This window comes from Rhineura floridana, chromosome 1, assembly GCF_030035675.1.
Source record: "Rhineura floridana isolate rRhiFlo1 chromosome 1, rRhiFlo1.hap2, whole genome shotgun sequence".
Classification (NCBI taxonomy): domain Eukaryota; kingdom Metazoa; phylum Chordata; class Lepidosauria; order Squamata; family Rhineuridae; genus Rhineura; species Rhineura floridana.
The window spans coordinates 91,585,575-92,162,290 of record NC_084480.1 but is presented as its reverse complement, the minus strand read 5'-3'; the positions used below and the strand labels follow the sequence as shown (position 1 = coordinate 92,162,290).

The 576,716-nt window shown below is 42.0% G+C and overlaps 2 protein-coding genes across 2 annotated transcripts; both read right to left on the bottom strand.

Annotated features, from left to right (window-relative positions):
• Positions 1-102,129: 102,129 nt before the first annotated feature.
• On the bottom strand, positions 102,130-568,245 carry CNTNAP4 (contactin associated protein family member 4). The gene is made up of 24 exons (XM_061626204.1): positions 568,161-568,245; positions 464,504-464,614; positions 390,890-391,083; positions 266,648-266,795; positions 258,163-258,366; positions 257,837-258,021; positions 255,935-256,078; positions 252,030-252,291; positions 246,930-247,079; positions 233,580-233,751; positions 220,564-220,670; positions 218,956-219,075; positions 193,045-193,242; positions 187,605-187,761; positions 184,591-184,718; positions 164,679-164,849; positions 154,764-154,982; positions 137,586-137,825; positions 134,270-134,494; positions 130,423-130,556; positions 123,961-124,048; positions 118,929-119,150; positions 118,519-118,590; positions 102,130-102,739 (listed from the first exon to the last, which is right to left on the bottom strand). The coding sequence occupies exons 1-24, from the start codon at positions 568,243-568,245 to the stop codon at positions 102,546-102,548; spliced, it is 3,930 nt and encodes a 1,309-aa protein (XP_061482188.1). The 3' UTR covers positions 102,130-102,545.
• On the bottom strand, positions 196,120-197,130 carry LOC133384287 (uncharacterized). The gene is made up of 2 exons (XM_061626212.1): positions 196,873-197,130; positions 196,120-196,542 (listed from the first exon to the last, which is right to left on the bottom strand). The coding sequence occupies exons 1-2, from the start codon at positions 197,109-197,111 to the stop codon at positions 196,152-196,154; spliced, it is 630 nt and encodes a 209-aa protein (XP_061482196.1). The 5' UTR covers positions 197,112-197,130; the 3' UTR covers positions 196,120-196,151.
• Positions 568,246-576,716: the final 8,471 nt, after the last annotated feature.

Here is a 576,716-nt window from a genome sequence, read left to right as displayed (position 1 = left end):
GAACTCCTAGTGGATGCAATTATACACTGGTAAAGGCCTCTGGTAAGCTGTATTTAGGGGCAGTGAGGGCAGCAAAAAAACAATATTTTGCTGCCACTAACAAATCATCAATCTGCCGCCCAGCGGAGCTCTTCAGAATTGTCTGGGGGCTATTACACTCTGGCCCCAGGGACAAGGAAGAACCATCTGAGGCCCGCTGTAATGAATTTGCTAGACACTTCCAGGATAAAATCTTTAGCATCCGCCAGGACTTAGACTCCAGTGTTATAGCAGGTGAATCAAGCAAGGTATCCAGAGCACAGCCTTGTCCCAATTTCTTGGATGAGTTTCAGTTGGTACAGCTTGAGGACGTTGACAAGGTGCTTGGACAGATTTGTGCAACCACTTCTATGCTGGATCCTTGCCTTTCTTGGCTAATAAAAGCTAGCAGGGATAGAACAGTCAGCTGGACCAGGAAAGTGATTAATGCCTCTCTGTGAGAGGGGGTCATCCCTGGCTGCCTAAAAGAGGCAGTAGTGAGACCACTCCTGAAGAGACCCTCCCTGGACCCAGAAAATCTTAATTATAGGCCGGTTGCAAATGTTCCATTCCTGGGCAAGATCCTTGAACGAGTGGTTGTGGGCCAGCTCCAGACACTCTTGGATGAGACCGATTATCCAGTTGGGTTTCAGGCCTGGTTTTGGCATGGAAACAGCCTTAGTCGCCCTGTATGATGACCTTTGTTGGGAGACGGACAGGGGGAGTGTGACTCTGTTGATTCTCCCTGATCTCTCAGCGGCTTTTGATACCATTGACCATGGTATCCTTCTGAGGAGACTGGCTGAGTTGGGAGTGGGAGGTACTGCATTGCAGTGGTTCCGCTCCTACTTGGCGGGTCACTTCCAGAAGGTGGTGCTTGGGGAACATTGCTTGGCACCCTGGATTCTCCAGTATGGGCTTCCGCAGGGGGCAGTACTGTCCCCCATGCTGTTCAACATCTACATGAAACCGTTGGGTGCGGTCATCAGGAGCTTTGGAGTGTGTTGCCGTCAGTATGCTGATGACACGCAGCTCTATTTCTCCTTTTCATCTTCTTCAGGTGAGGCTGTCAATGTGCTGAACCGGTGCCTGGCTGCGACAATGGACTGGATGAGGGCTAATAAACTGAGGTTCAATCCAGACAAGACTGAGATGCTGCTAGTGGGTGGTTCTTCTGACCAGATGGGGGATGTCCAACCTGTCCTGGATGGAGTTGCACTCCCCCTGAAGGAGCAGGTTCGTAGCTTGGGGGTTCTCCTAGAACCATCTCTGTCACTTGAGGCTCAGGTAGCCTCGGTGGCACACAACTTCGGTTGGTGGCCCAACTACGTCCCTATCTGGACAGGGATAACCTGGCTTCAGTTGTCCATGCTCTGGTAACCTCTAAATTAGATTACTGCAATGCACTCTAAATAGGGCTGCCTTTGAAGACTGTTCGGAAACTGCAGCTTGTGCAAAATGCAGCAGCCAGATTGGTAACAGGGACCAGATGGTTCGAACATATAAAACCAATTCTGGCCCGCTTGCATTGGCTGCCTTTATGTTTCCAAGCTTGATTCAAGGTGCTGGTTTTGACCTATAAAGCCTTACATAGCTTGGGACCACAATACTTGATGGAACGCCTCTCCTGATACAAACCCACCCATACACTATGTTCAAGATCAAAGGCCCTCTTCCAGGTGCCTACTCGGAGGGAAGCTGGGAGTCTGGCAACAAGGGACAGGGCCTTCCCAGTGGTGGCCCCCAAATTATGGAATGATTTCCCTGATGAGGTACACCTGGCACCAACACTGTTATCTTTTTGGTGCCAGGTCAAGACTTTCCTCTTCTCCCAGGCATTTTAGCATGTGTTTTAAATTGTTTTAAATTTTTAAATTGAGTTTTAAATTGTTTTTAAAAGATGTATTTTTAAATTTGTTAATTTGTTTTAATGTTTTTAGTTACTGTAAACCACCCAGAGACCTTCAGCTATGGGGCGGTATATAAGTACAATAAATAAATAAATATAAATAAATATTTATTTTAGACAAAAAGCAAAAAAAGAGGGACATAAAAGAGCTATGTAAGATTATGCATGGTATGGAGAAAGCTTGCAGAGGAAAGGTTTCTTTCTTCGCTCATGATAGAACCAGGGTCATCCAATTAAGCTGAATGATCAGAGATTTAGGTTAGAGAAAAGGAAATGACACAGCTGTGTCTGTTTTGGGACAAAACTACAGAGGCTGTCTCTCAGTACTGGCATTTCTGCTGACTACCCTGACTAGGGCAGGGTGGGGTGGCATTAAGTTTGGATCCATGCGTCTGCACCAATGTGACTGCCAGACTGGCCAGCAGTGGACCTTTCAGTGAGCCCATGTGGCCCTGCCCATTCCCAACCAGGTAAGTAGCAATGATGTCAATATCCGGAGCACATATATAACACGCATTTTAGTAACTTTGAGAGCATGGTCCTGTTTATACATACAGAGACAGTGGAATGAAAATAGTAGGTTTTGATTGGTCTAGTTCAGAGATTCCCAATGTGGGTGGTAGTGCCCCCCTGGGGGGCATTACAGCCTTTCAGGGGGGCGTTGGCATGACTACAAACTTTAGGGGGGTGTTTGGGTTCATTAGGGGGCATTGACATTTGGCAGTCTGATGCGACAGTTGAAGCATTTAAGTTTAATTTTAGTTAATACACAAATCATTAATTTTTAAACTGTTTTGTCCCGTTAGAATGTATTTAATAGTCTCAATTCATGGAAATAACACTATAAATAGTGTGTGCTCTTTTGTAAAGAAATTCTGAACAGTGGCCAGTGTCATATCAAGGAATGGGGATATTAGCCACGCCCCGGCACTAGGTAATGTTCCGATGCTGTCTTGAGGGATGTTGGAACCAATCACGAGAGAGTGATAAGCTGGGTGTATTGGTGGAGGGCGCATTCTTCCAACGGATGAGTGCCGTGTGCAAACGGGTGACACAGGCAGTCAGTTATTCACTGGTTTTCTTCAGGAATGGGACACACTTGCTACCCATTGTTTCTGTGATGTTTAAATGAACTTGTTTAACAAAACAATGCCAGTAAACTGAATGAGTTTGTTGTTAAATAACACAGTGTATTCTATTGATTCATACTGTGTGGACTTAGTTTTTGCTTATGTATGTATATTAATAAATCATACTAAGAATTCAATGTGTAATCTAAGTGCAATAAAAAGGCATGATAAAAACAATCAGTAATAATAATTGAAAATACCTTTTATGCATTACTCATATTTTAAGGGAAGAATAGGAAGCACTGGCATATACTTCATCTGAGAGGGGCGTTGGGCACAAAAAGATTTTGCAAAGGGGCGTTGGGTTGAAAAAGGTTGAGTAACACTGGTCTAGTTAGTGGACATTCTGCCTCACCCCATTGGATCAGAGTTTTTTCGAGGGGGGAGAGATAAATCTATCCGAATTTAAAATAATGGCTGGAGGGAGATTTTGTTTGAGCATAAAAAGTAGGACTCTTCATGAGCCAGTGATTGTGAGAAGGGTCACTGTGTTAGTACAGGAAAAAAGAAGAATCAGCAGGTTGGCTGAAGAAGAAGCTGGAGGCAGAGCAAGAACAAGAGACAGTCCTTGAGGCAGCAGATGTTGCTGGATCAAGGTGAAAAGTTTGGCAGAAGTCCTAATAGAAGTCTGAGAGCCTCTAAAGGCAAGTGGTCAAGGACCAGATTGAAGACTGCAAGTATAGTCCTCAGTGCCTAGTTGTTGAGGAGGTGTGGGGAACCTTTGGCCCACTAGATGTTGCTGAACTACAACTCCCATCAAACCCAGCAAGCAATGGCCGGGGATGGTGGGAGTTGTAGTTCAACAATATCTGGCAGGTCAGAGGTTCCCCACACCTGTTGTTGAGAGTTAAGTGGGTTGGAGTGACATAGGATAATTGGCTATTGGTTTAAATAAGGGGAGAAACTAGCTAGCATAACCACGTGTTTTTGTTAATTGCTATTCAAAAATAAAATACAACTTACCTTTTTTTCGCTTTGAAGTTGTGCCTGTGCTGTTTTGTACTATGCTTAACCACAGCTATTGGTGGGTGAACCGAAGTCCATTATTGACTGGTAATTCAAATAATGGTGGCAGCGGGGAAAGGGGTTGAACAAATAGTAAATAGAGCAGGAGTTGAACTGGTGGGAGAGTTGGAGAGAGTATTTACCTCTCTCAGTATATCTCTCTCCTAACCCATCACATTTGGTGGCATCTCATGTGGGATAGTAATTGTAAATCCTTTACATTTGGCGGTACCAAGGTGGACTTATAGTAATAGTAGTGTAATCTTGACATTCTCCAGTACAGATATTCTCAGGTTTCTGCAACCGTTTTTGCAGACCATGTGAATGAAACTTGTGGACCACAAGTGGCCCATGGAGCACAATTTGAGAACCTCTGTAGTACTGAAAACTGGGAAAACTCAAAGAGCCATAGTTCAATGGCTTTGCATAAAGAAGGTCCCACATAAAATCTCTCACATCTCTAGGTAGGGCTAAATGTTTCCTGCATAAAGGTTTGGAGACCCACTGCCACATGGATCAATGGTCAGATTCCAAATAAGGCAGCTTCCTCTGTTCCTAAATATTGGGCTATTATGTTTGAATTTTGATGGCATCACCATCATCAATTAAATGTTTTAGACATAGCCAACTTCTCCAGTGTACTCAGTTTACATAATCTCTAAGCAGGCAACTTTAGCTCTTCACTCCATCTAGCTATTCTATCACTTTAAGACTATTTCCATCTTTGATTCTCCCCACTTAACATGTACGTTATAGCATGTCCTCAAAAATAATTGCCAATAAAATTAAAGTATTTGTATGCATAATTAAAATAATTTTCTCCACCTTTAACAATAAAATAAAATAATCTACCCCTTTTGATTCCAAACAAATTTAATTCTAATCAATAATAATTTCACTTTGGTTCTCACCATGCACTCTAGCACACACAATATATTTCCTCAATATTGAGTGTCTACCTATTTTTCCAATCAATTCTTCTTACAATCAATTCCTCACCAATCAATTTATCTCATTCCTGAGACAAATAAAAATAAATTTCCTTTCCACAGTCAAAATCAATCTTCCTTAGTGAAATGCAATCGTTCTTCATTCATGCACTTAAATGTAGTGAGAAATGTAAAAACCCTAACACAGGTCAAAGAGTTTCCTGAAGTACAAACTAATATAACTCTCTCTAAGCACAGAATGCAGAATATTTTGTAATCTAATTTCATTGTCAATTTACCCCAGCTTCCCAGCATTTTCCAGCTTCTAGGCCTTTGGGTAGAACCAGAAGGTCACGCAGAAGAGAATTATGGTCTGGACCCAAATCATGTTAGTCCCAGTGCAATCAATGTGAAAAGTTAGCCAAGACTCACTTAAGTCCCATGAATTTCAATGTTACCTGAGTGCAACTAACTTGGCCTGGATCCATCTCACTAGTTTTAAAAATGGAGAGCTAGAAGTGGAAATTATTGGAGTTGTACAGATACGAGGGACAGGAATATGCTGAGAAGAAATATGAGAGAAATATACAGGACAACTGCCTTACCTTGAAATCTTGCTGTTGCTAAAGGTATTTTTCCTTTCATCCTGACCTGTTCTTCTCTACATGAATGCTCCCCAGTGAGCTTTGCTTTCCCCAGCATCTCAATGATTTCCTCTTAATATTCTTTCAGTCTCCTCCTGTCTTTCACTCATGATATTCTGGAGAATATTCCATCTGTGGGTTTCTCATGCCAGACCAGGGGTGGCTTTTTCAGCCCATGGGCCACATTCATGATTAGCCACCCCTCCAAGGGCTGCCTGCTAGTGGTGGGTGTGGCCAAACCGCACTCACATATATACAGCACACAAACACCCATGTGGATGCATACACACTCAGTAGAGTGGAGATAGGCATATAGGCAAGCACACGTATGCACACTTACACATGCAAGCAAATCACATGTACATATTCACCACACATTCAGCCAGACCACCTACACACACTCACTACACATATAGGCACACACACATACACACTGTAGAGAGGGGGCTTACAGACAGGCAGGCACACACACATTCAGGAAGACAGCTGGTGGGGGTGAGGGTTCCAGTAATTTTTGCTCCCCTCCACAGTGCTGGAGTAGGAAGGTTTCCTCCTCCTACCCCAATGCTTTGATGGGGAGCAAAAACAAAGGATTTTAGTATTAAAAGCCTCTCTGTCTAGTCAGAAGCATTCCAAAGAGCAATCATAGGCAGGGGGTAATTGATAGCTCTCTAGAGTTACCAGATCTCCAGTTTTCGGCTGGAGTCTCTGGCTTCGTGGGTGTTTTCTGGCTCCCCGGACAGACCACACCCCCTGTCCCTGGATCTCCTGTTTTTGGTGTGGTGTGGCATGGCCACCCAGCAGGGCTGGCCGCAGGGCAGGAGATCCCAAGTCCCCCACCATTCCCTGCTCTACTTACCTTTCTTTTTGCTGTTTTTTGCAGCATGCACAGGTTTACCATCAATCAAGATGGTGGCCGAGGTTTCCCTAAGGGGCTGAAGCCTCTGCCGCTATCTTGGTTGATGGCATGCATGTGTGCTACACACTCATATTGCAGCCATCAACCAAGATGGCAGCAGAGGCTTCAGCCCCTTAGGAAAACCTTGGCCGCCATCTTAATTGATGGCAAACCTGCTCGCGCTGCAAAAAACAGCAGAGAGAAAGGTAGGTGAAGCGGGAGAATGGTTGGCAGCTCTGAAGCTTCTGCCCTGCTATCCTGCCGCGGATTGCGGAAGGGGAGCGCAGGGGCCCTGCAGCTGGTCAGCCACTGTGAGAAGAGGATGTGCTGGACTGGATGAGTCCACGTTGGCCTGATCCAGCACTGCAGGGCTCTTCTTAGGTTCTTAATCCACCATCCTCCATGAGGACTAGAAAGCCACCCTTGATCCCTGGTGCTGCTCCCTCCCCAGGACTGATAGGGTGCTGCCTGGATTAACCACCCTCTAATAGTCTCCCACCCACCCCTCCCAGAAAACAAAACTGAACCAAACCCTCTTCGCACACTTGGGTCAATGCAGGTGGGCACTCCCTCATGCCACACCTTCTTGCAGGTTGACTTCAGTTTGGGCTCCTGCCAAAAGAGCCCCCCTTTCCCCAGTTTCCCTTATCCCTCAAACATGCCTTGAGCCACCGCTGGCATCCTCTCGCCCCTCCGGAACTCCCCACACTCCCTGGGGAAGGACTGTGGCTGAGTGGGCAGAGCACCTGCTTTGCATGTTGAAGGTCCCAGGTTCATCTCCAGGTGGGGCTTGGGAAGACTCCCTGCCTGAAATGCAGGAGAGCTGCTGCCAGTCAGTGTAGGCAGTACAGAGATAGATGTACCCAATGGTTTGACTTGGTGGCAGGCAGCTCCCTATGCCCCCCCTTCATTGACTGCACCTCATACACTGAGGCTCAGGTACATGGCCCTCCTTTTGCCTTAAGATGCCACTGGTGATGTGCACACACCGTGCACTAATTAATGCATAGCATATCTATAATTATTATAGGTTTGTAGACTCTGTGGAACAACTGCCCTGGTGTGATTTCTGGTGCTAGACTAGAAGAGATGTGTTCCATACTTGGGTTTAGGCCTCTAGTGCTTGGAGCACTCCAGGACAACACATTTTAAAATAAGAAGCATGTGTGGGAGAGAGAATAAACCTAGAAAATGTAAGAAGTGGAGGGTTTTTTAAATGAGACTAACTAGTGCTTCCAGCATAAGGAAAATATATTTCAGAAGTTCTGTAATTAATCTATAATATATCATTTATAAAATGTAAAATTTTATAGGAGAGCTTTAGATTTTAACATCACAGGATTTAGAAAAATGTTATTGGCTTAAGCAGAGGGTAATGGGAATGTACCACGTGGTATGTATAGTGAAAGAACTATTTCTCCTAAGGATTATCACAGTTACCTAAAATAATTCCTGCAGTACTTTGATCTTCATCAAATCTGAACTTCTAGGTATTTGTGCAAGAGATTGGATTTATTATCTGGATAGACCATATTTCATGCTCCTGTATTCCTCTAAGATGCAATAAGTGATTTAAATAATATATTAATTTATATTATTTGGTGGAGTTAGTGTTAATGTTCATTTATTATTATTATTATTATTATTATTATTATTATTATTATTATTATTATTATTATTATATCCCGCCCTTCCTGCCAGCAGGAGCCCAGGGCGGCAAGTAAACAGGACAGATCTGTTCTTGAGAGAACCTCTCTCTCTCTCTCTCTCTCTCTCTCTCTCTCTCTCTCCACACACCCCTCCCAATATCCCTAGGTGTCCATCTCTTGAAGTTTGCAAAGAATTTACTGGGTTCTTGCACAGAAGTCGAGAGAAGGTGTTTTGGACAGGAAAGGCATTTTTTTTTAATGGTATGCTCCAAGCAACTGTGGTTGATACTTAATGTATCATGCTTTATGATGTCACTAGGGCCCGTCCCATGACATCACTAGGGCCCATCCTGTGATATCACTAGGGCCTGCCCCGTGACATCACTAGGGCCCGCCCCATGACATCTCAGGTTTTGGGATGCTTCTGACCTGGCAACCCTATAGCTCTCCCTCCTGCCCAAGCCAGCTCTTGTCACCTCTCTGAACCTTTTCTTGATACCTCTCAACCCTGCAGGATTGTTGGCTAATTGTTCTCTCTCTCTCTCTCTCTTAAAAAAGTTGATGCTACCCTTGGTTGACTCCACATGTTAATGACCAAGAGATCCAGTATTCTCCCACATGGTCCTCAGAGCAGCCAATGCATTAGCATGACAAATGAAGGCTTCTGAGTGGACCAAAAGTGCTTGTCACTAAGTGACAGGAACCTTACAGAACACAATACTGCTGCTACTCCTCATGATTTGCATGGGATTATAGTTTGTTTTGTGCAACCACACACCCACAATGAAAAACAACTAAGATGCAGTTTTCATCAATGTACACAATCTTCTAACATTTTTGCATGTTATTGTTACTAATCATTTTTATACATACTTGCCCCTAATATATGCACTTGGCTGGAGAACTACACCACAACATTCAGATAAGTGTAAATTGAAAAGGATGGCTGTGTTTCGGTACTCACATTGTTTCAGAAAGTGCAAATTTGATAGATTTGGCTTAAAATGCAAACTGAATTGAATTTCTCTCCCATTCCTAGCCCTAGGAAGAAAATATGCCTGCTGAGATATTTGCTGATAGGACATTTTGTATTTTCTTTAAGTTGCATATCCGTGAACTACTAAAAATGCAACCCAAGCCAGAGATCCGACAGAATTCCCCACCCCACTCCATATATTGAGCAGGCGCTTCATGGGAAGCAACAAGCAGATATTTGCACTGAGCCTACCTTTTTACACTGGGCTTGGGAGCGTGAGTTCCATGAACACTACAGTGGGCACGCAAGCTACTCTTGCACACTTAATTATTTATTACTTCATTTAAAAACTTTACATCCCACCTTTCCTCTTTAAATAGTATTCAAGGTGTGGAATAATGGTAATTAAAAATAGCAAAAAATTAAACAAGAATAACCATAAAAAGACAAAGTGGCAAAACAGCTCCTGATAAGCTTATTTCTGTATTAGAAAATTTCAATCCTACTTTTCAAATTTTGAAGAAGCACTCACAATAATAAAATAAAAAGGAAGCAACCACTGAAGCCAAAATATATAAAGCAACAAATGGCGAAATCAAAAAGCAAAGATCAAATTACTATAAGAACAAATTCAAATATCAGACAGAGCGAAGCTTTCTGAAATGACTGAATCTATGATCCAGTTCAGGCAGAACAACACATATATAAACTGGACCAAACCTCAGGTTTGTGTGTTTCTCCTTTCCTCTCATGTGCAAAGGTGAGGAGATTAAAGCTTTTTTTCCTGGCTAGGAGGGGTGGGGGGAACATGATTTGTTGCTGTGCCCGAAGGTGGCAAATGGTGGGTTATAGTGCTGGGCACCTTTTTGAGGGCCAATTGACAGGCCACAAAAGTGAGGAGACATTTTCAGGGATATTTGAGGATCTGGGAGAAAAATACAGAATGTTTTAGTGGGAGAGGGCTAACTATAAAAGCCGGAGTTGTGGGAGAGACTTCCCCCACCTCCCTCTCCTCATGACATGGCACTGGAAGCAGCTCACCAAGTGGGATGGAGCCACTACTAGCTTCCCAGCGGGTGTCTCACTCTTGCTTACTGGGAGGGCAAGGGCAAAGCTGTGGGGCAGTCAGTGTTATGCAAACACACCAGGGAGCCAATCCGGTTTGCCTGCTAGTGGATGTACACTGCACCAACGACCCCACCACCTCTACCCTCTCCCTCCTGGTAAGTAACAGCAACCTCCCTGCTGGAAAGTTAGCGTAGTGGCTCTACCTCACCCAGCAAGTCACTTCTGCATAGCAATGTTCAGAAAGGCATTGTGGGTTACAGCCACCAGGCTGCTTACAAGAGTAGTTCTATGGAGATAAAACATCTTTTCACAATAAGTCCTCTTATTGGTCCCTGAAAATTTCATGATTTTTCTTCCTGCCACTGAAAATGTATTATTTTTGCTCCCCTTTTTTGTCCCCCCAAACCTCCTCAAATTTTGCTGGATAGGTTTCCTGCTGAACTTTCAGTCCGACATTGATTGGTTTGTTCGAACCACATTTTCTTTACTCAGCATGGTTTAATACCCTGGCTTGTTTACAAGTTGTAGCTTGAAGAAAGTTCAGATGCAGAAACAACAGGAGTGTGTTGGTAATCAGGAACAAAAACTTTAAATTTCTTGCACAGAAAGGGGAGGAAGAAATGCATGCACTAAAAGTTCATATTAGCTCACTGATATAACAGCAGCAGCAGCGTCAACAACAACATAACCACTCATGTTTTTTGTCACTTCTGAATGTGGTCTTAGTATTAAAAGCTCAGATGAACAGCATGAGTTTGGCATGACACCTACAAATGTAGTGTTTGTGCCAAGTGAATCTTTTTGGAGAAATGGGAGTGTCATCAGAGAACCTCCCTTCCCTGATGGTTACCCACCTAGCCTCTGAACATAGGGACACCTACAGAAGGGGCTTCAAATTTCTCAATTATTCATATGGGAGAAGGTAGTCCTTCAGATACCCTGGGCCCAGACTATTGGTATCTCTTAAGGTCAGGGCCAGAACCACTCACAAAAGCAGGCTTCTGGATATCAGAGATTTGGGGCTTAGGCAATGATAAGCAAACGGAAAGCTTTGCATATGCCTCCACCATATTGGATCAGTGTTGTGCCCGGTAATCCTGGCTTAAATGCAAATATAAAAATCCATTTGAATCAATGGGATTTGCATGTTGTAACTGTGGTCAGGATTTCAGCCATCCCTGAGATAATAGTATAGGGCATGAAGCATCAATTGTATGGCACTCAAAGAACTGTGAGAAGGGGTTTCAAGAGACTACACTCAAAACTTTTTTCCTTCTACTAATGGCATTTCCACTACAGTGACAGGATCCACAGGTACTTGTTATTTCTTTGAGTCCAAATTCCAAGGAGATATACTTCAAGGAAGCTCATAAAAGGTAACATACTATATTGAACCCTGTAAATCCTTGAAAGGGATTCTCTTAGAAATGGAAAAGATCAAAGTTAATCCTCCACAGAATACACATACCAAAGTCCTTTTCAAATTCCCCCTGCTAGAAAGTTGTTTGACAATTTCTTAATTTAATGAAATCATATAACTTCACTTCCCAGACTGGAGATTTAGAAAGCTTGTGAACATATCTGTGTGATATGTCTGGAACATCCCTCTTTCTCTTTCTCCTCTCCTGACAAAGATGCTTGGGCTTCACTCACATTCAGAGGAGAGAAGGTATCAAATTGATTATCGTATATCCATGTCACTTAAACAGATGAAATACGATTCCCTCATCCCCAGAAAAATCAGCAAGTGGGCATGTATAATCTCTTCCCTCAAAAAAGTAAACCCTTAAATAACGGGGAGAGCAAAGTACTCCAGAAAGTGTAACTAATGGAAATAACGGAGAAATAATATACCTAAATTGTATGGATAAATAAATAAATAACACATCTTAAGTAACAGAAGGAGGAATATTTTAACAGCTAACAGATAAAACTCAAGGCATTTTTATGAAGTGGCATAGGGCAGCACAGTGTAGCAAACCCACATATGGGACAGAATGTTTCTCCCAAGCCTTCCCAAATTAGTCCATTTTATTTCTACAGCTTTTTAATTCTTGTTGGCTTCATGTTTTAAATCTCCTTAATGATTAGTATTATGTTTTTTTTATAAAACATATATAAAATATTGTCAACTACTCTTTTTTGTTTTCATTTTGTTTTGTAAATATATTTTACTGATTTTAGATGTACAAAAAAACCAACATCCATTAACAAACAAATTCAGGTCCCCAATGTTTACATTTGGTGGGGGCATCAATGGGAGGGAGCAGATTGACCCAACGCCAATGTACATTAAGGCAATGGGTCTCTCCAAAAGCTGGCATGAGATCCAAACGGTTACAGACCTTCCACTGATGTTTTAACGAATGCGATAGAGGGAAGCCAGATGGCTTCAAACACATCGGCTCAGCTTGGCTTTCAGCCACCCTAACACTTTGGGTTAGTTTTTCTAAGAGGGCAGTGTATTAAATGTGTTCATACCCGTTCTCAATCAAAAACTCCAAAGTGGTCTTCCAGCCCCCAGCCCCCACTCAGTTATTATTATTTTTTAATGTAGAATGGTTTGTAAATTCTAAAATAAATAAAATATTGGGCTGTGGGACTTCCATTGTCCCTCATGCACACTTGAACAATCATGATGAGAGCAGTAGAAACCAAACTTTCAGCAATTGCCTCATCTTTCGACATTCCAAAAACAAAGGTATGGACAGGCATGGCTTTTCAGCAGAGCCCCCCCCCCATAAATACTAGGATATAACAATGTCTCACTTCTGCCAGCTCTGTATATTATGTTTCTCAAACACACACATTTGCCCCCGCTTACTATAGTCTGTCCTGTGTGGATCATAGAATCATAATTTCACCTTGCCCTTTCCTATGTGGTACACTAGATCTCTGCATATTTTGTACTTACATATATGTGGGGAAATGAAACATTAGTTGGAAATAAGGGGTACCAACTTGATTGTAGCAGCTGGAGGAAATAAGACCATGATTACATTGTCATTCCTGATTGTGTCTGTATACATCTGCAGCTGGTTGTAGTATGCCCCCACAAACAACCTCACTGTCACATTCTGTATCAGCTGCAGCCTCCAAATCAACCTCAGTGGTAGCCCCACACAGAGCACATTGAAGTAATCTAAACTTGATAACATCACTATACAAATCTATGGTGTGACCACACCAGGAATACTGTGTACAGTTCTGGCCTCTGCACCTCAAAGAGGATATTGAAGAGCTGAAAATGATTCAGAAAAGAGCAGCCAGCATTAATCAAGAGGCTGGAGCAACTCCCTTAATGAGGAAATGTTAAAACATTTGGGGTATTTTAGTTTATGGAAAGAGTAAGTAAAAGGGGGATATGATGGGGATGTATAAAATTATACATGGTGTGGAGAACATGGATGGAAATAAAATTGTCTTCCTATCTCATAATACTAGAATGCGGGGTCCATCCAATGAAGCTGAATGTTGGAAGTTTCAGTGCAGACTGAAGAAGTGCTTTCTTATATCTGTACTGAAACTTATAATAAATAATAATAAATTTAATTTCTGTGTCACCTATCTGGCCAATGGCCACTCTAGGCGACGTACAAAATCATTAAAACACAATATAATAAAATACAATAATACAATATAAAAACAGTATAAAAGCAATACAGCTGTAACAACAATATTAAAACAGGGCAGGAGGCATTTCAATCAAGACAATTAACCCTCCCCGGAGATCCCAAAGGCCTGTTGAAAGAGCCAGGTCTTTAAGGCTTTCCGAAATACATTTAGGGAAGAGGCATGCCGGAGATCTTGTGGGAGGGAGTTCCAGAGGGTGGGGGCCGCCACTGAGAATGCCCTCTCTCTAGTACTCGCCAATCTGGCTGTTTTTGTCGGCGGGATTGAGAGAAGGCCCTGTGTGGCTGATCTTGTCGGGCGGCATAATTGGTGGCGTTGAAGGCGCTCCATAAGATAAACTGGGCCGAAACCGTATAGGGATTTAAAGGTTAATACCAACACCTTGAATTGGGTTCGGAAAACAACTGGAAGCCAGTGTAGATCGAACAACACTGGTGTGATGTGATCTCGGCGGCGACTGTTCGTAAGTAGTCGAGCCGCCGCATTTTGTATAAGTTGTCATTTCTGGACCATTTTCAAGGGTAACCCCACGTAGAGCGCATTACAGTAATCCAAGCGAGAGGTGACCAGGGCGTGTACTACCAGTGGGAGCTGATGAGCAGGAAGGTAGGGTTGCAGCCTTCATATGAGATGTAGTTGATACCAGGCTGCCCGGCTCACTGCCGAAATCTGAGCCTCCATGGACAGCCTGGAATCAAGTACAACCCCAAGGCTGCGGACCTGGTCCTTCACGGGTAGAGTTACCCCATTGAACTTCAAGTCAACATCTCCCAACCTTACTTTGTCCCCCACGAGCAGCACCTCAGTCTTGTCGGGGTTCAGCTTCAGCTTGTTCCTTCCCATCCATCCACTCACGGATTCCAGGCACTTGGACAAGGTCTCCACAGCCAACTCTGGCGAAGATTTAAACGAGAGATAGAGCTGAGTGTCATCTGCATATTGGTGACACTGCAGCCCAAATCTCCTAATGATTGTCCCCAGCGGCTTCATATAAATGTTAAATAGCATGGGAGAGAGGATAGAACCCTGTGGCACACCACAATTGAGAGGCCAAGGGTCTGAAACCTCCTCCCCCACTGCTACCTGTTGGTACCTGTCGGAGAGAAAGGAATGGAACCACTGTAATACAGTGCCTCCAATCCCTCCAGGCGAAGCAGAAGGATACTGTGGTCGACAGTATCAAAAGCCGCTGAGAGATCGAGGAGGACAAGAAAGGTGGATTCTCCCCTATCTAATGCCCTCCTCAAATCATCTACCAGAGCGACCAAGGCTGTTTCAGTTCCGTGACCAGTCCTGAAACCCGATTGGTATGGATCCAAGTAATCCGTTTCATCCAAGTGTGCTGACAACTGGTTGGCCACCACTCGCTCAATGACCTTGCCCAAAAATGGTAGGTTCCAATATTCAGCTTCATTCCAACATACAGTGCACAATTAAGCTATGGAATTCACTCCAAATAAGATACAGTGATGACCACCAACTTGACTTTAAAAGAGAATTATACAAATCCGTGAAGAATAGGGCTCAATAGCTACTAGTTATGGTGGCTTTGTTCTTTCTTCACTATCAGAGGCAGTAGGCCTCTGAGTACCAGTTGGTAGACCAGTTGCACTCATGTTGTGCTTATGGGCATCTGGTTGGCCACTGTAAGAACAGAATGCTGGACTAGATGGGCCAGCTCATCTTATGTTGCTATGTCTCCTGAATCTGAAAGAAGAATATACAGGATTTGACATCTACCCAATACTTTCATCTTTAACAGGACGTTACACATGCAGGGCAATGAACAGAACATCATTCATTCACTTTGATCTTTATACAGGAAACAATAATATCTTTTACAGGTAATTTATATGTAACTCTTTTATAAATCTTTTAATCTTGGACTATTATCTCAAAGTCCTCTGCATATAAAAAGCTGTTTAGCATTCCAATTGGTAATTAAAGTTTGTTAGAAAAGACTTATTAGAGATATTTTGCCATTTTAGGATTCCCTGTGCACTTGAAACTCTTTAGGGGCTGCATTCTCCATAGAGGAATAGCAAGGAGCATTATGGTATGAAACTGATTAAAGAAAGGTTAATGGAGATATAATCCAAAAATGGCAATTCAGCATTGAAAAGGATGTGACCTAACCTGATTTTAGAAGACTTTTTTGTGTGGATTAGGTTTGATTTCTCCTTTTGTTGAGGGGGTTTAAATATAGAAACAGCAGTCTATTAATTTCAGAAGTTAATTTCAGACTGTATTAATTTCAAACTATATTATAATAAAACAAAATATACACAACAACCACTGCATCATTCTAGGCCCAAGCCAAATCTCCTTCCTGTTTCCAGTGCCGATCCGCTAAACCACCCAGCACATGCTACTTCACTTCTGCTGTACATATGGAGTTCTTTCCCACAGAAGGCAACCTTTAAAAAAGGATTAGGCAAATACATGGAGGATAAGGCTAGCAAAGGCTACTAGCCATGATGGCTATGCTCTGCCTCCACTGTTAGATAAACTATCTAATCCATACTTCTTGAACCAATATGTAAACTGAAAAGCAGCTATTTTTCAAAATTCACACTTCTCCAAATTTTGTGATACAGTTCTCCAACCAAACAATATGTACAAAAATATATATTTGACGAGGAAATGTGCATAAAAATGCATATTTTAATGAAGATGACACACAAAAACATATTATATATTATTGGAAATTGCTTTATATTAGGGAAAGTATATTTATTGAAACTCGCTACAAAAATTGGTTTTTATTAGGAGAATTAAAATGCTGACAAATTTTCACATGGATTTTTTTTAAAAAATGCAGATAGCTACAGAAATGCGGAGAACTGAACTTGAAATTGGAGAAATATAGAGAACTGAAATCGATAGATTCATCCATTCCTGTTGCATTGCACCAAAGTGATTTCTGGTGGCAGACCTCTCCCTCCATCCATGAACTTCCCTCTCCACAGCAAAGAGGGAGGTCTGCAGCATCCTATAACCTGTCAACCACCCTTCCAGGGAGCACAGCATCACTCCCTACATTACTTTTAAAACCTGCTATGGGGCGATGCTGCTGCTTTTTCCTGTTTTTTTTTAATCTCCCCTAAGAGGGAAAATAGCAAATTCCAAGGGGCAATCAGATTTACAGTAAGACTGGTAACAAACTATTCTTCTTTGCTACTGTGATTTTTCCCCCTTTTCTTTTTTGTCATGGACAGTGATTCAGGTAAGCAATTTAGCAAAGTCAAGGAGTCAGACAGCTGGATGTTCTCTAAAATTTGGCACACCTGGATGATGACAACAACATATTGAAAAAAGGTGAGATTTTCAGTGTAGAGTGAACTAAGGAAAGAAAGAATATTCTTATCTCTTCTGCAGGTGTTTATTTGTCTTAAAATCCTTGCATAAAAGGACCCCAAACGAAATGCTGCTCAAATCTGTCTTTGAAAAGTGATTTCTTTAAGTACCTAGCCTAGCGTCTTAAAATGCTTTCCCTCATTACTTTCATTTTCTGTGCTGCAGTGAATGATTGTCTATTTTGTTTTGTGGCTCTAAAGGAAAACCCACAGTGAGAGTACACTTTTTAAACAAAACATGAATTTGTGTAATAAATTAGCAAAGACAGACTCTTGTTTGATTAATGAGTCTAGTGCTCTGTTTTAGTTCCTACCTGCAGCTTTCTTACCATTTTACTAAGTAAATGTACCTGAACTGGGATGTAAGTGGGTCTACATACTCAGACTAGTAGATTCTCCCTTTGCCATTTCCACTTTACACAATTGAGCTAGCTTCTCCTATCTCTTTACTGTCAGCTGGCCTTTTCAGTTTGTTGGACTACTGATAGATCTTAAGACTCTAACATGGTGCCCAACATTCATGTTGTACAATTAAAAAACAAAAGTGTATGGACTATTTTGCAATGTCCACTGTGGCTGGTTTTAGGTTTGGTTTTGAAATTGAAATTGCCTTCCCTTGATCACCCTAGCGGATGACCTGAACTGAGAAATGGACAGAAATAGTGCTATACTGCTGATTCTTCTGGATTTCTCAGTAGCATTTGATATCACCAGCCATGGCATCCATCTGTGCCATCTGACTGGGATGGGTGTAACTGATACAGCTCTTCAGTGGTTCCATTCCTAGGTTGAAAAGCAGACCCTGAAGGTGGTGCTTGAAGCTTGCTGTTCTATCCCATGGCCTGCCCAATATGTTTAAAATCTACATGAAACTGCTGGATGGGTGGAGTCATTTGCAGGTCTGGGCTGAAATATACCATCACTATACTAATGACACACATCTCTACTTTTTATCCGCATCATTTGATTGCAGCAGAAATGATAAAGTCAGTTTAGGAGCAGTTGCAGGCTAACAGTAGCATTTGGCATGGTGAGTCTTTGATATTTACCTAGCTTCTCAATGGCAGTGTTGCTGCTGGCTACCAAGAGAAGAAGTAGTGTGGTGATGTGGAGGTCAGTGCACCAGTGCAGTACAGTGACCCTGGCACTGGGGAGCCAGGTAAGCAATGCTTTTCTACCCTGTCCTGCCCCACTGATTGCTACTGGCTAAAGCTAAAATGTAATCCAGCAGGATGGAGGAACACCAGTGATCTAGATTCAGCTTGTCCTGGATGGGTTACTCTTCCTTTTGCAGGAGCAGGTATGTAGCTTTGACATGCCACTTGATCCATTGTAGATACCTGGATGGCAGTGGTCACTAAGAGTGCCTTTTATCAGTTTCACCTGATATGTCAGTTGGAGAAGGTGAATTATTGTAATGCATTCCATGTAGGGCCATCTTTGAAGACAGCCTGAAAGTGTCAGTTAATCCAAAATGTGGCCTCCAGACTTTTGTCTGGTGCTCACAGGTCAAAGCATATAACTTTGATCTTATGGCAACTCCATTCACTTCCTACTTGCTTTGAGCCTGGGCTCAATTCAAAGTGCTGCTTCTAGCTTTAAAAGTCCTAAGTGACTTAGGGATCACGTGTTGCAATATACAGAGACAAGTCGGATACATTTATTTATTTGTTAGATGAGTAAATCTAATATCTTCCTATATGAACCCAGGAAGGGGCTGAGAGAATATACAAAGTGATAAAAATGCTCTGGAAATAAGCATGCACATAGCATCCCTTTATCAGAGATGTATCTGATTGTTATTTGGATTTTTAACTAGACCCACTATCAGTTCGGCTACTGAAGTTTTCCTTTTAACAGTTACTGAAAAGAAACATTCTCTCTGTCCTGACAGTATTAAATAATTCTCTAGTAAATAAGATACAGCAATCATTGGTTTATTTCCTTCCTGCTTAAAAATGCTTCCCCTGTCAGCCAATGCCTAAGATCAGTAGAGTGCACTTACCCTACATCCTAGGTAGCAGTAATAAGCAGAGGGAATGACATGCCTGTAACATTCCCAGAAGCATCATTCTGGCCACTGTTGGAAACAGAATGCTTGATGACATGAGCCTTTCATCCAGTCCAGCAAGGCTCTTTTTATGTTCTTAAGTCATACATTCTTCATATGAATCACTGCCCACAGGTAGCACACTCCATGATAACAACCCTCTATGTAGAGCAGATACTTTTTTCAAGGTACACATTCCCTTTGGGGTAATCTGTTAGGGACTGCGTATTGGGTGCAGCCAGAACGAATGAATCCAGACACAAGTGCTCTGGATTAACGGATTCAGACTAAAGATGATCCTGCTTCAGTTTTTGCCATGTCTACCTCAGAGTAGAATTCCCAGTCTTAGACAGGTCTAGCCAAAAGTAAGCCCCACTGAGTTTGATGGGGTTACTCTCAAATTATATAGCAGAGGGTGGGTTTTTTTAAAATTAAATAAATAAAATAGTTCACTAGACCAATATAACTACTGTTCTGGAAAGAAAGTAAAAGTAATTTCTTTCTCACTTTAGTGTGCTAAAGGCACACATAAATCAGCAGAAGCCTGCCAATTTGGTGTTATACACACACACACACACACACACATCCAAATAAAATGCATCTCCCGCTAATTCCTTGAACCAAAATAAAAAATAAATTCAGGAAAAATAAAGTAATGAACAGGAAGGAAGGAAGAAACTCTGATGAGGATGGAAGAATGGGATAGCTTCAGGACACATCAGGGACTACAATAAATGAGATTGGGGGATGCATATAGTATCCAAGTTGCAGGCTGCCCACCAATAGTGTTGTTGTTGTTATGTGCTTTCAAGTCGATTATGACTTATGGCGACCATATGAATCAGCAACTTCCAATAGCATCTGTTATAAACCACCCTGTTCAGATCTTGTAAGATCAGTTCTGTGGCTTCCTTTATGGAATCAGTCCATCTCTTGTTTGGTCTTATTGTCCAAGCATTATTGTCTTTTGTAGTGAATCATGCCTTCTCATGATGGTGTAGAAGGTTTTTAAGTGATGGTCACAATGTGAAGAAGTGCTGGGATCCTGGGTGTCATTTTCAAAGAACAAAAACTACTTCTAAGTCTGAATTCCACAGTAAAAAATTCTGAGTAATCAAAGTGGTGTTAAAATAGCAGCATGGCAACCTGGGTCAAATGTGGCTTCCTGGGTTGAGAAATGATGTGTTACAAGGTCCCTGATTGCCACTCCAAAAACAGAAATGTTGTGTAACAAAGAAAGAGAAGGGAGGAATAGAATCAAGTAAATAAGCTGAAAGATGTTCTGATTTGGTCATGGGGTGAAACATTTCATGGACCAAATTGTAACCCTATGTTCAGTAATACACAGTTCACCAAGCTTAACTGATAAACTTTCAGACGACAGCCAAAGCACAAGTGGTGAAAGACGTGCTGTGAGGCTGATCGGGCATGAGTAAAGCATCATAACCATGCCTACTGTGTGGCGGTGAGGGCGGCAAAGAAGGCCCACTTCTCTGCCTCCATCGCATACTCAAGTAGCCACCCAGTGGAGCTTTTCTGTATTGTCAGGAATCTATTGACATCATCTCCAGGAAATGGAGTTTTAGACCCCTCGGAGGCCCACTGTGAATTGTCTGCAAGGCACTTTAAGGGTAAAGTTGCTTGCCTCCGTAGCAGTCTTGATTCCATCTACATCTACTGTAGTCACAAATGAGGTGTCCAGTGCAACGTCTGCTGCAACTCTTGGGAATGGTTTCAGTTGGTGTGGCCTGATGACGTAGACAAGATGCTTGCGAAGATGCGGCCAGCAACGTGTTGTCTTGACCCTTGCCCTTCTTGCCTTATTAAAGCTTACCGAGGGGGTTGCGCAAGTGGATACAGGGTGTGGTCAATGCATCATTGTGGGAGGGGGTGGTTCCAGCCACCTTGAAAGAGGTGGTGATCCGACCACTCCTGAACCCTGGACCCACTGGTTTATGACAACTATCGACCGGTCGCAAATACCCCTTTTCTAGGGAAGGTGATTGAGAGGGTTGTGGCGCAGCAACTGCAAGTACTCTTGGATGAAACAGATTATCTTGACCAATCCCAGTCTGGATTCAGGCCTGGTTATGGGACTGAATCAGCCTTGGTTACCCTGATGGATAACCAAGTCTTTATCGGGAGAAGGACAGGGGGAGTGTGACTCTATTATTCTTACTTGATCTCTCAGCGGCTTTTGATACCACTAACCATGGTATCCTTCTGGGCCGACTTGGTGAGATGGGTACTGGAGGCACTGATTTACAGTGGTTCTGATCCTATCTCCAAGGTCGTTCTCAAAGGATAGCTTTGGGTGACTGTCTTTCAGCCCCCTGGCAGTTGTGCTGTACGGTGCCATAGGGTACCACCTTGTCTCCCATGGTGTTTAACATCTATATGAAGCCCTTGGGAGCAGTCATCAGGAGATTTGGGGTAAGGTGTCACCAGTATGCTGACGATACCCAGCTCTATTTCTCCATAACATCTGAAGTGGGAAAGGCTGTGCAAGCTGTTGGCCGCTGCCTGGACTCGGTGGTGGACTGGATGAGGGCCAATAAACTGAATCTGAATCCTAGCAAGATGGAGGCACTGGGGGTTGGTGGTTCCCAAGTTTGGATAATTGGTCAGTTGCCTGCTATGGATCCGGTCGTACGCCCTCTGAAAGAGCAGGTCTGTAGTCTGGCAGTGCTCCTGGATCCATCTTTGTCGCTAGAGGCCCAGGTGACCTCAGTGGCTAGGAGTACCATTTACCAGCTTCAGCTGGTAAGACAGCTGCGGCCATTTCTGGACGGGGATAGCCTGACTACTGTTGTCCACCCAGTGGTAACCTCTAGGCTTGATTACTGTAATGTGCTTTATGTGGGGCTGCCCCTGAGGTTGGTCCAAAAGTTGCAGCTGGTGCAAAATGTGGCATCAAGACTGCTCACTGGGGCAGGGTATCGCTAACATGTCACCCCGCTGCTGAAAGAATTGCACTGGCTGCCCATTTGCTACCAGGCCAAGTTCAAGGTTTTAGTTTTGGTATACAAAGCCCTATACAGTTTGGGACCAGGATACCTGAAAGACCTTCTTATCCCTTATATACCCAGTCGATCACTTCGCTCTGCAGATGGGGGCCTCCTGCAGATACCATCTTATCAGGAGGTCCATTCTGCACAACATAGGAAACGGACCTTTAGTGTGGTGGCACCTACCCTGTGGAATTCCCTCCCCTTAAGCATTAGGAAGGCACCATCTTTGTTATATTTTTGGTGCCTATTGAAGACTTTCCTCTTTCAACAAGCCTTTTAAGTTGAGACCTATCCCAGTCTGTGTCTGTGTTGGAATTGCTTTTAATATGTTTTTTTAATTTTTTTTAAAAACCAATATTTTTTAACCTTTTTTTAAAGATGTCTTCAAAGCTTCAAAGTTTTCAAAGTTGTTTCGTTTCAATGTATTTTAAGGTATGTTTTTATGATGTTTTAAAGTGTTTTGAGTGCTTTTGTTTGCCACCCTGGGCTCCTGTTGGGAGGAAGGGTGGGATATAAATCAAATAATAAATAAATAAATAAATAAAATAAACTTCCACTCACCCTCAGGTCACCTTGGCTAGTAGCACATATATAAGTGGCTACCCTTGATCCAGTAGTATTAAATCACTAGGTATAATCTGCTCTACAGTCACGTTGGAGTAGTCACCTCATGACTACTAGCTGTCCACACTAGCTGTCTTCATATACCTTTCTGTTCTTCAGGTAACCTTGCTTTTTCATAGCAGGAAGTATGTGGATGAGCTATGTGATTCTATGACACATACGCTAAAAAAAAATTCAGCATTTTTGCTTGTAGCAAATTTTGCTTGTAGCAAAAGTTGTAGTCAGGCCTCTGAAGACGCTCACTTGTTGACCATAGTTCCTTCTACTATATGGCAGTTTTCAGGCCTGCTGACAAATCAGAAGCTAAAGCTCCCCAGTTCTTCATTTGCTTTCAGAAACTGACAGAATTGCAGGCCAGAAAAAGAATTGCATTGTTTCCTATATCCATAATACAAAGTTTGACTGTCAGTTCAAAATACAGCTAGCTGTATGTATCATCTCAACACCTATGGCTGTGGCAGACCACTTCAGTAGTCGCGGCTTCACCAAGATGCACAGGAGACGACATTCTCAGCTGATGTAAGCCAAAGATACTGTTGGTGTGGATACATATAACATAATATGAACATGTGGATTTGTAGACTTTAGTTTTTCTTCTTTTGTTATCTTAATATATAGCACATGACACTGTATAGCAGTCAACTATAAAATATTGTGAAAATTTGATACAATTATATGCTGCCATGCTGTCCCCATGTAATGCAAAATTACATTTTTACAACTGATTTCTGTTCAAGCAGATCAGCTGAAGGAAGTAAAAAATGAGTAATTAGCAACTGGCTGCAGGTCAACATTTCATATAGGTCAATGACTTTGAACGGACCCACATGAATACTTAGGGCTACATATTTCTTGAACGACATAGAGTGTGTGGAAACATTCACATTATATCAGTATATGCATATGTGCAAAATTGAGATTCTAATCTTCAGTAATGATTGTGAAAACATTGCCATGATGGCTGGATCACTGCATATTACAAGGGTGGATGCTGCGTAAGTGGTATCAGCTTCATTTACAGTTGTTAGCTGCACCCCTATTTGGGCATTCTGTAACATGCAAAAATATTTGTGTGAGGCAGTGCAATCTAGCCCCCCCACCACCCTGACACATGCTGTCTGGTCTTCCACAATGCTATCTATGTGCTTGGAGCATGTCTACTGTGAGGCAGCCTGCTGAATGTGCATAGACTGTACCTGCATGCTCCAAGTTGCAACTCACAGGAACAGCCTGCATAGGAAGCTGCCTTATACTGAGTTAGACCATTGCTCCATCTAGTGCAGTAGAGGCTCTCCAGGGTTCCAGATGAGGGACTTGCTCTCCTCCCTCATGCCTGTATTGTGTGTTTTAAAATGCCTAAATAGAGCTTATATCTTTTTCATTTCTGAACCTTTCTCTCAGGGCCTTCTCTGGGCCATCCCTCTGCTTGAGAAATTAGGCTCTTCCTGGTCTTTCACAGATAGAGATAGATAAAAATGCACACACAAACACATTGATTTTCTAACCATTAGTCAAAGAGTTGTACAATGCCAGCTCAGCGGCTGTATTACACCTAAACCATTAAGGGAGCTTTGAGCATTAGCATGGAAACAAGAACACTCTTTGTCCCATGCATATCTTCTGTTATAGAATTCCCCACAAAAGGAAAATATGAAAAGGTCAGGGTCAGCATGATGGAGATATGCCTAGACAGAAAACATGAGGCCTTTGCACTTCCTGTTCTCTGCACATCTCCATTGTGTCTGAAGCTTATATAAACCCTCCTTCCAGACTTCTGCTATTTATGAGCTTCCCTATTGTCTGATGCTACTCTAAGCCTATTGATTTATGAATCTATAGGCACATACTCTCACTGTATCACTGTCTGTTCTAACTCTGCTTTCAGCCATCTTGAGATGAAGTCAATCACAATATTTGTAGCCCCTTGTCTTCTAGATGACTGTGGTGGGGGTGGGTGGCTGTGGTGGGGGCATCTTTTTTTCTCTTCCATGTTATACCCTGGATATAAAGTGTAAAATGATTTCTATATATTGTATTATTATTACTTCCATGTCATATTCTGTTGATTTTTAAACCAGAACCAGGAAAGGCAAAATATGAAAAAGAGGGGGGAATCAGACATGGCATCACAGTTAGACACAGCTGATCAAGTACCATTTAATTTCAGATCTCTCTTGGAAGGCAGTAGAGAGAGGTAGTATATTCTAACAACTGAGAGACACCTGATCTTTCCAGTCTGCTTTACTTTTCCTGTGTTTGAAGACGGCAGAAGGGAACTACCTGTGATGTATTTAAATCAAGAGCAGATTAAGCTGTTTTTTTAGGAATCTCCTGGGAAGATTTGTGGAGGCAATAAAAAATCAAGGCAACTGCAAGATTATTGGATATCAAAGCTGCCGGGAACTCACTGCCCAGGGGTGAGATGAACACATTCAGATTGGATTTTAACCAAAGATAAATTACATAAGCTTTTGAAATTGAAGATAATCATACATTGACAACATTGTAATTTCTTTTAAGTGATCAAAATTTTATTTGATAAGCTTAGCTGTAAAATGTAATTTTTATACACACACACAAACACACATCCAGATTCCTACTAGGTGGCTGTAGTCAATCATGCACTTACCTCTAAAACAGGTGTGGGGAACCTTTGGCCCTCCAGATGTTGCTGAACTACAACTTGCAGCATACCTGGCCATTGAAAGAAGTGTGAACTTTTGTCAAGATTTTAATTCCATTCATCAGGGGTGACTTTTCAGATAACCTACTTTGACTGAATGTATCCCTATGGCAGTAATGCAATTAGCTAACTCTAGCATAGTACCCATGGGCAAAATGGCATACTCACTGTCCAGTCCACACACTGGTAACCTCTAGACTCGATTACTGTAATGCACTCTATGTGGGGCTGCCCTTGAGGTTGGTTCGGAAGATGCAGCTGGTGCAAAATGCAGCCGCAAGACTGCTCACTGGGGAAGGGTATCACCAATATGTCACCCCGCCACTGAAAGAATTACACTGGCTGCCCATTTGCTACTGGGCCAAGTTCAAGGTTCTAGTCTTGGTGTACAAAGCCCTATACAGCTTGGGACCAGGATACCTGAAAGACCGTCTTATCCCTTATATACCCAGTCGATCACTGCGCTCTGCAGGTGAGGGCCTCCTGCAGATACCATCTGATCAGGTCCGTTCTGCACAATATAGGAAACAGACCTTTAGTGTGGCAGCACTGTGGAATTCCCTCCCCTTAAATATTAGACAGGTGCCATCTCTGTTATCTTTTCAGCACCTATTGAAGACCTTCCTCTTTCAACAAGCCTTTTAAGTTGAGACCTTATCCCAGTCTGCATCTGTGTTGGAATTGCTTTTTAATATGTTTTTAAATCTTTTTTAAAAAAACAATATGTTTTTAACTTTTTTAAGATGTCTTGAAAGCTTTTAAAAATGTTTTTAAAGATGTCTGGTTTTAATGTATTTTAAAGTCTGTTTTTATGATGTTTTAAAGTGTTTTGAGTGCTTTTGTTTGCCACCTTGGGCTCCTAATGGAAGGAAGGGTGGGATATAAATCAAATAATAAATAAATGAATAAACAACTTAGAATGAACTGACCTGCAGATTCTGCAGCTTGCAGCAGGGGTGTTGGTGCCCTGTCTTTTACTTTAACTGTAAACTTAGGACCAAGGCAAAACCATTTATATACCATTTCTTTAAATTTAGCATAGGCCCCACATTCATTCTCAGATACGCTGCTAAAAACCTCAGCCAGTTCTCCCGATAAGACTAGGTAGGTACTTCATGAAGTCCTCAGGAATCTCTGTTCTTGGCTGCTCTCTCAAAGGTAGAGAGGAACTGCTGTGGGTATTCCCCTGGAACTAAAGACATGAAGTCGCTTGGGGTTCATCTCCTAGGCTGCTGCTGAAGCAGCCCTCTGCATTGCTCCTTCTCCATCCTCAGATGGTCTTCGTAACCACCTTTCCTCAAGATAGATTTGCTCTCGCTGGATCTGCAACTCTTGCTTATGTACTTTCACGCCCTCTCCCGATTCAGAAGTTACGGAGAAATAGAACTGGGTATCGTCAGCATTACTGCTGACATCTTGCCCCAAATCTCCTGATGACCACTCCCAAGGGCTTCATATACATGTTAAACAGCATGAGAGACAAGATGGTACCCTGCGGCATCCCACAGCACAACTGCCAGGGGGCTGAAAGACAGTCACCCAATGCTGTTATCTGAGAGCGACCTTGGAGATAGGATCGGAACCACTGTAAAACAGTGCCTCCAATACCCATCTCACCAAGTGAGCACAGAAGGATACCATGGTCAACGGTATCAAAAGCCGCTGGGAGATCAAGTAAGAATAACAGGGTCACACTCCCCCTGTCCTTCTCCTGATAAAGATAATCCATTAGGGTGACCAAGGCATATTCAGTCCCATAACCAGGCCTGAACCCAGACTGGGATGGGTCAAGATAATCTGTTTCATCCAAGAGTACTTGCAATTGCTGTGCTACAACCCTGTAAATCACCTTCCCTTAAAAGGGGATATTTGCGACCGGTCGGTAGTTGTCACAAACCAATGGGTCCAGGGTGGGCTTTTTCAGGAGTAGTCGGATCACCACCTCTTTCAAGCCAGTTGAAACCACTTCCTCCTGCAATGATGCATTGACCACACCCTGGATCCACTTGGTCAAACCAGGGCTGCTGGCCTGGCTGCAAAAGTCAGCACCCCAGTAGCAACACTCCTAGATGCCTGTACATTCAGCAGAACATCTGAAAGGAGCCCTTACTGCATACAGAAGTGTGCAAGCTTGTCAGCATCAGGGCCAGCTGTCAGTGACAAAAAGAAAAGGGGGGAAAGTTATGCAAACCCACCCACTCCCCCCAATAGGGTTGCCAGGTCAGAAGCATCCCAAAACCTGAGATTTTAGGGGGGGGGAGTGATGTCATTGGGGCGGGGCCAAGTGATGTCATGGGGTGGGGCCGAGTGATGTCATGGGGCGGGCCCAAGGGATGTCATTAAGCATGATACATTAAGCATCAATCACAGTTGCTTGGAGCATACAATTTAAAAAAATATCTGATTGAAAATCAAGCTAGAAATCTTAGCTAAAAGATGGAGCCTGGGTAGGGAACATTTAATCTAGCCTACTTGCTTTCGGTAAGAAGGGTTTAAGTGCCGCCAGGCCAGGGCAGTCACCAGAAGGCCACTGTAGGAAGAAAGGAGCCTAGTGTTGTGGAGATGTTAGATTTAGAGCATTCGGGAGTAAAGATGGATGCCCCTGAAGGCTGCAATTCTAAACACACATACTAAGGGACTAAGCCCCCATAGAACTCAACAGGACTTACTTCTGAGTAGATATAGTTTGGATTGTGCTGTTGGTAAAGCTTGACTAGGGATCCTCTGCAAAGACATCCATATCCAAGCAGGGTTGGCAACCCCCTGGCTGGAATGCCCTGCCTTTTTTTTAACATGGCTGCTCCAAACTTCTTTACAGATTTGACCCTTCACTTCAGAAAGAGGTCTGAGAAATGAGTAAGAGTAAGAAGATTCTCTACCCTTTCTGTCTACCCTGTGGACTGCTATAAACTCACTTTGACAGCCAACCCAATTCCAGTGAGTAATAACTGAGAGAGAAAGCACACATGGTTTGGTCTACCTTCACAGGCAGCAGCTTGGCAACAACTGCAGCCACACTTTCAAATATGTGAATTCTCTTTTACCACCATTGGGCAAGAAACAAACTGCCATGCAACCAACAAGGTGCATCATCAATGGGTTTTAGGGGATTGAGCTGAGCACATGTAACCACTGCTGTTGCTTCGATGGATGTAAGGGAGTGAGGTTAAAGGTAAATGAAATGCAAACAAAAATGAAAAACAAAATACAGTGATGCTTTCCTAAATGAAATACCATACCAAACACAACTAGATTCCTATGAGTAAGGCAGATAACTTAGCATCCCACAACCAGTCAGGATTCATAAACAAAAACTAAAACTAAAAAATTCTGGCAGTCAGTCAGTTAATGCAGAATGCTGCGGCATGATTGCTGACATGAGTGAGATCCTATCAGCACATAATACCTCTGCTCTGAAATCTGCATTGGTTGCTGATTTGCTACTAGGCCAAGTTCAAGCTCTGCTTTCCATGTTATGGGTGCCACATAGTACTTGTTCTGCTCTTGTAAGAAATCAGTCCTGTAAAGAGCAGCATTTTGGATACTCTGTTCATAGGGTTTTCGTGGTAAGAGGTATTCAGAGGTGGTTTACCATTGCCTTCCTCTGACTTTGGACACATACTATACTTTGGACACATAATGAGAAGACATGATTCACTAGAAAAGACAATACAGAAAAACAGAAGGGAGTAGAAAAAGAGGAAGACCAAACGAGATGGATTGATTCCATAAAGGAAGCCACAGACCTGTACTTACAAGATCTGAGCAGGGTGGTTCATGACAGATTCTATTGGAGGTCACTGGTTCATAGGGTCGCCACAAGTCAAAATTGACTTGAAGGCACATAACAACAACAACAACAAAATGGCAGCACCTACGCTTTGGAACTCCTTGCCTATTGACATTAGGCAGATGCCTCTTTTCAGCACCTGCTAAAATCATTTTTGTTTAGGCAAGCCTATCTACGCATGTAGAAGCTATTGTGTTTTTAAATCTGTTTTTAACTCATTGTTGGTTTTATTAATTTGAATGTTTTTCAATACGTCTTTATCTGTTTTTGCTAATAATTTTATTGTTTTAATTCTTTCTGTAAACCGCTTTGAGATTTTTACAATAAAGCAGTATATAACAGTTGTAAATAAAATACATACATAAATTTTGGAATCACAGCTTTTAAAAATGTTTTTAAAGATGTTTTGTTTTAATATATTTTAAAGTCTGTTTTTATGATTTTTAAAGTGTTTTTAGTGCTTTTGTTTGCCGCCCTGGGCTCCTACTGAGAGGAAGGGCAGGATATAAATCAAGTAATAAATAAAATAAATAAATAAATTTCATTCACCCAACCCAAAATTCAGAATCATGCCACTTTAAGCTGTTTTGCAACTGTTTATACTTGTTTTATGGTTATTGGTTTTTAAAGGGATTTATTTTTTATTGTGAGCTGCCTTGTTTTCCAATCACCAACCCTACCTCACAGGATTGTTGGAAAGACTCCAAACACACACACACTTGTAAAAATACACACCATATAATAGTTTATTGTCAAACCAGTTGGTCATTGCAGAACATTTTTTTTAAAAAAAATCGGTATTAGTTTCCTACATAATAAAAAATGTGATACCTAGGTAAACCCTGCCTAATTGCTTTAAAATAGGATTGGAGGAAGAGGAAAAGATTTACAACACAAACACAATTCTTTGTTATGTTTACTCAAAAGTCCCATTAATTTACAGCACAATCCTAACCATGTCTACTCAAAAGTAAGTTCTAATGAATTCAATGGGGTTTACTCCAGGTACATGGGATTAGCATTGCTTTACTTCCAGAAAAGTATTGGATTAAATACTTTCATATTGCCAAGGTTTTCAAAGCACTGCCCTCTCCAACAGCACAGGGTCTGACTCTTGCACACAAGAGGAAAAAAACTTTAAGCGATATTATTACTTACTCAAACTGAAGATTTCAAAGCCAACATTTCCTGACATTGCAATTAAGTGTAGGCACTGCCTGGGTCAACAAATCACAACCCTGGTTTCACTTATTGGCTACAATCCTGAAAGGGCGGGGTTAGAGCCAGAGCTTGGGAAAGTGTTTTTTTTTTAACTACAACTCCCATAAACCCAATCCAGTGGCCATCCTGGCTGGGGCTGATGGGAGTTGTAGTTTTAAAAAAGTAAATTTTCCAAGCTCTGCTAGGAGCTGCTGTAACAGATCCATTAAACAGATTTAACAGTCACAGGGGGCAGCTGATGTTTTGGTGTATATCTTGGGAACCAGACCACCTAGAAACTTAATTATTTAAAAAAATTGAAGTTGAGAGTCCGGAGATTAAGGTGGGTCAGCCAGAGAGCCAGAAGGGACCCCTAGAAACCAGAGTCTCTGGCCGAAAAATGGAGATCTGGCAATCCTACCCCCCAAGAAACCTGTGTTTATCTAATCATTCCATGAATTAATTCCTTTGCCTAATCCAACTAATCCAATTCAGTTAGTCATGAAATAATTTTGAAAATCAGGAATGGGGACCCATTCTTTCCAGATGTTGCTGGACTCCCAACTCCCATAAGGTTCAGTGGCCAGGGATGATGGGAGTTGTGGCCCAACAACATCTGGAGGGCCACAATTTTCCCATGCCTCCTGTAAATAAACAGATTTTTCAGTACCTATGTTTTGCTTCTTTCACTTTTGTTTCCAATTTGGTGCCATTCCCTACCACTCTTTCCCCCTTTCTCCCACTCTGTGGTAAATACAAGGCACAGCAACCTTCAGTCAGCCTTCCTTGTTAGGTGGGGCAGGCACATTTTTGTGTGTGTGTAAAGCATATAATGCCAGCCAATCACACACACACACTGGTGAAGAGGACATGAGGACTAGGCCAGGGGAAGGGAAAGACAGTGACTTTCCCCCTCACTCCTCCTCCATCCAGAGTGTGTGTTAACTTACATAAATAAAGTTTAATCTGTTGAATTGTCTCACCCAGGAATACCAGACTCAAAAGCTTGACTTGACTATAGTTACAGTCCCCTTTCACCTGTGTTCCCTGTGTTCCAATTGTCATGAATGACTTCTTTGGTAATGACAGTGAGCTACTGAGCTTGACTTTGATGCTGCGTTAGGTACTTCAGTTTTAGATTCCATCAGAAAAACAAACTTGTCCATTCTACAAGTTTAGGGAAGGACAAAAAGAAAATAAATACTTTTGGGTGTGTTTTTTAAACTCCTCCTTGATAGTCCCTCCTTCTAGTCTTGTTGCTGACCTTTAAATTTTCCTTCTTATTGGACAATCAAGGGAAAACTTTTTAATGGGTTGTCATATAAAGAACTAACTAAGCAAGTAGAAACTAACTGTGAAAGGCAATTGGATTTTTTTTTTACTGGTTGTTGGGTTGATTTACTGTCCAGAAACCCTGAAAAGGCCTCATGCTGAGGTGCACATATCAGGAAAATCAGCAATTAGGCCTGAGTTACAGCCTAGCTGGCTAGGCAGCCAGCTAGCTATCTGTAGTGTAAATAACAATATTTCTATTCCTATAGGGCTGTTGTCATCCTTTGCCATCAAGTATTCAATAAAAAGAAGACAAAATAACCACTATGATTGTGAGTATAGTGAGTACTTTTAAAAAGTAAAGGATAACTTAGGGTAGCCATTTTTTTTAAAAAAATCATCTCTTTATTTCACTCTTTAGTAATAAGCACACAATCCTGCTCTAATCATTGTAATAATAATTGTAATTGCAGAATAAACAAATTCTTACATCTTACTGAAGACAAACATACATGGTTCTTTATTGCTGGCTGGGTAGAGAACAGAACTTAATCTAAAACTGAAAAGCAGAGCAAAGGAAAGTCCAAAGGGTGGAGTTTAACTGTAGCCCACAATACAACGTTCTGATATTTAACTCTTCAAGAGTCATGTTACAGGCTGTTTGTTTTTTTCCAGGAACACTTAAGTAATTATAAGGTGATTGCAATTATGAAAAATTCACCCAAAGTCATGGAAAGTCTTGAGTGAGCAGACATTTGGAGCTCTTCCAGTGCAGCTTTTGTTGTGCCCTGCCTTATTCACGGAATTTTTTCAGTCAGGGGAAGTCTTGAGTGAGCAGATGTTTGGGGTTCTTCCAGTGAGGCTTTTGTTGTGCCCTGCCTTATTCACTGAATTTTTCAGAGGTTCCTATATTACTCATGTTCTTAAAACAAGCTATCATTCTTTAAATGGAGGTTGTCATTGTCTGTCATGTCACAAATTAAAAAGAAGACAATTCCCCCCCCAAATCCTAGGGGAGTGAAGCACTGCTGTAGAGGGGGGTGTCCCCATTCCCCTCCCCCGGCTGCAGGGCTGATGCACAGCCCTATTCTTTGTAGGGAGAGTCCTGCTACTCACTAATTCAAAGAAGAATGGGCCCCTCTCTGCATTATTTTATTTTTGTACCAAGTAAAATGAAACATGCCACTTGAGTAGGCAAGCATTTGGTTTTTATTATAACTAAATTTGTGACAAAGAAGCATTTCAACATTTTAAAATGGGAAGACTGTGTAAGCTACCTCTGCAAAGTGCTTTTTATGGATGCAGAGTGTTAGACATGAAGCACAAACAAGCTGATAATCAGTAAATCTGCAAAATACTGAAATATGGCATTAACACAGAACAAAAATAGATTAGAAGAAAAAGTCTATGAATTTGCCACAGCCTTTTTTTGTATACCTATAGGGATGAAGTTTTTCATTACAAAGTCAAAGAACATTTATATATTACATTTGCAATTTATTGAGAGTGAAATGTGAATCTAATCAGAGATGAACACTACTGTGCTTTTGTTAAATTTATTAACCTAAAACATAGCTTCTCCTATAACAAGGTATCTTATCTAGACGTGATCTTTATTCATGTCCTGTGAAGGCAACGAAAGGTTTAGCAAATGCCATTTTAAAACAAATTGAATATCTTTGTAAATGTATAAAATCTACATTCCAAGGCATTCAGCAGCTGATCCATGCATGCATCAAGGACATTTCAAAATGTTCATATTAATTGCTTTAATGTTGTGCAGTATTTTGCTACTAATTAATATATATGATCTCTACATATAATAGATTGTGTTACTGGATATGTGTTATTCATGACAGGTCATATGACTATGGGTGTATTGTATATGGGTGTAAGGCACCTCATTGGGGATTACAGTAGATGCGGATGAATAGATAAATCTGCTATAGTATCATGCAACCCAATCATATTCATAAGCAAGCCCCACTGTGATCAATGAAGCTTACTACCAAGTAAACCAAGTTAGCTTTAACATGTTGGTGTTGCTGCCTTCCTGGCTGAGAAAATTGCTTCCTCGTTCGCTCGTCCCACAGTAGCAGCATTAGGGTTGCCAGGTTCAGGGCCTGAGACTGATCCTGTATCTTTAGGAGAAGAGAAAGTCAGCCAAGTGCAGGTGTTCTTGCACACTGTAATGGGAAAATCCACAAGGTGGAATTCTCCCTTCCGCCTGCACAACTTTTAAAGATACAGAAGACCTCTTGGAGGCCGGGCCTCACCAATCCTTACCTGCTGTACTTTCTGAATTTGGTTAATTTGGTCTGCATTTCCTCCAAATTATTATGTTAATAAATATAACCTTTATTCCAATGGTTTCATCTAATGAGTCTTCTTTGTGGGTGTGGGGGCAAAGACCAAATGTGTTCTTTTATGAGAGACTCAAAAATAAGCAACATTAAATGAGTCTAATTAGATTTGTATAGAATAAAAATTATCCTGGTGAATTAATAAGAGTTTATTTCCAGATTTCTGGCAGTATTCTTAGCCTATTTTGAAAATGTCTTTCCGTAGCAGCAGCACTCTCACTCCCATTGGTATCTCTCCAACAAGATCTACTCTGACTGGCGGTGGCATTCCAAAGTTACAGACAAGAGACATTCCCAGCCTTACCTAAAAATGCCAGATAATGAACATGGGACTGTGGCAGGAGCCCCAACTGGGCTAGCCCCTGCTAAGCTCAATGCTGGGAGGCCCTATTCACCAACACTCTCAAGACACAGAATTGATGCTTTCATTAGATAGCTTTATTTCAAGCAATTGCTTGGGAGGTTGCCCAGAGGTACAAATTTCTGTGCAAGCCCCCCAACACTCTGCACACTACATCTTATATACTTTTTCAAAGCTACATGATCACACAATTATCACATGATGATAGATAACAATATGTCACTCTGTGCCATAACTTGGCATAAACAAGTAACTATATTTCTACGAAATATGCATGTCAAGACAACTTTTCGCTTCCTTTCACATCCAAATTACTCCCTTTCCCCCTCCTTATTTCCTTTTTATCTCTCTTGACAAATGTGGCAATGCAAGCAAACATTTTGTTACAATTTAACCATTAACTTTTTCCTCACAGCCTTATGAATGCAATTTCAGCCATATGCATAGAGATATTGAGGCCTAGCCATTTTGGCCTCAAAAGCCTGAACCAATGTGTAAATTCTTCAACGGGACCTTCTGTATGTAACACAGATCCTCTACCACTGAATTTTGCTCCTATGGTTTCTGCATACAGAAGGTTCCTAGTTCAATCCCTGGAAGTCTTCATTGTAAAAAAGAATAACAGAGACTGTGCAATGTTTGTGCCCATCAAAGTGTATAATACTGAGCTAGAAGGATTAATTATTTGATTCAGCATAGGCAACTTCATATGCCCATAAGAATAACTGTATTCCAATCTGTATGACTGCATCCAGTGACACTGGTATGGCTACTAGTATTGAAGGACATTTTGAACTGAATGGCAAGATATACATTTGATAAGAAGCAATAAATAAATATAATTTAAAACATGTCCCCAAACTAAGCCCTGATCATCCTTTCTTCAAATTAATTTTGGTGACCTGATAGTATGCAGGTATCCCTTCCAATGTGGATAATTCTACATTTCTGATAATAGACTATACTATTTGAAAAAACAATGAAGGATTTATGACATTAAGCTACAGAGTACCTAGATAAATAATTCATTAAAGTGTTCTGCCAAACTACTAAAGTGTCCTAGTAGGAACAGTAAATAGTAAACTAGTAACCATTTCTCCTTTTTAATTAAGCCTTAAGCCTAGGAATGAGAGTGTTAAAGATAGTTAGATTACCATTTTCAACTTGTCATTCTTGCATGGGTGTGGGGAAGGCTATTCTTTTAATATAAAAAATGTTCAAAAATTGCTTTGCCTGACTGTTCCACTATACCTCTCCCTCCCCATATACAAAAAAGCTTTTATGTGAAGAGAGAGGATTTTTAGCTTTTGATGTCACTGTGGTTTATAAAATAAAGGCACTGCAGAAGCAGGGAAACAAGACGTGGTATGACTCCATAAGTCTTTTAGAGCTCAAATCTATGCATATATACTTGGAAGTAAGTCCCACTGAGTCTAATGGGGTTTATTGTCAAGCCAGGGTATATAGGACAGTGACATTAACTCTTCAGTAACCAAAGTCATGGAAGCACTCTAAACTATTGCAAAACAAGCATCATGAGATGACATCATTAACATGTTTGACAGAATATTCAGTCAATTATAACTAAAGAATTTTTAAATCCTTCGGCAGAGAGGGAATACTTGTTTTTAGGCAGTGCTGTTTTTCTGTAATGTTTTGTTCCATTCTTTCACCTTTGGAATCAATTATCTCTCTGCTCCTCTGTTCTCAACCACACTGAATTGTTTCTAAAATAACAACAGACTTTAATTGTATGGATTAAACTGCACACAAGAAGAGGCTTGCATGCTATCCCAAAGGCACTATCATGTATTTGGCATTGGGCTCAGTCTCATCTCCAGGAATAATTCTGTCACAGACACGTACAGTTTTGTTCCAAGTAGGTAGGCCTCAGGCCCTATTGGGCTTACTGAGTCTCTGGCTTCTTCTCCTTCCTTGTGTTTTTCTCACACTGATCTTTGCAGTTAATCATACTTGCTGCTAGCTTATGCCAGTCCTCACATTTCTATACAACAGGGATGGGAAACGTGTGGCCCTCTTGATGTTGCTGGACTACAACTCCCATAATCTGTTATAACCATTAGCCATGCTGGCTGGGTTGATGGGAGTTGGAGTCCAGCAGCAGCAGCAGCAGAAGCAGCAACAACTGGAGGGCCACAGGTTCTCCATCCTTGCTATACAACATTATGCAGGTACACAGACATGAGAATGCTCAGTGTCCTAAAAAGACTCTGGTGGGTGGCTGAGATTAGTGTGTACCAAGAGCAACCACAAGCAGTAGTTGGATGGGATAAGTCACAGATTTTTTCTAAGAAAAGGTCCAGCCCGTCCAAATACTTATTTTAATATAAGTGAAATGAGTTCCGAGTTTTTCCAAGTATTCCAAAGCTAATGTGACAGGATTAAGATGTGCAGAGAGAATAACCATATTCTCCCTCTTGACGCTGCTACAAACGTATTTCAAAAACAATGGAGAAGGGGCTGATGAGTAGGGTAGAGCTCACACTTCCATTAGCTAGCACCCCTCCAGACTGATGTTTTATTGCAGGTGTATTCTGACACATTACTACTGCATTAATGGTGGGTTTATGCTTCTCTAGTTAGTTCTGCAATTGCACAAAAGCAGAGCTTGGAAAAGTTAATTTTTTGAACTACAACTCCCATCAGCCCAATCTAATGGCCATGCTGGCTGGGGCTGATGGGAGTTTAAAAACGGAACTTTTCCAAGTTCTGCACAAAAGTCAGAAGTGAAGCTAGCAGGGCTGGGGATATTGGGGGCAGAGCTTATGTACATATCCTCACACAAGTTGATTGTAACAAAGATTAACATGATGTCTGAATACAGCATCGCCCCTATGATTGTCCCTCAAAATGTGCCTTTGCTGCTGCACTGTATGAAAAAAGTATGTTGTGCACTCCATAGAGTCCAAGTGTGCATTTCTATGCAGGTCCACTAGAGTCAAGATGTATCCTCCTCCATCCCACTCAGAGACTGGATTTCTAGAAATTCAGGGGCGAGATCTGAACTTCGATGAACAGCAACTCAAGCAAGATACATTGACAACATGTGCCAGTGTGACAAAGTGATTAGAGTGTTGGAATATGACCTGGGAGGCCAGGTTCAAATCCCCACTTGGCCATAAAGCTCACTGGGTAACCTTGGGCTGGTCACTGCCTCAGTCTAACCTACCTCACAGGGTTGTTGTGTGGATAAAATGGAGAGGAGGAGAACTATGTATGCCACCTTGAGCTCCTTGGAAGAAAGGTGAGATATAAATAAATAAATAAACATTTTAGCAAGACATTGCTAAACAATGATTTATCCATGGTCATATTCAAATAGAAAATAAACAGTTATGGTTTTTATTTTGCTCTTCTCATTATTTAAAATATTTATAACCAGCTTTTAAGAAAACAAAGCAGCTCAAAACATATAAAACACAAATCAAAGTCCAAACACAATACATGAAAATATCCATGTCACAAGCATTTAAATATCTATGTCATGCAACACTAGAAGCCCAACATCCAGCACAGAACTAAACTTAGTAACAGCAAAGCTCAACCCAGTGTAAAAGCCCTAGTTTACAGCTTTTCCTTATATCAAGCAGCAAAGTCCTTAGGGAAGAGGCAGGTCCTCAAGGCTCGCTTAAAGGCTATAGTGAATGGGGCTCTTTGCTCCCTTCATACATCCAAGGCAGAGTAGGTACTATTTGCTTATATTTACTAGTAACAAATGGCAAGAAGGGAGCAAGACTCCTTCTGCAGCATCACAAAGGCCTACTCCATGAGCATGGTCCAATCTGATCAGTGACATTTGCTGCCATTCTCCCAACTGTGCTTCTCTCCTAGGGCATGGAGACCAGACCTGGCCCTACCATTAAGTGGAGAGAGGGTTCCATCTCAGGCAGCAGTTGCTGAGGGGTGTGAGGAGTGGTGGTGGGGCTGGAAAACAAAGCTGTGTGTGCCTCACAGCCTATCCTATGTTCTCTAAGCTAGTCTGCTGTTCTTAGATATGGTGAAGGATACTATATTGTTGCCCATATTGAATTAAGATTCAGCTGCTGCCAGTCCAGTCAGCATCTGTACATGGAAATGGGAGTGTGCCATTTTTTCCTTTGCTGCCGGCAGTGGGTACTTTCACACTGCACTTTAGTCCATTTTTCTGATGATTTCTTACCTGGTAATTTGCGCATTATATTTGAGCTTTCACACGACATACCGAGTAGCTCCGGAATTCTGGTGCAATGTAGTGCAAGTGTAGTGCTAATTTCCGCAAAAAAATGATACCAGAAATAATCCGTTAGGAAGTCTGGGAACCCGGAAGATCGTGGGAGTGTTGCGCTAGCTGCTGCCGCTCATGTGACAGGCATCCCAGCATGCAGTGTGTTCCCACCCTTTAGTCACACAGGGTTTTTTTTGCCTGACGAACATTGTACTGGTATTCCGGCATCAGCTCAGATAGCAGCAGCATTTCACACACACACACATCTTGATACAACTAAAACAATTTAAAAAGTCAGATTCTAAAGGGAGAGGGCTTGCATGGTGACGGGACAAGATCTTAGACCTCCTACACAGTGGGGAACAGTGTGCATAGGTTAGGGACAAAAACAAGCTGTGTGAAAGACAGTTGCGTGAAATGCCGCTATATCGGCTGAAAAAGCTGCTGTTCCTTATTGCAAGAGGTACTGCAGTGTGAAAGGGATTTTAGAAATCAGGACAGAAGCGCTACCTTTTTAATCTGTTAATCTAGCGCTATTAGCCCCATGTGTGAAAGCAGCCAGTAAAGTACCTTGGCTTGCCCCTGATGGAGATCACTATATGGGGAGAATGATGGAGGCTGAGCTTGCAGCGTTTTACTGAAGTCGTATGGTTCTCTCCACTCTTCATATTGTACATAAAAAATTCCACAGAAGAAATTTGTAATGGCTGTGATAATAATGTTCTCATTACATGCTGTATATGGCATGTTTAAGTGATCTAGATAAAAGCATCTAAAAAACTAGAAAGGCATATACCTTAAATTAGGGGTCACCAACCTTTTTGGGCCAGTGGATACCATGGAATTTTGAGAAAGTGCCAGAGGTGCCAGTCATAAAATGGCTGCTCTGGAGATGTGGCATAACACAAAATGGCTGCCACATAAAAAAAGCAGAAAAAGAAACTACCACAAAATGGTGTGGATATGCACCCCCCCAATCAGCCCAGAATCAATGACAACAAAGGCATGTTCATCAGCCACCACTGCATTCACTCACAGAGACGAGCTCTTTGCACCTCTTCTCTGTTCAGAACAGAACTGAGGGTGGGTGTCCAATCCTGGCATTCAGTGAAATGTGGGCATGTTTAAGGGTATGTTTAATGTAGGAGAGCAGGGACTAAGCAGGAATAGCAAACAGTTTCTGGTTCATTTTGGATTTTTGAGGTGATATATACTGAGACCTTTTGTGAGCACCATAGCAGTGATGGGCACACAAGCACCCATGGGTGCTGCATTGACAAAACCTTCCTTAAATATTACTAAGAAATTTCATTGAACAGCCAGAATATGCATATTACTTTTGCAGCTGCTTGGGTGATGCACTGAATGTACCTGATTTTTCAGATAAACTGCAGAAGCCTGATTGAACTAGGCAGTGTTTACCTAAGCAGCTGAGCAGTGAAAAATGCACTGAAGAAAGAAACTGAAAAGGTGGGTATGAGTGGCAGGATGGTCTTGTGTTCTAAAACAGTGAAAGGAAACCCTGTATCAATCAGGAAAGGAGTAAAAGTGCCTTGTTATTATCTTGGGGGAGGAAAACAGATATGGGAATGGACAGACGCAAGACACACACACCTGAGGAAACTGAGTGTCTGCCCCAATAGCACTGGCATGGTAACAAGCTGCTTTGAAATGTATGTCTATCCCCCCTTCCCCCCAGGTCAGATGCAAAACACACAAACAACAATGAAGGTAATGATGGTGGAAATTCACCCAAGTAGCTCAACAGCTGGCTGTCTCGGAGAATCCCATCACCCAGCCCCACAGTCAGGAATAGGACTGGACAGAGTAGATCAGGACTGGGCCAGCCATGTATGGTTGTAAACAGAACAATTAAAGCGTGAGGATCAGCCAAATTATCACACTGCTTTAGGAGATCAATGCCCAGCACTGCAGCAGAAAAATAGAGTAGGCCAAATAACTGATAGGTTGAGAGGTGGGGCAATTGTGTAGCTGTGATCTGGTATTTGGAGAAGGCCCAGTGACAAAGCTGTTCATGCACTATTTCATCATTTCATATGTGTGATTTTGATGCTAGGAATGGCACAGAAATGTGATTAATTTATTCAGGCAGTAAAGTCTTTACCTATAATATTCCCATTTCAATCGCTTGGCACAAGTTTCAAAACAACCTATGAGAATTTCATCAAGAATAAGGAAGTTAACAGAAAACAACTGATGGATTTTGGTGAATGGTCTGTTGAATGCAGACTGAGCATGCACAAAATCTTGTTTACTATTCTGAGCTAGGGAAGAACTTGGGGAAGGAGGACTTGAATTGGATATCACTCAAGCATTATGACTTAGTCATATTATGAACCAGGTAATTACAAACTGCTGTACCAACAGTAGTAATATGAACATATTCATGCGAATGCAATAACAAGTGAATGTAACCAAGCAACAATTGTTTCCACAGGAGGAACATTGGATTCAAATGTTGTTTATGTGTTTCTGGTTAAACAAATAAGATTTGAACTTCTTATAGCAAATGAACTGAAAAGCAACTGTTTTGTGTGAGAAGAAAAATATGGATTTACACATCAAGCTACTGATTAAGAAATGCACCTATTTTTGCAAGAAAGCATGTGTGGAGTGCACACATATGGAGAAATCCTGCACATAGACTGTCCTCAGCATTGTGGAATATATAGTTATTATAACTCAATTATCAATAGTTTTGTCATGCAATCTTATGCAAAGCCTCTCTTTGTCCAGTGGGACCTTTTCTCATGAACATGTGCATTATTTGTACACTATGCCCCATTGGACACAGAAATGCTTGCTTCAAAGTAAACATGCACAAAATTGTGCTGCTAGAGATGTAATGTAAGGCCTGATTACTAAAATCTTATCAGTAACTGAGAACAGTAATATACACTTACAATTGTGTGTCTTCAGATATCTGAGTGAAAGAGCGAAGTGCATTGGACGTCAGTTTGGCAGTATACAGACTTACCTGGCTGGGAGTAAGCCCTACTGAATTTAATGTGGCTTATTTCTGTGTAGACATGTTTAGGATGGTATTATGAATGTATGTCTTCCTTTTCAGGTAGGGTCTCTTTTATCAAATGTTTCTTTCCATGTAATATGACCAGTTGTGACTTAAAATAAACCTGAGGAGAGTTGTAAAACACTCATAAACATATACTCTATTTCTTCTGAAATAATAAAAATATTGACATATAAAACCCTGGTAGGTGTTCACTGCTACTGCTACTCAACATAGACCCATCTAAGTTAATAGGAATGCCTAACTTAGCTACATTAATGCCAATGGGTTGACTCTGAGACTGAGTAGGCCTTTGTTGACTACAACTCCTCGGTGTATAAGATAGTGATGTAACAATGATTATTGCACTCCTCAATTGTAATAATCAAATATTCTCAGCTGAAAGGTAGAAAAATGTGGCTCCATCTGTTACACCAGAATTAAAGTTCGTTCCCGTGGTTGAGGTCCAATATCAAACAACGGAGACTCAGAATTGCCAACCAAGGCCTTTTATTAACTATACGTTTGCAAACGGAGAGCTCACATAGACTCATGTCATTTTGTGAGGTCTGAAGCTGTCATGATTCTACAAGCAGTTATACACTCTGAGTTGCAAGCAGTTGGCAATACATAGACATTCCAAAGGTGGGGGTTAGTCATGCTCTGTACTTTTGCACTGTGCACAAAGCTACAAGATAAGCAAACTGCAACCTCTGAATCATTCATTGTATTATCCCCAGTTTTGCTGACTTCTAGCAAACGGTCAATGACCTACTGTTGCCAACTTACCAAAGGTCATTGTCATTATTCTACATGTATTGTCAGCATTTCTATAGGTACAGGAAAACTTATATTTCTCAGTATAACAGTCCTCCCTCAAAAGCATTTAGGGCAGGGAAACCGTTAATTTCCTCTTGTGGAGAACCTTGAACCACCTATTGCCTTAAATGAAAAACTAACTTCCCTGGGTTTTCTAACACAGGAAGGTTTCACTGTCCTGAATGCTTTTTACATTAAGTCAGACCAGAAAACCTCATATGGGTGCGTGTATATCTGCATGTATGTTTTTAAGTAACACTAAAAACAACTAAGGCTCTTTCTAACGAACAATGGGATTCACTGTAGGTGGAGGATAACAATTATGCAGAACATTTATGCCGTAGCTTTAGTTTTGTATCTTAATTTCTGCCCTTGTTACTCTTTGCACAAAATCTCATGGGAAAGCATAACCAGCCATACCATTAGGTGGGGGTGGGGGGTGGGAATTGTAGTTTAGCAGGCTCCATGGCCCTGCCTCGTAACAATCTCCCCCCGTTGGAAAGCATCTGTATATACTTATTCAGATGTCTTTTCACACCTTAGACTTCTTAGTCTTGCCCTTGGCTCTAATGCTTACTTCCCTCTGGTATATCTGTTCCGACTCATAGGGAAGCCCGGAGAGTGGTGACAAGATCTAGGGCCTTCTCAGTGGTGGCCCCCGAACTATGGAATGGTCTTCCCGAGGAGGTGCGCCTGGCGCCAACACTATCATCTTTTCGGCGCCAGGTTAAAACCTTTCTCTTCTCTGAGGCATTTTAATTCCTGTTAATTGTAAATTATTATATTTTGATTTTAGACTGTACAGTTTTGTGTACAGTTTTGTGTACAGTTTTGTGTTATTTTTATTGTATTTTTAATGTTCACCGCCCAGAGAGCTGTTGCTAGTCGGACGGTATATAAGCTTAATTAAATAAATAAATAATAAATAAATAAATAAATAAATTTACACCGAGACTCAGAGTCTCCTCGGCTCTGTCCCTGCAGCCTTTCATTCCTCTATGTCTCTTCAAGCCTTGGTTTTAAAATACTTTTTTCCTTTCTCCCTCTCCTGCCAAGGAGGGCATGAAAGTCTGGCAAAAATCTCTTCATACCAACTTAAAAGATTACTAAACGTTACTTAAGGAACAGATTAAGTCCTTCAGATCTTATGGAAAACAAAACAAGAACAGTTAGCAGAAATAGTAGCATGGACAGCTGATCCACGCAGCAAGGAAAACAACAACCACATGTTTTAGGAAGTGACAATAAGGGAATGAAAGTTCCCTCATAACATTCCCACAGAAAAACCTTCACACAGACACTCAATTCACACCTGAGTACTCAATTCATAAACATCCATTTAAACAAGATCATTCCTAACACCACTCTCATTTCCCAGGAAAATGCTACACACACGGGAGCCAAACTACTGACTCCATTCTATTCACATCTTATGCCCAACCATCCTTTTTCTCTTTTTCTTGCAAGCGCATGACCATTTCATACAAACATTTACAACAACTTTATCCCATGTACCCAGGGTTTTACAATGCTTTTTTACTTCGTGATGCCTGCTGTCAGTTTCTGGGTTTTTTACCTGTTTCCTCAAGAAAAATCTGACTCATCTTGTGTTCAACACTCAGAGTCAATTGGGAGTTTCCACATTCCCCAGGATCCCCTGAGCTTTTCAGCAGGCCGTCATCCACACCTCCCTCTCCACATACACTGGCAATGCTTCTAACAGGAGAGGAGGAAATCCGCATCCGGATGAGCGTTGGTTCGTCTGAGTCTTTATGGGAATCCTCAATTAATACTCACATAGTGTTAGCCCTCCGTCTGCCCGGCCCTAGGGCAGGCCAAAATGGCCTGGTGCGCATTTCCCCAGCTCTCCGACGCGGCTCTAACACTTGCAAGGTTAACCAGTGGACTCCTGGCTGCTATGCTCGCCAAAACTGTTACACCAGAATTAAAGTTCGTTCCCGTGGTTGAGGTCCAATATCAAACAACAGAGACTCAGAATTGCCAACCGAGGCCTTTTATTAACTATACGTTTGCAAACGGAGAGCTCACATAGACTCATGTCATTTTGTGAGGTCTGAAGCTGTCATGATTCTACAAGCAGTTATACACTCTGAGTTGCAAGCAGTTGGCAATACATAGACATTCCAAAGGTGGGGGTTAGTCATGCTCTGTACTTTTGCACTGTGCACAAAGCTACAAGATAAGCAAACTGCAACCTCTGAATCATTCATTGTATTATTCCCAGTTTTGCTGACTTCTAGCAAACGGTCAATGACCTACTGTTGCCAACTTACCAAAGGTCATTGTCATTATTCTACATGTATTGTCAGCATTTCTATAGGTACAGGAAAACTTATATTTCTCAGTATAACACATCTGTAATAAAAACAGGTTTTGTTCCAAAATGCAGGGAGCAGTCCCTGTGAGATTGCTGGCAGATCTGATGTACTAGGTTGTAACAGAGGGGATACTGGAAGCCTCCCTCTGATTAGAATGTACACTAGGAGAGAAGTCACCAAAGATTATTTATATTTTTGCACCCCACACTTCTGGTATCCCATTAGCTTTTGTGGGCAAATTATTATTTTGTTGCAGGTCCCACTTGTAAGTTGCATAAATGGAAAGATAAGACCAATCCACACCTGGACACCTGGAAGCTAGAGTCACCAAGACGAAAGTAGCATATAAGAATCAGTGATATGCCATTTTGGCATGCAAGTGATATATAAATTAATAAATAATATTAATAAAATGATAATTATGAAAAAGAGGTTAAAGAAATGTGAGCAACCTTTGTGGAAAGATACACAGCAGTACTGAGGACCAGCTGCTTCCCCCGACACTTTCTCTGCTCTTCCCCCTCTCACATTTCTCCCACCCTTTCTCGCTCTACTTTTCATTCTGACTTGCCATTCTGCCCAACTGATTTTCTGTTCTGTGGTGTGTATAGGAATGATGTGAGTGTGTGGTGGAATGTATAAAAGCAACAACCAGGAACTTTTTGGAAGGGTGAGCAGGAAGAAAGGGAAGTTGGGGGATTGAATGTGAAAGAGCCAACATGCCATATTTATTTATTTACTTATTACAGTTATACCCCGCCTTTCTTTTCATGAAACCCAAGGCAGTTTACATATGGTTCCCAGGCGGTCTCCCATCCAGGCACTGACCAGACCTGACCCAGCAGGGAGCTGGCCTTATGTACCTTCAGACCATATGATTATCTATTTTGAACAACTTTTTTGTTGATTGACATATCCGTATTAGAAAACTTTTTAAAAAAACCAGCAAGCATATGGATTTCTTTTCACAGTAATTGCTAGAAGGAGTTAGCTAAAGCTATCATTATTTCAGAAACTAATGAGTAAAGAACACCTTTATTACACTTTGCTTCTTTGACATCAAGCTGTATTTTGTCTCTTTCCTCATTTCCCCTATGGTAGATATTCTTCTTTTCCATCTGTGTAACCTGTTTGGGAAGCAGCAGGGAAGCAATACTTTTTAAAGAAAAAAGTGGGAAATGGTTTTTTATTTTTTTAAATATATATATACCGTAAGGTATCTGAGCACCTGTGCTACTACTTGAAATTGCTGTATTGTAATTATGATACTTTTTCCTCAGACAGAAAGAAATGAGGAATCAGATCACACAGGCTTTCCAAATGGCAAAGAAAAGCATGCCACAAACAAAAAATACAATGACCAAAGATGACATTTGTCTATGTTCATGTATAGCTAGAAAAGCTGAGGATTAATTTGGGAAGCACACTAGGTGGTGGATGGCTTTATGCAGGTCGGTTTTGTTGGCATAGCTCCCCTTATGAAAGGAAAATAAATAAATAACTATGCTTACCTCTGTTGGTATAGTGACTGGGGTTTGGTATCAGCACTGGGCACCTTCAACTGCCTTCATATGAATCTGTATGTAGCCCTCTGCAGATAGTCCTAAGCTTAAAGTTGCACATACAAAGAGGTCCTCAGCTATTTACTTTTATTTATTATTGCATTTATATCCTGCCTTTCCTCCAAGGAGCTCAAGGTGGCAAATATGGCTCTCCCATTCTCCATGTTAGCCTCACAACAACCATGTGAAGTAGGTTAGGCTGAGAGCTGGTGAATGATCCAAAGTCACCCAGTGAGCTTCATGACTCAGGAGGGATTTGAACCCTGGTTTCCCAAGTACTAGTCCAACACTCACCACACTGGTGTCAGCACATTAATTGTTGCCAAGACATTTAAGCTGAATTAATGCTGTGCTTAGTGTGAAATCCAAATTAATTCTACTTTGGCTGCAATCCTCAAAGAACTGGAGTAACCTAAGGAGCATCATGGGACTAAAAGGTGTGAGAATTTCAGCCATTGGATGCAAGGCAAATGATGCTAAGCTTTTAATTCATTTAAATAGGGTGCAATATTACTAATGGTTTGCATTTTTGTCATAGATTTCTACTGAAAATATTGTTTTTATATGAGAAAAGAACCACAGAAAAATTCAAAGCAGTAATAAGAATCCAGGCCAACTAAATCAGGAAAAGAATCGGCTAAGTGATTTATAATAACTTAGTGGGGAGGACAATTGACAGCCGAGGGGTTGTTGGGAGTGGGTTAAGTGCTGCTCTATTTTCAGGGACAGAGGCTTGCTGGCTGTGTGGCACTCACACTGCTAGAGACCCCCAATATGTCTGTGGAAAGCCCTGCAGGTAGAGATGCCCTACAAGCACTAGTCCACTGGAATGTATGGATCATGGTGTTTGGGGAGCATTATGAGCATGAATAGGGATGCCATGGATCCATAGGATCCCAAGTCCACTAATTTATTTATTTTATTTATTTAATTTAATTTATATACCGCCCTAAGCCCGAAGGCTCTCTGGGCGGTGTACATAAAAGGTAAAAGCAGGCACAATATATAAATACAATAAATATAATAACTCAAAAAACAAAAACACACAAACAATACGAGAACCAAACAACATCCAGAATACAACATAGTAATAAAATACTGTAAAAATACACTTTAAAATGCCTGGGAGTATAAAAAGGTTTTCACCTGGTGCCGAAAAGATAGCAGCGTCGGCCCAGGCGCACCTCATCGGGAAGACCATTCCACAGTTCAGGAGCCACAACCGAAAAGGCCCTATTTCTAGTCACCATCCTCCGAGCTTCTTGATGGGATGGTACTCGGAGGAGGGCCTTAGATGTTGAGCGCAGTGTACGGGTAGTTTCATATTGGGAGAGGCGCTTCTCCCAACACCTCCTTGAAACGTCCCCCTTTCGACTATTCCAGCTCATTAGTTAGTGTAGGAATTTCCCTCCCATTGGAATAAATGTGAGAGTAAATTGGAAGGGAAACAAAAAGAAAAGCCGCCACCAGCTGCTGTCACTTACCCTGCCTATCTGGAAGAGCTTTGAATTTGGTGGCTGCTCCACCATGGAATTGCTCTACCGCTACCAATGAAAGATTCTTCTCCAACTGTGCAAGTTAATTTTGCATGAACATTATGCACCAGTCTAAATTAAGATGCATAACTGATTTTTGCATTGCAACATTCAAATAATTGCGAATTTCAAAGAATGGCTGTGTTTCTGTTCTCATATTGTTTTGGAAAATGCAAATTTGATAGAGTGAAATCAAATTTCTCACCCATCCTTATTTGGAACCCATCACCATGCTTTTAGTACCCGAAGAGCCTCACAACAATGCAGATGTCAATGGGTCTGCTACCAAAGCAAATAAAGCAGAGAAAGGGAAGTAGTGGCACTCCTATCAAGTGCTATGATAGAAATTCAACATGGAAGAAATACAATTGGTGATGAATACATTTGTACAAGGTGTAAAATAAATAGTCATGGTTGCCTTAAACATGGTTGGCTCCAAAATTCGTTTTGAGCAGTAAACATTTCAGGTAACAATTGATCTAATTTGATCACTCCACATATTTAAGGACTGCATCCAGTGGTTCTTTCTTTGAATGGATTGCATCAATAGCAGTTCTTAGAGATGGATGGATATATCAGTTTTGGTTTATCTCAGTATGTCATTTTCCCAGTCTTTAGTCCAGTTCATCCCATCTCCACAAAGTCTGCATGAAAATTTATATGGATGTTTGTGTACGTTTCTCCTGATACATGCATTTTTGACTGTAATACTCATTGTTGCAAGCCGTTTTCTCAAATATATTGTAATTTTGTAAGTTATTTTCGCTGATTGGATACTGCAATGCGCTCTATATGAGGCTGCCCTTGAAGATGACTTGGAAACTTTAACTGGTCCAAAATGCTGCAGCCAGATTGCTGACTGAGCTTTCCTTTCAAACTCATATAACCCTCATTTTAAAACAGTTGCATTGGTTGCCAATTCATTTCTGGGCCCAATTCAAGGTGCTCACACTAGTGTTTAAAGCCCTAAATGACTTAGGTCTCAAATATCTGAAAGACTGTCTCTTTCCTTACAAACCCTCTCAGGTGTTGAGATCAGCAGAGGGGGCCCATTTGGTAGTTCCACCACCCCCAGGAGCTTAGGGTGCGACGGCCTGGGAGAGGGAATTCTCTGTGGCAACTCCTAAGTTGTGAAACTCACTCCTCACAGAGGTGCATCTGCCAACTTTGCTGTACAGTTTTCTGCAAATGCTGAAGACGCACCTCTTTACCCTGACCTTTGACACCTGAAATGTATATTTTTAGGCCCCACCCTATTTTTTGTGATGTTGTGATTTTAGGTTGTTTTCATTATTTTTAATGATGTATTTTTAAAATGTTGCAGCCTGCCCTGGGACCTTTGGGTGAAGGGTGGATAATGAATTTTAAATATGATGATGATTATAATGATGTTTGCATTTGGGACACATTTTTGGTCAGAGGACTGCATCACAAAATTTGGAGAAGTTCAAATTTTGAATAATAACTGTTTTTGTTCACTGATTTGTTCAGGTAAGTTCACATAAAAATGCAAACTGAATGAATTTCTTCCCACCCTTAGCAGTCCTCCCACTATGTGATACTTGCCTCTTTAGAATGAGTATGAATAAATTGAGTATACAGATGAATAAGTCTCTGGGATAAAACTGATGGTATATAGATTTCGGACTCTTGATTAATAAGACAGAAACATATATGAAGAGGGTTAAAGAGGCAAATCAGTGAGATCTGCCAGTAAATCCTGATCTACTACGAGTAGAGCCCTGGCATATAGTGTTGTGTGACATATCCTATGGTAGAATTTTATTAAAAATAAAGAACTTTGAAAGAGTGGAGTTTGCTGTAGAGTTTCAGTCTATTTTTAGACTTGGCTAGATACTGGTTGCCACAATATGAGGAATCTTATAAGGTCAGTCTTGGAGATCACTTGTAAAAAAAGAATTCTGGGCATCTATTTACATTTAATGGAGGATGAATGCTCCTTTGTGGACATTTCTTCATATGGTTATTTTAAAAACAGCAGTATATATCATCAATAACAACTAAAACAAAAACATGTAAAAACTAGCCATCAGAAAAGCCCCTTCTACATTCCTCTCAAGGACAAACCAGTGAATTCAGTTTTGGACGTTAGCCACAGTACTCAGCCCCTAACGTTCAAATGTAAGAGTTCCATCTGTCCAGCTGGCAATAAAGGACTTTTGTTGATGTTTTTGAAGTCCTCATGTTCTTGCATTCTTTGCAAGCTGTACTGACTAGCCTGGTCAACAACTGCTCCCAAATGCGTATTGTAGGCTAGACTGAGGGAATTTTTTTTTATAAATGCATGGAACAACAATAATGACCCTTAATCACAAGTACTATATGAGGATTTCCATCTCAAAATAAGAGAAATAAATTCTGTTCCTTTTGTAATGAAATATATAGGCATCTTTACAGTTATAAAGACATCTATCAAAATATAGTATATATATAAATATAATTAGTAGCGAACTAATCTTGTCTGTGAAAGTATCATGTTAATTTTAATATTAATAATTGTGTAGATTTTTGGACATGCAAAAAACACTGAAGTATGAAAAAGAAAGAACCTAAAATATAATCGAAAAGATTCCTGATCTCATTATAAGCAATAAAATAAGGTCTTCAGCTACTACAGTGGCCCTCCAGAGGTTGCTGCACTATAGCGCCCATCATCCCAAACCATGGGCTATGCTTGCTGGGGTTTATGAGAGCTGTAGTTCAGCAAACTCTGGAGGACCAAAGGCTTCCTACATCTGAACTACTAGGTAGTGCAAAAACAGTTACCTACATATCTATATTATCAAAATTCAAAAAGCAACAACTCTTTGACCAATTAACTATCTTCCATACAATAGCTTAGACATCTGTATTATTGAAAAGTGTTGAAGAGTATTGGGCATTATTAACAGAGAACAACTCCCACAGAAATGTCATTGAAATGAATGGGAGTGCTGATGTATGTACTAATTTTGTTCTTGATGATCAGCAATAGTATTCAGTGGCTTCTTGAGCTAATTACGTTCTAACGTAGACATAGTCATTATTGAATTATTGACCATTGAAACTGAGCCTCATTTTCAAACTAATGAGGCCTCACTTACTGCGCAGCTGGTGGGTGAGGCCTAGTTGCAGCCGGGAGTGAAGCTGCTGCCTCCATATCTTGGACGCACAGAGTGAAGGGGTGGGGCTTGATGGGCCTATTTAAGCCCAGCCACCCCTTCCAACCTCCTCCTTGCTCAAGCGATGTCGAGAACGACGGGGGACCAGACGGAGCGAGGAGACGAGTGGCGGCGGCGGCGGCCATTTTGCAACTGCGGCGAGGGACAGGCAGTTTGGTGGAGGCTGCTACTTTACTGAGACAGCCATTTTGTATAGGCCGCATGGTCGACGCCATCTTAGGCATGCGATTCGCGGCGTCTTGCATTAATTTCGGGCCGATTTACATCCCCATACAATTAATTTTGGTTGCAGGCAAGGGTGTTTGCGCTCCATAAGAGCACCTGCGGCCAAGTGGGCCTTGGTAACGCCCCCACCGGCCTAATACAGTGTGCAACCACCCAACAATAACTCCCACCCTAGCGAATAAGGGAGGGAGGCACGGGGGCTCTCTTTTAACGCCACCTGTGGGTTACCTGCCTCCCAGTTAAGCAGCACATTTATTGTCTTATATAATTAGTTAGCTGTTATAGCTTAGACTATGCGGTTTACAGTTTTATGTATTAATCCCCCCCCCAAAAAAGGGTTTTGTTTGGCGTTCAAATCATAGGCAGTGCCTGGCAATTAGCATTTTGCTGCTGGTGCTATCAATTAGTGAAGGCCTGTGCCAAGGTTTTATCTTTTAATCCTTTTGGCCAAGGGTGTTTTACTGCAGTTATGCCTTCTAAGAAAGGCAAAGGGGGGGCAAAAGGTAAGGGTAAAGCTGTTACACAGCCACAAAAGTGCCCCCCCCGCCACCTGGTTCATCAGACGAGGAGGAAGCGCCATGGGCTGCCATTCTGGCACATCTGGATGCTCTTGAACATCGGGGGAGGGCGACACCAGCCCCGGGGCCTGAGTTATTGCAGCCTGCTCCTGTACAGGAGGCCACTCCAGGGACTTCCACTGGAGGTGTCACTAGGCCAAAGCGGTCAAAAGCAAAGACTCCAGGTGGCCCAAATGTCAGGCAGCGTCAAGGGTCTAACAGTACTATGCTTGCTTTGATTTTAGCGAGGCTTGATGCTCTTGAGAACCATCCTGAGGCTACTCAGAGGGTGAGTGATGGGCCGGTGAATCCTCCTGTGCCAGCAACTGCGACAGGGACTGGAGGGGAGGTGGCATCACCCCAGACTGGAGTGACATCAGCAGCTGTGGTGGACCCCCCCAGGGCTGCACCGCTGGTGGTAACGGGTGAGTCTGCCACGCCTGCTCAGGCGATTGGGCCGCCAGGTTGGGGATGGACTTCTCAGGGTCCATGGGTTATCAGTCCGAGTGCAAGATCCACTCCTCCTAGCCTTGACATAGGTGCTCCTTCTCAACCACCGCTTCAAACTGCGTGTAGCCAGATTTGGCAACACGCAGGTGATGAACAGGTAACAACATCCTCTGTGCCACATGCCAGGCCGGTTCTCACAGCCACTCAGGCCAAGGAGCGGCAGCTGTCCATTACAGCGGCCAGTCAGGGTAATTTGTCTGACCCGTTGGGGGCCGTTGCAGCTAACGCTATACCTTTCGGGGACACATCCATCACCCTGGGTTTCCACCTGCTCCCTTCGACGAAAGAGAAAATTTGGCGAGGGGAATATGTGGACGTTTTTTCCCTACTATATAGGGAGCGACCTAAGAAAGATAAAGATAGGGAGGTGGATGGCGATGTAGAGAGGCCCAGATGTCGGAAGGTGGAACGCACATGGGCCAACTGGTTACCGGCGTATTTAATATACGCTGGAGTGCTGATGGAGAGACAGCCCCAAAGAGGTTTGTCTCTCCTGAAATACCTAGATATAATCTACAGGGCTTATGTGGAGTTCTCGGGGCTGGCCTGGTTATCCTATGACGAGGCATTTCGTATGCGTGTGGCATGCGATGGGTCTCTGCCATGGGACAAGAAGGAACCAGAGCTTTGGCTGCAGTTTATTTATTTATTTATTTATTTTATTTATTAAATTTATATACCGCCCGACTAGCAATAGCTCTCTGGGCGGTGAACATATGACTGCGGCCCAGGCCATAATAGGAGACAGGTGTGATAGTGGGCACTTAATGAGCAGGCAGTCGACTGCTCCTCTTCCCCGCGGTGATGCGGGGCAAGGGGTTTTAAAACGGCTGCTATGCTGGGACTTTAGTTCCCGGGGGGTCTGCACAAGAAACCCATGTCGCTTTTGACACGAATGCTCCATCTGTGGGGCAGCACACCCGTGTACCACCTGCCCCAGGGGCAGGTTTTATAAAGGAGGTAATAGGGAACAACAGGGAGGTAGAAAGCAGCCCCCATCTGGGGCGGCTCAAGGAAAGGGGCCCCTCCCCAATTAAATTGCAAGTTTTGCAGACCTTATTAGAAGGATATCCGGCAATTGGGGATGCACGTTTTCTTTTCCAGGGTTTTTCATTGGGCTTCTGTATTCCTTACACTGGGCCAAGGGCTGCCTTCATGTCCAGAAATTTGAAATCCGTAAAGGGCATGGAGGTCATTGTACAAATGAAAATTGACAAAGAAGTACAGGCAGGGTGGGTTCTTGGCCCATTCCAGTCGCCCCCGCTCCCCACCCTCAGGGTATCACCATTGGGTATAGTGCCCAAGAAAGCAACAGGTGAATTTCGGCTGATTCATCACTTGTCCTATCCACATGGATCGTCAGTGAATGATTTCATTCCTGACGGTCTTTGCGCAGTTCATTACACCTCCTTTGATGCTGCAGTGCGCATGGTGCGCGCTGGTGGCCGAGGTACACTCATGGGCAAGTGTGACATTAAATTGGCTTTCCGCCTTCTGCCCGTCCACCCTGCAGACTTTGAGCTGCTGGGCTTTGCATTTGATAATAAATTCTATATGGATCGTGCACTACCCATGGGATGCTCGATCTCATGCGCAGTTTTTGAGCGCTTTAGCACTTTTTTGGAATGGGCTATTAAGCAAAGGACAGGTTTGAATTCGGTGGTACATTATTTGGATGTTTTTTTATTTGCTGGGGGGGGCGGCATTAATGAATGCCTATATCTCATGACATGTTTTCAGGATCTAGCAACGGAACTTGGGGTTCCGCTGGCCCTGGAAAAAATGGAAGGCCCAGCCCCCATTCTGAAATTTTTTTGTATCGAAATTGACACTAGCAGGCAATGCTGCAGGCTGCCCCTAGAGAAGCTTTTAATCCTACAGAAGAAGATGGCGGAAGTCATAAGTGCAAGAAAGGTTCCCCTTTCCACCCTCCAGCAGTTGGCAGGACACTTGAATTTCGCCTGCAGGGTAGTAGCACCTGGCAGGGCATTTTTAAGACGGGTTTATGACGCCATGAGCAGGCTGTCACGACCCCACCATAGGTTCCGGGTTACAGCAGCGTTACGCGCTGACCTGGCGGTGTGGTCCTCCTTCTTAAGGGATTTCAATGGAATCTCTTTCTGGAGGCAGGACAGACTCTTGGAAGCCGAATTACAGGTTCAGTCCAATGCGTCTGGGACTTATGGCTTTGGGGTAGTCTTTGGGTCTTCCTGGTATAAGGGTCAATGGCCACAGACATGGGTGCAAGACGGTTTGGACAAGGATCTAACCTTTTTAGAATTTTTCCCTATAGTGGTGGCCGTTTATTTATGGGCTGAGAGGCTGAGGGACTCTACAGTCCATTTTTGGTGTGATAACATGGCTACGGTCCATGTTATCAATTCCCTTATGTCTAGGAACGCCAGAGTTATGGGCCTGGTCCGGGCTTTTGTTCTCCAGTGCCTGCGTTTTAATGTTCTTTTTCGGGCACGGCATGTTCCTGGCATTGACAATAGTGTTGCTGATGCTCTGTCACGGAACCAGATGGACCGTTTCCGTCAGCTGGTGCCGATGGCCAGGGCTCAGCCAGAAGCCGTGCCCCCTACAATCTGGGAGATTGGAGAACAGAGTCGGCGAGGGCCATAAGCCTATCCATTGCCCCCAGCATGCTCGGCAGCTACCAGAGAGCAGGTAGGGCGTTTCAGGAATTCTGGGCTGACAAAGGCTACGTGCCAGAATGGCCTATTCCAGTGAATCATCTGCTGGAATTTCTGGTGGACGGCAGGAGACGTGGCCTGTCAGTCCGGGCTCTGCAAGGTAAGTTGGCGGGGCTTTCCTTCTTAGCAAAAGCAGGTGGCTTTCAGGATAATGCGGGGGACTTTCGGGTCCACCGCATGTTGGCAGGGTGGGCTAGGGAGCATCCTGCCCCCCCTGACTCTCGTCGACCTATTTCCGTCGACATTTTGATAGCCTTACCTGGCCAGTGGGACAAACTTTGTTCCTCCAGCTACGAAGCCTTGTTATTTCAGGCAGTGGCACTCACATTGTTTTTTGGTGCCTTCCGAATAGGTGAAGTCCTAGCTGGCTCCAAGCGAGACTCCTCTCGTTGTGCCCTTCAATTGGCAGATGTTACCATAGCAGGAGGTTGCGTTTGCATAAAGTTGAGACGGTCTAAGACCGACCAAAATTGTAAGGGACAATATGTCCGGTTGGCCCCATCCACAGTGCCTGCCCTCTGCCCAGTGTGGGCTTTACATGCGTTTATGGCAGAAAGGGGGCAGAGGGATGGATATTTATTTGCCCACGCAAGTGAGGTTCCCCTCACAAAATATCAGTTTGGGGCTTTAACTAAGCTAGCTTTACATAAGCTGGGGTTTGACCCCTCACAGTTTGGAACCCATTCCTTCCGAATCGGAGCTGCTTCCACGGCAGCAGATATGGTTTTCCCCAACCAAGAGTACAAGCAGTCGGACATTGGTCCTCTGGTGCCTTTAAGGCCTACATTCGCCCCTTTAAGGGGCCTGGGAACGCGGAAGCCTGATACGTTTTACTTATTTTGGCAGGTGGCTGGACGGGGCAGGAGCGGACGCGCATCCTCATATGCGGCCACAGCATGATATTCTGGGCAGCCCGGAGGGCAGCGAGGTCGAGCATGGGCTCGCAGCTGGGCCTCAGTCGTTGGGCTACGGTACAGTGGCTGGGCCGGTGAGGAATGCGTTGGGAGGGGCTCCTACCCACCCTGTTCCAGCAGAATGTAGTGCGGATGGCCCCGCACGTGGTGGTCATTCACCTGGGTGGTAATGACCTTGGTTTGCTGCAGGGCAAGGCCCTCAGGGTGCAGGCATGTGAGGACGTGCAGGTGTTAAGGCAAAGGTGGCCTTCGGTACGTCTGCTATGGTCAGACATACTACCACCTAGGGTATGGCGTGGGGTTTGGAATCCTGGGGCGCTCGACAGGGCACGGAAGAGGGTCAACCGGCATATTCGGTTGGCTCTTCTTGGGCACGGGGACTTAGCCATTCCGCATCCCCGTATTCAGCATTCCAGGGTTGAACTATACAGGGCCGATGGCGTTCACCTGTCTGATACAGGTAACGACTTCTTCCTGCAAGACCTGCAGAGGTGTCTGCGAGAGTTTCTTCTTGGCAGTGGGGTAAAGGGGGACTAAATAGAGATTTGTCTCCCTTTTGTGGCGGGAAGGTGCGGAAGGGAGATAGGTAAGGACAGCTAGGTGGCCCCCTTAGGCACCTTTGGAGGTGATTGGCGGTTTCGGAGGCCTGCCTGTCAGAGCTTTCCAGCTTGAAGGCAGGATATGGGCTGCCTCTGGGGCCAACTTATCTCATCTACCCAGGGGTTATCCAGCCCCGGGTGAGGATGATGTAGGAAGGCCCCCCTACTCACCTATAAGGTGTGGCCTGGGTAAGGGTAAGCACATGGGCTTGCCCTTCCTCCGGCAGGGGCTGGTCGCCCAAGAGCTGTATGGCAAGATACTTGCTTAGAGTCAGTTCCGCACCTAGGTTTTCCTTCTGCAGGTCACTTTAAATTGGGTTTATTTTAATATAATTTAATAAAGTGGCCCTTGTTCAACCCAAGCTGATGTGTCTGTGTTTTATTTCACACCTTGACTGCAAATAAAAATCAAGTAGACACTGCTATCTTATAGAGCAATAATAGCTATAGAAAGCTGGCATAACTTAGCCCAGTTTATATTACACCTCCCTCTGCTATCCCATTCCAAACTCTGTTCAGGAGACTCTGGGAGGGGCTACTGCCAGCTGAGCTAGCAAGTGAGTGTGGGCACATGTTTTGAGGATTGAACCCTTGGTCACATGACTGAGTTGAAAAGGGTTTGGAATAGCTATAAGTCTCTTTTTACTCTGTCTTGCTCCCCCCAGCTCAGAATACCCCATTTTGGGAACTTTATTGGTATAAATTACATCAGCTTAAGTTATGCTGACTGAGTCCTGGCTCAGTCAGGATGAGGGATTTATGCTGGTATAGAGCTAGCTGAATGCTGAATCAGCCAAGAAAGCCTAGGATCTGCTGAATACAACCTCATCCCAATAGATCTTGGGTTTGGATAGTGTATATTCACGAATGGCATGTGCAAATGACTGTTACATTTTAACAAAGAGGGACCTTCAATTTTCCTTTCATCTTTTCTCATTTTCATGGGTGTGCACACATGAACACATATTTACAATGTTGAAGGAATATGGTGAATGCCAAACCATCATTGGGGGGCACATGGTTCTTGTAAAGAACATAACTGCTCCACATGATCAGAAACCCCAATTGCACAGGGTTTACAATCATGGGTGATACCTACACACATAAAGCTGTATATGTCTAGGTGCCCCTTCAGGCACATGACATTCAGGGGGCAGATCCACCAGCTCAGTCCCACTACCCCTTTTCTATATGTCTTTCATATGCATGACAATGAATGAAGAGGGCTATTGTTTCCTCATGCTTGTTAGACCACTGCCTACGTTATTCTACTTCCTTTAACTACCCTATCTTTGGACCAACCTTCCTTGCATTCTTCCCTCCCTCTCCCCATTACATACAACCCTCTTGACTTTAAGTGACATGAGATTTCTCCAGAGCACTCATCATAGAGTGGTTCTACTGGATTCTTCTTGCCATTTTCCTGACTCTATCATTCCTTTTGATTTTTGCTTGTTACATTGCACTTCCCTTGGCCTCTGAGTTCCTGTCCCTATACTTTAACCCAGGGGTGGCTAAGCAATAGGCCATAGATTGCATGCACACACACCCAGATGGTTTTTGCCCTCCAAGATGGCCCAAGTCTTTTTTTAAAAAAAAAACACCTGGCTTCTCCCATAGCTCCCCTGATGTGATACTGTGATGCTAACTAAATGTTTTCTATGTGGCTTCCCTAGACACATCCAAATGTGTCCATTTTAAATAATAATAATAATTAAAATTAATTTTAATTTTTTTCTGACTTCTCCCATAGGTACCCACTGTGATGACAAAAAATTGTGCCCCTGCTCCCCCCAAATGAGTCCGTTTTTTAAAAAAAGAACAAAAATATTTTCTCATTTTTATATATCACTGATAACTCCTGGAGATTGGATCCCCTGCTATGATTCTGTGCTGACAAAAATGTTTTTTGACATCCCCAAGACCTCCAGTGTGTGTGTGTGTGGTTTTGTTTTTTTAAAAATAGCCACATCCACTTTTATAATTTCTCCACATCCACTTTGACATCCACCCTAAAAAGGATTAGCTACCCCTGCCATAGCCTCTCTACATTCTGACCTCTCCCTTTCTATAGCCTGCTACTGTGTGGGCTCTTCATCTAAACTGACAGCTTTCCCAGGCCTCACAGAAACTTGATTGCAAATTCCCATGTTCCCTGAGCCACATAACATTCCATGTCATCATACTACCTCTTAATTACTGCGAGGATAATATAATGTAAGTGGATTATCTTCACGTGGGCCAGTTAGCATGAGGGTTTTCCTGTCCAACATATTAACTATAATTGTGTTTCCTTTTTAAGTGCTACATTTTCAATGTAAAAAAGAAAAAAGAAAATTAAATACATAATGCAATGTAGAACGGAATTTTAATCAACACAAAATGCCATGCTGCATAAGCAGATCCTGCACAAGGACACCATTCTATTATCGTCCTATCTCTATTGCTATAATATGTCTTGTTTCTTGTTTAAGATACAACATTTTAGCCATTATGGGCTGCTCAACAGACATTGCTGAAGTTCCCATGATTACATTCTAACTAAATGGGCATAGTACCAATTGTCGAAGGTCTCTGACAAACTAGCATGCAAGAATCTAATAATGCACAATATAAAGGGAAGTGGTCAGTTACACTGCTTTCGAGAAAGGGTGATACAGACTAAGGGAGGGTGCCATCCTATCTTTCCACTGAAAGCCTTGTAAAGTAGGCACATGTTTAACTCTGGCCCTGTACAGCTTGCCACTGCAGTTACCAGGGCTGACTCCAGGTTTGAGTGGGGACTACAAAAGTGAAAGTGTCATCTGATGAGCCTTTTCTTCTGTAAGTGGGCCCTAGTAGGCTTACCAGGAGGTAGTTGTAGTATTCCAGGGAGCACCAGACATCTAGCTAACCTTCTGAATGTTCCACAATGCCCCCAGAGTGATGTTAGGGCAGTGGCATTGTAAAAAAAAAAAAAAAGCATGGCTAGATCCAGCTGCTTGACACTACTGAAAGTGCTAAGCCAGAAAAAAAAATAGGAGTGGGCAAGGCAGAAGAGCTTTGCGGATACCATGGACTGCAAAAAAAGACAATAACGGTCCTGCCCATTTGGTAGGGGCGGGTTTGCCTACACCCTATTTCTGGAAGGCTCGAGAAGGTTCTAGGAAATTGTGTAAAAGGTCAGGTGGGGTATCTTGACCAATGGGGTAAGGGTTTTGAGCAGCTATATATAGCCTGCTCCTCCTTAAGAGCGTGCCTTTTTTGCCTTGGGAAAGGCTGAGAGACTGGCATAGTCCTTGCTGCCTCGTGATTCTCCTTGTGACTGATTGTTGGAGATCGTATTTGGTGACGAATTTTATTGCTTTAATTTATAACTTTACTTAATTGTTCAGACGGTGTTCCCAGAAAGCGGGGGGGGGGGAAATCCCTTCTTTCCTTCTAAACCCAACCCCCCCTCCCCTCTCCGAAACATTTGTCTGTCCTCTAGCGTTAGCAGGGGATTGAGGGCAGAGTAGTATTCTTTGCTCCTGTGATCCCTATTTTACTTAAAAATAAAATAAAATTACAATAATAAATAATCCCGTTCTTCTTACTGCCTCGTGGTGCGGTGTGTGCCCGGTTAGTTTTTCTTTTGTGCCCTTGGCATCGTGGGCCTGCCGTGCCTGATTGCGGAGGCTTGAGTGTGCTGTGCTTCGGCTGAGCGGCGTGCGCAGGTGGCTTTTGTGTATCGCGTGCCGGCGATAAAGTCGCTGCGTGGAGCCTGCTTCCGGTTTGGTAGCCGGAGTCCGTCGCTTCAGCGTCTTTTACCTTGCTTCCTCGGGGGTTCAACGCTGTGGGAAAGTAAGTAGGGCATTTTAAAGCACCCCCCTTAGCTTTTCCTCCGCGGATCAGCTGTGTGGCTGGATCAGCTGTGAGGCGGCGCGGGAGGTTTTTTCCTTAGCTGGCTTCCAGCCATTTGTTTTTCCTATTTGAATTTCCCGCTTCTGAGTTGTTTCCCTGTGTCTCTGTTGTTTTCTAATTAACTATATAATATCCTCTCCGGTTTTATTTAATATTGTCCTTGTTTAGAGATGAAGTGGTTGGTTTGGGTTAGTTATAAATAAATATTTAAATTAATTATTAGTATTTCAGCTATATAGTTAATTAATTATAATTAAGTTGTTTTTTTATAAATTAAGGGAATTCATTTTAGATAAAATAGCTATATTATTATAAAGTTTTTGGAAGTTGATTGTATTATAATTTGCCCCCCCTCTTTTAAAAAAATAATAAAAAAATTGTTTTATTGTTTTTAATCGCAATTTGATTCATTGCCTTTTTGTCTGTGTGCAATTGCCTTGCTCACATTTGAGCTAGTAGTCCAAATTAGTACTGGTTGCATTTCATTGTGAAGTTGGTTGCACCATACATTGTTATAATTGTTATTGTTATTGTTGTACTTATCGCAAGCTTCATAGGAAATCAACATGCCTCCCAAGAAGGTTCAGCAAAAGAGAGGGGTTCGTGTGGTGAAGCAGACGGATAAGTGCCCCCCTTCACGGCAAGAGTGTCTTTCCTCAGATGATGAAGACGACATGGGGACAATTCATGCTCTGGTTGCAAGGGTGGAGGCCCTTGAGCGAGAAAGCAAGCGTCCTTCTGAACCAGGGGCTGAGCCTAGTACCGCCCCTTCAGGTAAGAAGTCTGCCTGTTTGGCTGCTAAAGCAACTAAATCTGGAATTATTTCTGATTTGGTCACCAGAATTGGTACCCTTGAAGCGGCAGCGCCCAGAGATGACTTCAACGTCCCTTCGGTGCAAGCCGGCACATCTGGGGCTCCTTCAGCACGCATCTCTTCTCCCATTCCGGTCTGTGCTGGTGCTGGTATTCCTCAGGATCAACTTCAGCAGGTCCAGCCAGATATACAAGTTCCTCCTCCTGTTACTTCGGCGTTTGCTACACCGGCGGTAGTGGCATCGCCAGCGGCCATTACAGGTGAGTGGTGTGTACCTTTGCATTCTACTGGTGCGCAGGTTCAGCAGATTCAACAGTATCCTGTAGCTACTGCAGCGCTTAGTGGTGTGCAGCATCCCCTAGTTTATATGGGAGGCGTTTTAGTTCCTCAGCAACCCGTGCTTCCTTGGCCAACTGCTGCGGTAACCCCTTGGCAACCGTCTGTGGCTTCCGCTGGTGCCTTGGCTGCTCCGCTGCCTCTCCCCTCTGGTGTTTATCCACAGGGTGATGCTTCTCTGCCTTTGGGTGATCACCTGCTGTCTGCAACTAAGGAAAAGATTTGGCGTGGTGAATATGTAGATATATTCACACTCCTTTTTCGGGAATCTGAAACAAAACCCAAGGAAGGTTCAGACTTTACTGAGCGGGAGGTAGCAATAAAAAAGAAGGTAGATCGCATATGGCCTAATTGGCTTAATGCATTCACTGTGTATATGGGTGTGATGACTCAGGTTTATCCATCCAGGGCCATGTCTCTGATTAAATATCAGGACATAATTCATAGAGCCTTTAGGGAATTCTCGGGGACCGCTTGGTTGTGATACGATGAGAATTTTAGGCAAAGGGCGGCTTTGGACCCCACACTTCATTGGGACATCGAACATCCTGGGCTTTGGCTGCGTTCCATGACTTCAGCCAGACCCACATTGGGAGATAGAGCCGATAGTGGGCATCTTTTAGTCAGTGCACAGACTTCAGCTACCGGTGCCACCCGGGGCTGGCAGCGGGTTCAACCCCCTCAAGTCTGTTGGGCCTTCAATAGTTCTGGATGCTGTTACAGGCGCCCGTGTCGGTTTAGGCACGCATGTGGAATCTGCGGGGGTTCCCACCTTAGTTCCACTTGCCAGCGAGCCCGTTCATCTCACAGGGGTTCTGGAGACCAACAACCTAAACGTGGATCCGGCAACAGTACGTCGCAAGGCCAGTAGCCCTATTAGGTTGCTTCCCCTAGCCAGATTATTGAATACTTATCCCAATAGACCTGCAGCTAGATGCCTTTGGTATGGTTTTTCTGAGGGTTTTCGTATTCCTTTCGAAGGCCCGAGAGTTCCCACTTCCTTTGCCAACCAGCCTTCTGTTTCGGCTTTGGCTTCTGTAGTTCTTATGAAAATAAATAAAGAAATAGCTGCTGATAGGATTTCTGGTCCTTTCACTAATCCTCCCTTATCTAATTTGAGGATTTCTCCTATTGGTATAGTTCCCAAAAAACAGCCTGGCGATTATCGCCTTATTCATAATTTGTCTTTCCCTAAAGGCGCTTCTGTTAATTATGGTATTTCATCATTATATACGTCCGTTCGCTATACTTCCTTTGATGAGGCCGTTAAGGTTGTGAGGAAGGCGGGCAAGGGCGCTTTGATGGCGAAGTGCGACATTAAGTCTGCATTTTGATTGCTCCCAGTGCATCCGGGAGATGTTGATTTATTAGGTTTTCGTTTCCAGGGCCAATATTATGTAGATAGGGCAATGCCTATGGGATGCTCTGTGTCCTGCGCAGCATTTGAGACTTTTAGCACATTTCTGGAGTGGGCTTTAAGGACAAGGGCAGGTTCTTCCTTGTCTGCCCATTATTTGGACGATTTTTTATTTATTGGCCCTGCAGGTACTTCGCATTGTTTGCAGCTGATGCGAACTTTTGAGGAGTTAACTACAGAATTGGGTGTCCCATTAGCTCCTGAAAAATCAGAGGGCCCTGCCACTTCCCTTTCATATTTGGGAATTATTTTGGATACGCAGTCCCAGTCTTCTCGTCTGCCTCCGGATAAGTTGTTAATATTGAGGCAGAGGCTGTGTTCAGTTTTGACTTTGAAAAAGGTCACTCTTGCTCAGTTGCAAGAGTTTCTGGGGCACTTAGTCTTTGCTTCTAAAGTTATTTCACCAGGTAGGGCATTCCTTCGTCGTCTCTGTGATGCTATGAAGGGAGTTCGTTCTTGTTCCCATTTTATTAGGGTCACGTTGGGGATGAGAGAGGATTTTAAAATGTGGCTTACTTTTTTAAATAATTACAATGGCCTCTCTCTTTTTGGTGTGAGGATCTCTTACTGGAAGCTGAGCTACAAGTACATTCCGATGCTGCCGGGGCATTGGTTTTGGGGTAATTTTTAGGTCTCAGTGGTGCGCTGAGAGATGGCCTGCAGATTGGTTAGCTTCTGGGATTACTTCAAACATGACCTTTTTGGAATTCTTCCCCATTGTGGTGGCGGTGTACATTTGGCCTGTGACATTCCAAAATCGCACTGTGCACTTTTGGTGCGATAATCTGGCTACAGTGTGCATGGTCAATACCCAGACTTCTAAATCGCCTCAAGTGATGCGCTTGGTGCGGGCATTTGTATTACAATGTTTGCGATTTAATATATTATTTGTGGCTCGCCACATTCCAGGATTGCAGAATTGTGTTGCTGATGCTCTCTCACGCTTATAGATGGCACGTTTCCGGGAACTGGTGCCAGGAGCGGCCCAGGATTCAGTCCCTGTCCCTTTCTTCCTGTAGAGTCTTGGGAATTAGAAGTTGGGGACACCATAATGTCTGCGCTTGCTGCCAGCACTCAGAGAGTGTATCAGCGGGCTCTTGCAACATTCCAAGCTTTTCGTGCCAGTGGTGCTTTACCGTCTGAGTGGCCTATTCCTGTATCACATTTGCTGCAGTTTATGTTGCATTTAAAAGGGCAAAACAATTCCGTTTCTACCATTGCCGGACACCTCTCTGCGCTGGCCTTTATTTCCAAGGCAAGAGGATTGCAGGATCATTCTGTAGATTTTAGGGTCAGAAAGGTCCTTCAGGGTTGGTCACGTTCCGCTCACAGGCCCGCTGACCGAAGGAGGCCAATCACGCCCGATGTACTTCAGATCCTGCCTTTATTTAGGTCTCTGTGCTCATCTCAGTATGAGACGCACCTGTTCGCCGCAGTAACACTGACGACGTTTTATGGTGCTTTTCGCCCTAGTGAAGTATTGGCTTCCTCAAAGCGCGATGTGTCCTATAGAGCCTTCTGCTTTGGCGATTGCATGCTCGGTGCTGATATAGTTAGGCTTTCCCTCCGAGTCTCTAAGACTGACCAAAAGGGCCGTGGCAGTATTATTTCATTGAGAGTTTGCCAGCTCCCTGAATTGTGCCCAGTAGCTGCAGTGTGTTTATTTCTGTCAATGAGGCCAGCGGGCCAGCGTTACCTCTTTATACATGCGGATGGTTCTGCCCTGACTCAATTTCAATTTTGGGCCGTTGTTCGGCGGGCCTTGTTGGCCAGTGGTCGCGATGCTGGAGTCTATGGGCTGCATTCCTTTCGGATTGGGGCGGCTACGGCTGCCGCCCTCGTGGGCATGAGCGTTGAGGATATTCAGGCGATTGGAAGGTGGCGTTCTTCCGCTTTCAAGTCTTATAACAGGTATTGACTCTGATGTGTTGTTTTTTCTTTTCTTAGGTGTGCTGAGCCTTCCTGTGCCTGCGAGGGTCGTCCTGTGTGGCCATTCCATTTTATTTTGGGCCCATCGGAGAGCCTTCTCTACGCTTGCTGGGACACAGCTGCAGCTTTCCGCTAGAGCAACGGTTGGCTGTGTGGTCAGAGGGGCATGCTTTGGGATGCGCTCATGCCGTTGGTGTGTCGGCTTATGCCATCGCCTAACTGGCCACATATGTTAGTGGTTCATTTAGGGGAAAACGATATAGTGCAGCGGCCAGGTATGGACCTGCTGCTGAAGATCACCCGCGATTTTAATACACTTATCCAGTCATACCCAGACCTTGTCATAGTGTGGTCCGACATGCTGGAGCGACGTGTTTGGAGGGGTGCACGGCACCCCAACAGGATCGACAGATCCAGAAAGTGGGTGAATAGGAAAGTGAGGAATTTAGTTTTGTAACTGGGTGGGGCATATATTCCACATGACAGGATCCGTTTTCATGCCCCGCATCTGTTTCGAGATGATGGTGTCCATCTGTCGGATGTTGGGTGTGATTTGCTATTGGAGGATTACAGGTTGGGTTTGGGGGCTTTATTTTCCTTGGGTTGAGGGGAACAAGCTTCAGCTGATCCCCTCTTGTGGCATTGGATTCGGGCAGGTGAGGTAATTGGGGTTAAAAATTGTGGTGGATGAGGCATTTTGGTAAAGGGCACCCCCTGGTGAAACATCAAGGCGTAATGTCTGGTGTGGATCCGGGGGGTGTCCACGTGGGACCGGCTTGCACATCATGGTGAACGCCTGTACGGTGGGGCCAGGATGCGGAGGTTGGAACCACAAACCTGACTCTGATGGCAAGGAGTGAGAAGTTTTCCCACATCCTTGTCTGGGGAGTTGCAGTACGATGTGACTGACTTGCCTCCTGGTTTGGAGGGTGTAGACCCTCATAGATAGGTTGAGCCTCACCTGCCCGAAGGATTTGAGATTCATTAATTGGCGGATTAGAATTTGATTGATTATGTGTTATATTTGAATAAATATAACATTTCAACCATATATGTGTCACGAGTCTTCCTTGGTGTGTTGGCAAATAATTGGGTGTTAGAACAAATTAAAACAGAACTGTCACTAGAAGCTAAAATGATGAAACTGAGGTTATCATACTTTGGACACATAATGAGAAGACATTATTCATTAGAAAAGATAATAATGCTTGGAAAAACAGAAGGAAGTAGAAAAAGAGGAAGGCCAAACAAGAGATGGATTGATTCCATAAAGGAAGCCACAGACCTGAACTTACAAGATCTGAACAGGGTGGTTCATGACAGGTGCTCTTGGAGGTCACTGATTCATAGGGTCACCATAAGTCATAGTTGACTTGGAGGCACATAACAACAACAACAACAACAAGGCAGTTATCAGCAGCTGCCCAAGGATGTCAAAAGCTGTGATGCAAAAGGTGCACACAGCTGGAAAATACAGGTATTGTATTCAGGGAGGGGGATCTTGTAGAGATAGTTTTGGATACAAGCAAGGGTGTGCCTGTATATCTCTATAGCTGTCTTGTAATACCAAGACTAGTGTATGGTACGGTTCTATATATCTTCCTGCCTAGCTCCTAATATCCCTATATGCTACTCTCTAACATGCATCTAACAAAGGATCTTATTTCTGGATGTGGAATATAGAATATCCCATATATATGTTTCTTCCACATAACTTGCCTTAGCTTGCATACGATTTTATTTATTTATTTATTATTTGATTTATATCCTGACCTTCCTCCCAGCAGGAGCCTAGGGCGACAAACAGAAGCACTAAAACACTTTAAAACATCATAAAACATATCTTAAAATACATTAAAACAAAACAACATTAAAAACTTTTTAAAAAGCTTGAAAAACATCTTTTAAAAAGGGTTAAAACATTATTTAAAAAAAACATATTAAAAAACAATTCTAACAAAGATTCAGACTGGGATAGATCTCAAAAGGCTTGTTGAAAGAGGAAAGTCTTCAATAGGCACCAAAAATATAACAAAGATGGTGCCTTCCTAATGTTTAAGGAGAGGGAATCCCACAGGGTAGGTGCCACCATACTAAAGGTCCATCTCCTATGTTGTGCAGAATGGACCTCCTGATAAGATGGTATCTGCAGGAGGCCCCCATCTGCAGAGTGCAGTGATCGACTGGGTATATAAGGGATAAGAAGGTATTTCAGGTATCCTGGTCCCAAGCTGTATAGGGCTTTGTACACCAAAACTAGAACCTTGAACTTGGCCCAGTAGCAAATGGGCAGCCAGTGTAATTCTTTCAGCACTGGGGTGACATGTTGGCGATACCTTGCCCTAGTGAGCAGTCTTGATGCCACATTTTGCACCAGCTGCAGCTTCCGGACCAACCTCAGGGGCAGCCCCACATAGAGCACATTACAGTAATCCAGCCTGGAGGTTATCAGTGTGTGGACAACAGGGGTCAGGCTTTCCCGGTCCAGAAATGGCCACAGCTGTCTTACCAGCTGAAGCTGGTAAAAGGCACTCCTAGCCATGGAGGTCACCTGGGCCTCTAGCAACAAAGATGGATCCAGAAACACCCCCAGACTACAGACTTGCCCTTTCAGAGGGAGTATTACTCTATCCAAAGCAGGCAACTGACCAATTATCCAAACTCGGCCAACCGATTCAGACTCAGTTTATTGGCCCTCATCCAGCCCACCACTGAGTCTGGGCAGCGTTCCAGGGCTTGTACAGCCTCTCCTAATTCAGATGTTATGGAGAAATAGAGCTGGGTATCATCAGCATACTGCTGACACTTCACCCCAAAGCTCCTGATGACCATTCGTAAGGGCTTCATATACATGTTAAACAGCATGGGGGACAAGATGGTACTCTGCGGCACCCCACAGCACAAATGCCAGGGGGCTGAAAGACAGTCACCCAATGCTATTCTCTGAGAGCAACCCTGGAGATAGGATTGGAACCACTGTAAATCAGTGCCTTCAATACCCATCTCACCAAGTCATCCTAGGAGGATACGATGGTCAATGGTATCAAAAGCTGCAGAGAGATCAAGTAAGAATAACAGGGTCACACTCCACCTGTCCTTCTCCTGATAAAGGTCATCCATCAGGGTGACCAAGGCCGATTCAGTCCCATAACCAGGTGTGAACCCAGATTGGGATGGATCAAGATAATCTGTTTCATCCCAGAGTACTTCCAATTGCTGCACCACAACCCTCTCAATCACCTTCCCTAAAAAGGGGGTATTTGCAACCGGTCGGTAGTTGTCACAAACCAATGGGTGCAGGGTGGGCTTTTTCAGGAATGGTCAGATCACCACCTCTTTCAAGGCAGCTGGAACCACTCCCTCCCGCAATGATGCATTGACTACACCCTGGATCCACTCGGTCAGACCCCCTCGGCAAGCTTTAATAAGCCAAGAAGGGCAAGGGTTGAGAGGACACGTTGCTGGCTGCATCATCGCAAGCACCTTGTCCACGTCATCAGGCCACATCATCTGAAACCGTTCCCAAGAAGTTGAGCAGATGTTGCACTGGACACCTCATTGGGGACTACAGTAGATGTGGATGGGGCATCAAGACTGTTACGGAGGCAGGCAACTTTACCCTTAAAGTGCCTTGCAAACAATTCACAGTGGACCTCCGAAGGGTCTAAAACTCCATTTCCTGCAGCTGATGTCAACAGACGTAGAAGATGTAATAAACAAGAATGGCAAACTAGTAATTATGTCCTAGACTCCTAACAAAAATGTCCTAAGTATTTCTAAGCATCTCTATAAGCATACAGCTCTCATATATATATATCATTATGTGTGATGATCATATACATCTAGTTTGCTATATTGATGCAGCACTCTTTATACATTCAGGCTCTTCTCCCTGCATACAGGGGCAGGCTCTACCCTCCCAGCCCCATCAGTTGACCATGTAGTAAAATGTTTGCAACATGTATGCATACCTAGGCAAGGCTCCACTTGTTTAGGAACCATGAACAAGCAGGATTCCTGATGACATGGAACACTATGGATGCATATTGCAGACTTGTTTTTCAGTGTGTGGATTGCAAGGGGTGAAACCTGCCACTGCTTGTAGGGATGGACTGATTAGTTTGTTTCTGGTCCATGTCAGTTTTGCATAGGCTCATTCATACTGGGAGGAGCTCCAAAAGAATTGCTCCATAATGTTTGAATGGGCATTAAAATGGCAAATGTGGTAAAGAAGTGTAAAGGAATGCACATTGGGGTAAAGAAGCCTAACTTCACATATACATTAATGGAATATGAACTGAGTCAAAAGGAAAGTTAGCTTGTAGTCATGGTGGACAGTTCAATGAAATTGTTGACCCAGTGTGTAGCAGCTGCGAAAAAGGCAGTTTTCATGTTAGGGATCATCCGGGAAGGGATTGGAAACAAAACACCCAATACCTCAACAACTTTATTCAAATCGATGTTATGACCACATTGTGACAAATGAGTACATAAAGTCAAGATCTAATAAAACATAATACAGTATATTCTGAAAAATATGTAGAAATAAATAGAAAATATGGTCTATGGCCGATAGCCAACAGAATACAAATAATGACCAATTTCTAATGTACATGCAATTTACTTCCACAAATTGTGATGTAAACTGCTTGCTGTGCTGACAAGATGTACATGCACTCACAAGGACAACACAGTAATAAATTACAAAGGTATTCTAATATAGAAGTATAAAATGCAAAGATAAAATACACCACATATTTCAAATAATTTGACAGACGTGTTTCGACTTGAGACAAGTCTTCAGTGGCTTTAATTAGGTTAATTATTCAAACAACTTTTCATGGATTATTGAGATAAATTTTACTTTAAATTATTGTTTGAATTGGAATATAATCCTGAGTGGCTATGTTTACATCTATCTAAATCTAATATGGCGGAAGTTTCTGCAGCTGCGGCGCCCACTGTCTCTTGGCACCGCTTCTTCTGCTGCAGTTACAAGGGGGAGGTTAGCCCCAAATTGCTGATACTATCTGGTGTTTATCCACTGTTACCTTGGCTTGAAGTAGCCACCACCGAAGGGCTTGAAGCCAGCGGCCAATGCTATCATGGCTGTCTCCCCCAGCATGGTGGAGGAGAGGGCAACGAGGGGTGCCTGGAGGAGTCTGCCCCACCACTCCATGTGCAAGATTTCTGGTCTGCCCGCCTGCCTGCAGACGGCATGTCATGGAGCCTGGTGCAGACAAGTGGGGCACCAAGCATCAGAGTGGGGACGCTGGGGAATGCCACCGCCACCACGATGTGCATTCCAGGGAGCATTTGGGCGAGCCCTGGATGCTCTGTTTCATCAGGGACTCGACCAAGGCAGACTTGTCTTTCAGTGTGTGGATTGTGTCTTGCCTTTCTGCAATGTCCATCTGGCTGCTTTTGGGGGGACCCTACAAGCAATAGCCTTCTCCAACTGTGGGTTCTCTCCAGCCACCAATGTACAGAGTTAGTCTGCCTCTGAACATGGAGTCTTCATATAACAGCCATCAGCAGAGACTCTAATATCAATGCTAGAGTGACAGAAAACTGTTTTCTTATGCTTATGTATTGAAATGTTATGTTATTAATATTGAAATGTTGTTATTAATTTGATATTTTAATTGATTGATAGCTTATTTTATGATATTTTATGATGACTTTAAATGTGATAATGTTTAGGTAATCAACTGGAGTTATTGTTGGATTGTTATGTTTTGAAATTATTTGAAACTATTGTTATGTTTTTGAATTGATTGCTATTGATGTCGTTGTTTGCAGTTTTGCGTTATTGTAAGCCACTTTGAGCATATTTATATGGAAAAGTGGCATATAAATTCAAGTAATACATAAATAATAAATACATAGGCTTGTATCTTGCTGCATTATGGAACGATTGTAAAGTATTTTTCATACATGATATCTGCAGCAGCAACTTAGTTCACTTGGTAAGCCACAGAGTACATTTTCCATTATTTATTTCTGCATATTTTTCAGAATATATCATGTTTTATTAGACCTTGACTTTATGTGCTCATTTGTCTTTGTTTATTGGTCAAGGAATAGGGTCTCCACAGTAGATTTATGACCATACTGTGTACAGTTCTCATCTCACCTCAAAAGGAGTATTGTAGAGCTGGATTTTCCCCCAAAATGGGCAGTCAAAGTTCTGATGAGGAAAGGTTACAATAGGTGGGCCTTTTAAGTTTAGAAAAAAGGCAAGCAAGGAGGAACATGATAGGGGTGTATATATGGATGGAGGGGAAGACAGGGAGACATTTTCCACCCTCTCTCATATTAGAATTCAGGGTCTTCCAATGTAGCTCAATAGTGGAAGATTCAGGACAGAGAAAAGGAAGTACTTCTTCAGATACTATATTAATTCAATTATGGAATTCACTATCACAAGGTGTAGTAATAGCCACCAACTTGGATATTTTTAAAAGGGGACTAGACAAATTTATGTAGGATAAGATTATCAATCACTATGACTACTAGTCATGATAGCTGTGTTACCTCCACAATCAGAGGCAATTATGTCTGTGAATACCAGTTGCTAGGGAATAGCAATGAGAAAGTGCTAATGTGCTTATATCATGCTTGTGGGCTTCTCCTAGACATCTGGATGATCACTGTGAGGACAGAATGCTGGACTAGATGTCTTTTTCCTCCTGATCAAGCAGGGTTCTTTTTATATGCTTGGTTGAGGAGGTATAGATCAGGTCTTTTCATATTGGAATTTGCTAATAATGAATCCCCAACTGCCTAACTAAGCAGCCCTAACTGCTATTCATTCATTCTATTTACAGAGAAGACCCCTAACATGCAAAGAAGGCTTATATATGTGATGATGATGATCACCTGTACCAATCTCTACATGATTGACATGATTTTCCCTATTCAGAAGTGCTACTGTGTAGAAAATCAATTATGTTAGAAGTGACCCTCAGTTAATATACTTTCATAGTAATGCTTTTAGAAATCTAGAGATTGGTGTTTTGTGTTATTGTAACACTGCCTAGCATTGATGTCTAGGCTTTCAGCTTCAAAGTGTTCTACAAACAGTAATTCATTAAACTTCCTGAATCACTATATTATTCTTTATCTCATTTGAATGGATCAGAAAGAAGAGAGTGGAGAAGTTAATAGTTTTATCAAGGCTGCAAAATATATGACACCAGAAAGATAAAAATTCTGAAGTACAAGGTGCACTTCAAAAACTGTTAAGAGTCACGGCAATTACTTAAAGTACTTAGAAACAAGGTTTTGCCAGAGCTCAATACTGTCTTGAGGTTCATATGCATAACCAATTCTTGGCTCAGCACACAAGATGTTGGATGCTTTCTGCTTCAATTACTGTCAATTCCAACATGGTTGCTGTAGTGTGGGATGCATTAGGATTAAATGCCTTTGCTTTGAGTTCCTACCATTATTATAACCTTGCAGTATGATACAAAGAAGAGGAAAATTGCAGCATTTTAGTTTGGTTGATGCCCTAAGAAAGGAAACTCTTGGGCTTAATTATCTGCGAGAATTGCAAGGGCTGTAACTGCACCTCCAAACACTGCAGGAAGAAGTAAAAGAGAATCAACATAGCCTGTATTTGGATACATACAAATGATTCTGTGCAGGCCCCCTACTGACACCACTCCAAGCCATGTGCATTATTGGGCCAGTAGACATTCCAATCTGTTGCCTGGATTCCTAGGTTTTGTTTCACATGTGAATAGAAATAATCTTTAGGATATTGGTGTTGGTTCGGTCCCAATCATGTATTGTCAGAAATAACTTTCAATGGGACTGGTGTCCAAGTGGGTATGCACCATGCAAAGTTAGCAGACTATGATTTGGATTTAATGCTATAACAGGTAGATGTCAAAAGTCAGACATTGCAAGCATCCTTCCCCCCCCCCATAATCTGACATTTGCAACCAGAGGCAGAAATAAAGATGTGAGACACAAGTGGAATAGAACTAGAGCCATGCTTATGTAACTTCCTGAACAGATCTGCAAAAAGACCTCACAGTGAGGGAAGCTAATCTGATTTTCTTACAGGTTTACCTGTACTGGGCAATCTTGTATCTGCCTTGGGGGTAGGGATGGAAGGATCTGTCAATTTCAGTTCTCTGTGTTTCTCAATTTTCCAATCGTAAATTAACTTCTGCACATTTCTGCAGCAATTTGTGATTTTTTTTAAAAAAATCCTCATGAAAATTCTTCAGCATTTTAGTTAAAATTTCACCTAATAAAAACATTTTTGTATGCAGTTTGACTAATGTATACATTTTTTCCAGCAATTTCTCCTAATATAATTCATTTTTGTATAATAGTTTTGCATTTCACTAATATATTAATTTTTATTCCACGTTCCCCTCATAAATGCATTTTTGTAAACATTACTTGGTTGGAGAACTGCATTGCAAGGTTCAGATAAGTACAAATTTAAAGGGATGGCTGTGCTTCAGTTCTCACTTGTTTCAGAAAGAGTGAATTTGATAGATTTCCCTTTAAATGAGAACTGAATCAAATTTGTCATGTGTTCCTACCTGGGGAAAGGGCAGAAGTATACCCCATCCCTCCCCCTATGCTCCATCTTCTCAGGTGAGCAAGAAAGCCTTCCTGAATTTTCCATTCCTGGGGCTCCACAACTCCAGTTAGGAGAGGCAGAGGTGCTTTGTATCCTCTCCACAAATCCCACAACTCTGAGGGCCAAATCTCAGGAAATACTTATCATCACCCTCAAAGCTGCCTGAAGGTGCTCACCTAAGCTTGTCCCTACAATTTCCCTCACTTTCCTGCCAAATGTGACTGATTAACAATAATTAACCTAATTAACAGCACATCCACACTAAGTCCTGCAGTTGTGTTTGTAATGCGCTGACCTTCCCTCCTCCTCAGTCCTCCCACTCTCCCACTTTGGCCTACAAATTTCCCAAATGTAGTTTATCATGTTACTGAAAGCAAATATTATTGTTGTTGTTGTTAGAGTAGGGCCCTGCTTTCCCGTGCTTTGCTAATGCTGTGGTTTTGAATTGTATCCATGTGCCATATGTTCAGCTCTTGGTCCGTTGTTGCAGTGGAAAATTGCCAGAATACAGAGAGACGCTGAGTGCACAGATTGATGGTGCCCGATGCCCTTCTCAGATTCAGCTACAGAGCGCATCGTCAGAGCTTGCAACGTTCCTTTTTTAAACTACAGTTGGGCTGATGGGAGCTGTAGTTAAAAAAAGGAACATTTCCAAGCTCTAACAATGCGCTCAGCAGCTGAGTCCAAGAAGGGTGTCTGGCGCCATTTTATTAGAGGGAGACAGTGGAGGGCGAGTGAGCAAGTAAGCGAACAAGCAGGGGGGAGGGCAAGTGGGCAAGGGAGGAACGAACGAGGGACGTGGTGCAGGGCGAACGAGCGAGCAAGTGAACAAGCAGGGGGAGGGCGAGCGGGTGAGGGGGGATGAACAAGAGAGGCAGTGGAGGGTGAGTGAGCAAGCGAATAGGCAGGAGGGAGGGCGAGAGGGCAAGGGGGATGAGCAAGGGAGGTGGCAGAGAGTGAGCGAGCAAGCAAACAGGCAGGGGGAGGGCAAGTGGGTAAGGGGGATGAGCGAGGGAGGCAGCAGAGGGTGAGCGAGTGAGCGAACAGCAGTGGGAGGGCAAGGGGATGTATGAGGGAGGTGACAGAGGGCGAGCAAGCGATCGAACAGGCGGGCGAGTGGGCAAGGGGGGATGAGCGAGGGAGGTGGCAGAGGGCGAGTGAGCGAGTAAACAGGCAGGGGGAGGGGGAGCTGGCAAGGGGGACAAGCGAGGGAGTGAACAGGCAGGGGGAAGGGCGAGTGGGCAAGGGGGGATGAGCAAGGGAGCTGGTGGAGGGTGAGAGAGAGAGAGTGAACAGGCAGGGGGAGGGCAAGAGGGCAAGGGGAATGAGCAAGGGAGGTGGTGGAGGGCGAGCAAGCAGGCATGGGCGGGCAGGAAGCTCCCTCCCTGCGATCCATGGCAGGGAGCCTGCTGTGGAAGGAGAGCACTACTCCCCCACCATAACGAGGATGAGTGAGCGAGTGAGTGGGGGTGGGTGGGGGGAGAGGGTGATGCACGGAAAAGTGGAATATCGATCAGCTGTTGCACGGGGAGCTTCAGGGGCCAAGCACTGTCAACTGGAGCTCCCCGCACTACAGCTGATCAGTGTTCCACTTTTTGGCGGTTTTCGCTTTTCGGCGGGGGACTGGTCCCTAACCTGCCGGATAAGTGGGGCCCTACTGTATTATTGTTGTTGTTGTTGTTTTCCTGGCAGAACACTCCAGAATGGAGTACCTGTACCTTTCCTTAGGCTGCTGCTGTCTCCAGCCACCAGTGGGCGCCTCCTTCATTGTGGTAGTGGTGGAGAAAAGAGGGCACCTCCTTCATTGTGGTAGCGGTGGAGAAAAGAGGTAGATATCCCTGCACATTCCTTCGCCCCATGCTGGAGCTTGCTTATTGAAAAAAAGTTGGGGAGGGAAGGAAGGAACAGGGGTATATTCACATGCTCAGGCCTGGTGAGTGTCTCCTTTGCTCTGTGCTGTGGCTCCCTTTTTGGGGAGAAAAGGAAGGAGTGGTGAGGGTATCCCTGCATGTTCTGTGTGTGGGTGCATGCATGTGTGTGTGATTGAGAGAGGTATGTATGTGTGATCTGTGTGACAGAGGGAGAGATGTGTGCGTGTGTGATGGAGAGAGAGATCTTTATGTTGTCTGTGTACATGTGAGAGAAAAAGAGGTATGCATATGTGTGCTTGTTTCAGAGGGAGAGATGCACCAGAGAGAGGGGGAGGCATATGTGTGTGAAAGACATATGTATATGTGTACATATGTAGACCAGAGCTTGGCAGATTACTTTTTAAAAGGAATAAATTACAATTACTGTTACATGATCCCAAAAAGGAATAAGTTACCATTACAATTACAATTGTTCTGAAAGGAATTGATTACTTTACCATTACTCAAAAGTAAACACTACAATTATACTTAGGTTACTTAAAAAAAAACACTAGAGTGCCTACAAGGTGCTGGCCTTGGCTGCTGCACACATAAGTTGCCTAAAACAACATTAAAAATAAACACACACACACAGGTAGTAGAATAATTCTTTTTATCCATAAGATAGCAGTGGTAGTGTCTCTGCTGGTAAGGGAGGCAGAGGCCACTACTCAGATCTTTTCACATCAAACCAAGTGCAACCCACACACACACACACACTCAGGCAGCAAGCATAATCTCTCTCACTCAACCACCTCCCAGACCCTGCCCTGCCACCAACAAAGGGACACCCACCCAAGCAAAAATTTTCCCTTGAGATGCAAAAAAGTTAAAACACTGCAAATGCAGCAAAGTAGCCAGGGAGTGTGGTGGAGGCCACTTTGTGTGCCAAGTGCAAACACAGTATTCACACACACACAAACACATGTTGTCATCTTCCACCACAGTTCTTTTTCTCCTTTCTGTTGCTGCCTCCTTTCCTTCCTTTATCCCTCCACTCCATCCACGTCTCGCTCTCCACCTCCTCCCACATCACCTCCTACCACCCACAGAGCATGAGGGAAGAGTAATGCTGCACAGAAGCCCAGATTGAGGTATATGATTTTTATCCACAAATCAGAGCAGCAGACTTCCCCTGCTCCCCCGCCCAATAATCCCCAGAAGTAATGCTGGAAACATTACAATTACTTCTCAAAAGTAATAAAATTACTCCTTGTCCTATTACATGTAAAAATGTAAAGAAATTACCTATTCGTTCCTCAAAAAAGTAATAAATTACTAGTAATTCAGTGTTTGTAACTAATTATTTCCAAGCTCTGATGTAGACATATGTATACATGTGAAATATGTGTTGTGTGTTTTTAAGAGTGACAGACAGAAACAGGGAGATGCATTTTGTCTGTGATCTGTATTTTGTACTCTGTGTGCATGCAAGAGCAACTGTAGTGTGGCCACCTTGTATATTTTTTCCTAGTAGTGAAGAATGCTACCTGTTGTAATTAGACAACAATTGCAGGATCAGTGTGTGTGTGTGTGCACCACTGATGAAACGTGAAGAGGGAAGGCATGGAAGAGGCATTTTAAAATTGATTAAGATATGAGTACTGGCACCTCATTTTTTACAAAAAACCAACAACATTATTATTAGTATTATTTACCTGCCCTTCATCTTAAGGTCCCAGGGCGGGTTATAACATCTTAAAATACAACATTAAAACACATTAAAACAAATTAAAATCACAAAAATAGGGTGGGTTTCAAAAATATACATCTCGGTGTCAAAGGCCAGGGTAAAGTTGTGTATTTTCAAGATTCACTGAAAACTATATAGTGACGGTGCAAAATGCACCTCCGTGGGGAGTGAGTTTCTTGCTTAGGGGCCTCCACAGAGAATGCCCTCTCCTAGTCCATCATCACCCCTTTATTTGCCTTTATCAGTTTATTATCAGCTGCTTCCAGTGGCCATCTGCATATAATATATATTGTTTTCTGAACTAATCTTTCTGTTCTCTTTATCACACTACACCTCTGGACAGGACAGAGTTGAGAACAACTGCCTGCAGATACTTCAAGCAGGACAATAGCTTGAGAGCCAGTGTGGTGTGGTGATTAAGGTGTTGGACTATGACCTGGGAGACCAGGGTTCGAATCCCCACCCAGCCATGAAGCTCACTGGGTGACCTTGAGCCAGTCACTGCCTCTCAGCCTCAGAGGAAGACAATGTTAAAATCATCTCTGGATAATGTTTACCATGAAAACCCTATTCACAGGATCACCATAAATCGGGATTGACTTCAAAGCAGTCCATTTCCATTTTCAAACATGATTGCACAGAAATAAATCCCATTGAACTCAAAAAGTATGCAAACGATCAAACCCATCCTCCATTTTCCTCCCTCCTATCCCCTTCCTCTTGCCCCTTCCCTCCCCCTTCCTTTGCCCCTCCCTCCCCATCCCCATCCCCTTCCAATACCCTCCTTCCCCTTCCCCGTCCTCCCCCTCTCCTTCCTCCTCCCCATGGTCAGTTTTACCTAACTTAAGCATGATTGCATGGAAATAAATACCATTGAACTCTATAAGCATGCAAATGATCGAACCTGTCCTCCCCTCCCCTTCCTTTGCCACCCTCCAATCCGCTCCTTCCCCTTCCCCCTCCCCTTCCCCCTCCCCCATGGTTAGTTTTTCCTATCCTAAGCATGACTGCATAGGAGTAAATCCCATTGAATTCAACAAGCATGCAAATGACCAGACCTGCTTTTCCCCTCCTTCCCCTCTTTCTTCTTCCTTACCCACTCCAGCCATCCCCCCTCCCCCCGGTCAGTTTTACCTATCCTAAGCATGATTGCACGGGAGTAAATCACACTGAATTCAATAAACATGCAAATGATCAAACCTGTCCTTCTCCTCCCCTCTCCATCCAGCCTGCTCCCATCCAAGTCCTCCCCTCTGCATTTCCTCCCCTCCCTCCTCCTCCTCCTTCCCTGTCCATCCCCCAGGTCAGTTTCCCCTGTCCTAAGCATGCTTGCAGGGGAGTAAATCCCACTGAACTCAATAAGCATGCAAATGATCAATCCATTCTCAGCAAACTGCAAAGTAAATCAGACATATTTAAAGTGACTATCTGAACTATATCAACTGTCTTAATAATGTTGCTTCCTCCCTGCTAAAACAAGATCAGTACAGCACATGTCTTCTTTCTATTGTTTGGGCTGATTGCAGGTGTTGCCACCACTCACCATATGCTCAGAGGCACATGTTACCAAATTCTTGCAAGCTACACAGGAAGTGGATTGGACTGTGAAAGACCAATCCAAATTGTGTTTACCTTTTGACCAATTTGTAGGGCAGTACAATATCTCAGAGAGGAGTTCAGGTTTCCTGCTCCCCTGGTGCATTCACTATAGCTGCCCAATTTCCCTGCTTTTTACAATTTGATAGAAATATCTGTGGGCTATAGCTATGTTCTTAAACCGCAAGGTTTTTTGCCTATTAGTGAATTGTAATCAGTTTGATTTTACATCAAACTGTAGTTTTAGATTCAACTGATAATGCACCCAAAATAGAAATAGAGCATAACCTCCAGTTTGAAACGCAAAAGGCCTTCCTCTTTTTCTACTCCCTTCTGTTTTTCCCAGCATTATTATATTTTCTAGTGAAATACCATGGTCTGAATGATCCTGACTTTAGTGTTCAGTGATACACCTTTGCATTTGAGGACCTTTTCTAGTTCTCTCATAGCTGCCCTCCCCAGTCCTAGCCTTCTTCTGATTTCTTGACTGTTGTCTCCATTTTGCTTAATGACTGTGCCAAGGTATTCGTAATCCTTGACAAGTTCAATGTCCTCATTTTCAACTTTAAAGTTACATACATCTTCTGTTGTCATTACTCTAGTCTTTTTACTTTAGTCTTCTTGACGTTTAGCTGTAGTCCTGTTTTTGTGCTTTCCTCTAACTTTCATCAGCATTCATTTCAAATCATTAGTTTCTGCTAGTAGTATGGTATTGTCTGCATATCTTAAGTTATTGATATTTCTCCCTCCAATTTTCACACCTTCTTCATCTTGGTCCAATCCCGCTTTCTGTATGATATATTCTGTGTATAGATTAAACAAATAGGGTGGTAAAATACACCCCTGTCTCATACCCATTCCAATTGGGAACCAATCGGTTTATCCATATTCTGTCCTTACAGTAGCCTCTTGTCCAGAGTATAGATTGCACATCAGGACAATCAGATGCTGTGGCACCTCCATTTCTTTTAAAGCATTCCATAGTTGTCCATGATCTACACAGTCAAAGGCTTTGCTGTAATCTATAATCCCTTTCGTTTGAAGAAGAATGGCTTTGGCATTAGTACCTGCTGTACTGTGTGTGGGAGTGTGTGGATGTGCTTGTCTATGAATGAAGTTTGAATGTATTTTTATTTTATTGTTATTCTTATTTTTATTTTATTTTTATTTTTACTTTATTTTTATTATTTTATTTTATTTTATTTTACATTTATCTTTATTTACTGTTACCAAAGGAGAAGGCCTGCCTGTCGGCGTACCGGAGGGAGCTATGTGTAAATCAGAGGGGGTTAGTGTGGAGGGGGTGGGGGGCCACAATATTGAAAGGCTAGGCGGCAGATTCTGTAGGGGCGTGGGTAGCAGGCCAAGCCGGCATCGGGGAACTAGGGATAGATGCTTAATATCCATCCCTTGTTCCGGGCCTGTTTACCACCAGAAGATAACTGGGGGAAGCAGAACTCCATCCAATCTTCGATTGCTGTTGTGTAACGCCAGGTCTGTGGTACAGAAAACATCACTCATCCAGGATATGATCCTGGATGAGGACGCAGACCTGGTATGTATTATGGAGACATGGCTGGATGAGGCCTCAGCTCCTATACTTGAGGCCATGTGTCCAGCCGGTTTCCAATATGCACAGCAGCCGAGGATTGGTAGGCAGGGAGGGGGAGTGGCAGTTATCTACCGGGAATCTTTGTGTTTCGCCAGACCCCCTCTCCATGAGACCAAGTTTGTTGATTGCATGTACTGGAGGTTGGGCCCAAAGGGCAGTTTAGGGATTCTGCTTGTGTACCGCCCACCCCGCTGCACAGCAGAATCCCTGACTGAGGTGCTCGAGGTAGTCTCGGCTGTCCGATTGCTCTCCCCCAATCTTGTGGTGATGGGGGATTTCAACGTACATGCCGAGGCTGTCCTCACAGGAGCCCCTCGGGATTTCATGGAAACCATGACTTCCTGGGATCTGCACCTTAGTAATATAGGGCCTACCCATGTAGCCGGTCATGCTCTCGACCTTGTGTTTGTCTCGGGAGGGGAGGATAGTGCTCTGAAAATGGGGGTGAATTCTTCTAACCCGTGTCATGGTCAGATCACTATCTGGTGAATATAGATCTCTCGATGCCGCACGCCCTCCGCAGGGGACAAGGACCTATTAGAATGGTCCGCCCCAGACGCCTGATGGAGCCCAAAGGATTCCTGAATGCGCTGGGGGATATGGAGCTGACTGAAGGTCGCCCAGTCGAATCTCTGGTGATGGAGTGGAATAAGGAGATCGCCAGGGCGGTGGACCGGGTGGCTCCGAAACGTCCACTCCCCCTGAACAGAACTCAGACAGCACCTTGGTATACACCACGGCTGCGGGGTCTGAGACAGGAGGTGAGACGACTTGAGCGCCAGTGGCGGAAATCTTGCACTGAAGACGATCGGACACGGGTTAGAGCAGCAATAGCTGCCTACCAGGTGGCAACAAAGGCAGCAAAGAAAAATTTCTTTGCTGCCTCTATTGCATTGGCAGAGTGTTGTCCCAGGAGATTGTTCCAAGTGGTCCGAAGCCTGGTCGGTCCAGTTGCTCAGGAACCCATGGAACATTCTAAAATCTCCTGTGATACTTTTGCTAAACACTTTGCCGATAAAATCGAACGTCTGAAGAGCACGCTTCCGCTCGCCGTGGAGACAGGAAGTGGGCCAGAGTCGGCCAGTTGCATTCTGCTCTGTTGGGATTGGTTTCAGCCTCTTCTCTCTGAGGAAGTGGACAAGGTGCTCTGCACTGTGAAGCCAACCACCTGTCTGGTTGATCCTTGCCCATCATGGCTCATCATGAGCTGTAAAGAGAGACTGGGCGAAGGGATCAAGGTGGTGGTGAATGCATCCTTGCAAGAGGGTGCAATGCCATCAGCCCTCAAGGAAGCGGTAATAAAGCCCATCTTAAAAAAACCGTCCTTGGATCCCCAAGAGTTAAACAACTTTCGCCCAGTCTCTAATTTACCATTCTTGGGCAAGGTGATTGAGAGGGTGGTGGCTGCGCAATTACAGACACACTTGGAGGAAACGGATTATTTAGATCCATACCAATCGGGTTTTAGGACTGGTCATGGTACGGAAACAGCCTTGGTCGCTCTGGTAGATGATATGCGGAGGGCATTGGATAGGGGTGAATACACCTTCCTTGTCCTCCTGGACCTCTCAGCGGCTTTCGATACTGTTGACCACGGTATCCTTTTAAACCACCTAGAGGGATTAGGAATAGGAGGCACTGTCTTGCAGTGGTTCCGTTCCTATCTCTCGGATAGGCAGCAACGGGTGGCATTGGGAGATGAGGTTTCAGATCCTTGGCCTCTTCATTGTGGAGTGCCACAGGGTTCTATCCTCTCTCCCATGGTATTCAACATCTATGTGCAACTGCTGGGAGCAATCATCAGGAGTTTTGGGTTGCAGTGCCATCAGTACGCAGATGACACTCAGCTTTATCTCTCCTTTAAGTCCTCACCGGAGTTGGCTGTGAATACCATGTCCAAGTGCCTAGAATCCGTAAGTGGATGGATGGGAGAGAATAGGCTGAAGCTGAACCCCGACAAGACTGAGGTATTACTTGTGGGAGATAAAAGGAGGTTAGGAATTACTGACCTGATGCTTGATGGGGTAAGTTTACCCCTGAAGGACCAGGTCTGCAGTCTGGGGGTCATACTTGACTCCCAGCTGTCCATGGAGGCTCAGATTACAGCAGTGAGCCGGGCAGCTTGGTATCAATTACATCTGATACGGAGACTGCATCCCTATCTTCCTGTTCACCTGCTCCCTCAGGTGATACATGCCCTGGTCTCCTCTCGCTTAGACTACTGCAATGCGCTCTATGTGGGGTTACCCTTGACAACGGTCCGGAAATTACAGCTCATACAGAACGCGGCGGCACGCTTGATTACGCATAGCTGTCGCTGGGATCATATCACCCCAGTGTTATTAGATCTTCACTGGCTACCAGTTGTCTACCGGGCCCAATTCAAGGTGTTGGTGTTGACCTTTACAACCCTATATGGTTTCGGCCCAGTATATCTGAAGGAACGTCTCCAGAATCACCGATTGTGCCGCCTGACGAGATCAGCCTCGCAAGACCTTCTCTCGGTCCCACCAGTGAGAACAGCTAGGCTGGTACGGACCAGAGAGAGGGCATTCTCTGTTGTGGCCCCCACCCACTGGAACTCTCTCCCTTTCGATCTCAGACATGCTCCCTCCCTGTCCAGCTATCGCCGAGCCTTGAAGACCTGGCTGTTCAGGCAGGCCTACAAGATTGGGACAGATTAACTTATGTTATAATTGAATTAATGAATGGTTTTTTAGCTTAAAATTTGATTATGTTGATGTATATGTATTGTTTTTATTCTTGTTGTTCGTCACCTAGAGTGTCCCTAACCCGGACAGATAGGCGGCTGAAAAATAAAATTTATTATTATTATTATTATTATTATTATTATTATTATTATTATTATTATTAAGCACAGGGTGATTTTCTTCTGAAATTCCTTGGTCCATACCATTATCCAATGTATGTTGCTGATGTGATCTCTGGTACCTCTTCCTTTTCTAAATCCAGCTTGGACGTCTGGCATTTCTCGCTCCTTATATGACAAGAGAAGCCAGTGTGGCGTAGTGATTAAGGTGTTGGACTACGACCTGGGAGACCAGCGTTCAAATCCCCACACAGCCATTCCTATTTGTTGAGTCACCATAAGTCGGAATCGACTTGAAGGCAGTACATACACACATATGGCAAGAACCTTTGTTGTAGAATCTTGAGCATTAATTTACTTGCATGGGATATTAAGGCAATAGTTCGATAATTACTGCATTCCCTGGGATCCCCTTTCTTTGGAATTGGGATGTATATTGAATGCAATCATGCTTAGGATAGGTAAAACTGACCATGGTGGTGGAGGAGGAAAAGAGAGAGGGAGGGAAGGGGAGCTGGAGTGGACAGGGGAGGAGGAAGAAGGAAGAGGGGATGGGAAGGAGGGGGAAAGCAGGTCTGATCATCTGCATACTTACTGAGGTCAATGGGATTTACTCCTGTGCAATCATGGTTAGGATAGATAAAACTGACCATGGGGAGGAGGAGGGGGATGGGAGAGAAGAGGAAAGGAGTAAGGGAGGGAAGCAGAAGGAGGGGGAGGGAGAAAGAGGGGGTTGGAAGGGGAGGGGGAGAGGCAAAGGAAGGGGTGGGAAGGGATAAAAAGGAGGGAGGGAGGAGGAGAGGGCAGGTCTGATAATTTGCATGCTTATTGAATTCAATGGGATTTACTCCCATGCAATCATGCTTAAGATAGGTAAAACTGACCATGTGGGAAGAGTAGGGAGAGGGGAGGAAGAGGGGAGGGGGAAGGAGGTGATTGAAAGAGGATGGGGAGGGAATGGAGGGGCAAGAGAAAGGGGGAAGTTGGGAGGAGGAGGGGAGGGCAGGTTTGATCATTTGCATTCTTTTTAAGTTCAGTGGGATTTACTCCTGTGCAATCATTCTTACAATAGGTGAAACTGACCTGGGGGAGGAGCAGGGAGGAAGGGGGAGGGGAAGTGATTGGGTACATGGGAACTGGGCATAGGAGAAGCCCTGTCCCTTTCCAAAAGGAAAACATTGTGAACAGTATTGCTTTTCAGCATTTCCCTCACCTTTTTATTCTACAGCAGGCACCTGTAGAGTCCCACCCAAATGTAAACCAAAGCTGTTAGCGGCCACATCCACACCAGACCTTTATTTCACTTTAGACAGTCATGGCTTCTCCCAAAGAATCCTGGGAAGTGTAGTTTTTGAAGGGTGCTGAGAGTTGCTAGGAGATGCCCTGTTCCCCTTACAGAACTTCAGTCAGAGTGGCTGACCGTTAAATCACTCTGTGTCGAGCGCCAGCTCCCTCAAGGGAACCAAGGAAGAGGGCTGGATGAGTTGCAGATCCCTCAGTTAGAGCAAGGGGAAGAATCAGAGGGTGCAGATACTTTCGAGGATCATGGGGGAGGGGGTGTGGTTGACTCTGTGCCAGTTCCCACAGACAGTTCTCCCACCGAAGAAGACTTCGCACCACCTCCAGCCACCTCAACAGAGCCATTGGAGGATGTCCTGGTGCATGTGCCAACTCAAACCCCCCCTGAGCTCCCCTCCTGTAACTTCAAACACATCCCCGCCTCCTGAAGCCAAGCCGGCACCTATCGAGACTGTATTGTCAGATGAGCTAGCAGAGACGCGCCCCCTTTTGCCCTGTGGGAGACGTTGCAAGAAACACCTCGTCCAGAGGGAGGCTCCTCAAAGGAGTCAGAGATTACAAGTGAAGACCTTCCCTACTTAAGCCAGTGCCTCCCTGACCTGGGTGCTCAGTCAGCTTTCTTCACATGCTGCAGAGTATGCTTAGGTAGCTTAGTTAGGGACAGTAGTGAGTTAGCGTAGCAAGGTCTATGAAGCGCACTGCTTTTGATGTCTCAATTTCATCCTAGTCTCCGTCTCGTGAATTGCACTCTGGGCAGGTCACTCTAGCTAGTGGAGCTTTGTCAGGGGAATAGGAGTCTCCTCTCAGCACCCTTCACAAACTACACTTCCCCGGATTCTTTGGGGAAGCCAAGTCTCAAGTGAAATAAATGTTCGGTGTGGGTGTGGTCCCCTGATTAGCCAAGCAAAGCAGCTGTGAGTCTGGCTTTTAGAACACTGACAGTTGGTTCTTACTGATCATTCCTGGGCTTATCATTGACTCCAATGCTAAATTTCTTAAATTAATTAAAAATCAGGCAGGCATTTTTTAAACTTTTAAACTGCAGAAGATGAAGGTTAGCGTATGGGTCAAAGTCAGTAATAGGATTACAGGTACTCTGTGAACATGTCTGATTTTTAATTAATGTCAGCAAATTATGAGAACTCTGTCAGAAAAAAGTCCAACAGGGGTCTGTTTTTTTTCTCTCTTTTTGTTTTGCACTTTGAACTCTCGATTCTCTCTGACTGTTTTATGTATCACCATGAAAACTGAAAGGGTTGTTAAGCAAGCATTTCTGAGTTCCGGATGATACGTTTTGTAAGGTTTTGTTTTGAAATGAGCTTATGGGAAGCATCAGAATGGCATGAGGAGTATTTTCAATTTAACATTGTGGAATTTGAAAAATCTATGCTGGCTACAATATACAGGCAGTCTAGTAGCTGTGTAATACATAATAATAATCACTTAGAGGGAAACTTTTCTAGCCTAGATTTCTCTGGGACAGTGGTGCCATCAGCACAGGGCTTTGGGGCAGAAGTCCAAGGCCCCACTAAGCAGAATGAGCAGAAGGACTCCCAAATGCATCACAGTTGCCTTATCACATTTTGAAGTAAGTGAAATAGTTACATGTCACCATCTAAAGGATGTGTGTGTGTGTGTGTCTGTGTAAGACCATTATATCCAGAGTCTAAAATTATCTAAGTGAACCTTCTAGGTGCTAGCCTCACGTGCCAGTTTTCTATTGGCAGGGGTTTGTTTGCTTGTTTTGCATGGAGGAACATTCAGTCATGTAAGTCCCCACCTACAATCTGGAGTAGCACAGTTCAGACGCAGGTTTACCACCTCAGTACAAATTAGGCCTTAACACTGGATTGTTTTGCACTCAACAGGAAAAAATTATCTTGAATGTTGGTGTGTACACACAGAGTTGGATGGGGTGGTTCAGTGGATTATACCCCGCAGCCTACAAATAGGGGTGTGGGGTTTTTTGCAATTTTTAATGCTCCCCCATGTATGTGTTTAAAAATGTACCTGCAAGTTAAAAAAAAAATTGGCATGTAAAATTCTAGTCTATCAGTCTACACTCTGCTATGCTTTGTTTCCATTTCAAGGGGTGGGGGGAGTGGTACATGCAAGGGAGCCTACCACATGTGGCTGCATGTGAAGACCAGTGTGAAAAACCTCTGCAGATGAAAAAAAAGACCTCTTATCCAGGGCCAGAGTGAGGTGTTAGGAAAAGATTGGGTTCCCTTTCTGTGCATATTGTGGGCAACCCCATTCAGAATGGACGTATGTATGTTGTGCAGAATTATTAATACCCCATACAAAAAGTAAAGTCTGAATTGCCCTTGGTCCTTAGGAAGAGTTGTTACTCCTCCTCATCCTCATCCTCATCCTCATCCTCCTCTTCTTCTTCTTCAAACAATGTGATCTAACATGTTTCATTCCTATTATAGAAGTAAAGTTACATTCATTGACACCCACATTAAACTTTGGGGATAGCATTATCTTATGCTGTGTTCACACTGGTGACTAAAAATCACTTATGAAAATGAAATCCATGACTAAATAAATGTGCTTCTCAGGGACAAGTTAAAGAAAAATTAGCTGGTTTCTTGTCCCACCTTCTACCCTCTCTATTATTGGTTTCATTAAATCATACGTCTCAAATGCCAAAGAAAATGAGAAAGAAAACTCAGAGGTCTGCAGAGCCATCATACTATTTATCCTTTTATTTAATCCTAATTTCTAAACCCTTTTTTTCTGTGTGCCTGATAATGCTCAATCTCATTAAATGATCAGAAGCACGAGGGATTCATTTGTGCTTTCTGCAGCCAAATTAAGGCTTCTTTAATAAAATACGGAACAGTTCAATTAAATGGGAGTTTGCTTGCTGTAGTATGGCACTCTGGAGAGGATGAGATGTGCTTTTTTTTTTTTTAACAAGGAAGATTTTTCATCTTTAACATACACTTTTGCACAGTGACAGTTTTGTTTTGCAGTGCTATACTGATAGGCAGGGTGTGTGGATACACAACAAAATCTTGCATTGTATCACCTTAAAGACTGCTCCTGTTCAAGACTTTGACAACTCTAGAGAATAAGATCCTTGTGCTGCTGCTTGCTGTCATAGAGGACACCTCTCCCACCCTCACTACTCTCATGAAATCTTCCCCAACTGTGCTACATAATGCTAAAAGGTTTAGGATTGGGATGGACTGCCAGCCAGCCACATACCCAAACACTTTATTGACAAATAGCTGTGGGAAGGGGAGCATGGGAGGTATTTAACCTTGTGGCACACATCTGACAGACCCTGATGCTTACCTTCAGAATACTACATCTTGTTAGGGAGGCAGGGCTGGAGAAACTTTTTTTTTCCAGCTTGAGGGCTACATTTCCTTCTGGGCAACCTTCTGGGGGCCACATGTCTGTGCTGGATACAGCCAGAGGCAAAAGTATGGGGGATGTATGACTGAATGTAAATGTTATCTTTGTATAGTAGACTAGTTTCTAAATACATTTAGACACCACTCTCTGCCCTTCATCCAGGCAAACGAGTGGCATGATCCAAGGCCATGAACAGCCAGGCAGAAACACTCAAGGAGGGTGCAAAGCAAAGTCAGTAGCGGATGTGGTTGAAGAGAGTTCTGAGGGTCTGGGATTCTTCACCCTTTTGTTAGGGGCTCACACAGATCAATTCTATCTGTTCCTCTCTTCCATTTTTCTTACCTTCATCATTTCATGGCTCAATTTCCTTTAACCATAACTGCTAGATTCATGTAACCTGCCCAGCTTTCAGTTCTTTTGGGTTCCACAGGGTGGAAGCAACAACTACTCTAAAGTCCAGCATTTTATTTCGTCTCTGTTTGAGCAGCAGTAAAGCCCTCCCTCCAACAAAACAAAAAGAAGCAACACAGACAGGAGTTCCTCACTTTGGCATTCAAAGTAAACTCCTGTGTCCCCAGTAGTCATCAGGGCGCAGGCAGGTGGTGTTGCTCATCTGGCTTCCCAGCGCCAAGCATGGGGAGGTCAGTGCAGTGCAGGTGCGGTGGCAAGAATGTTGGATTGGCTCCACTGCTGTGTCCATACCACACTGAACTCCCTGCTCCTCGCCCCTCCCCCTCTCAGGTAATGGCAGCAATGCTCAGTGTTGGGAAGGCAGATGAGCAACACTGCCCTGCCTGCACTATACCACTGACTGGTGCTGTATGTTCCCTCTCCAGACAATGAGATAAAATATTCTAACATTTTATGAAGAGAAACATCAACTCATTCGAAATGTGGTGTTGGAGGAGCGCTTTGCGCATACCATGGACTGCAAAAAATAATTGGGTGTTAGAACAAATGAAACCAAAACTATCACTAGAAGCTAAAATGATGAAACTGAGGTTATCATACTTTGGACACTCAATGAGAAGACATGATTCACTAGAAAAGACCGTAATGCTGGGAAAAACAGAAGGGAGTAGAAAAAGAGGAAGGCTAAACAAGAGATGGATTGATTCCATAAAGGAAGCCACAGACCTGAACTTACAAGATCTGAACAGGATCATTTTACAACAGATGCTATTGGAGGTCACTGATTCACAGGGTTGCCATAAGTCAAAATCGATTTGAAGGCACATAACAACAACAATAAACGTTTATGCCCTCAACATTCTATTTAAGTAAATGGGAGCTTGTAGGTCGTAAAAGCTGACAGGTTTTGAGGGGATTTTTTAAAATTAAAAAGCAATGGTTCCAACTCAGTGAGGCCACCTCAATATCCTGGTTTTAGGGGTGGTGCAGTGCAGGACGTGACTGGGATTATCCTTCCTTCCCATACAGCTGACTACTATTCTGAGCTTGTGTGGAGCCCTCCCTCAGGAGCAAATCAACTGCAAGGTTTGGTTCTGGAGAATGGGGTCTTGGATCAGAGCAGAGAGGGGACAGTCCTTTACAGTCTGCTTCTGGGTTATAACTTAGAGGCCTGACCTGGGGTTTTGCTTTGGCCATACCATGATGATCGACTTCCCTTCCACCCAGCCTTGTTATGTGTGGCAGGCATTCTCTTCCCTTGCTGTGGACAAATGTTAGCCACTGACTGATGGGCCTGGAAGGAATTTTATGCACAAATGTGATTTATTTATTTATTATTTTATTTATACCCCACCCTTCCTTCCAGTAGGAGTTCAGGGCTGCTCAGTAATGTGGGCAGTTCAGAATGTAGGGCCTTGCTGAATCAGAATAAAGGCAGGATCTAGTCTGGCATCCTGTTTCCAAAATTGGCCCACCAGATGCCCTATGGGAAGACTTCGAGCAAGACATGAGCACAGTAGCCGTCTCCTGTTGTTGTTCCCCAGCAACTCATAATAAGAGGCATACATCCTCTGATCCTTGATTGCCATATTAAAACCAAATAAGTTGCATTATAACTTTCTTTCTCACAACCATCACTGCAGCTACAGGAGGCATTGGGTAGTAGTGGGGAGAGGGGTGAGTGGGCTCCCCACTGGTGGGATCTCATTTTGGGATATTGGGGTGTTGCTTCAAAGGCTTGCATGCCTACCACAACCAGGTTGCAGGGATGACTGTCAACATCAGTCCACACCATTGTGGGGATGAGTTTCTTTTTGTCCATTAATGTTTTCTCAGTATGTGGGCTGGGAGATAATATCAGTCAGTAGTCAAGTGGTGCAATATCTAGATCCTATGCCACACCTAACTCTGTAACTGTAACCAATAAACCTTGTGGTCATTCTGTCTGGCCATTGTTTTTTCTCACACTCAACCCTGCCCAAACCTATGTTCTACTGCCAAGAGAGTACCTGGGCATATATATCTAGTGAGTCCCTTGGACATGTAGGGAATGATTTCTCTGTGGGGCGATTTTACTTATAAACTGATAGATAACTTCAGCTCTCTGTTTTAAGGAATGATGCTGATGGGCATTTTGTATTGAGTATTTAATGTATACACGTTTCTGTAGTTCAGTATATTGAATTTCGAGAGATCCTGTTCAGTTAGTCACTTACCAAATTACACTCACTTTTCATAGCTTTCTCCGTGCAGTCAGTTAATTAGTATTAATTAATTATATTAGAACTGTACACAAATGGCCTCTAAAGATTTCCCAACTTTTTGGGGGGAAAACTTTTTTTGGGGAGATTTCACCAAATTTCCTTTTGTTGTTGCCTTTGGTGCAGCAACTACTATTCTATTGTGTTAAAATCCTTGTGTGGAGGATCAATATGTGCATATATCCATACATGATTAGAGGCCCTTCTCGTATGCCAGTGAACAGATGGCAGGGATATGGCTGCTGGCCATATTAGGACTAGCCCCATGACTCCCCTCATGTGTGTTTCTTGAAAATGTGGGATGGTTTCTCTGAACTCCCCTATGGTTGAAATATTCCACTTAGTTTGGACTGATTTATACATCCAGATTCAGTCTATCTTAATATTTATTTCATTCTGACAAATATTGGCTGGAAGTTCATTGTAGTTACATCCAAATTGTGCAGGTGTACAGTTGTCTCTGTTGGAAATCATCCAGTGCATAATTATTTTTGATCCTATGGGCAGTGATATAATAAAACCTAATCTGGAACCTCATTAATCAACTCGAGAGGTAGAATAACTGGACTAAAAGATGACATCATGGTTATATAAATATGTATAACCCACACGATTCCCCTACCTTAAAAAACTATTCCTTTGATCTTGGAATTGCTCATCCATATTCATAGTACTACCAACTTGTTCATGTAAATACTACTAACAGGACATTTCAATAGTGTTCCCCAAACTAGAACTCTAAATGTGTATTGATATAAACACAGGGTTCTTCTACAGCAAAGCTATCCCATGCATTTCAAAGATGGAACACAAGTCTGCTGAAATCAATAATTTTTCTACCATTAAATTGGGGGTGTGCAGTGATCAGAAGATTCAAGTTGTATCTGTAACTTTGGGAAGTACCCTGCTCTGTTTCAGAGCCATTCTGTCTTTCCAATTTGATTCATTACTTGGGACCAAATTAGATATGTTACAAACAAAGCTGCCCCCCTCCCATTTCATTATAATGGAGAAGGTACAATGACTATAATTTCTCCCCCTTTCACAGAAGTGGATGAAATCTGAAAGCATAGCAGCCCTTCCAGAGTGGATTAAGTTTGCCAATTTGTAGGAAGATAAATCCAGGGATTTTCATGCAGGGATTTTCTGCTGCAACTGGACACAATTTGCAGACACAGTCACCACTTTTGAGGGGTTGAAGTCTGCCAAATTTCAGAATGATAGCTTCATGGTCCTCCTGCATTTTTCATTTTGAGGTGGGTACAATCGGAGACATGGGGTTGGGGTGGTTAAAAAAAGAGCAAAAAACTGGGGTGGGGAAAATTCCATCCCCTCAACAATGGCCCTGTTACACGCATCATTGGTGAGTGGTGGTCTGTCCATCCCAGGTTATTCATTTATTATTTTATTTATGAAATTTACACCCCAGTTTCCACTCTATGTCTCAGGACAGCTTATGGTAAAAATAAAACATACCACCAACCACCACAATCACACATGGATTTTTGGAGGTACAATGGAAAGCTCTCTGTTGACTTCCATAGAAGGAGGGGTGGTGGTGGAAAAATAGCATAGATCCACGTGAAAAACAAACACCACTTTTAATTCCTCCCCAAAATCACTGTGATTGGAATGCCTTTGGAAAATAATTCACTGTGATTAAAGCTAGACCTGTCCACCAAAATGAAGATCCCCCACTCTCCACACCCTCTTCTCAAACTGTAGACATTTCCCCAGTCAGTTTGGTTCTGTTTCTTGGAGGGTGAGTGGTGGCCACACACTTTTTTGGACAGCTGATGCCACAGAGCCACTCTGAAGCTTAGGGAGTCCCTAATCTGACTCAAGACATGGGATTCAACTCAGAGAGATGAGAACTTCCCTGAATTATTCCAGTTTGCCTTGCAATTTGGGATACACACAGAGCTAATGCAGAACTCTGGTGAACAGAGATATCAAATGGTCACCAGAGCTCCTATGCCTGGGATAAATTGCTGGATTGGGTTGTGAGAGCGTGGTAACTAATATGATAATAATAATAATAATAAATTTAATTTCTTTGTCGCCTATCTGGCCAATGGCCACTCTAGGCGATGAACAAAATCGTTAAGATACAATTGAAAAATACAGCGATACAATATAAATCAATACGTCTGCAACAACAATATTAAAACTGGGCAGGAGGCATTACAATTATAACAATTAACCCTCCCCGGATACCCCGAAGGCCTGTTGAAAGAGCCAGGTCTTTAAGGCTTTCCGAAATACATTTAGGGAAGAGGCGTGCAGGAGATCTTGTGGGATGGAGTTCCAAAGAGTGGGGGCTGCCACTGAGAATGCCCTCTCTCTTGTACCCGCCAATCTGGCTGTTTTTGTCGGCGGGATTGAGAGAAGGCCCTGTGTGGCTGATCTTGTCGGGCGGCATAATTGGTGGCGTTGAAGGCGCTCCGTGAGATAAGCTGGGCCGAAACCGTGTAGGGATTTAAAGGTCAATACCAACACCTTGAATTGGGCTCGGAAAACAACTGGAAGCCAGTGTAGATCGAACAACACTGGTGTGATGTGATCTCGGCAGCGACTATTCGTAAGTAGTCGAGCCGCCGCATTTTGTATAAGTTGTAATTTCCGGACCGTTTTCAAGGGTAACCCCACGTAGAGCGCTTTGCAGTAGTCCAAACGAGAGGTGACCAGGGCGTGTACCACTAGTGGGAGCTGATGAACAGGAAGGTAGGGTTGCAGCCTTCGTATGAGGTGTGGTTGGTACCAGGCTGCCTGGCTCACTGCCGAAATCTGAGCCTCCATGGACAGCCTGGAATCAAGCACAACCCCAAGGCTGCGGACCTGGTCCTTTAGGGGTAGGCTCACCCCATTGAACTTCAGGTCAATATCGCCCAACCTTCTCTTGTCCCCCACAAGTAGTACCTCGGTCTTATCAGGGTTCAACTTCAGCTTGTTCCTTCCCATCCATCCACTCACGGATTCCAGGCACTTGGACAAGGTCTCCACAGCCAACTCTGGTGAAGATTTAAACGAGAGATAGAGCTGAGTGTCATCCGCATATTGATGACACTGCAGCCCAAATCTCCTGATGATTGTCCCCAGCGGCTTCATATAAATGTTAAATAGCATGGGAGAGAGGATAGAACCCTGTGGCACACCACAATTGAGAGGCCAAGGGTCTGATACCTCCTCCCCCAATGCTACCTGTTGGTACCTGTCAGAGAGAAAGGAATGGAACCACTGTAATACAGTGCCTCCAATTCCCAATCCCTCCAGGTGAAGTAGAAGGATACTGTGGTCGACAGTATCAAAAGCTGCTGAGAGATCGAGGAGGACAAGAAAGGTGGATTCTCCCCTATCTAATGCCTTCCTCAAATCATCTACCAGAGCGACCAAGGCTGTTTCAGTTCCGTGACCAGTCCTGAAACCTGATTGGTATGGATCCAAATAATCCGTTTCATCCAAGTGTGCTGACAACTGGTTGGCCACCACTCACTCAATGACCTTGCCCAGAAATGGTAGATTCGAAATTGGGCGGAAGTTATTGAACACTTGGGGATCCAAGGAGGGCTTCTTTAAGATGGGCTTTACAATTGCCTCCTTGAAGGCTGATGGCATCACACCCTCTTTCAAGGATGCGTTTACCACCGCTTTGATCCACTCGCCCAATTTCTTTCTGCAGCTCACAAGGAGCCACGAAGGGCAAGGATCAGTAAGACAAGTGGTTGGCTTCACAGATGAAAGCACCTTGTCCACTTCCTCAGAAGGGAGAAGCCGAAACCGATCCCAATTTACCGGCGTGCAACTGGCCAATTCTGGTTCATCCACTGTGTCCACGGCGCATGGGATCGAGCTCCGTAAGTGTTCGATTTTATCAGCGAAGTGTTTTGCTAATAAGTCACAGGAGGCCTTTGACTGTTCCAAGGGTTCCTGAGCAACTGGAACGTCCAGGCTTTGGACCACCTGGGACAGCCTCCTGGGACAGCACTCCGCAGACGCAATAGAAGCAGCAAAGAAAGCCTTCTTTCCTACCTTTATTGCCACTTGGTAGGCAGCTACTGCTGCTCTAACCTGTGTCCGGACATCTTCGGAGCGGGATTTCCGCCACCGGCGCTCTAGTCGTCTCACCTCCTGTCTCAGACTACGCAACCGCGGTGTATACCATGGTGCTAGCTGAGTTCTATTCAGGGGGAGAGGATGTTTTGGAGCCACCCAGTCTAATGCCCTGGTGATCCCCACGTCCCACTCCTTCACCAGGGTTTCGACCGGGCGACCTTCAGCAGGTTCCAATTCCCCAAGCACATTCAGGAATCCATCCGGATCCATCAGGCGTCTGGGGCGGACCATTTTAATAGGTCCTTCACCCCTGCGGAGGGGGCATGGCAACGAGAAGTCCATATTTACCAGGTAGTGGTCTGACCATGACACAGGAGTGGCGTGAATCACTCCCAACTTCAGACCACTTCTCTCCTCTCCCAGGACAAATACTAGGTCGAGAGCATGACCGGCTACATGGGTGGGCCCAGTATTACTTAGGTACAGTTCCCAGGAAGCCATAGTTTCCAGGAAATCCCGAGGGGCTCCTATGAGAGCGGCCTCGGCATGCACATTAAAGTCACCCAGCACTAACAGCTCTGGGGACAATGCCTGTACAGCCGAGACCACCTCCAGCACCTCGGCCAGGGAATCTGCCGTGCAGCAGGGTGGGCGGTACACCAGCAATTTCCCTAAACTGCCCTTCGGGCCCAACCTCCAGTACATACAATCAACAAATTGAGTCCTATGGAGAGGAGGTCTGGCAAAAACCAAGGACTCTCGATAGATGACTGCCACACCCCCTCCCCGCCTTCCCACCCTCGGCTGCTGTGCATAACAGAAACCTGGCGGACACATGGCCTCAAGAATTGGAGCAGAGGCTTCGTCCAGCCAAGTCTCCGTAATACATGCCAGGTCTGCGCGCCCATCCAAGATCATATCATGGATGAGCGAGGTTTTCTGAGCCACAGACCTGGCATTACATAACAGCAGTCGAAGGTCGGTAGGAACCTTCCGTCCCCCAGTTTTTGTCTGGTTCTGAGCAGACCCGGAACATGGGATGGATATAATGCATCTGTCCCGTGTTCCCCTATTCCGGCATGGTCTGCTAGCAGCACCCTTCCAGCGCCTGAGAATTTCATGATGTGATTAAGGTCAAAATACAGTGGAAAGCATCAATCAGAAAAATACAATGAGTAGAGTAGCTATCTGAAGTTGTACAAATCTAACATGGATGTAAATTAGAGCTGATGTGAAATTTCTCAGAAAACATTTTTCTGAGAAATCTTCTGAGATGTTTATTTTTCTTACCCACCCTGAAAAAGGTAACTTTCCAGAATTTTCTCAGAATATTCTCCACCATTTTGTTTTTGTGGCAGCCATCATCATCATCATTTTTGTTGTTGTAATTAATTATTCACCTTTCACCAGCAGGTCACAGGGTGGATTACAACAGTTTAAAAATTAGTGCTAAAAATAATTAGAGCAGATTACAATTGCAGGAATAGGGTGGGTCCTGAAAACACACATCTCAGGTGTCAAAGGCCAGGGTAAAGATGTGTGATTGTCCCCCTTCTGCAATGTCCCAGATGACACTAGATCCAGGGCATTGTGGAGAATGCAAACTGATAGCCAATCATTAACCTGTCTTAGGGTCCAAATGAGATGGGGCTCTGTGCATGTACTGAAGTATGTGTGTAAAGCTCCTTAACACAAGATGAGATCCTGGCCCAATTAGGATCCCCACTGGTGTGGAAAAGCTCTATGCATGCAATGTCTGATGGGGGTGAGCATGACTGCTGGAGTCAGGCCTAGCTTCAGATACTTTCTCTCACATGTTCAAAGAATGTGTGAGGGGAGTTATGGACCCATGCAGACCTGGCTTGCATGGGTCCATAACTCCTCTCACACATTATTTGACCATGTGAGAGGAAGTATCTGAAGCCTTTTGGGGATTTGTGTTCTTAAGCAAACTGTTCTTAAAATAGATTGTAATGGGCCCACATTTATTTATTATTAACTTGCATAATGCTTTATGTTGTTTAATTTATAATATTAACTCTACTTATTGTATTACATAACATTTAACTTGCATGCAGCTGTTGTATTGGTTTAAAATGTTTTCATGTTGTTGTACATCAACCTGTTGTTTTGTGAGAAAGGAGTATATAAATACTTTTATAAATAAATAAATATTTTAAGACATTTCATATTTGCTGCCACAATGCTAAACATGGTTTCTGAACTGCGTGGGGGAGTGGGGTGTTTGAAAAGGCTCCTGTATGAGACAGAAGAATTCTATCCACATCAGTGCAACCTGCTGGATATTAATTGCAATGATGTTAAAATCAGCCCATCTGATGAGGAAGTCACTTTGTATGCATGCTTCTCACATGCTTTGACCCTCACATAATTTGGCATCTCAGAGGAATACACAATGTAAATATTATATGGCTTTGAGTAAGTATCCTAATTTAGTTGAGTTCAAAGGAATAAAGAACCACACTCACCAGTATGTCATGTGCACTTCTACTTTTTTTTTACTGATTGAAAAAAAGAAATCATTATAATGTCCTCAATGCTTTAATACAAATTCTTGAAAAAATATTTTCCTCACTTTATTTTAAAAACTGTTTATTAACAGAGAGGCGATAGATTACAAACAGGAGCAAAAAGATCTGGGGAAGGACAATAATGGAATGGGATGGGTCAGTGCAATTTGATGCCACCATTTTGTAGGCCCAGTTTTCAGTGTGACTTTTTAGGTTGTGCCATTGCAGAGCTTGGGTTGGGGCTCACATGATGGAATGCTCCTCCAGCCCATAAAAAACCCTCAAATAATTTTGTACTAGCTAGGCTAGAATCTTTCTCCCCAGTTTTCTATATCCAGATAATTGTTATTATCCATAATCTGAAGGGGTACAGTCCAAACATAGGTTTGTGTGCATTAGGCCATAGCTATTTATAAAGAAAGAAGGGAAAGTATAGCTAGTGCTGCTTAACTGCTTCTTAATAAAGGCAAATTCTGAACCCTGAGCCCATCTGATAAACTCACGCACATGTGTAAATGACCAAAATCAACTAACTAAACAAACAAAAACTAGGGCAAATGAAGAAGATAATATGGGAGATAATTGAAAATTTGACACAACATTTATAGAAGAGCCCTGTCAGTGTGTAGTGAGTTTCCCCAGGTCACTTATTTACAGTCTTTGTATTAACACATGCCCAAAGAAAACAGGCACTTCTAGATTTGCCCTGGCCCATCTAAATGAGTTAATATTTTAGATCTGGCCTGTGACATACGCACACCTAAGTAGAGATATGTGTTTTATGAACTCTGGCTTTCAAAATATGAATAGGCATTAGCTCCCTGTAAGAAATTGTTATTTTACACTATACATCTATAGAGAAACAAGCATTCAATCAAACTATGTCTTCTAAATTTCTTCAGACAAAACCATATAAGGTTTTTTTCCCCTCCCAACAATAAGTGATATCCCTTTAGACCTTTCTTCCTAAAATCTATACTCTGGAACAGGATGGAAAGACTCTCCTGATACATTTTCTTCACTTTATGAAACGCACTCAAACAATGCAATCCTGTACATGTCTACTTAGAAGTAAGCCCAATTGAGTTCAAAGGGACTTACTCCCAAGTAAGTGTATACAGGACTGCAGCCAAAAGGTATTTACAGTGCAATCCTATAAATAACTACACAGATGTAATTCTTATTCAGTTCAATGTGGCTTGTTGCCAAGTAAATGGGTATAGGATTGCAGCTTTATATAATAATTCCTTAAGACATATTTTTTTAATTACATAAACTTTACATACATAAGTGAACAGAAGAAAAATATGTAATAAATAAATAATAGATTTTCATTCTGTGTTGATTCATAGTTGTGTATGCTTTTTTTTAAAAAAAAGAATGTAATAGGTGCCTTTGAAAGCTGATTAAAGGGCAACAAGTGCCTGATCTCTAAGTAGCGACAATCGGATTGGTTTTTGTAGTAACAGATTCTCACTCTCATAAAAAAGTGTGCATGTGTGTGAGAGAGAAAGATTGATTTGACACAATTTATATATAATAGCAATACATTAACAATGAATGTTACTGGAAACATTGAGGAACTTGAGCTCATACACTGAAATGAATGGGCCCAGGGCTTGCACAATGGCTTTAGTGCTCTGGAAATTCTAGCATGAAAGAGAAGAACTAGATCCAAGCAACAAAGAACTTCTCATGGTGAAATGAAAGTGTGAAAGACAGGAAGGTGGAATTAAGATAATCAAAGAAATTAGATCAGAGTTAACAATCTAGCTAAGCAATAGGTTTGGCTGCAAGTGTTCTAATATACAAATTCAGATATCACTAATGAATTGTGTATGTTGGCATCAAGGGATAATTCTAGATAATTTAAGCCAGAACTCCAGTCTCAGACAAAGAAGTAGCCATGTTAGTCTGCTGCAGCAAAAACTACTGTCATGTCAACTTAAAAACAAATAACAAATTCATTGTGACAAATCCTTGTCATGCATCTGATGAAGTGGATTCTGGCCAACAAAATCTTTTGTCATGACACATTTGTTAAAGTTGGATCCAGACTTGGTCATGCTTAAAGTAGATCCACTGATATCCGTGCGATTTAAGTTACGCATAACTAACTTAAGGACCACTGATATCAATGGGTTTACTCTAAGCATGATTACGTCTGGATCCAATCCATAGTCTTTATAGTGGCAAGGGTTTGTTGTTGTTTTACCCTCAGAAATATTAAAAATATGTTGCATGTTTATAAACCAGTTTTTCAAATGTATAGCCTTTAGACAAAAACTTAAGAAACCTACATTTTACAATGGACTAAGAAACATTCATACAAAGCAAGAACAAAAAATAAAAGCACACTGTGAATGTTATGAGTGTTGTTTGCATTACATATTATACCTGTTGACTATGAGCTCTCTCCTCTTCCCCCTACTGGCTGAGCCTCTGTGATATCATAAATGTTGTCAGCAATCAGTAGTGGTTGATGGGGCAGCATAGGCATGGCTGTGTTGGGCACCTGGCTGCCAGAAGGCAAGGGCGAGAGGCAGGCACAGGGAACACAGCAAAAGGGAAGTGGATATAGGCAATGGTACTTTGTAATCAGGGGGAACCTAGAGCAAGGGGGTGTTGATGAAAGCCTGTATTTCCTCCATACGTATACCATCCACACTCATTTTTTTTTAAATGGATGGCTTGGCTTTCAAAGCTGTTGCTCCATTTGTTAATTTAGGGGCAGCCCATATAGTCAGGGAATTCTACCATTTCACCATCAATATTGCTTCATCAAAACTGCACAGAAGGGCAAGTTAAGACCATATGTACTATTGTAGCAGGATTGCTAGTGCAAGAACTTTGTGACAGGGCATGACAGAGAGAGAAAGGAGCCAAGTCCATAGTTTTGGGACTGCTGAGGCTTAAACACAAGGTTTTCAAAGAGTCCAGAAGTTACTGGAGCTCGCTACCTCCTTATCTGCAGTTAATGTTTAGCTGTTAATCCATATTCATTTTATTTTGTATACTAAAATACCATTCACACATATCTGTTATGGGTGTCATTCCATTTTAGCAAGATCTCATACAAATGAGATATGCACATGAATACTGGGACCACATGCAGGCCACCAATGGGTCCTTCCCATCCAATTGTACTTGGCTGGGAGAAAGAGCAACAAAACAATAGCTGTAAGGTGCTGTGGGACTCAAACTGAGGATGCTGTCAGCAGGGCCGAGGTCAACCTTGTGCTACCTGAGCACCTCTCACAATGAAGTAGTTATTGATTTGATTTTTGCTGTGCCCCAAGGCTAACCATATAATGGCTAGAGATGGTACTCATCAGCTCAGCTGAACCAAATGACCTAAAAAGATGGCTCTCTAATGTTGCTTCAGGCGTGGTTCCTCAGTCTGAACAAGTAGCTTGAATAGCCGTACAAAATACCTTGCCTTGTCTACTTTGTCCACAAGTGAATCTTAGTTCATGTTGTCTGCTTCATCTGGACTCTCACCTGTGCCAGCTCTGGCCCATGCTATTGGCCTCTGACTGCTGGGGTCCTCCAGTGTTAAAGGCCCTATCCAGACACATGTTGCTACTACTTGCATAGGAAAATAGTTTCCAACCCTGTTAGCAGAATATGTAACTAGGGCCTTCATCTCCAAAGAATCTGAAATCTTTCTTGCACAGTATTCAGATAATAGGAGGAATTCTATAACCTTACTCACCTTTTGTGGTTACAATTTTATATATATATAGAAATACATGAAAGGTTGTAATCTGCTGCCACCAATATAATCTGCCTGTAGATCAAAAGAGAAAGTTACAACATACAGGCATGCTTTTGCTCAGAGTTAATGCTCTGGCTTCCTTAGACACTGAAACTTGGTTCAATTGAGTCACTGAACAACCAGCTCAGTACAACCACTAGTCATTCACTTTTTGTTATGGGATTAAGCCTATAGAGCAGGGGTCACCAACATAGACCCATGGGTGCTAATGTGTCCACGAGTATCTCCTATGAATAAATATTGCTAAAAAAATCTACAATACACAAGAGACTGTCTGCTGTTCCCACTGAGTTCCTGTTTGCACCCGCTCAGCCTCTCCTACGTTGAATACACCCCCCTAAAACATGCCCACATTTCAATATATGCCAGAACATTCACTTGCCCATCTGTTCTGAACAGAAAAGAGGTGCAAACAGCTTCTCTTTTACATTGAGTATGGAAGTAGTTGATGTGTCTTTCCCCCTCCCGGGGTGGTTGGTGGTTGGGGCACGACTACCATTTTGAGGTCCTGTTTCTTTTTTTTTCTCCTTTAGATGTGGGAGCCATTATGCCATGCCCTTCCCAGCATCCATTTTATGATATGCCATACCTCACAGCAGCCTTTTTATGACTGGCACCCATGGCTCTCTCTCAAAATTTCAAATGTGCCCACTGGCTCAAAAAGGTTGGCAGCCCCTGCTACAGAGTAACTCTGTGTTCAGTCTCGGTATTCCTCAGATAGAAATACATATTGACTTGTGGGCAAAAATGATGACAAGGATAGCAGCACATGGGGTGATTTTGTGTGTATGTTTGTATGTGTGTGTTTAAGCTACAAACACCGAAACTGGCCAGAAGTGAATGGAAATAACATTTTCAATACCAGTCATTTGAACGGATACTAGAAAGTATTATATCCAGGTCAGAATCCAATATAGAGATAGGCACTATAAGACTATTAATTCAATGGTCTTAGTAATCATACTTAACTCTGCTTTGGATTATAACCCAAATGTTTAAAGTAAAACATTACAGTTCATTTGAACAACGTTCCTGAAAAACAAATCTCTAAAGAGAAAGACTGGGAGGGGTGGGGTGGGGAGGAGAAGAGGAAGGAACAACAACTGCATTATGATTTTCCCCATTCACAACCCATGGTCAGAATGCACCATTCTAGAAAGTCACAGCAGAACAGCCAAAAACTACCAGCAATGAAATTGGTTACAATATCTAATTCACTGTTACATAAAATGCTTTTACGTTATAATAGCTAAGGAATGCAGGTCATTTAAAGAGGCCTCCTATAGCAATTGACGAGACTGAACATACGCAGTTTAAAAGGTTTTAGATCCATTTTCTGTGTCCTTTGAGTGCAACAGCTTTTATTTTTTTTATTTTTGTCCATCGAGAGCCCCTGGCTTAGCAAGAAAGTCATACTGTCACACCATTATATAAAGTAAATCATAAAGGTGAATTAGAAAAAGTACTCCTTTTGACTTTCATTGACTGTGTTTTGCACGCTGAGCTCACTTTTCAGGGCAGCCTCAGCAGTGTCCTCATTTTCTGATCCTTTCACCTCCTTTTTTTTATATACACTTTTCTTTTTATAAATCCGTACAGCTATGGCAGCAATGCAAAGCAGAATGAATATCACAACAGCTATCACACCTGTGGGAGAAAGAATAAAAGAATAAAGTGAGAATGAAATCATGTTACATCAGTAATAAAAATAAGGACTGTTAATCATTTCTGCAGCTCTCCTTAGTGTATGAACTGCTTTTATCCTCACTACAAGCCTGCGAGGTAGCTTAAGCTGAAAGACAGAACTTGCCCAAGGTCAATGAGAAAACTTCATGGGATTTGAACCAGGACTCTTCAGTTTTGTCAGCTGAGCCACAACTCTTTGCTCAAAATTGCTTGAGTTGCATCTACGAGCAGGTGAAATTTTCCATGGCGGGGTGATAACTAAATGTTCTCACCATGCCCTGGAAAGCTTGACTCCTACTAGAGCCACAGCTACAGAGGCTAGTTGAAAAGTTGGCAACTGTACATATAGTTGGCCGATTCAAGTGTTAAGCAACTTGTCCACCCCTTTGCTGTTACAAATGTGTAGCTGAACATCCCTGTCTCTCTCAAAGGATCAAAGGGATTAATGCTGGGTTCTTATTCATCTTCGCAAATTTCTCTTCTCCCAGGCATTTTAGCATGTGTTTTTAAATTGCTTTTTAAAAAATGTGTTTTTACATTTGTATATTTGTTTTTAATGTTTTTAATTGTAAACCGCCCAGAGAGCTTAGTCTATAGGACGGTATACAAATGCAATAAACAAACAAACAAACAAATAAATAAAATATGGCTATGAAATAATAATTTGGTATTGAAAACAAACCAGAGCAAGTTAGTCAAGCCATAAATACAATAATTATTACTATAAATTGATGTGGCCTCCTGTTATTCAGTATAATTTTATGTGTGATCAAGATAATGTTGATTTAGTACAGCTTACATCCTGCATTTCAACTCCTGAATAAGTCAGTCCTGGTTTGCCCTCACTTCATAAGAGAAGCAGTTTTTTTCTTCTTCCCTGACAAAATCTAGGTTTTGAAACGTGAAGGTCTGTATGCGAAAGATATATATGCTGCCCTGGGCTCCTACTGGGAGGAAGGGCGGGATATAAATCAAATAATAAATAATAAATAAATAAAGATAAGACTGGGAGAGCTAGGGCCAAATGGCTTTTAGCCCACACCAATTATACAGGTTCAGGAATCTAATTCCATTTAAATATTATAACTGATGCCTCTTGAAATACGAATGGGAGTTTCCACATCAAACACAGGTATAATTCTAAGGCATCATTTATACACATGTGCAATTGATTGAAAACTTTCTACACTGTACATTTGATGACTAGCAGCACATTTTGTGAACTAATTTATTAGAAGCCCCCTTTGTTTGTAAAAGCTTTGTATCACATGACATACTGTTTTTTTCTCTAATTCCCTTTCATGTATGTAATTGTTTACTGTGGTTATAAAAATCTTAATAAATGACTGATGCATAGTCCAATATCTCCTCCACCCATGTACTGGTAAGCATTGTTTTGAGTATTGTAAGCATTGTTTGATGAACATTTTGACTGTGATGTTATATCTTACTTTTGATGTTTTATATGTTTTTGCTTTGTACGTCGCTCAGAGCGGTCGGATAACCGACCAGATGAGCGACTCATAAATCGAATGAATAAATAAATAAATAAATATCTGTGATGGACAATTCATACATGGGAGTCATCCTGTGGTGCTGAAATCTTCAAGAAATGAACATAAATGTAGGATCAAAACCTATGAAATACAATTAATTTGGTAATTGTTGGCCAGAACATTTGAGTAATCTCTGCGTTAGACAGGACAATAAAGAAGCACTTTAATTCTTGAAACAAACTATTTATCTGATTACTTGGATATAGACTTAATCTAATCAGGAATGACAGCAATTTAAATATATTTATGCTAACTTTATTTACTATGGACATTCTAAAATTTATGTGGATAATTTGTGCAGTCCTAGCCTGCACAAAATGTTCCATAGAATGTCAATAACATAATTCACAGGGTGTAATGTTCATAAAGCAAGAACAATGAGAACATAATTATAAATATTCTAGTCAAGATTTTACACCTTAATTACTATTATTTCATCTGGGGATCTGAATATTTAAGGAGATGAAATGATATTTCATTTTGTTCTCCACTATAGACTTAGTACTTCTAAAATATATGACGCCCCGCTCGCCGCGCAGCTGACGGGTGGGGCATAGTTGCAGATGGGGGCGAAGCTGCTGCCCCCATCTTGAAAGAGGGCAGTCGCGCGTCGTGCCTGTGACGCAAGCACGACTTGGTGAAAGGAGGGAAGGAGGCTGGAGAGCTTATTTAAGCCTGGCGGCCCCTCCTACCTTCCTCTCTTCGTCTCGACGGACAGCATGGGACAGTGAGGGACGTTGAGCGGAGCATGAAGAGAGCAGCGGCTATTTGCATTGCCGCGTGTTCGGTGCCATTTTAAAGGCGCTTGGTGGCGGCGAAGTCGGACGCATTTCCAGGCTGCTGAGGTCTTGAACGTGGGCTGCTTCGGCCCTCGGATCTCCCCGGACGGGGAAGATTACAGAGGCAGTCGGCTGGTGCCTCACTGGTGGCAGTAGCTGTAGCAGGCCGCGTCACAGGGGACTGCCCAGCCTGACTGTGCTGGACACCCCCTCTCAGCTGGTGGGGGGGAGGAGATTTTTTCTGTGCCTCCGGCAGCGCTGCCTCCTGGTGGCTGCTGCAGCCGTTTGAGTGTGGTTTAAGCAAGAGCCAGTTTAAGCAAGATTTAATTCACTAAGCTCCCTGATATTCTCTTTTATTGTGAAGTCATTGACAATCATATATTGATAACTACTTGGTGGCCTACTATATTTGGCAAGGGATTCATTAGTATTCACCATTAACAATAATAATAATCCCGAGTACTATTGTTGTATGATATAATAGTAACCAAGTATTTTCAACGCAATGCCACCTAAAAATGGAAAAGGGGGTGCAAAAGGTAAGGGGAAGGCTTGTCGGCCTCCACAAAAGCGCCCCCCCACCACCTGGCTCTTCAGATGAGGATGAGGCCTCCCCTTGGGAGGCTATTTTGGCTCACCTGGAGGCTTTAGAGCGGGGGAGGAGGGTTTCACCCACTCTTGGGATTTCCACAGGGGAGTTGGTGGGGGCGCCTCCCTGGGAACCTGAAGCCACCCCTGGACCCTCTGCTGGAGTTGTTGCTTGGTGGCAACGCACCATGGCTAAGTCTCGAGGTATGTCAGGCTCAGGGCATCAGGGTATTAATAAGGATGTGCTTCCATTGATCTTAGCGCGGCTGGATGCTCTGGAGACTCCCCCTGAACCAAGCCAGATAGTGAGCGAGGGGCCGGCAGCTACTATAACATCAGCAGCAGGGATCACATCACCTGCCATGAGAGAAAGCCAGGCTCCATGCACTACTGGGCCAATGATGGGTGCAGGTGAGTCTGCCCAGCTCAGTCTGCTAGGGGGTTAAGCTGGGGGTTGCCGCCGTGGGGGCCGTCTGCTAGCACTCCAGTGGCTGTATCAGCTACTCCACCTCGAGCACAACCTAGTGGACCATCCCAGCCACCGCTCCAGGCTGCATGCAGCCAAATCTGGCACCATGCCGGCACTGGACAGGTGCTGACATCAGCCATGTCAGCTGATTGGCTCGCACCCGCAGCCACACTTGCTGGGGAACAGCTACAGCCTACAGCAATGGCAAGTCTGGGTGCTCTGTCTGACCCTTTGGGGTCTGTGGCTGCTAATGCCATCCCGTTTGGGGACACATCAGTCACTTTAGGTTTTCACTTGCTCCCTTCTACAAAGGATAAAATTTGGCAAGGGGAGTACGTGGATCTCTTTTCCTTGTTATATGGGGAACTCCCCAAGAGGGATAGGGACAAAGATGCTGATGGTGATGCTGAGAAACCTAGGTGCCGGAGAGTTGACCGTACCTGGGCCAACTGGCTGCCTGAATTTTTGATATATGCTGGAGTGCTGATGGAAAGGCAGCCCCAAAGGGGGCTGTCTCTCTTGAAGTACTTGGACATCATCTATCGAGCTTATGTAGAGTTCTCAGGGCTGGGCTGGCTGTCTTACGATGAGGCCTTTCGTATGTGGGTGGCATGCGACGGGTCTCTGCAGTGGGACAAAAAAGAACCCGGATTATGGCTGCAGTTCATGGCTGCAGCCAGGGCTATGACTGGGGATAGGTGTGACAGTGGGCATCTTCTCAGCAGGCAGCCAGCTGCTACCCTTCCCCGCGCTGATGTGGGGCAGGGGGTTCAATCACGGCAGTTGTGCTGGGAATTTAATGCCCGGGGGGTATGTGCATGCACCCCCTGTCGTTATCGACATGACTGTGCCATTTGTGGAGCTACGCACCCTTCCAGTGCCTGCCCCAGGCATAGATTCTACGTGTGTGTGGGGGTAGTAACGACCAACAAGGGGGCAGAAAGCAGCCCCCACCTGGAATTGCTCAAGGAAAAGGGCCCCTCCCCAATTAAGCTGCATGTTCTGCGGACCTTACTTGCTGGTTACCCGGCAGTTGGGGATGCCAGTTTTTTATTACATGGGTTTTTGTCAGGCTTCCGCATTCCTTATGACGGCCCAAGAGCCACCTTCATGTCCTGCAATTTAAAATCTCTCGTGGGCATGGAAGCACCTGTGCAATTGAAAATTGATAAAGAGGTACAGGCAGATAAAGAGATAAAGAAGTACAGGTACAGGCAGGGCATTCACCCCCTTTCCTCATTTCAGGGTATCCCCTTTAGGTTTAGTGCCCTAAAAAGTTGCAGGTGAATTTAGATTAATACACCACCTGTCATACCAACATGGACAGTCGGTTAATGATTTCATTCCTGACAGTCTATGCATGGGCCACTACACCTCTTTTGATACTGCGATGCGCATGGTGCGCTCTTGTGGCCCAGGTGCATACATGGGCAAATGCATTATTAAATCTGCCTTCTGCCTTTTACTTGTCCACCCTGCAGACTTTGAACTGCTGGGTTTTACTTTTGATGATAAATTTTACATGGATCGAGCATTGCCTATGGGATGCTCTATCTCATGCGCGGTTTTTTAATGTTTTAGCACCTTTTTAGAATGGATTATTAAAAGACGGACTGGGCTAGATTCGGTGGTGCATTACTTGGATGATTTTTTATTTGTGGGGAGCGTTGGCACAGGTGTATGCCAACATCTAATGACACAGTTCCATGACTTGACAGAGGAACTTGGGGTTCCTTTAGCCATGGAAAAGACAGAGGGTTCAGCTGCTGTTTTGACCTTCTTAGGCATAGAAATTGACTCCAAAACCCAATGCTGCAGGCTGCCCCATGAGAAACTTCTTATTCTACGTAAGAAGATCTCAGAAGTCTCGGGTGCCAAGGTTTTTTTCTCCACCCTTCAAGAGTTAGCAGGGTACCTTAATTTTGCATGCCGGGTCATAGTACCTGGCAGAGCATTCTTAAGGCGAGTCTATGATGCCATGGTGGGGCTCTCACAGCCCCACCATAGGTTTTGCGTTACAGCTGCATTACACGCTGACCTGGCTGTGTGGTCCTCCTTCTTACAGGATTTCAATGGGATATCCTTTTGGAGGCAAGACTGACTATTAGAGGCTGACTTACAGGTGCAGTCGGATGCATTTAGGGGTTATGGTTTTGGGGTAGTCTTTGGGTCTTCCTGGTGTAAGGGACAATGGCCACAGTCATGGGTGCAAGAAGGTTTAGACAAGGATCTGACTTTTCTGGAATTCTTCCCAATAGTTGTGGCAGTCTTATCTGTGGGCTGAGGAGTTGAAGAACTCCACCGTCCACTTTTGGTGTGATAACATGGCCACAGTCCAAGTTATCAATTCCCTTACGTCCAGGAACGCCAGGGTTATGGGTCTCATCCATTCCTTCGTTCTCCAATGCCTGCGCTTTAATGTTCTGTTTCTGGCATGGCATGTTCCTGGCATTAGTAACAATGTTGCTGATGCTCTGTCACGGAATCAGATGGATCGTTTCCGTCAGTTGGCACCGTGGGCCAGGGCTCAGCCGGAAGCCATGCCCCTTGCGATTTGGGAGATTGGAGAACGGAATCGGAAAGGGCCATAAACCTATCCATTGCCCCCAGCATGCTTGCCAGCTACCAGAGAGCAGGTAGGGTGATGCAAGAATTTTGGGCTGCCAAGGGCTATGCTCCGGAGTGGCCTATTCCAGTAAGTCACATCATGGAATTCCTGGTGGACGGCAGGAGACGTAGCATCTCAGTCCGTGCTCTTCAAGGTAAGCTGGCGGGGCTTCCTTTTTAGTGAAGGCCAGTGGTTTTTTGGATCATGCTGGGGATTTCAGGGTTCGCCGCATGTTGACAGGGTGGGCTCGCAACCAACCTGTCCCACCGGATTCCCGTCAACCTATTTCGCCAGACATGTTACTGAGCATGGTTGAGCAATGGGAAGCAATTTGCTCCTCCAGCTATGAAACTAAGCTATTCCATGCGGTGGCCCTTATGCTGTTTTTTGGGGGCTTTCAGGATTGGAGAGGTAGTGGCGTGCTCTAAGCGAGATTTATCTGGGTGTGCCCTCCAGTTTACAGATGTCTCCATAGACGGAGGTGGTGCCTGTATAGTCTTGAGAAGGTCTAAAACAGACCAGAGGTGTAAAGGACGACGAATGCATTTGGCCCCGGCTTCAGTGCCTAACCTCTGCCCTGTACGGGCTTTGCAAGCATTTTTAGGAGACGGGGGCCTGGTGCGGGATATTTATTCACCCATGCAAACCGGGAACCCCTCTCCGTTTACCAGTTTTGGGTCTTAACGAAAAGGGCTTTACAGGGGATTGGCCACGACCCTGCACAGTTTGGTACCCATTCATTTAGAATTGGAGCTGCTTCTACAGCAGCAGATTTTGGTTTTCCCCATGCACAGATACAGGCTGTTGGGCGTTGGTCTTCTGGTGCTTTTAAGGGCTATATTCGCCCTTTCTAGAAGGATGGGGAATGCGGAAGCTTAACAATTGCATTTATGTTGACAGGTTGCTGGTCAGGGACGGAGCAGACATGAATCTTAATTTGTGGCCACAGCATGGTGTTCTGGGCAGCTCGAAGGGCAGTGAACTCGAGTGCCGGCTCACAGTTGGGCCTGAGCAGATGGGCGACAATACAGTGGCTTGGCCAGCAAGGAATGCATTGGGAGGGGCTCCTACCTGCACTATTCCAGCAACATGTGATGTGGATTACTCCACAGGTACTGGTCATCCACCTCGGTGGGAATGACTTTGGCTTGATGCAGGGTAAGGCCCTCATCTTTCAAGCATGTGCTGACATGCAGCTTATCAGTCAACGGTGGCCTGGCGTACATCTGATATGGTTGGACATGATCCCGCGGAGGGAGCGGTATGGAGTATGGGATCCACGGGCTATAGATCGGGCACGGAAGAGGGTCAACCGACGGATTCGCTTGGCCCTTCTTCCACATGGTGGGTTAACCATCCCACATCCACGCATTTGGCATGGGCAGGGTGAACTTTACAGGGGAGACGGTGTTCACCTGTCTGACACAGGTAACGATTTATTTCTTGGGGACCTGCAGGGGTGTCTGCGAGAGATGCTTCTCGGCAGTGGGGCAAAGGGGGACTAAATAGAGATTTGTCCCCCTTTTGTGGTGGGAAGGTGCGGGAAGGGAAATAGTTAAGGACAGCTAGGTGGCTCCCTTAAGCACCTTTGGAGGTGATTGGCGGTTCTGGAGGCCTGGCCAGCAAGGCTTTGTGGCTCAACGACAGGATATGGGCTGCCTCTTGGGCTAACTTATCTCATCTACCCAAGGGTTATTCAACCCCAGGTGGGGATGACGTGGGAAGGACCCCCTAGTCACCTACAAGGTGTGGCCGGGGTAAGGGGTAAGCAGATGGGCTTGCCCTTGCACCAGCAGGGACTGGTTGCTCAAGAGCTGTATGGCAAGCTACTTGCTTAGAGATAGTCCTGCACCTAGATTTTCCCTCTGCAGGTCACTTTAAATTGGGTTTGTATGTTGTAATTTAATAAAGTGGCCCTTGTTCAACCCAAGCTGAAGTGTCAGTGTCTTATTTTGCCCCTCAACTGCAACCACAGCAAAGATAATGTAACTGATGTGTACAGTTCATAGCAGCTGAATCAACTGGCTGGACTGAAATAACTTTGGGACAACATGAAACACCTCTATTTTGAAGCTAAGCTCTGATTGACTACAATAGGGATTACTAGTGGGGAGCTAACCACAGGTATATATTTAGTAGTGGTAGCTTATGAAGGATCCACAGCTGTGGGTGCACAAGGGACCACAGTGATAAAATGTCACAGTCCTAGCTGCAAAGATTTGATAAAATGTAACTCAAGCACATGGATGAGTCCAAGAATAGGATCAGATAGCCGGGCATCCTTTACACAATGAGTATGAGTATATGAATTTGTATTGGGACCTGTGTATTTAACATTAATAAATGATCTTCACTTGAGGGTGAACAGTTAGGTAGCCAAATTAAACAAGTTAGGTAGCCAAACTTCCCTCCCCTTGGCTGGATAGTGAAAACTCAATTAGCCTCCAATACAATCTCATCAGAGTTGGTGAATAACCAGTCTACATGAATTTGCCCAAATGACAAATAAGCATTAATATGATGCACATTGGGGCCAAATAAAACCACCACAGCAGTGTCATCACCACACCAGCAGCAGCAACAAAATCTTCAGGAAAAAATGTCTGGGTCATGATGGATAGTTCAATGAAAATATGAACTTAATGTGCCATGGTGTTAGGAAGACAAATTCCATGTTAGGGGTTATTAGGAATGGAACTGAAAATAAAAGCCATTATGATAATATATAAATGGATGGCAAAAATACCATAACCTAACATTTAAGCAGAAGACATGAGACTTTGATCAACTATTGTTCAAGTTGCTTTATAGTAATGATTAATGTACATAATAAGCCCTTAATGAAGTACTTAATGACTACAGGATGCCATCATTTCAGCAGCAAAACAGCTGTATAGGTGAGCACATGCTCTTGTTTTAGCAAAATATTGTTTTCACCTTTTCCAATTCTAAATGCTCAGCTCTCATTGAGAATTGGTAGCTTTTCATTCTACTAAATTCCTTAGTTTGTCACTTATCTGTGCTGTCTCCAATGACCTTACCAAAGAAACCAATTCAGAAGTTAACCAGAGGTTATCAAACATACAAGCCGGTTTCTTTTCTTTCTGCTCTGTCCCTTAAACACACACACACACACGCACGGACGTGCGCACGCGTGCGATGGAGATTGGGTGGTTGAATTATATTGCAGAGAAACCATTTGTGTGTGTAGGGGGGATAATGCTTTTTCTCCACCCCTGTTCCCAAGGAAAAATAATGCCATAAGAAAACTTTGAGTCTCATAGAATAACTCCTTTAAAATAATCACTGAAGTTTCCAGATTTATACTTGCTCATATATTAACCATAGAAACTTAAATCCTCTTGAGAACTCTGAGTCCCCAAATACATATTGTTCAGATATTCTTGACTTCTCTTCATTCTTGCTGAACAGATAATAGTAAGTTTCCTAGAGGCTCCAAAGAATGATATTTAATCAGATTTCATGGCTCCCAATATTCTACTTAGCTCTAGGGCTATGTTCATCTTTTAACCCGTCCTAACATTTGCCACTTTTTAAACAAACTAGTTAAATATTTTGGCTGAATCTAATTTGGCATGATTAGACAAACTTAAATCAAAGTATTCCAGTTCCCTTTGGTTTTATAAAACATAGAAACACTCTGCAGACATTTGGTGAACTAATGGAGCAGAGGCAATCGTGTCTGCATCACAGTCTCTCCTTCTGATCACCTGTTTGTATAAATTCTGCAGATTTACAACTTGCAGGGTTCCAGATCATGGAGTGCCTACATGCACACAAGACATTCTGCACATATTCACTTGAAGATCTGAAAAGGGCTACTGTCAATGTGATAAGAGGTGTGAGGAGAGATTAAATAGGTCTCAGTGGGATTCTGACTGTTCTACTCAAGTCAAATAGGAAAAGTGTTATGGATGTAAAGGGAACAAACAATGGTCTTAAATCCTAGTGGTCCACTTGAATTTGATATTGACCCAGAGCCAGAATTCAATGGGGTCACAGCAGCTGACAGTAACTGTACACAGAGACTTAACTGACGGGTGGAGCATGCTTTTCAAAATATCAGGATTAAACTATCCATAACAGTGATTCTCAATTTTTTCCATCCACAGATCACTTGAAAATCGCTGATGCTCTTGGCGGACCACTTAATGATTAGCTGCCTCTTGCAGCAATTGTAATGTGCCGTGCTTGGTACTATATGACTTTAAATTGCATTTTTATTTATTCTTCTATTTCTTTCTTTTGCATTTTATTGTATTAGTTTACATTTCATAGAATTTAAATTTCAATACAATAAAAGAAGCAAAAGAAGCAATAAATACAATTAAAAATTAACATGAATATTTAATGTGGACAAGCTGCAGACCACCTGAAGCCAAACCTCAAGCCTTGACATGGGACGCTAATTGTGGGGAGGAGCGCATCTCAGACAGTGATGGGAGGGAGGAGTTAGTATCCTCCCTTCCATGGCCCAGCTCTCGTGAGATCACCCACAATCCTGGGCAGTCTTGTGAGAGCAGCCAAGAGGTGGGGCCAGTCCCAGGCCTTTAAAAGCCTCAGTCTGCTGAGGGGCGGCCTCTTTCTTCGCATGCCAGCTTTGGAGGAAGGACATTGCTGGATCAGACCATTGGAGAACCACGTGGACAGCAAGGTCAGTATGGTAAAGGGCTCACTGACAGCCACTCCATGGCTCCTTCCCTCCAGCACCTAGCGGTGGGCTCTTGAGAGATAGGGAATGGCTGGGTTAATCCCCTTTGCAGGCGAGGTGGGGGTTGTTATGGAACTTCACCTCAAACCTGGGGATTGGGCTGCTATCATGCACCCCCAGATGGGCTCTTTCTTTAGAGCACTGGGGGGTGGAGCAGCAACCCAGCACCTAATCCCCTCCTTCCTTTTATGCAGCCACCCTCACCTCCCTTGCAGCTTTACCTGGAGCATCCTTTACATGCAGAAGGCTCCAAATGCTTTTCAGGCAGAGAAGGGAGGGCTTCCCTCTTGAGCATATGGTAGGCAATGGTCCATAAAAAAAAAAGCCACTTTGAACACTAGCCACCAGCCTGCACAGGACAGACCTTGCAGGGTTTCTCCATCCTGGGCTAACTTTGTGCAAGACAGATAAGGTTTCTCACAACTATTACTAAAATTACTACCACTATTGTTGTTGTTATGTTGGTGGTGGTTGTGATTGTTACTAGAAGGGTAGAAGCACTAAGAGCTCTAGGTACTAGGGTGCTGAGCCACATTATTTTTATCAGTATCTAATAGTCACCAGCATACGGGGGGTGGTGCTGGTAGGATCCCCCATGTTGAGCTATAGCAACATGGCTGCTTTTATTGTTGTTGTTGTTACATGTATTGTTATAATTTTACATGGATTCCTGCACTGAGCAGGGGGTTGGACTCATTGGCTGTATAGACCCCTCCCAACTCTATTTCCATTGTCAATATCATGAGAATTGAGCTAATGTCTGCAGACCACCTGAATGAAGCTCATGGACCACTGGTGGTCCCCGGACCACAGTTTTGGAACCTCTGATCTATAATATATTCTAAATATGTTCAGTGCCACTTTAAAACTTGGAATACTGCTGTAACTTTGAGGCTACATAGAAGTGAGAGTGGCCTGAGGAAGTTAGGTGACCCTTGGACATGGGGAACAAGAGAATCAGAAACTTTCCTAGGTAATGGCATTGCCTTAAGCATATCAATATGTCTCATTTATCTCTCAGTTAAGTAATGGTTATTCCTAGCCTTGGATAGGCACTTGATCCAACACTGGTTGACACATCTAGTGTATGGTCTCTATGTGTGGTTGAAAGCGAGAGCAAGTTTTGCACTGACACCCCCATCAAGTGTTTCCATGTTGTGAAGAAATGGCAATATGGAATATGCACTTGGCTTACACAACATCTTTCTATGCTTCAGTGCTGTTTTCAGAGAGAACTTACACAATGTACAGAGAAACCATCCAACCTTTCATCTTCTGTCGCTGCTACTGCCATAAAACATTAGCTGACAGCAGAATAGGGAGACACAATCCAGTTCTCCAATTTCTCATAACTCATTTTGCTGCCTTGAGCATATCAATGTGAAAGTGGGATACACACGCACACAAAGATACAGACACAAACACACAGACCTTTCCAGTGGGAAAATCCATGTGCTCCAAGTACAAACAAAGTGTGCATATCTCTTGTTGGGAGAAGTGCAAGTTGTCCCTTTACACACCTGGAAGCATGGAAACAGTGAATGCAAATCACTTGTATAACCTCTGTCCTACTTCCTTGGAAGTTGTGAAGCAGACCTGTGTCTCTCTTTGAACATGTCCCAGTGGTAGAGGTATAGGCCTAATGTGCCATAAAATTTTATTTCCTTAAAAATATTTGGTATACCCTAAGAAATCTAGTATGGTGTTTTGTTTTCATCATTAGCCTCACAAAATTGCAGCTAGGGCTCAGCTGAAATGGATGTACTTTCATTTTTGTATGAAAGAGGCAGGTTGTTTTGGTGATTTTTGCAACTTCCTTGAAAATTTGAGACATTATTGGCAGTTATTTAGTGTGTAGGGCAGCGATTCAATTTTCTCTTCAAAAGTGTGGATCTCTTGTGATGTCACCAAGTTTGGAGTATTAACCCAATTGTTGCTGAAATAAGAAGTGGTTTTCCTATATTTTTCTTTTAAAATGGCAATTAAGAAAGTGGCTGAGAAGCTGGAAATAACTATGTTTCAGAAAATAATGGATGAGATTGAGATAACGAAACAAAACCTGCGACAGGGTTGTAAGGAGCTGAAAATTGAATTGAGTAAAATGAAGCAGGAGATTAAAGATATAGGGGTCCCTGTGAGAGAGGTGACCCTGGAAGGGGTCCCTGTGAGAGAGGAGACCCCGGAGATTGGAACAAACGTGGAACAGGAAAAAGATTTGGAGTCTATGGACTTTAGAAACAAAATTTATTGTTTGGAGACACAGGAGATTAAAGACATAGGGGTCCTTGTGAGAGAGGAGACCCTGGAGACTGGAACAGGGGTCCCTGTGAGAGAGGAGACCCTGGAGACTGGAACAGGGGTCCCTGTGAGAGAGGAGATCCCGGAGATTGGAACAAACGTGGAACAGGAACAAGATTTGGAGTCTATGGACTTTAGAAATAAAATCTATTGTTTGGAACTCAATGTTATCTCTGAAGAAATTAATGAAGATTCTAGAGATAAAGTTATCAATGGCATGGATAATCTTCTGGACTGGAATGATGTGATGGAGCCCAATATAGAGAAAATCTATGGAATTAACTGCAGCCATGTGACAATGGAAAAACTTTCAAGAGATGACCCAGTGTATTTTGAAAAAAAGAACAGAGATATGATTTTACAGCAGTATTTCAGCAACCTATTCAGAATGGATGGCAAGAAAATATTTGGGATAGAGGTAATTCCCATCAGACTCTTACTATATGACTATGGCTTTGACAGCAAGATTATTATGGAATACTGATAATGGAAGATTGGATACTGAAATTACTGGACTTAACAAGACTACTGAAGATGGAAGATGGAAAATGGAACTAATAGGGATAATAGAACAATGGCTACTGAAATTACTGAACCTAACAGATTCTGATGTGATGGATTAATTGAAATGTTTATTTTGACTATGGTTATGACAACAAGATTATCATAATTAGTAATGAGATGGATTAATCGATATGCTTATCTGGAAAAAAAAAATTGATAGATATATTTCTTAAAGAATTGAAACCTCTCTTTGACTTTTTGTGGAAAGAATAAAGTAATGTTTATGAGATTTGATGATTAAGTAAGATAACTATTGGAGGAAAGTGATTTTATAATATGACTTAAGAGACAGGATTGTTATATATTATAGACTTATAACTGATTTGATCTTTGACAAATGGGAAGTCAATATTTTACTCTTTATTTTTTATTTTTGTTTTTTTTTTTCTTTTTTTTCTTTTTGTTTAACTATTTTTGATTTTGTTTTTTGTCTTTGAATGTTTTATGATTTTGTCTTGTATGTTTTATGAAAACCTGAATAAAAATTATTGAAAAAAAAAAAAAAAAAAAAAGTGTGGATCTCTTTCCTGCCCCCCCCAAGTTTGCAGGAAAGAGTAAAGGAAGGTTTATAAGCCATCTCTAGCTGACAATAGATAACACAGAAAAAAATGTTTTCTGTTCCTTTCAGTATGGCTCGGCAAGTCTCCTCATCTGCTCAACAATTTCAGAAGACCCAGAAATTCTTTCTTCCTATCACACCAGTTGTATAAGCTTCCCTTCTGCACACAAAACTAGACATTCTGAACTGTGAAGCTTTGGAGAGATAAAAAATTGAGCTCTGACGCCCCAAACTTTGAAAGTGATAAATGTTTGGCTCTGCCCTCTTGGAAATTAATCTAACAATCTTAAATGCATTTGCCTAGAAAAATTCCTCACTAATTATAATGAACCTTGCTTCTCAGTGTCTATATGTTAGGATCTGAAATGATGTAGACTGGGTAGACAGAACATTAGACTTGACTTTGCGAATCACAAATTTCTGCTCAGCCAGAATGTTCCCTAGAAGAACTCACTATAATCAAATACATACGATTGTGTGGGGATGATAATATTTTTGACCACTTCATACACTTTGCTACAGAAATGATGAATAATGACTGCTGAGGATGCAACTCTTCTGTAAGCTTTTCCTACCAACTCAGAGAACTTCACATGACAGAGGAAAATATGGGATCTATGTTTCCACCACACACTGACCAAACCTCTTCTGTAAAATTTGAAGGACACTAGCATGTCTCAGATGAAAACACATAAACATACAGCCATAACAAACATGCAAGCAATATAATCAGTGTTAGCTTTCTGAAGCATGTTCATTTGTATGTTTTCAGACTTGTGAATGGTCTTCAGAAGGGCCGGGGCTAAAGGGTGGCTAGTTTGGGCCCTGGCTGAGGGCCCCTGGGGCCACATGGGCCCCTAAGGGGGCCCTCAATAGGGTGGGGGAGGAGTAGCACTCCCCTTCCGCAATCTACAGCAGAGTACTGCTGCAGATCACAGGGGGAATGCTTCCCAGCCACCCGCCCATTCGCTGGCTCCACCTACCTGTCTCTCCTGTCTTTTGCGACTGTGTGGGCTGTGTGGGCAGGCCTGCCATTAACCAAGATGGTGGCCAAGCTTTCCCTAAGGTGCTGATGCCCCTGCCACCATCTTGGTTGATGGCAAGAATGCACACATGTAGCACGCATGCATGCCATCAACCAAGATGGTGGTGGAGGCTTCAGCCCCTTAAGGAAACCTCAGCCACCATCTTGGTTAATGGCAGCCCAACGCGCACAGCTGCAAAAGAAAGGAGAGACAGATAGGTGGGGCATGCATGTGTGCGTGTGTGTGTGCATGCAGGGGCCCAGGGCAAGCTGGTGCCCAAGGGACCTGGCATGCCTGGCGCTGGCCCTGCTCTTCAGTTCTACCACACACACACACACACACACAATGTTGTGGTGGAATCACAGAGTACTATTCTTAACAATACAGGTGAAGTGCCCTAACAAAGTAAGATAAAAACGGTTTGTGTTATAGTTTCTTGAAATAGTTCCTAAAATATAGTTGGTTTGCAGTTGGTTGGACACCTGCTCACTTTGCTTCAGCACTGAAAGAATCAAAGTTATTTAAAAATGGCACCAGTTGGACTATTATGGTCCCCTATTACCTCCGATAATTGCAGAGTCACTCCTTATTGCATTTGCTAAAGGCTCTCCCTCATCTATTGGTCCTGAATGATCTGTAGTAGAAACAAAAAAGGGAAAATGACAGAGACAAGCAGAGAGGATAGCTCTCAAGATAGCCATGTACACATTGACAGTTCACATACTGTATGCAATTACATACAGTTATAAATAAAAGTTATATGAGAGTATATATGCAAGGCTACTAAGAGCAAGGTTTGGGGGTTGTTGGTTTTTTTAAAAAATAATCACACCATGTGTAAAAAATTCACATCCCAGTACCTTTGCACCCTATCCTTTAGGTATACTGCTAGGTAATGATGACTGAAACTCTGAACCTTTGTCTTGTAGAATAAAAGTAGAGTAGAATAAATGAGAGCCATATGCTTGCTACCTGCAAATGAATGAGTTGTTTCACTTGATGTTGAGTCAGCTCCTGTTAAAGTGCCGCAGTTTGATTCGGTGAAATGTCCTTTCACAGTGACTGGAGCTGAGCTGGAATGGTGCAGTGCAGCCTTCAAAGGAGCAATATGGTTGAACTGCACTGAAGAAAGACATCCAATAAACCCTTGAGAGTTTGCCTTCATGGTGTCTGGGTCTACATCACTATTCTCTGCTAATCAAAAGAAACAGAACACAATTAATCATAGTGCAAAAGTATAAAACAAAGAGACAGAAGAATAATTGAATAATTAACCTATATTCCTCGGAGCTTCTGTGCACACTGGCAACATATGCAAATTTGCTATCTCCCTCTTTTTGACCTGCCTTTAATGAAAATATAGTCAAATATATTCCTATGTGTATGAGAATGACAGTTACTACTAAGGGAATTTTTTTTAACTCACCATAGCACATTGAAAAGCAGAACTATAAAACTCATTTCAGATATTTAAATTATTGCATACATTTATGTTTATTATGCATACAGATCAAACATTAATGTAAAACAATCCTAATCATAAACATGTACATCATCATACATCCTTCTGTACAAAAGCAATCAATCACATGTTGATGTCTTGACATTTCACATAGTACAAATACTTTACTAATGTTGCTTCAACTCTATATTTTAATTTTTGTTCAGTCACAGGTATTTGTTGTTTATAATATCACTATTTGCTTGATAAAGTGTGTGTGTGTGTGTGTGTGTGTGGTAGTTCATTCAAGTTACATTATCTTCGATTTAAACCACAGCTATGCACAAATGTCCTCAAAATTCTCTATCCTATTTGTTGACTAGAGGGAGGAGACATTCTCTAACTGTTTCTTGGGTGGGGTTACTATTAGTAGTGGCAGTAGCAATGCTCCTTCATTTTCCCCCTAAGTGTTGTTGTTGTTGCTTGTTGTTATTTGCAGCTGTCAGTGTCAGTAACAGCAACTGTGTTGGCAGCCTGGTGACCATTTTGCATTATCCAGATTGCCCTGGACCGAGCATCATTCTAAGACACTGTGTGAGACCACAACAAAAAGTTATTGGAGAATCTTCTGAGAAATTCTGCAAAGTGGCCTTCTTTTGATGGGGGGCAGGATGAGGAAAAAAAGAAAGATCTCAGAAATTTTATAGGAAAAATGCCTTCTGAAAAAAATCAGCTCTGTTTTATTTTGAACTGTAACAAGGTCATGTGGACAAGGTTACTCAAATTCACAAAATGTGAGGCATATAACCTTCACGGCACAAAAGATATGCTGGGAGGTTTAAATTGTAGGGGAGGCAAGGCTTGGTGACCTGTGGTGGGGAGAAGGCTTGGCCTGGTCTAAGGGGAGAGTTTCTCAAGGCCTGGGGGGGGGCTGGTGGAAGGGGTTGGTGTTCCTTGGATTAGGTGCTTGGATTGACATGTGAAGCACACAGGGGCAGAAGCCGCCAGTTTATTTTTTTAAGTTACTAGAATATATAAATTAGCTTTTCTAAAAAAAAGGTCAGGACAGTTAACAAAACAACAGCAGCCACAACAGCAACCACAGTGGGTATTTCCAGATTGTTGCTATTTTCAGGTGGAATTCAATCACATACCAATAAATTCAGGTTACTCAATTATAGCTGATTGGGAAGTCTTATGCAGCAACCCCCCTTCCTCAACTTGGACTTTTTGCGATAAGGAAAGTGATGGAGAAATGCTCTGGAAAGTGTGGGATAATACTTGCTTTGATGCAACATCATCTATCCTCCCTACAAACAAATCAGAATGCATAGCCAGCGTTGTTTAATCTTTCTGAAAATAAATGAGGATGAATGCTCAATAAACAGGTCGTCTGGAAGCACCAAGTATGTCTTTTATACATATACACAGAAAAACCACATGTTGAAGGAACATCAGATTCTATTTGTAGGCACACTGTAATTTTTGAACTTATACTTGCTCTGTGAACTGTTTGTAGTTCACCTGTATTTTGAGACTGTTCAGAAAATGAAGACACAATTACCTCACTTACAGACTTCAACACTGAACTTATTTCCATTTCTGTCTCACACATTTATCCTCAGAAAAAAAGAGAAAATGGGTAGAAAATTCATAGCACGTAACAGAACTCTCAACAAAACAGCATAATTATGAGACTTCTCTCAGATTGCTTGCCTGCAGATTCATGGACTTGATTTTAGAAATTTCTCTATACTGTACTTATACATTGACTCATTTTGTTTGCATGCCCTTTTCAGTTTTGCTGAAATTGTTTCTATGCACACTGCTTGTAGAAGTTGGCATCCATCTAGTAGCAGCATTATATTAAAGTTTGCCACTGCGAATGAAAATGTTAACTGGCTGAAAATTAATGCCATTACAAAAACGTACATGCACATGTATATTCTCTATGGCTCCACATTTTAGTTCTCAAGTACAAAATATGGTTCACATGGCAAACATTAAAAAAATGTATTTTTAATGCAAAATTGCCTTACCTTTTTTACTTTTACAAGCATAAATCCTATTTTAATAACCACATAGTTGGAATGTAAGATGTGTCGTTTCTGCAGAGTTTAAATTAATTTATACAAAACTCTATTTTCTACCCAAATTTAACAAAGGAAAATTATGCAATTTCTGACATGCAACATTATAGATTTTCTGGCCCTGAGAGGTCAATGGGGTGTGCTACACAGTTATCCAGCTGGCAGAGGTTTTCAGAGTGATTAAAGATATACTGATTATCAATGCTCAGCACTTGCAACCACACTTGGAATAAAGAGGCAAAGCTCTTGTAACTGAATTCACTAGGGCAAAATGACAGTGAGCCTGATCCATCTCTGAGTTGGAAGCAGTCTGATGACTGTTTCTGCCCAATGAGGCCACAGCTCTTCTGTGGAAATAAGATCACCTAATTCATAATCCCTAAGAATGGGAAATCCTCACTCACCATCTTTTAATGACTTTGGTTGCAACTTATTTCCCTGCAGAGAATTGCCTGTTGTGACTGGATTCCCTCTCCTATCTATAGGCATCCCTCCAGCAGAAATTGTCAACCATGTCCTCAAGGCAATTGATGGGAAAGAGTTCCTACTCAGTCCTTGCACAATAGACTATTCTACAGTGTGACCCAGGGACAGGTGTGAAATCATTTGAATGATCTCTTACATACCCACACACAGATTCGAGGGTTCTTCACTTTTCCCTTAAGCCTAAAGCTGTTCAGAGTCTTGTATGTTACAAATGCACTCACCTAGGCTTACGCAGTTACCACAACAGTGTATCTGAACAGGCAGGCAAAGGGGAAACTCCCACCAGAGATTTATCTTAGAACTAGGGATAAATCAGGGTAAAAAAGAATGGAGTTTCACAGCTGAAGAAGGTTATGCTTTTTATTGGCTACATATATATATGAGTATATATAAGCATACATAAGTCTGGCTATAGCCAATAAATTAAGAAATCAGGATTAAAAATACAAGACAAAATCAAAAGTGATTATATATGCTTTAAAGATTTCACATAATATACAGTCTAGATATCTTAACACATACATAGAAAAGAATGAACATTTAAATCTCACCTGCTGAAGCTCAGATAAGCCTCTGAATAAGACTCAGCAATTAGGCAAACTGGCAGCAACATATGACCAGTCCATGGGGACTGGTAAAAAAGAACTGCATTTGTGATCTCTCTTTTATAATCTCTCAACTAGATCATCCGATCTGATATTGCATCACCTTTCCATTCTCACAGACTTTTCTCACAGACCTTTCTCACAGACAGTCTCACAGACAGTCACTGATCTCTAAGAACTATATAAAATCTTACGTAAGGTTACTACTGGACATCCAGAGAACCCTAATAAGGTATTCTTCCTGGTTTCTTCAATGTTTACAATTAAGCTCAGAGTTTTTGATTTGAGCTATAATCTGGCTATATACCCAGACTTCCTGGAGGGGGAGAATGGGTGCAGAAACAATTTGCCTTTTTTAAAGTACATTATATTACAACTCTGAGGGGAGAACTTCAAAACATTCTAACTATATAGACTTACATGATACATACATATTATTTAAAGATGGCCACAACAGGTGGATAGATGCCAAGACAAGCTGAGAACTGAGCCAGTGAGAGTGGGGGTTGGACTTACTTAGCCCTTTCTGCCCTCTGTCTCAATGCCTGCTCCTTCTGAGATGGATCCAGGCACACACATATACCAGCGGAGTCTCAGGGAAGGAGTGGGTTTGTTGTAAGAACACTCATATAAAATATACTGTGTTACATAAGAAACTTGCTGGTTTTGCAAACGATCTTTAAAAGCTGGATAACAGATTATAAAGTTACAAGGTGTACCCGTGTACAAGTAAATAGTTAAGTTAAGTTCCTCAATAACCATGTTCACACTATGAATCTGAGCCTCGTCAGTCAAAGTACAACTCTCAAACTGCTACACTATGACGAGTTCTGATTGTCCCTCCTGCCGTAGAATATAGTACTGATGCATTATTATAAGTGTTCCATTAGGACTTGCTGTACCACAAGCTTCCTGAATCACTTGATGACCATCCATAGATTAATCCATTTGAAAGCAGAAATTTTGTGACTTTATTCACAATGGTGCATCATTCAATGGAAGGTCATTTTGTAGCTTGGGCAGCTAATTCATTGTCTTCTACCTATAATTTGAGTATGATTTAGCCTTTTCTTTGTTAGACTGTACAGAAAATGCCATGTTTCATTATGCCTGATTGCAAAATGGAAAAGATAAGTATGAAATTATTTTTAATGGAATCCACTTGCTCATCTTGCTAGGAGCACTTACCAGCGATTATATATATGCACTTTGACAAGAATGAAGCTTCCACCTTGATTGTCACTCTCTGCCTAATCAAATGTGAAAAAGAAATGTTTCTCAACAAGATTAGCATTATTCTCTGTGCGTGCATGTGTGTGTGTGTGTGTAGGATGACATTTTGATCTTTTTTTAAAAGAGAAAATTTGCAGCACTGTACTTACCTAAGATCTTGCCAAGTGTAAGAGATTTGATTGCATTGAATTGTGTATCTGAAGACAGAAAGAATTTCATCTTTTCATTGTGGTTAACCTTCAGTATTGTTCAATGAGATCCAAAAAAAAGACAATTCAATCGGGATATGTAGTAAGAGGAAATTTGAAATAGTGGGAGGAGAAAAAAATAATGATAAAATAAAACAAGTGAGCAACACTAAAATATTACGACAATTTAACAATATATTGTTAAAACACAGATCTCCTTGATGAACAACTTGGTATACACCTCTTTTTGAAAGTGTTTTTGTTCAAAAAAATGTGTTGTTATGCCCAAGATAGTGTTTAACGAATCACAACTTATAAACTGCTGTTGTTTTATAATCCTTTTGGGTAGCTCCTTTTTAGTCATCTGTAAGTACAGTATGGTTGGCAAACCCAAAAGTCTTCTCTACCAAACATAACACCTCTTGTTTATCTGAGAATTAACTTTAAATATGAGACAATTAAGTACTATATTATGAAAGGCCATGTGTCATTATATAAATTGTTTGCCTTTAAATGGTGATGACAGTACATATCTATGTGCTCCAACAGCTCTTCGACCAACATATTTTTGACTGCCACATTTCTACAATAGGCTCTGTTCAACCACATTCAGATACGATTTATGCAAACTAATCTTCCAGCTCTCTTAAAAATTGTATAATGAGGTAGGCACAAATACATTTTCCAAGTAACTTTTTCTAGTAACTAGTAGAGTGCACAGTCCACAAAAGTTACTAGAAGCCTTGAGTCATAATACATTTTGAAAAACAGGAACATGTCATTCATATTGTCTTTTATACATTTCATAAAATGTATACCAACTACACCTCTAATAATAAAAAGTGAACTGCACACAATAGACTGGCTTGTACAGGTACTAACCTCTCAGCAAAAGTGGAGGTAGTTTATATAGCTATCATTAGACATAATACATGCACACACTATTCTTCCTGTCCCATTCAATCTCGGGTATAACTGGTTTGGCAAATTATCAGCAGTACTTGGGAGAAGTCAAAATCAACCCTTACACACAAACACAAAATGAATTCTACTTTATGTTTCTTTGACCATTTGGGGCCTGTGGACACATTTAAAATGTTAGAAACTTTTGTGGACTTCACCATAAAATGGCTGCCATGGGATGTGTCTTATCACAATGTGGCTGTGATGGGGATCTGGCTAGTCACAAAAGACAACTTGCCCAAGAAACTAAGTACAAGGCAAAGGTTGGCTCTGAGACTGAGATGCCATGCCACATATTTGACCACACATGCCACACGACATACCCATTTCCCATAAGAAAAAATTATGATGCTCAGAAACACCCACACCCAAAAACACATCCCCAAAAAGTCCAGGCAGCATATTTTTCCAAAACACTCCCTCCAAAAACCAAGGCAATACCTCTCCCTAAAAAAAAAAACCACTCCCCAAAGCCCCGGCAACACCTCCTCCCAAAACTCCCCTCCAAAAGGCAAACATTCCAAGCAACTTGCAAAACCAACCCCCCCATAAACCCAGGCAACACACACCCCACACCTGAAATACCCAGAAAACACCTTATAAATCAACAATAGTCTACTCCCTGCTCCAGATACTCTCCACTTCCCTTGCTGCCCCTCAAGCTCAAAGGCAGTCCTTTTTCTTTTTTTCTATTCCCTTTTTCTATTTTAAAGGGCAGTTTGAGTGGGTGGTTCAAAGGCAAAGCACCAGTTTCGAACTGCACAAGTCCTTCATTTCCCCTTCCCTTCTGTTCCTATGAAGGCCTACATGGAGCCCAGATGCGTTCTGAGCAAAGGAAAGCAATAGGATAAGGTGGTTGGAACCAATTAACTGCATAAAATTGAAAATGGAAATGGCCTGCCTTCAAGTCAACCCTGACTTATGGCTACCCTAGGAATAGGGTTTTCATGCTAAGTGGTATTCAGAGGGGGTTTACCACTGCCTCCCTCTGAGGCTAGTCTTCCCCAGCTGGCTAAGGCCTGCTCAGCTTGCCATAGCTGCACAAGCCAGCCTCTTCCTTGTCCGCAACTGCCAGCTGGGGGCCAACTGGGCTCCTTGGGACTATGCAGATTGCCTTGGGCTGCACAGGTGGCAGGGCATGTAACCCCTACACCACTCACTGTGGGGTGATCTTTAGCTGGCCCTTTACATCCAGGAGACACGAGCAGGGATTTGAACTCATAGACTCTGGACTCCCAGCCAGGCTCTCCTCCCCACTGTGCTATACCAGCTATATAAACATTGTATAAAGGGGATCCTAAATAAATATTTAGCTTGAAATATCCTGCCCTCTCTTTTAGGGGCCCTAATCTTCACAAGGAATATAGAAGAGCTAAATAAGGGACAGGAACATGAACTAACTCATTTTTTTTAAAAAAAAGGAAGCTTATATTACCATCATGCTGCAGCAGGTTCCATTTTAGAAGAGGCATTTCCTCTTGTCCATGAATGAAGGGGGATTCCTCTTCTAAGATGGTGATGCCATTTTCAGTTTTTATTTTATTTTTTAAAAATAGTATTGCCTAATTTGCACTGGGGTGGCTTTTTGTCAAATATTTCTAATTTATTAATATAACTGATAAAGCAATTAAAAGGTTGCAGCCCTACTTTTCACTTTCACTGGATTTTGTTTTAAAAAATGGTGAATGAAATTTGCACATTCATTTACCCACATGAACATTCACACCCTTTGAAAAGAAAAGCTGTCCTTCCCAGCCATACTTTATCATTTCAGGAGCATTTTCTTTAAACAATTTATTTTTCTTGGAATAGTGTGAACATTTCATTCGTAAGGATTTTCAAGTACATTTTCTTATATGCTTCCCTAAAATTTCCAAAGTTTTCTGCAAAGCAGAATAACCAATCAAGCAGAGGTTTCCTGCTGTATCTGTGGATAAGTGACAGTCTAGGTCTGCATACTCCTAAATAAGATAGGTAGGCAGGCTCACAACAGTGATTTGTTCAGAATTACTGTGGTGAGGGGAATCTCCACCAAGGTCAGGTATTTAATATTCTTTCTTCATTATTTTCAAAACTTTTTTGTCCTATTTTTTTCAACCCTGCCTAAAAACACATCTTTTCACCCAGGCTTTTGCACAGGATCTGAATAACAGTGTAATCCAAACCCAAGAGCTGCCAGGATGAGAGTTTGAATTTGACAGATATTGGGCTTTTCCAGTTGAACTTGGGCTACCAGTGTAAGTCTCTTACCCTGGCTCAGCTGGGGCTCAGCTGGTGGAACTTAAGCTGGCCTAATTTATGCCAGTGTAAATCCCCCAAAAGGGGTGTTCCAAGGGCACCCAGTGCTTTTTTTGGTAAATAATGAGGAGCTGGAATTCATACCTTGATAAAAGTGGCATGAGAGCCAGCACAAACTAGTTGCTATGAACAACAAAAAGAGAGGTACTGGCGAGTACCATCACAAAAAAGTACTTCTTACACCTGTTCTAAACCCATTTTAGCTCAGTCATGTGACCTAGCAACCTGGTGGAACTTAGCTGGCAAAAGTGTGGTGTAATTCAAATTCTTCCAAATTCTTCCTGAGCACAGTCTGGAATAAGGGTTGCTTACATAGGAGTAATTTACACCAGCATAAGTTGCACTGGCTTTTATAGTTAGGATTGCTCTGTAAATGTTCCACTGGCTGCTAGTGTTGGTCTAATGAAATTTTATTATCAGTAGTGGATTGTATGGTGGGGTGGTGCTGCTCACCTGACCTTTAGTCAGTTGCATCACTGCTGCTTACCAGGAAGTACAGGGGAAAGAAGAGGCAGCAGTGAGGTTTGTATAGTGCAAATGCACAAGGAGGAGTGCTGGACTGACAGGAGCACTGGCCTTGCCACCACCTGGCCCCTCCCTTCTACCTCTTGGTAAGTAGCAGTGATGTGTCAGGTAAACAATGCCACTCCACCTTGCCATCCACTGTATTTTAGTTTTTATCTCAGTTATTTAAAAAATGATTGTTTGGTTTTTATAGTGTGTTATGATGAAGAGGATCAATGGGAATGATTAAGTGTGGAATTATACAGCCACAAGAGTGGCTGTATACTATAGCCAGCATGGATTTTTCACATTCTGCAATGTTAAATTGAAAATACCCCCATGCCATTCTGCTGCTTTCCATAAGCTCATTTCAAAACAAAACCTTACAAAACCACTCACCATTTGCTCAGAGGCACAAATTCTTCCAAGCTACACAGGAAGTGGATTGGACTGGGAAAGACCAACCCAAATGGTGTTTGCATTTTGACAAATTTGTAGGGCAGTACAATATCTCAGAGAGGAGGTCAGGTCTCCTGCTCCCCTGGTGCATTCACTATAGCTGCCCAATTTCCCTGCTTTTTAAAGTTTGATAGAAATATCTGTGGGCTATAGGTACGTTCTTAAACTGCACAGGGTTTTTTGCCTATTAGTGAATTTCCCTGCTTTTTAATCTGGGAGGTAAGAAATGGGATCCTGTCCAAGTTTGCTGAGAATGGATTGATCATTTTCATGCTTATTGAGTTCAGTGGGATTTATTCCCCTGCAATCATGCTTAGGATAGGGGAAACTGACCACAGGGGATGAGGGGAGGAAACACAGAGGGGAGCACTGGGATGGGAGCAGGCAGGACGGGGAGTGGAGAAGGACAGGTTTGATCATTTGGATGTTTATTGAATTCAGTGCGATTTACTCCTGTGCAATCATGCTTAGGATAGGTAAAACTGACCAGGGAGGAGGGAGGGAGGGCTGGAGTGGGCAGGGGAGGAGGAAGAAGGAAGAGGGGAGGGGAGGAGGAAGGTAGAGGAGAGGAGAAGGAGGGAAAAAGCAAGTATGATCTTAAACTTTGCGGTTTAAGAACATAGCTATAGCCCACAGATATTTTTTATCATACTTTAAAAAACAGGGAAATTGGGCAGCTATAGTGAATGCACCAGGGGAGCAAGAGACCTGACCTCCTCTCTGAAATATTGGACTGCCCTACACATTTGTCAAAATGCAAACACCATTTGGGTTAGTCTTTCACAGTCCAATCTACTTGCTGTGTAGCTTGGAAGAATTTGGTAACATATGCCTCTGAGCATATGGTGAGTAGTGGCAACACCTGCAATCAGCCCAAATAATAGAAAGAAGACATGTGCTGTGCTGATGTTGTTTTAACAGGGATGAAGCAACATTATTAAGACAGTTGATATAGTTCAGATGGTCACTTTAAATATGTCTGATTTACTTTGCAATTTTAGTGTTTCCTATAGGAAGTCATTTTCTTTCGTTTCTATTTCTGTGAATATGTGAAGTAGAGCAACATTTGCACTAAAAAAACTCCAAACATAATTGTGGAATAATGGCACTGACTTCTGCAAAATAGTCTCCAGTGGACCTCAGGAGTGTCTCAATTTGCACAAGATAAAACTGTGGGAGGAGAAATATATTCTAGCAATATTCTAGGTGTGCTCTATGTTCTTAATTGACCGTGCCCACCTTGCCTTAAATGAAATGGTTTAAAGATAGCAGGCTGAAAACATGCATCCTCTTTTTTCCAACAGCTAAGAGTCATTACTGAAGTAGCAACGTATTGTAATCAGTCTGATTTTACATCAAACTGCAGTTTCAGATTCAACTGTTAATGCACCCAAAATAGAAATAGAACATAACCTCCAATTTGAAATACAAAAGGCTGTCTTCACCATCATATAACATTGACCAATAAAAAGGCTTTGAAATTAATAAAATTAATTTGACACAGATTTCTAGGGTGAATAATGAGGGAAATAAAATTTTCTAGATTAGATTCTCTGTAGAAACATTAGTAACACAGGAAAGAAGCAATGTAAGAAGAATACCAACAAACATACAAAAATATAATTCTCTATCTTTGGAGATGGCAGGTGTTGCCACCACTCACCATATGCTCAGAGGCATATGTTACCAAATTCTTGCAAGCTACACAGCAAGTGGATTGGACTGTGAAAGACCAACCCAAATTGTGTTTGCATTCTGACAAATTTGTAGGGCAGTCCAATATCTCAGAGAGGAGTTCAGGTCTCCTGCTCCCCTGGTGCATTCACTATAGCTGCCCAATTTCCCTGCTTTTTAAAGTTTGATAGAAATATCTGTGGGCTATAGGTACGTTCTTAAACCGCAAGATTTTTTTGCCTGTTAGTGAATTAGTTTAAAGGGTTTAGTGTAAAAGTTTAATAACATGGCCCTTAGTTCAACCTAGCTGTTTGTGTCTGTCTTTATTTCAACTCTCAGCCACAATCTCTCTGCACAGATATTCTCTGCACAGATATTCTCTGCTATGTTTTGCTTTGAGCACTTAGCATGTACACACAAACACACTAATTTATGCAGGGTTACATGCTATATTCTATTTATTTTATTTTGCTTTGGGGCTTGTCCTCTTTGATGACAAACTTTTTTTTTCTTTTTTGGCATTACCTCCACAAATAGCTTGTCTTCCTCTCTGTTAATCTTCACATGGTGAAGCTGCCCATCAGCCATGCTCTTGAAATTGATGCTAAACATGTCAGGATCTTGATGGCTCTTTAGCTTGTATCTGATCTGTAAACTTCCTGAAGGAATTAAGAAAATGATATTTTAGTTTCATGAATGGTATACACAAAACACCTAGTTTCCCGTTTTCAGAAATGCATTTTAAAAATAATTGTGGAAGGGCATTTTATTTACTTACCTAGAGAATATTTTAAATAACAAGGGGATAGAGAAAATAAAAAGGTGGATGTTTAACCATGTAGTGTCCATCTTTATACATAATAGGTTGCATCCAATGCTAGTTCTACTCAGAGTAGACTTATTGAAATTAATAGATATGACTAACTTGATTCTATTAATTTTAGTGAATCTCCTCTGAATATAACTAAGGTAGATACAACACATAATTATCAGTTTACTATCAGTGTTCATTTATAAGTGCCAACAATCTTCTCCAAAACAGTGTAAAAGCCTGCAAATGCAGCGTAATTTTAAAAATTCAAAAGAAACCCATGCCAACAGGCTGATATTTATAAATATTGATCTCTTTTTACTTATATAATGATGATTCTTCAAGAGTAAAGGTATACACTTAATGTATTTGAAGTAATCTTCCTGAATTCTATATCTTACAGTGCCATGACCAGGGCTGGCACCAGATTGCAGTGGGTTCTTGGGCACCAGCCTGCAGCAAGCCCTTGAAGGCAGCAGTGGCATCAGCAGTGACACAGCATCACTACTGCCTCTGGGGACATAAATAGGCCTGGTCGCCTTAGCACGTTCTTCGCACATGCGTGCCATCACCTAAAATGGTGGCAGGGTGTGTTGATACCCTCGCTATCATCTTGGGTAATGGCAAGCATGCTCATATGCTGATGTGGCAATGCAGGAAGTGGCATGGATAACCTGTACCGGCAGTGAGGGGATTGTACCTGGAAGGGTGACTCCTGCTCTGCACCAGCATTGGGTCACAAGGTGCACTTTCTGTGACCCGATGCTAGTGAGGATCATTGAGCAGGAGCTACACCCGTCCAGCCCCAGACTCAAGGCCCCCTTTCAGCCACAGGGGGCCTTGGCCAGTCCTCAACCTGGCCGCCCACTGGTGCTGGGACTGGTCATGACCCAGAGTCCCATGTTTGCAAGAGGCATTATTGTTGTCTATGGTTTTGGAACACACACACAGGAGTCTTCTTTTGCCATAGCTGTGAAAAGTAAAGGCCCCTGCTTGTGTTTTGATATTCTATAGTACACGACAATGGAACCTTTTGCATATATGGGACATATATCATAGGATATGATAGATTTCAGAAGACCACTTTAAATCTATTGAACATATTTTTGCCTTTATTTTTGGGGGAGAAACCCACTAATATACCAATGCCAGTCAAAAGGGTAATTAATGTCAGGCAGACAGATGATAACCAATGAACTCTAAGGAAGTCATGTGATTAATTAGCAGTGGCAGAGAGCCGAGTGTTACTTAATGGGACAGAGGGGGCGAGGTGGTGCGATCAGCACAATACAAATGCACTGCTGGAGCCAATCTGGTGCTCCCACTGCTGCATTTGAATCACATAGACCTCACCACTTCCTTGTCCCTCCCCCTCTCCATCCCAGCATGCAGCAGAGATATGGGCAACAAAAGGTCAGGTAGTTGCTTCCACCCCTACTGCTAATAAGTTATATTTGTAGCATAATAAATAGATTATATATGTGTTTAATTTGGTCCACAGTAGCAATGTGCTCGAATTTTGCAAAATTCAAATTTGACATCGGATTTCCTACTTATTCCCTTTTTTTGTCCTCATGGTTCAGATTTTCTTCTAGAAGTTTTCCGCAGCTGAAGTGGATTTTTTTTTAAAAAATGATATTTTTAGGAAAATATTGATATTTTAAAAAATCTATGAAAAAATGATATTTTTGCAGAAAAAAACCCGAATCAGTACTGGAAGGAAGTACGATGGAGCAAAAATCGAACTGGCACCAAAATGCGGATGCCATCCATAGTCAACAGTAAATTTGATATGCATTGCCAAATACCCTTTTTGAAGGGAGGTGACCCTTTTATATAATATCATTATGATATCAGCAGCTTTATTTTCAGTTCTATTCCTAATGATCCCTAGCTTGGATTTTGGCTTTTTCACTGATGCTCCATATTGGGTTGACATTTTCATTGAGCTATCCACTATGACCCCAAGGTCTCAGTCCTGGTCAGTCACTGCCACTTCACCCTCCATGAGTTTATATATGACATGTAATAGGAAAGAAGTCAAGGTTCACACATTGGAGGCGAGGGTGGAGGGGACACTTTATCCATGCCTGTGTAATCACCCACAAACCTATTGCCATGTGGTAAAAAATTGGACTAGATTGTGACTATACTTGAGGGTGAAATGATGAAACTTTGAGCAGGCCTGCTTCCCTAGACATTGGCAAGTAACAAAGCTCAAATGGGAGATAGCAATCCCTAATGTTTTGGGGGCCTTTGACATGAAGCTGATTTTCCATTATCTTTATTTGTGGTCTAATATACACATTTGTGCATGGAAGCCAGGTTTTAGGGTGTCGGGCATGCTGACCTCAGTGCCCCACCGGTGGCACTGTGGGACCCTCCTGATGGTAATCACACCCTGCCACTTGCTAGTTAGCAGAAAGTCTGCCTGCTTAACCACCCATGATAGGGGTGTTGAGCAGACCCACTGTGAGTCCAGATGTCTCCCAACTCCCAGTCACAACCCAGCTGTTACATTAACAATGGTGGTAGCAGCGGGCCAGTGGCAGTGGTCTCTGCCAGGGCTGCAGCATTTGGCCAAGTATGCCATCTGCTGGTGTAAATCTTGGTTGGACACAAGGATTAGCTGCCAGACACACGCATTATTTATCTGCCTTGCTCCTGAAAGTTACTGGTGCAGGCACCTGCTTGTCATCAATATGCAGGTCTTTGTACTCAAGTGCAGACATGAATGTAGGAAGAAACTGAGGAGCCATTCTTCTCAGGCTCACTGTCCTTCTAGTTAAATGAAAGTGTTAAGTATCTCTCAGAGATGTTCTGAAAGCAAACAAGATAAGGATTGGGGGAGAGTGTACTAGGGATGGGGTCCTCCTTTTAATTCCAATCCAGTTGCATACCATCAAGCTGTTTCCACTAACTTCCACTTCTATCCAATTTGAGTTGGGTGGGGGAGGTGAGAGATAGCAAATGAGATGAGTGAAAGGAACAAGATAGAAGGACATTGGATGGGTTAATATCATAGAGAGATTACACTGCAAACCTAGAATGTCTCACTCACAAAGAGATTATGGAGATTTTCTAGCTTCCATTTAATCTCTCTTAATCCATTAAATACTGACAGACAGTTGGTGATTTGTTTTCCTAGCAGAGATAGAGAGGCTACGCTTGGCTCGGTCCAATCCATCACCCCTTGGGGCTTGGAGCTTGGATTATTCAAGTGGAGGGGAGGGTGACAGAGAGAGAGAGGGAGAGAGAGAAAGAAAGAGAGAGAGAGAGAGAAAGTGAGAAACCTACATAAATTATTGCTGTGCTGTGCTGTGCTGTGCGATGGGTGAGAATTCTGAGTGTTTTTTTTTTTTTTAATTTGGTGTCAGAAGAAAGCTGCTGAAGTCCGGAGCACATTCTGGAAAAATGAAGAATATGTAAACTTTGGCAAAATCTGATTATAAATCCTAATGCTGTGGAATTCTCACCCTTCTCTAAGGTATGCTAATTAAAAAGTTTTTTAAAATTAAAATTCATGGTTATTTGCCAAACCATTAGAAATGATGTACTTACCATTCTTGGCAAGAATAACTGAAAGATAATCTTTATAGAAGGAGTTTACATAAAGAAGTAAGCTTGGGATCCGTATTGTTCGAAAGGCAAAAGTGATTGCTTCTCTGGTCAGTGTCATATCAGGATGGAAAGATGCAGCATGAGAACTGGAGTTCTTAGCCAGACTGTAAGATTCTTGAAAGCTGTACACAACGGAAGAACCAGCTCCAAAATATGCAGAGATCTCTGAAACAATGTGCAATTTTGTTTTGTTTTGTTAGTATAATCCTGAAATAAATGAAGTTGTCATTGTTTCTTTCTTTTAATTAATTATATTTCCAAGAGAAAGAAAAATTAGAAGTGCAGTTCTGCACAGTAGTTGGGAACATTAGCCATGATTGTCTGGGCCTATTCTTAGCAGCTAGTTAGCATAAAGTGGGGATATGACAATTCCTACCCCCACTTAATTTCTAGTTCCATCAAGTAGTGACAAGGTGGCTGAGAATTCAGCTTTTGGCACACCATCATAAATATAACTTTTGGAGTTCTTTGATAAGTCAAAAACCAAGAAACACATGTTGAATCTAGTTGTATTTCCCAAAAACCAAATTCATGTCTCTAACTGCATTTCTCAAAAACAAATTTAAGCATTCCTCTCCATGCATTTACCCTAAGCATAGAGGGGAGAGTGGGACCATGCCTAGTGGCCTGCTCCTGATATTGCATGCCCTCAGTCCTCCACGTGCTGTTCATATGTTTGACACGACATCTGTAGAAGGTAGCCTACACATGTACAATGGTATGCACAAAGGTTTTTCATGTGATCCAGAACCCCAGTCACACAAGGTTCCATATTGTGTGGGGAGACTAGGCACATACTCTGCTGGAACATAACAGATATTACACTGAATAGGTGGATACTTAGGGGTGGGCACATTTGTGGTCTTACTCTTCCATGCATTTCAGTAAGTATGTGGAAGGAATGCTTGATTAGGGCTAAAGTAATTTCTTGTTGTAAGGAGAATAATGGTTTGTTAACTATGCATTCCTATTCACATTTCATTATTGATATCTATTGATTTACATTACTTTATAGTTAGATTAAAACATTGCAAATAATGGTAACCTCTTCACACCTGACCTCTTCAAATTTAAACAAAATGGTGAACAAATTTGAGATTAATATTGGTCAACTTTAAATATTATTTATTAAATTTATATCCTGCCCTTACTCTCAGTAGGAGCCGAGGATGGCAAACAAAAAACAGTCTAAAACATCATAAAAACAGACAATAAAGAGTTTAAAAACATGTTAAAACAAAACATCTTTAAAAATATTGTTTTTTAAAAAAGCTTTAGAAACATTTTAAAAGCAATTCCAAAACAGACACAGACTGGGATAAGGTCTCTACTCAAAACATAATTGGAGGCAGATTTGACCATTGTAAATTCTGTTTCAAACTGCGGATAAAACATACAAAGGAATGGCATTTTGAATTAAATCTGTCCTTTGTGTATTGACTTGAATGTAGGAAACTGACAATATACAAATAGTATTACAGTACAATCCTATACACATCTATTCAGAATTGGGGGTTGGACTCAATGGCCTTACAGGCTCTTTCAAATTCTCTCATTCTATGATTCTATGATCAAATTCTTTTGTTCAATGTGCCTTTCTTCTAGATAAACAGATATACAAGCCTTAAAGTGTTAACTTAATGGACGCTACAGTCCTTAAATTATTTGTTAAATCTCACATGTATGTATTAAATTCCTCCAGAGTAATCATTTGCAGACTGCAAGTTAACTTTCTTTACATTTGTGGCCTGAAGTAAATAGCACTAGAGTTGCTTCACATAGGGAAGTCTGATTCTGCTCATTATTTTAAATGTTAGTTAATTTAAAAAGTGTACACTGTAAACAACCTCCTGCAATACTCTAAAATAAGCTTATCTGAAGTTTAAGAAAACTGACTGCCACATTCATAGTTACATATACCGTTGTGCCAAAAGTTTCTCCTGTTTTCTTCAACCATTCTGCATCAATTATTGATTAAAATGCATTACATTTAGAAGTTATCAACGGGAAGAGAAAATTTGAGTGAAATGCTCGTGGGTGAGGTGCAGGAATTTTTTATGTATTTACCTTACTTTTGAGATAGAGGACAGGTGTTGTTAGGGGCCCTTTCTTTCATTCTACATCTCAACATTGGTCTGCACTCCGCAGCCTTCCTGAGTGAACATACTTCAATTAAAGCCCAGGGAAAGCAATATCATGAGATAATTCTTCCAAGGGGATTTTTCAGATCAGGAAGTGTGGCAGCCAGGAAGGTTGCAGAGAGCTGGATCAAAAAATACACACACCACGCTTGGCCACTTTGCAATGAAAAAGGTAAGCTCAGAAACAAGCATTGACAGGCATTCTTTTTCAAACTCTAAAGAAATTCTCAAGTGCCCTGAGAATGATGCAGCATTATTTTCTTTCACAGAAGAAAACTTTTGAGAAACTGGAGGACAGATTTCAGCACAGCACTTGTTATTGATGCAAGGTAAACAAACAACAGACAGACTATTATTTGGAGTGTATGGGCACAACTTTTTCAAATGGGTGTCTAACCCATGCTCCAGATCCAGCCAACTAGCCCACACAGCTTTATCTCTCTAGCCAATCAGGAGATAAAATCTCTCTATCTGTTCTTTAGAAATCCTTTGTAAAGAGCAGGCAGAGGGATCTCAGCACTAAGATGACTGCTTTTTGAAAGAATAAAAGGCAGCATTTTCACCCACCCTACGTCAGCACTGGAGGTGGGGAGAAATGGGGCTCTTTACTTTGCAAGGAATGTTCTGTGCAAAGTAATAGGCAGTGTTTCCATCCACACTCAACTCAGCGTTGGAGTAGGCAGGGTTGGAAATGCTGATTATGTCTGTGTGTCTCCATTTGTGTGTGAGAGTGTACATATGTGTGCATGTCTGATGAGCATATTGCTATATTTGTATGTTTGTGTGTGCCGTATGTGTGGTGAATGAGCATGTTTGTGAGTGTATGTGGTTTGTATACAGTGCTATACAGGCAGAGTGTGTGCGCGTCTCTGTGTGTATGTATATTGCACACATACATTGGCCATGCCCACCACTGGCATGTAGCCTTTGCAGTAGTGGCTGACCATCAATGTGATACTTGAGCCAAAAAATTAACCAACCCTCCTATAAAAATATAAATAAAGCCATAAATTAGTAATGATTTTAAAAAACTGAAATAAATCATAAGACTAAGTACTGATTTTTTTTTAGTTTGACTGAAATTTTTACAAAATAAATGTACAATTCATGCTTGCCTTTCTTACAGAATGGCCCCATGTAAGCAGAGAAAGTGCAGTCACAAGAGAATCCGTTGTATTTCTCTTTGCATTTTCCTCCATTATGACATAAGTTACCATAGCTGCTACAATGTCCAGGGCAACCTGGTTTTACACCTGGGGTTATTTTTGCTCTTTCTTCCAGGTCAAGTGCTCCTCCATTTAATTGTAAAGAACGAATACACCCCAGAAATCCTTTCTGCCTGGATGCTGTCCCACCTGCAAAGGAAATAAATTCATTTAAGGCTTAAGAAATTGAAGTGACTTGATGTGGTAATGACCTCCATATATTTTAGAACTTCAAACATTTCATTCTGGCACATGAGCATATCTGAAAATATTTACAAATGACTGCTGCTTCAATGCACATTCTGAAAGTTTATTTGGCTCTTGTCAAATAATTACAATAAATCCCTAAAGCAGTCTATGAAAGACAATATTTCTGAACAGTAAAGATAGCATTTGAATGATCTTAGAACAACAGAATATATAAATGTTAGAAACAAACAAAACAATAGCACACTTATCTCTTATTTACTATTCCCTTCTCTGGATTTCATACTATGTCCTTGACTTCATTATGTGTGTTTCTAAAGATTTTTGTAAGTACCAACTGCTTATCTAAATATATTGCCTCAGCCTAAGCTACCTCACAAGGTTGTGACAAAGATAAATGGGGGGAGGGAATGGCAATGGGCATGGCATTCACAAATCAAAAATAAATCTGGGGAGGGGGTCCCACACAAGTAATAAGATGTCTGACAGAATGTTAACAGGTGAAGCTTTCCCCATAATTGTATTTTCATACAAAAAAGGCTTACTCCATTTAATTTCTACCTGCCTCACAGCTGTCCATAAGAGCCTGATCTCCTGCAATGCCACCCCTAAACCATGCAAAGAACTCAAGTAAAAAAAAAAAAAACCACCACAGAATTTGGGCTTTAAAAACAAAAATCTGTAACAGTATGAAATATGACATTCCTGGGCAAAAGGAAGTTATGAGACAGTAGACATAAAAATCCCCACACAAAGCCTTGACAAAGAGCAACAAAAATACTCTTGAGCACGAGCATTTTCACATTTTAAATTTTTACTCATCATTGTTTTTGCTTATTTATTGCCTTGGGTCAGTCCCTAACTCTCAGCCTAACCTACCTCACAGGGCTGTTGTGTAGATACAGAAGGCAGAATTAAAATGGGGGAAAAAGGAAACTAAGGCTGCCATTCAATATGTCTACTCAGAAATAAGCTTTATTGGGTTCAATGGGACTTACTCCCACATAAGTGTGTACACCATGCACACTTGCCTGGGAGTAAGTCCCATTAAACCCAATGGGACTTACTTCTGAGTAGACAAGTACTGGATTGCAGGTTAGTCCTTGTATTGCATGCATCAAATTTTACTTGCCTTAACCAGATTGATGCATCTTTGTACTATAAGGCCTGCTCAGCTTGCCATAGCTGCACAAGCCAGCCTCTTCCTTGTCCGCAACTGCCAGCTGGGGGCCAACTGGGCTCCTTGGGACTATGCAGATTGCCTTGGGCTGCACAGGTGGCAGGGCATGTAACCCCTACACCACTCACTGTGGGGTGATCTTTAGCTGGCCCTTTACATCCAGGAGACACGAGCAGGGATTTGAACTCATAGACTCTGGACTCCCAGCCAGGCTCTCCTCCCCACTGTGCTATACCAGCTATATAAACATTGTATAAAGGGGATCCTAAATAAATATTTAGCTTGAAATATCCTGCCCTCTCTTTTAGGGGCCCTAATCTTCACAAGGAATATAGAAGAGCTAAATAAGGGACAGGAACATGAACTAACTCATTTTTTTTAAAAAAAAGGAAGCTTATATTACCATCATGCTGCAGCAGGTTCCATTTTAGAAGAGGCATTTCCTCTTGTCCATGAATGAAGGGGGATTCCTCTTCTAAGATGGTGATGCCATTTTCAGTTTTTATTTTATTTTTTAAAAATAGTATTGCCTAATTTGCACTGGGGTGGCTTTTTGTCAAATATTTCTAATTTATTAATATAACTGATAAAGCAATTAAAAGGTTGCAGCCCTACTTTTCACTTTCACTGGATTTTGTTTTAAAAAATGGTGAATGAAATTTGCACATTCATTTACCCACATGAACATTCACACCCTTTGAAAAGAAAAGCTGTCCTTCCCAGCCATACTTTATCATTTCAGGAGCATTTTCTTTAAACAATTTATTTTTCTTGGAATAGTGTGAACATTTCATTCGTAAGGATTTTCAAGTACATTTTCTTATATGCTTCCCTAAAATTTCCAAAGTTTTCTGCAAAGCAGAATAACCAATCAAGCAGAGGTTTCCTGCTGTATCTGTGGATAAGTGACAGTCTAGGTCTGCATACTCCTAAATAAGATAGGTAGGCAGGCTCACAACAGTGATTTGTTCAGAATTACTGTGGTGAGGGGAATCTCCACCAAGGTCAGGTATTTAATATTCTTTCTTCATTATTTTCAAAACTTTTTTGTCCTATTTTTTTCAACCCTGCCTAAAAACACATCTTTTCACCCAGGCTTTTGCACAGGATCTGAATAACAGTGTAATAAAAGTGTACACCATGCACACTTGCCTGGGAGTAAGTCCCATTAAACCCAATGGGACTTACTTCTGAGTAGACAAGTACTGGATTGCAGGTTAGTCCTTGTATTGCATGCATCAAATTTTACTTGCCTTAACCAGATTGATGCATCTTTGTACTATAAAGGGTCATATTTCTCTCTCCCCCCTGCAAATGGGAGTAAGCTCCATTAAACATAAAGAGATTTACTTCTGAGTAGACTTGTATATATTGTACTGTAAGTCGGCTATACAATCATTTTTAACAAGTGCCTGGACAAGTGCCTGTTTGAAATTCTTTGCATTTGCCATGGGGAGGAGGATTTGCACAGAAGAGCTTCTAGGGAATATCTTCCTCACAAGAAAGGAAGGGCAGGAAAGAAAACTGGAAACAGCAGCTCTTTAGGACCCTGGCTGCTTGCTGCTGCAACTTCTGCCTGCCCCTCGCTCACCCCGAAGCCGTGGCTTTTAGCTCGTGTCTTTCTCCACTGGTAAGAGAGGAGAGGTGGAGAGGGAGGCAGAAGCCACCTTGAGCTTTGCGGGGGGGCCCACATCATAGTCTCTCACCTCCACAGCCAGTACTTCATGTCCATTTTTCTGCTGTCTCCTTGCCCTTCGGCTTTTTTCTCCCTCCACTCCTGTCCATTTATAAACAATTGTTTTCTCCACCCCATCTCACTCTCCACCTCCTCCCTCGTTGCCTCCTAAGCACCCATAGAGCACGAGGAAAGAGTGATGCTGCACAGAACCCAATTTGAAGCACATGATTTTTATCCACAAATCAGAGAAGCAGAAGACTTCCCCTGTTCCCCCTGAAGTAACACCCCAAAGTTACTCTGGAAGCGTTACAGTTACAGCTCAAAAGTAATGAAGTTACTACTTGTTCTATTACCAGCAAAATGTAATGATGTTACCCACTCGTTACTCAAAAAAGTAATAAATTACAAGTAACTCATTATTTGTAACTAGTTACTTCCAAGCTCTATGTTTAGATCACTTCACTATCATTACATCTCTCTCTCTCTCTCTCTGTAATCTCAGATTTAAGTAGCGTGATTAACAGGAAAACAAAATATTCTCTAACAGGAAACAACAAAATATTCTATAGCAGGAAATAACAGGAAAACAAAATATAATACTAAATTTCAGATGAAAATTAAATGTAAAAATACAATAAAAGTCCACAAAACAGCATGATTCGCAACTAAACAACTAACTGAAATAGAAGCAGCACACCTCCTTCCTCCACCCCCACAATAACCTTTCCCAAATACATTCTGAGCAATCTGCTACATAAGGGGTGTGGAACACCAGGGGGGGTCTAATTTGGCCTGCAAAGCCATTTTCCCCAAAGGCTACTTGATGGAATGTCATCTAATCAGCAGCAGGAGGAGGAGCTTCGATTCTGTGTAAGCAGCAAGTGCCTGATCCCAGGAAAGAACAGGGGCCTGCATCCAATGCAGCACAATTTAATCTTTTTAGGGATTCTGCTCAGGGAACAGGCATACACAGGCCAAAGAAAGCCTGTAAAATGCAGAAAGAAAAATGTTGGGCGCTTGGGAACTCTGTGCAAGGAATTTTGATAGATGGGCGGGGGAAACCACCTGTCAAACATGTGGCATCATAATGATGTCATGTGATTGACAGGTGGGCAGCCCCATCCATCTGTCAAATTTGGCTTGCAAGGCCAATCCTGATAAAGATCTGTTCTGTGGAACCAAAATGATTACCCACCCGTGTTCTACATACAAATTTCACTCTCAGGGATTCCCACCAACCATATAAATGACACAACTAATCTGCAACCAATGACTCAGTACCAGCCCTCTGCTGTCACCAGCCTTCTCATATGTGTTTCTTTCTCCGCACCTTTTCCAAAATTACCAAGCTCTAAGGGGTAGAGGTGGGGTAAACCAGCAAAAGCAAAGACTCTAAGTTCCCATACTTTCTGACCTTCTGCAGTGCAGGCTTCTGACATTTTTTATTTCTCATTAACCAGGTGGAATGACAAAGAAACAAAAACATTAGTTTCTGTCAGCAATAGAGACTCCAAGCCTCTAAAAAAAACTGGTCATACTCAAGAGGTTTCATCTAGACTTCCGTTTCCATAAATGAAAGTGCTCCTTCTGTTTGTGACATGTACTGAGATCCAGTGAAGATCTACTGGAGAAAAGTGCAAGCCAATTCCCCTTCCCCCCTAAGAAAACCATGGGAACTGTGGGCCCAGCCCAAGGAGAAAAAAAATACAGAGGCAACTTAATTAATGAAAGCTAGCTAAGTGCATCTGCATGCTATGATGTATAACAAATCACATAAAGGCAAAGGAGTTCGAGCAAGTATTTAAAATATATGAACATAATCTCAGATTCCATATGTTCATATGGTCTAATTCTCAAAGCAATATGCTATTAAATAAATGGCATTTTTAAATAAGAAAATCAGTCCTACATATATTTTATTAATAAAAAGGCCACACCTGCTTTAAGAAAGAAAAAAAAATCTAATCTTGATCTTCACCATAAACAGAGCTTGGAAAAGTTACTTTTTCGAACTACATCTCCCATCAGCCCGATCCAGTGGCCGTGCTGGGTGGGGCTGATGGGAGTTGTAGTTCAAAAAAGTAACTTTTCCAAGCTCTGACCATAAAGATGACAACTGTCACACAACCCCTCCCACACCCACAAGTTCCTTGAGAAACTAAATCAAGTCCTAAATTTTCCAATTCACTACTATAGCAGTTGCTGAGCTGTTAAATTAGTCCTTCAGTGCATATTGTTCACTCCCCCAAAATTAAGATTAATCTATCAGAGTTGGCCAAACAAGTTTACTGTATTATTGTATTGCTGTATTAAATCACAAAAAGGCACATATCCATGCTAGGTGCAAACATACACATTACATTTCAATTTTCCATGCGGCATGTGGAAACCACTAAGGGATCATTGAAGTGTTCAGCCATCTTTCTTTCTTTCTTTCTTTCTTTCTTTCTTTCTTTCTTTCTTTCTTTCTTTCTTTCTTTCTTTCTTTCAATGATTAAAGATTTTTTAAAGTTTAAATAATACAAAAAGAAAAGGGAGGATATTATGTGGTTAGCACTAAAAGAACTGGTCAATTTGCTCATTGATTAAGAAAGCGGGTTAGGAGCCAACAACTACGTTGTCCTTTCACGTACATTCCTGTCTGTTAGGACAAGGAGAATGGAGGAAATAGATAATGGATCTGCTCTCTGGTAAGAAGAAGCAAAGGGTCAAAAGATAAGAAATAAAATCTTTGTATGTGCTTGTCTAGTTTATCCAAGCCTTCAGGTTAAGCCTGATATGTCAACTCCAGCATTGGCTCTCAGATTTTAATTTGGGACCTCAGTTAATCTAGGCTCAAATTCCCACTCAGCTATGGAGCTAACAGTTAGTTAGGGCCAATCAATCTTTCTCAGCCTAAACTACTTCAACAGAGTGATTCTGAGGATAAAATAGGAAATGGCAATCATGCAATCCATCCTGATCTCTTTGGAGTAAAGGGGGAGTATAAATGTAACAACTCCTTAGGACACCTTTGAAACAAGAATGACTGGGTAAAATTGTGGGATACTCTTTTGTTACAGCATTTATGACATTTTATAATTTTTTAAATGTAAGACTTGTTAATGAAATAAGAAGCCCAGTCATTGGTTTTTTTTACATATAAAGAACTCTTTGTCACTGGGTTATGATAAATTTGAACAGCTAAACCTCATACAGAGATAATATTCTGCCTCTTCAAAATACATTTTATCTTACAGTGTGTGTACAGTTCTGCCTGCCTCATATCAAAAAGGATATCGTAGAGTTGGAACAGGTTCAGAAAAGGGCAACCACAATAATTAAGGGGATGGAACAACTCCCCTATGAGGAAAGGTTACAGCATTTGGAGCTTTTCAGTTTACAGAAAAGGCAAGTCAGAGGTGATAGAAGCATATACAGTTATGCATGGAATGGAGAAAGTGGATAGAGAAAGGTTTTTCTCCCTCTCTCCTAACACTAGAACTCATGGACATCCAATGAAGCTGAATGTTGGAAGATTCAGGACAGACAAAAGAATTTCTTCATACAGCACATAGTTAAACTATGGAATTCATTCCCACAGGAGGCAGTGGCAGCCACCAACTTGGATGGTGTTAAAAGAGGATGGGATAAGGCCTCTTCCATGGTAAGGAAGGGCAGAGGAAACTTTCAGCAGTTAGCCAATATAGCAGACAGAGTTGTTTGTTGGGTCAGCTTGGGACTGTTCTACAGATCTTTGGGGTAAGTATACCCTAGGGTTGCCAGGTTCTGGCAAACGACCTCTTGGAAGCTGGGCCTGGCAACAAAGAGGTCTTCTGTATCTTTAAAAGTTGTGCAGGGAGAAGGGAGAATTCCACCTTGTGGTTTTTCCCATTACAGGGTTGCAAGAACACCTGCACTTGGCTGACTTTCACTTCTCCTAAAGGTAAAGGATCAGTCTCAGGCCATGAACCTGGTAACCCTAGTTACTCTGATGCAGGAGCGGCCAGCATAGAGCTGCTGCTTACCTGGACAGTGCAGGGATGGAGGAGGTCAGTGGCATGGCTGATCAGTGGCATTTGAATTGGTGGGTCCCCAAAGTTGTGGGCCTATTTTAGATTGACATTTCTGGCTTCCACTTGTAATTTGATGCTTACCCACTCCCCCTATGTTGGAAGTAATTATTTTGTGGAATCATATCAATCCTTCATTTATTAGCTTTGAGGACACCATTCCTATCCATACAACAACCTCTTTTTCTCATCAACCATTCTCATATGGTCATAGTGGTAAGAGATCAATGTTTCGTAGTTATGGAGTTATCAAAATTCAGACACAAAGATCTCAAAGCATAAGACTTTAGGGTAGAAAAGGGAGCACTGTCCTCAGAAGGCATGCCTATAGCCAGGGACGGGCAAATGGGGGAGCTGCCATCCTGAGCTGTGCTTCCCCCCAGATTTGTTGGGGAAATTGTCTTTTTTTATTTGTGACATGACAATTACAACCTCCATTTAAAAAATGACAGCTTGTTTTAAGAACAGCAGCAATTTAAGAATAGGACTTTCTGAAAAATTTAGTAAATAAGGAAGGGTGAGTTAACAACAAAAGTCGCGTCCGGAAGTGTCCCCAAAGTCTGCCCACTTAAGATTTTCCCTAACTGAGGGTGGATTTTGCATGATCAAAGTCACCCTATAATTACTTAAGTGATCGTAAAAAAAACCCCCAGCCTATATAGTAACATCACTGTTGAAGAGTTAAATATTACAACTTTGTATTATGGGCTAGGGTTAGATGACACTCCTTGGACTTTTCTTTGCTCTGATTTTCAGTTTCAGTTGTGTTCTCTACCCAGGCAGCAATAAAGAAGCATATTCTGCAGTAAGTAGTAAGAGTTTATTTATTCTGCAGTTATTCTGAGTAGAGCAGGACTGGGTACTTAGTACTAAAGAGTGAAAAAAGAGATAACTTAAAGAGATCTAAAAAAATGGCCACCTTTTGCTCTTTTAAAGCGCTCATATCCTATAATGGATATTTTTCTTCTTTTTCTAGAGTAGTTGATGGCAAAGGATGAAAACAACTCTAGAAGAGTAGAAATATTGCTGTGTACACTATAGTTAGCATGTTAGCTGGCTGGCTAGCCACCTAGGCTGTAACTCAGGACTAATTTCTGTTTTTCCCAATATGTGCAGCTCAGCATGAGGCCTTTCAGTGTTCGTGGACTGAAAAATCAACCCAGCAACCTCCTACAGGGAGGAAGGGCAGGATATAAATCTAATAAATAAATCAATAAATCCAATTGCTTTCCATAATTAGTTTCCAGCTGTTTAGTTACTCCTTTATAAAGCAGCCAGTTAAGAAGCTTTCTCTTGATTGTCCAGCAGGAAGGAAAACATAAAGGTCAGGAACAAGACTAGAAGGAGAGACTCTCAAGGAGGATTTAACAAACACAACCTAAAGTATTTATTTTCTCTCTGCCCTTCCCTAAACATGTAGCAAGGACAAGTTTGTTTTTCAGGTGGAATCTAAAATTGATGTATCTAATGCAGCATTAAAGCATTAAAAATGCAGCACATATAAGCATTAAAAAATAATCTTATTACAATTTTGTTTAATACATTTTACTTGTAAGCTGCCTTGGAAGGATTTGTATCCCCAAAGGTGGGATGTAAACCAGTGAAATCAATCAGTATGAAGTGGATTTATATGAAATAAGTCAACATGAACTGGATCTAGTAAATGTGTATGGCACACTAATCTGATTAGTCTTTAAAGGGGATTGGCTAACAACACCCGTACAATGAAGGTGTGAACCGTGCAAGCTTTGGGTAATCAAATCAGGCCCTACCCTGCCAATATCATTATATTACTGACATACTAAATTGTTTTTATATTGTTTTAAATTTTTAAATTGTGTTTTAAATTGTTTTTAAAATATGTTTTAAATTGTATATTTGTTTTAATGTTTTTGGTTGCTGTAAACCGCCCAGAGAGCTTATGGGGTGGTAAACAAGTGCAATAAATAAATAAATAAATAATACTACTCATCCTAAAATCACTAAGAGATGGTGGACATCAGCGCTTGAGGGGAAGAGAAGCTGCTACAGACTGCCCGCTCGGTGCCAGCCATAGAGGAGGATTCGGAGCTAGTGAGGGATTTTCCAGTATAATCTTATGCATGTTTACACTGCGGAGCCTCCTGCTGCTAGTTGTAGCAGCCGCTCACTGCTGCTGCCGCCCGTTGCCGGCCCTCCTCAACAACAACAGCAGCCACCGCTGCTGCCACATCCTCCTCCTCCTCCAGGCGAGGCCCAGGCCCCCAAGCCTGAGCTCCCACAGCTGCTGCCCAGCATGAACCATTACCACCAACAGCAGTGGTGGGAGCAGAAGCCCGGGGTGTGGCAGCCAAGCAAGCCCAAGGACATGCAGATGGAAGAGCAGCCTTATAATGTAGCAGTTATCTTGATACTTGAAGCTGGCAATAGGTACTTCCAGGCACTAGGAACATACCAACTGCTGTGAAATAGAGCAGCGTGTGCAGCCACTTTAACAGAACTACAACTCTCAAAAACATCTGGAGGGTCTCAACTCTCAAAAATGGACTACAACTCTAAAAAACATCTGGAGGGCCACATCCCTTACTGATCAGGATTCCGGACTGCATGGCAGTTTCTAAGTACATTCAGTCAAATATGGAGGTCTAAGAGGACATATGGAGGCATATAGGGACATTGAGAAAGGCTTATGTATTTTCATAATAGGCATAAAATGTTAGCAAGATCACCTTAATGGATTATCCTTAGCCATGGAAATGTTGTTAAATTTAAAATGCACTGCTTTCAACATTGAGAAAGCCAGTGATCCGTATATATTTGTTACTTGAAAAGTAACCCTCAGAAGTAAAACCATTTCTATGTATGCCTTTAACTCTCTGTACCATGTCTGTACCATGTGGGAAGATTGTTAATGTGGGAATGAACATGAGAAAGAGTAATTGGTATTGCTATTATTGATTGAATTTTCATGTTATTTTTAAAATACGGTTTTGCTTTATCTATTATATGCATTGTATTCTTACTGTATATTTCTTATGTAGCTTTTTTGCAATATTTTTTGTAATATGTTGTTTACCACTTTGGGGACCTTTTGGCCAAAAAGTGGTATATAAATAAACTATAATAATAATAATAGGCAAAAAACTTTGCAATTTAAGAGCGTAACTATAGCCCACAGATATTTCTATCAAACTTTTAAAAACAGGGAAATTGGGCAGCTATAGTGAATGCACTAGGGGAGCAGGAAACCTGACCTCTCTGAGATATTGTACTGCTCTACAAATTTGTCAAAATGCAAACACAATTTGGGTTGATCTTTCACAGTCCAATCTACTTGCTGTGTACCTTGGAAGAATTTGGTAACATGTGCCTCTGAGCATATGGTGAGTGGTGGCAACACCTGCAATCAGCCCAAATAATAGAAAGACATGTGCTATGCTGATCTTGTTTTAGCAGGGAGGAAGCAACATTATTAAGACAGTTGATATAGTTCAGATGGTCACTTTAAATGTGTCTGATTTACTTTGCAATTTTAGTGAAGTTTCCTATAGGAAATCATTTTCTTTTGTTTCTATTTCTGTGAATATTTGTACAGCAACACTTTGCAAAATTTAAACTAAAAAAACTCCAAAAGAATTTGTGGAATAATGGCACTGACTATTCTGCAGAATAGCCTCCAGTGGACCTCAGGAGTGTCTGAATTTGCACAAGATAAAACAAGTGTGAGGTGAAATATATTCTAGCAAAATTCTAGGTGTGGTCTATGTTTTTAATTGATGTGCCCACCTTGCCTTAAATGAAATGGTTTAAAGATAGCAGGCTGAAAACATGCATCCTCTTTTTTCCAACAGCTAAGAGTCATTGCTGAAGTAGCAACATATTGTAATCAGTCTGATTTTACATCAAACTGCAGTTTCAGATTCAACTGTTAATGCACCCAAAATAGAAATAGAACATAACCTCCAATTTGAAATACAAAAGGCTGTCTTCACCATCATATATTGACCAATAAAAAGGCTTTGAAATTAATAAAATAAATTTGACACAGATTTCTAGGGTGAATAATGAGGGAAATAAAATTTTCTAGTTTAGATTCTCTGTAGAAACATTAGTAACACAGGAAATAAGCAATGTAAGAAGAACACCAAGAAACATACACAAATATAATTATCTTTGGAGATGGCAGGTGTTGCCACCACTCACCATATGTTCAGAGGCACATTGCTGAAGTAGCAACATATTGTAATCAGTCTGATTTTATATCAAACTGCAGTTTCAGATTCGACCGTTAATACACCCAGAATAGGAATAGCACATAACCTCCAATTTATTATTTATTTATTATTTAATTTGTATCCGGCCCTTCCTCCCACCCGGAGCCCAAGGCGGCAAACAAAGCACCAAAATCACTTTAAAACATCGTATAAACAGTTCTTAAAATACATTAAAACAAAACAGCTTTAAAAACATTTTTTTAAAAAAAAACAACTTTAAAAAAGGGTTAAAAACTTTATTAAAAAACATATTAAGCAATTCTGACACAGATGCAGACTGGGACAGGTCTCATCCTAAAAGGCTTGTTGAAATAGGAAAGTTTTCAAAAGGTGCCGAAAAGATAGCAGAGATGGCGCCTGCCTAATATTCAAAGGGAGGGAATTCCACAGGGTAGGTGCCGCCACACTAAAGGTCCTTTTCCTATATAGTGCAGAACGAACCTCCTGATAAGATGGTATCTGCAGGAGGCCCTCACCTGAGAGTGCAGTGATCGACTGGGTATATAAGGGGTAAGATGGTCTTTCAGGTATCCTAGTCCCAAGCTGTATAGGGCTTTGTACACCAAAACTAGAACCTGGAACTTGGCCCGGTAGCAAAATGGGCAGCCAGTGCAATTCTTTCAGCAGCGGGGTGACCTGTTGGCAATACCCTGCTCCAGTGAGCAGTCTCACCGCCACATTTTGCACCAGCTGCAGCTTCCGGACCAACCTCAAGGGCAGCCCCACATAGAGCACATTACAATAATCCAGCCTGGAGGTTACCAGTGTGTGGAAAACAGTGGTCAGGCTATCCCGGTCCAGAAATGGCCGCAGCTGTCTCACCAGCCAAAGCTGATAAAAGGCAGTCCGACCCACTGATGTCACCTGGGCCTCTAGCAACAAAGATGGATACAGGAGTACCCCCAGGCTGTGGACCTGCTCTTTCAGAGGGAGTACAACCCTGTCCAAAGCAGGCAACTGACCAATTATCTGAACTCGGGAACCACCAACCCACAGTGCCTCCATCTTGCTAGGATTCAGACTCAGTTTATTGGCCCTCATCCAGCCCACCACTGAGTCCAGGTAGCGGTCCAGGGTTTGCACGGCCTCTCCCGATTCAGATGTTATAGAGAAATAGAGCTGGGTATCATCAGCATATTGGTGACATCTCGCCCCAAAGCTCCTGTTGACTGCTCCCAAGGGCTTCATATAAATGTTAAACAGCATGGGGGACAAGATGGTACCCTGTGGCACCCCACAGCACAGCTGCCAGGGGGCCGAAAGACAGTCACCCAATGCTATCCTCCGAGAATGACCCTGGAGATAAGATAGGAACCACTGTAAAACAGTGCCTCCAATACCCATCTCACCAAGTCGGCCCAGAAGGATACCATGGTCAATGGTATCAAAAGTCACTGAGAGATCAACAAGGTCGCATTCCCCCTGTCCTTCTCCCAATAAAGGTCATCCATCAGGGCAACCAAGGCCGATTCAGTCCCATAACCAGGTATGAACCCAGACTGGGATGGGTCAAGATAATCTGTTTCATCCAAGAGTACTTGCAGTTGCTGCGCCACAACCCTCTCAATCCCCTTCCCTAAGAAGGGGGTATTTGCAACCGGTCAATAGTCGTCATAAACCAATGGGTCCAAGGTGGGATTTTTCAGGAGTGGTCGGATCACCACCTCTTTCAAGGCGCTGGAACTGCTCCCTCCCACAATGATACGTTGACCTGGATCCACTCTGTCAGACCACCTTGGCAAGCTTTAATAAGCCAAGAAGGGCAAGGGTCAAGAGAACACGTTGCTGGCCGCATCATCGCAAGCACCTTGTCCATGTCATCAGGCCGCATCAACTGAAACCATTCTCAAGAAGTTGCAGCAGACGTTGCACTGGAGACCTCATTGGGGACTACAGTAGATGTGGATGCGGAATCAAGACCGCTACGGAGGCAGGCAACTTTACCCTCAAAGTGCCTTGCAAACAATTCACAGTGGGCCTCCAAAGGGTCTAAGACTCCATTTCCTGGAGTTGATGTCAACAGACCCCTGACAATATGGAAAAGCTCCACTGGATGGCTACTTGAGGATGCGATGGAGGCAGAGAAATGGGCCTTCTTCGCCGCCCTCACTGCCACACAGTAGGCACAGTTATTTTGTTTCACTCATGCCCGATCAGCCTCACAGCACGTCTTTCCCCACTTGCACTCTAGCCGTCGTCCAGCCTGTTTCATTGCACTTAGCTCACTGGTGTACCAAGGTGCAAGCCGGGCTCCACAGTGCCGAATAGGGCACTTGGGGGCAACTGTGTCGAGAGCCCGGCGTGCCTCGGTGTTCCAGTGTGACAAGGGTTTCAACAGGGTCACCTGCTCTATCTACTGGGAACTCCCCCAGGGCATTCAGTAATCCTGTGGATTCTATTAGGCTCCGGGGGCGGATCATCTTAATCTGTCCACCACCCCTGCAGGCAAGAATCGGAGTCATAAGTCTAAACTTCACCAGGAAGTGATCTGACCATGACAATGGGGTGACATACATCCCCCTTATCTCCACACCACCCTATCCTCCATCTGGAGCAAAAACCAAGTCAAGGGTGTGCCCTGCCCTATGTGTTGGGCCAATAACAACTTGAGACAGCCCCATGGTCGTCATGGAGGCCATGAAGTCCCGAGCCAGAACACTAGAGGCAGCCTCACCATGGACATTGAAATTACCCAGCACTATTGTTCTGGGCTCCTCCAATGCCACAGCCGACATAACCTCCACCAGCTCGGTCAGAGAAGCTGCCGGGCAGCAGGATGGATGGTACACCAGCAGCAACCCTAGTTGACTGTCTCCTCGGCCTGACACCAGGTACAGGCTCTCACAGCCAGCTCCAAGACAGAGTGGTTTCCTGGTGACAGAGATGGAAGTTCTGTAGACCACAGCAATTCCTCTCCCCTGTCCCTGCAGCCTATGCTGGTGCTGCACTGAGTATCCAGATAGGCAAAGTTGGGTCAGATCAACTCCTCCAAGCTCACCCACCCAGATCTCGGTAATGCACACCAAATCGGCACCTTCATCCATGATCAAATCATGGATGAGTGTGGTCTTATTATGTACCGATCTGGCGTTAAACAACAACACACACAGGCCAGTGGGCACAGCAGATGGACGGGGTCGTACTCCCTCTGAAAGAGCAGGTCCACAGCCTGGGGGTACTCCTGTATCCATCTTTGTCACTAGAGGCCCAGGTGACCTCAGTGGGTCGGAGTGCCTTTTATCAACTTCGGCTGGTGAGACAGCTGCAGCTGTTTCTGGACCTGGATAGCCTGACCACTGTTGTCCACACACTGGTAACCTCCAGGCTGGATTATTGTAATGTGCTCTATGTGGGGCTGCCCTTGAGGTTGGTCCGGAAGCTGCAGCTGGTGCAAAATGTGGCGGTGAGACTGCTCACTGGAGCAGGGTATCGCCAACATGTCACCCTGCTGCTGAAATAATTGCACTGGCTGCCTATTTGCTACTGGGCCAAGTTCCAGGTTCAAGTTTTGGTCTACAAAGCCCTATACAGCTTGGGACCAGGATACCTGAAAGACCATCTTACACCTTATATACCCAGTTGATCACTGCGCTCTCAAGTGAGGGCCTCCTGCAGATACCATCTTATCAGGAGGTTCGTTCTGCACTATATAGGAAAAGGACCTTTAGTGTGGCGGCACCTACCCTGTGGAATTCCCTCCCTTTGAATATTAGGCAGGCACCATCTCTGCTATCTTTCCGGCACCTTTTGAAGACTTTCCTCTTTCAACAAGCCTTTTAAGTTGAGACCTGTCCCAGTCTGCATCTGTGTCAGAATTGTTTAATATGTTTTTTAATAATGTTTTAAACCCTTTTTAAGGTTGTTTTTTTAAATGTTTTTAATGCTGTTTTGTTTTAATGTATTTTAAGATTTGTTTTTATGATGTTTTAAAGTGTTTTTGTGCTTTGTTTGCCGCCTTGGGCTCCTGCTGGGAGGAAGGGCGAAATACAAATTAAAGAAATAATTAAATAAATAATAAATAATAATAGTACAGAAATTCTCATTTTCAGATAGTTGTGAACTAGTTTCTTTGGTTGCATTTTCTGTGGGCCCCTTCCTCATTAGTTTTATGCAGTGTAGATTCTTATTGCACCGTGCTGTAAATTGCTTTTTAAAAAAGACCTGCTTACTTAATTATGGCAATGCATAACATGTATTTTGTAATTTATGCATTTATTTTTTTAAAATCCCAGTTTTTTAAGAATGAATGAAACTCAAAGTGGCTTATAGCAATAAAATAAAACCAAATCCACATTTTTTTAAAAAAAAATCCTCAACCCCCCCAGCAACTCATAATCTGCCCCCCCCCCGAAAGTAAAGATACAGGAAAAGGAAAACAGCCTTAACATGGTCATAATGAGAAAATTTAAAAAGCTGCAAAACAATCAGGTTTTGGCCAAACCCCTAAAGCCAAGAGTCAGAGCTTAGCAAATTTTAAGTAGAAGGGCATTCCATCATTCCATGATGGGTGACAGACTTAAAAAATCCTTTTTCTTTGTTTCTACCTGCTTGGTCTCAGATTTCTGAGAAATCTGGAATAGGGCCTCAGATGACAAATGCAGCATGTGCTGAGGAATACATGGGTTCAGAAGAGGCAAAAGAGGCAACCAGTGGAGATCAAGGAAAACTAGATGTTGCATGTTCTCATTGCCTCATTCTGGTCAACACTTGTCAGCAGCATTTTCCATGAGCTGGTTTTTTGAATATTTTTCAAGGGTAGTCCCATATGCAGCACATTACAGTAGTCTAACTTGGAGGTAACTGGCACTATGAGTTACTGTAGTGAAGACTTCTTTCATCAGATGACATAACAGGTGCATCAGCCAAAGCTGGAAAAAGGCACTTCTTGTCACTGACTTGACACACACATTAACAGAAGTACTGAGTTAAGAAGTACCACCAAACTATGGAATTGATCTATCAGGGGCAATGCAGACCTATCCATGACAGGCCAGTCCTAAACTTGGATCATATGGTCCACCCACCAGTATTTCAGGCTTGTGTGGATGAAATTTCAATTTTTTAATGTCCCATCAGTTCTTTATAGCAGGCAAATAGCAAACCATGATTTCCACTGCCTCCCTAGGATCAGATGTATAAGTGGGATAGAAATGGGTATCATCATATTGATGACTTCACAGCATAAATCTCCAAATAACTTCTATCAGTAGATTCATGTAGAAACTGAACAGCATAGAGGACAAGATGGAACCTTGTGGAACCCCATAGACCCTTGGACAAAGGGAAAAGCAAAAGTCCCCCAGTATCATCTTCTGGATGCTATCCTGTAGTATTGAGCAGAAGCAGTGCAATATTGCATGCTTAGTCCCCATCCTGCAAAGTGGCCCAGAAGGACATCAGGATCAATGGTACTGAACACTGCTGAAATGTCCAGAAGAGCCAACATGGTCACATCTCCCGGTCCACATCCCAGTGCAACATATCAACTTGCATGACCAAGGCAGCTTTAGGCTCAAAACCGGGCTGAAAGCTAGAGTGGAAGGCACCTAGATCATCAATTTCATCCAAGAATTGCTGGAATTGTCTTATCCCTAATGCTCACATCCCTAATATTCATATATACAATACAGTTCTTATACAATAAAAAGTCATCTTATGTGAAGCAGTTTGTCTTTCCTTGTCAATGTTTAGGAAATATTTCTATAAAAGTGGGCTTACCAACAAAGAGCTGACTGTTGAGCTGCAAACGAATATGCCCATCAGATGGAGCTGTGCGAGTTCGTTGAGGGAGATGATCTACTTGCAGTGATGCCTCTTTGATGTTTCTTTCAGCCTTCACAAAGTGCCACTGGTTGTCATTTAAGGAAGTAGGTGACTGCACTGTGATTTCATTAGGCCCATTTCCCACATCAAATGAAAATTTCACTTCAGTTGGTGCTAGAAAGAGTAAAAACACCTAAGAAAATTTAGAATTTTGAGTCACCAAACAACATCTTAAAAAACACTATGGAATATATGGTATATTCCTCTTTTCTTCTAACTGTAAAAACAATGGTAAGATTCATTTGGTTTGTTAACAATATGACTTCATCACTTCCATCATCAAAGTTCTTATACATTAGCTTCAGAAAACATTAAATTACTTAAAAAACAGAAAGTTAAGCTAGGTGTAACCTTATACCATGAATACTTGCAACATGAACACTGAATATACAAATGTAGTTAGCCTTCTGTAAGAAACTGGAAAATAGGATACTGATCCTAATTTCCTCCTGAAATAGAATACATGTTAGTTAAAATATTGTATTGAACAAAGAGTGAAACTGATTTTCTGTCATACAGCTTAAATAAGAAGTTTAATCCATCTAGCATAATATTCACTAATAGGCAAAAAACCTTGTGGTTTAATAATGTACCTATAGCCAACAGATATTTCTATCAAACTTTGAAAAGCAGGGAAATTGGGCAGCTATAGTGAATACACCAGGGGAGAAGGAGACCTGACCTCCTCTCTGAGATACTGTACTGCCCTACAAATATGTCAACATGAAAACACAATTTGAGTTGGTCTTTCACAGTCCAATCCACTTCCTGTGTAGCTTGGAAGAAGTTGGTAATGTGATTTGAACCCTGGTCTCCAAGGTCGTAGTCCTAGGATAGGTAAAACTGACCATGTGGGAAAACGTGAGGGAGGGGAGAGGGCAGAGGGGAGGAGAAGGAGGAAGAGGGGGAAGTAGGGGATTGGAAGGGGAGGGGAGGGGAGGGGAAGAGAGGGGTGAAGGCAGAGGGGAGGGGAGGGACAAAAGGGAGGGGATAGGAGGAGGGGAGGGCAGGTTTGATCATTTGCATGCTTTTTAAGTTCAGTGGGATTTACTCCTATGCAACCATGCTTAGAAATTGACTTGTGGTAGGGGTGGGGGGAGGAGGAGGGGAGGAAGGAGAGGAGAGGGGAGGACGATGTGGGCACTGGGCAGAGGGGAAGCCCCTTTTCTTTCCAAAAGGAAAACATTGTGAACAGTATAATTGTTTTTATTCTACAGCAGGAACATGTAGCCTCCCACCCAAATTTAAACCAAAGCTGTCCGTGGCCACATCCACACCAGACCTTTATTTCACTGGAGACAGTCATTGCTTCTCTCAAAGAATCCTGGGAAGTGTAGTTAGTGAAGGGTGCTGAGAGTTGCTAGGAGATGCCCTGTTCCTCTCACAGAGCTCCAGTCAGAGCAGCTGACTGTTAAAGCACCCTGGCCACTGCAGCTCTGTCAGTGGAATAGGAGTCTCCTCTCAGCACCCTTCACAGACTACACTTCTAAGGATTCTTTGGGGAAGCCATAACTGTCTAAAGTGAAATAAAGGTCTGATTTGGGTGTGGTCCCCTGATTAGGCAAGCCAAGCAGCTGTGAGTCTGGCTTTTAAAACACTGACAGTTGGTTCTTACTGAGCATGCCCAACATTATCATTGTGTTCAAGCCAAAATTTCTTAAATTAATTAAAAATCAGCCAGGAATTTTTTTTTTTTAACTTTTAAACTGCAGAAGGTGAAGGCCAGAGTATGGAGCAAGGTCAGTAATAGGATTACAGGTACTCTGTAAACATGGATGAATTTTAATTAATTTCAACATATTATGAGAACTTTGACAGAAAGAAGTCCAAAACGCATCTGGTTTCTCTCTCTTTCTTTTTACACTTTGAACTCTCCAATCTCTCTGATTGTTTTGTCTATTACCATGAAAATTTAGAGGGTTATTAAGCAAGCATTTATGAGTTCAGGACTAAGTTTTGTATGGTTTTGTTTTGAAATGAGCTTATTGGAAGCTTCAGAATGGCATGGGGGTATTTTCAATTTAACATTACGGAATGCGAAAAATCCATTCTGGTTATAGGCCTAATCAATAATATAGAGTAGTGGCAAATGCATTTTAATATTGCTCATAATATAGGTGTAAAATAGTTAATATTTCTTTCTAAATATTACTTTTAAAAGGAGCTGCCACAAAATTTCATTCTGAGATGATCTGAATAAATACTGCAATGCAAAATTATAACTATTAATATCTCTTGCACTGGATGCATCCACAGTTCACTGTAGCCAATGGAAAAAACCTAAACCAAATATATTTTGTGTTATATTAATTGCTTTCACATATTCACCCTTGAGGTCCATGCACACTGATACTGTTCCTCCCACATTCATGACAGGGTTAGGATTGGGGCAACTCTGTCCCAGTGCAAACCCTCTCAGGACAATGGCAGAACAGATTTATCTGAATCTAAAGTGACTAAAACCCTTTTGAAGATATAAAGTTTTTTTAATTTCAAGAAGCAATTTGCCTGAAAATATATTTATTCCATAAAACTGAGAGATATTCAAAGTCCGTCTCACTATGGAATCTCCATGGAGGTCTGTATTGACCATCAAGTTTTTGAGAAAGTATTTGGGCTCTTAAGTGGACTGGACTTAACTGTCTGTGGGTCTAGCCCATCCAAAATTTCAGATGCAAACATTATGTACAATATGTGAGACCTAAACATGGTTAGTCAGTGACAGCTATTTAGTTTGCACTCAGTTTACCAGTGTATGTCATGTTTGAGCATTGATTTGAAAGTGGTTTCCATGAGATGTGGTCAAAACTCCCCACCTCAAATATTTCAAAACTCAAACAGAAGAATATGAGTCCCATATTTGAAAATGAAACATTGTTAGAGACACTGCTATATAAAACTTTAAGTTTTACCTCTCATACATCCTGCCCAGCATGTACACTCAATGAATACAACTGAAATCAATACATGGCATGGAATACAAATGTGATTTATGATTCTTCTTGTGCTTGCTACAGGGGCTAGAACAAGTGTTCAAGTAAAAGTGATGATTGATGCCTGCGCCTCAATTAATAAAACTCATTTTCCAATCATATCGGAAACAGGACTTTTCTTTGAAATCATTTATTAGCTCTGTGTAAAAATAATTGGCAATGTATGGTGCCTGAAGAAAAGAACCATGGGTGGTAAAATACTAAGTTTAAATATGTTTTGCAGGCCTTTACTTAAAATGTGCCTCCCAATGGGAAGGGAGGGGGAATCCAGCAAGGGAATAAAATCAGGCAATGCTTCAAATACAAGGACCTGGCTCAGACAGTTACACCTGTTAAACTGGAATGTCTGCAAAAAACATTGTTTTGTCAATGAATGAATAAATGAATCTGCTTCTCAGATGGGAAACCTAATGAGATCTTACTTATTTATTTATTAGATTTATTAGTTGCTTGACAACCAAAGGCCTCCAAGTAACTTACAACAATATTAAAAACAAAAACAGTACAGTAGGGCCCTGCTTTACAGCACTTCCCTTTACGGCATTTCGCTAATGCAGCGGTCTCAATTAGACACAATTAGACTAAAGCCCCACTCATACGGTGCTTGTTCTGCTTTTACGGCGGTCTTCGGGCATCATGCACCATTCTATTCAATGAGTTCCGCTTCAGCGGGGGTCTATATATATATATATATATATATATATATATATGGTATGTTGGCAGCTGATGAAGGCGGAAGCTGAAATGTTTTGTCAATATAATAAAGATATTTTTTTATTAGCATGTTTTGGGTATGCATGAGATATTTTTTTCATTAGCATGTTTTGGGTACTATTGTAAAACTGAGAGCAGATTTTGAAAATATTAAATGAAGAAATGATTTTAAAAAACTTTGCTCAAATGGAAATACATTTAGAATTTTACAATGATACTTTCAGGGCTGCTGTCAGCACATGGCAATCTTGGGCAGCTTCCAGGGGCCCAACACCCTGGCAAAGCCTACTGGTGATGAAACAGAAACGCTAAAAACACATTAAAACATCATAAAAACAGACCTTAAAATACATTAAAACAAAACAATGTTAAAAACATTTTTTAAAAAAGCTTTAAAAACATCTTTTAAAAAGGGTTAAAATATATTATTTAAAAAAACATATTAACAAGCAATTCTAACACAGACACAGACTATATAGATGGGGTGTCCCTGGATTGTACACAGTGATTTGAATTTCCAACCAAACCTTTGGCTGTACACCTCTAATCATCATTACTTGGCCAAGAAATATAATTCTGTGCATTGTTTTGTATGTCTGAGACATCAATAACATTGATTGGACTTATGTGTGTAATACTGGAAGCCTGGAAGCAGGGGTGTTTTTAGGGAATGGCCCAGGGGAATCAAACAACAAGACTTTTTCACTGAGTCTCACATCTTATTTCTATTTCCCTCCCATTTAAAAAACTTTTTAAAAAACCACATTTGTTTACAGAGTGGCAGAGCACACTAGAATACATAGTCCTGCTGAGACCTGCCATCTTAATTTGCCTAGAGGTGAAAATGGAAATGGACTGCCTTCAAGTCGATCCCAACTTATAGCTACCCTATGAATAGGGTTTTCAGGGTAAGCGGTATTCAGAGGGGGTTTACCATTGCCTCCCTCTGAGGCTAGTCCCCAGCTGGTTAGGGCCTGCTCAGCTTGCCACAGCTGCACAAGCCAGACCCTTCCTTGTCCACGATTGCCAGCTGGGGGGCAACTTGGCTCCTTTGGACTATGCAGCTTGCCCAAGGCTGCACAGGTGGCAGGGCATATAACCCCTGAGCCACCCACTGTGGGGGTGATCATTAGCTGGCCCTTTACACCCAAGAGACATGAGCTAGGATTTGAACTCACAGACTCTGGACTCCCAGCCAGGTTCTCCTCTCCACTGTGCTAGCTGTACATAAAAATTAGCACATGAAAAATGTAGTAAAATATGTTCCATGTGCCTGTGCTCCAAGTCTCTTAAGTACCTGGTGATACACCTGCCAGGAGCTTAATCATGTCTACTTGAAAGTAAGTTTCATTCTTAATAGTGTTTATGTTTTGTTAACACAAAATGGATAATGGAGTTTAACAGCACCCTGTGCACGTTTATTTGGAAGCATGTCCCAATGAGTTCAGTAAACCTTACTCCCAGGAAGGTGAGTATAGGATGGAAGCCTAAATGTCCAAAGACCACATACAAGGAATTAGAAGCTTTTAAAATTCAGATATACACAATTAAATTGCAAACTAAAATGATGTCTTTGTTAGCAACAATGTGATGTCATTTATTAATGTCATGAGTTTTAAATCATTTCTTTTATATTACAATGCTGAATGGTATCCTGAACTTGACATGTTAATTGGTATTTATTATTAATATTTCAAATTTTCAACCACAAAACATTGAGACTTTGAACAATTAATAATCAGTCAAAAGCAAACTGATAATTTACATTCAAACCCATTAGAAATGAATCTGTGATTTACCCAAATGGCCTCACACAATAACATCAAACATACAGTCTGTTGCAACCTGTTTTTAACACCAGAAATGTTGAACCTGAGCTAACAGAAGTCATTTTATTCATAATAGATGTGAACTGCAAACATGCAGAGATTTGCACATCAAATAAACACATCACTATAACTTGGGTTAAATCCATGGGCTGTACATATAGAATGCTCTTCTATTAATCATAAATAATACCTGGTTTGAGACTCCATAGTGCATTGGTCAAAATATTACTACAGATGAAGAACAGTCTGGTCACATAGCATGCTACCTTAATGAATGCCTACAACAACAGAAGATGTCGTTGCATACTTTTAGCAGCTATCTAAACCCATTACCATTTCTCCCTTTCAAGTATGGTCATTTCAAACCCTTTCTTTGATGTACCTTTCTGGTTTGGAGCTGGAGCATTACATGAGCTCTGCCTTTTATTGGCTGACAGATAGACAGTTAGCACTTCTCAGTAGTGTTATTTTATATTATGTTGTCTTTTCCTTGACAGACTAAGACAACTGTACCATGTAAAATTTTTAAAGTTTCCTTATTTTGAACAGGCAACCAACCTGAATTAATACTTGTTCAAAGGATGTAAGCAGGATTGACTGTATTCCAAAATATGTAGGTTATAGTGGATGCTAGGAAACCACAAGGATTGGCTATACCAGAAAGCAAATGCTCCCATATCACCCCGCCTACACACCACAAACTGATGGAAAGGCTCTTTTCTCTATGCCCGAACAGTGATGTATGCTAGGTTTGTTGGAACATGCAGGAGGGCCTTTTCTGTGGCCACATTCCAGTTGTGGGCTTTGATATGGTTTGGGTTTTTTTATTTTTCTTTGCTAAAATCCCATGGCTCCTTCACTGAGTTACTGTAAAGATAAACACATTCTGAAATTTTCATAAGGTTTTCTCAGGATCTGTAACACTCTTGGGCTCATCTACATGGCAGCGTTTTTCGTAGCAAATACTCTTCTTTTAACTTTGTAATTTTTGCACCATCTGCAGTTCCTGCTCAATATTAGCTGCCAATCGCTTTTTTTCATTAACACAAGTAGGCATTCCTCTGGGAAGAATTAGTCTTGCTGTTTCCTTGTGGCCCTGCCCTCTAATTATACATTTCTATTCCCTCTGGTTGCTAGGTGACCAAGCATGCTCAGTCTGTTCTACAAGTTGCAGTAAGTTCCTTTTAAAAAAAAACCAGAAGTGCGAATATATGTGTTTTCCGTGTCTATGGTTGGTAGGATACAGCTGAAATACAAATCTTTGAGCAGTGTTATGCTTTTGTGCACAAGTTAGGGGAAAAAGAAAATAAAGGCATCATTTGCAGCAACATAAAAAAGACCAACAGAATGGAGGAGGGCAACTGGAAGTTGCTTGTCAGTCCACAGGAAGCAAAATGAAAGAACAGAGGACACCCACCTAAAAGCATCGGAGCAAATCATCTGCAAGCTCTAGAGAAATGGAGTGAAGACTCCCCTCCTTTTGTATTATCAGTGGATTGGGTTAGTGCAGATTTACAGGGGGGAAACTGCATGATAGCTTCTGTTTGCCAGTAACGTCATGTGAACCATGCAAATCTAAACGAGATGTGAGTAGCACCAAACACACAGTAACCACTGTGTAGATGAGCCCTCTTGTCTTCCTAGTCTTGTAAGGTTATATTAGTTTTTATAACTGAATATTCTATTGCTGTAACCCACCCTAGGATCTTATGGGGAAGGGTGAGTAAGAAATCTAATAAATAAAATAATTGTAAACAGATAGTGGAGAGAGTGATTCTGAAACAGGACCAATATCAGCCCCAGGTTATACAGCCACTAGAGTGACTGTATACTATAGCCAGCATGGATTTTTCACATTCCATGTTAAATTAAAAACAACCCCATGCTATTCTGCTGCTTCCCAGAAGCTCATTTCAAAACAAAATCTTACAAAACATATAGTTCTGAACTCAGAAACACTTGCTTAACAACCCTCTAAGTTTTCATGGCAATACATAACACACTAAGAGAGAATCTAGAGTTCAAAGTATAAAACAAGAAGGGAAAAATCAAGTGGCCAGAGTGGTTTAATAGTCAGACCCTCTTCCCAGAGAATTCTGGTGATTGTAGCTCTGTGAGGGGAATATGGCATCTCCTAACAACTCTCAGCACCCTTCACAAACTACATTTCCCAAGATTCTTTGGGCAAAGCCATGACTGTTTAAAGTGGAATAAATTACTGGTGTGAATGTGGCCAGGGACATCTTTAGTTTTAATTTGGGTGGGAGACTACACGTGTCTACTGTAGAATAAAAAGGTGGGGGAAACCCTGAAAAACAATGATACTGTTAACAATGTTTTGTTTTTGGAAATTTGCCCAATGCCCACCCACCCAATCTGCAGAATAGTCAGTACCATTATTTCACAATTGTTTTTGGGGTTTTTAAAGTGTAAATTATGCAAAGTGTTGCTGTACTTCACACATTCTCACAAAGAGAAGCAAAAGAAAATAATTTACTATCGGAAGCTTCACTAAAATAGCAAAGTAAATCAAACATATTTAAGCTGACTATCTGAAATATATCAACTGTCTTAATATTATTGCTTCCTCCCTTCTAAAACAAGATCAGCACAGCACATATCTTGATTCTGCTACTTGGACTGATTGCAGGTGTTGTCACCACTTACTATTTGCTCAGAGGCACATGTTACCAATTTTTTCCAAGCTGCACAAGAAGTGGATTGGACTGTGAAAGACCAACCCATATTGTGTTTTCATTTTGACAAATTTGTAGGGCAGTCCAATATCTCAGAGAGGAGGTCAGGTCCCCTGCTCCCTGGTGCATTCACTATAGCTGCCCAATTTCCCTGTTTTTTTAAAGTTTGATAGAAATATCTGTTGGCTATAGGTACGGTCTTAAACTACAAGGGTTTTTTTTCCCTATTAGTGATTTTACTCTTACTCAGCATTACCAGCAATACTCCTTTGATCTCAAAGTTTATTGAAGAATTGTTGAAGTGGTAGAAGGGGAAGTAAATTGGGAGTAACTTGATTCTGGAACCAGCTGCAGAACCAGCCAGTTTTCCATTTCTGATCATGTTTCAGCTATTGTTGTTGTGATGTATAAGAGTACAGTTAACTACCTGCATAAGACCTCTGGACTGAGTCATACTAATACAACGATAATATATCACAATAGGGCCCCATAACTGTGTTATACAATAAATACATTGCACAACATAACATAAAGCAAAATGGGGGGCATTATCTGTTTCCAAAATTGAAGTCACTATTCCATAAACTCCAGTGAACAAATAAACTTTGGAAATAGTGAGCAACAGATGCAACATAGATTCTGGGAAATGTTAGGAGGATGTTAGGCACTCCTAAAGTTTAACTAAAAGTCCTGAGATTGCCACCATGGGAGAAAACTAGGGGAAAAAAGACTACTTGGATGTCAGAACTAAAATTGCATTTTTCCCCCATCCACCCACTCCTATTTTTCACTATTCAAGTCGGTTAGCTATTCAGATGTCTTCAGTTTCTGATTCCACCGTTTGTTTGCTATGTCAGCTTCTTGATTTTGGAACAACAGGATCCCATAAGGCTCTTATTATCACTTCTAAAGTTCCATGCTAAATTACTAAAATTCAGTGCACTGTTGTTTACTGGCTTCATGACTCTCTGAGGCTACTGCATCATGGTTATTTTATGGCAGTTCACAGCAAAGTAACAGAAGGTAAGGCAGTAGTATTGTTTTTTAATACAGCAAACATTTGGAAAAGAGTGAATTCATGTTCTTTGTACCATTACACTGGAGAAACTATTCGAACTAAAGTCAACCAGCCATCATGTACTATAACTGTATAAGTGTATACACACACAAGCAACAGCTTGCTTCAGAGCCTAGGGAGTGAAATTAATTTGGCTTTATGTTTGGGTTCCAAGCCTTACTGCAGAGATGGTTAACTTTTTTGGCCCAAGGGCCAAAATTAAGAGTTGCCCCCCCCTCAAGTAGGCACAAAATCTCACACATGTCCACATAGTCATGCCACACATACACTCACTCAGCAGATGGAGGGGGGCAGAATCATAGTAGCAGACAGACAGACACACAGCATTTTTGTTCTCCTTGGGAGGGCTGATGTAGGAAGGTCTCCTTCTGCCCCAATGCTGCCACATGGGGAGCAAATTTCTATGCAGCTTTAAGAATCACATCTTTGTAAAGTTATATAGAATGAATCTATCTAAACACTTAAACCAAACATACAAAATCATCTTAAATTGGACTTACAGTGAAGTTCTATCCTTATGAAGTCTTTAATTCCCAGATTCTCTAAAAACACACCGGAGGAAGCTGTAGTCTTAAAGAAAAAGGACACATCGGCACTAAGTTCTTCATGAAAAGTTGGAAAATGAAGATATGAGGCCTCAGTGTTGAAGGAGGCTGCGTTCCAAAACTCCCCTAATGACAGAGAAAAGAAGTCAGAAAACATTGTGCAAATGTGTTTCATTTAAAAAGATGCAAAAATGAAGGCATTCATTGCTCTCTCTTTTTGCAATCTCAACCCAAAGCTCCATGAATACTGCAGGGCATACATCAGGATCAATAGCACTGGACCAGGATGCTTAAAAGTCCTTTATCCTTATGCGCCTGCTCACCTGCTTAGATAATTCACAAAGTCCCTGCTCTCAACTAGTCAGCTGGTGACTAGTTTGCAGTATTGGGCCTTCTTGGTTGCTTCCTCACTTCACTCTCTCCTCTTTGATGACATTTGGCTTTTTGCTTTTTACCATGTTTGCAGACTTGAATGGCTCCTCCTTTGTGCTATTTTGTTATTATTTTGCTCTGTTTTTATTGACTTTTGCTGTTTTTAAACTTGGGAGGGGTCTTTTAAGGACTGCCAAGATGGATATAAATATTGCAACACAGAAATAAAAAAAGATGTTTGTGTGTTATGCAAGCATGTGCATGTATGTGTGTGTATGCACAGATTTTTCCAGTTCACTCCAATAAAGGGCACAACTTAATGTGAGTAACCCTGCAGTATAGGCACAATGCCATGTTTTGTGCCTTTATATTGATACAACTGCAGATACGTCTGCACCCTCCCTCATCCTAACAACCAGGATCAGGCCATAGGCTGCACTATTGATAGCTCTGGAAGTGCTTAGCAATGTTACATGAAATAGCCCATTGCTTTGTAACTAGACTATTTCCTAGTTAGTGGGCATTTTATCAAACATTAATATTGACTAGTACATTTGTAATAGAATTCAGGCCCAAGGATGATATTTTTTACACTATGCTGCACATTTTATTTCAAAATAAGCTGATAATTTCCAGTTATGGTTAAGAACACTGTGGTATGTTTAACAAGAGGGCAAATGGAGCAAATGTAACATAATAATGAAACATAAAATTTAATACAAGTTGAAATGAACTTGATTCTGTACAACAGCACATTTATACTTTCCAAACTATATTTAGGTGTACATTTTTGTAAACGTTTAAAAATCCCTCTATACCTATCAGGCTTTATCCATTGCTATTGCTATGGGAAATATGAACATTTGGTTTTTTTGATTATTTTATGTATTGTTTATTTTATGCATGGCTTGTTTTTACTTATACCCTGTAGAAATGAAAATAATTAAGTGGCATATTAATTTTTTTAAATAAATGTAAAAATACTGATGTGTATTTATGCATCTGGAAACCCTGATTGCCTACCTGTCCTCACTCCCCAGTCCTAACATTCACATAAGATTTTGCCAACAACCACATTCATTCAGGCCAAAATTCTAGTTCTGAATGATAATTTAGGGTGCTTTCAAATGGGAGTTTATTGTGGAATAGGTGTTGCTCATGAATGCAGATTTTCTTTGCGGCATTCACATTCACATTGAAATACCAGTCCATTCTTTTCTCTTCTTTTCTTTTACATTTAATCAGGACCTATGGGAAACCTGATAAGTAAAAATATCCTTTATACATCTGCAAACACTGCTGGTGCAGAAGCTTGTTAACACTTTTTTTCTGAGCTGGGATGGGGGTTGTCAAATGTGTGGTGACATTTCACTGGGTGGCTTCCATTTGTTGCTCACCCAAGCACAATCTACAAGCATGCCTATTTCCACCAATTGGCACATGCTGAAGACACTTCAAAGTTTCAACAATTTGATTATGAGCAGCAGTGTTTTCAAGATCTACGTAAAGTCTTTAAATTAATTAATACAGAAGTCTTGAACAAGGCCTCTGTCACTTTTGTGCAGGCCTTAGTCAGGATACTTTCACTCTTGTGCAAGACCTCAGCATTAAAAATTAAACAACAAAAAAAATTCTTCTCGTACCCAAAACACAAGCCTTCATCTTGCCCATTGCACAATATGATAATTAAGGCTGGTAACATTTGTTCTTACACACTTCATGGAATTTTTGGGAAGGCTTGGGGAGTATGTGACCTTTAGGCGTGAAAACTCCAGAACTGTTAACTCATCTGAAAGCCCCCTGATTGGCTAATTAATTCTTGACTGTTGCTAAGGGTTCCTCCATAAGTATAGGATTACGGCTTTAGCCTTTGATCCCCTGGGTTCCATATAGGTAGTTACCTGTGTGGGTTCCATCTGCTATCCAGGCTATGCATCTCTGAGGAGATGTGGATCTATGGAACTATACAACTGATACCTCTTGTAAGTATAGAATAGGTTAGTTATTTTTGTTTGTTTGGGACTGAACTCTCTGTATTTTACCTGGCCCCTTCTGGGTGTGGGTTTTAAGGAACCATTTTGCTGCTATTTTTGTGCACTTATATTTAATAAAGCTACTTCTTATTTACTAGTGTATGTTCATTTCAGGGGAAAGGTGGCTCTGAATCTGATACCGTGGCTACTTAAGCAAGGACTACCATATATTTGGCTATTTGCCTAAGGCTCCAGGAGGAGTGCTCTTTTGGCTCTTGTCTTTTGGAATCCTTGACAGGTCTATTTCTGTCACTTTGGGTTTCCCCATCACCCAGAGTGGTTGACCAGTTTAAGGGGTGGTGGCAGTCTACCTACCTTGCAGGGTTGTTGTTGGCTTGCTCAGCCCTGGTAAGGGAAGATCTTGGCTGTGCATTGCCAGGATCAATTGCCCTGGGTTTGGGAACTGAGTCCTGGGACTGAACCGCGTGTCAGGTTTATGGTATGGGTTCATGACATAAATAATTCTGGGAAGTGTAGTTTGTGAAGGGTGATGAGAGCTGTTAGGACACTCCTATTCCCCTGACAGAGCTCCAGTGGCCAGAGTGGTTCAGCCTCTCTTCTGGAGATTGTAGCTCTGTGAGGGGAAGATGGCCTCTCCTAGCAACTCACAGGGCCCTTCACAAACTACACTTCCCAGGATTATTTGGGGGATGCCATGAATATTTAAAGTGGAATAAAGGTCTGGTGTGAATATGGCTAGTGCCAGCTTTGGTTTTACTTTGAGTGAGAGACTACATGTACCTGCTGTAGAATAAAAAGGTTGGCAAAACACTGAAAAACAATGATTGAGTTCACAATGCTTTCCTTTTGGAAAGGAAAGGGGCATCCCCTCTGCCCAGTGCCCACCCACACAATCTACTCCCCTCCACCTTCATCCCTACCCCTACCCTTCCTACCCTTCTCTTCCCTCCCTCCTGCCCCTCCCTCAGGTCAGCTTCACCTATCCTAAGCATGATTGTACAGGAGTTAAATCCCACTTAACTCAAAAAGCATGCAAATGATCAAACTTGCCCTTTCCTCCTTCTTCCTCTTATCCCTTCCCTCTTGCCCCTTCCCTGCCCTTCCTTTGCCCCTCCCACCCCTCCAACTCTTTCCCGCTCCCCTTCCCCTCCCCTCTCCCCTCCCCCTCCCCCCTGCCTACTTCTCCTCCCTCATAGTTAGTTTTACTTATCCCAAGCATGATTGCACGGGAGTAAATTGCATTGAACTCAATATGCATACAACTGGTCAGACCTGCCTTTCTCCTCCGATTTCCCTCTCCTTACCCCTCCTCTCCCTTCCACCTCCCTTTTTCCTCCACTCCCCCTCTTCCTCCTCCCTCCTCCTCTGCCCACTCCACCACTTCCTCCCGCATGGTCAGTTTCACCTATCCTAAGCATGATTGCACAGGAATAAATCCCACTCAACTCAATAAACATGCAAATGATCAAACCTGCCCTCCTCCTCCCCTCCTGCCTTCTCCCCTACCCCCTGCCCTCTGCCCTTTCTCCTCCCCCCTTTCCCATGGATGGTTTAACCTAAGCATGATTGCAGGGTAGTAAATCCTATTGAATTCAATAAGCATGCAAACTTGCACAGGATCCCATTTCTTACCTCCTAGATTAAAAAGCAGAGAAGTTCACTAATAAGCAAGAAAACCATCACAGTTTAACTATGTACCTATAGCCAACAGATATTCCTACCAAACTTTTAAAAAACAGGGAAATTGGGAGGCTATAGTATTGCACCAGGGGAGCAGGAGACCTGGCCTCTCTGAGATATTGTACTGCCCTACAAATTTGTAAAAATGCAATCACAGTTTGGGTAAGTCATTCACAGTCCAGTCTACTTTCTGTGTAGCTTGAAATAACTTGATAACATGTGTCCCTGAGCAAATGGTGAGTGGTGGAAACAGCTGTAATCAGTCCAAATATGAGAAACAAAACATGTGCTGTGCCGATCTTATGTTTCTAATTGGCCATGTCCACCTTTCCTTAAGTGAAGTGGTTTAAGCATACCACGCTGAGCACATGTATCTTGAGCAGGCCAAGTTTGTTTTTTTCCAACAGCTAGGTTCATTAAGTAGCAATATATTGTAATCTGTCAAATTTTTCATGGAACTGCAGTTTCAGATTCAACTGTTCATGCACTCAAAATAGAAATAGAACATAACCTTCAGTCTGAAATACAAAGGCTGTCTTCATCATAATATGACATTGACCTATAAAAAGGCTTTGAAATTAATAAAAATAAATTTGACACGGATTTCTAGGATGAATGATGAGAGAAATATAATTTTCTAGATTAGATTCTCTGTAGAAACAGTAGTAACACAGGAAAGAAGCAAAGTAAGAAGAACACCAACAAACATACAAAAATATAATTCTTCACGTCTGGAGATGGCAGGTGTTGCCACCACTCCCCATGAGCTCAGAGGCACATGTTACCAAATTCTTCCAAGCTACACAGGAAGTGAATTGGACTGGGAAAGACCAACCCAAATGGTGTTTGCATGTTGTCAAATTTGTAGGGCACTACAATATCTCAGAGAGGAGTTCAGGTCTCCTGCTCCCCTGGTGCATTCACTATAGCTGATCAATTTCCCTGCTTTTTAAATTTTGATAGAAATATCTGTTGATTATAGGTACATTCTTAAACCTCAAGGGTTTTTTTTGCCTATTAGTGAATAGTAAACTAAAACATTAGCATGGCAAATCTGACATGATAGTTTACTGTGTATCATAAATGAAAAGCATTAACAAAGTAAGATGCTGTTGGGGTCTTCCCCATTGCTCAAACAGTTATGAATGCCAGGCATTCTATTGGAAACATGGATACCAAAATACTTTTTGTTCCAAGCATAATTATTAGCTGAAAAGAAAAGCATTTCTAACCTCTTCTCACCTACAGCAAAACTGTCTTGCATTGTGCATTTGACACCTGTAGAGAACTCATGCTAGTGGAGATACTTTACCTGCAATCCTGTACATTATAAATTGCAGCTAAGAATACAATGTGGTGCACAAGGTCAGGGCCGGTTCTAAAGGGCGGCCAGCTTGGGCACTGGCCCAAGGGCCCCGGAGCTACAGGAGCCCCTGAGGGGCCCTCTGCTCCCCTTCCATGATCCGTGCCCCCCCACACCCCCACTTACCTGTCAGCTGGCTTTTTAGCATTGCCCTTAATGAAGATGGCGGCCGCAGCTTCCCTAAGGTACTGAAGCCACTGCCGCCATCTTAGTTGATGGCAGAGATGTGCACGTGTAGCATGCACGTGTGCCATCAACAAAGATGGCGGTGGAGGCTTCATTCCCCTTAGGGAATTCATTAAGGGCAATGGTAAAGACTACAGGTAGGGGGGTTGTGAGGGGGGAGCGGGGAGGGCGCGCACGTGCACACGCACCCACCTACCGGGGGGCCAGGGCAAGCTGATGCCCAAGGGCCCCCGTGCCTGGAGCCAGCCCTGCACAAGGTGCTTTTTACAGAAATATGCTTCTCTCTAGGCTAGTTGTATTCCCAGGCTTCTTGAAGACAAACTCTCAATATCTATTGAGTAATTGATAATATTTGCTTTCCCCAATATCCCCAGATAAGCATGTGGATGATCTCGCTGTCTGAAGGCTTTAGAGATAACTCTTTCAATAGTACATCAATAAGTAGTTGTCTACCTGAGAGATGTCTCAGGCTGTAGGATGGCAATAGTTTTCAGAAGAGTTGAAAGCTGCAAGACAGAAGCTTCACTGTCCAGGCTGATCACATTCATTTCTTTTGTCTCACTACCATTCATATTCAAACAGACTTTCAAAATACTATGAACAGCAGCAGAGCCTGTTTAACCCAGGGTGATATTGGGACAAAAGTAGTGAATGTGCATAACTATAAAAAATAATATTTCTTATATCATCAAGTTCACTTGGTGGGAAAAAAAGTATGTTTCCAGTCTTGGAATCCAAGTAGAAATTGTATATAGTTACTACAAAAATATTCTAAGTTATCATTACATGGGAAAAATTGGTAGAGTATAGATTCTTTTAAAATGTGACTGCATGTTTTCAAAGTAAGTGAAGGTAGGTCAGAGCTGCTGTAATTAGTTTTTACAGTGTCATCTCATCCCAAAGTTATATTTACTGGGTGGGGAAGGATGAAACCACTCCTAAACCCCATGTTTTTGGAGTCTGAAGATACGCAACAACACCCTTGACCCAATGGTGTTGAGCCCAGGGGTGGCGGACCCAGCCTTCTTACCGAGGGAGGAGGGGGAAGGCATGAGTTTCAGAAGCCTCAGCCGTTAGGGAGCATGGACGATCCACCTGTTGTTGAGTCTAACCCGGACCTTGGGGAAGAGAGCGAGTTGCCCACCCCGCCAGTTCCCATGGCTGGTCCTGCCCCTCAATGGGACAGTGCTCAGTCCCCCAGCACTCCCACGGGACTGTTGGGGAATGCTCCTGAGAGAACAGACACTCCTCCTTTACCAAAACAGTATCTTATAAATGCCCGACGCTTCCCCGCCCTCTGCTCTCCCGCCTGCCGATCAGAAACCTGTGCTTTCCAATGAGCCCTCGGAGGCTCGCCCCCCCCCTCACCGCGCTCATGACGTCGGGAGAAGCGGACAGGGCAGAAGGAGGCATGTGTGCGATGGAGTGAGAGGTTACGCCCCAAGACCTCTCCTATTTGAGGCTACCGTGCCCAGAAGTGGGCGCTGAGTCAACTTTCCTCACAAGTTGCAGAGCATGTCTAGAGTGCAGTTAGGGGTTGTAGTGAGTTAGCATAGGGGTTTCTATGAGGTGCACAGCCTTTGATGTATCCATTACTTTAATAAAACAATAATTGATTGCACCCTCGTCTCCGACTGGTGGTTCTCGCTCTGAACTGGACAAATGGCTGGAATGTGTAGAATATGCTAGGCAGCAGGCATCTGGGGGCCAACAGTTGCCAGGATGAGCCATTGGTCCTTGCAGTACTCATTATGACTGGGTATCACACTGGACTAAGATGGACATATGTGTGTGTGTAAGCCCAATTCTTTCCCCTGGAAAGAATACCCAGGGACTGAATCTGTGATGTTCCACTGAGCTATAGCTTTGCACAGAGAACAGTTATTCAGAAGAAGATGAATCATAGTTAAAACCCTGGGCACTGTAATATTGAAAATGGCTGCAATATTACCACAGCTATGTGGGGAGTGTATAGCTCTTCTAAGCATAAATTCTTGGTTCTATCATGCAACCTCTCCCAGTTCTACCCAAGCTTATAATGGAAGGAAGCCTAAAAATGTTGCCCTATGGTGGTCACCTCACCATCCCCAGGGATGGCATTCAAACCCACATCTCCTGTATTTCATTGTTTTCCTTTTCCACCACTGAGCTACAAGATAGCTCACCATGATGCTTCCTGTTGCAATTTCCATTTGTCTTTGTCGATGTGCCCCTCCCCTGCATCCATATAAGAAATTTCTTCCCCTCACACAGACATCAGTACAAAACTGACGTGAGGAGTGTTGAGCGTTATCTCTATGGAATCATATTTCTGAAGCAAGACTCATTCTCCCAGACACCCTGTGGCTTATGAGTTGTATGTACGGGTTTCCTCTGGCCCATGTAGGGTTTGGCAGTCCTTCCTTCCCTGTCTAGCCATGGCACTTTGCCTGGCCAAGCTGCTGCCTTTTTTCTATTGTTCTCCTGCTGACCATGTTTCGACTGCAAGAGTGTTTGAACTTATTTCTGAAGGAATAGCTGGAGAGCTTGTAACATAGACATAGGCTGCTTGCTGTCTCCTATCCATAAGGTCAGAGAGAGGGGCATCTGACAGACGAGGCACTATGAGTCCCCCTCCCAACATGTTTATGCCTTCTGTAAGAGAAGAAGTGTGGGCTGTGTTAGGTGACATCATGGTGCTTGTGCCACTACTACAGGTTGATAAAGACTTTCCATGTTGATAATCTGGGGGGGCATCATTAGTGTGCAATGTTGTAATTTGTGGATGGTAGCAAAGTTGCAAGGGTTACTGTAAGAACATCTATGGTGGTGCTGTGCGTTCTGTTCTGTTGGTTAGAGTGTATAGTGTTGCAATTGTAGCCTTATTTGTGTTCTGGAAATAGATGTGGGCTGGAAAGTGGGATCACACACCTACTGGTGCATCATAAACTGGCCTGTCCATAATAGGGTGTACAGTAACTAGGTATGTACCAAAGCAGTGTGCAAAAAAACCCAAAAAACAAAAAAACAATGGGGGAAGTGAGTGGGAAGGTATTCTTGCCCCATCCCACCCCACTTTGAGTACTGGACTAAAGTACCATAAAACTCACTTTAAGATAATTATACTGAGTGTTTCAAAAGATTTGGCTTTCTTCCCTGGGTCTCATAGTTAAAACAAAAATGGAGTGAAATGCTGTTGATTTCAGTTCTCCAGGAGATATGTATAAAATGGATGGAGAAGGCCACTTAAGGCTTTCAGATAAGTCCAGCATACGCTATGTAAAAAAATGTATGCATGAAGGGGACCCCCTCTGAGGTGGCTAGACTTCAGTTTCACATGAGCAAAAAAGTACAAAAAAAAGAAGTCCAATTTACCAAAAATAGCACTATGCCCACATCTAGCCCAGTAATTTGTCATTTATATGCAACAAAACATTTGCTTTCATGATTTCAAAGTCCCAATGAAAAGAACATTAATTAACTCTTCTTCTTTTCTTTTTACAATTTGGAAATAAAATGAAAACAGAAATGGACACAATGGAAAATGTAAGTCAGGAAAAATAATAGTTTGAATGTTGTCCAATTCAGTACAAAGGAGTCTTTCACTGAATCTTCTATCTGCAAAAAGCTATTATGACACTCCAGTGTTTGACTCGCAACACAAACTTGTTTTTTTTCTTATTTGCAAGACTGCTATTGTAAATACTGTCAATTAATAATAAATTCCCAATATGTAAAATTCCACTGGGGATAAAAAAAAAATGATGGTGGCAGTGTATCAATAGAACTATACAACACAGACAATTTGCAGTCCTTATGTTGCAGATCAGTTGGCAAAATGTTATTGATAGATCTTCTACCCAAAGAAAACATAGCAAAAACTTGAACCTGGCACATAACATAATACTGTTATCCAGTAATCCAGAGATCTAAACTTTATTTTCAGACATAGATGTCTTCTGTGATAGAAAGGAAGAGACAATGGGAGAGGTGGCTTTGCACCTGTGCCTGTGTGGAGAAGGGATGGTAGGTCAGGAAGAAGAGGAAGCAAAAAATAAACTAAAATAAAATAAAATGCAGATGTGAGGTGGAGAGGGGGGCAAAAACAATAAAAACTGAGCATCCATGAAGCGAAGAGGAGGGAATAAATACCCCTGGCCACGAGGGGAGAGATAGGGAGGCAGATAGAGCAACCACAAGGGGGGAGAGGAGGAATGAAAACCAAACAAAACCCAAACCTAGCACCCATGAGGGGACACAGCTATGCTGATGGGCAAGGGACAGGGACAAGGGAGGGGGAATGGAGCAGCCATGAGGGGAAGAGAAGGGGAAAAAAGCAGTCATGAGAGGAGAGGCAGGGTGGGGAGGGATATAGCAACCAGGAGGAGAGGATGTAGTGGCAACAAACCAACCAACCCAACAACAGCAATGCCCAGCTATAAGGGAAAGCAGGGAGGGGGGAGGACATTCCATGAGAGAGGAGATGGAGAGCATGTGGGTGTGAGTGATGAACCTGGAAAAGTGAATGTGGGTTTGTAGGATGATTCTTGGGAGCTGAGTTGGCTGGCACAGAGAGAGAGAGAGAGAGAGAGAGAGAGAGAGAGGATAAACACACTAGTAGCCAGATAGCACCACTGGAGGGAGAAGGCGTTGAACTGCTGATCTGTTGTGAAATCTCTTTGAAGCTGAATTTTAAAAACATATAGACACACATTCAAGTGGCTCCCCACCAACTTTTACAGATAAAAGGGGCAGGGTTTTCAGAAGAGAGAGGTGGAGGAGCACTAGGACTGGCAGAACAGTGAGTGTGTTTCTACCCAGAGAGAGGGAGCACTTTTTGTGAATTGTTTTGCCTTCTGTGAAAGGGTGTTCTTTTGAAACAGAGAACTCTGGGTTTAAAGGAGTGGGTTTGTGTTTTGTGGCTCAGGACACCTCTGGGGGGTTTCATTTTGTGGTGGCACCCTGAACACTTTCTCAAAATTCCAAAATCAGACCCCTGGATTAAAATGAAATTAAAATAAAGATGACAAAAAAGTACTTTGAATATGAAAGTTAAGATTTCTATTTTTAATAATAATAAAAGCACCACACAAACCAGTTTTAGGACATTATAATTTATAGAACAATTTAAGCTGTCCTGTTTTCCTTAAACAGGTCTTTTATTATGTAAGCATGTGGCGGGCTGGTTATTGGACCCAAGAGATTATACCTTTTTCCATTCCAAACCATTTAATGGAGCCTTTAGGATTTGGGTCAGGAATGGATGTAAACATTCATTTACAACATCCTCTGAACAGTGTCCTGGCAAACAGTTATAAGGATAACGATTTATGTGTGTTAAAAAGAAGAAAGAATGCATGTCATATGAGGATATAACCTTTTTAGTGGAGTAATATAATTTGGTCTTTGAGAATGGTAGTGGCAGGCAAAAAAAAGGATCTCTGGTGGGCAGTCAAACCAGGATCATGGGCACAGCAATATCCATTTTTCTTTGTTTGACAAGGCTTCAGGGTAATGTATCTTTCCCCTTTCCTCCCTACTTGATTTTATTTGCATTGTTCAGCAGCCCCAAAAGGAAGACAAGAAACAAATGTTATTACATTGCCCATAATCTGCAAGCGCATATTAGAAAACAGCTTACTAACTTAAAATAAAACTAAGCTGTATGCTACCCTATATTTATGTTTGTGCACAGGAGCCTGCTTGTTAAGCTGCCATTGGTTTTATTTTAACATTTTAAAATGCGGACTTCCGGGAAGGGTGACTTCACTTGTGCCTGCTTTTGAGACGGGCTCCCGCCTCAAAAGAAGCTTATTCAGATATAAATCAGTCAGAACTTTTTTTTTTGACTGATGAAATTTCTCCCGGGCAGGGAGAAACGTAGAGATCAACCTCAAAAGCCTGTTTTTGTTGGGAGGACTGGATTTCATTAATTTATGAGAAAAGGTCCAGCCAGCAATGCCGGACGGACTTCCGAACAAGCTCTATCTGTTTAATGCGATACGTTTATCTTTTCTTCAAAGAGAAAACAGACTAACAGGCAAGCACCCTTCTTTCTATTATTTTTTTTACTTGGTTTAAATTGTTGCAGCAAAAACAGATTTGTCAATTTAATCAGCTTTAAAGAGCTTCTGGGTGAGTTATAACTCTTCTCTGTTATTCACGAAATTAACAGCTTATCTCTGTTTCTATTGCAAAAAGCTGTCCTGGAAGTGCATTCTAAAGATATACACAGAAGAGGGATTTCTATTCCGAGGAACATTATATTGTTTGGGACTATTCTCTTTTTGGTCTATTTTATTTTGACGAATCTGCTTCTTCACGACGCCACTAACTGTTTTGATGCTGGGAACTAAATTTGTTTTGTATTCTTGAACATAGAGAGATAAGGCAGGCTGCTCTGTTTATACTGTGATGTCATCAAGCCTGGAATATTAACCCAATTGTTGCTGAAATAAGAAGTGGTTCTTCTTTATTTTTGTTTTGCTTTGTTTTTGTGGTTTTAAAAAATGGCAATCAAGAAAGTGGCTGAGAATCTGGAAGTAATTATGTTTCAGAAAATAATGGATGAGATTGAGATAACGAAACAAACCCTGCGACAGGGCAGTAAGGAGCTGAAAATTGAACTGAACAAAATGACGCAGGAGCTTAAAGAAATAGGGGATCCTGTGAGAGAGGAGAATGAGATCAGAGATGAGAAAAGAAAAAATAAAGGGAAGATACAAGCCCTGGAGATTGGAACAAATGTGGAATTGGAAAAAGATCTGGAGTTTATGGATATTAGAAATAAAATCTACTGTTTGGAATTTAACGTTATCTCTGAAGAAATTAATGAAGATATTAGAGATAAAGTTATCAATGGCTTGGATAATCTTCTGGACTGGAATGACGTGATGGAGCTTGATATAGAGAAAATCTATGGAATTAACAGCAGCCATGTGACAATGGAAAAACTCTCAAGAGATGAACCAGTGCATTTTGTAAAAAAGAAGAACAGAGATATGACTTTACAACAATATTTCAGCAACTTATTCAGAATTGATGACAAGAAAATATTTGGGATAGAGGAAATTCCCATCAGACTCTTATTATATGACTATGGCTATGACAGCAAGATTATTATGGAATACTGATAATGGAAGATTGGACACTGAAATTACTGGACTTAACAGGACTATTGAAGATGGAAGATGGAATTAATAGGGATAATGGAATAATGGCTATTGAAATTATTGGACCTAACAGATTTTGATGAGATGGATTAATCGATATGTTTATTTGGACTATGGTTATGACAATAAGATTATTATTATTATTAACGAGATGGATTAATCGACATGTTTATTTGGAGAAAAATTGATAGATATATTTCTTAAAGAATTGAAACTTCTCTTTGACTTTTTGTGGAAAGAATAAAGTAATGTTTATGAGATTTGATGATTAATTAAGATAACTACTGGAGGAAAGTGATTTTATAATATAATTTAAGAGACAGGATTGTTATATATTCTAGACCTATAACTGATTTGATCTGTGACAAATGGGAAGTCAACATTTTATTTTATTTTTTTGTTTAATCATTTTTGTTTTGTTTTGTTTTTTGTCTTTGAATGTTTTATGATTTTGTTTTGTATGTTTTATGAAAATTTGAATAAAAATTATTGTAAAAAAAAACATTTTAAAATGCATTCCATATTTTAACAACATTTATTTGAAGCTATTCAAGAATTACTGAAAAACATTGGTCCTTCAGTGGTTGACTGAAAGAGAGAGAGAGAGAGAGAGAGAGAGGGAGAGAGAGAGAGAGGACTGAGATGGCAGAGAGAGAGAGGAAGAAGAGCTATGTAATCCTAAAATGCTGCAGACTCCACCAACTTTTGGCTATGCTCCCTCCCCATCCACCAAAGGATCTTATTTCCAAGCAAGCATGCACATAACTGAAGCTTGAGACTTATGTGAAGGAGAGTTAATTTTGTGGACCATGTATTAGCTAAGAGATAAAGCAGGACAGTAACTGCAGTAGGAGCACACATTGGTAGCAGAAAAGAGAAGGAGACAGGGAACCTGATATGATAGAGTGGCTTCGGCCAGATAGGCGACCTAAAAATTAAATTTACATTTACATTTAGTTTACAGTTGCAAAACGAGAATATATGCATGGTGGTCAGGAGTATGAGAAATGATAGAATGTCTTTGCACATATTATAGTTGACTCCAAGCAGACTCCAGATACCGGGAGGAAGGGTCTATTAGGATCAAAAGTGATGAGAACAGAGTGTATTAAATAATGTTGAACTGAAGTCAGGAGGAGTGCTCTTTACTTAAATGTGTTGCCTAAAAATGTCCTCTCCTTGCTTTTAATTATTTTTCCACTTCTTTACAAAAGGGTGCAAAACTGATTACAAGGATGAGAAGTTTAGGGATTGGCGGGAGGTGGGATAGAGGGAATATGGGCCAGTTCACATGGTAATTTAATATGAGATGGGTTCTACTTGCATGCCCATTTAGTTTGCAGTGATCACATGATGTAGGAGGAAAAGAGAAGGCATCCCGCAGGTTTTAGCTTTTAATCTGCAACAAATCAATCCAATTTTAATCCGAAAAGGGAAGGAAAAACTGTCTGTGCTTCACATCTCTAGGGGCTTGTAGACGCTTAGCTCCGATGCTTTTGTGAGTCGTCGCCCACTCCATCCTCCTCCCTTTGTTATGTCATTTCCTCCTGGGTCCCGTTCTGCAAACCTGCTGCAAACGGTGCTTTTTTCCCCCTTTACCCCCTAACTTGTGCAAAAAGGCATAACATTGTTCAAACAAATATTTGTATTTTTGCTGGATTCTGAAAATACAAAAAATCAAACTTGAGGATCTTTTATTTTTTTTTATGAAACTTACTCTGGAACAAACTGAGCATGCTCAGTTGCCAAGGTAACCAGAGGAAGTGATAGTTTGACATTAAGAGGCTGTGGTCATAAGGAAGCTGCATGATTGACTCTTTCCCTTCAGTATGATGGAAAACAGTGAATAGAAGATAGGAAGTGTGATCTTTAAACTCCCATCGCAATGGAAAAAGCTTAGTCTTTAAAATGGATTTCAGCTCCCGTGTGAACGAGCCCTATATCCACATTACTGAAACAACTGGGCCAACAATCTCTTCACCTGTCCAGTTACATTTAGTGGTTACACCCCAAACAGCAGGAAATCAGCAGAATAATATGTATGAACAAGTAGGGATGAGATCCATTGGTTGGTGCTGGTTCAAAAGCATTCTGTCAACCTAATAGGTTGGTATCAGTTCAAGTTCATTCTTTGTCTGCTAGCCATTGCCTTTACTGATTGTTTTTCCCCTTCCAAAAAATATTGATTTTAAAGGAAATATAGATATTTTGAAAGGAAATATAGATAAATGAAAGGAAATATCAATAAAATTATTGTTCGTAATGCAAATATTTTAAAGGTATTTTTTTTAAAAAATCATTTTCAAAAATAGCAGCAAAAAATTGCTACATAAAAATCTGATCCTAATAGCGTATAAACAAATTAATGGAAAATCCTGTTTGTTGTTGTTATGTGCCTCCAAGTCGACTACGACTTATGGCGACCCTATGAATCAGCGACCTCCAAGAGCATCTGTCATGAACCACCCTGTTCAGACCTTGTAAGTTCAGGTCTGTGGCTTCCTTGATGGAATCAATCCATCTCTTGTTTGGCCTTCCTCCTTTTCTACTTCCTTCTGTTTTTCCCAGCATTATCGTCTTTTCTCGTGAATCATGTCTTCTCATTATGTGTCCAAAGTATGATAACCTCAGTTTCATCATTTTAGTTTTCAGTGATAGTTCTGGTTTCATATGTTCTAGCATCCAATTATTTGTCTTTTTCGCAGTCAATAGTATGCACAAAGCTCTCCTCCAACACCACATTTCTAATGAGTTGATTTTTCTCTTATCTTCTTTTTTCACTGTCCAACTTTCACATCCATAAATAGAGATCGGAAATACCATGGGCTGAATGATCCTGACTTTAGTGTTCAGTGATATATCTTTGCATTTGAGGACCTTTTCTAGTTCTCTCACGGCTGCCCTACCCAGTACTAGCCTTCTTCTGATTTCTTGACTATTGTCTCCATTTTGGTTAATGATTGTGCCAAAGTATTGATAATCCTTGACAAGTTCAATGTCATTGTCAACTGTAAAGTTGCATAAATCTTCTGTTGTCATTGCTTTAGTCTTTTCGATGTTCAGCTGTAGTCCTGCTTTTGTGCTTTCTTCTTTAACTTTCATCAGCATTCGTTTCAAATCATTACTGGTTTCTGCTAGTAGTATGGTATCGTCTGCATATCTTAAATTATTGATATTCCTCCCTCTAATTTTCACACCTCCTTCATCTTGGTCCAATCCTGCTTTCCATATGATATGTTCTGCGTATAGATTAGGGTGATAAAATACACCCCTGTCTCACACCCTTTCCAATGGGAACAAATCAGTTTGTCCATATTCTGTCCTTACAGTAGCCTCTTGTGCAGAGTATAGGTTGCGCATCAGGACAAACTGAATTGGGTAGAATTCTAGTACGTCCCTATGAACTAGCAATACAAATGAATGATGTGGGAGATAGAATTCTTTTTAGAAACATTTTCTGAAAGTTTGCTACTAGACCAAAATAGGACCAAGCTGCACTGGAACAGTGATTCTACCCCAAAATTCAAGAACCTGATACATGGTTTTCAAGGAGAAAAACTTTCATGAAATGATCTTTCCGGCCTTTGTCTCACTGATTCATTTTGACTGATTTTCTTTTCTTTGGCTTTTGTTGGCTGTTAGCAACAATTTAGAAAGCTGGCATCCTCTGGTTGCCTATGCAACACAGGAAGAGTTATGAGTCCTGTCAGCAGGAGAGCTAATTGCAAATCCTCTGTTGGAGACAGAGAGATGATGTGTAGTAGCAGTCAGTTTGTTCCTTCAATTATCTCATCAACTTGGGATTTAGTCTGAAGCAAACACTCTCAGGAGCATCATGGCTGCTCCTGTTCCTTTCATTTATAGGGAGAGACACATTACATAGAAACATTGCTAAAAAGCTATCATTTTTTTAATGCAAATGGTGGTGGTGAGTCAGGAACATGATTTTATTCTGTTCGTGAGGATATGTGACTGACATTTATGGCAGTACTCTGTACTTGGAAAGATGTGGCAAAGTTTAGTCAGGGCAAAGCAAAATGCTTCTCTCAAAATAAGCTGTAAGGCTTTCAGCTTAAAATTCCCTGATAGTTTTGGTACTTCAATGCAGAAACTCCAATGCAGATTCTGCATCTTAGTGTCCCACCCAGTGCTGTCCATGCAAAGGACCCCAGGCTATAATCAATCTGGTCACAAGGACATTTTCTCCTCTCACCAATTCCTGGTGCCTAACTCATCAAAGGTTGTCCACTGTTGCCTTTTGTTCCCATAGAATGTCATTTTCAGAGGTACTGCCATTGAATATGGAGGTTCCATTTAGCTGGCATACCTAAGTAATATTTTTATAACCACTAATAGATCTTTCCTCCAAAAATTGCTTGTCTCTAATCTTTCTCTTATAGCCGTCTAAGCTAGGGGCCAATCTGGCATCATCACATATTTGCATCAGTACAAACCATCTGCCCAGGTCTGTAGCCGGGGATGTGATGTCTCCCTAGAGCTGTGCTTTGCCCCCCCAGATTTTTTTTTTGGGGGGGGGAATTATTATTTTTAATTTGTGACATGACAGAAAATGAAAACCTCCATTTAAAGAATGATAGCTTGTTTTAAGGACAAGAACATTTTAAGAATAGGACCCTCTGAAAAATTCAGTGAATAAGGCAGGGTGAGTGCACAACAAAAGCTTCATCTGGAAGAGCCCCCAAAAGTCTGCTCACTCAAGACTTTCCCTGACTGAAGGTGGATTTTTCATTATCACAACCACCCTATAATTACTTACGTGATCCTGGAAAAAACAGCATGACCCTTGAAGAGTTAAATATTAGAACTTTATATTATGATCTAGAGTTAGACTCCACCTCTTGAACTTTCTTTTGTTCTATTTTACATTTTCATTTGTGATGTCTACCCAGCCAGCAATAAAGGAACATGTTTGTTTGCCTGCAGTAAGAAGTAAGAGTTTGTTCATTCTGCAGTTATTATAATGAGTAGAGCAGGAATGGGTGCTTATTGCTAAGGGGTGAAATAAAGAAAAAAATGCTACCCTTTACTCTTTTAAAGCACTCACTATACTTACAATTATAGTGGCTATGTTATTATTGCTTTTCTTCATTACTCAATGACAAACATCCTTAGAGGCCTAGAAATATTGCTGTGTACACCACAGTTAGCTACCTGATTGGCTTGGCACCTAAGCTGTAACTTAGGCCTAATTTCTGATTTCCCCAATATGTGCATCTCAGCATGAAGCCTTTTCAGGGTTTCTGGATGGAAAAATAAATCCAGCCAAACCCAATTAAAAAAAACCCCAATTGGTTTCCACAACTAGTTTTCAACTGCTTAATTTGTCCTTTCTATAGCAGCCAGTTAAAAAGTTTTCCCTTGTTTGTTCAAGAGGAAGGATAATCTAAAGGCTAGGAACAAGACTAGAAGCAGGGACTCTCAAGGAGGAGTTTAAAAAACACACCCTATAGTATTTTATTTTCTCTCTGTCCTTCCCTAAACTTGTAGTATAGAAAGTTTGTTTTTCAGGTGGAATCTAAGACTGAGATACCTAATGCAGCATCAAAGTCAAGAGCACACTGTCTTCACCAAAGTAGTTCAGTTCATGAAGATCAGAAAACAGGGACAGTCTACAGGTGAAAGGGGACTGCAGCTGCTGGGAAAATCAAGCTTTTGAGTCTGGTATGCCTGGGAATCTCTCAAAAAAGGGTGAAACAATTCAACAGATTAAACTTCATTCATGTAAGTTAACACACTCTCTGGATGGAGAAGGAGTGATGGGGAAGGCCACTGCCTTTCCCTTTCCCTGGTTTGGCCTTTGGGTGGGGGGATTGGCTGGAGCTATGTGCCTCTCCCCCCCCAACACCCCACCCAGAAATGTGGCTGCCCCACCTAACATTAAAGGCTGGTTACAGGGCTACATCTGCCTTGCAACAATCATGCTATGCTTGTTATACTATTAATAGTAATAAGTAGATCTCCATTTCTTGTGGTCCCACCTCATTTCTTTATCAAGTTATAACTCCAAAGGGTAACTGCCATGACACAATCATTTACATTTTATCATCAAATATGCAGCAGGCTAATGTTAGTGTGCATACACATGCAGCAGACTAAAAATAAAATGCAAGGAATATTCATTTGTTTAAGACATTTATATACTTCTTAATAATTCACATTTTAAGCATTATACATAAAAACAAGTCATATATAAACTGAAACAATAAATCAATAAAATCATCATAAAACCAACCACTGCCTTAAAAGGCCTGCTGGAACAATAAAGTCTTAGTCATGCACTTGAAGTTCAACAAGGAGGTCCCTGTCTAATCTCAGTTGGGAGGGAATTCTACAGGGTTGGACCCACTACGATAAAAACATAGTTATCATGAGCCATGCATCTAAGCCATGAGGGAACACCAACAGAGATTACCTCAAGGATCTTACTGATCAGGCTGGGATATAAGGGATCAAGTCATCCTTAAGATATTCTGGGGCCAATTTTTTAGGGGTCTTGCATATTAATATAAGAACCTTGAACCTGGTCAGGTAACATGTGGGCAGCCAGTATAAGCTGTTAAGCACCGAAATTACTGGCAGTAGTTTGTCCCCATCCACAGCCTAGCCCAAACATTTTGCACCAACTGGAGCTTTCGGGCTAGGTGCAAGGGTAGCTCCATATAAAGTGCATTGCACTAATCAAGTCTTAAGGTTACCAATGCATGAATAAAAGCACTCCTAGCCACTGAGGCTACCTGAGCCTCAAGTGACAAAGATCACTGGAGTGCCGCAAACAATACACATGTTCTTTCAGAAGGAGAGTAACCCCATCCAGAACATGCAAATGGCCAATGTCCCAAAAACTGGAACCACCCACCTACAGCGCCTTCATCTTCCCATTATAGCCAATGTAGGTAGGTTTTACATTCACACTACTTATGTGGGAAATGCAAAAAGCACTTTTGATGTTAGAAATGCGAAGAAAATCCTTAGGCTTTGGTGAAAAGGGATGGTCAAGTGTTAAGCCCCAAGAAACCCAGCTCAAATTAAGTCCCACATTGAGTTCACATCCACAGGTAGCAGATGTCAATTGACATAGTTTATAAAACAGAATTACTTACTATCACCCTGGCAAAGCAAAGGTCCAAGTTTGAAAGCTGCTTCAGAATTTGGTCGGTTTGTATCTGTGATGACAAGTTCTGTTACTGGTAGGTGTTCTTTATAAGACAGGAGCCCTGTGTCATTGGTCCTAAAACATGTAAACAAACAAACTTTCAGATAATGCTTTAAACAGTTATGTAAAGGAGTGTTACTGCCTTTGTGATAGCGGTAGATAGCAAATGGCTGCATTCTGAACAAATGTTGATAGCCCAGCAAAGTCATGGAGCTGTTTACCAAAATGGCAACATATAGTATAGTTTTGAGTCAATGCTCCTTGCCAACATTATGAATATATATAGTTGTGTACCAAAATGGAACCATGACAGCTATGTTTATAATTGCACTCAGCTTTATATAGGCATGGTATTTTCAGCTCTATTAGGTATCTAATTGGCCTCTTAAAATCAATTAGAGTATTTGTCCATAAGTAATTCTGATGGGCTGAGAAAATGGCCCATGTCTTTAACCAAGAACAGAGTCACTCTCGCCCAGTTAGATGGAATGTTGGGTCTTACGTTCAAATTTTTCTTAGCCTCAGAGCTCCATTTGGAAAAGAAAGAAATTACCCACTTCCCAGATTTATGGAGAGTTTTATGAAAGATAAGAACTATAAATAAGATTGACATTAAAACATCATTGCAGAGGTGTGAGTGTGCTGAGTTCCTTGAAAGGAGGTATGAGTAATCAAGTTTCATGCTTAAGTCGGAGCTCAGATAGGAAGCCGCCTTGTACTGAGTCAGACTATTTCTCTATCTAGCTCAGCATTGTCAACACTGATGGGCAACAGCTCTCCAGGGTTTCATATAGGAGGCTTTCCCAGCCCTACCTGGAGATGCCAGGAATTGAACCTGGGACCTTCAGCATGAAAAGCAAGGATAAGGTCCTTCCCCTGTACCATGTCTGGAACAGATAATTGAAATGAGGCAAAAAGGCCACTGTCATAAACTGAATGCCACAAGGAAATGGACAACTATTCTTTAAACATGTTTTCCAGCTGAGAATATATAGTGTTCATGTTTGTTTCAGTTGTTATAAGAATGGGAGAATCTAATGTTTTCCAGATGTCTCTGTGAAGCTTGTAAGACAAAACTTTGCATTTTTTTTACTCTTTTTACTATCTATTCATTTTGTATGCCTTGCATTTCAGCATTTTCTCTAAGCCTAAAAATTTCCCATCCCTCTTGCCTATAAGTTCTTCATTATAAGGAGCAGCTCAGTTCCCCACTATCCACTGAGAGCACCTGTTGTGCCTGACTTGCGGTAGCAGCGATGGTGGGAGATGACAAGGGTAAATGTTGAATGATGCATGGACAACAGCCACTTGACATGTTCTGCTGGGTACTAAGGTAGCCCTGCCCTCTAGTCAATCACCTTAGGGCTCCTGGACTGGTTCAGTCAGATCAGACCTCCTAGTTAGAAGAGCAGAGGTGCAGAGCAGAACAGGACTGTGGGAGAAGATTCACAGTGATACTAGGAACAATAACCGATGGGGTCTGCAAGAAGCAGTGGCACAAAGTGGAAGTGACAGATTTCCTTACATAAAACATTTTGGGAAGTATTTTGAGAAAGTTAGCACAAAAATGTGGCCTTGTCAAAAGGACTGCACCAAAGAATATCAGGGTCCCAAAGGCAGGGATCTCATGCTTCCATTGATGGTAGTTAATGCAGCTGATTTCTGGACAAATAACTAGGCTGCCCTCCATTCTTTCCCAACTAAATGTGGTGTTCAAAGCAGATATGAATCTCACAGAACTCTTTCATACTCCAGTTATTGTGATCCACTTGTGTGACCTTTATGGTCTGATACCACCTATATGAGAGCTATTGCTACAGTGATACTATTATAGTTCCAAAGCTTCTTTGTGTGCCTTACCAAACCTATTCTGATATAACTATCCAAGATTTTTCCTTGCCACAGAGAACACTGCAAGAGGGAAAATGTTCCAACTCTAACAGAAAGTGAACTTTTAACACGTCAAAAATACCTATTTCAATTTAAGTAAGGATTTAGGAACCTAATATTTGAGAAGCTGCTGTGAAAACTCTACCCCGTGATACTGAAGACATCTCAAAACAGTATTTCAGTGAAAATAGACATTTATATCACCCTCAGGTAGGTGCTATCAGCTATCAAAAACGCCATTCCTCATTGGTTAGATGGAGGCAGGTTTGCCCTCTTCTGAAAGAGGAATGTGGACATGTGACAGGGATCACATTAGCATTCAGATATTTGGTGGACCAATCGGGGGCTGGCATAGGTCTTTATAAGATGGCACTATCCCCTTCACTTTCTGTTCATCAACAATCTGCCCATCCATCACTATGCAGCATTGTAGGATTATCCAGTTGCCCTTTGTGGGCTGAGTGGGAATTTTTACCCGAGATTGGCCCATGAGGTGCTCCCTACTCAATACTGTTAAAGCACATGGGTATTTGGTATGCAGCTGATTTGGTTAACTGACTATCCATTCTTTCAAGGTCAGGAGGTATGGGCAGGAAGAGATGTAATTTAGGATGCCCTGGTAAGAACCCTGAGAGACTTGGTCGGTAAAGGGATGGTTATTCAATATACCTTTTATTGCCAGTTGGGAATGGCTCTAGAGCCCCAGAATCTTTAGCCCATCAAATGCTGCACTGCAGGGATGAGGTCAAGCAGCCAACTGCTCCCTGAGATCACCCTGTGGATGAACAGGTGATGAAAGGCAAAGAGCAACACCTGATTCATCCAGTGCATAAAACCAGGGTGGTATTGCCCCAAAGGAGTAAAGGTAGGCTTCTCCCTAGCTGTCTCTTCTAGCTAGGGTGCCTTTACTTTGGTGAATTGTTATTTGCAGATCCTTAAGATTAATAAACGTACTCGTATACCAAGAGATTTCTAATGTCATCTTTCCAGGGGGGTGGGGAACATGGAGATATATTTTAACATTCAACATTTTAACTTCTTGTGAACAAAAATACAATGAAAAAAATTCACCATTCATTTCTGTCAGCATCACAGTTGCAGTCATGTTGGGAATCAATGCAGATTCCTTGTATTCCACAAGCACATTTCTGAACATCTGGCCTGGAACCTCCCCAGTAAGTCTGTGTCTCATTGATTTTACCAATCCACCAGCTGAATGAGATCCCATCTAAAAGACAAGGTAGAAAAAGTTGCAATTTCCTGTTCTACCCTACATAAAAGAAAAGTTTCAAAATTTGATATTTTAAAAATAAAATTATCCCTATTTCTTTAAAATGCTAACAGATTTTTCATTTTAATGTTTCATGATCATGAACTAAATTACTGTCAAAGGTTTCTGCTTAAATTACTGGAAAAAGAGAACTAGTAGTCCCTAAATCAGTCAAGCATGATATTAGAATCATTTATCTTAAGCAGGCCACTTATGCAATTTGTTTTATGACAGCATATGAAAAAGGAAATGCCCTCACCCCCCAAATCTAGGTAAATTATTCTTGGATAAAAAGATCAGATAAAAGATCAAGGATCTACTAGTGAGGAAAAGAGAAGAGTGTCTTATTTGCAAAAGACCTCATTTTGATAATAAAGATAATATAATATAAAAAGCATATACTAAATGTCTGGAATACTTTTGTACCAGGAGAATCGGGAATGTCAGGAGTATGATCATGCAGCAAATGATTTGCTGTCAATGAAGGTGTAATTATGGTAAAAAAACTGCTGTAATAACTAGTCTGATGCATTCAGTGACAAAAAGCATCTACTCTAGCCAACTCTGTCCTTAGCATAGTTTATAGTAAAAATGAGAAAATTCAGCACTACTGTACATTAAAGCAAAAGACGCTGCCAGCTAAACAGAACGGTAAATGCACTAAATATACAAAAAAAGGATAATTACTAAAGGATCTGAAGCATGAAGATAATCAATCTTCAAGGAGAAGGAAGGAAGGTGAACTTTGAAATGAACGCAAAAGTCAAGACACAAGAGGAAAATAATTTCCTATTAAATTGTATGACAACACTTAGGTGCATTCTGCTTTTGTTTGCTAGGAGCATTGAAGCTTTCACCAACAACCTCCTACCAAGAATCTGGAACTTATGCCTCTTTTCTTACTAACAACTGTCAGTAATTATTGCAGCTCACTGTAAGACAAGCCCTCTGCTACCCTAGCCATCTCTCAGCTTGCAACATATCGGTTCTTTCACACACTATACAACCAGCCAGCCCAGCAGGCCTTCAAAAAACAAAACAAGTCCACAAAAAAAGACAAACCAGAAGATGTTTTTTAGCTTTACAAGTTATCCTGAATAGGGTGGTATAAGTGGAATATGGAAATCCAGAGAAAATGTCTGCATAATTTACAAAAGATCTTGTTTTAAAATCCTGCATTCATGCATCTATAAAATGTCACACTCCAGCAGCTCTGGAGTGCATGCCTGATCTCTGATGTATGCACTTATCCCTACACATCATACTGTTACTTTGAATCCTATATACTTTGAAACTAAGAGTGTGCTATGCACAAAAGCAGATTCATCCCTCCTCTGTACCTCGTAAATATGCTAATAGGTGAATTAGATGCTGAATATTTAGCCAGTATCATGAAGCATTTTTTCCTTTCTTTCATACTGCCTCACATGATGAAGTGTGCAAATATAATCCCTTTTCAGTTTATTGTTATGTATACACCTTATACTGAGTCAGACCATCGGTCTTCTAGCTCAGTACTGACAATGCTGACTGACAATGGTTCTCCTGGGTTTCAGACAGGGAACATTCCCAGCCCTACCTGGAATTACCAAGGATTGAACAGGAGACCTTGGTTCCTATGCAAAGCATATGTTTTAGTATTCAACTATGGCCCTTCTGCCCGGTGAACAATCAAGAACTGGTAATTTGAGTATTACACTATGTCAGGGATGGGGAACCCTTTTCATCCACTTCTGGGCAACTTTCTAAGGGTCATAAGCCAGTAGGATGGGGTGTGTGGTCATAGCTAGAAGCAAAAGTGGGTGGAGCAAGAAATACAAATTCTACCTTTGAATAGTGAGCTAATTTCTAAATATACCATCACATCCTTCTGTTTCCTCCATCCAGACAAGCAAGAGACATTATCAGAGTTCAATGACACATTCCAGTTAAGCAAAGTGAAGGGTGTGGCCTGGGAGAAGTAACGTGGCTTTGAGACAGTTGTGAAGGCCAGAGTGGCCTGGAGGGACACATTTGGCCCTGGGCCTGAGGTTCCTGACTCCTGGATTATATAGCCTTTTTCCTGAATGTTTCACCAATAAGAAAATTAACACTTTGAGCAAGTAACTGTTTGAGCAAGCTGTTGGCAAAGGGGGTCAGCCAGAATTTGCTTTAACTGATCTATTTTGACATTAGGAAAAATACAGTTTGGCTAACAGTGCATGAATTTCTGATGTCTGCTTTCTCAGATTACTGGGGAGTTTTCAGACAAAAGAAAGGATCCCAGAGGAAGGATAAGCCAAGTCTCTAAAATATAATCCAATTTGCATGTTTCACAGACCAAAGCTAGAAACCGTCCTCCTGAGGGGAGAAGGCAAGCCAACATAGTTCTGTCTAAAAACCTGGACTAGCTCTGTTTTATGACAATATAAAACTGCTATGAAAATTTAACAAGCGGTACTACCTTGATTTTAATGTCAAGCCAGTCTAAAACAATGTACAAATTTGGCAAAAACCAGAGTAACATTTCTTCTGCAGTTCCTGATCATCTTCACTCTGCAGATGAAAACTGATCCTTTGCCTCAGAGTTGTACTGGCTTAAACTAAAAACAATGACAAGCAATGTGAATACTGCTAGTTCACTACCACTACTACCCCGATTCCTCTTGATCTGTGTTTAAATGAACCAACTGATAATAAGCAGCTGGAATTAGGAAGGGGGGAAATTCAATTCAGTTCACATTTAAAGCTGAATCTATCAAATTTGCACTTTCTGAAACAATATAAAAGCTGAAACAGGCATCCTTTGAAATTTGCACTTATCTGAATTTTGTGATGCAGTTCACCAAAGAATGTTTATAAAAATGCATATATTAGAGAAAATGTGCATAAAATGAATATATTAGTGAAAATATACCCAAATACATTGTATTACAAGAAATTGCTTGCAAAAATGTGTATATTAGTCAAAACTGCATTCATAAATGCATAAATGTGTTTATCAGGAGAAATTTTAACTAAAATGTTGAAGAATTGTCATGAGGATTTTTTTGTTAAAAAATTTGCAAACTCTTGCAGAAGTGTGGACAACTGAATTTAAGTTTGGAAAAATGAGAAAAAGAGAAACAAAATTAACAGATCCTTCCATTACTAGCTGGAGTACATGTGACTTTGAGTCAAACCCAAAGAGTCTGGTGAAAACCCATTGCCATATTGAGCTTCTGCAAATGAGACTTCCCCTTCCTCTGCTTCACCCTGCAGCACCCCTCCCCCAAATCTATTCTGGAGAATTGGAGCTCACTCTGGAGCAGATGGTGAGGACTGCAAGGGGGAGAGAAAGGTGAAGCCCTGTTGAGTCAGTATTGTGACACTGGATTTTGTCCTATATTTTTCCTGTTTCAAGAACATGGAAGGAAACTGAAATCTTGTACAGTAGTTGTGCATAAAGGCTCCAGTTTATTTATTTATTATTATTATTATCTCAATTCACCAAGTGATTTGGAAAAGGAAACCTAAATCAGTTGTTTGTTTATGAAGGGAGATGGGTAATGCTATTAAAGGATTATAACTAAGCACTGATTAGTCAGCCTTGGTTGTGAATGTTAATGATCAGATGAAAGTAAAATGATGGATTTGATGCAGCTTCTAAAAAAAACACTACCCCGAGTATATAGAAGTATTAGCATGTGACATCTTCTGAAGGTTCATTTACATGCTTCTTGAACAGGAACTGAGTGCCTGAGAGTCCTTACTTCTAAGAAAAAATAATTTTTCATGCTATATCTTCCTTTTTTTTTACTCATTACTATGATCAAATGTTGTATTTGTCATATGCACTCAACAGAAATTAAGTATCATAGAGGCAGGAGGGGTGTGATTACGTAGGGGAAATTTGATAAGGTAATTTCATGCCACCTTTTCCCCAAAGTGGTTGGAAGACCTGTGTGAATTTCCCCAAAGTGGTTGGAAGAGCAGTGTGAATTTCCATCAGAAGAGAGAACACTGAAGAACTGTATAACAATCTGCTTTTTTATAAGACTAAATGGTGACTACAAGCAATGCTGGTGCATTTGTGTGTGTATGTGTGTAAAAAGCAAGCACAGATGGCACAAAGCCACTTTGGTCCTACATCCTAGAATGAGACTCCTAAACCAGCCAAAACTCAGATTAAAAAAAAAGCAACTGATGGACCAATGCTCTACAAATACATCAAATCATTTTAACTGCAGATGATTTCCATAATAGTCTATTCTGTTCATCTAGTCTATTCCTGTAATTTGCATGTGTATGTTTGTAAAATCAGTGCAATTTCCCCCCTAAAAATGTTTTGTAGTAGTCTTTTCCCTTTTCCCTCTGATTTTTTCAGCATTTCATAAACAAGATTGTGTGAAAATTAGGGATGGGCGAGAATTTTGATTCAGTTTGCATTTCAAGGCAAATCCATCACATTTGCACTTTCTGAAACACTATGAGAACCAAAACACAGTATTCACACTTGTCTGAATTTTGTGATGTATTTTGTCAGCCAACGTTTATAAAAAAGCTTATGCTAAGGGAAAATGTGCATGAAAATATGAGTGAAAATAACATACAAAAATGAATTATATAAAGACAGATGGTTTGCAAAAATTTGTACATTAGTCAAAACTGCCTACAAAAATATGTTTATTAGTAGACATTTGCACTAAAATGCTGGAGAATTTTCATGAGGATTTTTTTTAAAAAAGAATCCAAATTGCTGCAGAAATGTGGAGAACTGCATTTAAGTTTAGAAAAATGAGAAACTGAGAACTGTAATTAACAGAATTTTCCATCCCTAGTGAAAATATACACTGAAGTATTTTTAATCACAAAAAAAGAGTTTGAGGTGTTTTTAAATTTAAAAAATACAGTGCAGTGCTTCTTTTATCAAGATGCAATCTATATTTACTTTGCTCTTTGCAAAATGTTGAAGTCTTTTACATGCAGGCCAGGAAGGAGCTTTGTTATAATTTCTGCTAAACAGGATTAAACAAGAAATTGAGTTTGAAAGTAGTTAATGTTTTGAATGAAGCTCATTATAAATTGACCTTGGCGCTTTTCTGGTTCAGAAGCTATTCGGCAACTTACAGGTTGGGGATTTATTTGCTAAATCTTTAAAAAAGTTTTGTTTTTTAAATAGCAATAGCAAGATGATATAACCTTGGCAGGATTAAGTATCTACAGTGGTTTGTTGAGTATAACACATTATGTAGCATAATAAGATTTGTCTGTGTTACTTACCTCGCTTATTTGAAAGCCGTGACTTTTTGCAATGGTAAGCAAGCTCCTGTTCACAGTGTTCTGCATGGTTAATTGTAGCCTGAAGCTGTTCTAGGTTGGCAGCATATTTGAAAAACACAGCATGTGGGTTCCCTCGATTAGCACTTTTGACTCTGGTTAAGTCAGTGTTGTTGTGCTGTATAATTGTCCAAGTGGTGTCTTGCAAAACAGACAAAAAATAGGCAGCCACATAAGCAATGAATAACTAATATACAGTTAGCAATGCATAATAAACCCATCCAGAACAATCACCTTTTTTTAAAGGATTAGAGAATTTCCTCAATTCTGTTTCTTTATTCCCCCACCCCACCCCCGGTTCGTTTTGTCTTGCACGACAGTTATTGTAAACCGCCCAGAGAGCTTTGGCTATGGGGCGGTATACAAGTTTAATAAATAAATAAATAATTTTCTGAAGTTAATTACAGAACTGGAGCCTCTACTGTTTGAAATAGTTTTAGTTCCTTTGTCTCCACGTCCACATTACTAGTGCAGCATATATATAGCCAGCACACCCATGAAGAAGCTTCCAGAGACACAGAACTGGTGAAGTAGTTGTATTTATGAAATATAGCAATATAAGATCTATAAAACCAAGTAACCAAATTATGAAAGTATGGGCAGGTGAGTTTCAATTAACGCCTACAAGAGAAACATCCCTCCAATCCCCTGGACATAATAAAAGCAGCTCTTCAGTCATGGATAGGAAGAAAATTCTCCCTCCTTGCAAAGTGAGTCTTAGGTATGTGAACCCAACATGTGCACCTAGGCCCTGCTGTCCAGAGTTCACCATGGTGCACATGCCAGACCTAAAGGCCACTCTCAAAACACCCCTCACCTACTCAAAGGCTGCAGAAGGTGGCTCAAGAGCACCCTTAACCAAATAATGCTTCAGGGTATGTCTATGACAGGGTGCCTTCTTAAATTCCTTTACCTGACCACACTAAATGCCAAACAAACTGAGTAACTGACACACATCAAAAGGCCAATCAGGGTAGATAAAAAGTGGAGTCCCAAAGGTCAATTAGAGGATCCTCCCAAAAAAATTTACTCAGCCTCCAGCAAGGCAGCTAGCAAAACCCACATTGAGTGTAAAGGTAGGAAGGGGGTGTTGGTGGCAAAGCCATGTAAAATAGCTGGTAAAATGCTCCTTCCTATTGGGCACTAAGGCTTTTGTGATCCCCAAATCCCCTCCCCTTGGGAGAGAACATCTCACGTCTTTTCCAGGGAGGGTGTATGTGGCAAACCTGCCCCAGCGAAAGAGCAGGAGCAACACTGATAAAACACTGCAAAAAAAATCATTTTAGTTTTGATTGTATTTATGATTGCACTGAGATTTTGTCTGTGTTTCCAGGCTTTTATTGATTCACACATACATTCCTAAACAATAGTTTTTCAAAACTCAGAAAAGAATCTTGATACAATTTGTAATATTGCATTAGGTGCATGTTTTTGGGGTGGTGTTTCATTGGTGCACAAATATATATAAACATACATATACAAAATTCTGATGAATCATCATATGAAGAATGCTGTGTGTGTGTCGCATATGAGGCAATGGTATTTACGCCTGCAAACCTGTACTTATTTAGAAGGGAATAAAGGGCTTACTTCCCCCTTTAGGATGCATACCTTAACATTGTGAAGGGGTTTGAGAGTGTCGAAGAAGCTGAGAGCAATGCCATCAGGAGACTAGACCAAGAGGCTAGACTCCTAGCAGGGGCACCCAAGGCAGAATGGTCAAAGCTGAGACACCATACTAAGATGCATCCAAACTCAGAGGAAGGCAATGGTAAACCACCTCTGAATACCTCTTACCACGAAAACCCTATGAACAGAGTATCCAAAATGCAACATGAGATAGTGCTGGAAGATGAGACCCCCAAGTCAGAAGGCGCTCACCAAGCTACTGGGGAAGAACAAAGGACAAGTACGAGTAGCGCTGTGACTAATGACACAGCTGGGTCAAAGCTGAAAGGAAGCCCAGAGGCTGATGAGTACAGATTTATTTATTTATTTATTTTATTTCATTTTTAAACCGCCCATAGCGAATAGCTCTCTGGGCGGTGTACAAAAGATTAAAAGTACAGAAATACAAAATATCACAATAAATAAACTGAAACAAAGAGATTTAAAATTGTAACATTAAACGCTTTAAAATGCCTGGGAGCATAGCCAGGTCTTAACCTGGCACCGAAAAGATAGAAGCGTCGGCGCCAGGCGTATTTCTTCGGGGAGGCTATTCCACAATTCGGGGGCCACTACAGAAAAGGCCCTAGATCGAGTAACTGTCCTCCGGGCTTCCTGATGGGTTGGTACCCGGAGGAGGGCCTTAGACGCTGAGCGAAGTGACCGGGTCGGTTCATAGCGGGAGAGGCGTTCCACAAGATACTGCGGTCCCACGCCGTGTAAGGCTTTATAGGTCAAAACCAGCACCTTGAATCTGACTCGGAAGCAAATAGGTAGCCAGTGCAAACGGGCCAGAACAGGTGTTATATGCGCTGACCGGCTGGTCCTCGTCAGCAGTCTGGCTGCTGCGTTTTGCACTAGCTGAAGCTTCCGAACTGTCTTCAAGGGCAGCCCTACGTAGAGCGCATTACAGTAATCCAACCTAGAAGTTACCAGAGCATGAACAACTGAGGCGAGGTCATCCCTGTCCAGATGTGAAAGGAGAGTCTGGAGTTGTACGACGCACACAATAGGCAGAGCTTGGAAGACTACTTTTAAAAAGTAATAAATCACAGTTACAATTGCTTGGCCCAAAAAAGTAGTAATTACCGTTACAATTACAATTGCACTGAAAGTAACTGATTACTTTACTTTTTCTCAAAAGTAATCACTACAATTACATTTCAGTTACTTTAAAAAAAACTCCTACAAGGTGCTGGCCTTGGCTGCTGCACATCTAAGAAGCCTAAAACAATATTAAAAATAAACACACACACACACGGGGTAGTAGAATAAAAAAATGTATCCATAAGATTAACATAATGGCATACCAGAATCTCACATCCCCCCAAGCAATGAAGATACCCCAACTCTTGAAATCAAATTTTACAATTGAAATGCTTTTATAATATGTTTCTGTTATGTCTCAAAAGAACAAGATGCTCAAAGAGCATGTCAGACAAGGAATGTCTTTTTACAGTCATTACGTTGCCACCAGTACTGAACAGGCGTTCTACTGCGGCGCTTGAAGGCATGCCTGTGTTGTGCTGCAAAAAACACCGCAGCACACGTGGAAAGCCATGGAGTGATGACACTTCCCTGCTGGGAGACCTCAGGTACCTCACCAGTTCCTCCTCAGCAGTGTCCACTGCTGACTTCTTGCCCTGGGGCAGAAAGTTAAAGAAGTCATCTTCTAAGTCATCTCCTTCCTGGTCTTTATCTGAAGACTGATCACTGTCCTCATTAAGTACACCCATCTTTATTTCAGCTTTCAACAAGGCTTTCATTGTGTATCTAAGAAAGAGAGAGGATATGTTAACACATATATGTTAGGAAACCATCATCTGCTCTTCATTTCCTGATGCTTGTCATGTCCCCTGGTTCAGGGTCCAGCCTGAGCCTGTGGATGATGACATGGAAGGTAGGAAGGTGACCAAGTCACCACACTCATGGGGCAGCACAGCAGGACCTTAAGGATTACCTGCAGCAACCCAAGGTTGTGATGAGGAGCCCCAGGAAGAAAAGGCCCAGCCCCTGCCTACCACCTTAAGCCCTCTGATGCCTCCCTTGAGACAACATTTCCCTTGGAGTAATCCACCCAAAGGGCTTCCCTAATGTTCTTACTTGTTGGTATGGGTGGTGGCCTGACACGATTCCAGCCAATCTAGTTTGAAGCGAGGGTGTAGGCAGGCTGCCAGAAGAAGCCTCTTGTCCTCCCAGATAGCTGCAAACCGCTTTCTTAGGGCTTCGCACACACCTCTCAACAGCTGAAAACAGTATGTGTACCTCTCAGGTTTGTTTTCCAGTCCTTCTAACTTGCGGTCCAGATTGCAGAGCGTTGGTAGCAAATACCCCATGAACATGCCGTTCTCCCGTTGCAGGATATCTAGGGACTGGGCTAGTGGCTCCATAATCTCTGTGTATTCCTGTACCACTTCAATCTCAGCAGCTGTGATCCTGGACAAGGAGCAGCGGTCCATTATGGCATGCATTTTTAGTGGCACAGTTGACAGGAGCTCATGTAGTTGCTTCAACGCATCAAAGGTGGAATTCCACCTGGTCTTATTCGGTACCTTCAGATACACACCACATTGCGCACGGATATACTCAGCAATCTGTGCTGACTGGTTCTGCTTGGACCACAACTTGCTGCACTTTCCCATCAAGGAACGAAACTGTTTCTTGAAAGGACCAAGAAGACTACTTTTGGAGGAGTCAGAAAGCATGGCCTCTATGTCTTGTGTTGCCACAAGGTTGAGGGTGTGGCTAGCACATCTCTGGTGTGGTGGTAAAACAAAATCCTCTCCTGATTCTGCAGCTTCTTCCTCTGCCTCAGGTCCTGTGTCCAGGATCTCACAGATAGGCACAAACTCCACCTCAGCCTCCTCCTCCTCCTAGTTATCACCATCATCGTCACTGGTGCCTGCAGCTTCCACTGGTTCTTTGGCCATGAAAACTCTGAACGCTTTCACAAAGTTGGAGCCATTGTCTGTAGTAGCGCACATAACTTTGTTGTGGATCCTGTACTGCACATGTACATCATGCAGTGCTTTTGAAAGGACATCGTATGTATGGCGCCCCTTCAGACGCTTACAAGCCAAGGCCCCGACCTCACGTTTCAGGGTAGTTGGGTTGATCCAGTGGGCTGTTACCCCAAAGTAACTCTTCTTGCCATTGGTCCAACAATCTGCAGTGGTTGCTATATATGCCACAGCACCCATTCGGTTTGCAAGAGTTTCTCTCATGTGGCATGCTCTCTTCTCAATTCTGTCTCTCAGAGTCTTGGCACATATGATGGTGAGATCTTTGGGGAGTCCAATGCGAACCAGATTAATGAATGATGGTTTGTCCACAGTCTGAAGTGGTAATGTCTCCTCTACAATGAAATCAATGATTCTCCTGTCGAGATTGCTCTGGGTGACAGGCTCCCTGCCAGATCCCCACCTCTCAAGGGTTTTCTGCTGCTGCTTCAGCATTTTGGGAGGAGGGATGTCATGCATTGGTTCAGGAAAGCCACGTCTCCTTGCCTTTATTGCTTCTTCAATTGCTCTCAGCTTCTCAGGGTGTGCCCTCTGAGGAAGAAGAACAAAGCATGAATCCAAGAAAAAATGGAAGAGGAACTTCACAATTTAAACATAAATAGACAATGGACACTCTTTGAGGACCAGCATGACAAAGGCTTACCTCAAAATGTTTCTTCACATTGGATGAGGAGGAAACAGCTGATCTCAGATTTTTGATCCTTGGAAGGCAGTAATTGCATCGTACAACAACATTTTTCCCACTCTGGCTCACAAATGTACAAGCTTTCTCAAAGCCAAACCATGGTACTTGCTGTTCTGCAGATGTGGCTGTGGGCAACTGGCACTGCTTCATGCCCTCCTCCTCCTCATGCACAGGGCCTCCTTTCTGAACCTCACTTTCTAGTTTTGCCTCCTCAGGATCAACAAGCTGTGACTCAAGTGGCCGCACTAACTGACTGCTGCTCTCAGCAGCAAAACCTGCAACAGGCGTCTCTGTAATAAACAAGAGATAATGCTCCTATATGGGTGAACTTCAGCTGTGATGTGCCCCCATCTCTTCCCCATGCTGCAAGATGCCCCAGTCAGAGTGGAAGTAAGCAGGTCGATAGCACAATTAAAAGAGATCCTATTTGCATCATTTTTGCTCACTGAATAACCCTGCCTGGGCCAGTCTAACTTACTATCTCACAGGGTTGTTGTGAGAACAAAATGAGACTAGGGTTCAAATCCCCACATAGCCATGAAGCTCACTGGGTGACCTTGGGCCAGTCACTGCCTCTCAGCCTCATGAAAACCCTATTCATAGGGTCACCATAAGTTGGAATCAACTTGAAGGCGGTACATATATTTTTTATTTTGAATATGATGATTATGATAATAAATATGCAGCATTTCAAATTAATTCTGTATGAGAAGCATTCCATGCCAAGCTTGGAAAACCAAGGATGAGGTATAAAATGTAGACAAAAATACTTTTGACAAAATGCCGTTTATCTTTTATATCTATATCTATAATTAGCAATACAGCTGAATGATGTATGTAAAGTATTTTTTCTTTCCCTTTTCTTTTTTATTAATATTTTAGTACTACTGCTAAAGTTCTGATGAAAGAATAAAGCATTCATTAGCCAAATTCAAATGATTAGAACACATCACATAAATTCCACTGAAGTTGGAGTTTTTGCCATAGAAAATGAAAAAACATATAACCTATGATAGCCCAATAGACAATCAGAACTAATATAAAACCCTATTGCTTCTCATTTGCAAATCTTGCAAGATCTAAGGTAACTCTAGATCATGTGAGTTCAGGTGATGCATGTTATGTACATTTGTATAGATATTAGTAGAGATTGTCAACAGTCTATCTCTCTCTGGGACTGGGAATCTCTCTCTCACAGAACATGAGTTTGAGAGCTGGGGGAGTGAGAGGAGGAGCTGCAAGGACCCTACTTCTCACCTCATCTCTGCCAAGAACAAAAAAATCAGCCTTAAGCCATTTATTATACGCCTAATCATTTTTTATTTTTATTATTATTATTATTATTATTACTGAGACAGTTTTTGTCCCACATACAATTTAGTCTTGTGATTAAACAGGACAAAAATACAAATAAAAAGAAAGATGGAGTTCAAATAAATATACAATAAAAAGCTAGCCGGCATTTTAAAAGGCAGGAGTGCTCTGTCTGGATAAATACAGCACACAGGTATGTATGCATGGGAACAAGGGGGAGAGTTCAAAAAGGGGGGAAGGAAGAGAAGTGTAGGCCGAAGTTTCAGAAGTGCCTTGTGATTGATGGAGGGGGTGGCAGAGGCAAGGAGAGGCATTGGGGGGGCAGAATGGTGCCGTGGGGGGGCAGGGGGGGCAGAACGGTGCCACGGGGGGCACACACACACACACACACACAAATCATTGTCACTCACCTCCACAGCTCTTCGCCATTCTGCTGCTGCCTTTTCTCCTCCGTTGTCCTTGCCCTGGCTTTTTCCTCTGGCGTCCATTTTGTCCTCTCAGATGCTAGCAGGCCCTGCCTATTCACCTCTTCCCTCATGCATCCTAACACAGATCATGAGGGAAGAGAGAGTCTGCGCAGAGGTCCAATCAGTGTGAGGCACATGTCTTGTGTTAACCAATCACAGCCAGGAGCTGTCTTCCCCTTGTTCCCGCCCCCAAGTAACGTGCAACCTAACGTGGAAACGTTAAAGTTGCAGCTGAAAAGTAGGGAAATTACTAGTCGTTCCATTACTTGCCAAATGTAATGGAATTACCCACTCGTTATTTAAAATTGTAACGAATTACAAGTAACTCATTAAAAATAACGAGTTACTTCCAAGCTCTGACAATAGGAACATGGAATGTGAGAAGCATGAACCAGGGAAAGTTAGAAATTGTCAAGAAAGAAATGGAATATATCAACATTGCAATACTTGGCGTGAGTGAATTAAAATGAACGGGAATGGGACATTTTCAATCAGGCAACAACAAAATATTTTATGCAGGAAATGAGAAATCAAGAAGAAACAGGGTTGTTTTAATAGTGAGAAGTGATGTAGCAAAAGTAATTAGGAGCTACAACGCAAGGTCTGAGTGAGTGATATTAATGAGATTTAACGGGAAACCTATTAACATAACCATCATCCAAGTCTATGCTCCAATGGCAAACGCAGAAGAAGAATTGGAGAGATATTATGCAGAAGTACAGGAGGAAATTGATCACACATCAAAACAAGATATGGTGATAATCATAGGGGACTGGAATGCAAAACTAGGCAACAGAGAAGAACTAGGAATTGTGGGGAAATGAGGCTTAGGGGACAAAAATGAAGCAGGAGAAAGACTTATTGAATTCTGTGAAGCCAATAATTTGTTTCTTGCAAACACATTTTTTGAGTAACCGAAAAGACGGCTGTACATGTGGACATCACCAGATGGTCAATATAGGAATCAAATTGATTATATAATTCGCAACAGAAGATGGAGAAGTTCCATACTTTCTGCAAAAACAAGACCAGGAGCATACTGCGGTACAGATCATGAACTGGTAGTATCAAAAATCAGAGTGAAGCTAAAGAAGAACAAAGCAATCATAATGCCAACATACAATTTAAATATCATCCCCAAAGAATACAAAGATCAAATAAGGAACAGATTTGAGGCTTTAAACTTAGTTGACAGAGAACCAGAAGAACTATGGACTAAAGTCAGAGACATGATCAGGGAAGAATGCAAAAAGACAATACCCCTAGTTAAAAAGAGAGAAAGACCTCAATGGATGACTTAAAATGGTTAAAAAGAGAAGGAAAGCAAAAGCAAAAGGAGATAGAAACATGGTCAGAACCCTAAATGCAACAATACACGTCTATGTAGGGATGTGAAAGTTGGACAGTGAAAAATTGGATAAGAGAAAAATCAACTCATTTGAAATGTGGTGTTGCAGGAGAGCTTTGCACATACCATGGACTGAGAAAAAGACAAATAATTGGGTGTTAGAACAAATTAAACCAGAACTGTCACTAGAAGCTAGAATGATGAAACTGAGGTTATCATACTTTGAACATATAATGAGAAGACCTGATTCACTAGAAAAGACCATAATGCTGGGGAAAACAGAAGGGAGTATAAAAAGAGGAAGGCCAAACAAGAGATGGACTGATTCCATAAAGGAAGCCACAGACCTGAACTTACAAGATCTGAACAGGGTGGTTCATGACAGATGCTCTTGGAGGTCACTGATTCATAGGGTCACTATAAGTCGTAATCAACTTGAAGGCACACAACAACAACAACAACAAAGGGCTTACCTGTGAAGTGACATGTATAGGATTGCACTGTTAGTTTCCATGCATGGAGGCTAATAATTTGCTCTAGCTTTTCCAGTTACATTCATTGCCCTTCCAGTACTGTCAGGCAAAAGACTGTCCTTCTGTACTTTGGGAAAGACTGACCCTCCATAGCAGAACAGTGTAAAACAAATTATAGTGATACATTTCAAAAAGCAGTGACAGGGAAGGCTGCTTGTGAGAGGAAAGTCAAATTTAGAAGTAGCCACTCAGCATGTTTCAGAGTACATTTTGTCTAATTTCATCATCATCATCATCATCGTTGTTGTTATTATTATTATTTGCCCTTGCTGGATTCCTACCCCATGTAAGCACTCACTGCTAGTCAGTCCATTCTCTGAATTTATTTATAGCCTTAGTGTCTCCTAAGAAACTGAATCAATATTTCACATTTAGGTATTCTGCAGGAACACCTTGCCTTCATCTTCCTTTATTTATGGAAGCTTGGGAATGACTGACAGCAAAAGGAATATTTTTAAAAAGGCATGTAAATTAGCTATACCAGGAAGGAGAAGATTTGTTTGTTAGGTCAGTTTTTTCAAGGCTGCAAACCTATCCCCATTTACTTGGGATCAACCCATTGAACTCAGTGGGACTTACTTCTGAGTAGACATATATAGCAATGCTCTGTTAAACTGTGTTCAGTTGATGTAACTGAGCTAAACATGCATGATTACATGTAAAATCCCATCAAACACAAAGGTTGCATACACACATTTAATGAGACAGGAACATAGGAAGCTTCCATATATAGTCAGAGCAATGGTCTATCTAGCTCATTATTGACTACACTGACCAGAAGCAGCTCTCCAGGATTTCAAGCAGGAGTCTTTTCCAGCTGTACCTGGAGATGCTGGGTATTGAACCTGCATGCAAAGCAGATGTTCTACCATTCAGCCATGGCCCTTCCCCATAGAAGATAGGTAATAAGGGGGCAGTTTCTAAAGCTGCATCCACAGTCCTAGAAGGACAAAACAATAATGTTTGCATGTAAAGTCTTGCCATCTGATCTGAAGCTTTGGACCTCAGGCTTGTGATACTGAAAATGACCTCCATAAATGAAAAAGGATAGCAGCACCTCCCTTTCCATCTGCCTGAGAAGAAAGCTACATGAATATCAATAACAAAGCACCAGTGTACGAAATGGGGGCATCTGCCGTCATTGCCACTAGTGGGAAAAGGGAATACCAGTTGTGAGGAAATGGAAAGAAAACAAATACTGAAGTTTCATCCTGTCAGATTGCATCTTTTGATGAGGAACTGATCAATGAGATTTGCTTAATGTGCTGAAATAAGGAGTGACTGACGAGAACACTAACAGCTGTTCCTGGGTACACAAGGATAAATCAAACTGCACTTTACCTCAGAGGGCTGGTCTTTTGACAGAGTTTAGAATTACTGAAATTGCACCCCTTTCCCCTCTTTGATCTGGTCAAAAATTAATGAATAGTTGCATCTCTCTTTCTCTTATGAGACATGACAATAGCTGGGACAATTCATTACAGCCAATTTCAATATAAGCTTTCAAGATAAGCAAGACACTTCTGACTCTTTCCTGTGCCTGCATACTGAAAATGCAACCTGTAATTTTTCTTTTTGGTATATACAGGTTGCAAACCATGTATCTATACTTCATCACTTTATTACAGCATACATGCCTGCGGTATTAAAAAGTAATACCCAGGGGTCCACAAGTTTTGGTTGGCCTTTTTATGATCATCAATACACTGTCCCTTCCCTTTATCCCTGACCTTATGCTGTGAGACCAAGGACAGTCCTTAGCTCTCCATCCAGGTCCACATTTTGAGCATGAGAGAAGTAGGGATCATTGCTGTTGTTTCAGCGGGCTTCACAGGCACCTACAGGGTCTCAGCAGTCCTGTGCTTGTGCAGGAATAATATCTGCCCCCTCTCCAATGTCAAAATTGGAGTAGAGGGGAGAAACAGAGGCTGCCAAGGAGCTAAAAGTGTTTTGATATCCCAGGACTGGAGGAGAAGGTGGGCTTGGTTTGGTGCTGGGTTGCTGAGATACTTGTACAGCCTCGGTAGTCCAGAGTGGCAATGACGACCTCAAACTTCCTCTCCAACTTGGAGCTGGACACTGGAGAAGGTGATGATCTTCCCCATGATTGTGCTGTACAACTGGAAGGGGTGTGTTATTCCACCCCTTTCCCAGCACAAGGCTGGGCTTCTCTTGTTACACTTGCCAAAGGATGATGGAACCCTTGTCAGGGCATGTGGAATTGTGGTTCTCATGGCTGTATACTATAGCCAGTGTGGATTTTTCACATTCCACAATGTTAAATTGAAAATACCCCCATGCCATTCTGATGCTTCCCATAAGCTCATTTCAAAACAAAACCTTACAAAACATATAGCACTGAACTCAGAAACGCTTGCTTAACAACCCTCTCAATTTTCATGGCGATACACAAAACAGTCAGAGAGAATGGAGAGTTCAAAGTCTGAAAAGAGAGGAAAAAACCTCAGAGCCCTTTTGGACTTTTTCTCTGAGAGTTCTCATAATCTGTTGAATTCATTAAAAATCAGCCATGTTCACAGAGTACCTGTAATCCTAATACTGACCTTGCCCCATACTCTGACCTTCATCCTCTGCAGCTTGGCTGATTTTTAATTCATTTGAGAATTTTTGGCTGGAAGCCTATGATAACGTGGGGCATGCTCAGTAAGAACCAACTGTCAGTGTTCTAAAAGCCTCACAGCTGCTGGGCTTGGCTAATAAGGGGACCACACCCACACCAGTCTTTATTTCACTTGAGACAGTCATGGCTTCCCCCCAAAAATCCTGGGAAGTGTAGTTTGTGAAGGGTGCTGAGAGGAGACTGCTATTCCACTGACAGAGCTTCAGAGGCCAGACTGGTTTAACAGACAGCCACTCTGATTGAAGGTCTGTGAGGGGAACAAGGCGTCTCCTAGCAACTCTTAGCACCCTTCACTAATTACACTTCCCAGGATTCTTTGAGAGAAGCCATGACTGTCCAAAGTGTAATAAAGGCCTGGTGTGGATGTGGCAAGGGACAGGTTTGGTTTAAATTTGGGTGGGAGGCTACGTGTGCCTGCTGTAGAATAAAAAGGTGGGGGAAAGGCTGAAAAGCAATGATACCGTTCACAATGTTTTCCTTTTGCTCTCTGCTTTTTTGGGGGCGCCTTTTGAAGACTTTTCCTCTTTTAACAAGCCTTTTAAGTTGAGACCTATGCCAGTCTGTGTTAGCATTGCTTTTAATATGTTTTCTTTAATAATGTTTTTAACCTTTTTTTAAAAAAAATATGTTTTTAAATATTTTTTTAAAATGTTTTTAATGTTGTTTTGTTTTAATGTATTTTAAAGTCTTTTTATGATGTTTTAAAGTGTTTTTATCATTTCTGTTTGCCGCCCTGGGATACTCCTGGGAGGAAGGACGGAATATAAATCAAATAATAAATAAATAAATAAATAAATAGATGAAAGGCGCTTCCCTTCTGCCCAATACCCACCCACCCAATCTCCTTTCCTCCCCCTCCCCTCCCTGCCCCTCTCCCAGGTCAGTGTTGGACTACGACCTGGGAGACCAGGGTTCAAATCCCCACACAGCAATGAAGCTCACTGGGCGACCTTGGGCCAATCACTGCCTCTCAGCATCAGAGGAAGGCAATGGTAAAACCACCTCTCAATACCGTTTACCATGGAAACCCTATTCATAAGGTCAACATAAGTCAGGATTAACTTGAAGGCAGTCCATTTCCATTTTCAAACATGATTGCACAGAAATAAATCCCTTTGAACTCAAAAAGTATGCAAACAATCAAACCCTCTCCCTTCTCTTCCCTCCTATTCCCTCCCTCTTGCCTCTTCCCTCCCCCTTCCTTTGCCCCTCCCTCCCCATCCCCAACCCTTTCCAATCCCCTCCTTCCCCTTCCCGTTCCTCCTCCCCATGGTCAGTTTTACCTATCTGAAGCATGATTGCATGGAAGTAAATACCATTGAACTCTATAAGATTTCAGATGATCAAACCTGCCCTCCCCTCCCCCTTCCTTTGCCCCCTCCAATACGGTCCTTCTCCCTTCTCCTCCCCCATGGTCAGTTTTTCCTATCCTAACTATGATTGCATAGGAGTAAATCCCATTGAACTCAATAAGCATGCAAATGATCAGACCTGCTTTTTCCCTCCTTCCCCTCTCCTCCTCCTTCCTCCTCCCCTCCCCCTTCTTCCTCCTCCCCTGCCCACTCCAGTCTTCCCTCCGTCCCTCCCTCCCTCCCCCTGGTCAGTTTTACCTATTCAAAGCATGATTGCACAGGAGTAAATCGCACTGAATTCAATAAACATACAAATTATCAAACCTGTCCTTCTCCACTCCCCGTCCTGCCTGCTCCCATCCCAGTGCTCCCCTCTGTGTTTCCTCCCCTCATCCCCTGTGGTCATCCTAAGCATGATTGCAGGGGAGTAAATCCCACTGAACTCAATAAGCATGCAAATGATCAATCCATTCTCAGCTTCGCTTGACTGGACAATCTTTACGGAGATGCCCACAGGCCCCACAGGCAAAACAAGACTTCAGTCGCTGCTGCTCCCGCTTGTTTTCTTGTCTGCTTTCGATAGCCTGCCCCGGTTCGGCACATTTCTCCTCCTGCTTCCTGACAGCTTCCACCGGCTGGGCTCTCTGCACCTCCTGCCTCCGCTGCCATTCCTGGGACATATCCTGCAACGCGTCCCAGATCTGTTTAGCCGACGGCTCATCTCTCACACACATCAGTTGAGAATCCGATAGAGCCAAGATTATAAACGCCTGCGCCCTCTGATCTCTACGCGTCCAAGCCGCAGTCAGTACCGCCGGAGTGGGTCCATCTATTGTGTCCCATAAATCCTCTTTTATCAGCAAAGCCCTCATCCTCGGCTTCCAGCTGCCAAAATTATTTTCATTAAGTCGTTCCATCGGCAAGCCTCCCCCAGACAGGTTTACAGCCATGTTGCTCACCTCCGTCTGGTTCAATCAATCAAGCTGCCCTCTCTGGAACTCCGTCTGCCGTTCAGACCAGCAACTTACTCCCGTGTAATGCGCTGTGGAGCGTAACCATCCTCTGCTACCACTGTTGGCTTGTGTGCATTGTTGTGTGAAACAGCATACATTACGTTGGAGTTAAGTTGAGCAAGAAAACGTCTTCAGAGCATGTTAAGAGTCTTTATTAAGACATTAAGGCCAGAGGCTTAAGAGTAAATACGTGTAGAGATTCTTCAGTCACCCCCCCTTCTGGTACATCTCTCTCCATAGATGAACACAAAAGACAGCCTCTCAGCTCAGAGGCATAATTCAGAAGAGCAACAACTCACATAGACTCTGTTACAACTTTCCTAGCTGTTATCAGATGGCTACCATAGCAACGGCCCTGGCTGTCCATTCCCAGACAGGACATAGACATAACTCCCCCTTAACCACAGTTACATCTTCACACTTGCAGGCTTCATGGAAAACTACTAGAGACAGTAATGCCTACTGGTCACCAGCCCAGCAGCCTCCCTTTTTTCCATTAAGACTGCAATATGAAATACATCTCCATAATACATAGTCATACAGTCATACATTTCTACAATACCTCTTGCAATACATTTCAGTACATTGCATTTTCAGTTCAGTACAGTTCAAAAGTATATCTCAGTACATAGCAGTACATTTCAGAACTTTATTCACTCAGACTTTGGTTCATTCCAAGCCTTGTCACCAGTTTGCCAAATTTCTCCTCGCACAAAGGCTTGGTCATTATGTCAGCCACCATGTTGTTAGTGTCACAAAATTTTAGGTTAACAAACCCCTGCTGCACACAATCCCTTACGTGAAAGTATCTGACACTAATATGTTTTGTTCTCTTGGTATGAGCTTCTGATGTGGCTATCTTAATGCAGGTCTGATTGTCTTCATATACAGTAATCGGAAATTGCATATCAATGCCTATCTCCTGCATGAGCATTGCGAACCATTGTAGCTCATTACAGGCCTGTGATAGGGCCACATACTCGGCTTCTGCACTTGATGTTGCAACCACATTTTGTTTCTTGCTGCTCCAGTCAATGCATGACCCGTGCCACATCACAACTATGCCAGAGGTTGACTTACGACTGCTCAGCTCCCCTGCATGATCTGCATCCACAAAACATTCAAGACCTCCTGTCTTTGCTCCTGACAAAACCAGACCCTTTGTCTTCGTGCCTTTCAGATAACGCACTATCCTTTTAATCCCTTGCCAGTCAGCCTCTGAAGGATGCTCTACCTTCCGGCTTAAAATACTGACTGCATTACATATGTCCGGGCGAGACACCTTCACCAAATATTGCAATTTCCCTATTATGCGCCTGTACTTCTCAGGATCTGTACAAGGCGTCTCCTGCACATTCTGTTGGAAAGCCACAACCATTGGAGTCTTCACAACATTGCATTCTGTCATGTTGCATTCTTCTATGATCTGATTTATTTTACTTTCCTGACTCAATGTTATGCTTCCGTCTTCTGCACGCACAATATTCGTGCCTAAATAGTGTGTGACAGGCCCCAAATTCTTTGTGTCCACCTGCCTGCCCAGTTGCTCATTAAATTCTTGTTCCTCTTGCTGCTCATGATAAAAATACATGATGTCATCAACGTAAACTGCACAGAACGTGGTTTTCATCCCCTGTCTCTTTATATACACACATGGATCTGCCTGGCATCTTTGGAATCCCATTCCATGCAACACTCTGTCCAATTTCTCATTCCAACAGCGTGCACTTTGCCGCAGTCCATATATTGATTTATGCAGTTTACACACGAACCCTTCCTTTGACACAGAACCCGGAGGCAGTTCCATATATATCTCCTCTCTTAAATCACCATGTAGGAATGCCGTCCCTATATCGTAGTGATTTACACTCATGTTCTGCATCGCTGCCAGCTTCAGCAGCACACGAATGGACTCATGTTTCACAACCGGGGCGAAAACAGCATCATAATCTGTCCCATGCTGCTGGGTGAATCCCTTGGCAACCAAACGTGCCCTGTACCTCTGTACTTCCCCGGAACTTGCTTTCTTCTTCTTAAACACCCATCTGCAACCTATGGCCTTTTTACCCATGGTAACTTTACTAATGTCCATGTGCCATTCTTTTGCATGGCTTGTAATTCTTCCTGCATGGCCTGCTGCCATTTGTGCTGCTCTGCCTCAGGCATCAGCCTGATTGCTTGAAATGATGCTGGCTCTTCTAGTTCTCTGTGAACTTCCATCTGGGCAGTGAATACCGACGGCATGCCTTTTACGGCTGTCTGTTTACAGCCCTGACCATCATTCCCTTTCCGCCCCATTGAACTCAAGGCATCAGCACACTTCACACCCATGGACATTTTAAACTGTGAATCATTAAGGCTTCCCTGCATGCACACTTCAGCCCCCCTCATTATAAAGCATTGGTCTTTGTGGAACAAAATTGAATAATTACAACTTACCAGTTTGCTAACTGATAAAATATTATGAGCCAATTCCGGAACGAACAAACAGCCTGTCAGTATGCCAAGTTTGTCAAATTTAACCAGACCACGTGCTTTTACGGATTTCCGTGATCCATCAGCAAGTAAAACAAAGTCTTGCTCATCTGTAGACGTGTAAAACAGACTCCTGTCTTTAATTAGTATATGGCTTGCTCCGCTGTCGACAATAAAGTTAATTTGTTCCAAGTCTTTAGACTTCTGTTTACAAACAAAGTTCACACTTCCCTGCTTGGAGCCTCCGTCCCTGGAGCTTCGCTTGACTGGACAATCTTTACGGAGATGCCCACAGGCCCCACAGGCAAAACAAGACTTCAGTCGCTGCTGCTCCTGCTTGTTTTCCTGTCTGCTTTCGATAGCCTGCCCCGGTTTGGCACATTTCTCCTCCTGCTTCCTGACAGCTTCCACTGGCTGGGCTCTCTGCGCCTCCTGCCTCCGCTGCCATTCCTGGGACATATCCTGCAACGCGTCCCAGATCTGTTTAGCCGATGGCTCATCTCTCACACACATCAGTTGAGAATCCGATAGAGCCAAGATTATAAACGCCTGCGCCCTCTGATCTCTACGCGTCCAAGCCGCAGTCAGTACCGCCGGAGTGGGTCCATCTATTGTGTCCCATAAATCCTCTTTTATCAGCAAAGCCCTCATCCTCGGCTTCCAGCTGCCAAAATTATTTTCATTAAGTCGTTCCATTGGCAAGCCTCCCCCAGACAGGTTTACAGCCATGTTGCTCACCTCCGTCTGGTTCAATCAATCAAGCTGCCCTCTCTGGAACTCCGTCTGCTGTTCAGACCAGCAACTTACTCCCGTGTAATGCGCTGTGGAGCGTAACCATCCTCTGCTACCACTGTTGGCTTGTGTGCGTTGTTGTGTGAAACAGCATACATTACGTTGGAGTTAAGTTGAGCAAGAAAACGTCTTCAGAGCATGTTAAGAGTCTTTATTAAGACATTAAGGCCAGAGGCTTAAGAGTAAATACATGTAGAGATTCTTCAGTCACCCCCCCTTCTGGTACATCTCTCTCCATAGATGAACACAAAAGACAGCCTCTCAGCTCAGAGGCATAATTCAGAAGAGCAACAACTCACATAGACTCTGTTACAACTTTCCCAGCTGTTATCAGATGGCTACCATAGCAACGGCCCTGGCCGTCCGTTCCCAGACAGGACATAGACATAACTCCCCCTTAACCACAGTTACATCTTCACACTTGCAGGCTTCATGAAAAACTACTAGAGACAGTAATGCCTACTGGTCACCAGCCCAACAGTAAGTGCATATCAGGTTGGCCTAAAACTTGAGGAAGGCTACAGTTCTAAGCAACTGTACACAGGAATAGGTTGAACTCATAATGGGCATGAAGAATCTATCTTGTTTTGTATTGCATTTGTGGTGGTGGGCACTGACTTTCTGAACTGACATGGAGTGCTGACTTCACAAATATTCCAACTACTGAGAAAACAAGTTGTACAGTAAGTTTATATGTCTGGCTATAAGCAATAACAATAATATGGAAATATCAACATAAGCATCAGAGTATTTGCAATTCAGCATCTTTCAAAGAAAGGAAAATGAGGAAAGTTGGTTATGTGTCTAGAACTAAAACTTTGTCAGCTTTCTGCACAGAGGTAGACATGTGGGCAAGCAGAGGATTGGGAAAAGGTCACAAAGGGTAGAAAGCTTTGTGCTACAGAGTCCAGAGAGAAAGTGGATGAGGGAATGCAGCTGAGATAATGGTATGAGATCAGGAACCTGAAGAAACAGAAAGAGAATTTGGGAGAAATGTCAGAGAAGTCAGGAGCAAGTACAGAAGCAAGAACAGACTAATGAGAGAAAGAAGTGTTCTGAACAAACTTCAGAATTTCAGAGCAGGGAGTCAGGAGTTCTGAAAAGACAGATCAAAATGAGGTGTGCTAGCAGTGAGCTTTAAAACAGAGACCTGAGGAAACAATGACTGATGGAGATACAAAGTTGAAAAAAAGAGGATCTAATCAGAAGATAAGATTATGGAAAGACCACTGCAACATTGTGACCTGGCAACCCATAAGAGGATATTGGGAGGCAAGAAGTAGCACTAGGCATAGGGAACGGGACCTCTTTTATAAGCTGAAAATATTTTGTGACCTCCCCATGCTAATTATAATTTTAGCCTCTGTTAATTGAAAAAATGGTGCATGGCAAAATCACATCTCCAAATATCCCTTTCCATAAAAATCTCCCTGCAAACAAGGAAGTATTGCTTTCTTTTCTTAATGCAAAGGTTCATCAAAGTGGTATCCCCCACATACAGACAGTCTGAGGATGTACAGTCCTGTCTCCCAGCACCAGTGGGTTACAATGTTGGATTAAGATCCAGGTTCAAATCCCCACCCAGCCATGAAGCCCAATGGATGACCTTGGGGCACACACAGTCTCTCAGCCCAATCTATCTCACAGTGTTGATGTAAGGATAAAATGGAATGGGAGGGAACTATGTGCACCACCTCGCGCAACATGGAGGAAAAGCGAGATATAAATGCAATAATAATTAAATAAATAAATACATTTCAGCTGCAGTACTCATTCTGAGTAATTCTTGGTAGCTTCACCTTCAGCCTCCTTTGGCATTTGCCACATGTTTTATAGGCAGATGCCTGCCCTTGGCATTCCTGCAAGATGCTCTGGCACTTCAGCAAAAGTCCTCTCCTCTCATTTGGAGCAAGGGGGAGGTATTGTCTGTAGTGGCAGTGGGGAGCAGACAGTGTCCAGGGAGTGAACACTTTTTTTAAAAAAAAATATTTACTGTTTGCGGCCCCCTCTGGGTTACTTCATGGGCCCCCTGGAGGTCACGCCCCCTAGATTGGGAACCACTGGTTTAGAATCTAGCCCAGGGGTGGGGAACCTGTGACCCTACAGATGTTGCTGGACTCCAGCTCCCATCAGCCCCAGCCAGCATGGTCAATGGTCAAAGATGATGACAGCTGAAGCCCAGCAAAATCTGGATGGTCCCAAGTTCTACATCCCTGACCTAGACCATGACAGAGCTAATTTTTCTTTAAAAATCTCACAGAAAGGACTACTGCACATTGCAGCTTTTTACTGTCACTGCAACATTGTGACTGAACAACTCATAAAGGGATATTGGGAGACAAGAAGCACTGGGGGATGAATTTCATATACTGATGTTAACGAGCCAGCCAACAGAGGCAAACTTCTTAACAGGCAAAATTTGAAAGTATGCAGCTTAGGTTGAATGATGCCTAATTATGTTGAAGTGAAGGTATTAATTGTTTTGGTATCAGTTATGAAGTCTGAAGTCGATACATCTAGGAAAAGATGAGAGAAACACAAGACCATTTTGCTACATTGATGATGTTTTAGCAAGTAACATCAACTTAATCATCAGCCGCATTCTCTCTGACAATTTCTACTACAGTAAGGCCCCACTTATACGGCAGGTTAGGGACCAGGCCCCCGCCGTAAAGCAGAAATCACCGTAAAGCGGAACCCATTGACTATAATGGGTCACGCCGCGCAAAAATGCCACAAAATGCCAAAAATCTGCAAAATCGGTTTAAAACGGGGAATTTCCCCAATTGAAAGCCGCCGCATCAGCGGAACACGGTAAAGCGGAATGCTGTAAAGCGGGGCCCTACTGTATGTTATGTGACTTCATACTATAAGAAATGTGCATCCTTAATTGTGATACTGTCCTTGAGTGCACTATCACAGGCTGGCTCTGCTGTACTCTAATGCAGTTGTTCATGTGCTTCGTGAATGACAAGCAATGTCAACAAGAGCTGCCGATCCTTTATTTGGTTTCATTAGATTATTGCTTCACAGTTTTTTGCCCTGGACATTTAAACCAAGAACATCTGAAAATTGTTATGAATGTGACTGTTGTTCTACCTTGCAAATCAATGTGTGAGCTCTTCATACAAATGTTAAAAAATTTAACTTTGCAATTCCAGATCAAGGAAATACTTTGTTATTGTTATGTGCCTTCAAGTCGATTACGACTTACAGCGACCCTATGAATCAGCAATCTCCAATAACATCTGTTATAAATCATCCTGTTCAGATCTTGTAAATTCAGGTCTTTGGCTTCGTTTATGGAATCAATCCATCTCTTGTCTGGCCTTCCTCTTTTTCTATTCCCTTCTGGTTTTCCAAGCATTATTGTCTTTTCTAGTGAATCAGGTCTTCTCATTATGTGTCCAAAGTATGATAACCTGAGTTTCATCATTTTAGCTTCTAATGATAGCTCTGGTTTAATTTGTTCTGACACCCAATTATTTGTCTTTTTCGTGGTCCATGGTATCTGCAAAACTCTCCTCCAACACATTTCAAATGAGTTGATATTTCGCTTATCCACTTTTTTCACTGTCCAACTTTCACATCTATACATAGAGATCAGGAATACCATAGTCTGAATGATCCTGACTTCAGTGTTCAGTGATACATCTTTGCATTTGAGGACTTTGCGGCCCAGGGGTAAAATAAGACACAGATCCATATGTTGGGTTAAGTAACAGGCCACTTTATTAACCAAATTCATATTAGAATAATTAACCTACAGAGGGGGACTTAAGTATGGGAGCCTGCTGATGAGTCAGGCAAAGCCTGTTTGCAGCTATTTGGGCGACCCAACCCCTGCCGAAGCAAGGGCCTACCAATCTGCCAGACCCTTGCCCCGACCACACCCAGATGGTGCGTAGGGAGGCCAACCTGCATCACTGCCCCCTGGTGCCCTAAACCTCCGGGTGGATGAGTCACGTTGGCCCCAAAGCCGACCCGTATCCTGCCCCCGGACTGTATAGCCCTGAGCTGCAGGCCTCTGGAACCGCCTATCACCTCCAAAGGTGCCTAAAGGTGTCACCTAGCTGCCCTTCACCTTTAACCTTTCCCACACTTCCTCACTAAAGTGACCAATTAAAATATTAACACCAAACAGCCAAATAAACCTATTAACCAAAACACCCGTGCTAACCACAGTGTAGAGAAGGCAAAAGAAACCTGCCGGCAAAGAGCACAAGCAGGCCAAAAATTTCTAGTTGGCCCCAGAGCAACCAAATTAATCACATTGCAGCAGAGAGAGGGTGGGGCAGGCACTGAAGAATTGAAGAGGGTGCGGGGCAGGCGGTGCGGGCTTAAATAGACTTGGTCACCCTGCCCCTGTAGCATGCTGCAGCAGCACCTCACCATTCCCTGGCAATCTCACCCTCTTCCAAGATGGTGGCTCGGGATTCACCCCAGTCCGCAAAGCACGCCCCGCGACCCAGCGAGTCCTGAGTGCAGAGCAGGATTTTCTAGAACTCTCATAGCTGCCCTCCCCCGTCCTAGCCTTCTTCTAATTTCTTGACTATTGTCTCCATTTTGCTTAATGAATGAACCAAGCTATTGATAACCCTTGACAAGTTCAATGTCCTCATTGTCAACTTTAAAGTTGCATAAATCTTCTGTTGTCATTACTTTAGTCTTCTTGATGTTTAGCTGTAGTCCTGCTTTTGTGCTGTCCTCTTTAACTTTCAACAGCATTCGTTTCAAATCATTATTGGTTTCTGCTAGTAGTATGGCATCATCTGCATATCTTAAATTATTGATATTTCTCCCTCCAATTTTCACAACTCCTTCATCTTGGTCCAATCCCACTTTCCATATGATATGTTCTGCATATAGATTAAACAAACAGGGTGATAAATTACACACCTGTCTCATACCCTTTCCAATTGGGAACCAATCGGTTTCTCCATATTCTGTCCTTACAGTAGTCCCTTGTCCAGAGTATAGGTTGTGCATCAGGACAATCAGATGATGTGAAACCTCCATTTCTTTTAAAGCATTCCATAGTTTTTCATGATCTACATAATCAAAGGCTTTGCTGTAATCTAAAAAGCACAGGGTGATTTTCTTCAAAAACTCCTTCGTCCATTCTATTATTCAATGTATGTTTGCAATATGATCTCTGGTACCTCTTCCCTTTCTAAATCCAGCTTGGATACCTGGCATTTCTCACTCCATATATGGTAAGAGCCTTTGTTGTAGAATCTGGAGCATTACTTTACTTGCATGGGATATTAAGGCAATAGTTCGATAATTACTGCATTCCCTGGCTTTCCCTTTCTTTACAATTGAGATATTGGGACATATATTGAACGCTTCCAGTCTGTGGGCCATTGTTTAGTTTTCTGTATTTGTTGACAATTTTTTGTCAAAATTTGGACAGATTCAGTCTCAGTAGCTTATAGCGACTCTATTGGTATGCCATCTGTTCCTGGTGATTTGTTTCTTCCAGGTATTTTAAGAGCAGCTTTCACCTCACATTCTAAAATTTCTAAAATCGACTTGAAGGCACATAACAACAACAAACAATATAAGCAAGTAACATAATACATTCTGCCAATGATATTTCCTCATGCAAGCACAGAATCCACACATGAGAGATCCCCATAGCGTTCTATAGAACCTGGTATCTCCCCCAATCTCCTTGGCATGTGCACAGTCATTGCAGTATGGCAGTTCAGGGGTCTGTGCATGCATCCAATATCCCTTTTTCCTTTGCATAATCATCAGGGATGTAGTTGTTTAGGGGCTCGGGGGGTCTTAGACTCTTTACTTTTTTAGCAGGGTCCCAGCAGTGTCCCTATATCTCCAGCATGCTATGAGCCAATCAGCATGAAAGGCTGATATCCAGGCTGATATATCTGCGGCATGCTATCAGCCAATCAGAAAGCCACTGAAAAGAGGCTTCTAACATGCTTTTTTATCCTTTCCTGCTGATTGAAATCAATCAGAGTGAAAGGAGGTGAGTCAGCCACTGAATAGACTCTTCTGAGTAGCTAACACTTTCCCCTTTCATGCTTATTGGCTCCTAGGAGTGTCTGTTGTTGTTGGAAAAGGCATTTAATAAGGATCTCAATCCCACAGCAAAAAAGTGGAGGGAGGGAGTGTGGCTGTGACTGTGACTAACATGAAGAGACCCTGCACTTCTGAATTTGCCACTACACTACTGATAACCATATCACTATATCCCAGTCCAGATATTTCCCTCTGCTCAGCCTCTAGAAAGCCCATGAACTTATGAGGGCCAATAAACTGAGTCTGAATCCAAGCAAGACAGAGGTGCTGTGGGTTGGTGGTTCCCAAGTTCGGATAGTTGGTCAGTTGCCTGCTTTGGATGGGGTCGTACTCCCTCTCAAAGAACAGGTCCGTAGCCTGGGGGTGCTCCTAGATCCATCTTTGTAGCTAGAGGCCCAGATGACCTCAGTGGCTAGGAGTGCCTTTTACCAACTTAGGCTGGTGAGACAGCTGCGGCCATTTCTGGACCAGGATAGCCTGACCACTGTTGTCCACGCACTGGTAACCTCCAGGCTGGATTACTGTAATGTGCTCTATGTGGGGCTGCCCTTGAGGTTGGTCCGGAAGCTGCAGCTGGTGCAAAATGCAGTGGCGAGACTGCTCACTGGAGCAGGGTATCGCCAACATGTCACACCGCTGCTGAAAGAATTGCACCGGCTGCCCATTTGCTACTGGGCCAAGTTCAAGGTTCTAGTTTTGGTTTACAAAGCCCTATACAGCTCGGGACCAGGATACATGAAAGACCGTCTTACCCCTTATATGCCCAGTCGATCACTGTGCTCTGCAGGTGAGGGCCTCCTGCAGATACCACCTTATCAGGAGGTTCATTCTGCACAATACAGAAAACGGACCTTTACTGTGGGGGCACCTACCCTGTGGAATTCCCTCCCTTTGAATATTAGGCAGGCGCCATCTCTGCTATCTTTTTGGCACCTTTTGAAGACTTTCCTCTTTCAACAAGCCTTTTAAGTTGAGACCTATCCCAGTCTGCATCTGTGTCAGAATTGTTTAGTATATTTTTAATAATATTTTTAACCCTTTTTTAAGGTTGTTTTTTAAAATGTTTTTAATGCTGTTTTGTTTTAATGTATTTTAAGATATGTTTTTATGATGTTTTAAAGTGTTTTAGTGCTTTGTTTGCTGCCCTGGGCTCCTGCTGGGAGGAAGGGCGGGATACAAATTAAATAAATAAATAAATAAACTTATGCCACAGAGAAAGGAGAGAAGAAGCACAACTATGGAAATTGCTCTGCAACACAGGAGCTGCATCTGTGCCGGGGACTACTGTACCCAAAAGGTTAGATCCAATAAACTGTGAATAAGAACAAAAGAGGTGCCAGTGCCTTCCCTTACGTGTTTGCGTAAGAGCTTATACAAGAGTTCATGCTATGTTAAAATAGACAGATTCCTTAGTGCCTGCACAAGCAGAAGGCTATTGCTAGATTTAGTTTTACTTTTCTTTCACAATTCTCTAAGAAGAGGTGAAATCATCCTTCTGTGGGCATAAGACACCTTCAGCATGTGGAAAGGTACCTTTGAGTTTAACCCAATGCTTCCTTTCAGGTTAAATGCCATCATGTACATTATATAAAACAGGCTATTTTTAGTAGAACAAACAAGATTGTTTAATGGCAACATAATACAAACAGCAATACTGAAAGAAACTAGATGAGATCAATATACACAATGAATGCACCTTAAAATTTGAAATTATTCATGTAGAATAATCTTGAGATGCTAGTACTAACAGCAGCTGACATGGAATAGAACCTATTCAAAATAAGGTGTTCCAAAATAATGGAAGAAATTATGGATAAGTGGCTGGATTATGCATAAGTGACCAGATTGTGTTAATTTAAACACTTTTAAATTCCAGTGACTTCATTAGGAAAAATGTAAGCTCACATTTGATTGTCCATTAAAATTAATGGAACCTAAAGATGCTTAACTTTGGCTGATCATGCCATATAATTATATCCCCAAAATAAGATGCACCCAACATTATTAAGCATGCAATTGTAAAAGGCAAATCAATAAAACAAATGCTCCTGAAATGACATAATGAAGACAAGACAGAGAAAGAAATTGCATCAACAGCACTGTCCATAACATTTGAATGTTCAGAAGGAAATCAAATATTTCATAAACTCAATAATCGTTTTCAGTAAGATATTTTTTTCCAATTCCTTTCATACTTGTAGTACTAACTTCTCAAAAATAAAACTTCAGAAAATGAAAGTAGAGCATGCTATAACCCACTTATGTAGAGTGCCACAGAGACGAAAACAAGGTACCCTCATAGTCTGAACCTATTGTTACTGTAATTTTCCTGTCTAATTCATTTTCTATATTCTGAGCTGAAAAGTCACCTTCATGCTGCTTGTACTTTAAACTCACAAGTTCCAAAATAGGTACACTTCCTACTTGATAGATTGTGTTTTCATATAATGAACATGCATGCAGACACAGCCATGAGTTAAGGGAATTTATCACCTTACCTGTCATATTGCAATATACAAGAAATGGCCCCAAGGGGCCACTCCCATCTGAGTCGATATAGTAAAAGCCTGAAGTGTTCCCTCTGTGCTTATAGGCTTCACACGATTGCTCATAAATGGCTGTAAGAGAACATCTTCCATCACAAACATAATGACATTGTTTGCATTTTATTTGGGGCCTGAGCAATTGTTGGGGTGGGGGTTGAAATATACAACATATGATTCAAAGCTGAGGAAAATAGATGAAATCCACACAATAAAAACCTACACCACTCTTGGCATAAGCAAACAGCATTTACTCCTATAAACAGAAACTGACCAAGTAGGTGTTTCTCTCTAGCTCCTAAACAAGAGTTCACAGAGGAAATATCAAGTAGTGGGTGGACAATTTACTACATAACCTAATCATGTCATGTCAAACAAAATGTGTATAATACAAAGAGACTTGCTTTATCTCAAAATCTTGACAAACTGAGCATTAGCCAAGCTGCAGAGCAATCCAAACCCCTGGGGTCTGTCATGTTGGTGTTCCTTTGCTGGCTTCTGGTGGGCTCTGATGAGCTCCACTAGTGGAAGACAATTGCTATGTTTGCCAAAAACATAGGTGGAAGCTGCCACTAGATCCCTGAAATGGGACATTTTTCTGGTGGGAAAGAGGTGGGGAAGGGGTGGAAATGGGATGGCTAAAAATCAACAATGTTAATTTTTTAATGATACTGTATGGTGAAAATTGTTTGCATTTTGATTGCTATTTGCAGTTTGTCAAACTGGAACTTTCCTTCAAAGCAAAAGGAAACTTGTTTATAGAAGGAGAAGGGAGGAGGGAAGGAGGAGGGGAGGGAGACAAATAATAACCAAGAAACCCCGCCACACACACACACACTTTCTAAATTTCTTTATACATGAGAACAATACAGTAGGAGTTCTGAGAACTGAATGAAGCTTTTATCCAAAAATACATCAGAAATACAATTTATCATTGTTATTTTTTTCTCCTATGTTTTTAAGCAATTAGTTCTTATGATAGAAACCAGATTGAAAGCTTTAGTAGGTAAAAATGTACTTTTATACTCAATAGAAAATTTAACATGGATAATAGGGATGCTTGTGGAATGTGGTTCCTCTGAATTCCCGTGTGAGCTAACCTGAGAAGCACCTCAAGGACAAATATACAAATCAAAGTATAATTATTCTCCAGATCTTGCATTTCTCCAAATTCGTGATACAGTACTTGGCTTAAACAACACACCAGAATGCATTTTTAAATGAGAAATTTAGGATAAAATGTGTTTAGAAATGCATACAGTGAGATAAAACATGCATTTAAACATATTTTGTGATAAATTTAATTTAATTTAAATGTGGATTTTCATAGAAATTATTCTAAAAAACAACACAACCCCCCCAGATTATTCTAAAAAACAACACAACCCCCCCATCAACCAGCTCAGTGCTGAAATGGGATGGAATGGATTATCTTCACAATTTCCCTAAAATGGAAGGCTGTGTGCATTCCACAAAGAATCAAGCAAACAAAAAACTTTTCAATTAAGTATTCCTCCTCTAAAATAGAGTTTTGAAAAGTACAATAAAGTATCTAAGACTTACAGTAATGACATGTAGCCCCCATGTAACCAGTGTTTGCACAGTTGCAATAGAAACTATTCCAGGACTGTGAGCATTCACCACCATGTTCACAGTAATTGGGCAGACATCTGTAAGGAAAAAAAGAAACATGTAAGCATTTTAAATGTAATTATAGAGAAGTTACAGTCAGCAGATAGGTAGATCTCTCCAAGATAAAGAAGAATACACTAGGCAGTGCCCTCCAAGTTATAATGAGTGGGTCTTACTGTTCCTAATTCTCACAGAAGCCTACTGGGATAATTGGCTCAGGTAGGTTTTGTTGGTGGGTCCATATCAGGTGTTTAGAAGGAGTCTTAGAAAAGAGGGACAAGGGTGATGCCACGGCAATTTCAGTGATCACAGGTAGAGGGAAATATAGCCATGGGGAGGTGGTGAATTACCACAGAAGGTGAAGGCAAGGCTATCTACGCTTTGTTCTGTGCTCCCACTGCTCTCATGGATGGGTTCCTCATTGCTCATCTGCTGTGCTCATTGGCCTGTGTGTGTTGTTGTTTAACACCAGATTGGTACACAATAAGACCACACTCATCCATGATTTGATCGTGGATGAAGTTGCTGGTTTGGTGTGCATTACCAAGACCTGGGTGGGTGAGCTGGTGAACTGACCCAGCTTTACCCATCTTGATACTTGGTGCAACACCAGCACAGGCAGCAGGGACAGGGGGGAGGAGTTGCTGTGGTCTGCAGAACTCTCACCTCTGTCACCAGAAAACCACTGTTACAATGAGTTAAAATTAAAATGAAATCAAATAATGCAAAATGAAACATGTGCTTGCTTTCTTTGCCTTGTGAAAAATACGGGAGTTTTCCGCTTATCTGCTTCTTTAGCAATTAAAGATGTTATTCCCAGCTTGTAGAACCAAAGGTCAAGGACAGAGGAAGTTTGGGATGAGAACAGAGAAGTGGACCAGAATAGACAGATGCTGAGAAATTAAACAATGATGTATTCTTGATTAGCTATGCATTTCTGATATTATGTATGTGACGCATCTATAGCCTATAAATATGATGACTGTCAGCTATTCGGGAGAGTCACTTGATTGTGGCCCTCCCTTTGCAAAGGTATATTAAAGGCACACATTTACTGTTGTCTGGTCTCGTCTCCATTCCTTATTGGTATCCCAAGGAATTGAGAGCCTTTATCAGTCAGGCCTCCATCCAAGCCTGGTTCATTTGTAACAAAAACTGGCGTATCCAAGCCAGGAGGGTCCCTTTGGACGACCTCTGCTGTCTCGTACAGAGCCGCAGAGATTGGATGAGAGTGCTCCAGGCATCTTGGCCTGCATCCAGGACTGCAGGGAGCCAGCCGAGACACCAGAGCATCGTCAACGGATCTCCAGAAAATTGAGACCAGAATCTTCTGATTGCCAGCGCAAGCAGGTCAGACAGGACACCAGAAGACAGGTGAGAATAAATCGAACCTTGGAGGGGAGTGCTGAGTGTGTGGGTGTGACTGAGAAGAGGCATATCCACAGTGGTAATTACCTCGAAGTAAGAGTGGAGTTCCAGTACCGTGTTTCCTTTCTCCCGCGAGGGAAAAGGCCGGGAAAAGAACGAAGCGACTGTCGCGAGTGTTGTTGTGCCCTAACAGTCCTCTTTAGAGCCCCCAGGATGGGAGGAGCTGGTTCCAAGGCCAGGAACAAGAGGCTAGGGAAGAGTCAACAACAGGACACCCCACTGCAGCTTGTCCTCAACCAGTTCGATATCATACAGGCAGAGACCCAATACCCATTAGAAAGGGACAAGTTAATATTCTATTGCCAACGGCTATGGCCCACCTTGGGAACAGGGTGGCCGCCAGAAGGCACCTTTAAGTTCCAAGCAATAGTTAAAGTCTTAAAAGTGCTCACAGACCAAAAACAGCATGACTCCATCCAGTATGCCATGATGTGGCAAGAATTGGACTGAGATCCGCCCTCTCCAATCATGATGAGAGTCATGATGCAAAGAGGCCCCATTTCTAGGCCAGTCAAACCAGTACTGCCACAAACAGGGGACGATGAAGCCTTGCCCATCACCCCTCCATCATATCGACAGCCACCACCGTATAGACAACCACCGAATGACCAAAGACCATGGCCTACCAGTCCACCGACAGCTCCTCCACCGCTTATACATCTAGACAGGCCTCTAAGCACGCCACCCAGTCTACCACCACCATTGCAACCCAGCCCTGCTGTGGCAACCCCTGTTATGATGACCCCAACATGCTCTCCATACCCCCCAATATCTCCAGGAAGTAATCCCTTTCTACCTCAGTCATCCCCATCTTCATCAAGCTCAGTGTTAGAAGACCTTCCAGATTGCCCCTCATGTCAAAAGAAGAATGGCCCTACCCTTTTTCATAGATATCTGCATGAAGTTCGCCAAAGTCCGGCAACCACCCCTCAGGAAAAAGTCTTTAAAGAACAATGACTGAACCTGTTGGATCAGGCAGTTGAAGCGGCCATCGTAAAAAGAGAGGACCACAGAGAGCATAGGAGCGGCAATAGTTACCTCCAGGCCCCCATGCGAGAAGTCCTTGATGGACAAGGGGGTACAGCATATGTTTATGTCCCTTTCACAACTTCTGATTTGTTTAATTGGAAAAACCAAACACCCCCTTTGAGAGAAGACCCTGGGAAAGCGTATGATCTGTGGCAGTCAATATTTATCAGTCATCACCCCAGCTGGGCAGATATCCAAACATTGATGAACATTCTGTTAACCTCTGAAGAGAAAAGTCTAGTTATGGGACAGGCCCGCAGACAGGCTGAGTTAGACAGAGCAGCAGCAGGAATTAATGCACAGCCCCTTGCCCTTATCCTACCACAAAGAGACCTAGGTTGGGATGCAGCACCCGGTGGCAGCACTGAAATTGAAAACTACCAGCGTCTCATTCTTCATGGGCTGCAGAACGCAATCCCCAAGCCCACCAACATGGCCAAGTTATATGAAGTCAGACAAGGCAAAGATGAAGATCCCTCCTCTTTCCTTGTGCGACTACAGGACACTATGAGGAAATATACCCCCCTTGACCCAACTGGTGCTGACAATCAGAGACTTTTAGTTACACTCTTCATAGGACAAAGCGCCCAAGATATTAGGAAGAAGTTGCAGAAGGTTGAGGGAGCTATGGGAATGAATATGAGTCAATTAATGGACATTGCTTACAAAGTGTTTGTGAATAGAGATGAGAGAGAGAAGAGAGAGGATCAGCGTATGTTTAAAAGACAGTGTGCGGTAATGGCCGCTGCCTTGCAAGGAGATGGGAATAAGAAAAGAGGAGAAGAAGGTAGAGGACAACGCCCCAGAAGAAGGCTGGATAAGGATCAGTGTGCCAAGTGTCTTAAAAAGGGACACTGGGCCAAAGATTGCAAAAATGAAGAAAGACAAAGACCCATAGCCCCCCTCCTTCCAGCTTTTGCTGAAGAAGATTCTGAATGAAGGTGGTCGGGCATGCAAGGTAGTGATCCGGGAGAGCCGCTTATTCCCATAACAGTGGCCAATCAAAAGTTAACAGCCCTTGTTGACACCGGAGCTACCTACTCCATGCTTCCAGGGGCAGCACCCCACCTCTTAAGCCCCAATTACAGAACCATTTTAGGAGTAACGGGGGATAAGCAAAGATTACCCCTAACAAAAGCAATAGGAATACGAGCAGGAAGGCAAGTCTTTAAACATCGCTTCCTTGTTTCAGAACAATGCCCCCTACCCATCTTAGGCAGGGATGTCTTGGCAAAGTTGCAAGCCACCATCTCTTTTAAGAAACGCTGTCTTGTTGTTACCATTCCTAAGGAAATGGAAGCTGCATACCAGATGGCAATCTTATACCAGAAAGATGAGCGCCCCATTTATGATGATGTAAGAAGAAATAAGAATATAAACCCTACAGTGTGGGCTGCAGAAGGGAACCCAGCCAGAGCTAAATTTGCTGAGCCAGTGAAGGTCCGGCTAAAGCCAGGAACAAAGCCCACCCCTGTTAAACAGTTTCCATTAAGAAGAGACGTGTGGGAAGGTCTCACTGTGCTCATACAGCAGTTTCTTAAAGACAAATGGATACGTCCGGCCACATCTCCCCATAACACTCCCATATTTGGAATTAAGAAGCCAGGCCAGCCAGGCAAATACAGGTTCCTACAAGACTTGTGAATTATCAACAAGCAAGTACAAAAGGACATCCCTGTAGTTCCAAATCCGCATACACTCCTCTCTGGAGTCCCAGCTGAGGCGGCAGTGTTCACTGTGATAGACTTAAAAGATGCCTTTTTCAGCATTCCCATACACCCTGAGAGCCAAGATTTGTTTGCCTTCACCTGGGAGAACCCCCAAACAGGCCAAGCCTCCCAAATGACCTGGGCCGTGCTGCCCCAAGGATATGTCGGAAGCCCCTCGGAATTTACTAAGGCCTTGCAAAAAGACTTAGAGGAATGGCACTAGCAGCCAAAGGAGACTGTCCTTTTGGTTTATGTGGATGACCTTTTGATCTGTAGCCCAGATAGGCCTTCCTGTGAGCAGGACTCCGTCTCATTGCTCAACCATTTGGCTGAAAAAGGGTATCGCGCCAGCCCCCAGAAAATACAGTGGTGCCAAGATGAAGTTAAATACCTAGGATATAAAATATCCCACCATGGCAGAATGTTGTCTCCTGAGCGAAAGGAAGCAATTTGCAGCCTGGACCCTCCTAGGAATGTAAAAGAGTTACGCACAGTATTAGGACTGTTTGGCTTCTGTAGGCCATGGATTCCTGAGTACGCCAGGATAGTGCTGCCTCTTTATAAAGCATTGGAAACTGAACAATTAAAAGAGGTTTGGCATTGGACCAAAGAGCAACAGCATGCCTTCCAAACGCTTAAGACCTTGTTAACCCAAGCGCCTGTGCTTGCATTGCCAGATGGCAACAAACCATACCGCCTTTATATCTCAGAAAATAAAGGAGTGGCAGCCGGAGTGTTAACACAGAAGTGGGGGCCCAAACAGAGACCTGTAGGATACTATTCCTCAAAATTAGATCCTGTAGCCCAAGGATGGCCTGCTTGTTTAAGAATCCTGGCAGCCGCCTCCATTCTGCTTAAGAAAGCTGATAAAATTATGGTCGGAAGCCCAGTCGAAGTTCTAGGGCCACATGACCTGAGGAAAATAATGGGAGCTGATGCAGCCCGAGTCTTAAGCCCCAGCCGGCTAACCATGTTTGAACAACAGCTTCTTGGGAGGCAGGGAATCACCCTTAGCACCTGCAATACGTTAAACCCTGCAACCCTGATGCCCCAACCAGGACAACTGTTGCATAATTGCGAACATGCCCTTGAAATCGCCACCAAGCCCCGAGATGTCCTCTCTGACCTGCCACTCCCTGATGCCCGTGAAGTTTTCATTGATGGCAGTAGCAGAGTAGTGGAAGGCCACAGAAGAACAGGATTTGCCATAGTCGAAGGGAGCCAAATATTATCCAGTGGAAGATTGCCAGATAGCTATTCTGCACAACAAGCTGAATTAACTGCGCTTGAAAAAGCTCTCTCTCTGTTTAAGGGACAGAGGGTCAATATATATACAGACAGTAAATACGCTTTCAATACGATTTACGCTTTTGCAATGATATGGAAAGAGAGGGGTTTCATAAATAGTGTGGGAAAAACCATTGAAAACTTGGACATTGTTAAGAGACTTTTAAAAGCAGTCACCCTTCCTCAACAAGTGGCTGTAATGCATATTTTCGCACATGGCAGAGAAAAGGAAAAGAGATTAAGAGAAGGGAATGATTTGGCCGATAAAGCGGCAAAGGAAGCAGCCCTTTCTGAAAGAAATTCCATAGTTGCTCTCCAGTTTACCCCTCTGAATGCTCTGAAGCCTCATTACTCACCCGTAGAAGCAGAGGATGCTGCCGCTAAAGGAGCATCTCTGACACCGGAAGGGTGGTGGAAGCTGCTAATGGGACAGGTTATAGTGCCACGACCCCTTCTGAGACAGGTTGTACTGGCAGCACATCAGAATACGCACCTGGGAGGAAGCGCCTTAGGAGATTTATTGGTCAGGCAAATAATGGCACTGGGACTTTATGTTGAAACGGCATGAGCAGCAGCGCAATGCTCCACATGTGCAGCCACAAATCAAAAAGGGCCAACCGCGCCTGTACCAATGGGAGGCCGCCCTTGGGCTTATTACCCATTCCAGAGACTCCAGATTGACTTTTCAGAACTTCCTAGGAAGAATGGGTACAAGTATCTTCTTGTAATAGTAGATCAGCTGTCTGGCTGGATAGAGGCCTACCCCACAAGGCAAGCCACTGCGGCGGTAGTGGCTAAGATACTGTTGAAAGAAATTTTCCCTCGATATTCTCTTCCTGAAACAATAGACTCTGACAGAGGACCCCACTTTGTTTCTAAAGTGGTTCAACAGCTTCAACAGCCCCTTGGATTTAAATGGCGCCTTCATATGGCCTGGAGGCCACAGTCAGCTGGGCAGGTAGAGAGAGCTAACAGGTCCTTGAAGGCCACGTTAACCAAGCTTTGCCAAGAGACTGGACAAAATTGGGTAAGCGCCCTACCCATGGCATTGACAATTTTCCGTTGTACTCCCAGAGGACAGACTAAGTTGACCCCATTTGAAGTTTTATTTGGGAGACCGCCAGTGCTGGCAGCTCTCAAGACCCAGCCTCTTGAAATAAATCAAATAGTGGGAGATGCTGTGATCAAAGAATATGTTATTGCCCTGCAGTCTGTTCTTTCCAAACTCTATAGATACTCTCAGGAGTTCCAGAGATTACCATTGGACGCCGCTATTCACCCTTTCAGACCAGGTCACTGGGTCCGGATCAAGACGTGGAAGAAGGAGACCCTCCGGCCCGAGTGGAGCCAACCGGTCCAGGTGCTGTTAACAACGGATGCAGTGCTAAAGATTGACGGGAAGGCCAAGTGGATCCACCACACCAGAGTCAAGAAAGCATCGGCACCTATCGAGGTGCAGGAGCCAGGGACGGGAATAGCCAAGGATTCCCCAACAGGTGAGGGACGGAGGAAGACCCCTGAAGAAAAGTGGCTTTCGCAGACAGTCCCCGGTCTGAGCCTGAAACTACGTCTCCGCAGAGTGCCCCAGACTTAGTTATTAGCCCCACAGCACACAATATAGTTAACCCATATTACATATGCATAGCCATAATTATAGCATGTATGGTTTTTATTATGTTGCTTTATCTTGCATTCTATTTCTGGCATGGACACGCCCCTTGACCAGGAATGGGTCCCTGTCACAAACTAACACCTTCCTTAAGTTGGTGCAGGATGTAGTTACCCAGTTCCAACTCACCAGCTGTTGGGTGTGTGCCCCTTTGCAGGTACAACACAGCCAGATTCCACTATACCCTCTTCCGCTCACCATACTCGAATTGGCTGTAGACCATCCAGCACACAATCAGACTTGGCCACAAAGGGATCAGGTGCAAGTTAAGAAAAGGAAAGGATTGTGGTGTTGGGAAAACAATTACGGAACAGGGCCCTGGTTAGGGTATTCCTCTTGTTTTTATACACATAAAAGAGGCCCATGGCAAAAGTGGCCAGCAGGAATCCCTTGCCTTGATTTACAGTATAATAATACCCACATAAACAACACCAGATGTAATTGCACACCACAAGGCATGAAGTACACGTTCCAGAAAAAAAACCCTTGTCATTGTGGCCACACAGGATTAGACAACTATTGGCAATGGTATGGTTTAACCTTATGTCGTGCTAACAGCTGGACCACCAACATTCCAGACCAAACCACTATGCTTAGATGGTACAAAGGAGATCAGCCCCAAGCTTGGTCTGAAGTGTACATAGCTTCCGACTCTTGGTATGCCAAAGATCGGAAGGGAAGAGGGATAGAAACCTGCATGCCTGCAGCCCCAGGAGTAACTAGATGCAATGCTAGTGGCCCTATATACACTGAGCCATTGTTCATGAGCTGGTACTTCACCCCACAGCATGGTTTTCAGTCTCATTTGAATGGAACCATGCAAGCCCATCATTCACAGATATGGGCCTCGGGCAAATGTGCACTTAAACATCACTGGTTTGTCTGTGGAACTACTACATATACATGCTTGCCCCCTGACTGGAGAGGAAGCTGTTATGTGGCCTACTTAATACCTAATATCAACGTTAAACCCAAAGGGCAACATATCTTCAGACCCTTATACACCAATACCAGAGACAAAAGGCATGCCTTGCATGCTGGAGACCATAACTGGGGAAGTAAGGTTTGGACCCCCCAAGATTTGATTGATGAGTACAAACCACTGACATGGAGCTCTATTGGGATCGTTGGAGCGAGATCCATGACAAATGGCCTGCTAAGATTGGAAGCTGTAGTAGAAGTAGTTACTAATGCTACTGGCGAAGCAATACGCACCTTAACGCAGGAAACTGAGCAAATACGTAAGAGATTGGTCATACACCAACAGGGCCTTGATCTACTCCTCGCCAGCTCAGGTGGGCTCTGCGCTACCTTAAACACTAGCAGTGAGTGCTGTGTTGAAATTGGAGATGAATCACAGGTAATTAATCAATTAGTAGATCATGCAGAAATGACAGCGTATGTGGGTAATCAGCAGTGGAAGGGCCTAAGTTGGGACTGGCTTACTAGCTGGTTGCCAAACTGGGCCTGGCTGAAACATCTCTTTGTTATTGGCTGCATTGTGTTCCTCATCCTCATATGTTTACCATGTATCATATCCTGTGTATCTGGCATGCTTATTCGAGTCATGAAAAGAAAGGGCCAGCTGATGATGTATCAGCAGCTAGCATTAAATGAGATACAGGAAGAGTACACTGAAATGTCACCATCTCATGAGGAGGTATGGAATCATACTGTCTATGCTCCCCAAACAGTTCTGGCCGGAGAGGAAAATGTCTATGCTACAATTGATAATTAAGAAGATACTTTCTCACTTTTTGAAATTAAGAAAGTATCTGAGGGGCAAATGTTACAATGAGTTAAAATTAAAATGAAATCAAATAATGCAAAATGAAACATGTGCTTGCTTTCTTTGCCTTGTGAAAAATACGGGAGTTTTCCGCTTATCTGCTTCTTTAGCAATTAAAGATGTTATTCCCAGCTTGTAGAACCAAAGGTCAAGGACAGAGGAAGTTTGGGATGAGAACAGAGAAGTGGACCAGAATAGACAGATGCTGAGAAATTAAACAATGATGTATTCTTGATTAGCTATGCATTTCTGATATTATGTATGTGACGCATCTACAGCCTATAAATATGATGACTGTCAGCTATTCGGGAGAGTCACTTGATTGTGGCCCTCCCTTTGCAAAGGTATATTAAAGGCACACATTTACTGTTGTCTGGTCTCGTCTCCATTCCTTATTGGTATCCCAAGGAACTGAGAGCTTTTATCAGTCAGGCCTCCATCCAAGCCTGGTTCATTTGTAACAACTCCGTCTTGGAGCTGGCTGTGAGGGCCTGCACTTGGTGTCGGGCCAAGGAGACAGTAAACTAGTGTTGCTGCTAGTGTACCATCCACCCTGCTGCCTGGCAGCTTCTCTGATTGAGCTGGTGGAGGCCGTCTTGGCTGTGGTGTTGGAGGAGCCCAGAAAAATAGTCCTGGGTGATTTCAATGTCCATGCTGAGGCTGCCTTTAGTGTTCCGGCTTGGGACATCATGGCCTCCATGACAACCATGGGGCTGTCTCAAATTGTCACTGGCCTGACACATAGGGCAGGGCATACCCTTTGACTTGGTTTTTGCTCCATATGGAGGAAGGGGTGGTCCAGAGATAGGGGGGTGGATGTCACCCCATTGTCATATTCAGACCACTTCCTAGTAAAGTTTAGACTTATGGCTCCGATCCTTTCCTGCAGGGGTGGTGGACAGATTAAGATGGTCCACCCCCAGAAACTAATGGAATCCACTGGATTCCTGAATGCCCTGGGGGAGTTCCCAGTAGGTAGAGCAGGTGACCCTGTTGTAGCACTTGTCACACTGTGGAACAGCGAGATACATTGGGCTCTTGACACGGTTGCCCCCAAGCACCCTCTCCAGCATTGTGGAGCCCAGTTTGCACCTTGGTACACCAGTGAGTTAAGGGCAATGAAACAGGCAGGACGATGGCTACAGTGCAAGTGGCAAAAGAAATGGTGTGAGGCTGATAAAGCACAAGTAAAACATCATAACTGTGTCTACTGTGTGGTGATGAGGGCGGCAAAGAAGGCCCACTTCTCTGCCTCCATCACATCCTCAAATAGCCATCCAGTAAAGCTTTTCTGGATTGTCAGGGATCTGTTGACATCAACTCCAGGAAATGGAGTTTTAGACCATTCGGAGGCCCACTGTGAATTGTTTGCAAGGCACTTTGAGGGTAAAGTTGCTCTCCTCTGTAGCAGTTCAGATGCCCAATCCACATCTACTGTACTCCTCAATGAGGTGTCCAGTGCAATTTCTGCTTCAAATTCTTGGAACGGTTTCAGTTGATGAAGCCTGATGATGTAGACAAGGTGCTTGCGATGATGCAGCCAGCAACGTGTCCTCTCGACCCTTGCTCTTCTTGGCTTATTAAAGCTTACCAAGGGGGTTTGCCTAAGTGGATCCAGGGTGTGGTCAATGCATCATTGCAGGAGGAAGTGGTTCCATCCACCCTAAAAGAGGCAGTGATCTGACAGCTCCTGAAAAAGCCCACCCTGGACCCATTGGTCTGTGACAATTACCGACTGGTCGCAAATACCCCCTTCTTAGGGAAGGTGATTGAGAGGGTTGTGGCGCAGCAATTGGAAGTACTCTTGGATGAAACAGATTATCTTGACCTATCCTAGTCTGGGTTCATACCTGGTTATGAGATTGAATTGGCCTTGGTCGCCCTGATGGATGACCTTTATTGGGAGAAGGACAGGGGGACTGAGACCCTGTTATTCTTACTTGATCTCTCAGTGGCTCTTGATACCATTGACCATGGCATCCTTCTGGGAAGACTTGGTGAGATGGGTATTGGAGGCACTGTTTTAGAGTAGTTCCGATCCTATCTCCAAGGTCGTTTTCAGAGAATAGCATTGGGTGATTGTCTTTTGGCTCCCTGGCAGTTGTGCTGTGGGGTGCTGCAGGGTACCATCTTGTCTCCCATGCTGTTTAACATTTATATGAAGTTCTTGGGAGCAGTCATCAGGAGCTTTGAGGCAAGGTGTCAGCAGTATGCTGATGATACCTACCTCTATTTCTCTATAACATCTGAATCAGGAGAGACTGTGCAAACCCTGCACCACTGCCTGGACTCGGAGGTGGGCTGGATGAGGGCCAGTAAACTGAGTCTGAATCCTAGCAAGATGGAGACGCTGTGGGTTGGTGGTTCCTGAGTTCAGATAATTGGTCAGTTGCCTTCTTTGGATGGGGTTGTACTCCCTCTGAAAGAGCAGGTCCGTAGTCTGGGGGTGCTCCTGGATCCATCTGTGTCGCTAGAGGCCTAGATGACCTCAGTGGCTAGGAGTGCCTTTTACCAGCTTCGGCTGGCAAGACACCTGTGGCCGTTTCTGGACAGGGATAGCCTGACCGCTGTTGTCCATGCACTGGTAACCTCTAGGCTCAATTACCGTAATCTGCTCTATGTGGGGCTGCCCTTGAGGTTGGTCCAGAAGCTGCAGCTGGTGCAAAATGCAGCAGGGAGACTGCTCACTGGGGCAGGGTATCGCCAACATGTCACCCCACTGTTGAAAGAATTGCACTGGCTGCCCATTTGCTACCAGGTCAAGTTCAAGGTTCTAGTTTTGATTTACAAAGCTCTGTAAAGCTTGGGACCAGGATACCTGAAAGACTGTCATATCTCTTATATACCCAGTCAATCACTGCGCTCTGCAGGTGAGGGCCTCCTGCAAATACCATCTTATCAGGAGGTCCGTTCTGCACAGCATAGGAAATGGACCTTTAGTGTGGCAGCACCTACCCTGTGGAATTCCCTCCCCTTAAATATTATCTGTTATCTTTTTGGTGCCTATTGATGACCTTCCTCCTTCAACAAGCTTTTTAAGTTGAGACCTTATCCCACTCTGTGTCTGTGTTGGAATTGCTTTTTAATATGTTTTTAAACCCTTTTTTTTTAAAAAAAAAAAGATGTCTTGAAAGCTTTTAAAAATGTTTTTAAAGATGTTTTGTTTTAATGTATTTTTAAGTCTGTTTTTATGATGTTTTAAAGTGTTTTTAGTGTTTTTGTTTGCCGCCCTGGGCTCCTGCTGGGAGGAAGGGTGGGATAGAAATCAAATAATAAATAAATAAATAAATATAATAGTAGGAGCTAATATATACCAAGTAACAGTTGTGATATCTGATTCCACTTAACACTTTTTGTTTCAAATTGCACATGATAAATTAATTTTATTCTACTTATCTTTATATATGTGTGTGTGTGTTTTTGTGTGTGACCTGTGGGGTGGAGGAGGGGGAGCTTTGGTGATGGTAGGTGGGGTTGGCAAGCAAAGCAAGCAAGGGTAGTAGCCCCTAGTTTAAAATATTTCTTAACCACCATCATAAAATTTCAGGGCACTGAAGAACAGGGTAAAATTGGACCCTCTTCAGATCATTACAGCTTTTGATACTTTAACACATCCCTACTGTGTGCAGGGGAAGCACCCGAGATCAGCACAACAGCAGGGAAGGCTTTTGTGAGAATTTCTAGGCCCCATATGCACTATACATTTAAAGGAGTATTATGCCAGTTTAAACAGTCATGGCTTCCCTCCAAGAATTCTGGGAATGGAAGTTTGTTAAGGGTGCTGAGAGTTGTTAGGAGACCCCTATTCCTCTCACAGAGGTACAATTATCAGAGTAGTTTAACAATCAATGCTTTAATCAATCCTTCTTTCCAGGGAGCTCTGGACATTTAGGTGCTGCCAGGCTAACACCCCATCTGGCCAACTCATGTGAGAAATAAAGTCCAGAAAGGACAGCAATTTGAAAAGACCTAAGCATTTTAGCATTAGCAGCATTCAAAGATAATCCAGTCCACTGAGAAGTAAAAACTCTATTACCTGTCTGTAATGCCACACAAATCTATCTGAAGGTCACTGAAATTTCCTACTGAGTTTTGTTGAACTGAAATTAAATCCACTGCTTTGTTATCAACAGAAATTAGTTTCATACATCCAAGGAAGCCACCAATTGGATTTTTACATTCTGAGCTGTTGACATTGGCAGGACATCCTGGAAAAATAAGACATAAAAAAGAGTTAACTAGGAAAACAAATAGTTCTCTAAAGCAGAGATGGACAACCTGCAACCCTTAGCCTAACTTCATCCAGGTGGCAAGATGGGGGAATGGAAGGGAAACGGTGTGGCTGAAAGAGAGAGAAAAGGCATGGCCCCACCCACTGCTAATATGTGACCCCTAATTGACCCTGAGGGAATATGGCCCTAAGGTTGCCTGCCCCTGCTGTAGAGCAGCAAATACATTTTATTTTATTTTATTGAAATTCCAGAGCAGAATAAAAATTATTAATTAATTGACTTGTGAAACAGTATGAAGTAAGAAGAGCCCTGCTGGTTCAGATAAAAGATCCATCTAGTTCTGTTCTCATAGAGGCCAACCAGATGCCCATGGGATGTCCCAAACGAGGACATGGGTAAATAGCCCCTTTCCCCACTTGTGATTCTCTGCCATTTATATTCAGAGGCACACTGCCTTCAACATTGGAGGTTGGAATGGAAGAGAATTATCTCACTGATAAGTTTTGTATAAAGTCCAACTATGGTATTCATGTTTAGTTACAACTAACAAGAATTAGTTGAAATTACTAGTCATTAGAAAGTTACAGAATGATAGTTCTCACAATAACAGCCCTTAGTATGGCTGGCAGGAGCTCCAAATCTCTCGGCAGTCCCCCGTCACTAAAACTCCTGGAGTGTCACTCTTCTGATTTTTCAGGGAATCATATTAGGGTCACAGTTCTACTTCTTCACCACAGAGGCAACACCACAGAGTTACACAAGATGTTTCAATGATCTGCCCTTGTGCAGCAGAGTTTAGGGCTTCTAAACAGAATTATTAACAAAAGTGTAACCCAGAACTCAAATCTCCCAGGGGTGAGATTAACCTTAGCAGTCATCAGACATAATTGTGGCCAGACAATATTACTGCTGTAACTGGTTAGAGTAGTGGCAAACAACAGGCCCCAGAAACAGCATTTAGTAATGGGATTAATGAGGCATCATGGGCATGCCTCTTCTGGCAGGGGAATGATCTGACCATGAGGCAGCAGATGTTGTACTGCCACTAGGTATATAGCTCAGAACCTAGGTGTACCTGGGAATTTTGTTTAACTTTGCCTGACAATGCTATCAGGAATACATCATAGTAGCACAGTAGTATGCTTTTTACAATGTTTAATTAACAGGGAAAAAAATCTTTTGATGTAACATGCTGGCTCCAAAATGCCAGGAAATGACAGATGTCAAGGGCTATGCCCTTAACAGTTACATTATTTAGACAATAATGATATAGTATGGTATCCTTTCTCATGGTTCATTTCAAATTCCCCACCACCTTGGAACTGAATGGCTGTCAGTGATATAGTGGTAGTAAGTTCCAGATTGCTCTGTTCACTGGAATAGACTCAGGGAGTCTATGCAAATGAAGCTACCATTCCACATCACAAGTGGCAACCACTGGCAACTAATGCCATCCACAGAGAATGGGTTAAACCATTTTCACATGATAAACCACAGAACCAGGGCCAGCCCCAGACATGCCGAGGCCCTTGGGCACCAGCTTGCCCTGGGCCCTGGCACGCATGTGCGCATGCACACATACACATGTGCATGTGCCCAGGGGCAGCCCCAGACACGCTGGAGCCCTTGGGCAAAAGCCTCCCCCAGGCCTCAGCGCTCCCCTTCCACGACTCGTGCACAGTGAGAGCTTTGGGGCTTCACCATTCCCTTCCTTAACTTACCTTGTTCTGCGGTTGTGCATGCAGCGGTGCCCTTAAGAAAGATGGCGGCTGAGGTTTCCCGAAGGAGCTGAAGCCTCTGCAGCCATCTTGGTTCATGGCAGGGATGCGAGCACGCAGCATGCATGAGTGCCATCAGCCAAAATGGCGGCAGAGGCTTCAGCTCCTTAAGAAAACCTCAGCTGCCATCTTTCTTAAGGGCACCGCTGCGTGCGCAACTGCAGAACAAGGTAAGTTAAGGAAGGGAATGGCGGAGCCCCGAAGCTCTCACCCTATGATCTGCGGCAGTGATCCTGCCACGAATCACAGAAGGGGAGCAGAGGGGGCCCCCAGGGGCTCCTGTAGCCTCAGGGGCCCTCGGGCCAGTGCCCCACCTGACCGCACCTTGGAACCGGCCCTGCATAGAACCTTCTGCCCTCCCGATTTTTTATAATGGTAGAATGTGATTCAGTCAATTTACACTTAACAATAGGGTCACAACTGTGACTGTAGTAAAATCTACAATGCAGCCCTTGATTTTTTAATGTAATTGTCATCATTATTCCGTATTTATTTATTTTTACATACTCAGCAAAAGTAATATTTGAACACTATCAAAGTATTAAAATATATAACAGAAATTAAATAAAACAATACAATGTCTAAAAAAAGAAAAGAAAAAAGAATTAGCAGATAGATCATATTGAATCATATTGGTAAGTTTTCATTTTGTCTGTAATACCATGTTCTGTGGCAAAAGTCCTTGGAGAAGTCATCAGTTTGAACTATAAATGCTAATACACAGCATGATAAATTATGCCCTTTACTTCTTTTTTTTCCCTTGGTTTTTCTTACAGGGCAATGCTGCCTCAGGATTGATGTACTAAGACACTACTTTGATTTTAATCAAACAGTGTTGCCTCTTGGGTCATATTTGTCAAAGGACTTGTTGTCTCATAATATTAGCAGGCAATAACTTAAGCCTGCATTCATAATGAAAACAAAATCCTTTTTGACCTAAAGCTGACAAAATAAAAACAGAACACACCTAAGTTGTATAAAACCAGGAAAAAAATTGCACATGACAGATTACAATTACATTGAATGGAAAGCAAAACAAAAACAAGAACTTGTTTTTCAGTACTTGTGTACTGAAATCTTTAAAGACCTGTTTGGTTTAGAGTCTAAACTAACAGATAATATATGTCAGAATAAGGCCCTGGTATTCTAGCATTCACCATTCAAGCATTTACTACTACTACTACTATTTCATTTATTAATCACTTCCATTGAGGCATCCCAAAGTGATTTACAATACAATAATTCCTGCTCTGCACGCTTAGCACAGCCTCAGTGAGCAGGGTGCAGTTGCAGCCTGGGGTTGAAGCCCCACCCACAATCTTGGATACGGGCGGCTTGGTCACATGGGTTTTTAGACATCAAGGCCCATTCAGGCCTGAGGTTTGGTGGTGGTGGTGGCGGTGTGTGTTTAAACAGGGCCTTTCGGCCTTTGCAGCTTGCCCCTCCTTCCCTACTTTGGGGGGCCTGGGCATTCCCTGGTGGGTGGGCCTCAATGAAGGGCCTGAGGTGACCCTCACTGGCAGAGTGGACTAGTCCCCAGTGGTTTTGGCCACAAAAATCCCAGGCCATTGGGCCTTTGATTCTGTTCCAGCCTGCTTGGGGCTTTCAGCAAGGACATTTAGTTTTCAGCTGCTATCATCCTTGTTGCATCCCCCCCTTTTTCCCCTCCCCTCTTCTAGCTATGCCACTAAAGAAGGGAGGAGGAGGGCATAAGGGTAAGGCAGCCAATCCCCCCCAAAATGCCTGCCTCCAGTGCAAGTATCATCTGATGAGGAGGAGCCGTCTTGGGTGGCAATTCTAGCCTGCCTGGATATGCTTGAACAATGCAATATCCAGGCTAAGGCTCCATCCCAACCTCCCCCTAGGTCCCCAACCAGGTCCCAATCTAAGCAAATAAAGGGAATGCTGTTAAGGGTTCTAATCAATGGTCTTACTTAAAGGTTATCCCACTGAGGAGGTGCAGTTTTTGTTGTAAGGTTTTTCCTTTGGTTGTTGAATCCCCTATTTTGGCCCATGGCTGGCCTTTATGTCTTGCAATCTTAAATCTGTTGTGGGTCTGGAGATGGTAGTTAAAGAAAATATTGATAAAGAGATCCAAGCTGGCAGGATCCTTGGTCTATTTCCACCCCCTCTCTCCAGGTTTCTCCCCTGGGCATAGTGCCCAAGAAGGCAGCTGGTGAATTCTGCCTCATGACCACCTTTCTTATTAACAATTTCATCCCAGATAGTTTATGCACAGTCCACTATACCTCTTTCAATTCCATGGTGTGCATGATGTGACCCTGCAGAGGAGGTGCCCTTTTTGGTAAGTGGGACATTAAATCTGTGTTCCGTCTCCCACCTGTCCACTCTGCTGATTTTGAACTATTGGGCTTTGGGTTTGGGGTTCAATTTTATGTTGACCAAGCCCTGCCAATGAGCTGATCAGTTTCCTGGTCAGTGTTTGAATGCTTCAGTTCCTTCAGTTAGGAGGCAATCCATATTGGAGACAGTAGTACATTATCTGGATGATTTTTTGCTTGCTGGACAGGATGGGTCAGGTGAGTGCCAATATTTAATGTCCAAATTTTATAGCTTGTTGGAGCAGCTCTATGTCCCATTGGCTACAGAGAAGACTGAGGGTCCCACCCCACTGCTAACCTTCATGGGCATAGAGATTAGGGTTCAGTGTTGCCAGCTTTCCAGCTCTAAGCTTGAGCTGCTGCAGGATAAGATTCTAGCTGTTGTTAGTGCCAAGAAGGTTTCCCTATCCACCTTCCAGGAGCTGGCTGGGCATGAGAATTTCATGTGCGGGGTCACTGCACCAGGTCATGCCTTTTTAAGGCGTACCTATGATGCTATCGCTGGGCTTTCCCAATTTACCATAGGTTTTAGGTCATGGCTACTCTATGTGCAGATCTGGCAGAGTGATCCTCTTTCCTCTAGGACTTCAATGGAGTTTCCTTTTGGAAGGAGGACCAGCTCCTTGAGGCCAAGTTGCAGGTCCATTCGGATATGTCATGGTCATTTGGTTTTGGGGTAGTCTTTGGCACTTTCTGGCTTAATGGTAACCACAGGCCTGGATTAGGGAGGGGTTAATCAGGGACTTAAACTTTCTCGAATTCTTTCCTTTTGTGGTAGCTGTTCATTTATGGGCAGATAGGTTGCAGAATTCCACCATCCATTTTTGGTGTGATAACATGGCCACTGTCCAGGGGTTGAAGCCCCAGCCACCATCTTGGATAAGGGTGGCTTGGTCACATAAGCCCACACTGCCCATGTCCCTTCCTCTTTGAGCCACAACACCCTTGTCGCCTTCTCCTTGCTATAGTGTGACAATTTGGTCACTTCGGGGCTGAGTGAGAATTTTTGCCTTGTTCACTTTCTTTGGCAAGCAGGTTTTTTGCCCAATCCAGACTGTGGTAGCAAGATGGAATCAGGTTAGGTGACATTGTGGATTGATTGATTGCATTTGTATACCGCCCCATAGCCGAAGCTCTCTGGGTGGTTTGCAACAATTAAAAACATTAAAAACAAATATACAAATTTAAAAATACATTTTTAAAAAGCAATTTAAAAACATGCTAATTTTTATCAGGTTGTTTTGGCTATTTCAGCTAGTCTAGCAATTTCAAAGGTTAATCTGTTATTCTGGAATTCGTTTTTAGGCTGTTTGGTCACTTTAGCAGGAAGGTGCAAGAAGGGTAGCAGGTAAGGACAGCTGGGTGGCCTGCTTAGGCACCTTTTGGGGATGACTAGCAGCTCAGGAGACCTGCAGTTCAGGGCTGTATGGCCCAGGGGCAGGATATGGGCTGCCTTTGGGGCCAACTTACCTCATCTTCCTGGTATTACAGGGTCCTGGGGGATGGTGACATGGGAGGGACCCCTTTTCACCTTCAGGGTGTGGCAGGGGTAGGGTGTACACAGAATGGTGTGCCCTGGCCCTGGCAGGGGTTGGTCACCCACTAGCTGTAGATCGACAATTTTGCTCATAGGCATTCTCGCACCTATATTTTTACTCTGCAGGTTTAGTTAAAGGGTCTAGTTAAGTTTAATATAGTGGCCCTTAGTTCAACCTAGCTTTGTGTGTCCATGTATTATTTCAACCCTTGGCCACACAACATTGTCTGAGACAATTCAACAGATTAAATTTCATTGATGTAAGTTAACACACTCTGTGGATGGAGGAGTGAGGGGGAAGGTCACTGCCTTGCCTTGCCTTGACATAGCCCTCACACACTGTCCACTAATGAGGATAGGGGGATTGGCTGGCCTATCCCCCTCCCCCCAAATGCCCCACTTAGAAATGTGGCTGCCCCACCTAACAAGGAAGGCTGGCTACAGGTCTGGCCCTAGTCACCATGAATTAATCACAGTATGTAGGATTGCAAGTTCCAAACTCGTGTAGATGCAGTATGAATAAAAGAGATTTGCAACATGAAATGGCTGCAGACTTCTAGCAGGCATTTGGAGACAACCCACATTCACCCTAAAACCCATTCAGTCACTATAGAATCCATTATATTAGAAACCTAGGTGTCTGATACAATATAAATAAAGGCCTCCCTGACCCATGGCAGTCCTGAAAAGAAGGCCAATGGGATCAAAAGAAGTAACACTGTTTCTAGGCCCCCTAACCCTGTTGAGTAAAGATGCATGTGTGGCACCCACGTTGCTTCTTGGAGAGTGCATGGAATGACTGGGAGCTTCTAGTCATCAAGAGAGCAAAAGGGGATTCTGAAATCTGAAGAATCATAGCATTTCCGAGTCTTGCAAGATTTGGGGGTCAGATTCAGGGAGACCTATATATGGCTCTCCAGGTTATCCCAGCCTATCACCAGTCATTCTATTGGAGGCCAGGAAGGATTTTTTTCATACCATCCTAAGTAGCCTTGGGATGCAACTTTTAAGTGTTTACCTAAGGCCCCATCATCTGCACTATATATTTAAAGCAGTATCATGCCACTTTCAATAGTCGTGGCTTTCCTCAAAGAATCCTGGGAACTGTAGTTTGTAAGGGTGCTGAGAGCTGTTAGGAAACCCCTATTCCCCTCACATAGCTATAATTCTCAGAGTGGTTTAACAGTCAATCCCTTTTCCCAGGGAATTCTGAGAATTGTAGCTCTGTGAGAGGAATCAGGGTTTCCTAACAAATCTCAGCACCCTTTACAAACTACAGTTCCCAGGATTCTTTGGGGAAAGCCATGACTGTTGAAAATGGCATGATACCACTTTAAATGGCATAATGGCAAATTCATAAGTGCAGGACATTTTCATGTTAATTATAGCCATGCCCCCTTCCTAGGGTTGCCATATTCCAATTCCACAAATTTGGCCAGGCAATTTTGCATGTTATGCAAATTAAGCATACTGATGGTTACATTGTCCATATGTTTTGTTGTTGTGCCTAGTAATTACAACCAAATCTGGGGGAGGATGTCAGGAATCTTTTTTTTTAATTTACATTTTCAGCCTTCAATGCCTAGACTCTAGTTTCCAACACTATGGACTATTTATGTATTTATGTATTTATTTATTAAGAGGATTTATATCCTGGCCTTCCACTGTTAAAAACAGAGCTCAGGGCAGCTTACAAACATAACAAAAACAATAAAAATATACAATCAATATAAAAACATAATAAAAACACAAAACAGAAACAAACATAAAACATAAAAGCCAGGGCAACAGTATAAAAAGCCAGCATTAAACAAAAAGCCAGCAGAACACCAATTAAAAGCAATATTGTGACAGAGAGGTTGTCTGTACCAACAATTTGGAAATGTACGATAAACACACCACTGTAATGCAGATAGAAATCAAGATTTCAATATTATCAGTTTAGTCAATAATCTTATCTAATTAGTTTCAAAGCAAGCAGTGCTGTCATAGCCACATTTCCACACCAGACTATACTCCTTCCTTGCCCCAAGTTCGAAGTACCTGAAGATATCCAAGCTTATGCTTATGCTGAGCAGTATATTGAAGATCAGCAAGTAAATAGGAATGGTATCTTTGGAGTATTTAATATGCTACTAGAAAGAACAGAGTCTTAGTTTGCAGCAAGGTTTGCTTGAACTTCAGAGTGTGTTTGTTTCTATTTCCTGTTATCAATAAAATTCTTCTTTTGAATGATCAGCCTTACTTCGGATTCCTGCTTTTGGTTTTAAGGAGGGAGGATATTTGCACATGGAGTGGATACAGGGGTGGGAGTGGAAGGGGACCCTCGGTACTACAGTCCCTATAGTCACACTACTGGAACCAAAGACGTAAGTATTGGGACTGGGCTTGTAGACATAAGAACCAAAAAGTAGTTTCTATTGGTACCTTTATGTTTGGAAGATCCCCACCCCGAATATTAGAATATTGCAACACCGCAACCTCCTGTGTGTCTGATACCATGATAACAACTTTTTGCAATGACATTCACACTGGCAAGAAGCATAGTAAGGCAGCTCTGTTTCACTGGCCTCACAGAGGATGGAACAATAATGACATTGTTGCTTGCCATACCCTGGCCTGTTGCACTATGTGAATCATCTGGTACCCAATTACAAATCTTCTGATCTAGAACTAGGATATTTCTTTGATATTGTCAGCATCTGGCAGGGAAGTAGTCATCTGGGATCTCAGGGGGTCTTAGACCCCTTTACTTTTTTGGGACCAGAGTCCCAGCAGGGTCCCTATGTCTCCAGCTCCAGTGAACCCATCAGATGAAAAGGGAGTGTGATAGCCACTGAGAAGGGTATTCTAATATGTTTCCTTGTCCTTTCCTGCTGATTGGAGCCAATCAGAGTGAAACGAGGTAAGACAGCCACTGAGAAGACTCTTTTCAATAGCCAACACTGATTGGCTCCTAGGGACATATGTTGTTGTGGGAGAAGATATTAACAAAGATCTCAACCCAGCAGCAAAAAAAAGGGAAGGGAGTGTGGCGGTGACTATCACGAAGGGACTCCACACTTATGAATTTGCCACTACACTACTGGCATCTGGCACTGAAAACTAAATCATTGTAATGCAGGAAGGATATTGGCATTCAATAAGAAAACATTGCTTACTACATATTTCTGTTCAATTTCACCTCCATTTTAAAATGGTCCATTTAGGGGTGAAACAGCGTCTGATAATGTTCAGAATTTAACTTTTAATTTTTTCTAGGACTAGAATAAATGAATGGAAAAGATCCTATTCTGCCCAAAATTCCTTCACATGCACCTGCCTTTAAAACAACAACAACCCTATCCTAGGATTCTTTTTATAAAGAATAAATCATTCTCTGCTGTTATTAACATAACAGATAGTCAGATTTTTGACCAGTGTGCAAAGTACACATATATCAAAGTGAAAGAGCCATTCCATATGAATGATAGAATTTAAAGTATTTGCTATCTCATTTCTCATTCATCTTTACTTGCCACTATACTTTTCTAACATGCAAGACCTAATGCAATAGCACCTTCTTGTCTCCCACCTTGAACTATGTGACTATGCTATCTGGCCTCAAAAAAGATAAATAATTCAGATATATTACTTTCTAAAAAACCTTTTTAATATTCCATTTCCTAGATTAAAAGTAACCAGCTAGCTAGCAGAAATCTTCTATTTTACAAGGCAGAAGATCTGGGGAAACTGAACAATTAAGATAATAAAACAAAGCAAACCCTATATCCCATTATGCTTGGGACCCCTATTAGCCACTATTTTAGAAAGTTACAAGGGCATGATTGTGTTACAAATGGGACAGGGAAACCAGTGATTTCAGTGATTCTTCCCTAACTTTTCCACCACAGTTTGAATCTAGACTAGAGCTTGGAATACACTGTCCAAATTGCTGGCTTGATCCCAAGGCCTTTTCTCAAGGAAGATGGATTATGGGTAAGTCATTCAGTTTTCAGTGTGCCTGGCATAAATCTGCTGACAAAGAGATTGATACTTATCTCCTCTTGTAGGATACCCAGTAGGGGTATGCATGAACCACAAGATCCAGTTTGAATTCACATTTGGTACTTTGTAAAGCAAACCACACTGATCCAAGATGCTTCATGGGGTGCCTGATTTAACACACCCATCTGAATCTACTTTCCCCCCTCCCCTATTCACTATTGGGGAAGTTTAAAAATGGCTTAACTTTTTTCCCTGCAAAGGAAATTTGCAGATATGGTAGCCCCTCTAGAGGGGATAAAGCCTGCCAAATTAAAGAAGAATAGATCCAGGGGCTTATGTGATGGAAACATTTTTTTTAAAGGAATATCTATCACTTTTTAAGAATTTTTATTTTTATCTTTCATCATTTGGATGAAATTTGCAGAGGACATGAATCCTGCTTAATTTCAGAAGGATAGGTGCATTAGTTTTCTTGCAAGGGGCACCATCTACTCAATTTCCATCCTTTTTATTGGGAAATCCAAAAATTGTTATAACTTTTTTCTCCTTTTGACAGAAGTGGATGAAATTTGCAGGCATATTAGCACCTCCAGAGTGCATAACAGGTGAGGCTGTTGATGTACTAAACCACTGCCTGGCCGCGATAATGGACTGGATGAGAGCTAATAAACTGAGACTCAATCCTGACAAGACTGAGATGCTGTTAGTGGGGGAGCTCTCTGACCAGATGGTTGATGTCCGACCTGCCCTAGATGGGGTTACACTCCCCCTAAAGGAGCAGGTCCGTAGTTTGGGGGTCTTATTAGATCCGCTCCTGTCACTGGAGGCTCAGGTAGCCTCGGTGGCACGGAATGCGTTCTACCAGCTTCGGCTGGTAGCCCAACTACGACCCTATCTGGACAGGGAGAACCTTGCCACAGTTATCCATGCTCTGGTAACCTCTAGATTGGACTACTGTAATGCACTCTACGTAGGGTTACCTCTGAAGACGGTTCGGAAACTTCAGCTAGTGCAGAATGCTGCGGCCAGAGTTCTTACCGGGACTAAAAAATACGATCATATAACTCCTGTCCTGGCCCAGCTGCACTGGCTACCAATATGTTTCCGGGCCAGATTCAAAGTGTTGGTTCTTACCTATAAAGCCCTTAACGGCATTGGACCACAATACCTGGTGGAACGCCTCTCCCGCTATGTACCAGCCCGTTCACTGCGCCTGACGTCGAAGGCCCTTCTCCGGGTTCCAACGCATATGGAGGCCCGGAGAGTAATAACTAGAGCTAGGGCCTTCTCGGTGGTGGCCCCCGAGTTATGGAACGCCCTCCCTGACGAGATACGCCTGGCACCTTCCTTGTCATCTTTTCGGCGCCAGGTAAAGACGTACCTCTTTGCCCAGGCATTTTAAAATTTAAAATTTTATTTTAATTTGTTTTTGTCTCATCTTGTTTATATCTTTTTATATTGTATTGTTTTTATGTTTATTTGTGTTTTAACCTGTTTTTATCTTTTGTACACCACCCTGAGAGCTTGTTGCTATAGGGCGGTTTAAAAATATAATTAAATAAAATAAATAAATAAAATAATAAAGCCTGCCATATTCTAGGCCATAAGACATAATTTGAGAATGTAAATGCTGACATTTAGATTATGGGGTGGATGACATAATGACAGAAATAATTAAAACAATGTATTTGCTAGGGACCTGCTTGCCTGTCAAGTAGTAGTGGATGGCGTGGTAGGGTGGCAGCATTCACCTGATCTCACTGCTGCTTACTGGGAAGAGGAGGGGCGAGGCATCAGGGATGTTGGTGTGATGCAAATGCACTGGTAGGAGTGCCCTTCTCCCTCCCCCTCTTGGTAAGCAGCAGTGATTCAGCTGTTGGGGGGGGTCAGATGAGTGTGCTGCCCCACTATGCCATTTGCTACTGCCACTGAGATCATGTCACATATTACTTCTGTTCTGGTGCCATCAACCTAGCCTTGTACTGTCAACTCACAGCACCTCTTTAGGATATCAAGCATCTCAGTTACTTATGACCTTTTAATTTAAGGCATGGCAAACCTTTGGCCCTCCAGATGTTGTTGGGCTACAACACCAATCAAACCCAGTGAGCATGGTCAATGGTCAGGGATATTGAAGTCCAGCAACTTCTGGAGGGCCAAATGTTCCCCACCCCGCTTTAACTGAAGAAACCAAGGTTTAAACTACAGACCTTGTATGTTCAAGGTGTGTTCTACACTAAACTATATCACTTTTCTCCCTGCCCCAAGAGAAATAAAGAGTGGAAGGTACATCATGCACAACAAAGCCTCCAACATAACTTATAGACACACCCCTAAAATATTTTATGCTTATTCTGTGATTTCAAGTGTTTAGAACTCATATTCAGTATTGTTGTTGTATGGTGACCCTATGAATCTTTTGGATATATCCATAGGGTTTTCATGGTAAGAGGTATTCAGAGGTGGTCTACCATTGCCTTTCTCTAAGCCTATGGTACCTGGTATTCCCAAGCAGTCTCCCATCCAAGTACTAACCAGGCCTGACCTTCCGAGGTCAGACGAGATTAGCTTCTGAGATCAGACAAGATTGGGCATGTTCAGGGTAGTATGGTCATAGTCATATTCAGTATACAATCAACAAATTACTACCCTGCTGAGACCACTAAAGGCATGTCACATATATATAGTATTAAATGGAGGGAGGGGGATAAAGCCTTAAAGCAGTTTTGACGGTGGTGGTAGTAGTAGTAGTAGTAGAAGTAGTAGTAGTAGTACAGATAGGAAACACAAGTGAGTTCTGTTTCTTTCCATTTCTTGTTTAAAATCCCCCAAACACACTCATTTCTCAGGTATGGAGACCACATATGCATCTCCCTACTGGGAGAAAGGGCAGGATATCAACCAATCAATCAAATAAATAAATAAATCTCCCATCAAATAAGATGGATGGACTCAGTTTGGGCTATTATAAAAGCAGATGGGTAAAAAAGATAAAACTCACTGGTTCTGCCACTTTTCATTCTGGTTTAGAATGTCTGAAATAACTCTTAGAGATGCCAATGACATTTTCTTTCATTGTAAATACACATTCTGCCTAGCACAGCATTGCCAGTGTTGTAATATCTTAGGTATGGGTATTTTTTTGTCTGATCATTCAGATGATTTTCCAATAATGTTCTAGTTCAATCAGGGCTATACAGAAGCAAAGACAATGGGATCAATCCTAATATGACCACTACAACTATTAGTTAGTAAAGCACTTAATTTGTATTATGTAAAATTCTTAAAGATCTTAAAGATGCAATCCCTATCTCACCAAGAGTCTGGGGATGTAATTGCTATCCACTAAAATCAACAAAAATCTGTGACATTCATGATGCTCATGTCAATTTTCTTTTCTTCTTATTTTTTGTAATATGTTTGTATTTGTATAACAAAACTCAATGAATACACTTTCAAAATTCATACTCCAATTAGCAAGCTGTGGGTAAAAACAAAAATGCATCTTACCTCCAAAGTAGTAAGTGTCTCCTGAAAAAATCTGTATAGGTATTGATGTGTGAGAGGAAAAGGTTGCATCACTATCTACTACTAAGCTTACACGGCTTCTTTTAATAGCCAAAGATACAGAATGCCACTGTCCATTATGTAATCCAGCACCTTTGGGGAAAAGAAAACATTTCAGCAGTGTGGATTAGTATAACATCTCATGGAGGATAATATTAATGCATTGTTTCCAACCTTCAGAAGCAGGTGTTTCTAATAAGGGTCTTAATTTACAATGAGCTTCTGCAGAAGCCCCAGTAAAATATATTCAAGTGTGCATGTGTGTATAAAATGCTTTGACAAGCAGATAACTGACCAAGACAGTAATGCCTAATATGATGGATGCAACTGTGAAATTATTCACCAGACACTGGAGTGAATTAATATCTGAATGCATCACATTCAGCATATTCACCTTATTCATATATACAAACCCACGGCTGCTGTGGAGACAGCAACTCACCTTTGGCCTTACTATAACTGTGGAGCCATCATTTCACTCATATTTGTCTAATTTCTTGCTTTAAAACCTCCATCTTTCCAAACATTTGATGGTCCACTTGTAAAAGAAGTTGCATAGGAAACATCATATAAAAACAACCCTTCTACAACATAAGTTTTTGGTTTATTGTAAGTTAATTATTCATGAATTAATATGTGCCACTTTATCTGTCTTTATGTGGACAAAGAAATCTTGATAAATCTCTAGTAATGAAGTCTCAGAGCTGTGCTCAAAGTAATATGCTCTGATTTAATTATCACATACTGTATGTGTGAAAGCCAGGTCATAAGTCTTTGCCTGTAGGGGGAACAAACCTGTCCAACCATCCATAATTTAATTACTCAATCTCCACTTGCAGACTTGATTTGCTCCAATGAATGTAGCTACAATAAACACTCTGAATGTACAAAGGGAAAAAAGCTCACTGTATGGTTTTGTTAGATAACTTTCTGCTGAAGAAAGCAGGAGTCTTATTGAAAGATTTAATATGCTGCAGTTGCATAGACAAACATAAACTTACATTTGCAGCCACATAGGATTTTTGCCTTAATCACATTATACAATAACATAAATTCTACTTTAATGAAGCACTTTGCTTTTTTTGTGTGAGGATTTTCAGGGTGTTGGAGAATATTTTACAGATTTTGATTTAGTAGAAGTTTAGTAGTTTGTCAGAAAATCATATCGGAGAGCCAGTTAGAAATGACAGTACATTCCAGAAACCTGTTAAAGAGACACTGAACTAAGATTGTGTCATTAACATGCATGTAATTGCGCTGTGATTTAAACTGCTCTGGAGGAAGTCAGATACATCACAGTAAACTGCACATCAGTGACACTCTTACCATGGAATTAACATTTTCAGATTGTGAGCTCATGGGAAGCCTGTTAGTCATAAATTGGCACACGCTCTGCATTATTTATTTGAATTGGTTAGCATGCATTGCAGTTGATCCTGCTACTACTAAAATCAATGTCAAAGCCTCCATTCTAGGCTGAATGCTTTATGTAAATCATCAACATAATACTGGATTGCTGTCAGCAACCAGTCAATTATTTCAAATTTTACACTGCTGATACTATTCATTATAGAGACTAGTAAATAATTGTTGAAGTGCAGATACTTACTAAAAACAAAAACAAAAAGGACACCTATCATGCTTTTTCTAGAGCACAGATGTTTTAAATGGGATGACAAACTTAGATCTAACAAAAGCTTAATACAATACATTAGCATTGGTGATTTCTGGCCTTTAAAATAAATGCCTCATTGACGTTTCTCACATTGAGCATCCCTTTTCAAATATAAGATTGACCTTGCTAGATAACAACACAAGACCAGAGCTTCCCAGGCACTTCTGGTTGAAGACAAAATGTTGTTGGAGACAGAATGCTGGAGTACGCAAGTCATTTTCAGCTATTCAGATCATGAGTTCAATGAATGGGCATAGGAGTAGGGCATCATATCCCCCTATCCTTAGTCATTGAAACCTGAATGTAGCCTCTGCACTTTGAAGCAAATTAATGCTGTGCCCCCTCTCCAAGAGAGGGGAGAAGGGTCCAAAATTAGGCTAAACTGACCAGTTCAGTCCTTCCACTATATACAGTCTAGGTTGACCAGTGTGAAGGAATTCAAAGTAAAATGACACGAAGAAGCCAACAGACCAGGAATAAAATGTAATAATAAACAGTTTATTGAAACTTATTCCCCTAATATAATGAATATAATGCAATTAAGAATGCAATGATTATTGAAAATATATTCCTACGATAAAGAATGGTTTATTGAGAATATACTGATTGCTAAACTTATAATTTCTAATACAGGAAAGGAAAAATCTACTAATTAAAGCAATATGCTATACTCACAGATACACAAGCGAAAGGATAGCCACATTTTCCAGATAACAGGACATTCTTTCAGCAGATAGTTGTTATGGATCCCCTTCGTATCTAGGTACCATGTATTATAGATGTAGAGTGCCTTCAGGTCCTGCCTTGACATTCATCACTCATGCCATCTGATCTTTGAGAATAATTGTTGGCCTAACTAAAAGTCTGGGGTCTCCTCATTTTTACCTCCCCTTGTTTAAATTCCCTGTTCCATTCTGGCTGACTGGTTCAGAGCGAGATGGGACCACCAGATCCCACTTCCTTGTGGTTGCGTACACCAGACAGTCTTGATTCTTTTGATATTTCAAACCCCCATTCCCACTTAAATCATGTCTGAAAATCCTCCAGTCAGCCACAATGGTAAAAAGAAAAGTCTCCTGTTTTTCCATATATTTGTGCAGACATTTGCAATTCTGGAACATTTTGAAACTAAATGCTCCCTTTTTTCTTAGGCCTAAACCTGCTGTACCAGCCACTAGGCCAAAGGACCTTAATGAAGCTATACCAATTGTGTGGATGAGTGGACTATTTTGGGTACTCGGCATTTTCACTTCTTTGTTTACACATAGAAACAATTTGCAAAGGTTGCAAAAGCTCCAGTCCTACTTTTTACCAAGAATCCTCTTGATTAGGTCAAATCAAACATTAGCCTGATCAAGAATAATGGGCTTCGGTGTTCTTACAACTTGCTGCTGCATGGGTGAAGGCCTCTCTCCACACAATCAGAAATCCTGTTACTTATTGTTACAAAACACATGGATAGACCCCCCCCATGTGTACAGTTCCATGTGTGGGGCTCTGTTCAAATATTTCAATCCCACATTGTATTACTTGGTCTCAAAGTGGGGTACATATTCATAAAGTGCAACCATGCATATTATAAAACATATTGAATTAAAAACAAATCCATCAGCAGTAAAATAAGTCAGGAGGCAAACCATAATACAACAGTACCACCAGCATATCACAAATGCCCACATAAAAAGCCAGGCTTAAAAGAAGCCATCATTGGCCTCTGTCATGCATTTGAATGCACAGAGGGGGGTGAGAGAAGCCCTATAGGGATTCATTAAATGTGTTATCTAAGTGCCTGAACACAGTGTATGTAGTCCAGCCTTCTGTCTTAAACAGTGGACAATCAGAAGAGTCTGGAAAGCTCACAGGCAACATATAATAAGTATTCTGAATAGTACAGTGAACACTGCAACAGCAATCAACTTCATAGTAGCTGGACAGTCAAAAAGCTTTGACAATAAGAATATATGCATGGTGAAATCAGGGTGATTACCCCTCCTCAAGCCCAACCATGATATTAACAAAGGGCCAAATTTAATCAGGGCTCCTGCAAAGACACATGTGCTGTGTTGTTTCTATACTCCCAACTTTTCCATACACTATATTGCCATGTTTTATATATATATATATATCTGTACGTTTCTCTTGCTCCATGGGCTCTGCAAGAATGAGGCTGTACAGTAAGCTGCCTGTGGAGCACTGGAGAGTTCTGAATGATTTCTTTATTTATTTCTTGTTAAAACATAACAGTGAAAGAGTTCTGCTTTTTAAATGAAGTTAAAAGCTTCATGTAACTTCAGCAGTCCACATACAGCATTCTGCACAGTCTCACCTTGTAATGTCTATTGGGTGTTGTCTCCTACCTCCAAACACAAACAACCACTGGAAAGCTAAGCTGGCCAGTACAAAGCTACTAATCTTTAAAAAAATTATACAAGAAAGAATATACACCTCTTTGCCACATTTTAATTATTTTAAGGTAAGAAAGAGCGAGAGACACCCACCTCCTGAAAATATGAAAGTAATATGGATTCTGAAGTTTTAGTTGGCCTTAATATGGATTATGGAGGGAAGTTAATTCCTTTTATTTCACCATAAAAACCCTGGACCCATTTCTCTGCAATTTGGCCAGCATAGGGCTCAGTCCAAACCCCTGGCAAGCAGTGTGGGGTTTGATGGAGTGGTGTAGCCACCACCACCACCACAGCCCTCTCTCATGCCAGCCAGGATGGAAGGTGAGGGACACATTGTTCCAGATCCAAAACTGACCCTTCACTGTGCCAATTCCACAGTTTGTGCAGCAAAGAGGCATGGATTGTGACCACTGCCATCACACAATGGCAGCAGGATCAGCAAAGGATCCAATAGATCCTGTAGTGGCCCAGCCCTGCTCCCTCCCCACCCCCAAAATGCTCCATTTTGGAGAATTCTGTTTGGGTTGTTGCTCGCCAGTGGGGCTTTTCGACTGATGCAGGATACCAGAGTCAGGGAGGGCTGGAAGAAGGGACTCATCTAACCCCCCTCCAGCATGGTAGATTTGGGGTTTGGATTGTTGTGCCCATCCACTCTGGAGGGGCTCCTATGCAAGCTCATGTTATCTGCTCCTACCAAAAGGGAGAAAAAGCTGTAGCCATTTTTTGGACTTTCCATAAGAGTGAATGGGAAATACATAGCTTTGTTTATACATAAAGCAGATCAAAACTTGAATTAGAGGTCAAAGCAGACAGAGCAGAGCACATAGATTGGATTTTTTAAAAAACAAAGCACAGATACAAGGTGAATCTTGGTCTGTGTGTGCATGTGTGCCTTCTGCAATGTGAAAATGTGGTGTAATAACATCAAAATTATTTTTATTCTGCTTTCTGTTACATTACCTGCAGTGATGTCACTCTGCGCCTTGCCTGGTTTGTAGATGCTCAGTTTAACCTTTCCATCACTCAGATACATGATGAGGCCACCTGAAGTCTGGTATAGTTTACTTGACAGCAAGAGCCCTTCATTGTTCCAGGTGCGAAACTGAAAACTGATTGAGATTTCATCTTGCCCTGACGTACCAGGCAACGCAAGATAGCTATTGTGGTTCAAAAAGGTGACAGGAATAATTGGGGGCTCTGAACAGGAAAAAGACATATTGCCCTAGAAATAAATGAAATAAGCAAAACATTAGGAAAACGCAGAAATAAACAAGTTTACACATATCCTTTTCAATCGCCATACATACATGGAAAATTATAGATATAAGTTGAACTTAGTTGGTTGTTTCAATACAAGATACATTTGAGCACATTATCAGCAGACTCTCACAGTTAGATGGTCTTTGGTGGTTTCATGTGGGAACTGCATGTATGGCAACCATGACAAGCTACTAGTCACTTGTCTTGATCATAGTGGCCACTTATTTTCTCATAAAAAGCAGCATAAGCATTGTAAGGTGTTTGCTGTAATTGCTAGAAGGTAGGAGCATTATACTCAGAAAAGCAAAAGCAAAGTGTTACAATTCACTGACACCCATTACTAGATTTTCCCAGAATGTGCAGTACACAGGACTATCATTAGTACCAATGAACAGAGTAAACTCCAAGCATTTACAGCATTTGTATTGATTGCAGTTCCTCTATGAAGGCTACAGAGTATAATCCATAGGGTAGCTGTACTTTTAAAAAAAGGTGCTAACAGTGTGGTTGAACCAAATGATGCGTAAACTCCCTCCACATCAACAGCAGTGACTGCTGTATGTGTTTCTCTTGCATGAAGAGCCTCCTTGAGATTGGATTGAACCATGCAGCTATATTACCTTTCAAAATGTTGAAGATGATGCACGAAACACCATCAGGAGGATGCAATTTTCAGTAGCCTCCACATAGCCATAACAATTGAAAGAGCCCTTTGAATCTTGTTGATATGGATAATAGACTGGCACAGAAGAAAGTAAACTTTGTCTCTGTTGTACTTTGCAGATAATAACTAGGAGCTACATATAATATAACCCTCAAGATGCAGGGAAAAAACACAACCGCCAAAGGGGTTTTCAAATGAACAAGGAACTATTATCAGAGAAAATAGTGAAGTAAACTGGACTGTGGGACCTATAAAATAACAGACATTAGACTGATGGAATGGTCAGAATACTGGTGTGTTATTGACAAAGAACTTGGGCCAATATTTATTTCAAATGGCTACACAGAGGTTTGTTTTTAATTGGACTTAATGACAAATGATCCCAGGGTGGGTTACAAAAATATCACCGTTAAAACAGCTACAAATTACCATTGCAATCATAAACCCCACATAAAACTAACCAATAACAAAGGCAACAAAACAGCAGCAGAGAGCAGCAATGCAAGTTAGATATAGTCTAAAGCTATGCAGACTTCAAGCGCACACAAAGAAAAGTCAGTGCTGTTTATTAGTTGGAATACATGCAATTTAACCATGCATATGCTGCAGGAAGTGTTGCCAGTTAATGGCAGGTTGAAACTTGAAAAATCAAGCTTAGATGTCTGAGAAACAAAGGAACAGCATTTTCTTTGTTACACTGGGCACTAATCTTTCCATAAGATTGGAACCCTGGCATGTGTATGCCTCCCCTGGATCTGTTTTATTTGCTTGTATATGTTTTTATACTGTTGCTTGATTGGCTTTAGGCTGTATTTTGTTTTAATTGGTATTGTATTTATATTGTGCATAGGGTATACCACAGAGATTTTTTTAAAAAATATGAAGTAGTCTAAAAATGCTTTTAAAATAATAATAAAAAAACTTATAAGGATTTTGAGTTGTATCCAACTAAGTCATACGCAGAGTAGACCAACTAAATTTAATGGTCATTGTTAACTTAAGTCAATGTATTTTAATGGATCTACTGAGTTGGATTCAGCTCTACATGAACAAGAAAAATGAGCTAACATACATTGTAACCACCACCAAGGCAGAGAAATTATTGAATGGGGATGTCTGCTCACACAGAAGCTAATTTGCAGCTTCTAGATGAAGGTGTTAAAATGTAACAAACATTTTCTTCGCATTTCAAGAGAATGTGGTGACTCAGCAGTGCTTTTTTTCAGGGCACATTTACATTCTCATACAAGTTCCAGATAACTCCTTAGTCTTCATTCCCAACTGTAATCAACTGTAAGTGCATTTGTCCACTTAAACAACAACAACACTTCTAAGCCTGTCTCTCCTGCCCTCTGCTATTCTCCTTGTTGTATAATTTAGAGCTCCTTGGAGTAGGGACATATCCATTTTTGCCTGTGCCACTCTGTAAAGCACCATGTGCACTGATGATGCCAAAGTGGTAAAAGTTCATAAATGAAACTATAGATAGATTAACAGTAACCCAAATTAATCCACAGTGAAAATGCAATCTGAAGGCTAATATATCTTTTTATAAAAAAAACTAAATGATGCAACCATCTGTGAATTCCCTTGATATCTTCTGGGCAGATGTTTAGCAACTACCCATTTAACAGTAAATACTTCTGTATTCCAACTGCCTATAATTAATGATGAATCAATTCTGATCTTTATCATAGTATGCAACTTTAATTTTTTTAATGCACCTAGATATGGTACATGAATGAAACAGAGTTAAACTGATTGATTGGGAAAGGCTGGTTTATATTTACATTTGGTAAGGTGCATGAGAAAACCTCAGGCCAATGGATGAATCACATTTTGGGTCTACTCATGTAGGAATTTACATGAGTAGGACCTGATTCTTCACAATGAAAGTTCTATGTACAGTGACGGAACGCACAGTCTCATTCCCATGTCCCACTGCTTGTAAAACCTACACACTAAAATCCAAATCAAACAAGTCGCCATTCACACAATTAGCAATTACATTAATTCTGTGTTCATTTCATATTTATGTTGCCTTGTATAGTACAGGATGGGAGAAGAACTGAGTAAGCTGCCACCATTTGTTCCACTACTTCCTGCAGCTCCACTCTTTGCAGATCCTTCAGACAAAAAGTCAATAATACCATCTTCTTCTATGTGACTTACAGCTTAATCTAGAAACCAATTAAAATGAAAGTTCTAAAATTTAAGCCACTGTCATACCAGTGAAATCAGAGGGATACGGTTATTTTGGCTTTAGGAAGTTCATGGAAGGCATGCTTCCTGGCCCCTCCTCCCTGCATCCCCCTCTCTGGAGCACTGGGGGCCCTCCTCCACAATGTGGGATGAAGTATAGGGGTTTCTGGGGGAGTGGAATCAGCCCAAATTGGACTTTATTCCTAAGATAATTTAATGTAAGGAATTTCACAGGAGGAAAGTTCCTTGCCACTCCTTCTCGCAGTAGTCCATCCCAATCCATAGTTATTTATTTATTTTATTTTATTTTTAAAACTTATATACCACCCGACTAGCATTAGCTCTCTGGGCGGTGAACATAAATACAATAAAATACAGGAAAATACAGAAGCATCACAATCTAAAATCAAATTTCACAATCTAAAAACTGCATAACTGAGATCAAATTACAAACATTACCATCATTAACAGAAAATTAAAATGCCTCCGAGAAGAGAAAGGTTTTAACTTTCAGAAGGGCCCTCTAACCCAGGGACATTTTGGGGGGGGGGAGTCCAGGTAACTGCAGGGTGAAAGATGCAATAGAAAATGTTCCTTTCATGAACTTCCTGAGGTTAACTTATCTTAAAACTGATGCTCTTCAATATACTTGCATATCTGGTTTGTAGCCTTAGAATATCGTTATATATAAAGTGACAAGTAAAAGTGTTTGCCCCCACTTCTTACCCCCTTTTCTTACCATAATGTTGATTTGAGGTTTATGTCTCTTGGCCAAATCAATAATATTCACACCATTGTAATAAAGATTTTCAAAGCATCCATGAAAATTTTTCCATGGCAATATCCCTGACTTTCCAGGCATTGGAATCCCTCCAAAGCTGAGCTTAGAAAGAGAAGAAAAATCAATAATACTATTAAGTAATTTTCTGACAATCTGCTTGCAACGTTGATGATAAAAATGTTAACAATGACACAGCAGTAGCAGCAGTCTCATATTGGTCAACTGGGAATCAATCTTTTTGTTATTGTTATTTCTTTTTGATGGTAGAATGCATTATCTTAAGATACAGGTTAAAACACAAACTGCAGAAAGAGCACACAATAAGTAAGAAGCCAAGGAAATATATTTTAAACAAAGGTGCTTTTATTTTGTGACAATGCTAGTTTTATTCATTTCAAGAAAGAAAAATGTGCTTTAATTTGGAAGTTAAAATGTATATAATAGTACAGTGCAATCCTATGGACTGTTACTCAGAGATTAAGTCCCACTATGTTAAATGGGCCTTACTCTTAGGTGATGGTGCACAAGATTACAATCTCAGAAAATTATCCATACTTAATTCCATAGTAGTCAATATCTTCTCAGTCTCTTTATTTACACTTGTTATATAATATGTTTTAAAAAACATAAATTAGTTAACGTATCAGTCTTTCATGTCACCGTTGCATCTATTTACCTGAAATCCACCTGAAACGTTCAAACCAACAAAACAACATAAGCACACATTTCAGAAATATATGCATTGCTATTTCTTATATTAACTAAGCTACACTTCCAAAGCCTGTTCACTATGCTGCATACACTGTGCAGTAAAGAGTTCTTGCAGTTATCGACTTTCCCATATATCTTAACAAAAGGAGCAGTTTCTGGTGCACCAAGGGAGCTGTCCAGTGCTCTTTCCCCAGTGGGAAAGGTGGGCAAACTCTGTTTGTTCACCAAAGCTCCCACACTCACATAAATTTGTTTGATGAACCTACAAGCCATTACACTGAGACAAAGGCTGATAGGATCCAGGATAAGGGCACAGTGCACCAGTGGAAGGGGCAATTGATCCTCTTCCACAAGCATTAGGTCCCAACATCACCTTCGTCTAGACCAGAGACGAGAAACCTGTGGCCCTCCAGATGTTGTTGGAGCTTCTACAACTTCTATCAACTCCTATCAGTCCTAGCCAACATAGGCAATTGCCAGGGATTATGAGAGTTGTAGTTGGACAACATCTGGAGGGCCATAGGTTCCCCAACCCAGGTCTAGAATCACAAATTTGGAGAGCTGCAGTGCCTCTTTAAACTGTTTGATACTTTGAGAGACAAACTTGCACAGTATGCCTCTTCCTTCCCCAGTTCCCTCACCTGTCCCCCTCCTCTGCCTGCTCTAATAAGCAGCATTGCTGGTTTACCAGCAGGTGGAAAAGGGATGTGATTGTTATTATGGTGAAACTGCCTTTACCTGTAATTCCTCTGAAGAATATAAGTGTACACAGCACTGACCTGCAAGACATGATCTATCATCCCCACCTTAATACAAGTGCAAAGTTGCATTTTATGTTACCGGTGTATCTGTTCTCTCCCCACATCTCCAGTCCTGTATGGCATAGCTGTGCCACATAAGGACCAGGATGTCCCCTAGCAGACTGCAACAGCACAATTACAAAAGGAATATTTGGCTATTTATATCAAAGCAGAAAAGTCAAGGGTTCGTAGACTTGCAAGCAACGCATTAGTAAAAGTCTGTTTCAAGCTTCGACAAGAGTCTGAATGCTAAAATACTTCCCTAAACAGCTCATGGTCTCCTTCAGTTGCATAATTGAATTTCCATAACAAAATAATAAGTCTAATAAATGAAATATAGTTTTCACACCTCATAATCAAGGTCCAAATAATTGAATTCTCCCTTTGCATGAAAATGGTGAGTGTGTTTATCAACTGTAAAGTTCACTTGATTATTGAAATGTTCAATGAGGACAGAATGCCAATGCTGATCATCCAAAAGGCTACCCAGAGTGATATTAACCTGGGCATCAGCAGAATATATTTTAGCATCACCTTCAAGAGGAAAAAAACAAAGTGTTAGGTCTGTTGTAATAAATAATGTAGACAGTGATCATACATATAGTCAGTTGTACGCTTTGTTTTCATATAAGCAGATTCCTAAGTAGGTGTGCAATGTGATTTTGCACTTGATACCTATGTTGATGAGCAAAGAAAGCTTTCCATTAACTAATGCCAATGTGATGTGATCTCCATTCTGTCCTTCTCTGTGTAGAAGAATCCCATCTCTTTCAATAGTTTTAAACTTCAGAGAAATTACGTCTTTTAGTGCTGTCGTGGATTTGGGATTAAATCTGTAGAGCAGGAAACTCTTCCCATCAAAATCTGCCACCTCAGACCCTAAAAGCAACACAAATAAAGGCTCTGTTAAAATGGGTTGCCAAGAAAAGAATTTGTTTCTCTTGTGTGATAATCAACAAGAGAATATGAGAAATCCCAACCCATTCCATAAACATGATATACCATTCATTTGTTCTTTGTAGAATAACCAGTGCAGGAGGAACATGGAGCACAGCTCTAGGAATAGCATCACCTGCTGAAGCGCCAAGTGATTGACAGCATTTCTGGGAGACGAATGAAGTGATAATGAGGCTTCCAAGGTTTTTTTTAATTGTTTGTGACAGATTAGCATAGAGAAAGTCTGATAATGAGGGAAATAATCAAGCAGGGGCTGGATAGGGACATGAGAAGCTGCCTTATCCCAAGTCAGATCATTGGTCCATCTTGTTCAGCATTTCCAACACTGACTGGCAGTGGCTCCCTAGGGTTTCAGATAGAAGTCTTTCCCAGCCCTACCTGGAGACACCAAGGATTGACCCTAGGACCTTTTGCTTGCAAAGCGTGTGCTCTACCAATGAGCTACAGCCCTTACCTCTACTTATTTTGTTTTCTTTGATGGGGTTCATATTTCACACTTACAGTTTAAATGGTAACACCTTGTTGCAAGATTGTTTGCATCTAATTAAGGTGAAGCTATGAAATTAGACTCAGAAGTAAGCACTACTCAGTTCAATGGCATTTACTCCCAGGTAACTATGCACAGGATTGCAAGCATACCTTAAAACAGGAGTAGCTCTCCAAATGGTGCTCTCCAGATGTTGGAATCCAATTTCCACTAGTCTCAGCCAGTTTGGCCAATATTCAGGGATTATGGGGGTTGGTATCCAGCAACATCTGGAGGGTTCCATACTATTTCTGCCTTAAACATTAGTACAACTTGTTGTTTTGTCTTTGGTCTAGATCGGAACCTAAGGGAACACACAATCTTGTAGGATGTCATGAAGAGTCCCTTCATTTCGAACTGTACCAATACATCACTGGGACTAATAAATGGGATTAGGGGAAGGAAAGAGATGTTAATGGTTACAGGGAAAGGATGGGAGAAGAAATTCGATGCAAAGTTCAAAGGCCTGTTCTTAGTTATACTCATCATCAACTTGCAAAAGGCACTGTATTATAAGAGCACTTGTGGCTTTGAAACACAAAGGAAAAGCTGCCCTGTAAGTGCAGATGTATACATTCCACATATATGAAATATCATTATTGCCAGAAGAGGTACAGACATTTTCACCATTAAAAATGGACCAGCTCCAGGTTTCTTGGGGCCCTGGACACAGAATACTAGAGGGCCCTTTGGCCCCATCCTTTCATTCTTAAACCACAACCCCCATCTTGGCTCCTCCCCTTTAATATAAAACAAATTTTGACTTATGTGACAACCACTTATTGTCAAAGAAAAACAACACAAACTTTATTATTCCATTAGGTGTCTTTTTAATTGTTTTGTCAACTGTACAATTTAAGAGATATAACTTAATCTGCAATCCTATGCACATTTACCAGCCATCCTAGGCTCCTTTGGGAGGAAGGGTGTGATAAAAACTGAATAAATAAATAAAATAAACAGATTCATAGGGACAACTATCTGAGAAGACATGTACGTAGGATTGCACTGTCAGATATAGAACTTGAGCCCCAACTTAAATGTAAGCAGAAAATGTGAATATCAGCATGCAAAAGATCCCTTGTTTAAGTCCAGGTAGGGTTGAGAATATTTCCTGTCTGAAACTCTGGAAAGCCACTGCCACTCAGCCTAGACAATGAGCTAGATTGGCATCTGCCAATCCTTCTCATTTGGAATACCAAAATTCAAGAATTGGGAAAATACGGACTTTCTAGATTAGCTTTTTGAGGGGGGTGGGTAAGGGAGGAGGGAAGAAGAGGAAAAGATCCACTTGGACTTTGCTGTCTTCAGGGAGGGAGAGGAAAAAGGACTTGGGGTAAAAGCCGCTGCCACCACCACTGACTACAAGCAGGAAGATGTGATGTTTAAATTTATTTATTTATAAAAGGGGGTGGGTGACAAGTACCATTAGTGCACAGGTGAAGTTAGGATTTTTGTCCCAATTTACATTTGCTAACATTGAACTAGATTTGCCATTTTAATGCTCATTAACCCAGTTTTGAGAGATGCTTTTAGAGTGATGATGATGGATGAACTTCTCCAGTGATTACTAGGAGCCAACATGGATTTATGAAGAACAGATCCAGCCAAACTAATCTTATCTCATTTTTTGACTGGGTAACCTCCCTTATAGACTGTGGGAATGCTGTGGACATAATATATCTCAACTTCAGCAAAGCTTTTGACAAAGTGGCCCATGATCTTCTGATTAGCAAGCTAGCTAAATGTGGGCTGGATGGAACAACTATCAGGTGGATCCACAGCTGGCTCCAGAATCTAACTCAAAGAGTGCTTATTAATGGTGCCTTCTCAAACTGGGTGGAAGTAATGAGTGGCGTACCACAGGGCTTGGTCCTGGGCCCAGTGCTCTTCAACATTTTTATTAATGACTTGGATGAGGAGGTACTGAGCACGCTTATCAAATTTGCAGGTGATACAAAATTGGGAGAGATAGCTAATGCCGTAGAAGACAGAAACAAAATTCAAAGGGACCTTGATAGGCTGGAGCCTTGGGCTGAAAACAACAGAATGAAATTCAATAGGGATAAATGCAAAGTTCTACACTTAGGAAAAAGAAACCAAATGCATAGTTATAAGATGGGGGATACTTGGCTCAGCAATACGACATGTGAGAAGGATCTTGGAATTGTCGTTGATCACAAGCTGAATATGAGTCAACAGTGTGATGTGGCTGCAAAAAAGGCAAACACTGTATTAGGCTGCATTAACAGAAGTATAGTTTCCAAATTGCATGAAGTATTAGTTCCCCTCTATTCAGCACTGGTTAGGCCTCATCTTGAATACTACGTCCAGTTCTGGTCTCTGCAGTTCAAGAAGGATGCAGACAAACTGGAACAGGTTCAGAGGAGGGCAACAAGGATGATCAGGGCACAAGAAACCAAGCCCTATGAGGAGAGACTGAAAGAACTGGGTGTGTTTAGTCTAGAGAAGGGGAGATATGATAGCACTCTTCAAGTACATGAAAGGTTGTCACACAGAGGAGGGCTGGGATCACTTCTCAATCATCCCAGAGTGCAGGACACGGAATAATGGGCTCAAGTTGCAGGAAGCCAGATTTTGACTGGACATCAGGAAAAACGTCCTAACTGTTAGAGTCATACAACAATGGAACCAATTCCCTAGAGAGGTAATGGACTCTCTGACTCCGGAGGCCTTCAAGAGCCGGCTGGACAGCCATCTGTCAGGAATGCTTTGATTTGGATTCCTGCATTGATGGCCTTATAAGCCCCTTCCAACTCTACTATTATATGATTCCATGATTGTGTAGAGTGTGTTTTGTCTTCCCCATCCCTTTTCTATAAGTTCTTTTTAGCTTACTGTGTAAAGGGGCTTTGCATGATTGCTTGTTTACTTGCATAAAGCTTACTGCTTACTTATGCAAATTCCAAGAAAGTGCAAAGCCTCCCACTCTTGGCTGCAGATCAAAGGGCTTCCTTCCAAGCAAGGGTGGAAGGAAGGGAAGATAGCCTCGTAGTGAGCAACCAATTCAGCTCCACACCAAGAAAATGCACACTCTGATTTTAGGAAGCATGCACATAATTGACAAATAAGCCATTTCCAACGTGAAGCCCCAACTCAGTGGGAGTGACTCAGCTCCCGTGAGTAGTAAGGAGGATGGTAAAGAAATCCATAAGCCTAGAAAGCAAACAGTGATTTGGGCAGGCAGGAGATGCTTTTTCCTGATGGGGAGGTGGATGGTGGCAGCGGCAGCGGTAGCATGGGCGATAGTGTTGGGCCAGCTTGGGACAATGGGCTCCTGTCAGATTGTGGGCCCTAGGCCAGTGCCCCACTTCAGCCTTGCCTGCTGGCCCTGTTTACGTCTCATAAGATATTATCCAGTCCATTTCAAGGTCATATATATTCACTTCACTGAAAAGAAAAGATCTTAGACCAGTAACATAAAATAGTATCTGTCACAATCTGTTACTGTTATTATGACTTAGAAATACATAAAGGAGCAGACAGCACTCAAGTAAAGCTTATAGAGTATTCACACTGCATAAGTAAAGAAGACAGAGGAGGTAATAGTTCTTGAAATACACACTTATGAAATAAATGAAGATGTACTGGACAGCCAATAATATATGAAATCATTTTTCAAGTCATTGAGTGTCCTCTTCCAAGTCAATGGAAATCTGCTATCTAACTTTGCTTAATTTGACAAAACAAATTGCTTTACATTTTGAAACAATCCTCTGAGTTCTCTTGTGCAACCCCATTGAAATAAATCCATGATCTCTGGTGGATTGTGCCTAAGGTGAATGAAAATGTATCCATTTTCAGTTATCTATAGTATTTTAAACCAGCCATTAATATTCAGCAGAATCATGCCAGTTATAAGCAGAAGGGTCTTATTTTGAGCCTATGCTGTCACTTCATTCAATTCACAGTCCTGTCCCATACAATGAAAACAACTTTTATTTTGGGAAGCACAGTTCAAAGGAGGACACAAGAACTCTGTAAAGCAATCACTTTTTTAAAAAAATCAGTGCATTTTCACTATGAAAATTAGACCACTAAAACAAGGTCATCAAGTGAGTAACAAATCACGTTCATTCTATTTTAAATATGTTGTCACCAGTTCTTTGACATGGGAGCAGATAAATAAAAAGCAATCAATGAATTCATTAGCACTGACAATATTCCTAATCCCTATTCCAGCCTTTCCCAATTTTGGTTACTTCCAGATGTTTTGGAGTGCTGCCTGGAATTGATGGGAGTTGTAATCAAAAACATCTTGAGGTCACCAGTTTGGTCCATGATGTCTATCATCATCATTAACAACATCACTATTATTATTTTCTAAATTGCAAACTCATAAAACGTATCTATGCAGTGTACAAAATCTCAATTAAAACAAAACAATATAACAATTAAATCAAAGCAAAATACATTCAAGAAACAGGAATACAGAATGGATACACAGTGTCCCTCTACCACCCATATACCATAATCTATAACCCTCCATGTTAACCTATACAGATACATTTATGAATACCATCCTTCTTGGATTTTCTCTTCTCTGACTTTCAAATGAGTAAATGTGAATTTATTTACTAAAATAAAATTAAAATAAGCAACATTTATGCTAAACAAGTGTTGTAGGAAAATATAAAGTTGTTCTCTCTTTCCTAAGGGTCATTTGTACCTTTGTTTCAAAACACAAGAAATGTTTGAAGAAGCAGAAGCAGCAATGATGTCCTTCGTAAATGAGGATTAATTTTTGCCTCACATTCCCTCCTTTATTGCTAATTTCCAAGGCAACGTTTAATTGCTCCTAGAAAAAAACCTCCGGAAGACCAAATTGCCCAGAGCAGCTTTTGAAAATATATCCAGATGTTGTAAAAGTTTGCATGAGAAGAAATTAAGTCCTGTCCTTTGTGTACCAGCCAGATAAATCACTGCACCGACAACGAGGTGGGAATGGGGTAAAATATAGAAGGAAGAGCAAGCATTTTTGCACAAACCTCTGAATTTTCCCTCTACTCTTTCCCCTTCCCTCAAAGATCTGCACAAGAGCCTTTGATAGGGTAGATGCAGCTAAATAGTTCTGCAACTTTTATGCAGTGTTTATGCCTCATTTTATGCAGTTTTATGCCCCCTTTCAGGATCATAGTATTTACTTATTTTAAAAAAAATTAGCCCGCTTTTCACCATATAGGTCTCAAAGTAGCTTAAAACAACAACAAAGCTATGATGTACAAAATTTAAAACATAAATTAAGGCACAAAAAAATTAAAATCTCAGAAGTTTAAAACAAAATAAAAAAGTCATCTGAGAAGCATTTGTGGTGCAAAGGCCTCCTGAAATAAAATGGTTTTAATCAGGCATCTGAAACTCAGTTGGGATGGTGCCTGTCTGACACCTAGTAGGAGGAGGTTCCACAGAGTTGGGCCCATAAAATTGAAAGTGGCTCATAATAGAAGAATCACAATAAAACAATAAACATTATTAGCTACAGCATGCATTAGGAGTAGTGTTGTGCCGAAAATTTCTTATGAGTCCCCCCTCCTCTCTGGACCATTCTGCATCACTTAAGAGAAAATATATTGCATTTGTAAATTATCAAAGGGAAGAGAACATTTCAGTGAAATTCTCTTGGGTGGGGTGCAGGGTTTTTGTCATGCTTACCTTACTTTTGAGATTGCTGAGGGGTGTTTGTGAGTGTCTTCTTTTTCATTCTACAAATATCTCCAGTGGTCTGAACTCTGCAGCCTTCCCAGGTACATATACTTCAATTAAAATCCAAGGGGAAGATATCACAATGTAACACTTTCCATGTACCTTTTTCAAATCAGGAAATGCATGCAGCCAGGGAGGCTGCAGAGAGCTGAAAAATGTTTATGGGCAGGAAAAACACACCAGCCTCAGCTACCTTGCAATGATAAAGTAGGCTCAGAACCCCAGAGCCACTGATATTCTATAGAAATGCTCAAGTGCCCTGAGAAAGTGGCAGAAAAATGGGAGCCTCATTCACAGGGGAAGAAAACTTTTGAGTAATTGGAAGACAGATTTCGGCACAGCACTAGTTAGGAAACACACACACCCAAACCAGAGTTCTTCCCTAACTCCTGTTCACACAAATAGCTCATTTCATGGGATACCCTCCCTGTTCTAGGCATAGCTCACCACTCCACTTATTGAATGCATGTATTGGATCTCAAGCGTAGCTGGAACTGTTTTGGCCTTATTGGCTGGAGCCTTCTACAAACTCCAGTAACAAGGAAGTAGGTGGTGGCTGTTCCCAAAGTGCTTGTTCACAGCTTTTTAGTTGTGCCTGATGCCAAGCTTTGCACCCCTTTCCTGAACCTGTTTTTTTTTGCTCCACTTGCTCTGTACCCTTGTCAGTCCTTGACCCCACTGCCTGATCTGAATTCCCCACTGATGCTGTGTATCACAGATTTCCTAAAAAATAACATCCATGACTCTCTAATCAAGCAAAGTCTCTCATGCTGTAATGAGCTGCTGACCGCCTGGAAGTTCTAGAAAAGTGACATTTCATGGAAGCCGTCACAACTGCGTGTTATGCTGGATTGCTTGAATGTCTTTGAAGGACAGAATTATTCTGGATAAATGCTCAGGGCTTTTCCCTTGCCTCTAAACAACAGCATCCCATCTATGACTTTTCAAAGCAGGCTTTTAACATTTTCTCCCTTTTCTCTCTCTCTTACACAAATTGGGTAGGTGGGAACCCTAACAGCTTTTTGAAGTATTTGTATGCATATATGTACGTATTTTTAGCAAACATTAACAATGTCCTCCCATATACTCCTCAATAATTATGGGACCAATTGTCCTGTAGAGCTTTTTTTATTTTTTAAATAATGTTTAACTTTCTAAGCTATCAGGATTTACCCCTATTGAAATTCACTCCTATTGAAATGAAAGTGAAATTACTGAACACCTGAGCTCAATGGGGTCCATTATATCCCAGGAGGAACACTGGCATGCTTCCTACAGCCAAAGCAGAGGCCCCCACAGGGACCTTTGCCCTTTGGTAGCCATCTTCAGAAGCAAGGATCAGGGGCTTAAGACTGCAGCTCAAAAGTGATTGTATATTTAATAATATTCCTCAGATTCAAATGTTAGAAAATGCAAAGTTTGATCATGTCGGAAATTCAAAAGGAGAAAGTAAAATTCCAAAGTAGTGCTGAATCTTTCAATTGTGTCACATTTCATTTCGGCTACAATATCTGATCTTAGCTGTAAATGGTAGCATGCATAGTATTAAAAGACATTTTTATTATTAGCAGTTGTGTGACCTTATAAATAACATTGGCTTTATTTATTTTGCTGGTCAGCCTCCTTGCTGAAATCACTTTGTGAGGCTAAGGCGAGTGATTTTCTGGCTGATAATTACTGCCAAAATGATACATTTAAATCTAACATAACAGAAACAAAACAAAAAAATCTGTTTGTGACCAAAAGCTAACTTGGAACAGAAATTATCCACTTGTATTTAGTTTTTTGTAAATTAGAATTATTGAGATATATTCCAGTTCATTACAGGGCAACAACTGACCTCAGTATGGAAATATCAATATAATAAGGCCAATTAATATGACATTTTTTAGTTTAGAATGTTTCTGTAGACTTCAGTTATGTGATTCAGGTCAAAGAAAAGGCATCACTTACTGTAAGCACAGCCATAGACCTCGATCCTCATTCCAATCCTGCCATTGTGGTTCCAATCCAAAGGGACAAACCGCAGGAATCTTGCTTTGATGGAATGTTGGAGATTATAAGATATCACACTGTCTGCATTGGTGTTTCCCGCAAAAGCCTGAAAAGGACAATTTAAAAGTCAGCATTTGCTGTATGGCTTTACTTATTAACCAAATGAAAACATTTTTCCTTTTATATTTTAAGATCCTGTGCTAATATCTCAGTGATGTGCACTGTAAATGTACTCTTGTAGGATGTCTCATTGAGTAGATATAAAGATATAAAGATTTGGGTCTGGTCAATAATGAGCCATGATGAATGTTAAGTTTGAAGACTCTCCCTCCCATGGCTAGTGGAGGAGGGTGAAAGCTTACACTGCCACTGTGAGAACCAAGCACATTTCTATACTATGTCCAAACTCAGGAAACTGTGGGTTGGTTAGACAACAAATCAGGATGAGAAAAAATAATTTGATCCTAATGCGTAGAGATGGGGTGAAAATTGATTTAGTTCTATCTATCACATTGGCACTTTCCAAAACAATATGAGACCTGAAGCACAACCATCCTTTAAAATTTGCACTTATCCTAATTTTGTGATGCAGTTCTCCAACCAAATAATGTTAATGTGCATGAAAATAATAGTGAAAATAACATCCAAAAATGTTATACAAAATAATATACAAAAATACATTATATTAGTAGAAATGTGCAAAATATGTGTACGTTAGTAAAAACTACATACAAAAATGTGTTTATTAGGAGCAATTTGTACTAAAATGATGAAGAGTTTTCAGGAGGATTTTTAAAAAGAAAATTAACCAATTGTTGCAGAAAAGGTGGAGAACTGAATTTCAGATTGGAAAAATTAGAAACTGAGAGAACTAAAATTGACAGATCTTTCCGACAGATCTTTCCATCCCTACTGCTGAATTTAAACTACCTTTGATTAGAACAAACCATCGTTTCCAATTCAGATGTAGCACAGAACTGTAATTTGTTCTTAAACTGAAAGTGGAAGCCTTCGCTTTCTTCTTCCATGCATGCATGAGATCACAACATACTTCACTTATCATCTGAACTAGATCATTAAGTATTTTTTTCCGTGACGCATGAAGGTGATTCTGACTCTGCTTATATGTTCTTCTTTTAATTGCATTGATTTCAGTGGGGGTAGGATTACATTCAATCTCATTTTGCTATTTCTTTAATGTGTGACTGCGAAGGAATTAAGCTGCTTCAGCTATTATATGTTTTGTTTTGGGGTATCACTGCTTTTTGTTTTAGAGGATGCACAAAAGTTCAGCTCAGGAAATTAATGCTTTAGTGGAAAATGAAATCTAAAAACAAAGGGAAAGGAAGAAACCAAATAATTATGGTAAGGATAATGTAATTCTGCCACCCTCCTGTTTGGCCACGATGTTGGAAGGTGTTGTGGAAGTAATACATATAAGTCAAGCTGGCAAATAGAGTTAGTAGAGAGAGTTCAAATTAGGCTATTGGAGAAAGGAGAAAGAACTGAAACCAGAATCAAGAAGCAAGCAGGAAAGGGCTGTCCTGGTCCAGAATCGAAAAGCTGAGCTGAGGAGGGAAATTGGAAACTGCTTCATTACTAAGCATTGGCTTGAGAGACAGTCTGCACTAGCTTTAGTTGGATGCATGTTATTTTCATGTGCTCTTATGCTTCAACTGTTCAAACTGTTTTACAATGTGTAGGTTCTGCCCCCCCAACTAAAAATATGTTCACAATAACTGTTTAACTTGCTACCTTACAAAAACCTTCAGTAATCCCGTTCCGCGCCCGGTACATGCCGGGCAAAGGGGCGAGTTTGCGGCCGCAGCCGAAGCCCAGGCCACTATCAGGAGTGTGTGTGTGTGCACGTGGCGCGCCGTCGCGCCGTCGCACCATCGTGACACACAGGAAGGAGGCAGGGCGGCTGAAGGCCATTTAAGGCCACTCCACCAGCCTCCCGCCCTCCTTTGAATTTTGGTGGCGGCGAGGCTTTTTAGCGCGGCAACTGCTGCGAGGCTCCCGGCTCGGCAGCCTTGAGGCCTCACAACGGCGGTGGTGAGGCCATCTGACCGGCGGTGGTGAGGCCATCTGACCGCGGGAGGCCTAATGGCGGCGGCGGCGGCGAGGCCTTCAGAGAGCGTGCGTGGCGCCTTCAGCACATGTGGAGCTTTCCCTGGCCTTTCCTTAGGCCAGGCCTTTGCGTGCAGCAGCGGCGGCGGCAAGGTGCAGCGGCGAGGCACGGCAGCGACCCACGGCAGCAACCCTGGGAGTGGCACAGCAGGCACTCAGGCCAGGACATTTAAATTTGTTTTTGTGAGCTCTTGCTGGGGGGGGGAGGCTAGCGTAAAGGGACGGTCAAGCTGGCCTCAGGCCCCCACCGCCGACTTTAGCAGAATACTAGCATAGGTAAAGCTGGGGTGGTGGTAACATAGGTAAAGCCTGGGCGGTAGCTCCACAGGTAGAGCCTGGGCGGTAGCTGCACAGGTAAAGCCTCGGCAGTAGCTGCACAGGTAAAACCTGGGCAGTAGCAGCATAGGTAAAGCCTGGGCGGTAATAGCTCAGGTAAAGCCTGGCCGGTAGCTGCGCAGGTAAAGCCTGGGTGGTGGCTGCGCGGGTAAAGCCTGGGTGGTGGGTGCGCGGGTAAAGCCTGGGCGGTAGCTGCATGGGTAAAGCCTGCGTGGTAGCAACGCAGGTAAAGCCTGGGCCGTAGGAGCGCAGGTACAGCTGGGTGGTGTGTGTGTGTTTGGTGCACTGAGTGGGGCAGCTACATGAAGGGGAATTTTATCCTACCTAAATGTCCCATGTGTATGTCTCAAGGATGTACCTGTACAAGGATGTACCTTGTACCTGCTTGCAGATGCCTCAACAATGGAACAGAGCCAATGCACTTCATGTGCTGTTATTGCTAGGATTATTTTACCATTTACAGGGATCTCGGACCCTGGAGAGGGAGGATTGTAGCTCAGTAACAGATCACTTGCTTTGCATGCAGAGGGTTCCCAGGTTCAGCCCTCAGTGCCTCCAGTTAGGGCCAGGAGATACTTCTGTTGGGGTCCCCTTTCCCATTACAGAAAGTGAAATAGGAATAGACTCCTTTTCTTGATACGGAAGTGTATTTTTAGTTTAAATTAAATGTTACTTTTCATTTACCAATTACCCAGAGAGGTAATGGGCTATTGGACAGCCATCTGTGGGGATGCTTTTATTAAGGGATGTACTGAGAAGGCCATTCCTCTTCCACACTGTTTTTGCAAACCAGGAAAGTTCAGAGAGGGGCAAAATTTGCCTGTACTCCCGCACCCTCCTGCTGCCCGTGGCCGCTACTTGTTTGTGCAGAATACCGTAAAGATGCTCTGTCATAACATAGCGGCCATTTGGATGGGAGCAATGCTATGTAATTACAAAGAGCAGAGGCTTTTTGAGGAGGGCGGGTGGCAGCCAGAGATAGAAAGGAGGCTGCAGGAGCCCAGTTAGTGCTGCAACCTCACCTCCAAAACTACCTCAACTCCAAAAATGCAAAGGGAACTCATCCCCTCTTTTTCACTGTTAAGCTTCTCCTCCCCAAATACGTTCTTCAAAACCCAAGTAAAAATATACAAACCTTTCCATCAGTTAAGTCCCATACACCTCAGTCCCCAAACCCATTTAATCTGCGATATTCTGAGTAACTATACATAGGATTCTGCTGTATGTGTGCAATCACATGCACCCTCCCGTGGGAAGAGGTAACGATATACTCAGGGGGATTTTCTCATAAGTAAGTATGCATAGAATTAGTCCAATTCATATTTTTCTGAGTAAATTATTTAAACATAATGGAATTCTTTTCAGCAATCATGTGCAGGCTGCACATTTGCTTGCATCTTCTCTTTAGCTAGTTTACAAACTGGTCTGTGGATAAGGTGGCCACCTTTTTTACAGGCCACTAGTCCTGTGCTTTTAAGAGTCATTTGATCTGCAGACATTAGAAGATGACATTGCTCAACTCCATGCCATCTAATAACTGCTGAATACGAACCTGCAATTAAAGGCACAACAACAGGCTAGAAGGATATGTGGGGCCAGGGCCCCTCAAAGGAGTGGGAAGCAGCCCCCAGCAGAGGCTGCTCAAGAAAAGTGTCCCTTCCCAGCTAAGCTCAAGGTGCTATGGACCTTGTTTGCAGACTGCCCAGTTATGGGGAGACTCGTTTTATTAGGCAGGTTTTTCTTTATTATGCGGTTTTTCCGGATCCTATACGGTGGCCCCCGGCTTGCCCTTATGGCCAGCAAACTTAAATCAGTCTTAGGTATGGACGCACTGGTCCAGAGGAGAATTGATAAAGACATACAGTGGGGCAGGGTTATTGGCCCCTTCCCATCATCCCCTACCTCTGCTCTCACAATGCCCCCCCTGTATAGTGCCCAAAGTGGCAGTGGGCGAAGTCTACCTGATTCACCATCCGTCATACAAGTGGGGTCAGTCAGTGATGGCTTCATACCAGATAGGCTATGCACAGTGCACTACACTTCATTCAATATAGTGCGCACCTGTGGCAGAGATGCCTTATGGGCAAGTGTGGCAGCTAATCTGCCGGCATTGCCAGCTGTTACACACGGTGGATTTTGAGCTGCTGAGTTTTGCCTTTTAGGTCAACTATGCAGCAGAGCATTACCTACGGGCTGCTGTATTCTTGCATGGAGCACTTCAGCCCCTTCTTGGAAGGAACAGCCAGGAGACGAGAGGCCCCAGAAGCGGTGGGGCACTATTTTCATGATTTACAGTTCTCGGGTAGGGCAGACTTTGAGTGCATGTTAGCGCTTGATGGCACAGTTTATAGCGTAGCTATGAACTGGGGGGTTCTTTAGGCAGCTGGGAAAATGGAGGATCCTGCCCCAGTGTTCACCTTCCAGGGTATTAAAATTGACTTTTGGACCCAGGGCTGCAGGCTGCCCGGGAAAAGCTTGAACTGTTGCAGATCAAGATCCTGGAGTTTTCAGGGGCTGGGAAAGTGTTTGCTTTCTGCCCTTCAGGTATTGGGGGCCTTCTGCAGTGGGGTTTATGGTGCCATAACAGGGATTTCACAGCCTTACCACAGGTTCAGGGTTTTGGCTGCCTTATGCGCCAACCTGCGGTGTGGCCCCCTCCTTTCCTGCAGTGTGTCAATGGTGTTTCAGTTAGAGGAAGGACCGACTCTGCTAGTCCCATACCGCATACTGGGAAATGGGAGAGGGGAGTCAGAGATGGCCAGGGCAGGAGGGGATTCCTGGGAGTTAGGGGATGGCAGGGGCTATGCAAAGTGTGGCCTATTCCTATGAATCACATCCTGGAATTCATCACGGATGGTAGGAGTAAAGCTTGTCTGTCAGTGTGTTGCAAGGTAGGCTGGCAGGGGGCCTTTAGGACCATTGAGATGTCTTGGGATATGTCATGTGCTGGCCAGCTGGCCCATGCACACCCCCATACCCCTTATCCTCATCCTCCATGTTCACCTGACCCGCCAGGGATTGTTGATCAGGGAGCTGCCCTGTGACCATCATGCTTCAAAGCTCAGCAGTTGCATGTAGCGGCCCTCACACTTAATTTTGGAGCCTTCCGGATGGGGGGTGGGGGTGTTTTGGGGCCAAGTCAGACTTCCCTTCGAGCCATCCTGGGGTCCAAGGTTTGTTTCCAGGCAGACCAGGGGTACAAGAGTCACTCCGCATTATTTTACCCTCCCCTGGACTGGACACTTCCCCATGACGGCGTCATAGTGATTTTGGCCTGAAGCTATACGCCTGGTTGCCTGATATTCAGGGGGAGGGATCTTCCCTCATAAAGTTTCGGTCTAGTGTCGCAGTGCCTGGGAGCAGACCCATGGGGGTTTGAGAGACATGCTCCTCCGGAATTGGGGTTGCCTACCCGGCAGTGGAATTGCCTACCTGGGACGGTCTATTTGGTTTTGGTATATGCAGGTGCAGGCTGTCGGGAGGTGGAAGTAGGGGGCGCATGGAATACATTCACCCTGGGGGCGAGTCTGAAGGTCCGGGACCCAACTGTTCACGATTGTTTCTGTTTTGGCAGGTTGCTGGACGGGGATGGAACAGATGCGCAGCCTACTCTGCAGCCATGGCATGATCTCATAGGCTGGCCTTGGGGCCGCAAACGCACATTGGTTCACAGCTGGGCCTCTGATGGTGGGCCATGGTTTGGTGGCTGGGCCGACAGAGTATGCGCTGGAATGGTCTCCTACCCATGTCATTCCAGCAAGGTTCAGGGCAGAAGGTTCTGCAGGTGGTGGTCATTCCCCTGGGTGGGAATTACTTTGGTTACTGAAGGGCAAGACATGTGAGGACATGCAGTTGAGGCCACAATAGCCTCTGGTCGTCTGCTGTGGTCAGACATGGAGGGCAAGGCCCTCAGTGGCAGGCATGTGAGGACATGCAGCTGAGGCCTTGGTAGCCTCAGGTCGTCTGCTGTGGTCAGACATGGAGGGCAAGGCCCTCAGTGGCAGGCATGTGAGGACATGCAGTTGAGGCCTCGGTAGCCTTGGGTCGTCTGCTGGGGTCAGACATGGAGGGCAAGGCCCTCAGTGGCAGGCATGCGTGGACATGCAGTTTGTGGGGTAATGATGGCATCTTCCTGATGAACCTGCAGAGGGATCTGCACGAGATTCTTATTGGGTGTGGGGTAAAGGGAGACTAAGCAGAGGCTTGTCCCCCTTTTGTGGCAAAGAAGTGCAGGAAAAGGTTTAAAGGGAAAGGGCAGCTAGGTGACACCTTTAGACACCTTTGGGGGCGATTGGCGGTCCGGGGCCTGCAGCTCAGGGCTATACGGCCTGGGGGGCAGAACACGGGCCGCCTTTGGGGCCAACGTGCCTCATCCGCTTGGAGTTTCAGGGCTCCGGGGGGCGGTGATGCGGGTTGGACCCCCTACACATCTTCAGGGTGTGGCCTGAGCTGAGGTCTGGCACAGGGCAGCCCCGGGCTCAGGCAAGGTTTGGTCGCCCTATGGCTGCAAGCAGGCTTTGCCTGGATCATCAGAATGCTCCCGCACTTGATTTCCCCTCTGCAGGTTCATTATTCTAATTGATTCCGTTTAATAAAGTGGCCCATGATTTAACCCAATGAATGGTGTTTGTGTTTTATTTCGGCAATAGGCCGCATAATATTTTTGTTTGTTTGTCTACCTTTGTCTGAGACCTTCTTGTTCACCCCACGCATAATTGCCTTATAGCACCATCTATTACAGAGAGTTGTCTGGGCCAGTAAGTAAATTCCAGAAGTTAAAGATCTGTTTAGTGGACGCAGCCATGGAACAAAGATAACCACTTGGTGGTAGTGGTAAAGATCCAAGGAGGGGGTAGGTAAGCTGGTCTGTGTGTCTTCCTTTCCTCTCATGGTGCAGACTACAGCCAGCACTGTCAATATGACCAGCATCCACTGGGTGCCCATTGGGACTGGTAAGGTGGAAGACAGGGGCACCAACAGCAGGTGGAGCCAGAGTCAAGAGTCAATCACAGGTACCGTGAACTAATTCTAGTTCTGTCGCCATCCTCTTTTCTACTGAGTTTACAAGGGCAACACTGAGACTAGGGAGGAGGAAGCTGACAGCCAGTGGATAGGCTGTAAGTAAGAAGGCATGTATGTGGGGGCTGGCTGAGGATAACTGGAGTTGGTCGGGCAATACCCTATTTGCCTAATAGACCAGCGTCCACCAACAATTACATATTTTCCAGAAGAAGAGATTACTATATCATGTTCTTACCTACTTAACCCAAGAGTTGCCACCATGGCAAATTGATGTGTATGATCAGAAGCTACAGAGCTGTAATGCCAAAATATATGAATAATAAAAGGGACATCCCAGCAATATTCCAATAGGCTGGCAATGTTAGGACTGGAGATAGTGATTTTCAGTTTCAAAATATTTCAATCATTGCAAAAGAACAATAATGCTCAGATATGTGTGCATGTGCACATGCACATAATTTATACTCCCTGTTCCTGAGTAAAGGGGCTCATAAACAAACAACTAGAACCCCTTGGCCTTTTTTCCCGTCTGTCTACGCATTGCTTATTTCTGCTTATCGTTCCATTAGCAACTAGTTATCGCTCAGTGCTGAAAAGAGAAAGAACTATCAAGGAGAGATAAAATAAGCAAAGATAAACACTGGATGGATGGAGAAAGGTGGTTAAAGGTGCCTGCTTTCCTGTGTGCAAATCTGCAAACCTATTTGCATATGTGTTTGTTTTTGGTGGTGGTGAGTTCCAGTGTCCTCACCAGTGATGGTTAGTTTTGATGTAAAAAAGTTAAAAGTATAGTCAGGCTTTGAATCAAGGCTGCTTTAACGTCCTTGATGCCTTTTTCTCAATTCCAGGGATTCCAATGAACAACGTTAATTTTTTAAAACAAACCACTTTACTCTTGCAAATAAAATGGCTTTGTATTTTCTTCTGCAGTTCTTTTGATGCACACAAGGTACTATCTTATTCAAAAGTGATTTCCCAATCACTCAAATGGAAAGAACAGCTCTGTGATCCCAAAAGAATGTATTCCATTTGAAGTATATGTGGATGTCTGTTTGCATTGGAGATCTATGTGCATATCAGGGCTCAGATAAGGAGGCATTCTTAGTATATATTTACAATCGCCCCACCAGCTTTTCAAGCTGTTCCTTACAGATGGCTTTCAGATGACATTCATAAACTTTGTATTGCATCAAATTCAAAAGGAAGTACTTCAATCCATTTTCTACCCCTAATGATCAGATCCACCATAAGAATGAACTATCTAATATTCAGGCATTATGTTCTAAACATGTAAAAGATACTTTACGTGTTTAGAATTCAGCTGTTCCTTAAACAAATTCATAATAGCTAAAGCACAGAATAGGCCATCTTTTCATATGAACATCAAATTAGGATCTATAATTTCAATTATCTTTTTCTCCAATATGTTTCTATCGTCACAAAAGCCACTTGCAGCTTATAAAAGTGATTTTATAATATGATTTAAGAGACAGGATTGTTATATATTGTAGACCTATAACTGATTTGATATGTGACAAATGGGAAGTCAACATTTTATTTTTTTTTGTTTAATCATTTTTGTTTTGTTTTGTTTTTTGTCTTTGAATGTTTTATGATTTTGTTTTCTATGTTTTATGAAAATTTGAATAAAAATTATTGTAAAAAAACAAAAAACAAAAGCCACTTGCAGCCAAAGTATGCAATTAATTTTTTAAGCGGAAAATAAGGATATTTTGCTAATGAATATTGTGCTTACATTTCTCATTCCATCTTTATCATTTAGAGGTCGGACTATATAGCTAACCTCATGCATCTATATTATGAAAAAAATCACTGCCTCTTCCTTAAGAACATTGAATATCACTGAACAGCTCCTGAACATGGTCATGAGTACAAACATACAATGCTAATACATTTATCAACTCTAAATGTTTTTTAAAAAATCAGCGTCATGCTTTAAAATCATGTTGTTTCTCTAAGTGAAGACCAAACAAACACAGGATTACCATGACCCTTTTAGACTTTCATTCCTTACAAACCTTACTATTGACTTCACCAGTTAGTTCAGCCCCAGAAATTTATTAATTATTATTAATTAATTAATATCCCATCCTTACTCCCCAAAGGATCCCCAGGGTAGCTAACAACCTAAAATGACAATATTAAAAAGTACAGTGCCTAACTATTTCTTTCCACTACCAAAGGCCTGGACAAATCAACCAGTTGAAACTTGAAAGGGTATAGAGAAAGATGGGCAACCTCCAGCCCACCAGGGGTTCCAATTTGGCCCAATGAGGTGACATAATAGAATCCTAGAGTTGGAAGGGGCCTATAAGGCCATCGAGTCCAATCAATCCTCTGCTCAATACAGGAATCCAAATTAAGGCATACCCGACAGGTCGTTGTCCAGCTGCCTCTTGAAGGCCTCCACTGTTGGAGAGCTCACCACATCCCTAGGTAATTGGTTTCATTCTAACAGTTAGGAAGTTTTTCCTGAAGTTCAGTTAAAATCTGGCTTCCTGCAACTTAAGCCCATTATTCTGTGTCCTGCACTCTGGGATGACCGAGAAGAGATCTTTGCCTTCCTCTGTGTGGCAACCTTTCAAGTACTTGAAGAGTGCTATCATATCTCCCCACAGTCTTCTCTTCTCCAGGCTAAACATGCCCATTTGTTTCAGTCTCTCCTCATAGGGTTTTGTTTCCTGTTCCCTGATCATCCTTGTTGCCCTCCTCTGAACCCGTTCCATTTTGTCTGCATCCTTCTTAAAATGTGGTGTGCAGAACTGGACGCAGTACTCAAGATGAGGCCTAACCAGTGCCGAATAGAGGGGAACCAATACTTCACACAATTTGGAAACTATACTTCTGTTAATGCAACCTAAAACAGAATTTGCCTTTTTGCTGCCACATTGCACTGTTGGCTCATGTTCAGCTTGTGATCAACAAAAATCCCAATATCTTTCTCGCATGTAGTATTGCTGAGCCAAGTATTACCCATCTTATAACAGTGCATTTGGTTTCTTTTTCCAAGCTGTAGAACTTTGCACTTATTCCTATTTCATTCTGTTGTTTTCAGCCCAATTCTCCAGTCTATCAAGATCCCTTTGAATTTTGTTTCTGTCTTCCAAGGTATTAGTTATCTCTCCCAATTTTGTGTCATCTGCAGATTTGATAAGCATTCCCTGCACCTTCTTATCCTCAGTCATTAATGAAAATGTTGAAGAGCACTGGGCCCAAGCCCTGCGGTACCCCACTTCTTACCTCCCCCCCGTTTGAGAAGGAACCACTGATAAGCATTCTTTGAATACGATTCTGTAGGCAACCACCTGATGGTTGTTCCATCCAGTCCACATTTAGCTAGCTTGCTAATCAGAATATCATGGGGCACGTTGTCAAAAGGTTTGCTGAAGTCAAGATATATTATTTTAATTATTTATTATTTCATTTATACCCCCCTTCCTCCCAGCAAAAGCCCAGGGTGGCATTATGTCCACAGCATTCCCAAAGTCTACCAGGGAGGTTACCCAATCAAAAAATGAGATTAGTCTGGCAGGATTTGTTCTTGATAAATCCATGTTGGCTTCTAGTAATCATTGCATTGTTTTCAAGGTGCTTACAGATTGACTGTTTTATAATCTGCTCTATAATTTTCCCAGGAATGGAATTTCAGACTGACTGGTCGGTAGTTCCCAGGTCCCTCGTTTTTGCGCTTTTTGAAGATTGTGACAACATTAGTCTTCCTCCAGTCATCTGACACTTCACCCATCCTTCACAATTTCACAGAGATAATAGACAGTGGTTCCAAGAGTTCTTCAACTAGTTCCTTCAATACTTTAGGATGTAGTTAATCGGGCCCAAAGTTCAAATTGCAGATTTGAACTTTGTCAAAGTGATTAGGTATTCCTTGACCATTTGTCTATCAATCTCGAGCTGAAACCCTGCCCCTTCAACTTTATGTTTCCCAGGAGGGTCATAGAACCTGTTTTGGGAGAAGACTGGGCAAACTAAGAACTGAGCACTTCTGTCTTTTCTTTGTCATCTGTTCTCATTTTGCCATCCTCACTGAGTAGTTGTACCACCATTTCTTGTCTGTGTTTTACTGTGGATGTACCTGAAGACCTTTTTTGTTGCTTTTGGCATCTCTCACTAATGTCAACTCATTCTCAGCTTTAGCCTTCCTGATGCATCCCTGGAATTCCGTGCTACCTTTCTGTACTCTTCCTTTGTGCTCTGGCCTTCCTTCTACTTCCTGTATGTGTCCTTTTTTGTTTCCAGGTCATCTGTAAGCTTTCTGTGAAGCCACATTGACTTATTCTGCTGTCTTCCCCCGTTTTTCTTGATGGACTTGTTTGCCATTGTGCCTTTAGAATTTTCTCTTTTAGAAACTCCCACTGGTCTTGGACTCCTTTTCTCATTAGGGTTGCTTGCCATGGAACCTTACTTATCATTGTTATGAGTGTATTAAAATCGGCTCTCTGGGGTACGCATATGGCTACCCTCAGCTTTTGCTTCCTTTAAAATCAAGAACTCAAGTATAGCATGGTCACTTTCTCCCAGAGTTCCCGTAACCGCCACTTCATCCACCAAGTCATCTCTATTGGTTAGAATCAAGTCAAGGATAGCCAATCCTCTAGTTGCTTCCTCCACTTTCTGCAGGAGAAAATCATCTCCAACATAAGTCAGGAATTTTTTGGAGGGGCCGTTTGACAGAATTTGTTTCCCAACAGATATTGGGGTAAATGAAATCCCCCATTACTCATTATCATGCCTCCTTGAAACATTGGTAATTTGTTTTGCAAAGGTTTCATCTTCATCTTCACCTTGATTGGGTGGTCAGTAGCAGACTCCAACCACCATGTTCCTTTTATTCCTTGCCCTATTTATTTTAATCTAGATACTCTCGGTGGAGCCACCTAGCTCATCTAGCTTTATTTCTGTGCAGGGATATATATTTTTAACATAGAATGAGACTCCGCCTCCCTTTCTATCATGGGAGTCATCCCACCAAGTTTCAGTTATACCTATCCAGTCATATTTACTCTCCTGTATTAAGAGTTCAAGTTCATCCTGTTTGTTTCCCATACTCTGGGCATTAGTATACAGACATCGAAGACCATGTGATTTACAGCCTGGATTGCTTCCTACATTTTTATGAAGACTATTACTGGGTCCCATTAGAGCCATTCCCTCAGTTCCTCTTACTGTACACAAGCTTTGTGAGTCATTACTGCCACCTTTATGTCTCCTTCCCCCTCAGGATTCAATTTAAAGCTCTTGTGATGAATTTCTCCATGCTGTGGCCAAACACAGTCTTCCCAATCCTTGTGAGGTGCAACCCATCACTTGCCAGCAATCCATCTTCCAGGAAGCATAGCCTGTTATCCTAGAATCCAAATCTCACACTTCGGCACCACCTTCGTAGCCAGTCATTCACCCATAGTTTTTTCTTTCCCTTTCCCCTCCTCTTCTAAGTACCAGAAGGATGGATGAGAAAGCTATCTGGGCCCCAAAATCCTTGAGTTTCCTTCCCAGAGCTTCAAAGTCTGACATGATTTCTTTGTATATCCGCTTGGCAGTATCATTTGTTTCTACATAGATGAGAAGAATGGGGTATCTATCAGTGGGTCTTATGAGCATGGCAACCCTTCTGTCACATCTCTAATCCATCCTCCAGGGTGGCAGCATACCTGGTGAGTCCATGGATCTTCTCAGCATACTTGGGTTTCAATCCCATGCAGTAGGGAGTCTCCCACCACTACTACTCTTCTTTTTGTTGTGGGGCATGATTTCATTGCTTCTGCTTGACTGAGCTTCAGCCTTTCACTATAATTCTTTACCTGCAGACTGTCCTCTAGTCTCGTCCACAAGGGCCTGGAAGCGGTTCCATAGTTCCACTGGTGATGGATGTCTTCTCATTCATCTGCTCCTGTCACCCTTTTCCACAGAGTTTCCTCCACTTTGGTTTTGTTGCTATCCACAACATTATCCTCTTCTGTTTCAACATGCTCTTGGCTGTTGTTGTCCCAGCATTCTATCTCTTTGCCTTCTCTTATACTCTTTCAGTGTGGCCACCCACTATTCCAGACCCCTCACTTTTTCTTCCAACAGGTACATAGTCCCATCCACTTGTTAAAGTTGGCCGATGGGTTGGAGACAGATAGACCGTCAGGTCAAAAAGATTCCCCATCCCTGCTGTGAGGAAAACAATAAAGTGATACATGAACACTCTTTCCTTTTCTTTACCAACTGAAAGGTATTCAAAACATGTACAAGCAGGTGCCATAGGTACATGAACTGTCTGTCCTAACTGTGTTGTCCAAGTCAGAACACATGCAAACAACTTTATCTGGAAAGTGTTTAGCAGTTTGGTCATACTGGGTCACCAAGTGACCCTCTAATCCTCCATGGGGAACAAGGTGCAACAGTCCCTTGACCACTTGGAAAAGCTCTCCTGGAAGACTTTTCATTGACCCAATTATAGTGGAAACCTAAGATTTATTTTCCTTGATCACTATCACAGAATAAGCTCTAAAATAAGCTCTAAGCATTGTTCTACCATTATTATAGGCGTTGACATTATTTCTATCCCCTATTGTTTCATCCCCCAAATCCCCTCAAAGCATAGGGAGACAATGTGCTTCCACTAACATGAAGAGGGCATTGAGAAGCAATTATGTCAACTGCCCGAGATATTACTCCATTCCAGAGATTGGCCTAAAGCAGGCTTTCCCAACCTAGTCTCCTCCAGCTGTTTTGGACTTCAGCTCTTCAGCCCCAGTCAGCATGACCAATGATGAGATTATGACAGTTGTAGTACAAAACAACTGGGGGGCACCAGGTTGGGGAAGGCTAAATAACAGAAGGCTGGTTCAAGAGAATTACCTGCAGAAGTGATTTCCTAGATATCTCTTTGGATCCATCTCCCACAAGTCTGGAAGATTCCAACATTGTTTCCAAGACCATCCCAGCTTGCTCAAGAAGGGAGTTATCTCTATTCTATCTTGAGCAGTACCTTCAGAAACACACAATCAAAATCAGAAGACCACTGGATTGAGCACCTACTTTAGAGGATGCGATCATGATAGACCATTGTATCTCCCTCTCCATCTTCCAGGCCAATCCTGCTGCCGCATGGAGATCCCTGGAGATATAATTGAGGCAGGTTTATTGCCCCTGTTTTTTCTAACCAAGTCCAACATGCCAGATCAGCAAGCTCATCCTGGATGGCAGATGTTCCTCATTTAACTGACCTGACATTCAGCAGCAGGATTTTCAAACCTCAGGAGCTGTCACTGACACAACCGAAGTTGAGGTGATACATGAGACAAGGTAGTCAAGACCCAGGTAGTCAGACCCTGCCTGCCATGTAATGATCTGACCATCTCCCTCCATCTATTGTTTCCAGTAGCCATATCCAACTCCCTGAGCCTTCCTTGATCCCTCCCAAAATACATTATTTCAAATTCCTTCTCCCATGCCACAAACAACTTGTTCCACGCTACTCAGCCAGGATAATTCCCAGGCTAAAATAATAAGCCAAATCTCAGGACCAAGAGCTACTCCCAGCAGATCTCACTTCCGTGGAGAAAAAGGAGATACCATGAGGATCTCCCCCAATTCCACGAACCTGATTTCAATATATCTCACTCAAAAGGGAAAGAATAAGGCCTTGGTCTCTAGGAAGTACCCAACAAGCTGGACAGAGCTATGGTCTGGAACTTTTTCACCAAGGCTATTCCTTTTTGGCTCCCTGGAAATGTCTCTGGCAAGAGTCTACACTTGGCCATTGGGGTGTTAAGTAGCACAACTCATTCCAGTGTGATTGTTATTGCCACCATTGCTGCTTGTTGTGATGTTCCTGTAGGTTAAGCATCTGTAAATATGGTAAGTGCAGGTTTATTAGGTGATGTATGGTAATTGACTGAGAGAGAAAGGGGGAGTACTGTCGTGCTGCGGAATGTTTTGCATTGGCCGGCCCAAGGTACCCAGTCTTGGCTCAGTTATCCAGAGAACAAACAGGCTCAGACAGTTGAAAGTTTTAAGAGTCTTTACTGACACAAGACTATGCACTACACATAAATCCAGCTCCTTCTGACTTCTATAACAACCCCCACTCTTTGCTTTCGGTTTCCCAGCATTATATACACAAATCGTGCCCTTGCCAGCAACATCTGCTAATTCGGCCTTGGCACTTCTCTGTTGCTGGTTTAACCATATAACAGCTGGTTCTTCACTGTCTTTGTGGAAACACACATTTCATTATTCTCCTGAGTGGTCAACAGGTCCCACCTCCATAAAGACAGTTACATTTCATTTGTCATACCGTATTACAATGCATCTATTTCCATTACAGTGCCTTTCTCATTTCCATTTTCAGCATTTACAAGTTCAGTTTTCCTTTATTCACACACATGAGGTTTCATACATGTCGTGTATTAACACTACCCTAGGTCTTCAGCCTTTCATTTCTTATCTCTGTGTTGTCCCCAAATGAGCTTATTCAGAGCTTCTTTTAATGGTATTTGAGGCTCAGCCTCCCCTGTGCCACTACTAGTACCAGGCATTTCATCTTCTGTTTTCACCTCCTGTGTTGTGTGTGCGTTTTGTGAACCATTCAACTCAACACTTTTGTTTTGTTCCCACTCCTGACCTGGAACCTTTATGCTTCTGCTAAGCACTACTTGCCTTTGCTCAGGCACCCACACTCTGTAATACGTGTTTTGATAACCAAGCACATGTCTCTTTTGTGCCCTTGGGGCCAGTTTCCCTTGCCTTTTTCCTTTAGGTATGTGCACCCAGCACTTCGCCCCAAACTGTGCAATGTGATTCAACCTTGGCTTCTTTCCTGTAAGCTTCTCATAAGGTGACATGCCGAGGGCTCTATGCAACAGCCTGTTTTGTATATATGCTGCATACAGGATGCATTCTCTCCAAAAAGCGTTTGTCAATTTTGAGTCATTAAGCATGGCTCTTGTAGCCTCTTGCAGTGACCTATTTTTTCTCTCCGCGGTCCCGTTCTGAAATGGCGAAAAAGGGGCAGTAAGGTTTTGCTCTATGCCTTTACTCTCCAGGTATTCTTGCAATGCTTTGCCTGTGAATTCACCTCCCTGATCAGAACGTATTCGCTTTATAGTAACACCATGTTGCACCTCTACTTTATTTATAAACATGCGCAGTTTCTTCTCTGCCTCCGCTTTTCCCCTAAGCAGATAAATGGTGCAATACCTGGTGTAATCATCCACTAGAACCATAAAGTACTTTGCACCTCCTTTTGACGTCTGCAATGGTCCTGATAAATCTATGTGAATTAACTGATATGGTGCGTTTGTAGTGCATTTTGCTTCCTGGTTTATAGGTGCTACCGTGGCTTTGGCTTTGTTACATGCATCACAATCATACACTTGCCCACACTCCTTCAGGTTCATATCCTCACTATGACTAGGAGTTTTTGTTATAGTCTCATAATTAGCATGTCCTAGCTTTCTGTGCCATTGATGCACGCAGCTTTCATGTGACTGTCTGTTTGCACTTAATGTAGCACACCCTGCATGTTTTCAGGCACCCCTGCATACAGACCTCTTCACCCTTTTGTACAGTACACTTCCCATTTGCAAATGTTACAGTGTAACCCACGTCATTCAATTTCTTAACTGACAATATATTACATTCTAACTGTGGCACATATAATACATCAGTTATTATTGTTTTCAGCTTACATAATTTCACTGTTCCACATCCCAAAACGTCCCGTTTTGAGCCATCTGCCAAAACAACAGTCTCTGTCACAGACTTCTAAGAGTTAAATAAGTTCCGGTCCCATACCAAACAGTGGGTTGCCCCCGAATCCAGCACCCACTCAGTGCTTTCAGATTTATGAGTCTCTGCACTTACTAATTGCACGCTTGATTGCTGCCAGCCTCGTCCTCTCCGCTTGGCTGCACAGTCTCTCTGCAAATGTGTTTTCGCACCACAGAAATAACATGCTTTCAGTCCGTTTGCTGTGTCTTTGAAGTACGTCTTCTTACTTCCCTTTGGCTCCGTCTTTTCGGCTTCTTTTCTCCTCTCCCATTCCTGGAGAAGTTTTCCCGTAACATACTGCTCCGTCAATCCCGCATCAGGCATCGCCTCCATTGACATGATGAGAGAATTCCACGTGTCATCCAAGGAAGACAGGATGATATACACTCTTTGAAGCTGTGTGCGTTCTACTTGTCTCTCCTGCAATTCAGCGAACAGCCGTCTAAATTCCATCAAATGTTCAGACATGGTGCTTCCCTCAGCCAGTCTCATTTGATATAGTTTTCTCGCCAGAAATATTTTGCTTCCCGCTGTCTACCACACATGGACCCCATTCAACACTGTCCACATGCTCTTCGCTGTTGGCTCATTTTGAACATACAGCAACTGAGAGTCAGATAACGCCAATATGATATATGCTCTTGCCTTTCCATCTCTTCGTGTCCATGCTAGCTGCGGAGCCGCCGGTGGGGCTGCATCAATCACCTCCCAAAGGTCTTAAGAACATAAGAACATAAGAAGAGCCTGCTGGATCAGGCCAGTGGCCCATCTAGTCCAGCATCCTGTTCTCACAGTGGCCAACCAGGTGCCTGGTGGAAGCCCGCAAGTAGGACCCGAATGCAAGAACACTCTCCCCTCCTGAGGCTTCTGGCAACTGGTTTTCAGTAGCATGCTGCCTCTGACTAGGGTGGCAGAGCACAGCCATCATGGCTAGTAGCCATTGATAGCCCTGTCCTCCATGAATTTGTCTAATCTTCTTTTAAAGCCATCCAAGCTGGTGGCCATTACTGCATCTTGTGGGAGCAAATTCCATAGTTTAACTATGCACTGAGTAAAGAAGTACTTCCTTTTGTCTGTCCTGAATCTTCCAACATTCAGCTTCTTTGAATGTCCACGAGTTCTAGTATTATGAGAGAGGGAGAAGAACTTTTCTCTATCCACTTTGTCAATGCCATTGTCATGGCCCCGTCAGAGGACTCCTCAGATGAGGATGACTCAGGAGTAACAGCAGCAGACCCAGGAGCAGCAGGAGACACGGAGGAGCCTCCTGAGAATCCAGCTCCTGCTGCCTCTCAGCTGCAGAGCACCCCAGGGACAGCAGAGGCCCTGCAGCCAGACACAGACAGTGAACAGGATACTCCCCCCTCATCTGCAGAACGTAGACAGCAGAAGGTCAGGCAGAAGAGAGGCAGGCCTGTCTTCTTAAGGCCCAAACGCTGAGGGCTCACACCTGCTGTCCATCCTGCTCTTTATAAGGCACACCTTGGCTGCAGCTTGTTGCTGACTGCAATGTCAGGCGTGGCTTTGTGTAGACCTAGTTTCCCTGCAGCATCTCTTTGACTGACCTCCTTGGCAATTGATCCCGGACCTCCACTGACCTCGCTTCTGGACTTCTGACTCGGCAAGTACGCTTCGGATAGGCCTGGCAGATTTACAACCCGACTGCTGGCTAAGGACTTTCCTTCCCTGCCAAAGACCCAGGAATTTCCAGCCCCCCCTGGCACTGCTGATGCAGTGTAGAGCTGACAGCCATGCAAAATTTTATACACTTCTTTTGTCTTCTTTTGTCAAGAAAGCTTGCATGCAAAGTCTCCAGCTGGCATAATTCTTCTCCGTGAGCCTTTCCAGAGGAATCCCGGCTGATAACGTTACAGCCATTCTCAGCAGCACACTTCTGCTCACCTCTCCAACACACGGCCATGTCTCCAAGTGTATCCCTTGCTTGCTTCTGGACTAGATCTGGTCCTTATTCTTGGGCCTTATCCTGGGCCTATAACCCTTGTCGTGCTGCGGAATGTTTTGTGTTGGCCGGCCCAAGGTACCCAGTCTTGGCTCAGTTATCTAGAGGACAAACAGGCTCAGACAGTTGAAAGTTTTAAGAGTCTTTACTGACACAAGACTATGCACTACACATAAATCCAGCTCCTTCTGACTTCTTTAACAACCCCCACTCTTTGCTTTCGGTTTCCCAGCATTATATACACAAATTGTGCCCTTGCCAGCAACATCTGCTAATTCGGCCTTGGCACTTCTCTGTTGCTGGTTTAACCCTATAACAGCTGGTTCTTCACTGTCTTTGTGGAAACACACATTTCATTATTCTCCTGAGTGGTCAACAAGTACATGGGTGAGAAGCTGAAGTATGCTGGATGATGATTGGCTGAGTGGTTGGCTGGCTGAAGGTACAAATGGAGGTTTGTGAGTGATGAGGGGGGGAGAAGTTGTTGAGTTGGTTGGAGTGAGGTCGTTTGGTGAGGGTTGGTTGGCAGAGTTCTCAGGGAAGTTTGGATTGTATTTGGCTAATATTTAAAGAGTATATATATGAACAGAAACATAAAGAGTGACCATATATGAAACCATACACTTGTGAAACATTCCTAAAATAATCTTGTTATTTCCTATTGTTAGTAAATAAATACTTATTTGGTTTACCAAAGGCCTGATCCTTGGCTGGGGGAATATACAGACCAGAAGGGAGGGCAAGATAATTACCAAGGCTGAACAGAAACTGTATCTAATGGTGGCAGCGGTGAAGGGAGATATTGTAACAAGTCAAGTATCCAGAGCAACCCAGAGTTGTATGCTTTATATATAAAGATACAAGGGGGTTGGGAACAGCATAGGCACACAGTCACAAAGTAACAAGCTATAGAGAGACTGAGGCAAGGTCTCTGGGAGTATTGGTTACAGGAAGTGACTGGTGGTGCTGCCTAGCAGTGGGATCTAGTGAGATCTGTGCTAGAGTGGAGTGAGAAACCATATAAAGGACGGTCCGGACTGGTGGTGTCCCTGGTGGTGCCTAGTGAAAGGCAGTAGCCACAAGCAGGTGGGAACCTGACAGGGAGAACCAGGGAAGGACATCACACTTGTCAAGCTTTCGCCATGGCCTAAAGACCTGGCTTTTCAGGCAGGCATACAAGATTGGGATAGATTAATTCTACGCTATATGAACTGAAGGATGGTTTTTAGCTTAATTTGATTGTTTCTAGTGTATATATGTACTGTTTTATTATGTTGTATGTCGCCTAGAGTGTCCCTAACCCAGACAGATAGGCGACTGAAAAATAAAATTTTATTATTATTATTATTATTATTATTATTTCTTTCCTTTTATCCATCATTATAATAGAAACAATTAACAGCAGAAAAATTCTGTTCATACCAATAGGGCAATCAGAATTATACCAATGATACTACTAAAAAGAAGTTCAGCTATAATTTTTTCCCCATTTTTGCACCTTTCATACACCATTAGTATTACTGATGGGATCACCAGTCATTTTCTTCTATCAAATATTGGTCAGTATCCTCTGTACCATACCATACTATTATTGGATTGCAGGTTTGGTCGGCATGATATCTGTGAGTCTCTTCCCAGTCTATATTTCTGTGCCTGCAGAGATTAAACATGCAGTTTTTAGCAGAGAAATCTGCTGTACTGGTAAAACCAGTTTCTTTAGGTTAATTGGTCTGTCAAATGCCCCATTAACATCTCTAAAGATTTTAGTCCAGCAAAGTTCTGTTGCTGTGGGGACTCTTTCAAGAGAGAGGCCCTCCTCCCTCCCTCACCTGGCTGGGCCAGGTAGTGTTCTCTGTGTTAGTGTGAGTCTGGTGTAGAGATGGGAACTGGAAAGATATGAGAGAGCCCTTGTTCTCTGTGCTGAATACCAAGCCATGGCTTTGGAGTGCCTCCCTGGAAGTCTAATGGGAAAACAAAATCTGTTGGACTATTAATGCTGTGAACCTCTTCATATGATGCTCAGATGTGCAAATAAACCACATAATAAAGCTACCACAGTCTACACTGACCTTTATTTAAAGGAAACCCTGGGTGAGTGCAGGAACCCTTGGAAGTCTTACACCACTCAAATATTATTTATTGTTTATTACATTTGTATACCGCCCCATAGCTGAAGCTCTCTGGGCGGTTTACAACAATTAAAAACATTAAAAACAAATATACAAATTTAAAACAATTAGGTTGCACACAACCATTCTCTTTACCATACTATGCACTTATTCACCCATTATTGTGGGGAATTTATAGTCATATCAAAACTTTCCTGTTAAAAGAAAGGCCTTGAACCTGTCATACACTGTCATACACAGTCTCAGAGCTGAATGCTACTAAATTGTGCAGACAGACTACTTACTGTACTACAGAGTATCAGAATGCAATTTATTGTGCAATGACAAAACATGTATGCAGAACGTTCATTCTTTGAAAAGCAGTTGGTGTTCCATGTGTCCAGCATAAAAACAGATGACTGGATAATTTAGTTCTCATCAGAGCTTTGAAATATGTTCTTCTTGTACAGCTTAAAATGACTAGAGAGGGGTACCACTCCATTACAGCCTGTCTACAGATATGCAAGTGTTTTAAGTCAAGGTACCATCAATCAATCTGCACTTGGCATGGACCTCCTATTAATTCCAGTGAGACTTGGACAAGACCTGTTTTGAATGTATTTCCCCTTATTCACAAAAAATATGTGGAAGTAATGATTGAAGACTTAAATTCTTGGAAGTAACTATCTAATGACCTAAAATCTGCTAATCACACTCCAGATTGACTATATTAATTTGATGCCCTCCACATAACCTCCTAATAACTTTGTATTACATATCTTAGACCTGTATTTGGCAGTAATCTTGTGTACAGGGAGGATGTTTAAATCTGTTCAATTTCAACAGGCTTTAAACAGCCTAACTATTTAAAGCCTCTGGAAATAAGCAAATCCGGCAAATTGATTGGAATGCTCCTCAAGTACAACATCCATAAACAAAAGGCATTTTATGTATCATGAAGCAAAAAGTAAAACTGCAGAAGGTGGCCAGACTTGATGATTTCTGTACAAAGTGAATATCCTTCATCTCTCATGTAAATGACAATTCATGCATTTTTAGACCACCCCAACCACAGATGTTCTGGGGAGCTCTACTTGTGATGGGCTGAATCCAACATAATGTTCAGTCATGGTCCCATCAGTGCAAGGATTACTGCTTGTGCAACGGAACTTTCCCCCTCCCCTCCCCCTGTGTCCTCCCTAAATATGTTCTAGGGGTTTCTTCAATCATCTGTCGCAGATTTAGGGAGGGTGTGCAGGGGTGGAAGAGAGAAGGGGGGAAGTCCTGTTGTGCTGATGGTAATCCTTGTCCTAATGGGGCACACACACACATATATATATTTAGCAAAGCAAATACTTTTAAATAAATAGAGTTGTCACCAAAATCACCTAAATTGGAATTGCACTGTGATAATGGATGTTTCTGCTCAAGAAAAATGTTGAAAGAAGTTCAAAGGAAACAAAAACAGTCTGGATAGCAACATTTCCCATTCAGGTCCTAAACATCCCTGCTTTTATTTTTACTGCACACGTTCACCACTGTATACTTCAGAAGAAAAGAGATTTTCCTATATAGATTGTTGCATTGTCAGCCAACGTAATTCATTACACAGCTGGTCAGTAAGCTAAAGTCAGACATGCTTGCACTTAAGAAGCTGTTAATTTTGATAGCATATTGTTATCAATCAGTTTGGACATGCAATTTCACACAGCAGAGTGACCATGGATTTAGATGGACAGCTTGAATGCTACTAATGCCATTTTTTCTACTTAATATTTCCTCATCTATGACCTCATGACAGCACTGTCTCATCAATATCAGCCTTGCTTCACTACATCATTTTTCTGCTGAATGATACATTGCCTTCTGCAGATGCTTGAGAAACTTGATCTTTATGAAATCACCTGAGAGCTACCTAACAGATTTCACACTTCTCTGAATGTTGCAGTGCAGTACTCAACAGTTTAAAGCAGACCTTGGAAGTAATTCCTTACAAGTAATGAATTACTTGTAATTCATTACTTTTTTGAGGAATGAGTGGGTAATTCCTTTACATTTTGATTGTAATAGAACTAGGAGTAATTGTATTACTTTTGTGGAGTAATTGTAATGTTTCCAGCATTACTTTTGGGCATTACTTGGGGGGGGGAGCAGAGGAAGTCTTCTGCTTCTCTAATTTGTGGATGAAAATCATGTGCCTCAAACTGGGCTTTTGTGCGACACTCTTCCCTCATGCTCTGTGGGTGGGTAGGAGGCGATGAGTGAGGAAGTGGAGAGTGAGACAGGGTGGAGTGGAGAAAATAATTGTTTTAAAAAAGGGATGGTGGTGGTGAAGAACGGAGTGGAGGGTAAAAGGAGCCAGAGGGCAAGAACATGGATAAAGGAGAAGGAGGCAGCAGCAGAATGGAGATAAAGAACTATGGAGGTGAAAGATGACAACGTGTGTGTGTGTGTGTGTGTGTGTGAACACTGTGTTTGCATTTGGCACACAAAGTGGCCTCCACCACCCTCTCTGGCTGCTGTGCTGCATTTGCAGTATTTCAACTTTTTTGCATCTCAGGGGAAAATGTTTGCTTGAGTGAGTGTCCCTTAGTTGGTGGCAGGGCAGGGTCTGGAGGTGGTTAAGTGAGAGAGATTATGCTGGCTGGCTGAGTGGGGGGATTGCACTTGGTTTGGCGTGCAAAGATCTGAGTAGTGGCCTCAGCCTTCCTCCCCACCACCCTTACCAGCGGAGAGACCACCATTGCTATCTTATGAATAAAAATAATTATTCTACTACCTCTGTATGTGTGTGTTTATTTTTAATGTTGTTTTAGGCTACTTAGATGTGCAGCAACCAAGGCCAGCACTTTGTCCGTGTTTTTTTTAAAAAAAGTAACTGAAATGTAATTGAGAAAAAGCAGTTACTTTCAGAGCAATTGTAATTGTAATGGTAATTACTACTTTTTCGGCCATGTAATTGTAACTGTAATTTATTACTTTTTAAAAGTAATCTTCCAAGCTCTGGTTTAAAGTATCAAAATAGGTATTTAAATACCCACTTTGAGAGAAAATACTCTTTCAAAGCATATTTTATACATTTAAATATTTATAAACTGTACTTTCATAGAAAATATAACAAGGAGGTGTAGAACATAAAAACACAGTAGTAAACAGCAACAATAAAAACATCTATAACATATCAATAAAAAAACTGGCTGGTAAAAAAAATCCACATTCCACAGGCCAATATGAACAATAGTTGTAAAAAGTCATTGGAAAAAAAGAAGGGATGACTTCTGCCAAACTTCTATTGGCAAGGAGTTCTACAAGGCAGTGCCTGCCACACTAAATGGCCAGTCTCTGGTAAAGGTTGACCAAACTTCAGAAGCATAGGGGAACCTCAAAAGTGTCCCTAAATGCAATATTACAGTGACTAGTACGTAGGGAGAAAGAGAACTATCACAATAGTTATTGTAAAGAAATAGAAGAGGACAAGAATAAAGGTAGAACAAGAGCCCTATTCCAAACGATTAGAGAAATCAATGGGAAATTTAAACCAAGAGTAGGGATGTTGAATAATCAACAGGAGAACACACTGACTGACCGAGATGAAATAAAAGGAAGATGGAAGCAATACACTGAAGAACTGAAAAAGATTCAAGGATGACAAATTCATTCATGGAGTAACCATATGAAGAAGAAGCAGAAATTTTAGAATGTGAGGTGAAAGCTGCTCTTAAAATACTTGGAAGAAACAAATCATCAGGAACAGATGGCATACCAATAGAGTTGTGACAAGTTACTGAGACTGAATCTGTCCAAATTTTGACAAAAAATTGTCAACAGATATGGAAAACTAAATAATGACCCACAGACTGGAAGCATCCAATACATACCTCAATTCCAAAGAAAGGGGATCCCAGGGAATGCAGTAATTATCGAACTATTGCCTTAATATCCTATGCAAGTAAAGTAATGCTCAAGATTCTACAACAACGGCTCTTACCATATATGGAGTTAGAAATGCCAGACGTCCAACCTGGATTTAGAAACGGAAGAGGCACTAGAGATCATATTGCAAACATACGTTGGATAATGTAATCAACCAAGGAGTCTTTGAAGAAAATCACCCTGTGCTTTATAGATTACAGCAAAGCCTTTGATTGTGTAGATCATGAAAAACTGTGGAATGCTTTAAAAGAAATGGGGGTGCCACAGCATCTGATTGTCCTGATGCACAGCCTATACTCTGGACAAGGGACTACTGTAAGAACAGAATATGGAGAAACTGATTGGTTCCCAATCGGAAAGGGTGTGAGACAGGGGTGTATTTTATCCAGAGCTTGGAAAAGTTACTTTTTTGAACTACATCTCCCATCAGCCCAATCCAGTGGCCATGCTGGCTGGGGCTGATAGGAGCTGTAGTTCAAAAAAGTAACTTTTCCAAGCTCTGATTTTATCACCCGTTTAATCTATATGCAGAACATATCATACAGAAAGCAGGATTGGACCAAGATGAAGGAGGTGTGAAAATTGGAGGGAGAAATAATAAGGTATGCAGATGATGCCATACTATTATCCGAAACCAGTAATGATTTGAAACGAATGCTGATGAAAGTTAAAGAGGAAAGCACAAAAGCAGGACTACAGCTAAACGTCAAGAAGACTAAAATAATGACAACAGAAGATTTATTTAACTTTAAAATTGACAATGAGGACATTGAACTTGTCAAGGATTATCATTACCTTGGCACAGTCATTAAGCAAAATGGAGGCAATAGTCAAGAAATTAGAAGGCTAGGACTGGGGAGGGCAGCTATGAGAGAACTAGAAAAGGTCCTCAAATGCAAAGATGTATCACTGAACACTAAAGTCAGGATCATTCAGACCATGGTATTCCCGATCTCTAGGTATGGATGTGAAAGTGGAAATCCTTCCCCTTGAATATTAGGCAGGCACCATCTCTGCTATCTTTTTGGTGCCTTTTGAAGACTCCTCTTTCAACAAGCCTTTTGAGTTGAGACCTATCCCAGTCTGTGTCTGTGTTAGAATTGCTTGTTAATATGTTTTTAAAATAATGTTTTGACCCTTTTTTTAAAGATGTTTTTAAAGCTTTTTAAAAATGTTTTCAATATTGTTTTGCTTTAATGTATTTTAAGGTCTGTTTTTATGAAGTTTTAAAGGGCTTTTAAAGTGCGTTTGCCGCCCTGGGCTCCTGCTGGGCGGAAGGGTGTGATATAAATCAAATAATAAATAAAGTTGGACAGTGAAAAAAGTGGATAAGAGAAAAATCAACTCCTTTGATATGTGGTGTTGGAGGAGAGCTTTGTGCATACCATGGGCTGTAAAAAAGACAAATAATTGGGTATTAGAACAAATTAAACCAGAACTATCACTAGAAGCTAAAATGATGAAACTGAGGTTATCGTACTTTGGACACATCATGAGAAGACATGATTCACTAGAAAAGACAATAATGGTGGGAAAAACAGAAGAGAGTAGAAAATGATGAAGGCCAAATAAGAGATGGATTGATTCCATAAAGGAAGCCACAGACCTGAACTTACAAATCTGAACAGGGTGGTTTACAACAGATGCTGTTGGAGGTCACTGGTTCATAGGGTTGCCATAAGTTGTAATCAACTTGAAGGCACATAACAACAACATATGATCTCAGTGACTGAGTTGGAGCATAAGGAATTAGGCAGTCCTTAACGTATTTGGGAGCCATGTTCTTTAGGGGTTGGTGAATTAACACAAAACCTTGAATCTGGCCTGATAGCAAATTGGTAACCAGTGCAGTTTTTTCAGCAATGGCATAACGTGCTGCCAGTAATCTGTTCCTGTGAGCAGTCTGGTCACTGCAGTCTGCACTAGTTGCAGCTTCTAGACCAGATATAAGGGCAGTCCCACATAAAAAGCATTACAGTAATAAAGTCTTGAGATTACCAATGCATGGGCCACTGTGGTCAGGCTGTCTTAGTCCAGAAATGGTCACAGCTGGTAGAGGTCACTTGTGCCTCTAGTCGCAAAAATGGATCAAGGAATACTCCCAAGCCTCAAATCTCCTCCTTCATTGGGAGTGCAACCTTCACCAGAATGTGCAGTTGACCTATCTCCTGAACACAGGAAACTCCCACCCACAAGGCTTTTGTCTTTCCAGGAATCAAATTCAATTTATTGACCCTCATCCAGTGCACCACTGCATCCAGATCTCCTGACTCAGGTGTAATGGAAAAATAGAGCTGGGTATCTCTAGTACATTGATGACTCCTTGTTCCAATGCATCTAAAGATCACTCCCAACAGTTTCATATAGATGTTGCATAGCATTTTGAATGTATTTTTAAAAATAAATAAATAGCTGATTTATGTAGAATCAGAACAGAATGGAATAGTGCATAAAAACATGCAAAAGTGATATGGACCAGAAAGGTTCATACATCTCTAATGTCTCCAAAACAATTCTTTTAAAAGGTATTTTTTTAATATCCATTGATTTAAACTGAAGAGATTAAGTGCCTGGAATGGCAAAGCAAATACAAAATGTGCTTAAGAGCAACTTCACAATAGGGTGCTTTCAATGCTTTGTAAAAACACATCTCTTAACTTGAACTTTCCCAGACCATTAATACTGGCTCCAGCTGTTATATATTTTTTATATTATCTGAGCTACCTGTTTTTATCTGATTTGATTTTGCTGTATGTTCTTATGCTGTAAACCACTTTGGGATTTCAAGTGGTAAACACAGAAATACTCTTAAGAAATAAATACATGTCAAAAGGTTGCATTGCTTCTGATGTCTTTTACATTTTATTATCCTAAGCATATATTTACAGCATACTTTACTTATTGAATGAACTTCTAATCCGGTATCCCAGAACAGTCTTCTCTCTTAATTTAAACTAATCTGCATGTGCCTAAAATATTCTGTAGAGGTTCTGAGATTCTTCTCAAGCTGTCTGCATCCATGGAGGTGTGGGGAGTGACTAGCAGGAAAGAGCTTTCTCTTTGGAATGATCTCCCAAGGGAGATGTGCTTTGATATCATTTCAGTGCCAGACAAACACAACAGACTTTTTACATTTTCCCAGATGATCGCCTTCCTGCTGTTTTGTATTTATTTCATTTCTACTGATAGCTTTTATGTGTGTTTTTATGTGTTATTTTAGTTTTAACATTTTTTTAACTGAAATTTTATTTTTTGTAAACTTCCCTGAGAAGGTGTTGAAAGGCAGGGTAAGAAAGCCCTAAAATAGTTGAATAAATTAAATAAAGGTAAAGGTATCCCCACACTTATAGTGTGAGTTGTTTCCGACCATTAGGGTGACGTCTTGCAACGTTTACTAGGCAGAACGTATATATGGAGTGGGATTGCCAGTTCCTTCCCGGGCCTTTCTTTACCCCCCAGAATATGCCGGGTGCTCATTTTACCGGCCACGGATGGATGGAAGGCTGAGTGGACCTCGACCCCTTTTACCGGAGATTCGACTTCCTCCTTCTGTTGGAATTGAACTCTGGCTGTGAGCAGAGCTTCAGCTGCGTTACTGCTGCTTACCACTCTGCGCCACGAAGGGTCTTAATAAATTAAATAGATCCTAATAAATATTTTCACAACGAAAAGACCTTAGGCTGCAATCCCACACTTCTTTGGGAGAGAGCCTCATTGAATCAATAGGGCTTACATCTATGTAAACATGCATAGGATTGCACTGCTAATTAATATCATCCAAAAATTCCTGTCATTTATATATTAATGCTTTTTAAAAACAGTGAGTCCGATAAAATTATCATCATCATCTATTTATTTGTATAGCACTTTTCTAAATAAAATGTGCCCAAATGTGACTTCAAAACATAGCAAATTATATCATATTTATGCAACTGTGTATGTGTAATATACTGAATCAGGAGTTGTTCACCCATTCTCTTTCATTCTGGACTGGGTAGAAGCTTGGTAGAACTACTTTATCATAAAAAAGCATCATTGGCTACTACATTTACCTCTAACAAACCACTGTGTGCAACAGACATTATGGAACCACCACAGTTAGTTCCCAGCTGTTTTACAGGGAGGCACCAACAGATTTTATCTCGGATCAAAATCCATCAGACCCAAAAGTAAAAGTGCAGTGGCATCTTGAGCCGAATTAGTTATGAAGATTACTCTATTCCCCTATGACTATGCCCATTTATATATGAAACAGGAGGGCAGTGGAAATGGAAACAGCCCTTTTGACATGCCCCTGCCCATGGATGCCCAATACATGCCAATTAGGAATCAAGTTCTTGCTGCTTTTATTGTATCTTATTAAGTAGGCACTAAGGTATCACTAACACAGCTACTCTTCCTAGGACTTTATCACAAGTTATAAAACAACAGTGAGATACAAAGTAAAATGATTTGCCATCGCTAGACATCCTTCTGGTACACCAGTACAGGACTGTTATACACAAATATATGGGCTCCTGCTGGGAGGAAGGGCAAGATATAAATCAAATAATAAATAAACAAAGATTCTAGTTCACAAATTAGTATTTTCCCCTCTATTTGCGCAATTTTTCATTGCCATATTAATAGAAAAAAATATCTTAGATGGCCAGGCTCCAAAGATGTATGAATGCAGGTAGTAATGTAGTGGCAAATTCACAAGTGCAGAGTCCCTTCATAATAGTCACAGCCATGCCCCTCTCAGCCTTCTAAAATTATACAACCTTCTAAGATTATAGAGTAATCTGGCCAGGCTTGAATATTGTTTTACAAGACTTCTCAGTAGCCAACACACTCCTTTTTCATATTGATTATCTCATAAGGCACTGGAGACATAGAGACCCTGCTGGGACCTGGCTCCCAGAAATTAAGGGGTCTAAGACCGCCCCAAAACCCTGAATGACTACACCCTTAATGCAGGAGAGAACAATGCCTGCAGCGGGAATTTTACTTGCTGTTTTCCCCACAGAAGTTCCAGAATTGCAGAATAGGCAAGGGTATCTCCTTTCTGAGGTACACTGTAATGTGAAGAGAAAAGCAAACAAGGAAATATCCAACTACATACATGGTTCTCTGTGTCTGTGCTGGAATTCCTTTTTAAAGTTTTTTTTAAAGATGTTTTTAAGATGTTTTGTTCTAATATGTTTTTAAAGATGTTTTGTTTTAATATGTTTTAAAGTCTTTTGTTTTTAAGATATTTTAAAGTGCTTTTAGTGTTTTTGTTTGCTGCCCTGGGCTGCTTCTGGGAGGAAAGGAGAGATATAAACTAACTAAATGAATAAATAATGTCTGCATTCCTTGGACCCCAGCTGTTATTTTGATAAAGTTGCTATGCCACATGTGGACATTCCAAATGGAGAGGAGAGGAGGGCAAGATAGGGGTAATACAAAGGAATGAGGCAAATTTTACCGCTTACCTTGTCATTACTGGTTTGATACAGCATGAAATGATTCCAGTGTATCGTGAACATATGTAGCTGCTTCAAACTTAGTAGGACTATTGGTCAATCTAGTTTAGCATTGTCTGCAGTGAATGGTGGTGGCTCTCAACCAGAGCTTGGAAGTAACTAGTTACAAGTAACGAATCACTTGTAATTTATTACTTTTTTGAGTAACAAGTGGGTAACTTCATTACATTTTGCTGATAATAGAACGAGTAGTAACGTCATTACTTTTGAGGAGTAATTGTAATGTTTCCAGCATTACTTTTGCGCATTACTTGGGGGGGGGAGCAGGGGAAGTCTTCTGCTCCTCTGATTTGTGGATGAAAATCATGTGCTTCAAATTGGGCTTCTGTGCAGCAGCGTTCTTCCTTCATGCTCTATGGGTGCTTAGGAGGCAACGAGGGAGGATGTGGAGAGTGAGACGGCGTGGAGAAAACAATTATTTAAAAATTGACAGGAGTGGAAGGAGAAAAGAGCTGGAGGCAATATATATATACAAAAATATGTGTGTTGGGGTATCATCATTGCTGGGGGTGGGGTGAGGGGATGTGAGATTCTGTTATGCCATTCTGTTAATCTTACGGATAAAAAAAATTATTCTACTACCCTCTGTGTGTGTGCTTATTTTTAATGTTGTTTTAGGCTACTTAGATGTGCAGCAGGCAAGGCCAGCACCTTGTAGGCAATTTTTTTTTAAAAAAAGTAACTAAAATGTAATTGTAGCAATTACTTTTGAGTAAAAGTAAAGTAATCAGTTACTTTCAGAGCAATTGTAATTGTAACAGTAATTACTACTTTTGGGGGGCCATGTAACTGTAACTGTAATTTATTACTTTTTAAAAGTAATCTTCCAAGCTCTGCTCTCAACCATATAGGCATTGACTGAGCAGCCTAATTCTGTGCCATTTTATTTTTGTCATAGGTCTGTTGTATATCCTGTTTCATGCAGATGTTTTTTTTAAAAAAAGAATTTACAAGAAGTCTGTATTTAAATTTTAAACATTTTGTATGCACTTTTGCACAAAATATATTCTTTTCAATGCTGTTCAATTCATTCATGCCTGCATGCAGTTTTACATACAGTATGTATTTTGGGACACATTGTTTGCACATCCAAACTGCACTGTAAAGTCCAAACAAGTGCATAACCCATAAGGCAGTTGTGTTCCAATCTGCAAGCGAGGGTGGGAGTGTCAGGTTGGACCAGTCCATTGTGAAGAGAATGAACAAAGTCAAAGTTGGTCCCTGTTCTCACACAGGATGTTCCCAGAGGTTTACCTGGAGTTTCAGAGAGGAATCTTTCCCGGCCCGACCAGGAGATGCTGAGGCTTGAATTTGGGACCATCTGCAGGCAAAGCACTCACTCTACCCTTCTCCCTGAACACACACTCTGTTTCTAGTTTGTAGAATGTTAGATTCAGTTGCCTTGTCATTCAGTTTCACATCGATTACTGCTACTATGGCTTTTCTTTTTCAGTTTGTTGTTTCCTTTTTAATGACCATGGTGAATTTTTCATAGTTCAGATAACATTATCTGAGATGCCTCCTACCAGTGGTATACTTAATATAGTGCAGACAAAAAGAAATAATGCATAAATTTGAGAAAGCAATGCTCAACACATACTCTTTTTATTATGTAAGGCTAACAAAGTGCCTGTAACAATACCAAATAGTGATTGGGATGCTTATTTCTTGATAGAAATATATATATAAATGACTGGAGAACGTTGTATCGCACACAGTTTCACATTTTATTCTGGAAATGGAATTAAATGACCAGAAAGAAAGAGCCTCATCATATATGCAACACAAAATTGTGATGGAAATGGTTTGTAACTCTTACGTCCAGAGGGTCACAGGCAATAAAACAGTGCAATAAAAAGATTTCATATTCAATTTATAGCTGCAGCCTAGCATTTATAATGCAAAAGCATTAGCTTCCAAGCAAACAGCAGTGTGTGAATCTTTTTGTAATTAATTCATTATGCTGAACCTGCAGTGTTAGACGACTTGGAATATTAATAGTAATCATAACAATATTTTGCATTTGCAGAATAGGTCAAGAAAGTAGAGTAAATTAATTGCCAGTTGGAACAAACTTCTTTTTTAAAAAAATGGGTGTAATTCTTCCTTTTGTGAACAAGCCTTCGGATGAAAGCTGCTATTGTCCTGCTGACTTTGCAAACATTAGGATGCAACCGTATACAGTATATACCTTTGCTTGGAAGTAAGTCCTATTGAACTATGACTTACTCCTGAGTATCTAGTATATTTCTGGGTATCTAGATATACTACATATCTAGTGTTGCACTATTAAAATAGATTTAAAGTAATGTCATACAATGTTTTATTTCCTCCTAACCACTCAAGAATATAAGCACAAACTCCTTCCCCTCTCTCTCAGCAGAGATTAGACAGCCCCCCTCCTTGTTGAACTTCAGGGGATTAAAACTTTCTTGTAACAGCAGGCATTTTAAGATAGTGTTTAGTTTTGTGATGATTTTTTATTTTATTTTATGTATGGCTCATTTTTATGTACACCACTTTGAAATGTGAATGATTAAGCAGTATATAAATGTCTTAAATAAATAACTTTACTAAGTCAGACTGGGTTTCCATCTTATATAGGATCCTGTTCCTAAGAGTGATCAGCTAGATATCTCCAGGAAGTCCAAATCTTTAGTGGCTGATAATCAGAGAGATATAAACCACTTTGAGATATTTAATAAATTAGCAGTCTAACCATATGTATTAAGAAGGGTGATATAACAGATTGTGGGAACTATCGAAGTATCTCTCTTCTTGCTACCGCAGGTAAAATCCTTCCAAGGATCCTCGCAAATCACCTCCTACCAATCTCAGAGGATGTCCTCCCTGAATCTCAAAATGGTTTCTGCCCTTAGGGGGACAGTGGACATGATCTTCACTGCATGACAGCTTCAAGAAAAATGCCGGGAGCAGGATCAACCTTTATATATGGCATTTATTGATCTGACTAAGGCCTTTGATACTGTAAATTGAACCACTCTCTGGACCATCCTTCTGAAACCTGGATGTCCAGATAAATTTGTGAATATTTTGCAACTCCTTCATGACAACATGACAACGATAATTTTAGATAACAATGGCTTTCAGAGCGATCCATTCAGAGTTGGATCAGGTGTAAAACAAGGATGTGTCATTGCTCCTACCTTATTTGCTATCTTCATTGCTATGATTCTACACCTTATTGAGGGGAAACTTCCTACTGGTGTGGAAACCATATATCGAACAGATGGAAAGCTTTTTAGTCTCAGTAGGCTAAAGCAAAAAGTAAAGTAATGTCAACCTCTGTCGTAGAACTTCAATATGCCGATGATAATGTAATCTCCGCACATTCAGAGAAAGATCTTCAAACTATCCTAAATGACTTTGCAGAAGCATATGGAAAGCTTGGGCTCTCACTTAATATAAAAAACCCCAAAGTGCTTCATCAACAGGGGCAAACTAGTCCCTCTGTAGCACCATCAATCCAGCTTAATGGATTGATGCTGGAGAACGTTGATCACTTCCCCTATCTTGGCAGCCATCTTTCTGTAAAAGCTGACATCGATGCTGAAATTCAACATCGTCTGAGCTCTGCAAGTGCCGCATTCTCCCAAATGAAGTGTAGAGTGTTCAACGATCGGGATATTCGCAGGGAGACCAAAATGCTTATTTACAAAGCCATTGTACTACTGACCTTACTGTAGGCCTGTGAAACATGGACCATTTATAAACGCCACTCCCAACTTCTTGAAAGATTCCACCAAAGCTGCCTCCAGAAAATTCTGCAAATTACTTGGAAAGACAGATGGACTATTGTTAGCGTTTTGGAAGAAGCAAAGACTACCAGTGTTGAAACAATGATCCTTCAACATCAACTTCGCTGGACTGGCCATGTTGTTCGAATGCCTGATCACCATCTTCCAAAGCAGCTACTTTACTCTCAACTTAAGGATGGAAAACGGAATATTGGTAGACAGCAAAAGAGTTTCAAAGATGTTCTTAAAGCAAATCTAAAAAAATGTAACATGAGCATTGAGAACTAGGAAGTCTTGACCCATGCATGTCCCAAATGGAGGTCGACTACTATCAAAGATGCTATGGACTTTGAAGAAGCACGAATACAGGGCGAATGGGACAAACGAGCTAAGTGGAAGGCACGTCAAACAAATCCTCATTGTGACCATCTTCCATCTGGAAACCTATGTCCTCACTGTGGGAGGCTGTGTGGATCCAGAATTGGCCTCCACAGTCACTTATGAACCCACTGGTAAAGACCTTGTCTTACTCAGCCACAAGTGATTGCCAATGATGAATAGAATTATAGAGTTGGAAGGGGCCTTGTAGGCCATCGAGTCCAACTCCCTGCTCACAGCAGGAAATCCACAGCTAGAGCATCTCCCGCAGATAGCTGTCCAGCCTCTGCTTGAAGACATCCAGCAAAGGGGATCCCACCACCTCCCTAGGCAGTCGGTTCCATTGCCGAACTGCCCTTACTGTCAAGAAGTTCCTTCTAATGTCCAAACTGAATCTACGCTCCTGCAACTTAAAACCATTAGACCTAGTCCTACCCTCTGGGGCAGCAGTGAACAAATCTGTACCCTCCTCTATGTGACAGCCCGTCAGGTACTTAAAGAGTGCAATCATGTCACCCCTCAGCCTTCTCTTCACCAGACTGAACATGTCAAGTTCCTTCAACCTTTCCTCATAAGACTTGTTCTCCATACCGGCTATCATCCTCGTCACCCTCTTCTGAACCCACTCCAACTTGTCTATATCTTTCTTAAAATGAGGCGCCCAGAACTGAACGCAGTATTCCAGATGAGGCCTGACTAATGATTATAGTTATGTAGTCAATTTCAAATAAATAACATAACTATATACTGTCTCTGAACAAGAGTCTCTATTTAGATATCATCCATATGTCTATCTTTCATGAGTTTAAGAGCCATGAGTTAAGTGGATATCCATGGACCAACACAATGCAATGTTAAACCCTGACTCTATATACTGATTATATGCATGTGGTCGCATGGTCACTCCAGGAAGCTGTGCTAGGTGTGAAACTGAAATTGAGAGATCCAGCCATCCCTAGTCACCAGGGTGATGCCTGGGGACCCCTAGAAGCCTATTGTGATGGATTTGTTCCTTAGTTTGATGATATACATTTGATGATAAAATTTGTGAAGACGCTTAGGCAAGGTGCTTGGCTATGCAAGTACCCTTTGTTTGAGTTTTGGTTACCAGATTTGGGTTGACATGAGCAGAATGATTCTTCCCCCCTCCTCTGGGTAACACTAGTTGTCTCCATCTTCTCCTATGCCTTTCCCTCCCATAAGATCCTCCCCCCCAAAAAACCATATTGGCAAAGGGAAAAGGTGGCAGATACAATGTCTTTAGAACTGGGGGGGAAAGGCATGATCTGAAAACTACAGCAATCTGTGTATGATCTAATTAAAAAATTAATGTAGAACTTGTCCAGTTAATCCAGAAAGCAGACAGACCAGAACACAGGGCAGAGCCAATTTATGGAACAATAACAAAAAGGAATAGGAGACATCTGCTCATGGACAGTTTTGTAACAATTCTTGATGAAATCTGGTGAGAAATGAGATTTTCCAAAACAGTGGGATATATGATTTGTACAACCAAAGAAAGGTGACTTCTGCAAAGTCAAACACTGGAGCAACAAAAATGGTTTCAACCCTAACAAAAGATCACCATACCTCCCAGAAACTCTTTTGCATCAAGTAATGATGTACATTCAAAATACCAAAAAGAGATTCAAAGCATGTTACTTGAAGTTGTCAGGAGCTGGGATGCTTTTTAAGGTAACATTTTAAGGCAGAAATATAATGAGATCAAGACAGATCAACAGCCTGCTAAAGTTAAACAAGTGCACTTTCTACTCATATTCCATGTTAAAAGCAGATGTTTTAGATCTATTTTTTCCTGCAGATGGCAGGAATACCCATTGCCAGTAATTGCAGATAAGGTGAGCTCTTCAGCTGCAGACTATACAGGCTACTTAGAGAGTCAGGTCTGGTCAGTGCCTGGATGGGAGACTGCTTGGGAACCATATGTAACCTACCTTGAGTTTAATGAAAAAAGAAAGGCGGGGTATAAATGTAATAAATAATTTTGTATAAATAATTTTGTATAATATTTTGTTCAGGTGTGTTTTGGAGGGGGGACTCTTTGGGACTTTGCCCTGTTACTTTTCCATAGCAGGCCCCTTGCTGCCCCCTTTCCATATGCCACCCACTTTCTTTCTCTCTCTCACACACACACACCCCAGGCAAAGGAGGAAGCAGGAGGGGAGGGGGCTCCCCAGCCAAACCATATAGAGGCTTCTGCAAAGCTTCTCTGAGCAGGAGGAGGAGGAAAAGGAATAGGAGGTACAACAGCGTAGGGCAGAAACCAACAAAATATCTGCTTAATTTGGGAGGGGGTCAGAACTAAGCAGATATTTGTTCCCTCCAGCCTACAGCCTGCTTCTTGCCCTGCAGTGTGGCTCTTCCTCCTCCCTGGACTAGCACTCCTGGGGAGAATATTGCTGTGGACTTCACTGTCCCCGTGCCATGGGGGGGCCTCCTACCTCCTCCTTCTCCATGGTAGTGGAATGTGTGTGGCAGATCTGTAGCAGCTAGGGTTGCCAGGTTCAATCCCTGAGACCCAATTCCCCCATGTGGTTTTTCCCATTACAGGGTTGCAAGAACACCTGCACTTGGCTGACTTTCTCTTCTCCTAAACATACAGGATCAGTCTCAGGGATTGAACCTGGCAACCCTAGTAGCGGCACAGTGTGAGTGAGTGTGTGTTTGTATGTGAGGGAGGTGGTGTACCGGGACTCTGCACTTGAGAGAAGTTTACATGGGAGAACGGTGGCGAGGATGATGGAGGGTGAGGGAAGGAGTTTACACAGGGAGAGGGTGGAAGGCATTTGCAACCCCAGGAATAACTATTTTGACTTCAAAAAGCCCAGCCTAGGACGGAATTGGATCTTGTGCTTGTGTCTTGGGTTTTTTTACTCCCTCCCAGAGTGGTGGATCAGTTCAGGTTTCAGAAGGGGAAGAGGAGCATATTAGTTACAAAGCATTTGAAAGGGATGAAGAATTGTGCCCTTTCTCTCTCTCTCTTAAAAAAGAGACTTTAGAAGTTTGTGAGATCTTCCCACCTTCTCCCCACTCTGATTCCCTTCCCCCCCCGCATATGAAAATATTCCTGATGCAAAGCATTATAATTTGCAAATGCAGAAGGAAAATGGGTGCTTCTTGCCTTGGTTTGTTAGGCTGCAATGCAATACACACATACCTGGAAGTAAATTCCATTGAATCCAATGGAGCTTACTTCTGAGTAGACATGTATTGGATTGGAGGCTTAATCTGCTACCTGTGGGGAATGGATGCTGCTGCTGTGGGAGGAGCGAACAAGGAAGCAATTTTCTCAGCTAGGAAGGTGGCAACACCATCATGTTAAAGCTAACTTGGTTTACTTGGGAGTAAGCTTCATTGATCACAGTGGGCCTTGCTTATGAGTATGATTGGGTTGCATGATACTATAGCAGATTTATCTTGATAAAATAGGTTGTTAATTTCTTTCTTTGGCTGGATTGTATGACAAGATTAGAGAGAAGAAGAATGATAGTTAAAGAATTCACGTGAGTTAAGGTCATTTTATTATTCTAGGTACATAACACTTGGAGTGGAGAAGGCATGGAAGGATCTTTCAAGAAATGAGCTTCTAAAACCACAATATGCTTTTTAAAAAAATCCTTGATGAAAATAGTCTTTAAATGGGGAAGGGCCATAGCTTAGGGGCAGAGCGTCTGCTTTCCATGCAGATGATCTCAGGTTGAATTCCTGGCATCTCCAGGTAGGGCTGGAAGAGACTCTTACTTGAAACCCTGGATTGCTGCTGCCAGCCATTGTAGACAATACTGAGCAAGAAGGACTCAGTATAAGGCAGTTTCCTGTATTTCTATTTATTTGTAGTGAAATGTGCCTTTAAGGTAGATTACACACCTTAGGGGGAGGCTAGACTGATTTAGTTACTGGAGTTAGTCAGTGTGCTGGGTGAGGCCTAGCACAGAACAAGCTCAGATGTTTTACTGTTTAAGAATTATTAAATAAAGAAGCTCTATTTTATCCCCAGTCTCATCCTGATCAATATAACACTATCTTCCTAGACTTGCTTTTCTTTCTTTAATATACTGAGAAGGAGTTGTTTCCAAAAAAAGAAAAAGAAACATAAAAGTTACCCATAGTAGTCTCATCTGACAAAGGCCGGCCAGCCTATGAAGTCTGTGACCAAAAAAGCCTGTCAGCCATGCAGGGTGGTTTGTCAGAGGGCTCATCCAGATGACTGCAAAATGTGTGACATGCCTGCTATGTGTGTTTATTATTTTTCGGTCGTCCAAATGACGTCTTGCGCTGTTACGCATTTTCACGGGTTAAATCCGCTCCTTGCAATACCAGCAAAAATGAGATTTGCTCTTTAAAATAGGGAATCATCCGCTGTGCCTTCAGGAGTTAGGATGCAATACCTCGGATTTTACAGCTGATGGGCGGTTCTTGGGTGTTTCCCCTTGCCCCTTCTCCTCATTCCAGCCAATCACGTATCTGCACTTTTGCGCATGTGTGAGAATAAGCCCAGGAAAATTGAACCAATCATCGCAATGGTGGGGTGTTGGGGGGGGGTCTGCAACTACTACACAGATGCATTTTATTTTTTGCCAGCCTGCAAACTGGGCAGCTGCTCTGGGTGAGATCTGCAATGCACAGCAAGCGAGAAAGGGGGAGTGGTCGGTTTCAGTCTGCCTCCGGAAAGCTTTGTCAATTTCATTCTACTTGCTGGGGGTTTTGCTTCAAATCAGAAAAGCATACATTTGTTTAAGTGTAATATCGCAAATACAAACAAGAAAAGGGCTTCTGGTCAGTTTCAAGCCTGCTCCGGAAAGCTTTGTTAATTTCATTCTCGTGGGAAGGAAAAGGAGAAGGGTGTGTGTGACACGTTTCTTGCTTTTTTGGAGAAATAAGTGCAATTGCCAGCGTGTGTATCTCCTTAAATATCAATAAAGGCAGAAAAGCATACATTCATTTAAGCATAATATCGCAAATACAAACAAGGCAGGCGTGAAACCAACCAGCAGCCTTTCCTTCCGAGAACTCCTTTACAGACATATTGTGCTTCGTTGCAAAGGGGGAGAGGAGCATACGTAATTTTTTTGCTGACCGATTGGTTGATAGGGGGAGGTTTTAGAGGTGGAGCTTGGAAAAAGCGAAAAGAATGTAGGGTTCTTATCGCTGCGTGTTTTTTAATTGGGAAAGAGTGAACTAAAAGGCAAAGTGAGGACTATCAGATGACAAACCGAATATGAAAACCGTGGATTATCCCGCTCCGTTTGGATAAGCTCAGAGACTTGACAAAACTCCTATTTGCTGTCCATATGAAATTACAAAAATGCAGGTTGTGAAGTACTTGCAGGCCACAGTACTTAGTTGGGGAATAGAGTTACCAGGTCTCCGTTTTTTGTCTGGAGTCTCTGGTTTTTTGGGGGCTCTCCGGCTAGCACCCCTTAATCTCCGGACTCTCAGCTTCAATTTTTTTAAAAAAATTAAGTTTCTAGGTGGTCTGGTTCCAGAGATATACACCAAAACATCAGCCGCCCCCACCCTGCGACTGTTTAATCTATTTAACTGATACGACGCTGAAGTTGGTTCCTAGTTCCCAGTTCCTTATTTGCTTGAAAGTTCAAAACACTAAAAAAAAAGAGTTGACAACTACAGCAACTTCAAACCAAACTTAACATGTCTCTGAACCCCAAAATATATGTTGGGATACCCTGTATGATATATCACTGTGATTGGGGGACTCTCCCTGTCAAGAATAACAATACATTTATGCAATCAAAATCATCAGGCTTCTGATATTATCATAAATACATAATGATGTCATAAAATCATAAAAAATAAGTAACTGGGGGTGCCCACTCCAAACTCTGCTCTGGGCCAGGACAAATCACATACCCCAGGAAAGGGGAGGGTGTCCTCTACGAAATGCCACTGCATGCCGCCTGGCCCAGAGCTTCTGCTGGGTGCAGGGCATGGAGGAGGGCATCTATGCAAAATCAAAGCAGACCAAAACATACAGGAAAAAATAAGTAACTGGGAGTGCCCACCCCAAAATCTGCTCTAGGCCAGGACAAATCATATACCCCAGGAAAGGGGAGGGTGTCCTCTATGAGATGCCACTGCATCCCTCCTGGCCCAGAGCTTTTACTGGGCGCAGGGGAAGGATGAGGGCATCTATGCAAAATCAAAATGGACAAAAACACATAGAAAAAAATAAGTAACTGGGGGTACCCACCCCAAAATCTGCTCTAGGACAGCACAAATCATATACCTCGGGAAAGGGGAGGATGTCCTCTATGAGATGCCACTGCGTCCCGCCTGGCCCAGAGCTTCTGCTGGGTGCAGGAGAAGGATGAGAGCATCTATGCAGACGGAAAGGGTAGAGAATCTTCTTACTCTTACTCATTTCTCAGACCTGTTTCTGAAGTGGTCAAATCTGTAAAGAAGTTTGGAGCAGCCACATTAAAAGATAAGGGCAGGGCATTCCAGGCAGGGGGTTGCCAACCCTGCTTGGATATGGATGTCTTTGCAGAGGATCCCTAGTCAAGCTTTACCAACAGCACAATCCAAACTATATCTACTCAGAAGTAAGTCCTGTTGAGTTCTATGGGGGCTTCGTCCCTTAGTACGTGTGTTTAGAATTGCAGCCTTCAGGGGCATCCATCTTTACTCCCGAATGCTCCCATCTAACATCTCCACAACACTAGGCTCCTTTCTTCCTACAGTGACCTTCTGGTGACTGGCCTGGCCTGAAGGCACTTAAACCCTTCTTGCCGAAAGCAAGTAGGCTAGATTAAATGTTCCCAACCCAAGCTCCATCTTTTAGCTAAGATTTCTAGCTTAATTTCCAGTCAGATATTTTTTTTAATTGTATGCTCCAAGCAACTGTGATTAAAGCTTAATGTATCATGCTTAATGACATCACTTGGGCCCACCCCGTAACATCACTCAACCTAAAATCTCAGGTTTTGGGATGCTTCTGACCTGGCAACCCTACTGGGGAGTGTTGTTTCGGGGGGGGGGGGAAGAGATGATTATCTTGTGGAAGGCTGATGGGTAATTTTGGGGTAAGGGAGTGTGCAAAGGGTTTGGTTAATCTACGTCTGCTGGTGAATCAAATGGAAAGGGATCTATTCATGAGGACTGAGATGAGAGGGTAAAGCTTCCATACAACATCATGGGTTTTTTTCCCTTTATTGCTGTAGCTTTCCAAGTCAATTATGCAGGCCCCAATACAGTAGTGTCAGTGGTATAACCTTAGAAGCAGTGGCAGTGGGAGGCGTGGCATGACTCACAAAGGGATCCTGCACTTCTCAATTTGCCACTACACTACTGATTTTGTTTGATTACTGTTTTTCCTTGTTGTTGTTATATGCCTTCATGTCGTTTACACCTTATGGCGACCCTATGAATCAGTGACCTCCAATAGCATCTGTTGTGAACCAACCTGTTCTAATCTTGTAAGTTCAAATCTGTGGCTTCCTTTATGGAATCAATCCATCTCTTGTTTGGTCTTCCTCTTTTTCTACTCCCTTCTGTTTTTCCCAGCATTATTGTCTTTTCTAGTGAACCATGTCTTCTCATGATGTCCAAAGTATGATAACCTCAGTTTCATCATTTTAGCTTCTAGTGATAGTTCTGGTTTAATTTATTCTAACACCCAGTTATTTGTCTTTTTCACAGTCCATGGTATGCACAAAGCTCTCCTCCAACACCACATTACATTGTTCAAATGAATGAAATATATTTTAGCTTTGGTCTATGGAACAAATGGAATAAGATATCATTTATGTCTACACTAAAGCCCAGAATTAGTAGGCCTATGCTGAAGTCTTCCTATAGAGTTTACTGAGTTTTATTCTCAAGTAAGTGCACAAATGCTTGCAGCTTTATAGGGACATTAGAAGATGAGCTTGAATTGGAATGGGTGAGCTTTCTGAAGCTCATATCAGATTAAGAATTGAACGGAAAACCTCAGGTCATTTTTCTGAGGCAATGCAAGCGCTTGGGGAAATGTCCCCTGTCCATCACTGCCAGACACACTTTGCCTTCCCTTACCATCAGTGGCACAGGTAGGAACAACAGCATGCTCTTTGATATTTTCTTCTCCACTGCCCCAAGATGGTTATGAGCATTACACTGGGAAGCAAAAACCTGTAAGACTATTTCCATTTCAATCAGGCTTTAGGCCTGGACATGGGACTGAAATGGCCTTGGTCGCCCTGGTGGATGATATGAGGAGGGCATTGGATAGGGGCGAATGCACCTTCCTTGTCCTCCTCGATCTCTCAGCGGCTTTTGATACTGTTGACCACGGTATCCTTCTGGACCGCCTGAAGAGGTTAGGCATGGGGGCACTGTATTGCAGTGGTTCCGTTCCTTCCTCTCTGGTAGGTACCAGAGAGTGGCATTGGGGGATGAGGTTTCGGATCCTTGGCCTCTCACTTGTGGGGTGCCACAGGTCTCCATCCTCTCCCCGATGCTGTTCAACAACCATGTAAAGTCGCTGGGGGCTATCATCAGAAGATTTGGGCTGCAGTGTCACCAGTATGCAGATGACACGCAGCTCTACCTCTCATTCAAATCTTCACCAAGGTTGGCTGTAGAAACCCTATCCAAGTGCCTGGAGTCGGTGAGTGCCTGGATGGAAAGGAATAAGCTGAAGCTGAACCCTGACAAAACCAAGGTACTGTTTGTGGGAGACAAGGGAAGGTTGGGGGATGTTGACCTGGTGCTCAATGGGGTACAATTGCCCCTGAAAGACCAGGTCCACAGCTTGGGGGTCATTCTTGACTCCCTGCTGTCCATGGAGGCTCAGGTTTTGGCTGTGAGCCAGGTGGTGCTGTATCAACTCCATCTGATACAAAGGCTGCGCCCCTACCTTCCCAATCATCTGCTCCCATTGGTGGTACATGCCCTGGTCTCCTCTCGCTTAGACTACTGTAATGCGCTCTACGTGGGGTTACCCTTGAAAATGGTCTGGAAGCTGCAACTGGTACAGAATGCGGCGGCTCACCTGATTAAAGGCAGCTGCCGGCGACATCACATCACTCCAGTGGTGAAGGAGTTTTCTGGGCCCAATTCAAGGTGTTTGTTCTGACCTTTAAAACCCTACACAGTTTTGGCCCAGTCTATCTGAAGGAGCGCTTCCAACATCAGCAGTGATGCCGCCCAACAAGAACAGCCTCAAACGGCCTTCTCTCTATCCCACCAGTTAAAACAGCTAGACTGGTGAGGACTAGGGAGAGGGCTTTTTCAATTGTGGCCCCCACTTTGTGGAATTTCCTCCCAAATGATCTCCGCCATGCCCCCTCTATGATGAGCTTCCAATGGGCCTTGAAGACCTGGCTCTTCAGGCAGGCTTTTGGGGTGAGTAAGGTTTTATTATTATTGTGAGATTTTTAATATTTTAATGCATTTGTATGTTTTTATTTTGTACGTCGCCCAGAGTGGCTGGACAACCAGCCAGATGGGCGACTAATAAATTTAATAAATTAATAAATAAATAAATTTATTTAAAGTAAGAAATTTATAATAAAATGTAAGTTTTCTCAAATAAAAATAAAACATTTTTTTCAAATTAAAAACACCATTTGTTTGTAAAAATAGTTTCATTTGAAAAAGAAATTATTTTCTTTAAAAAATGTATTTAATTTATTTTTTTATGCAACATTAAAATAAATAAATAAAAACATATTTGGAAATGGACTGCCTTCAAGTCGATTCCAACTTATGGAGACTCTATGAACAGGGTTTTCATGGTAAGCAGTATTCAGAGGCGGTTTACCATTGCCTCCCTCTGAGGCTGAGAGGCAGTGACTGGCCCAAGGTCACCCAGTGAGTTTTAGATAATGAATTTATGATGAGAGATGAGACTAAAAAAAATGTGTGTACTTCATTCTTTTAAAATTTAGTTGCTTATGTATTTATAATGCTACTAGTATCATTACTACCTTAACCTTCCACACACACACATAATCATGTAATGGAGAGCTTCATAAGTTGGGAGACAGGGTAAAAAACGTAATGATGAACATTAATTACTACCTTCATCCCCTCAATCAGCAGGGTAACTCCAAAAAAATGTCAACAAACAGTTTAATAATAAATCATTGCTAAATATGTGCTGGGTTTGAAAACAGTATCATTAAGTTCATCACAATTCTTTTTTAAAAAAATTGTTAATGATTGCTAGCACTTGCATGTAAAGCAACTGGCTCACTGGATTGGTGAGCAAGCAAACAGCTGCAGAACTTGCATTCATGTTCGGTTATTGTGAAAGGAACAAAATAGCAGCATTTCAGAACTTTGGATGATTTCTCCAGATGTTTCACACAGACTTTAAAAAGTGTAGATGATTATATAGAACCCTACTGGATAGGTTCTATGGGGTAGAAGTCTCCCAATACTGCCTTCTAGAACCAGAAACCTGTGCTGGACTAGGACCCGGGAGACCAACTAAGCACTCAGCCATGAAGCTCACTGGGTGACCTTGAGCCAGTTATTGTCCCTAAGCCTAACCTACCAAATGGTTTTTTTGTGAGGATAAAATGGGGAAGGAAAAAAATATGTATGCCCTCTTGAGCTCATTGGAGTAATGTTAACAGTAAAAAATAATAATCTTACTAGATAGGTAGGAATAGAACCTCCTCAAAGGTGTCCCCTCAAACCACGTGCATGACTTAGGCTATTTTCACACATTATTGCACCAAGTTTGTGGATTAAAATGGTAGCACCTCTGTCTTGATGTCTAACATTTCTTTCACACTGCAGTACCTGTTGCATTAAGAACCATAGCTTTTTTGGCTAATATACTGGCATTTCGCACAGATGTCTTTCACATGGCTGCAATGAACAATGTCTTGTTTTTGCCCCTTACCTGTTATATAATGCACACTGTAGTTCTCCCACAATTCACTGTATGAGTTAGTATGGGCTTTCTCCCCCCCCCCCATTTCTGCTGGTATATGCTGACATACCGGTTGTTCCTCAGCTACAGACTGAGGTTGAGCTTCTAATAAAAATTACAGTTTGTATTTTTATTAAACCTCATTCAGCTCTATCTTCAGGCTTCGATTGTTTTAAAAACAACAGTCTAAAACACATTAATCCACATGAGGAGGCAGAGGCAGAGATGGAGGAAGGGGAAGCTGCTATCTGTGCCTATGCCAGAATACAGATAGTTTTCGTCAGGCAAAAAAAATTGATACACCCCTAAAAGATGGGAACTCATTGTATGCTGGGATGCCTGTCACATGAGTGGCAACAGGCAGCTAGCACAAAACTCCTGTGATTTTCTGGGTTCCCAAGTTGCAAATGGATTATTTCTGGAATCATTTATTATGGAAATGAGTGCAAACTTCCACTATATTCCACTACATCTCTGGAACTAGCTTTTGTGTTGTGTGAAAGATCTAATAAAATGTGTAAATTACCAGGTAAGAAACCATCAGAATAATGGAATAAAGTGCAGCATGAAAGCAGCTTTACTTTCAAGAGGTACAAAAGCTGTATTTGAATGAGGAGTATTCCCTAGTTTAATGTGAGGGGACTTGCCACAAATCTGTTTGCATGTTAATGCTTAGGTGTAACAAAGAGAAAATCTTGCTCTTTGGTCATGCTTTACAAGATATTTAAACAACCAGTACAGTAACAACAGACCAGTGTGAATAATTTCTGATGAAGCAAAAAGGGGAAAAAAATGGTTTCTGGCCAGCGATCACTAGGGATGGAAAGATCTGTCAATTTCAGTTCTCTGTTTCTCATTTTTCTAGTCTTAAACTCAGTTCTCCCCATTTCTGCAGCAAGTTGCATTTTTTTTTAAAAAAATCCTCATGAAAATTCTCTTGACATTTTAGTGCAAATTTCTCAGAATAAACACATTTTTGTAAGCAGTTTTAAGAAAAGTACAATTTTTTTGCAAGCCTCATTACCTAATGCATTTTTGCGTGTTATTTTCACTCATGTATTCATTTTTATGCACACTTTCCCCTCATATATGCATTTTTGTAAACATTGTTTAGCTGGCAAACTGCATCACAAAATTCTAATAAATGCAAATTTCTAAGGATGGCTGTGTTTCACTTTTCATACTGATTCGGAAAGTGCAAATTTGATTAATTCTGCTTAAAATGTGACCAGTATCGAAATTCTCACCCATCCCTAATGATCACATGCAAAAGACATTTAATAAATACCAACTTCCAAAAATGCTGGAAAATTATAAACTATGAAATATTCAAAATTATTTTGTTAGTGTGCCCATATGAGTGTCATTTTATAGGTTAGAGCCAACAAATAAATGGATTTGGAAAGTTGTTTTCAGGGGGAGAGAGGAGATAGACCTCCAAAGTCAAAAACATGATTTAATTGGATCCATTCCATCACATCTATCTGGCTGTTCACTCAAGTGTTATCAAGCAGCAGCCATTCCGCTGGGCTATAGCAGAGAAAGAGAGAGACAGGGAAACTGCTGGACCTCTCCAGAAGAGTAATGTTTGGCTCCTCCTCTTCTTGAAATGTTTCCACTTCAGCTGGTCATTAAAATAATTAGTGCCTGAGCTTGCTTGTTTTTTCTTCCTCCCTCACAATCTCTTTTCCTTTGGTGTTGTGTCTTTTAGATTGTAAATCTGAGGACAGGGACTGTCTTACTTTTGATATATGTAAGCCATTCTGGCAGTTCCCCACCCCCTCAGCTGAAGAGTTGGTTAAAAATGTTTTTAAATAAATAGATAGATAAATTATTATGATTTTAATAAATGGGCACTCTAGAAAGTCTATCTGCACTAATTTAAAGTTAATTACTAATTGAATAAAGCATCCAAACATGTTATTTGTAATAAAACTGACCAAATAAAAGCATTAACAAATACTTTTTACTTGCTCACCCAGGCATCCCTCTGGGTAAAACAGAAATGGTCTTTATGAAGCAAAATGAAAGCCATGTAAATCAGCTGTCACATAAATGTTTCTATCTTCTGTAGCTTTCAGCAGATCTTTTGTGTCTAGTACTTTCCACTCAGTTTGTAAAATAATGTACTATAGCACTGATGCATTCTTTTATTACAAAAATAGAAATGGTAATATGATAGGTTCTGAGTAGCCAGGGTCTCTTCGGTTAAATAATTATCCCCTGAAACATTATTTGAAGTGAAGTCCTAGTCTGAAGTTGTAATATGCTATAAACTGCAACAGTTAGAGGGAAAGTAATTTGTTTACATCAAGGATGAATGAATTCTTGAACAATGGCAGTATTTTGACTGTGGAATGTTAAGCTAAAATCTATAATACTTACATATTTAAACTTCAGCAAACTGTAATACCAAAATAGTGTGTTCAGCCCAGTGTTCAAAGGAACATCCTGAAACTATAGTTTTTGCTTGACCGTGTAGCCTGTGGGCTACATCCAGACCACCAAAACAAATTGTTGTCCTGAAGCTTTCGCTAGGCTGATTATAATATCTATTGTATTTAATAAAGCAGCCCTAGCTTGAACCCACACATCTTTGTGTCTTGCCTATTTATTTCCTGTCTCTTCACACAAATGGATGATTGGATGACATATAGTGGAGTGGGGTGGGGAGACCCATTTCAGCCCAAGGACTGCATTCCCTTGTGGGGAATATTCTGGGGTTCCTATGTGGTAGCCAGTGGATCTAGAAGCAATGGATGTGGCTTTTAGCTTTGTATAGTAAGCTACATTCCAGCCATGCAAAAGTCAGACGTTTCTACATCCCCACACATATATACATCTCTCCATGCTGCAGTCAGGCATACAGAATGATACTTTTAAAACAGCATACAGGCATACCCCGCTTTAACGTATGCAATGGGACCGGAGAGTATACTTTAAGTGAAAATAACCTTTAAGTGAAGAAATTGTCTTCACTTGTACTGCACACAATCACCACTAGATGGCAGCGGCGTCATGCCAATAAAGTATACATTATTGCGAAGAGCGCAAACGTTAAGCGGGGTATGGGGACGAATGAAGCATGTACGTTATAGCGAGGCAACGTTAAGCGGGGCAACGTTAAGCGGGGTATGCCTGTATTAGACTGTATGAAACCCTGCTCAGGTGTTATAATCCTCTGCCAGATTACAATCAAGTCAGGGATGGGGGGGCAAGCATGCTGGCCATGCCCCGTTCCCATTTTTGTTGCCTTCCATGTGTTGGGGGCAAACATCTGGACTGTGCAGGCAGCCTGCTCTATTCATAGAAGATGATCAGTGTGTTAACTTGCATGTGAGACCTACATGAATAGAAAAGGCTCACTGCTTCAGAAGTTATCCTTCCAACACCTAGAGAGTGACTAGGAGGGCAAAAAATGGAGGGGTGTGCTTGTCCCTAAACACCCTCATCACATGAGGGATTAGAACAACTGAAAAGGGTTGAAGCTTCTGAGCCATATTCTCTGCCACGGTGACATACAAACTTTCAAATGCATTTGGGATTGAACTGTAAGACAATGTGCCCTCTTGCACATTACCTGAAATCAAGGAAATCCAGTAAGCAAGTTACTTGCTTTTGATATGATTGACCATGGTATCCTTCTGCAATGGCTCAGGAAAGCAGGGTTGGGGGGCACTGTGTACTTCAGTGGTTCTGCTCCTACCTCCAGGAATGTTTCCAGAAAATAGTTGTGGAAGGCTTCTGTTTGACACCATGGGAGTTTTCCTGTGGTGTCTGCAAAGTTCCATCTTGTCCCTCATGCTATTTAACATCTATATGGAGCTGCTGGAATTAGTCACCAGGTATTTTGGAGTAAAGTGTCACCAATATGTGAATGACACTCAGCTGTATGTCTCTGTTTCATCAGATTTGGGAGAGGCAGTTGATGTACTAGACAGGTGTCTGGAGGCAGTGATGGGCTGGATGTGGGCCAACAAACTGAAACTGAATCCTGAAAAGACAGAGGTGTTATGTGTTCCAAGTTCTCAAGTATAGGAGACGGAAAGATGCCCTGTTCTGGATGGGGTTGCACTCCCCCAGAAGAAGAAGGTTCATAGCTTTGTGGTACTCCTTGATCCAACATTGTCACTGGAGGCTTAGGTGGCCTCAGTGGCTAGGAGTGCCTATTTCCAGCTCCAGCTGATTCACCAGCTACAGACCCTTTTGTACAGAGATGACTTGGCAACAGCACTCCATGCTCTGGTGACTTTCCGATTACATTATTGCAATGAACTCCATGTGGGGCTGCCCTTGAAGACAACTTGGAAACGTCAACTGGCCCAAAATGCAGCAGCCAGATTACTGGTTGGGATTACCTTTCGTTTCCATATAACCCCTGTTCTACAACCATTGCATTGGTTGCTGGTTTGTTTCTAAGCCCAATTCAAGGTTCTAGCGTTAAGTTTAAAGCCCTAAACGACTTAGGGCCCAAATATCTCAGATACTGTCTCCTTCCCTACAGACCCTCTCAGATGCTAAAATAAGCAGAGGGGGCTTTCTTGGTAGTTCCACCACCCTTGGAAGTTTGGGCAATGGTGGCTTGGGAAAGGGCTTTCTCTGTGGCAGCCCCTACCTTGTCGAATTCTCTCCCTACAGAGGTGCATCTGGCACCTTCACTGTACAGTTTTCTGAAAATATTAAAGACATACTTTTTTACCCTGCCTTCAGCATTTGAGATGTATGTTTTTAAGATACATCTAGCTTCTGTGAATGTAATGTGGTTTAATGTTTTTTAAAACTGTATTTTAAACTTCTGTAATCCACCCTAGGACCTAATGGTGAATGGCAGGAAATCATCATCATCATCATCTCATCATCATCAGGTTTAACAGAATTATAGGTTGGGCTTCCAGGGTGCTTACCCGAAGCCCTACACACACTTGCCATTTTTAATTTGGAAAAAGTCACCACACTGTGAGTTTTACACATATTTTTGTTTTTTAAATGTGAATACAGATTGATATTTAATATAACCAGTAAACAGACTTCCAGCATGTGCTGAATACTAAGCTGTACGTCTTAGGTCACATTTGCTATGCTTGAGAGTGCAGAGTTTCTAGAAGCTCAAGAGCACATCAAAAGAGTACAGTAGTTTTCATCTGGAAGCTGAATATTTTTTATGCCATTTCTTTTGAGATAAAGGTGATAATAACTGTGCCAGATTTCTGAATATAGCTGAAGTGTAACTGTTTCTTAGAAGTGGATTTTCAGTACATTCACCAGTGTTGGTACCCACTGTCTTGCTATAACAGAACCCCTAGCCTACCAAAATATTGTGATTATTGCTTTGAGGACTGTAATAAAATCACCACCACTGATGGAACCGCTGCTTCGATGTCTCATAATATTCACTAACATTCTACCTGCTGCGGGGGAAGGGATCCTTATGAAATGTTGAATATCAGTGAAGTGGTGCTTAACCAAAATTATTTTATTTCAAGTCAATGAGAATCATAAAAAGGAGGAAAATCAAATCAAAAGCAGAAGATAAGCATAAGCTGTCACTGGAATCTATGCTGAAACACAAGCTAATATTTTCCTGAAAGATGTATGCATTTAATAGCCTTTCAGTTTTGTCAGAAAAGAGATTGAATTGTAGAAACATAAAGTACACAAGTGCCTATTTTTATTTATACGTAAAAGTTGCATGCATGCAGATTTATTAACAAAAAGGACAGCTTGCCAAGTTAATTTGTCATCTGCCAATGTAAGACATGTTTACCTGTTTCATGTACCATAGGATATAATTTTAGATGAAATAATACCATCTGGGGAGGGGGGAAGTTCAATCTGTTGCACAATGAACATGCAGAACTTGGGGCAGAAATGTAGCTGAAGATTTTATTTTTGGAGAAAGCAACAATCCACATTGCTTTTAGAAAAGAGAAGTGTAAACATTTCAGATTTTAATACATTTGTAATAGTTGCATATCCTGATTGCTTATACAGACTCTGCTTCTTTGGGAGAATCCAGACACACTAAATTTGTATTCCAATTTTTAAAAGATTTTGCTTAAAAAAAATACTATCTTCTGAGAAAGGATGATGGATAAATATGGACTAGATCTATTCAAGCTGTGCTTGTAGCATCCCTGAGTGGCTGATCCACAGCTGAGACTGGTTGCAAAGGTTGACAGCTGCTACAGTTTAATCTCATTAACCTCATGTAAATCTTTCAGTAGTAAACATGAGGTAACTGTATTAAGGCACAGCTAAATCCATGCAAGGAAGACCCCTGTAGTTAATTACCAGCATTCCTGACATGACGAAACTTCATCATGAATCTCAGTAATAATAATTTACATCTTTACAGAGACTGGATGACTGAAAGAATTCTGAAAATGGGGAGGTGAAATCTTTTCACTATGCAACCAATATTATTTTAAAATTAGTATACATTCTCGTTTCCCATTGAATACCAATATTCTCATAGATTCCAGAGCATGCAGGATCATTTAATTAAAAAAAGAATTATCATGACTATGTTTTCCCTGTCTTTACATAACTATTTCACATAGAGATTGAAATGTGAGTTTCACAGTCTGTTCTTTTGAAATGTCCATCATGCATCACATAGCACAGATAGCACAATGTCATCACATACACATCATCAATTATGATGATAAAACCTCACATGGGATAATCTTTTTACATGGCAGTTGTAGCATAAACTGGTTGTGAAATAGAAGTCTGATTCAATGCAAAATAAGGTGGAATATACCATCAGTTTTCAAATACATAAAATAATGCCATACAGAAAAAGAAACATAGCTGTTGACTCTTGCCCCTGACCATAGGCCAGAAAGCAATGGTCTTAAACTGCAAGGACATAAATTCAGGAAGGGGATGCAAACCTTAAGGATAGTTCAGCAATGAAACAAGCTGTCTAAGGAGAGTGTGGAATCTGATTCCTTGGAATTCTTTTTTTAAAAAAAATAAAGCAGTCATTGGAGAGATACCTAGGAATATGCAATGCTGTTTTGAAGGGAGTTGAGCTAGATAATGTATCTGATAATTAAACTCTGTGAGTCTATGTAATAGAAGAGAATAATTCAGACCTTAAAGATCAGGAACAAATAGGGTTGCCAGGTTCAATCCCTGAGGCTAATCCTGTATCTTTAGGAGAAGTGAAAGTCAGCCAAGTGCAGGTGTTCTTGCAACCCTGTAATGGGAAAAACCACCAGGTGGAATTCTCCCTTCCCCCTACACAACTTTTAAAAATACAAAAGACCTCTTGGAGGCCCGGCCTGGCAACCAAGAGGTCTTCTGTATCTTTAAAAGTTGTGCAGGGGGAAGGGAGAATTCCACCGTGTGGTTTTTCCCATTACAGAGTTGCAAGAACACCTGCACTTGGCTGACTTTCTCTTCTCCTAAAGTTACAGGATCAGTCTCAGGGATTGAACCTGGCAACCCTAACACCCATAGAAAGAAACAGTTTGCAGCTGAGGGCTGAACACACAGATGCATATAGCCAGGTTGAAATATTGGTCACTTTTATTAACATTAATCGCAAAAAAACTGCAGATGAAACAGTTAGAGTGCGAACTAACTTTATGTATTTGGCAACATCTGCAGCTATTCAGGCAACCAGCCCCCTGCCAGGGGAAGGGCAAGCAGTTTTAGCCTATCTCTTCCCCAAGCCACACCACAAAAGTGGAGGAATGACCTTGGGTTACTTAAGGGCGAGGCCCTCAGTATGCAGACATGCCAGGACTTGCAGGTAATTAGGCAATTTTGGCCTCAGGTTTGTCTGATATGGTCAGACATACTCCCTCGCAGGGTTTGGTGCTGTTTGGAAAACCCGAGGCGTATTGATAGGGTTGCAAGAAGGTCACCCAGCAGCTTCGGTTGGCTCTTCTAGAGCATGGGGGGTTGGTTGTACATCATCCCAATATATGATACTCCAGGGTTGACCTTTACAGGGCTGACAGAGTTGACCTGATGGATGCAGGGAATATTTTTCTAGCTGACCTACAGTGGTGTCTGCGAGACATGGTTCTTGGCAGTGGGGTAAAGAAAGACTAAATTGAGATTTATCCCCATTTGGTAGCGGCAAGGTACAGGAAGGGAAGTAGGTAAGGACAGCTAGGTGGCCCCCTTAGGCACCTTTGGAGGCAATTGGTGGCTCTAGAGGCCTGAAAGTCAGGGCTGTAGGTCCCAGGGGCAGGACATGGGCTGCTTTGGGGGCAACTTATCTCATCTGTCCGAAGTTGTACGGCCCCAGGGTGTGGTAACATGGGAAGCCCCCCTGCTGACCTACAGGGTGTGGTGGGGGTAAGGAGTAAGCAGAATGGCTTGTCCTTGCCCCAGTAGGGGCAGGTCACCTGATAGCTGTATTGCAGCTGCTAGCTTATAGACAGCTCCCTCACCAGCTGCAAGTCCCGCTCCACTCACCCAAGCATAGCCTGGGCAAGTGAGATGTAGCTACGACTGGGGTTGAAGCCCCAGCTGCCTTTTTAGAGAGGGGCAAATAGTTGTGCAGTGCATGTAGCTGCATGCTTGGCATGGCTGCATGGAGGGTGGGGAATCAGGGCTTTTGTAAGCCCACACTACCCCCAAATCCTCCTTTTGGTGTGTGATGCCCACACTGCCCTCCCATTGCTATGGTGTGATCTTGGTTCCGAGTAGGAATTTTTATCCTTCCAACCCTCATCGGCAGACAGGCTTTTTGCCTACTCCACACTGTAGTGGTTGGATGGAACCAGGTTAGGGGGTGCCGTAGTTATTAGGTTATTTTGGCTAATTTGGCTAATTTGACAATGTTGAAGTTAATTTCCCGAGTTGGTTTTAGGCTGTCTGGTCACTTGTGTGGCAAGGTGTGGGAAGGGAAGTAGGTAAGGACAGCTATGTGCCCCCCTTAGGCACCTTTGGAGGTGATTGGTGGCTCCAGAAGCCTGAAAGTCAAGTCTATAGGCCCTGGGGACAGTATATGGGCTGATTTGGGGCCAACTTACTTCATCTACCTGGAGTTGTAGAGCCCCAGGGGGTGGTGATGTGGGAAACCCCTCCCTGCTCACCTACAGGGTATGGTGGGGGTAAGAGGCAAGCAGAATGACTTGCCCTTGCCACAGCAGGGCCTGGTTTCCCTATAGCTGTATTGCAGCTGCTTACTTATAGACAGCTCCCATACCTATGTTTCCCCTCTGTAGGTTTAGTTTAAGGGGTTTGTTTGAAGTTTAATAAAATGGCCCTTGGTTCAACCCAGCTTGCTGTGTCCGTGTATTATTTCAGGCTTTGGCTGAAAAGGTTTAACACAGTTCCATAATCGCAGCTGCTGTCAGCTAGGAGTGCCAACAAAGCAGTGCATTGGAAGCACTTCCTCGGTCTTCCAAATATTTATTTTATTTATTTATTGCATTTGTATACCGCCCCATAGCTGAAGCTGTCTGGGTAGTTTACAACAATTAAAAACATTAAAAACAAATATACACATTTAAAAACACATTTTTTAAAAAAAGCAATTTAAAAACATATGCTAAAATGCCTGGGAGAAGAGGAAAGTCTTGACCTGGCGCTGAAAATATAACAGTGTTGGTGCCAGGTGTACCTCATCACAAAGATCATCCCATAATTTGGGGGCCATCACTGAGAAGGCCCTCTCCCTTGTTGCCAGCCTCCGAGCTTCCCTCGGAGTAGGCACCTGGAGGAGGGCCTTTGATGTTGAGCATAGTGTATGGGTGGGTTCATGTCAGGAGAGGCGTTCCATCAGGTATTGTGGTCCTAAGCCTTGTAAGGCTTTATAGGTTAAAACCAGCACCTTGAATCGAGCTTGGAAACATACAGGCAGCCAATGCAAGTGGACCAGAATCAGTTTTATATGTTCGAACAGTTTGGTCCCTGTTACCAATCTGGCCACTGCATTTTGCACAAGCTGCAGTTTCCGAACCGTCTTCAAATGCAGCCCCATGTAGAGCATATTGCAGTAATCTAACTTGGAGGTTACCAGAGCATGGACAACTGAAGCCAGATTATCCCTGTCCAGATAGGGGAGTACCTGGGCCACCAACCGAAGTTGGTAGAAGGCATTCCATGCCACTGAGGCTACCTGAGCCTCAAGTGACAGAGATGGTTCTAGGAGAACCCCCAAGCTATAAACCTGCTCCTTCAGGGGGAGTGCAACCCCATCCAGGACAGGTTGGACATCCACCATGTGGTCAGAAGAACCACCCACTAGCAGCATCTCAGTCTTGTCTGGATTGAGCCTCAGTTTATTAGCCCTCATCTAGTCCATTGTCGCAGCCAAGCACCGGATCAGCACATTGACAGCCTCACCTGAAGAAGAGGAAAAGGAGAAATAGAGCGGCATGGCATCAGCATACTGATGGCAGTGCACTCCAAAGCTCCAGATGTTAGCCATCTTCATTAGTACCATAGGCAGTTATGGCACCCATAGAAGGAGACAGTTTGCAGCTGAGGGCTGAACACACACAGAGATGCATATAGCCAGGTTGAAATATGGGTCACTTCTATTGACATTAATCACAAAATCCTGCAAACTTAATGTGGGAACTAACTTTACATATTAGGCAACATCTCCAGGCATGCAGCTATAAAGGTAACCAGCGCCTTGCCGGGGAAGGGCAAGCAATTTAGCCTAACTCTTCCCCAAGCCACACCACAAAGGTGAGTAGGGAGGCTGATCAAAAGAGATGGATGCAAGCTTATATAAACAAGGCCGTCCCATCTCTCCCAGTGTTGTCACACACAATGTGCATGCCATGTGCATGCCATATATGCATATCCCAATGTAGAACATGCTGGTATGCAGCTCAGGTCTTCAGCCCCAAGCTGCAAACATACGATGCAAGCTGTTACTGGGATTGGCAGTGGTGGAGCAGAAATTGCTTTCTTTAGGTTGCCAGTACAGTTATGTATCAGTAGCAGTCAAAAACAAAAGGCTGAATACAACACTGCTGGATACTAAGGACTTCCCATTAGTGCCATGCTAAGGACTTCCCCTTCCTCACCTTCCTCCTGCAGGTCCCTGAATGCCCTCCAAATATGCTCCAGAAGGTTCCCCAATGCTCCAGAGAACATGCTGGAAGCATGCAGGGGGCAGCAGTGAGGTGGACAGAATCATTGTACAAGTGGAACTCTGTTCCTCTTACACATAGACACTGTTGGGTACAACCAAGTTATGTAATCTAATCTGGTATTAAACTCTCTTTGAAGCAGGAATTGCCTCTTTGTAGCAGGCCCTACTGGTCATTGAGACCCAGTGCAGAGTAGTGATTAGTGTTCTGGACTACAGCTAGGGAGACCTAGGTTCAAGTCCTCCATTAAGCTATGAGGCTCACTGGGTAATCTCAGCCATCTGCTCACTCTCTCTTGGCCTGATCTCCCTCACAAATGGGGGAGGAGGAGAACCATTTCAACCCCCCCCAGTTCCTTGGATTTGGGATTTAAACATTATAAATAAATAAATGCCACTAAATAATAATCATCTGTTAACTTTAAAATAATTATAGTACCGAACAACAACTTTGTTATTTTGATTTATCAGCCAAACAAAGAAGATGCAACTCCCCAATAGATAATTCTAAGAAGCAAAGCACAAGAAGCAGAATGCTCCTCCATAACACAGACCTTCAAAGGCAGACATGTCTGCAATTTTCTTGGGATGGATTCCTGCTAGATTTTGCAATCACTATTGTGCCACTAGCGCTGGAGACCAGCTTTAGTGAGTATTTCATTATGTAAATCAAGCCTCCATAAATCACCCTATAACTGATCTCTACCTCTTAAAATGTACTTTGTGACTCTTCAGATATTGGACTTAATCTTCCCTACTTTAGCCTACCTCTATATCACTGTAGCTTGTAGAAAATCAAGGGTAGAACAAAAATGAGACCTCGCGAAAGCCCCATTCAAAGGTACCAAAGACTCTTAGTTCACGTTTGTCTTCTGTTTAAATCACCAAGTGTTTGATAAAACTTCAAACAGATGGATTACTAGGAAAAGCAAAGGCTGTAACTTTAATTTAATGTAATGAGAAATTGTTGTATGTTGAAAACAACAATGACCCATGGGGGGGGGGACAGATCATTAATTAGTGTGTGTTTTTAAATTTAATTTCCTTTTGCATATTGGAAGTTAGAAATAAATTGCAGCCCATAGCAGGAAAATGAAGAGGCAAGACCAGATGAAGTGTGAGTAAATCAAGGGCCACGTTTATTTAAATAAAGCCAGTTAAGTGCTTGATTGTATAACAAATGATCTGCAGAGAAAGGTGCGGGACCGAACTCTTACCCAATCAGGTGAGGACACCCTGCCATGGAAAAGGGGGTGGTCCAACAGGGCCGGCTCCAGACATGATGGGGCCCTTGGGCACCAGCTTGCCCCAGGCCCTGGCGCACACGTGCATGCTCACACACACTTGTACTCACACACACACACGTGCATGCTCACACACGGACACACACACCTACTTGTCTCTTGCAGGGAGGGAACTTCTTCCGCCTGCCCATTGGCTGGCTCTGTCTCCTGTCTTTTGCAGCTGCGTGGGCTGCTGTGTGCGTGCAGCGCTGCCATCAACTAAGATGGTGCCGGAGGCTTCAGCCCCTTAGGAAAATCTCAACCACCATCTTGGTTAATGGCAGCCCGCGCAGCCTCAAAAGATAGGATAGATGGGCAGGGGGAAGATGCTCCTTCTCTGCCGCAGAACATGGAAAAGGAGCGCTGCTACTCCCCCATCTTATTGAGAGGCCCCTCAGGGACCTCTGTGGCTCCAGATGCCCTCGGCCAGGGTCCAACCTGGCCGCCCTTTGGTACTGGCCCTGTGGTCCAAGCCTAATCCCCAGGCCCCATTCCTGCAGGGTGGTTAGGAAGCCCTTCCTGTTCCACCCCCCCCAGGGCTGCACAACTCTGAGTGGGTGTTACAGGTTAGCCCCAAAGGGGAGCCTTATTCTGCCAACAGGCTGCACAACCAGGAAGGCAGGCCTCAGAACCCACTAATCACCTTAAAGGGTGCCTAAGGGTGCTCACCAAACCCTACCCTGTGAAATGCCAGCACATATCCTCCAAATGTGACCAAATTAACCTATTTACAGATTAAACTACTTGGCCAGGCAACAAATCAGCCAAATCAAATTGAGCCAAATTAGCTGACTAAAGATGAGCGAATCAGCCCAATTGGAAAAACAGTACAGGGTAGGCAAAAATCTTGTCAGCAAACAAAGGCCAATGAGCTAAAAATTCCTACCCGGCCCTGAGGTGACCCATTATACTTGTACTGCCCTAAGGGAGGGCGAATGAATGAATGAATGAATGGATGGATGAGTTTATTGCAGTCATAGACCAACATAAATATATACATCATTAAAAGGAGAACAAAAAATTTCAGTAAAAACAGCACAGGACAATCAAAGTCTCATTAAAACCAGGTCTACATCACCAGATTAACCATCAACTTAACAGAGTTCTTCTGCAATGGATAGCGGCGGAACAAAAACTAGCTATCTTAGCTGATATCTGGGGGGACTTGTTGGATAAGGGAGAGTGGGTGGGTGTCACACAATGCCAGAAAGAGGGCAAGGGAGGGTGGAGCAGGGCCTAAATAGCCACCCTGCCTTGCCCCTTGTGCAACACAGCATGCGTGGCCAAGTCACAATTGGGGGGCTTTGAAGCCATGTCAAGTCTTTGCCAGAATGGCTGCAAAGGCCCGCCATTGACAGCCCCCTCTGGGTCTGTCGATGGACAGGAATATTCAAAAGGCTTATATATTTTCCCCTAACGTACTTGGCAATGTTTAATAAAATATCCAGATATAGTCCTCTAGCTATTTCCTTATTAGTCTTCTCCTCGGGAATGGGGGCTGGGATCTCACTGGCAGGTTTTGCCAGAGTTTGATAAAGAGTCTCTCAGTATGGAAAATAAATGATGCCATGTAAGCAGTGGTGACTGGTGCCCATTTGCACTGGTAGGGTAGAAGCCAGAGAGCCAAATAGTAAACGGAGCCAGAGCCAATGACAGGCAGAGCCAACTAATTGTAGGTTTAGCCACATCCTCTTCCCTGATGAGTTCTACGAGAACATCACTGAGACTAAGAAAGAGATAACTGAAAGCCAGTGCTACCATCCCCAGGACTGGATATAAGTAAGAAGGGAAGCAGGTGGCTGAAGTTAGACTGAGGCTGGTGGGGCAAGGTCCCATTCATCCTGATGGACCACTCTCCACTGCATATAAGCCCAGACTGGGTTCCAGCTAAAATCGAGTCAGTCCAAGTTTAGGACAGATAGTAGGGACCTTTTTTGTTTAAATTTTGATTAAGCCACAGATCTGTACAACTCATTAGGTGCCTTCAGCCATATCTCTCCATAGAATCAAAATTACAGAGAGAGAGAGGTCACCATCACTTCCCCACTGGCCCCATCCTCTACCATCGATTTTTTTTCGCTCAGAAGGAAATACTGATATTTTTAAAATAAAATTTGATAAATTATCATTCTTACAAGTTATGTTTTAGAGGTGGATTTTTTTTTTTAAAAAAATCCATTTTCAAAAATAGCCAGGAAAATTCACTATATTAAAATCCAATCCTCAGCAATTGAGAATAAGCGAATTAATGGAAAATTCACTAACAAATCCGAGCATGTGATTATAATCATGTGAGTGGAGAATGATTGAAGGGGGTTATTATCCCTATTGCTGCAGTCACTTGGAATAAGCTTCATAGAACACTGTAGTACTTAGTATACGAATAAACATGCAGAAGATTGTTCAGTGCTAATGCATTTATTACAGCCTGCTATTTATTCACTGATTAATTCTGCACATGCAAGTGGTCTTCTCATCTGGGCAGCATAGTGTCTGAGTGGTACACCAGCAAAATATTTCAGCAGCAGCTTCTGGAGTCAGGCAAGTATACTTTGGAACTCTCTGATCATGGAAGTTGTATTCCATCAATTTCTGGCTCACATCACATAATATACTGCTCATAAGGCTAGGCTATCTGCATGAGCTACTCCCCCACCCCCCATTTTAACCAGAGTAAGTAGGCTTTCTGGTGGCAAAAAGTCCTCCTGGCCTTTGACTTTGGAAGTGTTTGGGCTCAGCTCTTAATGGCCTATTGTTTCCCAAACAAAGTCTATTTCTGAACCTGCTTCCCCAATTCCAAATTGCAACACCATCTCTGACTAAAATGCACATACCATGAAGCCCTGAACAATTGTTACTGACTTGACAATGTCTTTTTATTGTCAAATCAATTGTAGCCTTCACTGATACAAATGATCAGACTATGCTGCAAGAGCACAGAAAGTCATGAGACAGAGAGGGGGTCCAAGTACCCACGTCCAAGCCCCACAAATGCACAACTTAACAATTATACACCAGTTGTTGCTGAGCAAGGGCAATTATGCTCATTTGCAGAGAACTGCAGGAAGGAGTCAGGGTCCATTACCATTTCCTCAGCTTTGTTGTGCAATGAGCCATTTTGGCACTAGCTGATGAGAAAGTGAAAAGTGGAGTGTGTTCTATAGGCACTAAGAGAGGATGAAGTCATTTCATATTTCACCTCATTTCACTGCTGGTTTCAGGTGACTACTGTCCTCTTGACCCTGCTATAGTCAACAGGACTAATTTTGCACTGATATAGGACAGGGTGGCTGTGGAAAGCTTAGGACATGGACTATTAATAAAATTGAGTACCAGCAATAAAGCTTGTCCCCCTGCTTAGTGCCTTGTACCATTTGAAACAGGTATGGGGAACCTGCACCCCTCCAGATATTATTGGACTACATCTCCCATCATGCCTGACCATGGGCTGTTTTGGCTGGGGCTGATGGAAGTTGGAGTCTAACCACATCTAGAGGGCCACAGGCTCACCATTCCTGATGTAAAAGTATAGACACTGTCTCTGGATAAGTCCATGGCAAAGGCAGCCAACTCTATCCTCATGGCAGGAACAGAATTATATTTTTGCTTGCAATAGCACAGTTAAAGTTTCTTTCAAATATCTAGTTGCCAACATTATTCATTACTGAATCTCCATTGTCCTAATTTTCATCCTTCCCTTCGTGAGTTTCAGGGTCTAATAATGTTGCTCTTCGTTTATATGAGATCACAAGTGCAGAAATACGATATTCTCTGTCTCAGTGACTCGGGGCTATAATAAAAGTCATAAATACAACTTAAATGTTAACCTGATCAAAAGAAAATGTTAGTAGCTCATAAGGCGCTTGAAGAGTAAGATGTTGCTTATGGCAAAACTTTCCATGTGCTTTCCTCACTTACAGTACCGTTCTCTTGCAATGAATGCCTTTTGTAGACTGGAATGGTTTCATTAGAATTGAGTTTAGCTGCAGATCAGTTTAAATAGAACCCTGACAGTGTATTTATACAGGAATTTGAATTTTTTAGTAATTTATTATAAGGATTTAAATCAAATAATTTTACGTCATCTTCCATGCAAATAACTGTAATATAATGGCAATTCCTTCTGTGTATTATGAGGGTTTAAATCTTCTGAAGAGACAGCATACTGCTTTCTTTAAAATAAAATATACTGCCATGACAGTAGATCATATCTGTAGCCGTGAACCTGCCAACAAGAATGCAGAAGGTGTATTTGGTTTTAGATTAAATTTTTATATTTTTATCATACTGAAAGAAGAATCCTAATTTAAACAAACTGGAATCTGCAGATAGCCTTGTTCTGTCAACAGCTGTGCATTTGTTTCAGCACTGCAGTGAACTGAAGCCAACTCCCTCCCCCCCCCCCAGTTGAAACCAGTATGATTTGATGTTTTCAATAGAATAAATGTTGGCATTTTTGGGGCACATTTTTAGGAGATCTTCAACATGTGCCCATATCAAGGGACTCCTTATCCACAAAAGAGGTCTCTTCTTTTCCCTTTATTTGAGAGGTGACATCACTGGGAATGTGAGAAGGACATTTTTTAATCATTGTTCCACAGTAAAAGGATGTCATGCCTATGAACATCTACTTGGTTCCATCTGCGCATATTTTTAGTACAGCACTGATGATCCAGTTTCACTGCCAGGCTGTCTGACTGTCTCTGTATTTGTAAGTATTTGCATATTTTTCCTGCATTAGGCTGGTTAAGAACTATGATTGTTTGTTTGCCTTCGTTGACATCTCTTTGGCACTAAGTACAGATTTACCTTTTTCCCAGGCATTTGATAGACTGAGATAATGTTGTCTGTTATTAGGGATGGGAGAGAGATTTGATTCAGTTCACATATCAAACTAAATTTATCAAATTTGCACTTTGCGAAACAATATGAAAACTGAAACACAGCCATCCTTCAAAATTCACACTTATTTTCATTTTGCAATGCAGTTCGCCAACCAACTAATGTTTACAAAAATGCATATATTAGGGGAAAGTGTGCATAAAAATGAATATATGAGTGAAAATAACATACAAAAATGCAGACATAATGAAAAATTGCTTGCAAAAATGTGTGCATTGGTCAAAAATGCCTACAAAAATGTGTTTATTAGGAAAAATGTGCACTAAAATACTGAATTGTCATGAGGGTTTTTAAAAAAACACCTCAAATTGCTGTGGAAATGTGGAGAGCTGAATTTAAGATTGGAAAAATGAGAAACTGAGAAAACCAAAACGGACAGATCTGTTAATAATAAGCTGCCAAAGCATCCTATGGCTGTGTGGGTGTGTTCTTCTTTTCTTGTTTTGTTTTTATAGAATGATATTTTTGTTTTGTTTTTAACAATGTTGTAAGTTGCTTGGAGACCTTTGGGTAACAAGCAGCTAATAAATGTTATAAATAATAATAATATTTTCAGTGTTATAATGTTTATGAGTATGTTATTGTATTTTGTTATGTGCTTGGATGTCAGCTATCTTGACTGCCAGAAAGATGAGATATGATAAAATAAATGAATAAATGATGCTGCATATCTAGATAAATCTTTAAAATGTGGGTAGAATGTGTTGTATCATAATCCTGGACACAGGGTGAAAAAATCACAAACCCTCAAGTCTCACTTTGAAAGACACAAATATATTCTCTGTGTGCTTTTGAACATACAATGATGTTCAATGAAGGGGAGGAGTGGGGAATCTCGGGCCACAGGGGCCAAATGTGGACCGCCAGGCCTCTCTATCCAGCCGTTGGGACTCCCCCGAGGCCACACCCCTCTCCCTAGACTTTACCTCTCACAATTTTTATTTTGTGCCTTCCTTGAGTGCTTTTGCCTGGCTGAAGGATGGAGAGGGGTGTGTGTGTGTGTGTAGAAAATGTTTTTTGTGTTGCTACAATGTAGCCTGCTTCACAAAAGTATTGCCCCATTCCCTGTTTGCCTCTTGCTGCATCCACCACTAGCCTGTGGCCCATAAGAGAATGTGGCCCTCAGGGTGAAAATGTCCCCTCCCAGCGTAGGGCAGCATTCTGGTCAGCATGAGCAATGGCCAAGGATGATGGGAAATGAGTATAGCATCTGGGGGGCACCAGGTTAGAGAAAAACTGGTGTAGGGAGTACAATGTTGTAAATATGAGTTAATTTATTTCTGAAGCACCTGCAGCATGCCTAACATTGTAGAAACAGAATTTTAATAATAGGCCCCTTTATGAAAGGATTTACTATCCAAGTTAGATAAGAGAGAGGGGTGAACGAAGGAAGGGACATATACGAATATAATGTGGCTAAAGCTGTGGCCTCATCTGCATTATACATTTTTTTACAATAATTTTTATTCAAATTTTCATAAAACATACAAAACAAAATCATAAAACATTCAAAGACAAAAAACAAAACAAAACAAAAATGATTAAACAAACAAATAAAATGTTGACTTCCCATTTGTCGCAGATCAAATCAGTTATAGGTCTACAATATATAACAATCCTGTCTCTTAAATTATATTATAAAATCACTTTCCTCCAGTAGTTATCTTAATTAATCATCAAATCTCATAAACATTACTTTATTCTTTCCACAAAAAGTCAAAGAGAGGTTTCAATTCTTTAAGAAATATATCTATCAATTTTTCTCCAAATAAACATGTTGATTAATCCATCTCGTTAATAATAATAATAATCTTATTGTCATAACCATAGTCCAAATAAACATATCGATTAATCCATCTCATCAAAATCTGTTAGGTCCAATAATTTCAATAGCCATTATTCCATTATCCCTATTAATTCCATCTTCCATCTTCAATAGTCCTGTTAAGTCCAGTAATTTCAGTGTCCAATCTTCCATTATCAGTATTCCATAATAATCTTGCTGTCATAGCCATAGTCATATAATAAGAGTCTGATGGGAATTTCCTCTATCCCAAATATTTTCTTGCCATCAATTCTGAATAAGTTGCTGAAATATTGTTGTAAAGTCATATCTGTGTTCTTCTTTTTTACAAAATGCACTGGCTCATCTCTTGAGAGTTTTTCCATTGTCACATGGCTGCAGTTAATTCCATAGATTTTGTCTATATCAAGCTCCATCACGTCATTCCAGTCCAGAAGATTATCCAAGCCATTGATAACTTTATCTCTAATATCTTCATTAATTTCTTCAGAGATAATGTTAAATTCCAAACAGTAGATTTTATTTCTAATATCCATAAACTCCAGATCTTTTTCCAATTCCACATTTGTTCCAATCTCCAGGGCTTGTATCTTCCCTTTATTTTTTCTTTTCTCATCTCTGATCTCATTCTCCTCTCTCACAGGATCCCCTATTTCTTTAAGCTCCTGCGTCATTTTGTTCAGTTCAATTTTCAGCTCCTTACTGCCCTGTCGCAGGGTTTGTTTCGTTATCTCAATCTCATCCATTATTTTCTGAAACATAATTACTTCCAGATTCTCAGCCACTTTCTTGATTGCCATTTTTAAAACCACGAAAACAAAACAAAACAAAAATAAAGAAGAACCACTTCTTATTTCAGCAACAATTGGGTTAATATTCCAGGCTTGATGACATCACAGTATAAACAGAGCAGCCTGCCTTATCTCTCTATGTTCAAGAATACAAAACAAATTTAGTTCCCAGCATCAAAACAGTTAGTGGCGTCGTGAAGAAGCAGATTCGTCAAAATAAAATAGACCAAAAAGAGAATAGTCCCAGACAATATAATGTTCCTCGGAATAGAAATCCCTCTTCTGTTTATATCTTTAGAATGCACTTCCAGGACAGCTTTTTGCAATAGAAACAGAGGTAAGCTGTTAATTTCGTGAATAACAGAGAAGAGTTATAGCTCACCCAGAAGTTCTTTAAAGCTGATTCATTTGACAAATCTCTTTTTGCTGCAACAATTTAAACCAAGTAAAAAAAATAATAGAAAGAAGGGTGCTTGCCTGTTAGTCCGTTTTCTCTTTGAAGAAAAGATAAACGTATCGCATTAATCAGATAGAGCTTGTTCGGAAGTCCGTCCGGCATTGCTGGCTGGACCTTTTCTCATAAATTAATGAAATCCAGTCCTCCCAACAAAAACAGGCTTTTGAGGTTGATCTCTACGTTTCTCCCTGCCCGGGAGAAATTTCATCAGTCAAAAAAAAAATGTTCTGACTGATTTATATCTGAATAAGCTTCTTTTGAGGCGGGAGCCCATCTCAAAAGCAGGCACAAGCAAAGTCACCCTTCCCGGAAGTCCATCTGCATTATACATTTAAGGCGATATCACACCACTTTAAACAGTCATAGTTTCCCCAAAAGAACCTTGGGAACTGTAGTTTGTGAATGGTACTGAGATTTGTTAGGAGACCCCTATTCCCCTTACAGATAAATTGATTGTTAAACCACTGTGGAAACTAGCTCTATGAGGAGAATAGGAGTCTCCTAATAACTCTCAGCGCCATTCATAAACTACAGTTTCCAAAATTCTTTGGGGAATTTTGTTTAAAGTTTTTTAAATGTTTTAAATATATAGTGCAGATGGGAGCCTATATCTATAATTTTAGTAAACAAAGCACCATAACTGGTTAGATAATCTTGGTAGGCTAGCCCAAATGTGAGCCATACCCATGGGGGGCATGCTGCAGTTGAAGGAAATGAGGTATGCTGGACTTTGCCTATGCAGCAGTCCATCAGAAGAAAGACAGATGCAGCATAAGCCACAAGCAAAAAGAGAGAGAGAGAAAGAGAAAAGAAAAAGTAGTCACAAGAGTCAAACATTGCTACACATTTGGAAAGAAAAGAAAGTCCCCAGGCAATTGCAGTGCTACACAAAACCTGGGGGGGGGGACACCACACAAATGGGTGAGATGATGTCTAACAATGCGTGTACGATGAAGTGAATGACAACAAAGGGAAGTCTACACACACACACACACACACAGAGAGAGAGAGATTTACCTAATAATGAGCACATTGATCTCCTGATGCCCAGTTGTGTTTTATTTATTTATTTATTATTTGATTCTTCCCAGCAGGAGCCCAGGGCAGAAAACAAAAGCACTAAAAACACTTTAAAACATCATAAAAACAGACTTTAAAATGCATTAACACAAAACATATTTAAAAACATTTTTTTTAAAAAGCTTTCAAGACATCTTTTTTTTTAAAAAAAAGGTTAAAAACATTAAAAAGCAATTCCAATGCAGACACAGACTGGGTGTTTTTCCAACAACATATATGATACCAGGATCATACGCCCTGTCTTATTTATTTATCATGTAACTTTGTACAGCTGCAGCACTAGGGACTGAGGAAGACCTGCCCTGGGAGTGAGTACCTGGCATCTGGGTGCTTGCTACTAGCTCCTTTGGGCTGCTGTCTGTCCAGACAGCTGAAGTCCCTGGTAAGTGCTGCAAGGACTGGGACCCCCTGCCTGGCCCTTGCTCCGGAGAGAGGCTGCAGTTAATCTCACAGCCTCTTGCAACAGCTGCTGGCTGGGCCAGGAGGCATAAAAGCCCAGCTGCCTGAAGGGGTGACACCAAAGGGGATTGCCCCTTGGGGAGCCCCTTAGTGAGTCTTGAGGGTGAGTCTTGAGGGTGAGTCTTGAGGGTGAGTCTTGAGGGTGAGTCTTGAGGGTGAGTCTTGAGGGTGAGTCTTGAGGGTGAGTCTTGAGGGTGAGGGCGAGGGCGAGGGCACTACCCCCCTTCTATTACTTTTTCTTGTTTTTTTTTAATTTCTTTTCTGTTAAACCAGTCTAGAGGAGATTGGTGGTGGGGAGGGCATGTGGTGCATGTGTAGTTCTTGAACAGGGTGCAGTGAACTGAATGATAGGAGAAAGTTGCCAGATGCCTTCAGAGTGCGAGTCTGTAACTGGCAGAAGGCTAGCCCTCCCTGGGTGTGAGACAGGAAGGGGAGTAGATGGGCCCTGTGTGCAAATGGGTTTGAATGGGTGTGACTGTTCCCAATCCTCGCACAGGCCTACTGGGATAATTCACTCTGGCAGGCTTTGTTGGTGGGCTTGTGTTGGGCCCATATTAGGTGTTTAGGAGGAGTCTTAGTACGTAGGAACATGGGTGATGCCACCCCAATTTCAGTGATTACAGGCAGAGGGAAGTATAGCCATGGGGATGTGGTGAATTACCACAGAAGGAGAAGGCAAGGCTATCTGTGCCTTCTTCCTTGCTTCCATTCCTCTCATGGATTGCTTCCTCATTGCTCATCTGCTGTGCCCACTGGCCTGTGTGTGTTGTTATTTAATGCCAGATTGGTACATAATAAGACCACACTCATCCATGACTTGATTATGGATGAAGGTGCCGATTTGGTGTGTATTACCGAGACCTGGGTGGGTGAGCTTGGAGGAGTTGATCTGACCCAGCTTTGCCCACCTGAATACTCGCTGCAGCACCAGCACAGGCTGCAGGGATGGGGGGGAGGAGTTGCTGTGGTCTACAGAACTTCCATCTCTGTCTGTCACCAGGAAACCACTCTATCTAGGAGCTGGCTGTGAGGGCCTGCACCTGGTGTTGGGCCGAGGAGACAGTAAACTAGGGTTGCTGCTGGTGTACCATCCACCCTGCTGCCCGGCAGCTTCTCTGACCAAGCTGGTGGAGGTCATCTCGGCTGTGGCATTGGAGCAGCCTGGAACGATAGTGCTGGGTGATTTCAATGTCCATGGTGAGGCTGCCTCTAGTGTTCCGGCTCGGGAATTCATGGCCTCTATGACCACCATGTTGCTGTCTCAACTTGTTACTGGCCCAACACATAGGGCAGGGCACACCCTTGACTTGGTTTTTGCTCCATATGGAGGAGGGGGTAGTCTGGAGATAGCGGGGTGGATGTCACCCCATTGTCATGGTCAGATCACTTCCTAGTAAAATTTAGACGTATGGCTCCGATCCTTCCCTGCAGGTGTGGTAGACAGATGAAGATGGTCTGCTCCCGGAGCCTAATGGAATCCACTGGATTCCTGAATGCCCTGGGGGAGTTCCCAGTAGATAGAGCAGGTGACCCTTTTGAAGCCCTTGTCACGCTGTGGAACAGCAAGGCACGTCAGGCTCTTGACACGGTTCCCCCGAGCGCCCTCTCTGGCACTGTGGAGCCCGGCTTGCACCTTGGTACACCAGTGAGGTAAGGGCAATGAAACAGGCTGGACGACGGCTAGAGCACAAGTGGCGTAAGACGTGCTGTGAGGCTGATCGGACACGAGTCAAACATCATAACCGTGCCTACTGTGTGGCAGTGAGGGCAGCAAAGAAGGCCCACTTCTTTGCCTCCATGGCATCCTCAAGTAGCCGTCTGGTGGAGCTTTTCCGTGTTGTCAGGGGCCTCTTGACATCAACTCCAGGAAATGGCGTCTTAGACCCTTAGGAGGCCCACTGTGAATTGTTTGCAAGGCATTTTGAGGGTAAAGTTGCTCGCCTCCATAGTAGTCTTGATGCCCCATCCACATCTACTGTAGTTCCCAATGAGGTGTCCAGTGCAACGTCTGCTGCAACTTCTTGGGAACGGTTTCAGTTGCTGCGGCCTGATGATGTAGACAAGGTGCTTGCGATGATGCGGCCAGCAATGTGTCCTCTCGACCCTTGCCCTTCTTGGCTTATTAAAGCTTGCCGAGGGGGTCTGACCTAGTGGATCCAGGGTGTGGTCAACGCATCATTGCGAGAGGGAGTGGTTCCAGCTGCCTTGAAAGAGGCGGTGATTCAACCACTCCTGAAAAAGCCCACCCTGGACCAACTGGTTTGTGACAACTACCAACCAGTTGCAAATACCCACTTTCTTAGGGAAGGTGATTGAGAGGGTTGCAGCGCAGCAACTGCAAGTACTCTTGGATGAAACAGATTATCTTGACCAATCCCAGTCTGGGTTCAGGCCTGTTTATGGGACTGAATCAGCCTTGGTTGCCCTGATGGATGACCTTTATTGGGAGAAGGACAGGGGGACTGAGACCCTGTTATTCTTACTTGATCTCTCAGTGGCTCTTGATACCATTGACCATGGCATCCTTCTGGGAAGACTTGGTGAGATGGGTATTGGAGGCACTGTTTTAGAGTAGTTCCGATCCTATCTCCAAGGTCGTTTTCAGAGAATAGCATTGGGTGATTGTCTTTTGGCTCCCTGGCAGTTGTGCTGTGGGGTGCTGCAGGGTACCATCTTGTCCCCCATGCTGTTTAACATCTATATGAAGACCTTGGGAGCAGTCATCAGGAGCTTTGGGGTGAGGTGTCAGCAGTATGCTGATGATACCCAGCTCATTTTCTCTGTAACATCTGAATCAGGAGAGGCCGTGCAAGCCCTGGACCGCTGCCTGGACTCGGTGGTGGGCTGGATGAGGGCCAATAAACTGAGTCTGAATCCTAGCAAGATGGAGGCGATGTGGGTTGGTGGTTCCAGAGTTTGGATAATTGGTCAGTTGCCTGATTTGGATGGGGTCGTACCCCCTCTGAAAGAGCAAGTCCGTAGCCTGTGGGTGCTCCTGTATCCCTCTTTGTCACTAGAGGCCCAGGTGACCTCAGTGGCTAGGAGTGCCTTTTACCAGCTTTGGCTGATAAGACAGCTGCGGCCGTTTCTGGACCAGGATAGCCTGACCACTGTTGTCCACGCACTGGTAACCTCCAGGCTGGATTACTGTAATGTGCTCTATGTGGGGCTGCCCTTGAGGTTGGTCCGGAAGCTGCAACTGGTGCAAAATGTGGCGGTGAGACTGCTCACTGGAGCAGGGTATCGCCCACATGTCACCCTGCTGCTGAAAGAATTGCACTGGCTGCGCATTTGCTACCGGGCCAAGTTCAAGGTTCTAGTTTTGGTGTACAAAGCCCTATACAGCTCAGGATCAGGATACCTGAAAGACCGTCTTACCCCTTATATACCCAATCAATCACTGCGCTCTGCAGGTGAGGGCCTCCTGCAGATACCATCTTATCAGGAGGTTTGTTCTGCACAATATAGGAAATGGACCTTTAGTGTGGTGGCACCTACCCTGTGGAATTCCCTCCCTTTGAATATTAGGCAGGCGCCATCTCTGCTATCTTTTTGGCGCCTTTTGAAGACTTTCCTCTTTCAACAAGCCTTTTACGTTGAGACCTATCCCAGTCTGCATCTGTGTCAGAATTGTTTTTTTAATAATGTTTTAACCCTTTTTTAAAGTTTTTTTAAAAAAATGTTTTTAATGCTGTCTTGTTTTAATGTATTTTAAGATATGTTTTTATGATGTTTTAAAGTGTTTTAGTGCTTTGTTTGCTGCCCTGGGCTCCTGCTGGGAGGAAGGGCGGAATACAAATTAAACAAACAAACAAATAAATAAATAATAAGCCACTCCCTCATCCTATATGATCCCAGTGAACATATATATTATAAACAATAAAATAATTAATGTAAATACCATTAAAATCACATTAGATAAGTAAGAGCAATTCAAAATAGTTCAGCAGCAGCTTTTAAGCATCTAAAATGGCCATATTCATTCACTGACCTCCTCCAAATGTGTGTGTGATCAAAACACTATCAGTGAGGGGAATCTTCCATATCTTCCCATCTGTCCTCCTTTCCCAATTCTTACAGCATGAAAAATGGGCACCTATAACCAGGATTCATCAAATATCTCCACCCCATCAGGAAAACTATTTGGTCACAATCCAGCACAGACTTGGGTATGCAGACATTGCACTTCCACTTCAAAGTGAAGCAACAGTACAAAGTCAATTGAACAGAAAAAGAACTACTTCTCTGGAAAATATAGATCAGGTGCTAGCTAATATGGTGCCCTCTAGACGTGGTTGGATTCTAACTCCCATCATCCCATGTTGTCTAGAGTTGATGGGTGTTGGAATCCAACAACATCTGAAGGCAGGGCCGGCTCCAGGAATGCCGGGGCCCTTGGGCATCAGCCTGCCCCGGGCCCCTCCGCTCCCTTTCCGCAATCCGTGGCAGGAGCCGTGCTACAGATCGCAAGACAGTCCAAACCTTTTCAGCCACCCGCTGAGCCGCCCACCATGCCCGCCATCCCCCCTTCACCTACATTGCTCTGTTGTTCTTTGCGGCTGTGCGCGCAGGGTTGCCATCAAACAAGATGCCAAGGTTTTCGTAAGGGAATGAAGCCTCTACTGCCATCTTGGTTGATGGCACGCCTCGTGCGCATTGCTGCCATCAACTAAGATGGCAGCAGAGGCTTCAGCCTTTTACTGAAACCTTGGCCGCCATCTTAATTGATGGCAACCCTGTGCGTGCGACGCACGCAGCCGCAAAGAACAGCAGAGCAAGGTAGGTGAAGCGGTGGGATGGCGGGTGGCTCCTATCCTGTGATCCGCGGCTCCTGCCGTGGATCACAGAAGGGGAGCAGAGGGCCCCTCAGGAGCTCCTGTAGCTCCGGGGCCCTCAGGCCAGTGCCCAACCTGGCCGCCGTTTAGAACCGGCCCTGTCTGAAGGCCACATTGGCTACCCCGGTATAGGTGAACCTCTCTCATCCTTTAAGTCTGCTTTTGCTTCCCTAAACACACTCCACACATACTGTCAGTGGACTGTATAAACAAGCCACAGGGATATTTGGATTTAGCATTCAGTGCCCATTTTAAGATAAAATCTCCTACTTATTTTATTGGTACACATTTTCTACTCCATATATTTTAATATTTTTATAATTTAAGTAGATGGCTTTTGGGTTTTAGAAAAACACATCCACATCCCCACAAGGCAATAGACTGGTAAGGAGCATTACCCTTAATTAGTTCCCCCTGTGTCTTAAAGTTATATTATAATCTCTTCAACATTACAACTTTTGGAAGCAATCCTAAAAGCACTTGTGCCACCAGATAAACAGTTTAGTATTTTAGCCCAAACTAGTTATTGTCTAATGAGCCAGTCTATTGTTCATTACCCCTCCATTAAAGAAGAAAAAGAGAGGGGAGCTATGATACCATAATATCATTTTGATTTTAAGATATACAGTGCAAGAAGGGGAAGGGGAAAGTACAATATAACTAAAGCAAATATGGTCCATTACTTGGTAACCCATACAAATATTCACAGAAACGAAGCACAGAGCTGATAGGACAGGAATAGACGTATGGCCATGGGGCACCAAGACAGAAAGATTTGAATGTCCAGCATTTTCCAAGCAAGTACCACTAGTTGATTATACGAAGTCAGATCATTGGTCCATCTAATCCAGTACCGTTGACAATGGCTGGCACAGCTCTCCAGAGTTTCAGGCAGGAGTCTTTCCTAGCCCTTCTTGGAGATGCCAGGGACTGAAGTCAGGACCTTTTCCATGTAAAGCATATTCTCTATTGCTGAGCTACAGCCCTTCCCAAAACCACTGTGAATGTTTTTGTTGGAAGTTAACTCCCATACTCCAAGATTGGCAAATAGATACCTGTCCATTCTTCCATATGCTGATGATGCGGTGCTTCTTTCCCTGACAAGTATAGGTTTAAGATGCCTTGTAAAAGCTTTGGACTCTTATTACAATAAGGAATGTCTGGTGATTAATTACATTAAGTCCAAGGTATTAATCTTCACCAGGAAGAGGACAAAGCATAAATGGCAGATTAACAACCGTCTTATTGAGCAGGTTACATCTTACACTTATCTGGGTGTAACCTTCCATGCATCAGACTCCTGGAGAGCACAATTAAACAATGCTGCTGGGAATGCTTAGAGGAGCGTAAAGGCTCTGCTCCGCTTTTTCTACATGAAGGGGGGACAATATGCTCCTTCAGCCTTTCAGGTATTCATAGCAAAGGGTATATCAAAGATGTTATATGGCACCCAGTTATGCACATATGATCATTTTTGCCCCTTTTGAAGTCACACAAAGTTTTTTGTGCTTGGAGTTCCAAGTTGTGCGCCCAATGTGTGGCTTTGCTTAGAAGCGGGGCTAATTTCTTGAAGCCCGTATGTGGATTCTCAGGCTTCACTATTGGCTGAAGCTGATTTTTCCTCCTGTGGGCTTGACTCCACTGACATTAATTGACGCATACCAATCAAGATGGAAAAGCTCGCTGTTTGAGAAACTGCAAAATCTGGCATTTACTCCCTGTGCTCTTCTTGCTCTTGGATATGAAAAAACAAAAAATACTATCCAACAGCTAATCTGGGATATAAAATTACAAAATCATTTGAATCTTGCTGTCAGGCATTCCGAGTTCAGGGACAATGGGAGAGCTGAGCTGGATGAGGTGGCACCCCTCCTGAGCTAGGGGCGTGGCCATCGTGTAACCTCCTTGGACTCCTTATGGGAGTCCCCGTTATGATTGATCCTGCCCAATGCCATTTCTGCTTAAAGTTGTGACAGAAGTAAGTGAACACCTAACAACTGCACAGTCGGCCAAGGGGGCTCGGGCTCGAAATCTGTCTTCCTGAAAGCAAGACAAGGCATCTGCGATGTTGTTGTCTACACCTGGAACATGACATGCTGAGAAGGATATGTTAGCCTCCAGGCACAAAAAGACAAATTCTCGAACCAAGTTCATTACCCTCTCAGAGCGAGATGACTGCTTATTAATGACCCTGACCACTGCCTGATTGTCACACCAAAATCTGACCCTCTTATTCCTAAAATGTTCTTTCCACAGGGACACTGCTGCCACTATGGGAAAGAGTTCAAGAAATGTGAGATCCCTGGTAAATCCTGAAGCCACCCAATTGCTACGCCAGCGCTTGGCGCACCAATGGCCTTTGAAGGATACCCCAAAACCCAAGCTCCCTGAAGCATCAGATTGAACCTGAAGACCTGTGCCCGCCTCCAGGCTGTCCTGCCAAAAGGACATCACATTGTATTGCCTGAGGAAGCGGACCCAGACCCAGACCCGCAGGTCCTGCTTTATGCAAAATTTAAATGCCCGAACAGCACCTGCAAATCTCGGAGCTTGCACTTTGGTTTTGCCAGCATCTCCTGCAAGAGGTTTTGCAGGTTAGCTAACTTGTCGGGGGGGGGCGGAGACTAGAGGTGGCTGCAATGGAGTCCAGCTGAATGCCTAAGTATGTCAGTATGGATTTGGGCTCTTCTGTTTTGTCAGGAGCCAGAGGGACCCCGAGGCGATCAGCCAGCCTCTGGAATGTACCCAGTAGTTCACAGCACTCCTCAGTACCAGAAGAGCCTGCAAATAGAAAATTGTATACAAGCATGTGCATAGTAGGACAAATTTGCATCAAAATCCTAATGAATTTTCATGAGTTGTATTTTTTTTAATTGCAAACTAATGTGGAAATGTGGAGAGTTTAACTGAAAAAATGAGAAACTAAGAGAAATGGAAACTGACAGGTTCACCCATCCCTAGCCTGCACCCACAAAATACTGGATGGACGTTCAGTAGCTCCCCACTGAGAAGGCACTGAAGTAGGGGCAGGGTGGGAAGCCTCAGGCCTGGGGCTGGATGTGGCTTTCCAAGCCTCTCTATCAAGCCCTAGAGGCTCCCCCCAGGACATGCCCCCTCCACAGGTGATCCACTCTTCTCCCTAGGCTTCACCCTTCACCTGCCCTGTCCCAGTCTCTCAAGTGCTCCTGCGTGGCTGGAATGTGCCCTTGATAACACTTCTTACTTGCCTGGATAGAAAGGGGTGTGTGTGTGTGTGTGTGTAAACCCTGGCTTTTGCATGGCTAGATTGTAGACTACTGTAGAAACGTAAAAGTCGCATCAGTTGCTCCATCCACTTTTGTTTCTGGCTCTGCCCACCACTGGCATTTGGCCTCCAGAAGGCTGACCACAAACGAATATGGCCCTTGAGCTGAAACAGGTTACCTACCCATGAACTAGGGCATAGATATAAAGCACACACCAGCCAGCCTGTCCAACTCAACTCAGAATTGCTGATTCTTAACTTCCAATCCATCTGATTTGAAATCTTTGGAAATCCAGGCTACAACTGGAAATCTTTGGATTGAAGCTTTGCTTTCCCATGTAAAGAATCTGTTGGTGTCTCCTGACCCAGTAGTTCTATAAAGTAAGCCAGGTTAGTTCTGGTTGTATCTACTTGGCTGTTAGACCCAGTTGTCTATATTTAAGGGCTTACTCTGTTACCTGTTGCAAGCCTCCCTACTTGATTGGGGTCATTTTCCTCCAGCCTTGGCCACAGGTAGTCATGCTTCCTGCTTCTCACCCTCCTTTTCTCTCTAAGACTGCCTAAGGCACAGCATCTCAAAAACAATCCATCCTTTGTTCTGCTACAGTTCTGCAGCTTCCCCCTTTGCTTTTAGCTTGTTAAAAACAGTATTAAAATCACAATTTCACCCATCTTTTCTGTTATTATTTTCTTGGTAACACTTGTGTTTTTGAACTGGGTAAGAAACAAAGACACATAACTAACGCAATTTATTAGCAACAATCTTAAGTAAGAAAAGGAAAACCGTACTCAAAGAGTGGTCGTCGGTGGCTCTGCTTCGGACTGGAAGGAGGTTTCGAGTGGAGTGCCTCAGGGTTCTGTCCTGGGGACGATACTCTTCAACATTTTTATCAATGACTTAGATGACGGGGTGGAGGGAAGCCTTATGAAGTTTGCGGATGATACAAAACTGGGAGGGATAGCTAACACAATGGAAGACAGGAGTAAAATCCAAAGGGACCTGGATAGACTAGGAAATTGGGCTGAAATTAATAAAATGAAATTCAATAAAGACAAATGCAAGATTCTGCATTTAGGCCACAAAAACAAAATGCACGGGTACAGGATGGGAAATACCCGGCTTAGCAGTAGCGCGTGTGAGAAGGACCTTGGAATTGTAGTGGATCGCAAGTTGAACATGACCCAGCAGTGTGATGCTGCGGCAAAAAAGGCAAACGCGGTTTTGGGCTGCATAAACAGAGCTATAGTTTCCAGGTCGAGGGAAGTAATAGTCCCACTATATTCTGCATTAGTCAGGCCTCATCTAGAATACTGCGTTCAGTTCTGGGCACCTCATTTTAAGAAAGATATAGACAAGTTAGAGCTGGTTCAGAAGAGGGTGACGAGGATGATAGCCGGTATGGAGAACAAGTCTTATGAGGAAAGGTTGAAGGAACTTGGCATGTTCAGTCTGGTGAAGAGAAGGCTGAGGAGTTACATGATTGCACTCTTTAAGTACCCGAAGGGCTGTCACATAGAGGAGGGTACAGATTTGTTCAATGCTGCGCCAGAGGGTAGGACTAGGTCTAATGGTTTTAAGTTGCAGGAGCGTAGATTCAGATTGGACATTAGAAGGAACTTCTTGACAGTAAGGGCAGTTCGGCAATGGAACCGACTGCCTAGGGAGGTGGTGGGATCCCCTTCGCTGGATGTCTTCAAGCAGAGGCTGGACAGCTATCTGCGGGAGATGCTCCAGCTGTGGATTTCCTGCTGTGAGCAGGGAGTTGGACTCGATGGCCTACAAGGCCCCTTCCAACTCTATGATTCTATGCAGGAAAAAGCTGATTTGATCTAGAGGAACAAAGAAGACAATACAATAATAAAGAACTCAGACAATAGCACTATTCATGTGTTAGGGCATAGTTAAGTATTTGGGAGCAGGCTTGTGCTTTTTAGCCCTGGTCATGATTAAAAATATTATTCTGCTCTTCAGCCAAAAAAGGCTCCCAATGAAGTTTAAAAATGTCAGTGATAGGACAGCTGTCGCCTTTGGGCTTGAAATATAAAAGACACAACACAAAATGAAAGGGATTGGGAAGAAGGAGGAAAAACAAACAAACTCAGTCCCTCTTTCTTAATTACAACGTTTTTGTAATGGGCAGACAGAACCAGTAGGAGCCAGCAGGCAAGAGTGGCACCACAGACCTGGCCTCCTGCCAGCAGCATTGCTGCTATGTATCTGGGCAGGACAGAGGGCAGGGCCGTGGCAAGATGGGGGCAGTATGAGCATACCAACAGAGCCAGTTCAGCCCTCCTGCCAGTGCCCCCGCCACGACCCCACTGCCACTTTACAGGGGTTGCTTCACAAACAACAGTCCAACCCATAGTTGTTAAGGAAAGGAGATGCAATGTTGGGGGCAGGGCTAAAAGTGTGTCCCTGCACTCAAGTGAACACTGTGCTCAATGCATGTGTGAACCATGAACAAGACTAATCTATAATGCAAAAGTACACTGGATGCCTCTGTTTGGATTCACTCTAGAGGAGACTTGGCTATGTGGCTTCGATGGCTTCAACACTGATTTTAAAAGTTGGTATGTATTATAGAGCCAGTGTAGTACATTGTTATGGGTTTCAGGTTGAGATGGATGATTTCTATGAGCCACTTTCCAGCCTCTGATTTGGAACCCTGCACCTGGGGGTGAGAAACCCACTCTGCTGGTCAGAGGAGTTTCCTTTGTTAGTCTAACAGAGTGGCCAGGTGAGTTAATGGGCCTATCAAGTGCCCATTAACTGGGCCAGGGAGATCCTGTTGTTACTGAAACTCTTTAGGAGAGCCCGCTCCCCACTTCCTGAGGCCAAGGAGAGGCTTTTGTTTTTAGTTGAGTCTGAGGAAAGGCTGGGAACTGGAGGCAGGCAGAGAGGCTGGCTTTGTGCAGCATGGTTTTAGGGTGCTTCCTGTAAGCCTGGGCGAGAGCCAGGAGCCTGAGAGGGTGTGTATGTTAGAAGTAGAAGAGTAGAAGGGTTTTATTTATTAGTAATTTGTATTGGTGCAACATTTGTATATGTAATGTAGTATATGTATTTTTGTAACATTTGTTGTTTATGTTTTTTATTAGTATTTTGTATTTTGTATCATTATAGGATGATAGTATGATTATTTCTGTATATTTTTGACATTTTTATGGCTGTAAACTGCTTGAGTGCAGTGATGTAGAAAGGCAGTGTACAAATCAAAAATGAAATGAAATGAAAATGCAAAATCTACTGGTCTGCTGAGGCTTTGAATCCCTCCATCTTAAGCTCAGGTTGGAATGGGTGTAAATAAACCATACAGTAGGGCCCCACTTTACAGTGATTCGCTTTACAGCGATTCGCTAATACAGCGGTCTCAATTACATGCAATTACACTAAAGCCCCACTTATATGGCGCTTGTTCCGCTTTTACGGCGGTTTTCAGGCATCACGTGCCATACTATTCAATGAGTTCTGCTTTATAGCGGGGGTCCGGAACGTAGCATGCCGTATGAGTGGGGCCCTACTGTATTTCATAAAGGCATCACAGTCTCCGCTGACCTTCTTTCCAAGGAAACCAAACCCTGGGTAAGTGCAGGAAAAAAGCCCTTACCGCTCAGAGATTGGGGTGGCATGCAACACTAGTAAGAATGTTGAACAATTCCTGGGAAGACCCAGACTCAAATTCTTTTCATCATGCTGCTCAATCAATGGGCAGTCACCATAGCTTGGACTCTTCCAGTGATGGGAGTGTCCTTTGGGTGAAGTTCCACACACAAAACACTTGCTCCCACAGAAGTAAGGAGTTGACTTTCTTTGATTCCCCCTTCTGATTCTTGCAGCCCCTGAAACTCAGCCCCAGAGGGGGATGTAAGGCAAAGGGAAAAGTCACCTCCAACTCTTGCACCACCAGTTTCCACTGCTAGATTGCAAGCCCTTCTGTGAACTGAAGTAGTCCTTTCATCCCCAAAGGGAGCTCAGGATCCAAAGTCCATGTCTTTTTTTCTGAGAAGTTTGTGTGTGTGTGTATGTGAGAGAGGGGGGGGAGACAGTGTAAACCATGGAGTTTTAAGAAAAGAAGGAAAATATGTAATACTACTATATAGTGAAACATCTTTACTGTCTCTTCAGACAGTTCATTTGCTCTCTGCTTGATGCAAAAAAAGAATTAACAATATCAAAATATCAATAAAATAACAATATCCAGGGACACTCCCATCACTGGGAAAGTGTGTCTGTATGGAATGCAGGCATATATATATATATAGATCCTCCATGGCGCAGAGTGGTAAGCGGTGGTAACGCAGCCGAAGCTCTGCTCACGGCCGGAGTTCAATTCCAACAGAAGGAGGAAGTCAAATCTCTGGTAAAAGGGGTCGAGGTCCACTCAGCCTTCCATCCATCCATAGTCGGTAAAATGAGTATATGCTGGGGGGTAAAGAAAGGCCAGGGATGGAACTGGCAATCCCACCCCATATATACGGTCCGCCTAGTAAACGTCGCAAGACATCACCCTTAGAGTCAGAAACGACTCGCACTACAAGTGCGGAGACACCTTTACCTTTATATATATAACATATTATATATGGACATATTACATCAAACAGAACATCACCTGCAGGTCCTGCAATATAGTTTACATCATCAAGTGCAAAAGACCAGGATGTCATATCCAATACGTAGGAAAGACCACAACTGACCTACGCACGCGCTTCAGGAACCACAAGTTGGCAATTTTAACAAAAAAAGTGGAGCAACCAGTTGCAAAGCATTTTAACATTGAGGGTCCCAGCCTGTTGGACTTCTCCATTACAGCGATAGAGATGCCAGCAGATCCAGCAGCATTGACCAAAAGGGAGAACTTTTGGATTTACTCTCTGGACACATTGGCACCACATGGCCTGAACCTGGAGGACAGTACCACCACTTCTTAGCTTCTGCAAGTGAAGCCCCTCTGAGCATTCCATCCTCAAAGCTCTATAACTGCCACCTTGGTAACAGCATTTGTATGTTAGCAGCTGATGAAGGTGGAAGGTGAAATGTTTTGTTAATATAATAAAAACCTCTGTTTGGTTAATCACAATTACGTTTATATATATATATATATATATATATATATATATATATATATATATATATATATATATATATATATATAAACTCTGTTTTTCTTCCTTTTGAAACCCCTGCAGGAACTTAAAACTAGTGGCAGTTGTGCTACAATGTTGTACTCATCTGCAAGAATTCCTTGACCTTTTCATCCACAAAATTTTATTTATTTATTTAATTACGCTTTTAAACCGCCCTATAGCAACGAGCTCTCAGGGCGGTGTACAGCAAGATAAAACCACATTTAAAAACGAACAAGTGTGGAGTACAGCATACACTATAAAATATATTTAAAAACAAAATTAGAATACAAATTAAAATAAAAATACAATTACAATTAAATTTAAAATAAAATTAAATTTAAGCTTAAAATTAAATTTAAGCTTAAAATGCCTGGGCGAAGAGGTAGGTTTTTACCTGGCGCCGAAAAGATAACAAAGAAGGTGCCAGGCGTATCTCATCTGGGAGGGCATTCCATAATTCGGGGGCTGCCACTGAAAAGGCCCTAGATCTGATTGTTGTTCTCCGGGCCTCCCTATGAGTTGGGACCCGGAGAAGGGCCTTAGATGTCGAGCGCAGTGAACGGGTAGGTACATAGCGAGAGAGGCGTTCCATCAGATATTGCGGTCCGATGCCGTTAAGGGCTTTATAGGTAAGAACCAACACTTTGAATCTGGCCCGGAAACATATAGGTAGCCAGTGCAGTTGGGCCAGAATAGGTGTTATATGGTCGAATTTCTTCGTCCCAGTAAGAACTCTGGCCGCAGCATTCTGCACTAGCTGAAGTTTCCGAATCGTCTTCAAAGGTAACCCTACGTAGAGTGCATTACAGTAATCCAATCTAGAGGTTACCAGAGCATGGATAACTGAGGCGAGGTTCTCCCTGTCCAGATAGGGTCGTAGTTGGGCTACCAGCTGAAGCTGGTAGAACGCATTCCGTGCCACCGAGGCTACCTGAGCCTCCAGTGACAGGGGCGGATCTAATAAGACCCCCAAACTACGGACCTGCTCCTTTAGGGGGAGTGTAACCCCATCCAGAGCAGGTCTGACATCAACCACCTGGGCAGAGTACCCCCCCACCAACAGCATCTCAGTCTTGTCAGGATTGAGTTTCAGTTTATTAGCTCTCATCCAGTCCATTATCGCGGCCAGGCAGCGGTTCACTAAATGGAAGAAATGAGAAATGTATACTGGGAGAGGGAACTGATTGGTGAATTTAGTTTGCCTTTAATCTTTTTGTGCTATTCTGCCTGGTGCCAAGGACCAATAGGGTGAGAAAGAATGAGTTGTATCACTGCTGTGACCTATAAAAAGCACTCAGCTCTTCCTTAGTCTCAGCTATAGAAGTTTCACATATCATGTGGAGTTCAAATAACACTGCAGCTGGTGCTAATAGAAATTCAAATGCCTTTGTTGGCAAACAGATCAACGAAAAAACTTGAAACGGGAAGAGAAAAATAGTAATCTCTGCTTTTTAAAAAAATGATACCTAGAAACAAAGAATAATAGATAATTTATAGAAAAGATTTACACACCTATCCAGGTAAACTATGATATTATTCACTAGATCTAAAATAAGCATAATGTTTATGTATGCACACGCATGGGATGTTTCTATTAAAGAATTAGAAATAAATCTTAAGGTGGAATTTGCACATATGTTTTCACATGTTCACTAGGTTTATTTTCCTTCAGTATGATACTGGTAGTAGCACTCCCATGCATGTCTGAATGAGAAACTAAGCTTTTCTCAAATATGTGATCTGCACCACCAATCCTAACCAAGTAATCTCCTTCCCTCACTTTTTTATGGCAGCAATGACTTGTTGCAACACATATTTCCATGCTTGTTTTTTGATCAGAACATTGGGGCTGTGGGCATGCTAGTAGCTTAAAAAGCAGTGAGAATGTTTTTTCTGTTTGCATTTTGAAGTGACTCTGACCCTGGCTGGACACATCTCCTGTCCCCATTGCTGACTTCAGATCTTTCAGGACTACCCACAGCAAAGTGTTGGGCCAATCACTGGCTCTACCTGAGCCTAAGCAAAGTGTTTCCATTGGTCACACCTGGAGAGGCAACAGGCTGATCTACCAATCAGTTGCAAAATTTGCCTGAAGCTAAATAAATAAATAAAAATACACTCGAGCTGATCCGACCAGAGTTTTAGCGTAAAAGGGGTGGAGTTTGACTAGTGTTGTGTGCCCCCATTTTCAGAAAACAGGGTTGGAGATGCACTGGAACTGGCACAACAGTAACTGTCTCTATCCTGGGATTGTTACCTGTTGATGATGCCCAGCATCCTTTAATGTGATGGAGGGCCTACGTTCAGCCCCCCATCCTGTGAACTAATATTGTCAAAACTAACTGTGCCCAACCTTTGCATGTGTAATTACATACCCAGCAATGTGCTCCATACAGCTTCCACCCACCCCATCCCCACCACCAAGTGTTATATATGGCAGTGGTTCCCAAACCTTTTTCCCCTCATGGACCCCTTGAAAATGATTGAAGGTGTTGGTAAACCACTTCACAATTTTTCTGCTAGTTACAGCAATTGTAATGCACTATTCTAGATGCTGTATGAGTTTTTAATTGTATTTTTATTGTTTCTTTTATTTTTTATATTGTATTTTTGTATTACAATTTGAATTCCATAAACTACCTTATAAAATACAATAATAATAAAATGCAATATAAGAAATAAAAGAAGCAATAAATACAATTAAAAGTCAACATGAATATTTAATGTGCTGCTCCAGTTGTTCACAGCTGTTGTTGCCACTACTCTTTACAGACTGCACACTGCAGACCACCTAAATGAAGCTGGCAGACCATTAGTGATCCACAGACCATTAGTCTGACACATGGCAATGGAGGAACCACATGCATAGCACTCTTTTACTTGCCTAGTTCATGAGCCAACTGGGTTAGGGCAGACTAAGAACTTGTGATACCAGATGATGACAACAGTTTAGATGAATGGTACCAAACAGAATGCTAATAAGTTCAGTGTGCACACTGACATGTTAGCTGCATCTGGTATTACCTAATGCTATGCACCTAAATGCATGGGACACATAGTTGACAGAGAAAAAATAACACTAATCTACAGGTTGAAATACACATAGGCTGTGTAAAGAATACACACCATATGTTTAAAACACATTGTTGCATTTACATATAGAATAAACTAGAGTTGTGCACTATATTTGTACACCTCACAAATGACAAACCAAAGAGGGCTGATTTGGGCCAATTTGTATCAAACATCAAATTGAAGCACGTACAAATTTCTACAGAGAAGATTGGCTAGTCCTGAATCCTTCTGTTGTTCAAAACAGTCTCTAATGAACCCAGACAGGATGTCTTTGAAATGGAGCAATTACAACACTATTAAGGAAAACACCAGGCTGAGGAGAGAGGGAGGAAGACTAGAATGTTATCACTTCACCCTACACTCTCCAAACACAGTACTTATTTATTTATTTATTTATTTATTTATTTCATTTATACCCCGCCTTTCTTTTCATCATAGAAACCCAAGGCGGCTTACATTTGGTTCAGAGGTGGTCTCCCATCCAGGCACTGACCAGACCTGATCCTGCTTAGCTTCAGCAGGGTGCTGGCCTCATATGCCTTGGAAGGGGTGAAGTCTTAAAATGCAGATTTTTTTTTGGTAAGTTTTGTCTCTTAGAAATGTTGGGTTGGCTGGCATTTGTCTGCTTGTGTATATTTTATGTTCTTTCCAGATCAATACCAGACCCATCCTTCTTTACACAGTTTTTTTTTAAAAAATGTTATTTTTTATTTTATTCAGTTCTCAAAACCTTGTGCGCACATTTAGCCACAGCTTTCTGAAATTTTTATTATTATTATTATTATTATTATTATTATTATTAATAATAATAATAATAAATTTCTAATTGCTGCCCACAAACAATAAGAAACAGTCTGCTTGTGTGGTTATACTATTATTATTATTATTATTATTATTATTATTATTATTAGCCAGCCAGCCAGCCAGCCAGCCAGCCAGTCAGCCAGCTAAACCTTGTGGGCATATTAGCCAGTATTTTGAGATGATGATGATGATTTCCAATTGCTAACCACAGTGAATATTATTAATATTAAATAATATTTTTATTTTTTCCTGTTAGAATGCTGAGACATGAAGTGTTCCAAACAGAGCATGGATAGGGTTAAAGTAAGCACACTCTGGGGCTCAAGGACAGAGAGCAGACCGAAGGCTGCAGGTGGCTGGGCAGGAAAGCTGCCAAGGCTATATAACGCCATAGAAACAGCTCAGGGTGTGGGGGGGTGCATTTTGATGTCTGTGAAGGAGAGAGCTCGTGTATCTGTATCTGTATCTATAAGCTATTGGATCAGTAAAAGATTCATCTTCACCATTTCTAGCGTTCTGTCTCTATTCATTCCTGTTATACGCAGTGGCAATGCCCTGACAGGCAAGCCGCAATTCCAACATTTCCTCCCTCATTACCGTTGTTGGCAATCTGCCCCTATATAACTGGGTACTTTTTTAAAAAAACTTTGTTGGAAAAAAGCAAATTTTAAAGGTGCCTAGCATGACAACCTCTAGCTACTCATATGAAATTTGGCAAGGTTAATTCCCTCTATAGGAGCTACCATGTCCCCAAATTTCATGTCCCTATGTGCATATTACCTCCATGGTGCTGCCAGCCCATGCCTGCCTAATGCCTGATATCTAGAATTGCAAACCTAATTTTTAAAAACCCTCATTTTTTTTTCACATTTTAAAGAACAGAACAGGAAACACAAGAGCATGAGAATTGGCATGACTGAGCACTCACAGTCTTTTTTAAAAAATGGAAAAGGCAAACTTTAAATGTGGCTACCATGAAAAGTCCTGGAGCTACCCACCTGAACTTTGTCAGGGCTAATCACCTGTATAGCAGTTATGATGTCTCCAAATGTCATGTCTCTAGGTAAAAAAAAACAAGAAAGTTATGGCTGTTTTGGTTTTCCAATGTAAATCAATGGGATTTCCAGAGATTTGTAATATCTGGATTGTGATCTGGATTCAAATCCAGATTGGGATGGATCAGGTCCAAATCTGTCCAAACCAGATTGAGCCTGATCTGTATTTCCAAATCAGACACACAAATTAGATTGGGGGGTCGCTGCACAGCCCTAAATTAAACCCAATTTTGTCCTTTCAAAATATTCAAAAGATAGCTTTATTCTTATATAGATACATTCCCTCCGGGGGGAAATCTAGGAAGAAAACAATGTTAAGATGCATAAGCAACCTATGACGTATATCAGGGCCCTTTCTATTCATAACTAATTATTTCTGAAAGGTATTAACTTCAGAAACCAAGTACAGTTATTCATTTTACCACTTTGGCAAACAGTAAAATGTAACATTTTGCCAAAGTCAGAATAAAATGTTCCAAGCTTGTTATTTTTAGGTTTTATTGTGTACTAGATAATATTAATGGGGTTGTCAATATTTACATGTGTTGACACAAAAAAAGAGCTTAAAATGTTTCCTTTGGGTTTATGTGGGCTTGTGTTTAAAACATTTCATAAGAGATATTTACAGGTTATCTATTACATGTATTATCTGTTACATCATGTGCCCTGGATAAATCACACTTTCTTAATGCAGATTTATAAACAATCCCACAAAAACATTAATACGAAGTACTTAAACTAGGCCGAGCCCTTTGAAAGTCCGTTTTGGATCAAGGGCTCATCTACATGATGGTTTAATGTGTACTTGATGCTACTCACATTTCCTTTAAATTTGCATGGTTCACATGATGTTACCAGCAAACAAAAGCTGTCACCCAGTTTTCCCCGTGTAAATCCTTACTAACCCCATCCACTGATAATAGAAAAAGGGAAGAAGAAAACTTCACTCCCTTTCTCTAGTGCTTGCAGATGCTTTGCTCTGATGCTTTTTGTTGGGTGTGTCAGTCTTTCCCCTCTCCACATCCACTTCCTCCTCCTCCCTTTGTTCATTTCCTGTAAGCTGACAAGCAACTTCCAGTTGCTCTCCTCCATTCTGCTGATTTTTTTATGTTGCTGCAAATGGTGCCTTTATATTCTTTTCCCCCTAACTTGTGCACAAAATCACAACACTCCTCAATCAAAGATTTGTATTTCAGCTATACCCTACCAGGAAAAACACAGCACTGCCAGGTTTTTTTTTTAAAGAAACTGCAGCTGTAGAATAGACTGAGCATGATTGGTTTCCTTAGCAACTAGAGAGAATGGAAATATATAATTAGAGGGCGGGGCCACAAGGAAAAAGCTAGACTAATCCTCCCCAAAGGAATGCCTGCTTGTGTTAATGGGAAAAAGCGATTGGCAGCTAACGTTTGAGCAGGAACTGTGAATAATTCAAATAAAAAACAAAGGTAAAAGAAGTGTCTTTCCTACGAAGAAATGTTCCCATGTAGGTGAGCCCCAAGTATCCATGCTGAAGGCACTAGAACTAACAAGCCTATTTAGTTCATTTACAGTTGGAATCCTTTCACTGGCAAGAAGTGCAGAGCAGCCAGCAAATCCATTGCTAGTGCCCATCCCATCTTCCAGAGCAGTAGAAGTTAAGTGGATATTTGCACTAATATCCATAATTCATTTGATCCCAAAAGGCTCCATGTGGAGTAGCTCCATGAAAGAGCATCTAGAAGGTCCCACTTTCATTCCCTGGCTTTTCAGGTAGGATTGGGAAGGATTCCTGGCCTGAACCCCTGGAGAATTGCTGCCAGTCAAAGCAGACAATACTGGGATAGATGTACCGGTCTGACTCAGTAAAGGCAGCTTCATACGTGCTACTTTGTTGATATTACCTTTTACATTTTCCCATTGATGCAGGAAAGACAGCTGCGGCTTCTCCCACTCAGACACATCCATGCTCAAGAAGTTCAAGCATGGGGATCTTTAGATCAAACTCTTCCATTTCCAGATTGTATTTTGCTATTTTCATTCCATATGACTATGATGCAGTGTACTGATGAATAAGAAAAAAGAAGTCCATCCTATGTTAAATGGTTAGCTTGTAAAAAATGGAATTGTAATATTGTTTTTGCAAAGAGGCTGGTAAGCAAATTTGCTCTTGTTCTTGGACACTCTTTGAATAATCTTTCCGTTTCAGCATTTTTATAAAACCAGTGTTTAAAAACTGTTTCTAATATCCGGATAAGGAAGTATCCTTTACCATGGCCGAACTCAAAAGAAAATGTGTTGAAATGGGGAATTGTGGGGCAGAGAGAGACTCTAGTTCTATTTGCTCTCTTAGATGATATTTTCATTTAAAATATGGCTCTCTTTCAGTCATCTGTAACCAGTGTTGCAGACTAACCATCAACCTTTCAGTTCCAGAGAAATGGCAGGATATTATGATGATGATGATGATGATGATGATGATGTTTGAGGTCTACCAAAAGACAAAATGATCCACACACTAGTTTTAATCTTTATTTTGCTTTTTTCAGACAGCAGATCATTTCAGTAACACTGAAACCCTGAAGGATGCCCACACATGACAGTTTCAATTAGTGTGCTTTATGTTGTTCCTTAACTGATACAAAAGGTTTTTTAGGGCAGGAACTGAAAAAGGGAATTGGATTGAAAGATGCCTGCCCCCCCCCCCCCCCGTTTTCGGCTCCAAATGCACATAGATGCACATCTATGCATATCTTTTTTCCTTTTTTTTTTTTTTTAAGGGGAGGAATTGGATACATACAACCAAACCCTTCTGCTTGTAGAAGGGCCTGAGATCCAGTGAAGGCTCCTGTTCATGGAATCTTTCTGCTCAGCAAAATTAGGGGACCCTCTGGAACAGTTTGAGAGATGACATTTAGGGCTTCAGAATGGAGGGAATCAGTGAATGTCACCTCTTCCCTTTCCTTCTGAGAGTTGGAGCCTCCACTAGATCCAAGCTACTTCTGTGAAAATGAGGATTCCTTCTAGGAATCCTTCCTACCAAAGATGGCGGCCGCGATTTCCCTAAGGGATGATGCCTCCGCTGCCATCTTTGTTGATGGCACACGTGCATGCTACATGCGTGCATCTCTGCCATCAACTAAGATGGCGGCAGGGGCTTCAGTACCTTAGGGAAACCACGGCCGCCATCTTCATTAAGGGCAATGGTAAAAGACAGCAGACAGGTAGGTGGGGGGCATGAGGGGCGTGGATTGTAGAAGGGGAGTGGAATGGTGGCTGAGGGGGCCCCTGTAGCTCCGCCCTTTAGAACCGGCCCTGATTCCTTCCATTCACAGACTGTTGAGTCCAATGCTATGCTGTTGTTTTTTGAAAAGAATTTTTGACATACTGTGCAAGAAATGAAACACACACAAATATTTAAATAAAGTATGGTAGGAAGGATACAGACCAAGATAATGTACATATTCCCATTTATCCTGCACCCAGCATGTTCCCACCACTGGTTTGGGAAGACCCCATTGAGACCCCCAATGAGTTAGCATTCCATGTAAGTTCTCAAGCGATGTCATTTTTCTGGAAATATTCAAAGACTACTTTACACTTAAACTGAACTTTTTTCAAGTGTAAAACTGACACCTGAATGTATTACTGATGAATCATAATTTTATATTAGAATTTTTTATATTTATTCATGTTTATTTTTGTATGTCAGCCTACAGTGGTAAATTTCAATATATAAGTACGTGCATTTAACGAATAAGTACATGTATAAGTACAATGCAGTTCCCACTATATGTGAGGGCACCTTTGCTTTCATCCCCCCTCTCCTGGCACAAGGAAGATTTGTGTGGTTTGACCCAAAGGAGGAGGGAGATCACATGGGGTCTTTGGGCCAATGGGGCTGGGGAGATTGCTTTTTAAGCTGTCCCCACCTCCAGCTCTTCCTCTTCTGCGTTTGCTGCATCCGCCCTCTTGCCCTTTCAGTGTGAGCTTGGCTAGTCATTGTTTAGGGGCTGAGTAGGAATTTTTTTGGGGGGGAGGTGCACTTAGCCTTCCCTTTAGTTTGCCTGTTCCATACTGTGGGGCTCTATTTGGCTGCTTGCCAATTGGCATGGTGTTTGGGCAGGTGAGAAAGTTGGGGGGTTATCATGAGGTATACTGAGGCAGTTATGGGGCACACTTTGGGGATCTCCCAGTGCTTCATACCTGAGGTGTACTTAGGAGGTGCCCCTGGGGCCTATCTTAAGCATTTAGGTGAACGCCAGGATGGACAAGGCTTGTCTAGCAAGGAGGGAGGTATTTTATCCCTGTTCTTGGCTGTGCGCCACAGCCTTCAGCTGAAGACACGTCCAGGGGTCTGGTGGGGATGTTTCCCCAACAGAGGTAGGTTCAACCTCACCTGCCCAATCTGATTTTAATTTGGTTAATTTGCTTGATTGCAGGTTCTCAAAATTCAATTTTGCATTTTAAAAAATACAACATTTCCCCAACTTCTGTGTCTTGAGTTTTCTTTGGGGTTGTGGGGACAATGAATAAGTACCCTGATATACCGGCAACATTCAAGTAAACACACAATTCATGTGCTAGGTATACAACATAGAATAATTACACCATGTTAGCCAGTTTGAATTTCCTATTATAGTATATTTTTATTGTTTCAGACTTTTTAGGGTGCCAATTTTGCACACGTCTGCAACTGTAGCACAGCATTCATAAAATGATTATTATAAGAGAGAATCTGTATGAAAATGGAGCTTCTGCAACAGGCAGAATTATAGTCAAAGTGTTCTATCTAACAATTTCATTTATTCCTTTTTTATAGCTCATAAAAGCATTCTGCCAAACTCAGCAACTAAGGTATGAATGTTGTAACTAATAGCTGAACGCTGACCACTTTAATCAATGCTCTGATCACATGATGAACCTTTTCAAACATAATATCATAAAGTTGGAAGGGACTGCCAATGTCATCTTCCAAATTCCTGCTGATGCAGGACATTTGCTGTTATGGCATCCCTGATAGGTGGCCATCCAACCTCTGCTTAAATATCTTGATGAAGGAGAATCTGTTCCCTTCTGAGGCAGTGTGTTCCACTGTTGAACAGCTCACAGCAGCAGGAAATAATGCCTAATGTTTGTTTAAATCTGCCTTCTTGTGATTGAAACCCTCTGATTTGGGTCCTATACTCTGGAGTAACAAAAATTAAATTTCCTCTGCGATCCAATCTTTGAATATGACTAGCATATTACCTCTTGATTGTCTCTTCTCCAGACTAAGCTGGTCCAAATTCTTCAACCCTTCATTATAGGGCTTGGTCTCCAGGCCCTTCAACATCTTTGTCACCCTTCTCTGGACGTGTTCCAGTTTGTCAATATGCTTCTTAAATAATGCTGCACTAAATGTGAAAAACATTTTGTTATAGGCTGAATGCAGAAATTATTTTATGCAGATGGTTTTTAATAATTTCTACCTCAAAATTAATAACGCAAGTTGTAATCTGCACAACTCACTTGGGAGGGAGCCCCATTGCTCAGTGGGGCTTACATCTGAATAGATAGGTACAGAATTGCAGTCAGTGTTATAAGTGAATTTGGCATGCTTCCTATTTGAAGTTTAAATTATAATTACGAGACACTGCTATACAACTTATTATTATGGCACACGAGGGTCAAGACTAAGGGTTATTTCCCTCTGATATCTACAAGTGGTTTTTAGTCAATTAACTATGCCTGAATTGCCCCTCGTTATTAATTATTGCTTTAAGCCTTAATTCTGATTTTTTTAAATTACTCAACATAAAAGTTATCATCATGAGCAGCCCTATGACTTTGGATTGCATATAATACTATGAAGAATCTCAGTGGAATTAATCAAAGTAACAGTTATAACATCTTGTCTGAAGCTTTGGAGAACGGCAGCCTTAGCTATAAAAAGTGAAATGGGCATGTGCTTCTGAAATGACATACGCTGCCTATATTTATTCACTAATAGGCAAAAAACCTTGCAGTTTAAGAACGTACCTATAGCCCACAGATATTTCTATCAAACTTTAAAAGCAGAGAAATTGGGCAGCTATAGTGAATGCACCAGGACAGCAGGAGACCTGACTTCCTCTGAGTTATTGTACTGCCCTACAAATTTGTCAAAATGCAAACACAATTTGGGTTGGTCTTTCAGAGTCCAATCCACTCGCTGTGCAGCTTTGAAGAATTTGATAACATGTGCCTCTGAGCATATGGTGAAGGTTGGAACACCTGCCATCTCCAAAGATGAAGAATTATATTTTTGTATGTTTGCTGGTGTTCTTCTTACTTTGCTTCTTTCTGTGTTACTAATGTTTCTACACAGAATCTAATCTAGAAAATTTTATTTTTCATTATTCACTCTAAAAATCTGTGTCAAATTTATTTTTATTAATTTCAAAGCCTTTTTATTGGTCAATATTATATGATGGTGAAGACAGCCTTTTGTGTTCCAAATTGGAAGTTATGTTCTATTTCTATTTTGGGTGCATTAACAGTTGAATCTGAAACTGCAGTTTGATGTAAAATCAGACTGATTACAGTATGTTGCTACTTCAGCAAAGACTCTAGCTCAGCCTTTCCCAACCAGTGTGCCTCCAGATGTTGTTGGACCACAACTCCCATCAGCCTCAGCCAGCATTGCCAATGGTCAGGAAAGATGGGAGTTGTGGTCCAACAACATCTGGAGGCACACTGGTTGGGAAAGGCTGCTCTAGCTGTTGGGAAAAAGGGGATGCATGTTTACAGCCTTCTATGTTTAAACCACTTCATTTAAGGCAAGGTGGGCATGGTCAATTGAAAACTTAGAGCACACCTAGAATTTTGCTAGAATATATTTTACCACTGGATGCTATTCTGCAAAATAGACAGTGCCATTATTCCACAATTATTTTTGGAGTTTTTTAGTGTAAATTTTGCAAAGTGTTGCTTTACATCACATATTCACAGAAATAGAAACAAAAGAAAATGATTTCCTATAGGAAACTTCACTAAAATTGCAAAGTAAATCAGACATATTTAAAGTGACCATCTGAACTATATCACCTGGCTTAATAATCTTGCTTCCTCCCTGCTAAAACAAGATCAGCACAGCACATGTCTTCTTTGTATTATTTGGACTGATTGCAGGTGTTGCCACCACTCACCATATGCTCAGAGGCATATGTTACCAAATTATTCCAAGCTACACAGGAAGTGGATTGGACTGTGAAAGACCAACCCAAATGGTGTTTGCATTTTGACCAGTTTGTAGGGCAGTACGATATCTCAGAGAGGAGGTCAGGTCTCCTCCCTTAAAATTTGATGGAAATATCTGTTGGCTATAGGTACTTTCTTAAACGACAAGGTTTTTTTTGCCTATTAATGAATTTCTCTGCTTTTTAATCCAGGAGGTAAGAAAAGGGATCATGTCAAAGTTTGCTGAGCATGGATTGATCATTTGCATGCTTGCTGAGTTCAGTGGGAATTACTCCCCTGCAATCATGCTTAGGATAGGTGAAACTGAGCGCAGGGGATGGGGAGGGGAGGAAGGGCAGAGGGGAGCATGGGAGCAGGAAGGAGGGGGAGGGGAGGAGAAGGACAAGTTTGATCATTTGCATGTTTATTGAGTTCATTGGGATTTACTTCTGTGCAATCATGCTAAGGGTAGGTAAAACTGACCGGGGAAGGAAGGGAGGGCTGGAGTGGGCAGGGGAGGATGAAGAAGGAAGAAGGGAGGGGAGGAGGAAGGAAGAGGAGAGGGGAAGGAAGGGAAAGGGAGGTCTGATTATTTGCATGCTTATTGAGTTCAGTGGGATTTACTCCTATGCAATCCTGGTTAGGATAGGAAAAACTGACCATGGGGGAGCAGGAGGGAGAGGAAGAATGGGAAGGAGCAGATTGGAGGGGGGAAGAAAGGGAGAGGGCAGGTTTGATCATTTGAATGCTTATAGAGTTCAGTGGTATTTACTCGCATGCAATCATGCTTAAGATAGACAAAACTGACCATGGGGAGGAGGAAAGGGATTGGGAGGGAAGGGGCAAGAGCAGAGCTTGGAAAAGTTTTTTTTGAACTACAACTCCCATCAGCCCCAGCTAGCATGGCCACTGGATTGGGCTGATGGGAGTTGTAGTTCAAAAAAGTAACTTTTCCAAGCTCTGGGCAAGAGGGAGGGAATAGGAGGGAGAAGGGAGGGTGGGTTTGATCATTTGCGTACTTTTTGAGTTCAATGGGATTTATTTCTATGCAATCATGTTTGAAAATGGAAATGGACTGCCTTCAAGTCAATCCCAACTTATGAACTTATTCAGATGTAGTTTTACTATTGCCTTCCTCTGAGGCTGAGAGGCAGTGACTGGCCCAAGGTCACCCAGTGAGCTTCAGGGCTGTGTGGGGATTCAAACCCTGGTGTCCCAGGTCGTGGTTCAACATTGACCCGGGGGAGGAGATTGGGTGCGTGGGCACTGGGCAGAGGGGAAGCCCCTTTCCTTTGCAAAAGGAAAACATTGTGAACAGTGACATTGATTTCTAGGGTTTCCCTCACCTTTTTATTCTACAGCGGGCACATGTAGCCTCCCACCCAAATTTAAACCAAACCTGTCCCTGGCCACATCCACACCATGCCTTTATTTCACTTTGGACAGTCATGGCTTCTCCCAAAGAATCCTGGAAAGTGTAGTTAGTGAAGGGTGCTGAGAGTTACTAGGAGATGCCCTGTTCCCCTCACAGACCTTCAATCAGAGCAGCTGACTGTTAAAGCACTCTGGCCACTGGAGCTCTGTCAGGGGAATAGGAGTCTCCCCTCAGCACCCTTCACAAACTACACTTCCCAGGATTCTTTGGGGGAAGCCATGTCTGTCTGAGTAGGCAAGCCCAGTGGCTGTGACTCTGGCTTTTAGAACAATGACAGTTGGTTCTTACTGAGCATGCCCGACACTATCATTCAGTTCAATGCAAAATTTCTTAAATGAATTAAAAATCAGCCAGTCATTTTTTTAACTTTTAAACTGCAGATGATGAAGGACAGAGTATGGGGCAAGGTCTGTAATGGGATTACAGGTACTCTGTGAACATGGCTGATTTTTAATGAATTTCAACAGATTATGAGAACTCTGACAGAAAAAAGTCCAAAAGGGCTTTCGAGTTTTTCTCTCTCTTTTTAGACTTTGAACTCTCTATTCTCTCTGACTGTTTTGTGTATTGCCATGAAAATTTAGAGGATTGTTAAGCAAGCATTTCTGAGTTCAGGACTATAAGTTTTGTAAGGTTTTCTTTTGACATGAGCTTATGGGAAGCATCAGAATGGCTTGGGGGTATTTTCAATTTAACATTGCAGAATGTGAAAAATCCACACTGTCTATAGTCCAAGCTACAGAAGAAGTGGATTGGACTGTGAAAGACCAACACAAATTGTGTTTGCATTTTGACAAATTTGTAGGGCACTACAATATCTCAGAGAGGAGTTCAGGTCTCCTGCTCCCCTGGTGTATTCACTATAGCTGCCCAATATTCCTGCTTTTTAAAGTTTAATAGAAATATCTGTGGGCTATAGGTACACTCTTTAAACTCAAGGTTTTTTGCCTATTAGTGAATATATATATATATATATATATATATATATATATGATCAGGCAGTAAATATTCATTCAAAAGGAATTATTAATATGGCTGTTGGCAGCTGCTTGAGTTTCCATTGCTCAGAAATGGAAGACACTGCATTATTTACTATTTTCTTTGTGGTATAATAATGTTTGGAATTTGGTGATATCTGATAAAATTACACATAAGCTAAAAGTCTTGAAAGGAACTGAAGACCCAGAATATGTCCACGATATTTGGGGGGAATTTATCACTTATGCTCCTGCAAATGATCTACAAAGTTCATTGCCTATATCAAGGAGTGGAATTTGGACCTCATAACTGTGATTTATATATTTTAAAAAATGTTCTTGTATTGATCTCATTTAACTGTTAATACTAGATGAGTGGCTCTGTAATGTGACAAGGAAAATATTTTTAATGTATACCCCTAATTGTATTTGAATTTCAGTTGCACTCTCTCTCTCTCTCGCTCTCGCTCTCTGGGTTTGTTGCTGTTGTTATGTGCCTTCAAGTCGATTACGACTTATGGCAACCCTATGAATCAGCGACCCCCAATAGCATCTGTCGTGAACCACCCTGTTCAGATCTTGTAAGTTCAGGTCTGTGGCTTCCTTTATGGAATCAATCCATCTCTTGTTTGGCCTTCCTCTTTTTCTATTCCCTTCTGATTTTTTCCAGCATTATTGTCTTTTCTAATGAATCATGTCTTCTCATTATGTTTCCAACGTATGTTAACCTCAGTGTCATTGTTTTAGCTTCCAGTGATAGTTCTGGTTTAATTCCTTCTAACACCCAGTTATTTGTCTTTTTCGCAGTCCATGGTATCTGCAAAGCTCTCCTCCAACACCACATTTCAGATGAGTTGATTTTTCTCTTATCTGCTTTTTTCACTGTCCAACTTTCACATCCATAAATACAGATAGGGAATACCATGGTCTGAATGATCTGACTTTAGTGTACAGTGATACATCTTTGCATTTGAGGACCTTTTCTAGTTCTCTCATAGCAGGCCTCCCCAGTCCTAGCCTTCTTCTGATTTCTTGACTATTGTCTCTATTTTGTTTAATGACTGTGCCAAGGTATTGATAATCCTTGGCAAATTCAATGTCCTCGTTGTCAATAGTAAGAAATAAAGTGCCATAACTAAAGTCACTGTAGTTACAACTTTAGATCTTTCCACAATTCCTGCTTGCTGCTTGCTCTTTCCTGAAACTTTAGAGGAGCTGTTATTTTTTTCTCAATGAAATATTTATAGCAAACGTAGTTGGTTGATATGCTAATGTATTGCTCCTGAGCCATTTGGTTTGCCAAGGAAACTGAGGGTACAAGTCTTAACTGAACAAATATCTTGGGATGGTCTGTCCAATCCCTTGCATAGCTACTGTTTTAATGTTTTAGCTATGCTAATATAATTTAGTGTTATTATGAATTTGTATTTTTATCTGTGATTTTGTTCATTTATTGTATTATTGTATGTTGTACACTGCCCAGGGAGCCATTGGCTATGGGCGGTTTATAAATGAAATGAAATAAAATAAATAAATAAATAAATTTGAAGATTTTGAATCTGGAATACAGACTAATGGGTCAATTTGTCTGTACATGTCTTTAATAACTCTCAATGGCCCTGAGGAAGAATAGAAGCAATCCAAGATGAATTAAAAGCCCAAATCAAGCCTTTAGTTTCCCCATAGTAACCAGCCTCTCTTACACCTCTCATTTATCTGTCTCAATGATAATAACATCTGTTTACATTCAGGAACTAGTCACTTCAAAAGACAGTTCAGACAAGAAAAAACCACAAATCTAAGTGTTCTACAGCATAAAACCAATTTTATTTGAGAGGGAAATTAATTCAACTCCAAATACTGTGATTAGGACTGAAGGGCCATAATTCTATGGTAGACCATCTGCTATGCATGCAGAAGGTCCCAGGATCAATCCCCGCTATCTCCAGGCAGGGATGGGAGAGGGCCCTGTCTGAAATCCTTGAAAGCTGCTGCCAGTCAGTGTAGACAGTACTGCGCTAAATGTACCAATGGTCTGACTCAGAATAAGGCAGCTTCATAGGTTCAGTTCCTGAATGTGGCCAAAGCTCATTTCTTGCTGTTGTTTTTAAAAGACACAAGTGCATTTTCAGTGGCACATACATGTGAAGATTCATAAAAATATAATAAAAGAAATGCAATTAATTTATCTCTCTCTCTGAGACAACCAGGCTGTGCAGACTTATTTTCATGGTGGAGCTGCTACATGTCCAAGTAGAACGTTATTATTGATTTATTTATTAGATTTATATCCTGCCCCTCCTCCCAGTAGGAGCCCAGGGCAGCTTTAAAGAAAGGAAAAATAGCAATTCCTTCAAAACTAAGAGAAATAGCTTTTTCATCCTCTTTATATGTACTTAATGTCTATGAATTGTTAGGAATTGTTCAGAACCCTTTAACTGGAATAGGAACAGTTATTTTTAAGTTCAAAATTATTTTAACTAAATATAATGAACACCACCCTTAAATAAATAAAGTTACTCCTTACAATCTGTAAGGACCCTTCAGTGCTCACAGTCATAGTAGTTAAGGAGGATTTTATCTCAGAATCCCTTAAATATAATAAAGATTCCCCTGACCTAGGGAAAATATTGACTGGGCATATCAGGTCAGGTGGATGGAGCAGCCCCACTTTTAGAGAGCACCAGAAATGATTTTCAAATTAGATTTTTCACATATTCTAAAATAGAAACTTTAATTATTTAAAAGGAACTTGTAACGCCACAAATTAAGTCTTAGTTGGATGAACCAATGGTCCAGATGACCTTGAAGATCCAGGTTTTCTCTGAGAGACTGACATCATAGATAATTTCATTCAAATCAAATTTACACACCTCTTCATATTTGAATATACTTGGAAGAATGTAGCCACTTCTTTAAAATTAAAAGCAACACACATGTTAATAGGTTGAATCTTTTTATTGGTTCTGCTCCCATTCTTTAAGAAGCATCCTAACATTAGACTTTTAACAGGTGAATTTCCACCCCCTTTCAGTTCAGAGATAAGGAGTAAGAAAACTTCATTTGTTTAATTTTTTGGGTAAGCTGTTCTTGAAGGCACAGAGGCAGGGCCAATAAAAAGGGGCAATCCTAGAAGATAAACTTAGAATAAAGACATTTGTTTCAAGTTGTGAGATTTTACATACCATTTATTTAGGCTACAGGCAATAGCTTGATGACATAACATCAATTTGCTCTCACAGCATGGAATGCCATCGTTAATTGATAGTGTTTAACACTGACAGTGCTGAGGAAATGAGCTGAGCCATCAGAACGTATCAGACTTTTTGCACAAACATAAGAAATGCTTTCCTGGATCAGAACAAAGGTCCGTCTCATCAAGCATCCCATTTCCAAGAGTGGCCAGCTGGATGGTTCCAGAAAGCCTGCAACTAGGGCACAGAGGTGACAACCCTGCTCTACTCAACAGTGCTGGTATTAAGTAGCATAAAGCTTCTGGAGAAGAAGGTTCCACACAGCTATCATAGCATAGGCCTTGCTTTGTGTCCCACCACTTCCACATGCATGACTGGTTGAGACGTAAGAGGTGGGGGCTGTTTTGTCACAGATTATGGAATTCCCTCCCTCTCTTAAGCTTCAGACATGCTGAAGACATAACCTTCTGGGGGCCATATGCCACTGGTGGGTAGGCCAGAGGCAAAAATGGGCATGCCTAGATGCAACAGTGGGCAGAGCAATGGATGTGACTCTTACCTTGTACAATAGGGTTACATTCCAGCCATGCAAAAGTCAGCATTCAGGCACGAGCACACATGCCCACACACAACAGAACTCCATTCAGGTAAGCAAGAGGCTTTATCAGAGTCCCAGGGCACATTCCACCCGTGCAAAACATTTGAGGAGGCTACAGAGCATGGCTTGAGAGGGGCACGGGCTGAGGAGGAGTCCTGGGGACTTGGAAGGACATCTCCAGGCCTGTATTAACTTTATTGTATTTAATGTGTTTTAATTGTTTTGTTTTTTACATTTATCATTTGTTCATTGAATTTATTTGTCACCCCCTTTTACTTGCAGGGAGGAGGAATGTTCTTTTAAACATATCCAGGTAAGCAATGAAATTTAACACCAGCTGTCCCAATCAAGTTAGTTATTAGTAACTTAGCACTACATTTATTATTATTATTATTATTATTATTATTATTATTATTATTATACTATTAGTTACTTATCACTACAGCATAACACTACAGAGCAGGCATTATACTTCACGATTCAGCACTGGGAGACCCTCCCCCTTGTAAGTGTTATCAGTAATGGTTCCTGGGTCATTAATCACACATTCCCTCCTGCATTTAAGTCTTAACACTGATACATGGAATCTCCTTGAGCAACAGGCTGCTATCACATGGATACCTAGTGGGCTGTCTTCACTTTCCAGGGGTTGGCCTCCTGTGCAACCAGTTGGGATCAATCATGTGCCATCCTCATGGCAGTGCATAAGTCAGCCTAGAAACCCATATATGGGCTTCCTATCTGGCACTGCCCAATGGCGTGAGTAATTGCCTGGCAATCAGCCCATGACGATAAGCACCCACAGATCACAGATTAAAGGTGTGGCCATTTTTTGTGTTTTCTGTACACATTCCTTATACAACTCTTCCTGTCTGGCACTGCCCAATAAGCCCCCCTCCTCCTCCTGAAAGTGTCTGTAATTACATGACATAGAGCCTCTAGCCCTCCCAGTCTATTCTAATTAGACTGCCTTTAACCACTCCCCTCTTCCAACATCATGTCTCATCATCCATTCTCATACACAATTAACTCTTTACAGAATATAGCTTTAAACTACTTATCCTTATTACCATAGCATATAATTATATAATATAAATGCATATTATTAAGTAGTTTCAGACCCTTATTTAGACTGCAGATAGGGCATTAAAGGGATAAATTACTGGATCCCACCTATCTCAAGGAAATACAATGTTACTTGACAATACAGATAGTGGGGTAGATGTTTCTAAACAATTTAACTGGCTAAATATAACAATTTAACTGACTAAAATATCATGGCTAATATCCATTAGACCTATCCCTCGAGAATGTGTCTTTTGGTCCTCTTAAATCCCATTTTAAAGGATTGCAAATGTTCTTAATGAAGAGGTTTTGGATGGTACAAAATGTGAAGGGTGAGTGAGAGAAACAAGAAGCACAAATGACTTTCATTTCATGTATCACTGAAGCAGAACTTGCATCTCCCTGTGGCATAAGAAGCATGAGCTCCAGATGTAGAAATGATTCACGCATCTGTCCATGGGAAGATGCATAAGTTCCACTTCAAACATTGCAACAGAAACATCAGGAAAGTATGCGTACCTAAGAATCCCTTGCTTTTAGGACCAATCCACATCAAATACATAGCAAACAAAAACATAAGAGATGAAATTATGTCTCTTATTAGTATGCTGCTAAAGCTTCCTTTGGCTGCGTGGACGTGGTGGGATGTTGTTTTATGTTTTTATTTTTATAGTATGATATATTTGTTTGTATTTTAACATTGTTGTAAGTTGCTTAGAAACCTTTGGGTATCAAGCAACTAATAATAATAATAATAAGAAAGCATTTCCCATTACTCACTGGCAGAGCTTGTTTATAGTATGGCAACTAGATTTTTATTTAGTTTGTAAAAATTATTAGCAACAATTCAAAACATAAAACTTTTTTATGGCAGCTTATAACATTTAAAACCATATCAAATATAAACAAAACAATCACACTCATAATAATAGCAGAACAAACATTTCAGATCAACATATCGCAGCCAGCCATAAGTCTAAAAATATGGCCACTGCTTATTAAAGCCCCTCAATAAAAGCAATTCTGAACAAAAACATTTTTAGAGCCCACTCAAACACTATCAAGGAGGGGCTGATTGCATATTTCAGAGGAGAGAGTTCCATAGACATGGGGCCACTGCAGAAAAGGACCTGTCTCATGTGTTCACCTACTAGACCACCCTTTCTGGCAGGCACATGAGCAGAGACTCTAGATGACCCACACTGACATCTTAAAGGATGATAGCTGGATGACTGTGACACACCAGCTATGGCATGTGGGAAGGTTAAAGGCTATTTTTAACAATCAAGCAATATATTTTTGTTGTTGTTATGTGCCTTCAAGTCGATTACGACTTATGGCGACCCTATGAATCAGTGACCTCCAAAAGAATCTGTCATTAACCACACTGTTCAGATCTTGTAAGTTCAGGTCTGTGGCTTCCTTTATGAATTAATCCATCTCTTGTTTGGCCTTCCTCTTTTTCTACTCCCTTTGGTTTTTCCAGCATTATTGTCTTTTCTAGTGAATCATGTCTTCTCATGATGTGTCCAAAGTATGATAACTTCAGTTTCATCATTTTGGCTTCTAGTGACACTTCTGGTTTAATTTGTTCTAACACCCAATTATTTGTCTTTTTCGCAGTCCATGGTATCCGCAAAGCGCTCCTCCAACACCACATTTCAAATGAGTTGATTTTTCTCTTATCCGCTTTTTTCACTGTCCAACTTTCACATCCATACATACAGATCAGGAATACCATGGTCTGAATGATCCTGACTTTAGTGTTCACTGATACATCTTTGCATTTGAGGACCTTTTCTACTTCTCTCATAGCAGCCCTCCCCAGTCCTAGCCTTCTTCTGATTTCTTGACTATTGTCTCCATTTTGGTTAATGACTGTGCCAAGGTATTGATAATCCTTGACGTTCAATGTCCTCATTGTCAGCTGTAAAGTTACATAAATCTTCTGTTGTCATTACTTTAGTCTTTTTGACATTCAGCTGGAATCCTGCTTTTGTGCTTTCCTCTTTAACTTTCATCAGCATTCGTTTCAAATCGTTACTGGTTTCTGCTAGTAGTATGGTATCATCTGAATATCTTAAATTATTGATATTTCTCCCTCCAGTTTTCACACCTTCATCTTGGTCCAATCCTGCTTTCCACATGATATGTTCTGTGTATAGATTAAACAAATAGGGTGAGAAAATACACCCCTGTCTCACACCCTTTCCGACTTAGAACCAGTCGGTTTCTCCACATTCTGTCCTTACAGTAGCCTCTTGTCCAGAGTATAGGTTGTGCATCAGGACAATCAGATGCTGTGGCACCCCCATTTCTTTTAAAGCAATCCATAGTTTTCATGATCCACACAGTCAAAGGCTTTGCTCTAATCTATAAAGCACAAGGTGATTTTCTTCTGAAATTCCTTGCTCCGTTCCATTGTCCAACTTATGTTTGCAATATGATCTCTGGTGCCTTTTCCCTTTCTAAATCCAGCTTGGACGTCTGGCATTTCTCGCTCCATATATGGTAAGAGCCTTTGTTGTAGAATCTTGAGCATTACTTTACTTGCATGGGATATTAAGGCAATAGTTCGGTAATTACTGCATTCCCTGGGATCCCCTTTCTTTAGAATTGGGATGTATATTGAACTCTTCCAGTCTGTGGGTCATTGTTTAGTTTTCCATATTTCTTGACAGATGTTTGTCAAAATGTGGACAGATTCAGTTTCAGTAGCTTGTAGCAACTCTATTGGTATGCCATCTATTCCTGGTGATTTGTTTCTTCCAAGTATTTTAAGAGCAACTTTCACCTCACATTCTAAAATTTCTGGTTCTTCATGATACCGTTCCTCCGTGAATGAATCTGTGATCCTGGCATCGCTTTTATAGAGTTCTTCAGTGTATTGCTTCCATCTCTCTTTTATTTCATCTCGGTCAGTCAGTGTGTTTCCCTGTTGATTATTCAACATCCCTACTCTTGTTTTAAATTTCCCTTTCATTTCTCTAATCTTTTGGAATAGGGCTCTTGTTCTTCCCTTTTTGTTGTCCTCTTCTATTTCTATACAATAACTACTGTAATAGTTCTCTTTGTCCCTAGGTACTAGTCGCTGTACTGTTGCATTTATGGTTCTGACTGTGTTTCTATCTCCTCTTGCTTTTGGTTTCCTTCTCTCTTTAACCATTTTAAGTCATCCATTGAGGTCTTTCTCTCTTTTTAACTAGGGGTATTGTCTTTTTGTATTCTTCCCTGATAATGTCTCTGATTTCAGTCCATAGTTCTTCTGGTTCTCTGTCAACTAAGTTTAAAGCCTCAAACCTGTTCCTTATTTGATCTTCATATTCTTCTGGGATGTTATCTAAATTGTATTTTGGCATTAGGATTGCTTTGTTGTTCTTCTGTAGCTTTACTCTGATTTTCGATACGACCAGTTCATGATCTGTACTGCAGTCTGCTCCTGCTTCAGGGCCAGCACCAAAGGACAGGCAGGTCGGTCCCTGGCCCAGAGAGACCCCTGAAGAGCCCCTCCTTAGAGTGTGGGGGTAGCTGTCCACTTCCACAATCCTCAGCAGGGTCAACTCCCGACCCTGCCACAGATTGCAGAGACGGAGCTCCCAGCCACTCCTACAGAATGTGCGAGCCCACAGTGCCTGCCTGCTCCACCTACCTCTCCTCCCTTTCTGTGAATGCCCTGTGTGCTGTGCACGCAGCTCCCATCAACCAAGATGGAAGCAGAGGTTTCTGTAAGGAGCTAATGTCCCTAGCACCATCTTGATTGATGGCAGGCATGTGCATGCATGCAGCGCAGTGCACATGTGTACCATCAACAAAGATGGCAGCAGGGGTATCAGCCCCTTAGAGAAGCCTCAACCACCATCTTGGTTTATGGAAGCAACCTGCATGCCCAGCGTGCAGGTCATTCACAGCAGAAGAGGTAGTTGGAGCAGTCCTGCACAGTCTGTAGGGCAGCCTTTCCCAACCAGTGTGCCTCCAGATGTTGTTGGACCACAACTCCCATCAGCCTCAGCCAGCATTGCCAATGGCTGAGGCTGATGGGAGTTGTGGTCCAACAACATCTGGAGGCACATCGGTTGGGAAAGGCTGCTGTAGGGGGGGCTGGGAGCAGGGGGCCCAGGGCAGGCTGGTGCCCAAGGGCCCAGTCATGCCTGGCACCAGCCCTGATAGTAAACAAGCAAGAGGATATGTGGGAAATATTGTCTAGACAACACAATCTTGACATTCATAATGCTTATGTTTTTCACAAGGAACACTAGATTTTGGACCTAGCTAACCTTCTATACACAGAACAAATCCCTCATTCAAGGAATGGGTTTTTTAATGCCTTCCACTTCTTTCTACATCCTTGAAAATCTGTTCCTGGTGATGGTGGGCCACTGCAAATAGTGTGGGTTATGGTGCGTGGGTCTGCAGACTGAAGGGAGAATTGGTGAGAATTCCAATTCTTAGGTGAATGATGAACTTAGAGTCCAAACCATTCCTTACCACTAATAATAGCTAATAGTTATGGATTGTCTTGAATTTTTTTTAAAAAAAAATTAAATACACAAGACATCTATACAGTATATCCACTAAGCCACAACTGGCTGAAAGGATAATTTATGAGAAATTGCTCCAGGTTGCTATCATAGTGGTAGACATGTATTTCAAAGAGTAAGACTGCCAAAAGACACTTCTAAGGAACGGTAATATGAATAAATCAATTTAAAAGGTCATACCAAAGGTGATGCAAGATTCTCAATACTTCAAGGTCTGCTTTCCTAAACTCCAGAAAGGTACATTAGTGATGTGCCACCATCATTTTTATGCTGCTGGTTGCATATATCACAAAAAGTAGACCACCAAAAAGAGACCATTAAATAACAGTTCTGGGTTTAACAATATCATGCTTTTATTTCAAATTCCATGAGGATATTAGATATTGGTTTTACCCACCAATTCAAAATAATGAGTAGTGGATGCTAACATTATGGCAAGGAAGTCCAGGGCAGGGAATGCATACCATCAGCTCCTGTTGTAACCATTAACTGCTTGAGAGCTGTTGGAGTAGCCACCTTCCTTAGGGCTACTTAAGAAAGGCCCTGAGGGTAAGTAGGAGAGAAGAAGCCTAAGCCAGGGAACACATAACATCAGCTCTCTGGTGGAAATATCTGTCATTATCAAAGAACTCTGTTATTCTATATTTTGGACCAGTTTGTTTTTTGTTTGTTAGTATTTTAAAACTGTGCGCTGGCAGAAAGTTGGTATGTAAATGCTGTCAGTCAATCCCAACAGCAAAATAGATATTCACCACATACCCAGTGATATCCATTCTGAAGGTAAAAGCAAATGTCCCTAACATTAACTAAAATAACCCCTAGCCCTAGTCATTATCACTGATAGTCAAAGTCATTTGTTAACTGAAAAATACTGGTTTAAGTGGGCATGTCCCCCCCCCAATATAAATAACTCTTATTTAATGCTGCAGAGGTTTCCTCTGCCAATGTGGTCCATTCTCTGGATGACAATATTATGTTAAATACAAATAATGATCTGTCAATATTGGCAACTGTTCATATAAATGCTTGGCCTATGGAAATTGCTACAAAGAAAGTAATATATCTATATACGTACACATACAGCTTCAAAACCAGCCTCTGCTTCTGCCAAGAATTCCTTACAGTATCTAGTATAGTCATGAAGCTCACTGGGTGACCTTGGGCCAGTCACTGCCTCTCAGCCTCAGAGGAAGGCAATGATAAACCCCCTCTGAATGCCGCTTACCATGAAAACCCTATTCATAGGGTCACCATAAGTCGGAGACGACTTGAAGGCAGTCCATTTCATTTTCATAGCTTGTTAACCACATGAGCAATCTTCAGCCATACAATTCTTAGGCTATATAGAGATATTGGATTGGTCCAACAATACAGTTGTGTGGTTATGGTCTGTGAAGGCTTCCATTTCATTTTGTCAGTTGTAGTTTGGCTAAATTCTTTATCATTCAGTGAAGTCACCCAAACTAAACCTCTGAATGACCAGGTGGTCCATCTCATGAAATGTTTTTGCCAAGCTAAAGCCTACTCCAAGTTAGGTATTGTAACATGAAAAACAGAATTTTCTGCTAATTTAAGGAAGTGAATAGAAAAAAGGAGCTTAGTTATGAGTAAACAAGAAGGCAGAGGGAGTAAGATTAGAAGGCACTCCTTCTCAATTTGCATCCCTTGGTCATTCCCTCATTTTCATGATCTTCATGACACTCTCTCTCTCTGGCTGTCTTCATGTTGGCTTCTTAGGAATAACACACATTTGCTTTCAAGGACATATATGAAGTTTGTGAATACCTGTACAAACCTAATCACCCACATATACACATGGCAGGACATCTGAGGCCTTCCTTCTAATCACAGCCCACTCCTGAAAGATGGGGAAACAGTGAGAAGATGGGATTACAAGAAGGTCCATCCTATGAAAGTATGGTTGAACTTGTACACTCCTTGCATATATACCTGCATATTGTGTTATTTCTCACAATGAAAACCAGACTATAATAATTATACATAAAGAAATATTAGGGATATGTATCTGCTAAGCACTAACCTTAAATCACAAGCAGAAGTAGGGGTGATCTGTGATGGATATGTGCCTTCACAAAGTGAAGCAGAGTTCCCATGAGGCATGACAGGGTGATTTGGGGACCAGACAGAATACCTCATGGTGCTTCATGATTCAGATGTAAAGAGAAAAAAATCCCACTGCATAAAGTGCATATGATATTGTGTCTTGCCAAACAAAAAATGATGTCTCACTCACTAATCATAAAGGAAACATCAGGATGAGATGTGTGGTGGGGTCGGGTGGGGAAAGGTGGAACTTTCCAGAAATGAAACTTGCAATGTGTGGGGAGGGGTGATCAGAGAACTCCTTCATGACTGACACACTTGTTTTTAATCAGAAGGAAAGTTTTACCAAAGCTATCCAAACGCAGTGGTTTGAGGGAGGGGTAAATAAATACCACATGGAGGAAAGTTAATCCCTTTGACATTTCCCTCTAAATCAACAAAATCTCCTGAACCTATTGTTGTGCGCCTCCCCCAATCTCTGAGTGGTGAGATTTCAGGGGTCCCTGCGCTCCTCCGGGGTTTGGTTTCCTTTGGGGAAGAAGGTCAGCGGAGACTGCGGTGTCTTTATGAAATATGGTTTATTTATTTACACACATTCCAACCTGAGCTCAAGGATGGAGGGGGTTCAATGCATCAGTGGTCCAATACCCAGCTTTTCCATCTGGGTTCCAGGAGGCACTCCAAAGGCCATGGTGCAGAAAGCCAGTCTCTCTGCCTACCTGCCTCCAGTCCCCAACAATTATCTAGACACACTAAAACTACATGCCCAACTTCTGCTAGCTGCCAGGAGTGGGGGGGGGAGGCTCTCCTGCAGAGTTTCAATGACAAAAGGGTCTCCTTGGCCCATTCACCATTGCTAGACAACTGATCGGCCCATTGTCTTACCTGGCCACTCTATTTGATTAACAAAGGAGATTCATCTGGCTAGCAGAGCCAGACCCCAGGGCATAGGATTCCAAATCAGAGGCTGGAAAGGGAACCCACAGGAATCATTCATCCCAACCCCCATGCTCATAACACTATCTGCAGTTTGGTAGTTTTGCTACCCAGGGGCACCTCTCACATATTTGTGTGTTACAGGCCAGTTGCCTACAAAAAATATGGAAGATTAAGTGATTCCTTTGTTACCTACCCCAAATTATAACAGCTATCCTTACAGGTAAACCACTGCAGCTTTGCTTCTAAAATTTGGTAGAGTTTATGCCCTCAGAAGGAGCTACCGTGGTTGAATATTTCATCCAATTCTCCCTACCAAAATAAAAAAAAAGTTAGAGACATTTCATTTTTCTAAGGATCAATGTGTCCAATTCCCAAACTCTGGATATATTTGCCTGTAATTTGGGAGGCCTAATCTAATATAGAGTGGCTATTCTGCCTACAAATTCCATCCACTTCTGCCAAAAGGGGGGGAAAGTTATAATTGTTTCTTGATTCCCCATAATAGTGAATGTTTTTAAGAAGCTGCTTCAAACCCAAAACTTGAATTGAATTGGACAGACCACAAAGTTACTATTTGGAACAGACCACAAAGTTATTATTTCCAAAGTGACAGATAAAGATCTGAACCAAATCGTGTGTCCAGTGCATACCGTATAGATATAGATGAAATAAGACTAGAGAGGGGGGGGGGAGATTTGGGTTCTTTTGCTAAGCTTCAAAACACCCAGGAATTTTGCTCTCAATTATTACGAAGTAATGCATGTATGCTTTTGTGGGAATGTGCAAATTAAGTTTGAGACATTAACATTTAGTGTCATTAAGCAATATCAATTTCCTGGGACATGTTCCAGAAAACCACCATTTAGGTTGTACATGTTTCAATTAAACCAATAGGCTGTAATACTATTTACAACCATGCAGTGTTTTTAAAAGGTTATAATTTTTTTAAAAAAATGTTATTTGCAAACATCAATGACCAAAATAAATTCTTGAAACAGAGAACTACCAATTATTATGGGTGATATTCAATCAGTGCCAGATTTAGACTGGGTGAGGCCCTAAGCTATATAAAGCTTGGAGGCCCTTTGTTAAAAAATTACACATTATACATATATATATATATATATATATATAAAATTTTAAAAGCCCCCCAAAAAATTCTGAAATATTTTGAGGCCCCTGTGGATTGTGAGGCCCTAAACTGTAGCTTGTTTAGCTTATGCCTAAATCCGGCACTGTATTCAATGCTGGTTCTACAAAGAGTAGGCTCATTGAGGTTAATAAGCATATATAATTTAGGTTAATTAATTTCCGTGGGCCTACTCTGATTTGACTATAACCCTATATAATGAATTGCACTGAAATCAATGTTTTGCCCCTCAAATTTGTTTCTATGACAGGCACAGAATAACAGTGGGGCCTCAGTGTTTAACATCTTTTCTCTAAGGTGTTGAGGTTCTCTGCAGAAGGGCTGTAGGTAAGTGGTAGAGCATCTGCTTTGCATGCAGAAGGTTCCAGGTTCATTGGTATCTCCAGACAGAGCTGAGAATGTTTGTGTTTGAAACCCTGGAGAATCGCGGCCAGGCAGGGTACACAGTGCTGAACTAGATGGGCCACTGGTCTGACTCAGTATGTTCCTATTTTTCTATATAACGCGCTTTGATGAACTTCCTTTTTTCTGCCAAAGTTGTGATCCTAAGCAAATTTACTTGACAGAAAAGTCTGTTGAAATATATAAGACTTTTCATAAATGCAAATGCGTTTACGCTTAAGGTGCCAGAACTTAAATGTAACATCTGTCATTTTCCTATGCTTATAGTTCTTGCTAATTTATTATATACTATTTCACCTGCCACAGTCAGTTTGTCAGTTTTTACTACTAATACCTTTGAGTTTAAGACTCTGTATCCTCCCCACCATTTATGCTCCGGGAAAATCAATGAAACTAGCAAAGAGAGAAAGAAGGGGAGGGAAAGATATTATCAGTTCTTAGACTTGTGTTCAGTTACAGGAGAGTTGTGCTCATATATTGCTTCATGAAAGTCACGAATGGTGCAGTTCTTTCAAATTTACTGACAGGACATAATTAGAAATAGTAGGTATGACCATCTTTTATATAGCCCTGTTTAATATAACATTATAGTTATCTACTCTCTTAGCCCCTTTGGGCTCAATGGGACTTACTCTCAGGTACGTGTCTATATGACTGCAGCCTTAACGTGCAATCCTGTGTACGTCCACTCAAGAAAAGTCCCATTGAATTCCATGGGGCTCATCCTCATGTAAGTGTGCATTGGATTGTAGACTTAGACTGTCTAAATACTGCATGTCAATATGTGTGCTTAACCCTTTCAGAAGCTCTGTAAGAGCTTGCTAATCAATATTATTGTCTGTATTGGGGAAGAGACAGGCAGCTGAGGCTGAATGATAAACTTTGCCAAAGGCCACCAAGTGACTACATGGCAAAGGTGAAGATTTAAACTGGAAACATTATGGTTTGCTCCTCAGTTTCTTTGCCACTATATTAGCTGTCATTTTATTAATCCCTTCACAAATTACTTCAGCAACAGAAACCATGGACCTACTTGCATAAACACTATTAAGGACAGCAACTTTCTGTTGCCCCTCCACAAGGAGCACCGCTGGGCTAATTGCTTCAAAACATTAGTCTGCTTCTTTCCTAAGATCCATTTTGTTTTACAGTGCTTTTAAGAACTGATCATCTTTCATTGCTTTTACTGTTTTGCTGGGTTACTCTGTATTGTTGTTTTAGGTTGCTTCATGACACTGATTTATAGTTACTGACTTAAAACAGTTTGTAAATCTGCCTTAGAAAAGTTTTGAGAAGAGATGCCTTTCCTACTATTCTGATAGCCCTGGTCAAGTTTTCATTTGTTCAGAAATGTACTTGTGGAGGTCAGGAAACTTACAGCACCACACAAGTCAATTTCCACGGGACACTACAGCAGTCACCCAGCACCATCTTCTGGATCTTTCCTGGCAAGTAATAGAACTACTTTAAAACATTGCTTCCCACTTCCAAACCTGCCTCTTGGTCCAAAGGGACAGCATACTTGATAGTACCATCATGCACTGAGAGGTCCTGGAGAATCAGCAGGGACACACATACACCACCAGACTCCTGGTGAAGTGTGTCTACCTGCTCAACCAAGGCAGTTTCAATACTAATCCTGAACCTGAAACCAAGGAAATCAACTTCCTCCATGAGAATCTACAGCTGATCTGCCACAACCACATCTTGTCCATAAATGGGTTTATACTTTTCTCGAGATTTTTTTTCAGTTCAGAATTTCTGAGCCCTGCCAAGATTTGAGCAGTATAACCAGCCATTATCATCTATTTAAAAATCGTCAGCAATAATCTGGAAACAAACTGAATCTATCAACTGCAGGGGACATACAAATAGGTTTCCCCATCCTAGCAGGGACTGGAAGCTGTTGGAGTCACAACCTATTTATAGTGTTGCCTTTGGAATTCTAATATATTAAAAATATTAGAAGTCCATGGGCCATAGTGTGAGGCTAGTAACGTATAGGATTAGGCAAAATGTTCCTTGCAAAGTTTGGCACATAGATCATGCTGATGTTTGATACAGCTCCACTGATGATGTTACAGTAGATATTTGTTTTACTGCAATGCTGCCCCCCCCCCAATCCCTGGACTGCAAAATAGTGCTCTTTGGATTTGCTGAAGTAGATCAGTGGTCCTTTACACATCATCAAAAGGGCTAACATAGTAGGCCCACAGCTTATTCATGGAGAAGAGCACTACACTTTTAGGTTCATAAGGGTTTGGATGAATGATAAGCAGGGCTCAGCTGCATTCCTCTATCCCCTTTGTGAAATATAGGATGCAGCTTTTTCTGCAATGGCATAAAAAACTCTATTGGCACCATCAGCTAAGCTGGTCTCTTGGAATCTGGCTAAAAGCCAGTTCAATAGTAACCATGTGTGGGCATTAGTCAGAACATCAAGGATACATGCAGGCAGAAATGTCATTTCAGTTAGATTATACTTCATCAATCTGAATTCACATTTTCATAAGCACTAAAAAGGTAAAACAACCTTGGTTATACAGATGCAGGACAGCAGGTGGAATTGATTAGGTTGTTTACTTATGTTCATTCATTAAAAAAGAAAAAGATTTCAAGCTTTACCGAAGCCCAGTCTTCAGCATTATGTACAATCTGATATAGATTGCAGAAGTTGAAAATACGTTCTTTCCACATGAACTATAAATCAAGCAAAGTCCTATGTGCAATAGATATTTTAGGAAGGGCAGTAAACAGATCTATACCACCTGAAAATAATATTGATGAATATTAAATTCAGACATAATGCCTATCCCCTACTGAACCATCAGCAGGATTTCAACTGAAATATAAAAAAGTGACCCTATTTTGCATAACTGGAGAGAACAATCATTTAGGCTTTTACTGAGGCAGTGCCAGGCCACTGAAAGAAGAGTGGGGAGAAAAGGAAGGCTCTGTGTTGTTAAAGCAAGGAAGTCTGAAAGCTTCAACAGTGATAATAGAAAGGATATTCCTTTAAAATATAGAACCATCACTAACATATACGAAGGTTGCAAACAAAAGGGGAAAAGGTCATTCCTGGATATTGCTCAGAAGATAATGAGGATTAGGGTTGCCAGGTTCAGAGCCTGAGACTGATCCTGTATCTTTAGGAGAAGAGAAAGTCAGCCAAGTGCAAGTGTTCTTGCAACACTGTAATGGGAAAAACCACAAGGTGGAATTCTCCCTTCCTCCTGCACACTTTTTAAAGATACAGAAGACATGTTGGAGGCTGGGCCTGGCAACCAAGAGGTCTTCTGTATCTTTAAAAGTTGTGCAGGGGGAAGGGAGAATTCCACCTTGTGGTTTTTCCCATTACAGTGTTGCAAGAACACCTGCACTTGGCTGACTTTCTCTTCTCCTAAAGATACAGGATTAGCCTCAGGCCCTGAACCTGGCAAACCTAATGAGGATTGTTCATGGTGCGATATGCCTAATCCCTATGAAAATTGTTCAGTCAAGGCCACAAACTCTAAAGGAGACAGTAGCAAAAGGCTGGAAGGAGATAAAATGATTTTCATCAACTTCCATTAATTAAAGTGCTGTCAAAACACAACAGCAGAATGGTATGAAGTCATATCATGGCAGGGCTGCATTTTTGGCTTCAAATAAAATGTAAGTAAAATATGTCACATAGACTTCTGATACCAACATACAGTTTGAATTGCACACCTAGAAGCATAAGAACCCCTGCCCTTGCTGGATCAGGTCAAAGGCCCATCAAGCCTAGCATCCTGTTCTCACAGTGGCCAACCAGACACCCACAGGAAGCCCAAAAGCAGGGAGACATTATGGCTAGGAAGGAAGATCGAGAAATGCAGTACAGCGTTATGGGGAGGGAGGACTGAATTTACATTCCTATTCACTTTCCAAGGTAGCCATTCTAAACTTGCTTCTTGTGGCAAGAACGTTGAAGACAACTGCAGACACATGTGGTAGCTTTCCATAATTAATGGCTGCATACTGTAATGTCCAATGTGACAAAATCTCGGAGACACCCATGATATAGTAGTGTACCAGTCTCTGTCAACCATGTGTGCAAGCAAGGCTAATACATCATAAAGGTCTAGGCTTCAGGGAGAGGAATCTGTTTAAACCCTTCTGAATGTGCCTTAAAAGGAAAGGTAGGCTTGGTTTATTTATTTATTTATTTATTTTTAAAACTTATATACCGCCCGACTAGCAATAGCTCTCTGGGCGGTGAACATAAATACAATAAAATACAGGAAAATACAAAAGCATCACAATCTAAAATCAAATTTCACAATCTAAAAACTGCATAACTAAGATCAAATTACAAACATTACCATCATTAAACAAAAAATTAAAATGCCTCGGAGAAGAGAAAGGTTTTAACTTGGCGCCGAAAGGATGATAGGGTTGGCGCCAAGCGCACCTCCTCGGGGAGACTATTCCATAGTTTGGGGTCCACCACTGAGAAGGCCCTTGATCTTGTCACCACCCTCCGGGCCTCCCTATGGGTTGGGACCCGGAGGAAGGCCTTCGTAGCAGACCATAGTGTACGAGCCGGTTCATAACGGGAGAGGTGTTCCGACTGATATCGTGTTCCTGCGCCGTATAAGGCTTTGTAGGTTAATACCAACACTTTGAATCTGGCCCGGAAGCGTATTGGAAGCCAGTGCAAGCGGGCCAGAACAGGTGTTATATGGTCCAATCGCTTCGTTCTTGTTAGCAATCTGGCTGCCGCATTTTGCACCAGCTGTAGCTTCCGAACCGTCTTCAGAGGTAGCCCTACGTAGAGCGCATTACAGTAATCCAAACGTGAGGTTACTAGAGCATGTACTACTGATGTAAGATTCTCCTTACTCAGGTAGGGACGTAGCTGGGCTACCAACCGAAGTTGGTAGAACGCATTCCGTGCCACCGAGGCTACATGAGCCTCAAGTGACAGGGAAGAGTCTAGAATGACTCCCAGACTATGAACCTGTTCCTTTAGGGGGAGTGTAACCCCGTCCAGGACAGGATATGTATCCACCATCTGATTGGAGAAACCATCCACCAACAGCATCTCAGTCTTATCAGGATTGAGTCTCAGTTTGTTAGTTCTCATCCAGTCCATTGTCGCGTCCAGGCAACGGTTCAGCACATTGACCGCCTCACCTGAAGAGGATGAAAAGGAGAAGTAGAGCTGCGTACCATCAGCGTACTGCTGACAACGCACTCCAAAACTCCTGATGACCGCACCCAATGGCTTCATATAGATGTTAAAAAGCATGGGAGACAAAACCGAACCCTGCGGGACCCCACATTGGAGTGCCCATGGTGTCAAGCAATGTTCCCCAAGCACTATCTTCTGGAGACGGCCCGCCAAGTAGGAGCGGAACCACTGCCACGCAGTGCCTCCAACTCCCAACTCCGCAAGCCTCTCCAGAAGGATACCATGGTCGATGGTATCAAAAGCTGCTGAGAGATCAAGGAGAATCAACAGAGTTACACTCCCTCTGTCTCTTTCCCGACATAGGTCATCAAACAGGGCGACCAAGGCTGTCTCAGTGCCAAAACCAGGCCTGAAACCCGATTGAAATGGATCTAGATAATCGGTTTCATCCAATAGCGCCTGGAGCTGGTCAGCAACCACTCGTTCCAAGATCTTGCCCAGGAATGGAACGTTCGCCACTGGTCTGTAGCTGCTGAAATCCTTTGGGTCCAGGGAAGGTTTTTTCAGGAGTGGTCTCACTGCTGCCTCTTTCAGACAACCGGGGACCACTCCCTCTCGCAAGGAGGCATTTATCACTTCCTTGGCCCAGCCAACTGTTCCCTCCTTGCTAGTTTTTATTAGCCAAGAGGGGCTAGTACCTGAAGTGGTTGCATGTACCTGTCCAAGCACCTTGTCCACGTCCAATTTATTCCAACTTATTTACTTATCTAATTCCATTTACTTATTCAATTACATTTAATTACATTTACTTATTTAATTTCATTTATATTTATATTCTGCCCTTCCTCTAAGGAGTTCAAGCTGGCATACATTTTTTTCCTCACAACAACACTGTGAGGTAGGCTAGGTTGAGATATAATAGCTGGTCCAAGGTGAGCTTCATGGTTGAGTGAAGACTGGAACCCAAGTCTCACCCAGGTGCAACATACTGTTCACCGCACCACACTGGCTCTCCACCTTGGCTGACTTTCCATACAGCTGGATTTCTTAAAATGCAGATTATTTAAATTACTACTTGTAAATTAGATTTCTCCACATGGGGTATGACCCAGTCTCCTAAAATCTCATCAGTGATTGCAAAGAGGTTAAAGTATAGCAGCTGACAAGCTAAGTTTTGGGACTGTCAGATTAAAAATCTGGGTCAGTCTGCGCTGTTATAATGTGTTTTGTTGCTAATTGTTGACAGGGGCACATTCCCAAGCACAAGTCTGCATGGCTTTGTGATATGCTTTTTGGAGATAAACAGCCCAACAGTGTTTCAATCTCATTTCTTCTATGGTGGTGTATCATGTGCTTCATGGCTTCGTTGCAGCTATAGATAATTTCTACACATTCTACAAGCCAGGGAAGATCCTTGCTTTTCCTAAACTTGTGTAAGATGGAGGATCTTTCATACTCGCATCCAAGAATACCGCTAGGAAAAGACATATCAATACTATACTACATTATTGTTAGGATTACTGAGGTAATGTATACGAACCATGGAGCACTATGTGTGCATCGTTCTTCTGTATGTGCACAAAAAATAATAAAATAATTTGACTCACAGGAACAGTCTTTGCCAAAATGGTGACCTCTTAGTGCCATGGCCATGCTGTCTGGGGCTGATGGGAGTTGTGGTCCAAAACATCTGGAGGGCACCAGATTGGTGAATACAGACCATTGGTCTATCTAGCTCACTACGGGCTACACTTTGGCTATTGGCCACAGAGACAATGCCATTGCAGGATACATTTCAGCTATAAAATACTCTAGAACAATAAATATAACAACAAACACTTGAGAGCCAAGAGTATAAAAAACACATTTTACAATTGTTACAGGGGTTTGGTGATAAATTTATCACCAAAATCAAAATTAAATGAGTCCTTGCAGAGGCATGATGTCTCCAACCTCAGGTCATGTCCTTTAAATCTGTTTGCAAAATATTCAGCATACTCAGATATTACATTGACCTCACCGTTCTCCAAGAGGCAGATTTCATTCCCACTGTTCCTTATCACTTTGGCAGCAGTGTAAGAAAGAATGCACTGATATGTTTGATCTGTGAACTTTTAATTCCTGTAAAGCATCAGCTTCCATAGACTCTGGAACAAGATGGACTTAAATGCCAGTTATAGCCTTTGTTGTTAAAGTCTCAATTCCCTGACTGACATAAATTACCCGCAGTATAAATTACCTCTGTCTTTACTCTGAGATTAAGTGAATGCACCATCATCCATGCCTCCTTATATCTGGCATTTCTTTAATATTGATCCATGTAAACATTTTGGTAGTATAAGCTGGTATAGCACAGTGGGGAGGAGAGCCTGACTGGGAGTCCAGAGTCTGTGAGTTCAAATCCCCATTCGTGTCTCCTGGGTGTAAAGGGCCAGCTAAGCTGCATAGTCCAAAGGAGCCCAGTTGCCCCCCAGCTGGCAGTTGCAGACAAGGAAGGGGCTGGCTTGTGCAGCTGTGGCAAGCTGAACAGGCCCTAGCCAGCTGGGAAGGACTAGCCTCAGAGGGAGTCAGTGGTAACCCCCCTCTGAATACCGCTTACCATGAAAACCCTATTCATAGGGTAGCCATAAGTCGGGATCAACTTGAAGGCAGTCCATTTTCCAACTTAAATTACTGAATTTTCTGAACATGCGCAGTAGCATCAAGCCTTAAACCATTTATTCTAGGTTAATTGTTCATTTTTAAATGTTAATTTTGGAGCAAAGTGGTTTAGTTTAGTTTAGTTTAATTTCATTTATAAACCGCCCATAACCAACGGCTCCCTGGGCGGTGTACAACATAAGATAATACAATAAATCAACAAAAATCACAAAATATAAAAATACAGATACATAATAACAATAATGTAATATTAAGATCACTAAACCATTAAAACATTAAAATACTTTAACATGAATTAAAATGCCTGGGAGAATAGAAAGGTTTTAGCCTGGCGCCGAAAGGATAACAACGTAGGCGCCAGGCGTACCTCCTCGGGGAGACTATTCCACAATTCGGGGACTGTGGTATGAAGCGGTCTTTTAAAATTATGCTGTTATATTTCATATTATGAAAATGTGAGTTTTGTATATATAGTCTACTTTTGCTTCAAGTTATTTTGAATTTGAGCATCATCTTTTACCATTAGTAATTTATTCTAAATGACAGTTCCACAGTTGTAAAAGACAAGGGTGTGACCAAAATAATGGATACAATCTACCCATGGTAACATATATTTAATTCCTGTTGGAGTTTCATGGCAAAGATTTGAGTACAAATTGAGATCAATGGGTCTTTAAAAATACTTAACTATGGCTGGATTGTGCTCATAATATTTTTTAGATAACAAAATCAGTAGAGCAGGGCCAGCACCAGACTTCAGGGGGCCCTCAGCATTATCCAGCCGATGCTCCCACTCACCACTGATGACCTCAGAGCTGTCCCCTGCCGCTGATGCCCCCCTTTGCTGTTGACCCCTCCCCCATTGTCCATCCTCCTCTTTGTGACAGCATTACCACCACCATCCTGCTCTTCCTCCCGGAATCCCTATTCCTCCTGATCTCTCCTCTACCTTTTCTCTTACCATTCTTCACCACTACAGTAGCTGAAACAGTGCTGGTGGCTTCTTCGTCACCTCCAGTTCCCTGAGAAAGACCAAAAAGCGGGGGAGAGGGGTCTTCACAGTTAGATATTCTGGGTGAATGACCAAACTTTTTTTAAAAAAAAATTAGACTTTTTTTTAGAAAAAGCTTTAACAAATAAATCTAAGCTTAAAACTGCAAAACTATGACAGCAGCACAGGCATTTTCCAAGGCACCTTGCCCAAAATGTCTTAGAAGAAGGGCTTCTTTCTCAGAGACCAGGCTCTGGGTAAGGCAGCAGGGAGGTGGTGTATACAGCAAGGGGACTAGTGCTGCAGATGGAAGCTGGCCCAGTGGGAAGTGAGTAGATGGGAGGGTGAGTTGACATGGAGTTCTTCTGAGGCCCTCAGCAGGTGCTCCACCTGACTGACTGCTGGGGCTGCTGAAGGGCTTAAATATATACTACAAGCAGCCAGAATCTCAATAACTGTTTAACAATTTCAGAGACAGAAATGGTAAAAAAGCCAAGACGATCAAAGGAAGACAAAAATAATTAAGAATATATTAATTCATCCAGGATTTAAAATTTTATCTATTAAGTAGAGTAGAATATAAAGCGACTGATAAAAATGATCTTTATAGTGATAACTGGAGGAAGACAAACAAATTTCACGGTGGGGAAAATATTAGAAATGCAATTTTATTATACAGAATGTAGGTTAATGCATAATATTGGTGAATACATGACTGGCCTATCCTGTCCTTCACCAAAAAAAAGTTAAACAGAAGTAGTTGTATATATTCTACAGAACCACGTCATGCCATAGCATTCCAAACATTTGAGAGCAAATATTTCCCAAACTGTATATGTTGGAGAGAAATACAGCAACTACATTTTAAGAAATGCATGATGGAGGTATCTTTTTGAGGTCTTATTTGCTTCAATGAGGTTTGAAATTCTCAGGAGGACTTCCTGTGGATTGTGTCCTATACTTGTGCAGGGACTTTGACATGCAGGGACTCTAGCAATGGTTTGCAAATACTACCACGAAGTAGTAATAAGAAGCTTAAAAAGTGTAATAGCCCAGCTGAATTGATGGATTTTAACTAAAGCAATTCAATCAGCAATTTGTGCTGCTGTAGGAAACTCATCAGCCAGTGACCGCTAAGCAGGGGCACATCTCGCTTCACCTTGCTTATCAGGCAACTACCATGTTCATCTGTAATACGGCATGGCACTAGATAATTGTGCAAACTTTCATGGCACCAAAAAACTCCTTGCAAGGAGTTTGGAGGGCAGCTGATAGGGTGGCTAGATGCAAAAAGAAAAAGAAAAAAAGGAAGCTTATCATACAAGCTACACCTGCTGAAATTCCCTCGTCTACACAGCTATTAAAGATACAAGGGCCCTATCCTCTTTTGCATTTGACTACTATAGGAACTAGCCCTTTGCTATACCATAGGGAAAGCAAGAGGATAGCAATGGCTGTTCCTACATTTTGGAAAAGCTAAGTTTAGGATAGAGTATCAATAGTCATTCATTCCATTCATTCCAACCTTAGGATCACCCTGGTGCCATGTCCCATAAGCAACTCCTACCATTGCAGTGCAGCATATATTATTAGCCCCTGAATTCAGAGGGATAGGATTCTCCACCATTCAAAACCAATACCTCTTTAATGAAATTAACATGATAAAAAAATTAATTTGAGCTGAGTTAAATGTCTTCCAAAAATTAAATGAGTCCCACTTGGAATGACAAAGTGTTGCCCAAAAATATGTATTTTATCATTAACTACAGCTGCTTCACCAGAAAATTGGAGGCTGGTCAAAACTGTTCAGATCGAAAAGACACAGAGGCTGGTCTCAAGAAATATAGATTGGTTGGCAAATCATTTTCCATTACCGTGAATAACAGTTGAGGGGATTGTTAAGTGAGATGCTACAAAAGACAATTATGAATGATAGTGAAATCCAACCCAGATTGGTAGAAAAACTATCTCTGTCAAAAGTTGCAGAGGTGCCTTTTAGAAGTTAATAAAATATAGCAAAGCAGAAATTTTGTCTTGACATCAAATATGTTCCTGAAATATTTTCACAATTATTCTCTTAAAAAACAAACATCAGATACACACGTAGAATAAGAGGGTAATGAATCTTAGAAAATTTAACACAGTATTGAATGGAAACGTTTCCTTTTTAATGACACTTACCTAGAATAACTAGTTCATTTAATAATGTCTACATAAATAATAGTTTTGTTCAAAATACATACACACTATCTAGAGAAAGACATGAATATGCTTTTGATTTTTTGTACATTTTGATTCATAACATATGACCTCAATTCCTTCCATACATGGCAGAGAACAATATCATTTCAACCAATTATCCATGTGCATTCAGTATCAAAATAAACATTACACATAAAAATCAGCTACATAAGGAAAATTCATAATAAACATAATAAATAACTAAACAAAATATCATCTAGAATATTACAAATGAAAAATGAAGTAAAAAGTATAAATTCAACCTTTTTAAAATAATATGATAGGCAATTGGGCAAAATAAAACCAACTCACTTCCCAACCACCATACATTAATTCATCATACCATTAAACAAAACAATGCAATTAAATCAATTAAACAACTTAATCTAACTACAGCTGGAAACACATATTATTCTGTTCATTTACGCACACCCTTACATCAATACATTGATACCAATCAAACACATCAATATCCTAAACCAATATACACCAACTAAGTATTCTAGCACCCCCTATGATCACACTCTCCACACTCTGCAAGCAGTCACATATTTCAATTTCCCATCCTCAATCAACAATCCACTCACATGTCTACACCATGAGAACCAGTTAAATCTAGGTGAACACTGACATAAAAGCTAGGAACAATACATAAACACCCCCTAAATAAAACATTGATACCAAGTATTCCCCCTTGTCTCTCTCTTGGGTGGGGGGCTGAATTTACCCCAATAACATGCTTTCACCCTGGTGGAATAGAAACTACTTTAACCAACTTTTCAACATACTAAGCAATACTTTCCAAGTGCCTCTGGAGGTAACTTCTCTGTCTGGAGTAATGATTTATTCATTTACTAAAAGTCACACTCAGTATTTAAAAACAAAATGGAAATGGACTGCCTTCAAGTCGATCCCGACTTATGGCTACCCTATGAATAGGGATTTCATAGTAAGCTGTATTCAGAGGAGGTTTACCATTGCCTCGCTCTGAGGCTAGTCCTCCCCAGCTGGCTAGGGCCTGCTCAGCTTGCCACAGCTGCACAAGCCGGCCCCTTCCTTGTCTGCAACTGCCAGCTGGGGGGCAACTGGGCTCCTTGGGACTATGAGCTTGCCCCTGGTTGCACAGGTGGCAGGGCACATAACTCCTGAGCCACTCACTGTGGGGGTGATCTTTAGCTGGCCCTTTACACCCAGGAGACATGAGCGGGGATTTGAACTCACAGACTCTGGACTCCCAGCCAGGGTCTCCTCCCCAGGAAACCTAATATAACCACTTGTGGTTCAAGAATGTACCTATAGCCAACAGATATTTCTATCAAACTTTAAAAAGCAGCATCCACACCAGACCTTTATTTCACTTTAGACAGTCATGGCTTCTCCTTAAGAATCCTGGGAAGTGTAGTTAGTGAAGGGTGCTGAGAGTTGCTAGGAGATGCCCTGTTCCCCTAACAGAGCTTCAACAGAGCTTTTAATAGCAGCTGACTATTAAACCACTCTGGCCACTGGAGCTCTGTCAGAGGAATAGGAGTCTCTTCTCAGAACCCTTCACAAACTACGCTTCCCAGGATTCTTTGGGGGAAGCCATGACTGTCTCAAGTGAAATAAAGTTCTAGTGTGGATGTGGCCCCTTGAGTAGGCTAGCCCAGCAGCTGTGAGTCTGGCTTTTAGAACACTGATAGTTGGTTCTTACTGAGCATGCCCAACATTATCATTGAGTTCAATGCTAAATTTCTTAAATTAATTAAAAATCAGCCAGGCATTTTTTAACTTTTAAACTGCAGAAGATGAAGGTCTGCGTATGGGGCAAGGCCAGTAATAGGATTACAGGTACTTTGTGAACATGGCTGATTTTTAATTAATTTCAGCAGATTATGAGAACTCTGACAAAAAAATCCAAAAGGGGTCTGGGTTTTCTTTTTCTCTTTTTACATTTTGAACTCTTGATTCTCTCTGATTGTTTTGTGTATCGCCATGAAAATTAAGAGGGTTGTTAAGCAAGAGTTTCTGAGTTCAGGACTATAGGTTTTGTAAGGTTTTGTTTTGAAATGTGTTTATGGGAAGCATCAGAATGGCATGGGGGGTATTTTCAATTTAAGATTGCAGACTGCAAAAAATCCATACTGACTATAGTATAGAGTGGCTATACAGCTATACGAGAGTGGCTGTATAATACAGAAATACTGAGTATTCAGCTACAATCAAACCATGTTGTTGTTATGTAGCTAGGTATGATGTGTTCATTGTTCGTGAAGTAAACAGTCATTTGGGGTAGTCTTGTGATTACTGCAAACCAATGGAATCTTTTTCTTGTCTACTTAGAAGTTAAGTCCTACTGAATTCATGTGACTTACACCCATGGGATTGACTCATCAATGGGATTTATTCCCAGGTAAATGGACTGAAGCCTTACTTACTGCGCATTCTATGAGATTCAACAGATTTTCCAGGTCAATTCAGCCAGTGTGGAAAAGTGCTTAGAGTGTCGCACTAGGACCAGTGGGAACATCCAAGTTCAAATCTGCACTCAGTCATAAAGTTCATTTGGGCCTGTCACTATCTCTTAGCCTAACCTACCACACAGGAGTCTTGCAAGGATAAAATGGGAGAGAGATAACCATGAGTTCCACAGATGAAATGCCGACTATACATGTTAGTAATTCAATAAATCATTGATAACACTTGCAAATGTGTCTTTTTGAGAATGGATAAGGTCTGTCTTTCAGTTGAGTTGACCTATGAAGAGGAACTATTTGAATCTTGTCATTTTAAGTTGCAGCCTGTTAACTTATGATTGTTTCATTTGTAATAACTTCAATTTGCTATTTTTATCATTCTTTTAACCTTTTGTATTCATTCTACATAAAAAGGTTATTCTGAAACCTCTTCTGAAAATTGGTTGTAATTATAATTCTTTAACTCCTCAGTAAAATTTTATTGGATTATAAACTGATCTGGTCAATGACAATACATGCACTACTAAAAGTGCCTAGACCACTGCATTGTCAGCTATTAACTAGCCTTAACAACATGCAAAAGTCTCCTTATAGGCCTCAGGGCTGCCACATTTTCTACAGAATACCAAATCTAGCTAATTGCCTTATGCATAAGATCACAGCAGCAACTGCTAAGCAGTCACGCTAAACTGTTCAACTGCTCAATCGCAGTTAAAAAATAGATTAGGGCACAAAATGATGAAAGCAAATAGTGTTAATCTGCTATCACACAGTATTTTGTCCTAAATGCATGAGCAAAATACAGTTTGTACAACCAGGCTTTTGCTTCCCCTTCTTCTCTCAAAGTCCCTGAACTTCCCAAACAAGAATCAAGGAAATTTGTCTAACATTAGAACCCGTGTTCAAGAATTCTTTGTCAATTTCAGACAAAGCCTACTGGATCAGGCCAATGGCCCATCTAGTCCAGCATTCTGATTTCACATTGGCCAACCAGATACTAGTGGGAAGCCTGCAAGCAGGACCTGGTTTCTTTCCAAATCACAACAGTTAAAAAAGAAAAAAAAGAATTATTTGAAAATGCAAATAGTTATATAAACTCTATGTATTTCCTAGGGGAAATAAAATATTTCTTAACTGAACAAAAGGTAGAACTCCATCCAATGCATACTTTACAGAGTGTGAGATTCTTCATTTACTGAGGAATTTCAAATCTTCTGTATAAATTAATAAATTGATGTATAAATAGTATAAATTGATGAAATATGGCTCAGAAATGCACACAAACGTGATTACCATACTGAAAACGTCAGCGGAGCTGATAAAAGAACATACCCAATTGCTTTCTTCTTGACGATACTGCTTCCAGTTCCTTCCACTGTCACTAAACATCAGGAGGTAGCTTGTTACCCAGTCAGAACTCCCATATCCACCTTGGGTAGCCACAGCGGTAATTTCCGTTCTCTCACCAAGATCGATCTGCAGCCACTGATATTTATTTGATATGAGTGGAGTCCAGCCACCAGCACCTTTAGTGGTAAAAATATATATATAATGGGGAAAATATTAAAAGGAGAAAGTAGTTCACAGTGGAAGCATGGAAATGCCAAGGATGTGCATTATGACAATAGCGCCTCAATAAAAACTGTAGCTAAAATGAAAAAAAATGTATACCAAAATGCTCTCTCTTCCTCTCACTCTCTCTCACATACATATATATATACCCAATTCTTTAAAAGGGAGAAGGTGGATTGCCAGAAGGTCAGAAAAACAGTATTTTGGACACTGTGCCTAGGCAAGGCAAGAAAAAATATTACTAAATTTTTTATTTGTAAAAGAAATTCTGACTTCTAAAGGTGTTTTTTTTCTCCATGAGAATGAGCCCAATGTATATAATGACAAGATGTCTCTTAGATTCTCATCTGCTTCAAGGAGAGCCATTTTTGAATGGATTAAGATAAACCACAGCCACCACCTATTGTTCAGAATTTGCTTCATTATTCTTCCCTGAAGCTTCTTGAGACTGAGACTGAAGTTGATTTCTATGCCAACACAATGACTGTGGTCAGATATAATGTTATGCCTTTGTGTAGCATGGTAAGAACAAGCAACACTGAGTGTAGGGCTTTTGCACTCCTCCTGCCCTCTCCTTCTCCAGTGCAGCCACAAGAAGACAATTGGAAGTTTCTCTTTCCATTTTAGATTAACTGCAGTTTAGTGTGGCTAGTTAAGTAATCCAGCTTCATGAACTGTGGTTTGAAGTAGGCTTGTTCCCATTAACAATAGCTAAAAATAGCTACATTTTGTCCAGACTTGGATAATATGGCAATTAATCTCTTAATCTAAACTGGAAATGAAAGGCTATGAATTCCTCCTCATGGCCAGATTGGAGGAAGAGGGGGAACACACCACAGTGTGGCTCAGGGGTGGAAAAAAGTTGTGGTTTATTTTGCTAAGATCTGCATATCCTGGTGGAATGCAATCGGAGCCAAATTCTAGTGGTGGCAGGGCCACACACACACACACACAGACACAACTATTTCCTATGGACACAGAGGTATATATTAATTCTTTGTGACTCAGTTCAAGTTTTACGTTCCATTTTCTCCACAAACATTTTTTTAACAAAAAGGTTTCTTTTTTAAACCACACCTTTGTATGTCTTGACTGAGCAAACGGGGGGCTGGGAGAACTCAGTAATCCCAGCACAACAATGCAAACAACATTAATACATAGCTAAATAGCAATCCCTGCCTTACAGCTATTAAAAATGTCAAACTGCAAAATGCAATTACATGCTGAAAAATGTATACATGCAATAGCAAAATGCATGGACACATTTTGCATAATTTTAGTGAATTCAAGTCTTCCTCTCTGCTGAAATATTTTCCTATTTGTATTCTTACTAAATATTATAGCACAGGAAGGAGCTGCCATTGCATACCTTGCGCATAGTCAAAACTCTTCTCCTTCTCAACTGCTCCCTGCTGAACAGCTGCTGAGTAGGAAGGGATACAGAGAACAGTCTGCATGGCAGGAGTTCCTTACTCCTATGCTTAATTATCATCATTATGTCTGGAGAAACCCATTGCAACCAAGGCCTTTGTTAATTAGAGATACTTCAGTTATCTAACAAAAATCTCCATTCTTCAAACATGGGAAAAATGGACAAATATTGACAGCTGTCATTGCATTTTTCTTTTATAAGAACTATAGTATATGTTGCAGAGGTAACCATGGCTTTGTTAATAATTACTGGATTAACCATGTGGATTTAAACTATTTTAAACTAAATGACTTTTTTTAGCATAACCTCAAGATAATTTTTAAACATATGGTGAAATGTGGCTATAATTTTAAACAGTTCAAAAACTATTCCCACACAGATGTCTAATCTTTTTAGATGGTGTCACTCCCAACTTTTAGCTGGTGGTGAATTTGCTCCACCCCAATGAAGGAGGAAGTGCTTTTTCTTCTGACAGGAGGGGACAATTGCTTCTTACCTTGTGGCCTGTTTGGGCCAATAGGCTCAGGGCAGGGGCTACATATAATAGACTGTCCCTGTCCCATGTCTTCCTTCTTCTCTTAGTGGCATCTCCCCTTCCTATCCTTGAGCAGTGTGGGCTTAGCCAGTTGCCAGTTTGGGGCTGAGTTGGAATTTTGGGGAGGATCACCCTGATGTTTGAGTGTTCCTTTTTTCCACCTATTTCACATTGCTCTGCATTTGATTGGCTTAGATTGGTTTGGGCTTGATTTGACTATTTGGTTAAGTGAGCATTTAGTGCAGGCAGGCAATAGGTTTAAATAATGGCCAGCACTCTGAGGCATGTTGGGTGGACAACACTCCACTAATCACCCCTTATTGTCAACCAGTATGGGGGGGTTGATTGGTGTGGTTCTCTAAGGGCACCTACTGAAAGCTGAACAGCAGGGGTGGTTAGCACCTGTCAGGCTGCATACCTACAGCTCCCCTTTATGGGAAGATGGTTTAGCCTCCCTTCACGACAACTTGGGTGAGGGTGTGGCTAGGCCCTCAGCAGCAAGCAAGAGATTTTCTGTCTGTGCAGTTTATGCCTGCCCATACTTTTGTTTGGTTTGGTGCAAAATGGATGTGTTAAGAGTCATTGCAGTAGTGTATTCCTTTGGGGACACTCTTTAGGTTAGTATCTGCACTCTTTCCTGAGGAACCCTGGGAGAGAAAGCCAGGGAACTGGAAAAACTATGTTGCTGTATGCAACTTCAATAAAGGTTACATATCCATGAAAATAATAATCTGATGTCCTCCACTTTATCAATGAAAGTGTAATGGAGCAGTTCTTTCCAAGTACCCAAACCATGTGATGAGATACTAGAGTTGCTTTGTAATGCTATTTAAAGGTGAAAGCTATTAAAAAGAGGGAAAGCTATTTAAAAGTGAAGTAGTATGACAACTTGGTTCAGGTAAAGTATTCAGTTTTTAAAGTATTGGAGCTGTTGAAGATATTTCAACTCTAAAATATGTCATAAGCCCCCACCCTCTCTCATTCTCTCTCTCTCTCTCTCTCTCTCACACACACACACTTTAAAGCAGAAATAATCATTCTGTTTCCTGACTCCTAACTGAACAAAACAGAGGGAGCTGTGTCAACTGGTCTAGAGGAGATACAAGTGACCCAGCTCTCAGAGAGCAAGCAGAGGAGGTGTATGGAAGAAAGACACAAAAACAAAGAGGGCTCTGAAGCCGTGTGCTCTGACTGTGTGTTCTGAAGTACTGCATAGCAGCTTGATGAGAAGTGTGGCCTGATAGCTGCTGAATGCAACTAGGAGCAGCTGTGTGTGCTGGGAGTTTTCTTTCTGTTTCCAGGCTCATAACTGAGCAGAGCAGAGGGAGCTATCTCAACTTGTACACAGGAGAGGAGATACAAACAAGCCAGTTCTCAGAGAGCGAGCAAACAGGGAGAGCTAACAGGAGTTAGCAGAGGAGTTGTTCAGAGTTGTTCAGAGAGGAGTAGTTCAGCAGGGGAGGTCAAAGGGGAGGTCCCTAAAAGGTTTTTTTTTTCTTGTACGGCACACCACATACCAGTGGGGCTTTCCTATTTACCCTGAAGGAGGACTGGACACAGCACAGGTCATTCTAATAAAAGCAGAATGAAAAAATCTAAAGGCAGGTGAGTCTATGGACAGGAAGGACACTCCAGTGGTGGTGACCTGCAAGGTGTGTGCAATGTTTGTTTTCTTGCCTGAGAACAACATGGCATACACGTGCAACAAGTGCAAGCTGGTGGTGCTATTGGAAGAAAAAGTGAGGGGCTTGGAACGGTAGATGGCCACACTGAAAGAATATAAGAGAAGACAAAGAGTTCTTAGATAGAATGCTGAAACAATAACAGCAAAGAGAAGTAGAGGACGTAGAAGAACAACAGCATGTTGAAACAGAAGAGGAGACTGTTGTGGAGGAACAACGAAGTGGAGGAAACTCCATGGGAAAAGGTGACGAGTAGCAGAGCTAGAAGACACCCTTCACTGGTGGATCTAAGGAACTGCTTCCAGGATGAGACTAGAGGACAGCCTGCAGGGGAAGAATTACAGGACACCCCACATGACAGCAAGCAAGAAGCTGAAGTTCAGTCAAGCAGAGGCAATGAAATGATACCCCATGACAAGAAGAGAAGAGTAGTAGTGGTGGGAGACTTCCTACTGTGTGGTATCAAAACCCAAGTATGCTGAGAAGATCCATGGACTTGCCAGGCATGCTGGCTCCTGGAGGAAGATTAAAAATGTGACAGAAGGCTAGCCATCACTCATACAGCCCACTGGCAGATATACCTTTCTTCTCATCCATGTGGGAATGAATCATACTGCCAAGCAGAGCTCTGAAGAAATCACATCACAATTTGAAGCTCTGGGAAAGAAACTCAAGGATTTTGGGGCCCAGATAATTTTCTCATCCATCCTTCTGGTACTTAGAAGAGGAGTAGAAAGGGAAAGATAAAAACTAGGGGTGGATGGCTGGCTACAAAGGTGGTGCTGAAATGAGAGATTTGGATTCTGGGACCACGGGCTACTCTTCCTGGAAGATGGAGTACTGGCAAGTGATGGGTTGCACCTCACACGGATGGGGAAGATTGTGTTTGGGCACTGCATAGAGAACTTCATCAGGAAAGCTTGAAACTTAATCCTAAGGGGGGAGAGACATAAACTTGGCAGTAACAACTAACAAAAGCTTGTGCACAATAAGAGGAACTGAGGGAACAGCTCTAATGGGGCCCACTCATAGTTTTCATAAAAATGTAGGAAGGAATCCAGGCCATAAATCACATGGTCTTCGATGTCTGTATACTAATGTGCAGAGCATGGGAAACAAGCAGGACGAACTGGAATGCTTAATACAGGAGAGTAAATACGACTTGATAGATATAAATAAAACTTGGTGGGATGACTTCCATGAGTGGAATACAGCAATTGAAGGATATAACTTGTTCAAAAAGAGCAGAAGGAATAAAAAGGAAGGGAGAGTCACACTATATGTTAAATATATATATCCCTGCACAGAAATACAGGAGGATGAGTCTGGTAGCTCCACCAAGAGTATCTGGATTAAAATAAATGGGGCAAGGAATAAAAGGAACATGGTGTTTGGAGTCTACTACCGACCATCTAATCAAGAAAAAGGTGAAGATGAAACTTTTGAAAAGCAAATTATGAATGTTTCAAAGAAGCATGATGTAGGAGTAATGGGGGAGTTCAATTACCCCAATACCTGTGATGGGGATTTTTGGGATTCGTTGGACTGGAGGTCCTAGATGAAATTGAAGACACAGGCTTGCAGCAAAGTTAGGCCTTTATTGGTTACGTGCACATGGTCAGTCTCCCATGATGTTGGTGGAGAGCTGCAACATTGCACTGTGTGCCTGGGTTTTTTATACATTCCAGGACAAAGACATTAGCATTTCCCTAACTGGGGCTACACATCAACATTACATAGGCATTGCATTACATTCTAGTCAATTTGGCAATGTTCAGTACTTCACATACCAGTACATTTTTGCTATCAGCTAAGCATTTCAGTTAATGCAATCCTTCCTACATCTTGGAGAGTACAGGCATGTTCAGTGTCTGTTCAGTGTTATCTTATCTTATAGAATTCAAGCTGTACCATACTAAAAAGTACAGTCAGGGAAGACAGCTCTAAAAAGAAAAAAGGTTCTGGCTGGCTACTAAACTATTAAAATATTATAAACCTTTATAGTTTCATAAAAGAATAGAATTTGCTTATTGTTTGTATATAAAAGATCCCCATCATCTGTTGAGAGACAAATTCTGCCAAACATGGCCCCTCCAGGAAATTCCTGATTTGTATTGGAGATAACTTTCTCCTACCAAAAGTGGAGGAAGCAACTAGAGAATCAAGTATCCTTGACTTGATTATAACCAACAGAAATGACTTCATGGATGAAGTGGCACTTACAGGAACTCTGGGGGAAAGTGACCATGCTATACTTGCATTCTTGATTTTAAAGGAAGCAAAAGCTGAAAGTAGCCATATGCATGCCCGGGATTTCAGGAAAGCCAGACTTAATAAACTCAAAACAATGGTAAGTAAGGTTCTGTGGCAAGCGACCCTAATGAGAAATGGAGTCCAAGATGAGTGGGAGTTTCTATAAAAGGAATTTCTAAAGGCACAATGGCAAATAATTCCATCAAGAAAAAAGGGGGAAGACAGCAGAAGAAGCCAATGTGGCTTCACAGAAAGCTTAGAGATGTGAAAATGACTTTACCGAAATGGTAAAAGCAGAAGACACTGGAAAACAAAGAAACAAGGAACAGAACTGCCTACCAGTTCTACGGAATGAGATTGAACTGGCACCAAGTGGATCCCATTCCTAATGAAAGTATAACCTGTCACAGCAGACTCTGTCCTCAAAAAGCTTATGCCATAACAAATTTGTCAAAGTTTAAGATGCCACAAAACTCTTGGGGTTTGTTACTGAAGCCAGATAGGCAGCACAATCCTAACTATAGGAACCCAAAAGAACTTACACCAGTTTAAATCAAGTCAGCATAAGTTGCCACTATTCCAGCCCCATTCAGGAGCTGGGCTTCTGCTAGCTGAGCCAGCCAAAGTCTGACAGAGGGAAAACAAGCTTTCAAAACAGAATTTTACTTACACCACCCTTTTTACTGGTGTAAGGTTTGGAATAGGTGTCTAAGTCTCTTCTTGCGCTGCCATACCATGCCATACCCCTTTTTGGGGAATTACATTGGTGCACATTCTGCTGGCTTCAATTCCACCAGCTGAGCCACGGCTGAGCCATCACAGTCCTAGCTCAGCTGAGTTGAAAGAGTAACACTGCTATATCCCCAGCTGAGCCAGAATGAGGGTGTTACACCAGTGCAGCCCTAGCTCAGTTGGAGTTGGAACAGCTCGATATCCACTTATTTCAAACTTACTCATCAAAGCAGATTTGGGGTTCGGATTGCACTGTAATAATTGAGTCATCTTTTTTCTTTCTATGAAGCTTTGAATGTTACTAACAATAAGTGCTTAATATATTACTTGGAGTTGCATCCAACTTAGCACTAAGTAAGTGTCCTGTCAGCACAAGGATTTCCATTTGGCAACATTAGTTTCTCCCCACTCCTCTCCCTGCATTTCCTCTAAATTTGTCCCAGAAGTTCCCGCAACCCTCCAGAGCAGAAGGGGAAAGTCCCATTCTGCAAGTGGAAATCCTTGTGCTGATGGGACACATTATATCACTCAGAGTTTGCCATAATGCATATATTGGTTATATTACATTTGTTGTTCTGTTTCTAGGTCTTGATTTAAAGACCCACACATTGTATTGCTTGCAGTGGTAGATGGGGTGTGTGATGATCATTCTCTTTCTATAGCAACTAAATTGGGTCACCTCTATGAGTATCCAGGGTGACTGAGTACTAAAGAAATTAATAAAAGGACTGTAGAAGCTTAAATAATTGTTTAATCAATAAGCACAGTCAAAACAATGAATAGCTTTCATATGGCCATCGATAACGCCTCCAAGTCAGATATTTATAAATGACATATCTGTAAATTACTGCTCAATTGTTTAGTAGCTTTGATAGGCAAGTTGTAAAGGAAGAACTCTATATAATTTATTTCCTGAAATTTGTATTCTACCCTTTCTTCAAAGAGTTTTGGTCAACAAACATGAGACTTTTCCTTTCACAAGAAGAATGTTCAGCTAAGAAGTAATAACTGGCCCAAAGTCACTCAGTAAGCTTTATGTCTGAATAGAGATATAGCATATAAGGAAAAGTCTAAATGTGCTTTTTTGCAAAATTATCAGGTTACCCTTTGAAACTGCACATTCACAACTCTTAACACTCCACACAAGCAGGAAGGGTTCAAGCAGGGGAATGGGGTGGGAAGGGATTGGTGGGAGATGGAGAGGAGAATGTATTGGGGGACTAGATTACTCCATAATGTGTTGAATAACAACAACAGCAACAATAATAATGATTCACATAATCCTCATAGCAACAGGCTCAGCACAAACATCAGCCCTAACTTCACACCCCTTTTTGCAGGATGCACAGTTACACACACACACACACCCCGATTTTTCAAAGGGGGCAATATGGGCAAATTACACCCATTGTGCTGGGGAGAGGAAGAGAGACAGAACTTTCTTTCTCCCCCTCCATCTTCCAGTGCTGTGTGGTTTTCCCAGGACAGTATGGAATTGTAGGAGACGTGGCCCAATTGCATTTGTTGAGCCACGGGGATGATGGGGAACCAAAAGCTTGCTGCTACTGCCTTGCTTCTTCTGCAGCTGCAAACAGATAACATTTAAGCTCATCTTGAAATGAGAGGTGGTGGTGGAAGTGAGAGGGAGGTGGTGGGCTCTCCAACACTGGAGGCATTCAGGAGGCAGCTGGATAGCCACCTGTTGGGTACGCTGTAATCTGGATTCCTGCATTGAGCAGGAGGTTGGACTTGATAACCTTACAGGCCCCTTCCAACTCTATTATTCTATGATTCTATGATCACATCTGATTAGTTTCCGTTAGCTATTTTATTGTATTTTATTTATTTGTAAAACATAACTGCTTAATATTTGAAACATTTCAAAGTGATACACAACAAAGAGTTTTACTGAACCAAATATAAGATAATAATTATACTAACAACACAGAAGAATATAAAATATTGTTATAGCACTGAGAAGTTAGTCTGGATGACATCTTTGGGGTCTCCTTGAAGCTTGTGATTTTATATCTGTAAGACAGAATTCTGTAGAAAAGGGGACTTCTAATGTAGTCAAACCAGTATCTTTGCTATGTTAATGGTTCTAGCCAAGTCTGAAGTAGTTATTTCCATGACTAAAGAGTACAGGTGGCTGGTTGCCACAGAAACTACAGTTGGAGATGTTTCCAGAAGGTGGGCTGAAGAGGGCAAGCCTTGCTCTCTCCCCTGGTTGGAAGTGATGTTACTGGTGGTTTGTAAGAGGGCAGTTGACCTGGAGCCAGTCTTGTTTTGATTGAGCTGGGAAGAGACACAGAGGCTTGACTTCTGTGTTGAATCTCAAGCTATGGCTTTTGTCCCCTGCCCACTAGAACCTAATGAGTGACCAAATCATTTGGAGTGTTAAAGCTGTGAGCCCTTCCATTTTTGTCCTCAGCCTGTATATTATGTGCAAATAAAACCGTATATCACAAAGACATCACAGTCTGCAGTGACCTTCATTGTAAAGAAACCAAACCTGAGATATGCTCTGGCAGCCCTGAAACCTCTCATTGTTCAGAGATTGAGGTGCCCATAACAGTACTATTCCAGTTCATAAAGCTGATAGTATCATGGAGCAGATCTCCAGGCATGCGGCACCATCAAAGGAGCCTCTGCTGATGAGCCCAGTGACTGAGCTAGAGTACAGAGAGTAGAGGTCATCTGTAAACCTTAGTTAATCAGCTGTGTTTTGTTTTGGTGCATTTCCAGACACTGAGTTGAATCTGTAAAAATGAATATCCACACACATCACATACTAAATATTCTTAATAAAATTACAGAAAGGTCATGAAGTTTCAGCTCAAAAGTGCTATTCAGCAATACAGGAAGGATCAAAACTACTATTTCAAATGGATATGATGCAATGGAGGCAAAATCAATACTGGCTTTTAACCTCTTGGCGTTCCACTGCAAATGGCAATCTTTAGATTCAGGGCAAGTCACAAATAAAAGTCTGTTCATTTCAAGGCAGAAGGTCTAAAATGAAAAATGCTACTGCATTACGTTCCACAGAAAATTCTTATTTCAACTTTCATCCTGAACTTGAACAGATGCTCCCCAAGAAAGTTCCCATAGGCAGGGCATGGATTTTCATGTTAATCAAACTTGTAAAGCACCCTGTAAACCAACTATTCAAAGTCATGGGGTCACCTATCTTTTCCTCCCACTGAAGCTGATAGTGATCCAAAATACCTGTAGGGAATTCAAAATCAATGTACTAGTATCGAAAGTAAAGATGCTTGCCCACACAGAATAAATTGAACACCATAACGTTAGTAGCTTCCAGATGTATCAATGCAATATTGTAATGCAGTTGTTTCCAAACTTTTTTTCCCATGGGCCGCTTGAAGACTATTGGTCTTAGCAGACTACTTCATGGTTTTTCTGCCAGTTGCAGCAATCATAATGCACTGTGCTGGATGCTGGATGATTCTAATTGTATTTTACTGCTTCTTTTTTATATTGTTTTTATTGTATTACAATTTGAATTCCATAAAATAATAGTAAAATCCAATGCAATATAAGAAACATAAGAAGCAATAAGTACAATTAAAATCAATATGAATATTTAATGTGCTGTGCCAGTTGTTCACAGTTGTTGTTGCTGTTGTTCTTCACAGACACACTGCAGCCACCTGAATCAAGCTCACGGGCCACTAGTGGTTCATGGGCCACTAGTGGTTCACAGGCCACAGTTTGGGAGCCCCTGTTGTAAGCTCCTCGCCTATACAAATAAAGGTTTCTTAAATTAAAAACAGGCCATAACATAGCTCATCCAGGAACTAAAAATATTTAGCCACTTTATAAAATTGAGACTCTGCATTGCAGTTAAGGATTAGATTATTTTGATCCAAAGTACAGGAGTAAAACTGTAAAGAATTGCATTTATTCTCATTTGACTTTTTTATTTGCCCTTTCTCTACAATCCGTCTTTACTTTGACTTTTTATAAAAATTGTAATGTCTATAAAGAGCTCAGTTTCTAAACTTTCTCCCACATGGATCTGTCACATCCTGTATAAAGTGAGGTGTAGATTTCCCCAATTTTGGTTTCCCTATGCACAGTTTGTCCCCCAATATCTGTCACTGTCCCCTCATTTGGATTCTGAGGGTTATATCCAATGAAGTCATGCCATTTCTGCTTGTGCAACAGAACTTCCCCTCCTCCTCCTCCCCACCCTCCCCAAATCTATTCTGGGAGTTCTCAAAACCCGTTGGAGCATTTTTTGGGAGATGGAGAGGAAAGGGAGGGGAAGTTTCACTGCATAAGCAGAAGTCCTTGCACAAACTGAATAACTTCATTGAATATAATCCAGATTGTAGATGCTATGGGGAGTAAGCAGTAAGCAGAGCAGGATGATATACTCCCTACAAGGACTGGAGGAGAAATTTTGTTCAGTTCACATTTTAATGCAAAACTACTTAATTCACACTTCAAGAAACAATACACAATCCAAAGCTCAGCTGTCCTTCCAAATTCACATTTCTCCAAATTTTGCAATGCAATTCTCTAACCAAATGTCTTGTATAAAAATGTTTATATTAGGGGAAAGTGTACATGAAAATGGAAATATTGGTGAAAATATTGTACAAAAAGAAATATTAGGGAAAATTGCTTGCAAAATGTCTGTATTAGGCAAAACTGCATACAAAAATGTGTATACTAGGAGAAATGCAAACTAAAAATGCTGCTAAATTTTCATGAGAATGTTTTTGAAAAATCACAAAGTGATGCACAAATGTGGAATGGAAAACTGAAAAACTGAAATGGACATATTCATCCATCCCTACCCCCCCCCAATAAAACCCTTTCCTGTTAAAATTGTGGGCCTTGCTTTTTATGTTAATGGGGCAAACCCAGTTCACAGATGGGGCCCCAAAGTCAAAACAGACGTGTCAGTGACATATGTCTGGACCATTCACATGTCTGTTGGGTGTGCCTGATTTTTTTTTTAACATGAAAAGGGTTTCATGGAAGAGAGATGACTTGAATCCTTCCAAAGTCCACCTTAATATCCCACACTCTATACCTTCAAACATTTTTCTCTTGGCTCATTTCTGATATCAGAATTGGAGAAAAATGCCTGGGGTGATGGAGCATGAGGAGGTACAGCAGGGACAAGAGAGGATTCAGCTTATGTTCCCCTGTGTGAAAAAAACCCCATCTCCTACTTTACGTGTGACTGGGGAAATAAATGAATAAACAACAAATGAATGACTGCCACAGTCCCATCTAGTTTGACTCCCAAGTTCCTTGCATTCCATTTCTTTTATTCTTTGTTGATTTATACCACTGTTATCATATATACTAATAGTGATCTCAGTACTCGATTTATCTGTATATCATTAATAATTATTTTATTGTTTTATGTGCACTGCTTAGATTTTTTTTGATTAAGTGATGTATATATTGTGGTCAAGGGTTGAAATAAACACAGACACAAAGGCTGGGTTGAACTAAGGGCCACTTTATTGAACTTTAAACTGAACCCCTAAAATAACCTGCACAGGTAAAACATAGGTGCAGGACCTCTCCAAACTGAGTGAATGAGTGGAAAAATGGCAAATGCAATTCAATATAAACAAGTGTTAAATTATGCATATTGGAGCAAAAAATCTTAATTTCAAATATATGCTCATGGGGTCTGAACTGGCGGTGACTGACCAGGAGAGAGACCTCAGGGTTGTAGTGGACAGCACGATGAAAATGTCGACCCAGTGTGCAGCAGCTGTGAAAAAGGCAAATTCCATGCTAGCGATAATTAGGAACGGTATTGAAAATAAAACAGCCAATATCATAATGCCATTGTATAAATCTATGGTGCGGCTGCATTTGGAATACTGTGTACAGTTCTGGTCGCCTCATCTCAAAAAGGATATTATAGAGTTGGAAAAGGTTCAGAAGAGGGCAACCAGAATGATCAAGGGCAACTCCCTTATGAGGAAAGGTTGCAGCATTTGGGGCTTTTTAGTTTAGAGAAAAGGCGGGTCAGAGGAGACATGTTAGAAGTGTATAAAATTATGCATGGCATTGAGAAAGTGGATAGAGAAAAGTTCTTCTCCCTCTCTCATAATACTAGAACTCGTGGACATTCAAAGAAGCTGAATGTTGGAAGATTCAGGACAGACAAAAGGAAGTACTTCTTTACTCAGCGCATGGTTAAACTATGGAATTTGCTCCCACAAGATGCAGTAATGGCCACCAGCTTGGATGGCTTTAAAAGAAGATTAGACAAATTCATAGAGGACAGGGCTATCAATGGCTACTAGCCGTGATGGCTGTGCTCTGCCACCCTAGTCAGAGGCAGTATGTTTCTGAAAACCAGTTGCCGGAAGCCTCAGGAGGGGAGAGTGTTCTTGCACTCGGGTCCTGCTTGCATGCTTCCCCCAGGCACCTGGTTGGCCATTGTGAGAACAGGATGCTGGACTACATGGGCCACTGGCCTGATCCAGCAGGCTCTTCTTATGTTCTTATGTTCTTATGAGCTAGGTTATAATTGAATTGCCTAATTACAGCTACAGGGTTCCCACCCTTGACAGAGCAACGGCAAGCCAGGTGGATGAGGCAAGTTGGCCCCAAAGGCAGCCCATATCCTGCCCCTAGGCCCTACAGTTCTGACTGCATGCCTCTGGAGCCACCCATCACCCCCAAAGATGCCTAAGAGGGCCACCTAGCTGTCCTTACCAGCTTCCCTTCTGGCACCTTCCTACCAAAGTGACCAACTACTACCAGAATACAAACAATCCCATTGGACTTTAGGTATGCCAAATTAGCCGAAACAGCCTATTAAACAAGGACATCCTCTAACTCCAATCCATCCCACTACCACAGTGTGGAGTAGGCAAAAAACCTGCCAGCCAAAATGGGTGAGCAGGGTAAAAATTCCTACTTGGCCCCAAAGTGACCACTGATCACACCATAGCAAGGGCGGGGATGGGTGTCGCAAGCCAAAGAGGGAGGATCATAGGTGGCACGGACTTAAATAAACTCCGTCACTCCACCTCCCACGTGACCACTCATGGCATATAAGTGCCAGCCATGGTCATGTCAGCCTCCCTCTCCAAATGGTGGCCAGGACTTCAATCCTGGGCCACAAACACACCCCACTGTCCCAAGTTTTGTCAGGAGCGCAGAGCAGTAAATGTCTGGAATACATACATACATACATTTTCAGAGTGTGGATCCATATCCACTAATGTGAATCTTATGGGGGCAATCTTCTGCCCACCCAAAAAATAGCCCAATGAGGACTAAGGCAACAATGTTTCTATGTTGCCTTAATACTCTCAGGATTTTCTACCTTTATAATTAGGCATAGGTTTAATTATGACTTCTTAAGTACTAATATACTCATTTCCCCTAATATTAGGTGGCACAGTCATTAGATGTTAGATACATATTTTCAATCAGATACCTAGGTGGGCGGGGAGAAATCAGTGTTTTAGAAAGATTGATGAAATAAATGGATCGTCCCTTTTCAACTTCTCACTCAAACGCAACTTTGCATCAAAATTGGTTTCACTGTTTGTTGCTGAGATGTGCATTAAAATGAAATGTCATTTTATGTCATCCTATACTGATGGCATGATTATTCATTTTAGTTTTTCCATTATGAGTTCATTATTGTTTTCCAGGGTTGTATAATCCTCTAGAGTCACAACAAGAAATGGAACCCTGGAGGAGCCTTGCATTTGAAGGATCAGTTAAGTAGATGGAGCCAGGGACACATCTCAAGTGTTCCATTGAGTGTTATGGTACAAAATATGATAACAGTCAAAACCTGTTCACTGCTGACACTTAGTGGCCTGGTGTTTACCAACAAGACATCAAAAGATGGAGATACCTGTTCCTGCAATAATCCTCATGAGCCTTCCTCCCCTGTGTAGATTGTGCTTCTTGCAACCCACAAAACAGGTGTCTGGAGGACAGGAAGGAACACCATTGCTGCAGGGGCTTAATCTGGTGGCTGGGAACTACCAACCTGTGGTTTAGAGCAAGGTGGGCAGAAGATAGATTGGGATATATTGGAAGATCTCTGGGGGATTTCCAATCGAATGGTAAAGATTTCTTGCAATTGTTTAACAATATCTCTATCTCATGGAGTCTGTTGGTAAATACCAGGTCATTAAGTGTCAGCAGTGAGCAGGTTTTGACTGTTATATTTTGCATCCATAGCTCTCAATGGAACACTTGAGATGTGTCCCTCGGAAAATGATTTCCCCCACATAAATTAGGGTACAGAAATGAAGAAAGCTAACCATAAGTGGAGTTTTTTTGCAGAAAGACTGTGACCTCAGTTCATTACTGAAAACATTTCTTTATACACATAATGTGCTCAGAGACACCTTTTCTTTTATATCTGGCTCTGGTTGGTAGATCTTGAGGCTCTAATTCAAAACAAAGTAGATCTGACAAGCCTAACTTCTATCCAACTTTGGCTTAGACTATTCTGACGAGTGTCTCCATAGAAGCTGCTAAGTCATAGCACTATGGCAGTTTATGCTCCTTCTAGCTTTCTGGTTATGTATTGTGTGTTAATACAGTGCGTTTACTGGGTTGAGTGATGTTAGGGGGTAATTCAGCTATTGCAGAGCATTGCTTGGTTCCTTCAGGCATGGTGAAGGGAGAGTGTGATGGGGGAGTACCCACATGATTGGTGAGTGTTTCTAGGGATGTCTGTTGGTCCTTCTACATTTGATTGTGTTGGTGGTGGTGCTCCAGCTGTTGTAACACTGTTGACTTTGGTGCTGTGCATGCACAGGATCATGATTACATTATGCTGGCATTAGCCCAGGCATAGCTGCCACCCTGCAGTGTGGGACCATAGGATCAGTTTGCCTATATTACAGTGAAAATGCCTTGTTAAAAGTCATTTTTGTCAGCAAATTTATATTAAAAATAAAAATAAACATTAAAACTACTCTTCCCCTAATCCCACTCCTATGGAACTATATGTGCAGACAAAAAAATAAAAATAAAAAATAGAGAAATGTTTCCTGGTACTTGGAATGCCTCAGTGGTTCTGGCTGCAAAGAAAATTGATGGGCCGTGTCTAAACCTTATTACCACTTCAGAAGATCATTTAACAGAAAATACTCATAGCTGAAGCTTATCCCTTACCGCATTTCGATAAGAAGCCTTTGCACCCTTAGGAAACCTTGAAGAGTTCAAGCTGTTTCTGTAAACACATCTTTCCGTATTCCGCAAATTTGGTTTCTCTATGTCTCAGGATAATAATAATTTTTAAAAACCACAGGAAGCCCGAGATGAAATGAAACTCTTCCAAAACTGAAGAAGCAAATTGTACAACCAGAACAACTTGTCTTTAATAATTTTTGAATTATTGTGATTGTATGTCTCCTTCTTATAGTAGCAGCAGCATGCATTTTGCCAATTACACTTTACAAAGTAAGAAAAGACAGGTCTCTTCTCCCAAGAAGCTTACAATCTAAATTCAATCTCCCCCTTTGTTTCCTTTGCTTTGTTTTATCTCAGCCTCAGCACTGTAAGTCAGGAACAAATTAGACACATTGTTAATGATGTGAATGCAATGATTGTGCATGTGGGAGGGGGTTGACAAGGGGGGATGTAAAGAATAGCCTTGGGGGAGCCAAAGCAGCCTGGAAACTGTAAGGAAAGGTGGGTGGGTAGAGAGGGTCAGTTTAACTCTTTCTCTTCCTGCCATAGTAGCTGCATTTTATGGAAAGCCTTCATTTTCACCAGTGGGAGATTTCCTTGAAATGCAAACAGCCGCTTGGGAGGGGGGGGGGAGATTTTTGTGATGACCAAAGAGAGAAAGAGATTTCAAAGCTGCTCAGGCTTCCCCAAGGCTGCTATTTACATTTAACAATAACAACACACTTTAGTGACACTAATCATATGAATGATATGTCTTGGCTGGCCCTCCATTCCACTGAAATGGATTCCCCATCCCACCCCATCCCAAATGTATCAACTTGGTGCCTTTAAAGGTTTTGCCCTTTTTCCAATATTCCTGGGAAATATTAGCCAAATTTAATTATTCTAGAAGACACTTGATACTTTAAAAATCAAGCATGTCCCCTCTTAATCTACTCTTGACTTGGCTTCAGACGCCCAGCTTCATTAATGTATACCAGGTATTCAAAAATATCTAATACCTCCAAAGCTCTCTTTTCAATCATCAGTTTGTCTATGTTATCCTTAAACAGAGTGTGAGAAAGGTGGATACTACTTTTTAAAAAAATCAGTACTGTCTCTAGCATCTAGTAGGACAGTATTTTTGTTGCCTATGCCTTGCAATCATTATGACCCATACTAATCCCAAGGAATTAGATTGACTGGAGGGGTAAATACAGAAATGTTAAAATACAAAGTGTTATATTGGCGATCATATTTATATTACTGTCTAATATAAGGGCATATAAAGCATGGCCCTTATTGTTGAGGTGGAGAAGGTTATATCATTTATCTTTATTCATTTTTATTTTCAGAACAGTTCTTCAGTGTTTCAGGGCCATCTTGAATGTTACCTTTGCTTTCCATGAAGATTCAGTTCCATCTAACAAATAGCTTCTGCAAGATAAACGATTTGCCCTTGTTGACGACATACAACAAGGATAGTCAACATGGTGCCCTCCAGATGTTGTTTGACTCCAACTCCCATCATCACAGCCAATATAGTCAATGGTCAGGGGTGATGGGAGTTGGAGTCCAACAATACCTGGAGGGCACCATGTTGGCTACCCCTGACTTACAGAATAGTTATTTTTTATGTGTGTCACTCAGAACTTGACTGTAAATCTCATTTTTATGCTTAAGAATTTATTTCAGTTAAGGAGTACTTCATTTAGCATGTCAGGAACATGGTGCTACCAGAGACCTGTTTCAACACGGGCAATAACATTTCATGTAGCCTCTTGCCAAGTATGTATTGTGGTTAGCCATGTGGATCATTGCTATTGGGCGGGACATAATCCATGATATTTGGGAGTCACTGTCACTGAGATGTTCAATCAAGAGGGACAACCACAGGATTCTCCATTTGCAGTCCATTTCCATGTGCAATGGCAGCCATGTGCAGCTGTGACCATATGGATGAAGTTCTTGGTGGCACACACACACATCTGACCCAATTAAAACACATGACCTTGTGTCTTATAACAATATATGCTTATGAATTGTGTATGATCTTCTAATACCTTGATCCTAAATATATGATAGAAGCAAGTTTTATATACCAAGATTCCAGTATAGCTGTTTTATGCATAAAGTGTTAAAACCAGAAATATTACTTTTCAAACATAAACACACTAAACAAAATTAATGCTGGATCAGCATAAATGACAACAGCATCTCTAGCATATACAGTCCTTTTATATACATGTTGACATTTTGTGAGTCTTTTCTACAGCTACATCTAATAGGAACCAATCTTTTAAATGCATTGATTTGACTCTTGGATTACAGGGATTTCCCATATGGATAGAGCCAATGAAGTGAAACAGTGCAGGCATCAATTGATGGGTCCAGCAGCAGATATTATAAAAATATATTGAAGTGAGACTGAAGCAAAAATACTGTGAAGCAAGAAGGTTGAATTTTCAGAAAGTTCCTTCTTATGTTTAACGAAACTGATTAAATTGCAGCATCAGTGGCAATCACAAATTGCCATGGCAGAAAAGCAACTTCTTGGTATGGATTTTCTTCCAATCTTAATGCCAGAACTATTCTGTTTAAGTGTCCATATGACAGCTACCGACTTGATTTTAAAGAAAAGAGCTAATGCACGTTGTCTCTAGGGTTGTTTTGCCTTACTGAACACCAGCAGACCTATTCATGCAGTAAGCAGTATACATCCCTTGTAGGATTTAACAGCATTCCAGCAAAAGATGCTATCTCTATTCTCCTATGGTGGCACATTGCAGGCTCCTCACAAAATTGCAGCAACTTGAGGATAATATGACACAACACATAACTATTATTTCTAGATTTAACAACTGTATCCATCATTTCTCAAAATACCAGACTACTGCATGAACAAGCATGCTGCTTTAGTTTCTGCCATATGAATGTATTTCTAACACTATCATTTGCCACTGGGAAGAAATATTTGTTTTTCAATTGATCTACACATCCATTTTCAGTCCACTAATTTTTCTGCCCTTCTAGTAAATATAAGACCAGCCTTCCCCAACCTGGTGCTCTCCAGATGTTGCTGGACTCAAACTCCCATCAGCTCTAGCCAGCAAGGTCAATGGTCATAGACAATGGGAACTGAAGCTCAAAACATCTGGTGGACTCCAGGTTGAGGAAGGCTGTATAAGACAATGGGCTGGAACCAAAGAGTTGTGAGCAGGAGATCAGTCACTAGCACTGTTCCCAAACTGTTTGGCATCTGCTAGTGGAAGAGTTTGTTCAGTGCAGCAATATCTCAGGAGTTGCATCATAGTGTGTGGATGATGGTAAACATAAATGTGTAATGTAAGATATGTGGTGCAGTTAGACCTGGGATGACAACTTGGGACATTTTCTACCTAGTCTCTCCAAGTGTTGCAATCTTGCAACAAGATGCTAGGTTGAAAGTTGTTGAAGAGGTTCCCTGAAGGTCTCTTTGAAATGTGTTGGGCTTTAAATAAATAATTTCCCCCCTAAAGGTTTCCTTCCTTCCTTCCCCTGAAGTTGGTGCCTTCCCCACTTTCCTTTCCAACTTATTTTACACAACACAAACCAAACAGTTGCCTTGGCTCATTGGAAAAGCTATCTATAAAGGCTGGATTTGGGCAGAAAATCAATGCACAAAAAAAGAAAGAAAACATAATTCTAATGTTGAGTGCAAAGTTAAAACACCTATAACCTGCTACACTGCATGCTGGGCCTCCCTCTGTTTTGACAGGGGTGGTCTCCAAGCTGTGGGTACTTGTGGCAAGGGGAGCCATTTGCCAAAGTAGTGCTGTGCCACCTCACCCCCAGCCCATCCAAATACTGCTTCGCTGCATAGTTACCAGGGAATTGGACGAAAAGGAGAGACAATTGAGGAGATCTTGTAGTGGTCATCACCCAGCTGATGACTCTCCATCTCATTTGAGCTGAGGGAGCAGCACATTCCCTCTTGTCCACTTGGGAGCCAGGGACCCCACAGGCACATCCTGGTCACACTTCATGTAACTGGGACGGATATTTTTTTCCAGATTGATCACAGAATGGCAATGTTTTTGTTTTTTGTTTTATCTTCCCTGGGGTGGCCCTTTTTTTTTTTTTTTTTTTTTGCAGGAGGGGGTTATTGTATATACTTTTCACTGTCATTCTTGTCACAACAGCACAGGTGGTGGGGGGATGGGGGAGGGGTAATGAAGGCTAATCTAGCCTCCTCTGTAAGCAACAGCAAGGATGCTCAGGTTTGAAAACTGCACTTGTCCAGTGGCATCACCAATAGGTTTGAAGCTCTGGTGTGAGCTGTATGCACGGGGGGAGAAAGTGGTATGGACAGCCAGGCCAGCTCCACAGCAAGTTGGACTAATAACTTGCATGGGCACCCAAGCCAGCTCCCTTTCTTCCCTTGCACTAGTTATTGCTGAAAAATCAAGTTGTGCCTAATTTCACCGGGTGAGACTGGCTCAAATATTCCTGGTGAATTTTCATCAGCCTTCCTTTGCCATAATGCTTACTTCTCACTGCCTCTAGGGAGTCAGTATTAGCTCATGTTCTCACATAACTCCTTCTCCCTTGCTGACCATTGACACAGACTACCCATGACAACGAGGTCATCACCATATGTAATCCTAAAAGATGCTGGGAACAGGATCTGGCTAGTTCCACTCACATCTGGGAAGCGAGCAGTGTGTATGTGTGTGCACGCACACATGTGCGCACAAATACATACATGCATTGTGCTTGCACAGGATAGATACACTTCATTTTTGCTTATACCATTTTTGCACATAGCACAAGCAAGGAATGAAATCGTATGCATCTGCCTTATATTGAGTCATATCACTGGTCAGTCTAGCTCAGTACTGTTTAATCTGAGAGGTAGTAGCTCTCAATTATCTATACTTCTCCAGTCATGGTATCTGATCCTTTAACCAGTAAGACAGTTAATTGACCCTCAAACCTTCTGCATCAAATGACACAATTTTGGATCAGATGGATCAAAATTTGGATCAATTTTGGATGATGCATCAAATAACACAATTTTGGATGTCTTGGATGACACAATTTCTGCTGACATGAAGAAAGACATTTTTGTTAATAATTATTGCTTTTAGAACATAGGAAGCTGCCTTATGCTGAGTCGATCTAGCTCAGTTTTGTCAATGCTCAGGGTCGGCATCAGGCATGCTGGGGCCCTTGGGCAGCAGCCTGCCCTGGGCCTTTGCACCCTCATGCATGCACACCCCACCTATCTACCTACCTACTGAGTGGGGGGGGCAGGATGGTGGGCAAGTGAGTGAGCGGGCCAGGGGGCAGGATGGTGGGGGGTGAGTGGGTGGGCAAGTGAGAGAGAGGGCGAGCAAGTGGGCAGGGATGAGGGCAGGTGAGCAAGTGGGCGGGGTAGGGTGCATGAGTGAGTGGGCAGGGGGACCTGGTGAGCGAGTGGGTGGGGAGGGCGGGGGAGCAAGTGGGCAGGGGAGGGCAAGCAAGTGAGCAGGTGGGGGAAGGTAGGCAATTGAACAGGCAGGGGGGAGGGCGAGTGAGCCAGCGGGCAGGTCCTTCCCTGCTATCCATGGCAGGGACCCTGCTGTGGATCACAGAAGGGGAGCACTACTTCCCCACCTAATGAGGGGCCCTTCAGGAGCCCCTGTGTGCCACGGGGCCCTCATGTAGAGTCCCACCTGGCCACCCTTTGGCACCAACCCTGTCTATGCTGAATGACAATGACTCTCCAGAGTTTCTGATGGGGGACATTCCCAACTGTACCTGCAGATGCTCTGCCACTGAGCTACGGCCCTTCTATCAGAAACAGAGTAGTGCCCAAGCACTATTAATTATGGCTCCACAATAGACCATGGGGGGCACTCCCATCAAGGAAAGTAGTTACTGAGACGCATAGGCTGATGTTGAACAAAGTCCAGAATCTTTTATTGCTTCCACTTAATGGATGTCATCGGGCTAAGCCTGACAATAGAGCTGACACTGGATGTTATAATACATTTTCTTTTATACTGAGAACTTGCTCTTATGTTACACACTTGCTTTTTTATGTATTCACTAGGGCCTTCCACCCCTGTGCGTGTCACAAACCAACCCCATCACCTAACCCCAGGAGCAGGAACCCTAGGTACCCCCAACCCCCAGTGCTTCCAGGCATTGGTGCACGGCGACCACTTTCATCCCACTCATCCTCCATTTTCAGGCACTCATCTCATCTTGCTCATCTGTTCCTCCACAGCTTCCCCAGGCTGCATCCTCCCCTCCCCTATGTTGCCTCCCTCCCCATGCTGCCGCTTCCTTTCTCTCCACCGGTGCCTTCCTCCTGATCTCTCCATCACTGCCCTCCCCCTGCTGCCACCTCCTCCATCTCCTCTCTTCACTCTCCCACTGCTGCTGCCTTGCCTACCTGTCTCCCTCCTCACCCAACTGGTAGTCTGCTTTGCCTTGCCTGCTGCCATAGCCATGACCTCACAGCATTGGCACATGATTGCAGCTTGATGACAGCCTAAGAAAAATTATAAGTAGGTATATGGAAATTGCTTTGATGTTACTAATCTGCTATTATGTCACAAGACTGGTTTTATTGTAAATAAGTTCATTTTATACAAACTAAGGATTTGTCCTCATTTCAATATGTAGCCATATTGGTGATGCCACAGATCCTGTGGCTTCCTAAACTCTGCCACACAATGATGAAGACTGCAGCTACAGTGCTGGACACATCATCTCACTTTACTTCTGCATTTGGGCTCCTTGGGGCTCTATGGTGCAGTCTGGATTTTTTAAAAGTTCTTCCAGGATGGGAGAAGGCATGAATTACCACACTTTTCTGTGAACTCTTGTGCAGCAGAACATTGCCTCTGAATTTGGTGTCCGTTTTCTCGTGCAAAATTTTATCACAAGGTCAGAAACGCCTCCTCTTTGAGTACATGTGGAAGGGCATCTTCAAATGCAACCTTGCAAATTAGACAACAGCAGTTAAAGCCTGCCCTTGCTTCTCACTTAGAACTGGATCCACCCTCTTAGGTAATAAAAATATGATTTACATATATGACTAGTCAGATCTGGGAATGCTTGCCCTAATTTTTTTTAATGTGTGAAATAATTAGCTGAGGAGCCATTGAAACAGGACATAGGGACAGAGGAAGCTGCTTTGTAATGAGTCAGACCTTTGGTCCATCTAGCTCAGTACTGTCTATACTGACTGGCAGTGGCTTTCCAGGGTTTCAGATGAAGGACATTCCCAGCCCTACCTAGAGATGCCAGGGATTGAACCTGGGACTTTTGCATGCAAAGCAGATGCTCTACCCCAGAGCCACAGCCCCTCCCCAATCATTCAATCATTCAATCATTCAATCATTCAATCTATCTATCTATCTATCTATCTATCTATCTATCTATCTATCTATCTATCTATCTATCTATCTATCTATCTATCTATCTATCTATCTATCTATCTATCTATCTATCTATCTATCTATCTATCTATCTATCTATCTATATCCCACCCTTCCTCCCGGTAGGAGCCCATTTAATCTTTTGAAGATGTCCTTGCTCAAGTAAGAGTTGTGTGAATATCTTACAGTGGAACATTATGTGAAACAATGGCCAACACAGTGCATCCATAGATGAGAACACTGGCATCATTACAAGGAACTACAGAACCCACTGTGCTTTTTGGCATGTTTTCTATCAGTACATCATGGTAAAGGAATGTGAACTGGGACTTGTATATACAAATTCAGAACAGAGCTGAAATCACCCTATTCATATATTGAATGTGAATATTGCACTACCAAATTTGGCTTCTGCAACAGAAAGGATTGTTTAAGTGTGCCCTTGGCAACAGTGTGCACCATCTGGTGAGAAGGCTGTAATCCCTTTCCATCAGATAAAGGACTGGTACCCATCATCCATAACCTCAGGTCTAGATTACTGAAATGAGCCCTGTGTGGGGCTACTTTTGTCAACTGTTCACAAGCTTCAGCTGGCTGAGAGCACAGCGGCTCTGGCATCTGTGCTGGCTTCATCTTTCATCCAGGAAGAAGTAAGGTGTTGGTTCCAGATTTTAACCCATAAAGTCTTAAATATCCTTAGAAAATACCCCTTCCCCTAGATTCCTTTGTGATATTCAAAAGAGAACAAGAATGCCCTATTTACTGGTAAATGTGTTATAGTTGTGGAAAGATGTTTTCTATGGTATGAAAGCACAAGTATTAAACTCCTTTCCTGTGGACATTTGCAAGGCCTGAGCATCTTTGTATGTGGGATAATACCCATGTTACTGGACTGCAATTTCCATCCTCTTTGATCATTGTCCATGCTGGATAAGCTGATGAGAGTTACAGTCCAAAAACATATGGAGGGGCACAGATTCCCCACCACAGGAAGACAGTCATGCTACAAAGAGAAAAGGGCTTTTGTCCCTCTAAGAGTCTGAAGTTGGTCAGCATTTAACAGATGCATCATCATCATCATCACTATCACCACCACCAAAGGGCAACAGAAGTTATACTTGTAGAACATCTTTCCTCTCCAGAGCTCCTAATGGAGTAACAGCTGTTACTTTTGCAATATGGTCATTTTAAGTATAATATTGCCAATGTCTGTCCCTCTTCCTGATAAACAACAACATAAGCAGGTGACACTTCATTCCCATGTTTGAAAAAGCTCCATCTGCTGAAATTTTGCTTTGGTAGATATTTCCATCTAACATTCCTCATGCACTAAGAGGGGGAACTAGAGTCATGTCCCACCACTCTGCTGCTAATGTGCAAGCCAGCTATGCTTTCTCACACACATATGTTGACTGTGCATTTTGCCAGCATGTGAAGAGGCTTGAATTGTGTGCTGACATACACACATAGAGATCTTCCATGTGAAGGTGTGACCCTAGCCCAGTCAGGATCTCCCTTGTATAAAGTATCTGTATCTGCATAATCACTCGCACATGAAGCCTGTTCTCATGGGTGGCAAATGCATGGAAAATGAGTTTGGCTACCTGATGGGGTGAAACCTTTACAGCTGACTGATTGGGTGGAAGAGAGGGTGGGAAAAGGAAAAGGAAAATCCTTCCTGCTCTGTCCTCAGTTCTGCTACCATTGCAACATCTTGATTTAAAAATAAGTTAAAGTGTCAGGTGGGGGCCATTCTCTAGTGATGGGTTAGGGAGTCACCAACCTTTTTGGCCTCATGAGCACATTTAAAATTTTGAGAAAGTATTGTGGGTATCACCGCTCTGATTGCTTCCATCCCCCTTCCCGTGGATCAATCGCTCTCCAACCCCAACAGAGAGAGAACACACACAGACACAAGCACCTCATTTTCCAAGGGCCCCCAGGAAAAAGTCAGGTCTAGTAGAATTATAATGAAGCCTCTTGAATTTTCATGATTTTACATGGGTGCTCCCCCCCAAAAATAATCAGATTAAGGCTTTCATTGGTAAACTATACAGTAAAAGTCACTAATCCAGAGCTCGACAGCAGTACAAAAACATGGATTCAAGCACAGATTCTCATGGATCCTCATGTTTTTTATATAGGATGACAACAAAACCACCAACCAATAACAGCTATGAAGTTCTGTAAGGATGTGTGCTTGGATCCATGCTATTGTGCTATGGAAACACTGGAAACCCTTGGATCCAAGATTTTACAATTCAGTCAATGGGGACAGATGTGATTTGATTTTATTCTAGTTGAGGCAGGGGAAAACCTATGAAAACATTATGCAGTTTCAGACAGTGTCTTTATTACAAAGTAATGCTCCCACATGGATAAGCCCTTTGTGTGCAATGCAATGCTTTCATATAAGGCTGTTCTTAAAAACCCACTTCTCCTTTTAAGAGTCCCATAGTTCCTCTGACAAACTCTCATATTTCCCTAGTTTTGATATAATATTACCGCTTTCTACTCATTGTTTCTGATCAATATGCTCTATTAAAATCAATAGACTCTTTGTGTACGATGCAATGCTTACTTATAAGGCTGTTCCATAATGGCCCTTCATTTTCATCATCTTATTTCTGGGCAATTAAAATGGGGGTCCCCACACATTACTTCTGGCAATGGCAGTCCCCCCCCCAGTTGCCCCAACATTCAAGGTCAGCTCTATTTTATTTGTGACTTGGATTCTAAGAACCGTAAGCAGAATACCACAAAAGAGAGTATTCCTACCTCCTCTTTCCCTTCACAGCCCATGAAGCAGCCCCTCTGAAATGATGTTAGACATTCCATGGAGGGCTATTGTGGTTGAGATGGGTACTAAGAGAACTCAGAGAATGTCCCTGTGCATAAATGGAAGTACCTTCCACTCATGCTGGGGCAGCACTCATCTGAGCCTATGTGTTTCATTAATATGCTCTTGTTAAGATATGGGGAACTGCTTTGGCAGATTCAGCTGTTCATTCATTGAGATAAAGAGTACTGAAGTGGCTTCTATGGGGTTAAGGCTGGCTTGAAGGTTGGCTGGGATATTGGAGGAAAGAGTGTCCCCCACAGCATTTTTATAAGCTAGTAAACAACTGGATATACTTTGCATTTCTAGAATGCCTAGTTTTAAAGAAAAATAATGGCTTTAATGGCAGCAGGGATGCCTATCATGTCTCCAGGCTGAAACCCTTAAAGGGCTTGTGACATACAGCTGGAGCCACTGTGAGCTCACAACAGCCTGTAACTATTAGGTTTGTTAACAGAGGAAGGATCTTTGTGTTACTTTCCCCCCTTTTCATTACTGCTTGTTTTTAGTTATACGCTTGAATACACAAATTCATCTATTCAATAATCCAAGTCCAAATATGCAAAAATGAGTCTATGATGAATCAGATGGTTACACTCCTGGAAATGTTTGTTCCATACTGGAAAAGCTGATTCAGTGACTTTGGAATCTTTCATAGCACATGCCACATGGTGCAGTCAGTCGAACAGGATAAACACATAAAATGTTGGAACACGAAGGGTTGGATAGTGGGGGAAGAATCTCACTTATTGCATTTATGCTGAAAACAAAAATGCTTAATTTTGCTTTCATTATTATAGATGCAAATTGACACAGCTAGCATCTGGGAACGTTAGCCAATTCCATCTGGATATTGGCATCGACAAAACTTTGACACAAACTATATATATGTTCATATGTGTGTAATTAACAAGTGAAAAGTCAGCAAACAAAATAGCCTACAGATCCTGCTCTGAGCAGGAGGCTGAACCAGATGACCTTTAATGTCCCTTCCAACACTTATGATTCTGTACTAAATACAGTGTATTCTATGTGTCTCTCTGTGAAATATTCTGGGCATCACTTGGAGTCAGGAAGCTGTGTGGCTCTGCTTCTGAATTCTGCCCTTACACTTATGTAGCTTCAGGATTGAGGCCATCAGAATGAAGGCACAAGGATGTGATGTTTACTGTGTAGAGAGAGCAATATGGATGTGGAGTTGTTGGTTTAATTATGTTCAGTATAAGGAGAGTTGACTGATGTTGCCAGTAAGTAGAGGAAAAGTTTTGCCCTGTCACTCCTCCCCCTGCCCCCAATTCTAAAAGATGTCCCAATCTGCAACCTGCAAATGAGCTGGCAAATTTAGAGGGGGCAATTCAGCTCAGCCTTAGTGGCAGCTCTGTGTCTCTCTTCATGTATTATTCACAATTAGGGATGTAGTATTCTGATGGAAACAGGAGTGCTAATTGCCAATGTTCGCTTATTCATCCCATGTCCAGAATGGAAATCAATTCAGTGAATATGATCGGTATTTGCCTTTGCTGCTGTTTTCAGTCCACAAACAATATGTAACTGATGACATTTCTTTTCCTGTTTCCATTTTTTCCTTTGCACCGAACTGAATAGCCTTTGCTTTAGCATGAATAATGTGGAATAATTTAATTAATTAAGAAAAAATTTGCCACAGTAGACAGAGAGACAAATAGTGTCGTTTTTGTTGGAAGCCAAACTGCAGAGGAATGGAAAGAGCACTGTATGCAGCAAATGTGGATCGATATGGAAAAGCAATGTCTTCTTGCTTCCCTACTCTTGACTGAAAGAAGCAGGTAAGATGTCTGGGGGTGCTTCCGGATCCAGCTCTGTCAGGTAGTCTCAGTGGCTAGAAGTGCCTTTTATCAGCTGCATTTAGTAAGACAACTACAGCCATTCCTGGACCGGAAGAGCCTGACCACAATGGTTCAAACTTAGGCGACTTCAAGGCTGGATTACTGCAATGCACTCTATGTGGGGCTTCCCTTGCACTTGACTTGGAAACTGCAATTAGTGCAAAATGCTGCAACAAAATTGCTGACAGAAGTGAGACTCTGTCAGCATATAACACCTCTGCTCAGGAACCTGTGATTGCCAACTTGCTACCAGGCCAAGTTCAAGGTGTTACTATTGGCATATAAAGCCCTTCACAGCTTGGGATCAGTTTACTTGCAGGACCGCCTTACCCCATATGTGCCCACTGAAGCACTTCAATCTGTGGAACAGGCACTCTTACAGGTGCCACATAAGACTCATTTTGCACTTGTAAGAAATCATTCTTTTAGCACCAACCTTCGGAACTCCCTGCCTATTGACATCAGGCAGGCACCTTGACTATATTATTTCAGCACCTGGTTAAAACTTTTTTTGTTTAGGCAAGCCTATCCAGATGCATAGATGCTGATGTGTTTTTTAAAAAAAGTCTGTTGCTATTTTTAATTTGTTTTAAAAATATTTTAACTACTTGTTTTTAACTGTTTTATCGATAATTTTATAAACTGCTTTTGTAAACTGCTTAAAGGCTTGTTTTTACAATCAAGTGGTAGATAAATGTTAATAAATAAATATTGAGAGCAGGGCCTCACCCACTGTGTCTGGACATCTGATATGAGGAAGCCTACATGGGTAGATCCATAATTTGAAAGGTGGCTGTAAAATATTCCCTGCCCTGAGCATGGGATGAGACCCCTTTCATGCATCACTTAAATGGACATCTGAGACAGGAAAGCCTACATGTGTAGGTGTGTAGGCTTTCCTGCATCCTGGAACCCTAAATTCTGGTTCCAGGTTCTCGTTAGAACTGTGCACCAGCTTCAGACAAATCCTGCATCCTGAATCGAATTGTGCCAGTTTGAAGCAATCTCGGATTTGCCTGGAATGAGTTGAGGCAGCTCCAGATCATCCCAGATCTCTGCCTGCATCTTCTTTTCTCCACCTTGTCCCACCTCTGATTACATGTTTAATTAGGATTTGAAATCTTGATTAAACCTGCTGTCATGCGGAGGAGGAAAAGTAGGAGACAATAATGGAAACAAGAGTCTCTGCCTGCATCTCCTTCTCCCCTTCCCTCTCCTCACAGGGATCAAATGTTTAATTAGGGTTTAAAACCCTAATTAACGTTAGAACTAATTAAACCAATTGGGTCAGGGTCATCCTGAGCTGCATTTGGCCGAATCCAAGATACCAAATTGGGTCCCAAAATGGATCCGGCAGCTGTGCATAGCCCTAGTGCTGAACAAGTTGGGTTGCAGGATCTGCGCAAGTCTACCGCATGTAACAGTCTACACTAGTGTGTGTAACAGGAGGGTGAACGGAAACCATTTGACACTGGGGTTGGACCAATTGAATAGCCCCACAGCTTTAATCACATACTGCCCCTTCATCCCTCCCCTTAAAAATTAGACAGGTTCTATCTCTGTTACCTTTGCGGCGCCTGTTGAAGATCTTCCTCTTTCAACAAGCCTTTTAAGTAGATATGCTATCTCAGTCTGTGTCTGTGCTGGAATTACTTTTTTAGATATTTTAAAATATGTTTTGTCTTAATATGTTTTTAAAGATGCTTTGTTTTAATATGTTTTCAAATATGTTTTAATATGTTTTAAAGACTTTTGTTTTTAAGATGTTTTAAATTACATTTAGTAGTTTTGTTTGCCACCCTGGGCTCCTTCTGGGAGGAAGGGCAGGATATGAATTTAATAAATAATGATGAAAATGATGATGGTGGTGATGATGTGAGTAATGTGTGAAAGGAGCTGTAGACATACATTCGAAACAGAGCATGAAATTACAGGAGAAAAGGTAGGACTACCTTAATGGAAAACACAAGCCTGAGCCTGACCAATTTTACTCAAATCATGGCCCTTCTATACCTTTCTAAATTAAAAGTAAGACAGCTATGTGCCCTCTTCTCCCCTTGTATTTCAAGCACTGCTTGATTCCATCCATCCATATTAGCACAACACATATAGAAAGTATTTGTCTCTCTTAAAATATCATTATGCATATGCTTTTAGTCTTCTGCTTAAAAATATTTGTTGATAATGGCTTAATAGACTAAAGGGGCCTGGGACAGGGATTGCAGTAGTCAAGCAAGGCCTGTGCACTATAAACAACTGCTTGCCTCTCCTTGTTGTCTTCCTATCATAAAGTTACCAAGCAAACAAAAAGACAGGTGACTTCCTAGGCTACTCAGAAAGCTTGTATGGGTATGCAGCCTTCCCCAGTCTGGTGTCCTCCGGATAGTTTAGACTACAACATCCTTCAGTCCCAGACAGCATGGTTGGGGGTGAGGGTTGATGAGGGTTGTAGTCCAAACCATCTGGAGGACCCCAGGTTGGAGAAGGCTGGTTTAAAGAAATATGAATATCCTTAAGACTAGCTCCTATTTTGAAGGCCCTTAGAGTGTCACCACCTCTTTATACTCCATAGTCCCTCCAGACCTCTTCTTATCTTTTTTATGTACTGTCCTAGGGGTGGAGAACCTCAGGCCCTTGGTAATCTGCCCAGGCCATGCCCCCTGCCCTGCCTCCACCCTCACTGACCCTGTTCTCACTGACACTGCTCTGGGCCAGCTTGCATGCAATTGCCTAGCTGGAATGTGTCCTTGAACTGGATAACACCTTTTGCTTGTCTGGATGGAGAGATGTGTATGTGTGATGTATGTCTATAGAAGCTTTGCCTCTTGCTTGGTTGGAATGTAGCCTGCTGTAACTAAGGCAAGAGTGCCATGAACTGCTCAGTCCTCTTTTTTCTACCACCAAAATGTGCCCCCTGAAAGGTTGCCTACAAGGAAATGTGGCCCTCAGGCTGAAAAAGGTTCAGGTCATGCCCCTTTCCTTCCTTCTGACCATCTTACTGATATTTGGGGGGCAAGTTCAGGGGTCCAGGTAATGGACTCTTTGTTTTTAGCACTTTTCCTGCTGACTTTTGTTGTGATGTTCCCCTTACTTTGTTCCTTGTAAGCAGGTCCTGAGACCCATTTTCAAACTTTCCCCCACACCTTAAACCTTTACCCCAACCAACTCCATGAACTGTGAATACTACCACATATTCTGCCCCTTGTCACCTTGCCGCTTCCAGGTCTGCTTCGAGTTGGCAGGCTTAGGACACCCATATGGTCATTTGAATACAGTGAAGGTGAAGTTGTGGTAGTCATTGCCCACAGCTGGGAAGATTTGGCCTTCTGTGGACTTGGGGACATAGGTTTGCCCTAAGCTTTTGCTCTTCCACAAACTGTGCAATTTCCTTAAAGTTCTGATTTAAGTCTGTGTGACAACTTGGGAAGTTGGTGAACCTAGCAGTTCATTATTGGTGTATGGCACCTCTACACATGTGCAAAATGTGTAACACTGACTGCTTTGGCTTTAGGTAAAATGCTTTGAGGCAAGCTTGTTTTGGTGGATAACAGCAGAGCTTGGAAAAGTTACTTTTTTGAACTACAACTCCCATCAGCCCCAGCCAGTGGCCATGCTGGCTGGGGCTGATGGGAGTTGTAGTTCAAAAAAGTAACTTTTCCAAGCTCTGGACAGAGTACAATTTCCAGGCAGGCTGGAGCTCTCCCCTTGCAGAAATTAACTACTGGCCCAAACATTCCCACTTCTTTGAAATTTTGAATATAGAAGAATTCATTAAATAAAGTTACATCATACAAATTTAGAACTCTGATAACTCTATGAAAATTATACACCTGTTCATATATTGTAATGTAACCCCACCATAGAAGTTTTCTTGTAGAATTCCTTTGATGTACTATATGGCTTCCGATATTGCCTAATGAGCCACTGTAATTTTCTTTATTTCTTTTAGGCTGAATTCAAGTAAGGCCACTGTTAAACCAGCACAACGATAGAGAGCAAGGAGAAAACTTACAGTTATGTTCCACTTTACATTCTATATTTTGGACATGAACAAAATATTTCAAAATTCCCATTAGTAGAGCCGAGTGTTAACATGGGCCATAAATTTCCCTTCAAACCCAAGGGAATTGCAACCTCATTGGATGCCTCATGGATCAGAATTCATGGATTCTAGTTGATATAGCATTACTGTGGTATTAATAAAGAAACCCTTCTGGCTGAGAAAAGGCATTAAAGTAAGCAGTCCAAGAACTGAGAAATGGGATAAATAGAATGTATTTCTGGCTAACCAATTTTAAATTGCCATTGGCAACAGTATGCATCTCGTCAAAGTCACTGTATTGATAGATCATGCTAAAAGCGTAATAGAAAATGCAATTGAGCTAGACTAATGTAAGATCACTACTGGCAAATATCATTGCAACTGGCTTGATTTCCATAACCAATAAGGCTGTTATTTGGAGGGGTTAAATTTTCCATATACATAACACATCCATAAAGATAATGAGAATAAGCTTTTATTTTTATTTCATTTCCCCCCACAAAACTTTTAACAAGCAGTGATGAAAGAAGGGATTAAAATGTTACTTTTTGCACACCAAAGCACACCACTCTTCCCTCTCTCCCCACCCTCTACCAAATAAAGTTTTTTTTCATAATACAGGATAATCATACAATTTCCTTTTTCTGATTTTCTGAAATATAGTTATGTTTATGAAACTGAATCACCCAACTTCAAAAGCCAAATGAGAATGTTGATGGACTTATATTTGCATTATTCAGCACCAACTTTATTGCAACTGTTACATAACTATTGTACTAGTAAGCAGGCTGTGTTTGACTGTTACATTTGAAAATTGTGCCTGTATGCACATTTGGATACTTTTCCACAGATCATTATAGCCTCTTAGGCTTAATGACAAATTATAATGGACAGTACTCAGCAGGGCTGAAATTGCAGAGCACACTGTAAGTAAAAAAGTCATAATATTTACTGCATATTCAAGTTTCTGCAGATGTCTGCCATTAGTTTGCTAAATATACTTGCTACTAAAAGGAAAAGAGGAATCCTAGAGAACCTTGGTTAACTGTGTTTTAAAATGCCAGGATTTTGAACACTGCAATTAATTTTAAAACTCAGGGCCATTCCATACGATTTGGTGTCTGACACAGAAATTAAGGCTGCAATCTAAGTAGACAAACATATCAGGCAGTAAGTGCAGTTGTAGGCATGCATAGGATTGCACTGTAAACAGTGTTCAGTTTGGGGGGGAAATGCCATCAGCTGTCTTAGTTAACACAGACTAGGGGGCACAATTTTTTTTACACCTGAGGGCACATTAGGATTTTTGAGCATGTGCTGTGGGTGCCATCCCCTCTGGATATTTCTCACCCTCTTCTCCAGATCAACTTCTCCACCCACCCACAAGACATCCAAATACAGAGAGAGAACACACAAACGTCAGTCTTCTGAGAGGTCTGGGTAAAAGTCAGATCCAGCAGAATTAATCTTGAAAAAGCACATGGAGCTGAAAGATAAAGTGAGAAAGAGCATCACTTGTTCAACTTCCTCCTTCAGCTCTAAGTACTTTTCAAGGGAGAAAAAGGGTAACCACTAGGGATGGAAAGATCTGTTTGCTTTGGTTTTCTCTCAGTTTCTCCTTTTTCCAATGTTAAATTCAGTTCTCTACATTTCTACAGTGATCTGCAATTGTACATCAGCAATTACTGCTGTCTGCTGCAATCATGCTGCAGTACACTGTCAAAAGCTTCAGTCATCCAGACATATGCTTACTGTCAGGTCAATGTTCTAACGATATAGCTGCCATTTGCAAACGTGGAAAGTAGAAGAGCCACGTCAGTGCACTGGCCTCCATTAGTCATCTCAGTGCATAGAAACATCATGCTTGTGCAGAAGAGTCTAGGTTGTAACCAATGTTGCTGTTGTGATTCTAACAGTCAATAAAATAAACTAGAGAATATTTTCGCTGTGCCTCTTTTTGGTCATCTTCTGCATATCAGAGAATTTCCTTTTGCATCTTTATAACCTCTAGTACTTAAACATTATAGGTGGTATTCAGTGGTGTTCCTTGTGCTGATGAAACCCATATGATAGCGGAATGAAGAGGGAATGAACAATTAGTGGAATGAACTATTTTTGATTATTCCTCTTTAACTTTGCACCCCACTGTGTCCTTCAGAAATCAGTTCCTTGGGTTCCCCAATCCTCTGGAGAAGATTTAGGAAGGGCAGCCTGAAACGTGGAGTGGTAATCACAGAAATCTCCCCCTCTTTCTATCTGCTGATGGATGCTTTCCATGAGCAGAGGGAAAACAATACCTTATATACCTGGAATCAATCATATTTAAAAGCACTTGAAAAAGTAGCACATGAAGATGTGGTATTATTTGTAGCACATTAGATGAATTTTAAATATATTTTATTGCTAAATTTCTGAATCTGTATGCTTTTACCTCCCCCCCTTTTTTGTTCCCCCAAGGTTCTCAGTCCCAGGGCCGGTTCCAAAGGGCGGCCAGGTTGGGCACTGGCCCGAGGGCCCTGCAGCTCTAAGAGCCCCTGGGGGGGCCCTGAGGGGCCCTCTGCTCCCCTTCTGTGATCCTGCAATGCGCACGCTGCGTGCCATCAACCAAGATGGAGGCAAAGGCTTCAGTCCCTTATGGAAACCTCGGCCGCCATCTTTATTGATGGCAACCCTGCGGGAACAGCAGAAAAAGGTAGATGAAGCACTGGGGATGGCGGGCGGTTCGGAAGCTCGTCTTGCGATCCGCGGGATTGCGGAAGGGAAGGAGAGGTGCCCAGGGCAGGCTAATGCCCAAGGGCCCCTGCATTCCTGGAGCCGGCCCTGCTCAGTCCTTCCTTCATATTGAATGAATGAATGAATTTTTATTATACGGTCACAGACCCGTCGTACAAAAAATTCAACAGGGTACATAAAAAATAAAAATATAGTATATTAATATAACAGTATAATCCTATAAAAACACAGTTTAAAAGGAAAAATTCTTTCGTCTTAGCTGGATCCAAAATCCATTTATTCACGGATTTACAATTTGATCTAAAATCTAGTTCAAAGTACATGTAACTGGATTTTCTCTTATAACTAAACCTGGCTGCTTTGATTTTGAAGAGTCTCTCTCAGACTTTGGGGTAGGGATTTTACAGTTGTTTATCATTATATTTCCTGATATGAAATAACTATTTTAGTCCAGTTAATCAGATAATGTCATACTTTCAGTATTTTTTTCACTCTAGAAGTAGTCTTTATGATTTGTCTTTAGTTTATATGTCCTTTTCTCCAATTGCCACCTTCATCCATTCTAATAATCTAAACAGGCTCTTGCCAGATTCAGATAGTGATTTCTCATATGTAGCCCCCTTAGGAGAAAAAGTTCAAATTTGAGAAATCAATGTAAACATTAATACTGGAGTAGAAAGTTTATGGAAGCAAATATTCTTCTTCCCTCTCCTCCCCCCCTCTCCCTCTCCTCTGCAGTTAGACTTATGGAATAGATAGTCCACTGGCCTGATCCAGCAGGCTCTTTTTATGTTTGCACACCTAAAACGGATCTTTGAATGGTTAGGCAGACCTCCTGAACAATGTAAGATGGGCCATAGAGATGTCTGAGGAGGAATAGGTGAGACATTTTGGCTCAGATTTTAATGAGAAGCTATATAATCCACACTTTCCAAAAGAAGTTGCAAACCAAAGCACAGCTGTCCTTTGAAATTCACACTTCTCATTATTTTGTGGTGCAGTTTTCTAACCAAATTATGTGTACAAAAATGGGCATATTGGGGAATGTATGCATAAAATGCATGTATTGGGGATGACATATAAAATGCATTATATTAGGGAAAGCTGCTTGCAAAAATGAGTATATCAGGCAAAACTGCATACAAAATGTGTATATTTAGGAGAAAGTGCATTAACATGTTGACAAATTTTCACAAGGACTTTTTTTAAAAAATTGCAAACTAATAATGATGTAAACCTCCCAGAGAGCTTTGGCTATGGGGCAGTATATAAATGTAATAAATAAATAAATAAATAAATAATAAAGAAATGTGGAGAACTGAAGACTGGAAAAAATGAGAAACTGGGACAAACCAAAATTGACGATTCATCCTTCCTTCTTCTTCTGAGGGAGACATTACCAAAAATCAGGTGGAGGTCCATCTGCTGCTGCTGCTGTTTTGCAATTCTCTTATTCCCCCAACAGCCTTCCCCGCTTCATCCTATGTTATTCAGAAAGGCACCCAACCCTCTGGAGAAGCTCCTCAGGGGAAACTGGTAGTTTCTCTTGTGTTCACTTATCTCAAGATCCAAGCCACTGGCTGCTACCAGGGATGATATACCACTAAAATAAACAGTTTACATGGATGTGAATGATGTACAGCATTTTGCACTGAGGCTTAATAAGCGCCACTCAGAAACGACAATGCTCACGTTGACCTGGTGATATAATTCTAAAGCATCACACACAAATATGTAATTCATCTCTGGAGTTTTGCACATTTATTTTTAGCAGATGCATCATGGATGTGTGGTTATTGGCTATATCAATGCGGGCATTTTGTGGTTTTTTCCCTCCCAACTCCTGTAGGCATAACCAAAAAGCCCTATCATAATCATTGCAGATCATTGTCCGCATGCATAACCCCAGCTGTTCACTCTCGTAGAGATGAAAGAGGACATCAACACACAGGGTGACAATGAGACCTCGCCAGCCACAGTGACAGGCAGCAAAACTGAAAACTGAAATATCAAGATCAGCCACAAGATTTCCCAATGGAAGAGGCAGTTATGCACTTCAAGAAACAATTAGATAGGAAACATTTGATGTAGTCATTAGAGTCTACTCTGTCTGTGAAAGAAAGCCCTTCTACCTCTGCAAAAACTCCTCAAGCCTTTGAATACAAAACAATATTTCATTCCTCAACAGGCAAGTCAATCATTTTAAGAAGTATAGTAAACAGTGCAGGGAGACATGAAACATAAGGCTTTATTGTGTCATTTCTTTCTCGGTTCTTCCTAAATTGCTCTTACATGTTTGTACTTCTAAGGATGCCCTTTCTCAAGGTCAAGTTTACAAAATGTCAGTGATGTCCATGTGAAACGAAATTGTAAGAAGCCTTAGGAGCACAAGTGCAACATGGACTTGGAGCTTGTGAAATTGGTCCCACAACATAACGCTTCCTTACGGCTCAATATTAGAAGCAACAGAAGCAATAGCAGCTGCTGTTTTGTTAATGAGGCAGAACAATAAATCATCACTAGGGTTGATCGGTCAACTGGTATGAGGACACGGAGAGGAGGCTAGAGCTTAAACTATATCATTAAAAGTTCAGTGTTCTTGCCCTGACAGGCTGTTAGAGATTATTAATTTGAGGACTAACTACAGAACTTTGTGAGGAGCCTCTGGATAACACCAGTTTCATCCACAGCAAGAACACTCTTTGTGCAAGACAAGTGGGAGAAAGCAGACCCCCCCCAAAAAATCAGTCTATATGTGGTTATTCTGTAGGAACATCTATTTCTCTGGTTACGATGAAGTATTGCTGGGTTTCACAGTTATCAAATTAGAAGCACATGGATCAGGCCCCGGAGCTTCTGATAGGAGGGAAATGCTGGCTGTTCCTACTGAGTCACTTGCACAACTGACCATAATCCTTTTGGGTGACAGAATCATCCGGCACCAGAGAGTCGATCTGCAACTAATTTCTGATGTAAAGTTCTTATATGCTGTCCTCTGGGTAAGTTGTCACTGGGGGATTCTACCAGGTTCTTCCTCTGCCTCACCAGATGACTGGTCTTAGGTCTGTCCCACTACATATGGGCCTGAGTACCCACTGACATTTATTTGCCCCTCCTTCTGAGCCACGAAGATGGGTCTTCCTCAGAGTGTCCCCTCCATCAGAAGTGCAGAGGATGGCAACAAGAGAAGACCTTTTTGATGTTGGCATCCTGCCTAAGTACCCCCAGGGAAGCTCACCTGGTGACTTTTGTGTACTTTTTTTCAGCACCAGATGAAGACATTTCTTTTCCCCAATGCTTTTAAATAATTTTTAGCAGTGCTACTAGTTTAATAGTGGCACAGCCTTTTAGGATTGGAACTAATATCTCCTTCTTGTTGATAGCTTTAGTGTGTGTTTTTTGAGTTGCTCCCTTTGTTTTAGTATGGGGAAGCTTTCTTACATAATAGTTTTATAAAATGAAAGGGTGGGTTATAGATGTTTTATATGAAATGTAATTCAGAAATGTAATGCAGTTATGTATTTTAAATTGTCCTTTAATTGTTTATGTAGTGAGTCACCTAGAGGCTTTGCATAGGCGAAATAACAACAACAACAACAACAACAACAACAACATACTGCTGGTTGGCCAAGGTTTTCCTAGACTCTAGTCACAAAACCTGGTGCATCTTGGCCAGAGCTTGGAAAAGTTACTTTTTTGAACTACAACTCCCATCAGACCCAGCCAGCATGGTCACTGGATTGGGCTGATGGGAGTTGTAGTTCAAAAAAGTAACTTTTCCAAGCTCTGATCTTGGCACTGTTAGCTTGCCTGATTATCCAACTCTCATTAAAACACACACACACAAACAGTGGAACTGGGAATACGAGGCAAGACTATTGTGCCCTATTATTTTGTGAGAAACAAGACCGCTACCACCTTTCAGTGTTGTTAGTCACTGTGTAAAGTATCATGGCTGGCATTTAGGAAGCAGTGCAAGCTAAGGAGACAAAAATGCAGAGCAGCACACCTACCATCTGGAGAATGAACGTCTTGGTTCATTTTAAATCATCCGGTGGGGGGAGTGGGGTCCTCCCTGGTGGTGAAGTGATTGTGGTCCATGCAATTTGTGATTTTGTAGGGATGGAAAGATCTGTCAACTTCAGTACTCTCAGTTTCTCATTTTTCCAATCTTAAATTCAGTTTTCCACATTTGTTTTGCAGCAATTTGTGACTTTTTTTTTTTAAAAAAATCCTTATAAAATTATCTAGCATTTTAGTGCAAATTTCTCCTAATGAACACATTTTTGTAGGCAGTTTTAGAATCTTAGGCTAGTAGAGTTGGAAGGGGCCTTTAAGGCCATTGAGCAACCCCCTGCTCAATGAAGGAATTCAACTTAAAGCACTCATCCCTATTTGGCAGTTTTGACTAATGCACTAATTTTTGCAAGCAATTTCTCACTCATGTATTCATTTTTATGCATACTTTCTCCTTACATATACATTTTTGTAAACATTGTTTGACGGCTGACAAACTGCATTGCAAACTTCGATTAAGTGTGAATTTTGAAGGATGGCTGTGTTTCAGTTCTCATAGTTTTAGAAAGTGTGGATTTGATAGATTCATCTTGAAATGTGAACTGAATCAAATTTCTCATCCATGCAGGGATGTAGTCATCCAGAGTTGTGGGGGTTTGTAGACTTCTTTTGGAGCAAGGTCACAACTAGTCCCTATATATGAGCCAATCAGGATGAAAAGGGAGAGTGTTAGCCAGTGAGAAGAGTCATTGTCTTTTCATGCTGATTGGAGACAATCAGAATGAAAGGAGATGAGTCAGCCACTGGGAAGACTCTTCTCAATAGCTAACACACACCCTTCCCTTTCATCCTGATTAGCTCCTAGGGACATTTGTTGTAGTGGAGCATGGACTTGTGAGATGAAAGGGACAGTAAGGTAAATGAGGGAAAGTGAGAAAGGGGGCATGGTTGTGATGGGGCATGACATAACTATTGTGAAGGTACCCGGCACTTCTGAATTTGTCACTACACTACTGCACCCATCCCTATTGGGCAGTAACATATCCACTCCAAAACAAAAGGTAGTAGCAAAGACAAGAGTTCATGTTCTTTCTAACCCAGATCTTATTTCATACAAAACTTTTCTTTCTTTTCTGCAAATATTTTTTTAAAAATAAGTCTGCCAACAAAATCCCACCATTAATATACCCATATTATATGGAGGGAGGGTGCTGTGCTCGAGACAGCATGTGTTACATCTCCTGGAGTGTTTTTTCTTTGAGGAATGGAAGTTAGGGAGGGCTTTGAAATTAACTGTAGTAGCAGTGATAGGAGGAGGGGTAATTAATTGCTTTCCTACCCATGGGGGACGTTTGTGGGTGGGCAGAATCTGATCACAAAAATAGTCTAAGGGGCAGTGTTAATCAACATTGCCCCCAATGCCATTTCAATCAAGTTTGGCAGCCCATTCTAGGTGGCCAGATGCAAACGAGGACAGGACCTTTTATAGTTGTACAGAACCCTCAAGAGCCCTGTCCTCTTTTGCATCAGGCCACCTGCATTTCCCTACCCTCCAAAAACACTTCTAAAAACATGTATAATTTCAGGGTTGTGTTTTAAAATGCTGCAGTAGAAGTTACCACCACCACTTCAAGGTAGGACAAAAATACCACTTTTGCTTGTTAATTCATCCTCTGTGAAAATGAGGCCCTTATTTCAGAAGCTTTCAGGGGAAGAAGCAAAATGTTCCCAAAATATTTGAGATGAAGTGCTATCCTTACAACAGTTATGTTTATGAGGTGGGTGTAGTTTATAAGTCTCTTAGTAGCTTCTTGGCCACACAATGATTGATCTCCATGACAGTTCAGAGTCTCATGTCACCAGCCCAACCAAGTGCTTTTTTCCCAGTATGCAATTAAAGAAGACCCACCAGATCTACTTTCTTCACTTCTTCAGTTATTCCATCTGAATTTTAATACATGTCGTTTTATAAATCTGATCTAAAATCTTGTTAGAAATTTTGGATCTTTGTGCTGTTGTCCTTTTGATGTTTTAATGTAATTGCTGACATTTGAATTGAATTGTAATGGATGTACTATTTTTAATTTGTTTTGATGTATTTTTATATTCTTATAACAAGGCACTTCAATTGTTTTAATGGAAAATTGGGATACGAATTATAAACTAAACTAATTAAATTAAATATGCTAAGGACTGCAACCTAAGCTTGGGTTTTTATTAGTTCAACACAGTTGTCTTATAATGAAAGGGAGTGGAAGTTATTATTCTGTATCTATTACTGCTTGTTTTAAAAGAATGAAAAATTATTCTCCTATCCCTGTTTATCTCCACAACTACATTTAAAATGAAGAGAAATAATGCCCTGCTTGCTGCGTAGCTGGCAGGCTGGGCACAATTGCAGGTTGGGATGAAGCTGCTGCCTCCATCTTGAATGAAGGCAAAGTCGCACGTCGCCTCTATGATGCGAGCGTGATGCAGCAGACCTTAGAGGCGGAGCTGCTGGGCTTATTTAAGCCCAGCCACCCCTCCTACCTTCCTCTTGCAGCTGCGACGCCCACCCTGTCCTCCTTCTTTTATGGTGTGCCTAGGGGTCGCTTCGGAGCCGAGTAGGAATTTTTATCCTGCCCACCCTTGTTGGCGGGCAGGTTTTTTGCCTGCTCCACACTATGGGAGGAGGAGGGAATCAGGTTATGGGGCGTTGTTATTAATAGGTGGTTTTGGCTAATTGGCTACTTGACATTAAGAAAGGTTAATGCCCTCTCAGGGCAGTTCGTTATAGCACTGGTAGCGGAAAGGTGTGGGAAGGGAATAGTTAAGGACAGCTAGGTGGCCCCCTTAGGCACCTTTGGAGGTGATTGGCGGTTCCGGAGGCCTGTCTGTCACGGCTATGCGGCTCGAGGACAGGATATGGGCTGCCTTTGGGGCCAACTCATCTCATCTACCCAGGGGTTATTCGGCCCCGGGGGGGATGACGTGGGAAGGCCCCCCTACTCAGCTACAAGGTGTGGTCAGGGTAAGGGGTAAGCAGATGGGCTTGCCCTTACCTCAACAGGGGCTGGTCACCCGAGAGCTGTTTGGCAAGCTACTTGCTCATAGACAGTTCCCGCACCTAGGCTTTCCTCTGCAGGTCACTTTAAATTGGGTTTTTTCTTACTGTAATTTAATAAAGTGGCCCTTGTTCAACCCAAGCTGATGTCTCTGTGTTTTATTTCATCCCTTAACTGCAAACAGTTGTCTCAACCCTAGTAAGAATATCTGAATTAAAACAAATGGGGCAAGGAATAGAAGGAACACTTAGGGCCAATTCACAGATACACTAAAGGGTAAATCTGCTATAGTCAGAAGGCAGCAAAGGAGCCTCATCCACAGCACATATGAATTCACTTGCATCTAATTTGTGGGAACCTTCTGCCTTAAAACTGAGACAGAGAGAGAGAGAGAAAGAATGATATCATCAATTTAACATGTGCACATCAATGTATGGTAAATTGCCTGGTTCACACATTACATCATTTGCAGGAGGAGATATATTTTGGTCCATTCTGCTCTACTGGGTGAAGATGGGTGTAGCTTTGGTTGAAAGTGCATGTTTGTATTGACAGTTACAGCAACCTCTCCCAACCTGGTGCCCTCCAGACATTCTGGACAAAAAAATCCCATCATCCCTGAACACTGGTCATGCTGAACATTCCCTGATATACTATGGCTTGCCTCATCCCAGAAAATATATTTTGATATTTATTTATTTATTAAATATTTTAAAAATGTATAAACTTTACCTTCATCCATTGATTCCAGGGCAGTATGCATCAACATTCCAAATACAATATTAAAGCAAAAAATCAAAATCAAAACAACATAATAACATCTGAGAAGTAATAAAACAAAACTACTCAATCAGCTAAATGCAATACAGTAACTGTAGAAAGTCAGGGCAAATAAAACATCTTGACCTGACACTGAAAATAGTACAATGTTAGCACTGGTCTTACTTCCTTCGGGAAAGCAAGGGAGCCACCACCTATTACTTTATTTTAAAAAATAAACTTTTCAAATGCAATATTTTTGAATTTTTTTTAATTTCACTTCCAAAAATGATTAACAGTGATAAATGTTCTACATTTGGTGCAAGACCCTAACAAAAAAAACAAAGCTACAAGACCCTAACAAAGTTTTGTCTTGCAGCACACATTATATACCAGAGGTACTCTTCTGTTAACCTACAAGGAGAACAGGACAAAGATAGAAACAAAAAAGTAATAAAATCCACGGATGGAAAAGTCAGTCCTGCAAGGTGTGTCCAATGTTTGCTTTCTTGCGTACATGTGCAACAAGTGAAAGTGGACTGTGTTGTTGAAAGAAAAGGTGAGAGACCTGGAACAGTGAGTGGCCACACTCCAGAGCTTGGAAGTAACTCGTTATTTTTAATGAGTTACTTGTAATTAGTTACAATATTAAATAACGAGTGGGTAATTCCATTACATTTGGCAAGTAACGGAACGACTAGTAATTTCCCTACTTTTCAGCTGCAACTTTAATGTTTCCACATTAGGTTGGACGTTACTTGGGGGCGGGAACAAGGGGAAGTCAGCTCCTGGCTGTGATTGGTTAACACAAGACATGTGCCTCACACTGATTGGACCTCTGCACAGACTCTCTCTTCCCTCATGATCTGTGTTAGGAGGCACGAGGGAAGAGGTGAATAGGCAGGGCCTGCTAGCATCTGAGAGGAAAAAATGGACGCCGGAGGAAAAAGCCAGGGCAAGGACAACGGAGGAGAAGGCAGCAGCAGAATGGCGAAGAGCTGTGGAAGTGAGTGACGATGATTTTGTGTGTGTGTGTGTGTGTGTGTGTGTGTGTGCCCCCCGCGGCCCCTTCTGCCCCCCGTGGCATTTTTGCCCCCCCTGCTCCCCCACGGCCCCTTCTGCCCCTCCCACTGCCTCTCCTTGCCTTGCTGCCGCCCCCCATCAATCACAAGGCACTTCCGAAACTTCGGCCTACTCAGAGCTTGGAAAAGTTACTGTTTTGAACTACAACTCCCATCAGCCCTAGGCAACATGGCCACTGGATTAGGCTGATGGGAGCTGTAGTTCAAAAAAGTAACTTTTCCAAGCTCTGGCCTACTTCTCTTCTTTCCCCCCCTTTTTGAACTCTCCCCCTTGTTCCCATGCATACGTGTGTGCTGTATTTATCCAGACAAAGCACTCCTGCCTTTTAAAATGCCGGCTAGCTTTTTATTGTATATTTATTTGAACTCCATCTTTCTTTTTATTTGTATTTTTGTCCTGTTTAATCACAAGACTGAATTGTATGTGGGACAAAAACTGTCTCAGTAATAATAATAATAATAATAAAAATAAAAAATGATTAGGTGTATAATAAATGGCTTAAGGCTGATTTTTTTTGTTCTTGGCAGAGATGAGGTGAGAAGTAGGGTCCTTGCAGCTCCTCCTCTCAGTCCCCCAGCTCTCAAACTCATGTTCTGTGAGAAAGAGAGAGATTCCCAGTTCCAGAGAGAGATAGACTGTTGACAATCTCTGCTAATATCTATACAAATGTACATAACATGCATCACCTGAACTCACATGATCTAGAGTTACCTTAGATCTTGCAAGATTTGCAAATGAGAAGCAATAGGGTTTTATATTAGTTCTGATTGTCTATTGGGCTATCATAGGTTATATGTTTTTTTCATTTTCTATGGCAAAAACTCCAACTTCAGTGGAATTTATGTGATGTGTTCTAATCATTTGAATTTGGCTAATGAATGCTTTATTCTTTCATCAGAACTTTAGCAGTAGTACTAAAATATTAATAAAAAAGAAAAGGGAAAGAAAAAATACTTTACATACATCATTCAGCTGTATTGCTAATTATAGATATAGATATAAAAGATAAACGGCATTTTATTTATTTATTTTATTTATTTGTTTCATTTATAGACCGCCCATAGCGAGTGGCTCTCTGGGCGGTGTACAAAAAGGTTAAAATACAAAATATCAACAATAAAATCAGACAACAAACAATAAACACAGCAGCAACTAAGAAAAAAATAAAAAATAAAAAATTTAAATTATAACATAAACGCTTAAAATGCCTGGGAACATAGCCAGGTCTTAACCTGGTGCCGAAAAGATAGAAGCGTAGGCACCAGGCGTACTTCTTTGAGGAGGCTGTTCCACAGTTCGGGGGCCACTACAGAAATTTTGTCAAAAGTATTTTTGTCTACATTTTATACCTCATCCTTGGTTTTCCAAGCTTGGCATGGAATGCTTCTCATACAGAATTAATTTAAAATGCTGCATATTTATTATCATAATCATCATATTCAAAATAAAAAATATATGTACCGCCTTCAAGTTGATTCCAACTTATGGTGACCCTATGAATAGGGTTTTCATGAGGCTGAGAGGCAGTGACTGGCCCAAGGTCACCCAGTGAGCTTCATGGCTATGTGGGGATTTGAACCCTAGTCTCATTTTGTTCTCACAACAACCCTGTGAGATAATAGGTTAGACTGGCCCAGGCAGGGTTATTCAGTGAGCAAAAATGATGCAAATAGGATCTCTTTTAATTGTGCTATCGACCTGCTTACTTCCACTCTGACTGGGGCATCTTGCAGCATGGGGAAGAGATGGGGGCACATCACAGCTGAAGTTCACCCATATAGGAGCATTATCTCTTGTTTATTACAGAGACGCCTGTTGCAGGTTTTGCTGCTGAGAGCAGCAGTCAGTTAGTGCGGCCACTTGAGTCACAGCTTGTTGATCCTGAGGAGGCAAAACTAGAAAGTGAGGTTCAGAAAGGAGGCCCTGTGCATGAGGAGGAGGAGGGCATGAAGCAGTGCCAGTTGCCCACAGCCACATCTGCAGAACAGCAAGTACCATGGTTTGGCTTTGAGAAAGCTTGTACATTTGTGAGCCAGAGTGGGAAAAATGTTGTTGTACGATGCAATTACTGCCTTCCAAGGATCAAAAATCTGAGATCAGCTGTTTCCTCCTCATCCAATGTGAAGAAACATTTTGAGGTAAGCCTTTGTCATGCTGGTCCTCAAAGAGTGTCCATTGTCTATTTATGTTTAAATTGTGAAGTTTCTCTTCCATTTTTTCTTGGATTCATGCTTTGTTCTTCTTCCTCAGAGGGCACACCCTGAGAAGCTGAGAGCAATTGAAGAAGCAATAAAGGCAAGGAGACGTGGCCTTCCTGAACCAATGCATGACATCCCTCCTCCCAAAATGCTGAAGCAGCAGCAGACAACCCTTGAGAGGTGGGGATCTGGCAGGGAGCCTGTCACCCAGAGCAATCTCGACAGGAGAATCATTGATTTCATTGTAGAGGAGACATTACCACTTCAGACTGTGGACAAACCATCATTCATTAATCTGGTTCGCATTGGACTCCCCAAAGATCTCACCATCATATGTGCCAAGACTCTGAGAGACAGAATTGAGAAGAGAGCATGCCACATGAGAGAAACTCTTGCAAACCGAATGGGTGCTGTGGCATATATAGCAACCACTGCAGATTGTTGGACCAATGGCAAGAAGAGTTACTTTGGGGTAACAGCCCACTGGATCAACCCAACTACCCTGAAACGTGAGGTCGGGGCCTTGGGTTGTAATCGTCTGAAGGGGCGCCATACATACAATGTCTTTTCAAAAGCACTGCATGATGTACATGTGCAGTACAGGATCCACAACAAAGTTATGTGCACTACTACAGACAATGGCTCCAACTTTGTGAAAGAGTTCAGAGTTTTCATGGCCAAAGAACCAGTGGAAGCTGCAGGCACCAGTGACGATGATGGTGATAATTAGGAGGAGGAGGAGGCTGAGGTGGAGTTTGTGCCTATCTGTGAGATCCTGGACACAGGACCTGAGGCAGAGGAAGAAGCTGCAGAATCAGGAGAGGATTTTGTTTTACCACCACACCAGAGATGTGCTAGCCACACCCTCAACCTTGTGGCAACACAAGACATAGAGGCCATGCTTTCTGACTCCTCCAAAAGTAGTCTTCTTGGTCCTTTCAAGAAACAGTTTCGTTCCTTGATGGGAAAGTGCAGCAAGTTGTGGTCCAAGCAGAACCAGTCAGCACAGATTGCTGAGTATATCCGTGCGCAATGTGGTGTGTATCTGAAGGTACCGAATAAGACCAGGTGGAATTCCACCTTTGATGCGTTGAAGCAACTACATGAGCTCCTGTCAACTGTGCCACTAAAAATGCATGCCATAATGGACCGCTGCTCCTTGTCCAGGATCACAGCTGCTGAGATTGAAGTGGTACGGGAATACACAGAGATTATGGAGCCACTAGCCCAGTCCCTAGATATCCTGCAACGGGAGAACGGCATGTTCATGGGGTATTTGCTACCAACGCTCTGCAATCTGGACCGCAAGTTAGAAGGACTGGAAAACAAACCTGAGAGGTACACATACTGTTTTCAGCTGCTGAGAGGTGTGCGTGAAGCCCTAAGAAAGCAGTTTGCAGCTATCTGGGAGGACAAGAGGCTTCTTCTGGCAGCCTGCCTACACCCTCGCTTCAAACTAGATTGGCTGGAATCGTGTCAGGCCACCACCCATACCAACAAGTAAGAACATTAGGGAAGCCCTTTGGGTGGATTACTCCAAGGGAAATGTTGTCTCAAGGGAGGCATCAGAGGGCTTAAGGTGGTAGGCAGGGGCTGGGCCTTTTCTTCCTGGGGCTCCTCATCACAACCTTGGGTTGCTGCAGGTAATCCTTAAGGTCCTGCTGTGCTGCCCCATGAGTGTGGTGACTTGGTCACCTTCCTACCTTCCATGTCATCATCCACAGGCTCAGGCTGGACCCTGAACCAGGAGACATGACAAGCATCAGGAAATGAAGAGCAGATGATGGTTTCCTAACATATATGTGTTAACATATCCTCTCTCTTTCTTAGATACACAGTGGAAGCCTTGTTGAAAGCTGAAATAAAGATGGGTGTACTTAATGAGGACAGTGATCAGTCTTCAGATAAAGACCAGGAAGGAGATGACTTAGCAGATGACTTCTTTAACTTTCTGCCCCAGGGCAAGAAGTCAGCAGTGGACACTGCTGAGGAGGAACTGGTGAGGTACCTGACGTCTCCCAGCAGGGAAGTGTCATCACTCCATGGCTTTCCACGTGTGCTGCGGTGTTTTTTGCAGCACAACACAGGCATGCCTTCAAGCGCTGCAGTAGAATGCCTGTTCAGTACTGGTGGCGACGTAATGACTGTAAAAAGACATTCCTTGTCTGACATGCTCTTTGAGCATCTTGTTCTTTTGAGACATAACAGAAACATATTATAAAAGCATTTCAAGTGTAAAATCTGATTTCAAGAGTTGGGGTATCTTCATTGCTTGGGGGGATGTGAGATTCTGGTATGCCATTATGTTAATCTTATGGATACTTTTTTTTATTCTACTACCCCCTGTGTGTGTGTGTTTATTTTTAATATTGTTTCAGGCTTCTTAGATGTGTAGCAACCAAGGCCAGCACCTTGTAGGGGTTTTTTTTAAAAAAGTAACTGAAATGTAATTGTAGTGATTACTTTTGAGAAAAAGTAAAGTAATCAGTTACTTTCAGAGCAATTGTAGTTGTAATGGTAATTACTACTTTTTTGGGCCAAGTAATTGTAACTGTAATTTATTACTTTTTAAAAGTAATCTTCCAAGCTCTGCCACACTCAAAGGTATAAGAGAAGACAAAAAGTCCTTAGACAGACTGCTGGAACAACAACAGCAAAGAGAAGTCCAGGAGGTTGAAGAACAGCATGTTGAAGCAGAAGAGGACAGGAACAATGAAATGGAGGAAACTCCATTGAAAAGGGGGATAGTTAGGAGCAGAAGAACTAGAAGACACTCTGCAGTGGTGGAACTATGGAGCTGCTTTCAGGTACTTGAGGTTGAGACTGAAGGATAGCCTGCAAAACGCAGCAAGCAGACTGCTGACGAGGACCAGCCGGTCAGCGCATATAACACCTGTTCTTGCCAGTTTGCGCTGGCTACCTATCTGTTTCCAGGCAATACCTTATGGAACGCCTCTCCCACTATGAACCTACCCGGTCACTTCGCTCAGCATCTAAGGCCCTCCTCCGGGTACCAACTCACCGAGAAGCCCGGAGGACAGTTACTAGATCTAGGGCCTTTTCTGTAGTGGCCCCCGAATTGTGGAACAGCCTCCCCAAAGAGGTACGCCTGGCGCCTACGTTATTTTCATTCCGGCGCCAGGTTAAGACCTGGCTATGCTCCCAGGCATTTTAATGTTTAATGTTTATAATTTCTTAAACTTTTATACTTTGTTTAATATATTATTTTGTTTGTTGCTTGTGTTTATCATCTGTAATCTGATTTTATTGTGATACTTCTGTATTTTAACCTTTTTGTACACCGCCCAGAGAGCTACTTGCTATGGGTGGTTTATAAATGGAACAAATAAATAAATAAATAAATAAATTACAGGAGAGCCTATGCGACAGCGAGCAAGAGGCTGAAGCTCAGTCAAGCAGAGGCAATGAAACCACACCCTACAACAAGAAGAAGAAAAGAGTAGCACTGGTGGGAGAATCCCGACTGTGTGGGATTGGAAACCAAGTATGCCGAGAAGACCCATAGACTTGCCAGGTATGATGACTTCCTGGAGGACGGATTAGAGATGTGACTGAAAGGTTGCCAACACTCATGAGGCCCACTAACACGTACCCCTTTCTTCTCATCCATGTGGGAATTAATGATACAGCCAAGTGGAGCAATGAAGAAACATCAGACTTTGAAGCTCTAGAAAGGAAACTCAAGGACTTTGGGTCCCAGATAATTTTCTTATCCATCCTTCAATTACTAAGAAGAGAACTAGAAAGGGAAAGAAAAGTACTCTGGATGAATGACTGGCTATGAAGATGGTGGGTGCTGCTGACACAAGAGATTTAGGTTCTAGGACCACGAGCTATGTTTCATGGAAGATGGACTGCTGGTGAGTGATGAGGACTGGGAAGAATGTGTTTGGCTACAGCATGAAGAACAGCATGAAGATCAGGAGGGTTTAAACTAAATCCTAAGGAGGAGGGAGATGTAAACTTGGAGGTAACGATTGACGAAAGCTTATGCATCCTGCTGCTGAAAGAATTGCACTGGCTGCCCATTTGCTACCGGGCCAAGTTCAAGGTTCTAGTTTTGGTGTACAAAGCCCTATACAGCTTGGGACCAGGATACCTGAAAGACCATCTTACCCTTATATACCCAGTTGATCACTGCACTCTGCAGGTGAGGGCCTCCTGCAGATACTATTTTATCAGGCGGTTTGTACTACACAATATGGGAAACAGACCTTTAGTGTGGCAGCACCTACCCTGTGGAATTCCCTCCCTTTGAATATTAGGCAGGCGCCATCTCTGCTATCTTTTTGGTGCCTTTTGAAGACTTTCCTCTTTCATCAAGCCTTTTAAGTTAAGACCTATTCCAGGCTGCATCTGTGTTAGAATTGCTTTTTAATATTTTTTTCAATATGTTTTTAACCCTTTTTTAAAAAGATGTTTTTAAAGCTTTAAAAAAAATGTTTTTAACTTTGTTTTGTTTTAATGTATTTAAGGTCTGTTTTATGATGTTTTAAAGTGTTTTTAGCATTTCTGTTTGCCTCCCTGGGTTCCTGCTGGGAGGAAGGTTGGGATATAAATAAAATAATAAATAAAATAATGGGCTCAAATTTCAGGAAGCCAGATTTCAGCTGAACATCAGGAAAAACATTCTAACTGTTAGAGTGGTATGACAATGGAACTAATTCCCTAGGGAGGTGGTGGGCTCTCCAACATTGGAGGCATTCAAGAGGCAGCTGGACATCTACTGGTTGGGTATGCTTTAAGTTGGATTTCTGCACTGAGCAGGGGGTTGGACTCTTCCAACTCTACTATTCTGTGATTCTATGATTCTGTGTCTCTTTCTGCCAAATAATGACTACTTCAAAGAAATTAGCATTAATTTGAGATCCATTTTCTTCTGACTATTTGTTATTCTTCATTCAAATTCACACTTTTAGGGAATAAAATACATTATACTTCCCAAACTAGACTTAATTCCTGAATTTCATATTAAATACCTCCTTCCTTCAATGGGCCTAAGGGTGCTCTGGAGAGTTAATTAAACATAAAACTGGAATCAACATACCATTCCTAAATTTATTAAACTGAGTCAAAAGAGATTCTGCAACTGATAAGATTGGAAGGGTAATTTATGAGACAGCATTTAAGTCAAAAAGACCTGAAACAATATTTTAACAAGAAATTAAACAGCTGAGGGTATAGGCATCTCCAAGGATAGTTATAAACAGCTGAAACACCCATCTTGAATTCTCAGTGGTTCATCCTGTGTAATTATCTTCTTTCTTTTTTGGGGGAAAATCAAGAGGAAGAATCAGGGGGCTGTGGTGAATGTTCAGGAATTATACTTGGTTTCATGCAAAGAGGAATAGTTTAAAACAAAAGAAATATAATGATCATGTCAGTGTTTTTTAATCAAGCTTGTAAATAGTCACCTGCCCAGTTTTCATGGTCAGATAAACTGAAATAGGAGACTAGTTTTAGGTAATAGAATATCTTGGTTTATGCAGACCTTTTAGCCTATACAGCAAGTATGGGGAACCTGTGGCCCTGCAGATGTTGTTGGACTCTAATTCCCATTAGTATGGTCAATGGTCAGGGAAGTTGGGAGTTGGAGTCCAACAACATCTGGAGAGCCACAGACTCCTCATCTCTGCTTTAATCTACAGGTAATTAAGACAATTAGGATTGCACATTCCTTTCCCCACTTTTGACCTCCACATGTGCATCCAAAGGTCTGAACACAGCCTACACACATCAGCTCCATATATGAGATTGGGGACCAGACCTTTGGATGAACACATGGAGATTCCAAGAGCAGGAACAGCAGCTGCAATCCTGATCACCCCCACACATTCATTCGTCACCTGCATAAAGAAAATCCTGCTGCAATAGATTTCTGTCCTGCCAGTTTTTAACATTCATTCTGTTTCTCTCTCTCTCTCTTTCAGCTTTATAGATAATAAAAATGGAAAGCATCAAAAGACACATGTACATACATGTAAGGTAGGATTCATAATTTCTATTAGGTTGTCAGGCCTGTTTTTATTCAGATGTTTCATTCCACTTGAACAGTCACCTCCCCCATGTCCTTGTTACTAGTTTTAAGCAGGAAAAACAATCACTTCACTAGCACAACTTCAAACCACTGTCTCACCAATACAGTAGTATTCAGGATACATGATTATCTTCAGCAATGCAGCCTCTTTCTCCTGGGATTCCTCTAAGATGGCCTTTAAGCTGTTGGCAGGGCACTCTTGGACTCCAAGCAATTGTACTGAAAGAGTTTCTGACATGAACCAGTATTCTCTTTGCTACTAGCTACTATTCAGGCTTAGACCTGTGCATACATTCATGTAATGTGGAAATGTTGTGGGGAGAATTATGAAGCATTTACAACATGTATAAAAAAGGTGGACACACTAACCATATACAGAGCCTTTTTAATGAACTTATTTGAGGGAGTGGGGGTGATCCACATTATGGGCATTGGCTCTGCTCCCAACTTCCATGTATTTAAGGTCCCATTTGCACAGGAATATTCATGAGAACATGTGAATGTGTGCAGGCTTCCTACAGGATAAGGAATCTATGTGCTTTGGGGTGTGAATGTGCATGATCCATGTAAAGTCCACTCTAAACACAAGAAAGTTGGAGAAGCGCAGCCATGATCCCAGGCCCCCTCCACATTTCTACCCAACATGAACATTGCACAGAGCCCTCCTCAGCCAGGACAAGAAGACAATGTAGACTACATATACCTAGTATCCTAATTTGTCTAAAATGTGGGTGATAGAAAAGCTCTATTCATGTGTTAGCCATGTTTACTTGGGAGCAGGGCTGCTTTTTTAGCCCTGTCCCTGATGTAATGTCTCTTTCTCTCACAACCATGAGTTTCTGCTCACTGGTCTGCAAAACGAGTTCAGAATGCAAGCTCCTGCTTGCATGTGGGGGCTCTGCACAAGCAGGATACTCAGTTGTGCAGGTGTCCCAATTGTGTGGAACCTTTTTATGCCAGCTTGCCCACTGGGGATTGTGTTGCAGACAACTGTGCACAACCTGTGGTTCTTAGAGAAAAGAGACATTGAAGTGAGGCCAAATGTGTGGCTCTGATTCCACATACACATGCCTATGCCCTACACATGAGTAACACATGAACAGGGCTAATTTCATTCACAAATCCTATCTGCTATTTTTGAATAAATCTACAAGGTAAAAATGGATCCAGAATACTTCACACTGACAACTTGGTGGTAGACCACAAAAACATGGTCCTGGGTAGTATAGAATCCACACTATGGTCATTTTCCATTTTCACATAATGGCTTCCATTTTTTCCAAGGTGGCAGCATTGCTCAACTGGGATTGTTCAGGATTTTTACTGTGTTCATCATGCGTTTGAGTTGCAATTATGTATCAAAGCTGAGCCTGTTTTGAATTTCTTCTGTGTTAAACCCTAATGTTCCTTGACTACTACAGCCTGTTTTGAATTTCTTCCAGACGAAACTGTGATGTCCTTGGACTACTGTAGCTACTATTAAAACTTGGGGCGGAAAGTTGAGAGATCCTTGTCATAGATTGGTTCCAACACATCTCACTTGGCATTCTACAAACAACATTATATACAGGCGATATATTTACCAGTTCACCCACACCAATGGCTTTTTGCCAAGAACTGTAAACCAGGCACATCCACATCTACAGTGATATAGTACTATACAGTGTGGCTTCATGCAGTTTTGCCATTTTACCCCCATTTTTTTTTAATTGCACTTTTAGACCGCCCTTTAGCGACAAGCTCTCAGGGCGGTGTACAACAAGATAAAAACAGATTAAAATACAGGTGTGGGTACAATACAATATGAAAACGTATTTAAAAACAAAATTAAGACAAAAAATTAAAATTAAAATAGATTAAATTAAAATTTAACATTTAAAATGCCTGGGCAAAGAGGTAGGTCTTTACCTGGCGCCGAAAAGATAATAAGGAAGGCGCCAGGCGTATCTCGACAGGGAGGGCGTTCTATAATTCGGGGGCCACCACTGAGAAGGCCCTAGCTCTGGTTATTGCTCTCCGGGCCTCCCTATGCGTTGGAACCCGGAGAAGGGCCTTCGACGTCGAGCGCAGCGACCAGGTAGGTACATAGCGGGAGAGGTGTTACGTCAGGTATTGCGGTCCGATGCCGTTAAGGGCTTTATAGGTAAGAACCAACACTTTGAATCTGGCCCGGAAACATATTGGTAGCCAGTGCAGCTGGGCCAGGACAGGTGTTATATGGTCAGATTTTTTAGACCAAGTAAGAACTCTGGCCACAGCATTCTGCACCAGCTGAAGTTTCCGAACCGTTTTCAAAGGTAGCCCTACATAGAGTGCATTACAGTAGTCCATATATATATATATATATATATATATATATATATATATATATATAATATTATGATCGACTTTCTTCTTCCTTCCTACAAAATCTTTCAAGACTTAATGCTAATTGGGTTTGGTCTTCCTGTATACCCCCCTTATAAAATATTTCAATGAGCTACTGGGTTTCTTATTGAAAATTGTTTGCCCTAAATACACATTAACAATTTCAATTTTAAAATTATGTTTGAATGGTGGGCAGATAACTTTTTTTTCACTGTCTAGAGACCAGTTAAATACATCTCTAAATAGCTGAATGACTGAGATTTTTACATGCTGTGTTCTCTTTTCAGTCCTGTCTAACTCATTATTTATCCTCTTGCCTTGACTAGTTTACAACTGGGAGATTTTCCTTGAGCACTTGGGAAATGTAATGAAGTGGGATATATATTTTATAAATGTATATATTCATATACAACCATTTATAGAACTGTATTATCTGCATGTATAGAACTGAATTCTGTGCACATAATTCAGCAAAGGTAAATGTACAAAGGAGTTGGGTAGAGACCATTTTGTTAGCTGTGGGACTGTGATACTGTAGGCCAGCCTTTCCCAACCAGTGTGCCTCCAGATGTTGTTGGACCACAATTCCCATCTTTCCTTACCATTGGCAATGCTGGCTGAGGCTGATGGGAGTTGTGGTCCAACAACAGCTGGAGGCACACTGGTTGGGAAAGGCTGCTCTAGGCCCTTAGATTCCACTTCAGCTATACCTCCCTGCATAAGTCCAGGTAGCTATGAGAGTTCAGGAATGGGTAGGAAATAAGTAGCTCATGTTAAAATTGGATTCACATTCTCTTCCATAAACTTAAATGGAGCTCAAGTACTCAGGGTCTTCTTTTCTGATTAGTACTTCTTTATATACTTATGCTAGTCCTCTTCACACAGAATATTTGGAGAAATGGAGAAGGAGGATTGCGCCCTCTAGCTCCATTCCCAGCGTACACACGTTGATTGGACCTTTTGGACAAAGCCTATGTATGTATACATGCTCTCCGAGCCAAATGACAATTAGCTAACTGGAGTGCCCAGAAGTGAATCTAGGCTCAAGTAAGTACACAGGCCAATTTCCAAAAGTCGTAGACAAAGGGCTCAGAAGCAGGTAGCATGGTCTGAGACAGGCAAGAGGTAATATTCAGAGGGCAGGAACTGTAAGGCTGAAAATCCAGAGGCTGTGATAGAAAACATACTTTGCACGCAAAAAGTCCCAGGTTCAATCCCTGGTATTTCCAAGCAGGGCTGTAAAAGACCTGAAACCCTGGAGAGTCATTGCAAGTCTGTGTAGACAATACTGAGTTTGATGGCTCAATGGTCTGACTTGGTATAACACAGCTTCCTTTGTTTCAATACAAGCAGGCAGATGGTCAAATCCCAGAAGGGGGTGAAGCAGTGCATAGGAGTCTCTCAAGCATCTACAGTATGTTGTCTGACAAGTTGCTCAGCCAGAGGAACGAAGCCTGAGGCTGCAGTTATGAGAGACTGGGATGGGGGAGGAATTTGTTTGGTCTGCTCTTTGCAGCAAACTGACCCAATCCAACATGCGCAAACTTGCTTGTGGGTTGGGGTCTTATTCCTAGTCATACACTACTCTGGATTTTGCAATGAATTTTTGGTGTGCAAGAAGTACATACAAAAGTATGGGTTATATTTCATACTAGTCAGTACACGCACTGAGATTAATAGACATTATCATGGACTCCTTAGATTTCCTAACTCCATGGAAGCCAAATACCCAGTGAGACACACACAGTGCCACTCTTGCCAAGGCTGACAGGAAGCCAAACACCAGCCCTGCAAGGAAAGTAGACTGCCACCACCCCTTATTCTAGTCTCACACTTTGGACTAAGGGGAAATCCATAGTGCCTGAAAACAGACTTGTCAGGGATTCCGAGAAGCAAGAGCCAAGATTGACACTCACTGCTCTGGAGACTCAGGACAAAAGCCCAATTACTCAGTAGCATGTAGCTTCATAGTCTAGGTAATGGATCTAGGGCCACACCATTTCCCTAACTGAATATGAAATTGTGTTAATTTGCTACAACAAATTTATCTGTAACCGGTTCTGGTTCTTTTATTCTTGCCACTGTGGGCAAATAGTGGATGTTCTCACCACTCCCAGACCTGATATGCTTGACAAACCTGTTGCTAATTCCAATTTAGTATTGTTTACAGATGGTTCCTGTCTCTGGGATGATTCTGGTTCATGTTTTCCAAGGTTCGCTGTTATTACTCAGTTGACAATCTTGCAGGATTCTGCTCCAGAGTCAGAGATATCAGAATGGCAACAGGCTGGTTGTTGTTTTTTAAGCTAAGGGTTCCTGTCGGCGTGACCAAAATGGTAATGTGGTGGCACCACATGAATTACTACCTCTCCTTGCTAGTGTGTCTTATGGCCAGGCACACGTGAGCAAATGGGGGATGATTTCAGCAATTAAACAAAAATGATTTGCCCCTGGATTCTCTTCTGTGGCACATGATTTTTGGTTTTAGTGTTTAGTTTGCCTACAACAATGTAGGTTAAGCAGGAAAATCTACTTCCTCAATTCCATTTTTTTAAAAAAACACCTTTGGTTCTTTTGTCATTGTTCAGATGGATTCCAGAGAAATGCCTCAGTGTGAAGGATTTAAATATGTATTGGTTTTACTTGACATGTTTTTAGGATGGGTTGAGACATACCCTGCAAGGCATGCAGATGTCATCATAATGGCAAAGAAATTGGACAGAGACCTCATCCCATGGTCTGGCCTCCCCCTCCTACTGGACAGTGACTGTGAATCTCATTTTACAGGTCAGATGTTTAAAATGAGTGGCCAGATGCTCTACCACTTGCCTTCTTCACATCAGAAGTACTGCTAAACTGTGAGCATGGATGGTCTCCATATGAGATTTTGATGGCATGGTCCATGTTCATGCCCTATCTATCTATCTATCTATCTATCTATCTATCTATCTATCTATCTATCTATCTATCTATCTATCTATCTATCTATCTATCTATCTATCTATCTATCTATCTATCTATCTATCTATCTATCTATCTATCTATCTATCTATCTATCTATCTATTATTTTATTTATATCCTGCCCTTCCTCCCAGCAGGAGCCCAAGGCAGCAAACAGAAATGCTAAAAACACTTTAAAACATCATAAAAAGACCTTAAAATACATTAAAACAAAACAACGTTAAAAACATTTTTAAAAGCTTTAAAAACATATTTAAAAACAAAAAAGGGTTAAAAACATATTATTAAAGAAATCATATTAAAAGCAATTCTAACATAGACACAGACTTTTCTCTCTCATCCTTCCATGTTATAGTTAGAGAATGAAGCCTTGTTCAAGTACTGTTGTGTATTAATTGATGCTGTTAGAACATTGCATTCATAGGTCAAAAAGGCCTTTCCAGAGCCCCTCATGGAGCCTGGTCATCCTACTCTCCCTGGTGATTGGTGGCAGGGTCCATATCTAGTCACGCTGATGGCCCATTCTGCCATCAAGGTACAAGGTGCAAACAACTGGATACGTATCACAGTGCAAGAAAGTTGGAGCTGAGCTGACCCAGAGGCCTATCATCTGAACCTGTACAGACTGATCCCCCACCTGATGCAAGTGAGACAAAGTTTTCTTATGATCTGAGACCTAGAATAGTGGCAGCTGTTCCTGAGTCCTAACAGCCCAGTTACCAGCACCTGGGGTGTGGACTGGCAGACTGATAGAAGACAGTAGCCAGAGGCCAGAATAAAGCCTTAAGAAAAGTCCTGTTGTAAGCCTTAGCGCTGACAGGCAGCTGTGACTTTGACTCTTGAAACAATTTCCCTTTTGACCTTGTATCTTCCATATCCATTGTGGCACTTTGATTCCCAGACACCTTAGACACTGAAAGGAAGAGGTGGTCTGGTACTGTCGTTGACTTTTGCTTGTGTTTCTCATCCCAAAACTCCTGCTGAATTTGAGGAAGATAAGTGAAATGGTAGACAACGAAATCTTGAAGAGTTGCCTGTAGAGGCAAGCCAAAATAATACTGGAAAATGAGAAAAAGGGGGTGTTTCTTTATACACATGTTGGTCTCTTTCACTCTAGTGACAAGATCCTATAGATCCAACACCTATGCACAACTTACCTATGTACAATCTACCAAAGAATTGCTTCCACGTAACTATTGGAAATGCTCCCTACATCCTGTCCATGGGGAATGAGGTGTTCCCTTAATAATAATAATAATAATAATAATAACAAGGGTATTATGTTTTGGGGAGTTTCAGAACCACAACAAAACTCTTCTCTTAGTTTAACCACAGAATGTTCCACTTCCCTTCACCTGCTATTTTGGTGGCCTGTCAGCTTTTCCTTTGCAGAGACAGAGACATTTTTGTTTTCACAGAGGTGGGTGAGCACCCAGAATGGATGCTGAGGCCAAGGTGGCTGCAGAGACCTAAATCTCCTTATTATGCCTTGCTGTGCATTAATGCAACTTGGAAATCTCATGAAGCTAGAACATAGCATTCAAGATTGGAGAAATGGAGATATTTGCCAATGGCAAGCTATTATTAAAGACACAGATGTAAATTTGGATTGGCTAAAAGTCATCAGTTGTTTACTGGGCCCAATTCAAGGTGTTGGTGCTGACCTTTAAAGCCCTATACAATTTCGGCCCAGTTTATCTAAAGGAGTGCCTCCAGCATCACCAATTATGCCGCCCAACAAGATCAGCCACACAAGACCTTCTCTCGGTCCCACCAATTAAAACAGCTAGGCTGGTGCGGACCAGAGAGAGGGCATTTTCGATTGTGGCCCCCACCCTCTGGAACTCCCTTCCTTTCGATCTTCGTCATGCCCCCTCCCTGATAAGTTTCCGCCGGGCCTTGAAGACCTGGCTGTTCAGGCAGGCCTATGGGATTTCTGGGATGGGTTAGCTTTTAATATTGTTTAGCTTAATTATTGAATGTAGTTTTTGGTTTTATATTGTATTTTATTATGTCAGTGTACGTCGCCTAGAGTGACAGTTAATTCGGCCAGATAGGCGACTCATAAATAAAATTTTATTATTTTATTATTATTATTATATCAAATTTGTAACACAGCATCCCTTATTAACAGAGCTTGGAAAAGTTACTTTTTTGAACTACAACTCCTGTCAGCCCCAGCCAGCATGGCCACTGGATTGGGCTGATGAGAGCTGTAGTTCAAAAAAATAACTTTTCCATGCTCTGCTTATTAAAGTTTGCAGTTACAATAGCTGTTAAGGGAAAGAGTTAACTGCATATCAGTACCTTTCACTCCCTAACATAATTGGCAGTCACTTATGGATACCTCATTTCAATTCACAGCTGGCTACAGAGGAACTCTTTGTGATGACAACCAGGTGTTCCCAATGGGACTTTGATGGCTTTGTCCTATGCACAGTACACCATTTGAGATGTGCCACTTGTGTATGGACTCAGTTGTGTGATGATGCTCCTCAAATAATTGATAATAATCGAAGATGTGTGCGTATAGTGTCACGAGTTGCAGTATATTGGAAAGATGATACTATCTCCTTGGTCCAACATGACCAAGCTGAACTTGTTAGAATCACCAAAGGAATGGAAGATGTTACTATCATTGGTGGGATATCTTTCCTGGTTGGAGTCCTACTATGAAGAATGTTTTGACTTTAGCATGTCACCCTATAATTTTAATGTCAGTAGTGATACTTTTGTTACTCCTATTAATCTGTATTCTTTATGCAAGGATTGTAAGGTTGTATAAGAAGGTACAGATAATTGCATGGCAAGAGGAAACCAGAAAATTGGATGTGGTAAGAATCTACCATGGTGCAACTGTACAGAAGATGACTGTACAAAGAATTGATGATGAGAATATGGAAAAGTTGATAGCAGAGGAATATGCTAAGGTGAAAACTTTGCAGGCAGAATGGACAAGGATGAATAAAATAGAATGTGACATTGTGTGAAGCAAGTTTAGTTTCAAAGGGGGGAGATAATGGGGAATTTTTAGATACAAACAGTAAGCAAAATATATTCTTTTAGAAAACTATAGGGTTTATAATGTTACAATAGTATAGCAGGCCAGCTAAAAATCCTCTACTTGGTACTGACATCTCTGCCTGTTACACAGATGTATCCATGGTAACTGGTATGCATGGTATGCTAGGTACAGCCTGGCTCAAGAAGATAAGATAAGGGGAACAGAACACTGGTACAGGACATCTCTGTGCCCTCCAAGGCCTGAGAAAGATTAGCACTGGAATGTATTAGCTCATAATAGAAATGTGCTGGTATGAAACTTCCTGAATATTACCTGATTGGCTAGAAAATAATGTAGACAGTGTAACATCTATGTAATGCTTATGTGTAGCTTCCTGATTTAGGTATGCTAATGTCTTTGTTCTGTTATGTATAAAAACCCCAGTCAAGCTGTGTCATGTTGCAGCACTCCGTCACACTCAAAGGAGACTGACCGTGCACACGTAACCAATAAAGGGCTACCTTTGCTGCAAGTCTGTGTCTTCAATTTCTGCAAGGACCCCTGGTCCAATGGATCCCAAAATTCCCCGTCATACACACTGAGTTAAATATGAGGTAGCTTTCTTACAATAAAATAAGTGCAGTTAAATGAGCAGCATAAGAGTTTCTTCAAGCCAAACACCTCCAGGGGCTGGGCATAACCAACAACCCATACAAAATAGTGAGACTTCAAATTACAGATTTTAAAACAACAAACCTGGCTAATCTAACTCAAACATACTTACAAAGTGTATGCAAACTAGGAATCTGACCCATGGGTACTGATAAATAGGTTGATTTGGTCACATTGTTGGCAGGACAGTGTGGGGAAATTGGGAGATAAGGGAACAGGTGAACACCCTTAGGCACCTTTGAAGGTGAAGGTTAGATGCTCTGGGATGTGGAACCCTTTCCCTGGATATAGTGCATACTTGAGTCTAACTTACTGCACCTGCCTCTGGTGGTGGTGATAGGGCAAGATGGCCTTTGTTCACTGTTAGGTGGGATCCAGGCTCTTGGATTATGCCTTGCCATGACAGTTGACATGGGTAAGGTTTTGGCTTGCCCATGGGTAATGCTAAAGTCATCTTCCCACACTTATTGCCCCTGCCAATGCTATTAATAAAGATGGCCCCAGTTCAACTAGGGTTGCCCGGTCTCCAGTTTTCACCCAGAGACTCTGGATTTTTGGGGTCCTCTCTGTGTCTCCAAGTGAGTCACCTAAATCTCAGCTTTCATTTTTTTAAAAAAATATGTTTCTAGGTGGTGTGGTTGAAGATATATACACCAAAACATCAGCCACCACCCCACAATTTCTGTTAAATGAGCTCATGGCTGGTTGCTCTAACCTCACCCTTTCAGGTTTGTGACCAATAAGTGAAGTCAGGGTTGTGATTGACAAGGGATTTGTTGACCTCCAGGCAATAGCTAAAACCCTTTGCAAGTCCAGAAAACTGTTTTTTCCTGCTTGTCTGAAAATCTCATAAACTGAGTAAGTTTATAGCTTTCAGTAGAAGCAAAATCTCTTTCTCTCTTGTGAGCAGGAGATCTAAATGCCATTACAATGTGTTATGCTTTTCTAATTATGAGGGGACAAACAAGTTTAAATTTCCATGGGGTTGAACAGGGCAGTGTTTTGAAAACCTTCCCAATATGAAGCTTTAATCCTATACTTGTTTTTCTGGAGTAAAGCTGCAAAACTAATCCCTCATACAAGGAGTAAAACCCATTGAATTCAACAGGACTTACTTTTGAGAAGACATGGTTAGGATTGTGCAGTAAATCAATGGGACATTTGAATGAACATAGCAAAGGATTGTGTTTGTTGTTGTAAATCTTTCTCTCCCTCTCCAATCCTATTTTTAAAGCAATTAGGCAGGGCTTACTTAGGTGTCACTGCTTTTATTATGTGGGAAACTAATACTGATTTTTTTAAAAAAAAATATTCTGCAATCCGTGTCTGCATCTGTGTTAGAACTGCTTAATATGTTTTTAATGTTTTAACCCTTTTTTAAAGTTGTTTTTTTAAAAAAAATGTTTTTAACGCTATTTTGTTTTAATGTATTTTAAGATCTGTTTTTATGATGTTTTAAAGTGTTTTTAGCACTTTGTTTGCCACCCTGGGCTCCTGTTGGGAGGAAGGATGGGATACAAATTAAATAATAAATAAATAAATGAATGAATGACCAATTGGTTTTGATAATAAATTATTACATGGGGTGTATGTATTTTACATCTCCAGTGTTTGTATATATGGAGTCTTTAGAATATCGCTGTGATGTAGGGTTGCCAATTGGAAACCAAGGCAACTCACAACAAGAAATAAATCAATTTAAATTCCATCAACCATAAAACAAGTATAAAACAGTTGCAAAACAGCTTGAAGTGGCATGATTCTGAATTTGGGGTTGGGCGAGTTAAGTTCCTTATCACTTGAGGTTGCAGTCCTGTACACGCTTCCCTGTTTGAGTAAGCCCCATTGAATACATTGGGACTTGCTTCTGAGTAAACATGCATAGGATTGCACTATAAATATCTTTACAGACTGTGTAAATAATAAACATTTTTGACAGTCATCTTATATAAATATTTCTTCATCCTATGTCCCGACAAGTCAATCATTCATTCATTGGCAATCACTTGTGGCCAAGTAAGATTGTCTTCCAGGGTAAGATTTTTAACAGTGGGTCCATAAGTGACTGTGGAGGCCAATTCTGGATCCACACAGCCTCCCACAGTGAGGACATAGGTTTCCAGATGGAAGATGGTCGTGATGAGGATTTGTTTGACGTGCCTTCCACTAAGCTCGTTTGTCCCGTTCGCCCTGTATCCATGCTTCTTCAAAGTCCATAGCACCTTTGATAACAGCAGACCTCCATTTGGGATGTTCATGGGTCAAGACTTCCCAGTTCTTGATGTTCATGTTACATTTTTTTACTTTTGCTTTAAGAACATCTTTAAACTTCTTTTGCTGTCCACCAATATTCGGTTTTCCATCCTTATGTTGGAAGTAAGGTAGCTGCTTTGGAAGACAGTGATCAGGCATTCGAACAACATGGCCAGTCCAGCAAAGTTGATGTTGAAGGATCATTGTTTCAACATTGGTAGTCTTTGCTTCTTCCAAAACACTAACTTTGGTCCATCTGTCTTCCCAAGTAATTTGCAGAATTTTCCGGAGGCAGTGTTGGTGGAATCTTTCAAGAAGTTGGGAGTGGTGTTTATAAATGGTCCATGTTTCACAGGCATACCAGTAGTACAATGGCTTTGTAAATAAGCATTTTGGTCTCCCTGAGAATATTCTGATCCTAGAACACTCTATGCTTCATTCGGGAGACTGCGGCACTCGCAGAGCTCAGACGATGCTGAATTTCAGCATCAATGTCAGCTTTTACAAAGAGATGGCTGCCAAGATAGGGGAAGTGATCACACCATTAAGCTGGATTGACAAGTTCGCACCTGTTGATGAAGCACTTTGGGTTTTTTAATATTAAGTGAGAGCCCAAGCTTTCCATATGCTTCTGCAAAGACATTTAGGATAGTTTGAAGATCTTTCTCTGAATTTGCAGAGACTACATTATCATCAGCATATTGAAGTTCTACGACAGAGGTTGACATTACCTTACTTTTTGCTGTCAGCCTACTGAGATTAAAAAGCTTTCCATCTTCATCCTATGTCTCAATAAGTATCTGATTTCACACAATGCTTGTACATTATTATTTCCTCTGAAAAAAAAAACACGCGACCAAAGGGCAGGAACACACTGTATGGTAGGATACCTGTCACGTGAGCGGCTGCAGCTAGTGCAATCTTCCTTGCTAAAGGATTATTTCTGGTATCATTTATCACAGAAATTTGCTCTAAATTTCCACTACATTCCACTAGAATTCTGGAGCTAGCTTGTGCATCATGTGAAAGATCAAATATAATGCGTAAATTACCAGGTAAGAAATAACAGAATAACAGAATAAAGTGCAGTGTTAAAGCAGCCCAATACTATGTGGCACCCTTAACATGGAAAGCACACCTTGAACTTGGCCTGGTAACAAATCAGCAACCAGTTCAGATTTCAGAGCAAAGGTATTATGTGCTGATAGGGTCTCACTCATGTCAGCAATCGTGCCACAGCATTGTGCACTAACTGCAGCTCCCACGTAAGGTTGTGCTGCATGGGGATTTCTGTGACTTTGGCTGACTGGCTGCCAGGATTTTTTTTTAGTTTTTTTGTTTTTGGTTAGGAATCCTGCCTGGTTGTGGAATGCTGAGTTTTCTGCCTTACTCTTATGAACCTTGTTGTGGTTGGCATTTAGCAAATTGTCACTCTCTTTGTTTTTCTTTTTCTATTTGCATTTCATTTACCTTTAACCTCACTCCCTTACATCTATAGAAGCTACAACAGTGGTTCCATGCGCTCAGCTCAACCCCCTTAACCCACTGATGATGCATAACTGCCTGTTTTTTGTCCAATAGAGGTAAAAGAGAATTCACATACTGGGAAGTTTGGCTTCAATTGCTGTTGTTCCCAAGCTGCTGTCTGTGAAGGTAGACCAAACCATGCATGTTTTCTTCCTGTCAATTATTAGTCACTGGAATTGGGTTGGCTGTCAAAGTGAGTTTATAACAGCCCATAGGGTAGACAGAAAAGGGTACAGAATCCTTCTACACTTCCTCATTTCTCAAACCTCTTTCTGAAATGGTCAAGTCTGTAAAGAAGTTTGGATCAGCCTTGTTTAAAGGCAGGGACAAGGTATTCCAGGCAGGGGGTTATAAATGTGGATGTGGATATCTTTGCAGAGGATCCCGAGTCAAACTTTACTAACAGTACAATCCAAACCATATCTACTCAGAAGTAAATCCTATTGAGTTCTATGGGGATTAGGCCCTTAGTAAGTGTGTTTAGAATTCTGGCCATCCATCTTCACTCCTGAGTGCTCCCATCTAATATCTCCACAACACTAGACTCCCTTATACAATGGCCTTCTGGTGACTGGCCTGGCCTGACGACACTTAAACCCTTCTTGCCAGAAGCAACTACACTAGATTAAATGTTCCCTACCAAGGATCCCTAAACAGGTGAGAAGGACCTGGGAATGCCCTCATTTAGCTAAAATTCCTATCTTAATTTCCAATCAGAGAAATGTTTTTGTTTGAATTGTATGCTCCAAGCAACTGTAGTTGATGCTTAATGTATCACACTTAATGATATCACTAGGACCCACCCCATGACATCACTAGGGCCCACTGCTGTGACATCACTAGGGACCGCCCCTGAAATCTCAGGGTTTGGGATGCTTCTGCCCTGGGAACCCTAAGTTCCACTCATTACATATGTCTCATTTCTTTATTGTGAGATTCGCTTGCAAAGTGCATACAAAAGAATCGAACAGGACAGAATGGCATGCAAAGGGACAAAATGGGACATAATGACATGCAACAGGATGGAACAGACATATGTTTGAGTGCCAGTGAGACCAAAGTGGACAATTTAGCTGTTCAGCTCAGCCAAAATCGTACTTGCTACCCAGTTCACCCAACACAGATGCTAAATTGCAGTAGAATGTTTTGGTCATGATTTGATGGGTAGTACTGCAGAGCAGAAAGGATCATGGTAATAGCTTCATTTACTTGAGACCTTTCTTGGTGCTACCAGAGTATACACACTGAGTTGGCTGGCACCACATACAATACATATATACATGTTTTATGTATGCATTTATTTACTGCATTTATATTCCACCTTTTCTCCAAGGAGCTCAAGGTGGTGTACGTGGTTCTCGTCTTCCTCGTTTAATCCCCACAGCAACCCTATGAGGCAGGTTAAGGTGAGAGGCAGTGGCTTGGCCCAAGGTCACCCAGTGAACTTTATGTTTGAGTGGGGATTTGAACCCTAGTCATCCAGACCTAATCCAACACTTTAACTTTGTCTGCACAATTTGTACCTTACATTTTTGTGCCCTACATGGTAAACATTTTAGAATCCTTTAATATCTTAAACAATAAGCACCTTTAACCTTCTCTGAAGAATTCCAGCTGTGAAGCTAGATTAATAGTTAATTTAGAAACACTATTAGGACACATACAAGAGAAAAATACACTGACAAACTATAATTACATTGAAATTCCTCAATGTATTGCAAACAAGGTTTTTTGCTTTTGGTACAGTTCTCTGAACAATCCCACATTGCTCCCATTCCTCCACATGGATATTGTTAAATTTATTTATTTTATTTATTTAATTTAATTTATATACCACCCTAAGCCAAAAAGGCTCTCTGGGTGGTGTACATAAAAGATAAAACAAGCAAAATATATAAATACAGTAAATATAACAGAATCAAAAGTCAAAACAACAAACAACAACAACCAAGCAACATCAAAATATAACAATAATAAGATACTGTTTAAAATACACGATAAAAACAATTATTAAGATACATTTTAAAATGCCTGGGAGTATAAAAAGGTTTTCACCTTGCGCCGAAAAGATAGCAGCGTCGGCGCCAGGCGTACCTCATCAGGGAGACTATTCCACAATTCAGGGGCCACCACCGAGAAGGCCCTAGTTCTGGTCACCACCCTCCGAGCTTCTCGATGGGATGGCACTCGGAGGAGGGCCTTAGATGTCGAGCGCAGTGTACGGGTAGGTTCGTATTAGGAGAGGCGTTCCACCAGGTATTGCGGTCCCATGCCGTGTAGGGCTTTATAGGTCAAAACCAGCACTTTGAATTTAGCCCGGAAACAAATAGGAAGCCAGTGCAGACGGGCCAGAACGGGTGTTATATGAGCGGACCTTCTGGTCCGCGTCAGTAGTCTGGCCACTGCATTCTGGACTAGCTGTAGTTTCCGAACTATCTTCAAGGGCAGCCCAACGTAGAGCGCATTGCAGTAGTCCAACCAGAAGTTACCAGAGCGTGAACAACTGAGGCGAGGTCATCACTGTCCAGATAGGGACGTAGCTGGGCTACCAGTCGAAGATGGTAAAAAGCATTCCATGCCACCGAGGCCACCTGCGCCTCAAGAGACAAGGAAGGATCGAAAAGGACTCCCAAGCTACGAACCTGTTCCTTCAAGGGGAGTGTAACCCCATCAAGAACAGGATGAACATCCTCCATCTGGGCAGTGAAGGCTCTCACCAACAGCGTCTCGGTCTTGTCTGGATTGAGCTTCAGTTTGTTAGCCCCCATCCAGTCCATTATCGCAGTCAGGCAACGGTTTAGCACGGTAACAGCCTCACCTGAAGAGGATGAAAAGGAGAAATAGAGTTGCGTGTCATCAGCATACTGATGACAACGCACCCCAAAACTCCTGATGACCGCACCCAGCGGCTGCATGTAGATGTTGAAAAGCATGGGGGACAGTACCGATCCCTGCGGGACTCCACAATGGAGAGTCCAGGGTGTCGAGCAGTGTTCCCCAAGTACTACCTTCTGGTGACGACCCACCAAGTAGGAGCGGAGCCACTGCCAAGCAGTACCCCCGACTCCCAACTCCGTGAGTCTCCCCAGAAGGATACCATGGTCGATGGTATCAAAAGCAGCTGAGAGATCAAGGAGAATCAACAGAGTCACACTCCCCCTGTCCCTCTCCCGACAAAGGTCATCATACAGGGCGACCAAGTCTGTTTCGGTGCCAAAACCGGGCCTAAAACCGGATTGAAATGGATCAAGATAATCAGTGTCATCCAAGAGCCCCTGGAGCTGGCCGGCAACCACCCGTTCCAGAACCTTGCCCACTTGAATATCATGACCCAAAGCGATGGACTATCAAAAGTCAACTGTGTAATCAGACAGGAGGAACATAGAATCGCAAATTGTTTCTGCTTATATTCATGTTTAAATATGCAACCATATCAATATCAAAGGTAGAACACAATAAAATTCATTCAAAGGATAAGCTATATAATTACTTTTTAGAGAAATATTTAGAAAAAAGACTCATCATCTGAAGGCTTAATCATTCTACCAATTATGGGGGGAAGCATTTAATGTTTTTAATTCTGAATAGGCTGAGGTTTTTGTCTCTGAATATTAATATGCAGTGATCTATGTCTGTGCCATTATATTCTTATTTCTTTGTAGCATTTGAGATTTTTCACATTTCTTTTTTTTTACTCTTCTGTGCTCTCCTTACATCTTCCCCTCATCATTCCTCCCTACTCCCCCTCACTTTCCCATGTGTAACCAGAGCTTGGAAAAGTTACTTTTTTGAACTACAACTCCCATCGGCCCCAGCCAGCAGGGCCAGTGGATTGGGCTGATGGGAGTTGTAGTTCAAAAAAGTAACTTTTCCAAGCTCTGTGTGTAACCCTGTTCAAATATAAACACTTAAACAATGCTAATACAATAACAAGGTTAAACTAGGGTAGAATAATCTCTTCATCATAAATATGATAAAAAAGTAACATAAATAATGAGAACAAAAATAATAATATACAAAAGAGAGGGGGAAAAGAGAAAAAGAATGAGGGAAATCAACATTGCTCTTTGCATGATGTGTTTTCCATGTCATTGGGCATCAGATGTTACTCAGCAAACAGTACTAAGAATTCATTCCAAATCTTACAATATATATCTTACTATTGCAATTTACTAAACAGGATCTTCTCAGCTACAGGAGGTCTTACATCCACCTCTCAATATATGGGGTGATATGCAGAAGTGGCTCACCCAGTGGAGCAGAGCCACAATGCTAGCTTCCCAGCAGGTGTGTAGCTGCCCGCTTCTGGGAGGTGGAGAGTGGTGAGGCGCTAAGGAAAGTGGCATGGTGTGGGTGCTCCAGCATAGGCAACCTTGCACTCCCACTGGTGCATCCATACCACACTCCCTTCCCTGCCACCTTGCCCCTCCCAGTAAGCAGCAGCAACACATCTGCCAGGAAACTAGTATTGCAGCTCCACTCCACTGGATGAGACATTTCTAGTGATATGTGATTTCCAATGCTGGAGGGTTATTCAGTTTGCTGCCAGTGCAGCCGTGTGGAACCATTCTTCCTGCTCTTCTCCAACTGTCACTTTACAGGTATGTATCCTATTATGTTGTCCATATCATTTATCTCCAGGTACCATATTAATTTTGGTTAGGGCCTCTCTCCAGAAAGATGCTATCGCCAGATACCTCTGCAATAGATGAATTAGTTCTGCTTGCGGTTACCTACACCTCCATCATTCATCATCAGGCATTACGGCTAGACACTTAAAGTGCAAAGGCATCCAATATGCATGTTGTGCAAGATCTTTTGGCGGATTAGTCTGAACCTCACATCTGAAATGGCAGCTTTAATATTACGGAAGGCTGCTTTCCAGTCTGAGGCCTGTATATATATTTATACTTCAAGTTCTGTATTCCATTTGTTTCTGATAGAGCCCCAGTCAGGAGCTAAAACTTCACAAACTGAGATATACAGATATTTGCTTAGTTTTCTTGAAAATGCCATGGAGAGCGCCAGCTGTAATAAGTCTGATGAGTCTGCAGCACTAAGAGCATTGGGCCTGACTTATATATCATACTTGAGCTGCATATACTAGCATGCTGCAGCAGGAAGTGAAATCTTTATTTTATTTTATTTCAGATGCTTATATATGGCTCAATATTCAGAGTAATGAATATTAATTTCTAAGTGATGTATATGAAAAAATGGAACTCCTCCGGGACCCCCTCAAAAGCTTTGAACCTGTATTCCTGGGTCAGGATCTGTGCCTTGGTCATTTCAAGTCTTCCACAGAATAGCTTATGAACTATGGTAACATGAGGATTACCCCAAATGATAAGATTAGTATGGGCTTAGGGATCAAAACAAAGCTGAACCACAGCCACCATCCAATTTGTCTAGTTATGCCTAACTGTACAGATATATTGTGTGGGTGTCTTTAATACTGGTCCCGCCCAGACGATGCTGGAGCCACAATGTCCTTTTATATTATTATCCCATGGAGGGATGTCAGAGTCCACTTCCATTTCCCAATGCCTTCGTTGTGCTATTAATGTAACATGGCAATCCCTGGCAGATTATTACTGTGGTTCATTACTGTTCTAGGAGGTTGGCAAGGCCAAGAGTGGCATGCAGAAGAAAATCACCGCCCTTTCATTTTCTAGAATCATAGAATAGTAGAGTTGGAAGGGGGCTATAAGTCAATCATGTCCAACCTCCTGCTCAATGCAGGAATCCAAGTTAAAGCATACCCAACAGATGGCTGTCCAGGTTTCTCTTGAATGCCTCCAATGTTAGAGAGCCCACCACCTCCCTAGGGAATTGGTTCCATTGTTGTACCGCTCTAACAGTTAGGAAGTTTTTCCTGATGTTCAGCCAAAAACTGGCTTTGTGTAACTTGAGCCCATTATTTTGTGTCCTGCTTTCTGGGGTAATTGACAAGAGATCCTGGCCCTCCTCTGTGTGGCAGCCTTTCACGTACTTGAAGAGTGCTATCATATCTCCTCTCACACTTACTTTTTCAAGGCTAAACATGCCCAGTTCCTTCATTCTCTGCTCGTAGGGCTTTGTTTCTTATGCTTTCTTCAGTGACATGATCTTAAAACTCAAAATGCCTGACTATGAGGTCTCAATAAGGCAAGAATGGATAAGAACTGGGTAACAAAAAGTAGCTGGGTGGAGACCCTTGACAAGCAACCACAATACACCCTTACAAAGGTTTACTCCCTCCTACCATATAAAGATACTATCATAAGTTAAGGCATAATACACATTGGATCAAGCAGAATTTTAAAGCCCATATTGAAGGGATCTCTTAACCTTTAACCTTGTTATCTTTTTTCTACCCTTAGAAGGGTGGAAAAACCATACATTCTATTTTTCTCCCTCTCATGTCACTATACCCCTCTTTTTGTATACTTATAAGGACCACTTATAAGGTCCAGAATCCCATAAAAAGAGCAGTTTTGGCCCTTCACACTCTAAGCTGTACTCTTGCCTCAGTTCACATTCTCTTCTTCGCACTCAAGGACAACTTCAGAAGGACATCAGGTCAAGAAATTGTAAGGAAGGAATTATTTTGCCTTGCTGCCATCCTAAATTCAAAGCAAGTACAAAAGCAGGGTTTTGAGTCCAAAAGGCTTAGAGTTTCTAGTCCTGGCTTCTGGCTTCAACTTAGTCACATACACACAGCTGCAAGAACACCTCTCCAGGCACCAGATAGGGAACTGTGAATTCTATCCTGTGTTCTTGGGGGGGGGGGGTCATGACAAATCTTATGCCCCACTGCTTTATTTTTCATCTTAGAGGAGACAGACTCTTGTTTCTTGAGAGTAAGGAGTTTGAATGAATTTTAAGATTAAAATGTACTTGGGAATGCTTTGCATTGATTAGACTGTATGTGAACAACTTCATTTCCCTCCCACCTCTTTACAATAATAATAAAATAACCCTTTTGAATTGTCTGTGTTGTTGTTATGAATTTCCAGGTTTAGAACATTTTAGGCACATTTTCAGAACAGCACATGCAAAAAAATCCACCTCTCATATGTGCATGTTTTTGGGTTCATGGGTAATCATGGGTACACACACATGTTCTTAGAGACATACAACCTTTAATATGAGTTATGCATTGGAGGCTGAAGCTCTCTTGAAACATTGGCACTTGCAGTTTGGCATAAGCTATATGGGGTTTAGAGAATGGGCTTCACAGAAACCTCTTTAAAAAGCTGATCGGTTTGGGTGAAATACCTTTTCAGAATGATGAGGGATAGGCCTCTGGGAACATGGATCAATCTGGGTAGAATGTTCATTTTAATTATGTTCATTTCCCCCCCCCCAAAAAAAGTCTCTTCACTAGTCCTGCCCAATGATCCAGGTCAATTTGGTATGTATTATTTTTCAAATTAAGTTTAACTGCTAGATTGATTTGTTTGGATATATGAAACCTCCTATCAAATTGAATAAAATTGTAATATTAAAAATAAAGATTGTGACATTGACTTTGAAACTGAAAGGCAACAAACTTTGCTTTTTTTAGGATCAGATATGTTCAACAATTTGCCAAAACATAATACACATCAGACTGGATTATTTTAATTCTAGATTAATTTCCTTACAGTGCAAACAAAGAAAGACACCATAATTAAGCATACTAATATGGTTGAGAAGCTAAATCCACTAAAATTAACTTTGGTTGACTACCAGTTCTTTGAAAAAGTATGCTACTTTTACAATGCATTCCTATTCGTGTTTATTCAGAAGTCCCACTTTGCTCAATAGGGCTTACTCAAAAGTGAGTGACTTATATTGGCAGTATCTGCTTGTAGTGACATTGTTAATGTTGATGTTATTCTCATGTAATGTTATGTAGAGCTGTTGGAGCTGTTTGTGTGCCCTATACAAAACCTGACCACACAAACATTTACTGTGATGTCACAGAATTTCAAAGGGCTGGAAAATTGTCTGGTCAAGACTAAAGATGGCACTCTAGGAAAACTTGAGTTTTCTAGTGTATCCAATGGCTATTTTAAATCATAACCTGGATGCCAAAATCAGAAGAAATCCAAATGGGTGGAATGATGGTTTCCAGGGAGCATAATTCAAATCAGCACTTGCCATTGTTTCCAAATGTGACAAAAAAAGAGTTTGATCGAACCATAATGTCCCTGCATATATGCATATATGCACATATAAAGATAAAACCCTACTTTGTGGCCCTGTTTTCCACATTCAGACACAATGGCAAAGGATGATTTGATCAAACCAGACACTAATTCATTAAGCTGTGCACATGAGGGAAGAAAGACAGGGGAGAGGGGAGCAGGCGAGCAGCAAAATACTCCAAACAAGGTAAATATACCCCCCCCCATTTTTAGACTTACAAGTTACGGAGGTTTATATAATCATAAGTAGTTTGTATTAGTATACCATTATAATTCTGATGAGCCTACCAACATCAATATTATAAATGTGGTACTCTGATGCCATGTGTTTATAGCAATATTGTAGTTTTATTCACTGTGCTTGGCAAAGTGGCCTTAGCACTGGATAATAAATGTCTGGTTTCTAGAAAATGCTATCGCTGTGTGCCTCAACCACCAAAGAGAATAAAAATATTGACAAATGCGTGCTCCCCATTAACATTCTAAATGAGACCTCACACTGGGCATTTGTCCTCATAAGCCTCTTTGGTATACATACAGAAATTAAGTTTCGAAACAGTGGGAATGCTTACCGTCTCTTCGATTAAGCCTTGCAAATCCTGGGCTGTGACTACTGGACAGCTCAGTTGAGCTGCTGAATGATGTCTGAGGCAAAGCAGACACCAACTGATCATCACAATTATCTGTTGAAGAAAAACATCACACATCAGGCTTACACACTTAAACAAGGACTGCGGAAAACCATAACTAAGACAGAACACTGGCAAACATCAGAATTGACCTTGTACTTTTCTGATCACGTTCCTACCATTGTTGTCTTGGGTCTATTATAAGTACCAGTCCTGAGCCGGCACTTTGTATTTAATCAATATTTCATCAGATTTCCATGCTGTAATTTACTGGTTTCTCTGGCTCTTTCTGTCCCCCTTGTTCTAACCTAGCTTTAAAGACAGGGTTGATAAATGAACGAGAGCTTACTAGCTACTATTTACAACCAGAACAATTGACACCTGCCAGTTCAGCTTCAGCTTGAGTAACACACAACTATGGCCTGTACATATGCCATATATAAAATTAGGTGTTAAAAGTGCTTTCACACTTCCAACAAACAGATATCTCTAGAGTTTTTTTTTAAAAAAAGAAATGCCTACATTAAGAATAGATGAGGTAGTCAAGTAAGTGGGCCTTGTTCTGCTAGGGGGTTTTTTTTTTTTTTGGTGCATGCTGGTGATGTAGAAGGACATGAAATCATTATTGAACAATTATTAGTATGCAAGTCCTGGGCATTTAACACAAAAGCAACAACAGTGTTTCAGACAAGGGGATTTAACAGTGGTTCACAATCAATGGCATATAAGCAAACAGATTCTAATCAATATTTCAGAATGTTAAATCCTTTTCCAGCTTGATTGCTAAACAGGACAAGCATTCTTTCTGCATTTATATTTGGAAAAAATAAAATAATAATAAAAATGAGAATCAATACTTGCTCTAGTTTTAGCTGAAAGAAGACTGAATGAAAAACAAAGGAAAGAATGGAAGAAAATTTTGCACTGATTATGTTTTGCTGGCATTTGCTATTTAGCAAACACAAGGAAATTATGTAAAAGATCTCTTTGAGAAAGTAACCAATAGATCCAAAAATGGTGAATGGGTCAAGAGTAGTATCTTTGGTTGCAGTCAGCAGGAAAAAGAGGATCAATAATGAATCCTCCTTCATATCAAGAGATGTGTTCAGTGAAGCTAGAAGGGTTTACAATATTGCATCTTTCTTTAAAGAAAGAATTAATTCTAATTCATTGAGCATCCTGTTCAACATGCAATAATATCTTAGAGAGTTAGGAAATATGAAAACAATTATCTACCTACAACAAATCCTGATGAGAACCATTAGCACTGGTTATTTCACAATATCTGCCCATGAAGGTTAAAACATCTTTGTTTCCCCTTCTCTGTGGAGGGGTTAGGTTCATACCAATCAGTTCACATGCAAATTTCTTACATCAAGGCTAAAATTCTATACTCTCTTACTTGGGAGTAAGCCCCCTGAATTTTACACAACTTAATGCTGTAACTATGCTGTTGTTCATATAGGGTGCACACCAGCCCTGTAGCCAGCCTTGTTAGGTGGGGCAGCCACATTTCTAGGTAAGGCTTTTGGGAAGAGAGGTGCATAGTGCCATCCAATTCCCCTCCCCACTCACTGGTGGGCAGGATGCGAGGACCAGGCCAGGGAAGGGAAAGGCAGTGACCTTCCTCCTCATTCCTCCTTCAGCCAGAGAGTGTGTTAATATATATGTAAAGCTAACTATGTAAAGGTCAAGTTAACAGGAAACTTGCATATTTTTGTGTCATAAGAAAAAAGGAATGTTAAGGATCCAATGAAGAAGGGGATACCAAAAGGTGATAACTCCTCCTTGAGGATCCCTCCTAGTCTTGTTCCTGATCTTTAAATTTTCCTTCTTGTTAGACAATCAAGGGAAAAAATTTAACTGGTTGTTATAAAAAGGGCTAACTAAGCAATTATGGAAAGCAATTGTGGAAAGCAATTGGAATTTTTGTACTGGTTGCTGGGTTGATTATTCTGCCTAGAAACCCTGAAAAGGCCTCATGCTGAACTGCATACATTAGGAAAATCAGAGATTAGGCCTGAGTTACAGCCAGCTAGCTGTAGCATGCACGGCAGTGTTTCTATTCCTCTAGGGATTTTTTATCTTTTGCCATCAAGTATTCAAGAAAAAGAAGAAAGCATAGCCACTGTAATTGTGAATATAGTGAGTGTTTTAAAAGAGTAAAGAGTAACTTAGGGTAGATACTTTTTGAGATCACTTTCAGTTATCTCTTTCTTTCACCCTTTAGCATTAATCACCCAATCCTGCTCTACTCATTATGATAACTGCAGAATAATCAAACTTTTACTTCGTACTGAGGAGTGTCTCCTCCCATATCAGCCTGTCAGAGACCTGAGATCATCCGGGAAGGCCTTTCTCTTGGTCCCACCATCCTCACAGGCTCACCTGATGGGAACATTGGAAAGAGCCTTCTTGGTGGCTACCCCCAGGCTCTGGAATGCTCTTCCTAGGGAGGTTAGACTGTCTCCCTCCCTGCTGTAATTCTGTCAGCAGGTGAAGATTTTTCTGTTTGACAGGCTTTGGGGAACTGACTGCAAGGGCTATAAATAGGGTGCTATTTTTACTGATTTGTAATTTTTTAATCACCATGTTTTAAATGGATTTAATTTTATAGTAAGTTTAATTATATTTTAATTATAACTTCTGTTTTATTTTTATGTTTTTAATTGCATTTGTTTTTATTTTTGTAAGGTGACTTGAGTCCCAGGTCTGGGGAAAAGGTGGGATATAAATGAATTAACAACATCATCATCAACAACAACAACAATAATGCAGGCAAGCAAACATGCTTCTTTATTGCTGGCTGGTAGACAACAGAACTGAAAGTGAAACTGAAAATCAGAGCAAAGGAAACTTCAAGGAGTGGAGTCTAACTCATAATATGAAGTTGTAATATTTAACTCTACAAAGGTGATGATACTATACAGGCTGTTTTTCTTTTCAGGATAAGTTAAGTAATTACAGGGTGATTGTGATTATGAAAAATCTACCCTTAGTCAGGGAAAGTCTTGAGTAAGCAGACTTTTGGGGGCTCTTCCAGATGAGGCTTTTGTTGTGCACGCATCCTGCCTTATTCATTGAATTTTTCAGAGGGAATTGCTTCTGTTCTGTCATTGTCTATCATGTCACAAATTAAAAAGACAATTTGACACACACACACACACACACACACACACCCTAAGAGGGTGTGTGAAGCACTGCTCAGACAGGGTACATTTCCCCTATCCTCGCTACAGGGCTGGTGCACACAGTCTACTGAGATTTTCCTCAGTACTCAATCTTTTGAAGTAACTGAGTAAGAACTGGCAATGCAATTATACCAGTATTATATTTCCAATAGCGGCCAATTAGATGGCACCCAAATGAAGACCAGGCTAGAATCATCAGCTTCTAGAAGCAGATAAAAGTCAAACCCTATTGGCTAATTGTATCATGTTATCCCTGCTGGGTTGGTAGCTGCAATGCCAACCTCGAGCAATCTGCTGTGGTGATGCTACTGGTCAACTGAGAGTACACCTGAATTTCCCTCCTCCAAGGGCCTTTTTAGGTGTTACAAATATATTGTAGGAAGCATGTGAGAGGGGCAGTGGGGATAAGCATGTTGGCTCTGCCCCCTCCATTCTCATTTCAAAATAATGTTGTTTCAAAATGTGTGTGGAGCCTCCACAGATACAAAAGGCTCCCTGCTTCACATACAGTAGTTGCCTTTCAAGAATTGGAAAATGATTAAATTGGTGCTAAAGAGTGACTTAACCCCTGTGCTTGTTCCTGCTGCCTCCTCACATGTTTCCTGCAACACATTTGCAATGCTTGAAGACAGTTTAAGAAGTACAGTAGGGCCCTGCTTTACAGCGTTCCGCTTTAAGGCATTCCACTGATGCGGCAGCTTTCGTTTTTAATTTAAAAGCTTTTTTTTTCTCTTTTGCGACATTTTGTGCCATTTTCGCGTCATTTCCGTGTGATGCGGCCCATTAAAGTCAATGGGGTTCCGCTTTACAGCATTTTCTGCTTTACGGTGGGGGTCCAGAATGGGACTCGCCATATAAGCGGGGCCCTACTGTACCACAATGGTGCAGGATAAGGTGCCAGAGTCTAGCTTTGCTTAAGACCACTTAGTCAGTTCATGGCAGAGGCAAGATTTGAACCAGGGGCATTCTTTATCATAGTTCTCTCTCTTACCCATTATGCTGTACAGCTCATAGCAGTCATGGAAAAATGAAAATAAATTCCTGACTACCTATAGCTTTTCTAAGCCTTTCTCTAATTCTAATTCCTTTAATCATTAGGGACAGAAAGTCTATTCAAAATGAAAGTGAAGATTTTCAGGATGTTGTAGTCAGTGCCTGATAGCAGATTAATAGCATAGGTTTTTTTAAAAACAAATATTTTCAGGCTATAATGGTTCATGCAGGAGAATGAAATACATTTCAAAAGACCTTAGAAGATGCCTCAAACAAAAAAGCAAATGTTGCATGCTATGAAAGAAAGCAGAATCTGTTTGCCACCACACCGAAAAGAAGACTCGTGACACCAAGTTGGAATAATGTTATATTTATTAAAAATATAACAACTTTTTCAAATGTTCAACCAATTAAACCAAATCATCCAAACTGAACCTCTCCCCCAACCTTTTGGTTTTGGGGGATTTTAACCTGCATGCCGAGACGGATCTCATAGGAACCCCTCGGGATTTCATGGAAACCATGACTTCCTGGGAACTGCACCTTAGTAATTGTGGGCCCACCCATGTAGCTGGTCATGCTCTCGACCTTGTATTTGTCTCTGGAGGGGGTGGTAGTGCTCTGAAAATGGGGGCTATTTCTTCAAACCCTGTGTCATGGTCAGATCACTATCTGGTGAAAATGGACCTCTTATTGCCACACACCCTCCGCAGGGGACAGGGACCAATTTGGATGGTCTGCCCCAGATGCCTGATGGAGCCAATTGGATTCCTGAATGCGCTGGGAGATTTGGAGCTGTCTGAAGGCCGCCCGGTCGAAACCTTGGTGACAGAGTGGAATAAGGAGCTCACCGGGGCAATAGACCGGGTGGCTCCAAAACGTCCTCTCCCCCTGAATAGAACTCAGACCGCACCATGGTATACAGCACGGTTGTGGGGTTTGAGGCAGGAGGTGAGACGGCTAGAACGCCGGTGGCGAAAGTCTCGCTCCGAGGACGATCGGACACTGGTTAGAGCAGCAATAGCAGCCTATCAAGTGGCAACAAAGGCAGCAAAGAAGGGCTTCTTTGCTGCCTCTATTGCATCCACAGAATGTTGTCCCAGGAGGTTGTTCCAAGTGGTCAGAAGCCTGGTCGGTCCAGTTGCCCAGGAACCCATGGAGCACTCTAAAGCCTCCTGTGACACATTTGCAAAACATTTTGCTGATAAAATCGATCACCTGAAGAGCGTAATTCTGCACGCCGTGGACACAGGAAGTGGGCCAGAGGCGATCAGTTGCGATCCGGTCCAGTGGGATCGGTTTCAGCCTCTTCCCTCTGAGGAAGTGGACAAGGTGCTCTCTACTGTGAGACCGACCACTTGTTTGTTTGACCCTTGTCCCACGTGGCTCATTGTGGGCTGCAAAAAGAGACTGAGCGAAGGGATCATGGCGGTGGTAAATGCTTCCTTGGAAGAGGGTGCATTGCCATCCGCCCTCAAGGAGGCGGTAATAAAGCCTATATTGAAAAAACCCTCCTTGGATCCCCAAGATTTAAACAACTTTCACCCAGTCTCCAATTTACCATTCTTGGGCAAGGTGATCGAACACGTGGTGGCCAAACAGCTACAGACACACTTGGAGGAAACAGATTATTTAGATCCATTCCAATTGGGTTTCAGGACTGGATATGGAACTGAAACAGCCTTGGTCGCTCTTGTGGATGATATAAGGAGGGTGTTGGATAGGGGAGAACACTCCTTCCTCGTCCTCCTGGATCTCTCAGCGGCTTTTGATACCGTTGACCACGGTATCCTCCTGGATCACCTGGAGGGAATGGGAACTGGGGGCACTGTTTTATGGTGGTTCCGTTCCTATCTCTCTGACAGGCACCAGAGGGTGGCATTGGGAGAGGAGGTTTCAGACCCTTGGCCTCTCAATTGTGGTGTGCCACAGGGTTCTATCCTCTCTCCCATGCTGTTTAACATCTATGTAAAGCCGCTGGGAGCTATCATCAGGAGATTTGGGTTGCAGTGTCACCAATATGCAGATGACACTCAGCTCTATCTCTCATTTAAGTTCTCACCGAGAATAGGCTGTGGAGACTATTTCCAAGTGCCTGGAGTCTGTAAGTGAATGGATGGAAGGAAACAGGCTGAAACCGAACCCTGACAAGACCGAGGTACTGCTTGTGGGAGATAAGAGAAGGATAGGAGATATTGACCTGACGCTGAACGGGGTTAGATTGCCCCTGAAGGACCAGGTTCGCAGCCTCGGGGTCATTCTTGACTCCCAGCTGTCCATGGAGGCTCAGGTGTCAGCGGTGAGCCAGGCAGCTAGGTATCAATTACGTCTGATACAGAGGCTGCGACCCTACCTTCCGGTCCATCTGCTCCCACGGGTGGTGCATGCCCTGCTCTCCTCTCGCTTAGACAACTGTAATGCACTCTACGTGGGGCTACCCTTGAAGACGGTCCGGAAATTACAACTGGTACAGAATGTGGCAGCACGGTTGATTAAAAACAGCTGCCGCCAGGATCATATCACCCCAGTGCTGGAAGATCTGCACTGGGTACCAGTTGTGTACTGAGCCCAATTCAAGGTGTTGGTGTTAACCTTTAAAGCTCTATACGGTGTCGGTCCAGTTTATCTAAAGGAGCGCCTCCAGCATCACCAAATATGCCACCTGATGAGATCTGTCTCACAAGACCTTCTCTCGGTCCCACCAGTTAAGACAGCTAGGCTGGTGAGGACCAGAGAGAGGGCATTCTCAGTTGTGGCCCCCACCCTCTGGAACTCTCTGCCATACGACCTTCGCCATGCCCCCTCCCTGGTAGGTTTCCGCCAAGGATTGAAAACTTGGTTGTTTCAGTGGGCATACAAGTCTCCTAGATAATTTTAGTTTACAGTGTATAGATGTAGGTTGGTGGATTATAATTGTTTTATATGTTAAAACTGTATTATATGTTGTATTTTTAATTATGTACGCCGCCTAGAGTGGCCGTTCATTCGGCCAGATAGGCGGCCTAAAAATAAAATTTTATATTATTATTTATTATTATATTTATTTGGGCAGGTGATGATAAAACCTATCTGGTAGGGATAATTCCCTTCAGGCCTCGGGGCATGTCAGTCAGCCGCTGGCTGTGGCTCCCCAGCAAAGGATGGGGATGAACTTGTCCCTCCTTGCTAGTAGAACCAACCTGCATCCAACCTGTGCAACCTGGAACCACCATACTGGCATTCACCCTGATGCACAAATTAGGCTCACGAGGACACCTCCCAGATCCCCACCAGGCATGACGCACTGGCAGTTCCCTAGAGGGTACCATTAACCCAAGAATGCCTCAGTATCCAGCCTTCCTCACCTGCCCGAATTCTGTGCTAGCCCAGACAAGCTAACCACACTCTTCCAAAAACAAAGTGAATTAAACCAAGCAGTATGGAGTAGGCAAAAAGAAAGGGAGTCTGAAATCAGAATCCCCCCCCAAAAAATTCCCACTCAGCTCCACATGACGACTAGCAAAGCACATACTGACAAGGGAGGGAGGGTGGGCGCTGAAAGGCAAACAGGCAAGTTTGAGGGAGGAGCTGGCTTTTAAGCTCACTCATCCCCTCTCCGGATAGGCCACTTGGCCCCCTCATGATTTCCCTGCCAGACTGCTCAGACCCTGACTGCTGCCAAAGGATGCCAGGTGTTAATGCTGGCTCTGTCTTGTCTGCACATGCAGTAGAATAAGGTGACAGTCCTGAGATAGTAAGATGGTCTATACCATTTCAGACTACAAGTGTGAGTGGCATACCATTTTTAATGCGTCCCTACACGGAAAAAAATTGTTCATGAGGGATAAAGTTACTATCCCAGTTTGCTCCCTGTTGTACTTGGATTCCTCTTTGTTCAGAGTTTTTTCATATAAGAGAACAGTAAAATTTGGTATCCCACAACTGCAGTCTGAAGTAGTACTGTCCATCCTTCCAGCTCAGAACTTGTGGCCCCCACATTCTGTGGCATGTCTTGACAGAGCCGCTTATTGATTAGACTTGAGAGGGAAAAGAAATATAGGAGTGAGGATGGGCAGAAATGAGAGGTACCTAAGGCCAAGTATAAGGCTGCATTCAGACATGGGGCTTATTGCATTAGTTTAACGGTTTAAAATTGCAGCACTTCTGTCCTAATTTCTAAAATTCCTTTCACACTGCAGTACCTGTTGTGTTTAGGGTTGCCAGGTCTCCGATTTTCTGCCGGAGACTCCGGCAAAAGGGGCCGTCTACAGCCTCCGGCTATATTTCAATTTAAAAGGTGGATCTCCGGCTTTTTCTTGGCCCCCTCAGCCACGCATGCGTGATTGACCACGCATACGTTGGGCTGCGGCTGGCTGACTTCCGCTCTTTACAATTTCAGGCAGGCAGGACATGAGCAGCTGACACAGTGAGGGACTCCTCCAGCAGCAGCCCCTGCCCGCTCCCGCCACCAGCCCACCACCCACAGAGAGAACACACAGGTGAGGCCGGGTGTGTGAGGGTGATCTGATGGCCCATGGGTGGGTGGAGGCGAGCGGTGGCAGCGGAGGCTAGGCTGGGCCGGCCTGGCTCCGTCTTAGCCCCAGCCGGCCCAGAGCCAGTTCCCCTGGGGCTCAGGCTGCTGAAGTCTCTGGTTTGGGGGGGATCACGGCCGCTGCCATGGGTGGAGGCGAGTGGTGGCAGTGGAGCCCAGGCTGGGCCGGCTCCCTCTTAGCCCCGGCCAAGACGGGGCCCATGCGGCTTGCGGCCTGCCTGGCAGCCTCAGCGCAGGAGCCATGGAGGGCAGGCCGGGGCGGCTCCTCCTCCTTAGTCCAGCCGGTTCTCCGGCTCCGGAAAGGACGGCCGGCCACTTCACCCCTCCTGCTGTAGGCACCGCTGGGGGGGGCATCGCAGCCGCTGCCGCCCAGGGGCGCCCACAGCAGGAGGGGTGAAGCCGGCGGCCGTCCTTTCCAGAGCAGAGGAACTGGCTCCGGGGCTAAAAAGAAGCCGGCCCAGCCTGCCCTCCACGGCTCCTGCTGAGGCTGACAAGCTGTGACGCCCGTCTCCTAGCAACCGCTGCCGAGACAGGGCCGACGTGGTGGCCTGCAGGCTCAGCCTCAACAGGAGCTGTGGAGGGCAGGCTGGGCCGGCTCCTCCTCCTTAGTCCAGCTGGTTCTCCTGCTCCAGAAAGGACGGCTGGCCGCTTCACCGCTCCTGCTGTTGGTGCCGCTGGGGGGGCCCATCGCGGCTGCTGCTGCCCAGCGGCGCCCACAGCAGGTGGGGTGAAGCCGGCGGCCATCCTTTCCAGAGCAGAGGAACCGGCTCCGGGGCTAAAAAGGAGCCGGCCCAGCCTGCCCTCCATGGCTCCTGCTGAGGCTGACAAGCCGCGACGCCCATCTCCTAGCAACCGCTGCCGAGACAGGGCCGACGCGGTGGCCTGCAGGCTCAGCCTCAACAGGAGCCGTGGAGGGCAGGCCGGGGCGGCTCCTCCTCCTTAGTCCAGCCGGTTCTCCTGCTCCGGAAAGGACAGCCGGCCGCTTCACCCCTCCTGCTGTTGGCGCCACTGGGGGGGCCCATCGCGGCTGCTGCCGCCCAGCGGTGCCCACAGCAGGAGGGGTGAAGCCGGCGGCCGTCCTTTCCAGAGCAGAGGAACCGGCTCCGGGGCTAAAAAGGAGCTGGCCCGGCCTGCCCTCCATGGCTCCTGCTGAGGCTGACAAGCCGCGACGCCCGTCTCCTAGCAACCGCTGCCGAGACAGGGCCGACGCGGCGGCCTGCAGGCTCAGCCTCAACAGGAGCTGTGGAGGGCAGTCCGGGCCGGCTCCTCCTCCTTAGTCCAGCCGGTTCTCCTGCTCCGGAAAGGATGGCCGGCCACTTCACCCCTCCTGCTGTTGGCGCCACTGGGGGGGCCCATCGCGGCCGCTGCCGCCCAGTGGCGCCCACAGCAGGAGGGGTGAAGCCAGCAGCCGTCCTTTCCAGAGCAGAGGAACCGGCTCCGGGGCTAAAAAGGAGCCGGCCCAGCCTGCCCTCCACAGCTCCTGCTGAGGCTGACAAGCCGCGGCGCCCGTCTCCTAGCAACCGCTGCCGAGACAGGGCCGACGCGGCGGCCTGCAGGCTCAGCCTCAGCAGGAGCCATGGAGGGCCGGCCGGGCTGGCTCCTCCTCCTTAGTCCAGCCGGTTCTCCTGCTCCGGAAACAATGCTTGTGAAACAATACTTGTGAAACAGTGCTTGTGAAACAATGCAGAGGAAGGGTGCAGGCAAGGAGCTCTTTAAAGGAGAGAGAGAGGGATTGAGGAAAGCAGTGAGGTATGGCACATGACATGAGATGCTGAATGTGGAGAACGCACTCTCCTGGTGCCAGTTTTGCGTTTCTGTATTGTTGAGACCTTGGACAGGCCCCACTGTTAGGTTTCCCCACTTGGTAATCTGCAAGAACAGGGTAGCATCATCAGCCTATCTGGATGTTGGAAAATGTTGGAAAATTCAGGACAGAAAAAAGGAAGTACTTCTTCATATAGTGGTGGCATGCATAGTTAAACTATGGAATTCACTATCACAAGATGTTCTCCTGCTGTGCTCAAGTTCTGCTTATGGATTTCCCATTGGCATCTGGTTGACCAGTGTAATGCTGGACTAGACTTTGTCTGATCCAGAAATGTACTTCTTATGTTCTTAAGATCCTGGTCAAGAGTGAGCACGGCACATCAAAAGTATAGCAGATTTAACTATGGCTGCATGCATTTTCAAAACAGAATTCTGAATTGCCAGAAATATCATAATCAAGCCAAAGTACTTTTGTGTGTGTGTGAATTTCACTGGCAAGTCAAGGGAAAAAAAAGAATAACCATCAAATATTTAACAGGCTCAAATAAAAAAGATGGAGAACAGTAAAAGAGAACACTGAGAAAAGTAGAGTTTAGTTCAATATTAATTAAAATATCCCACTGGCAATATCAGGAGAGTGACAAAACAAATTGCAGATTGTCCTTTTGGGAAAGTAGTGTGAAGAAAAGATTGTGTTCCTTTTTCTCCACATTAAATAACTGTGACAATTGATAAAATTGTTAATTTAGTCAGCTGTTAATTCACCAGCTCATGGATGCAAAAGGGACTGTAGTCTGCTGAACAACTCCTAGTTTGGGGAGCGCTGAGCGCTGATGTGCCTGTCCCTCCACATTTATCTTGCTGTATGTAGATAGCCGGGACGAGGACCAGAACATCCAGGAAGCACGGACAGCAGGATCTTGGTAGGCATGCCTTTATGGAATCATATGGCTTCATTTATGGAATCAATCCATGTCTTGTTTGGCCTTCCTCTTTTTCTACTCCCTGCTATTTTCCCAAGCATTATAAAAGATTTTTCTTATTTCGTATAATCTTTTATAAGATGTTTCATCTTGATGCAATTTAAAACCATTCAATTGCTTCAGCAGGCAAAGCAGTCATTAAGTGGTCTGCCAAGACCCTCAGTAATGCTCAAGTAGTGGTGGTGGTGAGTTTGCAAATCCTTGGTCTATCGCCTTGCTTTCTGGTTGTGAACTTACAGGATGCATTTGACTGGCCAGGGTTGGATGCTGGGTTTGAAGAACATAAGGAGAGCCCTGCTGGATCAGCCAAAGGTCCATTTAGTCCAGCGTTTTGTTTGCACAGTGACCACCTAGATGCCTGTGGGAAGCCCACAAGCAGGACCCAAGTGCAGCAGCGCTGTCCCCACTTGTGATTCCCAGCAAATGGTACACAGAGCCATATAGCTTGTGATATGAAGGGCCTTTACTCTGATCCAGCAGGGCTCCTCCAGCAGCTTTGTGGCATACTCCTACAGGTCTACAAGAAAGTTTGGGTTCTACAAAATAAGTTAATTAATGCAAATTATTGTGTGATGTAGCAGTTTAATAGTGAATTAAATGTGTGGTGTGAATGTGGCCTGAGTTTTAGCAAGTGGAGGAAAGCTGAATGACCCAGAGGAAGCCAAGGTTCTGATGGAACGCCTCTCCCGATATGAACCTACCCGTACACTGTGCTCCACATCGAAGACCCTCCTCCGGGTGCCTACTCAGAGGGAAGCTCGGAGGATGACAACGAGAAAAAGGGCCTTCTAAGTGGTGGGCCCCGAATTATGGAATGATCTTCCTGATGAGGTACGCCTGGCGCCAACACTACTATCTTTTTAGCGCCAGGTTAAAACCTTCCTCTTCTTCCAGGCATTTTTGCATTTCAGCATTTTAGTATGTGTTTTAAAATGTTTTATTAATCTTGAAATTTTTCTATGTTATGTTTTAAATTGTTTAATTATGTGTTTTAATTGTATACTGAAATTTTAGTTGGCTGTGAACCGCCCAGGTAGCTTTGGCTATGGGGTGGTATATAAATCTAATAAATAAATAAGTAAAGGTTGGTTGATTTAGTCCCTACTTCCCAGATAACAACTTTGGCCGTTCTCTTAACATTTCTTCTTCCTCTGCGGTGCCCAAGATGTCAAGAACCCTCCGTGGGCCAGAAGAAACTAAGACACTTCTTTTCTGAAGGCATCAGAACTGCACCTCCCAAGAAATGTCCCTAATGTCCTAGTAAGAGTTCTACCCAGAAGTTGAAGGGTTACGCTGACCCTTTGGTATGTGTTGCTGTGGTTGGTATGGTATTGCATTTAGGAAAGCATCACTGTCTTGTTTTTTCATTTTCTATTTCCATTTCATGTACCTTTGACCCTCCTCCCTTACATCCATAGAAGCAACAACAGTGGTTCCATGTGGTCAACTCAACCCCCTAAAACCCATTGAAAATGTGCCTTGTTGGTTGCATGATGGTTTGGTGATGTAACCTGCCTTTGTTCTCTTAAAGATAGTGTTTGTTAATAAAAAAATTGTTTGTAACCTGGTGCTATTGGTTTTATTTCTGTCACATTTTTACCTTTACCTTAATACTAGAGGTAATTGTATAATTGTATAATTGTGATTGCCAACTGCTTGCCTAGAATGCCCTCCCTTGTCCTTAACATGGCTGCAACCGTATCTACTCAGAAGTAAGTCCTATTTAGTTCAGATCTTGTAAGTTCAGGTCTGTGGCTTCCTTTATGGAATCAATCCATCTCTTGTTTGGCCTTCCTCTTTTTCTACTCCCTTCTGTTTTTCCCAGCATTCTTGTCTTTTCTAGTGAATCATGTCTTCTCATGATGTGTCCAAAGTATGATAACCTCAGTTTCATCATTTTAGCTTCTGGTGATAGTTCTGGTTTAATTTGTTCGGACACCCAATTATTTGGGTGCCTAGAATGTCCTCCCTTGTCCTTAACATGGCTGCAACCGTATCTACTCAGAAGTAAGTCCTATTGAGTTCTATGGGGCTTAGTTCCTTAATAAGCATGTTTACAGTTGCTGCCTTAGGGGCATCTATCTGTGCTCCCATCTAACATCTCTGCAACACTAAACTCCTTTCTTCCAATAATGGCCAAGTCTGAGGGCACGTAAACCCTTCTTGCCAGAAGCAAGTAAACTAGAAGGCATCAAAACTGCACCTCCCAAGAAATGACCCTAATGTCCTAGTAAGAGTTCTACCCAGAAGTTGAAGGGTTACGCTGACCCTTTGGTATGTGTTGCTGTGGTTGGTATGGTATTGCATTTAGGGAAGCATCACTGTCTTTTTTCATTTTCTGTTTGCATTTCATGTACCTTTGACCCTCCTCCCTTAAATCCATAGAAGCAACAACAGTGGTTCCATGTGGTCAACTAAACCCCTAAAAACCATTGATGATGTGCCTTGTTGGTTGCATGATGGTTTGTTTTTTGCCCACTAATGGTAAAAGAGAATTCACATATTTGAAAGTGTGGCTGCAGTTGTTGTTCCCAAGCTGCTGCCTGTGAAGGTAGACCAAACCATGGGTGTTTTCTCTCTGTCAATTATTACTCACTGGAATTGGATTGGCTGTCCAAGTGAGTTTATAGCACCCCACAGAGTAGACAGAAAGGGTAGAGAATCTTCTTTCTCTTACACATTTCTCAGACCTCTTTCTGAAGTGAAGGGTCAAATCTGTAAAGAAGTTTGGAGCAGCCACATTAAAAGATAAGGCCAGGGCATTCCATGCAGGGGGTTGTCAACCCTGCTTGGATATGGATGTCTTTGCAGAGGATCCCTAGTCAAGCATTACTAACAGCACAATCCAAAGTATATCTACTCAGAAGTAAGTCCTGTTGAGTTCTATGGGGCTTAGTTCCTTAATAAGCATGTTTAGAGTTGCTGCCTTCAGGAGCATCCATCTGTGCTCCAATCTAACATCTCTGCAACACTAAGCTCCTTTCTTTCTATAATGGCCTGGCCTGAGGGCACGTAAACCCTTCTTGCCAGAAGCAAGGAAGCTAGATTAAATGTTCCCTAAAGGTGCTGAACTGTGACCTGGCAGACCAGGGTTCGAATCCCCACCCAGCCATGAAGCTCCCTGGGTGACCTTGGGCCAGTCACTGCCTCTCAGACTCAGAGGAAGGCGATAGTAAACCACCTCTGTCTGAATACTGCTTACCATGAAGACCCTATCTGGGACCAACTTGAAGGCAGTCCATTTCCATTTTGCATCACCCTAAGCTTGTGAGAAAGAATGACCTTGTCACTTCAGATGGACCTAGGAACACCCTATTTTAGGTAAGATTTCTATTTTAATCTCCAGAGAATTTTTTTTGAATGGCATGCTCCAAGCAACTGTGCTTGATAGAATGTATCATGCTTAATGATGTCACTAGGGCCCGCCCCATGACATCACTAGGGCCCGCCCCATGACATCACTAGGGCCCGCCCCATGACATCACTAGGGCCCGCCCCGTGACATCACTAGGGCCTGCCCCATGACATCACTAGGGCCCACCCCGTGATGTCACTAGGGCCTGCCCCGTGACATCACTAGGGCCCACCCTGTGACATCACTAGGGCCCGCCCCGTGACATCACTAGGGCCCACCCCGTGACGTCACTAGGGCCCGCCCCATGACATCACTAGGGCCCCCCCATTTTCTCAGGTTTTTGGATGGCTCCGACCTGGCAACCCTAGTTGTGTTAAGGAACCGTGGCTTTTTGGCTGATATACTGGCATTTCACACAACTATCTTTTACACGGCTGCAACAAACAGTGCCTTGTTGATGTCCCTCACCCATTGTACACATGCACACTGTAGTTCTGCCATAATGCACTGTGTGAATTAGTGTCTGAACATTTATTTATTTATTTAAAAAGTTTATATCCCGCTTCAGTTCCAAGGAATTCTAAGCGGCAAACAATAGCATAATAAAACAACATAGTACAGTATAACATACCAAACAAGTTATAAAACATTATAAGAAATATACAGTATATCACACATTACAATTCAAAAGCTAACCGGAATAAAAAAGGTCTTAACTTGGTGACGGAAGCTAAACAGAGAAGGGGAAGAACGAATTTCCTGCGGAAGAGCATTCCAAAGAGTTGGTGCCCCCACTGAGAACAATTTATTCCTAATGCCCATCTGGTGAATTTGGGAAAAGGAGGGAATATTAAGACCAGGGTCTAAAGAAGATCTTAAAGGACGGGCCGGTTCATAAAATGACAAACGATTTGATAGATAACTAGGACCTGAGCCCGATAGAGCTTTAAACGTTAAAACCAGGATTTTATACTGAACTCGATAGGAGATTGGAAGCCAGTGTAGTTGCTTTAAAAGCGGAGTAGTGTGAGCTCGGACATCCGCCCCAGTTAGCATCCTAACAGCTGCTCTCTGAACCAATTTCAATTGGTGGAGTATTCTAAGGGGAAGACCTAAATAAAGTGAGTTACAATAATCTAGTTTAGACGTGACCAAGGCATGGGTAACCATGGTCAAGTCAGAAAGCTCCAAAAAAGGACGCAATTGGTGAACTAGCTTCAGGCGGGCGAAAGCGCTTCTAGAGATTGCAAGGACATGAGCCTCTAGAGTCAAGGCCGAATCTAGGAGAACACCAAGACTACGGACTTGAGTCTTTAAAGGGAGTACAACTCCGTCTAATATCGGAACATTCCCTGTTTCCAACTTAGTTCGATGTCCAACCACCAGCACCTCTGTTTTATCTGGGTTTAGTTTAAGTTTATTCTGCGTCATCCAGGTCTTTACTGCTGTTAGACAATTGTTTAATGGGAGGATGGCATCTTTCGTATCCGGAGGAAAGGAAAAATAAAGCTGGGTATCATCAGCATATTGGTGAAATCGAATTCCAAACCTCCGGATGATCTCTCCTAGCGGTTTCATGTAAATGTTGAATAGCATCGGTGAAAGCACCGAGCCTTGTGGAACTCCACATGATAACATGATAACATGGGGTGTGTGTGGGAAAAGGAGGAAGAGAATGCTGTTGCCTGCACCTACGCCAGTATACCAGTACAATTTTCATCATGCAGAAAAAATTGGTGTGCGCCTAAAAATTGGGAATGCATTGCATGCTGGGATACATGTCACGCGACCAGCTGCAGCTAACCCAAAATTTCTGTGATCTTCTGGCTTCCCAGGCTTGCAAATGGATTGTTTCTGGTATTATTTATCATGAAAATTAGTGTTAAACTTCCACTATATTCCGCCAGATTTCCAGAACTAGGTCTTACATTGCAGGAAAGGTTAAATATAATGTGCAAATTACCAGGTGAGAAATCAGAATAATGGAATAAAGTGCATTGTGAAAGCAGCCTAAGAGAGGTAAGCTCATGATATGAAATATACAACTAGATTTCTGGGTGCATGTACCCAGCACTGAATCAAGCAGAGACAAAGGGCCCATGTGTATTCCACAAAGTTGTGCTTGCTCATTGGGATGCTAATCTCCAAGCACTGATGGCAAAGCTGAAGCAGACTTTCAGACTTCAGGACTGAAGGGTGAACTGGTTGCAAAGTTAACTCAAACAGTCTTCAAAGGAAAGGGGGGAGGGAAAGAAGGCAGACAATTGCTTGTGGTACCCCTGGTGCCAGGGGCTGATAGAGTGGTATATTGACTTTACTTATAATAGTAGCAGTTTAAAAACCAGATGTCTGAAAATGAGCAGAGCAAACCAAAGGAAATGAAGAGAGAACACTGTATGGGAGGAAAAAGCTGAAATGCAATTAAAATGAAAGGCCTGGGGGAGATGAAATGTAGACACAGGAGAGCGTAGATCAACATATAAATAAATATTGGCTCATCAGCCACATTAAGGCTCATTCAAGTTATCTAAAGCCTAATTCCACAATATACTGTAATTTCAATGCAGATTTAATAAAAAAGAGTGAGCGTGGGAGATTTTTTCTAGCAGCATGGCAGCAAAGGTTGCATATGCAACATATGAAGGAGACAATTTAGCTCTTTTCCCTTTGGAATAGAGAAAGGATGATGATGACGCTTGAAAGAGTTGGCATCTGCAGCTTTCAAATAAAATGAAGTCTGTTTACTCTCAGAATTTTATGCTTTGCCAAATCATGCATTCTGGGCCATACTATAAGCAATTATCATAGGCACTTTTTAAACTTTAAGGTTTTCCAGGGTATTTCTGCTCATTCCTACAGAGTAACTGATTTAGGCTGCAATGCTATGCACACTTACTTGGGAGTAAGTCACATGAAACTCAGTGAGACTTACTGCTGAAGAGACATGCATAGACTTGTACTATTGGGCTGTAATACTATATACATACATATCATTTCACTCCATGGAACTAATTTCAGAATGGACCAATACAAGATTGTGCTGCTATTAACACTAAACCTCTAAAAGACTACAGCAAAGAGAAGAGTTCCTGTTCTAACTAATTTCTTATTTAGTCATGTGTGTATATGTATGTGTAATATTTGTAAGTTGTCACTCAGCCTAATGGCAGCAGTTCATGGGGGTGGGGAGAAGGTGCGGCAGATGTGTGGCGAGGGCATGAGGCGAATGAGGATGCTGGATGGACACACAAACAAGGTGGGCATGAGGTGAGCGAGCAAGCAAGGTGGGAGAGTGAGGTGGCCTGAGTGAGGAAGGGACATGGAGGAACAGTCATGACAGATTGGGGTAGCTCTTCATTATGGATGGAAAGATTGGTCTGTTTTGGTTCTCTCAGTTTCTCATTTTTAAAGTGGAGAAGAGGGAGCTTAGCAACCCATTGGGGGGAAGAGAAGACGAAGCCTGGCAACCCATTTGGGGGGGAGAGTGGAAGTCCCTGTGGAGGGGGCAGAGTCCATGTGTGCATGTGTGTGTGTGTGTTTGGGAGTTCCTGAATCTCTCTCTCTCTCTCTCTCACTGTGTGTGTGTGTGTGTGTGTGATTGGCGCATGAAGTGCACAGGGGCAAATCCTCTAATATCTATGGCATTCCAGCATCCTCAGCCACATATTCAAGTACAACTCACATCAGGAATATCTGTTTATGGGCAGGAATAAGTTTATGAAAAGGCCCCATTTATTTATGAGTAGGAAGGGACCCTAGCATTAGCACAGTTACTGAAGAATCGAGCTGAATTAAGATCATGTCCTACAATGTAATAATGATGTTTCACTCTATTTATGCTCCAGTCGCCAATCCAGCTTTTCAGCAATGGTTAACAGCATAGTCCTATATATCAGGGATGGGGAATCTGTGGCCCTCCAGATGTTGGACTCCAGCTCCTTCAGTCCCAGCCAAAATGGCCAATGGTCAGGGATAATGGGAGCTGCAGTTCAGCAACATATGGAGGACCACTGTTTCCCTATTCCTGCTATCTATTGAAAAACTCAATTGAATTCAACAGTGAATATTCATGGGTATAAAACTGCAGCCAAAGTCTACAGCACTGATTATAAGCTTGGAGGATATAGATAAGATCTTCTGCATGAGTATGTTTTATGTTTAGATCAATCTATCAGATCCATGAGGGATTTTTTATTGCATTGTAGAACATTGTCATATACTGTGTCAGGAATCAGTGCCTAGATCTATAAACTAGAAGATGAGCTTGTTTATTTAGCGTTTACCAAGACATTCAATAATAAATATTTAAGATCAATAATGATTTTTATAAGGTAATGTGAAGCTGTATGCAGCAGAAACCAAATGATGTGAGCTAATCAGGATTTTTCCATAACTGAAGCCCCATGCAGATGTTACATTTCCTGTGTTCAACTACATGCAAGTAGGGAATTGAGTACCCCTCTCCCCAACATCACAGGCTCCTCCCTCAACAGATGATCTTGACCCATACCAATCTGGGTTCAGGCCTAGTTATGGGACTGTATCTGCCTTGGTCTCCTTGATGAATGACAGAAGAAAAGTGATGAATGCAATAAATAAATAAAATGCAATGCATTTTAGTGCATTGTTGGTTCACATAGATTTCACAGTCATAATAGCAATTTGCAGTAACCACTGAAGCACATGGGAATGATTGATTTTAATGATGGTCTATGTACAGTTGTTAAGTGCTTTTTTTTAAAAAATGGCAGATATATGATGGTCTGGCAGGAAATAAAACACAATTGAAGCAGATAATGCAGCATGACAGTTTAAACTTCTAATTTGTTAGCAATACAAAGCATTTCCCATCAGATGCTGGTTATCATCTTAAAACATGCAAGGATAGCTCTTGCCATCTGTCTTAGATAAACAAAGTATTCTGTGTAATAAGATAACCTCTGAATTTGGAATATTCAGGTATGAAGTCATTTTCTCTCTCTCTCTTTGTGGGAAATTATAAGTCAATTCACTTTACATCAGATACCACTAGCAGGGATATTTAAAGAGTGCAGTCTTTCTTCCAATGAAGACAGTGGTAGAACTGGCATTGCTCTTAAAGGAGCTAGATTCTATCCAGAATGGTTATTACAATGTGAGCAGGATTTAAAAATAATTACTCTTGCTATGCAATATGGCCTGATCAAACTGTGTATGCTTGTGTGGTTTATAGAGTAGCACATGGTGTCATGGTTTAAGCCATGCTAATTTTCTGGAAGATTGTATTCCTGTTCTCAGTTATATACATAAATTGTGACAATGTTATAGGGGGAGGGGGAACTCACAGCTCAAATACACCATATTATTATTTTGCATATCCCAGAACTGAGCCCTGGCACTGACAATAGGTTCTGGTAATCCCTCACATGAATAAAACCCTATTCCCAAACCTTAAATCATCCTCATCCACCTAGCTTCGAATTTTCTTATTAAAAGGTAATGACATTGTTTACTGAAGCTATAAACCACATAAATGCTGCAGTTGTATTCTGGAGAATAAGGAAAGAGGTTAAATGGTTCATTTCACTTTACTAACGTGCAAATATTTTGTGGGCAAGTAGGAAAGGTTAATTCAATATATAAATTCTTAGAATACATATGCAGTGTATTAATAGTATGGTAATAAAATAGTAAGACCTTGAAAGAGAACACAATAGGGCTTATGAATAACTTAATGGAGGTAGGATGGGTAGAATGAAAAAATGATATTATATTAATACAAAAGGAAAGAGAAGATATATTTTAAAAGGTTTCTCCTTACATCATTGTATACTGTCATCAGACTAATTTGATAACAACTCAGAATGTCATTGTCCTCTGAAATATGTCTGCCTTATGAATCCTCACTAGATTATTAAATTGTGACTCTCTTTATATTCCCCTCCCAACATAGTTGAGGAGGCAGCATTTCATATTTTTTAAAAAATAAATCTTACCTGGCAAACAACCTGAGACAGCAACATAAATGTTGCTGAAATTAAATCAGTTTTCATATAAAAATGAAAGTAATTTTAAAGCCATAATTACTGGTGTTGTGGATGGATTGCTTTCCCTCTCCACCTGCATCCAGGACATCCATCACTAGTGCACAGGTTTCAAAAGGGGATAGTTACTGAGAACACCTGAGCCTCCAGTGACAATGTTAGATAAAAAAGTACCCCCAAGCTGTGGACCTGCTCCTTCCAGGGGAGTGCAACCCCATCCAGAACAAGCTGTCTCCCTACCTCCCAGACATGAGAACTCTGGACATATAACACCTCTGCCTTTTCAGGATTCATCTTCAATTTACTGGCCCACAACTAGCCCATCACCACCTCCAAGCACCGGTTCAATATCTCAATTCCCTCTCCAGATTCAGAGGTGAAGCTGAGTATCATCTGCATATTGATGACAACTCCAAGATGCTTCATATAGGTGTTAAATAGCATGGGAGACAAGATGGAACCCTGAAAAAAACCACAAGACAGTTCCCATGGTGTCAAACAATAGCCTCCTGTAACTAGTTCGTGAAAGCAGACCTGGAGGTATCAGCAGAGGACTGAAACACAATACCCCCAACCCCTACCTCAGAATAGACCCATTGAAAGTAAAAGACTTGTTCATTGATTTTAATGGATGTTCTCTGAATATGACTAAAATTGGATAGGATTCTATGGTAGAACAATGAAACGAATTACCTAGGAAAGTGGTGAGCTCTCCAACACTGGAGGCATTCAAGAGGCAGCTGGACAGTCACCTGTTGGGTATGCATTAAGTTGGATTCATGCCCTGAGCAGGGGGTTGGACTCGGTGGCCTCATAGAACCGTTCCATCTCTACTATTCTATGAGTCCATGTATTACTCAGTGTTGTTCTGGATAGAGATGCAACATTTCTGGAAATGTTGAAACCATGAGAAAAAACCTCAGGAATTTTTTTGGGGAAATGAAAAATATTCAATACTTAATTTTTTTAGTGCCTTTTATAGGCCAAAAGTTAGCTACCTACTTTAGGAACATAAAATGTATTATGCATAACTTTCTTTGCCATAAAATTAGCATGTCTGATATATTAAAAGTAAAATTTATTCAGGCAATCATTAATTTCAAATTGAATATACTTTTTTTCAAAACAATTGTTACGAATGGAGCTACAAGCAGCTGAACTGTAAGGAATCTTAAGATCTCTTTGGTTTTGCCAGTTTATGAGGAGCAGGCAAAAAACAATAAAAAACAAAAGAAACATTATAGTAAAATAAATAACATTTTGTTACTACCTGGACCTTATCTAGTGGATACATAGTTCTATGGTTCTACACATTCTTCCTAAATTTATGTCTACCCAGAGTCTTATGTATCAAATGTTGTCCTCATCTGAGTCCTGTTATTGACAGTGGACGACTGGCTAGGTTAACCTAGAAAAATAAATCCTACCCAAGTTCAGGAATTATATTACTAGGATTCCAAAGTGGAAAATCAAACTATATTTATTTATTTCTAGTCTGATTCAGACTAGAAATATAAGTACCTGGCCCCAGCCATTGCAGAAATTGTGCACACATAATAATAGAAAGAATCTGGCCTTACCCCGTAACTTAACAGTGTGACATAAAGATTTGTAGGCTCCAACTTTGGTCAAGACTTTGCAAGTACAAAAGGGGTGATGGGGAGAGTGACACTGAAATATGCTGACAGGGTGTTACAAGGAAATCCCACAGAATGTTCTGAGAGAACTGCTGGGGCTCGACCTCCTAAATAGGTAAATATGCACCTGTCCTTCATGTTCTACTCTAGTAGCTTGAAATGTTTGTGTGATGCCTCTGAAAGAAAACTATAAGAATGTGTTGGAAAAGTGGGAGTCAGGGAACCTTTGGCTCAAGCCTGCCTGAATTTTCTCTCCGAACGGCCATTCACTTGCTTTGCTTTGTTTTGCTTGGGTTTGTTTTGCTTTGCTTCATTTTGTTTGCTTTTAATAAAAGGTCCTTCTAGCAGGTCTTGTTGATTCGACACAACAAGAAGCTCTGTTTTCTTCCACAATTCATGGTGCAGTGAATTGGATAGTCAACCTGACTAGGGAGCCAGTGGTCTGGACCATCTACCACTGACTTCCTGGTGCCATCCCTAGGTAAGAAACCTTTGAAATCTCTATAAAGGGACTGTCAGTGAGGGATTGCCCATGCTGCCTGTACATCTGTTGCTCAAGACTGCACTATCAATTTTTTTTGCTGCCAAATCTGTTAGACTTGTGATGTAGATAGATAGATAGAGAGTACACACGTGTGAAGCAAATTCCTCGGGAGAGGGATTGTGAGAAGAAATTGAAAGTGGTGTTAGTGAATGGACCCTTGTTGTAAATTGAGTGAAATGAGCTGCGTACTTTATCATGAATTTAGCATAACTACTGAACACCTCGTGGCCATTGGGTGTGATTGAACTTACTCTACCCTTCTCCCCTGCCCTTGCTGTGAAATATAGTGAGCTCTGAGCTCCTGCATTGGAAAATGTATATTGTGCTGCTGTCTCACAGTCTTGCCTCTGGGCATTAGGTAAATGTTGCTGTGCCATAGCAAACCCCACAACCAAACTAGACTTCTGAAACAAGGTTTTTTTTTTGAATGAAAGGAAAAAACAATATAAGCTTTTCCTGTGTGTATATGTGAGAAAAAATGGGGGGGGGAGGACCCTGCCAAAAAAGGGAAACCAGCTTTCATATATATAAGAATGATGGCCATCAAAGTTGCAGACTTTGGATAAATGGAATTTTTATATTAGAGATAGCCCAGATTTATACTTTCCCCAATTGGGAACTTTGATTTAGATAAAATTGTACATCTCTGCAGAGCCCTTGAGTTCAGAGGCAGCAAAATACCTCAGACTCAACGGAATACCTATTTTTGATCAGTATGAGGAAACTAGTAAGAGATTACATGAATCCTGGGTAAGGAGTCTTAAGGACTCCCAAGATAATTTTTTTGAAGCCTAAGGAATTTAAAGAACAGACCCCAGAAGATATTGTAGATTCTTTCACTGAAATTGAAATGAAGTGTTGCCTAAATAATGCTATGAGAAAGTTTTTTTTTCTTTTCTTCTGTGGCCCACTCTAAAAAAGAGGGGATGATTACAGCAAGATTGGCATGCTCCAAATTTTCCAATTGTGGCTCAGCAATATTGCCATACCTGCCCTGTTTGCCAAGCCCCCAATGTGGGTAAAGCTGCAAGGACAAGAGGACAGCCCATTCCCTACCATACGGACCTTTTGTAAATGTTCAGGTTGATTTTATTTAAATGCAAAAATGTTGTTCTTGTGAATTTGTTCTTGTCATTGTATGCATGTATTCCAGATGGATTGAGGCCTATCCTTGCACAAAGACCAACACCATCACAGTTACCAAAAGACTGTTGAAGGAGTTCATTCCTTGATTTGGTATCTTCTTTCCCTTGTAAGCATCAAAGCAACAGCTAAGAAAAAAAATCTGGACTGTCACTTCATGAAATCCTCATGGGTCACTTGAAGTGAAACCCAATCTCACCTCCTGTAAACTCTGCCCATTGTGATCTCCATTTAAATGATGAAATAGTAATGAATTATTGTAAGGCATTAATGAAGTGTATTAAGGCTTTTCATTATAGATCCAGGTGGCCCTACTCAGAGAAACAGAGGACAAGTGTCATCCGATCCAGCCAGGTGATTGAGTACAAGTCAAGGTACATCAAAGGAAGTCATTGCTAGAAACTTATTGGAAAGGCCACTTCCAGGTACTGCTGACCACCAACACTGCTGTAAAGTGCCGAGGATTCCAGACATGGATTCACATATTGCACTGCAAGAAGACTTCACTGCCAGGATCTGATGACTCCAGTAGCAGCACTATTCAGCCTCCTGGTCATCTCAGCCCTGAAGGAGAAAAGGACTTTTGGCTTTGTTCCTGATTTTTGTTGGTTCCATTTTTCCTTGTTTGGGCAACTTTCTTCCTGCTTCTGTTTCCCTTTTTGGAGGGATACTAAAAGCCTCCACAGTCTGGTAGTGAGCCTAGTGTTGGCCAGCAGGAGAGCTTATTAGACAAGAAACCTTCAGCAAAGGGCCATAATAACGTCCTCAATGAAAGTCCAGTGGTAAGCCAAGTGCTCACTGGTGAAGAGGATTTGCTCCAACAAAAGTCCAGTGGTAAGCCAAGTGTTCACTGGTGAAGAGGATTTGCCCCTCCAGAGTAAAAAGGATTTGCCACTCCAAGATGCAGCTGAAAATATTCAGCAGACCAGGTACCATGTTAGAAAGAAAGAAAGAGAAAGAAAGAAGCCCTCTGCCTGGATCCCACTTCCTGAAGTGGGTGTGGCCTGTTCTTGTGTGGCTTCTATTCTCCGGATTGGTCTGGCAGCTCCTGGCCTGGCCTGGATGTGCCTAGGGGGACCAGACTGGGTTCCTAGTTACTGTAGCTCCAAGGCAACAGGCTCCCAAGGTATATGGAACTGGTGGCAAGCAATTAAAATACTCTGGACTCATGAAACTGTTTCCCAACAAGAGGGGGTGGAAACCTAGCCATCCTAAGCACTCTGTGCATCATAGTTAAAACCAACAGAATTATTTCATATAACTGATGGCACAAGTTGTAAATGCCTCAAGGTGGCTACCTTTTACTGTGTATTATGCATCTCAATGGACGTATTCTGAGGTATTAGGGCTGGGCACTGCCAGAATGGTTTTGCAGCATTGGTAGGGCATTATTTTATATGTGGAGATAAGGCATACGGCCACCTCCCAGTGTTCTGTTATGTGGTATTTTAGCCCCAGCCATTCATACCACTCAGACCTTGCCCAAAGGAAAAATTCAAAATGTATGTGAGATCACAGAATACCAGAGGTTCTTTGGGATCCTAAGGCCTGCCCCGGCCGTAGCACTTGGTATCCAAAAACTCGGGAGTGTTGCTGCTGTTTTGGAGGAAGTTACTAACCTCACTGCTGAAGCCCTAGAAAACATCACCACTGAAATGAATAGCATTAGGCAAATGGTGTTGCAAAATCAAATGGCTCTAAGCTTTATGTTAGTCAGTAAAGGTGTGTGCTTTGGTTGGAACTAAATGTTGCATGCATATCCCAAATAAATCTGATCAGATTTTTCAACAAGCTGAGTATATAAGAAAGGAAGCTGTTAAGCTGTATGAGACAGACAAATGGGATTTATGATCTTGGTTCAGTTCCATTTTTGGATCACTTGGCTCTACCATACTACATGGCTTATTGATATTGTTTGATATAATAGTAGGAATTTATGCTGTCATAAGGCTTGTGCAATGCTGGTTAAGTTGTACCATGAAACAAATGCAAAAGCCTTTGAACCTGGGACAAAAACAGGAAGTGCTTAACATGTATAAAAAGATTATAGAAATGAAAGACTATGAGAATGAAACCAATGGTTTAATGCAAATTGGAGATGAAGTTGAGCTAGATAAGCTCAAAAGGGGGGAATTGTGGAATAAATATTTGTAGGTTCCAACTTTGGTCAAGACTTTGCAAGCATGAAGGGGGTGATGGGGGAGTGACATTGAAATATGCTGACAGGGTGTTATACGGAAATGCCACAGAACTGTTCCAAGACAACTGCCTGAGCTCTACCTTCTAAATAGATAAATATGTGTGTGACCCTGATGATCTACCCCAGAAGCTTGAAATGTTTGTGTTATGCCTCTGAGAGAAAACTATAAGAACATGCTGGAAAAGTGGGAGTCAGAGAACCTTTGGGGGAGGGTCAAGCCTGCCTGAATTTTCTCTTCAAACTGCTGTTTGCTTGTTTTGCTTTGCTTTGTTTTGCTTCTGTTTGTTTTGTTTTGCTTTGCTTGCTTTTAATAAAAGGCGCCTCTATCAGGTCTTGTTGATTCAACACAACATGAACCTCTGTTTTCTTCCACAATAGTTAAACAGATGTATCCTGCTGGCCGTAACCAGGACCTACAATTCTAACAAGCATATAGCTGGCTCTATCTTGCATTACATAGGTTAGATCAACCTTTCCCAACCTTTGGGTCCCCAGATGTTATTAGACTACAACTCCCATAAGCCCCAGCCAGCATGGCCAATGGTCAGGAATGATGGGAACTGTAGTGCAGCAATGTCTGGGGATCCAAAGGTTGGGAAAGGCTGGGTTAGATAAACATACAGCTAGTTTTATCTTAAAACATAAAGGTTAAAGCAGCACATAGCTGGCTTTAACAAGTTTCTTTAACAAGTGCTTATAGTTATACATGTAAGCATTCATCTAATAACAGCCTTAGACACTTCTTATTTGTACAAACAATACTCTCTTTGGTCTCAGCCAAAGGGTCTGTAAACTTGACATAATACCTGCCTAAATACAGTACAATACATTCTTTTTGCTTCAAGAAAAGTAATGCTCTCACCCTTGTGTGGGGATCTATAAAACAGAGGAATTTGCTTGGCTTCTAAGCAGCCATTGGTCAGCATCACACAGCGTCTTTGGCATTGTCACTAGGGCTGGCATCTTCAGCACAGTCTCAAAGGACTGGCCTTGAGCATTGGGTTTGTGGGCTATTTATGGGCCTTTCTTATCAGATGAGGGCTTTCACTTTACTCTTTTGTGCCTCTTTGGAGGGTTAACTGCTTTGCATCCTGTGACTCATTAGAGCAGCCTTTCCCAACCAGTGTGCCTGCAGATGTTGTTGGACCACAATTCCCATCTTTCCTGACAATTGGCAATGCTGGCTGAGGCTGATGGGAGTTGTGGTCCAACAACATCTGCAGGCACACTGGTTGGGAAAGGCTGCATTAGAGGTATGACAGGACTTGTGAGTCCTTAGATAGTTGACAATAATGTAGTTTGTCTCTCCCTGATGGTCTAATAGGCTTGTTTCCAGAGATGGATTTTGTTTACAGAAGGGAGGAGGGAAGTTCCCAGACTCTTGGTAGACTTCTGACCAGCTGTTCTCTAGTAGATAAGTCTTCAGATAGGGGAGAGGGAGTGACAAGTGAAAGGAACTTAACTTTTATAGCACTTAGGCAGCTTGCACTCTAGCAGTTTTTTTCCCAATAAACAATAATTCTTGTCTCCCAACTTTTATACATTTTATTTATTTAGCTTGGAGAGCTCAAAAGGGCCAAAAACAAGGGGGGGGAATCAAAGGCATCCTATAACAATTTTATAATGTATTCTGAAAATCATTATGTCGCCTTCAGTCCTACATAATGTCAAGCACACATAAAGTATTGATTGCCATAAAAAAGAGCCAAGAAAAAATGGGCCATACCAAGACTCAGTAAATATTCTTGTGACCATGGGGGTGCCCCCTAGAGGCAGAAATGCATCTTGCTCTTGCATTTAAAAGTTGTACTCTCACTATTACAACTCAGGACTTGCTTGTCTTCAGTTAAAAGGAGTTGTAAAGATCTAATACTGTACATAGTCTTACATAAAAGTATTTCTGTTACATAGTTTCTAGAAATAATTTTGGGGGAGTAAATATATCAACACCTTGTCTTAATTATTTTATTCATCATTCTAGATGAAAATATTTAATAATCCAAAATGTTTCAATTTTTCCAACAGGAAAAACAAAACTAAAAACTTTGGATTTTTTTTCCCAAGTTTGTATCCTTTTTTCCTCTTTGGGCCTTCATATGCTTGGGCTGGCTGGGGGAAGCTCCATGTTGTAGTAGTTCATGGGCCTGCCTCAGATTAGTTAACCAAACACAGTAACATGCAGGACTGGTGTTAAATAGTTCACTTTGAATTCATTTGGGCTACAACTAAGGGTGGCCTAAGATGACAAGAAACAATGTTGTAGTAGTTCATGGCCCTGCCTCAGATTAGTTAACCAAACACAGTAACATGCAGGACTGGTGTTAAATAGTTCACTTTGAATTCATTTGGGCTACAACTAAGGGTGGCCTAAGATGACAAAAAACAATTTGTTTTTGCTTCACCAACCTCGCAATTTGCTATCAGAATCCATCTTTTTCTTGCCGGCAGGGGGAGGTAGTAAAATCCTTTTGTGGGACTTTAGAATCAGAACAAAAAAAAGCTACTGCAATAAAAATGCTTCTATCACTCATGGGGTATGTGTGGCTAGGAAGATTTTACCCTGATTCTAGCCATGCCACCCAGTGCCCATTCTTCACTGCTGACACATCTGTTCACAAGGCCACCTGTGTTGGGGAACATTGCAAAATATCTTGTTTCTTTAACTCCCCCATGCAGACAAAAGCAGCTGCCATGAAAACACAAAGCAACCTTTCACTCTTTTGTGGAGGGTGCAATATGTATTTCATCTCAAGTAGCAACATCTCTTGGGCTGGCTACATTCTGCTCTGTACCAAACTTTTTGTGGAGCAGTGCAATTTGCTCCTTCTCAGTTAAAACTCCAAACCAATAAATATTTTTTTCAGACTCTGCAAGTACTTCCTGCATGATTTCAGCAGGCACGTATTCCTAACAGAGGGCATAGCCACACATTCATGATTGTAAAAGAAGGATTCAAACAGCCTTTTAGGAAAAGAAGATTTGGAGTGGGGGTAGTGCTTAAACACATGCCTCCATTGCACATTGTCCTCCCTTGAAACTGGATTTTCTTTTTTAAAAGAGACATCAAGGTTCTATTCCATGCATTTTTAATTTAATCCGTGAAAAAAGGTTTACTTGAAAAGATACCTAAGAAACCAACATTATTTAATTTCAAAGAGTTAAAAATGGAGCTATCTATGCTATCACAGCAAAATAGCCAATAGAACAGAGGTTGCCAACCATTTTGATCAGAGGGTACATTTAAAATTTTGAGAGTGTTGGGGGCACCAGTCACAAAATGGCTGCTATGGGGGTGTGGCATAACACAAAATTAGAGAGTAGTTATGGTGAACCTTTTCTCATAACTGTATTTCCATACTAGAAAAGGCTTACTCCATTTAATTTCTGTCTGCCATACAGATGTTAAAGATATAAGACCCTTGTTTTCCCCAAAGCCAATCCTAAACCAAAGCCTAGGCTGCCATCCAGTACTCACTTACCCAGAAGTAAGTCCCTTTAAACACAAAGAGACTTACCTTTGAGTAGATATGTATACTGTTGTACTGCAAGTTAGCTATACAGGGAATTCTTAATGAGTCCCTCGTCTTTAGTTTTAGGACATATACCTAAGCCTCTTTACAAAGTTTTCACATTTGCCTTTTGCGGGAGGGAGGGGTTCTTTAATATTCACCCATTGTGTAGTAGTATTTGTAGAAAATAACTTTTAGGCACTGTCTGATCTTAGGCGAACCCAGCACAGGAAAGATGCATCCTGGTTGCTAGGGGAAAAGGAAGGGCAATCTATGGCAATTCTAAGAAGAAGGGGGGGAAAGACAGAGGCAGGAAAAGTACACTAAAGGGGAGGGCAAAACAGCTCTTTAGGACCCAGGAATTCCTATTGCCTGGTGTCCAAATAACTAAATTATCAATCACAGTTCTGACTTCACTTATTGACTAATAACACTGACAGGCAGGAGCAGCCAAGATGGCTCATTTCACAGAAATCACTTAGAAGGTACCTGCACATTTTTCTCCATAACTTTTTTTCTACAAGCACTAGAGACGTACTTTTTTAAAATGAAAACTCAGATTCAGGGCTACCTGCTTGGGCTGCCACTGAAGGCCTTTGCAAGCGCTATGGGGCCCACAAGCAATGAGTTGGCAACCTCTGCAATAGAAGATGACTGAGAGACAATAATTAATCTAGTGCAAAGCTGAAACTATCCATCTAGTTATGCCTTCATTTTTGTTGGAAAACACTTATATTTTTAAAAATTGTGTTTTCAATAGCCCACACAAAACTTTCACTATGTTTCATCCAAATCCTGGATACAATATACTGCTAATGCAGAACTGTGCAGGAAACACCAACTGTTTTTCATGACTTGAAGAAGCTCCACAGATGCTGAGCTAGCCATAAGGAAGCTCTTGGAACTTCAGAACAAGGGAGCTGAGCTGCCTAGATCAGGAAAGCTCCCTGCCCCAACTAGGGACATTGGCTGAGAGGGGCATAAGTATGGCCATTTTAATCAGCTCCCCTGAGAAATTATCCTCCATGCATTCAAAGAATACAGCAAACATGCACTGATGTGTCCAATGTCACCGGACCTCCCAGGTCAAAAGGGGACTGTACTATCACCCCCTTTGCATTTGCCTGAGGGAGAGCAGATGTTCTTTTATGATGAGGTCAGAGAAGCAATAATGTTTGACACCAGCTGTATTCCATAATGTGGCTTTATTCAGCTAACAGATTATACTTTAGCATTACAAATTATATCCTTCATTGCAGAAAACCCTTCACCTGTCTCAGTCATGAGGGAGGTCCCCCTCTCCTTTATGACAGGGAAGGGGCCCTCCTATAGATCAGTTCAGCAGCCCTCCCTAGTCTTCCACAGAGCGATTTCACCATTGATGTGCGATGGTTGATGTCTACTCTCTCTCTGTCCTGTCTCTGTTTTATCTGTGTGCCTGTCTGGTTCATTTTTAGGCAGAGAAATGACTGTCATAGGCCATTTCTAGTATTGTAAATGTCCAATAGGTGCCTCTGCCACCTCAAACAATACTCTCTAGTTGTCTACTATCCTGTCCCCACAGCTTCACAGCCATAGTCATGACTTACTGATAAGACACCAGGTGTTGTTTATGATCTCTCTACTTCAAAGTCAATTCATGTTTTCTGCTTGAGTCACCACTTGCCTAGGCAGTTCACTGAGCCTGTATCTCACAGTCTGTTCTAACTAAACTGCATTTCATTCTTACACAAAATACAGTTCTAAGCTGCTGCTTTTTCCTATAGCACATAAAAGCATGCAAGCATATCAAGAAGCAGTTTCAGATCCCAAAATAGGTTATACAGGAGGAGGTTAAACAAGCAGTTTGCTGGAATCCACATACTAATAGACAAGGCAATGTTTCTTTACAATTCAGATATATATATGCATTCAGATGAATGTTTGTAAATACCTCTATGCAATCAGGACTCTCAGTCATGTGGAGGAGCCTATGAACATTCAGCTGAATGAATGAATGAATGAATTTATTTTGGTCATGGACCAGCCAACATAGTATGAACACAATACACAAATTACAGAATATACGATTTACAATAAAACCATTAGGAGGCATAAAATGTATAAAATTAGGAATACTAAAATATATAAAAGGAACCAATAATTAAAATAATTGATTCATATCTAAAATCTTCTGTCTGCAGGTGGTGGCCGTTGTGCAAAATTTAGCTACCCTGAGTGTCACCATTGGGCTAGTGTCTGCTAACAAAAGATGGAGGTAGTCAGCTTCAGAGTTTACAGAAAGCTCGTGTAAGATAGGAGTAATAAGAATGTGTCGGAGGTCTCGGTAAAAAGGACAGTTCAAAAGAACATGTCCAATAGTCTCCACTTCCTGTGCTTCGCATGGACAAACTCGATCTTGATAGGGCACTCTATTATACCTACCATCGAGCAGGGCAGATGGCAAAACATTGAATCTGGCCAGAGTAAAAGCTTTTCTATATTTGGCCACAGTTAGATTTGTTAAATAAGACATAGAAGAAAATACTATTTGATTTAGACTCAGATTAGAATATGCTGCAGCCAAACTTAAATTATTCTGTAATTCTATATCCTTGATCCGTTGCTGGATGGCTATTTTGGCCTTAGTGAACCCGAGCTCTATGAGAGCCTCAGGCGAAAAACCCAGGGCGTAAAGTTTGTTGTATACACATCGCTTCCATCTAGATTGAAATGGGTCTTCTAGCGTCAGGGGGGCCAATCCTATGGGTGTAAATATCATTTTGAGCCAGTAATTGATTCTATAGATCCAGGCACGGGATTCAATTAGTAGAAGACCGACCTCGAGGCATATAGCCACATTAGGTACACAAGAGGGGAGGCCTAAAATGGCTCTTAGGAACTTGGATTGGATAATTTCCAGAGGGCCATACTCCTTGAGCGCGCAAAATTGTGCTCCATAGAGCATCTGAGCTATTACCTTGGCGCTATCAGCTGAATGCATGTATAGGCTTCCTCTTCACACCTTTTGCCCAACACGTGGAGGTCTAGGACAGAGTCAGTGAGTAGTTGTCAACAGCAGATATAGCAGTGTTAGGGAGATCCTACTCACAGTAGTACAGTGGCAAATTCAGAAGTATAGGGTCCCTTCATTAGTCATGCCTCCTTCTAAGATTGTACCATAGAAATACTGCTTTCTGCTTCTCTATCAATGTCACTGTCTGCTTCTCTATCACTGTCCTTTCTCACTATCAGATATATTGCTTGAATTACAGAATTCAGTGTCTACACATATATGTCCTGCTGCTAACAAAGTCCTTAATGATATAGATGAGATGCTGACATCTGGAGTCACTGTCTCTTGTGCAATTACAGCATTGTCACTCTCCACCTCTTGTCAGAATAACTGCATTTGGGCAAGCTTATGAGTTTTAGGAGGAAACTTAAGCATGGAAATTCCTGATCCTAAACTCTAGTGTAGCTACACACCACACACGCATGCAAGCACCACACACACACACACCCATACACATTTAGGCATATTAATTTGCATTTCACCTTACTATGTATGGCACACACACACACACACACACACATATAACATTAAAAGCTGAAACACCATCACACACACACACACACACACACACACACCCCTCCTTTAATGTATTTTGTTCTCTTTCCTCCTCTACTCCTGCCTTTGGACTGGAACAAAAGCACACATCTTCCCCCTCTTCCCTTTTTTTCTGCTGCTGGGTTGAGAATGAGATCCTTGTTAACAAAGAAACTGGAAGATGTGCAAGCAGAGGGATATTTTAACTATATGGCTGCCCTCCCCTCTCACACAAACATTCCTCCCCAGCAGCCATGAGCCCCGCTTCAGCTGAAGTTCTCTCCTCCCCTCCCTCCTTCCCATTTTCCCTCATCTTCTGACTGTGTCACTGAGTCCACACTCCTCCTCAGTCCTTCCCATCTGCGCCTTCCCCCACAACAGACATCCCTAAAAGTCAATCAGAATGAAAGGGAGTATGTTAGCTACTGAGAAGAGCCTTCACAGTGGCTGACTCACCTCCTTTAATCCTGATTGGCTCCAATCAGCATGAAAGGACAAGGAAACATGTAAGAAGACTCTTCTCAGTGGCCAACACACTCCCCTTTCATGCTGATTGGTTTGTAGGATGCTGGAAACATAGGGACCTGGTTTCTGGTCTGCAGCCCCCCCCCCACAATCTGGATGACCTCCCTGCATCTCCATGTCTGCTTAAAACACATGAGACTAATTTCTGAAGAGGACTACTATATGCCATGTTTTTGTGAAAGCTGTGAACAAATCTTTGATGCCTATGCTTCTGTTCCCAGTTTAGAACTCATCCATTCTTTCAAGAAGCCTCATTTGAGGAAGAAACTCAGCACAAATTGCTGAAGACAATTGCCACCATCCACCAGGAATTTCTATTGAGCTGAATAGGACTTGTCCAAGAGCACAGATATGCTCTCATTCATTGCAATGATCCTTGTACAGGAGATATTCCCTGTGGATTGGGCCTATTCTTTTGTTCTGTGGAAGAATTAACTATAATAATAATGCAGTCCAATGAGCTTCTAGATATTATATAAAAAAGCAGCTGTTCTTATTTTTTCTAACCTTCTTCTGCTGGGCATTGAAAATACACTTGGAAGAGGCATGTCTTATATACTGAAAACTGAGAAAGCCTTTGAAAGATTTTGAACAACGAAGTTCCCACTGTAAAGTGAGGGTGATTTTGCCTTCACCCTCTCCCTGGGAAGAAGACAGGGTTTGTCTGTCCCGAAGGGAGGGGTGAGTGGAGGGAACACATGACGTGTTCCTGCGCAAAAGAGGTTGGGGCAGCGCAGGGCTTAAATGCCTGCCTCACCTTACCTTCACCTCCACTCGCATGTGTTTGCGCCCTCCCTCCCTCCATGCAGTATGGGTTATGACCGGTCACCTTGTTTTTGGGGCCAAGTAGGAATTTTTTAGTGGAGCCTCCAGGGTTGGGACCCTTCGGGTTTTGCCTACTTCATGCTGTTGGTTTAATTCAATTGGCTTTGTGAGAGAGGCGTGGCACATAGCCGGTTATGGCATTGATTTTGGGCAGGTGAGGAATTTGGGGGTGGCAATTAGGTATACTGAGGCATTATTGGGTAAGAGGCACCCGTCAGGGATCCAACAGGCCTTTGGTCTGGGGTGAATTAGGGGGTGCCACTTGGTGGACTGTCATGCGCATCAGGGTGAATGCAAATACAGCAGGGCCAGGATGTGCATGGGGGATCCACACCCAAGGCTCACCCAGCAAGGAGGGAAAGATATTCCACAGCCTTGCTTGGTGGGTCACAGCTATGAGCTGGATGACATGCCCAGGGAACTGGGGGGAGTCTTCCCTACCAGAAGTAGTTGAATTCCTCACCTGTCCACAAGTTCTAATTGGTTAGTTGGAGATATTCAGACCTTATTTTAATACTGTTATATTTTAATAAATACAGTAGGGCCCCGCTTTACAGCGCTTTGCTTTACAGCGTTCCGCTAATACAGCGGTTGTGAATTGTAGAAAGGCCCTGCTTTACAGTGCTTGTTCCGCTTTTATGGCGTTTTTTTGCCGCTGGGCGCCATTTTGGTCAATGTAAGTCAATGGGATCCGCTTTACAGTGGTTTTTGCTTTACAGCGGGGGTCCAGAATGTAACCCGCTGTATGAGCGGGGCCCTATTGTATACCATTTCATCCAATGCCTTGTCTCTGTGTCTTCTTCTTGGGTATGGAGATAACTTATTCCCTACAAAGAAGCTGAACAAAGTAAAAACATTTTAATTGATGGGAAGCTTCTTTTGGAATGGCATTTTTTTTAAAAAATATGCAATTCAAGCTAATTTCTTTTCCTTTCCCCAACATGGTAAATGCACATTCACAAAACAGCAGAAACTTGTCAGTGGTGAATAGCAAAAGATTTAAATATGCTGTTTGAAAACTGCCATCACCTTTACCATAACGCATAAGTATTTTGTAGGGCCTTTCTGCATGTCTCACCCTCCCCAAATAAATGCAAATCTTTCTTTCTTTCTTTCTTTCTTTCTTTCTTTCTTTCTTTCTTTCTTTCTTTCTTTCTTTCTTTCTTTCTTTCTTTCTTTCTTTCTTTCTTTCTTTCAGAATGAGCTTTTCTTGCAGGGATATTGCATTTTCTGAACTTTTTATTCCCCAACCAAAAATATTTTATCCACTGCAAGGACAAAATATTATGTCCTTACTGTGCGGGATGGGTAGAAGGGGGCAGGGGAGTACATGTCATAAGCACCTATTGTATTGTTGCGCGCCACCCCAATCTCCAAGCAGTGAGAGATCCCCAGGGGTCCCTGTGCTCACCCAGGGTTTGGGTTTCCTTGGAAGAAGGTCAGCAGAGACTGTTGTGACTTTATGAAATATGGTTTATTTATTTACACACATTCTAACCTGAGTTTAAGATGGAGGGGTTCAAGGCATCAGCAGTCCAACAGATCTTGCATTTTCCATCAGGCTTACAGGAGGCACCCTAAAGCCATGGTGCAGAGAACCAGCCTCTCTCCTGCTTCTAGTTCTTAGCCTTTTCTCAGACTCTGCTCAAAATACAAGCCTCTCCTTGGCCTCAGGAAGGGAGGGGGCTCTCCTCAAGAGTTTCAATAACAATAGGAACTCCCTGGCTCATTCACCAGTTAATGGGCACTTGATAGGCCCAATAACTCACCTGGCCACTCTATTAGACTAACAAAGGAAACTCCTCTGACCAGCAGAGCAGGTTTCTCACCCCCAGGTGCAAGGTGCCAAATCAGAGGCAGGAAAGGGACTCATAGAAATCATCCATCTCAACCCCCAAACCATAACAGTATGTTTCCTGTCTCGTTCATGACAATAATTACCTTGTCTATTGGGGATCTATTGGATCCCCAATTCGAACTTGGAGCCTCTGGCTACATGTACTGATGCCCTTAGTGATGAACAATTCAAGAGCACACCACTTAACTAAGAATAAGAATCAGATAGTACTGGTCTTCCAGGCGCTACTACCACAATGGCAACGCATTGGTACCCTTTGACCTGGCCTAGATATAAATACATCTAGATGGGTCCAATTCCTTTTCTGGATAGTACTGCTGCATTTCCAAAATCCTTCCATGGACAGACTACCTGGTTCCTGCTTCAAGGTAGGCAAGCTTGCCCCAGCTCACCTTGGTTTGGTTTGACAATGAGCCAAGTTATCTTCCAAGATATTCTGAGGCTCAGCAAATAACCCCTGTCCTGACATCCCTCTTTGACCCCCAAAATATCCTCTCCTCAGCCCCCCTCTGACTCTCTCAAACATCATTACCCCTTATTGACTTAGTAAGTGGCAGGAACAGTGGTGATGTATGGAGAAAGGAAAAGAGGGAGGTCAGCTTTTCCTCCCTGGTAGGTCTTGGAAAAACTACATCTCCCACGGGCCACTGGGCCTTATGTCCTGGTGTGTTGTGTAGCAGGAGAGCTGGACAGAAGAAAAAGACAGGCTTCCATCTTTCCCTCTTCGAGGGGGACAGTGTTTGGAAGAGTTGCAGCTGAAGGGTAGATAGAAAAAGCAGAAATTCTTTTTTAGCTCAGATTAAATCCAATCTAGAAGAATTGCAGGGTTTATGAAGCTTGCTTCTCCTTTCTCTCTTTAAGCCTGAATTTAGAGATATTTTCTGGTGTCTATTCTAGACCTTGGCCATTCTTGACTTTCCACATTAATTAAAGTGCAATCATACCAAGATTTCTTTTTTGCCCCATGATATAATAAATGCCCATTTTCGCTGGAACACCTTAGTAGTATGTATGAAAACCATAGGTATACATGGGAAATTGCATAAAAAATGCATGACTTCCCAAATTAATTTTAGAAATTTTCCAAATTAAAGTAGAAGGCACATGGAACCTGACAAGTCACAATACATAGTTGTTTGGCTTTGCTGAATCATAGAACCATACATTGTTAAAATAGTATTGTTGCAAGGGGATTATAAAGCCGTCGAGTCCAACCCCCTGCTTAATGATGGAATCCAACTTAAACCATACCCAACAGCCTGCCCAGCTGCCTCTTGAAAGTCTCCAGTGTTGCAGAGCCCTCTCTAGGTAATTGGTTCCATTGTTGTACTGCTCTAACAGTTAGGTTGTTTTTTCGGATGTTCAGTCAAAATCGGGTTCCTGTAACATGAGCCCATTATTCTGTGTCCTGAACTCTGGGATGATCGAGAAGAGATCCTGGCCCTCCTCTGTGTGGCAACCCTTTAAGTACTTGAAGAGTGCTATCATATCTCCCCTCAGTCTTCTCTTCTCCAGGCTAAACATGCCCAGTTATTTCAGTCTCTCCTCATAAGGCTTTGTTTCCAGTCCCCTGATCATCCTCATGTTCCAGCTTGCTAACCTCAGTTCATTCTCAGCTTTGGCTTTCCCGGCAATTCCATTCTATATTCTGCTTTTGTGGCTTGGCCTTCCTTCCACTTTTTGTATAAGTCCTTTTTTGTTTTCAGATCATCTGTAAGCTTTTTGTAAAGCCACGTTGGCTTCTTCTGCTGTCTTCCCCCTTTTTTCCTTGATAGAATTGTTTGCCATTGTGCCTTTAGAATTTCCTTTTTTAGAAACTTCCACCCATCTTGGACTCCTTTTCTCATTAGGGTTACTTGCCTTATCATTGTTGACAGTTTACTAAAATTGGCTTTCCTGAAGTCCATGGTACGTGTATGGCTACTCTCATCTTTTGCTTCCTTTAAAATCAAGAACTCAAGTATAGTGTGGTCACTTTCCCCCAGAGCTCCTGTAACTGCGACTTCATCCACTAAGTTATCTCTACTGGTTAGAATCAAACCAAGGATAGCTGATTCTCTAGTTCCTTCCTCCACTTTCTGTAGAAGAAAGTTATCTCCATCACAAGTCAGGAATTTCCTGGAGGAGCCATGTTTGGCAGAATTTGTCTCCCAACAGATATCAGGGTAATTGAAGTCCCCCATTGCTACTACATCAAAACAATGCCAATTTGCTTTTCTAAAGTTTCATCCTCGTCTTCTCCTTGGTTGGATGCTTGGTAGTAGACTCCAATCCTTGAAGGAAGGGCAGGGTATAAATAAAATAAATAAATAATAAATAAATAAACAATTCTTGCCCTATTTATTTTAATCCAGATACTCTTGGTAGGGCTACCAGACTCATCCTGCATTTCTGTGCAGGGATATATATTTTTAACATATAGTGTGACTCCATCTCCTTTTCTATTCCTTCTATTCTTTTTGAACAAATTATATCCTTCAATTGCTGTATTCCAATCATGGGAGTCATCCCACCAGGTTTCAGTTATACCTATCAAGTTGCATTTATCCTCCTGCATTAGGAGTTCAAGTTTGTCCTGTTTGTTTCCCATACTCTTAGTATACAGACATCGAAGACCATTTGATTTATAGTCTGGCTTTGTTCCTACATTTTTATGAAGACTATTATTGGGCCCCATTAGAGCCATTCTCTCATGTTACTTTGCATAAGCCTTTGTTAATTCTTACCTCCAAGTTTATGTCTCCCTTTCCATTAGGTTTCAGTTTAATGCCCTCTTGATGAAGTTCTCCATACAGCGGCCAAACACATTCTTCCCAGTCCTTGTAAAGTGCAACTCATCACTTGTCAGCAGTCCATATTCCATGTAGTGTAGCCCGTGGTCCCAGAATCCAAATATCTTGCTTTGGCACCACTTTCATAGCCAATCATTACCTGGAGTATTTTTCTTTCCCTTTTTACTCCTTTTTTAAATACTAGAAGGATGGGTGAGGAAACAATCTGCCCCCCAAATTCCTTGAGTTTCCTTCCCAGAGTTCCAAAGTCTAACATGTTGCTCCACATGGCAATATTATTCATTCCCACACGGATGAGAAGAAAGGGATATTTGTCAGTGGGCATTATTGTTGTTGTTAGCTAATTAGTTAATTTTATATCCTGTCCTTTCTCCCAGAAGGAGTCTAGGGCAGCAAACAAAAACACTAAAAACAGTCTAAAACATCTTAGAAACAAAAGAAAAGACTTTAAAACAGATGAAAACAAAACATCTTTAAAAACAGATGAAAACAAAACATCTTTAAAAAGACCTTTTTTAAAAAACAAGCTTTAAAAAATCTAAAGAAGTAATTCCAACACAGACACAGACTGGGATATGGTCTCTACTTAAAAGGCTTGATGAAAGAAGAATGACTTCAGGTGGTGCTGAAAAGATAGCAGAGATGGTGCCTGTCTAATATTTAAGGGGAGGGAATTCCAAAGTGTTGGTGCCACACTAAAGGTCGGCTTCCTATGTTGTGTAGAACAGACCTCCTGATAAGATGCAGGAGGCTCTCACCTGCAGAGCGCAGTGATTGACTGGATATATAAAGTGTAAGACAATCTTTATGAGTGATGTCAATATGTCAGTCACATCTCTAATCCGTCTTCCAGGAAGACAGAGTACCTGGTGAGTGCATGGGTCTTCTCTGCATACTTGGTTTCAATCCCACACAGTAGGAAGTCTCCCACTACTACTACACTTTTCTTTTTTGTTGTGGAGTATGAATTCATTGCCTATGCTTGACTGAGCTTGGTGTGTCTCAGTCTCAAAAATATCATTATTAATATAATATTGATAGTTTGAGGAAAATATTGATATTTTAACAAATTACAAAAATGATATTTTAAAACTAATATTCATATTTTTGTGGGAGGAAAAACGAATCAGTATTCATCACAAATAGCAAACATTGAGCTCTTACAAAGCAGTATCGGAAGGAAGTTTGATGGAGCAAAAATTGAATCTGCACAAAATGTGGATCCCATTCCTATCCTCAGGTTTCTGAAGAACCAGATCTCACCCAGGGAGCCTATATGCACTGGCTCTCATACAAGCTTGTCAGAATTCATTAAGGTTCGGAGCAAGAGCAGCAGGCCTGACTGATGATTTGATCTTCACAAATCCTGAACAGCACTTTTGTCTGAATTTATTCATTTTCTTCTCAACACCTTTAAGAGTCAGTCCACCATAGTGGACATGGGGATGTCTAGCCTTTAAGTCTATGTGCATAAGAAGCAATATCCTGAAAGACAGTTACTAAACTGAAACAAACCAAAAGGAGCAAGGGGGAGGATCACATTTTTAGTATCATTTTGAAAATTATATTAATCTCTTGTAGTTATGCCTCCCAACTGAGTCCAAATCCATCTGAAGTGTTTCCCCCCTCTTCTTTCTACCTCAGGGCAAAAGAGGTAGAACCAATATTGAAAATTTATTTCCTGATTTGAATATACTCTAACAATTTTGATAATTATATTTCACTTCAACTGATGTAATGTAATGTGAAGCAGACCTTAACTTTTTCAGACTTTGGCACTTGAGGCAAAATAAAGATTAAAGTTTGAAATGTTCCAAGGTAATAAGGATTACTTAAAGATAATCATTCTTCAACATATGAACCTGGCAGGAAAGCTGCACCATCATTAAACTGAGCTCTTTCTAGGAGAGAAAAATCCTCCAATCAAATGAAACTTGTGCTGCATAAGCAAAGCTGAGTCCAATATGTTTTGCAGACACTAACTGAACAAAATAGGGTTTTAAAATCACCTTGATTTGATTGGCTATACTAATTATTCTTCTCTGGGTTTTCATTTTAAGAATACCATATGATTCAATATTACATTTCCAAAATTTATGAGCACCTATGATTAGATTTATCAGCATTATATCCACTTCAAAGAAATCCTCTGAGGCTAACAACATCATCTCTCTAAATAATTAGAGCCTCTTAGATAGAGAAAGAAAAGCTTTAGCTTACCATAGTATGTTTAAATAAATACTGGAGAGTCCAGCAATTGTTTATGATTTGTGCATGATACAATTTACCATTGGGCTAGCTGCTGTAAAGCACTGCACAATAAATCTGAAAAGTAATTACGGAGTAACTAGTAGAAAGCCTACTGATAACAGAGCTGGCGAACACTCTATAATATACCCATTATTTACCGCAAACCATGGATCTCTTGTGAGGTCCTTACAATGAAAAGGATAACAAAGTATTATCAAGATCCAGTAATAACCCATCAATAAAATGAAATCTTGTCCCAGTTCTTTTACACAATGGAACAAAGCATGGAAACCATATGTTTCATCCATTGAAGTGAACTGCAAAGGTCCCTAATTTTAGGAATCAGACAATGTCAAGCCAGCATGAAATGAAATAGCCCTAACAAATACACATGGCAATTACTTGGACATTTCAGACCCATTCAGAACACTGGGAGTTTTCTCACTGAGTTCAGTCAGTTGTGGAGGCCTTCAAAGTTTCCCCTTGTTTCTTTACAAAGGAATATTCCTAATTAATGTGAACTTGTTCCTATGCTCACAGTTTCACTATTCACACAGCTTTATTTGTCTTATATACAAAACAGGAGGTCCATTCTGTACAACATAGGAAATGGACCTTTAGTGTGGCAGCACCTACCCTGTGCAATCCCCTACCCTTAAATATTAGACAGGCGCCATCTCTGTTATCTTTTAGGCACCTATTGTAAACCTTCCCCTTTCAACAAGCCTTTTAAGTTGAGACCTTATCCCAGTCTGCGTCTGTGTTGGAATTGCTTTTTAATATGTTTTTAAACCTTTTTTTTTTTAAAAAAGCAATATGTTTTTAACCTTTCTTTTCAGATGTCTTCAAAGCTTTTTTTAAAAAAAGTCTTAAGATGTTTTGTTTTAATATATTTTAAAGTCTGTTTTTATGATGTTTTAAAGTATTTTTGGTGCTTTTGTTTGCCATCCTGGGAGGAAGGCCTGGATATAAATCAAATAATAAATAAATAAATAAAACAAATAATTGATTGTGCTGAATGACTATGGCTATTTTCACTCTGCACTTTATTCCATTATTCCAATGATTTCTTATCTGGTAATTTGTGTGTTATATTTGACCTTTCACACAACATAAAACTAGTTCTGGAAATCTAGTGCAACATAGTGGAAGCTCAGCACTCATTTTCATGATAAATAATACCAGAAATAATCTGTTTGCAAGCCTGGGAACCTGGAAGATTGTGGAAGCTTTGTGCTAGCTGTAGCTGCTCACATGACAGGCATCCCAGCATGCAATGCTTTCCCACCCTTTAGGTACATGTCAATTTTTTTTTTTGCCTGACAAAAATTGTCCTGGTATTCCAGCATAGGCACAGGTAGGAGCATTCCTTTCCTCCTTCCCCCCCCACACCTGTGTCCATACACTAACTCATGCAGTGAATTATAGGGGAACTACAGTGTACATGTGCATAATGAATGAGGGACAACAATAAGATGCTATTTGTTGCAGCAGTGTGAAAGACAGTTGTGCAAAATGCTAGTATATCAGGTGAAAAGACCACGGTACCTTAACCCAACAGTTGAAAGGAATTTTAGAAATTGGGACAGAAGCGCTACCATTTTCATCCATTAAAACTAATGCAATAAGCCCTTTGCCCTCACACCTGCCAAAGAAGACTCGTGAGATGTGGCATTGGTTTAAATGTTATATTTAATAAATATAACATAATCCAAATGAGAATTCTAACATATCCAATCGTAATTAATAACTGCTTATAACCTGTGGGCAGGTGAGAAATTGCACTATTCTGGTGGGGATGGAATCCCCCCAGTCTCCTGGGCATGTATCACAGCTGATAGCTGTAGGTTCTCATGCAAGGATATGAGCTAAGACTCCCTCCTTGCCCAGTGAACCTTGGGAGCAGTTTGCCATGCACATTCTGGTCCCGCTGTACACGCATTCACCAAATTCCTCACCTGCCCAAACTCAATGCCAAAACTGGCCGTCACCACACCACTCCCTAAAGCCAAATAAATCATCCCATCAGTATAAAGTAGGCAAAACGTGAAGGGCTCCTAAAAGCGGGGCCCAACCAAAAAATTCCTACTTGGCCCCATTGGTGACTGGCAAAGCCCATACTGCCATAGGGAGGGAGGGAGGGAGGGTGCGAACGAACACGAGGACAGGAGTTAGGGAGGCAGAGCGGTATTAAATACTACCACTCCCCTCCCTCCCACTGAGGCATGACATGGCCTCACCCTACTCCCTCACCCAATCGGGAGTAGACCTCCCGAGCCTTCTTACCCACAAAGGGTGAGGGCAAACCCACCCCCACTCTAAGGTGGGGCCATAGTCTGAATGCAGCCTATATGATTAAGGACATTCATTTGGGCTACAAAATGTAAATAAATAAATAAAAATGTTTAACTAATCCAGCAGCATGATTGTACAATTATTTTTTATATGAATGGTTCTAAAAATTTCCAGTGGCACCATCTTAGAAGAGACATTCCCTCTTGCATGAGAGAAGAGGGAGATGCTTCTTCTAAGTTGATGACTGCTAGCTCATGTACACATGAGCCAATCACAAAAGACAGGTAAAGTGTTCTTGAAACCCCTTGCCTCTCATGTTAACAGCAATAGTAGCTTGGGCAGAGTTCCCCCTTATGCACCCCAGCTGCTCTCCTTTCCATTTCCAAACTAGGCTGCATACCAGTCTTGTCACAAATTAAACCACACGCACTGATTGACCAACTGATGATCCTCTTATTGGTCAACTGAGCACCCCACAATTTTTAACCTCCTTCTGATTCACTGTTTTTGTTAAATGCTCTATTTTAGATTATTATCTATTTTATTTTTATAAGTGATCAAATTCCCTGTTAATTTAAGTATTTAGATTTCTTGGAAGCCCCATGCTGGATCATCACCTTGTAGTGGTGAGTGGGCTTGTGTGTTCCAATGAACCCTATGAGCAATGCCGTTGGGAGTCATATATTCCCAGCAGGGTTACCCATAGCATTAAATAAAGGTCAAGGGACAGGAACCAGACAAAGAATGATCCAAGAATGTCCTCAATGGCAGAACAGGCGGAGAATAACAATGTGTATGTTACAACAGCTATGAAGGCAGATGCAGTATGCAGCAAATAAAAGACTTCCAATCATTGTGGTATCCATGCCATTGGATCAAAGCCTTTTTCTGTCAAGATTATGTGTTGATCGTTGTGTGCTGATCACCCCACATAAAACAAATTCACGCACAGGCGTCTTCCAGCCAAACCAAACCAAAACAAAACAAAAGTCCTATGGTGATTGGTGAATGGTAACGGGGGCAGGACTGTGAAATCTGGAAGCCCCTAGTCATGGACCGGCACATGGGTGGTGGATACAGACTCAGTCATCCTGGCTCAAGGACCGAGGCAGTTGAGTAGTTCAGCAGCTATATCAACGACTGAGCAGTCCTATTCAGGATCCACTCTGCTCACCTTGTATGGGGAGGGGGCTAGAAAAGGTGCCCTAAATATAGTCTGTCTCATCTCTCTCCCTGACTGGATTACCGCGTCCAGTGAGGTCACCACTTAGCGGTTGCAAAAGACAATTGAACTTTGGAACATGGAATACACGGACATTGCTGGACAATACAGATAGTGAATGTCCTGAATGCATGACTGCCATCATCACGAGGGAGCTGAATCATTTTAATATTAACATAACAGCACTCCAAGAAACTTGAAAAGGAGGAGGACAACTGAAGGAAGAAAAAGGAGGTTATACCTTCTTCTGGAAAGGACTGCCTGAACAAGAACAACAAATACATGGAAGTAGGCTTTTCTATTAAAAATAATCTTGTGAAGCTCTTGTCAGAAGTTCCTACTGCCATTAATGAACGACTCTCAACTCTCTGGTTAAAACTTGCCAAAAACCAGCCGGCAACTATCCTAAGCGATTATGCACCAACATTAGATGCTGATGAAGACATCAAGGAAACATTTTAATAACCAGCTGTACACCATCTTATCAGAGATACCTAAGGAGGATAAAATTATCCTCTTGGGTGATTTCAATGCAAGAGTTGGGCATGATTTCGATTTATGGCCAGAAACCATTGGGAAAGAAGGAGTTGACAATAGCAACCTGAATGGAATTCTACTTCTGACTAAATGTGCAGAACATCATGTTGTTATTACAAACACACTGTTTTGCCAGAAAAAATGAATTTAAAACATCATGGAAGCACCCTTGGTCGAAGCACTGGCATCTCCTGGATTACGTAATTGTCCGTGCCAGAGATTGTTGTGATATACTCCTCACCAGGGCCATGACGAGTGCCGATGACTGCTGGACAGATCACTGATTAATTTGATCCATTATGGTCATTAATATTGTTCCTCAACGTAGGCTCCAAGGAAGAAAACCAAGGTGTAAAATGAACATTCACGCCCTTCAAGATCCTATTAAGTGAACTTGCTTTCAAACAACTCTGAAGAAACATCTACCGACGGAACTCCCTGAAAATGTTGAGGAACACTGGATTAAACTGAAGACTTCCATCAATGCAGCATGTGAACAAACTATTGGATACCAAACTAAGAAACATCAGGACTGGTTTGATGAGAATGATAGTGAGATTGAACATATCATCAAAAAGAAAAGGAAAGCCTTCCAGATATGGCAGGAAGACATTAACTGTGCTGCTAGGAAAAAAAATCTATGCCAGTGCAAAGGCTGAGGTCCAAAGAAGAACTAGAGAACTTAAGAACGCCTGGTGGATAAAGAAAGCTCAAGAGCAAATGCTCATGATGCACAGGGATTTTTTAAATGCCACAACAGCCATCTATGGAGCAACAAATTACGGTACAAATCCCTTATGTTCAAAGGATGGTACCAAACTTCTTAAGGATAAAGAGTCTATTGTACTGCGCTGGAAAGAGCATTATCATGACCTCCTTAATCATAACTCTATTGTGGCTAGTGAGGTCTTCTCGTAAATTCCACAAAAACAAACTAGAGATGAGCTTGCAGTATCCCCTAATTTGGATGAAGTCTGTAAAGCCAATCAAATGAAGAACAACAAAGCTAGTGGACCTGATGGGATTCCTGCTGAAGTCTTTAAAGAAGGTGGGCCTGAATTTACACAACAATTTCTTCATAAACTCATCAAAAAAATCTGGATGAGGAGAGAGATCCTGAAAGACTTTAGGAAGGCCATAATTATCACTCTTTTCAAGAAGGGTGATAGAACAGATTGTGGGAACTATTGAGGTATCTCTCTTCTTGCTAGGATCCTTGCAAGGATCCTCCCAAATTGCCTCCTACCAATGTCAGAGGATGTCCTCCCTGAATCTTAAAATGGTTTCCGCCCTTCAGGGGGACAGTGGACATGATCTTCACTGCACGACAGCTTCAAGAAAAATGCTGGGAGCAGAATCAACCTTTATATATGGCATTTATTGATCTGACTAAGGCCTTTGATACTGTGAATTGAACTGCTCTCTGGACCATCCTTCTGAAAACTGGATTTGTGACTCCTTCATGACAACATGACAGCAACAATTTTGGATAACAATGGCTTTCAGAGCAATCCATTCAGAGTCGGATCAGGCATAAAACAAGGATGTGTCATTGCTCCTACCTTATTTGCTATCTTCATTGCTATAATTCTACACCTTATTGAGGGAAACTTCCTACTGGTGTGGAAGTTATATATTGATCAGATGGAAAGCTTTTTAATCTCAGTAGGCTGAAAACAAAAAGTAAGGTAATGTCAACCTCTGTCATAGAACTTCAATATGCTGATGATAATGTAGTCTCCGCACATTCAGAGAAAGATCTTTAAACTATCCTAAATGTCTTTGCAGAAGTATATGGAAAGCTTGGGCTCTCACTTAATATTAAAAAAACACAAAGTGTTTTATCAACAGGTGTGAACTAATCTTTCTGTAGCACCATCAATCCAGCTTAATGGTGTGATGCTGGAGAACGTTGATCACTTCCCCTATCTTGGCAGCCATCTCTCTTTAAAAGCTGATATTGATGCTGAGCTCTACGAGTCTGAGCTCTGCGAGTGCTGCATTCTCCCGAATGAAGCATAGAGTGTTCGAGGATCGGGATATTTGCAGGCAGACCAAAATGCTTATTTACAAAGCCATTCTACTACTGACCTTACTGTACGCCTGTGAAACACGGACCATTTATAAACACCACTCCCAACTTCTTGAAAGATTCCACCAATGCTGCCTCCGGAAAATTCTGCAAATTACTTGGGAAGACAGATGGACTAATGTTAGCATTTTGGAAGAAGCAAAGACTACCAGTGTTGAAACAATGATCCTTCAACATCAACTTCGCTGGACTGGCCATGTTGCTCAAATGCCTGATCACCGTCTTCCAAAGCAGCTACTTTAGTCCCAACTTAAGGATAGAAAATGGTAAATGGTGGACAGCAAAAGAGGTTTAATTATGTTTTAAAGCGAATCTAAAAAAATGTAACATGAGCATCGAGAACTGGGAAGTCTTGGCCCATGAATGTCCCAAATGGAAGTCAGCTATTATCAAAGGTGCTGTGGACTTCGAAGAAGAACAAATGCAGGGCAAACAGGACAAATGAGCTAAGGAGAAGGCACGGATTCATTGTTAAAGACCTTATCTTGGAAGACAATCGTACTCGGCCACGAGTGATCGCCAATGAATTAATTTAGATTTCTTGTTTTATATGTTATCTGTTGTAAATAGCTCTATGTTTTAATTCGATTATTCTTTTATTTGTATCTGCAATGGCCTTTGGACCAAGCAATAATAATAATAAACTGAAATTGAAACAAAACTTCCTTCTTTCCGCCCCCTTTCATAATAACCCTCTGCTAGTTTGTTTGTAAATGAGCTCAGTGTTTCATCTTGAAATGAAAGGTGGAATTCTTCTTCTTCTTCTATTATTATTATTATTATTATTATTATTATTATTATTATTATTATTATTATTATTATTATTATTATTGCTTGTATGGTTCACCACAAACCAGTGGGACATTCCTATTTACCCTGAAGGACAGGACAAAGTACAGGTCATTCCAATACAAGTAGAAAGAAAGAAAGAAAAGGTAGTAGAGACTGTGGATGGAAAGGACACTCCAGTGGTGGTGACCTGCAAGGTCTGTGTAATGTTTGTTTTCTTTCCCGAGAATGACATGATGTACATGGGCAACAAGTGCAAGCATGTGGCGTTGTTGGAAGAAAAAGTGAGGGGTCTGAAATGGTGGGTGGCCACACTGAAGAGTATAAGGGTAGATGAAGAGTTCTTAGACAGAACTCTGGAACAACAACAGCAAAGAGAAGTACAGGAGATGGAAGTACAGCAGCATGTTGAAGCGAAGAGGATACTATTGTGGAGAGCTACAATGAAGTGAAGGAAGCTCCCTGGAAAAGGGTGACAGGAATAGAAGAACTAGAAGATACCCTTAAACATTGGAAATGTGGGACCGCTTCCAGGCATTTGGGATGAGACTAGACGACAGCCTGCCGGGGAAGAATTACATGGGACCCCATGTGACAGTGAGGGAGAGTCTGAAGCTCAGTCAAGCAGAGGCAATGAAACAATGCCCCACAACAAAAAGAAGAGAAGGAAAAAAGGGGGAAGACAGCAAAATAAGTAAATGTGATGACCTGAAAACAAAAAAGGACACATACAGAAAGTGGAAGGAAGGCCAGGCCACAAAGGAAGTGTACAGAGAGGTAGCACGGAATTGTAGGGATGGCATCAGGAAGGCTAAAGCTGAGAATGTGTTGAGGATAGTGAGGGATGCCAAAAACAACAAAAAAGCTTTCTTCAGGTACATCCATAGTAAAAGCCAGATAAAAGAAACGGTGGTACAGCTATTCATTGAAGATGGCAAAATGATAACACATGACAAAGAAAAGGCGGAAGTGCTCAGTTCCTACTTTGGCTCAGTTTTCTCCCAAAAGAGGGTCTATGACTCTCCTAGCAAATGTGAAGTTGAAGGGGCAGGGTTGCAGCTTGAGATTGATAGACAAATGGTCAAGGAATACGAAAACACTTTGAACAAGATGAACTCCATCCTAGAGTATTGAAGGAACTGGATGAAGAACTCTTGGAACTATTGTCTATCTTTGTAAAATCATGGAGGATGAGTTAAGTGCTGGATGACTGGAGGAGGGCTAATATTTTCCCTATCTTTAAAAAGGGCAAAAAGGAGGAACCTGGGAACTACAGACCAGTCAGCCTGATATCTATCCCTCGGAAAATTCTGGAGCAGATTATAAAGCAGTCAGTTTGTAAGCACCTTGAAAACAATGCAGTGATTACTAGAAGCCAATGTGGATTTATCAGAACAAATCCTGCCAGACTAATCTTACCTCATTTTTTGATTAGGTAACCCCACTCGTAGACTGTGGGGATGCTGTGGACATAATATATTTTGACAAAGTGCCCCATGATATTCTGAGTAGCAAGCTAGCTAAATATGGGTTGGATGAAACAACTATCTAGTGGATCCACAGTTGGCTACAGAATCATACTCAAAGAGTGCTTTTCAATGGTTCCTTCTCAAATGGGGGGAGGTAATGAGAGTTGTACTGCAAGGCTCGGTCCTGGGCCCTGTTCTCTTCAACATTTTTATTAATGATTTGGATGAGAAGCTGCAGGGAATGCTTATCAAATTTGCAGATGAAAATTGGGAAGGATAGCTAACACCCTGGAAGACAGAAACAAAATTCAAAGGGATCTTGATAGGCTGGAGCATTTTGCTGAAAACAACAAAATGAAATTCAACAGGGATAAGTGCAAAGTTCTACACCTAGGAAAAAGAAACCAAATGCACACTTATAAGATGGGGATATTGGCTGAGCAATATGACATGTGAGAAGGATCTTGGAATTGTTTTGATCACAAGCTGAACATGAGCCAACAGTGTGATGTGGCTGCAAAAAAAGGCAAATGCTATTTTAGGCAGCATTAACAGAAGTATAGTTTCCAAATCATGTGAAGTATTGGTTCCTCTCTATTCTGCACTGATTAGGCCTCTTGTTAAGTATTGTGTTCAGTTCTGGATACCACACTTTAAGAAGGATGCAGACAAACTGGAACAGGTTCAGAGGAGGGCAACAAGAATAATCAGGAGACTGGAAACAATATCCTATGAGGAGAGACTGAAAGAACTGGGCATGTTTAGCCTGGAGAAGAGAAGACTGAAGGAAGCTATGACAGCACTCTTCAAAGTTGCCACACAGAGGAGGGCCAGGATCTCTTCTCGATCATCCCAGAGTGCAGGACATGGAATAATGTCTTTTGGACTTCTCCTGTGCCCATCCTTCTTCTCACCTACATTTATTTATTTATGTATTGCCTATTGTAAATTGTATAGTTTTTATTGATGTATTTTTATTTTGATGTATTTTTATATTTGTGGGTTCTTTTGTAAGCCACCTTGAGGGCCTTTTGGCCAAAAGGCGGGGTAGAAATAAACAACAACAACAACAATAATAATGGGCTCATGTTACAGGAAGCCAGATTTCAACTGGATATCAGGAAAAACATCCTAAATGTTAGTGCGGTACAACAATGAAACCATTACCTTGGGAGGTGGGGGGCTCTCCAACACTGGAGGCACTCAAGAGGCAGCTGGACAGCTACCCATCGGGTATGCTTTCATTTGGAGGGGGTTAGACTTGATGGCCTTATAGGCTCCTTCCAACTCTACAAATCTGTGATTCTATGGTTCTGTTGTTATTATTTCCCCAGAGTGCTGATAAATAACTGCCTCCACTGAAAGCCTCCTTGCCATTCTCCCCTCCTCTATTAGTGTCTATGTTAAGTTACAATTTCTAACTACACTTAGGCACTAATGTGGTCTGAACTGGCAGTGAATGATCAGCAACCAGGCCATAGGAACATAGTAGATAGCTTGACAGAAACATTGCCCCCATGTGTGACTGCTGTGAAAGAGGCAAAATCATTTTACGGGTCATGAGGAACAAGAATGAACATAAAACTGCCACATGTATAAAATTAACACAGTGCAAAGAAAATGGAAAGAGATTTTTTCCACCTCTTTCATACTACTAAAATCTGGGCTCGTTCAATGAACCTGAATAGTGGGAATTCAGGATAGACAAATGAAAATACTTCTTTCCACAGAACACAGTTAAATTATTAAATTCACTGACCTAAGATGTAGGGATGACCACCAACTTAAAAGGGGAATAGACACGGAACAAAAAGATAGCAATGGCTACTAGCCACGACAGCTGTGTAATACCCCCAGTATTAGAGTCAGTATGCAGTATATGAATGGGAAGAGTGCTATTTCACTCAGGTACTATTGTGAACTTCTTATGGCACCTGGTTGGTCACTGGAATGCTGGACCAAGAGGCCTTTGTCTGATCTTATGCACATACATACACACAAACATACATACATTTTCTGGCCCCAATTCAATTGGAGCCCAGATCTCTTTGAGCTGGGCCCTGTTTGCAGAGGGCTGTACATCTACCCATACAGCTACTCAGCATTTCCTGACAGTCCCCCACTTCCTCAAGCAAAAAATACTAAACAAACCTTACATTGGAGGGAGACAATAACAGGGAACAGGGAGAGCGCAATACCACACACAGGAGAGGCCTCGTTGGGTCTCTCCTTAACTGGAAATAACGGTGTGTATGATTTCATGTTGTCAATTAACGGCTGTAGATTTGATTTATTTATAGCTGCAGTTTATGATGCAGGACAAAATCGAACAGTGCTTAATGGTCCATGAAGACAGTTTCAGATCTTAGAGTAATCACAAGAATAGACTTATGGCCATTTTTTCCCCTACCTGCAGCACTTTATCCAGATAGATTAATATTATATTCACTATAGTATAAAACAATTTCCTTTTTCTTGGTACCAGACAGACCCAGTAGAGACCCTCGAAATGAGAGCAACTTGGAGATGGCACTGGTGATGGCAGGGAAGCTCATAAGGAAGGTTCTTTGCTAGCATATAAAGAGTTTGAGTCACCACTGCAGTGGCTCCTTTTCTGTGTTAGGAGCCCTTGCTACCTTTTATATGATAGCAAAGTTCCTTGTAATACGTTTCACCATTTGCTCATGTTTTACTTTCTCTTATGGACAGCCTGCTTGGTCCCTGAGCCTGTAAGGTATGGGTGGAGCATTGTCAAAATGGATGGGCCTATCTGGAATCACTGTAAGCAAGTATGTCAGGTATAGGGAACGTCAGGCCTGGGGGCTAAATGTGGCCTTCCAGGCCTCTCCAGCTGGCTCTTGGGACCCTCTGCAGGCCCTGGTTTGCCCCCTCCTTGAGTATTTTTGCCTGGCTGGAATGTGTCCTTTAACTCCGAGAATGCTTCTTGCTTGCCTGGATGGAGGATAGAGGGTGCATGTACAAATGTGTATAGAAATTAGCCTACTGTACAAAGGTAAAATATACATTCGTTGTTCTGTCCACTTTTGCCCCACTGACATGTGGCCTCCAGAAGAAGAAGAGCTGAAAAAAGTTCTCCACCTCTGAAATATGTGCTGTCAGTGTCATTGCTGCCTCTAACACCAAACTCTAACACTAGAGTTTCCCTAATTGAAGTAAGGACATGCCAATCCCTGGAACAAAGGTCAAAGATATATGGACGGACTACACACCAGATAGCAATGTAAAGGCTTGTGGAATACTCAGACAATTGTATTTATGTTCCTCAGACATAGCACAAGCAGAAATCACTGTGATACCTCCAAAGCTAAGACCATAGGTGTGCTTAAGCCCATTTATTTCAATGGCCTGAGGAGTTGTTAATGAGCTGTCATAGGTGATATATATATTTATGATAAAATTATAGATGACATATGACTTCACAATATGATTATATTATAAATATAGATAATCTAATCTGATAAATGTGTTATAACTATGGCCATAACACATCCATCTCCTTCTATTATAAATTTTTTAACTAGATTCATGTTTTATAATTCTTCCTATAACAACACCTTCATGCAGTTGTTTTCAGGAACAGATGAGGCAGGCAGCAAAAAGTTAAGTGTTGAATGATGTCGTCAGACCATCTTAAACCATCTATTATCTCTTTGTTTGAAAACACTTGGATGATATAATATTATTGCTCCCCCATGATCCCTAGGTATAATGTTTGAAGGACGACAGAGGTGGAGCCAGTACCATAGTTACTACTTTAGGCAGAAGAGACTGGTGACTCCAGTGTCAGTGGGACAGTGAATCTGCTCTGGGTTTTAATTTGAACTTTCATGGAGCTGTCCAAGGAGCTGAACCTATTTTGGGTACATTGGACAGCTCCTTGAAAAGTCAGACTAAAACCCAGGGTGTATTCACTTCCCCACTGAAATTGGAGCCACCAGTCTCCACTGACTTAAGTAATGTCATGTTGCCCTGGGTGTCACCAATGCTGGCATGGGAAGTAACCATGTCACTTCTCCCCAAATGGTCCACATTGTTCAACTAGAACCAAGTTCAAGGTTCTAGTTCTGGTGTACAAAGCCCTATACAGCTTGGGACCAGGGTACCAGAAAGACCGTCTTATCCCTTATATAACCAGTCGATCACTGCACTGTGCAGGTGAGGGCCTCCTGCAGATACCATCTTTTCAGGAGGTCCATTCTGCACAACATAGGAAATGGACCTTTAGTGCGGTGGCACCTACCCTGTGGAATTCGCTCCAGTTCAATATTAGGCAGGCGCCATCTCTGTTATCTTTTGGGCACCTATTGAAGACTTTCCTCTTTCAACAAACCTTTTAGGTTGAGACCTATCCCAGTCTGCGTCTGTGTTGGAATTGCTTTTAATATGTTTTTGAAAAAACCTTTTGTCCCCTAAACAATATGCTTTTTTAAGCCTTTTTATTTAAGATGTTTTAAAAGCTTTTTTAAAGAATGTTTTTAAAGTTGTTTTGTTTTAATGTATTTTAAGGTCTGGTTTTATGATGTTTTAAAGTGTTTTTACTGCTTTTGTTTGCCGCCCTGGGCTCCTGCTGGGGGAAATTAAATATGCTACTGCAAGAAACATAGGACGATATTCGACTAACTTGTCCCATCAATGCAAATATTACCACTAGCACAGTGGGACTTCCCCTCTCCTCTCCCTGGGTGTGGTGCACCTTCCCCAAATCTGCTCCAGGGGATTGGGGGAACCCCTAGAACAGATTTAGGGGACACACGGGGGGCAAGAGGAGAGGAAGAGGAGAGAATAAGAGGAGATTACTGTGCTAGCAGTAATCCTTGCGCTGATGGGCCCTAACTTAGCATTATTTTGGATACAACCCATGACTGCCAGACTTATAGCAATGCAGAAAAGAATATGAAAATAACAACAACAACAACAAACAATAACAATACTTAGCTTATTTTGGATACAACCCATGACTGCCAGACTTATAGCAATGCAGAAAAGAATATGAAAATAACAACAGCAACAACAATAATAATAATAGAACTAGGGTTGGCTCCAAGTTTGAAGGGGCCCTGGACTGTGCACCATCACTGGACCCTCCCCCACTCCATCACTGGGCCCTCCTCTCATGTCTTACCCACCTTTCCCCTTTCTCCATTAGCAGGCCCTCCTCTTACCTCCCCATCATTGAGCTGGACTGCAGTAGGTCTACCAGAGAGGCAAGTGGGTATGAGGAGAAACAACAACCTCCACAGTAAGTGTGAAACATCGATGGAGGAATGAGCTGTGTGATAGCAATGCATCCCAGGCACCGAGAGGAGCATTGGGATGATGCTGCTTTCTGCGCTGAGCCATTTTAAAACATGAGCACACACAAAATTGACCCCAGTGTAGAATTGTTCTGGAGAGATGCTACATTGGAGATGAGCCAATGGGCATTATGAGGAAATTCAAATGGAAGCTGGCTAGAAGCACCAGGAGCTACCTCCTGCTCCTCCTAGGAGTTGAATTTTTATTTAACAGGCAAGCATTAGTAGTGGTGGGCCCTACTGAGTTCCCAGGAACCTCATATTTGCCCAACCATGTCCTGTGCCAACACTGGGCCTGAAAAGAACAAATTTTCAAATGAACATATGTGTTGGCACCAGGGCTGGAGATTTATGCCATCTGACAAGCTGCCGTGAGAGGATGTAAATGGGGGGAAAACCCTAATATGGATTACATTTCTAGGTTTAGAGTAGGTCTTCCAAACGCATTCACATCAAGTTAAATAATGACACCTGTATCAGTACTGAGAATATGGGTCTCTTCAGAACATAACAACTCATACTTTACGTCAACGACCCAATCAAATCCAGCTAATAATAATAAAAAACCCAGCTAGCTCCCTATAGCAGTCAAGTGCAAAAGAACAAATGCAGGTAAACAGTCTTCATGTCTCCTGTGTACTGCATTCTACAATATAATAAATTGGCCAAAACAGCAACAGAAATGAATAGATCACTGGACTGGAATAATGTGCACTAAATGGCCACAACGGCAGCAAGGCAGACGAGCCTTACCAGACACATATACAGTGAAGTTACAAAACCATACCAACGTTTCATAACAGTGCCCAGAGGAATTGAGAATGGTTCCATAGTTCTGTGACCTAAATTGTTATGAATAGGAATAGATTTTCTGCATCACACATAAAAACCAACAACAAATATCAATCTACTTAGTACAATTACATAAACCATCAGATGTTCACAATTGTAGCAGTTGGTGCTGGCAATGGCAGTTGAGTACACAGACTGCTATAATGACATTTATTTTTAAAAATACCAAATGAGAGCCAATGTGGTGTTGAGGTTAGTGTTGGACTAGGACCTGGGAGACCAGGGTTCAAATCCCCACTCAGACATGAAGCTCGCTGGGTGACCTTGGGCCAGTCACTGCCTCTCTGCCTAACCTACTTCACAGGGTTGCTGTGGGAATTAAATGAGGAGTGGGAGAACCATGTATGCCACCTTGAGCTCCTTAGAGAAAAGATGGGATATAAATGCAATAAATAAATGTCCATAAACTGTTAAGATGCTCTTGCACATCAGTGAATTTTAGTATATCTCAGCAAATGTGTTTAGATATGGGTTTGTGTATATCAAAATGGGGCTGGTTCATGAACTCTGACTTCTATGCAACCACCAGGATTCATTGGGACAGTGAATGGGCTTATGATCTTGTTGAAAAATCATGGAGATGCTGTTCACATGCAATCTTTTTTTATTATTAATACATTTATACACTGCTTTCCCCCCAAGGAGCTAACAGCAGCATACATAGTTCTTCCCCCTTCATTTTATTCCCACAACAAGCCTGTGATGTAGGCGAGGCTGAAAGGTACCAACTGGCCCAAGGCAAACCAGAGCTTCATGGCTGAGTGGGAATTTGAACTTTGGTCTCCATAGTCCTAGTCTGGCATTGTAAATACTATACCATACAGGCTAATTGGTGTAATTGCAGCAATTTTAAAAAAAGAGAGACTGCCCTGATTGTGCATATTGCACAGGTTGCATGTATGGCCTTGTGGAGATATTGATTTATTCAGTTTGCATTGCCAGCTGAGTTGTAGGCCCACCAGCAACCCAATGTAAAGCATTCCTGGAAGTCATCATATGGGGCACTGCCAATTGCCTGCTGAAAAATTACAGCTGCTGTCACTGCATTTGTAAAAACCCAAATTAAAAAGATAGGTCCCATAGTAAATGGTTTATGAACATTATGATTTCCATATAGCAGCCACCACTCCATAACCAGGGGAGAGTTAGTACCTGACTTCCTTGAAGATGGGTGAGTGCACACATGGCTGTATGATCAGGGAGGTGAGAGAGTTGTGGATGGGTAGGCCAATAAGGTGGACAAAGAGGCTGGGCCTGGCAACCAAGAGGTCTTCTGTATCTTTAAAAGGTGTGCAGGGGGAAGGGAGAATTCCACCTTGTGGTTTTTCCCATTACAGAGTTGCAAGAACACCTGCACTTGGCTGACTTTCTCTTCTCCTAAAGATACAGGATCAGTCTCAGGCCATGAACCTGGCAACCCTAATGTAGACAGAGAGGTCAGTGGCACTGATGAGCATATGGGCACATGGTGCCCTTGCTCTGCCCTTCCCTTGTCTGCTTCCTGAGGAAAAAGTTTCACCTTGCCTCATGGTCTGGCCAGCTCTGCATATGATTAATGGAGTAGAGAAGGCACCATTGAAAGGTGACCTTGTTTTTATTTTATTTTATTAACAACCTGATCTTCCAGACCATCTCAAAATAAAGATTACTTCAAGATGATATGGAAGACAAAATTGGTTCTGTTCTTGCAAGGAAAACCCCAAATTTAGACTCCAGCGAGGAAGACCTTTAATGTGAAACACATTGGGCAATAAATTGCCTTCTAGGCACCTTTGAGATCTTCCCTTTTATTCCAGCTTCCTCATAAGTGCCATCACACAGAAGAGTTTTTCAGCTGCACTCACAAGCCGTAAATGGCCATAAACTGAACTGGTTCTCCATTTTAGAGAGCTTATGTAATTCTGAAAAGACCTACCATTGATTGAGTACACTCTTCATGAAGCTCTATGCCATGATTGTGAGAAGGCTATACAGTGAGTGTCTCTTCTGTCCAAAAACAGACTCTTGCACCACCTGGCAGGAGCCCCCTTCATGTGTTTTACTTATGAAGAGGGCTACATGAGTAGAAGAGAAAGTAGGCTCATGCTGCTGGCTCTGCTTGCAATGTTGCATATACCTCTGCCACCTGATATACATGCACAGAGCATGATTGTTTGGAGAAGGAAAATCTATGTGCATAGCACTCTATACATATATACTTCCACATAATCTGGAATCCTGTGTGATCAGTGTTCTGAACTGCATGGAAGCCTATGCACTATGCACAAAGGCTTCTCTTCCACCATCTAGACTAAACATGTGGACATTGGGGGCAGGGCCTGTGGTACATTCTCTCTTCCCCATCTTTTCATGGAGTCTTCTTTGTGAGTATAACAAAGTTGTCCCTGGAATCTTGGGGCAAGCAACCCACTGATTAAAAGCAGCCACTAATTAAACAAAAGGTGGTGCTGTTAAAAATAACTTGAAATAAGATCTTGAAGTGAGAAGACCTTGAAGGGAAGTGCCCATGCATGGAAGCTCTTGCAAGTTCCAAAAAATCTCTCTGGATTATCATGGAATCATACGATAGTTGAGTTGGAAGGTGCCCATAAGGCCATTGAGTCCAACCACCTGCTCAGTGCAGGAATCCAATTGAAAGCATACTCCACAAGTGGCTGTCCACTTGTCTCTTGAATGTCTCCAGTGTTGAACAGCCTACCACAGGATGAAGGTCAGTATTATTTGATTTACTGTTTAGCCTATGAACATTTTTTCTTCTTCAAGGATGTTTCTAACTTTTAATTGGTTAACTCAAGAAACAGGCCTATCTGTTATTACTGAAACAGTGTAAGAGATTTGGAAAGAAAAGTAGGTCTGGGGAGTATTATCTTGTGAGAATAAGTGGGAGATGATGCCCAGTTTTAAAAGTAATTCTCCGGTAATTATTTCTACTTTAATTCAGTGAGATACTATTGCAGTATTTATATTGTTATTTTATGTAGCTAAGTTTAATTTAAATAATAAGGTACCTTGAAAAGTTGGGAAAGAGCCAAAGTAATTTCCATAAAACAATCATTCTATTTAACTGCTCATGTTTATTCAAAATTATAGGCCATTACTGTTACAATGCTGGAAAATTTAATCATTTAAAGAAGGTTTATATATATCAAGGGAAATGCAAAATTGGATTGCATCAAAGTAAAACAAGGTTTTCACAGGTCTCACAGTAAATAAATGACTGTCAACTAGCTAAATAACTCCAGCTGGTTACTTTTTTTGATGCTGATGACATGTCTGCATTCAGAATTTGAAAGTTGATGAGATTTCATATGAAAAATTACCTGCAGTGGCTCAGAGTTGAATTAGCTGAACTCCACATCTCACACACTATACTGCATAACAAAAGTAATCATATCCGAAATCAGCTCTGCTCAGCACAAGGACAAGGGGAATTTCCATTTCCTTCAAACTATATCCTACACAGAAAATATATATCTGATCTATATGTTTGAGGAGTCAGTTAATCCAGTAATCATTTTCAGCCAGAGCTCTCATGACTGGCTTTCAGATGCTGGCTTTTGTTCCATGCAAAATGGAGTTTCAATATATTGTTCTTTTGATTTCATTAAAAGTAGTGCTGAAATAAACAAGATTTTTTTTTTTGCATTCATAACCAACATTCCACCTTGAAATCCACTTTAGAATATATTTATATTCAGGCTTTTGAAGGACATGTTAATATGGGACCTGGTGTTTGAAAGCATCCCCCCTCCAGCCACCAGAACAGTTGAACATATTTGTGCCTTTTGCACATGGCACCTTTGTGGGACTGAGTGCACCTCCCAGAAGCCATGGGAGGGGGATTCCTCCTTCCACTCACTCTGGCTCTCATGGAATTGCTGGTAATCTTGGGGGATCCCATGACAGCCTCAGAGAGGGGGAGCCAGGGCCAGGCCTTAAAGGTCTTGGCACACCTGATGACAGCCTTTTTCTCTGAGTACCACTTTTCCCACCTGCCTGCCCTCAGTTTTAGTGCATTACTGAGGTGTTCCTCATAGGGTCTCTGGCTGATGGGGATGGATAGTAATTCTTCCTCTCAATCAAATTAGCTCTCAACTGAGCAGGTTTTTTTCACTGTTCCCACGATAGTTTGCTAAGCAATTGTTAGGTATTTATTGTTTTTGTTACAACTTAAGAGAAGATGGCATTGGGCAGGATCAAACATAAGGGGAACCCCCAAAAGGGGTCTAGTGGTGTACTTGCTGGCCACATCCCTAGCTAAGGAGAGGCCTTGCTTTGTCTAGCTCACAACCACTCCCCACGGGTTGGCCAGTGGATAACAGGTGGATGGGTGGATGCCACACCTGGGTCTAATGCTGGTCAACTCCCAAGGATGTTTTCCAACTGCTTCTTGGGCTCCAACTGACTCAGCATTCTCTCAGTGCAGGCTGACAGGATGGAAGCAGATCCTTGCCCTGCTGCCATGGCAACACCAATTATTTGCTCTAATCAATAAATGTGTGGCCTGTTTTCACCCATAAACCAAATGTTGGCTGTTTTATTCCTGTTGTGAAAGTGGGATTCATCATGTGCCTGCCTCACAAATGTAACTAGTATACAACCACCATTTTTCCCCCTGATAAAATTGGTGTCTCCCATCTTTTTACCCAACATCGGAGGATATCCTCCAGGTGCAACAATTCTTAGCAAGTATGAAGCATGACACCAGCTTCATACTTTCAAATACCTTACAGTTGAAATAGGAATACTTGTACAGTGATAATACATTATTCTTACTCCAAGGATCTCTGACTAAGCCCCCAAATCCACCCAGCGCTGCAGCCAGCCTTCCTTGTTAGGTGGGGCAGCCACATTTCTAGATGGGATTCTTTTGGGGGGGAGGTTCATAGCTCCAGCCAATTCTCTCTTTCTCACACACACTCACTGATGGAGAGGATGTGAGTGCCAAGCCAGAGGAAGGGAAAGACCGTGACCTGACCTTTAGATTTTCCATCCAGTTGGACAATCAAAGGAAAAGTTTAACTGGTTGCTATATAAAGGACTAACTAAATGATTGGAAATTAATTGTATAAAGTAATTGGGTATGGTTTTTTAACTGGTTGCTCAATTGATTTTTGTGCCCAGAAACCCTGAAAAAGCCTCATGCTGAGCTGCACACATTGGGAAACTCAGAAATTAGGCCTGAGTTACAGCGTAGGTGGCCAGCCAACCAAGTAACTGTAGTGTGCACAGCAGTGTTTCTATTCCTCTAGGGCTGTTTTCATCCTTTGTCATCAAGTACTCAAGAAAAAGAAGAAATAGCCACTATGATTGTGAGTATGGTGAGTGCTTTAGAAGAGTAAAGGGTAACTTAGAACAGATATTTTATTCCAGATCACTTTAAGTTATCTCTTTATTTCACTCTTTAGCAATAAGCACCCAACCCTGCTCTACTCCTTATAATAACTGCAGAGCAAACAAATTCTTACTTTTTACTGCAGGGAAACAAAAATGCTTCTTTACTGCTGACTGGGTAGAGAACACAACTGAAATTTAAAAGTAGAGCAAAGGAAAGTCCAAGGGGTAATGTCTAACTCTAGTCCATAATACAAAGTTCTAATTTTTAACTCTTTAGGAGTCACGTTACTATACAGGTTGGGTTTTTTTCAGGATCAATTAAGTATTTATAGAGTGATTGTGATAATGAAAAATCCACCCACGGTAAGGGAAAGTCTTGAGTGAGCAGACTTTTGGGGGCTCTTCTGGATGAGGTTTTTGTTGTGCACTCATCCTGCTTTATTCACTGACTTTTTCAGAGGCTCCTCTTAAATTGCCCCTGTTCTTAAAACAAACTGTTATTCTTTAGATGGAGGCTGTCATTTTCTGTCACATCACACATTAAAAAGACAATTTTCCATAAAATCAGGGGGGGGAGAAGCACAGTTTTGGGGGGCATTGTACCCATTCACCCACCCTGACTACTGGGCTGCCTCTATCCCATTATATGCTACCAAAGGTTCTTCTCCACTTGCTGTATTCTCTATTCATTTACCCTGTAATAGTCTGTTCAGCATGTTTTCTGAAGCAAGCTATGTTAGTAAACTGAGCATAACAGTTTTCTTTTTTCTTGAAACTTAAGAATGCTTAATAGAATGTTTAACCTCACAGTAGAATTGATTGCACATATTAAAATAGCTGCAACTCAAAACACATCTAGCAATGTTTACTCCCTGGCTGTGTGGGTGCAGTAGCAGGAGGTGGGGATGGAAGCAATGCACTGTGTGTGTCCCAATATGTATCCATTCACCATCCAGAGATTTGGCATTCAAAGATCTGGAAGAGAGGACTGAAACTTTAAAAAAGGAAAATGTGTGCACACTAGCAAGTAGAAAAGGCATTCTCAATATTTTTAGCAAACGGAAAAATGGAGAGAGAAAGGGTATCAGAACATACCAAAACTTTGAGTATCTAAGTTCTATATGTTATAGTAGTAGTAGAGGGGGAATTTGATTCAGCTTGCATTTAAAGGCAAACCTACTTAATTCACACTTTCCAAAACAATATGCAAACAGAAACACAGACAGCCTCCAAAATGTGCACTTCTCTGAATTTTGCAATGCAGTTCTCTAACCAAGAACAAAAATGCATATACTAGGGTAAAGTATGCATAAAAATACATACAAAAGTTACTGTAAACTGCCCAGAGAGATTCAGCTATGGGGCGGTATATAAGTACAATAAATAAATAAATAAATCCATCAGTGAAAAGTAACATACAAAAATGCTTTGCAAAAATATGAATATTAGGCAAAATTGCATACAAACGTGTGTATTAGGAGAAAATTGCACAAAAATGCTCATAGATTTTCATGAGGATTTTTTTAAAGAAAAATACAAACTGATGTACAAATGTGGAGAACTGAATTTAAGATTGGAGAAATGAGAAACTGACAGATTTCGTCCTCCCTAGTGGTAAGGAATATTTCTGTTGACACAACCCCCCTTCATACAATCTATGTATATGTACATGTAGACCCTCCGTGGCGCTAGACCCTCCGTGGCGCTAGACCCTCCATGGCACAGAGTGGTAAGTGGCGGTAACGCAGCCGAAGCTCTGCTCATGGCCGGAGTTTGATTCCAATGGAAGGAGGAAGTTGAATCTCCGGTAAAAGGGGTCAAGGTCCACTCAGCCTTCCATCCATCCGTGGTCGGTAAAATGAGTACCTGGCATATGCTGGGGGGTAAAGAAAGGCCGGGGAAGGAACTGGCAATCCCATCCCATATACGGTCTGCCTAGTAAACGTTGCAAGATGTCACCCTAAGAGTCAGAAATGACTCGCACTATAAGTGCGGGGACACCTTTACCTTTAGGGCTCAATGGGCTGTATTTAATGTAGCTCCTAAGGTGAATATTCCATCAGCACAAGGATTTCTCCTTGCAGAATGGAACATTCTCCCCTCTCCCACATCTGTGTGCCCCCTAAATTTGTCCTGGGTTTCCCCTCAACTCTCTAGCACAGATCTGGGGACATTGTGGGAAGGATAGCAGGAAATCCAGTTGTGCTAGTGGTAGTCCTTGTGCTAGTGCAAATATTTCATTGAATACCGCCGTATGTGTAGAAAAGGCAGTATAGCCTAACCACTGACCATGACCCAAATGTTGAGTGGCTCTACAGCCCTGTTCTGTAGGACCCATGTGCTAAGCATGGACATCTCATTAAAGAATAATCTGCACATACAGTTCTACACACAGTCTTCCAAGCAATATCAAACCTTGTGCAATCAGGATGTATGAGCTCGTTCATCTAACACAGGGGAAGGATGTTACAAAAATGTAATAGGATACCTGCAGAGCCCCAAGTCTGTTACCAGTTAATGGAGAAGACTTAGTGGGTCCCTTATTTCTTTCCTCAGGAAAACTAGGACTCCTCTCATCACCAAGTTCCCTTCATGAAAGGTTACATGCCTACCCAATTTCCAAATTCCATCCACCTACCCACTTTACTCAAGCCTATGTAGTTGCCTCACTCACACCGCTGCAGATTAGCTATTTTCCACCTTACCATAGTCTCTTTGGAATTTTCTCCATTGCCTATAGCATTTGTGGCAAAACTCTATATAATCCTCTTTGCTGTCCTCTAGGTTGCTGCTGCCGCTTTCTTTCTCCCAGCCAACCTGCGACTCTGTATGCCAGTGACGGAAGTGTCAGTATCCACCCACCATCATGCCATTCCCGGTCTGGCCATGTTTACATCCAGCCAGGGTGGACCTAGTATGGAGCAGAGGTTGGGACTGACTCCTGACACTGGGGTTCCAGAATGCATGGAAGCCTATGCATGTAAAGCCTATTCAAATGTCCTCATGCAACATGCAGATATCTGGGTTGGTAGTGGTAGTGGCATAGCCCTTTCTACATATAGATATAGATCCCCCTTCATTTGCATAACATCAGGAGGGCTAATCTTACATTATTATTTGGGTTTCCAAAATTCTTTTAACAGAATATGCCAACAGCCTGACTCCATTGCTCACACCTCTTTCTTTCCCTCCCACCATATTGTGCTGCATACATTCACCTTTTGTAAAAATATGTGTTTTGTATTTTTCTATTGGTAAACTGTGAGAAGGGGGGCAAATTGCAACTGTCCAAATGGAATTTATATTCAGGATTTCTCCTGATGTTGCATTACACTGAGTTGGTCACACTGAATTTCCCTTGGGCTTAGTTTACACCTGACACATCTTGTGCATTTATTCATAAGGAGAATACTGTTTTTATGCTTCTTGGGAACCTTGAGAGCAGGGATAGGAGATAAATTTGATTTGGTTCACATTTAAAGCCAACTCTATAAAATCCACACTTTCTAAAACTAAGAGAACTGAAACACAGCTATCATTTGAAATTTGCACTTACCCAATTTTTGCAGTGCAGTTCTCCAATCAATGTTTACAAAAATGCATTTATTAGAGGAAAGCTCTAATATGAACATACTGGTGAAAACATACAAAAATGTGCCATATTAGGAGAGGTTGCTTGCAAAAATGTGTACATTAGTCAAAACTACATTCAAAATATATTTATTAGGAGAAACTCACACTAAAATGCTGAAGAATATGAGGATTTTTAAAAATAATAATAAAAAGCAAATGCTGCAGAAATATGGAGAACTGAATTTATGACTGGAAAAATGAGAAACTGAGAGAACTGAAACTGACATATCCTTCCATCTCTAGTTGAGGGTTATCTGCAGTATAGCTTTTTGTTTTGATAAATTAACCTTTAAATGGGTAATATTACAATTACAACATGACCTAGTACTTTTGTGGAACACACATGCCGGGACTGGAAAAGGAACATACGCAGAAGCGCTATATTGAGAGGCTTTCATGCACCTGCTGTTCTCTGCTGTTGTGGGATACAGCTGTTAACATTTACTGCCATTACACATGAGGACTTACACATAAGGACAGTCCTCAGTGGTCATTTTGTTTGACAGATGGTCTGAAAACATCACAAGCCTGCAAGATCAAAAAAGGACATAGAGGAGATCTGGACCACTTGAGCTAGTAAACCCCGTCACCTAGGTTTTCATTAATAGTTTAGTGCCAATATGAAGCATCATCCATCACATTAGAATCATTTATTTATATAGCTCTCACAAAGAAGGATAATAAACATCAGCTCGTAGCAAAAAGAATCAAGAGAGACCACATTATGAAGTAGGACAACTCTTCCATTATAGAACCGAAAGGAAGATGTGCCATTCAATATACATCAAAGTAATTTCCCCTAATACCTGGCACATTTAAAAACGGAGTCTTATTTAAACATTTATAACCCTCACCATAACAATGATCTCTTGTGATAAATTAGCAAAGTATCTTGAGCACATATTGATTACAAGATCCTTGAATCTGCTAATATAGTTTTAACCTCTGCATTGCAGTTTTCATTACTGATAATGCATTTCATTATCAATATGGAATGATATAAATATCATTCCAATATGGAGCGAGAAATGCCAGACGTCCACGCCGGATTTACAAAGGGAAGAGGCACCAGAGATCATATCGCAAACATATGTTGGATAATGGAATGGACCAAGGAATTTCAGAAGGAAATCACCCTGTGTTTTATAGATTACAGCAAAGCCTTTGACTGTGTAGATCATGAAAAACTATGGAATCCTTTAAAAGAAATGGGGGTGCCACAACACCTGATTGTCCTGATGTGCAACCTATACTCTGGACAAGAGGCTACTGTAAGGACAGAATATGGAGAAACTGATTGGTTTGCAATCAGAAAGGGTGTGAGACAAGGGTGTATTTTATCACCCTATTTGTTTAATCTATATGCAGAACATATCATAAGTAAAGCGGAATTGGACCAAGATGAAGGAGGTGAGAAAATTGGAGGGAGAAATATCAATAATTTAAGATATGCTGACGATACCATACTACTAGCAGAAACCAATAATCATTTGAAACGAATGCTGATGAATGTTAAAGAGGAAAGCACAAAAGCAGGACTACAGCTGAACACCAAGAAGGCTAAAGTAATGACAACATAAGAATTATGTAACTTTAAAGTTGACAGTGAGGACATTGAACTTGTCAAGGATTATCAATACCTGAAACTGAGGTTATCATACTTTGGACACATAATGAGAAGACATGATTCACTAGAAAAGACAATAATGCTGGGAAAAACAGAAGGGAGCAGAAAAAGAGGAAGGCCAAACAAGATAAAGGAAGCCACAGACCTGAACTTACGAGATCTGAACAGGGTGGTTCACAACAGATGCTATTGGAGGTCGCTGATTCATAGGGTCACCATAAGGTGTAATTGACTTGAAGGCACATAACAACAGCAACATCAATACCTTGGCACAGTCATTAACCAAAACGGAGACAATAGTCAAGAAATCAGAAGAAGGCTAGGACTGGGGAGTGCAGCTATGAGAAAACTAGAAAAAGTCCTCAAATGCAAAGATGTATCACTGAACACTAAAGTCAGGATCATTTAGACCATGGTATTCCCAATCTCTATGTATGAATGTGAAAGTTGGACAGTGAAAAAAGCGGATAAGAGAAAAATCAACTCATTTGAAATGTGGTGTTGGAGGAGAGCGTTGTGCATACCATGGACTGTGAAAAGACAAATAATTGGGTGTTAGAACAAATTAAACCAGAACTATTACTAGAAGCTAAAATGATAAAACTGAGGTTATCATACTTTGGACACATCATGAGAAGACATGATTCACTAGAAAAGACTAGACTTCTAGCAGGGGCACCCAAAGTGGAATGGTCAAAGCTGAGACACCAGACTAAGAGGCATCCAGAGTCAGAGGAAGGCAGTGGTAAACCATCTCTGAATACCTATTACCATGAAAAACCTATTAAAAATGCAACACGAGATAGTGCTGGAAGATGAGACCCCCCAGGTCACAAGGCACTCACTGACCGAATCAGAAAGAACAGTGGACAAGTACGATTCTATAAAGGAAGTCATAGACCTGAACTTACAAGATCTGAACAGAGTGGTTTATAACAGATGCCATTCCACCTCCCCCCTGCTGCTGCCAGTGCTGCCACTGCTCGGGTAAGTGTGATGGGCCTCCTTGAGCAAGTCATGCTCCTCCCACAGAAGTGTCCCTTGTTCTAAAAAAGGAGCTGCTGGGGTGGCATCAGGAGGTGGGATGGAACAAAGGGAAGAAATAATTCTTCCCTTCATCCTGCCACCACCACTGTTGCAGCTACAGTAAGTGCAGGAGGGCACACAATATAAAATTTATTTCTCCCCTTTGTCCCCCCGCCCCGTCAATCAACTTGGCAATCATGTGGTGCCATTTTGACATCATGTGATTGGCAAGTGAATGGCTCTGCCCACCTGTCAAATGTGGCCTCTAAGGCCAATCCTGATAAATATCAAGCCCATGAAGCCAAAAAGGTTCCCGCCTCTGACCTATGATGGAAGCTTTTATCTGTCATAAAACTATGTGCAGTGTCATTCATGACAACTTAACAGTGGGATAGAGCAAAATAGGAGCCACTGAAAGGATATATGCACCAGATGCATCTCTGCTTCAGTTTGGCTTTGTCTGCACCATTTTCAGCTGGGATGCATGTATGCCTCCTTGCTCCACATTCATTATAAGGCACCAGATACATCTGCTTGCCCTATGTACAGCACTAGAAATAAAAAAAAAGAATAGGGAAAATATATTTGTATTTTAGCATGTACTTTGAATACTCAAAAGCAACCTAAGTGAAATAAATACTGTAAAACTGCCATAGAATAGGATGGGATAGCTGATGTGGTGCCCTCTAGAAGCTGTTGGACTACCAGTCCCATCATCCCTCACCATTGGCCATGATGGCTGGGGCTTATGGGAGTTGTAGCCCAACAACTGGAAGGCACCACATTGACTGCTCCAGGAACAGGAGTTGGATTTAAAACTTAGCACACACAGGCAGTCTATCTTACCTTGTGGTAGCCACATGATCACAGAAACTTTCCCCACAAATACTACAGGAGCAACTGTGAAATTCAAGTAGAGCAGTTATACTCTTGAAATCCCTCTAATTTTTCAAATTACACATTTTACCTGTTCTGCTATATCCCAGTAAAGGTGGACAAGCCATGATCATTTGTGTCTCTGGGTGACCTTGCACTCTTTCTTTGCTTCCAAACAGCCTGTTGCAAAGTGCTCATGTGCCATGCTAGTGCTTTCCTTTTAGAACTTATGCAACAATGCAAGTAAAGGTTAATTTTCTCAGTGCCAGGGCAAGGAGGTGGGTGCATCTGTTCGAACTACGAATCCTTCACTTGATGCCTATCCTTTGCTTACAAAACTCAAGGATCTGCTTCTAAACACCATATGCTAGGAGTCCTAGAGATCTCAAGGCAAGAACAACAGGGTCTCTGGATAAAACATGTTACAGTTTAGTATTCACTCCACTTTCACAGTATTATCCATTATTTTGGTCTGATGTCTTTGGATCCATTAGTCAATATCAATACTGTTTGAAATATTTAACAATCATTTACTGTAAGTAAGCAATCATTCTGTTGTCACAAATCTGAATGCTTTGAAATATTTCCTAGAATATATATCTCCAACTCAATATATTCACAAGATAGGGGAGAATTTCAGCCAAGTGTAATCTTGTGTTTACCATGCTAGAAGCTGTAGCATTTGTTAATGTGTGCTGCTCTAGTAACGCATGTGTAACAGCTTTGCAAAATGTGTAATTAATTTCTGGAACAAGCCAAGACTTAAAATGCCACTGAAAAGAAACTCCCAAATCTTTTCACAAGGGAGGATTAATTCAGCCTCCCTCACCCCTTCATCTGATTATTGTTTGTGCAGAAAATAAAGTGTAGGAGAGGTACTGATAATTCAAATGAGGATTAAGCCCTAAAAATCATAGCATAAAAGCTTAGCAAAAATATTGCACATTTTATGATAAAAGTACAATATATACAAAATTTATCCTTTGAAGCTGAAATTAAAATAGGAAGGCATTCCTACTATATTCTCCAAATTCAAAATGGCAGCCAATTTCGTAACTAGTTTGGGCTGGGCAGTACTAAGCCTAAATGATGTGCTGACTACTAGGATGTCAGATCATTGATTCACTGTTTTGTGGTTTTTAGAATACTTTATTCAATGGCTCTAAATGCTAGCATTGATTTCTATGCAAAGGGATTAGTCTCTTAGTTATTGACAGATATTCTTGAACAACTTATGCAGGACTGTAATAAAATGATACATTGCAGTATCAATATACTTTTCAAGATTGCTAAGTGTGATTAATTTAACTTTACTTTTGCAATCATTCCTCTGATGAAGAGCAACAGCTATGCTAGAAATACTTTGAGATAACTTTATTCTATTATCACCTCTTCTGGATTTCCACCATATTATATTCTTTTCATGTGAGTCTGGTGCTCCTTTTCTGATAACTCCCACCTGTGCCATGATGCCCATATCCACACTGATCACCACATAATGCTCAGTGGAGATAACGTACTGCTAAATACATAATATGCTCACCTACAGCTGCTTTTTGTGATAAATTATCTGAGACAGATGCTTTGTATGTGAGCTATGTGTTGTGGGGAGCACTGAGCATACCAAATTCTTCAGTGCCTGATGTTGTAAGCATATGTACAAAGCTACCCTTAAGCATACCTCGACAATCCATTATACTGTGAAATGGAGATAAGATTACAGACATGTACAACATGCATTCTCTGAGCCTTATGTTCTATCATGGTGTACCGGATGGTTGATGAATAATACAGCATTTTTGGTGGTCTTCCCAAACTCTGAATGATTAAGGCTTGAATCATAACCAAGCTCATTGATGCCAATATAGAACCAGTCTGTTGCTATCTCTGATAGCAAACAGAACATTAAAAATAAATAGAACCTTTCTTAAATTTCATTAGGATAGAATCTTAAATGGAGACTGCCTATATTGGCAAGCCAAATGAACTATTTATTATTTTATTGTAAATATCCTTAAATTTCATTAGGATAGAATCCTAAATGGACACCGCCTATATTGGAAAGATAAATGGACTGTTTATTATTTTATTCTATTCTATTTTATTTTATTGCAGCATCTGTTCCCCTAAAATATCAAATGATTAGTAGCATCTGTGGGAGCTCTGAGTGCTGCCATCATCAGCCACTTTCAATTATTAGCTTTTTAGTTAGCATCTATATCTCTAGGCTACAGCTTCTAAAGCTGCAATCCTATGCGTACTTCTCTGGGCTGTGTGGAATAAAAATCTGAAGGCCCCAATTTTGGTCAAGACTTTGCAAGTACAAAGGGGGTGATGGGAAGAGTGACATTGAGAAATGCTGCAGAGAGCATGTACATGATGTGTCAGAGTGTTCTGAGATAAACTGCTGATGTTCAGCTTTCTTAAAGGCCACAAGTAGATAAGCTTATGTGCGTAGCGTGAGCGTTCCATTTCCAAGTAATGGAAGGATGTTTATGTGATGATAGAAATCTGCTTTAGGCACGCCTTAGAATTTTTTGCTATAACAGTGACCTGACAATTGTCTACAACAGAGAGCTTTGGACTTGCTTGTCTGAAGTTCTCTCCAAATGTCCTCGTACTTTGCTTTGCTTTGTTTTACTTTGCTTTCTTTTAATAAAAATTGTCTCTAGCACATATTGTTGATTCAACACAATGAGAAGCTCTGTTCTCTTCTGCAGCTGTGTCATGAGCCCTGTGGAATGTTCCTGGACTAATGATGATGATGAAGATGATACAGGAAGGTACCCAGGGGAGGGTCCTAGTAACTTTCAACAAGAAAGTATTGAAGCACTTTTGACAGTGACAGCTCCTCCCCCTTAGCTCAGTTACAACACAGGGAACGCTAGCTGATCAGGAGCCATCTCCTTTTCCTCCCCTCCACCTCCCCTCTTTACCCCAGCTGGAGCTGCCATGAGCACCTCCTGTAGAGGAGGAGGATCTTGATGAGGGGCCGCCACTGCCATCACCCCAGACATGAAGACAACTGCACCAGCAAGTTCAGCTGCCCCACCCCCTTTTCCAACTAGGAGGAGAGCTTGCATGTATACACATTCCTGTTCTGTGACACCTTCTCACGCAAGTAGAAAGAGTATGCCTGAATCTACTTAAGGATTGTAAGGGGATGTGTCTAATTGCTGTGACATCTTAGCTTTCAGTAGTTATGAATAGCTATGCTGTGTAGAGATGCAGAATCTTGTGTGACCTATAAGATGATCCACAAAGTGCTCTAAACTAAAGTTTTTTTAAATAAACATACTGGAGAAAAATACACCAGTGGGTCTGAGTCTGATTCCAGTGGGCTTGGCCAGGATAGGCTGAGAGTAAGCTCCAGTAAACACAATGGGGCTTGCATCTGGTATACATGCATGGGATTCCACTGCAGATCACAAATGCTGGAATGCCTGATAACATAGCTAATAGATTCCATTAACCAAACATTGAGAGGTGATCAGGAAACATTTCCATTGGGACACCCACTAGCCACTGCAAATGAAATAGACTAAGTGAAAGGTACACCTGTCGGGGAGGACCCTAGCTCAGTGGCAGAGCATCTGTTTTGTATGCAGAAGGTCCCAGGTTCAATTCCCAGCATCTCCCTGTAGGGCTACAAGAGAAACTATATGAAATCCTGGACAGCTACAATCAGTCAGTGTAGACAATACTAAGCTAGATGGACCCAAGGGTCTGACTCGGTAGAAGGCAGCTTCCTATGCAAACCAGCTAATAAGCATATTTTGATCTTTCACCAGTCAGTGCAACAACCACACTGTATTCAAAATACAAAACTTCACAGTGAAACCCAACATTCAGCTCTGATTACTTATTCTAAACACTGTTCCTGGTAAAAAAGCAAAAAGAAGAAAAGTTATATTTCCTTTGTGTGTGTCTCTCAGTTGCTTAGCAGATAAAAATGAAAACTGGAACGTTCGACTAATGCAAAGCCAACCTAGCAAACATATTTATACTGCACCCAGATCTTGTGTAGAGTTTTCCTAGAAATCAACTGCACTTCAACATGCCTGATGCATACAGAAGATGACCTTTACAGAAAGAGCTGTGGCTGACTGGTTATTACGTGGCCTTCGCTATAACACACATTTATCTGCGAATTTTGCTGTGCGTTCGCTATGAAGTCTGTGCATCAGACATGGAAACATGGCTCACCAATACTCATCTCTGAGGGGGAACAAAAGGGGCAGACTGCATTTTGCTGTGTAAATATCAGCCTCAGGGAAGCCTAAGGAGTCCTGGGGCCAACAGGAGCTTCCCTTGAACTGCAAAGAGCAACTTTGTGTTGCGACTGTCATAGGGAAAGAGTTTAACTCTCCCACCCCAGCTGATTTCCCATGGCCCCAAGGCTTTTTACAAGTAAATTGCTGGCACGGGAACTGATTTGGGTCAGAAGCCTGGTATGGGGTTAGGTGGGATTTAACCATGTATTTCCCCCACTGTGTCCCAGAGTGAATCGGTGTCCCTCGCCCAATGTAAATAGCAGGCACTAGGGCATGATCCAGATGGGAACAAAGAGTTAAAGCCCATCAGTTGCCCACACCAGTGCCCTGGTCTGAAACAGAAACAGAAAAATCTGCAATTTACTTTTTAAAAGCCATCTGTGTGTTTGCTAATTGTACAAATAGCATCACATCTGCTTTGGCTCTTGGAAGCAGCTACAGCAGCAGTAAGGGTTCCCCAAGAGCAGTGGACAAGATGGCCCTGACTTTAGGCAGCTAATTTGTTTCTAAAAGCCATAATAAGAAAGAGAAAATGGAAATTTTGACTGCATGAAGAAAAGAGAGACTGAAACCCAACCTTTTGAAGTATAGAAGAAAAGGGCAGTCCAGATCAAGGTTCATCAAAATATTTTGCACTATAATATTCTGTTTGATTCAGAAAATATTCTGCACTCAAATTTACATAACATCAATTCATTAAGGGCAAACCAGACATCTTTTTTTAAAGCAGTATTGTTGGGAGACAGAAAATAAAGCATTGCAGATTACAATATAAAAATGAATGCTTTGTAAATGTAATTGTAGTTCTGGGGAGATGGGTTACGTTGTCATTGTCTGCCTTGCCATCTCAAAGCTGGTATACCTGAATGCATGTCCATATCCAGTGTTCAGATTGTCAAATAAACTGGCAGCATGCTACCACACAGCATCTAGTTCTAAAAACAACATTTTTGCCCAGGATATTTACAATAGGAGTTCTTTCCATGGCAGGGAAATTGTCACTGCTGAACACCTAACATATCGACCCTTAATATGGATAATGAGAACTATATCATCATCATAATCATCAATTTATATAGCACCAAAAGGTTGGGCCTGAGCAAAGGCTGTACAGAGGCACAGGGCCAGCCCCAGGTTTCTAGGGGCCATTGGGCACAGTGGACCTTGTTGTGATGAGTAGCTGTGGGATACGAACAAAGGAGAATACGTCACAGGTGTTGGCTGCAGCGGTGGGATACGAACAAAAGAGAGTCCAGATATGAAATAGAGAGTCCATAAACAGTGGTGTGGCAAACAGAAATAACAAATAAAGATTACTTGTGAGAGTGACTGGCAAAGAGTGACTGGCAAAGAGTGAGTGAACTCAAACACCATGGCTGAATATATAAAGATGAAAAGAGAGGAGCTGGTGGAGAAGTGCATAACATTCAATTTACCTCACGAGGGTAAAGGAGTAGATGAATTGAGGGTAGCACTTATAGGATTTACAACTGTCCAGCAAAAACAACCTGTCAGGGAAGAGACCCCAGAAGGATACTCAAGCAATCCCACTTATATAGAGTATTTGAGAGAGAAGTTAAAGTTGGAAACTGAGAGAGTGAGGATGGAAGGTGCAGAGAAGGAAAAACAGCGGGAGTTGGAAACTGAGAGATTGAGGAGGGAGGCTGAGGAAAAAGACAAGCAGAGGGTCTTTGAAGCGGATGAGAAAGAAAAACAGCGGGAGTTGGAAATTGAGAGAATGAGAATGGGGTTTGAGGAGAGGGAGAAGCAACGAACATTGGATGCTGAATTACAGGTGGAAAAGTTAAAATTTGAAAGAGAGAAGTTTCATTCTGATGAAACAAGAAAGGACAGAAATGAAACAAAGATAAAGGTTACTCCAAAAGACTTTGCAGTGTTTGAGCCTGGACAAGATCCACAGATTTACCTCAGCACTTTTGAAAAGGCAGCTCAACTGTGGGGGCTACCAGAGGATAAATATATGCAATATTTGTCAAACCTGATCAAAGGGGAATTGGCAGAGGTATACCAATATTTCCCCTCAGACAGGCCCGTCACATATGCCGAGTTTAAAGAGGCAGTATACAAAAGTTTCAGACTGGGACCTGACTATTTTAGAAAGTTATTCCGAAACTGTCAGATCCAAGCAGGGAGGTCTTTTGTTGAACTGGGAGCAAAGTTGATAGATATATTTGGAAAGTGGATGAGTAGTGCCAAAGCTCAGTCAGTGGAAGAGGTGAAAAGCCTCATGATACTGGATCAATTATTCCATCAGTTACCACCAGAAATAAGGCTCCTTGTCAAAGACCGTTCCCCTACATTGGTGCAGGAGGCCACAGAGATGGAGGATCACTTTGCCTCCAACAGAACTGGCTGGGTGGGGAAAACATCAAGAGAGTTTAAACCCAGACCATATAATGGCGGCAAAAAGGATGTGGTGCCATAGCGAGTGAGTCCTCCAGTAAAATCTGAAGGGCACAGGACACCCCAGAGTGGATCTGTGTACCCTAAAATGGAGGAGAAATTATGCTATAAATGTGGTAGACCGGGGCACCTACATTTTCAATGTGAGGTTGCCAACCCCATTAGTAATCCTGCTCAGGCAAGGGCAGTAAAAACAGAACCCAAAGATCTAACAATGAAAAAGGTTCAGTTCTGCCAGATAAACTGGACAGAAGTAAAAGACCTTGATTCAAGTCTGAGAGAGAAAGTGAGTGTACAAGGGGCAAATTATTGGGCATTGCTTGATACTGGTGCCGCTCAGACGTTACTGAGGCCAGATTTAATAAAATCTGAGGAAATATTACCTCAGGAAACGTTGACTATCCAAGGAGTGAGGGGTAACCAGAAAGCTTACCCATGGCCCTAGTGAAAATGCAGTGGATAGGCCGAGAGGGCAAATATAAAGTCGGTATTAATGCCCAACAACAAGAACCAGTGATACTGGGAAGAGATGTAATGGGGGCTGTCAGGCCCAGGATACGACTCAGGAACCAGACCAGAGGTTGTAGTTAATTCGTGTTTTATTAGAGTAATGTCCAACAAAGACTGCGCTTTCTCATGAAGCAATACAGGGATACAGGTCCTGCGACATTGGGAGAAAGTTGACAGAGCAAGGGGCTGCTTCCCGCCTGTTCTTTAAGAAGGGGCTAAACGGGCGCGCAACCTTTCGCTCCTCCTTAACTCCCCCTCAGGTACTGCCCGCCTTCCCCCCCTTCTCTCCTGTCTTTTCAACCGTCTGCGTGTGCGTGGTGAGGGGGGAGGCATCACCTTCTCCTCTTCTGAAGTGTCTGATTCCCCTATGGGTGATAAAGAAGGGGCTGAGGGTAAACTGTCTCTCCGCCTTTCTGCTGTGATCAGCCCTCCCGCTTGCTCTGAGTTGCAGAGAAGGGAGGGCCTGGGAATGTCTGGGGGGGATTCTAAAACTTCAAGGCTCTCAGGCTCCCCGTTGCTAGGCGACCCTATCTCTGGCATGTCCTCTGTTTCGGCTTCGCTCCACAGAGGGTAAGTTCCTCCCTCCTCCCTCTGCCAGCCATTTGAATCCTCTTCTGACAACCCCCCAGGAGCCCAGCTCATCCTCCCGACACCATCCCCCTTCTCAAGCTGTGCCCCCCTCCCCCTGTCTGGCTTGGGGCAGTGAGGAAAACGTTGATGGAAAAGTTTTACTAACTCTGGAGCATGCACATCATCTGCATTTTCCCATGATCTGTCAGCCACTCCATAGCCCTTCCAGTGAATCAAATACTGCAGCTTGTGGCGTCTGATCCTGGAATCCAAGATTTCCTCAACTTCAAACTCAAGCTGCTCATTTATCAGGAGTGGGGACCCAGGAGGCTCCTCCGGCCGCAGCTCACTGGGAGGGGCAGCTTTCGTCAAGAGGGATCGATGAAACACAGGATGTATTTTAAACGTGTCAGGTAGCTTCAGCCGGTACGCCACGGGATTAATTTGAGTTTCTATTTCAAAAGGACCCACCCTTTTGTCTTGTAATTTTCTACATTTGCCCGGCATCTGGAGGAAACGGGTGGACAGCCATACCTGGTCTCCTGGTTGAAGGGGGGGGGGGCTCCTTCCTGTGCAGGTCAGCAACTCGCTTGTACTCTGTTTTGGCTTTGTTTAACTGCTGTTTCAGTGTTTGTTGCGCCGCTTGCAATTCTTTTAGGAAGTCCTCAGCTGCCGGTACCAGCATTCCTTCTGAGCTGCTTGGAAAGACTTTAGGATGGAATCCATAATTCGCAAAGAATGGGGTTTGTTGAGTGCTGGAGTGTAGAGAATTGTTGTAGGCGAACTCTGCAAAATGCAAATATGATACCCAGTCAGTCTGTTGATAGGACACATAACTTCTTAAATATCTTTCCAAAATGGCGTTCAAGCATTCCGTTTGCCCATCTGTCTGGGGGTGATGGGCGGAGGAGAGTTTTAATTCCGTCTGCAACTGTTTCCACATTGCTCTCCAAAATTTGGCTGTGAACTGAGTTCCTCGGTCTGAGACTACACTGTTTGGCAACCCATGCAGTCGGTAGACTTCTTTGATGAACAACTTGGCTGTTTCCTTAGCCTCTAAGGCCCCTGCACAAGGGAGGAAATGCGCCATTTTGGTGAGTAGATCTACCACGACTAAAACGGCTGTCATTCCTTGGGATTTGGGTAGATCAGTTATAAAATCCATGGAGAGATCCTTCCAGGGTTCATGTGGGACAGGTAGCGGTTGTAACAGTCCTGCTGGTTTTCCTGTTTGTGTTTTTGTCCGCAGACAGACAGAACAGGACTTTACATAGCTTTCAATATCCCTACCCATTTTAGGCCACCAGAAGTCCTTGGCCACGTTCTGAATGGTCTTGTAAATCCCAAAGTGTCCCTCTGTGATGGAATCATGGCACTGGCGTAGGATTCTGAGCCTTAATTCTCCTTCTGGCACATATCTGGCTGTTTTGAACCATAATAGGCCATTCCTCCAGTGAAAGGTTACTTCTGAGTCTTGACTTTGTCCCATCTCCTGCCCATATTTTAGTACGTCTGCATCTTCTTGTTGTGCCTTTTTGAGTTCCTCTTCCCACGAAGACTGGCATGATCCCAACATTAATTTCTCTGGCGGGATCACGTACTGAGGCTGGTCCTCGGATTCACTTTCTTTGTACTGTGGCTGTCTGGATAAGGCATCAGCTCTATGGTTTTTGGCTTGGGCTTGGTAAGTGATCTTGAAGTTAAACCTGGTGAAGAACTGGGACCATCTTATTTGTCTCTGGTTCAGCTTTCTGGCAGTTTGGAGGCTTTCCAGGTTCTTGTGGTCGGAGCGCACTTCGATCTGATGAGGGGCCCCCTCTAGGTATTGTCTCCAGTTTTCAAAAGAGTCCTTGATGGCCAGCAGCTCCTTCTCCCAAACTGTGTAATTCTTCTCTGCAGGCTTTAACTTCCGAGAGAAGTACGCACAGGGGTGCAGCTCCTTTCCTTCTTGGTCTAATTGCAGAAGGACCCCCCCCCCCGATAGCAAAATCTGAAGCATCTGCTTCCACGATGAAAGGGCGGGTCGGGTCAGCAAAGTGCAGAATGGGCTCGGAAGCGAACCTTCTCTTCAGCTCCTCAAAGGCCTGGGTGGCATTCTCTGTCCATTGAAACTTCTTCTTTCCCCTTAAACAGTCAGTCAGAGGAGCTGTCAATTTGGAAAACCCTGGAATGAACTTTCTGTAATAATTGGCAAACCCCAAAAACCGTTGTACATCCTTTTTGGTGACAGGTTGGCCCCAGTCCAATATACAGCTTACTTTCCCTGGGTCCATCTCCACGCCTTCTGCTGAGATTCGATATCCAAGGAAGTCTAGAGACTTGAGGTCAAATCCACATTTCTCTAATTTAGCATACAGGTGATTTTCTCTCAGTCTCTGCAACACCGTCTTCACATGCTGGTCGTGGTCTTCCTGGTTCTTTGAGAACACCAGGATATCATCTAAGTAACAGATTACATATGTGTCCAACAAGTCTCTAAACACGTCGTTCATGAATTTTTGAAAAATTCCTGGACTTCCACAAAGTCCGAACGGCATGACCAGGTATTCATACTGTCCGTAAGCGGTCAAGAACCCTGTTTTCCATTCATCTCCCTGCTTCATCCTGATCAGATTGTACGCTCCTCTCAAATCCAACTTCGTGAAGATTTTTGCAGAGCGCAGTCGGTCCAACAACTCTGAGATCAGGGGCAGCGGGTAGCTGTTGGGGATGGTGATCTGGTTCAATGTGAGATAGTCGTTACAGGGTCTGAGTCCCCCCCCTTCTTTTTCACAAACAATAGTGGTGCTCCAGCAGGGGATTGTGAGGGGCGTATGAATCCTCGTCTCAGGTTTTTATCCAGGAATTCCTTCAGGGCCTCCCTCTCATTCTCTGTGAGAGAGTAGATTCTCCCTGATGGAATGCTGGCTCCTGGCACTAGATCAATCGCACAGTCATAAGGGCGGTGGGGGGGGTAAAGTCTCTGCCTCCTTTTCATCAAACACATCTTTGAATTCTTCATACTTTGGCGGCAGGGTCACTTGCTCGATCTCTTGCACTGCCCCCGCTAAGGTGTTCTTGATTCCTTCAGGTTGACAGTTCTCCTGGCAATACTGTGAGGTGAACCACACCACCGCCTCTTTCCAACTTATTGTGGGTTCATGCTTTGCTAGCCAGGGCATTCCCAGAATCACCTCAAAGTTCGAGAGATCTGACACGTATAGCGAAATGAACTCTCCGTGCCCGGGGATTTGAAGTTTCACTTCCTCCGTGGCTTGTGTCACCCCTCCTGACTTCAGGGGTCTCCCATCGATAGTCTCCACAGCTAGGGGAGTGTTCAGTTTCCACCGGGAAATTCCATGATGCTTGACTAACTTTACATCAATAAAATTTGTGGAGGCTCCACTGTCAATTAAGTCAGTGGAATTAAACACCACTCCTCTGGAAGTTGTAATCCGAATAGGCAAGACCAACACCCCCTTTGAGGGAGGTTGGATCGTTGGGGGGCCTTTATACAACGCTGCCCCCAGTCCACCGGCCTGCACGTGGACTGGGTGTTCTAGTTTCCCGACGGCTCAGCTTTCCCCCCTTTTAGTCCACAGTCTCTGGCCACATGGCCCGGCTTTGAACAATAAAAGCATAAACGTTCTCGGCGGCGTCTTTCCTTTTCTTCTTCCGACAGTCTTGGCCTAGCCCCTCCCTGTCCCTCAGCTGCATTACCTGCCATTCCTGCAGAGGGAAGGGTCTTGCTGCGAGATGCCGAGGCTGAGTATCTCGGGACCTCCTGCTTCCTTTCCAGGCGCCTTCCTTCCATCCGGTGATCTATCTGTAGGCATAGCCGGATGAGCCCTGGTAGGTCAGCGGGGGGGGGAGGTCCTGGCCAACTCATCCAGGATTTCAGCATTTAATCCACTCCGGTACATAAACATCAGGGCGGCGTCATTGTAACCAGTTTCCTGGGACAGAATTTTAAAAGCGTTAGTGTACTCGGAAACAGTCCCTTTAGCTTGCTTCAGAGCGCCTAGTTGCCGCGCTACTGTTTCAGCTCTTTGCGGGTCTTGGAACATCTCGGTCATCTCCTGTATAAATCCTCTGTACCTTCTTAAGACAGTATCTTTTCTCACGAGATACGGAGTCACCCATTTTGCAGCTTCTCCCTCCAGGAGGCTAATCACGAAGGCCACGTTAGCCCCATCGTCTGGAAACTCCATGTGCCTGACATCCAGATATAACTCACATTGAGCCATGAAAGTTGCCAACTGATCACTTTGTCCCGCATATTTTGGGGGCAATCCAATGGGAACCTTTACTGCGGCAGCTGGAGGGGCTGTTTGCATCTGGTCTATCGTGGCCTTCAAGGTTTGATTATCCGTCTTCAGCGCCTTGACTGCTGCTAGCAGGGCTTGGACATCCGTCTGCAATTCAGCTACCTTAGTCCTCAAGAGTTTCACTTCTTCCGTCTCAGAAGTGGGGTTCGTCCCCCCCGCTGCTCCCTTTGACATCTTGTCCCAGTCAAGTGAAGAGAGCATTGAGGCTGATTTAGGTGACTCTGTCAAGCTGTCAGGCCCAGGATGCGACTCAGGAACCAGACCAGAGGTTGTAGTTAATTCGTGTTTTATTAGAGTAATGTCCAACAAAGACTGTGCTTTCTCATGAAGCAATACAGGGATACAGGTCCTGCGACATTGGGAGAAAGTTGACAGAGCAAGGGGCTGCTTCCCGCCTGTTCTTTAAGAAGGGGCTAAATGGGCGCACAACCTTTCGCTCCTCCTTAACTCCCCCTCAGGTACTGCCCGCCTTCCCCCCCTTCTCTCCTGTCTTTTCAACCGTCTGCGTGTGCGTGGTGAGGGGGGAGGCATCACCTCCTCCTCTTCTGAAGTGTCCGATTCCCCTATGGGTGATAAAGGAGGAGCTGAGGGTAAACCATCTCTCCGCCTTTCTGTTGTGATCAGCCCTCCCTCTTGCTCTGAGCTGCGGAGAAGGGAGGGCCTGGGAATGTCTGGGGGGGATTCTAAAACTTCAAGGCTCTCAGGCTCCCCATTGCTAGGCGACCCTATCTCTGGCATGTCCTCTGTTTTGGCTTCGCTCCACAGAGGGTAAGTTCCTCCCTCCTCCCTCTGCCAGCCATTTGAATCCTCTTCTGACAACCCCCCAGGAGCCCAGCTCATCCTCCCGACAGGGGCACAAGGAAAAATATATGTGGTAACCAGACAACAACTTGGCAGAGAAACAGAAGCCATGTTAAAAGAGGCTGAAGGAAACAGGGTGGAACCTGTTTTCGAGCCTACGGTCACCATAGCAACCCCTGGAAGGCCTGCTGAAAGAAACAACTTGTATCAAATGGTCGCTAGACAAGAAGCAGAGCAGTTCAGGGAAAAACTGAATAGGGATACAAGTTTAAAGCAAATAAAGGAGTGAGCCCTGACACAAAAGATTCCCTTTACTGACAAGCTGAGGAATCAAATTGTGTGTGAGAATGGGATTTTATATAGACTGTGGATGCCTGCTGAGAGAAAGGATGAATGTGAACCAGCGAAGCAATTGATAGTACCTAGCAAATACAGAACCAGATTGCTAGAGGTAGCCCACGATGTCCCATGTGCAGGACATCTGGGAATAAAAAAGACCAAGAGGAGATTGGCGGCACACTATTATTGGCCAAATATCTCCAAAGATGTAAAACAACATTGTCTATCTTGTGGTATATGCCAAAAGGTGGGAAAAAGTGGAGTAAAGACTAAGGCACCCTTAAAGCCCCTTCCTATAATTGGACAACCCTTTTATAGAGTGGGAATAGATTTGGTGGGCCCTTTTTCCAAACCCACAAGGCATGGCAGGAAATATCTATTGGTGGTGGTGGATTTTGCCACCAGGTACCCAGACGCGGAAGCATTAAGATCCATAGAAGCCCCTGTAGTGGCAGAGGCTTTGTTAAAAATCTTTATGAGGCTTGGTTTCCCTCATGAAGTGCTGACAGATCAAGGCAGTGTATTCATGGGAGAAGTGATGCAATGTATGTGGAAGTGTTGTGGTCTAAAACATCTACAGACCACCACTTACCATCCAGCCACTAACGGATTGACTGAGAGATTTAATGGGGTTCTGAAGGGCATGATAAGAAGTTATGTTCAAGATCACCCACAAGACTGGGATGAACGTTTGGGGTGCTTCTTATTTGCATACAGAGAAGTCCCTCAGGAGTCAACAGGCTTCTCACCCTTTGAACTGATGTTCACTAGAAAAGTGAGGGGACCTTTGGAACTGTTAAAAAATTCATGGGAAGGAACCCTGGGAGAGTACAAACCATCTGTAGTTGATTTTGTATTAGACTTTCGCAGCAAATTAACATCGATGATGGAAGCTGTACAAAAGAATTTGAGTCAAGCTCAGGAGAAGCGAAGTTACTGGTATGACAGAACAGCCAGGGAACGTGTGTATGATGTGGGAGATATGGTTATGGCATTCATACCCAGGAAACATGATAAATTACAGGCTAACTGGGAGGGACCATATACCATAAGAGAAAAGCTTGACACAGTGACGTATGTAATTACCACAGTATTAGAGGCATTAAGAAAAGCAGGCCTCACAATAAAAGCTAAGAAATGCCAGTTTGGGCTGAAGGAAGTAATCTATTTAGGACATAAGGTGGGGAGTGGGAAAATCACCCCCTTATGGAGCAAAGTGGAGGCAATACAATCATGGCCTATCCCCTTAACTAAAAATCAAGTTAGGGCATTTCTAGGTGTGGCTGGTTTTTATAGAAAGTTTGTGAAAGATTTTGGGGAAATAGCAACCCCCTTGCATGAGTTGACAAAGAAAAAGTGCTCTGAGCGTGTGGTATGGACGGATGAATGTCAGAAGGCTTTTGATCTGCTGAAGCAAGCCTTGTGCCAAGGACCTATATTAATAGCACCAGACTATGAGCAACCATTCATCGTGGCTACGGATGCGTTGGACCTCACGCTGGGAGTCGTCTTGCTGCAGGAGAGAGAAGGCACCAGACATCCAGTGGCGTATCTGAGTCGCAAGCTGACGCCGAGGGAGAAAAACTATTCGTCGGTCCAAAAGGAGTGCCTAGCGGTCGTGTGGGGACTGAACAAGTTGCGCCCATACGTGTGGGGACGAAGATTTACGGTGACGACGGATCATCGGGCCTTGTTATGGTTGCAGACTATGAAAAACCATAACTCTATGATGCAGAGGTGGTCCTGGGCCCTACAGGACTATCAAGTGGACTTCCAGTTCATCAAAGGCAAGGACAATGTATTGGCCGATGGACTTTCAAGGCAAGTGGCCGGGACTGCAGTGACGTGACCCAGACAGAGGAACAAAAAAGACATTTTCCCCATAGAGACTTGTTTTACTTGTTAACGCGACGTATAAATCCTAGAGCAGGAATAATACTCTGCCGTTATTTTTAAGGGGGGGGGAATGTGATGTTCCTGTATTAATGTATATACGGTAAGTGCTGTTTGTATAGAAGATACATGGTAAGTGGAATGAAAGAGGAGGGGGTAGTAAATGAGCAGTAGAATGCTGGATGATTGGCTGAGTGTTTGAATGGCTGGGAGTATAAATGGAAGAATGACAGTTGAATCTGGGTGGAGAATCTGTGGTGAATCTGGATGGACGTTAGTGGGTTGTTTGAGAGGTGTTAGGTGGACGTTGGTGGGTTTTAGAGGTGTTTGAGAGGTGTTTGGAGCTGGGTGTTTGGAGGTGGATGTGGGGAGAGTGTGGAGTTCGGATTAATACTAAGACAAGTATCATAGGAATAGATGAAACCATATGCTTATGTGCCTTTATAAAGTAATCTTGTTATTTCTAATATTTAATAAACACTATTTTGGTTTACCGGAGGCCTGATCCTTGGCTGGGGAATATACAGACCAGAGAGGAGGGCAAGGTACTTACCAAGGCTGAAGGGAAACTGTAACAATTGGTGGCAGCGGTGAAGGGAAGAATATAACACCACAAGTATCCAGAGCAACCCAGAATTATATGCATTCTATATAGATCAAAGGGATTGGGACAGCTTAAGCACGCAGTCACAGAGGTAACCTGATTGAGAGAGACTCAGGCAGAGTCTCTGGGAATACTGGTTATAGGACGTGACTGGTGGTGCTGCCTAGCAGGGGGATCTAGTGAGGTCTGTGCTAGAGCTGAGAGAGAAACCATAAAAAAGGACAGTCTGGACTGGTGGAGTCCCTGGTGGTGCCTAGTGACAGGCAGTAGCCATGAGCAGGTAGGAACCTGACAGGGAGAGCCAGGGAAGGGCGTCACACTTGTCCCCAAAGCAGCCAGGTGTTGCCTCGTGGCGGCTGCCACCACCTTAACACCTTATGCACCCCTTTCCCTATCATAGTCTTCCATTCATCTTGTAGCTTTTCCCATTCATCTTGCACCTCTTTTTCCCCACACCCCCATACCCATACCCCTGATTTTCCTGCTTACCCCATAACCTCTCGCTTTCTCTTTACACCCTTACACTCCAAATACCTCAAAATATGTTCTTTTTATCTCATAGTCATACTCACCAGCCACTCCTGCTCCCTATCTCTCCTTTTTCCTTCATCCCAGCCATACCCCATAGCCCCATTTTTCTCACTCACTCACTCACTCACTCACTCACTCACTCACCAGCCTCTCCCACTCCCATATCCATCCCTTTCTTCTCATGTCCCATGCCCCCATTTTCATTTCTATCTGTCTCTATCTCTATCTCACCAATCTATCATCCCTCCTCCCCCTCCATTTTCCTGTACCCCAATTCCTCCTCTCCCATGTAATTTTTCTTTCTCTGTCACCAGCCCCTCCTGATTCAGACCCACACTTTCTTTCTCTCTCCATCCCCTCCTCCAACCCCAATCCTCCTGTTCCGTGTTTCCCCAACACCTCTCTCTTTTTCCTCACCTCCATGCCCTTCCCCCCTTCTGTCCCACCATCTCTCACAGACCCCTCTAGTGTTGTCCTTCACTGCATGCCCTTCCCTAGTGGGAGCTGCTACCATCACTCTTGCTGCACTTGGTGGGCTTTAGGAGTTGCCAGTGTGTGGCAGGTCTCTGAAGAGTGAAAAGAGAGGTGAGAAGGAGGGAGGCTTTTGTTGCACACCGGAGGAGGCACTGCTGCTGCCTTGCACAGCTCGAGTGAGTGAGTGATGTGAGGTGATGGGTGGTCACTAATGTCATGTGAGGTAGCAGGGGCAGCAACAGATGTGCCTCTTCCTTCTCAGGTGTTCAAGTGAAAGCCTCCCTACTGCCCACCCATCCTTACCCGCCATGCCCACTGGCAATTCCTGCAGGAGAAGAAAGAGGAGCCACTTCTGCTGCTGCTTTCTGGCATGAGTGAGCAAATGTCCATACTTATTGCCTCACATAACTCACTTGCTCAGGTTGCACCAGCCAGCACTGGCAGGCCCCCTCAGTAACTAAGATGGGTGGTGGGAAGAGGTGACCAGATCCAATGCTGCTGGTGGCAAGGGGCCCCTGTGAGCCCATGGGCCCTTGGCCAGTGCCCACCCTGGCCACCTGCTAGAACCAGGCCTGCAGAGACAGGTCCTGTTTGCCAGCTTATAACCTACACAGAGTAGATGTCCTGTACACGCATGGGCAAATAAAGATATATGCAGTCTGTGTGGACGTGATGTAGGGCTGCAGATGAAAAGGGACATCCAGTGCATTTGTGCATTAAAGAAAATCTGAATGAGACACTTCTAAAATCAAGTCAATAGCAAGAGTGTAAGCAATGAGGACAAGCACAGCCCATGCTGGGCACACATTTTTTCAAAAGGTTAAACTCTAACTCAGCCTTTCCCAACAGGTGTGCCTCCAGATGTTGTTGGACCACAACTCCCATCAGCCTCATCTGGAGGCACACTGGTTGGGAAAGGCTGCTCTAACCTCTAACCACACCTCCTTTCCACAGGCCCCTCATTGCATCATATTCTCCTTGAGTGTGTTTGCCTGGTTGGAATGTGCTCTTGAACTCACATTGTGACTCTTGCTTGCTAGGATGAAGGATGGAGCAGGGTGTGTGAGTGTGTATAAAAACTAGTGTATTGTACAAAGGTAAAATTTACATTCATTGTTCTGTCACTTTTGCCTCTGGCCCTGCTTACCACAGGCACATGGGCCCAGGAAGATTGCCCAAAAGGAAATGCAGTCCTTTGGCTAAAAAAGATTCCCCATCTCTGGGTTGGAGCAAGGAGCATCCCCTCTCCTTCTGCATGGCAAAGATGAAGCTGGATTTCCAATGTCATTGCATGTATGTGTTAGTGTGTGTGTGTGTAAGAGTCTCTCTCTGTGTGTAGGGGGAATATTCTTAGGGGGCTTGGAATTTGCCTTCCATTGTCCAGTGAAAGCTCTAGGATTGGCTAGACTTCAATAAACTGCAATGCAATCTCTCTCTTTCACACACACAGCATCCACTTTAAGGAGGAAAAAACATGATTTTAACAGAATGTATATTCTTTTAAAGCTAAGTATTTACTTAGTTACTACACAGCATAAGAGCCTCTTTATCTTTAAAGAGAAATCTGAACCTCTTGGTTTGGATTTCCTTTGCAAAATTAGATAGGAATCCCTCTACTGATCATTGAAAGAAGCTCTAGTGATTCTAACAGTTTGCTAGCTCAGGAAGTGTCAGGACTTCATGCTATATGACAGTCTGGCTATTACTGACACCATTAAGCACTGAGGAGGTTTGGGGGGAAATCTATAATAGCATCAAGATAATCTGTTCTGCCTTATCAAGGATCCAGAATAGAATGCTTTAATTCACAGTCTATTGACCATTTACATCCCTTTTTTAAAAAAATCTCATCTGATTTCTGAAAGCTATCAGCAGGAAGAAAGGACTCAGTTAAATACTGCCACATAGGGAAGTTAACACATACTTTAAAAGAATAGGCATAACCTATGAAACAAAACAAAATTGAATCACACTTTCTAAAAGGTGTAGTAGGTTACATATGCAAAATGCTACCAGGAAATCCTAGACTGGCCATTACTTGAAAACTTACAAAGTTGTGTGTAGTAGACACACAAGCAAGTACACACACATTTACCAACACCACTTCCTGATCCCAATTATAGGCCATCTTCAAATTCATAATATTTCAGTTAATACTGATAATTATAAGTTACCCTCTAACAGACTGTTACCAGAGGAAGTCTACTGCACCAATGGACTGTTCATTCATCTGTAACAAACAGATACCTGCAGTATCTTAAAAACTGACTAATGAATTGATGCATGAGTTCATTGATTTCATAAATGAGAGCCAACATTATCAAGTGCATGGTAGACAGTTTAAAAAGTTGGATCTGTGTTTGGATCTGTGTTTGAAAAGAAGACCAGCAATTATTTTAACCTTTAATTCCTGTTATTGACCCCCATTCTGATAAGGATCCAGAGATAACTGAGTGTAGTAAAGTTTAGATGTTTTGAGATCTATGTATCAATCTATGGACAGGCATATTCAAGTGGCTGCCGTCTATACATGCGGGAGGAACAATTTTACAAAAGAACACATTTTAGTTGAATAGACACAATACATGCTTAACAAGATATAAACATTTGAAATCGATTCATATATGGAAAACAAATGCACCCCCCCCACACACACACACATTTAATTTTTGGAGTACATAGCGTTGCTGCCAGAATCAAATGAAGCTACTATTTATGTGAACTGTTATCTCCATATGAACTTGGTGATGTCCAGAATTCCAATGATGGCTCAAAAAAAGCTCTACTACCTTTATAGATGTATTGCTGATTGAAATGTCAAAGGAGATCAAAATGTTCCCTCATTTCCCGTATGCCATTTCAATTTATTTATTTATTATTTGATTTATATCCCACCCTTCCTCCCAGCAGGAGCCCAGGGCGGCAAATATGCCTGTTGTTTGTAACCCACAAATGAATCCTGGTGGCTGGTGATGTAATACATCAAAGGATGTGCAGGTAAGTGAGCCTTGATAGTGTGGCTGATACCACAGTGAATTAACTGCACAGAAAAAGCAGAGAGCCACAAAACTGCTTAGAAGAATATCTGTGGCATGCCAACCCCACTGTGTTCATTCTTTTGTACATAATGCTATAAAAGGAATGTGCATAATAGTTAAAAAATTATGTATCCCATATGTTCTAACTAGTAGTGTCCACTTTAAATCAAATGAGATGAATGGCATGATGATATTACATCTACAAACTGGTTGCTTCCGGTGCATTTGATAATCCAGCCCAAATGGGTATCATTAACGTGTATTAATAGGAAATATCATCTGTCTTATTAAAAACTCCAATTACTTCTCGAAACACCTTGCCAGAATGAGTTTTGCTCAATGATTCAACACCCCTCTATTCCTAATGTCTGTTGCATTATACCTTCACACAACTTGCTGTGTGGGTTTAGAGGAACTGACTCAATTTTCCTGTTGCATTAAGATTGAAGGGATCCACCTGTTAAATAAATTAGGACTCACAAAGGATGACAATGGTTTCATGCAGCAGCTGACTTTTTTGTGTTTACTTGTGTAAGGCAGGGCTGGGGAATTGGTTCTCCAGATGTGGTTGGGCTTCAACTCCCATCAGCCCCAGCTGACCTGACCAATGGTCAGGGATGATAGGAATTGCCGTTCAACATCATACGGAGGGCAACAGATTCCCTAGTCCTGACCTAAGGGATGGGGATTGGGGAACCTATGATTTCCAGATGTTGTTCAACTTCATCTCTCTTTAGCTTTATTCATTGGTCATCTTGGTCATTGGTCATCTTGGCTGGGACTTATGGGAACTGAAGTCCAATAACATCTGGAGGGCTACAGGTTACACATCCCTGCTTTACACAAGTTATTGGATAATACCAAAACCAAACACAAATACATTGGTTGAAATAATACAACCAATGTTATTAGAACAGTTGTATTTTTGAAAAGCTCTGGGCGATGTGTTATTAACAAAATGTCCATGAGTGAAGAATATACTTTGCTCAACAAATATTCAGAATAATATTTAGCATTTGCACACATACTGTGTCTAATCTAATTGTTTCTCAAGGACACATATGTAAATGTGCTTAATTGCAAAAAGATTTGTAACAGAAACAAGCAGAAATTCTAGCTGGTAGAAACAAGCCATATCTTATTTCTGAGTAGAACCAAGTAATGAGATATACTTAATAAAAAAAGTAATTAGTAGACCTGATTCCCAGCTACACAGACTTTTAACTTTTTTATCCCTTATGATTTAAACCCTTAAGGTAACTTCCATCATTGCTCTATTATATAGGTATGCTATTTAATTCATAATTCTGTAGTTACTAATTTAAAACTACTTAAAATGTCAAAAGTTTCTAGGCTTCAATCACATTTCAAATTATTGTACTGATGGTACTCATTAACTGGAATATAAACAGTATCATTTCCCCCCCTCCAGTCTATGCTCCTCTTTTGCTAGTGAACCATAACCAAAATACACTGTAGGTAATAAATATAGTCTTTCAAATCCACTTCTGCTCTTATGGAAATCAGATTCCAGTGGAGTCAGAACTGTGTCCATAGAATCATTCTTTATCAAACCTTTCTCTCTAATTATATACCTCATCTCTCTTATCCTTTTACCCAGATATGCCTACATCATTCAGCCTGTGTTCCATCATGTTTTCTGCATATAGAAAAGATACTTGCCCTGCTATCAAAAAGAAGAGGAAAACAGAAGATGCTGCCATTAAAAGTCTAAAAATTTATTTTAGAACAGAATCTAGTTGGCATCCAAATCAGTACAGCCAGTGTGGACAGGATTATAAATTACTGCCTTTATGTTCTGAACCAGAGGTATCCAAGTGGGAAATGGCATGGAGAAGCCAGTTGCATCCCCCCCCCTTTTTTTACAATATGTGCTGCCTTCAAACTACAATGCAAGTGCTGCTAATTCCCCTTCAGGGTGGAGCTATGGGATAGAATTTGGGATCGACTTGCACATCTGTTCATTCATATGTCTGTTCCTTCCATTTCTGCATTAATCTACAATTCTTAAAAAAAAATCTGGACAAAAATGTGTATTTAAGTAAGTATGTTTAAAACCTATTTTCCCATCAAAATACACATTTCTGACTGTATACTGTAGCCAGTGTGGATTTTTCACATTCCAGAATGTTAAATTGAAAATACCCCCATGCCATTCTGATACTTCCCATAAGCTCATTTCAAAACAAAAACTTACAAAATTTATAGCCCTGAACTTGCTTAACAACCCTCTACATTTTCATGATGATACACAAAGCAGTCCTAGGAATTGAAAGTTCAAAGTGTAAAAAGAAAGAAAAAAAACCAGACCCCTGTTCAACTTTTTTTCTGTCAGACTTCTCATGAAATTAATTAAAAATCAGCCATAATCACAGAATACCTGTAATCCTATTACTGACCTTGCCCCATACTCTGACCTTCATCTTCTGCAGTTTAAAAGTTAAAAAAAAATGCCTGGCTGATTTTTAAATAATTTAAGAAATTTAACATTAAAGTCAAGGATAGGCCCAGGCATGCAGGTAAGAACCGACTGTCAGTGTTCTAAAAGCCAGACTAACAGTTGCTGGGTTTGCCTAATCAGGGGGGCACACCCACACCAGACCTTTATTTCACTTTATACAGTCATGACTTCTCCCAAAGAATCCTGGGAAGTGTACTTTGTGACGGGTGCTGAGAGGAGACTCCAGTTCCCCTGACAGAGCTCCAATGGCCAGAGTGGTTTAACAGACACTCTGACTGAAGCTCTGTAAGGGGAACAAGGTGTTTCCTACCAACTTTCAGCATCCTTCACTAACTACACTTTCCAGGTTGCTTTGGGAGAAACCATAACTGTCCAAAGTGGAATAAAGGTCTGGTGTGAATGTGGCCAGGGACAGCTTTGATTTAAATTTGGGTGGGAAACTACATGTGCCTGCTGTAGAATAAAAAGGTGCGGGAAATGCTGAAAAAAATGATGCTATGTTTTCCTTTTGGAAACGAAAGGGGCTTCCCCTCTGCCCAGTGCCCACCCATCCAATCTCCTCCCCTCCCCCTTCCTCCATCTTCCCCACTCCCTGCCCGTCCCCCAGGTCAGTTTCATGTATCCTAAGCATGACTGCACAGGAGTAAATCCCACTGAACTCAAAAAGCATGCAAATGATCAAACTTGCCCTACCGTCCCTGCTATCCCCTCCCTCTTGTCCCATCCCTCCCCCTTCTTTTGCCCCTCCCCATCCCATTCCATTCCCCTCTCCCTTCCTTCCTCCTTCCCTCTCCTCTCCCCTCCCCCTCCTCCACCCCATGGTCAGTTTTACATATCCTAACCATGATTGCATGGGAGTAAATCCCACTGAACTCATTAAGAATGGAAATGATCAGGCCTACCTTTCTCCTCCATCCTCTCCTCTCTCCTGTCCCCCTCCCCTTCCCCCATGGTCAGTTTTACCTATCTTAAGCATGATTCCACAGGAATAAATCCCATTGAACTCAATAAGCATGCAAATCATCAAACCTGCCCTTCCCTCCTCCTCCTCCTCCCTCCCATCACCTCCTTTTTGCCCCTTCCCTCCCCTTCCTTTGCCCCTCTCCCTCCCCTTACAATCCCCTCCTTCTCTCTCCTCCTCCTTCTGCTCCTCTCCCCCATTCCTCCTTCCCTCTCCTCTCCCCTCCCCCCTCCTCCCCCAGGTCAATTTCAGCCATCCTAAGCATGATTGCACAGGAGTAAATCTCACTGAATTCAATAACAATGCAAATGATCAAACCTGCCCCTCCTTCTCTCCTCTCCCTCCTGCCTGCTCCCATTCCCCTCCTTCCCTCTGCCCTTCCTCCCCTCCCTTCTTCTCCCCTCCCCATCCCTTGTGCTCAATTTTACCTATCCTAAGCATGAGTGCAGGGGAGTAAATCCCATTGAACACAATAAGCATGCAAATGATCAATACATTTTCAGCAAACTTGCACAGGATCCTATTCCTTGCCTCCTGGATTAAAAAGCAGAGAAATTCACTAAAGGCAAAAAAAAAACACCTTATGGTTTAAGAACATAACTATAGCCAACTGATATTTCTTTCAAAATTTGAAAAGCAGGGAACCTGGGCAGCTATAATGAATGCACAAGGGGAACAGGAGACCTGACCTCCTCTCTGAGATATTGTACTGCCCTACACATTTGTAAAAATGCAAACACAATTTGGGTTGGTCTTTCACAGTCCAATCCACTTCCTGTGCACCTTGGAAGAATTTGGTAACATGTGCCTCTAAGCACAGGGAGGAAGCAACAATATTAAGACAGTTGATATAGTTCAGATAGTCACTTTAAATATGTTTGATTTAGTTTGCAATTTTAGTGTTTCCTATAGTAAATCATTTTATTTTGCTTTTGTTTCTGTGAATATGTGAAGTAAAGCAACACTTTGCAACACTAAAAAAAACTCCAAAAACAATTGTGGAATAATGGTACTGACTATTCTGCAGAATAGTTTCCAATGGACATGAGGAGTGTCTCAGTTTGCACGAGAGAAAACAGTGGGAGGTGAAATATATTCTAGCAAAATTCTAGTGCTCTATGTTTTTAATTGACCCTGCCCACCTTGCCTTAAGTGGAGTCATTTAAACATAGCAGGCTGAAAACATGCATCTTGGGCAGGCCAAGTTTGTTTTTTTTCCAACAGATTCATTGCTGAAGCAGCAAGATACTGTAATCAGTCTGATTTTACATCAAACTGCAGTTTCAGATTCAACTGAATGCACTCAAAATAGAAATAGAACATAACCTGCAGTTTGAAACACAAAAGGCTGTCTTCACCATCATATGATATTGACCAATAAAAAGGCTTCAAAATTAATAAAATTAAATTTGACAGATTTCTAGAATGAATAGTGAGGGGAATATAATTTTCTAGGTTAAATTCTCTGCAGAACATAAGAAGAGCCTGCTACCCATCTAGTCCAGCATCCTTTTCTCACAGTGGCCAACCAGGTGCCTGGGGGAAGCCCACAAGCAGGACCCGAGTGCAAGAACACTCTCCCCTCCTGAGGCTTCTGGCAACTGGTTTTCAGAAGCATGCTGCCTCTGATTAGGGTGGCAGAGCACAGCCATCACGGCTAGTAGCCATTGATAGCCCTGTCCTCCATGAATTTGTGGAATCTTCTTTTAAAGCCATCCAAGCTGGTGGCCATTACTGCGTCTTGTGGGAGTACTGCATCTTGTGGGAGAAACAGTAGTAACACAGGAAAGAAGCAGAGTAAGAACACCAACAAACATACAAGAATGTAATTATCTATCTTTGGAGATGGCAGGTGTTGCCACCACTCAACATATGCTCAGAGGCACATGTTACCAAATTCTTCCAAGCTACACAGGGAGTGGATTGGACTATGAAAGACCAATCCAAATTGTGTTTGCGTTTTTACAAAGTGGTAGGGCAGTACAATATCTCAGAGAGGAGGTCAGGTCTCCTGCTCCCCTGGTGCATTCACTATAGCTGCCCAATTTCCCTGCTTTTTAAAGTTTGATCGATATATCTGTTAGCTACAGGTATGTTCTTAAACAGCCAGCGTTTTTTGCCTATTAGTGAATATATATATTTGGCAGAACATTTGGGAAATGTGAGATCCACTGGAAAACTCCATTTCATAGTCCAAGAGAAGTGGATCAGCTTATGTCATGTTGGAATACACAAAGAGTTTATTCCTTTTGGGGCACCTATAGTTGGGGCGAAGCAGCAGGAAGTGCAACCCGATCTACATCTTCAGGGGACAGCATGGACTCAGTTGTTTGCCCTTCATGGGGCCTAGGAAGGATTTTTTCATGGTAGCTTGAATAGCCCAGGTACTTTTCCATTTCCTTGTGGTGTCTTTTCGTACACTGATTTGCCCTAAGCGGGTTGTTTTGATCCATTGAGTCCAATTATCAACAATTTCTCTGTTTATTATTTATCACAACTTTTGGCTGAACGGCCAGTGTGGACAAGGAAAAACATCAAGGTCAATAGGGAGAAAGAAGGTAACTTAGAGAGCTCGATGTCTGAAAAAGGAAGCCTGGTCTTCTTGTATGGGCTCCCCACATGATTTAGAACCTGGAAAATCAGGGTTCTTAATCACATAATGTCTTCATGAGTAGATAAGAATTTCCTCTGCAAAACTTCAGTGCATGGAGGGCTGTGGGGTTAGTTTTTGGAATGTGGCAGAGGATGTGGAACAAGGAGCATGTCCCTCTTTCACACCTAGTATGATTGAAATCCTCACTGAAGTTCTTGGTCAAATGAACTTATGGAGGAGTAGAAGTTGGCAAATGCTCTAATAAAAGCTTCACTACACACACATAATACATATACAACTCACACATAAGTGGGGAGATATTGGCTGCTATTTGTGGGGCTATGTTTCTTTATAGATTTTGGCAAGAAATTCTGCTATCACACAACTATACATTTGAGTCATATTGATATGTGGATAGCATTACCACCAAGTGGTCGTGTTGTGGTCACTAGTGTCTTATGGAAGAACATATGGCCACTTTTGCCCCCACACCTATAAAACCTTTACCCCAACGCCCATATACTGTTTTGTGAGTGGTAGGTTGGTTACATTGTTAAGGTCTTCGGAAGATGGATAAAGTCCATTGTGCATATTGAAGAGTTTAAACATCTATCTAGTTTGCAAATTTTGTTATTTAAAAAATCCTTATGAAAATTATTTGGCATTTTTGTTCAAATTTCTCCTAATAAACACATATTTGTATGCCATTTTGATTAATGTTCAAATTTTTGCAAGCAATTTCTCCTAATGTAATGTATTTTTGTATGTGATTTCCACTAATATGCACACTTGTTATGCACATGTGTTATGCACATTTCCCCCATATATATGTATTTTTGTACATTCTTTGGTTGGGGAACTGCATCACACAAAGGATGGCTATGAATTTGATAGATGCAGCTTTAAATGTAAACAGAATCAAATTTCCCCCCCATTCCTACTGCAGACAAGCATCTGCTAAAAGCAACACTGTGTCTCTAAACTTTCCATATGAGGAAAATCCTAGAGTGTGTATGTGGGGGGGGGAGGAGCTCCTTCATGATTAACAGATTGAGCTTAGAGGAAATGATTTTACCAACACTCTCCAATCCTGGGGAGGGGGCTTTTAGTTCTGAGAAAAAGCGAGTAAGAGGCAACATGATATTGGTGTATGAAATTATGCATGTTGTGGAGAAAATGGATAGAGAAAAGCTTTTCTGACTATCTTATTACATTAGAACATGCAGACATCCAAATGAAGATGAATTTTGGAAGATTCAGGACAGGCATAAGAATGTACTGCTTCATGCAGTGCATAGTTAAATTATGGAATTTGTTCTCACAAGAAGTAGTGATGATCATCAACTTGGATGGCTTCAAAAGAGGATTAGACAAATTCATGGAAGATAGGGCTAACTAGGGTCCATCTTCTTCCTCCACTGTTGGAGGCAACATGCCACTGAATGCTAGTTTCTGGAAATCACAAACGAGAAGAGTGCTGTTGCACTCAGGTCATGCTTTTGGCCTTCCCATATAGGCATCTGGAGGACAGGATACTGGATTACATGGACCAGCGACCTGATCTGGCAGGCTTTCCTTCTGTTCTTATCCTAATGTGTTGGCGGAGTGAGCAGCTTTGCAAAAGCAAAATGTATGTCTCGAGTTTAAAGAAAATGCTAGGATGGGGAAAGCACAGAGAGAGAGAGTTCTGCTGTGAATGACAGGTAAAGTTTTTATTCAGATTCAGAGGGAATGATTTTTCCTTAAAAGTGAATTTCTTCCCACCCCAAAATTAAATTTAAAAGTGCCTAGTGCAAAATCCCTTGGACCTATTTTTGTGCAATTTGGCAGTTTTCTTACACAGAAGCATCTCTCTTGTACTTGCAATTTTCAGACTAATTGCCCACAAAACACTTGAGGAGATTAAGTGTTTTGTTTTTTACCCACCACAAAACTGCAACACCTGCTGTTGCAGGAAAACGACTGCAGCTATCCTCCTGAAATGTGGTATGATTCACACCCTCAGAAGTTGTATCCTTGCCTGCAAATGTCATATAGTTCTATCCAAAAATATAAAAAGTTATAGACATTTCCTTCAAAGGTATCTTGTACAACAGCCCCTGGATCTTTTTGGCAGTAATTTAGCAGACTTTTTCTCCCCAAGAGGGGCTGATATGCCTGCAAATTTCATCCACTTCTGTCAAAAAGGAAAAAAAAGTTACTCTGTTTTGGACTAAGATGGGTTGCCTCCTGAAGTGCCAAATGAGGGTCCAAACTGAATTTTGTGGTCAGTGTACACCTCTAATATAGATTTAATATAATTTTATATTTGGTGGATGACTGTAGTCCAGTGTACAGGTAACATTTTCAAGTCTATGGAAGTTTTCTTCAAATAGTATAGATTTTAAAAAAATTCGATATATACTGCAGCTGCTTTACAAGTGACTGAAAAACATTTGCATTGCCAATAGTGGTCTAATTATAACCATTAAAATGTTTGTTGCTGATAGTGGTCTTTTTATTATGGTAGACTATTTTAATATGAAATCTAGATTATAAACAAATGTATAGCTATAGTGGGGGGGAGTACAAAACATATCTAGAAAAAAGAAGGATCCAGAAATGGGACATCAAGAATAACATACCAAGGTTTACCATGTTAAAAATATGTACATTACAAAGGCTTGCTTAAAAGCTGCATACTCAGAAATGGTCAGCTTTATGAGGGCCAAATTCTCATAGTCTGTTTCTTAGCAATCATGTGTAAGTGAAAATATTCTTAAGTACTGTTCAATAAAAACATAGATCCAGCGTATGGAAACTATGCTATAATCTGCAGGTGCAAACAAATAATTCAACAATTGCCCTCCTAGGTAATCCCACCCTAGATAATCCCAAAATTAGCAGTTTACGGCATCTGGTCATTTTTATGTTTGGTGGTATAATAAAAAAAGTATCCTCTTTAAGTAATTCATGGTATATTTAAACATCTCCAATGAAGTGCATTTACCTTAGTAGTCTTTGTTCATAGTTGTTTGTGGCATACTATAAAATGGATTATATGGACAATCTTAGGACCAATTGTATGGAGGTTTCTGCCTGAGCATCAAAGCTTTGGATAGAATGATAATCCTCAGTGCTACAGTTCAGTTATTCTCTCATTGTCACACTACTGTTGCTTTCCTTCAATTGTTCTGTGTTAGTTCACTGATAATTTCAACTCTCTGTTTAACTTTACCTATTTCCTCCTGTTAAATCTCTGACTAAGATGTTTTACTCCTCCAGCTATATTATTCTCAACCACTTCAAAGTCTCCATCTTACTTAAACAACTCCAGTCATTCTCTTGTGTTGTGCTTTTTACCTTTCTCAGGACACCTATGTGAGACAAAGTCCACCTTTTGTATGAAGCATTTGTCTTAAGCTCTTTGTCCCCAGGTGATGCATGGTTGGGCATCTTCTGAGGGTACAAACCCAAACACAGGGCCCACCGGCAAGGACTTCGTGGACCTGCCTAACCTGAACCCTATATGGCACTCTGTGAAGTGCCATGCAGCTCAATCACTTATTATAATTATATCATTATGCTATAATAATAATCCTCTTAATCACAAATAAATTGAGAACTTCACTTGGACTAACATACTTCTACAAGTTCAAGCAAGGCTACAGCAGAGAGATCAGTCAGTAAATTGCTACTGAACTATTACATATTTTTCAAATAAAATGAAGAGGATGAAATTAAGACCAAATAAAACAAGTTATATCATATTTCATTCACACTGAGTAAGACCCAACTTCCAGGAAAGATCCTCTTTTTCATCACTTGTTTTATTTAATACTAACCTAGGGCTAGAGATTGCATCGCTGAAATTGCAATCCTAAAACACATTGGGTTGTAGTCAACTAACATTTACTCAGAGTAGACTGAGTGAAATTAATGGATCTAAATTAGGCATGGTCATTAATTTCAGTGGGTTTACTCTGAGTAAAGGCTAGTTGAACACCACTCATTTACTAGATGGAACGGCAATTTTAACATAGTGGGTTGTATCTAATTGGGGATCCTCCTCTAACTAGGAATGGGCAAATCTATCAATTTCATTTTCTCCCAGTTCCTTGTTTTTCCAATTTTAAGTTGAGTTCTCCATATTTTCTCTTCAGGGTATGATTTATAAAAATGTCCTCATGAAAATTCATCATTTTACTGCAAATTTCTCCATATATATATAGCCCAATACACAGATTTTAACAAATCATATTTTCTTAATATTTATATTTTCCCTAATATAATATTTTTGAATGCTATTTTCACTAAAATATTCAATTGTATATACTTTATCTTAGTAGTATATACACATTACATGGCTGAAGAACTACACTGCAAATTTCAGAGAACTGAAAATTTCAAAGGATGGCTATGTTTCAGTTTGCATATTGTTTCAGAAAATGTCAGTTAGATGGATTCCCTTTTAAATGCAGATTGAATTAAATTTATCCTACCTCCATCCCTACCTCTGATGGAAGGATTTCATCCAGAGGAGTCTTCTGTCAGGGAAATAAGGATCAAGGTGATATTTGATGATTTCCCCTCTCCCATCTGCAGCTCCCACACACATCCCTACCTTTGGAACAGCATGAGAGGTGGTTTAAGAGTCTGCATGTGGAAAGGGGAATTTGCTGAAGATCACCTTGATCCCTGTTAATGGAACACTATGCTGTATCAAAGATAATCTGATACAAACCAGTGGGCCCTATTTCTGAGTAAACATGTATAGGATTGCATTGAACATTAAGGCTGCAATCCAAGATCCACTTATCTGGCTGGGAGTAACCCCAATTGAACTAATGCCACCCTGGGCTCCTCCTGGGAGGAAGGGCGGGATATAATAATAATAATAATATTAATAATAATAATAATGGTACTCTTTTGAGTCCTATACGTTTATAGGATTGTACTGTCAGTATAATGAGCATCCCCCTAATAGAATAATCTAGGACATTCTGCATCACACTGGCAAAAGAGTCCACTTGAAACACTAACAAGTTTACTAGACTAGAGTCCACTTCATCAGCTCTAGCTGACGAAAGCATATGCCACAATAAATCTGCCACAAAGGCTCTTTCTTGCTGCAACAAACTTCTATAATTGTAACAAGGTTTGTCAGCAGAAAAAAACCCTAGTTAACTTCTATCAGATTTGTTGGTTTGAAGCTCTAAATTATGCTGTGAACATACAGGGGCCAAGTTAAAACTTTCCTAAAAATTAAGCTTTCTTCTGTAGAAATAAAATATACTTTGCGTGAAAAATATGTACATAGGCAGTTCTGTTTCCGTACATTGATCAAATTAATTTGAAACATTTCAGTAACAGCTGACTTGATATGTGTATGAAGTTTAATTCAGTTTCATATAACCCTTGATATCTAGATAGTGTCAAAGGCAATGTCGCGTATATCAAAGTTTCATGTCACAGTTTTTAGTTCAGATGTAAGACCTGGCTAAAAACCTGGTATAGAATCATCTTCAAATAAAAAATTTGAAAAAGAAAACAAAAATGCCCTATACTGGCTCTAATAGCAAACATTTAGCGGATATTCCATATATACTTTTAATGTTTCAATGTGACCTTTCACAGTTTCATATTTGAAACATGCCGCTCTGGGCTCCTGCTGGGAGGAAGGGTGGGATATAAATCAAATAATTAATAAATAAATATTTATGAGTACATATTGTAAGTTGGGTACTTTTAAATTGTTTTGTAAGTTTGAATTCTTTCGGAAGAGATAACTTTTGGAGCTGAATGGCTTCCTTCCTTCCTTCATTTCTTTCTTTTTTTCCAGAAAAATGTAAATGTTCCCAAGGATAACAATTCCCATGTTTGACAACTCATCTATCAATAACCTTCAGGAAACAAATAAATTATGTGCCTTTCAAAATCTTAAATTTGGGCTTCATTAGATAAGGCTTACTAAATTCTGATGTCTTAAATCACAGTTACATCTTTTTTTCCAATGGTGGATTATCTGCTCAGTGTACATGCTGGAAAAGTTCAGAACAATGATATATATATGAACAAGGGCATAGAGACAAGAATGGACTGATTATATTCAGTTAAATATTGTTTGGTATAAGTAACAGATGAGATTTCAATTGATACAATTATGTCACAGTCAACAACTGTCAGTAAGAGAGATCTATTGGGTTGCATCTGTCTAAATCATACTCAGAGCAGACCTATTGAAATCAGTGGGCATCATTACCTTAAATAAATTGATTTCAGTAGTCTGCTCTGAGTGTGACTTAGGCAGATGTAACCTCTTATTTCCACAGAGGTTCTCCTACACATGGACAAGAATTACAAAAATAAGTTATAGTGGATCTCAAGATCTGGTGTTAGAGCACATTAAGGGAAAGGTATATTTGGTATTAGAAATCATAGAGACTCATTTCTCAGTGCCCTTAATACAGGAGATTGTTCAGGAAAACAAATAAGAGATTTCAGTACTTCATTCACATCCTTTCACATATTATTTGTTTATACACGTCCCAGGAGTAAGAGTTATATCCTAGCTCTTTAAGACTGCAGTCCTGTGCACACTTACTTGGGAGTAAGCCCCACTGAACAAAGTGGATCTTACATTTGTGTAACATTGTTGAAATACAGCTATAAATGCAAGAACAGTGCAGTATTTAATTTGGAGTGATGCTTTTGTATAAAGTGACTCTTGTATACAGGTAACTGTTGAAGCAATATGGAAGCCCAAGGCACACACACACACTTGTACTTCCTGACAAATTTTCAGTAAAGGTCACTAGGCTGCATATTCATCCATTATCAAAGAAAAGGCATGATATTAAAAGTATAATGTAACTTTGATGTGCAATGGAAACTTAAGGGGGAAGGAGGTGAAAACTGAGAAAACTGATATTAACAGAGAATGATGATGTGTGCAACCGATATAGTACTACTCAATCCAAGTCTTTGGAACAGGTAGGGATATATGCTTATATATCAAGATTATGTTGATTTGAAAATTACATCATTTGTTCCCTCTATAAAGCTGAATAAGCTCTTTGATTTTTGCATTCCTCTTCATGTCTGAAGAATGGCTATATTATTCATTCAATTGCAAAGGCATTATTGTTTCACATCTAATGATTGCATGAAAAGGGGTATCTTCCTAGCAATTTATAGATCAGTGTAACTCAGAATTGTGTTGTCTCAATGTGTCAGAAAGTAAAGACAGTAATCGTTGCACATATTTGATGTTTTTATCCATCATTATTTTGAGCTGAGAGTATGCTTGCTATATTTTTTTCCTCTGAGCACTGCTTCCTAAATTGTAAGAGTGACCTCTAGTGCTTTGCTGCTTTGTTATAGTTCCCCAAGTACTATTTGCTATAGATTTAGCATGTCGTACTGTAAGCATCTGATTTAATTCTGTGCATAGGACTAACTATTAATGTGAGATTCAATTATGATGGTCTTTTGAAAATGGATGAATTCATGAAGTGCACAGAGCAGAAAGATAAAGAAAATGTTTTTAAAAAACCAAATCTGGATAAATTGCAGTAAGCTGGCTGACAGGGAAAAGTTGTTATTCATGTTTAGGAGTAGTCTATGCACTTGAATGTCAAATAAGGTATCATGACTGAATGACAACAAAATATCAGTTTGGTCCTGCAGAGCAACTGTCTGTTTTATGATAGTATATTTCAATCCTAAACCTTTAAGCACAAAGCACTTGAATTACAGAACTTCCACTTTCCTCCTCTGTAGCTTAGATGTTCTGAAGGAGCTGTCCCCGCCAACTGTGGTATAATATTATTCATGAATTCCTACTACACCAAGCACTTGGTTCCTCCAACTATAGTCACAGCTTCTTACGCTGATTCACACACTGCACATGTGGTGCCTCCATTGAAATGCACATTTTAAAACCTGTAATGGAAGATGAGCTAAGTCATTTAGGCTGAAATCCCATACACACTTCCATGGGAATAAGCCCTGTTGAATACAAATAAACTTACTTCTGAGTAGACATGGATAGGATTGCAGTGTTAATGTACAATTAAGCCTATGGTTTAATGGAGCTTTTAGAACCCCTGAGATCAGTAATCAGGTATATAAAATTGAGCACAATCAAACATTTGTTTGTGATATGTTTTGTACATGCCAAATACAACCAGATCTGACTCAGTCTTGGAAACTATTTACCCCAAATCTATAATATATACTTGATTTGTAGGGTGATGAGGCTGCAATCCTAAACACACTTAACTAGGGAGCAATCCCCATTGAACAAGTAAGCATGTAGAGGATTGTGCTGAGACTCTTAAGTTGTAGAGCTGCACTAGGCTTTTCTTGCAGTTCTAACCTACTGGCTTTATTTTTAAAAACACATACAATAGCAACAACTTTGCATTCTACTGCATACATTCTGTTACCTGGTCACACATGAACATTACTCTCTGTGTAATCAGTGAACATCCCATAAAATCTCATTCTCAACATTTGCTCCTCAATTACATTTGCTGTGCACTTGTGTCCTACAGTACAGTACATCGGAGTTAATCTTAATTCAAGGATATACAGGCAGATATCTGCCTGCAAAATTATATATTGCTAAAAGCCAAGCTGATGCAGCAACAGAGAACATCGGCACGCCTCTAATCCCCATAAATGACTTAACTTCTTGAAAATTACTGTGCTGCTATATAGGAAACATTTTTTAAAAAACAGAGAAAAGGAAATAAAGACCATGCAGTTAATTAATGAAATGCAAATTATTTTGGAACCTGACTTAGTCTGTGCTCTGATTGCAGCCCGGTAAAAAAAGTAAATGATGAACATGGGAAATGACATTTTTCAGCTCCTGAAACATTTTCATCCTGCTGCTAAGATTTTCTTTCACCCCAGCAGCACTGATTTCTTTGAAGAACAACATTTCTATGTCTAGATCTCATTACAATAAGTCATAAGTTTTTCAGAACAATCTGGTCCAAGTTTAAAAATCTATTCATAATACTTACATTTGTTCCCTGCTACTAATATATTCCAGTGATGAAGAGGGACCAAAAAGAGCAGCTTGAAGAAGATCTCAGTGAAAGAATCCATGTTCTCATTGATTGAGGTACCCCAAAGTGCCAGAGTATTAGGAAACAGGCACAGCTGCTCTGCACTTCAGTCCTGTCCCTGCTTTCTCTGCTCTCCTTTCTCTTTCTCTGTCTCTTTCAGTGATTCCCAGTAGCCAAATAGCTCAGTCAAATGCACTCTGCATCTTCTCTCTCTCTCTCTCTCTCTCCGCCTCTCTCTCTCTCTCACACACACACACAAGATCTGTTCTCTCCCCCCAACAACAGCAATCCCCGAAGAGCAGCTGCAAGAATCTCTCCTCTAATTTCATAGAATCACTCAGAGCTAAACTGCTCGACTACCTTGTACAGTTTGGTTACTGAAGCTTCACATTCATAATGTGTCCCGGACACCCCTTGTGGTGACAGGTAGGAAATGTGAGTCTATGATGAAAGCTAGACAATAAAGAGAACAGCCTGCACATGTGTGCCAGTACAGCCTCCCTGCTGGATTATGACTACTGCCAATTCTTTATGGTCATGCAATGGGAGGAGGGAAATGGAATAAGAGCAAGACAAGAAAGAAGGGTGCTTTTAAAAAAATTGTTTCCATTATGACCCCTTCCATTCAAGTCTGTATTTAATGACAACTTTCAGCTGCTACATCATTTGCAAGAACGGAAGATGTTATAATTTAACACCAGAAATTGCTGTTGTGCAACAAAACTGTAGTTTGAATTTACATGCGCAATAAATCTTGCATTCAGCCATACATTCCAGCATTCATCTTCCAGTAATGCTGCAGAATATTCCCTTGATAGTATTTCTTTAGTAAGACATGGAGTGCCTAAATTCCAATGAATTGTAATCCCACAAATAAGTAATACACTACTTCAGAAGCTCGATCTTGCCATTTATTTTCCATACTCAGGGAGAGTATAGTCACAAGCCTAAAAGAGAGCAAACTGGGATGGTTTTGAACTAAAATAATGAATGTTAAAATTGCAGAGAGACGGGGAAAAGAGATATTGCATGGGATTTGGAGTTTTAAATTCTGTCAGAAGGAGTCTGCAAATCCAACTCAAACATGAATAAATGGCAAATGTGACAGTCATTAGACACAAAGATAGAACTGATTCCTATTTATAAGAAGTCATACCACCTTGGTGTCAACCATTAAGGTATCTTGTACTGCTAGGAAAGATAGTACTAGTTTTATTACTGCCATTGCTTATCTTTCTTATCTATAATTATTTCCAGATGTTTCCATTGTGTAAAACAACTTTAGAGTAAATTGAGACAATAAAGTAGCATAGATGAACCTCCCCCCCCCCAAAAAAAGAAATATGGATGAGGCTGGTTTCATATTGGATCCTAGAAAGCAGTGATGTTTCTTCATGAAAAATGCCCAGTGGCAACTGGTGACTCCATGAAAGTTCAGACTAAAACCTTGGTCAGATTCCACTGCCCGCTTAGAGCACTAGCTGCCATTGAGAATGTCTTTGTGTTTCAATAATACAGCTCTTCTTCAGGGGCCAAGAGTCTTCATATATGTTATTTTTGTACAGCAAAAGCAGCTCACTTAAGAACATACTATCTTTAGAGCTATTGCCAATTAGAGTTGTGGTCTCTGTTCCTCTGTTACTAAAGTTTTCAATCTCTCAACACGTAGATGACCCTTAGGGCCAATTTACTGATACACTAAAGGGCAAATCTGCTACAGTCAGAAGGTAGCAAGTATTTAATTTGAGTGACCCTTCTGCCTTAAAACTGAGAGAGAGAGAGAGATTGAGAGAGAGAGAGAGAGAGAGAGAGAGAGAGAGAGAGAGAGAGAGAATGATATCATCAATCTAACATGCACACATCAATGTATGGTAAATTGCCTGCTTCACACATTACATCATCTGCAGGCATATTTTGGTCCATTCGGCTCTACTGGGTGAGGATAGGTGTGGCTTTGGTTGAATGTGCATAGCTGTGTTGACAGCTACAGCAACCTCTAAAAACCTGGTGCCCTCCAACCATTCTGGACTATAAATCTGATCATCCCTGAACATTAGCCATGCTGAACATTCCCTAGGATCCCTAGGCTCATCGCAGAAAATATATTTTGATTAGAAATGGGATCCGCATTTCAGTGCTAGTTTGATTTTTGTTCCATTGAACTTCCTTCCAGTACCACTTTGTAAGGGATCAATGTCTGCTATTTGTGATAAATACCAATTTGGGTTTTTCCCCACAAAATTATTGATATTAATATTGATATTTTTAAAAATATCATTTTTCATAGAAAGAATAATCTAACAATTGGGCCTCCTCCTCTTAGGTTCAACAGCATCTTCACTGCTGCAACCTCAGCATCAGTCTCTTCCACACACCCCACTATTAGAATGAGCTTGGCTTGAGATGCTTCAGGCTTGGCCTTGGCCTTCTGTTGGTTTCTGACTCTGGAAGCCAACAATGAAGCAAAAAGAAGCTAAAGAGACAGCCATGTCTGTCTCTCCTTCTTGCCTTCCAAGCCTTTCCCTCCTCCCAGGAAAGAGCATCCTGTTAATGCTCATATTACCAGATTAGAGGTTGGTCATTTTGGCTCCCTACATCAGACAGAAGCAGTGCTGCCTGGGCCAGCTCCCAAAACAGGTGTATCTGTGCATTAATGAGGGAAAGGCTTGGAAGGCTGGAAGGAGAGACAGATGGGTCCTTCGTCTCTTTAGCTTCAGCAGTATCTCCCCCTCCATCATCAAGCAAGTAGCCATCTCACCTTGCCTTGTCCCCCTCCAGGGCCACACACAGGGAAAGGCTAGCAAAAAAGCCCCTCTTTTCTTCCCTTCCCACAGCAGCCTTGCTTGCCCTTCCCTGCCACCTACCAACCTAACAGACTGCTTGATGGGAGTAGTGAGGAGGAAGATGTGAGAATGCCCCTGCAAGCTGAGGGCATTACTGCAACATGACAACAATTTTGTATCTTTATTATTTAGAGAGACATGTTTATTTTGTAGGTTGATGTATTATATAATGATAATGAGCTTAAGAAATGCTAATAGATGATACTGCTGCTTTAAAGATGTCCCATTTACTTTAATTATGTTGTATTTATTTTAATGCTATCACTGCTGAACAAGTGTCTATGTACTAGTTCATGTTCCTGGCCCTATACTAATACCACTAGCCAATTGTCCTTTTAGTTGGCTAAATCACAGACTAGTTAGAGGACTTCACCTGAAGGCTCTTTCCCACAAACATCCTACCTAGGTCTTTACCAAATATCTTCTCTCTGATCAGGGAGGGACTCACCTCTGGCTTTAACTCTTCCCCCCAAAAAACCAGCTGCTGGAATCTTCCTTTCCTCTTTGCAAAAATTCTTACCTTGTGCCTTCAGTAATTTCAGTTTAAGGTATTGGCTCTCTCGTTTTTATGTAATACAGATCTATTCCATACCTAAAATGTCTCCATGTACAATACCTTGTGGCTTCATGCTCAACCTGGTGTTCAGAATCTTCAATTTGCCATGGAATAAGACTTTTTAGTCTAAACTTGTCTGGCTTCTGATTATTGAATATGTCTGTTTCAAGCATATTATACATGCCACCACACCCTAACTGATTTTTACACGTAAAAGTATCCAGTTTGCAAATGTGTATTGAGACATATTTTTGGCTATTGTGGCTATGGCATTTATTTTATAATCATGTTAAGTTCTACATTTTATGTATGGAAAAGATTTGTATTACATTCACAAGGTACTTTGACTCCTTTGTACAGTATTTATGTATTATTGATCAAGGATCATATACGCTTTTGGCTCTCTCTGGATTCTAGTTGCTCTTCTTGGCAGCTGCTGCTTACAGTTTCAGATTCTCTCAGGGTTGTATCTTATCATTTCCGAGTCTCTTAAGTCCCTCACTGAATCTCTTCATAGTCTTTCAGACTGACCAAGTGATCAGACTCCCAAACAGTGATGAGCCTACCCTTATATTCTCCCCAGTCAGAAGCTGAACATTTCAGGCAATCACTATGCTCTCACTGTAATTATATAACCTCATTGGCCTATAACAATGAAGCAATAGGTTTGAATGGAATGTCCACAAGAAGATCTAGCACATTTTGACCTTTCTGTATGCCACTGCATCATATAAAAGCTGTGGTCTCCAGCTCGATCTCATGATGGAAACCTCACAAGATACATAACGCTCTTCAGCAATAGTATTGGTGTAGCTGCCTCTTGGGATACTGACAGTTGAACCTCAATACAATGTATCTTCCTGGCTTCAGTTTTGAGTAAAAGGACAGGTTTTTTCCTACTTTACACAATTAACTATTTGCAATGCAAACAGTATTTAAAAACAGAACTACATTTTTTTAAAATTTACATGTTGCCTCAGAAATACACAGCTCCTTCAGAAGCTAGATTTCAGATTTCAAGAATATACAGCTTCAAACCTCACCTAGGACAATAGGATTGTTATGTCTGAGTGCATCAAACTGTACAGTTTATATAATTGGTGATGGTATGGCTATGTGCATCTGCCTAATTCCATACATTACTGCCATATCACAATATGTATTTGTTTTTATATGGAACTAAATATACATTTCTGCAAAAGCCTTCCTTCCAAGAAAAAAAGGAAGAATAGTATTCTGGGGCTTCAGATATGTAGACCCAATGTTTAAATTATTTAGTTGCAAAAGAATCTTACATAAAAGTAAAAAAGTAAAAATGATGGATTCTAATGTGAGCTGTGACATCGGTAAGAAATGTCTGTCAAATTCCATTTCTCTCAAGATAGTTCTCTGCCTCAGTATGCCAGGTCTCCCATTAGACAGAGTGAGGCAGGTGCCTCAGGCTACTGATTTTGAGTATCATGAAAGGACACCACATTGTTACTTATTTAATTTGTTATTATTACAGTTTCATTGCCAGGAAAGAGGAGAGATGCTTGCTTGTGGAATGTTCTGCTTCAGGTGTCCAAATAACTTGCCTTGCCTTGGATACTGTATGCACCTTGACTCAGGGTAGTCATGGTGGATATGGTGGCATTTGTTGCTTTGCCTCAAGCAGCTAAGTGGCTCTGGCTGGCCATACAAGAATGTCCTGGACTCAAAAGCTAGCTCAAAATGTATTTAAAAATAGGTCAGACACAAAATCGTATATATTCCATAGACACAAGAATTATCTGTAGAATAGCATTCTGTAAAATTACTCCCAAGCAACCTGAGGGTTTCATCATCTCATACATTATTATTCTGATATTACAAACAATAAAATAAAAAGAGTGGTGGCTACTAGTACTACTCGAAGCAAAGTCTGAAAGTAAGGGACATCACAGGTTTCCTTCTGGATGAACTACCGATTAACAGGATCACCCTCCCATTTTTTAATAGCTGTAAACATATCATACGGAAAGCGGGATTGGACCAAGAAGAAGGAGATGGGAAAATTGGAGGGAGAAATATCAATAATTTAAGATATGCACTCGATACTGTACTACTAGCAGAAACCAATGATTTGTAATGAATGCTGATGAAAGTTAAAGAGGAAAGCACAAAAGCAGGACTACAGCTGAATGTCAAGAAAACTAAAGCAATGACAACAGAAGATTTATGTGACTTTAAATTTGAGAATGAGGACATTGAACCTGTCAATGATTATCAATACCATGGTACAGTCATTAACCAAAATGGAGACAATAGTCAAGAAATCAGAAGAAGGCTAGGACTGGGGAGGGCAGCTATGAGAGAACTAGTAAAGGTCTTCAAATGCAAAGATGTATCACTGAACACTAACATCAGGATCGTTCAGACCATGGTATTCCCGATCTCTATGTATGGATGTGAAAGTTGGACAGTGAAAAAGTGGATAAGAGAAAAATCAACTCCTTTGAAATGTGGTGTTGGAGGAGAGCTTTGCGCATACTATGGACTGTGAAAAAGACAAATAATTGGGTGTTAGAACAAATTAAACCACAGAACTCTCACTAGAAGCTAAAATGAGGAAAATGAGGTTATCCTACTTTGGACACCTAATGGGAAGACATGATTCACTAGAAAAGACAATAATGCTGGGAAAAACAGAAGGGAGTAGAAATAGAGGAAGGCCAAACAAGAGACGGATTGATTCCATAAAGGAAGCCACAGACCTGAACTTATAAGATGTGAACAGGGTGGTTTATAACAGATGCTATTGGAGGTCGCTGATTCATAGGGTCGCCATAAGTCATAATCGACTTGGAGGCACAGAACAACAACAACAAAATGGCAAAATGGCACTTTTTTGGTACTGTAGCACCTCTAACTATGTTATCCACAGGGTCTCAGCAATAGTTATTAAAACATAGGTGTTTGTGACCCAGGGGTGAAATAAGACGCAGACACAATATGATGGGTTAAACAATGGGCCACTTTATTAAACCAAATTCATATTATGATAATGAACCTGCAAAGGGGAACATAAGTGCGAGATTCAACTGGTGAGTCAGGCAAAGCCTGCTTGCAGCTATCTGGGCGACCCAAACCCCTGTCGGGCAAAGGGGTGTAATCTGTCAACCCCTTGCCCTGACCACACTCCAATTGTGTGTAGGGAGGCCAACCTGCGTCACCGCCCCCCGGTGCCCTGAAATTCCGGGTGGATGAGACCTGTTGGCCCCAAAGGCGACCCGTATCCTGCCCTTGGGCCGTAAAACCCGGAGCTGCAGGCCTCCGGGACCGCCTATCACCTCCAAAGGTTCCTAAAGGTGTCACCTAGCTGTCCTTCACCTTCAAACTTTCCCGCACTTCCTCAATAAAGCGACCTTTAAATTATTAAATTCAAACAGCCAAATCAACCTAATAACCACAAGAACACCCGGGCTAACCCTGAATGCCCCCCCCACTGAACCACAGTATGGAGTAGGCAAAATAAACCCGCCGGCTAAAACACAGGCAGACCAAAAATTCCTACTCGGCCCCAGAGGCGACCAAATGAATCACACTGCAGCAGAGGGAGGGTAGGGCGGGCGCCAAAATTAAGGAGAGGGAGAGGGGGCAGCCAGCATGAGCTTAAATGAGCTCGGTTGCCCCGCCCCCTCAAGTGGCGCGCCGCGATGACGTGTCAATCCGGCGCGCTTACCTCTCCTGGACAAAATGGAGGTTCGGATTCACTCCGGGCCGCAAACAACGCCCCGCAGAACCGGTAAGTCCCGGGTGCGGAGCAGGGATCTGGCATTCTAAAGGTTCACCATTATGATCTTCCTTCAAATACTTTATGATTCATAACATGAAGCTTGGCTGACAAGAGCAAAATAATATTTGACTTACCTTGACTATGGCAATCTCCTATGTGACCTCATGTCATCGCACACCTTCCAATGCACACACAAGCACATGCACACACAAGCACCCCAGACTCCTGTTGTTAAAGCATTCTCCCTTTTGTATGGTCCAAAAAGCTATGTTTCTTTCTCATTTGAAAGGCCCTTTATTTCTTACATCAAATGTGCACTCTTGAAGGACTCAACTTTCACCTCTACAGCCTTGCCAAACTTTAAACCTGTCTCTTCTCTTTCCTTGTTAAAAGTCCTTCCTAGTGTCCTTTTTGTAGTTTGGTGACATTAATCATCATGCCATTTAATGTTATCATGCTGGCCTTTTTTCCATGACCCCTCTACAGAAAAGAAAATCCTTTCTGTTCCAAAGAATCTTCTTTGTTTTTCTCTCACATACACATGCACATTCTATTACTGAAGAACAAGATGTATCCTAACTTATCCTAACTTCAGTCATAAATAGAATTTCCCATATCTGTCACCTGCTTCAGCTCTGTATCCTAGGCCCGTAGTTCACAAATTCCAACCACAACCACTTGGGGGGATTGCTGGGGGTCTTAGTGGAGCACTTAATAAATCTTTCTTTCTTCAGCCCCAGCATCATTGTCAAAACCAGTGCAGTATAATGAGAAAAGGTCCTAGGCCAGGCTACTAGAAGGGGACTTTATCTGGTAAATAAGCATCTGCTTATATCTGAGGTGCTTGTTTTGTTTTTTAAGATAATTATATGCAAAATCACAATGCATTATTATATATTTAATTTGTATAAAAGAGTCAAAGCCCATATAGGATTATATTTATGTGGTGTAGTTTTATAAGTATTTTTATAATTTCTTTCATTTCATTTATGAAATGTTTCCCTTGAATTGTCCTGAAGTGATTAATTATAAAAAGATTGGGTGTTATCCAATGAAGTGCTTCTGCTGGCACAAGGATTCTGCTTGTGCAATAAAACTTTCCTCTCTCCACGGTAGGATTGCCAGGTCTCTGGTTTTCATTCAGAGCTTCTGTTTTTTGGGGTCCTCTCCAGGTGAGTCATCCCAATCTCCAGACTCTTAGCTTTCCTTTTAAAAAAAAGTTCCTAGTTGGTCTGGTTCAAGACATATACACCAAAATGTTACCCCTCCCCAATTTCTGTTAAATGATCTAGTAGCTGGCTGCTCTTATCCCCACACTTTCAGGTTTTTAGCCAATAATTGAAGTCAGTGTTGTG

Excerpts from the sequence above, each read along its gene's own strand:
- LOC133384287 (XM_061626212.1), bottom strand. The coding sequence starts at position 197,111 with ATGTTCATGGGGTATTTGCTACCAACGCTCTGCAATCTGGACCGCAAG. Across the intron at positions 196,543-196,872 it reads GCCACCACCCATACCAACAA|ATACACAATGAAAGCCTTGT; the intron begins GTAAGAACATTA and ends TCTCTTTCTTAG.
- CNTNAP4 (XM_061626204.1), bottom strand. The coding sequence starts at position 568,245 with ATGGATTCTTTCACTGAGATCTTCTTCAAGCTGCTCTTTTTGGTCCCT. Across the intron at positions 258,367-266,647 it reads GGTCTATGGCTGTGCTTACA|GGTCTGAGGTGGCAGATTTT; the intron begins GTAAGTGATGCC and ends TGTTGCTTTTAG. Across the intron at positions 154,983-164,678 it reads CATAAGGATAGAACTTCACT|CACCAACTGAAGTGAAATTT; the intron begins GTAAGTCCAATT and ends TACTCTTTCTAG.